Raw genomic sequence first — 576,716 nt, forward strand, 5'->3', positions numbered from 1 at the left:
GCACTGTCTTTCTTTCATTTCCATAGAAATGCTTCTTATTAAATGCCTGATTTCTTGCATTATGGGCCTAAGCTGGGGAGCCCACTGGCATCACCACCTCCTTAAATGAGACACAGCTGTTAAACTAGACTGCCCTACTCTCAAGGAGGAGTATGGGACTGGTTCAGGGAGACAGAGCAATCTACCAAACAGCTTCTACACCCCAACTGCCAGGGGTCAGAAAATGCCTCCCCAAGATGTGCCTTTAGGCACATGGTTTATTTTGAGCTAAAGGCAATGGGGCCCTGTGGACTCAAGAGAAACCACTGTTCCTCCCTTAACTACCTAGAAGAATTTAAATTAGGAATCTTCCTCAGAAAAAGAGGCTATTACCAAAGATAAATGTTATCTAAATCGTCTCATCTGTATGGCAGAGCAAACATCTGATTACCAAATATCTGCTTTTCTTATTGTTCTGCAAATGAGACTTCTGCCCTTGGAAGCCCCAGACCCCCAACCCATTCATGTATCCCGTTCATTCATATATATCAGGATGGCATATGTACCTCATTTTACTTTTCTGGTTTCGAACCTCTCATATATGTGAGGTGTCCATACTTACAAATTAAAATTTGATTTTCCTCAATTAATCTCTCATGTCAATTTAATTCTTAAACCAGCCAGAAGAACCTAGAAGAGTAGAGAAAAGTTTCTTTCTCTCCAATCATACTTTTTTTTCACTAATCTAAGTTACTTTGGTTTGAAAAGTCAAAATGCTTTCTTTTAACTTTTTCCTTTGCTTTTTCACTAAGAATGCATTCTAACATGTATTAAAAGTTATTATAATTTTATTAAGTTATTTATAATATATAATATTTTATAATTAACTTAAGTTATTAAGTTTATAAAAGTTATTAAAATTCCAAATATAATAAAAAATAATATTTGTTTCACTATTTAGTTTTGAAAGCTACAATTGATAATATTTGATATTGAAAAGGGTGTGGAAAAATGTAAAATCTCCTATACTATTGGTAAAAGTTTGGAATGCAATAATTTGATGGAATTTGACACTATATACCTATGATTTTATGTTTGAATAATATCCTATCTCTCAACTCATTTGTAGAAATGTACCCTATAGAACATGAAGATTTCAATTAGAGCATTTGTTTGTAAAAACTAAACAAAAACAAAGCAAAGAAAAATGTCTATTTATAGAGAACTGGTTAAGTAACTTTTGGTAAATCACTGTGCTAGAAAATTATGTCTCCATTAAAAAGACATTATATATAAATAATTTAAGTAAAAAAACATACTAACATATATTACTAATTGGAAAAATGAGAGTTGCCCCAAGTTATTTATATGTCATGAGCTGTGAACCATCTAAAAAGCTCTTACTTTCTCAAAGATGTTGCTCCTGAATTTTCTCTTTTATCACCAATATTATCCATTTTTTCTCTTTTTATGGATCAAATATCAGCAATGTTGAGAAAAGTAAGCTCTCCTCACCTCAGGCTTCTTCTAGGTATGACTGAGTTTCACTGCTCCTTAAGAGAAAAACACTTTGAAAGAATATCCTGTCTTCCTTTTCTCCACATTTACATTGCCAGCTTAATTATTTCAGATTGTTTCTTCTCAATTTTTGTGTGTGCTTTGTTGTAGTAATAAACAATTATTGAGTAACTGATCCCTTAAATTAACATTATATAAAATACGTATAAATGAAAATACTTAAATATCAAGTATGTCTTTCAAATAACTTTCTAACACCTATCTTCTGACTGTAAATAAAAAGAGACACCAAAAAAACAAATGAAAACCCATTTTGAGAAATAGGACCTCAATACCATTCAAAAGGTTATAAAATGTTGCACAAGTTGAGGAAAAAAAAAATGGGACAACAGTAGCTGGGGGTTGGGGAGGATGCCAAGCAACTGGTGAGTAGGTAAGTATGGTCTATTCACAAAACAGACACTGCTCAACAATATAGAGAATGAGTTACTGATAAATGTAGTAACATGGATGAACCTAAAAATAATATTGTGGAATAATTTAAAAAAAAGACAAAAGAGTACATATTATATGATTTTGGTAATAGGAAATTCTGAAAATGGCAACAAATCTATTGTGAGAGAAAGCAGATCAGTTGTTTCAAGAAAAATGAGGAGACAGGCAGGAGCTGGACTATTGAGAGGCATGGGAATCTTATGGAGGAGATGAAGGTGTTCGTTGTCTTGACCGTGGTGATGGCATCCTGGATGAAATCATATCTCACAAGTTATTAAATTGTATACACTGTAAATATTTAAAGTCTATTGCATGCAAATTATACCTGTCTAAATGTGATTTAAAAAATCAAAATGGAATGCTTCAGATAGTTTACCTTGTTCTTTACACAGTCCTGGTTCACAGATTTTTTTTTTTTAACAGAAAGTTTCTTCTTATGAAAGTTACATTAATTATCGCTATTTTATGATATAATTTCATAAGACAATAGCATAACAATTGCCATCATTTCACAAGGAATAAATGAGGGTACAAAGAGGGGGGAAAAGAAGGAAAAGCAGTTATTAAAATTGGGATTTGAGTGGAGATAAAAGACCTAAAAATGCACTTTATTATTTGAGAAGTTGTGCCTTTTGATTTGGCATTTGAACATGCATAATCTTGGAGGAAAAGACGGGGTGATACATGGGAAAGAAGGAAACAGAATTCCTAGCCTGAAGGTGACAAATTAATTGTTCATCATTCAGCTCATTAATTTTATCCCCATTATGAGATTAAAACAATGCTCTTAGAGGTTCTTTGTTTTTTGTTTTTTTTACTCTAAGACTATGATTTGTGACACTTGAATAGAATCTTTAAAGGCCAGGAGTTCAAAAATAATTCTGTGAACCCTCTAACATAAACTATGTATGTCCAAACAATTAAATTGCATAACCTTTCATGCACACCATGTTGAAGAAAACAATTTATTGGCTCATTATAATGAATAATAATTTAAAATAGCCTACAAAACATAAAACGTACATTATAAAAGAATGACAAATTTCAACTGGTCTAAATTGTGAATTGAGAATCGTTCATTGAGCATAATACTCCTAATTTATCAACTCAACTTCGTTATATTAAATCTGTATTCACATATGTGAAAGGAAAATAATCTATTTCAAACTTGTAATAACTATTATTAAACATAAAAGATGCATTATGGTATCTTGAAGCTGATCACTATTCATATTAATAATTTTCAGAATACTATTATGAAATGAAATATGAATTTTGTACACTGAAAAGAATACATGGGAAAACTTAATATAAGTGTCTTTGTTTCCTCCACTAGGAATTATACTGTGAAAAAAGAACAGTGTTGTAAAGGCATATGTGAAGGAAATGGGGATCAAAATGATAGAAAGATCACTAAAGCTTCTCTCTCAGCTTATGGAAACACTATTAGAATGATGTCTATAACAGTTTTTTTGTAGAATCATTTTGAAATATCTAAGTTTAATTTAAGAGATTATTTTTTACTCTTATTTAAAAAAAATACTATTCTTCAAAATGGGACTGCATTAAGCAGCTAAAAAGTAATCATTGCATGCAGGCTGTGCACAGCAGGCACCCTGGCAAATTTGTAAGAATTAAATGCTAGACTGTTCAACTACTTCCAAAAATCAATCTGAAAGGGGGTCGATGAAGAAGAGCACAGACATTCTTGTGCATGGATGGACAATTATAAGCCAAAGGAAATATTTAAATGTTCCACGCTCCTTAGGGAAATTTTTGCCTCTGAATTCTCATTACTTTTAAAAGAAAATGATTTCCTTTGAAAGAGAGCACATTCAAAGACTTTCTAGACTGTGAACTGGCAACAGAAGAAACCAGCTTCATTCTCTGGCTATTTACATAGAACTTACTACATAATAGGAAAATAAACATGGTAAGCCACGAGAAGGGTAAGGAAGTGGAAGATAAGGAAGACACAGCCCAGAAAGGGAAAACAAAACAGTGTAACAAGAAAAAGAAGAATTCAGGCTTGTAAAGAATTATTATCTCTCGCTTCAGCCAAATATTTTTGAAATGCAAATGATTCAATAATGAGTGTTTTATTTTACAATCTCCAACTCTCAGTTATACCACAGATAATTAGGCATTTCATAGATAAACCAGTGCCTAAGGTTTTCATATCAATTAACAAAATGATGAGAACACATTAATGAAATAATTCATATAAACTTTATCAAATCTTATTAGAACAACCTTTTGCAAGAATTGGCTCAATTAGTCAATTAACCTATAAATGCCTACGCTTAAATTGTTGCCATTCTGCTGTCAACAATTTTAGTGATTTTAGTTTTTCAGACGGTTTACCAAAAGTTGGAGAAGGCTAGAACAGAAACTCAAATTAGTCAATTTTTTTATTTAGCAACTCCAGCCAAAGAGGTTTAGAAGATGGAGGGAGATTATGGATTAAATTATAATTTCTTAAATTTTTCTGGATTTTTAGCATCAATACTGCCTTTTTTCCTCCATAACTAGAGATAATTTGCAGTTGTGGTCCTAATAGCAGTTTTCAATGTATACATGTTATTTGACTTATATACTGGACCAGAATAAAGTTATATAGTACAATTCTACCATAATATGTGTGTAACAGATTGAAATTTATGATATCAAAAACCATTTGCTGAGGTTTTAGAATATCCATTAGTCTAGATGAGAACCAAAAGGGAAAAACGTTGATCTATACTTTCATGATCGTTAAGAGATCCTGATGCTCTTTACAATCATTCCACACATTACCCCACACACCTGCCCTGATGCACTTTTGGATAACTCAACTTTCCTAACTTCATGACCTCTGTTTCACACTGCCCAATGAGGAACCTCAGTGTACTGTCTTCCCTTAATAAATTCCAGAGCGTGTCTCTTGTAGCTACTAGCTAGCAAACAGTTCATTGCAAACCCATTTGCTTTGTAAAACTGACTGTCCTAGTACTTAAAGAAAGATCCATAACTGAATGAAAGAAAACCACACAGAATTAAGAAGAAACTTTTAAGCGAATGCTTATATTTTCGCTCTTGTTTTTAGAGCTGTGTAGCAGTTTTTTCACAAGAAAGGCAATTTTCCTTCATTGAACTTGACTTAGGTATGAACCAGTTATTTCAAGTTTACTTCCTGGCTTTCCATTTCTCCTGTGAAATATTTGCTAGTGACTTTGAAGTGGATCTCAGTCACAATTGGTCCCACTACAAGAAAGGATTTTTTCTTTTTCGCTTTATTTCTCAGTGAGTACTTTATCTCAAGAGCATTCGAAATGTGGAGCGGCAAGACCCCAGATGCAAGTAACTGTAGCTCAAAATGAATGAACTGGGAACCGTGACGGTTAGAAACCCAGATTGCAATATCTTTCAAATGTGGAAACTCCACTTAAAATAGGCTTTTATATTGAACAGCTATTCTTTTGACACAAAGACATTGTAAGACTTTTTATTACACTAACACTTCACAAGGCTGTATTATAATTGTACAAAAAATAATATTATCATACACATGATTATTAATGAATATATATGTTCACTGATGAACATACCTATGTATATGTTCATTTTCTGATGGGAAAACAAAAGGAAAATAATTCACTTACATAGATTTGAGGTGTATTCTTCTTTTTCCTAGCATTGCCTCAAATTGTCAGAATGGATTATTTTAAGGGCCTTTTAAATATAAAATACAACATGAAAGTTGTTGCTTTTAATTCTTTAAAATAACGGTGTTTGATTTTTTTGGGGTATAAATATCTCCCAGAGAACAAATACAACCGAGCAAGAAGTAAAAGAAGCAGAAAACATGGCAAAATGCTTTAAGGGGAAGCTGCTGGAGAAAAGCTTCTATTCTCAAACAATGATGTAGGTAACAAAAGCGCATTTCCTCCAGGGATGTGGCCAATCTGGGGCTTTGCTTGAGATGTTGGTTAACAAGACTCTGGCTGCTGACTCACCACTTGGAGTTGAGTGCACCTGATAGCAGCACTTAAGGCCATTAGTCTTGCAGGAGCCAAACAGAAGTAACATTTTTGCCTCCACAATAACATGTAAAGCGTATTAAGGATCCTGGAGTTTACTGTGTAGTTGCGTGTCACATGGGTATTAGTTTGCTACAGATGATAGAACAAAGTACCATGAATTAAGTGGCTTAAAACCATAGACATGTGTTGTCTGACAATTCTGGAGACTTGAAGTTCCAGACGAAGATGTGTGCAGGCCACCCTTCCTCTGCATGCTTTAGGGGAGGATCTGTCCCCAGGCTGTCCCCTCACTTTTGGTACTTCCTTGGTTTTAACTCCAGTCTTCACAGAGTGTTCTTCCTGTGTGTGTGTCTGTGTTCAGAAGTCCTCTTTTTATAAGAACCCCAGACATGTCAGGCCTTCCTTTTTCTAGTAGAACTTTATCTTAACCAATTGTATCTGCAATGACCCTGCTTCCAAACAAAGTCATATTTTGAGGTGCCAGGGGCTAGGTTTTCAATATATAAACTTTTAGGGAACACAATTCAACCCACAACAGCATATAGATAAATGTCTTCCTGTAGGCAAAAAATTAACATATTCTTACACTCAGACTTTGGAATAGTATCTATAATTCTCATTTTATTCATGCATAAATCACATTGTATTAAACTCTGTAGTGGTAAGCAAAGTGAAGCCCATTTGTTTGTCTCTAATGAAGTTCTATTTTGGGGGGAACCAGTCACTATCTGTAGATAAGCAGCAAGAATAATCTCAAAAGCTACTTTTATAAGATTTCCAAGATTTCAAATCCAGTGCCTTATCTATCAAGAAAAATCTGACCTTGAAATGTACTGTTGCTGAATATTGATGGCATATATACTTAGAAGAGTTGATTTTTTTTGAAGGCACAAAGAGAGACAACCTGAAATGGCTGAAAGCTAATTCTTTTAGAACAAAAGTGATATAATTGACTCATTTTCACTTTATCTGATGATTTTCTAACTGACAAATCTCTGTGAAACCACTTCTATTAGGAGGGGTGAAATTCAAATGTTTTTCTTTTATAAAAATGTTAGTAAACAAGTCTGGCTAGGCTTTGAAGTTTATACTTGTGATGCGTATTTTCATACCTAGACTACGTCAAAACGAAAATAAAAGGCTAATGATTTTCAATTTTATTGTATCTGTATATTTCTTCCTATGTCTTAAGTTTCAAAAGGCTTAAAGAGCAAAATTACCAGATCTGCAAAGAAGAAGGACCAGACCTTTAAATATATATATGACCAGATATCCAGTAAACTTAAGCTGTCATAGACTCACAATTCATTTTAATAAACAAGCATTTGTGGATTGCTGACAATATGAAACATATTATAGCACATGTTATGGAAAGTGAAAAGGGGAGTAAGTTATGGCTGCTTGACCTTAAAGACTATAGTTCCTTTAGATAAGCTGAAACAATCAACCAAAATAGAAAACTAAAGATGAATGATTTCACTAAAGAACTAATTTTAAAGTATAATAATTACAACAATACTTATAATAATATGATACTTGACAATGATACGGCACTTCTCATATGCCAGGTGCTGTTTTAAATGCCTTATATATATTTATTCAGTCTTAGAAATATTTTTATTATCCTTGTTGTACAGGTAAAAAGAAACTGAGGCAAAGATAGATTACATAAATTGGTTTCTGAAGCTGCAAAGCTAATAAGAGTTGCAGGCAGGATTCAAACCCAGCCAGTTTGTCTCTAGACTTCCTTTCTTGTCAGTTAACCTGTACTGCCCCTCTCCTCTTAGAATTCCTGGCATCAGATGGCAAACTAGGATATTTTTAGTCTACACACTAAGGCAACTCACCAAATACAATAAAAGTAATCAAAAAGATAAGAATGAGGAAAGACCTTTGTCACCAAATCAAAAATAATGAAAAATGTCCCACACATTTGTAAAGTTTGGACCCAATTAGATGAATATTGGGGAAAATATAAGATACAATAGATGTGGAATAAGAGAGGCAATGTGAGTCTTCCTTCTGACAAACACATCCCCAGACCTCATTTAAGGGATAGATTTTATCAAAAGTAAGTGAAAAATACAGGAACATTTTGCACTTGGAATAATGATTCTAAGGGAAGAGACATCCTTGAAAAAGCCAAATTCCAGCAGAGGCGCAGAGCTAAAGGAGAAATGCCATGCAAGCTAGCTCTACTTCCCACGACCCATCCTCCTAGTCAGAGAAAAACTACAAAATCAGGTGAGGGGACAAGGGAACGAGCCGTCACCCAGGCAATCGCTATTTAGAATCAGGTGAGCAGTGTCACAAAAAGAATCTGACACGTGGGGATTCACCGACTGATTTTTTTTTTTTTCTGAAGGAGGAAGTGCTGATAATTATGGAAGGCCTCTTTAGAAATTGTTTCCCTCCAGACTCGCACACTGAAGTCGCTGCTTGTCCTTTCTTACTTCCACATCTCATTTTAAGAATGAGTAATAAGCAAAAAGGAAGTAGCATGGGGCTGATGCTGAGAGGTTTGTTTTGTCTTTTTTTTTTTTTTTAATCAGGAAAAGAATATAACAAACATAAAAAATGACCCCCACCACCATAATCAACCCTACCAGGTCCTTCTGAGGAACAGACAGGACACTACATACTTTGTGCTTTTTAGTGCTTCTACTCCCAAAAGACCACACTATTGAGACCCAAAGGATGAAGTGGTCCTTTCCAAGCAGCCAATTGTAAAGGGACCCTTTCAACCAAGCTCATTATTAAGAATATGGCTTGAATGAATCACCCTCATCTGCCTGACTTCTCAGGATGAACACCGGCATCCGTGTTTATTTCTGGCAAGGTTAGAAGCCTCAGGTTTTCCGGGCATCCACTTTCACTGGAACTTTCATTATCAATCAGGGGTCTTTATGCTCTCTCTCACCTATTCCTCTAACACTTCCTTCCTTGTTCTTTGCCCTCAGGTTCTATAAGGTCTGAGCTAGCAAATCCTCTATATCAACAATCTTGTATTTGAACTTGTTTCAGTTTTTCTCATCTAGGCTGACATGGCTTTCCCCCAAGGACACCACATCCCCTTCTCAAGGGGAGACTACTTATCTCTCACTTCCCAAGCCTCCTTTGTCCTTTTGTCTCCCCTCTCTCTGCCCCTTACTCTCCAACTAGAGCAGCAGGAAGATGGGGCAGGAAAAAAGTAAACATTTCTTAAAATGCAGTGATGAATGCAAGGTAAATCAAAATCAGTAAACTTAAATACTTCAGAGGAATGAATGAATTTGGTAAATGGGTGATTCGAGGTGACGCCTTGGGAACCGGCCTGCTTCCCACTCGGACTCACTTTAGGGGCTGATCCTGAGCCTTCTTTTCTGTGATCCTTTCTCCTCCCAGATGAGCTCATTTATTCTCATAATTTCAAACACTGTTTCTGTGCTACGGACTCACGTATCCATGTCTTAAGCCTGAATCGTTCCCCTTTAAACTAAACTCATGTAACCCAACTGCCTACTTAATATTTCCACCTCAGGGCCTTAATACGTATTTGTTCAGGTCAAAACTCTTGTTTTATCCTTACTGACTACTCAAACCAAAGCAATGCCCTCTCCTGGATGTCTCCTGTTAACAATTAACCAGGTGAACCACTATTCGTCTGGTTACTTCAACCCAAGTCGGGGTTCATCTCTGATTCCTCCTGTTCTTTCATCCACTTACACTGCATCTGTCTTCAGTTTCATGGGTTCTATCTCCAGCACATCTGAAATCTCTGTCTGTTTTGATACAGCTCCCCTTCCATAGCCCAACAGGATATAAATCGCTAGTCGTCTCCCATTTGGATTGCTCCTGCTGCTGCATTAACCCCATAATTAGTCTTTCTGCACCTGTGTACTTTCTCCAGTTTACCCAAATGCAATCCATTTTTTGCATGAACAAATCAGATTGCTGCTCCCCTGCTTAAAGGCCTCTCAGAACTTCCCGCTGAACTTCAAGTTAAACCCATTCACTGTACTGACTAGAAAATGCCCTAAATCAAGGGTCACCAAACCATTTTCTGTAAAGAGCCAAACAAGTACAACATCTAGGCATTGCAGCCTCTGGGGTTGTGCCGTTGCAGCACAAAAGCGTCGCAGACAATATGGAAACAATGAGCAGGACTGTGTTCTGATAAAATTTTAATTATGACACTGAAATTTGAATGTCATATCATTTTTATATCATATTTTTCTTCTTTTGATTTTTCCCCCAGAAATTTAAAAATTAAAAAAAAAAAAAGCAAAACATTTCTTAACTTATCCAAAATCAGGTCGGAGGCTAGATTTGGCCTGTGGGATATAGTATGTCAACCCATCTAAATTACTATCCCAGACTGCCTTTCTGACATCTCCTTACACGTCTGTTCCCCTACCTCGGTGTGCCCAGCCTTATCAGCCTCTCTTCTGTTTTAGCATACTCCAGTGTTCCCTTGACCCACACCCTGCACATTCATTCTTAGCTTGACTTAGAATATGACTTTCCTTGTGGTATGAACGGCTTGTTACTTATCCTTTATCCTTCCACAAGAATACAACCTCTTGCTAGCATTGTTTCTTACTTTTCTTCTCTCAAGTGGCATTTTTACCCCATCCTAATACCGTTTTATTGTTTATTTCTCCAAGAAATTACCTGCCCAGTTCCAAGCATGTAGTAGTTACTCAATAAAAGGATGACTAAAACAAAATAAGAACTTCCACACGCACAGATAAAACAATGGGAATGTGGAATTTTTGAAAGGAAGTGGCCCACCATGTTAAATATCAATACTACAGAATAGTCACCCTTAACATGTTGGCAAAGTTAGGAACTTTCAAGGAAAAGAAAGGATGTATGAGCAACCAGGTAAAGGAAAACGTTATATAAAAAAGAGAAAGGAACAGTTCCAAGTTGTTCTCTTAACTTAATGCAACTTTCAGGGTTAGAAAAAAGTGCAGCAATGTTAAATTCTGGGAGAAAGAAAGCTTAAATCAAGGAATTATTCAAGAGCATAAGAGATTATAGGATAGGAATGACACAATGAGGAGCTCCGTAGACCCAATCTCCAGCAAAACCATAACTGGTAAAATTATTTTAAAAAAATTAAGTCTCTGAAAAATTTCCTTAGGGCAAACAGTTAGTGAATAAATTCCTATTCAAGAAAATGTACTAAATCTCACTAAGAACAATAAGAGTTGCAGGCAATTGAGCAAAGATTCACTTTCTGCCCAGCCCCGATTTCTCATCAGCCAAGCTCCATGTTGCAAAAGTTGCATTCTAGGCTGATGCAGCTGAGTGGGTGGGGAGTCCCTTCTGCCACTCAGTTCCACCCGGAGGGTGAAGACTCCATCCCAGGCACGGCAGGTCAGATACTAAGACTCTAATCATCCTCCACTCAGCTTGCTCATTGGACAGAGTTTCAACTCTCAGAAAGGAAAGTGAAAAAATCAGAAACCCAGTGCCCAACTCATAAAGCAGGAGAGTCACTTCAAGATAAGTGGGACAAAATGGAACTCATTCTTAATCTTACATTGATATAAATTTGAAAATAAAAGATTTGGCTATCAATTTAAATTCAAAGACATGTAACTGAGAAAATCTGATTTTACTCCAAATCTTCTAAGTAAAGAGGAAAATCTTTTCAACTGAAATAAATATGCATTCTTAATTATCTCATTGTACATTGCAGATACATATATATCTATTCAAATATGCATTTTTCCAATCCATTTTTATGGATAAAATATGTGCCAACTATTATATCAGGAGGATATTAAGACTAAATATCTTTGAGTTCAATAGTTAAAGACTTACAAATATAGCAAAAGCTCTCAGCTAGAGAGTTAAAGGAAGGGGGTGGTTCAGGTTGAAAGCGGCTATAGCCAAATGACTATTTCCGAAGGGTAATACATATCTCCTTTTTATTACCTCCTTTCTTATGTATTGATGCATTTGATTTGATTTGATTTTTAAGGATTTTTGTGTCTTGTTATTAGCCTTGCATTTTTTATTATCTGAGAAATGTTCACAGTCTACAGAAGTCTTAGGAGACATGATGGTTATGTATAATGTGATATGCTGCATGGGATCCCAGAACAGAAATAAAAGACACATTAGGGAAAAAAGAACTAAGGTAATCTGAGTAAAGCTTTTAGTTAATAATAATTTATCAGTATTGGTTTATTAGTTGTCACAAATGTATCATGCTATGTACGATGTTACTAGTAGTAAAATTGGGGATGGGGTAAATTGGAACTCTACCATTTTCACAACTTTTCTGTCAATCTAAAGCTATCCTGAACTATTCTAGCAAATTCCATTATTGCTTGTGTTCTTTATTATCAACTGATTAGATGTATTTTTCTCTATGTTTATTTATAAAATCAAAACCTATGCAAATACTTTGAATTCTTTTAAAGACATTGACTATGTAATTCAAGGAATATTGCCCCAGTTTTAATGTTATTTCACTGTAGAAAAATTATACCTAGGGCATTTTTAAAGGTCACTTAGTATAGTTGAGAATTTATAACTTTATTTCTTTTCTCTTGGATCTGATTTTTTATTCCTATGCTTTTAACACTACCCTGTGTCATTGTCTTTCTTGTGTATGTGTAAAGCAACATGTGCAGGTTACTGGGCAATGTGTGGAAGCAAATCCCTTTCTGTTCATCCTTTTCAAAAGCAAAGAGCAAACAAGGTATCTGGCAGAACCCCAGTTCTTGTTTTTCATTTCCATTTCACCTTAATTTTATTCCTGAGTTGCCAGGCCTTAATTTTTTTTTTTTTAATTTCAAAGTGAATTCTGCTTTTTATTCATTCTTCAGATTCAAAGACTACAAGCACTAAAATTTTTTGTACATTTCTAATGGAACTTTGTGATGAGGAGTAAATCTTTTCAACTAGGAACATTCTAAATTTAAGTGAACTCCGACAAGCAGCCAAATTTGTCCACAAAAATTTCCCCTGGAGGATCTCCCACATTGAGATTAGAGTAATGGCTGAAAATGGCATTATCATCATCATAATAATATCTTCTTCATCAAATTGTTGTGACAGTTAAATGTGGTGATTTTATAATGTGGTTAGAATGTTGGTGGTATGTAGATGTTGGCTAATATCGTCATTAGAATGCTTTAGTAAAAGCATTATTTCTTTCTGGACATATATGCATTATAAATACCAACCAATCCCAGGCCTAGTCTCTTAAAAAAAAACACACAGATACTGAAGATGTCATGAAACAGTTATATTCCCTACACGATTTACAGATTTAGCACTTGAGAGAATAGTCCTCTGATAAGTGAAGTTTTAGTTAAATAAGTGAAAGTCAAGTAAGTATATTTTTTAACTAAAAGAGTTAAAAATAACAATGCTTTCATTTTTGGAAAAGTTGTTAATTCTTTATTAGCATTTACCATTTTTAAAACATTAAGTCAATCATTTTTTGCCTACCATGTATCTGACATTGTTTTAGAAGTTGTGTTTGGTGCTGATAATTCAAAGTTTAAAAAGACAGATACTGTCCTTTTCTTTGGTTTATTATCTAGTTGGTATCAAAGAACATAAACACTTAATTTAAAGTGATTATGTAAGTAGATGGATATTTGGATCTGAAATTAAAACGAGAATATGATGTAAACGTAAACTTAATTGGAATATTATTTGCAGACGAATTGGTAATAGCCACTGAGGAAGTAGATGGAATTACCCAGGGAAATAATTGAGAAAGAGTTTATTAATTGGCAGGGTAGTGGAGTAACAGCTATTCTAAGCTCATTGTTGTCACCTAACATAACATGAAAACTGAATCTGGAATCACCTGAAGGCTTGTTCATTTATATGTCTTGCACATTGGTTTTAGCTGTTGGCTGGGACTTTGGCCAGGCTGTCAACCAGAATACAACACATAGCCTCTCCATGTGGCCTGAGCTTCCTCCTAACATGGTGCCTGGGTTCCAAGGAAAAGTTTCTTGATGGAGAGAGAGAGAAAGAAAGAGAGGGGAAGAGAGAGGAAGGAGAAGCTTTCAGAGTGAAGCTGTATTGTCCTTTATCACTTAAACTCAGAAAATACGCACTGTCACTTCTGCTGCATTCTATTTATCAAAACAACCATAAAGGCCTACCAGTTTTAAGGGAAGAGGAAATAAACTTCATAGCTTGATGAGGGAGTGGAAACCTCTGAAATGCATACGGGAATAGAAATATTGCAATGCCATTTTTGGAAAATATAGCCTTCCACATAAAATTTCATGTAAAACCATTTAGATTTTGGTTAGGTTTTCCTTGGAGCCAAGTAAAAATTTGGAGAAAATTGGTAACACTAAAATATGGTGTTCTTATGCATGAACAGTTTATTACATTTATTTTATTTTTATAAAATAGCTGTTAATGAAGTTTATACATTTCACTGTAGAGATGCTGTATGTCTTTGTTAAACATTTTTACTATTCTGAGATGCTATGGTAAATTGAATTGTTCCTTCAAGTTATTTATTTAATTCCTAATGCTTAGTTGTAAATGACTTTTGGATACTAGCTTTTTATCCAGTCACAATTGCAAATTGTCACATTATTGTTAAAAACTGTCTATAGATTTTCTTCCCAGTACTTTTTTTATTGAGCAAAATTCACATATTTGAGTACAGTTTGGCAAATTTTGGTAAAAAATATATTTCCACATAAACCATAATCACAATAAAGATAAAAAAATTTTATCACCTCAAAGAGTTCTTTCATGTCTCTGTCCAGCCAATCCAGCACATTCAAGTACAATTAGAATTTTTATTTATATAGTAATACATAAGTTTTGCCTGTAATAGAATATTACATAAGTGGAATCTTGCACAGTATCTGGCTTATTCTTTTCAACATAATTATTTGCATTTATATTTGCTGTTGTATCTATCCCTTTTAGTTTTTGAGTTGTATGTCTCTTTAATTATTGAATAGCAGTCCATTGTATCAATATACTATAATTTACTTATCTGTCCTCTTAATGATGGACTGAAGTAGTCTGGGTCCAATAAGGAGACAGAAACCAAATAGGTAAATTGAACAAAGAATATTTAATATTAAGAATGATTAACTCTACTTGATGGATGTTAATTAAACTTAATTGTGGTAATCATTTTACTATATATATATGCATATATAATATATAAAGTCAATTTCTTATGCTGTGCACTTTAAACTTATACAGTGTTGTATGTTAATTATATTTCAATAAAACTAAAAAGCATTAAATTTAAAAAGTGATTAAAAAGAAATTAGCCTAGCAATGATTGGCTAGTAAGAAGTAAAAAAAATTGAAAAAAATATAAAAACAGTGGTTAAAAGGAACAGCCACTACACTTGGGACTGCAATAGATTGTCCTCCTTGTGTTAATATCCAGACCTTGTTGGGGAAGGCATGGCTGTGGATTACCAAATGACAGGAGAGTCTGTGGTGCCACACTACCTGAACTTGCTAGAAATACACCCTTCAAAGCTTACTGGAAATTTGACCTCTAGGGTGCTGGGGAGAGCTGTTCCCAGGGAGGTATATCACCAGAGGCACTCTCCTACAAAGCCACCCAAGGTGGGTGCTGGGGGAAGCTGGGTGCTTCTGGCTAATGACTGCTCCCAGGGCTGTGCACCGGAGAAACCCCACACACTGCAATAGCCAACTGAGCAAATCCACTGGAATTAGGAATTAAAGCTATTTTCTCTCCTTCAATGTGTCTTCAGTGAATTCTGCTGGGCAAACTTCAGTGCTAGCTGGAACAAGCTGAAAATATTTAAAGGGCCCAGGTCCTTTTTCACAGATTAGTCTAAAAGGGTGAATTCGGAGCCTAGAGACAATAAATACTTAACCAACATTTGAAACTTTGGGTATTTGGGGATAGAGCTACAATGAATGTATTTTAAAGTAACTCGTGGAGATGTTTCCATGTCTCCTGGATCATAGAGTAGATATATGTTCGACTTTAAGATACATTGCCAAAATTGTGGTAACATTCAGAATCACCTTGTAAATTTCTACAAATAAGCCAACTAAGACTTTAATTAAAATATATTGAAACAATCAGAATTGAGAGAACTGATATCTTAATAATGTTGTCACCTAATCCATGAACATGGTATACTTATTCATTAAAATCTTCTTTAATATCTCAAATAATGTTTTATATTTTTCAGGGTAAAGTCTTGCACAAATGTTGCTCATTTTCCCTAAATCCTCTATATTTTGAATGATTGTAAATGGGAGTTTTTGAAACTTCTTTTCTAATTGTTTGTTGCGAATATAGAGAAATATGCTGATTTTTGTATATTGATCTTATATACTGAGACCATGATACATTCACTTATTGGTTCTAGTGATTTGGGAGGGTAGATTCCAGGGGATTTTCTGTTTACATAATCATATCATTTATAAATAAACAGTTTTACTTTTTTCCCCAAACTTTTTGTCTATTGTGTCTGTCTGGCCTTCTTACATTAGCTAGCACCTCCAAAAATATAGAATAAAAGTGACATATGGAGACTTTTTTTTGCCTTGTTTGTGATCTAAGGGGGAAAGTATTCAATATTTTATCATTAAGTATAATATCAAAGTCATCTTCTGGTATCACAGCTATGCTGGACTCATAAAATTAATCAGGAATTCTTTTTTTTTTTTCCCTGTTTTTTTTCTGTTTCCTGAAAGTTTAAGATTAGTATAATTTCTTAAATATTTGATAGAGTTAATAGTAAAGTCAGCTCGGCCTGGATATTTCCTTATGGAAAAATTTTAATTACAAATTCAATTTTTAAATAGGGAAAGGTCTCCTAATATATATATATATTTAAATTTCTTGTTGGCGTAAATGGTGTATTTGTTGGAGGAGGTCATCGAGAGGATGTGACTACCAGTTGACCTGTGAGTGAGACCTAGGCAATCAGAGGTTTCTCATCCCCTCCCCTGTCCTTGGAATTTATGTTTCACCCACTGTTCCCACAGCTAGAGTTGTTTTCAAGGATGCAGGCTTGAGAGAGCAATATGTTGCTGAGGCTGTTTAGACAGTATACCTAACTGAACCCAGCTAAGGCCTCTGTGTAAACTTTTAAGACTGGTGGGCAAGTGATGAGCTCTACTGTTTCTAGTCACCAAAGGCAAGCCTCATAAGTAAGTTCCCTTGCTTATTAAACTTGCCACCTACAATCTACAATGTCCTACCTCTTTCTTGAGTCTCTCCTTGTCTTCTATTCATATACTAGATAGCTTCAGATTTTTTCCCAGGAGACTCTCAACCAACAGTATTTCAACTACTGTACTTTCTATATCTAGTATTTCCATTTTAGTTGTGGTTTCTTACCCATATTTTATGTTGGTAATTTCTTCCATTGTCTCTTTGACTATGTCTTTAAAGCTAATTTAAAATTCTTAAGTTTAAAATTTATGCTTTAGCATTTATACCTCTGATAGAATCTATAAATACTTAGTGTGTGTTATTTTCATAGAATTGTGCTCTTCAAAGATCTTGTTTATTGAGTCTTTGAGCTTGTTTTTTCCCTGAGTGTATCAGCTCCCCTGATAGGACTGTGGAATAGTGAAGCTTGGTCCAAATAGTTCAGGGGATGGGCAATGGGTGGGTGGTATGTTCAAGTGTCCTTGGCTCAGACAGCCACAGTCAGTTGCTTTTTTAACCTTACCAAACAAGTCCACAGGTCAGGGCTTCTTGCTTTCTAATATCCCCATTATAATACCCCTTAACCTCAGAATTAGAAGAAAACAATCCTCCCTGTTAATTCTCCAGTCCTGAGTACTTTGAGGGCAAAAGAAGGTAAGAAACCATCCACCTAAGAAGGTCACAATCTGTTTTCCTCAAGTTTTGTTAAGCACAGTTTCTGCATTGTCCTAATTTTGTTCCTGAGGACATTTGAGCAAGAGCTTTGAGTAGATGTTGTTGTCTCGAGGCAATGGATGGAGGAAAGGAACAAGAAGTTTGAATTTTTTTTTTTTCCTACATTATCCTCATGCATCCATGCTGTTTTCTCCTCCCTCAGGCGAAAGCCAGTATTCACAAACAGGCTCAAAGACCTGCCATCCAAGATTTTCTGAATTTTCCATCTTGGTTTCCAATCATTTTAAGATGGGACTCTGGCCAGGGAGCCAGTTAAGGCATGAGTTTTATAAAGCTGACCTTCTAATTTTGAATCTCGATGTTAAAAATACTGAGGAAATTCTTTTCTTGGGTTCATATATAGTTAATCTTACACACTGGAAATATTCAAACACCACTGGTATCTGTACAACACAATTTAAATAAATATTCTGATACTAAAAATATTAAATTTTATCAGCTAAAATTACCAGAATAATATGGAAACTAAAATTATTTTGTGCATTGTTATATTTTATTGGCTTCAAATCATTCTATTTTTTTATGGGAAGGTTTTCAGAGATTTCTTATTCAGATTTGGAATGCAAGTGAGTTGTGTTTTCAAAAGCATTTTACATGAATGTATTTTGTAGTGTTTAAAAAGGCAATACAGAAAAAGAAAGTTCAGAGCCCATGTTAGCCAATTAGTCAGCCACTATACAAACCAGAGAATGAAGCAGGGATTGGCAGCTATATTGATATCAAATGATTTTTAAAAGTCACAAATTCTTTAACACCAATTAGCAATTCTTGCCTGAATTAATATATGCCTAAAATAGAATTTGCTACATCATAGACCATGAAAATGCACAGCCTTAGAATTGTTAACCAAAATTTCAGAAACAGAGACCTGATTGAAATAAAAAGGCGTTTATTTGCAGTCTGTTATGACTGCAGAATCAGGATGCACTTGAATTGCATTCCCCCTGACTGCAAAATAGAGGAGGCTTTTGAAGACACAAAAAAATGTAAAGTTACAGTTAGTTACATGAGTTGTTTATCAAGAATTATAATTGGTGCTGTCAAGAAGGGGTCCTTGTTAAATAAGGATTGGCTGGGGTCTGAAATGGTCTCACAGTTACAAGGGGAGAACTTGAGACCATAAGTTTGCAGCTGACAAGCGTTGTTCTGAATATGGCTGTTGGTGCCCTTGGGGTCTGGGACAGTTCAAAGGAAGTTCAGATTCTCAGTGGTGCTAAGACATGTCTGAGACCAGATTCTCAATGGTCAACTGACTCCATTTTTGTGTACCTGGACTGTGATTACTCCATTATAATTTTAATTTGTTAGCTTTTTTTTTTTCAAGTTTAGTTGTACATTAAACATTGTCTTCAGCAATGGTGGTATATTTTCAAGCCCTTCATACCTATCCTGCTAAATTGCTGGAATAGAGTTCTTCTAAATTTCCAAATTTGGAAATCATACTTTTCAAGTCAGAGAAGTTCTTTCCCTTGATTCTTTGAGATTTTCATTACTTAAATTATCTTTTGATTCTTTCATTGGTTTTACCATGCTGGGAGCCAATAATTCTAATGATTCATCTTGATTTTTTTTTCCCTTCCATTTACTGAGTCTCCTGAAGTATGCTATAATTCATCATTAGTAATCTATGATTTTGTATTGCTGTAGCATCATTAAAAGTCGGGATTTCTTAACAGAACGAAATTGTAACAGTCTGGATGACCTGGAAGATTTTAATCATTTTTAAGTCATTAAAAATAATTCACTAGCAAATGAGCTAGTAAACTATTATCTTATTATTGAGGTGTGAGGAGGAGAGATCTGCCTGGTAATGACCTATGGGTAGTTCTTTTTGGCTACATGAATCAGAAGCAATCCCCTTTGAGAGTAATGTCCCCATAGGAGCACCAGAAATCTCTGGGTGGTGTTGTAGGAAGAAACTACACTCAATGAGCAGACGTGTGCATCCTTTCCCTCTGCACTTTCCTTAGCTCATGCCCAGAAATACAGGGAATGATATTTTCTCCCCCAAATCTTAGAGCTCTCAGATGAATATGTGGGTCTCAGATATAAGCTCGAGCAGGTGCCCTTTGGGTAGAAAGAAAGCTGGGAGCGAGGTTCAGCAACTCAGACACCTCTTCTAAGCCATACATTTGATTTCCAAAGAGCTGATTCCAGATGATTATATTTTCCATTGTGACATCTATAACGGTCAGAAACCTAGCTGAGAGGATTTTAAATATCAGGTAATTTAATCTGAATCCTCTTTGGAGGATAAGAATAAACAAAGCTCAAACCTAAAAATATTTTGGATGAAGATTCAAAGGAAATGGATTATATACAATGATGCCCAAATGTCTGGTCATTTTCATCTTCCATTACTAAAAGCTTAAATACAGGGACAAGCACAGCTCTAAACTACAGGTGATAACTTTTTTCCTGTAAAATATTCCTGAGACTGAATAAAATTTAAAGAGTTCTTCTAGCCAACCTGCTTTTACTCATTAATATATCAACAAACTTTACTTCTTTATGTCTCTTATAATGACTGTTTCTGGACTCCCAGGTCAGGACTAAAAAGATCTCAGCATTAATGAATTCGCCAGGGTATCAAAACATTAGCACTTGATATCAGGTTTTTATAAATTACTGATAAGGAAGGCAAATGGTATACAACAAAGATAAGCACTTGAAATTTAAAAAGCTATACTTCTATCCCTAAGGCTGAAACTAAACTTATAAGTGACCTGATCCAAGATAACCTCTTTCTTGGCCTTAGACCCCTAATGGGCAAAAAGATAGGATAGAACTACATTAACCATCAGGTCAGGCTCCGTTTCAAAGTTTCACAATCAAGTCCAAGGTCTATGTTCTTCAGTGTCTATTCCTAGCTATAGAGAGGATAACTACTTTGGGAAATTAGAAACTTTCCTGGCACCCTCAAAATCACAACATATGTTTAGTCACTTCCTCTCCCAGGGAATAATTCATAAACAGCATTCTTCAGAACTAAACAATTCTCTTTATCATGCAAAATATTATAAAAAGTAAAGAAATATTTCAGACAGAATATTTGTATGTTATGTGCATGTGAATCCTTCTTGATAGCTGTTTTAACTCGGATAAATCACTTGACCTATCTGATCTTCAAATTCCTCACCTATAAAATGGAGATGATTCTGTCTATCACAGCATCAAACCTAAAGAATTAAAAAGACGGATGCACTTTACATTTCGTAAGTGTGCGTATGCCACTTGTATGCATTTTTACATAATCAGTTGTCAAAATAAAAGTACTTTCCTACTTTCAAATTTTCTGGGTTTTTTTTTTCCAGTTCGGTTTTCAGGAGTATTTTATTTCTGCAGGATGCTCATTTTTCAACTGAGAGGGCAGCATATAATTTAATATATCATCTCATCTCAAATAGCCTGTTTGCAGTTGCTGTGTACTTTTGGCACAGTTGCACAGAGCTCTCCACTGTAAATGTCACCTCTGATAGATACCACTGGCTATCAGGCAGCTGGCATCTCTGGCCTATGGAGCAGGTCAGCAGGCAATTTTGCAGAGTGTCTGAGCAATCCACAGGAAGAACTTACTCAGCAGCAATACCAATTGCTTTTACTTAAAATTTAATTTGTATGATGAGTGCTTAAAGCGAGTTTTTACTTTTACCATCACATCAATAGCTTCCAAGAGGAAACTTCAGAGGCATAAACAAAGGGGAGATGAAGAGGCAGAAACTTAATAGGAAACAGGCAGTTTGGCTGTGAAAGTCCCATTTCTTCTTTAACTTTCGTGTCTGTCTGTGCAAGTTTGACTATGGCGGTGAACGTGTCATAGGTTCTTTTCCCTTAATGTTTTTCCTTTTAAAATGACATTCTTGGCTTAAAAATGACAAGGGATACTCTCTCTGATACTAAAAGTATGAGGAATATGGAGCAAACACAGCCAGGATTAGATACTAACACGACTATGAATCAGAAGGCCCTTGGAGTAATCTTCACAGGGATAATACATGCTATTTATTTAAAGCTTTAAGAGATGTAATTGAGAAGTGAAAAATCATTAGGCGGACAACCGTGGAGGATTGGAAAGAGTAAAAGGAGTAATAATTCATTGAGGAATGAAACAAGTTATTGAGAGTGAAGATGTCAATGAAAGTGTCTATTTTGTGGTCATGGCCAAATTTTACAAGTATAGTTCACAAGCACGATGGTGGGTTTTGACAGTCAAGCCTATCTGAATTATTTTCCTTAAGTTTATTTTGCTACTACAGGATTTTAACTTGTATTTTTAAGGGCTGGAAATAACAATCTTTATAATAAGAAATTACTATAATATTTATACCATTTTCTCATAACCTTGGCTGGCAAATTGAGAGCTCTGTTGATAATTGATGTTAACATTTAGATCAGGTAAATTGATATGCATTAAAATACACAATTTTAATTAATCCCCTAAGTCAATTTCTATTTTTTTCTTTATTTATTGAAGTATAGTTGATTTACAATGTGGTGTTAGTTTCAAGTGTACAGCAAAGTGATTTGGTTATACATATACGTATATATGTATTCTTTTTCAAATTCTTTCCCATTGTAGGTTATTACAAGATATTGAAATATTACTATACACTAGGTTCTTACTGTATATCTATTTTATATATAGTAGTGTGTATATGTTTATCCCAAAATTCTAACTTGTCCCACCCCTGCACCCCTTTCCCTTTGGTAACTGTAGTTTTTCCCTATGTCTGTGAGTCTATTTCTGTTTTGTAAATGTTCATTTGTACCTTTCATTTTTTACATTTCACACATAAGTGATATCATATGATATTTATCTTTCTCTTACTTCACTTAGTTTGATAAACTCTAGTTCCGTCCATGTTGCTGCAAATGGCATTATTTCATTCTTTTTATGGCTGAGTAATATTCCATTTTGTGTGTGTATACACACACACACACACACACACACACACACACACATACATACATGCCACATCTTTATCATTCATCTGTTGATGGACATTTAGGTTGCTTACATGTGTTGGATCTTGTAAATAGTGCTGTTATGAACTTTGGGGTGAATATATCCTTTCCAGTTAGTTTTCTCCAGATGTATGCCCAGCAGTGGGATTGCTGGATCATATTTTAACTTTACTTTTAGTTTTTTAAGGAACCTCCATACTATTTACCATAGTGGCTGCACCAATTTACATTCCCACCAATAGAGTAGGAGGGTTCCTTTTTCTCCACACTCTCTCCAGCATTTATTATTTGTAGACTTTTCAATGATGGCCATTTTGACTGGTGTGGTGATCCATTGCAGACTTGATTTGCATTTCTTTTATAATGAGCAATATTGAGCATCTTTTCATGTGCCTGTCGGCAGTCTGGTCTGTATGTCTTCTTGGAGAAATGTCTATTTAAGTCTTCTGCCCATTTTTTGATTGGATTTTTTAAAGCTCTATGAGCTATTTGTATATTTTGGAAATTAGTCCTTTGTTTGTAGCATCATTTGCAAATATTTTCTCTCAGTCCAAAGTTGTCCTTTCATTTTGCTTATAGTTTACTTTGCTGTGAAAAAGATTTTAAGTTTTATTAAGTCTCATTGGTTTATTTTTGCTTTTATGTCTATTACTCTAGAAGACGGATCCAAAAATATACTGTTGCAATTTATGTCAAAGAGTGTTCTGCATATGTTTTCCTCTAGGAGTTTTAGAGTATCCAGTCTTAAATTTAGGACTTTAATCAATTTTGATTTTTTTTTTTTTTGTATATGGTGTTAGAGAATGTTCTCATTTCATTCTTTTACATGTAGCTGTCCAGTTTTCCCAGGACGACTTATTGAAGAGACAGTCTTTTCTCCATTGTATATTCTTACCTCATTCATTGTAGATTAATTGACTATAAGTGTATGAGTTTATTTCTGGGTTATCTATTCCATTCCACTCATGTGTGTGTGTGCATGCATGCCATGCTGTTTTGTTCACTGTAGCTTGGTAGTATAGTCTGAAGTCAGGGACCATGATTCCTCCAGCTCTGCTCTTCTCTCTCAAGATTGTTTTGGCTGTTTGGGGTCTTTTGTGTTTCCATACAAATTTAAAAGTGTTTTGTTCCAGTTCTGTGAAAAATGCTATTGGTAATTTGATAGGGGTTGCATTGACTTGGTATATTACCTTGTGTAATATGGCCATTTTAAGGGTATTGTTTCTTCCAATCCAAGAACATGATATTTCTTTCAATCTGTTTGTGTCATCTTCAGTTTCTTTCATCAGTGTCTTATAGTTTTCAGAGTACAGGTCTTTTGCCTCATTAGATGGGTTTATTACTAGGCATTTTATTATGTTTGATACAATGGTAAATGGGATTGTTTCCTTAATTTCTTTTTCTGATATTTTGTTGTTAGCCTAAGTCACTTTCTAAACCCAAGATTTTACTTTGCTTCTTTGAATGCAGGATTTATGGTCTAAAACAAGAACAGTTTTCATGAACCCAGTGGACATATTAAATCTATCCCAATGTTTGAAGGTGACAGATGCATTTTAATGTTTATTGTTTAGTGTTTGTTAAACTCATTATTGATCTTACAATATATTTCTGTTAAAAATGGTGGAAAATACTTTGCCTTTAATTTAGTTTATAAGCCTAAAGATATTAATTCTTCTAAATAAGAACTATTATGTGTGGCCATTGTTTAGGTTTGATTTTCAGAAAAAAAAAATAAATGATTTATTTTTAAATTAAGTTTTCTAGTTTTCATTTAAGGTTTTTGTTTAAAAAGACAAACATTATGTTTTTGGATTTTAGGGTTTTTTTATTTATTTCTTAAAAGAAAAATGATCCTCATACTTTGAATATTTTTTGTAGTCAATAATGTAAAAATTACCCCTTTTAGAGTGCATATCTTTAGTCATTTTTAAAAATTTATTAATATATATTATCTGCCCTTAACATAAGCTTCTTAGTGCACATCTAAATTAATGCTGACTCTCCTTGTGCTGCAAGATATCTCGTGAGTTTTCGAACCTTTTTTTAAAATTGGTCTAGTAAAAATTATTAAGTTATTACATTACAATCTATTGGAACCGATTCATGACTTGAAACAAAATCCCTACATTAATTTCATATTACTACATTAATTCTGATTAGCTGAACAGCAAAGGGGACAGAAAGTATAATAGTAAGCCAGAAAAACACTTCGATTTTAATCTCTTATTAAAAATATTCTTAAATATAGTCTAGTTTCTGGCTTTAGGCAATTCTTTAAATGAACTGAAAATAATATATTTCTTCATTTCTTAGTGCCTTGGATTTTTTCCCCCTCTGGATATCATTGATCATACTGTGAAATAATACTAAAATTGTAGAAGATAGGATAATTAAACTGAATGCATATTGACACCAAGAATCTGTTCTAAAAATACTTTACTTCTGCTAGAGACAAATTGTTCTATTTGAAACTGAGCCCTTAGCCATGGTCTCATCCATCACACCGAGACCTGGCTGGCTGAGTGGCACTGGGCTGGTGGCAGGTGATGAACCTTGGGAAACTCACTTACAGATTCAGAAAAGTGATGATCTGTGAGGTGTTTGGTTGTCCAAGGGTGCTACAGCAAGATAAGGAGGAGGCCAAAGGAAACCAGAAGCTGTTAAGCAAAAGCCTGGAACAAAACTGAGACTTCCCAGAATAGTAGAAAAACATAGTTAGCTCTGCTCTGTTTGCTCCCAAGAAGTAAGCCTGCTAATTTGAACCTGTGGACACCTCCATTTGATCCCTTCAGGAAAAAAAAAAAAGAAAAAAAGGGTGAAAATTCTTCCTTGTTATCAGAGATTCTATCACGGGACAGGAAATGCTTATTCAATGTTTTGGGATGATAACTGCTGACTTAGTCATGGGTATTTTTCTGAGATACAGTGACTTGTAGCCCTCTGTTGAGTGACTTCAGTCATCCACAACTTTTACTTTTGAAGTATTTTCATATTTACACTCACTTCATTATTGACCTGGATTCACTTTGTTAAGGTCCGTCTGTCTTTTTCAGACTTAGCTCTGAGGTGTTAGGAGCTATCTTCGTTGGTTTTGTCTTCCTTTCTTAGTTTCTAGCATAACGCTCAGCTTTTAAATGTTACTGATGTAAAGAAAGAATGCCTGACTCCAGGGGACTTCCCTGCTGTTGGAGCTATTAGTATGTATTTCTGAATTCCTAAAGAATTATATCTTGGACAGGGATTCCCTCAGTTGCAGATTTCTCTAGCAGAAAGTAGAAAATATTTCCTATTATTAGCTCATTTCAGTAATGGTGAATTGTAGATTAAAACAAAATACAGTTTATTTAGTTGGATTCTGATTTATTGAAGCTTATTGAATTGCTGTAGCCTTATCTTTGAACATGAACATAACACCCTAAAATTAAGCAACAATTAATCATTCATACTTGATGACTACTCTTACTATTTAGTCACTCTTGGAATATTCTACATGCATTATCTCATTTAACTGAGCCACATCAATGCATTATAATTTGACATATAAAAGAAGTGAGTGATAAATAATGAAAATAATTATACTGATTTCACTCTTCAGTGAGTTCACAGTGCCTGGAAAGACTTGCAGATCAGTAGGTCATTATGAGAAATAAAACAATGCTATTTAACCACTAATTATGAGCATATGTGCATCCAAAATGCGATGCAAAATATTTCCTGCTCTTTCTAGCAAATCCCTTTTTTGTCCATAGAAACTAGGAATCTCTTTTATTATCTCAATTCCTATTTCACAACTGCCACATTCACCCAAGTCTTTTCCTTCACTCCTTATTTCTCCCACCTTTGCTCAATCCTAAGCATGATCTTTTCTCATTTCTGGAAAGAAATAAACAGTTTTGGCAGAGCAAGATGAGAAGACGCTCAGAATGTCAAAGTCCTCTTACTGGAGCAAGGCAGCTGTTCACAGTCATTCTTCTTTGTTGCATTACTCTGCTAAAATCTTTTCCCTAATATTCTACCAAAGAATTCCTTTCCAGGAAGGTGAAAAAAGAAGGAACAGGAAATGAGGGCAAAAGAAAATTGTCCGTATCCTATCACCCCTACTATGTGCCCTACTATGTGACCCTTAAAGGAATGTTAAGGAGTCAATTAAAAATTTGAAAAGTCCTCTAACGAGCTTCATGGTTATTCTCAAGAAGAATGTAGCTACTTCTGAAAAAGCGGAGTCAACCTAAAATGTGTTTATGTGAAGTCAGTTAGCTCACACACAGTTGGCATGTGAGGGATGATGTCAATAGCATGTGTGTTGCATGTGATAACTTGTGATACCTGCCCCCACCGAATGCTTTAAATGCTTTATTCACCAAGTAACAGCCTTGAATACAAACCACACTAATACAAAGGGCAGAGAAACATGATATTGTAAAGCAGAAGTTCTTCCACTCAGATTATATTAGAAATTACCCCCCAAAACTTAGTCTTTTAAAACAACAAATTTCTCTTTTTGTTTTTAACAGTGTCTTTGGGTCAGGTATATGGAACTCCTCCAGCAAATGGATTCCTCACAAGTATGCAATCATCTCAAGGCTCAAGTGTGGGGATAATTCAACCCTAAGCTTTTGGCAGGTTGTCATTTCTATGTGAGCTTTCAGCCTGGGGAGCCCCCAATCCTCCCTGGTTGCTGACCCAACATCTCTTGCCAGGTGGCCAGCTCAGAATGCAGCTGTGAGCAAATGAGGGAACAAGAGCAAAGCAAGACAGAAGCTAATTTCAGAAGTGACACCCCATTACTTTTGTCCTATTCTCTTCATCAGAATCTAGTCACTCAGTCTGACCCACATTTACAGGGATTGCTATCAGGAAGTTGGGGAGTCATTTAGAACCTGCCTACATACCTTACATTTGTGTATTTGGCCTTTAACTCCATAATTTAACAATCTGAATCACTTGATTATTTTATTACCGTCTAATAATTTCACTTCTTTTTTTTTAACTTTAAAAAGTGAAATCCTTTATACAGTGTACAGTGATCCACTAGCCTTAAATTGTGCTGCAGTCACCTGGAGGGCTTGGTAAAACACATTTTCTCAGCCCTGCCCCAGAGCTTTTGATTCTGTGGGCTAGGGATTCAATGGGCCTGAGAATGTACATTTCTAAAAACTTTCCAGGAGATACTGATACAGCTGGACAACTGCTTTTATTTTCTGGGAACCAATCATGTCTTTTGAATAGTATTACCATTTTAAATTAGTATTTATGTTATTTTTATTTCAGTTCTGATTACATAATTGTATAAATATTGAATGATCTATACAAGTCTGTTTTACCCGTAAGCCCTGATATTTTTATGTCTGATTTTTCAAAAAGTAAGTTTTTTTCAAGAATGCATATATTTCATTATAGCATTATTGTTTGTATTAGGAGAATGATGCATTGAAATATTTTTGCAAAGAAAATATCTATTTTATGGGTGATGAATCATCTTTGGATGACTCTATCTTATGGCAATAAAAGACCATTTTAAACTCTAGTTGTGTGAGAATAAAATAATTAATTCAGGGAATGTCAATATCTGTCATAATGATTCTAGCAATTACTTTTTTTTTGCCCTTCAAGACAACAAAAACTGAGACATAGTGATTGGTGGCTCCTTACTCCTCTCAGACTTACAACTGTGAGCACTTTGGAAAATGAAAAGACTGAACAATTTTAAGGGCTTCCTTTCCTCTTATTTTGCTACTCTGTTTTATGTACAAGGCATTTATAATTGCACCTTAACGTTCTTTAAAAATATATTTTTAAAATGTAATACTGGACATACAAGTGCGAAATTTGAAAATGAGTATTTTCTAGTTCTTTGTATGTGGCCTCAAGTTACACTGACCCAGGCTTTTACAGAAAGTGGCCTCCCATAGTAGCCAAATCTTAGAGTGTGAAGAAGTCCTGCATTCATATCTCCATTCACTTTTTAAAAATTTGTTTTGTGATCCTGTCTTAGCCTGTTTGGGCTGCTATAATAAAATACCACAGACTGGTTGCTTATAAACAACAGAAATCTATTTCTCACAGTTGTAGATTCTGGAAGTCCAAGATCAGGTGTCAATGTGTTTGGGTGGGAGCCCTTTTCCAGGTCAGAGAGTCCCACTGCTCCCTCCCATGCAGGAAGGGGCCAGGGGGCTCTGTCGTGTCTTTTATTAAAATGTCACTTTTAATCCCATTTAAGAGGGCTCCACCCTCTTGTAAGCTAAACATCTCCCAAGGGTCCAACCTACTAATACCATCACCTTTAAGAGTTTTGATTTCAACATAGGAATTTGGTGGGGGGGGGGCCAGTGTGCAAACATTTAGACTAGCAGGCTAAATTTGACTTTACCAGAATTACTTCTGTAGTTATGGAAAATAAAATAATAAAATAATCCCTTTTTCTTGACTATCTTATTAGCCTATAAAAAGTAAGTAGCAGACATGTGTATATTAATCAAGCAGGAATGTTTTTTTTTCCTTTCTTTAGTGAAAGCAATTGAGCTTGGTAGTCACAAAAGAGGCTGAGATGAGGAAGTCATCACTGTATGGTACACTGTTGTTATACAGTTCCCATCTGTGAGCTAGCAAATTATGAAATTTCTCTTTGTATGACAGTAAATAACTCCTAGTTTGCTGAGAATTATTGGAACAAGAAATTTAGAGTATAAAAAAAGCTTGCTGCCTCTAATAACATACATTATGATATTTATTTCTACAGCTAAACATAACATGAATATTTTTGTGAAATACCTTTAAGATCAATTAATTTTTTTCATATATCTGTATATACAATGGAATACTACTCAGCCATACAAAAGAATGAAATTTTGCTATTTGCAACAACATGCAAGAACTTGGAGGATATTATGCCAAGTGAAATAAGTCAGACAGAGGAAAGATAAACACTGATATTACTTATATGTGGAATCTAAAAAAAAAAAAAAAACTAGTGAATATAATGAAAAGGAAACAGAGTCACAGACATAGAGAACAAACAAGTGGTTACCAGTGGGGAGAGAGAAGGTAGAACAGACAAAATAGGGGTATCTGATTAAGAAGTATAAACTATTATGCATGAAATAAATAAGCTACAAGGATAGATTGTACAACACAGAAAATAGCCAATATTGTATAATAGCTATAAAGGTAACATAACCTTTAAAATGTGTTAATCACTCTGTTGTACACCTGTAACATATAATATTGTATGTCAACCATATCTCAATAGAAAGATTACTTTTAAGGTGAAATCCTGTTCAGTTACAGGGTTACATTTCCTTCATGTAAAAGTCAATCATCATCATGTCATTTTACGGAGAACAAAAAACTGAAGTGTGTTTGAACAAATTATGGATTCTCCAACTTAATATCTTCTTTCTGTGCCATGTTTCAACACTGGAGTCTTAGGACAATACCTTTCTTAGCATACCATTATGACCAGAATCATGTATCTAGATAGAAAAACTATAAATTTAAATTTTGCTTTCTCTGGAGCAGAGTCCAACTGTATGTCCAGATACCATATCACGGAACTTAATTTTATGAGATATGAGAAGAATTTTGTACCACAGCTTCCTCTTGGCTTGAGACAATGAAAAAGTGAATCATATATTGACTTCTTGAATATGTATAAGCACATGTGACTGCCCTTTATGATTGGATTACCACATTCTGTTGATTCTTATTTTGTAGTTGGCTTTATTCCTTTGATAACTACATAAGTTTAAAAAGCTAAAGGTCTAATCTGTTCTTAGAAACTATAATTAGTACATATATGAAAACTAAAAAAATGTGCAGTATACTGTTTATATGTATTTACATGCAATGTAATGCGTATGTGCAGTCAACCTGTAATAATTCTACATAATAAAACTGGAAAAAAACAAGAAAGAAAGAAAGAAAGAAAGAAGAAGAAAGAAAGAAAGAAAGAAAGAAGAAAGAAAGAAAGGCAGAAGAAAGAAAGAAATAAAAGAAGAAAAACGAAAGAACCAAGAGAAAGAGAAGAAAGAAAGAAAGAAATAAAAAGAAAGAAAGAAGAAGAAGAAAGAAAGAAAGAAAGAAAGAAAGAAAGAAAGAAAGAAAGAATCATCTCTGTCTTTTCCACTATTGACTGATGTACAACAAATAGACTGAGGCAGATTATAAATGTGATGAGTCATGTGACCTTAGGAGCACATTTTGAGAATTTGAGGATTATAAAAGTAATGGGATACTTGCTTTACAAACTGATTTTCACATGTACATACATAAACCAGTTACTTCGGAATATAATTATATATAACTTCTATGTATTGTTATTAAATATTATTGCTTACTAAAAACTTTGGAAGGTGGCAAAGATAATGTTGGCTTTAATTTGATCAATAAATGATCAACATTTACCTATCAGACTTCAGTAAAAATGTTCCTCATTCTCCTCTTGGCTTCTAGGTTTGCCTACTTTTTTCTGTTAATAACAGCTTTTATCAAACTTCTAAATGTAGAAAATCCTCAAAGCTTAGACTTTGCACTTTCACTTTTTTTCCTACAAATTTTCTTCTAATCCAGCTATATGATTTTAACCTCTATGCAGATGACTTCAACATTTTCATTGCAATATCTCTCTGCTGGCATCCAGCCCATATCTCTTAAATTTTTCTACATCTTAGTGTGTATATGGACGTTCCCCCATTACCCCACATTCAAAATGTCTGGGATGAATTTATTAATGTCAGTTCAAAATCTGCTGTTTCTCCTGATGTTTCTGCTCTTGCCCCAGCCACTTAGAGATGAAATATTATATATTTTTTGCATTCCAATTTCATAACTAACTCTTTTTTAAAAAATTCATTTGCCAAACTTGTGCATGCCTCCCCAGTCTGGACTAGATTATAATTATATTTTCTTAATGAGATAAAAAGTTCATTACCCCAAGTGACAGGGCTTCTAGGGTTTCAGATGCCCATTAATCCCCATCAAGGTCAATGTCCATCAATGTCTAGATGTTACGCCCACTCTTCTCATCCCTCTGCCTGAGGAGGACACTTGATTGTTCAAGGACAGTCTCCAACCACAGATCCAGAATTGCTCCCCCTGTAATTAGAGTAGACCAAAGAGAGGTGACCTAAGACTTATACACGGGCTTCAGCAAAGATGAGAATATTTAATTCTTGTTACCATTCTGCCTGGAGAAGATTTTGCATTATTTTGAAGTTGATAACTTTTTTTTTTTTTTGCATCGTAGGGAATAAAAGAAATATTTTTTTCCCCTAATCTATTTTGGGGGACTTACATATCCAGAGATAAAGAAGGCAAGATACCTCAGCAAAGGAATTAATGGCTGTTTCTCATTAATCCCAGCTAAAGACTCGCTGTGTGTCTCTCAGGCAAAGGCTTCAGAGGAGTTTGGTTAATTAAGGACAACAGTTATCATCTATGAGAATCTTCTTTTCCTATGAAATAAAAAAAAAAAATCTTTAGGTGGCCAGTGTCTGAGGTTACAGGTCACCTTCGGGTACTTTTCCAATTATCTTCAGTAATATAGCCTGATGGTGTTTCTCCTTTCTTTCCACTCTGCTGCTGAAATCTGGAATTCTGTAGTATCCAAATGTTCTTGCTGCTCCCCTCTACCACAGATTTACTACACTAATGGTTTCAAATCTCACTTTCAAAATGCCTCTTCTAGCCTCAAAATCCTTTAGTACCTTCAGTCTTCCTACATTCCTGACAATTGGAATCCTCTACTCTGTGACTCCCTCCTTCTTGAAATCCTATTTGTATTTTTCTAAACTCTTAACTTTTACTAATGTAGCCAATTTTCTTTTCTTACATATTCATTGTATATCTTTCTTCTATGACTTTACCCCTGTTTTTGCTTCAAAACAAGCATTCCTTGCCCCATTTCCAAAATTAATCTAAATTTCTTAAGATTCAACTTAAGTGCCACCTTATCCATGCAGACAACCCTAATCTAGCTGATATAGACAGATAGATGAGTGGATAGACATACAGACAGACAGATAGATAGATAGATAGATAGATAGATAGATAGATAGATAGATAGATAGATAGATAGATAGATAGACAGATAGACAGACAGACAGATAGATAGACAGACAGACAGACAGACAGATAGATAGATAGACAGATAGACAGATAGATAGATAGACAGATAGATAGATAGATAATAGATAGATATGTGTGTGTGTGTCTGATTATCTTTATTTCTCATTTTGCCCTTAATTTATTAGAACATAAAGTGTAAAAAGTGCTTCCACTAATCTTTAAGCTATTGGACAATAGGAAATACATTTTATATTTTCTGTTAGTTCATAGCACATATGATTCTTGGCTAATATTTGTTTATTAGTTGATCAGTACTTAAAAAATTACAGATGGCTTCTCCTCAGGAATGAAAAACTGGGACACATTTGTTCCCCTGCTGTGTGTATTATTCTTATAACACACACAAAAACAGTGAGGGAAAAGCAAGTGTGCTTACATCCTCTAATAAGGTATCTTTTTAATTAATGTGTTATAAATACATTTGCATTTTCTCCTTGTCACAATGCAAAGGCCTTGGTTTTTATTTGATCTCTGTATACTTGTTAATGTAAACATATCAATAAACTATTATTGCATTCTTGTGTTTTTATATGGATTGCTTTTATCTCTGTATTTTTGGAAGTGTATTTTATATCTTTGCTCTTGAGTTAGCAAAACTTTCTTTTTTCCTACTTTGACCATCATTTAAGTGAATGAGTCTGCTTCTCTCTTACAGAGATTCTAAATAGATAATATTTAGATTTTCCTTCACCTTCTAACGTAACCATAAAAGATTTTAAATTTTGGTTATGATCTTTTTCTGATTTTGTGGTAAATATTAAACATTGAAAGCTAGGCTTTTTTATAGGTAAATACCTAAATTAACAATCTCAATATAAATCATATTCACATGTGCCATATCCTTATTTCTTATTTGGGTTACACATTTTCCAGAGTGAAAATTTTTTATAGAGTGGGGAGGGGGGTCTTCTATTAGGTCAAACAAAGGCAATGACAGAAAATATGAATGTGACCAAAGTATTTGAATATTTTAATAAATAAAAAGCATGTTGGCTGCTTACAAGATCTGGATCATCTCTATTATTTGATTTTCAGGCACCAAAACACTAATGTAAACTCACTTGGATGATTATGTGGGAAAACTCAAGCAGTGTGTTATTATTGAGGCTAACAGTCAATCTTTGAGGTTACTCAGTTCTTAAGACTTTATTGTAATTATTTAAAAAAGAATTAAGTGATGTTATGAAAGAAGCAATGCTCTTGAAGGATTGATTGTAGTGTTTCTGCTGTGGTACGTATAATATTTTTGCTATGTCACAGGTAACATGAGAATATTTGAAATAGTATTTGATATATTTTAAAATTTAAACATAACTTTATGTCTAAAGACTCCATTCTTCCAAATTAATTATTTACTATTTAGTGAGTATTATTAAATGCCTACAATACATCTAAGTCCAATGGAATAGTGTGAGTGATTTAACTGTCCCTCAAAAATGATTCTCGTCCCTTCAAGAATGGAATCACTCTCATATTGTCCAAAGTACAGATCCATGGACATCACCCAAGAACTTCTGAATGGAATATCCGAGTTGAGAACTGGAAATTCATCTTTATAAGAAGTAATTCAGATGATTCTTTGTACCCTAAAGTTTGAGAATTATTTGGCTAAGTGATTAAAAGAATGAGTCACTAGAATTACACTAACTTGATTGGAGTCCCAGCATTTTATTTATAAGCATGTCATCTTTGTTGGGCAAGTTAACTTAAGTTTAAGTTTCCTTGTTATACTCAATTTTAGTAAAAGAGAAAGCAATAAATTTTAAGTTATGTTGTTTTTATGAGGATTAGGGAGACAGCACAATGTACTACTAATCAGAGTTCCTAAAATGTTTTGATAGATATTGGTCCTAAGACCTGTGTTTATTAGCAAGAATATAATGGTAAGCTAAACATGCCAGTATCCTTTCATCTGGATTTGAAAATCTAGTGGAATTTTAAAATTTAGTAAGACTTCAATGAGTGTTATCTTTTATGGATGATGATGAAGACAACGATGACTGAGGCCTAAAAAGCTAGATGAAAAATAAAAACTAAAATAAAATTACATGCTGTAAGAAAACTATTTTCTAAAGGAGAAAGACAGATAGGGGCAAAGAGAAGACTATTTCTAAGCTATGTTTATTTTCTATGCTTTATACTTTGTGTGCTTCTGGTGATCTCTTTTCTCCCCAGAAGCTTGCTGTTTATATTTAAAGGTGACTAAATCTCATCATAGTGACCCAGCAATGATGGATCTGGATTATGAATAATATCCTCCTGAAAAAAATAATAAAAGTACACAGTATCCACACATCCTGAGAGTTTTAAGCTTAACATAACTACATGGCTATTATTTTTCTCAGTAGAGATGATGCTCTACCTTTATTTGTTTTGACCTGTATAATTTCCCCTTTCCTACCTTTCTACCCCAAGGTTTGCAAAGAATCAGGAGTCATGCTCTCAATAGTAATTAATAAATGAAACAAGACATTTACTGTCATGAGGCTTATACTCCAGTGGCTGGGGATCAGGATGATACAGATGGTAACTAAATACACACATAAGTAAATGAATATGTAAGCAAAGAGACTAATTTCAGTTAGTTATAAATGCTAAGAACAAAATGAGATAAGATGATATCATTGAAAGTGACAGAGTAAATGACTTTAGATTAAAGCATCCAGGAAAGATTCAAAATAAGTATTATACTCAGAGGAATGACTTACTTAAAGAAGTTAGTCATTTAAAAGAATGGAAAATGGAATTTCAGGAATGAAATAAACACTTAAGTGGAAATAAGCCGGAGAACCTAGAGCAGAGTAAGCAAATGGTTCCAAGATCAGTTGAAGAGGTAGTCAGGGACTCGATCACGTGTGGTCTTGAAGACCACACAATAGAAAGTTCTCAATTATTTTCCAAGGATAAGTCATAGCCATTCAAGAGTTTGAGCAGCAGAGTGACATAATCTGATTTATGTCAACCCAAATGTCCATCAACAGATGACTAGATAAAGAAGATGTGGTACATATATACACAATAGAACACTACTCAGCCATAAAAAAGAATAAAATAATGCCATTTGCAGCAATATGGATGGACCTGAAGATTGTCATTCTAAGTGAAGTAAACTGGAAAGAGAAAGAAAAATGCCATACGATATCATTTATATGAGGAATCTAAAAAATAACAACAATAATAATAAGGACACAAATGTACTAATTATTATTTTGATTTCTTGAATATGTGTAAGCACATCTGACTGTCCTTTATGACTGGATTACTGAATTCTGTTGATTCTTATTTTGTAGTTGGCTTTATTCCTTTGATAACTATGTAAGTTTAAAAAGCTAAAGCTCTAATCTGTTCTTAGAAACAATGATTAGTATATACATGTAAATTTAAAAAGTGCAATATACTGTATATATGTATTTACATGCAATATAATGTGCATGTGCAATCAAAAATAAAAAATAAATAAATGAAAGAAGAGTCTGGCTGATGTGTAAATGGTGAAATACAATGAAGCAAGGATGAAGGTGAAGTTACTATTAGGATACTATGCAATAGTCCAGGTGAAAGGTGATGCTGGTGTGGGTTTGGGTTTAACAGAGAAGTGGTTGGACTGTAGAAATATTTTGAAGGTGGAGACAAGGAGTTTTACTGATGGATTTTTTAGGCAGTTAGATAAGTGGGGGCACCAGGCAGCTAAGGTGGAGAAGATGAAGGATGGTCTAGAAGATGGTGATACACCCAGTTTCAGCATCAGGGGCTTTACTTCCTTTAAATGAGCACCAGCAAGAAACTGGTTAGAACTCCATGGCCTCGACTACATGGTAGTGACAAGGACTTAACTGGACATGACTCAGTGCTCACTGTAATATAATTAGCACTGCAGTTTAGCCACTCACCTCCCCCATGGGCTTTTCTGTGCACATCATGGGTAAGGACATGCACAAAAAGGGACAGGCATGACTAGCAGTCCAGGGGCAAGAACCATCAATCAGTCAAGAGACCACCTTTAAATGAGGGTATAAGAGAAAAGGACAAACAAAGACCACTGTCATCCTGCCTTGGATCAGCCTGCCTCCCATTCTTGGAGGTGTACTTTTGCTTTGCTAATAAAATCTTTAAAATCTTTCACTACACAATGCTTTCATCTCTCATCTGAATTCTTCTCTTTTGGACAAGAACTGAAGCTTTTTTCCTTCCTCTTTTGGGGTAACAGATTTAGTGTGTCATGTGCGGGAAAGTGAGAAATCAAAGATGATCTAGGTTTTGGAAATAAACAAATGGTTCAAAATAGAACACTATATTTACTGATATGAGGAAGGCTTGGAAAAATAGTTCTGACCACTTTAAATCTGAAAAGTCTGGAACTCAGTAGTGAGTTCCACGGAAAAAAATATTAATTTGAATGTCATCTATGTATTAGTTGTAATATAAGTCATGAGTCTTGGTACAGTCTGCCTAGAAGAGGAAAGCATTTGGAGCACTAGGTACAGGTCTGGTAGAAGAGAAGCCACAAGAAAGACCTTGAAAAGACATTCATGAAGTAGGAAGAAACTCAGGCATCTTGGGCATCCTCGTAGGAAAGGGCCAGTGTGTGTTTCAAGAAAGAAATGTAATCACTTATGTCAAATGCTGTTAAAAGGCAAGTTAAATAGAGCAGTGATCATTTGTAATCTTGAAAAGTGTCTTTATTGGAGGTTCTAGGAGAAAAGCCTCACTGGATTAGGTAGAAGAGAGAATGGGAAGTTAGAAGAGGGAGCTAACAATAAAAATAAACAACTCTCTTATGGGAGTTTTGCATGAAAGCACACGAGAAAAATGGGGCAGTGACTGGAAGAAATGTGAAGATATGCAATGAATTTTTCTAAAAAAAAAAAGGATCATCTTAAGTCATCTTGCATGCCAATTAGAATGACCCAGCAGAGAAAGAAAAAGAAGTTACTGGTGCACGAGAGAAAAAACATAATTGCAGAAGCAATATCCTTGAGAAAAATTAATGGGAATGAAATTCAGGACACAGAATGAGGGACTGACTTTAAATGGGGCCAGAAATTTCTCTTCTATTGTAACAAAAATTATACGGGATAGATGCAGGTAGCTTGTTGCAACTGGTACACTTCTTGTCTGCAGATGCAATGGGAGAGTAAGTTAGTAATGTAATGTGGGGAAATGTGGATTAAAAAGGAAAAAAAAAAAAAGGATCCTGCCCTTAAAGAGTTTACAACCAAACACTCATAATAAATATTTATATTTTTTATTGCACACCATCATTATCAATAATATTTTAAATACAAATTTTGACAGTTTTTCCTGCTTTTGTTATCCAGCAAGATTTTTTTGGTCCTTGCCCTTAAATGGTAAAGAAGCACAGGCATAAGTTTGCCTCATTACATTTACCTGTCCTTGTAGTCATATGTTTGCAAGCTGTTGGCATAGACTGATACTGCCTGTCATTTCTTCTGACACCATTTAAATCACAGCAATGGTTTAATAGTTTCCTAAAAATGGTGCTATGATTAATTCACTTCCTCAATGAGCAAGGTCTATTTTAAGGAATATATTGTGTTCAAATGATTAGAATATTTGCATATGAATAAATGAGAATTATGACCCCTTATATAAGACTCAATGATCTATTCTAGCTCAACTGAGACCGTATTAAAAAAATACCCTGGAGTAGAGGTTAACAGCCTACTCTTAACACCAGGCAGATCTGAGTTGACAGCTCAGGAATTCCCAGGCTATCTGAACTTGGGAACGTTTCTTAACCACTGTTTCTTAACTTTTTCATCTGAAAACTATGTTTTTATATATATATACATATGTATATATATGTGCGTATGTATATATGTATATATATGTGTGTATGTATATGTGAATATGTATATATCTGTATATGTATATGTATGTGTGTGTGTGTATATGTGTGTGTGTATATGTGTGTGTGCATATATACACATACATATATATACTGTCTCTTTCATGAAAGTGATTTCAGTGGTTAAATAAGACACTATTGTAAAACACCAAATACATTCAGTTCCTGGATCATTGTATGACAACCATTTCAAATTTATTCCTGTGATTATCAACATAGCTATTAGTACTAGGAAATATTTGAGTGTTTATGTTACCTATCATGTCATAGTTTAAACTTTTTAATATATAAATTCCTTCAACTCCTACCAAAAGGCATATAAATATTTTATGAAAAAGAAATTATATACAAAGAAATAAAGTGATTTTATTTAGGGCCACCCAGCTAGTAAGTGGCAGAGCATGGGCAGAATTCAGACCCTGCGGTCTGGTACCAAAGCCCAAGTTCTTATCCCCTTCACTCTGACTCTCACAACTACTGTTAATGAGTAAAAGATATTCCGTGTCCTTTATCTGTTAAATTGGGATATTTTCAGTAGCCTTAGTTCCTTATAGAACTCTCACTAAAGAAAATTGTAGCAACAAATATCTTAGCTACTGTTTTGTTCTGAATGGATTTTTTCCCCATTTCTGGGGAGAAAGAATGTTTCTGCATTCTGGGTCCACTCAGCATTTCATAGGAAGCGATGGTGGAAGTAATGGTACAAATTCTGCCAGAAACTGTTCAAAAGGTTATTTAGTTCTATGAAGGATAAAATACAAATGATAGATTTTATCTTCCAGGGATAATTTCTCAATCTTCCCATGTAAAGGAATGCAAACTCAACTCCCTACAGGAATCTCATTTCATTGGTACCTCATTTATTCCTTACACAACGAAGAATAAATGTACAATGAAAAGCAACACCACATGCTTTCTGCATATTATTTTATTTTTTAAATTTTTTAAATGAAGTGTAGTTGATTTACAATATTGTGTTAGTTTCAGGTGTACTGCAAAGTGATTCAGTTCTACATATATATGTATATATCTGTATTCTTTTTTGATTCTTTTCCATTATAGTTTATTACAAGATATTGAATATAATTCCCTGTGCTATTCAGTATATCCTTGCTGCTTATCTGTTTTATACATGGTGGTGTGCATCTGTTAGTCCCATACTCTGAATTAATCCCTCCCCTCTTTCCCTTTGGTAACCATTACTTTGTTTTCTATGTCTGTGACTCTGTTTCTGTTTTGCAAATAAGTTCACTTATTTTTTAGATTCCACATATAAGTGATATCATATAATATTTGGCTTTGTTTGACTTACTTCATTTAGTATGATAATCTCTAGGTCCATCCATGTTGCTACAAATGGAATTATTTCATTCTTTTTTTAAATTTTTGAGCAATATTCCATTATATATATGTACACTACTTATTTATCTATTCTTCTTTTGGTGGACACTTAGACTGCTTCCATGTCTTGGCCAATGTAAATAGTGCTGTTGTGAACATCAGGGTGCATGTATGCATAATATTGCTTTATACAGATTGTATGCTTCTATTCTCTTTTTATCACACTAACTGCAAGAGTTCAGATTTATCAAAAAATGGGAACTCTTGCTTCTCTTCTGAGCATTTTTCCTATGCCTGAGGCACTCCAACTGTCTCAGTAATATGATTTACATAAATACTTTAGCTCAAAAGTCTCTAAACAAACGTGGCCTTCTTGGCATCATGTGATAGCAAGCATTCTGGTTCTGAGGCACAGAACTGGATTTTAATAGCCAATAGAATAAGTAAAGTGTTCTTTTGCCTTCAAGACAGGAGTGACTGAGATTATGCCTCATATTTTCCACAATCAAAAAGTATTCACACAGACTCTCCCTCTGTATTTCCTCCAAATGTGCTAATATATTGATCACTGAATAGTGCTGAGATAAAACAACTTGGCAGATTTTGAGGGCAAACAGGTTCTGGTACAAATTCTGGCTCTACCACTTAGCAGCTATGTGATTCTGAGCTTTATCTTTAATATTTAAATTATTGTAATAGTTACTTCGTATTGTGTCACATCAGATAACACATAGAACATATTTGGCACTCTTTTAGAATACTGAAAATAATCAATAGTAAAAATAGTCATATGTATCAGTTATAACACTTTCATCTACAAATAACATACAGCTCAAACTAGATCAAACTCTAAGGAAATGTATTTTCTGATGTAACTAGAGGACCAAGGAAAAGGTAGTCTTCAGGAATGGGTAAATCAAATGTCCTTAGTGCGATGTCTACAGGATTTTCCCAACTGGCTGGTCTTATTTGGTTTTATCAGGAGGGAGATTATTGTGGAAAAGGCTCTTGTAATCCACACTCTAAACTCTCATACCACAATGTCCACAGAAAGAGGGAACATGTCTTTTCTCCATAGAAAAACATCAACAAATATGGTATGCAAAATTTTGGCCAGAATTGGGGAACTTGCTTACATATGAATCACTCCTGGTGGCCAGAAAAATGTCATGGACTGATCAGCCTGGGTCATGTGTAACCAACAGGTCAGAGAGAGCAATCTGAAACTAAAATCAGGGAACTTTGAGGGTGGGGGAAAGTCAAGGATAGATGCAGGAAAGGCAACAAATAATGTCCATTTGGTTCTATTTTCATAATGAGAATTTTTGTGATTTTCCTCATATGTAATTAATCAGAATTAGTATTTTAAAATAAATTTTCTAATTGTGTAACAAAGCTGAATACAAATGCTATTTCTCAGCCTAGTGATGGATAACATGATTAAAAAAACGAGGTCTCAGAATCATGAAATTTAAATACAGTGAGTTGTTTAACTACATGCCTGTTTCAAACTATAATAAGAGAATATGTGGTAATTCTTTTCATACAAGTCATGAATGGACCCATAGGTTTATACTGTTAAAAAAAAAAAAGCTTGACACTGATATCTGAAAATTCTATGAAATACACATTGATTAGCTGCCATCTGAAAAATGCTAAAGTTAGAATTAAAAAGTACATAGCCAAAAAATTATATATATACTTATATATAAACTGAACATGTACTATATATAAATTATATAATCAGCATTATATCGCATTGTTTCTACAAGTTATTTGGATGATTTTCCTTTCTTTCCCAATAGGAATATTGCTACATTAATTAATATCAAGTATAACCCAACTTTCTGCAAAAATCTAGTTACAAATGCATAGGAATTCTAATGGTCCACTCTTGGAGTGAATATGGCTGGAGTATTTCCAGGTTTTTTAACTGTACCATTTGACACATGATGAAGCTATAACCTCCAATGTGACTATGAAGTCTAACACCTTGATGATAGAAAGAATCCTTTCGCCTGTTGAGATTTTGACCCAATTTTCAATATTTATTCTCTTAATGTTAGGTGGTATCTGGACACCCAAATGTTGCTTCTTAACTTGTCTTGATTTAGGGGGTATATTGCTTTGATTCTATGAATCAGCAAAAATTGTAAAAAAAAAAAAAATAGTAAAAGTTGTGAAATTAAAATTAGAACAAAGGATAAATTAAGGCAGCATTTGAGAATCATTAAGTTTATTTCTGAAACTTTTATAATATGGGCAGAATTTTGATAAGTAGGAAGAATCTCTTATAGAGAATTTTTTCAGTTACTGTAATATTTGTACGTCATATTTCAGAATATTTTTAATTAATTTGACCAAAGAGAAGAATGTGTACGCTTATGAATAAGATTAGGTCTAACTTTTCCTATTTGTAAATAAGGTTTATAATTTTCCTTGTTCTAGAGCTGTGCAGCAACCCAGCACGATTTTTGTCTCTGTGATTTACCGAGGTATGAGAATCTGAGTCAGCCTAATCAGATTGCTTCTTTTGGTGTGTTTTATCCTACATTTCCTCTACTCTCCTGATATTCTCCCCAAGGCCTTAAGAGCAGATAGAAATGCTGCATTTACCCTGCAGCTGGCAGAGGATACAATCTCTTCCAAGACTGCAGTTTTATTTCACAAACAGGTGTTAAAGCTGCAGAGATGAAAGACGGCATTCTCCACTAAAATCTGAGTCAGGCGATCATACTGCACTTTGTAATTGAGATTGGCAAACAAACCTCAAGTCTGGCTTCCCCAGAAGCAGATAATGATGATATCCATTTGGTTAATATAACAAGCTATGCCCCTTTTCCATTAGTCTGACAAAGCAAAAGACTACTTGAAATGACTTTATAGTCACTTGGGGATGATCACAGCATCTCACATTATCTGCCTACTTGTTTTCAAACAAAAGTTTCTGCTAGTCTGAAGTGTCTTCTCTCAAACCGAGTAGTCATCCTTGAAATAGCTGGGGAGTACTGGAATATAAATATTTACTTTCTTAAAAACTGTGAGATAAAGATGCTACACTGCGCTCCATTGAAATTAAATCGATCAGTGCTTCATACAACCCATGTGTACAGGCTGCGCACTGACAGTCAGCTGTGAAGCTGGGGCTGCCAGTGGCAGTTCCAGAAACACAGCAAGGGATTGATTAAAGTGAGCTTTCTACCATCTGTGGTCATGTTATGTTTGGGATAGTTCATATATTTGCAAGGGCAGCAGTAAATATGCCAGCAGAGACAACAGGTTTCCTTGAAGCAGAAAAGAAAGTGGAGTCAATCAAGCTAAGGCTGTAGCTTAAATCTGTTAGCAAAGGATTCATGGAAAAGTGCTGACTTTGGCATTCTGTGTGAAAAGACCATCCAGGATCGAAATATTATGCTAGAAAGACAATTCTTACTTGGAGGATTTATGATTAAAATTTTAATTTGTTCTAATATTTGTCCAATTAAATTGCTTATAGGCATTTTGGCTGAAAGTCAGCCTTTACATTAGGGAGCAATATTTTAAAAAGGGTTTGGCTGGAAATGATGGCTCCCATGTTTTATTGTATTTGGATGAGAAGGAAAAAATAGAGAAGGAAAAGATGGAGGAAGGTAAATAATTGGACAAAAGCTGATTTTTCCCTCCCTAAGCAAAACTGCAATCTATTGAACAATCTCCTGGTCCTATAAAACCCTTTTGTTGTTCATTCATTCATTGCTCATTCATTCATTCAAGAAATATGTATTGTGCAGAAAGTGTCAGTGATGAAGCCCTAAGGGAGACAAATTTCCTGGCCTCTAGGAGTTTACATTCTAGATTTAAGCAATGTATACAAATAGCTTTATAACTAAATTTATGGACATTGCATCTTCTTTGATCAGAAAAGTCTAGCAAAAGTAGCATACAGCATCTTACCAAAGTAACATAGTTTTTCGTCTTTGCAGTAAATACGCCACATCTCTGCTTTTCCAATGCCCTATATTTTTCCTCTACACTTTCTTATATTCATCTTGCTTTGTATTTCACATAGAGAATGGAAATCATTCACAAATCATCTCATGACCAAATCTACAATCCACCTTCATCTGCCAGTATCTTATTTCCTTTTTTACTAAAATAAAGGGGGAGGCTTTTTCTTTCTCTTGGCAGTGGTTGCTTTGTCTCTCCTTTATGACTTTGCCTCTTTGGTTATTTTCTCTCTTTTTGCATCATGGAACTCTGTCTCTCCTCTCTCTTTCCTAGATGATTTCCATATGTCAGAAATCACTCTTTCACAACATGTTTCACATCATGACACACGTATAAAGTTATAATAATTTTAAGTCACACTGGAGAAAACTGGGGAGACTGCTGGCCCTCTTCTCCGGCCATCTGGAGCGTTGCGGGCACAGCTGTGGGCCTGAGCACTTACGTAGGCACTCTACATAAAAAGGATGCAATGTCTTTCATCTTATAATCAAACAAATAAGCAAATAAACAAAACCCTCCTTTACCCCATATGCCTATTCAGTTCCTTTCTGGTCTCCTTTGTGTCTAAAATTCTGACAATAATTTTCTGCACATGCTTTTCCCAACCACTTCCTTATCTCTCATTTACTCTTCAAAAAAACTCTAATCAACTTGCCTTCTCTGAAACTGCCATTGTCAAAATCAACAAATTTAATGCATATTTCTCTGCCTTTCATTTGAAAGCTTCCTTCTTTGAGCTCAATTGTTTCCTCACTTTCATGATTGATCTCAGAATTTCCTGGATTTTTTCCTATGCCTTCCTGATTACATGATTTCTCAGTCTCCATTGCTGGCTCTTCTGCCTCTTTCTGACCTGAGAATTAGGTTCCCTTCCTTCTTTCTTATTTCTCCTGAGATCTTCTCAACCAGCCACATGGTTTTCATTACCACGTATGCACTAATAAAACAGAAATTTAACTCCTCAGTCTAGCCTTCTTGAGTTGGCATTTCCATTTAAATGTTTCACTGTCATCTTAATCTTAACAAGTCTAAAATTAAATTTTTCCTTACTTTCTTCCTCAGCCTTCCCCATCCTGATAAAAATTTCACAAAGCAATCAGTTTTATAGTAAATAGCTCAAGAGGGTTCTGGATTCTTCTCTTTATTTCACCCCTCATGACCAGTTCATCAGTAAGTCTCAGTAATTTAATCTTTCACCCACATATAGGATCTGTTTTCTTTCTTTTCTCCTCTACCGCTCATGTTAGCTCAGGTCACACTTGTCTCACTCACTGGAATTACTGAGACAAACTCTTAACATTTAGTCTTACCTCCCCACCTCTTCTCTCCAATCTCTTCTCCTCAGAAAAGCAAAACAATCTTCTTAAAATATAAAATAAATTATTTCATACCCCTGAATAAAGCATGTCAAAAAGTGCATAAAATCTACACTCTTCCATGGTTTGTAATACCCTGAATAATGTAGCCCCTACTTCTGTCTCTAAACCCTTCTTTGTCTACTGCCCCTCACTCACAGCCTCCTTGGCTTGCTTTCAGTCACTCATTTCTACTACATAAAGGCTTTTTCAAATAAAGACTTTTTTGCCTGTAATATTCTACCCACTTTCTCTTTTCATGATTGCCTCTTGCTTCTCTTTTAAGGCAGGACATAATTGCTTTCTACTCTTTTTTTTTCCCCCTGACCATCAAATCTAGAGTTGGTCTCTTTTGTCATTCCCTCTCACAGGACACTGTCCGTATTTCTTCATGTTATTTATTACAATTTTTAATTATACTATAAAAATTTACTTATCAATTGCCATTACCACTAGAAAGTAAAACTTAAAAGATCAAGAAAACATTTTTTTTCTGTTCATTAAAATATGGCAAAATGCTTGCCACACAGTAGGTGCTCAGTACATTTTTGCTGAATGTGTACTTCCATTTCAATATGGCAGATGGGGCCTCAATTTCTCTCTTCTTTCTCAATAGCCAATTAAAATACATCAAAGAAATTAAAACAGAGAGAGCATGAGGATACTCTGTTATTGAACACATTTTTCAATAATGTCTGAAAAACGAGAAGGAAATCACTATTACAGATTGATTAGAGAGAGAAGAGAAGCCACAGTCTAGAATATACACTAAGGCAGGCAAGTTAAGGAAGCCAAGTTAAGCCACAAGTTCAGCAAAGGGAGAGGCAGAGATATGCACACAGTTGAAAGAAGAGGCACTAACTGAAGGTTTATAGATAGAACTCTTGGCTTGCTCATTCCTCTCCTCTATAAGCTATGTGAATACAGAGTATTCAGCTAGTCTTTTAGCCCAGGTAAAAATATTAGAACACTATTCTCTATGGAAATTATAAAAGTTATCTGGAAAGTTAGAGCTGACACTTGTACATTTGATCACACCAGATTAAAATTTCATTCTTTTTGGCATCTAGGAGATTTCCAGGGTAATGGGCAGAACCTCAACCTATTACCTTATGCAAAAGCTAACTGACTATATTTACCTAAGTACATAAAGGACTTCTTTAATACCTTAATTTAAAATATAAATAGATAATACAATATCACTTATCAATTAACATTAAAAAAATCCAAGGCATGTAGAAAAGAATGTCCTAGAAGAATCTAAAAATATATTAGAGAATATTCACAATTAACCAACATTTGCAGTAGCACTCTTCTTAGAAATATCACTGAAATGACTGGGGACAAGAAAGCATTCCTAGAAAGTAAACACATAATTGCAAATTTTAAAATAAAATGCAAGAAAAGGAAAATAATTTTGAGGGACTCTCCAAAAAATAGAACAGAAAGACAAATAACTGGCAAATGTAATTTTTGAAAACAGAAATAAAAGGCATTCAAGATCAAGGCAGGGTGTCCTATATTTTATTATTTAACAGAGAAGGAAAAATTAGGGGAGATGAAGAAGCCAGAGTTTTGGTCAATTAGAGCACCTAGAGAATTCTGAACAGAATGACAGAAGAGACTCATACCTAATCTATGATGATCATATGTCAGTCTTCATAGTATTTAAAAGTTATGAAATACTCTAGATTGACAGTAATCGTAATAAGATATCCATTAATAAATGAGAATTGAATGACAGTAAACTTGTTAGTTATACTAAAAAGTTGTGAAGAAAAACCATCAGAGTAATTAAAAAAAAAAAATTTATAGTCTTGATTTTTATACCCAGCCAAAAATTTCACTGAATGTGGACAAAATGAAGACATTTTCAGGCCCATAAATGTTATCTCCCATGAACCTTATTTTAGTAATTTGCTGACTTAGAGTCGTAGAAAAACAACTAATAGTCACAGAACATGGGTGGGGAAAATGCAGAAATATTCAATTTCTCTTAGAGTTCTCTCTAACAACAGTGCTGCAGGGCTAGGGGAAAGTTTTTAAATTGGAGAAGGAGGAAAAATGGCTGGCAGCCATGAGAGAGGACTTTAAGAAAAAAAAAGAGGAGACATGATAGAACTGATATCAAAATAAAAACTTGGAAAATTCAGAAGAAAGAATAAAGGTACAGACTTCAAAAAATGTGAAAGAAAGCAATCAGAAAGTCCCTGGAAAAGTTAGATGTCACAGGCCAAATGAGAAATAAACTTTGATCTCAGCAATTCTGGATAAAATTGTGCTTAATGGAGGTTGACATTTAGTGGGTGGTGCTACTACATAATTAGATTTTACATAGTTTTTCTTAGGCAATGTCTCTTCACACAAATTAGGACCGTTAAATACTGATCTCAATTCACAAGCTTATAATTTCAGTTGAACACATTCATCTCTTGATAATCATTTATAGAATTCTATTAGATTCTTCTCTTGACATGCACCTTTTAGTATATCATTATGCTGAGAGTCACTTCTATTTGTAGGTTAGGTGGAAGTTCTTCAATTGTGCAGTTAACTGGATTTTGAAATGTGAAAATTTCTTTTTCACTTGTATCAAGGTCCAAAAAACAAAACTGGATCTGTAGTCTGAGTTCAGGAAATATATCTATCACAAATTTTCGTGGGAATGGAGAATCCCATTTCTTGGTTTAACTTTTTACACCATGAGAAGTGGTTCAAACATGAGTTGTTGAAATGACTGTAGCTGCACATGTAAGTACTACTCTGCCTGTTAATTTTAAGTTGATTTATTAAGAAATATTATTATGTCTATAATTAATAGTGGTTGAAGCATTTTTTTTTCATTCGGAAAAAAAGTTTTGGTCTCATGTTCAAAAAACATTCCCATGACATTTTATTACTTTAAGTCATCCAACTTCTGTGAAGTAGGTCAGGTCCGATCATTTAGCTTTTATTTCTAACAAAAAACAAACACAACTGACAATAATAAAAAGTCATAAGAACAAATGAAGCTCATATTTACAATAACAAATGATAAATGTTTTCCACAAAGTACCTGCAGGACCATTACAGTGAATAGCTTTAACCACATTACATTCTCACAAGCTTTGTAACTTTGTCCAACTTTTCTTATTTCTACGACACATGCATTTTTATCACCATCTGTTGTAATATATCTTAACAGATTCTTTTTCAAGTTGTACTGAATTCATATTTCCTCAACTTCTTTGAAAGTATTCTTTCTTATCCATAGAAAATATTCACATAAGTAGATTTTTAACCACCTCCAAATTGTCATTGGCTCCTCAGATAACAACATCTAAGCAGTATCAATATCATTTACTGACTTATCAAGAAACCACTTGAAATCAATTGCTCTGTTTTTTCTTAATCAGCTATCACTGTTTTACTCAAGTTCTCAAATCTTTGAACAATTATTCTCACCAAAAAGCTATTAGTCCTGACCAAGCTTATTTTTTCTGGGTACTTTAGTCACTACAAGCAAACACAATTTAATTAAATGATGTTCCTTGTTTGGTTTGCAAATGAGCTATGCAGAAATTTATTTTGGTTCCAGTCTTCCAGTCTAATTTTTAGTTTTTTATTTGTGTGAAGAAATTCTGCCATTATTAAATATCCCATTTCAAATTTTCTATTTTTTTCCCTGTCACTTTCCAGTAAGTTAGGGATATTGTCATAAGCACTTACGTTGACATCAATGTGTACTGTATTCTTTTCATACAGTTATAATTGGATAATAAACATAATGTTTGCCAACTGATTCTATAATAAAATAAACTATACCTCATTCCACCTTAAAATCATGACAAAGTCCACTTTTATGGTTTTGATGTGATGAGTATGCCATGAAGTAAATAAATAACAAAATAGCACAGTACAATGATACAAGTGGCATTCACAACACTGTCTAGTTGTGACTGTGTCACTGTGACAGCAATAATCTGAGCAGTAATGCAAAGTTACGAGGCCACACACAGCCTTGCTGCAGTTACTCATTTCTGTCATTTTAGCGCAGAAGCAGTCATATACAATATGCAAACAGATAAGCATGACTGTGTTCTAATAAAACTTTACTGACACTGAAATTTGTTTCATATAGTTTTTAATGTGTCATAAATATTTTTACTTTGATTTTTCTGCCCCCAAATCTTTAATTATGTGAAAGCCATTCTTAGCTTGCAGGCCATACAAAAACAGGTAGCAAGCTGAATTTGGTCCACAGGGCATTGTTTGCTGATCTGATCAATTCGGACAACATCAACAAACTTCCTTGCTGGTTGAGTTTGCCAATGGCAGTACTGCTGGTGGATTGGTGGGAGGGAGGAGAGTGAGTTTGGGGTATTTATTCCTTTGTTGTTGACCCCTCTCTGTGGGATTATTGCAAGTTGGTTGCATGTATCAACTGAAGGTTTTAAGGCTGTATCACTTCACCTGAAGTTTTTAATTCTTGCCAGGCGTCTTTCTTCACACAGCTCTCTCTGTTTTTAGGTTTCATTAGCTGCTTCTTTCATTTGTTTCTTCAAGCTTAGTGTATTAAGGAGAGTCTAAAATTACCAACCCCAGCCTTATGCACTGTCCTTACAGTTTCCTACACTGTGATTTGATAAATGGTTAACCAAATTATCCTAATTTTGTGATATATTTTCTGCTGGGACCCTAACTGGTCCAGATTTGAATACTAATTTCCCAGAGTTAATATATGATGACCTTACATCATTTCAAAAATATTAAGCACTCTCTAAGTGTAACTGGGATTGTGTCTCCTCCCTTTCCTGGTATACCTTCTTACTGCAACTATTTGTGTTAAGGATAGAGGAGGCTGGCAAGAGAATTAGAGTCAAGGTTGAGTGAGAGAGAAGAAGAATTTTTGCTCAGAGGGTTAACTCCAAATTCTGGTGAGTAAATTGTCTCTCAGTTTTCTCTAATTATGTTTCTGGTTGAAAATATCCTCTAGCTAGTGGTCTTTACACAACCTTTGCTAACTTTCTGCTGGAATAGCCCCTAAAAAAACACAGAATAAATATGGAAACTCTCAACAACACGAAAACATTTAGAAATGATTTTGATACTATGGCCAGAGTTGGAGAAATTTTTGCCACTTAGAAGGCAGATGGAATTGAACTGAAAAAAACAAAGTTGAGTTTCCCATGAGTATAATGTACCAGAGACAGAGCAAAACTGCCAGTCCAATTGATGACAAAAAGACCCTTTGCTTCTCTCCCCATCTGCCTCTTGCAACAGGAACTCATTAACAGTCATACCTGGAAAACATCAATGTTGTTTTTGAGACTACTCCCCATCTTATAAAATTAATAATTAGGGTATAAAGAAGGCATAACCCAGGCAAATTGCCTTCTGATGCTTAACAAAATTATGAATCCGACAAACATCTGTTGAACATCATCTACTATATGCCTTTCTTCTTTCTCTAGGGTAGGTGTTGGGAGCATAAGACAAAAGTCCCTCAAAGAGCCTACAATTTGATGTGAAAATAAAACAATTAGAAAGAATTGAGAACATGATGACCCATGGGAGTCTAGGGCTTAGGAGATCGGGGAAATTTTCCTAAAGGAACCAACATCGAAAAGATGTATGAAGGGTTATTAATGCTAGACCAACTACGGTGATGTGCATTAGAAAGAAAAACATATGCTTCTGAAAGAAATATAGTTTTCAATAGAAAACACTGAGATAAAAAGATGAGTGAAATTTAGAAGAATCCTCTGTCAAACAAACTACAAGTCCAGACTTTATTTTTTTAAATAGGAGAGACTTTAATTTTAATGCTCATTTCAAGAGAACAGGAATTGGACGGTGGCAAGTAGGAGATTACTATTGCAATAGGGAGAGAACACTGCTACCATGGGCTCTTCAAGGTTCTCAAGGCTTAAGCAAAAGAGTTTTTATTTTATAGGGAGGAGTAAACAAGACTGGAGAGGGCCAGGTAGGGGGAGGTGGGATGAAAGGGTGGCAACACTGGAGCAGATCAGAGGCTGCTTTCTCCTGATACCAGCCTATGCTCAGAGAGGCCTCAGGGAAGCACTGCAATGCTGGCTCACGTCAAGGATTAGTCAGAGTCCAGGGTCCTGGGAGGAGTGAAGAAGCTTAGTCAATATTTGGTAACAAGCATTTTGTCCCCACTGATCAGGGACAGGAAGTTCTGTTCACCTTTTATAAATAAAGAGTGAAATATGGGGAGTCTGTGTCTGACTTGTCATAGGTAAAGAAGAGGGGCATTCTTGAGCCTTATTTCAGGTGGTTCCATGTTACAAGGTGTTCTGAAACACAAAGGGTTGGGAGTGGGGGAAGATTTATTTAACCATCTCTGTTTTCCAGAATCATGGTATTCACTAAGGTAAAGCTCCACGTTGTCCCTTTAATGCACTGCATCTTCTCAGGAGTTGTAGCTTTACCATTAACTTCATTTGTACAAAATGCCAGAGACCAATCCTTGTGGGTAAGAGATGACTCTGCTTGAGATTATCAGGGCCAAACTTCAATATACAGCTGATGCTGAGAAGTGAAGGATTTGTTAAAAGCTTACTCATGCACAGTTTCCATCCCAAGCTGTATTGTTGTCATCTGATCGATTTAGGGGCTCGTGCACTGCTACCAAGTTATCTTCACTATGCAGGGTTTTTGATAATACTTTACTTGTGGAGCCACAGGTCCCAAAATACAAAGTGCTGTCAGCCCATTCTCCTTAGATCTTACCCAGTGACATTTTGAACTTTGAAGATCCAAATGACTGTGTGTGAGGTGATGGAGTTGAATAAGGAAACAATTTTCTCACTATCTCAAAAAGCAGTACTACCCCAGGAGAAAGTAATATTGATTTTTTTTTTTTTTTTTTTTTGCAGATCCTGCACTTTTGGGCTGGGGGACAGCTAGTGGGGGTAGGGTCAAGTAAGTTTTAATCCTCTCTCAGCTGCTGTGTGTCAGTGAAGTGACACAAGCTAAGAACACTGGTTTCTCCAATTCCTGCCAGATTCTGTCAGTAAGTAGATTATCTTTCCCTCTCCTTAACTGGAGTTGTGAGATTTTATGTTTTCTCCCCAGCGTCTTAGAATTTCCATGAGATATCAGAAGAGACTATATTAGGGGGATTGCTTGCCAAATGCTATTTTTAATTCAAAGTCATAAACTAAAATTTTCTTTAAAGAGTCCATTTCTGATTAAATCAACAAACAAGAAGGGAATATGCGTTCTCAACAGAACAGATATAGTTCAAAACAATCTATAATTAAATATGGCAATTAGATCAGCCTTAGAATTAAGCAATTAGACAACGTCCATAAGATTTAGGTGAAATAAAGTTTGGGTTAATGTAACTTAAGTTCTAATATAGAATTACAGCACATGAATTGATACGTATGAAAACTCCCCATCATCTGAAAGCTGAAAGGGAGTTGACTAAGCTGGCCTTAACACTCTCCTCAGAGTGACAGAATTTTAGCAGGTATCTTACTGAATATAGACACCTGACTTCTCTTGTCTTAGAACATTTATGTTAGAAAACTTGGAATTATAAATTTTGTCCCCCGATCCTTTGAGAGTTAGTCTTTTTCAGCCTCCAGTCAGTTGCACAACCAAAGAATGTGTTTCTCAAAGTCCCATGAGCCATCCCTTTGAAATGTAATCACTAAGAGAAGAGTGCCTCCATCTCTCCTAGTCTCTCTGAATTATCACCCAGCAATCACTGATGGCCTAACCACACTGAGGACTTTTCTCCCCTAATGTCCTCCAGTGATTTTTCACTAGCTCATCTCAGCACTAAATACTCTCCTTTTATTTCAACAGAGTTGAATTTAATCTCTCTCTCTGCCTCCTGTTGCAATAGTCTTGAATAAAGTATTGCTTGCCGTTTAACTTTGTCTGACAAAATTTTTCTTTGGCAAAAATAAATATGTTTTTATATTTGTCTTTTTGTCCAAATTATGCAGATTGTGTTTTTTGGTAAATGTGGGCTTATTTGTTTCTCAGTTTATAATTGAGCAGTTACTGAAATGCATCATTTCATTTAATGTTCCAAAATACTAGGTAGTTTGAGAAACTTTTCTTTCAGGACTGAAACAATAGAATTCAGTGAAAGGAGGGCCCATGGACTATAAGGAAAAAAACTAATGAGATAACATTTGAAAGAAAGACATTTTGTTTGATGAGTATGAAATTTTCCCATTTTATTTTTTCTTCTCTTCCTTCTTCTGTCCTTCCTTCTTTTCTTCTTCCCATTTTATAGGTCTCTCCTTTCAGGTAGTTTCTGTGCCTCAAAGGACACAATCTGCTTTCCAATCTGTTTCAATTATCATTCATAAATATAAAAAAATTCAGTGAACTTTGGAAAATTTCACACAAATCATAGCATTTACACTAAACACAATTTCTGTTAAATTTATAAAATGTCTTGATCACATTTAAGGAAAAAAACGTGTGTCATAACCTGTTTTTCTTGCTTCATACTTTACTGAGAGTCAAAGAAGATGAGGGGTGATCTTTAACATTTGGGGACCCAGAGGTCTGCCAGACTGTACAGCAATTCACTTGAGCTAATTCTAATTCATCCTCTCTCTTTCTTTTTATTTTTTCCTCCTTCCTTGTTGTTATTATGGTTTTTGCCAAGATCAATGCTAACTCATATTGTGGAGAATATGGCTACTCGTGTTAATGGTTGGGCTGCCTTATCCAAAGACCAGTAGCAGTGATTCTAAATCTCAGATGTACATAAGAATCACAGTAGGTACTTGTTAGAAAAGCAAATATTTGGACCCTTTCCCAGCAATTTCAGTGTTTCTGATGGGGTCTGGAATTTGTGTTTTGAATAAGCATTTGACTTAGGTAGGAGACGGGAGGACCAAATTTTGAGAAATGTGAAGACAGAGTTAAACATACGAATCTGACAAAACTAGAAGAGTGAAAAATATTAATTGTGGGAAAGTAGGAAAATGGGATTGAGGATACGTGTCTGTTTATTAAAAAAAGACAATGAATAAAGGAGAAAGAGGCACATATCTGGCCCCAGTCCTGGGCCTATCGGCCTCCCATGGGACTTCATTTTCAGACTTTGCTGACTCTGTCTATCATGCATCAGAGAGGAGCTGTACTTCGGCCAACCCTATTCTTTTAAAACAAAACATATTAATGCTGAAGTAATTTAGTAAGTTAATTACCTATAAATAAAAATATCCCCCTTTCCTCTTTGCCAGCATGCATTTATCCTCCCATCTGATCGTGTGTTACTGATATTCTAGGATTTTTATTTTGTTTGACCATAAGAAATCTGTTCACCAAATTCTTCCTTAGTGTCCTTTCTAGAATGCTAGGTAATTTTTTCTATAGTGCTTCAAATAAAATAATATATTCAATGTATTTCTTTTATTTCTCTTAGGTGAGAAAGCAATCAGGAGAGCTAAGTGATAAATGTGTTAATCACGTAGTGTCCAATAATATGGATTATTTACTAACTGGTCACTCTCCAAAAGACTAAAAGAAAATAATCGTGAATAGAAATAGGAAATGTTGTCTGAACAGGTCTTTGTGGTGAGGCAACTCCGAATTTAATCGTTCTTATGGAGATTGCTCACAATCTTTGGATTCAGGGACCAGATCTAGGCTGTTCCCTCCTATGGGGAATATGAAACATCATTTGAAATAGCATTTTCTAAGACATTGTAATGATAAAAGAGATGCCATGAGATTTGGTTTTCAAAAGGAATTGTATGACAACAAATTATTTCACCTTAAATTGTAAAGATTTAGCGCAGAATACCAACTCACCTTAAATTGTAAAGATTTAGCGCAGAATACCAACTCACCTTTACAAAGGGTTCAGTGCCATGGTAAGCAAGTGTTTGTAACCAGTGCTGGCTTTATACCCAATGGAACTGTTAATGGCTGCCTTCTGGGAACTAGTTTGAAAGACAGAACATTCATATTTTAAAATTTTATTAGCAATGATTAATATTATGGGGCAGATATTATTTATTTTCCCCTAACATTTCCTCAGTTCTGTACTATTATATAAAGTAAGCATAAATATATACCTACTTTCCTAAACACAGTTTTCATCTAAAGAAAACTAAGAGGAAGTACTAAGAAGAGGCAAAGAATGTTTTTAGGACTTTATTTGAATTTATAGTGGTTATATTCGCTCTTTTAGGTCATGTGGACAAGATCAGCCTACTGGATATTGGATTAGGTCCCTAACTATTGTCTCCCACCCCACCCCACCCTGCAGATGACCTCCCCCAATCCCAGTTCCCCTGGCTCCATCTCAGAACTACTTCCTGTCTAGCTTTTATTGGAAGCTTGAGTAGGATACTTGCCTACTCATGAACAACTTCTATATGTGGAGATAAAAGAGACAACAACACAGTATGGCGTGTCATAAAATATGCATACTTCTCAGAGATTCTATGTCTCAGCACACCTAAAGGGAGAGTCTTCTAATTAGCACACTTTGACAGTGAGTGAGTGAGGTGAAATGGATTCATATAGGTGAGGAATCAGATTTCTAAAGGTTTGTGGATGGGGATAATTTCCAATGCATATGTCTACTCATTATCCTGAGATTCAAGCTTTCAAACACAACATTCTAGCCTTGCTTATCTTAAATTCTTAATGCAGATGATTTCCTAACATTTCTTCTTTATTATGTGTTGTATGATATGTTTACTGGTAAGAATTTATTGTCCTCAGACCTAATATTGTGTGATTTGAATACCTTCTTGTTATTAAAATTATGATATCTAGGAAAGTACAATTTTTACGTATTTGATCTCATTCAATTTATTTTACAAATCTTCCCTACTGCCCCACAGCACTCACTGACAGTGCAAACAACTTATCATAAAGTGATTCAATTCACTTTTGTTTTTCAGACTTCTCAGCAAGGTTCTACCCAATTCTATGCTAAGATCAGTATTTAAATATCAAATTATTAATGCATATCTATTCCTATCATGATCCTTTTTCCCCTAATTAACTAGATGTATACATCTTGTTGATGACAGTTTCTGGAGGTTCCATTAACTATTTAGTTAGTTGCCCCTAGTTTCCTTTTGTTCCCATACTTTAGCACAAATAATTAAGCAATACTTCATTTAAGAAATGCTAACAAAACATCTACTAGGGACCTGAAGCAGAATTGCACTGCTGCATGAAAATGTGCTGAGGCTGATTTGTATTGCCTCATGAAAGCTGACTGTGTGCACCCACTCCCATGTTTAAATCACATATGACATTACACTGGCAGCTTCAAAGTGGCCACAGTGGGAGTATTTACAACCTGGTAATGGGCAAATGTTAGGTAGATTTAGGGTTTTATTGTTTGCTTTTGTTTTTTCCAGCATGCACTTACTAACTTTCAAGATACTGTTGGAGTCGAGAGGTTCTTGTCTTATCGCAGAAAGAATTCAAAGACAAGACGTGGAGGTCAAGAGAGCAAAGCAAGGATTTATTAAGGGATAGACAGCATGCTCTCAAGGAAAGAGCGGGCAGACCCAGGTGAATAGCTGCCCCAAGTTTCCTTGGCAAGGTCGTTATATGAGTGAAAAACTGAATGGGCAGAATACTCATTGGTGGGGAAGGGTTTGGGGTTGTCTTTCCTGATCTTCATCTCAACTCCACCTCCCCAAGTAGGGAGGAGGGATTTTTTCATCCTTATTTAGTATTGATCAGGAAGTTGGATGAGGTCATAATGAACAAAAGTTTACATTCAAATGGGGGAATCAAAACAAAATATTACATTTGGACAGAGGTCATAGATCAAAAGGTTACATTCAGATAGTGGGGATTCCTGTCCTGTCCCACCCTTCTGCCTCCAGGATACTTATCAACCCAGAAGGTATGTTTTTTTATTAGTCCAGAGGATCCTGTTTTTCTTGGTCTGTGTCAAGACCCCTGCTGTTCACAAGATATATGGTTTTCTGTCATTTGCCCATATTCCCCTTTCTCTGCTCATATCTATCTGCCTGCCTGCTCTAGCAATATCATCCTTGCCCTCAAAGAGCTCACTGACAAATAGCTGGAAAAGACTAGTAAATTTCTGGATTTTCTTACTGAAAAGATAATTCTGATGCCAATGTGGGGGTGATAAACATAAGGATGAGGCTGGAAGTATCATCATAACTGTCTCTTAGATGTGCATTGAGGTGTTTAGGTGAATAATAATAGAGACCTTAAAAAAGGAACATGACAGTGGGGATGTAAGGTGCGTGTAGAGTTTTGTAGGAGATTGACTTAGCAACAGTATATTGGTCTTCCACTGCCTTCCATGACAGTTGAACTGCAACAGGAAGTGCTCTGCTAGATGAAAAAATACTAAACAAAATATGTGAAACAGCTTTCAGATATTGGACAACAGGTAGCACTTGAATTATTTTTATGTTCCTAATTGAATCCACACTAGTCATGTTTTCTTATTTTTCATTTGGATTTTTTTAGATTAATTTTTGTAAAAGGCAGTTCTCACCATGTCATTCTTTTAAACTAAAATAGTGTCATTGAAAAAAATACTGTAACAATAATGAAATTATAGAATATTTTCTTTCTGAAGACATGTCACAGGAAGCTGTACCATGTTTGCTCTAAGCATGTTGTATGTATACTTGCATTTAATCCTCCCAACATTATGAGGTAGGTACTACTGTTGCTCTCCTTTAATGGGTTAGGAGATTGAGGCAATGAAAGATTAAGTAACTTGACCATGGTCTTAGAAAATAGGGGTACTGAAATTCAAATTCAGGAAATCTGTCTTTAGTCGTTATTTTTATAACCATAAAATCCACATATTTTTCAAGAAGATTGCAGATTTTTGCTTTTGCCTATTTCAAAGTCCCCCCATGTATGGATCCCAACATATATTTTCTAAGTCATCCTTTACCATTTTTCTATAGTAAAATTCATTTTCCACACTTGTAAAATACTTAACTCAGAGAATCTTATATATATATAGGATGTGGTAATCACATGCTTAAATTACAGTAAATGTGCTGTAAATATTAGTTCTTCTGCCTTTCCCTTCCTCCCTTCTTTCCTTTGTCTGATTCTTCTTTTTCTTCTTCTATTATACCTATTATAATGATGATTATTATATTGTCATGTTAAACTGGGTAACACTTTAATGCTTTCATTTTCTTTACCTAAATCCATATGGTCCGTTGTGCCATTTTTGTGACATGTCTTGGCTCTCTTCTTTTATACTTTTATATACTTCTATATACTTGTGCACTTTTGTATACTTTTGATAGTATACTTTAATTCTTTTGTATACTTGTATAGTTTTGGGGATTAAGCTTTACATATTTTATATTAACTTGTGATTCCTTACAAAAGAATACTTTGCCTGGCATATTGTAGCACAATGCCATTCATTAAATAGATTTACATTGTGTCTACTGGGAAATGGGTGGTGTTTTAACTTACGGATTCTGAGGATGTATTGAAATATTAAAGGTTAGATGTTGTGAATCAAAGTCCAGAGTCATTATTTTTTTAACTTAATGGAGTAAAATTCTAGATATAAACAATAGAAGGTCAAATATACTTTCTGACATAAACTGATGAAAAGAGCATAAAACTGAGATGAAATCCCAAAAAGATAAAGTAATTGGGTTAAGAAGATAGAACATTTTCTATAAATACAAATAAGCCATGCTTAGCTTTGTACAAGAGACCTAAGAAAAACTTGAAGACATTATGGATTACAAATTAAATATGTCTTTGCTATGGTTTCAGAAGAAAGAAAAAAGGGGAGAGAAGCAAGATGGCAGAGTAGAAGGAAGCTTGTAGCTTACCTTCTCCCACAAATACACCAAAACTCACATCTACGGACTGACTCAGCCAACCAGAGCACCTGCCGAACTCCCACAGAACATCGCCCTCTTTGAAAGACAAAGATGCCAAAAATCTGGTAGGAGAAAAGGAAAAAGGAAAGAAGGAAAAACCAAACAGTGCAGACTGGTCCCACGGGGAGGGAGCGGCAAAGGAGGAATAGCGCTCGTCCGCTGGGTCTCCCCCCTTCAATGGAGAGGCCGACGGGATGGAGGGGGAGGCTCCGAGGCTCAGATCTGCCCCGAGCACCCCTTGACTGACAGAACTAAGTTAAATGGGCACACAAGGTCCCCGCAACACCCAGCCCGAAATGCGAGCCAGCAGCTGTGGCTGGGACAGGCCACCCGAGCCGGGCGGAGGACAGGGGCGGCTGCACTGAGGCAGCTCCGGGGGACTGCAGGGTGCTGCATGCAGTGGCTGGGAGGTGATAGGGAGCAGAACAAACTCAGTTCCCCATGAATTGCGAAAGAAGCAAAGCAACAAGGCTGGTGTGCCCTGGGGGGGAGGGGCCCCGTAGCCTTTGTCTCGTCAGACCCGGCGCCATTACTGGTACTTCTCACGAGAAGAGAGGCGGGGCACAGCCACAGCCACCATCTCCTGTGTGCAGCGCCCAGGCAGGGGCAGGGGCAGGGCCGGGCCCTGAATCCGCACCCAGTGGCTCGCAACCTCCTGTGCCGGACTGAGACTTGTTTACAGCCTGAGGCAGATAGGATCTTTCTGCCCTCTTCTCTCAGAGAACTCACACCGCCAAGACAAACAAGGAGCTGAGATTTGGCACAGAGCAGGGGTGGGGCCGTTCCATGGTCATCCCCGAGCCTGCCTTCTCACTTCTCATTTTTCAGTGGTCACCTTTGTCAGCATGCAAATGGTCTGGATCAACAAGAGTCTCAACGTAAGTCAATGCCTAATCTATGATTTCCCATAAGAGTTTTCCCCTACCTCAGGGAATTCTTCCCCAGAGAATTAAATCTCTTATAGCATTCAGGACCCATTACAAAATACAAAACAAATTAAACCCCCTCAGATCTCATACTCTCATCTTCAAATGGATCTAAGACAGTCATCATAGCCTGCAAGAGGGGCTGAGCTATAAGACAGTCCAGTCATTTCCATTGTTCCTCAAAGAGCATTGCATGCCCTTCCCTTCCTTTCTGAAATGAAGTTGCCAAATTTTGTAAGATTCACCTGGTTTCTGCCTATGCCTCTTGTGGATTCCCCTCCTTCCAGGCTAATGTAGGTGCCCATTTCAGTAACTGTTGTCTGAGAGGAAGCAGAACCCCTTCTGAACTTCTAGGATGAATCTTAGCACAAGTTATCACAATGGGTGGACCTGAGGCTGCTCACTGTAGTGACAAGAAACTCTTCCTTCCGTCCATCCTTCCCCTCCCTTCACCCCTGCCCCCACCCAGGGGAGAATTAACAATTCTTGCACCCTGTTCAGATAGCTGCAACCATTTCCCAATTTTTTTTCATTAACAGGCAATAAAGTTGAGGACCATTAATTTTCCCAGTTGACCATACTATTTGATCAACAGATTCATTACCAATTTCCATGGATTTCCCATAAATCCTATTAGCCAGCATGGCTCTCATTCTCCCTCTTCCAGAAATCCTTTTCTCTATCAGCATTCACTCTTCATTGTCAAAACATCTTTCAAGAACTGTGGAGAGTCTGAGATTTTTACCTAACTTGAGAGGTACTAAGTTAGACTGCCTCAAAACAGAGACAGAGTTTTGTGGATCCTGAGAGAAGATAAGGAATCTCCTGAGTTGAAGACAAAAGACTTTATTTCTCGTGACAGTAGTAGTATCAAGAGTATCCAAAATTTTGCATGTATCAGATGAATCCTAATTCTCCCAGGGAGACATGAAGGGGGCCAGATGACCCCTGAAAATCTAGGGGGTTTCAAGAACTTGAATATTCTAAAATAGGAAGTAAGCATATCTGACCTTTGTTCCTGTAGGAATCAGTCTTATTATGTTGAGAAGCAAGGAAGCCTACTCTTTGTTTCAAATACACTATACCTTCTAAGTCTAATTGTTATGCAAACATTTTTGAAAAGACAGCCCAGAACAAAGGGCAATTAGTGACTCACTCATGAGACATGCAGACATACACAAGATCCACAAAAGATTATCTCCTAACAGTAATAGTAATGTGAAATTATCACTAAACATAATTCATATTTTGATTAAAAATTCAATGACTTTTTAAAATTGAAGCATAGTCAGTTACAATGCGTGAATTTCTCGTGTACAGCATAATGTTTCAGTCATACATGTACGTATACATGATTGTTTTCATATTCTTTTTCATTATAGGTTACTAATACTGAATATAGTTCCCTGTGCTATATGGAAGAAAAATTTTCAATCTATTTTATATATAGTAGTTAATAGTTGCAAATCTCGAATTCCCGATTTCATTGACTCTTTTAGGGAGGGCATTGGAATCAAGACTACCTTTCTTCACGCAAATACTTCCAATATACGTTTGGTGCTGTTATCTATAGAATTGCACACTGTCTCCGATTTAAGATGATTCAGCTTACAATTTTTCAGCTTTATGATGGTGAGAAAGTCATAAGCATTCAGGAGAAAGAGCACTTTGAGTTTTAATCTTTTCCTGGGCTAACCATACACATTACAATACTCTCCCGTGACGCCGGGCTGTGGAGCCACAGACCCAGTTGGCCACGTATCAGAGGGGTAAAGAACTAATAAACCAGCTGAGTAGTATTCCTCTATGGGGTGTGTGTGTGTGTGTGTGTATATATATAATTATATATTATAATATATAATATATTTAATATATATGAATATATATTAAATTATAATTTAATATATATATATGTAAAAACAGAACACAAACTAAACTACAACCATTCTGTTTGTCAATTTTAATACTAATTCAATAAGTTACATGAGCCAGTCAACATTTTATTATAAAACAGGCTTTGTGTTAGGTGATCTTGCCCGACCTAATGTGCATGTTCTGAGTGTGTTTAAGGGAGGCTAGGCTATGATGTTTGGTAGATTAGGGGTATTAAACGCATTTTGATTATGGTATTTCTAATTTACAGTGAGTTGATCTAGGATGATCATCATCAATCTAGGAAGATCTGTAAAGTGAATGGGTGACTTCTCTTGTAACTTACATAGTAATATACAATCAACCTCCAAGGTGTACATATTTTATTGAAGTTCAAATACTTGTTTCTATTCCCCAGATTAGCTAGTACTGTTATGGTTTCACAGCAACTATGTGTTCTCAGAAACAGTGCTAAAATGCTTGTTAAACAAGAAAGGATGGAAACAATTCATGTGGGATTGCGTGTGAGCTGGACAGGGTCAAGGGAAGCTGGCAAGTTCCTGCTTGAGGTATCTTGTTAACACTGAAAGAAGGAGGCAGTTGCTGATGCTCAGAGGGCCTTAAATTCGAGTCTGAGAAAGATTAATGCCTGTTTACCATGTAATAACATGCTTTAGTTAAGAAAGCTAGCAAGTATTGTATTTGGTAACATCTGCTTATATTTAATTGTAGTAGTGACTTAATGGGTTCCATATGAAGAGCTGCTTAACAAAAATGACACATTGAAACACTATTTTGGAGGGAATGGAGCAGTGCTTTTTTCCTCAAAGGTGGCACTTTACAGAAGTTTACTTCTTGTTAGCTAGGAACTACAATTTTTATACAATTTGGATAGTGAATTCTGACTTACTGTAGTGATTTAACTAGTAGCACAAACATTTTGTAAATTCCTAATTATTTTTACAATTGTGCTCTTATTATATAAGACCATAATCAGGAAAATATTTTAAAATATGCAACATAAAAGGAATAATGGTGTCTGGATAGCAATGCTCACAGGTTACATTTAACAAACTCTGAGTAATAATAAAAAGTTTTAACATTTTTAAAGCTATATTCAGAATAAGAGTAATTCAAGGCTGGATAGAAACTGTTCTGGGGTGATTTTTGTTTAAGCCATCTATCAACAGACAAAAAGATTGTTACTCAAAATAAACTTTCATTCTATCTTCTCCAACCTGAAGAACTATTTCAATCTAGAAAAAGCAAGAGAGAAGAAAATCCATGATGGTTTCAGAATTAGCAAGAGTAATATCTTTACATATATTCATGTGTTTTATATCCCCAAATCTTTGGATCTAGTTTCTAAATGCAACACACAAATGATTTAATGGAAAAAGTAATGAAGTAAGAGTCAAGAGGTCAGTTGGTTTAACTTTGAGCAATTTACTTAAACAATCTGGAATTAATTTTCTGGGCTATGAAATGAGCCTCTCTCTTTGGATTAAGAAATGTATGGGCAAGTTAGATTGACGATCACATCTACTTTCTTACCAACCCATTATATTTTCTGTCTATAAACAGCACTGCAGTTATTAGGAGGTGTGATAACAGTGAATCCAGAGTCATGATGAAAGACATTGCCCAAGACATCTTTTTCATCACCCAAGATATCTTGAACTTCGACCTGGAGAAACACTGGGAAAGAAGACACCACCTTCTAATGTGAGTGCTTTTGAGACATGAACCACATGACATGGTGACAATTAATAGTCCAACTGATCATCACAACTTCCTATGGAAGGAAAGGGGGAAGAGACTTTGACTGACTGTTTAGTTTTTACCAGGGATTATACTAATAAAAATTCCCTACGAGCTAGCTCTTATTGGCCTGGTTCTGCAGACACAGATCTTGACATATACCAGTAAGTAAATGGAGAAGCCAGATGTCTTTGCCATTTATCTGATATCAAATCTTGTTTTTTAAGTCACATCACTACTAAACTAAAAATTAAGTGAAATAACATTGCTCTTCCTGGATGTCTCTTATCTCTCTGAATAGTCTTCATAGCTCCTTGAGAAAAAGATCATGGCTTATTCATTATGATCCGTGGAGCTTCATGAATAATCTACACACACTAAGTGCTCATTAAATATTTTTGTGTATATATTTTATTGAAATTTGAATACTTGCTTCTATTCACCAGATTAGCTAGTACTATTGTGGTTCCACAGCAACTATGTATTCTCAGAAACAGTGCTAAAATGTTTGTTGAATAAGAAAGGATGGAAACAATTCATGGGGGATTGTATATGACTGAACAGGGTCAAGGGAAGCTGGCAAGTTCCTGCTTGAGGTATCTTGTTAACACTGAAAGAAGGAGGCAGTTGCTGATGTTCAGAAAGTTTATGGAACATAATAGTATTTTTTTCTCTTCCATGTAAAAGATTTTTATTTAATGAAAACTTGTGCCTCTCATCAGTTTTCTGCTTGATGCAACAATCCAGAACATTGAGACATTTTAACTGGTAGTAAGTGTGAAAATAGTTTTAAAACATAGAAAACTTAGATGAATTTCTGGAGACCCACACAACTGTGTCTCATGGATTATTTAGGGATTAATAGTCTAAATTATTCTTATTTGCCTGTTTGATTAAAAATAAAAAATTACTCTATTATGAATAAATGCTATATTAGAAGCATTAAAAAAAAGAAAGAATGGCATGTGTAAGAGGCTTGAAAATTGAAAAAAAATAATGGGAAATAAAATTCAAAAAACAAATGGTTTAGAATGATTAAAGGAAAGCATTATATATGGGAAAAAAGGAACTCCAGGATGCACATATTTCTGAATAGAGAACAAAACCAATGAAAGAAAAAATTCAAAAATATGAAAGAAAGAAATTCATTGAAATAATGACACCTCTGAATCTTACAAGATTAAGCAAGTGTAACACTTTCTAGGGAAATTGATTAAAAATAATTAAAAAAAAACCCCAAAACAGTTAACAGGCTTCCAAAATCAAAAGCAAATGAAATAAAATACGTAATTATATGACAAGCCTCAGAAATCTCCAATATTGGAGTTTCATTACCTGATAGAATGATCTATTATTTTTATACTCAACATACTATTGAAGTTCAAAAGCAGGAGGTAGATTGTTCTAAACAATAGAAATAAGGTAATATGGGACCCAAGGGTCCATCTTAAAACACAGTAAAATTCAGACCGTAATACAAATATCGTATTTGATAGGCATTGGATTGGTTTATGTAAGTATCATTCATTCATTCTTTCAATAAAGATTTAGCATTCTCCTTTCTGAGGTAACCATTACACTAGATCCTGGTGATACAGTAGCAAACAATTTAGAGCTTACATTTTTTTTGGCTGGAAATTGGAGGAGGTAGGTAGAGATAAACTAATAATTTATCATAGTGACTGGCAAAGGGAATGGGATTGAGAGGCCTTTGAGATAAGTATTTAGAAAGATTCTCTAAGTAGGTGACCAGTATGCTGAAGATATTTACTAATTGCAATATTTGTCCATGTGCAAATGGTCAATAATTCATCAACATTGTGTACATTCTACATTCAGTTGTTCCCAAACTCTTCCAGGGATAAATTGCTCAGAATTCTACAATTTCATAAGTTGGTGGTTGTTATTCACCATTTAAAGCTAATCTTCCCCCTTTTTTCCTTTTGCTTAAAATTTGATAACTGATTTTGTTGTATTTCTTAAATGGAAATATTTCAATTTTGCATTCATTTTTTAACAGCTTTATTGAAATGTAATTGATATACAAAGAACTGCACATATTTAATGTGTAGTTTGATGAGTTTAGACATATACAAACACCCTTAATAATATCACCACTATCAAGGTAACAGAGTTTTCTTGTATATCTCTTTGCATGTGACTCAGTCCTAAGTATTTTCATATAAAACATTTTTGTCTTTTCCATTAGGATGAGATGATAATAAGGGAATTCTTTCATCTTTTCATTAGTTGGATTCTAAAACATAGTTCACTTGGGTTTGCTCTCCATGAATAAACTACCATGAGAGGCAACACTTCAATTGCATTATGTTTTAACTCATTTCTACCATAGTGACTCTCCCTCCTGGCCAAATAAATACATTGGTTGGTATGATAATTTTGCTAAGTGAAATAAATATGAGGCTTTTGTTGTAAAACATGGGGTTGAATCCTGACTCTACTCTTTTACTTGCTCTGTGACTTTAGGCAAGTTACATAACTTCTCTCATATCACTGAAATTTGCAGATTTGTGGCAAGACAGATTCATATTCTTGGTGGCTAAACTGAACTAAAAATGGTTTTGCCATCACCTTCCTAATTTCTACTCTTAATATGCTGTAAGATTGGCCAAATGATAATACGGATTTAATGTGGTAACTGATGCTCATGGAAGTTCCTGAGAATGAAAGACTGACCTACTCCATCACAACTTCACCCAGACCAGTGTTGATTCAAGTCACTGGATCTCCATTTGTGTTAAGACTTCCACCCTTACTGACATTACTTAGGCTCTTTGTAACTCCCTTTTATCTTTTTTCCATCATCTATCTTTTATTCTTTTTTGCTTTTCTAATCTCTCTCCCATATAATTCCCAGCTTTTGTGCAATTGTTTGCCAATGTAAGTGTTGCTTTTCACCTGGTAGGAAGTATACCAATTTCTGAATCATGAAGCATAATCCTTTTCTCTTATGTTCTGCTAGGTTTCTCTCAGTTGCTGGATGTTCACAGGTCACTTTTGCAGAGCCAGAGACATTCATTAGTTTCTTCTTCCTTCCCTTTTACTTTCTCTCCATTCCTCCTTCCTTCCCAATCTTCTTTCCTTCCTCCTGCCTATTCGCTTGTAATTCTGATTGTACTTCTTTCTTTCACCATAAGGAAGCCTGAAGTTTGCCTTCTAAATAACTGAGATGAAACTCTATCTCATATATATAGTTTAGAAATAACTTTAGTCAGTTGGACATATTTATACCCTAAGAAGAGTTTCTATGTAAATATAAGACACCCAGTCAGGGTTGAATTTCAGATAAACAATAGATAATTCTTTAGTGCATGTCCCAAATATTATATAGGATATACTTAGACTAAAAATGATTTGTTGTTTATCTGAAATTCACATTTATCTGTGAGCCCTGTATTTTTATTTGCTAAATGTGGCAACCTTAAACTAAGTATTTCATACAGGGCTAATAAACCTGTGTTTTTTAATCAATCAGTGTTAAAAATCATTTTATAATTTTGCATGTTAGAACTATGTCAGTTGTCCATCAGGGAGATGTGAAAAAACATTTACATCAGGAAATTTAGAAATTGCTAAATTCTTTACGGATGAGTATCATACTTGTCATCATAAACCTACCTTTTTTCACTTTTATAATAAAGTATGATATACAATTATTTATTATAACCTATCTCTAATTCATTTTATTGAATTAAAAACAGGCATTTGTTTACAAATAGGTAGACACTTTATATTAAATCCAATATACTGACGTATTCTAAAATACCCAGAAATTTTATTGATATCCCTGAGCACCTGATAATACAGAAGGGAAACTAAATACAGGAAGTTTGCAATGAGAAGAAGATACTAAACTGGAAGCAAGTGAAAGGGGGATGGGAAGAAAAACAGTTTTTTTTCTCTATCCAAGAAAGTTCTTATGGTAGAATAACTTCACATATACGTCAACATAAAAAGCTATTTTTAAATAGAGGTTCTCTTTTAAGTTATACAATCTATTAGAAGAGTGATTATCATGCATTGCTGCACCTAGGCAAAAAAGAAAAAAAAAAAAAGAAAAAGAAAAAAGAAAGGAAAGAAAGCAAGCACCAACAGGCTGAAAAGCCTTCCTCCCCTCAGACATGCACATTATGATGACCCCTAGTGGTCGAGCCAGGCAAAGGTGCCACACGTACACAGACACACCCAGACACACAGGCACAGCACAGCTTTTAATCAAAATTTATTCCTTTGATAACTATGTAAGTTTAAAAAGCTAAAGATCTAATCTGTTCTTATAAACAATAATTCGTACATATGTGTAAACTAAAAAAATGTGCAGTGTACTGTATATATGTATGCAATATAATGTGTATGTGCAAACTTAAAATTCTACCTAATAAAACAGAAAATGGAGGGGAAAAAAGAAAAGAAGCCTCATGTAGAGACAGCTCCCTTAGTGTTCCTCTGAATTTAATTCAGGGTAATCCAAAATATACTTTCATCTACTTATTACAGGCAGGGTATGAAACTTACTAAATTAACAACATTTTAGGTTAGATTGTATCTAGTACAATATTATTATTTCTGAACTCTTAGCAAGATGGGTATTGATTATGACCTTGAGTTAACATCAATTTATACATTCTCAGAAGTTGAGAAATTTAGGCTACTTCAGAAATTATCTGATTCAAATTCTACATTTGGCAATTAGAATATATTAAGCAAAGAATGTTTGACAGGCTTGCTTAAATTCCATCAGCTACTTATTGACAAAGCTAGAACTAAGACGTACTCTCTAGACCACCATCTCGGTGCAGTTTCCAATATCCACCAGGGCCTCCTGACTGAAAGGTCACATTTACTCTAAGATGAAAAAAGAACAAAAATGTGTGGTTCTATATAGGGACCTAAAACTCATTAAAGAAAGCCTATAATATCTTTCCTGAAGGAAGGTATTAATCTTATTCTCTACAGATTATATTCATATCCTAAGAGACAAGAAATAAGGTCTTATATTCTGATTAAGGTTAAGGTATATAGCTAACTACATATATCAATGACTAATAAAACTTGGAAAATTATTAAAATTGAATTTAATAACCTTAAGCCATTGTGTTACAATAACAGAGGATCAAGAAATACAATACTTTGAAAATACAGATTTCGTTTGCATAGAGAACAATTTACATTTAATTTCAGCATGAAATTTTAGGGAGCACTCATAAATATTTAAGTGATTATGATGTAATAATGGAGTTCTTTTCAATGAAAAAAAATGAGGATGTTGTAGAGAAGATTCAAATCCTGGACAGGAAAATAAATTGTCTAATGTCTTCAAAGTCTCCAGAAAACTTGAAATTTAACATTTTTATGGGAACTGAATTTATGGGTTATTTTGTTTAAACCAATTGTAGGTTCATAAGCAGATTTCAAATACATTTTTCTGCTCTTGGTAAGCCTCCCATATCATGAGTTTTCATATTTTTAATTTCATTTTTAAATGGAGATACTTGAATGACATTCCTGATTGGGTGTTATATGTATATTTTAAATGATTTTAGCCATGAAAAACTATGTAATTTTGTTATGAATAAGTTGATCAAAATCCCAAAGGTTGTATGAATGCTCTTGGGAGCTTCACTGACTATTTTACTTTGTAGACAAATTCCCATTCCTAGATATTGTGAAGAAGTTGCTAAATGACTATATTTATTGAATTTTTTTTATTGTGTGTAAGCATGGAATTAGCCACCCACTCCCTTTCCACCCAATGAAGTGTTTCTATAAATTTTAGACTTAACAGTTCAGTCCTCACAATCCTATGAAGTTTAGTCCCAACTCAATTTAAATGAAATTTTAAATTTTAGTCAAAATTTCATGTAAACAATATCCAGCTAACTACATTGTCTTATTTTCCAAAGTGAAACAAGCATCTGAGTAAGAGTCTTTTAAGGTAGAAAATAAAAGTTCTCTTTAACATAACTGGACAAAGAATTTTTAAAAAGTAAAAGAAATTAAAAAGGTGCAAATGCAGATGTAACTTTGATACAGATAAAGTTTCAAAAGCATTATTGTTCTTATATATTTCTGCTCTAGAATGTTTTTATAGTAACACTTAAATTCTATCTATAGGTAGTGTATTTGGTCCTATGAAAACTGTAAGAATTTAAGCCAAGGCATAAAAATTGTTTTTTGACTCCTTGGGTTAACAAGATGATGATTTACTTAGAAATATATGATGATAGTTGATATTGAAGAAAATATTGAGTGAAAAAGATTTAGATTTTTTTTTAAATTCATTTTTAAGATTTCTTTAGATGAGTAAGTTTTAATCTTGTAGAAAACAGTAACATATTTTACCAAGAAATAAATATTAAATAAATATTAATGTCAAGTTACAATTTACTGACAGTGACATACACTCATACTGAAATCACACTGTTTACATTTTGATGACATAAACAAAACTTCTGTAAGTCTTAGCTCATTTGAAATGACAAGCTATTTTTTCAAGGAAGAAATAATTTCTTATAAGTCTTCAGATTCCCAGACACCAATTACTTTATAATTTACAATGAATCACTTATTTTTGACCTTGTGAATGACATAAAAACCGAACTATTCCAATATAAACAAAATCAGATATCTTAATGATATAAATAAAACAATGACAACATGTAACATAGGATAGGGAAAGTGAATCTTTTGGGGGAAATTTTATAAATGCTTTTGAATAGTTACTTCCTATGAGACTATTAGACCATTAGAATGCTCTCCAACAAATGGGGAAAGACGAGTCAGATAGTGAAAGATGTAGTAGACATCCAAGTTCACCATCATATCCAATTTCTTAATACTAAGAAGCAATCAATATATGAATGAATCTGCCTATTCCAGCATTAAGGGAATCAAAAGATAAGTGAGGTTAAATCATTTCAAAATGATGACATATACAATGAAAACACTAGATGTTGCTAGAACTAAGATTATCCAACATCTTTTCTCATCTTTCTATTACTCGCCTTCTTGTAATTATAACTATACTGTTATGGGTTAATTCACATTTATTTTTGATCTTATGTGTAGAAAAAGGACATTTCAAGTTAGATGTTTAGTTTCTCATTACTGTTGGAAGTTAGCTCATAAAAGGTTTTCTGAACTCCATAAGTTTAGATTCCAATTCAATGCCTCTAATTTAATCTAAAATATTCACTTCTAAATCATACATTTTTATTGTGATCTTACAGCTTTTACGGATGTGAATCTCATTTCCATTCTATTTTCCACTTCCTTTTCTTGCCCATGAACTAATAAAAAGTGCATTTAATATGCTACGTAATAGTACAAAAGGGACTAATTATATTTTGGTAACAATGTTAAAGACTGCCATTCTATAGCTCCCTTCTTTTTGCTAAGAAATGAAAACCTTTATCGCTTCTATTAATACCAGTTAAACACACAGCATTTGTTACTCTGCAGTATGACCTATTAGGACTGTTCTCATAGCATGAACATTTCTTACTCTATTTTCTTTTCTTTTTGTTTTAAACTTCTTTCATCCACCAGAGTCTCAAATGAGTCTTTGCTGCTTGCTTGCTGTATGCCTAGCATATGATAGTGCCATGGTATAATAATACCTTATGCTGTTTAGTATTTAAAAATTTACAGAAAGCTTCCACACATAATATCTCATTTAATCTTTGCAACTACCCAGAGTACGAAATCCCATTTTATAGCTGAAGAAAATGAAATTTAGAAATACAATGATTTTCCAAAAGCTATGCAGTTTCTAAAGGAATTCTCAATTCCTTTTCTCCATTTTACCAGCCACCTACAGAATATGTCCTTTCTCATTACATCTGTTACCACTCACTAAGCCATGACAGGTCTGATAATCTGCAGAGTATTATTCAATTTTAGTCTACCATAATTATTGATATGACATGGGCAAAATGGCAATTAAACTATCTCTTAAGCTGACTTGTTTGTTCATGGTGTTTTCTTGCATGTCTAAGTAGTTTATAATGAATATTTTTCTTTAAAAAAATGCAATCAGCTATAACATCTAAAATGAACACAACCTTGTAAATCAACTATATCTCAACAAAAATGCAATAAGCTATAAATCAGAATACATGTGTCTTTTACCTCTGTCAACCAGTCACATGACTTATTTAACCCCACTAAAGCTCCTCTTCAGAATAAAGAAGAATTCGAAGCAAAGAACTTTAAATTTCCTTCGAACTTATAAATGCCATGTCTATGTGGAAAGTGATATAGAAGAAAAGTAAAAGAGGGAGCTGTCAATGGACTGGCATAAAGAATAATTGGAGACAAAAAAGAATGTATGCACACAACATTGTAAAATGACTATAACTCAATAAAGAATGTTAAAAAAAAAAAGAACTTATGCGTTCACAACAGATTAGAGGCAACTGCAGTGGTTAGTCATGGGATGCAAGAATATGAATTTATAAGGGACAGTGATAAACGGCAGGTGCAGGTGAAGGAATGAATCACAGTGGCACTGGACGGAGATGTGACAGATACTGGTGACTCAGCAAGGAGCGCAGACTAGTATTAAAGTCAAAGGTGTGTTCAAGGTTGAGGGGAAAGGTTGGTCCAGATGAAACTGGGGGAACTAAGGGATATACCATCTAAAGGAAAAGGTGAGATGAGCATGTTTGGGGAACATACCGAGTTTTAGGTGAAAGGGATGATATGAATTCTAGACCACGGGACTGAGTTTAAGGCTGAAGATCTGAGAGTCACCAGAGTGGAGGTAACAGATAAAACTTGAAAGTGAAGAGACATTCTGAGGGAGATGGTGGAGTGAGGGAAAGGCAGAGGTAGACTCTGAGCTTCTGCAAATCCTGGTATGTGTTAAGGCAAACCAAGGTCACTGGGAGTAATGTAATTGTGCTGGAGGAATGGCCTCATAGGGTGACAGACACACCTATGGGCACAGACAAGGCTCCCCCAACAGCCTAATGGTATAGAAGGATGTACACCCACTGTCACTTTTCTCCTCTCAGCTGGTGGGTTCCTCATGCTTCCCAGTCATCCTGTACCTCCAAACTTCAGGTGCCTCATGAAGAAGAAATGGGGAGACACCAGAGGCTGCTTCCACTCTGTGGCTCATGTCAAAATCTTGTCCCTAAGTTTTGCACTGCTAGCTGTTTGTTTATATTGATAGTTAATCCAAGTGAAAACAACTTTAAAGAAGTCCAGGTCTTCAGTCTCATCTGTCTTATACCCTAACCAGCTGAGGTGGCCTGTCATAACTCACTTCCCATTTACCTTTCTACCTACTCAATTGCTGGATATTTTACAGTAGTTAATAAATGTTCCGGGAAGGAATGAATGAATGAACAAAGAATTGAGCAGAAAAGCAAATACCTGAGAAACACTCATAGTTATGGAGGTGAAAAGAGAGCATAAATCAATGAAAGAAACTGAAAAAAAAAAAAATCACCCTAACTTCCCAGGCTATGATAATGCCTAGCAGCTTGTCAGTTTTAGCCTGTGTATGAATCATCCAGGGATTTTGGTGCAGCCAGAGATTCAGCATTTCTGACAAGCTCTGAGACCTTAAGGTTCCACCAGAGAGCACGCCTTAAATAACAAGGCTTTAGATGACGGTTCTTCATATGCATGCCCCTGCTAATAACAGATGCATGAGAGAACGCCCATGGCTTAGCACTAATTCAATATCCTCTGAATTAAAAAAAAAAATGCTGGCTCAACTGATGCAAGTAGGGAAGAAAGCACATAAACTGATATGACAGGCAGATGAACAAGGTTATTTAACTTTCCAAGCTATGGAACTCATCCCTAAGCTACAGAGCTCCCGTTTAAAAAGAAATCTGTCTCGATGGTTCTAATATATTATTTACCTCCAATGCTATTTTTGGTAGTTATGAATATTCAAATATCCCAGCATGCCATTCAACTGCTCACTTTTAAGTGTCTGTCATTTGCCTCTGGAGAGTTATACCATTTATTTCATTAGACCTTTTCACTCCCATGTAATATTTTGTTGAATTGCTATTAACTTTTCTTTTGGCTTCCTTATTCAATTTCTTAGTCTCTTTTGGATTATCTGTTCTTCATCCACATGTAATTCTGAGGTTATTAGTTTCTGCTCATTAGTTTTGTGGATTGTGAGAAGAAAAAGCATCTGACAAAAAGCACACACAGTGAGAGTCAAGAGTTGTGAGGAAAGATGTCATTAACACTCCAGAGGGAAGAGTGATAGTCTATATTTTAACCTCCTGTTGACAGGAAATCAAGTCCTTCTCCAAGAAGACCACCAGCTAAGAAGCTAACACTACTAAGATCTGAGAATAGAAACGTCTTTATAATTCTGCCCCTTAACAGATGAGAAATGGAATCACAAATTCACCCAACAAGGAAAGTGATTACTTCTCCACAAGTACCCAACTGAGTCCCTATGGAGAACTGTTGTATCAGGCTTATTGAACTAAATATAAAGTCTACAATGACAGCAGATATTAAATGCTTAATGGAACATATGAAGTAAAAAAATATGAGACCTTCTAGAAGGTGGCTATTTCCACAGAATTAGCAAATGTACAACAAAGGTAGTGAAATTTCAATTACCTCCTTCCAAGAATTAATTTCACATATAGTCTAAAGCCTGAAATGGCACACAAGACTTCTTGATCGATCTCTGAACATCCATTCAGTCTCTGACCTTGACCTTGCTTTGTATCACATTGACCTCCGGATCTTTACATTTATATCTCCACTGCACTCAGGTCTGAAATACCCTTCCTTTTCTTATCTGTCTATTGTTTCTACTCTTTCTTCAGGATGTCCTCTGAGAACCACTACTTTCATGATGTCTTCTCCAAAGACCTCAGGGAAAATCAACTACTTCTTCCACATTGTTAAATATAAAAACATCCTGCATGTGTGATTACCTGGGTCCTTGCAACATTGCTATAATTATTATATGTCTGTCTTAGCATTTTATTTCTGTATTTCTAGAACCTTAAACATTCATTTATTTATTCATTGCTCACCAAATTCACACTGATGAATTTTAAAAAGCTTGTAAAAAATGTAATTACTACTAATCACTAATTTGAGATTATCTTTTGAATTTAGGATTTCCTACTTTCATTTCCTTAGGGTGGCTCCTTAAAAGCACAGGTCTCCAGGCCACCTCACGAGTACAAGCCCTTACAGTTTTACAGCTGGACTCAAACCCTGTGTTGTCATCTCTTTGCACCCAGTCTCACCCCATGGCCAATTCTATGCAAAATTTTGAAGATAATCTTCTCCAGATGCCTATTCCTATATAAAATGGTTTAGCAATTCTTGTTTGCCTATTTGATTGGACGTTACCTGAATATTTTATTGCAAGCCCTTCCCCATATCTTGCCTTCCATATACACTCTTTTAATGTATCTCTCTGTTCTGAGCTCTAGTATTTTCTTTGATGAAAAGGTTGCTTGCAGTGAGAAATCCCTTCTTGCTGAGAACCCAACAGCTGTTAACTTGCATTCTACTTTGAAAAAGTCTTCTATTATCCTGGCTCATTTAAACAAGGACTTCACTATTTAGAACTGCGTTCTCATTTATGTCTTGTATAAATTTGTTTTACCTCCTCCCTTCAATAAATACTACTTAAGGATTAGGAAAAGAGCATAAACTTTTTTCCCCCTGTATCTCCTCCCTCTTTAATTTTGTACTTTGCTAGACATAAAGAATACATTTAAATAATTTTTAACTTATTGACAAATATTTCCCACCATGCTTTGTTATTTTATATCGACACGTAACACCTTGTCATTTCTATATAATGCTCTTGCTTTCATGTTGCCTTTTAATTGGTTCATTTATGTAACTCATCTCAGCCTATGGGTTATCAAACTGTTTAAGGCAGAAGGGGATTTCTGTATCAAAAGTCAGTGGAACGTAGTGGGAAATGCACTGAACTGGGAGTCAGAAAACTCAGGTCTGAATTCTGTCACTTGAATGATTTCCTGGAAAGTTATCTTTTATCACCATTATTTTCTCCATCTATGAGATGAAAACAAAATATCCTCAGGGATGTTTGTGGGAATTAAATGAGATACTATATGTGGAAACTGCAAAATTTAATACACTATACAATATAAGGTATTTCTTATCATGTCTTCAAAATTCTTTTGTGGACAGGAGGTGCTGTGCACAGAGCAGACTGTCAGGAAGGGCTCTCTGAGAGACTCGAGTCAAATTGAGTGGGTCTTATTTTGTACATTTTTAAAAAGTATCACTTGCAAAGTCCCATTCCTCAGCTTCTTTGTGTTTCTCTACAGGATACAAATTACCCCAGTCCAGTGCCATTTTTTGCAGTGTTTTTCAACATGTTTCCATCTACATGACCTTTTTGTAGTCTGACTTCTTGCTTTACCAACTCTGATGAAATTTGTCTTGTCGATGCTCGGTTCCACCTCACCGAGGTCGCTGTCACACCTGGAGCCGCCTTTTTCTGCAACCTCTCCTTTCCCATGAGCTCTTTTTCCCCTCTGCTGGCTGCCAAGGTGAAGCACATTTATTGGCATGGCCCCCAAAAAGATGCCTGCCCATCTCCCTTCCTCCTTTCTCTTTCAGCCAAACCATCACCTGCCCAGGGCTGGTGGTTGCTGCCACCCCTGTCCACGGCCTCACACGGCTTGGGCTCCAGTCCTTTTTGGCAGACTCTTCCGAACTTCCCCTGCCAGCAGCCTCCCCCTCTCGCCTGCAGCTCTCCGGGCTCCCGCCAGCCTCTCCCCCGCTCGGTCTGCGCTCGGCCCCTTCCTCCCGCCCTCGCCGGCTGCCTCACTCGCCTTTCCTCAGGCTGCTCCCTCTCCTTCCTTCCCCAGCCCTTCCCTTCATTCCCACAGCGCGTTGGCGTTTCTTTCCAGCGCCCCCACCCTCCCCGGGCCCGGGGTTCCGTTAACACCCGGACCACCGCTTCTGGGTCTGTGCGTACGTGTGTCCACCGGACAGAGCTTCTTTGGAAAGTGAGCATCTTCTTCCTCGTTTGTATTTGACATGATGCCCCCACGTCCCCCCGCCCCCGCGCTTGTCCTGGAGCCTGGAAGGCGGGGTGTACCGATGGTAGAGGGGATTCAGGGCGACGGCAGGCCGCAGGCTTGGTCGGTGAACCCCAGCAAAGTTTTGGACTTGCCATCTCAGGCTCCTTAAACTTGGCCAGCCCAGCGACAGCCCCGAGCCCCCACGTAGCGCACAGTGACCCAGGAGCTCCCCCTGAGTCCCAGCACCCCCTTGACTCTCCAGACCCGCTGATCTGAGGACCACGGTCGCCCTCCAGGACCGGGCCTGGGCCCGCTCCCCAGCCCACAAGAGGGTCCGCAGCCTGAGCCCCACCCAGTCCCCGGCACGGGAGGGGCACATTCGTTTCTAGGTGCATCGGTGGAAAGTGGGCGAGATGGAAGGGTGGAGCCGCCCAGATGCCCGGGCGCCCGATGTCGCGGCTGAGGAGTGGGCGGTGTGTGAACGGCCCCATGCAGCCCAGGGCCCCTCTCGAGGGCTGCTTCCTCGGCAGTGCGCGGCCCAGGAGCGGTTTACCCTTTACAGGCAGTCTCCTTTAAGAAGCGTGCGCGTGCGTGGCGGGTTGTGTGTGCGCTCCTGTGCAGATGTGTGTCTGTGTGTGCGCGTGTGTGCGTGTGCGCGCGCACCGAGAGGGCCCGAGAGGCAGGCAGACCCCGGGAAGGAGGAGTTATGTAGATTACGGATGAACGTTCTGGAGGGGACCGGGGCGAGGAGGGAAGGAGAAGCCCCGGCGAGAGAGCGGGGAGCGGCCGCGGCCCATCCGGCAGGAGCAGGAGGCGGCGGCGGCGGCGGCGGAGTGGGCGGTGGAGGAGGAGGAGGACCAGAAGGAGGCGGAGGACCAGGAGGAGGAGGAGGACGCGCGGGCTGGAGGCGGCGGCGGCGGCGGCTGCGGCTGCGACTCGGTGCTTTGAGCCGGAACCGCCGGTGAACTTGGGCGCCACGTTCCCGGTGATGGGCCCCCGGGGACGGTGATCGCGAGCCGCTGCTGCCCCTCCCTCCGCCGCTGCTTCTCTGGGGGCTGCAGAGCGCGGGGCACCTCCGTCTCCTCCCCTTGACCGGCTGTGGGTGAACCTGCAGGCTTCCGACCCACCCGGAGGACTTTTTTTGAAAGGAAAGCAGGGAGGGAGGGAGAGACAGAGAGGGAGGAAACGAAGGGGAACTCGCTCGTCCGTCCACTGAAGCACAGGTCACTATGATCTTACTTACCTTCGGCACTGGAAGACGGTTGGATTTCGTGCATCATTCGGGGGCATTTTTCTTGCAAACCTTGCTTTGGATTTTATGTGCTACCGTCTGCGGAACGGAGCAGTATTTCAATGTGGAGGTAAGAGTACGAGGGCTTTCTTCCTTTCCCCTTGCCTGGGCTGCTCTCTGAAACATTTCGTTCACCCCTCGGATCCCCGTAGCTCAGAGCAGCCCGGGTCTCACCACATTGTTTCCCCTCCGGCTGCCGAGACCCTTGTTGAGTTTCCTAGTGTCTTAGGTGATGGATGCGCGTGAGACTAGGAATCCGTTATCCCCAGCAGCACAAAGCACGGGTGCTGCGCGCTCAAAGACACAAGCCATGCTTTTCACCAGGGAAGGAGGCGAAGTCCGACATACAGCAAACGTGTGGCTTAATAAAAGCAGTTTGAGTTGATGATAAACTCGGGAAATACAGAATTCATTGCTTGGCAAGATATGCTCCCATAGTATTGTTCCTGAAATCTTTCTCCCTGTGTTTTGTGCCTAACAAAGGAGGTTGAAAATCAAAGACTCTAGAGGAGAGTGTGGGAATACTTGATATGTTTAATAACATTACTTTGTGATAAAACACTTGACTAGACAGAGTCTTTTTCTCATTTAGACATAACTTAATACACAGTAACTAGATCTGGCTGCACAGAAGACAGGAAATCCATCTCTTCTTAAGTGTCTTCTCTCCCCCTCCCCCACCAATTGAAAATAAACGTGGCCCAATGTAATAGTTCTGAGGTGTGTTTTTAATTTGATTTCACACTCTCATGGCAAATGGGAGAGGATTTAGACTGTCATTTGCTTTACTTTGATAGCTTTGGGAGCAGACAGACACAAAGCAAAAGGGAACTTAAGGATAACGACTTGTCAGACCTCTGCCAAAGAACTCAACCTGTCATCAACTCAGCACTAAAGCCAGTAACATGCGGTAAATCAGTGGAAGATTGTATACATCTGGGCTCTAACCAGTTTATCACATACACCGTGGAATACAAAGACAGAAGAGGGTCTTAGTAAAATGTACTCCTTTTGACAAGATCTTCTGCTGCCTGAAAAGAATTACGATTAAGTCTCTGAAGAATAATGTGATTTTTCCCTATGTTGTTGATTGTTGAAAGCTTTCTGTCATTTTGTTGGGAGTGTGTGTTTACACAACAGCGGGACCTGTTGCACAGTATCTGAACATGGTTCATGTAACAGATTTATATACAAAGTGTCCATAAGAAATGCTATATGGGAGGGTATATTCTGAATAAACTCTCTGTTTATATAAACTGTTCTTAGGACTCCATGTAATAAGTGATGGTTGGTAGAGAAACAAAGTGTTTGAAAAAGTGAGAACCATTATGGAGAGTTGAGTTTACAGATGTTAAGTGTGATTATTTTACACAAAAGCCCAATTCAAACCAAAACTGCTTAACCCTTTGAAAAATACAACTTTGTTTTTCTGAATAAAAGAGAGATGGAAAGGGGCTGAAAGTCCAGACTTTTCTGGATGGCAAATGTGAACTTTGGAAACTACTTGCCACCCATGGATTTTTGTTTTTAGCATTTAAATCAAGAGATAATCTAAGGTGGAAATAGAGAAGTAATTAGTTCATAGACTAGAGGAATGAAAGTGGCAAGCTGTTATTTATCATGTTGTAAACAGAAGGGCCTATTGCTTCAGTTTGGTGGTGATGGTGGTGATTGTGGTGGGGTGGGGCATGGGGTAGGTGGTTAAAAGTAGGTGCTAGGTTTTATCTTGCTCACCATGAAGAGGGAGGGAGAGCCTGGACTCATGGCTACCTGCTTTGGGAAAGTCAGATTTGCTTTCAGAGATTTTGGGGATAGCATCAGTGTTTTGATGATTATCAGGTTTCCCTTTTCAGCCTGAAGATCAATGTGATTGTATTCCTTCATAATTTGAGTCCCTCAATCAGTTTAATAAGGTATTATGCAAGAAAAAGTTATGATTTTGCTTAAAAAAAGATTTTACTTTGCATTGCTGTTTTCTCTTTCTTCAAGGTATATGTTAAAAATGGTTCATGGAAAAAGTTATGTTCTCAGTTTTAGAGTATTTGAGTTATTCCATCCATATTTATTACAAAGATTTAATTATGAAAGATAAGAGGCATGTGCCATCTGAGACCTTAAAAAAGAATATTTGATACAAAGGAGATTTTCTAGTGATTTAGAATAGATTGTCTTTGAGAGTTTGTACTATTTCCAAACAGTTTTTTAAGCATTCGAACATATCCTTAGTTGGATTTAGTTACTTCTTTGTGTGTAATAATACCTCCAATTTTTTTTTTTAATCTTAAGAGTAGCTGCTAGTTAATTCAACATACTATAAAGAACAGGGGATGTTTTCTGACATGAATTTCTGCCTGATTCACTTTTATTGGCTGCTTCTCTTTGATAGGAAGCACTAATGGGAAGAGTAGTCCATCACATCTTCTTCAGAAAAGGCATTTATATTGTGTTCCCCATTCTTGCTTTGCACAACATACAGTGGGAATGCTTTATTTGATTGATTCTCAAGGACAGTCTTAAAATAAACAGTAATGGTATCAATCATGCATGAAGCTCATATGATCATCAATTTTTTTCTAGCAAGCACACCAAGTTATAGTTGGAACGAAGCTTTTAAAAGATGCTTCTTTTATGCTGACAACTGAGAGTACAATGCTTTATCCCTCACTGAACTTACAATCGATGGGACCCCTCCATACTTTTCATATCAATAATTTAAGGTTTAAAAACCTATATTGTTTTCCCCTGGAGGTGGGAGGGGGTTGGGTGGAGATATTCATGTTAACTTTTTCCTATCTGATTTTTAAGGGTCTAAACATTTGGAATTTTAACTGTTAGAGCAGGAGATATTTGTTAACATGCTGAAAAAGCCTGTTACAGAGAAAGAGTACATTTTGTTTGTTTGTTTGTTTTTGTTTTTAAGAAGCAAAAAGGAGAATCTCTTACAGCTGAGAAGAAGGGTGAGACACTACCAGAAGTAGTACTATGGAAGAGTCAATAAATTCCCCTCCTAATAGATTGCAGGTAGAACACTTTTTAATGCTAAATTTTCAGTATCCATTTGTTTAAAGATTTTTGTATATCATCAGATCCATTTTGGGGGAGTGGGCCTTTCAGTGATAACCATTAATGTGATGCAAAGGAGGAACATTGCGAGTAGTAACTGAAAGTCAAAAGCTGCTGTCATTGGACAGCAGTCTGAATCACAGGCGTTCACTGGTCAGAAGCAGCTGAGTTGTTCGCAGAGACCCATGGTTTAATCTCTACACTCTTTAAAAAGTCATTTTGTCTCTAAAATACTGTTATTGTTGTAGTGGAGATTCTCATGATCCTGAGGCTCTTTTTTTTTCTTTTTTTTTCTTAACACTATAAGCATTTTTGTCATGAAGTTTAAGATAGTAGTAATAATTTTCATCAACTTTGATAGTTTTTCGAATGTTAAATATGTGAATGGCATATTCTTTACTTTTTAAACAACAGCACACATAATGAAAAATTATTTTAAGCCAATTTAATGGTAAAATAAAAAGATGTGACACTCTGATACACATATCAAAGCTTAAGAAGATGATGACTTTTTGGTGACAAAAAATCTTGATAAAGCAAAAATTAAAAGATTTTGCTTTTCCTAATTAAAGAAAGAAGAGAGATTGTAGATTTCAAAAGGCTACTTTATGACAAGTACTATGAATGTAACCATTTCCTACATTTGTGGATGTGACCATTTCCTACATTTTTCTTGCAAAATGTTTCTTTAACTTAGTCTTTATTCAGCTTTGTCAGATTTAATCTGAATCTACCTGAAAGGTTAGAGTTTGCTGGGAGTAGTTTTGTATCACATATAATCTCAGTGGCAATTAGTGGTGAGACGTTTTAGAGCTAAACAAATTTATATTTTCCAGATTTTAAAATGTCATATGGTGGGGCCTTTTCTCATATCTCTTGTCTTTTACTTGCTTGAATAGTCAACATGCATTATGTCATTTGCTCATAGAAGGATGGTGACACCATGATGTAGTCAGCTTCCTTGAGTAAGGGACTCTGATTACACCCCATAATGCTCCACCATAGCAGTTTTTACTGGTGAACAGCAGGTGCTGTGTAGCTGATTCATGGGGTTTTTTTTACCTGCAGCAGGATTCCAGGCTTTGGAATCCCAAGTATGCTGGCCATTGAGAAGGCCATGAGGGCCAAGAACTATGACCAAGAGACCAGAAGACTCAACAGCCCTCAGGTTCTCTAGCTTCTCCTGTGTGCCCCACCTTCACTGTGCCTTTCTCTGTTCAGAGTTGCTTGGTCAGATTGTCTGGATCTAGGGTGACATGATTGCTCACAGGTGAGCAGATGCCTGTGAGGTTGTTTGCCTCCTACTGCAGCCAAGAAATCCTCAGAGACCAGCTGTCCATGTCTGTCCCCGTCTGTCCCCCTGTACATCTGGACATTCTCTTTCAGGCTTTTCTTCCCTTTCAAGTAAGAATAGAGTTTGAGTTCAATAACAGCTTTTTTATTTCTAAAGTCAGGTTAAAAGCAACAGAGCTGAAGTTTCTATTTTTTCTTGTCCATGCTATGTCAGGTTATTAACATAAGAAAATTTTAATGAGCTTGTTCAGTGGTATAATTCTTTTGTCTTCAGTTGGATTCATGAATGATTTTATGTAAATTCATTTCACTACCTGACCTACCCCAACTACCCAAAATGTACCTGTTCAGAATATTTGGTAAATGGCCAATTGGAATTATTTCTGGATTCCTCCCAAAAGGAGCCATTGAACATTCAAATTAATTAAGTTAAATTTGTGCAGTGTCAGAACCTGAGATTTATCTCTTTATATTCCTTCAGGAATTTTCTGACCCTTCAGCACATATATTTCAAGTTGAGAAAGTCATTTTTTATGTTACTTTCTATCACAATTCACTTTAAATATCTGTGAATGTGCTTATATTCATCAAATAGTCTTTTTTTTTTTTTTTTTTTTATTCTGGTGTCGTATAGTGATTAAGGGCACATACTCCAGCATCAGATTGCCTGGGTTCTAATCCCAACCTTTATTACTTGCAAGTTAATCATTAAGTCAATAACAGACAAGATAATTAATCTCTGTGAGCCTCAATGTACATACCTTACAAATGGAGGTACTAATCAGACCTGTCACGTTGGTTGTTCCGATGATTAAGTGAATATATGGATATCGTATGTTAGATATTAGAGAGATGGATGGTAGACAGGTAGCTACATAGGAACATGCCTTCCCACTCCATACTTTTTAGATGTCATTATTACTCGTGAAAAATAAACACTGATTCAGAGGCAATTGGCATGATCGCATCTAATTACATAAAAGTCTGTCAGGTTAGGAGATACCAGCTGGTCTAGAAAGATTTCATTTTAATACTTTTTTAATTTTTAAAAAGTATTGTAATATTACTGAAAATCAACCCAACTGACATCAGTACATTTTCTTCCCTGTGGGTTTTTTTCTTAGACAGTTTAACTCAGGAATACAATTTTTACATTTTGTCTTGTCATCTGTTACTATCATAGAATGTCAAGTTCAGCTCACACCTTCTCTTGTAAGACTCAGTTTGCTGAAGTCTGTTCTTCTTTTCAAATACCATGGAAAAGAAATAGGCCTTTATGATTCAATGGGCCTGTTTATTTTAATTGGCTCCAGGCCCAAGTGCTCCCTCGTCACAGTAGGAGAAAGATTTGATATATTACGTAGGCCAGCTCTGTGTTGTACTGCAAATCCAGAATGTGAAAGTTTTTTTTTCTTTAATTAATCAGAGAAGGAGGAGGATTGGCAGAAAAAAATATTAAAGTGTATTATTCCATGACAAAGAAGTTAAAAAAAAAAAAATCTTGTTCATATAACATAGGCAATGGAAGATAGTAATATAGTGTAATGAGCCCTGGGACCGAGGTCAAGGGACACGGGCTTTAACTTTGGTTCTTGTACTGACATGGCTTTGATCTTAGACAAGTCCTTTCTTTAATGTCTTCATCTGCAAAAATGGGAATGGAACTAACTGTCACTAAGGCCATTTCCAAATTTGAAGTTGCATTGTATTTAGCCTCCCAGCTTTAACTTATGTAGCCAAAAGGGAGGAAATGCATGTATTTACCCCTGTAATGTTTTTGGACAACTAGATTACAAAGGTAGAGTTTTCAGATTTTTTTTCTGAACTCCGTATCATAAAGAAATACAGAATGTGCAACGTAAATCCAACATTTGTTATCATCTGTAGTGACACAGGGCGTTCCATTTTGGAAATGATCCTGGCCTTCTGCTGAGCAGTAGAAACACTGGTAGAAAATTACATGTAATTTTAAAATCAATTTTTGGCCAAGGTAGCAAACTTTAAAAATTTAACATTAAAAACATGGCTTGATGTTATTTTGAAAAATATATGTCATCTATGAGTGGTCCCTCAATCATAAAAAGGCATGTTGGATTAAGATCAAAATCTCAAAATTGTGTTTTTTTTTCTTTTTTTTGCTGTGGGGCGGTCTTAAAATTCAAATCCATTTATCTGCCTATATATAAAAAATACATGTTTTATAGTGAAGTGAAATGCTTATACTTACTGTACGTCCCTTTTGCCCACTGTGGAAAATAATTTTGGCACTTGTCTCTTTGAGGGTTATTTTTATTCTTCACAACACATTTGATTTTCAATGTGAAACATCAGGTTGCATTTGTTTTATAAAATACGCAGCTTATGCAAACAGAAAAAGCAGTTCATGTTAAAAGGATAAGCTACTAAGTAATAATACGTGTGACAACTTTCCCTTTGCTTTCTTTCCTTGGGAAAGCTATTTATAGATTTTGAGGTTATTCATGAAATCATGTTTGATTGTTGCTTCCTGTCGTTTGGCATCCTGAATGGCTGTGCTTTGTCTCAATGTCTCACCACGACCATTTGGCACTGGGTAGCCTTGGGTTTTTGGATCAGAGGAGTGTCTCTATGAGCCACATAAGAAGCTTGGCCAAGAGAGTGAGGATAATCCGGCTGGAGTCCCCTAACCTTTGACTGTGACCTGTGGGTGTAGTATATAAACGGAGGCTAGAGGGAGCTATTGAGCTGTTTAAAGATTCCAATAGAGTAGAAATTGGTTTAAAGTCAAGGACAGTAGGTGAAATTAGATGTCTTAAAGTGAATCCTAACCAGTCACAAGGAGCTCAAGGAAATCAATGAACACACGTGGTTCACAATTTAATATGCGAGTTGGGTTTACTGATAGCCACTTGGTACTGGGGATTAAATATTTGATGAACTAAGAAGGAAATTAACAGTTTGGAGGGGCTTGGGGGAGTTCTGGACATGACAGTATGACAAAGATTGTTATAATGCAGGACTGCTTTTAAAGTCCCTTGTTTTGAGGTGTGGAACAGGTCAGAAACTATAAATGACTGTGGGTGTTTTTGGTATTTTCATTTTAACTAGAATGAAATAGTCTTACAGATAAGAGGTGAGATAAATCCAATTTGATTATGCCTTTTAGATTACATGTAGCAAATATCCACTTTTACGAGCTTGTCAGACTAAGACTATTTTATTTTTTCATGTTTACCATGGGAGTGTATTGAATAGCTATTTTTTTCTATGAAAGCATATTTTAAAATATAGCTTTTACCCTGTCCATCTTTTTCAAAAATATGTAAGAAATGAGCCACAAGACTGTGAAACAGTGTTTTTCCTTTAAATAGGAACCCTGGATATAGTCTCTCAATTGAAAAGATTATTGTATAAGGGGGGGAGAGGTTAAAAAGGGGCAATCACTAATGCCTTGGGGAATGCCAGCATTTAATTAAGATATAATCTGCTCACAAGCATTATTCAGGATTTTGAAAGTTTTTAATCTAGTCAATTTAAGTGAAATATGGATAAACGAAGTAAGTCATGGCTTCACAGACGTACAGTCTCAGGAGAGATGGTCCTTAGAGAAATGCATTCAAATGACCAAGTAAACCCAAAGAAGCTGCTCACTGGAATGGAATTTTACAGTATTTGTTTTAGTCACGTTCAAGCTAAGAGGGAATCAACCGCTGCTTTTCGAGGAAGCTGGATACTTTTATGAACTTTATTTCATGTCCCCAAATTGCATGCACCTGAGGTGATGTCAGTGGCGCGCAGGCACGTGCCTCTGCAGGTGGCTGATGGAGTCAGACCCTGAGTGATGTCAGCGAAGACATTTTTTCCATGGGAATTTTTCACTGTCAAACTCATACCGTGTGCTCATAGTTTCTCACTGTTTATAGCAATTTGAAATTTGAATTTGTTTTAGGTTTCAGACATCTGTGCATTCATTCCCTCTTTAAACACTCGTGAGGCAGTTCCTTCTCATGGTCCTGCTTGTTTCTTCTAGTTGGGAGTCTTGAGGGATGTCTTATTTTAGAGATATTATGGGGCACCAGGCTTGGAAATTGGCCACCATTTTACAAGAAGCTACATTCCCTCCCGTCTCCTCTTTCTTTGTGAATAAGGCAGAATAGAGTGAAATAACTTCCAGAATCAAATGTGTACTCAGCGATTTGTATGAAATTGAGAACCGGCTTAACAAAAGCTCACTCACAGTTACAGACAACGCTTTTTTGGACATCTGGGTGTTTTAATATCACAGCAGCTCTATTCATGTAACTTACTGACTTGCTTCTATATGTAGATTAAATGCAATTGTTTGTTCCATGGGTGACTCAAGCAAATTACAAAAGTAATCTTTGCCTTATTTTGACCATTCATAAGACGGATTTGTGATCCTTATTGCTTGTCTATAGCACAAGTTTTATAATGACAGCATTCAGACAGTCCCAAGCAATCACCTTCTTAAGTACCAATAGGGTGTCTCTCAGTTTCTTCATTCTTGCTGGTATCCGGGAATGTAGAAACGATTATGTGCTGGCTTTACATTCTAATTAGACAAAGTCCAAACGACCAGTAAAATGGAATTGATTTCATTGAACACCTTATTTTAATGATAATAAAGCGTTAACCCTGGCTGAGCATTTGGTGTGTGCCAGTGTTCTAAATGTTTCACATATTTTAACTCATTTGAAGTTTATTACAATCCTGTGAGTTAGCAGTACTGTTTCTCTTTCACAGATGAGGAATTGGAGGCACAGAGAGGTTGAGGGACTTGCCAAGGCCACAAAGCTCTGAATTCTCCTGGTGTGGAGTAGCCCAGAATCAAAGCAGGCAGGTTGGCCATGGATCCCAGGGTCCTAAGCAAGTGAATACAGGCGAGAATTAACTCTGAGGTTCTCAGTAAGGACAGGGTCATCCAGTTCCATCGCTCACGTCTTTTATATTCCAAACTGAGAAGAAATCATTAACACATGTAAAGAAAATGCTAACTCTATCCCAGTATAGCATCTTACCTGGAGTAAAAACTGAATACTGCTGTTGATTTGATTTGCTGATTCAAGATTGACTATCGAGTGCTCAATGTAATTTTACTGTTGAGTACCCTTTATGATTTCTTCCTCGTTAGAAAATTGGCAGCCTTTGTTCAATTGCGTATAATACTAAATGTGGCGTAATCTTAAATTGTATGTAATATTAAATTAATCATACTGGCTCATTCCTCATCTCTTTGTCAGGTTGCAGGTTTACCATTCAATGTGATTGTCACAGATTTTAGGAAGATTTGATTATATCCCAAGATGAAAAGAATAGAACATTGTAGAAAATGTGAAGGAAAACCTATGTCAGATCTGTGTTGTGGTGCCCTGCCAGGAAAGAATGTTTGTGTATATGACTGCTCACTAGCGTGAGCTCTGGAGTTGGTTGTTTCTATAAACTGCCATGATTGGGTAGAAGCTGCAAGGCAACAGATTTGTTTTATCATTTCTAATATATTTCTTTATCGTAATGTAAAAGAGAACTCAGAGATAGATCAATCCAGAGAAGGATCTGGTGCCTCAGGATTTGGTGCCTGCCTCCTTGCTGTTTGAGATGCCTGATGTCTGATAATTGCTGTTGTGGAAGGAGTGGAAGCTTCACCTTGGTGGCTGAGCAGAGGATGTGAAAAACATCATTAGTCCTTAAAGGACCTTCAGTCCTTGTTGCTGTCTGTAGCATTCAAGGCTCATTTAGTTCATTTATTAAGCCTTTTAAGGAAAGACTGTTTCTAACCCAGTTTACAAAGGTGAGAATCTAGCTGTTATTATAAAAAAATAATAATAATCCCAGTGTTAACGATGCATTCAGCGCTCTCTCAGTTCCTCTGTAGGTGGTATGTCATGATGGCTACGTGCGAGAGCTTTGGAAGGAATGCTGTACCATCTTAGCTGAACTTGAGTGAGCCAAGCTATTGACTATGTCCCCAGTTTCCTTCCTAAACTAGAGATAGTAAGACTCAACTCAAGGGTTGTTCTAAGATTAAAGAGGTAAAGGGTAATGGATCAAGATAAGTAACAGGCTCCTGAATTATCACCCCTCTCCACAAGTAAAATATGGACAAAACATATGAAACAATGTTTATAAGTCACTGCACATCAGGTCATGAAGGGTAGTCTTCTCTGAAAGATGGGAAACAAATGAGGTTAGCCCTGTGGTGATCTCTGTTTACTTCCTTGAGAGAGTTTCCAGGTTAACAGTGCAGGGAAGACAGGGCCAGTTTGAGGTAGACAGACTCCCTGAGTTAATGAGATGAAGCTGGGAGTACAGAGAAACTAGGGCAGCTAGAATTCACAAGTCAGAATACCACAGGGGAGAATTCTGCACAGAAGGAAAGCACTGGAGAGTGCGGAGAGTCCCCCTTGGGTGTGCAGCTGAGAACTGATCTGCACATAACTGTGCAGGGGAAAGATTCAGCCAAAGTGATCAGAGGGGGCAATGCCTGGCGATCACAGAGATGGGAACAGGGCCTGTTCCCACCAGCCAGACTGGACGATTTCATCCCTTACAGGGTGTTTGGTAGAATACTCAGATGCATCTTGCCCTAGTAGTGGGAAAAAAGAAACAAACAAAAAACAAAAAACACCTTGGACTGAAAATTGCTCTAGTTCTGCTTAAAAAGTCTTAAAAGCAAGACTTTTGTAAGTGACTAAACTGCTTTCCACCACACAGCTTTACAAGGTATACAGGAATACAAAAATATCCAGCACCCAACAAGTTAAAACTCACAATGTCTGACATGCAATAATAGAAGTTACCAAACCTGCAAAGAAGCAAGAAGACACAACACATAATGAGAAGACATGTCAGTCTATCTGAACTAATCCAGAGATGACACAGATGTTAGAATTAGCAGACAAGAATATCAAAACAGTATAACTGTATTCTTTGTTCAAAAATTGAGATGTGGAATATACCGAAAAGTACTCAAATTGAACTTTTAGAGGTAGAAAGTATAATATATAAAATTAAAGGTATATCTGGAATTTATAGCAAATTTGATATTAATGGAGGAAAAAATAGTAAACTTGCAGTCAGCAAGAGAACGAATCGAAAAAAGTGGCCGAATATATGTGTATATTTTGAGTCCCTGAAAGGGGAGAGAGCAAAAAGAATAGCTGAAGATATAATGACTAAAGGGTTTCCTAATTTGGTGGAAAATATATAAACTCATGATCCAAGGAGCTAAATAAATCCCAAGCACAAGAAACATGAAAAAAACCATGCCAAGGCACATGGTCATCAAATTGTTCAAATGAGTGATTAGGGGAAAATCTTAAAAGCAGACAGAAGAAGAAAAGACACGTTACACACAGAGGAAGGAACAAGAAAGGCTAACATATTTCTTGTCAGAAATAATGCAAGCAAGAAGATATTGGGGAAGAAAAATCTTGAAAATGCTAAAAGAAAGGAAAATAACTGTCAACTTGGAATGTTATTCTCAGTGAAAATACCTTTTAAAAATGAAGCAAAGATGTTTTTCAGGCATACAGAAGCTGAAAGTCCTCATCACCAGTACACCAACGCTGCATGAAATGTTGCAGGGAGTCCCGAATGGGAGGCAGTCCGAGAGTCCATCAGTGTGTCCGTGAGCAAACGCTGGTACATCCCTGCAGCGGAATGCCACTTCCTAGTAAAAAGGGAGTGAATTGTTGATACATGAAACCACATGAATGAATCTCAAAATAATCATGAGTGAATGAAGCCAGACAAAAAGGACACGTATTGTGGGATCCCATTCATGTAAAACTGGAGAAAACGTACACAAGTCTAGAGCAAGTCTGGAAACTGGAGAGGAGGGTGGGACAGTTGGGGGAGGATTGTAAAGGAGCCAGAGAAGACTCGACGGTGATTGAGTACATTCATTTCCCTGATTGTGATGATAATTTCACACTGGAAGTCAGAACTTCTCGAACTGTGCATTGCAAATATGTGCAGCTCACTGTGTATCAATCATACCTCAACAGAGCTATAAAAATAGTATACTGAGGGTGTAATCCAGTTAATACACAGTAACCAGCCTGCTGAGTAAAAACTGCTGCTAATTACATGTAGACAGTAGTTTGAGATCGAAAAGAAGTTGTAATCCTCTTCATAACGCCACCCTGCAGATTAGAGCTGCCTCACTGTTAAATCTTAGGTTGCTCAGGACTTGGTGTTGGACCATGTCTTACTCTATGTTTATGTGGGCAGTGCTGTGGATTCCGGTGACTTAAAATACCTTCATAGTGACAACTGCTAGTTTTCATCTCTGGTTTAGAGGTTTTCTCAGCTCCAGTCTGTAGTCTCACCTGTCTGCCTGCCCATTTCTCATATATACTTGCCTACAGCCCTACTTTGAGCCTCTGACTCTCAAACTAAAAACCCCTTTACAGGTCTAAAATTATTGGAAGCCCCCCAAAGTTTTTAGTGTGATTTATATCTACCTAGGTTTATAGTACTAGACAGTTAGACCTGAGAAAGTTTTAAAATATTTATTTAAAAATTCATTTAAAATTAACAATAATAAAGTTACTATGTTAACATATTTCTGTGAAAAAAATTTACAAAAATTAGTGTTAAAACAAAGACATTGTGTTACTTTTTTCCAAAAGCTGGTTTAACAAAAGTTGGCCGAATTGTTATATTTGCTTCTGCATTCACACTTGCAATATTATAAATCATGTAGCCTCTGGTAAACTCCACTGTCAATTGCAAGCAAATGAGAATAAAAAAGGTAAATAACATCATATTAAAATAGTTTTGACCGAGCAGAGTTTTAGGACCCACAGAGGTCCCTGGACCACACTTTGAGAACCAGTGTATTAGCAGCTATACTGTTTCCTCTTTTCCCCCCTGGATGTACCGAGATCCACCTACCTTGGGGTTGTCATAAAAATGCTTAACTCCTTCACTTCTTCCCCACCCTTCTACATACTCTTTAGTGCCCAGCAAACATTATCTAGCCTTGCTAATCCCCAGTCTGCCCCCCACCTCCATCACCAGAAAATGAACCCATGATACATTTATAATAACCTTCTCTACTGATGATTCAAAGTTCTTTTCATAATTAGGATCGCAGAGTGTTTTATTTTACCTCAAAGCTAGATACTGACATATGTACGTAAGCCCAAAAGCTCACTCTTAAAATTACTGCTAGAAATCTGTTAATACACTTATTAATTGCTAAGACTTGGCATGTGGACACTCAGAAGCCAGGTATCAATTTGTTTTGTTTCTCTGTGCCTTTGAGTTTTGCTTTTCCTGTCTTTGGAGCCATATAGGCCAACTCATGTTTGCTGGGGGAGAAATTTAAGGAGACTTGAATGAAATAGTTTTTCTCTCTCTTTGCCTGGAACATATGGTTAAATTTTATATATTAGAGTAAATTAAATGCATGTGCAAATCATCTGTTGTAAAAGGTTTTTGTGTAATAAATTACTGTCTGTCTCTTATGGTCAATTATAACTTTAAGAGACAGATTCTAACTGCCTTGGTCACCACCACTGTATTCCACGAGCCTGATGCTGCCGTGCAAAAGGTCCAGAGCTTAGGAGATGTGTGCTGGAGGAATGAACGGATACGTCATCCCTATTCGTAGGTGTTAGTCTGTAGTTTGATACTTTCTGATCCATTTCAATAGTTACATCATTCCTTAACTCCTTTAGTGCATACTGGGTGAAAGTATGGTGTCTATTACCTTACATTTACTTTAGTTACTTTCTTAAAAATATTTAACTTTTAATAATAAAAGGCCATGTTTATCTTAGTGATTGATTAACTAGTGAGTAGTGTAGACTCCTGGATTTTTTCCCCAGTCATCTCCATTATGTTACATCAGCATTTCTGGTATAAATAAATATTTTTCTGTCTTCCCCACTGAACATTCATATAAATACCTATTGGCTTTTGCATTTAAAAAACGTAAAATTAGTCACTATTTTCAGAGGTGTGTATCGGAACACCTAGGGAAAATATAAAAGGAGCATATAATAACCTTGCTCTAGTTCAGTGACTTCAATTGTAGTTGTTACCATTAATAAATAGCAACTTCCTCGAAACAATTTTTAGGAAAGAGCAAAACAATTTTACTCTTACCTCACTGGACATCTTAAGTCATTCCGATCCCTCTTTTAGCTGCGTGGCTGAGAAATAAGTCGGTTTGCTGTCAACTTGTGCATCCATTAACGTGTAAAACCCTACGAGTGGATAATCACATAATAATTTGAATTTCTTTTAAAAAACTTACTTTAAGTTTAGATCATCTTTAGTGTTCTAACAAGCACAATACTGAAGACCCACGAAGAACTGAATCGAGAGATATTAAAATTTGATGAATTTTCTTTTGCCGAATACCTGCATATTGTTGATTGGCAGGATAAGAACGTGAAAACACAAGACTTTCAGTCTTTCATTGACACGTGTACTGTCTGTCTCGAGTACCTCTTCCTTCAGTAGGAGAGAAATGTAGTCTTCTGAATATGAATTAGTCCATTCACTTTTGCATTTAACAAGAAAAATGAGTCTTCTATCATAGCGTCATATTAAAAATGGCAGACCTCCTGAGTCTGTATTGAGGGCAGCCATCTGCCTGAGGGTTTTCGGTTCTGTTTATTTTTTTCAAAAACCTGATTTTCTTTTCTCCATGTTACTTGCATAACTTCCAGAAACTTCTAGACACATACACAATTCCTTCCTTCCTGTGTCCCTTTTTTCCTTTCCCCTCAAGTGAATAACATTATTTAAAATACGCGACCCATTTTTAACATAAAGATACACTTTGGAGGATTTTTCTTATCAGAACATATAGAACGATCTTATATTTTTATGGTAACTTATAACATCCCTATGTGGTACTTGATTTAACTATGGCCTTATTGCTGGACAAATAGTTCACGTTCAGGTTGTGTCTATTATAAACAACAATGCAGTATGCTTAATCTTAAGCATGTGTGTTTATCAAACATAAAATTTCTAGAGGTGGAATTTCTGTATTAATGGCTACATTCACTTAGAATTTTGGTGTATTCTGCCAACTGGCTGTCCACGACGTACATTAATTTAATATTTATCAACAGTGCTTGAACATGGTTGATTCTATACATACCTGCCAGTACTTTTCATTTGTTTCCAAATCTGATGAGTGAGAAATCAATTTTTATGCAAATTTAAATTAACATAGATATTTGGCATCTTAAAATATTTTAAACTATTTTTTATTGCAAGATCTTCCTTTTCCTGCCATTCCTTATTTTGTCTTCTTTTCTTATTGATTTACAACAGCTTTATACATATTTATTAAGAAAACCGACCCATTCTCTGTCATGCATAATAAAGTGAATTTGTTGATACATTTTTGGTTTTGTTAATTTTTTTTCAGATTAATTATATTACATTTATATATATTTTTAAAAGCCAAACATATTTATATGATAGCTTTTAGCTTTTTGACATGCCTCGAAAAGTTTCCAGCATTTCAAAACTTTTTAAAAATAGTTGTTTCTTCTCTTTTTTTTTTTTTTTTCCTGTTTAAATCTTTGGTTTACATAAAACACTTCTGGTACAGCTGCTAAAATTGGACTATAATTCAGGATTTCCCCCAAGTTGATGAGCAGGTAATTCAGCACTCTATGGAGTGGCACATCTTTTCCTCTGTATCCCTTAGATTCTGTTGAGAACTATAAAAGACAGTGATTTAAGACAAATTCCACTTGGTCTGACGGGTCTACAGGTCCAGGACACCTCAGTGCATGTACTTTGCGGGGGCGGCCCTGCTGTGTGGATTTCCCGTGCTCCTGGAAGCAGAGGCAAACTGGAAGATGCTCCATGGCGGAGGACAAAAGCGTCGGAGGACGAGCAGCCCCACGTAACGCATCAGTTCTTAGCCTCGTAACTAGGATGTGGTCTCCTGGCCACATTCTTCTGCCGAAAGCCACCTGGTTACCTGACAAGGCCCAACGTCATGGAGCTCAGATGTACACTCGGCTTCTGATGAGGCCAGGGCAAGGGTGTGGATGTAGGAGGAGTGAAGCATTGGGACCAGTAATTTAATCTATGGCATTCTCACTGATTTAAATGCTGTCTTTGCTGTATATTAGTTTTTCCATATATTTCAGTCTGTTTCTGAGTTCAGTTTTGTCCACTGATTTAATTCAATTTTCCTGGGAAGACACCAAGCTGGTTTGCTTATTCCCTTCAGTAGTGTCTTGCAGCCCACTTTAATGTTTTTTTCCTTTTTCATTGCTATTTAGGAATTTCAACTATATTTACCAAGCAACTTTTATTTAAAGAAAAGCTATTTATTTATATTTATATATATATATATATATATATATATAAATTTCAAATAACTGTCTTGTTAAATCATCATATTGTATTATACCATCCTTCTGTAAATTCTCTGGAGTAGTCTGGGTACATGGTCATATCAGTTACGTATAAAGATAATCTCACCTCCTGAGTGTTTTTCTGTGATTCATTCTTCTGGATAATTGTACTGATTAGTTCTTCCAAAGTAGTAGTAAGTAATTATTGTGATACTAGACACATTGTCTTTATTCTGACTTTAGGGAAAATGAAGGCCCATTTGTTTTCAATTGTCTTCGTTAACCTTAAAAATAATTATACTCCTAGTCACTTTATCCAGGATAATTACTTCTGGAATCTCTATATTGCCTTCAAATTAGGATTGATGGTGAATGCACAACATGTTCAACATGACAAGAAACTGAAATTCAGTCTTATATTGTCAACATTCTCCACTTTTTCCTTGATTTTAATATGCTTTGTCTTTTAACATTTCCAAGTAGTTTCCTTGAAAGTCTGAATCTCTGACTTACTTATTGTGGTATTTCCAGGTATATGGGTAGAAAAAAATTGTTTTCTGAATGAAACAACAAATGGATTGACTGATTAATTTTTGTGATGGAATTTAAGCATTTTATTCTAGACTTTCATTCTAGACTTCAGATTTCATTCCAAAGAAAACCAGTGTGAACTACCCTGAGTGATATGGGAGGTTTACTGGAAGGCACTCCTGTCGCTCAGATTGTGGGGAAGGGCTGAGCAAACAAGCCTGGGGCAGTTGTGAATATCTTCAAGCTGAGATCTCTGTAGAGTTTTCTCTCTCACACACATCTCTGCTTCTCTTTCCTGGTTGGCCTCAGTCTCTCCTGCGGCAGATTAATTTTTTCCATGTGGTGTGGGATTTTCTATGAGCTAGCAACCATTTCTCATCACCTTTCTGGGAGAAAATAACTCCCCTCTGTCCATATGCATACACTCCCAGCTCTGCTATGAAAACCTTAAAGTTTCTGATTAGCCCAGCTTGAGTCCTGTGCCTCTTCCTGTAGCTGGAGGCAGTTCGTGGGGTCAACGCATGGCAGCTTGTAGTGCAGCTGGATGGTGGAGGAACAGGACTTTCCTCAGGAAACTGGGAAGACATGGTGGACAAAGCTTCAACAACAGACATCTAAAGCAGGTGAATTGGTTTCTCCTTTTTTTTTTTTAGTTTCTTTCTCCTGTCCCATTTTATCTATTTCCCCCTCCCCTTCGGCATTCCCCGCCGTGCCCCTCTCCCTCCCACCCCCCCACACATGCGCGGTTGCCTTCCTGTTTTCTTTCCTTTTCTCAGTCATTTCCCCTCCATTCTCCTGGACAAGTTAGGATTAAGAGGTGCTCCCTGCTCTGGGCTTGTTACCTGTTTGGAGAATATTACCATGAGTGGAGCTTCAGTGGAGAAGGAGTAAGAATGCATCACACACAGATTACTCTATAAGAAAAACATGAATTCGAATAAATGAGGCAGAGTTTTGAGGTAGTGTGACTGAGAAAAAAAACAAAGCTAAAAAGCTTAAGGTTGGGTTTAAGCAATAAGTTTTGGACTTACATTCAATATTTGTTCTCAAGAGTTGACAAATAACTTTTTATTTTTCCTCCAGAAATTTCTTTGACTAATTTTATTTGAGACGTAACAACAAAGTGCTGAGATTGTGGCTCTTTGCCCCCCTAATTCTGTTTTTCATGCTGGGGCTCTCACCATAATCTAAATCAAAGCTTTATTAGATGAGGAGTCTGTAGACCTGGTTGTGGGCATGACGTCCCCTCAGCCTTCACAGGAAGCTCTTGGTAGAAACCAGAGTAGAAAACCAGGGCTTTGGACTCCAGTGTCACTGCGAGGGCTTATGAGGGATTGTGCTGTTGTTGAAAAAACGGGCATTCTGCTCTGGTGTCAATGACCAAATTACAGAAATTACCATTGTAATATGGATTCCATAAATGTTATTTTATTATTATTTAGATTCTGACCCTCTGTTGACAAAAATACCTAGAGAAACAATAAAATGTTTTAGCCATTTGAATGTTGATTTCATGGGGGCCAAAGGATGGAGAGAAAATATTAAGGCATTACCAAATATCTTCCAAATTCAGACTTTGACAAACTGACTTTGTCTCAATTTCATCTGAGATACTCTTTCTTCCTCAGTAGCAAAGGTATTCATACTGTAGCTATGAATCCATCATCACTGTTCTAGGCACCATTAACTAAGAGTGTCTTTGTTTCACCTTTGTTTAAACTTATCTGTAATGTTACAGTTAAACACATTTCTAACTATAGATACACAATGTCATATTCCTGCAGATCTATGTGTGTTCTTAAAGGAAATGTATAGAATACAGCATATGTATGCATGCATATATTGAAAGCGCTGTCTGAGTGATTTGGGAAAAGAGCTGTTTTACATACATCTAGGGATTTTCATCTTTTTTTAAAACTTGTAGCAAATGAGTCAGAGTGATATTAAAAGGGGATAACTGTTTTCCTGCTTCCAGGAAAATGCAAAGAAGAGGCTCAGTCACTTCAGCTCTAGGAGTTCTTTTTTTAGGTCTCACATGTAAGACATTGCAGATATAAAATGGAGAGAAGCCGAGAAGGAGAACATATTGGGGGGGTGGGGGGCTGGGGAGGGTAAGAGAAGTTTGGAAAAGGACTTTCCCCCACTGCACAGTATCCTACGAAAAATCAGCTTTACAGAAAAAAAGAAGAATATTTGTCCTTTGTTCTAGAATGATTGAATGGAGCCCTATGAGACGTAATCCTAGTCTTTTATTGGTGGATTTAACAAAAAGGATGACATTTTATGGGAAGCTAAGTGACCGAGTAAACTTTAGTGTGTTAATGTGAGAAGGGTTTGTGACGCCTCCTCTCATGCTGATCCTTTACTTCCTCTCTCTCTCCACCTTTAAACACATGCAGAGAAAATGGTGAACTTTGTGATTCTTGTTTTTTCCATCTACCATTGTTTCAGTCATTTTTGTGCCCGTGACTGATGGTATTTCATTAGATGGTAGAAGAGTGCCTCCAGTTCCAGGCTCTTAAAGAACAAATCCTTCAATGTACAACCTTTTTTTCAGTCTTAGAGGATTCTAAGACTTACGCATTTTCCCATGCTCTTACTCCAGTGAGGGCTCTATTTAGGTCTAATAATTACTGTATAATATTTTAACATAGAAAGCTTGAATTTCAAAATTCGAGAGATGGAAGACTTGAGGACACACAGTTTAAGAGCTGGAAGAGCAGAGTACAGCAGAATTTCCATCACAGTCTTCCCTGATAGGATTCGCTTTTCATTTTCCATCTCAAAGCACAGTGGTTGATACAATGAAGATACTGGTCACCCTTTTCCAGAGAGACCACTCGCCTGTGGTCACACCTCGTGTGAACGTTTTTGGCATTTCCCAGCATGGCAGACATTCGTGTTCATTTCACTAGGAAGTAATTATAAACTTAAGTGACAATATGCATTACGGTTTGTGTCTAGTATCTCGCACACACAAAAAAGTAGATGTCAAAGCTTTTGCTGTGCATACATTCTGGAGAGTCCAGGATGCAGGCAGGAAACTAGTGCAGACCATGTGTTTCCAACTTTCAGTGTGTGTAATGTGAGCTGTCAGTGACTGACTTCTTTATAGACTCCTTTATACAAGCTTAGAGGGGAATGACTTTGTGACTAAGAAGGGCTTTGATCTGTTTTTGGAGATACAACTGACTAATTTTTCTTTCCAAGTCTTTCTTATTATGGCAGGATACATTCCAAACGGTATAACAGTATCTTTGTAAATCACCTCAAAGTGACTCAGTTGATGAAATGATGACAGTTCAGTTCTTAGGTGGCAAGAAGCTTTGGTAAATATCTGGATAGTCTCAAGATTGAAGAGAAGACTCACTCACCCTTATGTTTATGTTACACCAATGTCTATGATGGTGCTTTTGTCAAAGTATTCTCTGAGGATGGGGAAGAAGCAGGTGATGGAAAGTGGGACTTCAACTCCAGGATCCTTCCCTTTTTGGCTTAACGACTGTCAGGTGGGATCCAGAGAGAGAATCAAGAGACATGGTGTTAGCATTAATTGAAGAATTCGGAGTTTGGAGGACTTTTTTTTTTTTTTTTTTTGCCTTTTTATTTAAACATCATATTGATTCAGATGGATAAACAAAAGCATGAAGCAGGAGTTTATACATTTACCTTCTGAACAGAAGAGATCAGCCATGAAAAAAATGAACTGATCTGTTTGTAATATATTCTTTTGAAATTGGCAATAGGTGCACATGTAGCCACAGACTGCAGGTAAACAGGACTGAGCTTTTCACCAATAAGCTCCACTTTATTCCTCTGTCCACTGTACCTTTTCTCTCATGGAAGGTTATCTTCCACCCCATTTCCCCCATATGGTGTGATTTTTAAAAGTCTATCTTAAAAAAATTTTAAAAAAAGGATTTTTACTAAGCAAGTTAAATCCTACAAATATAATGCTAGAATATTTGAGCTAAGACAACTTTACTTATAGCTTGTCCAAGTTTAAAAAATTGGGGCATCTATTTAAAATTAATTATAATCATGGCTGAAATTCAATTTGCTTTTATAAACTGCGTACTTTTAACGTGTAACACATGTATTGAGTGAGTAGCACTAATTTGAAAAGATGCCATCAGTATTTAAAATTTTTTGATCCATCATCTCTTGTTGTCACTTTGTCTCGTGCCCTGGAGCTGTGGGGCTCACACGTGAATGTGCAAATGAGTCCTCTGGAGGAGCTGGTCTCAAGTGATGCTTTCTTGGTTCCTCCAGAAGGTCTATTTCAAGATGTCTGACAGAGAACTTTATATTTTTACATTTTGAAAAATGTCTCCCCACCCCTGAGGGGATTTTAATGTTGCCAAACTATTGATCTGGCTTTTGGGAAGCATAGTTATAGAAATTCCTCAAGGGCTTGGTACCTAAGCAGTTCCACGTGTTTTCCATTTCTTTCTCTAAATTGAATTCAGGTTTATTGGCCTGTAATTCCCTGGTTCATCTCTTGTTCCACACGTAAATTTGGCAATTACAAGCAGTGCTTTTTCTGCCTCCCTGTCTGCCCTTTGATGCTTAGATGCATCTGCTCTCTTCCACTCTTCCTAATGTGGGGTGTTCAGGGAAGGGAGGTTGAAATGTCTTAAGGCTATTATGAGTTTTAACTGATTGTACTCAAAAAGTTATCGCTGCATTTTCTTTTCCATTTTCCTAATGGTGACCTCTTCCTCCCCTTCCCTCTTAACCTTCTAATTACTTTAAACAGGCACAGGTATAATTTAGCTAGGTAGTTTACTTTATTTACTTTTTTTCTTTCCTGTACACATTTTGAGAAGTGTAGATCTTTGTTTTTTGAACAACTGAACTTACTGAATTCCCTTGCACATCGTAGAATTGTAAGTTTGGTTGTGTTGAGTGTCTCTCCTCCAATTGTCATCTTCATAGACTTGGCTTCTTTGTCTTGAAAAATAGCCAGTATTTTTTTTTTATATTTTTCAAAATAATGCCCTTTACTCTACTAATGATATTGTTTGATCAAATACATGAAACATGATTCATTTAATCACCTTAATACAAGGGATTCCAGCTCACATTGCTTCATTCAAATTTTTATTATTATTCTCTTTTATTGAGGCACAGTTTACAATGTTGTGTCAGTTTCTGGTGTACAGCACAATGCCCCAGTCATACATGAACATACATATATTTATTTTCACATTCTTTTTCACTGTAAGCTACTACAAGATATTGAATATATTTCCCTGTGCTATACAGTATAATCTTGTTTATCTATTTTATATATACCAATCAGTATCTGCAGATTTCGAACTCCCAGTTTATCCCTTCCCACCCTGCTCCCCCCTGGCAACTGCAAGTCTGTATTATAAGTCTGTGAGTCTGTTTCTGTTTTATATTTATGTTTATCTGTCATTTATAATTTTTTTTAGATTCCACATATAAGCGACCTCATATGGTATTTTTCTTTCTCTTTCTGGCTTACTTTCACTTAGAATGACATTCTCCAGGGCCATCCATGTTGCTGCAAAAGGCATTGTTTTATCATTTTTTATGGCTGAGTAGTATTCCATTGTATAAATATATCACAACTTCTTTACCCAATCATCTATTGATGGACATTTAGGCTGTTTCCATGTCTTGGCTATTGTAAGTAGTGCTGCTTTGAACATTGGGGTGCAGGTGTCTTTTTGAATTAAGGTTCCCTCTGGATATATGCCTAGGAGTGGGATTGCTGGGTCAATGGTAAGTCTGTTTTTAGTCTTTTGTGGAATCTCCACACTGTTGCCCACAATGGCTGCACCAAACTGCATTCCCATCAACAGTGTAGGAGGGTTCCCTTTTCTCCACACCCTCTCCAGCCTTTATCATTTGTGGACTTCCGAATAATGACCATTATGATTGGTGTGAGGTGATACCTCATTGTAGTTTTGATTTGCATTTCTCTGATAACAAGTGATATTGAGCATTTTTTCATATACCTATTGGCTATTTGTATGTCTTCATTGGAGAATTGCTTGTTTAGGTCTCCTGCCCATTTTTGGATTGAGGCAGTATTTACTGAGCATCTTGCAAATGTACCAGATGTGCTAAATGTTATGTGTGAAAATATTATTACCATATTCATTTTACAAACAAAAAACCTGAGGTCACAGAGAAGTTGAGAAACTGGCCTAACTAAAAGCCTTCCAACTAATAAGTGTGAGACCTGGGAGACGGCTCTGACAGTAAGTCTAGAGCACACTCAGGCAGCCACTTCAGGGCACTTACAGCACATGCCCTGGGGCAGACAGCTCCGTCCTGACTGCTCCAGGCCCCTTGTCAGCTGAGCGTGAGGAAGTCCTTAAGGAAGTCATGCCATCATTTCTTTTCTCTAACAGGTAATTCCCTAAACCTTCCGTGACTCGCCCTGAGCTTTGGAGTGGGCCACATTCAGAGAGGTCATCTCTGCAGTGAATCAGGATGACTCATTACAGCTTTATTCTCTGCAGCACCCACAAGGGACTGGTCTCAGGTCTCAGAGACCTTCTTGGTTATTACAGAGAAGATGTGCAAGTTAGGGAGACACACTTCCACAAAGCTTGTTTTCCAGATGTGGGACCTTCCTCCTCAAGAGCCGCCTGCAGTCCTGCTCCTGGGAATAGCGCTGGTGGCCACGATGCCCGTCCGGACCTGCGCTGTCGCCTTGCACAGGCTTCCCTGCCCTATTGCTCTTGGGAGGTTGCTGGTTCAGGCCTGAGTGTGCATGCCAAGTGTCTGGCACATGTGTCTAGCTTTGTTTCCACAAATCCTAATCCTTTGAACAAAGGACGTCTTAGCCAATCTGTTAAAATATAACTATTAAAGATTATAGCTATTGAAATTCCAAGTTTGAATAACATAAATGGACCAATTACTTATAATAACCATACTGAGAATTTATTTTTAATTTCAAAATAATTGTTTTAGGGTCCCTAGTCACAGTGACTTATTCTGAACTTCCTCTATTTTAAAAGAAAAATGATACCAGCTGTCTTGTTGGGAGTAAATGTGGTTGAAGCCACTACTTTAAATCAGTATTTCCTTCACTTCATGTGTCTTTTAGAATTCTTAAATGTAGAGTTATATTCACCGTTTTTTCCCAGCATCATGCCTGGCAATCAATAAAAGGTAAATCAGTGATTGCTGAACAATAGAGAGTGAGAAACTTTGAGGTGGGATAAAATATTGGGTTATAAACATAGTCTTGGTATTTTATTCAGACTAATGTCACTTAGTGATTAAGAATAATGTACAATTAATATATATGTTTATATATATTATATATTTATATATGTATTTCCATTATGAAACTTTTTAATGCAGTCAAGCAAAATGTCATATCTAAGGTTTTGATTTTTCTGGGTTTTTTTTTTTTTCACTCATGCACCTTTTATGGTGCTGTTTTATGTCTTGTTAGAGAAAAATGGGACAGTACAGGGTTCAGGATAATATCATCTGTATATGAAAATATATCTTGTAAAAGCAATGTATTACCATCTGTGCTTCACTTATAATTTCCAAAGAAATTACTACACAATTTCCAGAATTACCTTACTTCTTTAACCAACATGTGTTTTATGAAAACAGACTAAGGGCTGGAAAACATTTCTGAATTCTTTCCAGAAACCACCATGTTTATTAGATTTGAGCAGTAATAAAAACAAAAGGCATTTGAAAATAGCTTTCTTTGACAGACTCAGCCACTTTGGAAAACTGAGACCATCACTGAAAACATTTAATGTAAATTGTTCTCTATTGTGTTACGTTTCCTCTGAGAGAGTCTACGGATAGAGTTGACTGGGCACTGTGCAGTCTAAAAGTATATATCATCCTTCTCTCCTGTTCCATCTTGTTTTCTTCAACATTTCTTCTCCATTTTAGATTCCAGGGTTAAGCAATCAAGTACTCGGTTATTGATGGGAAACTGGAACTCACTGTGGTGCATAACTTCCTAATAAGAGGAGACTAATTTTAAATCCAGGAGGCAAGGTGGAAGCAGTGTGAGCCCTTGTTAATTACCAGTCACATCTGTGAATGAGGATGAGATTTAATTCCTGTATCTTTCGTGCCACATCCCAAAGGATTCACACTATTTTGTAAGATGAGAGAGATACTTACAACGCTAATCCCTTGAAAGTGGGAATTGAAGCCTAAGTTGATGTTTCACACCTGCATTTCATTGTTAAGAGTGAAATGTTAGGTCCAACAAAAAGAAACACAAATCAACACACGCACACACATACAGCTTAATAATCAATTCATGCAGCCTCTGAGTTCGGATGGATTTAAATTCCAGATGTTGCCTTAGGGAACTGTAACTCAAGCCCAGATGGGTTGTCAAGAAAGCTTATTGTGTGTGTATGCATGCACATGTGTATGTAGATATGACTGTAAGGTTTCCTTAGTTAATGGAATGTTAGGATTTATAAAACTTCTTTACGAAAAGCCAATTAAAAAACACAAATGTCTTGGTATATCAAGTTTCAGTAACTTCCCATGGATGCTGGCTTGAATGCCTCGTTCCAGCTCTTGACGCTTGCTCTAGATCTGAAGTGTTTCAGCATGGTCTTCACGATTCTATTTATTTTTCCTTTCCTTTCCCTTATCAAACTAGAGAATGCCTAGAAAAGTGTCTGACACAGTTGTTGCTCGTCAAATACTGGCTAATAGGTCATGAAATAACTAGGAACGCTTTATATAAAGAGCCGAGATGAAGAGGGGGCGTTCACTGGCCTGAATTTAAATCCTAACTTATACTATGTGGTTTTGGATAAATTGCTTACACACCATGAAATTTATTTTGCTTTTCTGTAAAGTAAAAAAGTTACCTTTTCTCTAGATAATATGATAATACTGCCTCTCATAAAGTTCTGAGGATTAAGTGAGGTTTAAAAATGTATAGTGTACACTTAAAAATATGTCCAACACACCTTTGCTATATGTTCTTCGAGTTAAAAGAAAGTAGGTAATGCTCACTTTTAAAAGGAATGGCTTAACTTTTTAAAAAGTGTTTATTCTTATTGTCATTTAAATTATAATGACATTTGAAAGAAAGAATAGCTAATTAAATTGAATTTTGTTACTCATGTGTTTAATTGGATAGAAACTCACACCCATTTCAAAGCTGCTTGAAAATTTCATCGAGCATCAACTTCTAGAGTTGTCATTTAAAAAAAGTAGGTCATTTTGGGAGAAAAGCTTAGCTCAACATCAGCTAAGTAAGTCATGCAGTGACACTGTGAAGAGAAAAAAAGACCTAAAAACAAGTTCTCAGAACCTAGAATACTTTGTTTAGTGTTAGTTGTTTTAACTCATTCTCTTTTTTTATTTTCTTAAAATCATCTATGTTGTATTCAGAATTGATAATGATATATTCAAAGTCACAACTGCGGTATTTAGATTACTTTTAAAGTCTTACACTTGTAGTTTCCATAGCTTGGTGTTCATTCCCTGGTGTTCATGGAACTTGAGAGAGTTAAGCAGAGAGACATCAGGGTACGGTGAGCTCTCTGAGGTCATGCGTGGTGTTTATAAATGTGTATATGTCAGTGGTTCTTTCTTCAGGGTCTCGAAGAAATACAAAACCACCATGAACTAGGAGTTAAAACTATTGTCCCTGTGTATTAACATTTAGATTAAACTAAAAGAGGTTTATAGGTTTTTGTTAATTTTTAATATATAAACATAACTTCTGATTAAATGTTAATCTTTTCCAGAAAGTGTTGCTATGCATATTTGATGGCAGTGATTTAATCAAATGATGTTGATGGATTTTCATATTCGGGCTTTTATGACTACACAGTGAAGGAAAAACTGCTTAGTTATGTGGGTGACAAATGCAGCCTATTTCATTAAGCCCTCTGTATGACTTCTAGATTTATTTTTTTCAATCATATGATTTCTGTTACACATTTAAATTTCTAATATTTATTGATTGTTTAAAACCCTTTACTTACTGGCAGTTTAAGTACATAATAACCAGTATGATTTCAGGACTGCTTGAGCCAGGATAGTACTGCTCCCAGTACTGGTGGTTCCTCCCTGGTGTTCACAGCATCCTAGAGAGGTAGATATCGGGGCACTGTGAACTCTCTGAAGTCAAATGCAGTATTTGTAAATGAGTATTTTCTTAGGATCTTTTCTTCAGATTCCCAAAGGACTCCATAATCCCCCCAACAACTAAGAGTTAAAACTACTGACACTGTGAACTAATATGAAAAAAAAAATTAGTGACAAACTAAAAGAGGTTCAAAGATTTTCTAACTTCTAATTTACAAATGTAATTTCTTATTAAATGTTAATCTTTTCAACAAAGCAGGTAATTATTTTAGAATAATTCTTACTCAAAATCTATTGATTTTGGCTTTCAAGATTCTGTTTTCAGGAGAAAGGATCCTTGTGTCATGGAATGAGAATGGACTTCCTATCAAGGCAGATCTAAGTTAAAAATAACACCTCCTCAAAATACTAACTGTGTGTAGCTTTGGGAAATTGTTTGGAATTTGTGAGTCTCAGCATCCCCGTGCAAAAAATAAAACAATAATGTTTACCGAGTACTGTTATTAGGATGATTCAAGATAATATTCATAACGCATATGGTAAACACACAGTTCTCAAAAAATGATAATTGTTATTCACATTTAAAAATTGTTATCTATTGAAAATATGATTTTATATGTTTCTAATATTCTCTCATGTTTCTATTGCTAAACTTATTCTAAATATTAACTTGAAATAAAAAAAAAAGATATTACTAATGATTATTCTCTTTAAAAAAAAAACCTAGGCTTTGCCTTCCACTGGACTTTTTCTTCTTGCCTGCAGCTTTTATTAATTTGTTCACTCCAAGTATATTTTTCTACCTGAGAGAGAGATCTTTCTTTTGCCTCTACCCCAGTCTGGAAAAGTATGTCCTGCTCTGTCTCCTCCCTCTAAGACCCTGAGTTTAGTTTCTGGCTTCTAGTGGGAAAGCAGGGAGTGAACAGAGACCCTTACCCTAAAGCCCTGAAGTGCCTGTCCGAGGTATAAAGTCTTCCTACAGAAAGCGGGGTCTTTCTGGTTTACTTCTCTCGTTGTGGCTCCTTGAAGCTTCCAGTAATCACTGGTTTTGGTGTACAAGAGTACTGCTAGAATGCTTTAGCCAGACCCATAATAGAATACATTCTTATATCCCTGTTTTCCTTAAAAATTGACCTTACTTTTGAATTGATTTCAAATGTCAAGTTAAACAAGGTTTTACATGTTGGCATTGGATAATCTCTTTAGTTCTTGAATATTTGGGGGAGTTTGCCCTACTGCAGGGCATTGTGCAGGCAAAGCATAAACAAAAGTACATTCAGCTTAGCTTATGATTACTTCTTCTGTGTCCAGAAGGTTGTGGGCATGTAAGATGTCATTTGGTGAACGCTATTCTTACTGTCTCAGTTTGGGGTTGGTGTTTAGATTCTGTGTGGCGTGAATAAAAATTCTCATTCCTCTCTCCCTGTTTCCTGCCTTAGAATGTTGTAGACTCAAATTGTTCGTCACAAGTGAGGTGGGACTTAGTGAACTATTGTTAAATAACTAAATTAAATGCATGTCTATAAGGTCACAAAACCCTTGAAGTAGAAAACAGTTAGAGATGGAAGAACTCTAGAGACCCATAGATTTGCAGTCAGAAGAAAATTCTGAAATAACAGAGCCCATTTTTTAAAAATTAATGTACAGAAGAGGAAGTTTTACTTCAGAAAGATTATAGATCTTCCCCGTAGCATGTCTGTAAAATGGAAGGCCCCGAGCTGACAGGGCTCTCTCTCCACCATACACACAAGACGCCGGCACACAGCAGCGTTTCTCGATGTGTATCTTAGGATGATATGCTGTGCAATGCGGCTGTTTCCGCTGTGTGCTTGGTCCTCCTGATTTGTGGATTCCATAACTGTGAATTTACCGACTTGTTATGATTCATTGTTAACCTCAAAATCAATCAGTGGCATTTCCCTGGTCATTCACAGACAGGCACATCCCCAGCAGAGGCCAAGCAAGGATGGAGGTGGTAGGGGATACCCTAGCACAGGGCAGGAAGCTCTGGCTGAGCTGGACAGGGTTCGAATCCCAACACTGACACCTGTTTGTGCAGTGGCCTCAGGCAAGTCACTTCACACTTCCGAACCTTATTTTCTCTTTTGTAAAATAAAGAAGATAGAATTAATCTGTGTTGTTATTAGAATTTAAGATTATGATCTATGTGAGCCATATATGTGTGTGTTTATTTCCTCTTGGAGCCATAATTTAGCATTTGCTGGTATCGACAGTGGCTTTACAGCACATAAACTATTGTAAATAATGAGAAATGACTATTTTTATGTATAATCTAAAAGAAAATGTTTAGTGTGAAATGCTTCCTGTGTGTGTGTGTATGTGTACATGTATGTTTGTGTGTGTGATGTATATGTATTTTATTTCTTCAAGTTTTTGAAATCTGCTGGTCTTTTATTCTCTTCCTGACAGCGCTCCTCTGATGGGAGAGCTCTTTGATGTGCTTTGTGGGTCAGCTGTGTGTGCTGTTACAATAATTTTCTGTTTTGTTAGCTTTTATAACAGCTTTTAAACATACTTTCCTGGATGGACAGTGTATACACTTTAGATTTGTGGAGACGTGTAAAGAAAATAGACGTGACCCACGTTCCTACCATCTATGATACTTTCCTCGTATTCTTTTTTCTCTGTGGTCCCTTATCTCTCTTTTTCGTATCTCCACGTGCTTCTCCTTCCAAGCTGTACCATCTGATTGGAGTGTTCTCCTCTGTGCCTGTCTCCCAGTTGTGTGACTCACCCTTACTTGTCAGGTATCAGCTTGAACCTCTCTGTCCCCACTGTCTGCAAGAAGGGCCCTATGCTTTTTTTACCTATGAGTTAAAATTATCTGGTTTCTTGTGCTACTCTCTCTTAGACCTGAGAGGGAAAAATTTTTAATGTCCTATTTTTTCCCCCCTAGAAGATGTCCAGTAACTATTTGTTGAATGAAAGGATAAATGAGTGTGAATAAATGAATTAGAGAAGAGTGAATGAATAAATGCACCTTCTTTCACATCTCTGATTATTTCCTTGAGCTAAAACACTGAAATAGGGAAAGACTAAGTCAAAGTCTGTGAGAATTTCAAAGTTCTTACCACATAAAGAACCTTGATTGCCTGTTAAAATGACTATTATCAGAAAGTCTACAAATAAGAAATATTGGTGAGGATGTGGAGAAAAGGGAACCCTAGTACACTCTTGGTGGGAATGTATATTGGTACAGTCACTAGGAAAACAGTATGGAGGTTCCTCATAAAGCTAAAAATAGAACTACCATGTGATCCAACAATGCTGCTGCTGGGTATATATCTGAAGAAAATGAAAACAGTAATTGGAAAAGATACATGCACCCCAATGTTCATAGCAACATTTTTTGCAATAGCTGAGATATGAAAGCAACCTAAGTGCCCATCAACAGATGACTGGATACATGATAAGATATCTATATATGTATATATAGAATACAGAATAATGTTCAGCTGCAAAAAAGAATGTTACCTTTTGCAAAAGCATGGATAAACCTAGAGAGTATTATGTTTAATGAAATAAATCAGACAGAGAAAGACAAATACTCTGTTATTACTTGTATGTGGATTCTAAAAAAGAAAACAAACAAATGTATATAGAAAAACAGACTCACAGATATAGAGAACAAACAAGTGGTTACCAGTGGGGAGAGGGAAGAGGGGGAAGGGTGAGATACAGGTATGGGATTAAAAGACACAAACTACTGTGTATCAAATAAATAAGCCACAAGGAGATATATATATATATATATATATATATATATATATATATATATATATATATATAGGACAGCAAGGGGAAATATTGTCATTATTTTGTAATAACTTTAAATGGAGTATAATCTCAAAACTATTGAATCATTATGGTGTATACCTGAAACTGATACAATATTATAAATCAATGATGCTTTAATTAAAAAACAAACATCACTTTCCTGAAAGGTTGTATCAATTTATACTCCCAACTAGAGTGTATGGGAATTCCTATCTTTTGCATCCTCATCATCAATTTTATATTAAAAATTTCTGCCTATTTTTGGTGCAGGAAAAATGGACTCTTTCTTGCTTTAACTTGCAGCATCATCACCCTCTAAGGATGTGGACCATAGGTTGGTGGGTATTCAGCAATTATGGGATGATGGACTGTATGCCTCAGTGGCATGCTTACCCAGCCTTCTGTATGAGGTTAAGCAGATCTCAGGATGTTCCCAACATTATGTGAAATACTTTGTGCCAGCAACCTGCTGTCATCTGGTATAGCACCTGGTGTATGGCCTTTGGATAAAAAAAATGTGGTATCCTGCAAGGTGTGTGTTACTGGCTGCAGTCACCTTAAATGCATTTGGAAGGGCTGTGTTTCATGGAATTTCAGAGAGATATTCATCGTACAGTTGCCCGAGCTTAAAGGGAACCATCGGGACTACTGAAATGGTTGCACTGGTTGTTTTAACCACTGAAATACATCATGTCTGTTGATAACTGGTACAAGATCACCCTGTGCCATACTCAGCATTTTTGTTACTCAGAAGCAGATGAGGCTTTGAGTTAGGGCTGGCAAAGTGCTGTTCCTAACTTTCTCTTTTAGGCAACTTTAGAACTATAATTTGTTCATGAAATCAAAGCTGCATTTGTTTATTTAACTTGTTATGTTTGAAATGACGAATATGTCACCGCTCATTCAAGGAGCTCAGTCAGACTCTGGAATTTAACCAACTTGGACGTTATTCTGACTCTGCGTCTTATTGTTCAAGTGACCTTAAGGAAATGATGGAATTTCTTTGAGCCAGAGTTTATCTGTGAAGTGAGACTAATCCTGGCACCTGTCTCACAGCCTTTGTGTGATGGCAACACAAAACACACCTGTTCAGTCAAAGCTTCGGGCAGGCACCTTATTTGACACATAGGAAGAGATCAATAAACATAAGCTATTGACGGTGCCTTCGATAGTCTCTAGACATAATAGGTGCTCAGTAAATTATTTGTTGAAATATATGCTTTTTCAACAATTACTTTAGGGCCCTACAACTCACTCATCCATCCATGTATCCCTTGCTTTGTGCAACAACTATCCCTTGAGTGCCTACTGCATTGCAGGTTCTCAGTTAGGTTGAGGGAACTGTGATGGTGATCAAAAGAGATGTGGTCTCTGCGTGAAGTCAAAGGGCTTTAAGTAAATTGAACAAGAAGAAATTTAATAACATGGGACGTGCCATGAGGAAGACACACTTGATGACATGGAAACTGATAACGGGGTTTGAGCTAGCTGTGTCAGGCTTCTCTGAGCCAGCGGCATCTGACATGTTTTCTAGAGAATGGGCGGGAATCATCTATTTAAAATTGGAAGAGGGTGAGGGAGCTTCCCAGCTGGCCCTTCTCGAGGCCACACACCAGACGACGTTGGGAGCGGTGCTGAGAACAAAGAGCCGGGAGAAAGGCAGTGTGGCTGGAGCTCAGAGAGAGACGGTACCTGGGCGTAACTTAGGGCTGAGATGGAGGTGGAGGATCAGACCACGCAGAGCTTGTGACGCGGCAGAACTTCGTTCTTGGGGTGATGGAAGCCCTTGTGGGCTAAGTGGGCAGAGGATTGGGGTTTGTACTGCAATATGGAGAAAGGATTGCAATTGGAGTCAGAGTAGATATAGATAAACCGGCTAGGTAGCCATTGCAGGATTCTAGGTGGGAGAGGTGATGTTGGATTTAAGGTGGTGGCACTGAAGCTGGGAAAAAGAAGAGGACTTAAGAGGGAAATTTAGGAAATAGAATCAGTAAGTATTTTGTTAAAAGAATGTGCTTTTTCAACGAATATTTTAGGGCCTACAATTCATTTATCCATTCATATGTCTATTATTTTGTTCAACAAACAACACTGGTGATCAAAAGCGTGAGGCATGGGATGGATCCAAGTGGAGTCGTAGGTCTTGCCCTCATGGAACAGGCTGAATGAGAGTGAAATTCACCGAGGTGGAGGACCCTGGAAGAGAACAATTCTTCCAGAAAACTAGAGAGGAAAATTAAGAGTTTCATTTGGAATGTGGAGTTTGGGCCATTTGTAGAGAATGCTAAGAAAGCAACTTTGAATTCCTATTTAAACTTGAAAAATTTTGGCTAGACTGTCACATATAATAGGTTAATTTGAAATGCACAGGTAGTTACCAAAGTCAAGGGCGTGGAGAATGTTACCTACAAGGGAAGGGGAAATAGATATTCTGAAGACAGGGGAGGACCTACAGGGGAGCCTTTGGGGGCCCTTATAGTGAATGGCTTTGTGTAAGCAAGAGTCCACAAAGGATATAGAAAAGAAGCAGATGGAGGGCTAAGAAGGAAACAAGGAGTGTACTAGGCTGGGGAAGTAAGGGAAGGAGTGTACCGAGGAGGAAGGGGGTCATGTTTTGGCTTGCTGTTGAGAAGTGAAAGGAGATCCTTGAATTCATCAGTATGGACCACTGTGGTTCACTAATTGAAATCTAATTGGACTCTTGGAAGAATGACGGTGCTCTAGTCCTAAATGGATGAGTTAGGAGTAAGCAGTTGCTGAGAAGATAGATACCTTGGAGATAGGACATTGGCTTTGAAGAGAAAGGGAAAGGGTATCACTGGAGGAGGGTGAGATGGATGACCGATAGTTCTACATTTGGTTTTTAAGTGGCAGATGCTTGAGTATGTTTAAAAGCCATTGGAAAAAAGTTCTGGACATGGATAGCAGTGATGGTTGCATGACAATGTAAAAGCCGCTGAATTGAACACTAAAAATAGTTAAAATAGTAAATTGTATATTATGGATATTTTACTACAATAATAAAATTTTTTGAAAAGAAAAAAAACATTGGAGAGATCCCATTGCGAAGCAGAGGTGAAATATACAATAAAAAGAAGAGATAATCAAAAGTTTTTATCTCCACATAAGGCAGCAGGAGATGGGATTAACACGGTCAGAGGGATTTGCCTTAGGAAGAAGAAATAGTTCATCTTTCATAAGAAAGTGAGAAAATGGGGGGCTTTTTGTGGGGTAGCTTCTTTGGATATTTTTGTCTAAGAGGCCTTGGGGATAAAGTAAAATGGTGAGAAAGATGAAAAACATTTCGTGTCCTTCCTGGAAGTTACAGTTTGTCAGGGAGACAGACAATTAAAAAAGAAATCAGAATAACATATGCTAAATGCTGTTGTAGGGGAAACAAAGCAGTTATGGAGCCTATTAACAAGAGTGAAGTGGAGACTAGCAGGAACGCGCAGAGCTTACCTGCAGCAAATGCCGCTTCAGTTTCCGCCTCACGGCCAGGTAGAAATTAGGGGCAGATAAGGAGGGGGATACGTGTTTCTGGCACAGAAAAGTTTTTTAAAAAGTAGAAAAAAAGGAAGTATCCTTAAGAAGTGGGAGTTTGAAGCATTTGAGAAAAGAATTAAAGCAGTTCGTACTTGGCTGCCATGGAATTACTTTAGGAAGCCTTGATACAGCCTTGGGCTGTAGAGAGAGGCTAAGTGTGCACATGGTGAGGAATGGCACCTAGGAGCATTCTTCTGGCCATGTCCATCCACTGTCTGTCACCTGCTTCTCAGAAGTACTTCCCAGTGTTTCTAGACCACTGAGCTTGGGTTCACTTGACTCTGAGGAGACAACAGATTGTGTTGAAGAGAGCGCTGAATCAGGACTCCTGATTTAGACCCACATCTAGTATCATCTCCATCACTTGTTGTTTATGAGGCCTTGGGCAAGTTATTTAACTTCTGTCTTAAAGCCAATATCATCATTGCAAATGGAAGGGATTGAGTAAGATGATCCTTCAGATACTTCTAACTAAATGGTTTATTATTATTATTGTTATTACAGGCTGGATATACACACATGCAGTATGCACCATATTGATAGTGCAAAAAAACCCCCAAATGTTGACAGAAATTATCCAAGAGCTGTTTACCTATGACTGTATGTCTGTGATACATGAGCAGCGTCATTTCGAAAAGCTGTTAGATTGGTCTGATAAAGTGTTGCTTTGTGTCTTTTGAGGGTTAGCAACACTGGGCTGCCCTGGATAACGCAGGGACAGGGCCTGGTTGTCATTTCAAGTTGCTTTCTCTAAAACAGTTGAAGAAAGTATTATCTTAATGGTGCCATCAAGTAAATTTTCTGACAAAGTAATGATTGTGATCAAGAGGGTAAGATGCTTTGGGGCAGATGATTTATTAAAATCCATGCATTCACTGTTAATAATGATCACTGATTATTCCAATATTTATTCAGTGCTCAAGAACAAAATTGTTAGCTACCATTTCGTGCTTTGAAAAATATTTATAACGCTCTGCTTTGGTAGTGTTAATGTAAGAAAAAGAAATAATAAAGAAGGAGACACAAGCAAAGGAGGAATATGAGTATGGTGGGTTTGTATATAATAATTTAGCCACAATTATAATCAAAATATTATCAAATCCAAGCTTATCTTAACCCCTGTTATCTTTCAAATCCCACCGTTAAATGGAACCAATGGAACTCCATTGAAGGGGAGGATTCATACTATTTATTAATTGATGTACCTCCATAAACCCCAAATCTATCCCAGCTGAGCCAGGGCCCGAGTACCATGCATAAGAGATGCTTAGTAATTAAACATGAGGAATAAATGCCTTTATATCAGAATTCTATATGGATGCCACATAACTTTAAATGTTTTATATATGTAAAAATAAATTCATTGACTATTACCAACACAAATTTCACTATAAGGATCTTGAATTAAACAGTACATTAAAAGAATAATTTAAGGAACCACATGAAATTCAATCCAGAAATGTAAAGGATGTTTTAAAATTAAGACATTTATTAATATCATACACTGTATTAATAGATTACAGAGTAAAAAACATATGTTCTTTTCAAAGAATGCCAAAAAGGTTTTGGCAAATTAACTTCCACAACTATTTATTTAAACAAATAATCAAAACAAAACACCCTTGTAGAATTTAATTACATGACTACTTCCTTAATAACCCACTTATTTACCAATTTACCAGCCTCAAGAAGAATGTTTCAATAGAAACATTTTTAGTTAATTTGGGGGAAAATAACCAAAAAGTGATCATGTTCACTATGGTTAATACTGTTTTAGAAGCCCCAATCTGTGTAATTAGGAAAGAGGAAGAAAAAAGCACATCCATATTAGAAGAAATATGACATATTCAACATTGTCCATGTGACTATATCTCTGGGAAACCCAAAAGAGTCCATTGAATTAATATATATCATTTTCTCTTTGTTGTATTTTTTAAATCACTGTTTGCATATGGAAGAATTCTCAATGTTTTAATATTAATTCCTTACTGATGTCTGTTAATATTTCTTTAAAACAAAATGTGTAGAATTTTAGTTGGCAAAGAACAGGCAAGAACGTTTCGTGCAGAAACTCTTCTGTGGGACATCAGCCAGCTTGTGGATGTGGGGTGGTCAGGACAGGGGAATGGTCAGGAGATGCTATTAGAAATTTCCAGATGAATGAGTAGAATTTTTGAGACAGAGATTTCCTAGGCTGAGAGTGTAGTGTGGATCGATTTGCGGAAACAAGTCTGGAAAAGTGCTGGTTGTCTATCCTATGATGAGCATCCTTGCATAGTGCTTCTAAGATGCAGGACTGATCTCTGGGGTCTGGGCCTGGGTAAATGTGTTGATTAAAGGCCCGTAGGTGGCTGTTCCAGGCTTCCTGGTGAAGAGCTATTCGCTGGAAGGGTCCCCAGCCTGGGGGTCAGTAGGCTAGATTCTAATTTGATTCTGATATTAACAACTTCAGAGGCCTCAGTATCCTTCTCAAGGCAGCCAAAGCCATTGTTATTCCTTTGTTGCATCAATTTTGCTTTAGGATAATTTTGTAAATGATCTCTACCTCCTCCTGACCCTCCCACAGATGTTTTGTCAAAGAAGTACATTGGGATGTGCTCTCTCTTAGGTTTTCTGCTGATCATCACCTCTTCCCTGTGGGCCACTAAGTTATTTTTATATTCCTTTTTGACTCTTCAGATGAGTTTAATATGGGTCCGAACATAAGTTCAAACAGCCTTATCTGTATAATTTGTCTTGCTTTTCCCTTCAAACGTTCTTAAAGGATATTGAAAGAATATAATTCTGTCTGAATAGATAACCAGAGGAATTAAGCTAAATTTTGGAATTATAAAATGTGTCTTTTGATCCAAGGTTTGCACTCTTTTTGTCTGTGCTGTGTTTATGTCTTTCGACTCTTGCTTTGGAGTGAAATTTTTTTGTCTTTATTACTTTGTGTTTTTCTGATTTCATGTGTAGTATGTAAAAGTTGGTTAAAGAGAACAGTGATGTGCTGATATGTTAGAATGCTCAGCAAGATACCATAAGGCTATCAGGATTCAGAAAAGGAGAGAGTGCATTTTAAGAAAATGTAATGATCTCCATAATTTAATTTAAATGTTCATTTTTTAATTATAAATGTACAGATTTGAGTAATTTTTAAAAAAAAAACTGATAGTTTTTTATTTTTAGATTTTTGAGAAATCTCCACTGTTTTCCATAGTGGCTGCACCAATTTACATTCCTACCAACAGTGTATGAGGTGAAGCTTCCCTTTTCTCCACATCCTGGCCAACGTTTGTTATTTGTGTTATTTTTGATGATAACTGTTCTGATCAGTATGAGGTGATGTCTCATTGTGGTTCTGATTTGCATTTACCTGATGACTAGTGATGTTGAGCATCTTTCCATGTGCCTGTTGACCACCTGAATTTCCTCTTTGGAAAAAAATGTCTATTCAGTTCTTCTGTCCATTTTTCAATCAGTTTTTTTTTTTTTTGATGAGTTTTATGAGCTGTTCATATATATTGGATATTAACCCCTTACTGGTCATATCTTTTACAAATACCTTCTCCCATTCAATAGATTCTTTTTGTTTTGTCCATGGTTTTCTTTGCTGTGCAAAAGCTTTTAAGTTTTATTTAGTTCCATTTGTTTATTTTTGCTTTTGTTTCCTTTGCTTTAGGAGACATGCAAAAAAGCATTGTTATGATTTATGTCAAAGAATGTTCTGCCTATGTTTTCCTCTAGGAGTTTTATAGTATCAGGTCTTACATTTAGGTCTTTAATCCATTTTGAGTTCATTTTTTTGTATATGGTGTTAGAGAATGTTTCTAATTTCATTCTTTTACATGCAGCTCTCCAGTTTTCCCAGCCCCACTTATTGAAGAGACTATCTTTTCTCTATTGTATATTCTTGTCTCCTTTGTCATAGATTAATTGACCATAAGTGTGTGAGTTTATTTCTGGGCTTTCTATTCTGTTCCATTGATCTATGTGTTTGTTTTGCACCAGTACCATACTGTTTTGATTACTGGAGCTTTGTAGTATAACCTAAAGTCGTGGCACTTGAGATTTCCAGCTTTGTTTTTCTTTCTCAAGATTGTTTTGATTATTCAGGGTCTTTTGTGCTTCCATACAAATTTTGAAATTATTTGTTATAGTTCTATGAAAAATGTCATTGGTATTTTGATAGGGATTGCATTGAATCTGTAGACTGCCTTGAGTGGGATGGTCATTTTAACATTAATTCTCCCAATCCAAGAACATGGTATATCTTTCCATCTGTTTGTGTCATCTTCAATTTCTTTCATCAGTATCTTATAGTTTTCTGATTATAGGTCTTTTATCTACTTTGGTAAGTTTAGCCCTAGGTATTTTATTCCTTGATGCAATGGTAAATAGAATTATTTCCTTAATTTCTCTTTCTGATAGGTCTTTGTTAGTGTATAGAAATAAAACAGAGTTCTGTATATAAATTTTAATTAACTTACCATATGACCCAGCAATTCTACTCCTGGATAAATATCCATAAAAAACAAAAACACTAATTCAAAAAGACATATATACCTCAATGTTCATAGTAGCCTTATTTATAATTCTAAGGTATGGAAGCAACCTAAGTGTCCATCAACAGATGTATGGATAAAGAAGATGTATACACACACACACACACACACACACACACACACACACACACACACAAAATGGAATAGTACTCATCCATAAACAATAATACAATTTTGCCATCTGCAGCAACATGGACAGACTTGAAGGCCATTATGCTAAGTGAAATTAGTCAGGCAGAAATACAAATATTGTGTGATATCATATGTTGAATCTAAAAAATGCAACAAACAAGTGAATAAAACAAGTAAGAAGCAAACTTACAGATATAGAGAACAAAGTAGTGTTTACCAGTGGAGAGAAGGAAAGAATGACAAAAGGATCATTATGGGATTATATGAAATCATGTGTGTGAAACTTTTGAAGAGTGTAAAGCACTATACAATTTAAAGAATCTCTCATTCAATAAATAAACAAAAGTGGTTTAGTGCAGATTGAAATGTCTGTTTATTATTAAATAGTGTATTCATATTTACTTTCCAGTTAATTATTAACAGTGATCCCCCAAAATTTTGACCTGGTACTTCAGGATTAATTTTTTGAGCATCCCTCAATATATTATATTTGGTTATTGATAAATTATATACATTGACTAAAGCATACTGAAAACAGAAATAAAAAAGAATGAGATTTAATAAGTCAATACAGAAAGAAGTTCTAATATTTTATTTCATCTCCCCTGTAGATTATCTTCCACATTTCCTGTGATGAATAAAGTTCATATTGTAGACCAATATCCTATTGCATCAAATCCCCAATTTCCATTTTAAGTCTAAATTTCAGTAGATTCTTTTTTCTCCTAACAACATAAAAACAAAAGTATTTTATATTACTCTATCTGTCTTCTTCTGTGTGTCTAACTTAATGGAACATTCCCTTGTCCACTGAACTCACATCTTAAAGACATACACCTGAATCATTAAAAAACAAAAAACATATAGAAGTGGTATTTTTAATCTTTTGCCACTTTTTTACTTGATTATAGCAGCATGCATGGGTAGGAATATATATAAATGTATATATTCTACAGATGTATACTTTTCCTTTTTTCACATCAATACACAGAAAAATAAGTTTTGCTGATATAATTTCAGCTTTAGAATACTTTTCAGAAACATATCTATTCTCTATGTGGAGCAAAAAAATGCATGAATTGCATGAACTCTGCCATATTATAGACTAATTTCAGGATACCTTTGTTAAATTATGAGACAAGTAAAAAGAAAATATAGACATGTGTACAAGTCGTGTAGCTTAAAACAGATGCAGTTTGGCTTTCTTGTTAATGCCGATGGTTTTGTGAAATCACAGGCAGATTCTTCCAGGTTATCCATGGATGGAGGCTCTGCTTGGTCATGAGAGATGTAGGAGAGGTGTGGAGAATGTTGGGGAGACCTCTAACTTCTGAATCACTGGGGTTCATCTGCCTGTTAGGGATCTCCTGTTAATTTCTGCTGCCACTGACTTTCTCTGTTCTGGGCATGTCTCTATTTAACACTTCAGTCCAGGCATAGCTTTATGATTCTTACCTACAGGTACCACAGCTCCCTGAGGTCTCACTGTGTTTCACTGAAGACTGTTGCATATTAGAGTTCTTTTTAGATGCTCCCTTCTAATAGTAAGCATGCGTAGCAAACAGTCCTCCGTTTTCTGTTTTTTATCTCTTGATCCCCAAATGCAGTGGGCTCCTTTGTGGTGCCATAGGGCTTGCCCCTTTGGGGGTGGTAATTAATGAAGTCCCAGAGAACTCCTGCCTACAACTTAGTGAGGTTGTTTTTACAAACCTACTCCTACATGAGAACAATGAGGTGGGTAATTCAGTCTCTCAGAACCTTTGTCCTTTGATATTGTCCTAAAAGCCTATGAAATATTTTCAGAAGGATATTACCATGCCATGCAATACTGTCCTTACTCAATACTGGACCAGTTCTCCCCAACAGAAATATAATGCAAGCTACATAGGTAATTTTAAAGATTCTAGTAGCCATGTTAAAAAAAGTAAAAATAAATGTTTTCTTTAATGAAATATATCCAAAATAGTATCACTTCAACATATAACCAATAAAATATTATTGATAAGGTAGTTTTTTTTTTTTGTACATTGCTTCTGTTTTTCAATTTTAAAATGTGGCACTAACCACACTGCAAATTTTCAACAGCCACATGTCTTATTACATGTGTCACATGTAAGGAACAGTGCAGCATTGGACCAGTAACTTACCCTGTATATATCTGCCTTCTTCTATTGTATGTAGCTGTGTTATCCATGCAAATACACCAGTTCAGAATATATGTCTCCCAGATAATAAAGTCATGGTATTCCAAGCAGAAACTTGCAAAAGCTTCTCAAATTGCTTTCTGCAACGTGAAAACCTCCCCATTCCAAGGCAGTCCTCTGTTTGTACCAAATTAAAACATGATTCTCCCGTCATTCTTCCATTTCAGGTCAGAACATTGGAATTCAAAATTATATACTAAGTCTCTTCATGCTCTCATTAAAAAAAAGATTCTGAGCCATCTAGAAGAGCTTCCTTAGGTACCTTTTGGGGCTTGAGTCATTTCTTCAGCTATAACCTTGGCATACGTTCCACAGTAATAGAATTTCTGCAGTGCTTCTAAGATGGGATACCCTCAACCTTCTGTGCCTTATACCTCCCATCACATCAGAGTCCTGGGCAATTAGCAACCTACACGAAGACATTGCAGCACCAATACTGCAGCATCCTCAGGACTCAGGACCAAACATGTTTGCTGCAGCAGTTTAAGACTCCATCACTGTGCAGTGTACAGTGGCATTTTCTACACAATGGATGTGTTCTCAGAATCCATTACAAATCTAATATTTCAGACCCACGTTGTGGGACTTAGTGTTACCTGGGGGACCAGGATAAACTGGATATCAGAACAGCCAAAAATATAGGCTTCAAGATTTTATTTTGAGTGGTGATGGCTTAAGAAAATATGAGACCAGGAGGAGGAGCAGATTTAAGAGATCAGTGATAACTATTTGTATTTGTCCTTTCTGGGCTTTTCTTTCTTATATTTTTAATGATTTTAGCTGCCATGTACATGATACCAGGTACATGTAACCAGCGTTAGCATCGTAGTGAAGGTGCTCAAAAATTTGGAGGGGGGGAGTGGAATTCAGTGCAATCAGTAGTGCTGGTGAACATGTTATAAATACCCTTCAGGTACCACCACATCAAATATCACTGCCTGAGTGACCGCCTACCAGAGAGGAAGGACAGAACTGTCTAATGTAGTTCCTCAAAATGAAAACGGAAGTATCATTCTGAGACTGCACTGGACCTGATTGATGATATAGATCTATCTTTATAGCTGAAAAGTAAATGTGATGAAGATTACTCTGTGCGTTGCTAGTCACACACATAGTTCAGGCTTTACGGTAGATCGTACATTCATTCCATGTCAAATCTACTGTCCAAAGAGTAGCCAATTTAGTAGCATATTCCTTAGTAATAGTTAAGTAAACATAATCACCCTTATGGTTCACAAAGGTGCTTTCAAGCCTGGATAAATATTAGTTTTCAAGTAACCGATCCATCTGCCCGAAGCAGTGTCAGCCGTGGTGGGTCAGGAAAGAGAGAAGGATGATATACGTTTGTTTCCAGTCTTCTCTCTGCAAGACATCTGTGACTCTGTTAGATGAACTTCACCCCAATAGCACATCTGGGTGTAGACGGAGATCTGAAGGCTATGGGACTTTGTCTGAATACCCTGAATGGAATATTCATAATGAAAGGGATTTGAAGAAAGTACTCTTAATCATAATGACAAATTAAATATGTAGCAGAGATACAGCAAAAGTAATATGTGTTGAGCTGCTCAGCTTTGTACCGCTTTTGCTCATATTCAAAACTCCAAATGTTTTGAAATGGGAATAAGAAATTAAAATGTAAAAGTTGAACATCTTTAGTTTTATTTTGGTGGCTTAAGAACAGTTAGTTTAATATGTAGTACATGTTTCTTTTTGTCTAAAACAGATTTATTTCCCTCCATTTTTAAACTGCGTAATTAAGATGTTCTAACTTTACTAATATTCAATAAACAGAAAAAATAAAATTATTACAGTTAACATCTTATAAAATGAAGAAAACGTCTAGCCAACAATAAAGATCACTGTTTTAGTGTATTGCTATTGAATATCTGTGATTTGTACATTCAACTGAATCATTATTTAATATTCTTTTTCTTAAACATGGAAGCAGAAAGAATGAAACTTGACCTGATTAACATTTAATTCATTGAACCAATGCAGAGTGATTAAGAATCTTACAAGGGTTGTCATATTTATAATTTAGAGATGGGGAGTGGTAACCTCTCTTCAGTGACTGGTAATTACCAACCCCTAAGTGGTACCGGGTAAATCATGAATCAAAATGACTATCTCACACACTTCCCTTCATGGCACAGGAAATGGGCTGACGTAGCAAGGGATTTTAGTATTGTAAACCCTTGCATCTTTAAAGGAAATTTTAAAAATATTTTCTTTGAAATCACGAGTAACTAAATTTTTTTCCCCACTGTTATTTAGGGTAGCTCTTCTCTGGAATTTTTCAAGAGGCTGAACTGAACATTTGCATAAATACAAAGCAATGCATTTGAACGCAGGAAGCAGAGAATTACTTTCATATCTTATTTAAGCTTCTGTAGAGACAGCTGAATTATCCTCAAGGGAATTGAGTAACACTGGAGACCACAGAATATTGGCTGAATATTAAAACACACACACACACACACACACATTTATCACATGCTTGGACACATACAGACGCACTCAGTTACCCTTTTAGAGATACAAGAAACTACAAAACCTCTTGCGGTATAAGCTATGTTTTTGTTGTGTGTGTGTCAGATGCGGGTACCTCATTGTTGCCATAATTTCTTAAAATAATCTTCGTGGTTTGATTCTCTGTACTCCTGAAAATTTTGAAATTTATTTGCTTAAAGTTTTAATTTTTTAAACTGTTTACTTGAAATGTGACAAGATCTGAGTTAATACTAGCCTTTAGAACGTTGTGTGCATGGATTTCAAAAACATGATTTGAAAGCGACAACCAGAAAATGGGATTATCTGTGGGACATTACAGTCCTACTGTTTGCAAAAGGATGGATAGTGCTGTTAGTTGATTGTATGAAGGTCAGGCATGAGGACATTAGATTCATAGCCCATAGGGCTATGGGGATAGATTCCTATCTTGCCCAGGAAGAAAATAAACACTGCTATGTATTTTTTAAATGTTCACAATGGCATTATTTATGATGTTAGCAAGCATTGTTCTCTGGTTGTGTTCTTGTAACTATGAGCATTAATAAAAAAGTCCTCACGATAACAGACTCAATTCTGATATTTTGATATTAAGTAATATATGGCAAGGGCTGAATAGGATGAGAGGAATTCTGGAAAAAAAAATGGCCAATCTATATTGGAACTAAAATCATTATTCAAAACCTTTTTCAATAACCAGGGGTAATCTGTCTTTGTCTTACAGATATTAAGGTTGGGCATTGCATAAAGGCTTAGCCATATTCTACATTTCTTAATTAATACATAATATTTTATTTCAAATAACCTCACATTTATTTAGCACATCCATCATGACTACTTTTTACTATTTTTAATTATTAGCTATTGTTCCTTTTGGCCTTTATTTAGAGTCACAAAATAATGGGACGAGTGACCCACAATTTTGATTCTCATAGTTCCTTTTCAGAACTGGTACTGTAAAGCAAAATTATATATACTGCTGTCTATTTTTAGATGTTGAAATTCCCCTCCAGTATCTTGCCTGGATAACCACCGCTTTAATTATAGTGACTTTTATTGTTTACTTCTTAGCATGATTCTCTCTCTAGAAGATGATAATTTTTTTTTTTTTAAAGATAGATCAGAGAACTGGGAAATGATGAAGAGATAATGCCTTTGTGAGTATGCCTATCTCATCTCTTTCTCTGGTGTGATTCTTTGCGTGTAGCACCCAGGGATACAGCAAATATTAATTCCCTTCATTTCTTAAGGAGCACAGAGGCAGCTGTCTGGTCAGACTCATATACCTTTCATAGGGTTAGAATTAAATGATGACAGATTGAATCTTTTACATGTGGGCAGTTCATCTGCTGGCATCTGTTTCCAGGTGAATTTACATGTTGTCCATTGTTTCATTCTTACACGTTTATTCATTGCATTTCTTTTAACACTGACTTTGTGCCAAGAACAGTACTGGATACTCGAGATATAAATCTAAATAAGACAGACCCTTCTGCAAGGAGTTATCCCCTTCTTGTAAAAGCAGGTGCAGATTCATACTTATAGTTTGGTTAGCGTAGTGCTGAGCTCTGGGTTCTTGGGGGGCTCAGAGGATTCTGGACCAGTCTCTCATCAAAGCCAGGTTCTTAACTATTTAGCTATTCAAAGCAGGAGAGACACCTTTCTTCTGTAGTGTTTTATTTGAAGCCAACCCAGACTGAGCTCTGGCGTTGCGTTACAGTCCTATTTCATTCGATTTGTCTGAAATCATGGACTCATAGGTCTTTGATCCTTAGTCTCCAGGGCAGAAATCTTGAGGTCAAATCGTCCAGGCTTCCATTTAATGTCCCTGACTTGTTCACTTTTGGTAATCACTGCTCCCCTCCCTGCATACTTACAATCTCTGCTAGAATTTCCCTAGCAATCAATGCTCACTGATTTACAATTTTGAAAATTCCTCTCCTGCCAACCCTGTTTACATAGGTCTCACAATTGTATGCCTGTACGTTCTGGCTGCTTTCCTGTTTTTTGTTGCAACACAGATACCCGCCTTGTTTATGTGATCTCATTTACCTGCAAGTTACTCCATTTATTGGATATAGACATAGACTTAGAATTGTAGATATATATTATATGATACTAATCACAGTTCTGTTCCCCAGAATATCATTTGAATGGGTGCAAAGATAACTATAGTGAGTTTTCAGTCTCACCTTTTCTATTTTAGGGCTTCCTTTGTCCCTTAGTCTTGTTTGTCCTTTCACTGTTTACAGTGGTTTTTCTTCATAGAGAAGTAGAAAAAAATAGGATTTAATTCATTTTGCTCTTACACATATGTTTCAAGCACTAACCTTCGTATTTTCTGTGCTGTTATTCCAGCACGACTTTGGCACATTCCCCCAACGAGCACTATGTGTTCCCCTTGTGTAAGGTTCAGAAGGTTATTGGGGCACAGGGCAGTGGTAGCGTGCATGCCTAGCATGCAAGAAAGAGGTCCTAGGTTCATTCCCCACTACCTCCATTAAAAAATAAATAAGTACATGAGTCTGATTACCTCCTCCCCAACAAAATAAATAAATAAAAAGATAAATTTTTTTTTAAATGAAGATTATTGGGGATAATGGTGAAGATCTTGATGATGCTGCTGTGGTGCTATAAATAATAATGATAATGGTGTTCCTATTGTGATGGCCTGATGACAATGACAACACTACTGTTAATCTGACACTGACCACGACACTCATACACACTCACATATGTACACACACGAGCACGCACATGTGTGTAACTGTGTGTGTCACATAAGCCATGAACTGTGCTAACCACCTTGTATACATTCTCTCATTTAGCTTCCATAAAAGCTTTATGAGGTAGGTATTGTCTCCATTTTTAGATGGACAAGTTGAGAACTTAAATACCTCTTAAGTTGCTGACCTAGTGTTCAGAACCAGCCTTCTGAGGACCCAAAGCCATATATATATAATATATATGCAATATATAATGCAATATATATAGAGATACAAATTGTGCATACTTAAGCTTTCTATTATCTAGCAAGGTCCTTTATTTGTTTTGTGGCTGCTGTTATCATCTCTTTACCTTTCAACATTTTTTTTGTTTATTTGGGACTCAATTTTGAGACATTTTCCATTTTAGCCATATATATATATATATATATATATATATATATATACACACACACACACACAGGGTCTTCCTAAAAATTTTATCTGGAAATTTGGAATCCACTATTCCTAAATCTGAATCCATGACTAGAGGTTGAATCTTTTACATTTGGGCAGAGTATCTGCCCAAATCTGTTTTCAAGTGAGCTTACATGTTGTCTGTAAGTTCAATGCCAAAGGGCCATCCATTAACTCATATATAAATGACTTTGTATCAAGATTCCTCCTGTATGCAGTTCATTGAAACATTTTATTTACTTATTTACTTTTTGGTCAGAGTCACATCTAGAGAAGAAGTTCCTTTATTTGCTTCTGTAATCCAAGTGATGGAAGAATGGTGCAACGTATGTCAAGGGCCAAGTTTCCCTCAGCGTTCTCCCACAGTGAACTAGAATTCTAGTAGATCATAAATAGTTGAAGTTTCTCATAAGTACAGTCACTTTTATGTCAGTTTTGTAATCCATAAATTGTCACTTCTTTCATCTGCTTTGATAGTTTTGGCGCATTCCCCCAAAGAGTACTATGTTTTTCCTCCTTCATCTTATACTAAGCTCTCTTGGGACTTAAGTGATATTCTAGGTCCAAAGCAAGTGTGCCTACTTTAATTTAGTCTCATTTATTTTGTGTCTATACATCTAGCAAGTGCCAGGTACTCTACCAGATCCTGTGAATACAGAACGGTAGACAAGGGCGGTGTGCTTACTTGTCCATCTTTTAAATGATTGCCTGAATGTCTGGAATTTGTTTGGGTTCTGATTCAAGTAAGCCAAGTCCCCCTAGGAGCTCCACTGGGAAAACAGCTAATTATGTAAGACCAGTAAGGTTTGATGAGCTTTAGAAGAGATGCCAGCAGATTTTGAAGGCACAAAATAACGTTAGGCTTTTTGTGTGTTTCTGAGTAGATATGTCCTCTCTTCTCTCTGTGTTTCCCTCTTTCATCCCCAAGATCAGTGCAGGGTCCTTGTCTACTGTTGCCATGGCTCATCCTGGTTGCCCTGTGATAGTGTTTCCTTATGGGGGCGGGGCAGTCACAGTGAAAGACAGGCAGTGATGTTCGTAACAGGGTCATTGCTGCTTGGGCTTAAATGCCTGGATCAAGCCCCTTTGGCAGCTTCAGATGAAGCCTGAATGTCTCTCTGTCAGCAAGTTACACTTCACATCAAGTATTGGTCACATCTTCTCAGGGCCCTGACAGGAACACCTGAGTGACTTTAAACTTTATCACAATGTACTAACAACAGATTATTATTATTTTCCATGAAAAAGAAAGTTTCAAAAGTATTAAGACAGTGGAATGCTAATGTAGGAACCCCTCGGGACATTACCAATACTCTTCTGTGGTCTGTTTTGAAACCTCTGTAAGCATCTCTCCTTTACTGGCAAGCACAGTGGTTTCTGGCTCTCTGTTATTTACGACCCAGTGCTTTAGCTTCCCAGGCATGAGGAGCTCTGCACAGGTTCTCCATCCCAAGGTCCCGTGAGAAACTCAGCCTGACATTGCACAGGGGTGAAGCTGAGAACCATGGCAGAGTGCTCAACGTTATCAGCATGGGAGGTGTCAATATTAAGACACAAAGAACAATAAAATAAAAAAGTAAGGAATTTGGGAAGAAATTGATAGAAAAATAGCGTAAGAATGAACACAAACAATGAATTTGCATCAATGTCCATCACATGCACAAGAAGGAAAATCAGAAACTTTGCTTAAAATCCAGGTGTTTGAGAGACTAGACCAATGATTTTCTAACTGACTTCTGGAAAGAAATTGGCTTCCAAAGAAAAAGGGAAGTTGAGTTTTTATGATTCTGGCCCCTGCCCTATGCCTTTAAACCAGAGCAGCTTCTGTTTTCTCTCTTTTATGTTTAAGACTGCCTAGTAAGATTTTGAAGGGGAAAAAGAATTGTCTGAAAAAATGTATGCAAATAATGGAATTACACTACACACTCTTTAAAGTTCTCCCTTATGTTTGCAGGCCTATTTGTTGAATAGATGAATGAGTGAATTTTTGCTGGAAAATCTGTTGTCTGTTGGAGATGCTAGTATATTTGGCAAAATCTTTCTGTCTCATAAGAAAATGGCTTATTTAAATCTACATTTTTTCTACGTACACCATTTTAAGGGCCACAATGTCTTTCCTTTGACTTCTTCATTCACACTAGTATACAATGATAATGTAGTTTTCAATGTCATTGAATCCCAGTGTGGTGAGAATTTTAGAAACCGTTATAAACTTTAAAAAAATATTTTCCCATTAATTTCTATATTTTCAGCCTTCTATTTATTTGTTAATAAACGATGATGAGTTTACACAAATTTGACAGTGCTGAATATAATACAGTCTAAATTTCCTCATGAAATTTTCTTTCAGTATTTAGGTATTACGTCATTCCACCACGTGCTGTATCTGATAATTCTGCAACCCTTGATTTTTAACGTAGAGAGGAATATTCACAACTAACCCTGAGATGGCTTTCTTTTTGATGCATTGAATGAGTATTTGTTCAGTGCCGCTTTGCACAGATGTTGTGTTGGCTTTATAAAAGCAGGGCAGGTGTGGTTCTTAGTCTACAGCAGCTCACAATCTGCTGTAGGGAGGTGGCAACTTCGTAAGCGCAAAGGTTTTATGTCAGCAGAGAAATCACGTGAATGGTAGAGTCTTGGTTAAAGGGAAGTGCTTGAAATCTGAAGTGAAAAGATTTAGATTTAAGACTTGGCCACTACTATCAGTAATGTTTGGGGCAAATTACTTAAGGTTTTGGACTCTTCCTCATTTTCTCAGCTGTACACTGTCAATAGATCACCCCCCCCAGAATTTTCTAAGACTTAAATGGTCATGCTTTCTAGTGTTTTGTGGTTTGTAAAATTCTATAAAAATATTAGGGCACTCTCTCATATATATATATATATATATGTATATCTTCCTATCTAAAATCAAATGGAAATTCATAATATTTGTGGGCAGGTGAGAGGCAGCAAAATGCAGAATGACTAAGAATGAAATCTCAGTTTCCCACGGGTGCCATATAAATTAGCACCCACCATGGAAGCATCTCCTTTCTGTGTGCATATTCATTTCCTGTGTTCTTGCTTCTGGGCCTATTTTTAGAATAGTTAGATTCTCCACTAGTGTGGCCAGTTTCTGTGAGGAGGTGTAGAAAGCAAAGGTTTTCAGGAGTCATGAAATAGCTGTTTGAAGGTAATTGCCACTGATTCAGCATGATTGACATCCAAATGATAAAATTGGTTAGAAAAAGATGGCAGTATGTTCCCTTTTTCATGCTCTGGGGCTTCCCATTAAACAACCAAACAGTTGCTCACTTCGGGTAGGCACATTTTGGTACATTTCTTTTTATGTTTCTACAAACTACTAAGTAGATGTTCTTTTAGAGAGCATTTTAAGTGCAACTATACTGCTATGAAAAATTTCCCAAGTTGTGAAAATGCCCATTTTTTCCATAGTAGGAGGAAACTTGGGAAAATTGGGTGTCAGATGGGTGGAAATAATGATGCCACCAAAAGAACCCTGGATGAGGTGGTAGGAAACCTATTTCTTATGTGACAATTTCACCATGTTGTCTGATCTATAAAATGTTAAATTTATGCTACCTGATCTCCCGAACTGCTAAAAACACTGTGATTTTTAAAAAGTTATTCAATCCCAACTTGCTTGTCGCCTTTTTTCAACTGAAGAATGTTTTGTCAAAGAATAGCATATACAGTAATAACTAGATATTGTTAGTCCAATAGACATAAACACATCTATATATGACAGAATCAGAGGCTGGAGGGAAATTAAGACTTTAATCTAGTCTACTGGTTCCTAGCCAGAGGGTTGGAGAGGGAATTTGGAAGAAGGTAGGGGCATTTTTGTTTGTCATAGTAATGGGGACACTTTTAGCATTTTGGGAGGACAGAGATTTTAAAGGTCTTACAGTGTTTGGAATTGTTCTGCATGAAGAATTACCTTTTACAGACTACCAATTATGCCCTATGGAGAAATACTAATAAAGCAAACTCTGATTGTATAAGTGAGAAAGCAATTCTGGAAGTTAAAGATAATGGTCCTGAACACTGAGCACATTTGTGACAGATTCAGGATTACTCTGATAACCAGGTTATCCAACTCTGTTTTTTGTTTGTTTGTTTGTTTTCGTAAAGCCCCAGTTGTCAGCATGTATTTGCTTTCACATGCTTTGGAAAATTCTACTGCCAAACTTTTTTGGATTGCACAAAGATTGTCTAAAATGTAATGTTACTTTTCAGCTTTTTGTTCTGATAATATGACTTTCTTCCAAAGCATAAATCTCCCTGCAGTGTTGGATTAGCTAAAAATTACATTCTCAGAACAAAGATGAGATGAGATGCCTTATTCACAATTGAATTATCAGTGACTCAGGCAGTCTCTGGCTTTCCGAGTGTCTCTTTTTCGTTGAAGTATAGTCAGTTTACAATGTTGTCAATTTCTGGAGTACAGCATAGTGATTCCGTTATATATACATATATTCCTTTGCATATTCTTTTTCATTATAGGCCATTACAAGGTATTGCATGTAGCTAGTTCCCTGTGCTGTACATTAGGACCTTGTTTATCTGTTTTATATATAGTAGTTAGTATCTGCAAATCTTGAACTCCCAATTTAATGCTCCCTACCCTCTTTCCCTACTGGTAACCAAAAGTTTGTTTTCTATGTCTGTGAGTGTGTCCCTGTTTTGTAAATAAGTTCATTTGTTTTCTTGTTTTTTAAAAAGATTCCACATATAGGTGATATGGTATTTTTCTTTCTTTTTCTGGCTTACTTTACTTAGTATAACCATCTTCAGGTCCATCCATGTTGCTACAAATGGTAATTATTTTAGTATTTTTTTGTGACTGATTAGTATTCCATTGTATAAATATATCACAGCTTCTTTATCCAATCATCTGTCTATGGACATTTAGGTTATTTCCATGACTTGGCTATTGTAAATAGTGCTGAATGTATCTTTTTGAATTAGAGTTTCCTCTGGATATATGCCCAGGAGTGGAACTGCTAGATCATAGGGTAAGTCTGTTTTCAATTCCTTAAGGAATCTCATACTGTTTTCCATAATGGCTGCGCCAAACTATAGTCCCATCAACGGTGTAGGAGGGCTCCCTTTCTCCACAGCCTCTCCAGCATTTGTCATTTGTGGACTTTTGAATGATTGCCATGCTGACTGGTGTGAGGTGATACTTCACTGTAGCTTTGATTTGCATTTCTCTGATAATTAGCTATATTGAGCATTGTTTCCTGTGCCTCTATCGGCCATTTTTATGTCTTCTTTGGAGAATTAGGTCTTCTGACCATTTTTTTGATTGGATTGTTTTTTTGTTTGTTTGTTTTTGTTACTGAGTTACAATGCAGAATGGACCTGGGGCTGGGACCATAGTGCACACCATGTCCTAGCTAAGTTACTTGTCTATGAGCTTGCATAGCTGCTTGACCTCCACTGCTTAGTGTCTTTTTCTGAAAAATGAAAATGATAATTTCTACCATGACTTTGTCTACCTGAGAACTGAGTTAATGCTCAGGAACATTGATTATATTCAAATTAAACTTTTCTGCAGTGAACTTGAAGACAGTGACCTAGATAGCATCAAATGGGACATATGATGAGTCTTGCAGGTCTCCAACTCCATCGTGGTGGACATACTTGGGGAGGGGTGACATGAGGTGACATCCTGCCAAGTTATTGCGAGCTCTCAGGGATTTCTCTCCCTGCTATCTGAAATTGTAGCATGATTTTCTTTATATGTTTGTGTAAACTATCTAAGATTTGGTTTAAGGCAATATTTTTTGCAATACACCATGCTGGAACAGCCCCATGTTATAGAATATGCTTAGCCATCACACAAAAGCCACATAACCATCGCTGTGTAACAGTGATTGATCGGTGGAATGGCAGTTACGTGCCTGCTGTGTCCAGGGCCCAGGAGACGCTGAGCATGGCGGGCCTGGCCATGGCCTGAATCATGTCCCAAAGGGTTGTTCTGAGAACTGAGGTAATCACCTACGTGTGCCTGACACTGAGCTGCTCAGTTCACGATACTCTTCCAATGTCTGCTCTAGCTTGCTAATATTTAAAACATGCAAAGCATTTGTGCATAATCAAAAATATGGACTTATTTCTGCTAAGTATTTCTTGGCTGCTTTCCTGTGTCTAGCCCTGACCTAAACTGATATATCCATGTATATGTACATATACACAAATATACAAGTATGTAGAACTGTATACTTTTGTAGGGAGTTTGTAGCGGAAAAGTATACCAATACTTTTGCACGTTACACATTTTTGTAGAGGATTTGTAAATGCCAATCCCTGATTAGGTGATGTTGTGGGTTGGATTGTGTTCCTGCAAAATTTATATTTTGAAGTCCTAACGCCCGATTCTTCAGAATGTGACCTCAAATGGTGATAGTTTTTCCAGAGGAAATTAAGATGAAGTGAAATCATTAGATTTACAATATGACTGGTGTCCTTATAAATAGGGGAAATATGGACATGGGGTTGTGCATCCAGGGAAAAGTGACAGAAAGAGGCATACAGAGAAGCTGGCTGCATACAGTCCAAGGAGAGAGGTCAGCAACCGACTCTGTCCTCCACCCCCAGAAGGAAACAGCCCCACCAATGCCTGGGTTTTGGATGTCTAGCCTCCAGAACTATAAGATGATGCATCTCTGCTGTTTAAGCCACCAATTTGTGGTACCTCATTGACTTCAGCCCTAGCACACTAGTAAGCAGAGGAGATGGGAATGTGTCCTTGTGTCCTTCCAGAGCCCCTCTCTGCCACGGCCACCCTGTAATTTAGGGCTTGCTTTAAGTAATACGCCAGAACAGTTTGTATATACTGTGATGCATCTGAAAGGGTAAATGCCTTTGGAACACTGAAGTCAGCACAGTGAGATATCTAAAAAGGAAAGAACAGTTGAATTGCTTTTTTTCTTTTTTTTATTTAGGCAATTGCATCTTTCTTGATGCTCTGTTTGCTTTTGAGCCTATTTCTCAGGACAGTGGAAAATGACATTGTTATAATGCATAGAGCAGAGGGTGTTGAGTCTCACAATTGATTTCCTATATTTGTAATTTACATAAGAACTGTGGTAGCAAAGACAGCGGTGGATAAGCACTCCTCCAGAATTCAAAAACTTTAACTTACTCCAAAATTGCCAATTATCTGAAAAGAAGGTTTTAAAAACAAGGAGTTTAAAATGCTTGCAAAACCCAAAGAAACTCAGAAATCTACAAAGGAAGCAGCCAACAGCCTGTGTTACTTCTGCTGTGTTGATAGAAGCCAGCAAACCTGAACATTCAAATTGTGCTGAGTACTGAGCAATTCTTCTAACAGCAGGGAGTCTTAAGATGTGTACTTTCTGCCTAATGGATGCAGAGGCAGTAAAACAAAAGTAGGTGGATCAACCTCTGTTTTCTGCAGAAGTTCCAGAAAGATGCTTTAGAATTTTATAAAGTGTAATATTGGTTGACAGACCATGTTACCATGCTAAGCTCATGGAAAACCTTGAGAATTAAATAAAATTCAAACACAAACTGCAAAAAGGAGATTAAAAAAATACTTATCTTTTTTGGCTTTAATATATGTGGACTTAGTTTTGTTTCTTTAGTCAAGCCTGTCACGTAAAAACTGTCTGGCCATCTTCTGTAGAGCTAAATTCAAGTACATTTTATTATTTATTAAGAAGTTTACAGCTTTTGTGTTTCCTAGGTCTACCTTTTTCTCTTGACAATTTATCTCACTGCTGCACATCATATGAATGTTTTATGTTTTATAATTTCAATTGTTTCTTCTTTTTGGTGAGAATGGAGGTTTGGCTTGAACTGATCAGAGTTCAAATGTTACTTTATTCCCCAACATTGAAACAGCCTTGTTTTGTCCCTGTGCTAGGCACTGGGATACACAGACAGGAGACCTAGTGTCTTAAGGAACTCAGTCTTTAGAGTTACTACCTAAGGAATCTTAATCACATTACTCTCTGAATCTTAAGTTATTTTGTTACAGCAACCTGAATCCCGTCTAGAGACCAAGCGACACTCAGAGGGTTGGAGAACTCAGGTTTATTACCCCAGCCGGCCCAGGGGAGTTAACACTCCAAGCTCTGGACTTCATCTGTAGGTTTACACAGGCTTTTATAGGGTTTTAGTTTTCGATTAAGTTTGCACTATATGCAAATGAGGTGCTAGAAATGGACCAATCAGGAGTGAGATTTCAGGAACCAATGGAATTTTAGGAGTAAGCTTCGTTTTCCTAGAAGCAAGCCATTTTACAGAAACGCAAAAGCAGGAAAAGCAATGGCCCTGCCTGGGAGGTCTGGCTGGTCCCTTTGTGGGTTTTGCCCCTTCAATTTATAAGCTGACAGGTTTGCTCTGGGGATTAAATAATATAAAGTGTGTTTCATGCTAGGTGTAATGCTCAGTGCCTAGGATAGACTCAGGAAATATTGTTATCTTCTTTTTCTACCTGTGGATGGTTGTACAGCATATATACACATATATGTGTATGTAGCTATGTATGGCGTCTATGGGATCTGTCTGTCTGTATCTAGTGGGAAGTGCTTTGAGGTACTTCTCTAATATTAGAGATGGATGGTGAGTCATGAGCTCCTTTGCCTGATATCTCTTTTGCCCAGTGGTTGCTAGAGAGTCTGCATCAGAGGAGTTTTAATTGAGTGGCTGGGTGGGAAACATAACCTCTGAGTAGTGATGCAGAGCAAGAAGTATTGATTATGTGATCAAGTATGGTAGTGAAAAATGAATGGCAGGACACGAGTTCAGGGGACTGTAGTTTAAAGATAAAGTACAGTTTTAAATTGTAGTGGGGTTTTCTCTTCATAAAACTGGAGTGTTGGATATTAATAACTTTTTTTTTTCTGGGATGGGTATTATGACTGTCCATGTGACACAATATTTGAATCGGAGATGACATATTTGTCTCCTAAATGTTTTGTAATCTGAATAAACTAAGTAACCAAAATTAGAAAAGGTCCAGCCCATCGTGGGGTGTGTGTACCTAACACTATATCATGGGAACACAATTGTTTGTAGTGAGTGATTATCATGGTAACACAGTTGTTTGTAATGTGTGATGCCCTTGAGATCTAGGGGAATGTTTAAATTAGGGTCAGTATGTTCTGCTTATTAAAGCAGGGAAGTTTATCCTGTGCTTGAGTCATAGTTCAACAAAATGTATGAAATACTGTCAGCATTTTCCGATGATAGGCTGGACTGAAATGAGCTGTCAGGGTGCTTGAATACAAGGTACTTCTTGAAATTCATTAATTATCTGAGATCACTAATGTAAAAATTAGCCATTTAGTATATTGGAAGCTATATGTGACTCAAAACAATAAATAATACCCTTCAAATGGGAATAATTTACTCTTAAGGCACTGAAATAGTGATAGCCAATTGTTAAAGTACCTGTTAACTGAGGAACATGATAGAATTCATTAACAAAACATGAGGATTCTTCAGTCTTATAGTTGTATTAATATTTTATATATGCTTTTCCCCAATTTTTAATCTCTACTATAGTTGCTCAATTTCATCTGACCATCAGTAGTTGAAATGTTGATTTTTCTCTTAATAGTTTGATCTTGTTTAATTGGCTTTCCTTCTTGGCAGAAGTAGAAGAGATCTGTCTTTTGGATATTATTGTAAATGAATTAAGTCATTTAAGGTGTTGGACTATGGAGAGATGATATCTCATTTTTATGGTAACATGAATACCCAGAGCTATAAACAGTAGAAAAATATATAAATATATATTTTAGCAGCCTATTCAGAAACTTTCAATAAACGACTCTAGGAATCAGAAAAAATATATAAACCTTTTGGTGAAAAAGTAAGATGAATTGATGATGTCTTAAGAGCCAAGGAAAATAGGTCTTTAACTTAATTATGTTTCAATTTGTGACTTAATTTTGCAAAAACAAACATACACCCATTATTTTCTGAGAGCAATGTCTCATATGAATGACTATATAGATGAGAAATTGTACTTTTTTTTTGCAAAACAATAGAACATTTTAGAAACATAGAAAAGTAGAAAACAGGTTAAAAAATGAAACATTTTTCTCATCTCAAGTAGTCTTAATGGTCTTTTTTTTTTCAATGACATCATTGTGGGCCTGTTTTTCCTACTCCCTCATAGTATACATTTTTTTCCATACGTAGCTTTTCACTTCACTTGGTCAACTAGGTTAAACTCATGCTTTCTACTTTTAGTAGTAGCAATAAGTAAGAGTTTTTGGATACAGAGCAAGCAGCCAACAATTCAGCTACTTGTTAGATTATAACTTGTTCACATCAGTTTCCCAAAGTGACTGAATTCTTGAGGACATCTTCAAATTAGACTGTTTCTGGTCTCACTGAGAAGTATGGATGGAGAAGATAGGATGTCCGTTAGCAGCTGGAGCAAATGGACAGAACCAACATGGACCGTGAGCTTTTATATCTCTTCCTAAAATAATCTTCATAATAGTCAGTGTTTTTCTTACTTGAGTAGTACTTAATGGGGTCAACGTTACTTGGTTAACACAGCTATCATTCTAATTGCTGGGAATTTCTTTTTTTTTTCTATTATAAATAATGATAAAGTGGATCTCTGTATATTTTATTTTTTCTGCAACCTAAAATTATTTATTTAGGCTTTGGAGGATTAATTCTGCAAAGTACTATTATTTTAGATTGTGGTAGCTTTTGCTGTCAGTAGGGGTGTAGCAATTTAGGGAGAGGCATGTGGCAATATAAAATGCCTTAAGTTTATACAGACTGCATCCATATCAGTATATGAATGTTATCATTTTCATTTTTGCTCTTCTAATATAATATTCCCATTAATTTTTGATCTAATATACTATATTCTCTTTAAGATATTTCTGTTGAGAGTCATCCACTTTCCTAACTTATTTTTTCCTAAAGCTATAACTTGGGTTTGGCATCATGTACCCAGATAGTTATAGAGATGCTGTAGAGTAGGTAGCACCCATCTCTGACTCCCTAAAGATCCTGGCTCTGTAGCCAGATAGCTGCGGGATGAAATGCCAACTCAGCTACAAGACAAGGCATGTCTCTGTGTCACAGCCTCTGGTTTCTTTATCTATAATCATCTCATATGACTGGTGAAAGGAGGGAAGGAAGGGTGGAAGGCAGAAAGCATGCTTTCTCATGCAGCCACCAGATGAAGCACTTTGGACTTTTGAGCTGGTTCTAAAATTCTCATGGTGTTCTAAATGGGAGATAAAATCTCTGAATCATGGCTATGCAATTTATATGTTAGAACTCAATCAGGTATTTTAAGCTTAAGTTACTTTCTGTGGGTGATAGTTTTATATTTTTTTTCTTTTTTCTGCAGTATCACAACTTTTATACTATACTTCTCTATAAAAAGGAATGACAGATTTCTAACTTGTTGAGAGAGGAGAACATTGGTAACCTGATTCATTTTTGCTCAGGTCAGAAATGAAAATATTTTTTGAGTTAGAAGTCTTTTTCTCTTGTTGTAAACATTTAACACTTACTGTGCATTAGGTGGTGTGGAACTCACAAGATAAAATTTTGCTCAGAAGGCATACTTTTTACAAATAAGGTTTTATTTAGTCTTGCTTTTTTTTCCCCCAGCAATTTCCTTTATTTTAGACCAAAAGGCTACTAAGGAAGGGGAGATTTAGGAAGAGAATGAGGGCTTAGGCACAGAATGATCTTTCAAGCTGGAGAGAGACCAGATGTGGTGTCAGACAGGAATTAGTATGCCTTACTGTGGACTCACTGGAAACTCACTTTGGTAAGCTAGTCATCGTATTTTGAAATTGAAAACCTATTTTAGCTACTGATCTTAAGTATAGGCTTTTGACTATGAACTGGGTTCATTTTAATCATTCTTACAGGCAGGCAAAAAAAAAAATTATATATTAGCCTAGCAGAGATGTTTACACAGGCAGCTTGGGCAAAGCAGTGTGGAAGAAGATGTGAAGGAAGTCCTGAGCAAGAGAAACATCGTTGAACTGAAACTCACCTACATTCAGGCAGCAAAGTTGGGTGTCCTTCCAATGTGCTTGACTCTTCCCCACCATCAGCCCACCCTTCCATTCCTGCCAAATATCTTTTTTTCAGAGAGTTGAGAAGTACCTTCACTGACCCTAATGTCGTATTCTTTGTAAACTTTTTTAGGACAGATTACAAGTGTTATTTCTTTTGGTATCATCTTTAATAAGAGAGAGAGATCCCGTGTTCCCATAGGGAACTCTGTAAACATTTATAAAAATGAAATGTCAGGATATTTATTCATTTAGTCAGTTTAACAAATATTTATTCAATGCATGTCATGAGTCAAACATTGTTCTTAATGCTTATCATGCGATGGAAAGAAACAAACAACTCCTGTGTACATGAAGTTTATATTCTAGTGGAATTCGTGGCATAAATTACAAATAAAATTAGAACAAGCTTTACTGTAAGAGATATTAAGCTCCATAAATGGTAGATTCCATTGAGGACTTTAATCCATCTAGAAAGGCTTAATATTTACTAGATGCATGTAATATGCCAGTGCCAGTCAAAAGCAATTATAAAATATATTTTTTTATTTGCTTGTATTTCTGTTTCCCTATATTAGCTACACTTTTGCACATATTTCTAAATTCTACATATTCGTGCCCTCTAGTAAATCTTCTTGACTGCTAGGAGCTGGCTCCTTTCTTCATTCTCTTCTTATTACAGGTTTCTAGAGAGGATTGTCCACACGTATTTAGTATCATGTATACATGGGTGTCTTTGTGGACTATTTAAAAGCATGGACTATCTGTGTGTTTGTTGAATGAATGTAGGTCCTTAAGTTTAAATAAAACCAATTTTTCTAAAAGTAGATTAATTGGATCAAGTGAAATAAAATCAAATTCAGCCTTATTAAGTGTTTCAAAAAGAGCCTTTAAAAAGTATGCAAAGTGTTAACTAGTTATAAAGTTAAAAAAATTAACTTATTTAATTTGAAGTAAAAGAGAAAAGATACTGTACAGAAAGCAGTGATCATTTTTACTGGGAGTAAAACAAGAGAAATTCAACAGAATTGTAATAAACCTATGGTTATTATTTTTACCACTTTCATATTATTACATTTAGAATTGCTTAAATAGGTCCTGAAACAAAGGAAGGGAAACACACTTGGCTATGGTCACTTAATGAAAACTTTTGCAAGAAAAGCAGGTCATAAAACTTGGACATTTAAAATTTCTACTAAGGAGGTTATATGCCTGTGAACCCATCTCAGTGTGTGTGTTGCTGCTTTTCTGTTGGGGAAGAGATTGTGTGTGCGCGTGTGTGTGTGTGTGTGTGTTGGGATGATTGTTGAAGGACGGAGTGAGAAAGGAGAAGGGAAGGAAGCAAGATGATGACAGTGTGATATACACATGCTTACTTTAATAGTTGGTCTTTCTTCTCAGAAAAAAAAAAAAAAAAGCCTTAAGAGTTGGTTATAAAAGAAACTTTGCCTGTTCCTTTTCCGATTGTAAGTTGGTGCTTCGTCCCAGACAGGAAACCAAGCCCTGAGATATAAGTATAGGGAAGATGAGAAGGGGGACTGAGCCGAACCGCGTGGCATGACCTTGTGCAGGAAGGACCCAGCTCTGGTTTCAGTAGCTGCGGTTTCCCAATGGTCTGGGAGAAGCCAGGAAAGGGTCCAGCGGCCTCAAGAATGTAAAAGAAAGCAGCCCAGGGCAGTTTTGAGAGTACTGGCTATTCAAACTATTAGTATTTACCTAGATCTTATCTCATATGTCACATTATACTAAAGTTAAAAAAGTAGTATTTTCTTTAGTTGACAATGTGTGGTTGTTTTAATACACATATACCAGAAAGTGCATATTCAAAATGTGGTTGCTTCCCAAGTCTGTCATGTTATGATTGGCATCTGGGGCATTTTCCTACAAATAGAAGGCTTTCGCAATTGATGGATTAAATGTGTTTCCACAGAAAAGGAATTCATATCCTTGGAGGAAGGTTTTCCATAGATCAATCACTGTTAATTTTGGAAAAAGACTTGCCAAGTTCTTTGGGTGTATTTTAAAAGTAAGGTTGATCCTCATTAATCACAAATACTTTGACCCCTTCAAGTTAAGGAGGAAACCAAATTATGTTTCAAGGCTTTTCCTTCCTTTAAACATTTGTGTGTGTGTGTTATTCTACACAGAAATGTTTATTGAACAGAAGAAGAATATGGTAAAAATAGTATATGTCTACAAATAGTACAATCAGGAGACCTGTGTTCCTAACTTATATTCTTTAGCTGTGTAATACTGGACACACCCGAGTTTCCTTGTCTATAAAATGAGATTTTTTTTTTTTTTTGAGCTGGAATAGTTGACATCTAGGTCCTTTCAGCTCTGAAACAGTAGTTTTATTAGAGTAACTATAAACAAGTCTTTTGAGAATATTAAATAAATATTAATAGTGTTGGCAGGAATTTTTGCAAGGGATTTTTTTTCTGAAAATAGAACTAAGATTTGGCCAAACAGAAGAAACGGATCCAATTTCTACAGCCTAGAACTCCTGAACTTGTTCAGTGAATGGGTGGACTCTTCTAGGGTCTTTTTGCTGTCTCAGAATTACTCTGAATCACTGAACGATAGAATTGACTCCAATAGTTTTTGGCAGACATTTAAGGACACAGCATGAGTCAGGACTGCTGTTCCCTGACAATAAACCTTTGTTTCCTTGCTATATAGGAACCTCAGGGAAGCAGCAGTGTGGGAGCAGAGGGGAGCCTGAAATTAGAAAAAAAATCGGAAGATGTGGTTTCATTAGGCACGTTATTGCATCTCACTTCTTGCCTTCATTCATGAAAATGGTACTATTTGAAGGGAAATGGGCACTAGCATCTCAGTCACTTTAGAGGCAGGCTTGACATCAGAAAGGATACTGATTCACAATTTGTTAAAAAGAATGGAAAAGCTCTGTTTATGTAGCTGATTTAAACTATCCCACTGGAACCACAGCGATGATAGTTAAATCCAGCTGTCCCCAAGGATCATCAGCTTTATTTCAAAGGCCCTTTTTATGGTTGAATTGAATGTTCTTCAGCTTTAACCTTTAGACTTAGCCATACTCAATAACTCTAGCCTTCTGTAATTTTTTAACAACCTAACATTATTCAAGAGAAAAAAAAATCTTTAGAACCAGCTTCTTATGGCTATCTTCTTTAAGTTTTATTCTGTTCTTGAATCCCACAGGTCATTTTCCTGTTGTTAAAAGCAATGACACAAATGGAAACTAAACTAAAATGCAGTTCTTTTCTATACTCACTTTCTGGGATGGTCTTCACATGTCAGTTTTAGTTCCTGTCCTAAACGAGGTCAGGAATTCAATAAACATTTATGGAAGTTTTACTTCTTGCCAGAGCTCTGTTAGGCCCTGTGGATAAGCATAAATATTCCCCACCCTAGGGGAATATTTGAGTACCTGGGGGGTTTTTCACAAAAGGAGTTATTTTAAAATGATGAAATAAATGACATTCTTTGTTTGACCAAGTGAGTCAGACTCCTGAATATTCTCCTAGACCCATCTGTTACTTCTTTATAAAATCCATGAACTTTGCTAAGTCATTTAACTAGAATATCCCCCCCACCCCCAATATCTGATCAGGTCCCTTTTCCTTCACCATCTTGCAAGTGATGTCTGATCGCTCTGGCTTGTCTTTAGGAAGAATCCTCTTAGATTGGTTTAGCGAGAACATGTCTTAACCCTTAGTGGTTCCTCTTATTAATTTTCCAGCCACTGCCCCCCACTCTGGTTTTTGGCACTTGCCACTTGCCCATGGTGTACTTGGAATTGATCTGAGTTCCATACTAAGGTCTTTTATCTCCTGTTGCAATCGTCCTGAATAAAATTGACTTTTCCTGCTTTAACTACTGTCCGAGCTCTAATTTTTCTTTGACAGTTATGGTGCTGTGACTTGGATAGGTTCAGATTCATCACTGGACCCCTAGAGCACTCACCCAGGAGCCTAAATGTGTACCTTTGAAGCCTTTGTTTTCACTGCTGACCAATTGATTGGGGATCCTTTGGTGAGTCTGACTCCTAAACCATTGCTCCAGACAAATGTCTGTTCGAGCTGGTAGGGACAGATTTTGATTTTTAAGATTCTGAACATACTCTAAAATCTGGGTTAGAATCCCAGAAAGACAGAGGCTGGGTTAGATTCTAGGTTTCTCAGGAGTTGTGTAAGAGTTTCTGTTTTACTCTGATGCTTTTGTAAAGCTGCTTCACCTAAAAAGAGATACATGCAAAGGACTCTGAGAAGTGTAGATTTCTAATAATTCTGTTAAACTGAGTAAAAATTTCCAGAGCTCTAAAGGGAAAACTGGATTCATAAAACTGCCATCCCAAGATCAAGCAAACCAGGAATTAAATTAAATCAACATGGAACTAAATAAACTGATGAGGATGATTATAATTTTTATGATTCTTTGTTTGAAACATTGCTGGTTCTTTAATTTTTTTCCAGATTTAAGAAAATCTTTAACTCTCACCTCTTAAGCTATATATAACTTATAGCAATTTGGTAAATCATATCTTTGTAAACAGGATTTAAACATTTATCTTTTTCTCCTTATCTGATCCCTCCAGAATTTAGAAATTTTAATGACTATTCTTATTTCCATGGAAATACAGTTATTTGCGTAAGTTCAGTAAGAATCTATTCTCTTTGTAAAAGGACAGAATTTGAAACATTGACTGTATTGCCAAGGCTTTGACTGGAATGTTACATATGAGAAAGATGTGCTTATAATCAAGGGTGACCAGACAGCTTTAAGGATCTATGTTTGACTTTATGTAGTCAACAGTGCCCCCCTTCAAAAAATGATTTGGTCTTTTGCTGGTAGGGTTCCTGGCTTTATAGCTTAGTAAGGAAGGTCAATTTCTTGCAGGCCCAGGAACCTCAAGATACTTTGGGGACCTTGAGAAGGAGGGAATTCACTCAAACCTATAGGCATTGCAGGTGTCTGCAATGCCTGATGGCGAGTCCTTGACTTGGCTTTCTAGCCTCAAGAGGCTTTTAAAAGTCAGTCCAATCGGAGATTGTTATGAAAATTTCCAGCAGAACAAATTCAAAACACCTATGTGGCCAATCACGGTTTTTGCTGCACTTATGTAAATAATCAGATTAAGTTTAATGAGAATAGATTCATTTTGCAAACAAATGTATCTTACTTTGACTATCTTTAATAGAAATGGGGGTGATTGCAGATAGAAAAATTATTTCCATGGAAAACTGTAGCACACTCTTGTGGATATTAAATTCTCGTCCTGTTCATTGTCTTTAAAGGTTTGTGATCTACCTACAAACTGGGCTGGATCTCAAATTCTTCTGCTTTTCCTCCTTTATCTGGCTACAACTCTCCAAATTAATGTTTCTAATTTTTCTCCCTTTTGACATGAAACCATTAAGAATTAAAATTATCTTTTCCCAAAGCCCTGCACACTGAAGTTGGATGACTTAATATAATTTTCAAAGAAATCACCATGACAGGTCATGGGTGGGCAACCTTCATCCCTAGTATGTGAGCCACTCAGAAGGTTCACGGGAACACCCTCTACCAACATCAGAGATATTCAGACTGCAAACCAGAAAGCCTCTTGCCAGTGGTGCCCTCACTCTACCACGTAACGATGTTTTGAGTCCATCATCTAGAAATCTTCTTGACTGGCTGCCCACTGAATTCAGTAACCGGATTTTTAACGATGAACCTTTGCTTTTCTTTCATTTTCATAGAAACTCCCCTTATTAAATGCCTGACTGCTGGCACCATATGACAAATACTCTGCTCCCAACAGATGATTCCACTGGCCCTCAGTGAGTTAGAGACAACCTGATGAGAAATGGACTTACGTTGTTCAAAGGAGAAAAGAATGCCTCTTCTTTCCTTGATTCCTCTCACTTGAACAAGAAGTGGGACTGACAAAGAGTCTTTGCTTGATCAGACTCTAGCCAGTCTCTTGAACCTTTTCCTAGACCCATCAGTGCACTTTCTTATAAAATCAAGTTTTAGTAAGAACCCTGCTAGGTCAGTTTAACTGGAACCCTCCTCCCTCTCAACAAAGCTTTGACAAGTAGTAGAACTAACAAAGTATGATCACCCTCAATATCTGATCAGACTTTTCATCCTCATCCCCCAGGTGATGTCTGAGAACCCTGGCCTGTCTTCAGCAAGGATCCTATTAGGTTGGTTTAGCCAGAAACCCCCCTACCCCGATCTTTCCTCTTAGTGATTTTTTTACTTCCAGGCCCCCTACCCTTCTCCCACTTAACCTCTGCTGCTCTTGGAATTGAGTCCACTTCTCTACTGAGGTCTCTTTTTCTCTGATGTAACAATCCTGAAAAAAAAAATTTTGTTTTAACTGCTTTAAACACTGTCCTAATCTGGTTCTTCTTTGAGGGAAGTGAGACAGTAAATGTACGGCTGGGATACAAAACTCAGAAATCAAGGAGCCAGATTCCTGGGTTGATGCATCTGAAAGCGATCTCTCTCCTTCCCACCTTCTAGTACCAGCAGCTACAGCTTTCGGCTTCTCCTATTGTTGTGTGGTTTAGTGGCCAACAGTTAGCATCATGAGTGTGCGCTAGATTCAGGAGCAAGTTTATTGTATTCCACATGTCTTGGGACTTCTCTTCCTAGGGTGGGAAAGAGGTCAGAATCCTACCCCAGGTAAAGCTTTACTTAAAAGCAAAAAAAAAAAAAAAAGTACTAGGTACACGACCACATACATAGAGTATGTAACATTGGAGATTGTTATGGAAAATCTTTTGACCAATTTTTGATTTAGGAAAGAAAGAACATTAGCCCATTTATTTAGCCAAAAAGATTGCTTTTTACTAGACACAAGCTAATGGTAAATTGATAAAAATTGTGTTTACAAATAGAAACTTAGTTGTTTTGTTAGGTCCTATCTTTGAGGAAGAAAATGATTGAAGCATTTATTTTCTTCTTAAAAAAGTATTTAGGACATGATTGATTATAAGCTTGGCTTAGAAAATATTCAACTGTATACGATAAAATTGGTGAAGGAAGAACGAATGGGTTAAAAATACTGCCTAGAAAAATCACAAGCTGAAAACAGAGGTGAGCTGTTTTAATAAGATCGGGGACGTCAGGTGCAGAGACATCACGAAGATAAGCTGGGGCAACCTTGAAGTTCAGCCAAGTGGAGAGATAAGAATGACCTCTGGATAAATGAAAAGATAGAGCAGAGCAAATAAAACTAGCATCTGCAGAAAACTTCCTTAAAGCTGTGACTACGGAAATGGGGATCTAAATGATTGGATTGCACTGTTTCCAAAAAAGAACTGCCCATCCTGTATGCTTTACTGGTGGAAAAATTAAACTCTTGCTCAACTATTCGTCAGTGTGTATAAGTGTGGTAGTTTTCCATACTTGATGTATATATATATATTTAATTAACCCTTCTCTTTCTGCTCATCTTCTGGCAAATAACCTGCTATTTTTAACTTAAGTGAATGTGTCAAGTCTACAAAGATTGCTGTTCAAGAAACGACTCTGTTATATTAGAGGAAAGCTTTGCTTTTAGGTTTAAAAATACTTTATTCGTTCAAATTCAGCCTCTACTAGTGATCCAGATAGATCATTGGATCTCAGAGAAACTCTGTTTTTCTAACTTTAACTTAGGATGTGTGTGTGTGTTTGTTGTGTGTGTGTGTTTGTGTGTGCACTTGTGTGTGTGAATTATTTCCCTGTTTTTATTTTAGTTCATTTATTTTAGGATAGAATTAGATTTACTGAAAGGTTGTGGCAGTAATACAGACAGTTCCCTCATCCTCCAGAACAAGCTTACCCTATTATTAACATCTTATGTTAGTATGATACATTTGTCACAATTAATGGTCCAAGATCTATACACGATTATAAACTAAAGTCCACACTTTATTCAGATTTACTTAGTTTATATCTTATCTGTTTTTTGTTCCAAGATCCCATTCATGACACCACATTACATTTAGTTGCCATATCTCCTGAGGCTCCTCTCTGCTATAATGACAGGTTCTTAGATTTTCCTTGTTTCTGATGACCTTGACAGCTTTGAGGAGTAGCAGTCAGGTGTGTTTGTGGAATGTCTCTTAATTGATATTTGTCTAATGACTTCCTCATGGTTAGGTTAGGATTATGCGATTTAGGGGGAAGACTGCAGTGGAAAATTACCATGTTCATCACATCATGTCAACATATGAAAAGTTGATAGACATGACTTTTCACTACTGTTAATTTTGATCATTTGACTGAGGTAGTGCTTTTCTGGGTTCTGTATTACTCCCCCACCATATTGTTCTCTTTGGGAGGAAGTCACTATGTATAACCCACATTTAAGGAGAGGGGAGTTATGTTCTACTTCCAGGAGAATACCAGTTTTCTGAGAGACATTGTGATAAATAAATGTATATAAAACTACATGTGTATAAAGGCTTGGAAAATGTACAGTATTGTTTAAATACATGCTATTAATGATAATCATAATAGTAAGAGCATCAAATACATTCCAGTCTGCTTTTAACCAGCATCTCTGCAAATAACTGACAGTTATATTAAAATTGAGGGAATGTATGGAGAGAAAGAAAACAAATTTTTAATTAAGGAAGCAGCAGTCATCCTAAAGAATTATCCTATCAGAATTTTCATTTCTACTGTTTATCAAGTGTTCTGAACTAGTTCACAGAGATGTACTCGCTCATTTAGTTTCCAAATCTACTACTTAGTTAGCATATGTTTTTTTCAAATCTGTTTGGGTTGAGTGAGATAAATTAAGTTACCTAATTTGCATTATCTTTTTACATACCAAATTTTTTATAGACTCTCCCTTTACAATCAGTCAGTTTTTCAGTGTGAGCTACAGTGATAAAGAAATATGGAAAAATGCAACCCAAATATGATGTATCTTTTTAGATATGCCCATTGGAGCTGGAAGACAGAACAGGAATTGAAAACTACTTATATACAGCAAAACTGAGTGACTGCACATATATATATATATATACTGAAACTTCACTCTTAGGTAAATATTCGTAGAAAATTGCTTTTCAGTATACAAGCATACTCAATGTTGACTCAACAAAAGCTACAAAAAATATTATAAGAAAAGTCACATTTGTAATTCATTTTGCCAGAAAAGTACTGGCAATATCTTTAAAGGGGAAAAGAATGTGATGAATGAAAAACACAAGTCAAAAATTTAGTTGTCAATACTTAGAAATGGAAATTGGCTAAACTAGACACTTAATACACCTAAAGATAGTTACATGAAATGTGAAAAAGAAAGCCTGTATTTTCAGTTGTTTATTATTTTCCATGGAAATGTATGTATTGAATTGCCAATAAAAATCAATGGTGCATACTGTTTTTCAAATATTTTAGTTCAGAGACTCCCAGCAACTAACTTAGAGCCTAGGGAATTAGAATTTTGCAGTAGAGTCATGATTGATTTGGAATTTCAAGGCCAGTTGTACTGAAAGTAATGGAGAATTCCTTAAAATCCAAAATAAGGGTATTGTGCAATCCCTGTGCAATCCTTCCAATTGAGAGGAAGCAAGAGGTAGTATGAACACCTTTCCTCTGTTATGAAGCAGAAAAACACTTTTCCCCCTAAAATTTTCTCATTAAAAAGGACATTTAACTTCATTTTTAGCTAGATCTTAATATCAGATTTTAGAACTTTATTCTTTCTTAATGTTTGACAGGGTAATGGTTTGTTTTTACAAAACTGAGAAAATGGTTCAAAGGGAAAAAATAAGTAAATGGCATTTGCTATTCAAAAGCTGAAAGTGTAGGCAGTGATGAAAATCTTCCTCTTAACTGCAGTGATTGAGAAATCAGTTGGAGAGCTGTAATTGTCCATTAAGATAATGAGCATCATGGCCTGGAAACAGCATGTGTGACAGAGGGTCTGGTACCAAGCACCACAGGAAAAACTGCAACTCTCAGAGGGTCATAAAAACTAGAGGCGTATAAAATGACAGCAAAGAACTCCAGACACTGAGGGCTGCTTTAGTAAATTTCAGGGGCTTCTGAATGATAGTCTTGTACATGTTAAATACGAATTTTAAGAGAAGAAATATCTCCATTATTTACCAACTGGCCTTTTGCATATTTTATATTAAATTGATTGATAATCTGATTATTAGTTTTACAGAAATGATCTGATTAACTAGTTGAGCTCCCTTTAGGCTTTCCCAAGGAAAAGTAAGTGGATACTAAGGAAACAAATGAAATTGTTCATATTTGATGAAGTGGTTTAAAAATGAAATTAATAGTAGTATCACATTTAAACTTTCATGGGTTTTTATTTAAAGATGTGAAAAGTTTAGAACTTTTTACCTTTTTCACATTAGCACTTCAGTAGAAAAATTACTTAGTGTCTATTTACTATGCTGGCATCGTATTTGGTGCTTGGAATTGAAAACTAAGAAAGACATGATACCTGTGCTTAGTGTATTAAAACAAAAATATTATAATCTCGTGCAATGTTTTCCATAAAGCAGAGCTTTATACAAAGTTTTACAAACTTTCCCATTAGGGAACTACTAAGTATTAATGATTTCTGATGCTGGATCATTAAAATACAATAAAAATTTATAAGGTGGGAATGGAGCTTTTGGGCACTGAAAATGTGTGTTTAGCCAAGATATTGAGAGATGAATAATTGGGGCATGGAACAGGTGTTCTCTATGGCGAGAGCATTTTTTGAAAGGTGGGGAAGTTGAAGCGGCTGATAGAAGGGAAGGTAAGATGGTTACAGACAAGAATGTTTCCTTATATAACTGGATGATTAATGTGTGCAAACAGCCAAAATGAAAGAAATGAATTTTAGGAACATTATATCTAATTTATTTAAGCACTTAACGGACTGTTGAAAAGCAGACAAAAACCTTACAATCTACTTCCTAGCTGAGCTCACTTGCTTTGGAATATTAGAAACATCCCCTTTTTGGACAGAAACACTCTTCCCTCTTTATGCCAACCCTCTTACTCCTTTTTCTCATAGATTTTTCTTTCCCCTACCCTCATGGCCCTGACTCAGACTTGTGGGATTGCACACCTACAAGCAGGAGTTCTGTTGCTCTTTCTCAAAGCCATGGTCTGGAGGAGGTCTTGGCTGAGAAGAGGGTGTGATACTCCAGAGGATTATTTGTCTGGCTTGGGGGGGAAGGACAGTCTCAGGTGCCAGTCAATGTAATGTGGCTTCTATTCCTGAATCAGTCAAGTCCAAAGTTCCTTATGACGTAAGGATGCTGAAGTGGGGAGAATACCCAGGAGTCAGGAAGGGTAGGTGTTCTTGTTAAAGATTAGGAGATGCACGTCTTCTTAAGGATGGGGCTATGACACGAGTGTAACTGTAGTACCTGAATGGTCTTCACTACTCACTACTTCACTGCATCTTTGCTCTGTTTCTGGTCACCATTCATCAGGCCTCTGGTGGACCTAAAGGCAAGTTCCAAAGATGAGTTCGTGCTCTAGGCAGTCACTCCGCACCTGGGGGGTGAGGATGTAGGCTGTTCATTCTGGCCTTTCTGGCTTTCAAATTTGACTTTTCCCCTAAATCAGCCTCTTTCCCCATCAGATATGATTCTTTTCTTTCTACCCTCCCCCCCACCCCACAAATGTCAAATGACATTTTGAACTTGACTTGTCTACATATCATGCGGTTTTATCTGCTTTTACAGCCTGTGGTCCACTGTTGCCTCTGGGATGTGGGTTGCTGTTCCAGGGATCATTGAGGAACTCTGCTTTGACCCATCCAATCCCAGCCAGCTAATTTAAAGAGGTGTTGTTGAGAGATTTTTTTTTTTTTCAAACAGGAGATCAAAAAATGGGACTTCCTAAAAATCCTAACAAGCAGAATTTCAAAGTAAATTTTATAAAAATTCTCTTTTAAATCCTGGATATTGACCATAGTAATTTTAACTATATTGTGATTGGAAAACACACTAAAAGTTCATTTTAGCTACACCCAACACAGCCCCAGCAATAGAATTCTTCTCACCTACTTCTGCCTAGAGCATAATTCCTTTCTCCTGTTCCCACAATAGTCAAGTCCTTCTGCATATAGTGTGATGTGCATATGTGTGAGAGAGTATTATCCTCAGAGACCCAGAATAGAAACACTGGGATCGTTGGAAGACATGGGCCTTAATCCACGAGTTTCTGGGAATGATGGTTCTCCAGGAAAGAGGGAAAAGGAGGCACTCGTGGGAACCTGTGCCTTTGTTCATGTCCTTAGCTTTTTTCATGTCTGCCTGTCTTCTCCATCTCTGAAATTTTTCTTTGCATTTTGTATCCATTTATTCTTTCCGGATGTTTTCTGGGGACACTCCTTAATCCATATTGCCAACTCACTGATTCATTCTTCACCCAGAACCATTCCACTCTTCAACCAAAATGTTGAGTTTATTATATCCACAATTATATTTTTTAACTAAATTTTATTTAAGTGTAGTCAGTTTACAATGTTGTGTCAAATTTCTGGTGTACAGCATAATGCTTCAGGCACACGTGAACATACATATATTTCCTTTCATATTCTTCTTTATTACAAGTTGCTGTAAGATATTGAATATATTTCCCTGTGCTATACAGTATAAACTTGTTTATCTATTTTTCATATAGTATTTAGTATCTGCAAATCTCGAATTGGGAGTTCGAGATTTCCACAGTTATATTTTGTGTACCCAATATCTCCATGTTGTTTTCTTGTTATATTGTTTTATGCCTACTCAAATATTAAAAATTCTCTCGTGAGTTTGATGATGTTTAATATACTCATTTAAAATATTTTTTCTGCCTGGATCCATTAATTCTGATTCGTGCAGTGTAGAGGGTTTTGTACGTTGTCTTTCTTTTACAGAGATTGTGCTATAGGTGGGCGGGATCCCTAGCAATTATTAGCTAATAAAACCCCAGCCTCAGTTTATGCCTCCCAGTCTTCAGGAAGTGTGTGTGTGTGTGTGTGTGTGTGTGTGTGTCTGTCTGTCTGTCTGTCTGTCTGTCTGGTGGGAGGTACTGTCTTAGGGTAGTGAGTGTTACAATCTGGGGGGAGTTCATAATATCCATGCCTTAATGTTCCTCTGCCCCTCCCCATTGAAATTTAGCTCATTTGGTCTGGCATGGGGTCCAAGCTTCAATGTCTTCAGAGCTGCCTTGCTGAAGTCGATGTGCAGCCATGTTTAAGAAGCTCAGAGGCCTGACCATTGTGGTGGGAAAGGATAGTGAGAGGAAGTGCCTGGGGGCAGCTGAGCACACCTACTCTTCCTGAGTTCTCCTGGACATTATTACTGCAGCTGGGAATGGCAAAGAGGTGATTAGTGAGCAATGTGGGGAGAAGGAAGAACCACAGTACCCACACCCAGCCCACATCCATGACCCAGGACTCACCTCTTCTCTGGGCTGCTCCACCCAGAGTTACCCTGGGGATTTCTCACCTTTTCTTACCCATCTCCCCCTCCCACATTGACGGGAGGAACCACGAGGCTGAGTTCTCTAGCCTGTGAACAGTGGCAGAGAATGCACAGGAGCGGTGGTGCTGCACAAGGGCAGACTGTGTGTCATGGGTTCCCTGAGGGCTGTCACTTCTTTATACCCCCTGGGTACCTCGTCATCTGTTTCAGAAAATGAATGTAATGATGACAATTTATGTTATTGAAAAAGCCATACCATTCTGAAAATGACAAGATTAAACATGCTTCATAATAGGAAATATACCTGTGGAATATTAATACTTGAAATATTCCCGTATAATTTTGCTGAGACTCCTAAAACATTATTTAAAAATTTCCTACTGTTTAAACATTGTCTTCTGGGTGTATTTTAAACATTTTGTGGAGACTTAAGATAATCATAATGACTGTTATTGGCTGTGCCTCATTATGCCTTTGCAGCTCTTAGAACTGTTTAATAATTGTATTCTTCATTTATTATTATTATTACTATTCCCTATGGCCTTCAAAGAACTGTTTTCTCTGATTCTCTATTTTGTCCTGTAGTTCTGTTTAAATAAAGGGATAGTCACTCTATTAGAGTCATATGAAAAAAGTAATACATTCAGAGTGAGATAATTTTATTAACAAGTCAACACACACAAAAAAGAAAAAAACTTTAATTCTGGGAAACAATGTTTGACATATTTCTTGTTTTGAAGCTATGTCCAGATAGTTGAATTTGTTGGATTTAAATAACCACTGGATGAAACAGGTGGTTATTCTAATTAAATAATATCACTTGTGTCCTGATATGATATTTTCCTTAATAACAGACTTGAGATCCTCCCCCCACTCATTAGCATATAAGCATACTTTTTACTTTTAAATCTGGAGCACATGTCCAGTTCCTTAAAGATACTATTATGGTTCCATCAAACATTTTCATGAGCATCTATTATCTTATAAGATGAAAGCTGGGCTGGAGAGAGCTCACCATTCAGTAGATCTTTATAGGAATCATCTTTATGACAGATGATATGTCACTGAACTGAAATTTTCTTTTCAGCCATCCTGAGAGTTGACGTGAGGGTGCTAGATGATCAGTCCTGACTGGCCACTCTGCTCATCATTTTGTCTGTCACCCAAGTGTCACTCCTACACTCTCTTACTCTATTTCTCAGGGGTGCTATAGAAAAGAAAAAATACATAGGTGCATGTTACTGAATTGGAAATGACCGAATTGTTGGATGGATTCCCCTTTCTAGATATAACAACTGGTTCATAAAAACGTTTGGTGCACAATTTAACAAGCCATCTGAATGGAAAATATATTAGAATATCAAAATACATTCTTATAAATATGACCTCCAGATCATAATCTAAGTATCTTTATAATTCCTCACTTTTTAAAAATCAGTGCACTGTTAATATACTGAAATAAAGCAGGACCACTTCACCTATATACTTAAAATAGGTCGTTCAAACACCCTGTAATGTTTTCTGTAATGCATGGCTTGCACAGGAAAATTTATCCACATTATAAAATGTAATTTTTACAGTCATACCTTCCAACAGGATAATGATCATGAAGAAAATAAAATGTATCATTAAATGTAAAATGTATTCTCTCTGAAAATAGCCAGCTTACCCTCTGATTACTCAAAATTTTAGCAGAGCAAATATAAGCACTGTTTTACTCAGAGAATCGATTGCTTTATGCAGTGCTTATCAAAAAAGATTTTTAAAATGTAAAGTGACTTTGAAGTCCTTGCTTCCTCTGTTTTGTTAGAGGCAGAGACATAGTAGGCTGAGGGTAGCCGCATAAAGTAATCCACACCATAGCATCTCGGCATATATGTTTCATAGACCATGCAGACATTGCTTATCACACTGACTTGAAATATCGGGTTAGTTATTGTCAAACAGGTTTAGTACTCAGGATAGGCCATCTTTTAAACAAAGTCTAACCAATATTATTTTATCAAATCACTGTTTTTTTTTTGGTTTTTTTTTTTTTTTTTTTTTGATAATTAACTTGCTACAAAAGATGTAGTTTTAGGTGGCTATATTGTCACTGTGGACTTTTTCTACTTAGAAAAGTTAGATTGTGTTTTGTCTTTCCTATTAGCTCTGGAATGTTTTAAAACCTGTATGTGGTCACTCTATTTTTGACCAAAATTGACTGAATTTTTCTCATCCAAAAAGAGGTGTCCCATTAAATGAAAGTGATAAAGAGGCCACCTTCAGAGTACACCAAACAAATCCAAACTCTGTGGTCGCTTTCCGAGGAAAAACCTATTCCCAGTCTTGCTGTGTCCTTGCCCTTGTTTCAGCGGACTCTGCTGAGACCATCATAGCTCTTTCTCCTGCGTTCCTCTTGTAATCTGTTCAGGGTAAACTCATTATATTTCAGTTGTCCTTTCCTCCTCTGAGGCCGTTCAGTAGCAAAGCATTTCTCTCTGCCCCGACATGGGGTCTGCCTGGGAGAGACGCGCTCACCTGTCAAAATGCTATACCTGTTGATTTCCATCCCTGCCAGAGGTCACATTCCCTACTACTCCCAAACTCAGGGTGTCTGATGTCTTAGGAACTCCTAAGTCATCCAGTTATAAGATCCTTAGATTCTTATTGTGAAGAATAGCTTGTGTAGTTATTGGTTCCCAAATGGGGAGGACCTTGTATGATAAAAACTGAGATGGGGACATAGGTCTATGGATGTATTTGACCAGAAGAATTCCCATTCTAATACCTGTGTATTGAGAGCCACACCTGTTAGGTGTAATTGGCAAAAGAGGAAACTTCAGCATTGAGGGGAAGAAAGGTCATGTAAAACAAATGGCAAAGAAAAGAATAAAGATTTTGCATTAAGGCCAAGGGAAATTAAATCAGCCTGGGCCTTGAGCTCCATATTCCGGTGTATTGGTGTGGATAGAAAGGAGCTAACGGATCCTTTACTAGAGCTGAGGACAGGTGTTTGGCCTGAGGTTTACCGGAACATAAATGCCTGTGTTCTCAGGGAAACATCTTAGTAATATCTACTGAGACTGGAAAAGCTAACAATTGAGTAATAGCGCAAGAATTCCTCAAAACCTTTATGACACATAATTTTGTTCATGTCTGTGAAAGTCATGAAGGGAAACGAGATGTTATAAGAGAGTAGTTAAGAGTCAAGACTCTGATTAGCACTGCTTGTGTTCAAACTCTGGATCTGTGTGACTTTGGGCAGGTGATTTAACTTCTCTGCATCTTGCTTTTCTCAGAATGTACAGCGCAGGGCTATGGTTAGGATCAGTTAAATTAACAAATATCAAGTACTTACAAGAGTGTCTGGTTCATAAAAATAGATAATACATACTAGCTGAAAAATACATATATTATTAGAGTAGCTATGATATTATAAAACTGTGATGCTATAAAGGAGAGGAATGATATGCCCTCAAGGGGAATTTGACCTGTTTTTGCCATTTGGCCTTGGGTAGCTCATCCCCAAGAGGTTTTCAGAACCTCACTTGGAGAATTTGATGAGACTTTTTATTGTCAGGTCCATAAATGTTTTTCAGTCGCATTTAAGATTCTACAAATATCACAGTATACTTTTGTAAATTCAGAAAATAAGAGTGATATCTTACACTTTGGTGTCTCCCAATTTAAAACACTTTTTTTTTTTTTGAAGTAGGTAAGGCAAGTGTACCCTACACATGAGAAAAGTGAATCTGCCTAAAAATTTGCATTTATGAACCTGTGATTTGATAGAATACAGTGCAGGCACAAGGCCAAAGAAACACTTATATTTAGAGTGGCAATCAGCTGTTGCCTTGAGTAAGGAATGTCATAAACTTAATTTTAAAGTTTCTTTATTAGGATTTCTCACTGGATAAATTATAAAAACAAAAACTAAGTATTTTGACCTTAAAAAAATTCTGGTAACTAATTTGCTTTCATAAAATACTAAATTACAGCTGTCTTTTGCTTTTGTACAGTCCCTGTTTGTTAATACTTTGGCTCAGATGAATGCCTTTAAGAGTAAATTCTGGCAACCTGAGCTTTACATTATCTTCAACAGGCAACCCAAGGACTATTACCTAGAAAGCAGCTCATTATTCATCTCTTTTGAGCAGTTGCCCAAATGAAACAATGGTGTCATACATTATATTAACATGCAGCACAGAAAAATCCCTGCTTGCTAAACAGTTCTGAGCACAGAAAAGGGTTAGGCTTTCTTCCAACTATTAATGCAAAAAAAAAAAAAAAAAAAAAAAACTCCCCTACCTCAGCAGAAAGCAAATATTTAATGCAACTCTGTAATAAATTTGAGGATCCTTGCCCTAAATACAGCTTTTGAAGCTTCTACGATCTTATTCTATCTTCCTCCAGATTCTACTGCTGCATTTCTCGAGTGAAATCATGCTGACTAGAAATAAAACTAGGAAGACAGGAATTAAATGTCTTCGTCTCAAGAAAGACCAGGGCTGCTGTCACCCATAATTACAAGTGGCATCCTGGATGCTGGGAAGTGAGACACAGGTGTTGGCCTTTGCCTAGCCTGTCGGCACTCTGATGAGTCTTTTCATCCAGCTTTCCTATAGCTGGTGTAGGTGGAACCAAGAGCAAAATACTTATGTCCTCCTAAATCATGCCACAGAGAATGAGTTTTAATGGCATTTAGTACAAAAACTAACCCTCAACAAATGTATATGACTCTGGGACTATTTGTATCTTTCTATTCTAAAACTTATTGACAATTGTAACTTTCATTCCGGGGCACCATTCTTTAAGCCTGAATTTAAGGTTGGGAGGAGGATGATAGCTCACTGAAAGGACTGAGAACTCACATTCTTGAGAATGTAGGATCCAGGAAAATACACTTGCAGATGCATTTAACTTTGGTTTATGAGATCACAAGGCATTTGCTTTCAGATATGTCCAAGACGTATGGGTTTGACATCACGATCCAAGCAAACGACTATCTAGTCAACCTGAGGTCATTAAAAAAGGATACATGGGTAATATATGTCAACAAATAGCACACTTCTCTAGCTCATGTTTTTCCAGTGATGTAGGGATATGAGGATTAACTTCTGTCTGCTTGCTAACCCTAGGAAGGCTAGAGGTCAGAACTGTCCAGTATTTAAACTGTGACTTTTCAAGGCTTTTGTTCTTGTGACTTGTACTGCCCCTCATAGAGTCAGTCTGTATTTACAATTTCAGAGTATTGTTTTTACTTTCGAATGGACTCAAACCAGCAGTTTCAGAGTGCACGTGGCATTCAGATCGGGACTTCGCCATGCCAGAGTGGAAGTGACGTGGACAACTGAATAACAGGTGCCCGTCATGTGGTTCCATCCCCTCCACAATTTCAGAGAGTCTGATTTTGAGTCTTCTCTGGGGGCACAGTTCTTTGTATTGCTCTGTCCACACAAGAGAAATATACTTAACTTTATTGTTATGGTATCATTTGGCTTAAAATATCTCCTCTTCTCTCTAATCTTTGTCTGGACCAATCCAGAAAGGACATGGTTGATAAGGCAGGGTAAATGTCTAGCCATGTGACAGCTCACCTAGAAATCTTGCCTAGCATTTTTACTACAAAAGGCAAGACACAAATGTTAGGAACAAAAGCAAAATAGAAACAAATGATAAATATAGTTTTCTCACGTTTAAATACCACTGCTATAACTGTGTGCTCTATTCCTGTCACCGTTAGGAAAGAAAAATATAGCCGTTTTATTATCTTATCTCAAAATCTTAATATGACTTGTTTCCAAATCTTTCTTTTTTATTTTCTATCCATGTCTAAAGTTTTATTATATATGTTACTCTGCAGCTTAAATAAATATCGTGTATTTTTAATACCTCATTTGTTTCACCTTTATATATATATAAATGACTGTATATATAAATACTTAAATGTACAATGTGATGATTCGATGTATGTGCACACTGTGAAAATATTCCCACAGTTGAAGTAATTAACATATCTACCACATCAGATATTTCCTTTTTTTGATGAGAAAACTTAAGTTCGACTCCTAGTAAATTTCAGTTATACAACACAGAATTATCGACTATAGTCACCATGTTATTCATGAGAACAAAATAACAAAATTCATCTTATGACTGGAAATTTGTACTCTTTTACCGACCTTTCTGAATTTCTCCTACCCCTTCACTACTGGCAACCAGCATTCGAACTGTTTCTATGAGTCTGACCTTTTTTTTCAGTATTCTACATACAGGTGATGCCATGTAATATTTGTCTTTCTCTGATTGACTTGTTTCATATAGCATAGTGCCCTCCAGTTCCATTCAGATTCAAAGTGGCAGGATTGCATTCTTTTTTAAGGCTGAATAATAAACCATCATATATCACACTTTATTTTTTCATTCTCACGCACTTAGATTGATTCCATACCTTGGCTATTGTAAATAATGCTGCAATAAATATGGAAGTACAGATATCTTTTTGAGATTATGATTTCATTTCCTTTGTGTATATACCCAGAAGTGGGGTTGCTGGATCATATGGTGGTTCTATTTTTAGTTTCATGAGGAATCTCCCTAATGTTTTCCTCAATGGCTCTACGAGCTTGCATTCTCACCACAATATACCGGGTTTTCTCTAAAACCTCTTCAGCATTTTTTATCTCTAGTCTTTTTGATTATATATATATAATCTTATATATATAATCATATATATATATACACACACACACACACACACACAAGCTTGATTGATATCTCATTGTGGTTTTGATTTGCATTTCCCTAATTATTAGTAATATTAAGCACCTTTTCATGTACATGTCGACCATTTATATGTCTTCCTTATCATATAGTTTGAAATGAGGGAACATGATGCCTCCAGCTAGTTCTTCTTTCTCCAGATTGTTTTGACCATCTGGGCTCTTCTGTGATTTCACATAAATTTTAGGATTTAAAAATTTTTTCTGTGAACAGTGCCTTTGGAATTTTGATAAGTGTTGCACTGAATCTGTAGCTGGCTTGGAGGAGTTTGGGCATTTTAGCAATGTTAATTCTTCCAACCCTGGAACACAGATTATCTTCCTACCTATTTGTATCTTCTTAAATTTCCTTCATTAACATTTGATACATTTTAGTGGACAGATATTTTACCTCCTTGGTTAGGGGGTTTATTCCTAAGTACTTTAATCTTTTTGATGCTACTGTAAATGGGATTGTTTCCTTAATTTCTCTTTTGGACAGTTTGTTCCTGATATATAGAAACGTAACTGAGTTTTGTAAGTTGATTTTTTATCCTGTAAACTTTCTGAAGTCATTTATTAGTTACAACAGTATTTTGGTGGCATCTTTAGGATTTTCTACATATAATATCGTGACATCTGCAAATACAGGCAGTTTTACTTCTTTCTGTCTGATTTGGATGTCTTGTATTTCTTTTCCTTGCCTAATTGCTCAGGCTAAAACTTTCCATACAATAGTGCATAAAAGTTTTCATACTGCATATCCATGTCATATTCTTGATCTTAGAAGAAAAGCTTGCAGCTTTCCACTGATAAGTTTGATGTCAACAGTGAACTTTTCATATATGGCCTGTATTATATTGAGGCTCATTTCTTCTATACTCAATTTGTTGAGTGTTTTTATCTTGAAAGAATGTTAGACTTTGTCAAATGACTTTTCTGCATCTCTTGAAATGATCATATAATGATCACCACGTAAGATGATGTGGTGTGTCACATTTATTGATTTGCATATGTTGAACTATCTTTGCATTCCTGGAACAAATTCCAGTTTATCATGGTGTATGATCTTTTTATTGTGCTTTTGAATTTGGTTCACTTGTATTTTGTTGAGGATTTTGCATCTGTATTTTTCAGAGCAATCAATCTGTAATTTATTTTTCTTACAATGTCTTTGTCTGGCTTTGATATCAAGGTAATGCAGCAGCATAAAATGACTTTGGAAGTGTTTCCTCCTCTTCTAATTTTTTGAAAGAGTCTGAGAAAGAATGGTATTAGTTCTTTAAATGGTTGGTATGATTCACCAGTAAAGCCCGGCACTGGCCTTGGACTCTTCTTTGTTGGGAGTTTTGATTACTGATTCAGTCTTCTTGCTAGTAATTGATTTGTTCAGATTTTCTGTTTCCACATGATTCCACAGTATTGGTAGGATTTCTAGGAATTTATCCATTTCTTCTAAGTTATCTAATTTGTTGGTATATCATTGTTCATAGCAATTTCTAGTCATTGTTAGTATTTTATGTTATTAGTTTTAATGTCTCCTCTTTCCTTTCTGACTTTATTTAAGTCTGCTCTCTGCTTTTTCATGAGTTAGTCTTGGTAAAGATTTCTCAGTTTTGCTTAGCCCTCAAAAATAACTTTTAGTCTTATTAATCTTTTCTATTGTCTTTTTAGTCTCTATTTCATTTATTTCCACTATGATCTTTGTTATCTCCTTTCTTCTATGAACTTTGGGGTTAATTTTTTTCTTTTTTAATTCCTTGAGGTTCAAAGTTTAGTTATTTATTTGAGATCTCTCTTTTTCCTTCATTAGGCATTTATTACTATGACTTTGCTCTTAGAATTGCTTTTTCTGTTTTCCATAATTTTTAGTATGTTGTATTTCCATTTTTGTCTCAAGATATTTTTTGATTTCTCCTTCACCATTGGTTGTTAAATAGTATATGGTTTAATCTTCACATATTTGTAACTTTGCAGTTTTCTTCTAGTAATTGACCCTTAGTTTCATAGCATTATGCTGGAAGAGACCCTTGATATTATTTCAGTCTTCTTAACTTTGTTAAGACTTGTTTTGGGACCTAACATATGATTTATCCTGGAGAATGTTCCATGTATTCTTTAGAAGAATACGAATTTTGCCCCTGTCGGATGGAATGTTTTGTATGCATTTGTTAGATTTGTTTAGTCTAACATGTATTTTAAGGCCAATTGATTTGCTCTTTGGATGATTTATCTATTGTTGAACTTGGTTAATAAAGGCTCATAGAATGATTGTATTGCTGTCTATTTCTCCCTCCATGTCTGTTAGTATTTACTTTACATATTCAGGTGCTCTGATGTTGGGTGCATATATATTTATATTTGGTTATATGCTCTTGATTAATTGACTCCTTTATAATTATATCATTTCTTTTTTCTCGTTATAGTTATTATCTTAAATTCTATTTTGTCTGATACAAATATAGCTATCTCTGCCTTTTTTGGTTTCCTTTTGCCTGCAATATCATTTCCCATTCCTTCACTTTGAGCTTATATGTGCCTGTAAAGCAGAAGTGAGTCTCTTGTATGCAGCATGTAGTTGGGTATTGTTTTATAACCCATTCAACCATTCTATGTCTTTTGATTACAGAATTTAATCTATTTACATTTAAAGTAGGTTTGGACTTACTACATTCATCTTGTTAATTGTCTTCTGGCTCTTTTGCAGTTCCTTTATTCTCTTCTTCTCCTGCTCTCTTCCTTTATGATTTGATGACTTTATTGTGGTGGCATGCTTTGATTCTTTTCTCTGTATTTTTTGTGTATCTACTGAAAGTTGTTGCTCTGTGGTTTCCATGATACCTACATAAAACAGCTTACAGTTGTAACAGTCTACTTTAAGCTAATATCTTCCAAATGCATAAAAATGTGCTACATTTTTACACACCACCTCAAATTTTATGTTTTGTGATGTCATGATTTACACATGTTATACTGTATATCCATTAACAAATTATTTTGTTATGGTTATTTTGAGTACTTTTGTCTTTCAACCTTCACATCAGCATTATGAGTTATTTACTCACCACCATTGTGATATTAGAGTATTCTGAATTAAACTATATATTACTTTACCAGTGAATTTCATACTTTTTTGTTTTCTTATTATTAATTAGCATTCTTTTATTTTGACTTGAAGAACTCCCTTTAACATTTCTTGTAAGGTCAGTTTACTAAGCTTCAGCGTTTGTTTGTCTGGAAAATTCTTTCTCTCTCCTTCAATTCTGAAGGACAGCTTTCCTTTAATATTCTTGGTTGACTAATTTTTTTTTCCCCCCAGCACTTTGAATATATCACCCCACTGCCCTTGGGCCTACAAGGGTTCTGCTGAAAAATCTGCTCATAGTCTTACAGCTGTTTCCTTCTATATAACAATTTTTTTTTCTCTTTTTTTTCCCCTGCTTTTAAGACTTCCTCTTTGACTTTAACTTTTGCCAGTTTAATTATAATGTATCTTGTTGTGGGTCTCTTCGGGTTTATCCTATTTGCCATTATTTAATTTTCCTGGGCCTGAGTGTCTGTTTCTTTCCCCAGGTTAGAAAATTTTTCAGCCGTTATTTCTTTGTGTAAGCTTTCTGCCCCTTTCTCTCTTCTCCTTCTGAGACTCCTGTAATACATATATGTTCTGCTTGATAGTATCCCATAAGCTTCTTAAGCAATCTTCACTGTTTTTCATTTCTTTTTTTTTTTTTTTCCTCCTTAGACTGGATGAATTCCATCACACTGTCTTTGAGTTTTCTAATCCTTTCTTCTGCTTGCTCTAGCTGTGCCTTTATTGAACTTTTCGGTTCAGTTATTGTATTCTTCAGCTCTATGATTTCTGTTTATTATTTCTTAAAGTTTTCTTTCTATTGAAATTCTTGCATTCATGCATTGCACCCCTGAACTTGGTAAGCATCTTTATGACTGTTGTATTGAACTCTCTATTTGGTAAACTACTTATCTCTTTTTATTAAGATTGGTTTCTGGATATTTATCTTGCTTTTTTGTTTGAAATATATTCCTCTGTTCCCTGATTTTCCTTAACTCTCTATGTTAGTTTCTGTACAATGACTAAAACAGCCATTTCTGCCAGTCTTTACAGACTAATCTCATGTAGGAGATGAAACTTATCAGTGTGGCTGGCCCAGGCTCCTAGCTGGTGCTCAGACCTTTATAATTGTCCAAGGCAGTGTCTTTGTTCTTAGTGGATGCCAGTAGTTGAGGGTGTGCCAAGACCATTCAGTGTCCCGAAGGGGAGGATTGCAATCAGCACCTAGATGCAGGCTGATTAGAAACCAGACCCTCAGGCAGCAGGTGACCACACACCCCTTCCAGGAAGAGCCTGGGACATGGACATTTTTGCATGCTCCCTCTGCACTGAGTCTTTGTGGTATAGCTGTGGCAAGTGCTTGGGTGCTAATTAACAGCTGCTTCCTTGTCACAGTTTTATGTGACTGTGAATGCAAGCCCCACTGGCCATCAGAGCTAAATGATCCTTGAATGGTGGCTCTAGAAGTTGAGGCATTGGATGTATCCAGTTTCTTTCCTGATAAACTGAGATATTTTTCTGAGATGCTGTCAACTTGGTTTTATTGCTGGAACAAGCCCCCACCAACTCCTCTGGTCTCTGAGGAGGATCACAGACAGTACAGTACAGAGATGCATGTTTATTAAAAATTAGACCCTCAGGCAGCAGTTTGTAAAGTTGCAATCAAGCTCCTTCCAGGGAAAGACTGGGCGATGGTAGTTTTTGCCAAGTCCTCTGTGCTGGGCCTTGCGGGGAGAGCTGAGGCAAGTGCTTGTGTTCCTTTGAAGAACTGCTTTTTTGTTTTCTATAATACTCATGAATACAAGCCCTGTTGACTTGCAGAGCTGAGTGTTTTGGGGGTCCATCCCTCAGTTGGAAGCTTGAAAAGTTAGAGCACCAGGTGTTTGGTCCAAACCTTTCACTCTCAGAGAGAAGCCGGGATCTGGGGGTTCCCTCCTGGTCTTATGGCACTGTGCTAGGGGTGGGTCTATAGTGAGAGTGTGTCTCAGCTTTCCTTACACATTTCAGTGTGTAGTCCTTATTCACTCAATGTGAAGGAGTCAGTCAGCTGGTTTCTGGATTTCTCAGAGGGAATTACTCCACTAAAAGCTGTGTACCTTTTGTGCATATGTGAGAGGAGGGAAATTCAGGAGCCTCCTATGTCCTTTTCTTGGTCCTGCCTGCTAAGACCTCATTTAAACTGAAAAGTTTATATACTTCTAGTTGCTCAAGTAAAATTTAGGTTTATTTTTCATTTCTTACATTTTACCACATTTTAGGCATTCTAAAATATCATTTTTGAGATAATCACCTATAATATATAAATCATATTGCCCTTGGTATCTTTGCATATCCATCTTAGCTAGAAAGCGTACTTAGTAACAAACTTTTCTCTGTACATTTAAAATTATCTCCTTGAATTGCAAAATAACTTAAAATTAAGGATAACCATGCCTGTTGTTAACTTTCAGTAAGCATTTTTTTCCTGAAAATAAGTTGAGTATTAAACCTGTGGGGTGATATTCAACTACATTTTGTTTACAGTTTAAGTTTTCTGATATCATACATATATGAAATACAAAGTATTTTTCTCAAGTTTTATTTTTTAGTATGTTGATGTTTTGAAGGAGGTATCTGGTACTTTACAGTGGCATCGAAAAAGGGTGTTGTCTGTATACCAAACAGGAACCTTACCATGCCTCTTGGTTGGTCATTAGCTTGATAGAGGATCTTCTAATTCACTGGACTTGATTACATTTCCATTTTCTGAGGAGCAATATAATTTTTAACATATTTCTTTATCATCAGTTCTCTCTATGAAGAAGAAAAAAATTGCCTGGTTGGGAATTGAGAAACAGAATTAGTTCTCATACATTGTTTCATGAGCATAGAAATGTCATAAAGAAAGGTAACTTTTCCTTAGGCATATTTCTTCTAGGTTAAAATGACTCCTGATGAAACATCTTTCAACATAGCACAGTATACTTCTCTGACGATAAGATTGTAACCAATTTCCTTACTGGGCAAATCCTAATGTTAATAAGTTTTTACTTCAGGTTTGTTAATATGCTAGTAATTAAATATACCCTCCACACCAGCAAGGATTTTTGTGTAATTTCTTCACTTATGAGACTCAGAATAGTGAATGGTCAATGGTGACTGACACATAGTAGGTCCCCAGTAAGTATATATGAATGGATGCCAGCCTGACTGAATGAATGCATATAATTAATCCAAGCTAAGCATTGTCTCTCCACAGTAGAGATGTGGATAATTTTTCTATGCTGAAGGCAGTCATGTTCTTCCTTATTTCAAGTTAAGGGGTATCTCACTGCTTCCACCTATAATGGAGAACATAGAAAAGTCTGTAAACTGTCCCTTCGTGGTTTTAAAAAAGCATTCTTTTGTGGCACTGGAAAATGTCTTTATTTGATACAATCACTGTTTAATTGAACTTGTTTGTACAGGGATTCTCAGTGCATTAAAAATTATTAATCTTATAATCCACTTGATGATATAAACATTTTTCTTCTTATGACAAAATTAATTTTAAGTCATCCTACCATGTTTCTCATAATAGAATCAAGTTGTAGAATCAGTCTTTCCTCAATGTGTTTTCATTTGGGGTTTAAACAAAACTCATTGACTCATTTATTCCATTTATGAATTGAGACATTTGTTGAACACCCACCATGGTTGAGTCATTATACTGAGACCAAGAAATGTAATGTCTCAGATGTTTCTGTCCGCAGACATACAAAGTCTAGTCGGGGAGGGATAACTGTGGTTAGTGACTTAAGAGCTCAGGCACATAGCACTGTGGGAACACACAGGTGAAGCGTCAAAGCCAAACCAGGAAATCCTAGAGCTTTTCTGTAGGAGTTGATGAGTTAACTGATTCTCCTAAGAGGCAACTCCATGCTCAGTATATGAAAACGTAGTTGCTCTGAAACAGTGGTGGCAGGCGTGTGAAAACAGAAAAGAGGATCTATGAAAGAATGGAGAAGTAAAAAAGGCATAGCCAATAGTTGTACATGGCTGATAGCAGTGCATGTAAGTGAGGAGCTCCCTAACTTACAGCAGACATTTGTGTGGGAGAGAGGGCAAAATGGCTTTTCTTCCTTTTATCACATTAAATTCTCCACCTGGGTAATTTCATTCACTTGCAAGGGAAACGCATATATTTATCAAGAATATATTAAACACTATGTATTTTTTATTGTGATTAATCAGTTTACAATTTTGTGTCAATTTCTGGTGTACAGCACAATTCTTCAGTTGTACGTGAATATACATATATTCATTTTCATATTCTTTTTCACTGTGAGCTACTATAAGATAGTGAATATATTTCCCTGTGCTATACAGTATAAACTTGTTTATCTATTTTGTATATACCAGTCAGTATCTGCAAATCTCAGATTCCCAGTTTATCCCTTCCCACCCCCCTCCCCCCGGCAACCACAAGTCTGCATTCTGTGCCTTTGAGTCTGTTTCTGTTTTATATATAAGTTCATTTGTCTTTTTTTTTTTTAGATTCCACATATGAGTGACCGCATATGGTATTTTTCTTTCTCTTTCTGGCTTACTTCACTTAGAATGACATTCTCCAGGGCCACCCATGTTGCTGCAAATGGCATTATTTTTTTTATCATTTTTATGGTTGAGTATTATTCCATTGTATAAATATACCACAACTTCTTTATCCAGTCACCTGTTGATAGACATTTAGGTTGTTTCCATGTCTTGGCTATTGTATATAGTGCTGCTGTGGACATTGGGGTGCAGGTGTCTTTTTGAATTAGGGTTCCCTCTGGATATATGCCCAGGAGTAGGATTGCTGGGTCATATGGTAAGTCTATTTTTAGTCTTTTGAGGAATCTCCATACTGTCTTCCACAGTGGCCACAACAAGCTGCATTGCCACCAACAATGTAGGAGGGTTGCCTTATGAAACACTATTTAAAAATGACTATTGGTGGACCATAAATTAGCTTCAACATATTAAATGATGTTTCATGCAGAACCCACTTCCTGACCATGCAGTAAATTAGAAGTAAAAAAATAAATAAAGTAAGAAAAAACATGTTTGAAAATTTAAATGCATGCTTCTAAACAACTTAGAAATTAGAAGAGAAATCATGATGAAAATGATGAAATATAAACTGATTGAAAACAATTACTATATGTCTGTCCGTGTGGTTTATAGCTTGAATCAATGCTTTGGCAAAACCAATTTATTGCCCAAATGCTACATTAGAAGGAATAAAAGTTCAAAATTCATTATTAGCTAAACATTCAACTTAGAAGTTAGAGAAGAACAGCCAAATATATCCAAAGATTGTAGGAAGAAGAAAATAATGAAGATATTTCATAAACTATTGAAGTAGAAAAATAAGCCTATGATATAAATACTATATAATAAAAAGCGTCCACAAAGCCTCATTCATTGTTTTGAAATGCTAATAAAAATAGACAAATCTCTGTTAAGATTCATAACTTAAAAAGAGAAGGCACAAATACCCTGGAAATGGAGATGTAACTTTTGATACTACAGAGATTGGGCCACTAGCAAGAATATTACGAACAAATTTATGCCAATAAACTCTGAAAACTTAAGTGGACTGGAACAATTTCTAGATCAGTGCAGTGGTCTCATGACCGGTCTCCTAGATTTGGTGATTACATCCCCTCAGTTCATTATCCACGCAGTAAAAAGATCAGTTTGCAAAGCAAACCTAATCATGTTGCTCTTCTGCTTTAAATATGAGCCATTAATGACCTCCTGCTAGTCTAAGGAGCAAGTATAAAATCCTCAGTGTTCCCTGCAAAAGACATTACCCTGTTCCCACCTCTCCATTTTCAACTGTCTCTACTCTGTCCTCGCTTGCCACTCCCCTATGATTGTGTTTTCCTTTCCTTCTGTTCCTAAAATGTGCTGAGTTCCTTTCTGCCTCAAGCCCTGCACCCATGCTGTTTCCTCCACAGTGGCACATTTCTTTGCCACATTCTCTTGGATAATTCTTACTTAACTTTCAGCACTCAGCTAAACGTTACTTCCTCCATGAGAGCTTCCCAGATTCCTGACTCCCAGATTAGTTTGCCCTGGTACAACCTTTCCCATTATTCTGTGCTTTTCTTTGACAAGTTCAATCCCATTTAGGTGTGATTATATTTTATTTGCTTTTTACTGTCCAGTACATGCACATACACATTTCATAACAGCAGGAATCATGTCTGTTGAATGGAGTGCTTTAATCCCCAGCCAGCCCAGGATCTGCCCCCTGGTCACTGTTCAGTCTACTCATTCATTCAGGAGAAAAGTGTTTATTGCACCATTTTTATGGACTTGGTTCTCCTAGAAGTTATGGCAACTCAGTAATGAACACAACAGAAAAAATTGTTGCCCTGGTGGAGTTTAATTTTAGGTATGTGTATGGGGGATGGGTGGATACCAAACAAAACAACTTCATTAAAATGTGTTGCTTTATTTCATGTCTCTTACCCAGCTTTGATTGTGGGAGCCTTAAGGTGACAGTAGCTTTTACCTTTTAATTCACGTCATGCCTGTCTAGTCTGGTTAGGACTTCAGGACAAATTAAAGAATACTTGAACAAATGAAGATGTTTAAAGGTAGATTGCAATATATTTGTTTTACACAGAGCTTTTAAAAATGTCTTTATTGAGGTATAAATACATACAATGAACTATATATATATATATATATATATATATATATAAAGTGCAATTTGACAAGTTTTGTTGTTATGTTTACACACATTTTGTAAGCTCTTCTTCCTGCCTGCCCCCTATTTCCAAAGCAACCATTGGCATGCTTTCTGTCACTATAGATTAGTTCTCATTTGATTGAGTTTTATATAAAAAAGTCATCTTGTATAAACTATTTTGTGTCTGGCTTCTTTCATTCACCACACTATTTTGAGATTTATCCATGTTATGTTTATCAGTTGTTCACTATCTTTTATTGCTGAGCAGTATTCTATCACATGGATGTAAATGTAATGGAATTTATGTTTTCCTTTTTGTTGGATTTACACAGGATCTTAACCATTCAACTGTCACATATCCCTTCATAGAAATATTAATGGTAATAAAGTCTGCCCCGATTGGGGGTAAGGGAATACCAAATTGTAAGATTGAAAATAGAGAAACAAGTGTAAGACTATTTATTCCTGATAATTTCAAATTAATAAATATTTGTGTATTATCACATAGAGATCTGAAAATTGTCTGTAATCCTTGGCATGATTTTTGGCTACAAGGAAGACTGAAGAGATGCTTGAATATTAGTAGAATCACTATTTGCTATGTCTATTTTTTAAATTATAGTTAATATTAAACTGTATGTTTAACTTTTACATTGGAAATCTTCTAAAACTATAGTGAAAAACCTAAAAAATATAGTGACTTGAGGAAGAAAATTGAATATAATCACTTTTTCTTTGCATAAAAACAGATTCCTTTTAGATGGATTTGTCCTTTCCTTATGATGACTCTTAGATTAAGGGGATATGAAAAAAAGTAACCCTATTATTCTTTTGTTTATGTATTATTTTTCTGTCTCCGCTCTTTCCTGATGTCAGGTCTTAACCATAAATTAAGTGACCTTAAACAAGGACATACTGCATCTTGTTTTTCTTAGTTTTGGGTTTAATTGGCTTAAAATGTGTTTATCTATGTAGGATACATTTTTCTCTCTAGCTATCAACATCTATTTTTTAGAGCAGTGTTAGTCCAAGGAATAAGTGGGAAGAGAAGGAGAAGTTCTGCACTGTTCTTTCCCTGCTGATGCCTTCTTGTAGGAAATGCCCCTCTGTCCGTGTTTTTTACTGGACTGAGGAAGGAGAGAAAGTCTCATAAATTAAAAAAAAAAAAATGTTCACAAAGGTGTTAGAATTTTTATATAGATGTAATCTTTTTTACAATAGACATTCAGACTTGTAAAAACTTACTTAAATTGCAAAGAAAAAAATATTTCAATTTCAGGCATGGGGACTTGGGGGAGAGACTCTGGAGAGGGCACCTTGTCTCTGAGATGTCAGCTTATTTTCCCTGCGAGGAGGGCAGGTTCAGGCCTCTGTGTTACAGCTTTAAACAGGAAGAATCCAAAATGTTAAAAGTATAACAAGCATGTAGGAGAAATTTAAAAGCAATCCAGGAAAAGAGGGAAATGTAACAATATTGCCATGACTGTGGGTAACTGACAAGTCTTAGTAACTGACAAGTTGATTCCTTCCTCTTCCCATCATGGAAGCCACTTGAGCTGTAATTCTCACTGATTTAACTGGATTGTTTTGATGTGTTTATTATCTCCCATCATTTAGATTTAAACTATTTTATTCCTGGACTGTAGCATGGTGCAGTGATTAAAAATATAGTCAGAAAAGTGTGGGTTTGAAATTCTTCTTTCTCATACTCTTATTTTTAGGATCCTGGTTGAATTATTTAATGCCTTTTCTTCAAGACCCAGTGAACTCATCTAAAAATGAAAAACTGTAATTTTATCAAAATTTCTATGATTGTTGAGATATTGAATGAGAAACACGTATTAATACACAATTATAATGCCCAGAGCAAAGTATGTGCTCAGTTAGTGAAGGTAAGTGGTGGCACCCATATTTATAAGCTTTGATAGTCTCTTCAATGGCTTTTCCCCTGTTATTCACTCTTTCTTAGACACCAGCCCTGTATTGAAGTTACTAATGTGAAGATAAAGAAAAGCTTTCTTTATCTTCTCAATTAAGCTTTATCAATAACTAATATTTATATAGTTTACAAAGCAGTATAAATGCATTATGTCTTTTGATTATTTAAAAACTGTGGAATTACATATTATTAATCCACTTTACAGAGTAGCAAACTGAACCTCCACAAAGAGAGGGATGGGGGAAAGAGACAGAGCAGGAGTCAGTTTAACGAGAGGCTGGCAGGTTCAGAACCTGCAGGAGACACTGACCAGGGAAGAGATGATGTGGCAGCTAGAGTCTGAGACAGTCTGAGAAGCAGACTTTTCCTTAAGGCAGGACTACCCTTTTTCTGTTAAGACCTTCAACTGATTGGACAAGACCCACCTACATTACAAACAGTAATCTGCTTTAAGTTAGTCTACTGATTTAAATGTTAACTTCATTTAAAAAATGTCTTCACTGACTCATCTAGATTAGTGTTTGACCAAATACCTGGATGCTGTGGCCTTGTCAAATTGACGCATAAATTTAACCCTCACTGTTGTTTAGTGACAAGTTGACCTTTAGGTCCTCAAGATAGAGGTTTAGGGTCACGTCTGCCATTTCCCATACTCCTCATGCAGGGTGGCATAATGGACAGCTTTCAATAGCTGCTTTTGGCACTGTGTGAAGGAGGCCTTGTGCAATTCTGTGAATGCAGTTTCTAGGCATGCAGTATGGAAAGATGGAGATCACCTAAGTAAACTTTGCAAAATAAGGAATTTTAAAAATAAATCCCCAATAACTTTTTATGCATGCTTTAAAAGAAAATGCAACAAAAACCCAAAAATGTATTCAACAGTGGTATCAGTTTTTACAGTTAATAATAATACCTTTAATTAATGAGTCATGATATATCTTGATCTGATTTGTCCTCTTCTTGAAAAAGACTGTATTTGAAATACAACAGACATTTAGAGGGAATTCTTAGTATTTTAGCAATTGTATGAAGGTGTTGTTTACACCTGTGGAAATAATGATATTTTTCTCTTTGGTGATCTACCTACTTTATCTTTCCTTCCTTCCTTCTTTCTTCCATCCCTCCCTCCCTTTCATTTCTTCCTTATCTCCTCCATTTCTTTCTTCCTTTCTCTTTCTTTCTTTTAAACACTCTACTGCTTTCAAAGAACTGTATTTGCTAGATACTGAGATAATGGTTTGCCTTTTTATCGGTGTACCTCAAATAGTTTTTACAATGAAGTGGGCTAAACATAATTAATATTTATTTTAGTAGAAATACAACAATGTTAAAAATAAGAATTTGATGCTGGCCTTTCTTAAAAAAGTAAATAAACCAATTTAAAAAATAAGCATTTTAATCATTTTTTGAAATATGTATTTCTTCTATTACAATATTTTCTCACTGGTTAAAGAAATATAACATTTTAAACATAGTTCAAAACTATAATAGAAGTAATAGATGTATATGGTATGAAAAATACTGATGAATAGAAGACAAAAAATGAAAACCTTGTACATGACCTCCTTTGACATATGGGTTTTCCCTTTGCAAGTTTCACTGATAATCCAGATCATTGTCTGTCTAATCCAGAGTATGGTGAGGAGACAGGAAGGGTGGCCACTCTTTGATGGGCTCACCATTTCCCAACTCTGAAACAATTCATCACATTGTAATTTATTTTTGTTCACAAGGCTGGGGGGAGTGCATGTTACTTAGAAGTTCTTCCTGCCAACTTCAGGTTAACTTCTGCCTCAATTTTCTGTGAGAGCATGAAGAGAGAGTGTTTTATGTGTATGTTACTTATAGTAACTGATATGTACGCAAAGTATACTAAATATTTCCAAGACATAAGATTGATCATAATAATAGATTAATATGCCTACAGTACCAAGGAATTTACTTTGTCTTTGAGAATAAACAAATGCACATGCAAACAGAGATTATCAATAACAGTTTTATCATTTTTAGCGAACACTTTGTTCCATGTACATGCAGTAGCCGAGACGCAGTTAAGGAAAGCTGAATCCAGGAATGTGAATCTGAATCGGCCTGGTCACTAGCTAGATGTGTGTCTTTGACCAGAAGTGCATGGTGCTCATGCTTTTGTTTCTTCATCCATAAAATAAGATTTTGGGCTAAAAGAGTTGAAGGTCTCACTGTTGGGGGACATGGTGGGCCAGTGTTGTGAGTGGGAAAAGAATTTACCAGAGACAAAGAAAAGTTTAAGAGACTAGGAAAAAGTTTAATAGACACTTTGCTATAGGCAACAGCGGGCCACACAAATGGGAGGAGACTGTGTGAGCACTGAGGGTCAGTTGCTGAGGTCTTTTATGGGAAAGGGTTGGTGAACAGAGGGGGCTGCATGATCACCATCTCTAAAACTCATAAGTTCTATGGAAAATGTTGTGGAAGGTGGTTTTGTCAATAAAATGGAGATGCCAAAATTTAGGAAGATATTCATTACCAATCTGATGCTTATATCCTCATTTAAAATTAATTCATGTAAGACTTTGAGCAGTCCTTGAAATAAATTTTTCATCTCTAAAAATGTAGATACTTATAACCTGGCCTGACTTGCTTGCTTGGATGTTATGGGTTCGAAAATAACATACATACAACTTTTATAAATAGTCATTTGGATGTAACCCAATCTATATTTCAACATATATGCTATTATTCTTTGTCAATGATTCTTAAACTTGGGATACGGAATCCTTCAAGAACTTGAGACTACAAAATCTCTATGCAGAAAGAAAGGAAGAAAGAAATGTATATTAACACAAAATTTTCATACACTTCAAGGAAGTTGCGACTGCCTGAGGCCTTTCTTAGGACTGAGGGTTAAGAACACCTGACCCATGGTTGAAGCTTTATTTATCCACACACAGTAACTTAAGTAATGCTGTAAACTTATTACCTTCTGAAAGACATTTGAACAATGAATAAGTAAATGGAATAAAAGGGTTACTTTGGTGTTTTGAAAGGCCACCTAGCACCTTTCCTCCATTAGTCTCTGACCTTTCTTTCCTGCCCTTCTTTACAGCAGGTCTGCTTTACTGAGTCACCAGAGTTAAAAGGCCCAACTCTAATTGTGTCTGTTAGTAAAGGTCAGAGCCTAACCCTGAATTTTCTATATTTGTCCTAATAGTTCTTGAAAGAAACAAGAAATCAGCTGCAGTTAAAGAAGGGTCAAGGAAGAAAAAGTTAAATGATTAAATCAGAAGGCAGTCATTAATTTAAAAACAATTGCTGGTGAGACCCATGGAACCTTGAGCCATTAAATTGGAAAGAGCTCCCATATATCGGTCCAAGGCCAAAACTGTTCTTGGAATGGGTGGGTAAGAAAAGTAATTGTGTTCACTTCATTTGGATTATAGCATACCCTTGCCAGAATACTTTAACTCTTATTAAACTCAGGAAAACATGAATACCACATTTTAGATCTGTGGCATATCTAAAATTCTGGTTTGTATGTCAGATGAAATTAGGGCTTCAAGATGACAGACTGCCGTGAATAAACATATTTGCTTAATTAAATGAATTTTTAAGTTATCCATCTGCTATTTGGTAATATGAGCACAACTCCTGTTTATCTTGTTTTATTAGGGATAAATGATTTAAAGGATTTTTTTTTCCATTTCTCAAAAAATGAGCATAAGTCTATTTTATTTATTAAAGCATGCACTCAGAGAAACACTGATTTAATCATTCATTGCCATTTTTTTTCTTAAAAATAACTTTAATTGAATAATACCATTCTCAAGAGGCTAGACTGAACTCCTTGAAATTGTGCATAATATATGTCACTTTGCATGTTTGACCATAAAATAGAATCATTACTGTGAAAGAACTGGATTTGACACCCACTTTGGGGACCTTTTAAATAAAATAATTGAATAATTTTGGAAAGCCCAGTGCTCTTGAATACTGTATATTAAATATTTGTTCAATGTGAATAAACTTTCCCGCATGAGAAGTTCCCATGGTAGGGGCCAAGTTGTGTCCTCACATTTCTTTTGTTAAGTCTGTGCATTCATCATTATTCAGCATTTATTTCAATATTGCCTTGTGCAGACAATAAGCTGGCTTCTTTGGTCATTAAAAGGAGAGAAAAGTCCTGTCTCTGACTCTGAAGAGCTCAGCCTTGGCAGTGGAAGGTACTCATCTGCCCAGGGGGAATGTGCTCCTGGAGTTGAAAAGACTCAGACTTATATCATGTAAGAGTCAGTACTCGGATTTGACCATCAAGGAACTGAACTTGATAAGGGGAATGTGGGATGGGAAGGGCATTTGGGGGCAGATCAAAGGAACTACACAAAGGCAGAGAGATAGGGTTTTATGGGGACAGCACAGAGAAGGGCACACCATCTGGTTTGGCTGCAACATGGATAGCCCAGAAGGAAGTGTTATGATAGAAATATAGGATAGCAGGCTGTGCCATAAAGTGAAAGAGCTTGAACTTCTGGCTTAGAAGCTCTTAATTCATCTTGATAGGCTACTTTAGAGCTAAGGGGGAGGGGTATAATTAAAACAATTAAAACAGTGTCTCACAGTTATTTAACATTTACTCTGTGCTGAGTATTCTGCTAGGAATTCTTATATTTATTCAGTCTTCATGGAAAGTTTAAAAGTAGGTATATTAGTATCCCTGTTTAACAGATGAATAATCTGTGGCTTAGAGACATTGAGTAGATTACCCACAAAGTCACTTAGGTAATATAATAATTGGCAGAGCCAGGGTTCAGGCTGGATCCCCTTGACTCCAGGGTCTCACTCTCTTATTGAATATAACATGGTCTGACTTAGACCTTTGGGGGATAATTCTAGAAATACTGTAAAGCTTAGGTCATTGAGAAAAGAAAATAGGAATTGTGAAAAAGTGATAAGACATGAAAAAAAATATACTACTAGTAGGAGTGCATGGAATGGGGATTAGCAGCAGTGCCCAGGTCAAATCAGGGAACCTGGCCCAGGTGTTCCTGCTTCTTGAAGAAGATCCTCCTATTTAACTAGAGTACACTTAGATGATCTTCAGTATTTACATGCTATATATTACTGGTCTGTCACTGTTTTTTCTCAAGTTGTCTTGCATGTATGAATGCTTCCTTTAGGTAGATCCTAAATTCCCTGAAAGCAAGAATTCCCTCTCCAGTGAGACAGCCTATTCCACAGCCTTAACTGGATGCTAAATATAGTTGCTGCACAAAAAGAAATTGTCCGTTTATCCAGAAAGTCTTTCTGCTGTATATTTGACAGCATTTGATTAATTTCACTGTGTGAGTTAGGTATCGCTGACTTGCACTGGCTCAGTTGCCAGGGTAAGTATGCTTGCACAGTAATCATATATTTAACTGTTAGTTTATTAAATCAGCCCCCACATGCAGAAGGCAGGGAGAAACCAAAGAAAGAGGCAGATCACTCCAGACTGGTAGGTGGCAGGTTTAATAAGCAAGGGAACTTACTTATGAGGCTTGACATTGGTGGCCACAAGACTGTACATCTCATCACCTGTCCATCAGAATCTTAAAAGTTTGTATGGAGCCCTTAACTGGATTTAATCATGTATGCAGTCCAGATGATCCCAACACCACAATTCTATCTCAAGGCTGTGTCCTTGGGGCAATTTCTGGGAATGGGGAAGGCAAGCTCAAGCCACATACAAAGGACAGATTGAGAGGATGAGGGAGGCTCCAATTGCCCAGGTCCAGCTCAGAGTTTCAGCTAGAGATCTTTTCTTGATGACTTTCCCCAACATCAGTATTAGGTGTGTAGAGGACTTGAGTGCTTCCTCGTAGGGCCAAAAATAGTTAGAAAACTTCAGAATATACAGTGGCTTTGGATGTCTGTGAAGAGGCTCACAATACAGGACAATGTGGGGATCACTCAGTCGGTAACCCTGTTTTTTAAGTGGCACTATGGCATTTCTGTTGAGAATGATTATGAGAAATGATCTGATATATATGATAGAACTCACAAACATACAGTCCGTTTAGTATGTAGTATATGCAGTTCTGTGGGATTTGGGAAATATTTGTCTAGTTTTACACACTAAGAAGTGTCTCTTTTCTAGGTCCCTGATTCATTGGAAGGTTGCTTCAGTGTTCTCATCTGAGAACGGTTTTCTATGCAGTGTATGGTTGTCAATGCAATTAAAGAAATACAGCACAGTTTCTTACACAAGCACTTTGAAATATGAGATGAAAGCTATTTCAGAAGTTCACACTGGCACTAAATAGCCATCAAGGATTAAGTTGAGGATGGGCACCACTTCGTTACTTGCCCTTGTGTGAAATCTGATCCTCATAGAAGAAAGTCTGGAGGAGTAAGTGAATGATAACCTCCAGGTTTTCTCCCTGCCCCAATCCCTCATATTATGGTTTGATATCTGTGTGGCAAAATAAACCCAAGATTTTAAAATATCTTGTCCCAGAAAGTATCCTTAGCATTGTTTCATGTTAGAATCTTGAATGTTTTAATAGTCTTAGATAAGTTGAATCAGAATATGACATTTTCAAGGTTATAATCTAAAAATACACACATATGTTTATCACATTAAAATAGTTTGGGGGAAAAAAAAGGTTTTTTTTAAGTGTCCACGTCCTAATACATAACTTGTTTCAACTTTAACATATTGTAAAATATGGAGGTTAGAATCATCTTTGTGAAGTTGACAGCTAATATTTTTAGATATAGAAAAGAGAACTGCCAGTTATTTTTACATGCATTATTTAAGCTGTATAAGACTTGGGAACCTTTAATATTTACAAATTAGTCACCTGGGTGACCTTCTGTGGCTTTCATAAGTTTTAGAGGGAGAAAAGAGCTGCATGGTTTAAATGTGACATGTGTAATGATTGTTTTACTTTCTGCTGCTGCTGGACTTTTATTTCTAGAGTTGGGGGAATGTGTGCTCTTTAAGCCCTTTCCTGAGCTAGCAGATGCTGAAGGCTTTTAGGTAAAGAGAAGCTGGATGATTTTAGATTCCACTTTACCAAATGACCTGCAGCACACACTGGAAGCCTCATGTTGACTAGGAAATTGATGATTTTATGCCTCTACTGGGTTAAGTAATGGCTCAGTTTTGAGTTGATTACCCCTCTCATTTCAGTAAATCATTATAGAGTCTATTCACTCCTCCTGGTCTATTGATTCCACTTTCTTGTCTCAAATCTATCATGGATACAAAAAGGGATCAAAAAAGGAAATTTTATACCTGTTTTTGAGATGGTGTCATAGATATTTCAAGTGAAATATCTAAGTGATGTTCTTTGAGGTGCTTCATGATGTTAGGTACTGACATGTATCACCTAATTCAATTCAGCAAAATTTGGAAGATGGGGGTTTTAATTTTAATTCTCATTTTAGCAACAAGTAGACTGGAAAGGCTACCTGGCCTCCTTTATCTGTACAGGTAGTAAGTACCAGAGGTCTCCCTGGATGATGTGGAGTGACTTTGTCATCCCAAAAAGGGAAGGGAAAAAGCCTCAGTTCTTGTCTTTGCCCAAAAGAAAAGAATTCACATGGGAGAGGAAAGCATTGTGTAGGGAAAGATTTAAAATTTTTATTAACAAAGGAAAAGTACACCTGCAAGGGTAGGAGGCAGGCTGATCCAAGGGCGGATGGCAATGGGCCCTGTTTGTCCCCTTCTCTTACACCCTTGCTTAGAGGGGGTCCTTGATTAATTGACAGCTCTTGCCCCTGCAGTGCTTAGTCATGCTCATCCCCTTTGTGCATGTCCTTGCCCATGATGCACACAGAAAAACCCATGGTGGTGTGTGGGGGGTGCTAAACCACATGCTAATTATATTACAGTGAGCACTGGGTCATGCCCAGTGAGGTCCTTGTCACTACCATGCAGTCACGGCCGTCTAGCTCTAACTAGTTTCTCACTGGCACTCACTTAGAGGAAGTACAGTTCTTTTATATGGAAAGTGAACATCCCACCGTCTTCCAGACTGCCCTCCCTCTCCCCCACCTCATCTGCCCTGTACCCCTCTTAACTAACGACCTAACAACTTGATTTCTGAGTTCTAGGATTTTGTAACTTATGCAGTTTATGTAATTTATGCAACTTTACACTCCCAGAGTAATCACAAATAATTGATATGCAGGTGGTAAATTTGAGAGTAAGAAAATCTGTGTATCTTGTTTATCTAGTGTTTATAAAAGCTGCATAGTAATCTTATAAAGCATGATCATATTTCTTAAGAGATATTAATGTTGCTTTTTATTATTGACATTATTACTGAAAAATACAGACTTTAAGTACCTCATATATGTTCTAACTTTCTAGCCTTCATCCCATAAACTAACTTATTATGTATCAAGAATATAGCAAAGGGAAATTTTAATTATTAGTAATTTTCTATTGCCTTCATTTCTGTCTCTCACTAATTTTTTTTTTTTTATCTAGTGCCTATCTAGTGTTAAGTATTTAGGTTCAGTGTGAAATAAAACTCTAGGTTCTCTGGACCTCCATTTTTGATCAGTAAACAATGAAACATCACAAATTCAAATTGCCATTTCTTTTTCTTCCTGTTAAATGTGTGTGTGCAGCCGGCTCCAGTTATGTTTTGAGATGTTAGCCCTTGACTCTATTTCATTTACCCTCAGTTACTTAAAATAGTTTATCTTTACTGGTCCTGAGGTCGTGTGGTTCCAGGGCAGTGGTTCTCCAGCTGCGGTCCCTAGACCAACACCATCAGCGTCATCTGGAACCTTGTTAGAAGTGCACATTCCTGGCCCCACCCCAACTTCCTAAACCAGAACTTGAGAGGAGAGCCCAGTGATCTGTGTTTTCAAATAGCCCTCTGGATCATTCTAAGGCACTCTGAAGTTTGAGAAGCCTTGTCTTAGTGTTACTGAAGGCAAGTTTGTGTGCCCAATGCACTGTGAGACCAAACAAACTGAACCATGAGTACGGAGCAGAGAAAGGTTTATTGCAGGGCTGAGCAAGGAGGATGGAGTGGCTCATGCCCAAGAAAACTCTGAGCTCCCCGAAGGGTTTCAGCACAGCATATTAAAGGCCAGGTAAGGGAGGGGGTCAGAGGGCATGTGATCAGCTCGTGCACATCTCTGAGTGGTTGATGTTGAAGTGACAAGGCGGTCAGCACTACCAACCCCTAGGCACCAGAGGGTCTGGGGCCATGTGATCTTGATCATTGAGAAGTTGTTTTCTTCCCTTTGGTGGTGGTTTTCAGCATCTGAAAAAGCTACAGCAGAGGATATGGAGAAGAGGTCTGACCTGGAAGGCCCTGGAAGGGTCCTGCTCGGTTACATTAGGGATATGACAGAACGGTGATAAATATGACAAGTAGGTATTCCTGTGGCTTGTGACCCGTAGTTTCCATGTAAATTGTCAGGATGTTGATTCCATTTTGTTTCTGAATATAGGTTTTCCCTGCTATTGGAAAGGAGAGCGTTCCTCTGAAATCTCTCATAAGCTGAAATGGTATAAAGCAAAGAAGCAGTTACCTTAGGACTCACCTTGCTGACGATGCACAAAATAAATGGCAATAAAGCATGTGCGCTCACAAGACCCAGCACACAGACAGCCCTGGCTGCTTGATGCCCTGTCCCTCGGCAGGAGCTCGGCTGGCTGCTCTCATACTGCTGCCTCATTTCAAAACAAATGCTGAATGCTGTTTTTGCTTCTTGCTTTTTCCCATAAAAGTGAAAAATCCCCTTTGGATTTTTTAGTTAGCAAAATCAGATACTCATGTAGGTCTTTCATAAAAGCAAAGTGGCTTAAGTGAACTTGAGAACAGTGGGAGATATGTGTATTTATTTACTTCTATTGAGAGAGGGATGTATATTTTGCCAGGATAATTTTATACAAGGATGAAAAGACATGACTGCTTTGTCAAAGGGGGATATATAAGACAAAAAGTTAAAATATTTTGAATATTCTAACCAACTCTTCAATTTACCGTTTTTCTACCCCATGTTCCTAAATTCTTTTTTGTTTGTTTGCTTTAGTTTTGGGTTTTTTCTTTGTTATTTTCCTCCAGTTTTATTGAGATATAATTCACATAGAGCACTGAATAAGTTGAAGGTTTACAGCATAAAGATTTGATTTACATATATCATGAAATGATTACCACAGTAAGTTCAGTGAACATCCATTATCTCATATAGATACAACAATAAAAAACAGAAACAAAAATATTTTTTCTTTGTGATGAGGACTCTTAGAGTTTCTCTTTTAACAATTTCCATATAGTGTACAGCAGTGCTAATTATATTTACCGTGTTGCACATTACATCCCTAGAACTTAATTTATCTTATAACGGCTGTTTGTACCTTTTGACTACCTTCATCCAGTTCCCCCTGCACCCACCCCTTATCTCTGACAGCCACGAAGCTAATGTATTTTCCTATGAGTTTGTTAGTTTTTGAACTACAGTTGACCTACAAGATTTTACTTCCTGGTATACAACAAAGTAATGTGAAGTTTCTATACATTTCAAAATGATCACCATGTTAAGTCTAGTTGTCATCACTCAAAGATATTACATAGTTATGGACTGGATCCCCCACACTGTACATTTCATGCCTGTGAATCAAATATTTTATAACTGGAAGTGTGTACCTCTTAATCTTCCTCATCTGTTTCTCTCCTCCCTGCATCCCACTCCCCTCTGGCCACTACCTGTTTGTTCTTTGTAACTATGGCTCTGTTTCTGTTTAGCTTTGTTTGTTCATTTGTTTTGATTTTTAGATTCCAGACTTAAGTGAAATCATGCAGTATTGGTCTTTCTCTGTTCGTCTATTGCATTTAGCTTAATACTGCTAAGTTCTCCACATCCAACTCTTGCTCCTTGTTGTCTTTTTGTTAATAACCATTCTGACAGGTGTGAGGTGTTATTGCCTTGTGGTTTTGATTCTCATTTCCCTGATAATTAGTGATGTTGAGCATTTTTTCAGGTACCTGGTGGCCATCTGTATGTCTTTTTTGGAAAAATATCTTTTCAGGTTCAGTGCCCATTTTTTTAACTGGGTTGTTTGCTTTATAGCATTGAGCTGTATAAACTCTTTGTATATTTTGGATGATAACCTTTGTCACACACATCATTTACAAATATCTTCCCCCATTTCGAATGCAAACTTTTCATTTTGTGGATAGTTTTCTTCATTGCGCAAAAGCTTTTAGTTTGATGTTTGGTTTTTATTTTTGCCATTTGTTTATTTTAATTTTTTCTTCCTTTGCCTGAGGAGACACATCCAAAAAATATTCCTATGACTGGGGTCAAAGAGTGTATGTGGCCTATAATTTCTTCTAGGAATTGTAAGGTTTCAGATCTTCCATTTAAATCTTTAATCCATTTTGCCTTTATTTTTTGTATATGGAATAAGAAAGTGGTCAAGTTGGTTCTTTTGCATGCAGCTGTCCAGTTTTCCCAACACCATTTATTGAAGAGGCTGTCTTCTCTCCATTGTACATTCTTGCCTCCTTTGTCACAGATTAATTGACCATATGTATATTAATCACTGACATCAGTGTGGGCTCATTAGAATCTCTCTCTTCTGTTGGTCTATGTGTATGTTTTTATGCCAGTACCATACTCCTTTGATTACAGAAGCTTTGTGGTATAGTTTGAAATATTGGACCATAAAACCTCCAGTTTTGTTCTTATTTCTTAGGCTTGTTGTGGCTTCTAAGGGTCTTTTATGTTTGTCTATAAATTTTATAATTATCTGTTCTAGTTCTGTGAAAAAGGCCATTGGTATTTTGATAGGGATCACATTGAATCTGTAGGTTGCCTTGGGCAGTATGGTGGTTTTAACAATATTAATTCTTCCAGTCCATGAGCACAGCATCTCTTTCCACTGGTTTGGGTCCTTTTCAGCTGCTTTCATCAGTGCTTTATAGTTTTCCAAGAACATGTTTTTTCACCTCCTTCGTTAGATTCATTCCCAGGTATATTATTCTTTGGCATGTGATTGCAAATAGGATTGTTTCCTCCATGTCTCTTTCTGATAATTTATCATTAGTGTATAGAAGTGCAATGGGTTTCTGTATATTAATTTTTGTAACCTGCAAATTTACCAAAATCATTGATGACTCCTAGTAGGCTTTCCAGTGGCATCTTTAGGATTTTCTGTGTATAGTATCATGTCATCTGCAAACAGTGATATTTTTACTTTTTCCTTTCCAATGTGGATGCCTTTTATTTATTTATCTTGTCTGACATCTGTGGCTAGAACTTTCAATACTAGGTAGGATGAAGGTGGTGAGAGATTTATTGCTTTCCGCTTTTTACCACTGTATATGATACCAGCTGTAGGGTTGTCATATATGGTTGTTATTCTGTTGGGGTATGTTTCCTCAGTACCCACTTTGTTGAGAGTTTTTTGTGATAAATGGATGTTGAATTTTGTCAGAAGCTTTTACTACATCTATTGAGATGATCATATGATTTTTATTCTTCAGTTTGTTAGTGTTGTGTATCACATTGATTGATTTGTGAGTATTGAACAATCCTTGCCTCCCTGAGATAGATCCCACTTGAACATGGTGTATGATTCTTTTAATGTATTGTTAAATTCAATTTGTGAATTTTTGTTGAGAATGTCTGCACCTATGTTCATCAATGATATGGGCCTGTAATTTTCTTTTCTTGTGATATCTTCCTGTGGGTTTAGTCCCAGGGTAATGCTGGCCTCACAGAATGAATTGGGAAGTGTTCCTTTCTTTGAGTTTTCTGGAATAATTTGAGAAGGATAAGTGTTGACTCATCTCTAAATGTTTGGTGGAATTTACCTATGAAGCCCTCTGGTCCTGGACTTTTTTGGTTGGGATTTTTTTTTTTTTAATTAGTGATTCAATTTAATTCCTGGTATTTGCTCTGTTTATATTTTCAGTTTTTCCTGATTTAGTCTTGGAAGATTGTGTATTTCTAGGTATTTGCCCATTTCTTCTACATTGTCCATTTTATTGGGTGTATAATTGTATTAATCTCTTACGATCTTTGTATTTCTGTGGTGTCAGTTGTAACTTCTGCTTTTTCACTTCCGACTTTGTTTGTTAGAACCCTCTCCCTTTCTTTCCTGATGAGTGTGGCTAAAGGTTAATCAATTTTATCTTTCCCCAAAAAACAGTTTTTATTTTCATTGATCCATTTTTCTGTTTTTAGTCTCTATTTTATTTATTTCTGATCTGATCTGTATGATTTCTTTCCTTATAGTAACTTTGGGTTTTGTTTGTTCTTTTTCTAGCTCCTTTAGGTATAAGGTTAGGTTGTTTATTTGAGATTTTTCTTGTTTCCTGACGTAGGCTTGTATTGCTATAAACGTCTCTCTTAAAACTACTTTTGCTGCATCCCATAGATTTTGGATTGTAATGTTTGGTTTTCATGTGTCTCCAGGCATTTTTTAATTTCTTCTTTGATTTCTTCAGTGTCCCATTCATTGTTTATTAGTATATTGTTTAGCCTGCATGTGTTTGTGATTTTTGCAGTTTTTTGTTTTCTTTTGATTGATTTCCAGGCTCATAGCTTTATGGTCAGAAAAGATGCTTGAAATGATTTCAGTCTTCTTAAATTTACCAAGATTTGTGACCTAGCATGTGATCCATCCTGAAGAATGTTCCATCTGCACTTGGAAAGCGTGTATATTCTGCTGTTTTCGGATGGAATGTGCTTTAGATATCTTTGAAGTCCATCTGCTCTAATGTGTCATTTAAGGCCAATTTTTCCTTATTGATGTAAGTGAGGTATTAAAGTCCTGTACTATTATTGTTTTACTATAAATGTTGCCTTTTATGTCTATTAATATATGCTTTATGTGTATAGATTATCCTATGTTGGGTTCATATATATTTACAGTTGTTATATCTTATTCTTTGATCTTTTATCATCTTATAATGTCCTTCTTTGTTTCTTCTTACAGTATTAGTTTTAAAGTCTATTTTGTCTGATACAAGCATTGCTATCCTGGCTTTCTTGTTGTTTCCATTTGCCTAGAATACCTTTCTCCATCCCCTCACTTTTAATTGGTGTGTGTCTTTATATCTGCAGTGAGTCTGTTGTAGGAAACATACATTGGGCTTGTTTGTGTATCCATTCATCTACTCTATATCTTTTGATCAGAATATTATTCCATTTATATTTAATGTAATTATTGGTAGGCATGTACTTATAGCTATTTTGTTACTTGATTTTCTGGTTGTTTTTGTAGTTTTCTTTTGTTCCTTTCTCATTTTGCTCTCTTCTCTTGTGATGTAATGATTGTCTTTAGAGTTATGTTTAGATTCCTTTTTTGTGTTTATCTATTATTATTATTATGGATTTTTGATTTGTGTACTATATTGTACTATATTTGAAACCATACTGTATATTAGATTCCCAGAATTTATTCATCTTACAACTGAAAGTTTGCATCCTTTGACCATCATCTCCCCCCTTTTTTAAATATGAAGAGTTATACATGTGTATTGTGGAAAACTCAGAACATACACAAAATGTACAGGAAAAAAAATACTGTCTCATATTATTTCATTCTTATCACTTCTATTTTAATGAGTCTATTATTTATCCTCTTCTTTTGTGTTTTTTCACTGTTGTAATATTATTGTGTATTCATTTTTGTAAACAATTCTTTAAGAGCATTTTTAGGTTCACAGCAAATTTGATGGGAAGTTACAGAGATTTTCTGTATATTCCCTGTCCCTGCACATGCCTAGTTTCCTTGTTATCAACATCCCCCACCAGAGTGGCACCTTCATTGCACTCGATGAATCTACATCATAATTACCCAAAGTCCATATCTTACATTAGGGTTCACTCTTGGTATTATACATGCTGTGTGTTTAGATAAATATAGAGTGACATGTATCCCTCATTATAATATTATACAGAATATTTTTACCACCTTAAAAATCCTCCATGATCCACTAACTTCTACCTCCTCACCCCCAGACCTTGCAACAACTGTTCTTTTTACTTTCTCCATAGATCTGTATTTTCTAGAATGTCATATAGTTGGAATCATACAGTATTTAGCCTTTACAAATTGCTTCTTTTACTTAGTAATATGCATTTAAATTTCCTCTATGTCTTTTTTTGGCTGACTAGATCATTTCTTTTTAGTGCTGAGTAACATTTCATTGTCTGGATGTACCACAGTATATTTATCAGTTCACTTACTGAAGGGCATATCGGTAGCTTCCAAATTTTAGCAGTTATGAATAAAGGTGCTAGAAACACACATCTATAGTTTTTTGTGTGGACCTAAGTTTTCAGCTCCTTTGGGCAAATACCAAAGAGTGTGATTGCTGGATGATATGATAAGACTGTGTTTGATTTTATAAGAAGCTGCTAAAATGTTTTCCAAAGTGGCTGTACATTTTGCATTCCCACTAGCAGTGAATGAGAATTCCTGTTGCTCTACATCCTTATTAACATTTGATGTTGTCAGTGTTCTGGATTGTAACCATACTAATAGGCATGTAGTGATATCTCACTGTTTTCATTTGCATTTTCCTAAAGACATATAAAGTGAAACATTTTTTCATATGCTTATTTGCTATCTGTGGATCTTCTCTGGTGAAGTATCTGTTGAGTTCTTTGGCCCATATTTTTATAGAGCTGTTTTTCTTTTTTTGTTGTTGTTTTAAGAGTTCTTTGTATATTTTGGATCAAAGTCCTGTTTCAAATATGTTCTTTTCAAATATTTTCTCCCAGTCTGTGGCTTGTCTTCTCACTGTCCTGAAGTGTTCAGTTCTGTGTAGTACTTTTCATAAAAATTTTTAGGCTATTAAAATGTTGCTTTTAAAAATAATTTCATTAACTCCATAATAGCTTAGCAAAAATGTTCCATAGTTATATAATAGTTACCTTCTGATTGAACATGTAGACTACTTCAGGCCACATCCATGGGGATATATATATGCCATGGGGAGATTATATATATATGTTTATACATATTGGTCTAAAGAACATCTTTGTATACCTCCAATTTACCTATATCTTTGATATTAAGATAGATTATCAGAAATGAAGTTTTCTGTTTAATGTTATAAATATGTAAATGAAAATCACTTATAATGTGTCACTTAGGAGGAAGTACACATTATATTTTAATAAGTATACTTCCAGTCCTTTCTTTGGCATTAATTTTTTATGTTTATTTGGTGCCATACATTTTTTACTTGATATTTTTAAATTAACATTTAACATGAGCATTTTATCATGTGATTAGAGTTTATAAAAAATATTTTAATGGCTGTGTAATATTCCACTTTAAAAGTATCAGTATTTAGTCATTTTAATCACTTACGCTTATTTTGACATGTCTATTAAAATAATTCTTCAGGAAAATTTTTGTACAAATGTATCTTTCTAGTTCTCTCATTTTCTTATAATAATTTCCTAAAGTGTATCGTCATAAATTAAAGCTCTTATAACATCTTCCAAAAATTGTTTCCAGAATGGTTTGCCAGTTAATACTATTAGCAAAGTATGAGATTTCTTAATTCAGTGCTCCCTTTTTAGCACTGAAGATAATACTGTCTTAATCATTGTGAAGTTTATAAGGGAAAACTGTATTTTGTTTCAATTTGCATTTCTTTGATTAATGATGTTTGAATATTTTCATGTTCATTAGTCATTTGTATTTCTGCTAGGACTTTTCTATACATAGTGATTAGCAATTTCTAAATATAGTTGTATGGTTTTCCACATGCTGTTAAAAGTATTAAACATTTGTCAATTGATATGATTTCATTAAGTAGTATGGCAATTACCTTATTACCTTTTAAATTCCTACATATTTTAGGGAATTTTCAAAGTTAACTTAGCATGATTATTTCAGAAATGAAGTCTGCTTATAAGGCAATTGAGGACTGTGTAGCAGAAATCATTTTTTATTCTATAGATACTTATTCTATAGATATTCTATAGATATTTATTCTATAGATATTGGAGTCTTTTAATTCCTTTGAGCAAGAGTAGGAAACACAATCATATTTATATATCAGAAACAACAAACACAGAGCCTGGGAAAAGTAGACTAGAGTTGGAGCAAGACTGAAAAAGGAGTTGGTCACTTAGGAAGCTGAAATATAATGATGGTGAGATTTCCATCATCTGACCTTAGGAAAGGGGGAAATGAGTAGAATCAAGAAATATTCCCAGCTAAGACTGACACATTTTTGTCAAGTTTTTATGACAGGATTGTTTTTGCTTTATAAACTTTTTTATATTTGTAATTTTCTGTACCTTTTTTAGGTTTGGTAGTTATAAATTTGATGTTAGAAAAATATCATTTCTGTGGTAAATTTCCATACCTTTTAATCATGGAAATTCCCTCCCTGATGAGTTCCTAAATAAGCATTTACCACTGCTTTGCAAAAGTGTAATTTTCTGCTTTAAAATCTCTTGGGAGTAATTATGCGATATGTGTATTGTAAGAATTTAAATGGTTTTATTTTTCCCTCAACAGTTATCAGTTGTCTGAAAGCAGAGATGCCTTAACTGCCTTTGTAAGATAAATTGTGATCTGACTGCTCCAAATTATTCATTTTAGTCTTCTTGTCCATCGATTTTATAGGAAGTTTTCCTTATAAAATATAGTTGACTAATTTGTTTATTATCTCTAGGTTATATTTGTATGTAAGTAGGAAGAAGTGGGAACAGAGCAAGGCAAACTGGGTATTGAATCTCTGTTTTACCATTCTTAAGTGTTTTTGTCTACTTATTTCTGAGAAGGAAAAATAGTCGTCCCTTGAGTGTCTCTTGCTTTAATCTGTTTCAGGAAACAAATTTCCCCTGCATGTTTTATATACAGGGACTGGGTTTTTTAAAGCTTCTATTTGTGAGTTGCCATGAACACAATTGAAAGGCAGATATCTAACTAGAGAAATAGTTTTAATTTTCATAAAAAGTTTTCAAACTTCAACATAAAATTATACAAGAAAGTGGGAGACACACACATAGAAAAATGGACAGAGTATGGATCTGCAATTCACACACACACACACACGCACACACACACGCACACACACACACACGCACACACATACGCACACACGCACACACGCGCACACACACACACAAGTCCAATCTTTCTAATAATCTAATAAATATAAATGGAAAGAATAAGATATCATTTTTTCCTATGAAACTGACATAAACAATTATAATTCAGAGTGTTATCACCAGAGTGGGTGGGTGGTATCAGACATGGGTTATGAAGAAACAGGGCAATATTGACAGTATGAAGCTTTAAAATGTTTATGCATGTTGACTATACTTTGACACTTCCAGGAATTTTCACATGAGGAAAATCAGAATTACCGAAGAAGCTTTTTAAAAAGTATTATTCATAATAATGACTAACTTGAAACAACCTCAACTTCCAGCAGTAGGGAAGTAGGGGTGATTTAATTGATAGCAAATGTATACATAATCCAATGCATCCGTTACACTTCATGTTTTAAAGTATTAATGACATAGAAAAATGTTCATGAGATAGATTGGAAGGCTAAAAACAAATCTGTATTCAGCAGAGCCCAATGTTTAAGTATGTGTGCACGTTTGTATGTGTTTGGAGGGGTGGGGTTTTTTGTTTGTGTATTAGAAGTGTGGGAGTATGTGATAGAGGGTATTAGGTTTAGTATATATGTTAGTGGTATTTTTGTGAGTTTGGTGATTGTGGGTATATGGAGATGTATTTGTGTGTTTGGGGTGTGTGTATGAATTTATGGATTATGTGTCTGTATTTATGGTTGTGTGCATGTGTGAACACATACTCAAAGATGAAAACATTCAAAGCCAATACACCGAAGTGATCATCATGGCTATAATTGGATAGGCAGGATTAATTTTCTTAATTATATTTTTTCTCCAGTAAATTTGTTTCCATGTATTTGTGTGAATTCATGTATCCCTTTCTACTTAGAGAAAGTTTATTACAAATAAAATAAAAATATTTTTAGTAATTATAAAGAAGTATCTCTAAGGATTATAAATAACTGCCAAAGTCTAATAAACATGGTAATAACTTCTACTTAATTTGGATAAAATGATAAGTGGGATGAATTTTAAGAGCAAAAAAGTGGACACGCAACAATTTGTACACATTTTTACTGTGCTGTGGAAACACTTCATATGAAGTGTGAAGTTTTAATTTGAACTAAATAATTTTAGTGTGAGCTATTCTGTTTTCTCTCAGTGCATTTTTATCCATTTTAAAACATAAAAATATCTTATGGATGTTTCACATTAAAGCTAGCTAAATTGTAAATTGTATGGTTTCAGAATGTATTTTTGATTTGAAAGAGATCCTTTATGACTCAAATCAATGTAAAATGAAAGTTAGTATTTGAAATATTTAAACAGGTGGTGCTTGTTCATAAATGACTTGAAGTGTTAGGATTTATTTAACACCTCATTCAGGAAACGTAGCAGAGATCAGAGGTTAATCTAATCTTTTAGGCCAGAGACTCTCTCAGATTGTGTTTGGAGATGTTAATGGGTATTCTGGAAAAAAAAAAATACATAAATTAAAGGCTATGTGGTCAAATAAGGTTGGGGAATGCAGTCTGCTCTAATCTTCTCCTATTCATTTTCAGCTCATATTAGCTCTCTGATACCCATCAGAAAGAAACCTATTTAGCTTGGTTTAATTCAACTATTACTATATAAATTTGTCTATGGTATTATTTTTTTCATGGATTGCCATTAACATGTCATGAAAATAGTGTTCTGTAATTTGAGAAATTGCATGCTAAATTCTTCAGTTCAAGCACAGTAGCAGATTTATTTTCAGGTGAAAATAGTTTTTTCCAATAGTTTTGCATGGCTAATTCATTCATCTCATCCGCAAAACAAAGACAAAATAAGGCAGAAAATAGTAGTTTGAGATAAAGTTATAAAAAGTTATTTCTAAGCATTTGTACAAATGCCAGACTTGATCATTTTTATAAACTGCCTAGTAAAAACCTTCTCGCTTGCAAAAAACATGTATATTAGAGGAAGGTAATTATTGATGGGGAAAAATTACCCCCCCAAATCTATGTATAGCAGAGAGTTTTCTTTTGGCATTTTATTTCTCTAAAGAATTGTTTCTGCTTGAGAAAAATAAACCTGCCTGCTAAGCTAGGACCCAGGTGGGGAAAGGACAGGAAGTCTCACCATTTAGTGAGCAGCCTGTCAACCAGGCAACCTGCCCCCCAGGTGTCCTTCCAGTCCCTAATCCCTGTGCTTCACCTCCAGCTTCTGCCGTGGCTCCCCTCCCTCAGTTCTGAGGCTTTTTGGTTAAAAGTCCCCCAAAACTAGTTCTCATCTGGTTGCAAGATAGTCACCTGAGTGCACAGATGACCCAGGCTGGGTTCTTGAGAATCTGACTGACCCTTACACAACATTTAGACAATCCTTTGTGGGGTTATTTGTTTTCTGATTTAGCAGAGTTTCAGGAAGGTGCAATGTAAATGCATTGTAACTCAATCTTCCAGAAACCTTAAATATGCCCTTTGTTCATATGTAAAATGTTAATGTTTTGTTATTATATGTAATTTCGATATGACAGAGCACTCAAAGCAAATTGGTGCATAGCATCCACCTCGTATTGATCTCACTGAAATGATTTTCTTCCCTTTGCTGATACCACTTTTCTTTGATTCTCACAATCTAGATAATTATGCCTCTAGGAAGTAAAGATCTTGCACCTCCTAACAAATAAATATGCCTAAGCTGATTCTGGCTGAAAAAATATACATATATACAGTCTGAATGTGCAGCTCTAACCAGCAACTTACAGGATACACAGGGAATGACTAGTGACTGTGATAAATGACATCATTAACATGCAATCCGTGGAAATCTAGGCACACAGATTGAGAAAATTTCCACAGAATAATGTGTTTTTTTGCCCCCCAAAATTGGAAGAAAATAAAAAGAAAGATGAACTCAGGGAACTGATAAATTAAAATAACCTAAAAGAATTAGTAATCACAGTATACAGAACCTATCTAGATTCTGGTAAAAGCAAACTATAAAATAAATTGCAAAATAATTGAAGAAATACTGGAAACTGACTGGATATTTGAAAATATCAACCTATTATGGTGAATGTTTTAGGTGTGATCATGGTGCTGTTACAGATAAGAGATTGGTTATATGGAGAGGGATTGATCAGACAACTGAATATGTTAAAGATAATGGAATCTAGTTTTCATGTTGGCAATGAAGGATGCTACTACAAAGGCAGAAAGAAAAACAAATGCTGTGGTGGATTAATGTTACTGATAATTGAGTTAAGGAATGTTTTTAAATATATATGTAGCTGTATAGGGAGAGGCACACTGATTTAAATATATGTATGTGACAGAAACATAGACATAAATATGAATGTAAATATATGTGTGTATGTGAATGGGCATGCACACATACACGTGTGCACAAACATGCATATTCCTGGCTTTATACATTGGCAGAACTGAGATCACTGACAAATCTCAGATACTGCCTCCTAAATACCATTCCCTACTAAAAGCAACTGCAGTTCCTTAGATAAATGACTGATTCCAGGGCTGATGCTGGGAAGGGATAAGGTGACCACTGAGCATCTTATTTTGCTAGAGTGAGGGAAAGTACTTAACGAATTGTGGGAACATGTCAAAAGGACACAAATAAGAGCCTGAAGGCCCTCCTACTAGTCCAACATCAAAGTGAGTAATGATATAACAGATTATTATCCATTGAATTATGTAAATCACAAAGCCCTACAGATATAAATTCATAAGTAAACAATTTGAAATTTCATGAGGAACTGGATATTTATATAGTTTCAGAATATCCCCTAACATTATATTGCAGAAACCTCACAGACACGTCCTAAACAAATTATCCGAGTAAACATCATCGTGAATGGGACAAATTTAAATAATGTACCACCTGAAGGATGCACACAGCATCACTTTGACATATTCCTGCCAAAGATGTATAGACAAATCTAGTTATGAGACAGTATTAGGCAAACCAAAGTTAATGGATATTTTCCAAAATAACTGGCTGGTAATCTCCCAAAATATCAAGATCATGAAGTGAAGAAAGGAGACCAGGGTGACATCAACAGGCAGCCCATGCTTTTGAACTGAATCCTTTTGCTATTAAAAACATTGTTGGAAACACACTAAAAACAGAATTATCATATGATCCAGCAATTCCGATCTTCAGCGTACATCCAGAAAAACAAAAACACTAACTTGAAAATATACATGCACCCCAGAGTTAATAGCAGCACTGTTTACAATAACCAAGGCCTACAGGATATTGTGTTTAGTGAAATAAGTCAGACAAAGACAAATACTGTACGATACCACTTATATGTGGAATCTAAAAAATAATATAAACAAATACGTACAGCAAAGTAGAAACAAACTAGTGGTTTCCAATGGGGAGAGAGATGGTGAGTGGGGCCCATTAGGGGTATGGGAATAAGAGATACAAAGTACTATGTATAAAATAAGCTGCAAGAGATTTTAGCCATTATCTTGTAATAACCTTTAATGGAGTATAAACTATGGAGTATGAACTATAAAAACAATGAATCACTATGCTCTACACTTGAATGTAACGTAATATTGTAAATCAACTGTACTTCAATAAAAACAAAAACATTGAGGCAACTGGAATAACTTTGAATGGAGTCTGATGATTAAATGGTAATACGTTATTTATCATATTAAATATCAGTGTTAGTCTCTTGACATTGATGGTTATATTTAGCTACATAGGAAAATGTTCGTGTTATAATAAATACAGTATTCAGGCTAATGGAGCATCATGTCATTGGCAACTTATTCTCAATGTTTCATAAAAATTTAAAGTTCTGTATTGTCTGAAATGTTTTACAATCTATGATTATTTAAAAATTTAAAAAAAAATTACCTGTGGTGGTGAATCAGTTTTTCAATTTTTAATCCATAATGGATTAATATTTTTTATGAAATGTATAAAAAATATTATGTAATGTCAAAGTGCAAAAGTAGTTTATAGAAGTTTACTCTTTTCTTCTGTACTTCACCTTGTCACAGATCAGTCAGAAACTGTCATGGCTTCGATGTGTACCAGTCTGTGGACCACACTTGAAGAGCATTGCTCTAGGTTATGTATGGTCTTTTGTGATTAAATAAGTGCTCATTGTTTTATGAAACTGGCTTTCAGGAAGGACAGATGTGTGTGATATAACAAATGCTTCTGAACATGTGTAGGCATTAAGTACCATTTCTTTAAAAGCAGTCAAGAAGGGATGTATTGATGATTTTACACTGCTGCTTTTTTCTATTCACGGAATACACTCAACTTGGTATATGCATTAGTCATACATGTCAGTCAGGATCCTGACAGGAAAAAAGTGGCACACTCCAAAGTGTTTAACCCCGAAGAATTTCATAAGCGGACTATTTTCCAAGATGTAGGGAGCGTTAAGGGAATCTACAGGGGATAGTGAGGGACCCTGAGATTAGCAACAGCAGGAAGCTGGGTAAAGGGAAGCATTTCAGTTTTCAGGACCTGGTAAGATCTGGAGTCATGAAAGAATAACTGTCCAAAAGATGTGTGGCCATAAAGAAACACAGCGAGGGTAGGGGAGGGGGCATGGATATCTCAGCTTCCCCTTTCATCAGTCTTCTGTGCTCCGCTGTCAGAGTTCCCTATTAGCACAATCCAACTGGAAATCACCTGGCAAGGGAGACTCCATGGTGTGGTCCACAGAGGTCAGCCTCCCAGGGCATGTGGCAGAGCGGGATAGAAAAACAACCATGGAAAGGCAAATGGAAACTAAACCACGTAGCATTTTTAAGAAACGATTTTAGAATCAGTTGCTGTTACTTACTTTTAAAGTTTTCTATCTGTTCAGTCATGAGATTGTCTATAATTTATTATCTGTGTGTTTCTCTTCAGATTGCAGGATTAGAATGATAGTTCATTCATTGAATGAGTCCAGATGAATTCTGCCCACTTATTCTATGCTCTCTTCTTCAAGCGTTTGGGAGATTCTGACGTAAGACTATCACACTAGCAGTAGACAAGGGGATTGAATCAATTACAAGTCAGGGAGTCACGTTAAGAGATAATGACCATTATTCAGTTTTAAAAGTTTGAGGTCCTAATCTAAGGCTAAGGATGGAGTGATGAAAATGGGTCTGATGCAGTCAGTCAGATGTGTAGACTGATTGATTGCTTGAAAGAGATACGGAAAAAAGAATGTATTGAGGTAACTTCCAGTTTTGGAGCTTGGTTGATCAGATGGATCATTTACCTATATAAACAACATAAAGCTGGACAATGTTTTCCCTGCACTGGGAGCCGGATGAGCAGTGATGAAAGATTCAGTTTTAGACACAGTGACTGATGTGCTATGGAAACATCTAAATGCAGATGTTTGGGAGGAAATGTGATACACGTTTCTGGAGCTCTGGAGGGAGACCTCATCTGAAGTTAGACAGAGGAGGCAGCAGCATCTAGGTGTTGGCTTAAGACATCAGGATTGTTCATGTCGTTGTTGTTATTGGTGAGCATCCTTCATATATGGGAAAGCCACAATGTGCCAGGCACCTGTAGAATCAGAGAGCTTCAGCAACTTGTTTCCCCTGGAGAAGATGAATTCTCTAAGTGCAGTGAAATTGAAATGGGCAGGTTTTCAAGGGTAGGGGTGGTTAGTGGCAAGGAAGCATCAGCAAATAGAAAGAGAAAGAACAATCTGATTTATTTTCCAATTTGATAAATATTGTTGATATTAACTTTTTGAAGCGATGACTTCTTTTTTTCTGAACTGCGTGTCTTTGGTCCAGAATTGCGAGGCTAAGTACAAATCCTCTGGGTCATCGGGTCACAAAGCTCAGAAGAGAAACTGCACTTGGGATTAGGACTAGGAAAAAAAAAAGGATGTTCCTTCTAAAGCAATCCTACAACTGTCAAAATTGATCTTATAATTGAACATTTTTCTGTCTTTGCTCTGAATTTTAGGAAATTCAGATGAGCCGGGTATATGGCACCTATGCAAGATATTAGAGTATATATAATCTGTGTGAATTCTGCCACCAGCATTATCTTATTATCCACACTTTTACTGCTAAATGTCAATGTTTTCTATTTTATTCCTATTCAATATATTTCTGTGAGCGACATTAAATATTGAATGCCGTGGAAGATTTTTTAAATGAATACAAATGTAAAAATGTAATTCTGTTTCACAGTGCAGTTTTCTTCATTCTCAAACAATTTTGGATTGCTGAGTTGACCCACTTCAGATTTTAATTTGCAGTATTTATCAAGTCAAAGTAAGGTTTTAAATTTAACACAAATGAGTGATGAGTCGGTGCTGAAGATCTTAACATAATGTTAACTGGATTAGTGCTCTAATGATATTGCCACAGAAATACAGAACTCATTATGTTTAATCAGCACAAGTACCACCCCTAAAACTCATTTGAAGTATATTGTTTTAAGCAATCTTTGAAAATTATGTGGGATATCATGTGCTATACACAAAAGAACTGCTTTTAACCAGGGCTTACCTCTGAATTTTCACATATTTACTAGGTATTTTAAAATCATAGTCATAGAAAAATTAAACAGTACAGAAGTGGTGTTTTCTGCTTCTACTCTTTACACACCAATTCCATTCATAAGAGGTAAAAATGTTTGATGAATTTTTTGTGCAAATGTGGAAATTTTATATGGACTTGCAAGCATAACATACAGGTATATGTATGTGTTTATTTTCACTTACTAATAGTTTGCATTCACCTCTTTCTATCTGTTCATATAGGTCCATTTGATCCTTCTATATGAGTATATAATATTCCATTATAGTCACTCATTCAATATATATTGAGTACCTACTCCATGCCAGGAACTGTTCTATTAGCAGTTTAATAGGACTCTCATAGTCCCTGCCCTCATGAAGCCTACAGTCTAGAAGGTGAAAGACAAGCACCTTAAGTCAATTAAATACCTATTTTGGAAGTCACTTTAGAGGAATCAAATAGGCTATGCAAATATAAAATAATAGGAAAGATATATTTATTTAGGATGGTTTGGAAAGGCTTCTCTGTGAGGAGGTGCCATTTGAGTGGAGACCTGGAATATTGACCAGAAGCAACCAGACACCAAGAAAAGGTCAGTCTCTTTTCCACACTGTTACACAGTATTCCACTGATGTATTATACCACAATTTACTTGCCAATTCCATTCTCTAGGTAGAATTTTTTTATTTTTTTTCCTACTAGAAAAATAGTGTTATAAACACGTGTGCAAAATTTTCCTGGAACACCTGCACAATAATTTCTTGAAGGGCTATACCCACAAATAAATCTACAGAGTCATAGGATATCTATGTCTACTTTAATATATTCCAAATTGTTTCCCAACATATTGTGTATATTTGCATTCCCATGAGCGGGGTGGAAGAAAGCCTGTTGTTCTACTGTGGCTCTGCCAATAATTTATAATGCTATTTCCCCCCTAAGTTTTATCAATCTCGAAGGATATGACCTGGAATAATTCTCCCTCAACTTCCAGGACACCTCTGATTTTTCTGCTGCTTTCTAGGATCTCCATTGCCTCTTTTGTTGGCATCTTTCCTTTGATGTCCCTTAAGTGTTGGTTTTTCATCCTTCTCTTCTGTGTTTGTGCTCTCTCTCACTCTGTCTGTCCTACTTCTCATTTCCCTCTCTCTGTCTCATTATTGCCCTCAAAAAGCACAGCCCTTTAATTTTGTTAATCTTGTTATGTCTATGTTCATATTGCCAGGAAGTATAAGATGACAAAGATGTAGCTTACCTGCCATGTTACCATAGAGAAGTCATTGAAGGGTGAAGGAATGTGGACTCAGTTGATGTGTATAAGTAACACTTGATCCATTAGGAGAACTAATGCATGGATCTGTAAAATGAAGGAAAGTTAGCAATTTGTATAGAAAAAACAAATGCAATTAGGGACATGTTCTTAGAAGTAAAAATGAAAAACTAACACTGATGCCTGTGTCAGATTTTGAGCCAGTGTTTTAAAAGTATTATCTTGTTGATTGGGTAAAGAAGTTGTGGTATATTTATACAATGGAATACTACTCAGCCATAAAAAATGATACAATAATGCCATTTGCAGCAACATGGATGGCCCTGGAGAATGACATTCTAAGAGAAGTAAGCCAGAAAAAGAAAGAAAAATACCAGATGATATCACTCATATGTGGAATCTAAAAAAAAAAAAGACAAATGAATTATATATAAAACAGAAATAGACTCACAGACATAGAATAGAGACTTGTGGTTGCCAGTGAGGAGGAGGGGTGGGAAGGCATAAACTGGGAGCTTGAAATTTGCAGATACTGACTGGTGTATACAAAATAGATAAACAAGTTTATACTGCATAGCACAGGGAGATATATTCAATATCTTGTAGTAGCTTACAGTGAAAAAGAATATGAAAATGAATATATGTGTATCCATGTATGACTGAAGAATTGTGCTCTACACTAGAAATTGACACATCAATGTAAACTGAATATACCTCAATAAAAAATAAATAAAAGTATTATCTTGTTAACATAAATGACAAGACGTGACAGGAGGCTGAGAGGAATCCAGCAAGTAGAAAACAGAATTTACAGAAATTCTAGAATTTTCTTGATAGAAAATGGATACAACGCAAAGGACATATGCTTAAGAGGAGGAGATCCCAGAGAGGCTCATGAGATGTCCATCAGTAATGGCATGTAGTAGCAGAGAAATAGTTTTTATTTATTTTGAAGTGTCTTCTTAGTGTAGAGACCACAGATATATTTGTCAGGAAAGATAACACATCTGTTACCTAAAATTGTCACATATTCTTCAGATATTTTGGAAATATAATTGTAGTATAAATAATTGTAACATATACAAATGCATTTCTTTTATCTGCTGTTGAATTATTTTGTGCTATATCCTGTGATAAACACTCTAGCAGGGATTTTTTTAATGGAACTCTCACCACAATCCTATGATTTATTGATAGTGTTATATTCATTTCACAGATGTACAAACTAAGGCTTACAAAGGCCATTTACTGTCCTCTAGATCATAACTTGTAGGTTTCTGATCCCACCTTGAACCTGTGTCCTCAAGACTCAAAGGCGATACCCATGCTTACTATGTAGCATCAGCTGTCAGTGATGGCTTCAGTGCTCAGTGACTACCTGCCTACACACTGAATGCTATGAGAGGCCACAGAGGGAGCTATGAAATGATAAGGACTTCAAGGAAGACTGGGACTTGATGAGCCAAGACACTGGTATATTCAGGACAGTAGTGGTAGAGGGTAGTTGAACTTAGGCGATGCCTGGGAAACATGTTCTATGGCCCACAAATAGACCAGTTTGGATAATATCCAGGGAGTATATAAGTTTTTAGGCAGAGTTGAGTTTGCAGAAGTAGATATGTATGAACTTTCAGAGTTAATAAATGCAAGGATAACGGATTTTACACCAGTCCAGGAAGTCAATGATAGCAATCATAGTGTCTTGAGCAGGAAAGTTTAAAAAAGGAAATGATATTTTAAGATGATTAATCTTTCAGAACTAAGTAGGATAGATCAAAATGGAGAGAATACGGAGCTGGGAAATGAAATAGGCAATTAGGAAAGTGTTGCAATATTCAAGTACAAGTAAAGAGAGCCTGGCCTAGGGAGGTGACCTTGAAGATGGAAGGGGAACAGAGGAGCCTTTTTATAAACTCAGAGGATTTAAAAGTTTGAAATGTTTTTAAAGGTGTATTTAAATTCTATTGCCATTACACTGTGAGGTTTGGGCGCCCTATCCAGGTGCACCTATAATGTCCATACAAGTTTTTATCAGAATATCTGTTGTTTCTCTGATGATTCAACTACGGACTCCTTGATGGCAAATATTTTGCTGTTTCTTTGTATGTGCCTAGCACCCTTTGTATCCTAGTGCCTAGCATGCTGTCCAAAAAAAAAAAAAAAAAAGCCCAGTATGTGCCAAGCTTAAATAGGATGATGATGATGATGAGAATAATACTAATAATACAATACCTGTAGGGTACTTTACAGCTTGCAGAGTTGTGTCTACTCCTCAAGTGTATCACGAATTCAATCTACTTATCCATCACCCTAGCTACGGCCAGAATTGCATTTACTTTCTAACTGCTCCACTTGCTCTCATATTTCCTTCAATTCATTGCCCATACAGCAGCCAGAATGATACTTTTCTAGGACACATTTGATTATATCACTTAAAGGCTTTAAATTACACTTGCACCTATAAAGCCCTACCAGTTGTTGCATAATCTGATCATGTCACTCTCTCTTCTAGATTTACTCCCTCTCAGCCAGAGTAGCTTTCTTTCCAAGAAAAGTCAGAGCTCTTTCATGCTGCGCCAGTTATGTATTGCAGTGAAACAGTCTGCCCCAAAACTTAGTGTGTTAAAACACCACCATTATTTTGCTCACAAAGCTGTTATTTGCATAAAGCTCAGCAAGGGGGGCTTGTCTCTGAATGTATTACCCATAGGCTAACAGCGAGCATCACCTGAAAGCATGTTACTCACCTGTCTGGCAACTGATGCTGGCTCATTGGCTGAGGCTATGGATGAGGCTGTCTGTAAGAACACCTGTATGTGGCTTCCACAGGTAGCCTGTGCTTCCTCACAATATGGTGGCTGGTTTCCCAGGGTGAGTCTCCCGGGAGAGACGGAACCAGGCAGAAGCTGTGTTACCTTTTATAACGTAGCCTCAAAACTCGGGCAGCATCACTTCCATCATATTCTGTTAATCAAAACCAAGTACCAAGACTAGCTCTTAGCCAAATGAAGGGGAAATCAGACTCCTCCTTTTGAGGAGACCAATTTCCAAAAATTTGATATGTTTTAAAATCAACACCCTTGCCTCTGGGCATTTGTACCTGGCTAGCTCTCTTTCCTGTAAGCTTCCCTTCCTTTTCTTTGCTAACTTTTACTCACACTTCAAGTTTCATTTGAGCTATCAGTTCATTACACATACCTTCTTATCCTCTGCATCTAAATTAGGTCCTTTGCTTAGATCTTCACAACACTCCATGTTCTTTTAAAGCACTTGTTAAAATTTGAAATGACATATTTGTTTAATGCTTGTCTTCCCAGCCATCAATCTGTCAGCTCCATAAGACCAAAGACTACTTCTGTATCACTCACTGTTAATAACCCCAAAACCTAGTCAAGAAGCTGTACATAATAGATTTTCAACAAATACTTGTTGAATTAATGCACCATGGAAGAGGTTTTATTTGTTTTTTAAGACCCTTCTTTAGAGGAACCTGGAATATTGCTTCTTACCCTTGAGAAACTTTAACGAATTCATACTCATTAGCCCTAAAGCACATATATTTTTAAAACACACATGACCTTATTTTGAAAAAGAAGCCTTTAATGTCACAAAGCAGTTAACCTCTTAATTGTCTTAATTATAATAAATAATAAACTCAGCCATCATTCTATGATTTTTTTCCCTTTAAAACAGACAAACAAACAAACAAAAACTAGTTTCACATTTCCAAAACTATAAACCCTCAGGGGCAAAGGATGTTTTCAAGATTTTGAAGCACAAGATTTTCCCTGGAGAGAGAAAGCTATTTTGAGAGAGCACCCAGTACTGAAAGTGGAATGTGTGTGTTTTTGTTGTTTTTAAGTATTATTCCACTATTCACTCTATCTTCTGGAGTTATAGCAGGAGAATCTATCCCCAGTAACTCGCCTCTCCTACATCCAAATTAAAGCACTTTAAAGTTTAGCGCTTCCAAAAATCACATTATAGCAATGGGTTGGCAAAACAAACCTCTTTTCTTACCATTTGGCAGAGATCAGAAAGAGATGGGAGATACCTCTCCTTTGCCTTCAGAGGACTATGCTGTTTCGAAGGAAAACTTCAAACTGTTTCTTTTAGAGAATTTACTTTTACTTTCAAACTTTTAGTGAAGTATAATGATTTTTAGCCTTTTGAGAACAGCTCGCACTTTGCCTTTGGTAACTGGTAGCATATGGGTTCTGCTGGGCAGACAGGTAATCCTTATTATTATGTGTTTATCATTTTTTTTTTTTGTCTGCCTTGTTTTTTCCACAGTGAAATAGCCCGCCTTCCCACTGATGGGATTCAGTTGCGTGAAACAAGACCGCCCATTTCTGACCTCGAATAGCCTGTGTAGATCATCCTTAATCTTACACAATAAAGGCTGGGTTTGGTCAGGAGTCACTCCTCTTGTCTTTTTGGCCATTGTTAAGATCAAGATCCATTTTATTTATTTATTTTTTTTTAATTTATTTAGAGCCATTTTAGATTCACACTGAGACTTGTATCCCTGGAAATCACCTACTTGCTCTGTGGCCCCCTGAGCAAGTTGAAAAACCCTTCTCATTCTATTTGCTCACCTGTAAAATGAAGTTAATGATACCAGCCTCGCAGCTTGTGATCATTGCAGGATCTAATGTATTAAAGAGATTAGCTCAGTGCCTGGCTCAGTAAATGTTAGTGCGCTCAGTTTGTTGTTTGCCCTGAATATCAGTGTTTTCCTAAACGCAGTTTTGAAGTGGTAAAAACAAGTCTACATTGATGTTTATCTCTAGGTGTGGGGATGGAAGGTAGAATCTGACTAGGCAAAGACAAAAACCTAAAAACTGCTCAATTCTTCCCCAACAGTGACCCGAGTTGTCACTCAATTTTACCTTGTTCTATATTTCCTAGATCTCACCCAGAGGTGACTGGAAGTTACTAATTTTTGCTACATATGTGATAAACTAAGCTTTGTTATTCACATTTGAGGCACTGGACTCCTCATTTGGGAACCGGTTGTGTGTGTTGGGGGACAGGGAAGGGTGTGAATCATTGGGTAGTAAACCCAGTGGGCAGAAAACAGCAAAAGACCATTTGTATGGTTTCCATTGTGATATCAAATGGGCATTAATATAAGGGTTCCTCACTTTGCTATCTTTATAATTTTATTGCTCACACTCAGAAGATGTGCCAGAAACTGTTTCAGGTGTTGCACCTATCCTGTTAAATGGGAATATAAATATAAAAAATAAATGCATAAATCAACAAAGCTCCCATGTAGTGGTTACAATAAATGCAGCGAGGGACTTAGGACGCTACGTGGTGTTGGTGGCAGTGGCAAAGTGGAGTCAGGGAAGTGTTCTGTGAACAAGTCTAATTTGAACTAAATTTAAAAAGGTTCAAAGAAATGTCTTTTTGTAGTAAATACATAGGAAAAGTAAATGCAGTGCCTCAAGGCAGGAAAGAATTTAACTTGTCCCATGAACAGAAAAAAAACCCAAAAAGACCAAGTGCCCAGAATGTCAAGAGACGGTACTATGAAAAGAATTTAAGGGGTTAACCATGACTTTGCATGGACCTGTAGGCCACAGTAAGGAGTTTGGATTTTATATTAAGTCGGTGGGAAACTGCTAAAGGGTTATAACAGATGAATGATGCAGTTTGATTTACGTTTTAAAATGACAGCTCATGCCACCTCACACCCCTTAGGATCGCTATTTATAAAAACAAAAATAAACAGAAAATAACAAGTGTTGGAGAGGATGTGGAGGATATTAGACCCCTTGTGTGTTACCGGTGGGAATGTAAAATGGTGAGGCCTTAGGAAAGCAGTATGACAGTTCCTCAAAAAGTTAAACATAGAATTGCCATATAATCCAGCAATTTGACATCTAAATACAACCCCAAAGGACTGAAAGCTCAGATTCAAACAGATATTTGTACACCAATGTTTATAACAGTATTATTTACAATATCCAAAAAATGGACACAACCCGAGTGTTCATCAGTGTATCAATGGATAAACAAAATGTAGTGTATCCATACAAGGGGGTAGTATTCAGCTTTAAAAATATTACGTACTGCATGCTGTCACATGGATGAACCTGAAAACATCCTAAATGAAATAAGCCAGACACAGAAGGATAAATACTATATGATTCCATTTATACAAGGCACCTAGAGTGGTCAAATTCATAGACAGAAAGTAGAATACTGGTTACCAAGGGCTAGGAGAAGAAGGAAATGTGGAGTTACTATTTACTGGGTGTCGAATTACAATTTTTAATTATTACAAAGTTCTGGAGATGGATGGTGGTGATGGATGCATAACAATGTGAAAAAACGTAACGTCCCCAAATTTTACAGTTAAAATTGGTTAAAATGGTAACTTTTAAATTACATATTTTTTATAGTAAAAAAAAAAGACATTTCACATTAGTTGGGCAAGGAGAGGGAATGGGAGAAATATAAAAGCAGAGGGCCCAGTTGGAGAATCTTGTAATTTCTGGTGGGGGAAGATGGTGCCCTGGACAAAGAGGTGGCCACAGACACAAGAGTTTCCATTCAATATAAAATTGGAGCTCAGGCATGCTGATGGATTGAGGCTGAATGATGAGGAAAAAGGAAAATTAAGGATGATTCCTGTATTTTTGGTTTTAAACAGCACTTTGCTAGCAGAGTCTGGGCATTAGGGTGAGTTCAAGGTTAAAGGGTTAAATTGGTGTGCCATCAACACATAGATGGTAATCGAGGGGTTAATTTTAGAAAAGATAAAGGAAAGGAGTAGATACAGTGGACTGGCAGCACTGAGACGTATTTAGTCTTACTGTTGTAGACAGTGCTACAAAAGAATTCATGACATGAGAAGAAAGGATAATTCTCTGGCAAAGATGGTCACTGCATTTTTTAAAGCTACAAAACAGGAACGACCACAGTGAAATATTCTAGCATGGAAACAAGAATATTAATTGGGCAGGGCACATTGGGCCGAGCAGGGCTGCTTTGCATTGGCCATTAGAGAAGCCCTCAGAAGTAGTAGTGTTATACCCAGAACATAGACGATCACCACTCCTTTCATGATGTTAAATGGGACATTTTGCTTGCCTGAAAACTACAAAAACTCACAGTTATCATAGATATGTTTTCAAACGATCTGCCTTCTCGTTTTGAAATGCGCATTGGGTCTTCTAGGATTTCCCAGGTGATCGATGGGCAGCTGGGTCCCTTCCATGCGTGCAGAATTGTTACAAGGATTAAAGATGATGTACGTGAACTGCCTAGTACACACATAGTGGGCAGTTACGGATCGGTAGCAGTTGCTGTTATTCGCAATGTCTGTTCCGGGTGGGACTGAAATTTCATGCAACACAGTAACAAGGGCAAGGTTTGAGACCACATTACGAACGATGTCGTGGAAGTTATTCTAAGGACTTTATTAAGCAGGACTTCAGTAACTTCAGTGGTGCCTGACAGAAAGGAAAAGCTTGGGAATTATCACAGTCAGAATATAACACAGAGATACTGATAAACTCTGGTCTCACCCCTTCAGGAGAACAGGCGTGTCACATCTGAGAGCATTTAAGGAGTAGCTTCATTTTTAAAACCAGACTGATTTCTTTCTGATGATCAGTGTTCTTTGCGCTTTCTATTGCTTGCCTCCCTCAATCAATTTTTCTAACATTCATAACTATTTTATTTACAATTATGTTTTTGAACTGATGGACTAAGCATTCTGTATGTTACAAAACAGACTCAAAATAGAAATATTAAAATCAGTTCAGGATGACATAATGTTAAGCAATAATTTTTGTATTTTACTTATTTGCATTTATATTGTTGTGTTCTTATTAGAACTATCATTAATCATTATCTTTGAGAGTTCTGCTTCATTATTTTGAAAATATTGATTTTAACACTTTGAAATACAGCAACTTCAAGACCCATTTCTCTTTTTTATTGAAATGTAGTTGGCTTACAATACATTAGTTTCAGCTGTACATGATTCAATGTTTTTATAGGTTACAACTCTATAGAAGGTTAGTATAAAACATTGACTATATTCCCTGCACTACACATTACATCCCTGCAACTCATTTATTTTACACGTGTACTCGGTACCTCTTCATCCCCTTCACCTATCTTGCTCCTCCTCATAATCCTCTCCCCTCTGGTAACCACTAGTCTGTTCTCAATATCTATGAGTCTGTTTCTGTTTTATTATATTCATTTGTTTTATTTTTTTAGATCCCGCCTATAAGTGAAAATGAACAGTATTTGTCTTTGACTTATTTCACCAAGCATAAGATCTCTTTATTTCTAATCTTCTTAAAAACTGTCATGGCCAAAAAAAAACAAAGATACCACATAAGGATATATATAAATACAACAGGAAAAGCTGTCATTAGCTGATTACAAATCATTAGCCATATTCTATCTTCTTATCCATCAATTAAAAAGGTTTTTTGGTAAAATTCAGATGTAAATTCTTATCTTCCCTGATGTCTTTCAGTTGTTCCTAAAAACAAATCAGAAGGCTTAGCATTTTCATATTTTAAACAAATGGACTTAAAACCTACTGAAATTATTCTTTTTGCAGATTATTTTACAGGTGGGAAATTCTATTCCTGGAATTTTAAAGAAGCAAATTCTGAGACAGTTTTAATAGTTGATGTATTTATATCTTTTGAGTACTAAGTCATGTGATAGTGGAAACACTTCCAAACATGCATCTTTAAGTTACTCTGTACATGGGACACTTTTCAAAAGCAGTTTTTCCCTCCTGCCTTGCCAAAACATCACTTTTATCTTGATGAAACAGATTAAATGTTCTTTTTTTCACACTCCAAAAATAGGTTTTGAGTAACATGCTGCAGTTGATTCTTGAGTGACACAGGTTTGAACTGTACAGGTCTGCTTGCATGCAAATTTTTTCAATAAATATGTTGGAAAATTTTTTGAGATTTGCAGCAATTTGAAAACACTTTTGCAGACAAACAGAACCACTCCCCAAATTAAGAAAATGGTATGTCATGAAAGTATAAAATATATGTAAAATAGCATATAACATACAAAATATGTGTTAATCGAATGTTTATGTTGTCGATAAGGCTTCTGGTCAACATCAGGCTATTAAGAGTTAAGTTTGGGGGGAGTTAAAAGTTGTACTCAGATTTTTGGCTGTGTGAGGGGATCAGCACCCCTAATCCCATGTTGTTTAAGAGTCAGCTGTATGTGTAGCTACTTGTCTTTACAGAAAAGGAGAACACTTTGGTCTTTTTGTAGAAGAAATTCATAATTTATTTGTTTGACAACTGTTTAAGTACTTTATAACCAGGAAACATCGTTATGGTGCAAAATATTTTCTTTGTCATTCCCTATCACATTGCAAAGTGTTATAAAATTTCTGGTTTTTAAAATGACATCCATAAATCCATTTTATCTGTCACAGAAAAGTAGCTGTATGTTGCAGTGGGCTGGAATCAAGCTTGATGAATGGATGGAGTCTGTCCAAGTGAGGGCACCCAGATCAATCTGTGCATTAAGTAAAAGTGTAGTTTATTTTTTCTTATTTTATACATAGGAAAGTTCATGCATGAAAGTGTGGATATGTGCATGATACACAGTTCTCTGGTGTTTTGTGTCTATACCTCAAAGACATTTTGCACGTCTACCTTGAAGAGCCTAAATGAGATTAATTTCTTCATCATTTTTTGGTGCTGGTGAGACTGAATCTGCCCCCCAAAATGAAAGCTAGTTAAGTCCATCATCCACATGTCTTAGGCTGAAGTTCATCGTCTTTTAAAAAATTCACAGTAAAGACAGATAAAGAGACAGTATATCATAGCACCCCAACATTCCAGCACAATAACTGGCATATAATGGAATCCCATTAAGGGCTGCTGTCTTTCTGTTAGTTTGTTTTTATCACCAGAGCTCAGCCATTACTGTTTGAGGGGTTTTGCTCCCACAATTGTTAAATGCAAAATACAGTTCACTTTTATGCAGAATGGAAAAACTCTCCCTACCCTTTACCTCCTAAGTTTTTAGTTTCTGTCATAAATTGGAGAATTTCGTGTTAAGGTGAAAACTTTGATCATGGTGATCATTACGACTTTTACTAATGGCCCCAGATGTTTCGCATCTCTTTGTCCACATGCAGTGTCTCTTGATTGCTAAGATGTTCAGTGGAGTAACTTTTGATCCTTCTGCTACTTCATTTTCATTTAAGAAGCCATTTAAGTGACAGTAAAATTCTAAAGGAATTTCTTACTAAATATGGAATTTCATGATTCGTTCATGGTGGAGATGAGACGGTGATTTAGAGCTCCTTTGGATTTTTGAATGAACAGAAAGGCTAATCTCAGCCTTGATAACTTATCCTATGAATTTTTAGTTTGACCATTTCTGAATAACTACTCCCACGGTAGTTTAACTTTTTTGGTTAATAGGTAGTTATAATTCATACTTATAGCCGCTTTTCAAACTAGAAAATTTAGGTTCTAAATTCTGCCACTCTTTATAACCAGTGAATATATGATATATCAGAGAAAAATGCCCTTAGATCTTTGCTAACTTTGCTGATGATAGCACAAAATAAAGAGTGATCATTTTTCAGTTGTTTGTTAAATTTAATAACAGAATTTAACAAATACATTTGGAATTCTCCGACTGAAAATGGAAAATAACTTTATACCATCGAGAGCCATTAAAATGCATTCTTTCACTTGCATTTTATTAGGAAAGTCAGTTAATTATATCAGAGTATAATACTATTAGAGATTTATATATTTTGTTAGTAAATATGTTAAATTTAACATGAAGTCAATAATTTTTTTAAAAAATGACCCCAAATAATAAAAAAGCATTTATACTGTATGTAAATAGAAGTGATTTTTACCTTAAAAATATATTTATCACCTTTGTCTTCGTTCTTTCATACTGAGTACTATAATTTGGATCATAGGATCATGGGTATATGAGACTTGCATCTGTGAACTCTGCCTGAAATAACTGGCTGAGTCACAAATAGGAATACGGTCTGGCAAAGTGAATTTTCAGATTAAATAAAATACCATACCCTACCTCTCCCCTTTCTTGCTCTTCAATGATGTCTATAATTTCTAAATACATCTAATAAATTCATAAGCTTAATCATTTAATTTTTGAGGGGGAAAGATGTCTGAGCATCATTTCAATATGCTGTCTCTTTAATGTTGGGTCCTGTCTATGACGGAGCTTTAATATGATTCTGGGCTTTGCGATTCACTTGAGTAAACAAATAGTGGTATCTTGATTTTATATTAAGGCATTAATAAACTTTTTAGCTTCTACCAGCTGGAGGAGAATTCACTTCTCTAGATTTTGTACTGGCCAGAGGGATTAAATAAGAATATATATTCTAAAAGTTCTCTGCTTATGTTTGCCGTTAGTTATAAGAAGTACTGATGGCTTCTTTTTGTTGTTGTGTTTGTTGAAAGTCTTCTTTCAGGATATTGCCCTGATATACGGGTGTGGACAGCTGAGTCAATTAATATAGATTTTCACTGTACGGTTGCATGAAATATAGCTGACAGACATTCTTAATGAGTTTACTCAAACTTGTGTGCCTGCTACTCCCTATTTATACTAGAATCTAGTAAAGACAGAATCTATTGGCAGAGAATTTAATATTTAAGTGTTTGCCTTTTATTGCTTGATATATCTTCTTGTGCCACAGAGAACAGAACTCTTCTGGTTGTCCCTCCATTTGGATAATCGCTAAGTGCAGGAAATTGTTTTTGTCTCAAAAGATAGGAAGATTTTTGAATATATTAGTAATACGGAATGTAATTCAAGGTTAGATTTTGCTGCACCACTTGAGGTTCTGTAGTTGGTTGTTCTAGTGATAACGAGATGGGCTGAGTCCAGACAGTGAAAAGAATAAAGTTTTCTCTTGAAGAAATCTGTTTGTCTCGATATTTTTCCAGTACTCTCAAATATACATGCCAATCCAGTGAGCAAAATAAAACAAAGCAAAATAAAAACTAAAGTGTGAGACTTTTTATACTTCCCCTCTTTGTCTTGGGATTCGGGGACTTTTCAAGCAATGCGTGATTCTGTACCCTGTGTAGCTGGTCTCTGCTCACAAATCTGTCTGCTTAAGTCTCACCTACACTTTCAGTCTTGCCCATTCCAAGGACAAATCTTAACTTTGGTGGGAACAATGTCAAGAACTCAGAACAATTAATAAGCATAAAATAATAATGTGACTTATTGAGCAAGAATTATGCTGGCGGTTTTATATATTCTCAATCCTCACATTGACCCGACAAATTCAATATAATTTCCCCTAAATGCACACATGAGGAAATTATTCCTTAATTATCCATTACGTGCAATTGAGAGCATTGTAAAAATATAAAGGGACAAACAATCTCAGATCAAATTTATTTCCAATCATCAGGAGAAGCAATATTTTTAAACACTATTGAAAAGAAAAATATGTTTCAAATAACAATGTTTGAGGATGGATATCAATGGAATAGTCTTTAAGTAATACCTTCAAATATTATTTTGTAGATTTAATTTAATTTTTATCACAAAAAATATTATAATTTAGTAGAAAACCAAAAAAAAAAAAAAAGAGAGTTATAAATAGCAGTTGTCTGTATGTCACACCCAATTTCCCAAACTTCTTATTGTCCATTTCTGTAGAATAAGCCACCTGTCTTGGTCTATTTGTACAACAAATCTGTTTTATTCTATAGGGATAGAACAAGGGTAATTATATCAGAGACTCCCATACGTTGATGATTATGGACCAGTGTTTATTCCTGATCTTCGCTGTTTGAACCTGATCTTCATTCATTGGTAATTCAAGAGTCAGTATTACACAGCACTGTACATTGTGGCCAGAGTTGTTTCCTGCCATTGATGCTGTGTGTTCAGTTTAGCGCATATTTAGCCTGTTTTCCATCACCATGTAGACCAATTTAGTCTCATCCGAGGAGCCTTAGCTTCTTACTATTGGTACATCTTTTCCCTATCATACTAAAAATGACTAGACTCTCAGAATTCTGTGGTCTCAAACAGCTTGAATGAAATAATGAAAACAAAAGCAAACTCGAGGGTACTCCCTTGGTGATGAAAAGTATTTGAGCATGTATTTGTTTTCTTCTGTAGCTTCCATATGGAATAGTTATGTGTGTAAAGAAGCACCAAGGATCAAATTAATACTTAGAGCCATTGTAGGTATACTCTCTGGCTTCTCACCCTGACCCAGAGTAAGGTCGTCCACAGCAATTTGTGCTTCAATAAGGAATGTTATTGAGAGCTTACTGGTTTTGTACTTTGACACCAGTATATTTATGCTTGATTTTCCACTGTTTTGTATAAAGATGTATTACAAGTTTCAACTGAAAATTATTCCTGGTCAATTATTGATGATGTCACAGAAGAGTTCTTGATTAACAAATAGTGATATTAAGAATGATCAGCTCAGGGTGACCCATAATCTTAATGACATTGATTTGGCAGCCAAGAAACAAACTTTGACCATAAAATGGCAGATCCCCTAGCCTTCCTGATTCTTTATGATTAAAAATAATTACTCACTTCTCATTCATTTGGAAAAACAGCCTTTCATGATGAATGACGTAATGTAAAAGAACTTAGAGAAAAATCACAATTCATTTTTCATATAATTCTAAACTCATTTGTTCGAAAGACTATGGCATAAATCAAATCTGTATTTTTTAGAACTTGCTGTTTTTTCATTGTGCACTCAAAGTTTAAAATTTTATAGTTTTCCCATTTATATATAAATCAGAGGGTTTATTATTAACAGTTTTCTCTTTGCTGTCCTCATAAACATGATTGCCAGTAGCTTAGCACTCATGACTAACGTAGCAACAAGTCAGCTCTATAGCAAGTAAGAAATGAATGCAAACAAAGTGTTATGGGAAAAAAGAGTTCAATTTCAGAATATTAGTGTATGTATGCTATTAAAAATCAAGATGAATTCTTCTAATTTGGGTGAAATTGCAGGACAGTAAGTATTGAGTTTCCTAGTAAATAATACATTGCCGGTGAAATATTGTCTCCTTCATTCAGAAAAAAAAAAGTAGAGTCTATTTCAGACTGCACCACTGTTGACTGTGTAACTGAATATATGTCTTCCCTGGCAGCCTATTCATTGCAGATTAGATGAGAAGATTATCTTGGCATGTTTTCACTAAGTGGTAGATGAGTTTACTAGATGGAGTTTCAACAAATAAACCTTCCTGACAACAATGCATTTGCTAACCTCTTACCTAGTTTTAGAATAAATGTTTTATTTTCAAAGGGTTGTACTCACTGCAGTTTTGGGGGATCCATTTGGTGGAAATACCACAAAGGATTCCATCTTTTGTTGCACATATTAAGGCTTTGATATATTTAATGTCTGCTTCTTTTGTGAAATATAACTTCTATAATTGCTGTTTATTTTCAAGGAGAAATAACTCTCCTGTGTTTCAGTTGTAAGGTCATAGTGGAAGTGTATCAGGTATTGGGGGAAAGCTGCGACTTCATGGGATCATTGGTTATATGATGAATAGACCCAGGTGGGAGGGGAAATGTATACTAGTGCGCACCTTGCATTAAGTACCACAGCTTTTATTTTTGTGCCAAAGGCAGAGTTAAGGGACAGCAGGATGGGACAGGAGCTGAACATATGATTGTGCATTTAAAATGAATGAATAGAATTGTAAAACTAAAAAGCACCTGCCTCTGGTGGAAGTACCCCCCCAACACCCCAAGTTTTGGGTTATTTTTAAAATGTAACCTTAAATGACTCTAAACTTCTGCTGTAATTGTGATTGGGATGTGAGCTCAGTGTCAACATCTTCCTCTGACTATCCTCCCAAATCTCTCTCCCCTCTCTGAGAAGAAAAGAATTAAAATCATCAAATCCCTAAGGAGAGGGCCAAATATTCTTAACAAAATAGTCTGATTTTATCTATACGTGAAAAGTTAACTTACTTACATGATGTGGTTTGAAGTGAATAACCTTAAGTAAATGAAAGAATATTTTTTATAGGAGAAACATTTCCTCACCCTTGACAATATCTAGCTACAATTGGATAAGACAAGTTGCATGAAGTTCAGACCCCAAATGTCATTACAGAATAATTGGTAGACATGTGACGATGCTACTAGTCACAGCTGTAGCTAGTGGTTAATTGTTCAGGAAAATGACACTTTAGACATGGCATATGCACATTAATTTTCCCTTCTAGCATAGATATCTCAATAGGGTCATATTGTTGAAAAAAATACCATTCTTCAGTTTGGGAAGTTGAGTTTTTAGAGGGCAACGATGATCTTATTTATAATTTTATCCAGGATTTACTATAGTGCCTTATGCACTGTCAGCTTGCAAAAAAATGATTAATCTTTTTCTTTACAATTAGAGTTCGTTAGTATGTAGGAAAGATCTATAACAACCACTGAAATTATGCTGAGATAACCCAAATTACATAATATATGTTAAAAAGAGATAAAACAGTTAAGAAATATTTCTCCTTGTAGAGGAAATAAAGTTTAAGAGTCAGTGATAGACATAAACTAATGACAATCAAGTTGTTCAATTGTGCAGTTGATCTAAAAGAAACTGTGCTTGTGATTGTAGGTCTGGTTGCAGAAGTACGGCTACCTTCCACCGACTGACCCCAGGATGTCCGTGCTGCGCTCTGCGGAAACCATGCAATCAGCCTTAGCTGCCATGCAGCAGTTTTATGGCATTAACATGACAGGGAAAGTGGACCGAAACACAATTGAGTAAGTAATGGTACCCACGCTCTCTTTCTTCCCTGGTCCTTGAGCCAAACCAAGTGGTCTGAAAACCTTTAAGTGAACTCCAACAACCATAAATGGCATAATTTGTCTCATGAACATTTCCTTGGAACTTAACCTGTTTTTAGCTTCACTCCCCTGAGTTTCATAAAAAAGTTAAAACACAAAATCAAGTTTACTCACCTGAACTTCAGCAACACATTTTAAAAATAGGAAAGACAATTTGAACAATGGGAGTCAAAGTAGAGGCAGAGTTGAGTGGTGATGAGTGAGTGGTGTGCTGGAGTCGGCTTGTGTGGCCAGGGAGGGCACGGTATGCACATTTGTTTCCCTACATGACGTCACATCATTAGCTTGAACTGACCAAAGTAGAAATATCGACACCACGGAAAATGGGAAACAATGCAAATCAAGACTCACTTTGGAGGGAAGAGGAGGAAGGGAATCAGAGAGCTAGTTAATAGTTGACTAGCTTCCCACTGGTAACAATTCTCACACTAGTTAAATCAAGGGAAGTTTTCACTGAAAAGTCTGTGCTTTTAGTTTTTAATAACAAAGGGTTTATTTCTACTCTTTATTGTTTTATCAATCATTTGTTCATTTACTTATTTCACCAGTATATTTTAACTGGGCATTTTATCTGTGGAAGAGGCACATGCAGATTCAAAAGACAGTCTCTTCTTCAAAGGAACCTCAAGTTAATGGTACAGCTAGATATAGTCAAGATTATTTTACCACAGGTAAGCTCTGTAACATTATGAAACAGAATAATTGTTTCTGGAGAGCAAAGGAGGTAATGTTTAATTCTTTCCATGCAGGGAGGAATCATTTGTGTCCACTGAGTTCTTAGAGGGCAGCGATAATCTTATTTGTAGTTTTATCCAGTATTTACTATAGTGCTTTATGCACTGTAAGCTTGAAAAAATGATTAATACTCGCATAGTAAACCTGCTTCTGCATTTAATATGATCATCATACATCAACCCTACATGATAGGGAAGACGGGAATACATTTTTCTCTCCACTCTTTCAAATAAAGAAACTGAAAGTCAAAGGCTAAGTGAAGCCCAGGTTAATTCCAGAATCTAGAATTTTGACATTTACTTGGGGAACCCTGCACTATACCATGCTGTAGACTTTGAGAAATGACCCATTTTTCTTAAATATCTGAAATATCTGGGCTCAGACATATATAATTAATTCTTACATATTAAACTAATTTAATATATAACTTTATAATTCTATTTTGCCCTCTAATAATTAAAACATGATGTTAGTCATACTATATTTCTGTTTCACCAAGACAGGAAAATGTATAATAAATGCTTGAAGATTAAACCATTCAAAAGCAGTTTGAAAAATTAAATATATTGCCTCTTCTGGCACTTTTAGGAGATTCATAAAAATTAACTTTGATTTTCATCTGTGAAAGTGGAAGCAAGTATATAATGAACACTGTGAGAATGAGAAACTTGTTATCAATATTTGAAGCAGAATTTTGATATTTTGGAACTGCTGCCCCATAATCATTGCAATTCTCTCTTAATAGTGTACTATCAAACTTTCATTTTAGGTCACAACATAGCTCTTGTCCAAAATAAATATAGTTTTAAATTAATAAGCAAAACCTTCAGCAAGTCCTGTGTCTTATTGCTGTGTATAATACAGAACTCCATTTAAATTACAGTCTTCATCCCAACAATTTAAAAAGTGCTCCGGACAGCTTTCTTGTTCCTAGTGCACAGCTGGTATCTTCTAATTCACTTTATTGGAAAATATGGCACAGCTTTTAAAAATAGAATACATTGTGACTGGGAAAACAAATTATTTTAAATCTGCTTATTACTAGGTATTAAGAGAGTGGAGTCCTATAAAAGATGTCTGTGTTTCCCTCTACTTTGAGAGCTCCTGCTGGTCACTGAAAGAACTCAAGATGGACAGGTTTGATTTCCTAGAATAGCTGGAAAAAGGTCTTTGTCAGGAGATAATGGAAGAGGAATGTGGGCAGGATTTATCTGCACCCTTCATGTGGAAAGGGGTCAGAGCAGTTTGTAGCTGTTCTCTGGCAGGGTGATGTGAAAAATGCAGAGGTGTGGGAAAGGACACGGGTCTTTTTCTGCTGGACAGTGGCTCAGATTTCAGACCAGCAGAAATTATGATGTCAGTGTATAGGAGTTACAGGAACATTTCTGTGAGTTATAGCTTTATAAAGAAAAAGATCAATGAAGTGGGCAGCTTTTAACTTAAAAACAAGCAATTTTTCTGCTTTTTAAAAAAATTTTGGTGTTTGTTTGTTGTTTTGTTTTGTTTTTCTTTAACTGTACTTTGTTCTAGCTCAGTTTTTTTTTTGTTTGTTTGTTTGTTTTTTGGAATTGAAAATACATCTTTCCCTTTACATAGAGTGTTATATCTGGTAGTTATTTCTAGGTGAACCCATTAAAGTCTCGTTAAACTCTCATCATCTTCCCTTCCAAGGCTGCGATGCCTCCTCTGTCCTCTATGTCATTTTCATTGTCACTCATACCAGAAACCCTGTGGCTTCATTGCCTTCTGTCTGTTTCCTCCGCTGACGTATCCCCAGTCTTGAGGTACTGTTACTCAGCGTACTTGGCACAAATTGTGTACCATTTTTGTAAGTATCATCCCTATAATCATGCTACTTAAGCAATTCTCTGTGCTTCTGTGATATCAAATGAATGCGTGGTAACAATCCATGCTAAAATTGCATGCTATTATTTTACGTACTCAAATTATAAGGTAGGATTTTTTTCATCTAGGTCTTATGACATAAAATATGTAGCATAATTGTAGACTGAAAATTATTCATCAGTATTAAAATAATGTCTTAGGATTCATTTTCAGATGCCATAAACTTTTATCTAATTTTAGACTCTTGTCAAAATCATTTGTTTTTAAATTAAGTAATTGTATTATCTTGTGGCAGACAGACATTTGGTGGATTCAATCTATAATTATTGGGTAATTAAAAGTAATGATACCATTTGTGGTAATCCCTATATCATGTTGAAAAAATTAACCATTTTCAAGCAGCAAATTTAGGTATTACCTTAAATGGCATATTACATAGTTTTTGCATTAATTAGCATTAGTAATGGAGAGTGAGAAATAAATACTCATCCTGCCCCCACCCCAAAGGAGCTCATTACCATACATTGCTGTGGGTCTTTTAGATTATGAGTTGCTTAGCTAATTTTAATAAGCAGCCTCGCTTAATTCCTTAATAAGTGAGGAGTAATCTATGTTTTGCATAAAAATGATAAAGTTAGCCAGGACAGAAACAGATAGCAAGGCAATAATTGAAATGAGTCTAACATTTTATAATGTTGCTAGTAAGTATTTTAAAATTTCAGTTTATCTTTTCATGTGTGTACAAGTTACGCACGGAAGCGTATTTGATGAGATTTGTAAGGTGATAGTTCTGTTTTCTTTTTGATCTCTCTCTCTCTATATAAACACACCCATTTGTACAGAAGTACTGGATGATCCCGGTAATTCTGTTTAATTTATTTACGCCATGCCCAGAAATGTGTCTTAATTAAAAACTAATTTAAGACTGAATAAGTAGCTTTATTCAAAGAATTATTATGAAACTAGTGATATTTGAACTCCTGATTTTAGAATTGAAATACTGATTTAAATATATCAAGAACCACAAGCTTTTCTGACTTACTGATCAATATGTTTCATAATTTTTATTCTTTTGTCCAAATTATCAAGTTAAGACTCTCTCCCTTTTTTATTTATATATAAATGATTCATTGGTAATATTTTTTCTTTGAGTATTCATAACTGTAACATTGTAGGATGGGTCAGTCCATGCTACGGTGGCTACAGAGGGATGGTTGATAGCTAAATGAGCGGGGTCTTAGGTCCCCATTCTGAAAGGTGAAAGGTGAAAGCTTAAATAAGAGCTGACACTGAGCTCTTCTTGGCATTGCAGGTCATGGAGGCATAATATATTTATTCTCTGTGCTTGGGTTTTTAAGTACTTTAACACTGCATTTTCAGCTTTGTGAATAACATGTGTGCCTATGTGGGTAGCTAATGAGTTGACAGAAAAAGGAAATTCTGGACCAGAGTGAGCTATCAGCCTATCTACATTTGGAGCCCTATGTTAATTTACTTAAAAAAAAAATCTTCTTCATGATTGTTGAACTTGGCATTATGAATACAAACAAAACCTAAGGATTTTTAAGGTAATAAAAATAAGCATATTTTAAAATATCTACAAAGATTCCTTGTGACAAATATAATAGTAGTACTCTTAACCATTAGAGCTTGGAAAAGTCTGGAATCTTGTTTAATATATTATGCTGATGAATATTTTTCTAAGATTACTAATTCATAAGGCACAAAATATACATTTTTGAGTATTTTTTCTCCTGGTAAAGGAAGATGTATGTACACGGGGCCACCATGTGGCACAACCCCAATCCCAAAGGGTCTCATTCCCCTCTTCTTTTGAAGAGCTGCCTTTCTGCAGCCCCACCACAGGGCACCAGGGCATGGACTACTGCTTGAGGGCACCTCTCATGTCGTGCCGTGGGTCGCCCTAAATGTTTGACATGAATGCCTAAATCATTCATTTTCTCTTTAGAATGAATACTATTTCGTATATTGTGGCTCTTAGCATCATTGCAAATTTGTTTAGAAGCTTGTGGCTACTTTATTTACATAGAACGCAGGATGGTATATCTGTTGGTATCCTTGGTATCAAAATACTAGGAATAGCCCTGTTTTGAATTATAGAGTGCTTTAGGTCAACACACAGAGTGAACTGAAGCATGTTGGTAGGTAAATGTGTCTACACTGTTGCGCTGTTACTGCTGCTGCTTCTGCTATTATGAGTACCACTGCTTCCTGACATTCATAAAATAATACTGTTGTAATTATAAGTTAGTAATAATAACAGCTACTATTTGCCAGGAACTATTCTAAGTGTTTCACGTGATTTAGCAAGTGTAATCCTGACCAAAACTCAATAATCGTATAATCACTTATTTTTGCAGAAGAGGAAATCAAGAAATAGGAACAGTGGCCTGACTAATAGCACAGGGCTTGTGAGTCAGGGGAGCTGGATGGGAACCCTGGCAGTTTGGCCCTGGGATTCCTGCTTCCAACTTTTATAATATACCTCCTCACAAGAGGACTGGTTTTAGATAGTTTTTCATTTTTAAGTTGAGTTAATTTAAATGAAATTCATCATCTGCCCAACTAGTTTTAAAATGCTCTGGGTTCTAAAACGTTAAATCAATACTGACCATCCACATTATATTTATGAAAATTGAGGTGGTGCCATTATTTGCACTTTGAAATTACAAAATGTCTCTCTTGTAGCTCACTCCTCCCCCAGTGCTCATTCCCCAAGTGCTTGCTTGCATTGGAATGTCAACTTAAAATTCTTAGCAAATGAGTCAGTAAACTAACATAGGTGTATGGGCTGTGTGTTGACACGCTGAAAAAAATTAGTGTTTTAGCAAAGATACTTGCACAAAAAAAGCACTACTTGAAAATAATATACATGCGTATTTCAACACCTTTTCTTTTCTATAGTTATTACTTAGGTCAGATAATCATTTGTACATGTGTATGCAATTTTGCACACCTGTGTATAGGTAAATATGGGATTTGTCAAATTGATACGTGAATGCAACTACCATTTTGGTGCATGCTAACTAGAAGTGAATCCCCAGACTCTACCTGAAAAACAGCAATAACATGCCAGTTTTACATTTACTATTAGACGGCATTTAATTCATTGATGAGTTCTAGTAGACACTGACCATTCTTTATATCTACTGAGAACTTTAAAATTATAAGAGAAAGAGACTGAATGCTTATGAAATTAAATAATAATTTAAGCATTTGGAATCACATAAAAATACTGAAGAGTGATTTAGCGCAGATACTGTGTATTCAGTGTCATGATGTGCTTTGAACATATTTCAGAATTTTACATATTTTGATAATTAATACCTGCTAATATCTATGTGTTAGATATAGATATATATATTTGGATACATATACAGATGAAGTTAACATAGAGTACTCTCTACTTGACCAACCCTCATTCAGGATTCTTTGAGTTAAATTACTAGTTTATATTATATCATGCCTGTTCTTGTTTCTTACACTAAAGTTACCTACTTTATGATTTAGTTTTATATAAAAGTTTCCACACAATGTCCAGCTACTCAATAAGCATTTGTTCTAGGCACAGAGTTGCTAAGAGTTACAAAGTCCTTAAGAAACATATAGGTAGTCAGGGAGATCAGTATGTGCAACAAGAATATCAAAAAAACCCATATGATTTAGTTCACCCACCTCCTGTTCCTTACTGGAAACTTCACTGGACGCTGGCCCCGCACTGGGCTCCCTGTCCTGACTCACAGGCTGTTGGAAGATAGAACAAGGCACGTACAAGTTGGAACACACAATTATAGCGCATGCTGTGTTGAGACGGTTAACTGTGCAAGTTGAGTAATCAAGGGGGACTAGGACTGTCACTGTAAACAAGGAGGGAAACGTATGTAAGAAGGAGGTCACTCTATACAAAGGCAGAAAGAGGCTGGTTCTGTAGGAACTTGAATGGATTTTGGGAAGTAGGGAGACAGGGAGCATACTTGGTAGGTAGGCCTGAATAAGAGTCTTGCTATAAATGCATTTCGTGCCCAGAACATGTAGGAACACATCTGTGCTTTGAAATCATTTGTCATTAGGAGTGAGAAGAAGGCATTGGTGGGAGTGAGAGATACAGAGGAATTCTGAAGGCAGAAGACACTACACCATGACTGATTGGAGGATGTAACCTAGCTATCTGTCTTAGGCATTGGAAAGACCTCTGGCTGAGGAAATGGTGCAAGTTTGAGAGGAAACTCACAATTTGTAAATTACATGTAAAATTAGAAATGACGACAGGGTAGCTAAATGGAGATGGGAGAACACTTAACCCATATATTGTATTTTTTTTATCTCGTATGTCTTCCTATAGACTGTGCTAAACAAGAGCTCTTATCTTTTTATTCAGTTTTTTATCTCTTAGAGTATTATAAAGGCTTAAAAATATTGTAGGATGAAAGGATCGGGATGGAACGAGTAAATAAATGAACAAATAGTTGGAACATAACAAAAAACTATGAAAGGAGCAAAAACCGAAGAAACATGTAAGGAATTTAGCAGAAATATCTTTCAGCACAGGAATCTCATACTCATCCCTGAAACCCCTGTCCTTCAAAAGACACAGTGCTTCACTGAGAAAATTTTGCTGGATCCAACATAATGCATGACTTAAGATGGAAATTTATTTTAATAAATTTAATTTTTTTCAATCACTGTCTTCATCTTTTAACTTTATGTATCATGACAGTACTTTTAGGGAACATATCCTCATTGAAAATACATTTTATTTGGATAACAACTAATTATATTTTATCAGGTTTTATCCCACTATCTTTTTCAAAATTATTTCTCTTCCAGGAGTGTTTATTTAAATATTTTCTTTCACTGGATGTAAGTGTAATCACAACCCACATTAAGTAAATTTATTCACATTTAAATTATATATAGTTTATTCTCCCAGTACTTTCAGTGAGATAAATCAGAATAAGTACTTGCTAAGAAATGTTATACTTTTTATTGAGAATATGATTAATGAAATACCCATATATAAAAGTCATTTAAATTGTCATAAGCCCACCATTAATGCTTAATATTTGTTAGTTAAATATATATCTAGATCTTACAGAGTATAATAAATATTTTTTTCATTTAAAGTCCCTATTAATCTATTTATTAAACATCTTTTACATGTTTGGTGTTGTACAGGTAACAGGGGTATGTTAGATCCACCGCCCTTGAGTGTTTTACAGTCTAGTGAAATGTCTCAAAGTCTGTGATTTTGTGTGCCCTGCGAGTGCTAGTCGAAAGTAAGAGGTTTCCCTTTTCAGAACTTTGGCTCTGTAGGGCTGGATAGCTTCCGAGGTGTTCACATTGACAAGACATCTCATTTGGTTTTGAGACTTTAATAAAGGGGAAGAATGATTTTCTGAAGTAACCCTACAATGCATTATAAACTAGGATGGAGTTTGTTAAGTCTGGTAACGGCAATGTCTATGTTATTACTGGCAGCAGAATAAAAAAGGAGAAATTTATAATCCTTATCAGAAAAGTGTTGTCTTTCTTAAAAAGCAAAAGTCATGCTTTCATTGTGGCATAACGTTATTCTTATGTTCATAAAAGCTGATTAGCTGATTTATCCATGTAACATGTAAACTATTTCAGTCATTTTCACGAAATGGACATCTCTAGACAGTCATTTCTGCAGCCAATTATTTTCCATGTAAAGAGTATAGAAATTAAGTATTTGATGAAATACAGCAAAAATTGATTCTTTTCTCATTTCTACTTTCTGAAGCATGTGACACCATGAAGATTCTGCTTTAGTTGTGTAATTGTTCAGTTAAATGGGCTAATGAACAGTAAAGCCATTTTCTGAATCACTAAAGGAAAACTGCTCAAAAGCATGAAAATGTTTCTCGCTGAACAAGAAAAAAGACTACAAAGAAAACAGGGCAATGGTCAAATCAGACTCTAGAAAAGAAGTTAGACAATTGTATTAAAAATTAATAAATCAGTACAGTATTTTATTTTCCTAATGCTAATATTTAAATTTTATTTGTGTGATGTTAAACCTCATATTAAGAAAAATTTTTCTTAAGCATCAAATTTGTTTATTATCAAAGATTCAAAGTGAATGACTGTTCCTTGGAAACTGAGGTAATTCTTAAAGTGAAAAGAAGACAAAATTGGAGGAATGCAAATGTTATTTGAACAAACAATTTTCTTTTGTGTAAACCAGAAGAAAGTAGCATTTATTTTCTTGACTCCTGGACTTTCAGGTCATGTAATAGATTTAAAAAATTTTTTTGAACGTTAAAGCTGGAAGAGACTTTAGTGATAATTTATTTTTAAAAGTCTCATTTTAGGAATGAGACAAGGGGTGAATGACCTGCCCAAGGTCACATATCTTGTCAACAGCAGATTCTAGTTAGAAGCTTCAGAACACCTCAGTCTACAGTTAGCTCAAAATGAATTAAAGAGAGAAAAAATTATCTAAAGGATCTGAGTTATAAACTAGTGATTCATGATCATTTAGTGAAAAATATACTTTCTACTTAGATTGAAGTTGCAAGAAAACTGACAAATTTTTCCTTTATATTTTCCTGTTTTCATTATCACTGTCATGACTTCTCAATTGACTTCTATTTCAAATCAGTGTTTAAGGTTGTCGGTAAATAACTGGAAAATAACTGCTTCTTGCAGCTGGATGAAGAAGCCTCGGTGTGGCGTACCTGACCAGACAAGAGGTAGCTCCAAATTTAATATTCGTCGAAAGCGATACGCATTAACGGGACAGAAGTGGCAGCACAAACACATCACTTACAGGTATAAAAATGAATGATGGATTATTGGGGTTTTTTTCCATTTTTTCACTATTTATTTTGACATTTTGTTTGAGATCTTATGCACATTGACTGCATGGTAACATACAATGATGAAATGTTAACATAAGGAAGCAAAAAATTGCAATTCAGAAGAGAGTAAATTGTCCATCTGCCTTGTAGATTTCCTTGAAACTCTTGGTCTCTTTTGTAAACTAGATCTTCCAGCTTCTTGAATGAATGCTAAGATTCAGAGTGACTTTCAGATGAGTACTTAACACGTAACATTCTTTAGCAAGTACTTACACTCTAGAAAAAAAAATCAAATTATACAAATAACTGCAATTTAAACAAAATGTCTTTAAATTATTAGCCTTTAGTATCAGTTCAACCATTTTACTTTCTATCTTTTTAGCAACAATGCAAATGGATCATCCTTTCTTGTCTTCAATGAAGGATGCCTAAGGGATGTGAGTGCCTTCCAGTCTGGAGTGGCAGTTGCTGCTAATGGAGATGTTCATATTTATTTATTCATTAATTGAACAACTGTTTATATTGAGTCCCAGTTTCAATGAAGGAAAAAGCTAGGTATTGGGGATATAGCACTAAATAAAACATAGGAATTCCATCTGTCCCCATGGAATCTACAGTCATGTGGAAAAATTGAACAATGATATAAATGTGATGCATGTTATAAAGGAACAGGATGCAACAGAAATGTAGACAGTGGTCATTCAACCCACTTTAGAAAACCAGGAATGGTCTCCCTTCTGTCTTGAAAGCAAAAAGTTGTATTAAAGGAAATTCATATATGTGTTCAAGAACATTTAGCCTCCATTTATGATAACTAGGAATCAAAGCAAAGATTTTGATTACTTTTGATTACTTACTTAATCAAAAAATGGCATCTACAAAAATCAAAACTACAGCTTCATTATATATTTCACATATAATGTGAACAATATAATGTAAAATGTTGGGGAAAAATATTGAGGAAAACAACAACAAAAAATACTTGCCACCTCTACTTCCATTCAACAACATTGTGTAACTACTTATAAGAGAATAAAAGAAAATAAAATATATAAGGATTTATAAAGAAATAATACTATCCTAGGTTGCAGCTTTTTCTCATTCAGGACTTTGAATATATCTTGACACTGTGTTCTGGCCAGCAATATTTGTGTAGAGAAATCAGCTGAAAGCCTTATGGGGGTTCCCTCATAACTAACTCTTTATTTTTCTCTTGTTGCCTTTATAATCACTTCTTTGTCTTTAACTTTGGCCATCTTGATTATAATATGTCTTTGTGTAGGTGATGGGAATGTAGTTTGGTGCAGCTATTGTGGAAAATAGTATGGAGGTTTCTCAAAAGATTAAAAATAGACTTATCATATGATCCAGCAATCCCATTCCTGGGCATATATCCAGAGAGAACCTTAATTCAAAAAGATACATGTCCCCACTGTTCACAGCAGCACTATTTACAATAGCCAAGACATGGAAACAAACTAAATGTCCATCAACAGATGACTGGATAAAGAAGATGTGGTGTATTTATACAGTGGAATACTACTCAGCCACAAAAATGATAAAATAATGCCATTTGCAGCAACAGAGATGGACTTAGAGATTGTCATTCTAAGTGAAGTAAGCCAGAAAGAAAAAGGAAAATACCATATGATATCACTTATATGCGGAATCTAAAAAAAAAAAAAAAAAGGAAAACTAACTTATTTATGAAACAGAAACAGGTTCACAGACACAGAGAACAAACTTATGGTTACCAGGGTGGAAGAAGGTGGGAAGGGATAGACTGGGGGTTTGAGATTTGCAGATACTAGCTATTATATATAAAATAGATAAACAAGTTTATACTGTATAGCACAGGGAACTATATTCAATATCTTATAGTAACTTATGGTGAAAAATAATATGAAAACAAATATATGTATGTATATGTATGACTGAAGCATTATGCTGTACACCAGAAATTGACACAGCATTTGTAAACTGACTATACTTCAATGAAAATATATAAAGAAAGAAAAAAAAAAAGAAATGAAACTATCTTTAATCACAGTTTGTATAACTTTCTATACAGAACACCCAGAATAAACTCTAGGTATTTGTTTTTAGAAATAATAAAAGAATATAGCCAGCTTTAAAAAATTAACGGATTTTATTTTCTGGGCAATTTTAAATTTACAAAACTGTTGAACAGATAATACCAGTAGTTCTCACTCCCCCCACCATATACACACTCACATAGTTTCTCCCATAGTCAGGATCTTAATTAGTGTAAATATCTGTTACCGTTGTTGAGCCAGCATTGCTATATTACTGACTAAAATCTATGGTTTACCCTAGAGTTTACTCTTTGTGTTGTAGGATTTTGACAAATGCTTAGTATCATATAGCATTACAGGGTCATATAGAATAGCTTCACTGCCCTGAAAATGATTTGTTGCATATATTTATCCCTCTTCTCCCCCTAGACTCCTGGAAACTACTGACTGTTTTAATGTCTTTATAGTTTTGCCTTTTTCAGAATGTCATATAGTTGGAAACATACAGTTTGTAGTCATTTCAGACTGCCTTCCTTCACTTAATAATATGTGCCTAAATTTCCTTCACATCTTTTCATGACTTGATAGCTCATTTCTTTTTATTACTGAATATTATTCATTGAATGGATGTGCCACAGTCTGTTTACCCATTTACCTACTAAAGACTTCCTGGTTGCTTCCAGTTTTTGGCAACTGTGAATAAGACTATTATAAATATGTGTGTGTGGGTTTTTGTGTGGGTTTTTAATTTTCGACTTATTTGAACAAATACCTAGGAGTACAATTTTGCTGATCACATGGTAAGACTATGGTTAGCTTTTTAAGAAACTACCAACATATCTTCCAAGTCACTATACCATTTTGCATTACCACCAATGGTGAATGAAAGTTCCTGTTGCTCTACAACCTTGTCAGGATTTGGTGTTGTCAGTGTTCTGGATGTACCATTCTAATAGGTGGTGTCTCATTGTTGTTATAATTCGCAATTCCCTAATGACAGATGAAGCTGAGCATACTTTCATGTGCTTAATTTGCCAGCTGTATATCTTCTTTTGTGAAATGTCTGTTTAGATCTTTTGACCTACTTTTAATTGAGTTGCTATATTAGGTGTTATTTGTTCTCTCTTGGATTACAAGTCTCTTATCATATATGTTTTCAAATATGTTCTCCCAGTGTGTGGCTTGACATTTCATTCTCTTTTCAGTGTCTTTTGCAGAACAGAAGTTTTAATTTTAATGAAGTCCAGCTTCTCTGTTTTCTCTTCTGTATTGTGCTTTTGGTGTTGTATCAAAAAAAATCATTGCCAAACCTAAGGTTGCTTAGAATTTCTCCTATGTTATCTTACAAAAATGTTAATAGTCTTGCTTTTACCTTTAGGTCTGTGTTACATTCTAAGTCCCTTTTTGTGAAAGGTGTAAAGTCAGTGTCTAGATTCAGTGTTTTTGCATGTGGATGGTCAGTTGTTCCAGCACTATTTGTTGGAAAGCCCGCCCTTTCTCCATTGCCTTTGATCTTTACTTAAAGATCAGTTGACTGTGTGTGGGGGTAAACGTCTGGGCTCTTTATTTTACTTCATTGCTCTATGTGTCTGTTCATAAACCAGTGTCACACTTTCTTGATTACTATAGTTTTACAGTAAATCTTGATATCTGATAGTGTCAGTTTTCTGCGTTTATTCTTCTTCTCAGTGTTATGTTGTGCTTTCAGAGTATCTTTGTTCCTCTGTAGATAAAGATGCTTTTTCCCCCTCCTGGCTTCTTTCAAGGTTTTCTCTTTGCCTTTGGTTTTCTGTAGTTTGTATAGAATATTCCCACATGCAGATTTTGTCCTCTGAAAGTCCTGGATTTGTGGTTTGCTGTCTGTCATTATTTTGGAACATTCTTGGATACTATTTTAAATATCTCTTCCATTCCTATCTCTTTGCCTTCTAGCATTCCCATTATGTTATATCACAGCTTTTAAGTGCCCCACAGTTCTTGGATGCTCTGTTCTGCTTTCCATCCTTTTTTCCCTTTGCTTTTTTCAATTTGGGAAATTTCTGTTGCGTTATCTTCAAGGTCACTGATTCTTCCCTTGGTTATGTTCAGTCTCATGATGAGCCCATCAGAGACATTCTTCATTTCTGTTAATATTTTTTTGTTTCTAGCATTTCCTTTTGATTCCTTCTTGTAGTCTCAGTATCTCTGCTTATATTACCCTTTTTTTTTTTCATATTGTCCACTTTTTCCGTTAGAATCTTTAAAGTATTGATCATGTTTAATTTAACTTTCTAGTCTTTTAATTCCAAAGTCTCTGCCATATAGTCTGGTTCTAATGTTTCCTGTGTCTCTTCAGCCTATGTTTTTTCTTGTTTTTTAACATGCTATCAATTTTTGTTGAAAGCCAGGCATAATGTGTTGGTTCACACAAACTGAGGTAATACAACTTTAGAGTGAGGTTTTACATTTATCTGGTTAGGAGTTTGGCTGTCTAATGTTTCTTGTAGCTGAAGGTGTTGGAAGCTTCAGTTTCTCCTAGTGTCCTAGTTTTTGTCTCCCTGTTATCACTGAATATCCGTAGAAACTCTTTCTCAAATAGGTTCTGTGTCTTGCAGCTCTCTCATTTGTAATCCAGTGTTATTTTATTAAGCCCTGTTGCTGTGGTATAAGGTATTGTGGAGAGGAGGCAGTCTATAGTCTTGTAATTGAAATATCAATTTTTCAAGTGGACTTAACTTTTGGGGCTGTTACCCTCCGAATAGTAACTTAGCCTTTTACCTTTTTTTTTTTTGCTTCTTAATTATGATGGACTTTATTTCTGAGTTACTTTCAATAAAATTTATAAAGATAATGATACAAGTTATTCATAGTCCAATGCACAGGTTTTCATAATGGTCTAAGTACCGCTGTTGAAGGGTTGGCAGAGAGCTCGAGCGTTCGCTCACTGAGCATTTCTCCCCATTTTCCCCTTTATGATACGAGGTTCTGGGCATGTAAGTCATTATTTTCATTGCTACTTCTTGGTTCATTCCCAGTAAACAGAAAACACCAAATAGACTTTAAGTAAGTTCATTTTTTGAAACCTACACTCATGATAAAAGTAGTTCTAGAGCCAATGATCTCAGAAGGATCTGGCCCAGTGGCAAACCTACAAACCTACAAGCAAATACCCATGACTAACCTGTTTCCTGGCTTCTATCTCCCTTTATCCACTTTGCAATAACCACTAATAAAAGTAACTTTTTACCATATGATTTTTCTATTTCTCAAAAGTGTGACATGTTTATAAAAAACATTAGTTTACAAACTGGAAGATGATAAGCATGCCAATATTATTTGTCCAAACTGACACCCTAGTGAGTTGGCAGTCTAATGTAAGCCTTTTACGTTCTGTCTTCTCTTTCATGAGACGGCAATGATTCAGGGGCTTTTGCTTCTGGCAAGCTGTGATTCTTTGTATTCAACTTTCTCCCCAGTTTTGGGGGTGGCCGTTTGCCCTGTGACTGCAATCTCTAGTGGAACCAAGAAGAATTGTTCATTTTTTTGGTTTGCTCGGCATTTTTTCTTGTTGTGAGGTTTGGAGTGACAACTTCCAAGCTTTTTACATGTCAGAACAGAAACTGGAAGCTTTTTCCAGGATTCATAGACAAAGTACACACACAAGGACACACAGATACAAACACAGTAATCTTTACAAAAATCCTATTTAGAATAGATACAAAAATATGAGTGAAGAACAGATCTGTAAAAGATGTATAAGCTCTATAAAGTGAAAATTAGGAACCTTTACTGAAAGACAAGAAAAAAGACCAAAAATAAATGTAGAGATATATTTTTTCTTAATATAAGACAGAGTTAATATAATGAAGTTCAAATCTTCTACAAATTCAATGTAATTCTAATAAAAATCCCGATAATATTTCTTGTATAATTTAACAAACTGACTCAAAAATCTCTGAGGATTACTGAAGTCCCAATATTAATCAAAATATTTCCACCTACCAGATATGAAGATTTACTTTAAATCAGCACTTATTAAGGCAATATGTAGTGTTAGCACAGAGATAGAAAAATAATCCAGCATTGTCAAAAAGAGATCACAGAAATAGGCCTATGCGTATACATAAGAAAAAAAGATTTATGCCAGACCAGGCCTTGTAGATCACTGGGGAAAGGATGGGCTATTTTATTGAAGTTATTCTGTAATAATTGATTATCTATATGGAAAACAATAAAATTAGATTTTTTACCCTATACCACATAAAAAAATCAATAAATACTAATTGGATTAAAGTACAAAAATCAACTTCAGAAGTATAAAACTTACACGAATCTGCATATTGACATGTATTGTTTTCATTTCAAATAGTATTCTTTTTCTGACCTGATTTCTAAACTCTTGACAGTGCTGGCTGCTGACAGTGATTGGTGTCTTTGTATCCTTAGGTATTCAACCACCTCATTCATTTCAAAAAGAAAGAAAGAAACTGTTAAGAGCCATTATGTTCAGATCATAATTCCACTTATGCAGTGTCCCTCTACGGACAATTGTCTCAGCCAGTTTTGAATTTTCAAAGAATTAGTTGTTTATCCCTGTAAAATTCCAGGTTATTGATAAGCACAACATGTGGTTAAGAATTTTGGAGTGGGAAGGATCTGGATTTGAATCCTGACTCTGATTCCTGCTACCTGTAAAGCCAGGCTCAATTGACTTAATATTCTAAGTCTCATTTCCTCTGTGTACAATGTGAGTATTGTAACAATTCCTACCTTGTAAGGCTTGGGATAAAATTAAGTCAGATAGCATAAAACAAACAAGCAAACAGCACAGTGTTTGATACATAATTAATACTTAACCCTTGTTGACTATCACCTTAACTTCTTTTAATATATCAGAAAAATCCCAGAAATTGTTGTGAGTACATTTTAAGGATAATATACGTAGGATGCTAAGAAGTTTCTTTGTGTATAGTAAGTACTGTACAAGTATTTGCTACTACTTTCGATTTACTATACTTAGGGAAGTAAATACAAAATATGACATTGAAGCTTACAACATAATTATTCATGGAAAGGATAGCTGACTGTGACGTTACAGGATACAGATAAGAGTTGGTGTGGAGGTGGTTGAATATAGGTTTCATTTTATTGCAAACTCATTATAAGCCAACAGTATAATGTGGCTCAAACAAAGCTAGGATGAATAGAATTAGATTGATACAAAGTAAAGTGTTCAGAGCAGTGGAGATGCTAATTTTCCTCTTTGCTTCCCTGGCCACACCTTAGCTGATGTATCCTTTTCTCTTTGGGCCACCACACGTTCAGCTGCTTCTTGGCAACTTAACGTATGCCTCTAAGAAGAAATCAAGATGCTAAGAGATCTTGAAAGCAGCCTGCATGGGGAAGGGCTCAGGATTACAGCCGAAGAGTCTCAACATGATGGAAGGAATATTTAAGGAAGAAATTTTGAGTTATTCTCAAATACTTAAAGGCTTTCAGAAAAAAATACAATATTTTGAGCTATTGAAAAAATTAAATTATCCACCTTACAAGTCTTCATCATTGGATGCATAGAAACCAAGAAATATATTCACTTGTCAGGGAAATTAGAGAATATTTGTGGAAATGGTTGAAAAGTTAGATTACATAAATTTAAGATCTTTCCTATCTTTAATATGTGGAATTGGAAGGAACTTTTCTAAAATCAGTCCATTTAAAGGTAATGTCCAGTCTCCTACACCTTCCCCTTTAATGACCCCAGTGCTTGATGTCTGGAAATGGGAACTTCTGAGTTTATACCGTGTATGTATTCTTAGGGGGGTATGTGTAACTTGACTGATGTATAATTTACATACTGGTTATAATTATAATACAAATACTGGTGGCCATTCATCTCTTATTTAACTTGAATCTTTATGATCAATTTTCTTTTGGCAAATTTTGCTTCTTGGATAATTAGGTGTTGTTCATTCAATAAATGATTGCTGAAAATATTATATGGCATAACCGGCAACTGATGAGTTAGGCAAGGCTTGTGCTCTGATGGAGAAGGTAGTCTAGCATGGGGGTCAAGTGTATAGGTGAACAATTATAAGATAGTACATTGTGTATTCAAGACCATACAGGAGCTTCATTACATCAGAGAGCATATCCATTTTATACTCTCTAGAACCTAGTAGAGTTCCTGCTGTGTATTAGGCCTTCAATAAATAGTTGTTGAATAAACTGATGAATTCTTAGTAGGCTCTGTTTAAGCTTTATTCAAAACAATAACTGGACCTTAATGAGTAGCATAATTTTTTTTGAACTGTAATTGATTTAACAATGCTGTGTTAGTTTCTGGTGTATAGCGTAGTGATTCAGTTATATATATATATATATATATATATATACACACACTTAGAGAAGTATACCTATATATATATTCCTTTTCATATTCTTTTTCATTGTACATTATTGCAAGATATTGAATATAGTTCCCTGTGCTGAACAGTAGGACCATGTTATTTATCTATTTTATATATACTAGTTAGTATCTGCAAATCCCAGACTCCTAATTTGTCCCTTCCCCCTTTCCCCTTTGTAACCATAAGTTAGTTTTCTATGTCTGTGAGTCTGTCTCTGTTTTGTAAATATGTTCACTTGTGCCATTTTTTTTTGAGATTCCATATATAAGTGATATGAAAGACATGATATTTGTCTTGCTCTGTCTGACTTACTTCACTGAGTATGATAACCTTCAGGTCCATCCATGTTGCTGCAAATGGCATTATTTCATGCATTTTTATGGCTGAGTAGTACTGCATTGTTCACATGTATGAGCGTATGTGTGCAGAGACACTGTATTTCTTCTTTATCCAGTCATTTGTCGATGGACATTTAGGTTGTTTCCATGTCTTGGCTATTGTAAGCAGTGCTCTGTGAACACTGGGGTGCATGTATCTCTTTGAATTAGAGTTTACTACTTAATGGGTAATATGATTTTTTTTATCAAATAGATCTTTATTTCCCAGATTTACCAAATATTAAATAAAATAGATTTAGCCTAAATTCCTTTTCTCTACAAAATGTAAGTTCCTAAGTCATAATTTATGTAATAAATGGCTCATGTCCAACCATCAGTACATATTGGCAGGTGTATACTCAAAATATATACCAAATCTGACTATTTCTCAATATCTCCACTGGTACTCCTCTTGTCTGAAGCACTGTCATTTCTCACCTGAATATTTGCAAGAGTTCCCAATAGATCTCCTTGCTTCAATTCTTGCTCCACTTCAATATTTTCCACATCAAAGCTCAATCATTTCTTTAAAGCATAAGTCAGACACCACTTAAAGCAGAAGTAAGGATGTTCATGAAGCTCCAGTTTTTCCCTCTCTCACCTGGAGTAAAAGCCACACTCCTTGCAGTGGCCAACAAGGCCCTGTCTAATGTGATACTTCTGCTGCCTTTCTGACCACACCTCTTGATGCTTGCCCTCTGTCTCTGCTCAGACTATACCAGCCACCTTGCTGTTCCTTGGACTTGCCAAGCGTGTCTCCCCATCTGGCCCTTTCACCTGCCATTTCTTCTTCCTGGAATACTTCCTGCCCCACCTCCATTTTCACTTGGTTTGCTTTCTTATTTTCTTTGTATATAATGACTGATATTTATCATCAAATAATCATTGTAAACATGGTCTGCAGCGTGTATTAGAAAATAGTGAAAACCTTGTTGTAGATGTACGGTCTAGCTTAGAATGTAAAATGGTTGATTCTTGAGTCAAAATGTTTGGGTTGAGAAACTAGTTCTGCCATTCTAATTGTTTTCTACATTCCTCTAAATCTCAAACTGTTTCTTTGTATGATAGGTATATATGTCAGTCTCATTGGGCTTCTCAGGGGGCTAAATAAGATATTGTGAAATGCTTGCCTGGCTCATAGTAAATGCTTAATTAATGTCATTATTATGTCGGTATGATTCCTGCCTAACATTGGTAACTAAATTGATATAGTTACAATTGGGTTAAAAATATAATCTGCATATTATTTTTTTTACCAGAAAGTATATCTTAAATATTTTTCCATACTGCTAAATAGCTTTAAAATGGTAAAATAATTTTGAGCCCTATGTGTATTATGGCATGTAATGGAGACATCATAATGTTTATACCTTTTAGCTAACAATTTGCTTTTATTATTGCACTGCAATAAATATTCACCTGGCTATTATACCCTTTTACATATTGAGATAGTCCCTTAGTGAAATTCATGGATTCATGGGTCTACGTCTGTTGGTTGAAGTCGTCTGAAACTTATTTATGAGTCCTGTGAAATTTGCTCATTACTTTTCACAAGATGGTATGAATGTATACTACCACAATATAAAATACTTACACATATATACATTTATTTCATTTTGTTCTATTTAGAAAAAATAGAAAAAGAAGTGAGGAAAGAGAAATATCTGATTAGTGCTAAATAAATTTAAAATCATTTTTATTTTATTATTAGCCTCAAGACAAATAAGCTAATTAAAGAATGTCCAAGTTCTTTAAATGTGTATAATTGTTAAATATTTGCATTAAAAGGCTATTCACTCATATTGCTTTATTTTAACTAGAAATAAGTATATAAGAAAAAATAGATCATCAGAAATTGTCATTAATTGACCTTTAAAAACTTAGAAATAACTTTGAGTCCACTGAGTTGGTGGTCATGGTTAAGAACGTAAAGACATTGTTTGAAAGTAAGGTGTGCACGCAACAGTGTGCCCCTAAAAGTAATAATAACCGGATAGAATTACATTTTTTTAAAAGTTCCATCTTGAAGCTGATGCACCTGTTTGATCATTTGGCAAAGCTGCCCTTCTATTGTTGTTTAGAAAACAAAGTGGTTGGTCTAATTGCCCCACTGTTAACAATTCCGCAGAGAAGTTCTCATTTATAGCCTTGGTAGCTGAATTCTGTACTGCTGAGAATTAAATGACCCAGGGTAGTGAAATCTAGTGATAGAGACATGAGGAATTAATTAATTTCTTTCCTCTTGAATATGACTGTTTTTCTAATATTTTACTCAACTGAATAGATGAAGACCTGTAATAAGTCAATCTGTAATAAGTCAGATTATATATGCTAAATCCATGCTGATTATTCTTTTTTTTCTAAATTTCAGTATAAAGAACGTAACTCCTAAAGTAGGAGACCCTGAAACCCGTAAAGCTATTCGCCGTGCCTTTGACGTATGGCAGAATGTAACTCCTCTGACGTTTGAAGAAGTTCCCTACAGTGAATTAGAAAATGGCAAACGTGATGTGGATATCACCATCATTTTTGCATCCGGCTTTCATGGAGACAGTTCTCCCTTTGATGGAGAGGGAGGGTTTTTGGCACATGCCTATTTCCCTGGACCAGGAATTGGGGGAGATACTCATTTTGACTCAGATGAACCATGGACTCTAGGAAATCCTAATCATGATGGTAAGTGCATAGTTTTATTCATTGTAATTTTTTCTCCTTTTATTTATATTTTTGGAATTTCCAAGTGATTTACTAATATGCAAACTGAATCTAAACAAACTAAATTTGTCTTTAAAATTATCAAATACTGAGGCTTTTTGTAACATTTTAGAACAAGAGTTTCTATGGGTCACTAGACTAATAATTTTTCATGTGGCTTTTGATTAAAGAATAGAACTTTACACTGTTCTAAATACTCTAAAGTGAATTTTGTTTTCTATAAAATGTCATTTAAAAGATTCCATAGTTTTCAAATCATAGGACATGCATTAAACAAATTCTGTGATTTTTTTTTTTTTACTCTTTATTCCAGAGTTCCCACTTGAAATTTAACCCTGATTAACATTTGTGGTGTGGCTTCTGTATCTTTTTTTTCCCCCCCATTACCACCTTTCTTTTTTTTTTTTTTTTAGATTGAAGTACAGTGAATCATAATGTGTTAATTTCTAGTGTACAGCACAATGTCCTAGTCATGTATATATATACATATATTCATTTTCATATTTTTTTCATTAAAGATTATTACAAGACATTGAAATAATTCTCTGAGCTAATATAGAGGAAATTTTTTTAAATCTATTTTTAATATATAGTGGGTAACATTTGTAAATCTCAAACTCCCATATTTATCCCTTCCCACCCCCTTTCCCCAGTAACCGTAAGACTGTTTACTAAGTCTGCCAGTCTGTTTCTGTTTTGTAGATGAGTTCATGGTGTCCTTTTTTTTTTTAGATCCCCGTATGAGTGATATCATATGGTATTTTTCTTTCTCTTTCTGGCTTACTTCACTTAGAACGATGATTTCTAGTTCCATCCATGTTGCTGCAATTGACATTGTTTTATTCTTTTTTATGGCTGAGTAGTATTCCATTGTATAAATATACTACAAATTCTTTATCCAGTCCTCTGTTGATGGACATTTAGGTTACCTCCATGTCTTGGATATTGTATATAGTGCTGCTGGGAACATTGAGGTGCATGTATCTTTTTGAATTAGGGTTCTCTTCAGATATATACCCAGAAGTGGAATTGCTGGGTCATATAGTAGGTCTGTTTTTAGTTTTTTGGGGAATCTCTATACTGTTTTCCATAATGGCTGCACCAACAGTGTAGGAGGGCTCCCTTTACTCCACACTGTCTCCAGCATTTATCATTCATCGAATTTTGAATGATGGCCTTTCTGAATGGTGTGAGGTGATAACTCACTGTAGTTTTGATTTGCATTTCTCTGATAATTAGTGATATTGAGCATTTTTTCATGTGCCTATTGGCCATTTGTATGCCTTCATTGGAGAATTCCTAGTTTAAGTCCTCTGCCCATTTTTGGATTGGGTGGTTTGTTTTTTTTATTAAGTTGTATGACCCGTTAATATATTCTTGAAATTAAGCCTTTGTCAGTCACATCATTTGCAAATATTTTCTCCCATTCCGTAGGTTACCATTCTGTTTTCCTTTTGGTTTCCTTTGCTGTGCAAAAGCTTATAAATTTAATTAGGTCCCATTTGTTTATTTTTGCTCTTATTTCTATTGCCTGAGCAGTTTGCACTAGGAGAACATTGCTAAGATTTATGTCAGATAATGTTTCTCCTATGTTTTCTTCTAAGAGATTTATTGTGTCTTGTCTTATAATTAAGTCTTTAAGCCATTTTCAGTTTATTTTCATGTATGGAGTGAAGGAGTGTTCTAACTTTATTGATTTACATGCTGCTATCCAGTCTTCCCAGCACAATTTGCTGAAGAGACTGTCTGTTCTCCATTGTATATTTTTGCCTCCTTTGTCAAGATTAATTGACCATAGGTCTATGGATTTATTTTTGGGTTCTCTATTCTGTTCCATTGATCCATATATATCTGTTTTTATGCCAATACCATGCTGTTTTGATTACAGGACCTTCATAGTATTTTATAAAGACTGGGAGGGTTATTCCTCCAGCTTCATTCTTTCTCTTCAATATTGTTCTGGCAATTCTGGGTCTTTTGTGATTCCATATAAATTTTAGGATTGTTTGTTCTAGTGAAAAATGTCCTGGGTAATTTGATAGAGATCATGTTAAATCTGTAGATCGCCTTGATGAGTATGACCATTTTAATGATATTGTTTCTTCCAATCCAAGAGCATGGGATATCTTTCCATTTCTTTAAGTCTTCTTTAATTTCCTTAATCAGTGTTTTGTAGGTCTCTGTGTTTAAGTTTTTCACCTCCTTGGTCAGAGTTATTCCTAAGTATTTTATTGTTTTGGATGCAGTTTTAAAATTTCTTTACTTTCTTTTCCTGCTAATTCATTGTTATCATAAAGAAATGCAACTGATTTTTGTATGTTAATCTTGTATCCTGCTCCCTTGCAGAATTCTTTTATTAGCACTAGTAGTTTGTGTGTGTGTGTGGAGCTTTTAGGGTTTTCTATGTATAGTATCATGTCATCCACATATAGTAACAATTTTACCTCTTCTCTTCCAATTTGGATCATTTTATTTCTTTTTCTTGCCTGATTGCTGTGGCTAGGACTTCCAAGACTATGTTGAATTGAAGTGGTGAGAGTGGGCATCCTTGTCTTGTTCCAGATTTTAGTGGAAGCTGTTCAATTTTTCACCACTGAGTACTATGATGACTGTAGATCTGTCATAAATAGCTTTTATTTTGTTGAGATATATTCCCTCTATACCCACTTTGGTGAGATTTTTTTTTATCATAAATGGGTGTTGAATTTTATCAAATGCTTTTTCTGTATCTATTGAGATCATCATGTGATTTTTGTCCTTTCTTTTGTTGATGTGGTGTATCACATTGATTGCTTTGCATATGTTGAACCAGCCTTCTGTTCCTGGGATGAATCCAACTTGATCATGGTGTATGATCTTTTCTATGTGCTTTTGGATTCTGTTTGCTAATATTTTGTTGAGGATTTTTGTATCTATGTTCATCAGTGATTTTGACCTGTAATTTTCTTTTTTGGTTGTGTCTTTGTCTGGTTTTGGTATCAGGGTGATGGTGGCTTCATAGAAGGAGTTTGGGAGTACTCCCTCCTTTTCAGTCTTTTGGAAGAGTTTGAGAAGGACTAGTGTGAGTTCTTCTTTGTATGTTTGGTAGAATTCCCCAGTGAAGCCATCTGGTCCTGGACTTTTGTTTGTGGGGGCATTTTCTATTGCTAATTATATTTCATTTCTAGTGATTGGTCTGTTCAAGTGGTGTATTTCTTCTTGATTCAGTCTTGGTGGACTGTATGTTTCTAGAAAGTTATCTGTTTCTTCTAGGTTGTCCAGTTTGTTTCCATAGAGTTATTCATAGTATTCTCTTATGATATTTTGTATTTCTGTGGTATTGGTTGTAATTTCTCCATTTTCTTTTCTTATTTTATTTATTTGTTTTCTCTGTCTTTTCTTCTTGGTGAGCCTGGCCAGAGGTTTGTCAATTTTGTTTACTCCTTCAAAAAACTAGCTCTTGGTTTGATTGATTGTTTCTATTTTTTTAAATCTCTATTTTATTTTTTTCCTCCCTGATCTTTATTATTTTCTTCCTTCTGTTGACTTTTGGTTTTGTTTGCTCTTTTTTTTCTAATTATTTTAGGTGGTAAGTTAGTTCGTTTATTTGAGATTGTTCTTTTTTGAGGAAGGCCTGTATCACTATGAAATTCCCTCCTAGGACTGCTTTTGCTGCATCACATAGATATTATGTGGTTGTGTTTTCATTGTTGTTTGTCTCTAGGTGTTTTTAAATGTCTTCTTTGATTTCATCATTGATCCATTGTTTTTTTTAGTACCATGTTGTTTCTAATCTGTAACATTTTGCCCCCTGTCTTTTGTCTTTATAATTTTCTTGGTCTCCCAATCTGATATAACTACATAAGTTATTTTTTATTATTCTTTATTTTTTATCAACTTTAGTTTCTTGCATATCTAACATATCAATGTTCTAAACTTTATGATTATTCTGATATCCAAAAATAATGTAAAGACGAAATCTCAACAACTAAAAGAATAGTTACTTGATATAAGAAACGTGTGTTTCTTCCTAGGCAAAAATCCATACTTTACTTTTATGTTTAAAAATATTCACAAAATTATAGGATTTGAGAAGTATAAGTAGCCATCTTCATAGTTCTTGTAATCAAGACTTAAATATTTTTCTTTCACACCACAGTAGAATGTTGAATATGTAAGCGTGCATTGTTTAATGACAACTAATCAGCTAATAAAACTCTTAATGAGTCCTTTATAAGTTAAGCCCAGCCATCAAATTAAGTTTTGTTAGTTCATTAGAAGAGTTAATTAGCTGGATTAGTGTAATAGCCTTGCAATTTTAGAGTATGCAGAGTTCAATCACATTAAGAACAGAATGAATTAGGTTGAGTTAAACTTAAAATAACATTAATTTTCAAAGAAAGCAAATATAATAAATAACTGTTCATGTTTTCCAAAATAAGATAAAATTTCTGGTATTAAATAAAATGATCTTTTGAATTGTCATTAATAAGTGTATTTACTATAATATAAAATTATTATTTTATTTTAAGAACTAGTTTGGAGACTTATGGCAAAATATGTTGGGAGATTTCATTATCATGGAATTAAAAGCCAAATACTTTGGAATCAAACAGATCTGCATTCCTGGCTAATTGCTCATTAGCTCAAGACACCTCTAACATACTGCGTAGTTGATTTCATTCTTTATCTTATATTGCAGGGCTGGAAACATTGTAAGTAAATTGGTTTCTATTCAGACATATTTAACTTACTCTATACCTGAGTATCTTATTATAAAATGCCTGCAACATAACAGTTGACCCATACTGGTTGATGCATAATTTATTTAAAATTAAATGTGTTTATTTTATCAAAATCACACAGGCATTCTAATGAAGTAGTCCAGAATTCTTTAAGTCACTTGTTAACATTGTTTTGAATAATTGAAGAAAATTTTCATTGTAAATAATTGAGAAAAAAATAGCACTTATAATGGTAGAATTTTGCTGACACAGGGAAATCTGTATTTGATTCCAGGGGAAAGATTTTCTTCTAAAATTCTAAACAGAGAAAATTATATTTTATTTTGATAATGAATCTAATTGTTAAGATACTTTAAATCTGTAGCTTTGAAATTGTGTTAATTTGGCATGTGACCTCATGAATTTAAAATTGTTTTAAAATTATATGTGAAGGAGACGGTGCCTATTAAATGACCTGTATTTTCTCTCAAAATATTGAAATCATCAAGAAAGCTGCACAAATCCTTTAGAATGTATCCTCTGGATACAATAGCTGGATTATTTTAGGCATCAACCAATGCTTTTAAAAATAAGAAATTTTAAAAAAATCTATAGGGGCATTTGAAGTGACATAGGAAATAAGAATTTTTCCACTGATTTGAGTATGATTGATATTACAAATGCTTGTGTGTTTTGTGTAATTTAAGACTTTTTTCAAGGGATATATATGTTGGAAAGAATTGTGAAATAAAACATAGGAGGTAAATGTGTACAATCCAGTCAAAGGACTTGTGACTCAGATTATATTATATTATATATTTGATTTTATTGCCTTTGATTGCCTTTTAACTTATACTGTAGAAACATAAAAATATTTTTGTACACACACATACTATTAAAATCCTAAACAAAACAGTTATATAATATGTAGTGTTCCATTTGGAGGAAGATATTTCTTTACTGGTCCAATGGGAATATTTTTTTCTTTTGAGTGAGCTGAAAGGAAATGATTCTGCAAAATAATAATGTTTCAGAATTATAGGAGAAAAGGGAAAAGTTGACTGACTGTTCAAGATGTAACACCATAAGGATTGACTGCTTAATTGAAATTCAAACTTTTAACTAGCAACAGCAGGGCAGCTCGGGTAATGTCATGTGAAGTACTGATCATTTATCAAAAGAAAAGCCTCTAGCTTTGTTGTGGTACTGGTGAATGTGTGGAGAATTAATCCATGTGTACATCCCAGATGCTATCTGTAAGATTGTCTTTTTGTATCACAAATATACATGCACAATTCTGACATTTTCATTAATAAACTTTCTTTTCTTTACTCTAGTCCTCCAATGCCCCCAGCTTACTTACCTGAAAATTTTTCTTTCTCTCCTATTCATAGCTCTTAAGCACCTAGAAAATAGAGAAGCTTGACAATTTAGCAAAAATGCAAATGAAAGAACCTCTTGATAAGTACCCAGCTCATTTTCCACAGCACATTGCTCAGCTAATGAAGGCAATTTGAATTCTGTCTACCTCAAATGAGATAAACAGTATCTTTGGCTGCCAGTAAACCTTAATTCATCGTTATCCACTTTCCTATCAATTTGCTTATAGTCATGATAGCTTTTGAAACTTAAGGTAATGTCCATTAAGCAGGTTACCCACTAGTTACATTAAAATAAATAAACACACACACACACACACACACACACCCCATACACACAGCCCTAATAAAATAATGCCTTTCTTTTCCAAGACATTTTGTTTTTGTTCATGGAGTGGATAAGCAGAACATGTGCATACTAATTCTAAATAGAAAATGCTACTGTGATATGGTTTTTGAAAAGAGTACATTGCCTGAATGTGAGTTGGAAAATTTAAATCTAGCAAAATGTTGAGATTCATTTTGAGCGTCATTATCATATTGTTTCCTTGGCTATCGTATAACATTTAAATGGTACTGTCAATTGCAAACACAAACCTACCACAAAGATTATTTCTAATCAGACAAGTAATCTACCACAGTCAGGATTTCAAATTGATAATCTCCAAACAAAATGCTTATCTATTAAAATGATATATAAAACTATGACAGAGAAATAACTAGATGTATATCTTATTTTACCGTGCAGCTGCAATTCTACTAACAAAAAGAATGCATTGCATTGGCTCTGTTTATTGTCAAAAAGGTCACTGCCTAAAGTCAGAAGGTGATCAGGAGGTGCTGTTGTAGCAGTCTATCTAAAAACTAAGGAGAGATGAAGGATGATGAAAATTTCATCTGAGACATCAAAATCCTTAAATCTGTTGCATCATTGCAAAGGTTAATTTTATGTGTCAAGTTGATTGCGTTAAGAGATGCCCAGATAGCTGGTAAAATATTAGTTCTGGACGTGTCTGAGGGTGCTTCTGGAAGAGATTATCTGATTCAACAGGCTGAATAAAGAAGATCCTTCTTCACCGACGTGAGCAGGTATGAGCCAATCCCTTGGGGGCCAGAATAGGACAAAAGAGGAAGGGTGAATTCTCTCCCTTCTGGAGCTGAGAAGGACATTTTTTCCTGCCTTTGTACATCACAACTCCTGGTTCTTAAGCATGTGAATTCAGACTGAATGATACCATCAATTTTCCTGGTTTTCTAATTTGTGGACAGTAGATCATGGGGCTTCTCGGCTGCCATAATCTCATGAGTTAATTCCTATAATAAATCTAGTCTTATTTAGCCATATATATCCTATTGGTTCTGTTTCTCTGGAATCCTTGATGAATATTATTATTAAATATGAAATTTTACATCCAAGCCCACTCATTCTTTGACTAGACCAAGTATAAGTTAAATATCTTCATGATACGATGCTTGAGTCAATGGTCACAATTTGTGTAGGCCAGGGAGAGTTAACCTTCTCTAGGAGAGAGTTTGTTATTGGTGTGTGAATACAGGTTACCAAGGGGTGAACCTAGGCTAAGGCCAGCTGTCTGCCACTTGCCAACCTTTTCTGCTCATTCTGCAGCTACAACTGCTGTATAATGTTTCTCAGATGCCTACAGGATTTGGACTTTTGATCTTTGAGAACAGGAAGGGTTAGATGCCAAACAGATATTACCAAGACGCCTAGAAGTGCCACAGTCTGGGGGAATATTGTCTAGATGTACCAGCCCTGTGCTTTTTGAAGATATGGGAAGGAGCTGATATGATTGGACAGCCAAGTACCTTAACCCACCCTTTATGACCAGAGTGCTTATTGAACTTGTAAATTCTAAAAATATTAGCACTCTAACCCATAGTTCTTACCTTACCATGTTTTACTAAAACTTGGGAGCTCTCTCTCAAAGGAACTTGGCTTTCAAAACTATGATAGAGGTGTTTTTTTTTTTTTATTGTTTTTCAAAATCTGATTTACTTCCTGGAGTAAACTTTATTTTATTAAGCTTATTTCATTTCACTAGACTGGTGACCTAAAGCTTGATATGCTTGAGGTTTTCAAACCCTCTCAATTACATTGCTTCTTGTGATTAATATGCAGCTTCTACTTGGTTATTTATTTTTAGATCTTTGTGTGCATCTAGAGAGTAGCAGGTGAATTGGTGTCGTCACACGCAAGATGGTCTTTTGTTATCTCAGTTTTACTGAATTATATAGATGGATCATGAATATTAAAATGCATATAATATAGAGCTCTTAATAAATTGAAATATAAAGCCAGAAATTTCAATGGCTTAACAGAATAGAAAACTATTTCTTACTCATGTGTTGGGACAGTGGGACTGTCCAGTCACTCGGTCAGAGACCCAGAATCCTGGAGGCTCGGCCACCATAAATACGGGATTTCCAGTGTTGCTTCAGGCATCAACATCTAAAGAGCAGCTGAGTGAACCGAGGTAGGTTTGCTCATGGAAGGGTGTTATGTGCCAGACTGCAAGTGGTAAATAGCATTCCTGACCAAGCTCCACTAACTAGAATTCAATCCTACGGCCACACCTAATCACAGGGAAGCCTGGAGAAAGTTGTTGGGTTTGATGAGTCAGTGTCTGCCACTGTCTAATATCGAACAATGATCGTTTGATATTAGATATCCTGTTCTGTATCTGTGGGTAAGTGGCTTAAGCATAATTTGTCTTAATACAGATTATGACCTGTTGACCATTATTTAGTATCTGTTACTCCTCTCCTCAATTTATCTTCATATAGGTTACTTATCCTTAAATCTAGATAGATAACAAAGCAAAATTAAATGGGAGTTTCAAATTTAGCCACTAGTTTATCAATATAGAAAATTACTGTGTTTGTGTTTTTTTTAAAAATCCAGTTGTTTGGAATTAATAATTTTATATTTTTATTGCCTACATTTTCAAGACTATTAATGAATCTCTACCTGAGTTTTGTGCAATTATTTTCCTGCAAAATTACAACCATACCATTACAATACTACCATTTAGTAATTGCCTGACAGTTTAAACACAACAGAATTATCCACTAATTATTCTCACTTTTAATTTATAACTCATTTCTTCATTTGAAATCAGATGTTGCCACAACTTGCCTCTTCCTCAGTCTGTTGATAACATATGAGGGCAGCAGCAGAAACAGCCCTTGTTACAATCCACGGTGGAAGTTGTACTCTTGTCGCTGATTGGATGCATCAGAGAACAAGTCAGTGGGCTGAGATGACGTTTCACGTCTGTTAGGCAAGGCTCTACTAGATACATGTGTGCTGAGCAGTGGAAATTGACCTAAGATCCTGGAATATCAGCCTGCTCTCCAGGTTTCAATTAAAGTGGTTATTTGACTAGTATCTGAAAAGAAAAGTAGGGAAATAAAGAATTAGTTTAAAAACTCATTCTGTGGCTTAGCATCAGTCTCATTAAATAATAGGAACAAAATTTATTTGACACTCTCTTAAATTCATCTTACATTTTTAACTCATTTGTTCCTCACAACAAACTTATAAAGTAGACAGTGTAATTTTGCAAGGAAATTGAGGCACAGAAAGTCTGGTAACTTGCTCCAGGTTAGCTAGTTAGGAACAGCAAAATGATACAATGAAAAGGATGCTAAAGAATCTACTTGAAGATTCAGGAGAAAAGCCTATTGCTGAAAATATTTTATCAAGTGAACCAGAAAAGCAATATTGGAAACAACTCAAAATACCCGTAAAGGAAACAGGAAACCCGTTACTGCTGTAACAACTGAGTCTGTCATGTGCAAGAAAATCTTGGTAAGCATTTTCAGAAAAACATGGTAGGAGGAAATGATGTGAAATTCGAGGCTAGATATTAGAATACCTAGTAGATAGCTTCAGTGTAAGAAGTATAGATTCTCCCAAAGGAAAGAAGAGTGGAAAAATTAAAGCAAAAGAAATAAGCAAATACATAGTAGCAAAAATGTCTTATGCTAAATTACGACAGCAGTGTGCAATTCAGAAGGAGTCATTGTGTTCATCGCAAAATTAACTCAATTGGATCCATATGTAAATACATCCTACAAGTAAAGAAAAAAATCCCTTTCACCAATAAGCAGAAAAAAAAAAATTCTTCTCAGAGGACTGAAAAACAAAGCGAATCATTGTTTTGCTTGTTTGTTTGTTTGTTTTAGCCTCTGGTATGCAAAGTGCTAAAAAAATGGAAGAAATGATTCATAATACTATTTTATATACTAATGACTTACTTTTTATTATTAAACTATATCTGTGATTTTAAAATATGTGTCTATAAATGATACTTGTTTTAGAAATCCTATCTGACCTGAGGGATAGTTCCTTGTGATTTGGCAATAATATAAAGACAGAAGCAAATTGTGATGTAAATATACAGCTTTGATATAAAATATGATGTTAACATAGAGGTCTGATATTACTGACTTTTCATACACTTTCCCTTCAATAAACATTTCATTGACAATTCTGGTGTTAGTAATATGGTGGAAATCTGCATTATATGGTAGGAACTGCAGGGAAAGACTAAACATTATATAAAATTCCAATAAAAATATTAATATTGCATACTGTTTTAAAAGATTTTTTTCTTGCAATCTAGGATAGAGATACAATACAATTATTTGTAATATTGATTATGAGAAGTACCATAATAGAGATTTTAAAAGGACACTCTTGAAATTCCTACTTCTGGAGGACTAAATGTTTTAAAGATTCTTCTTACTACTGAATAACTAGATAATCAATGAAGCATGCCTTTTTTGACTATATGGCATCACATTTAGGGAGTAATATCTCCAAAATATCAAGAAAACAGTGAACTGAAACTAGAGTTTTGCATAATCCACACATGTGAAAAGCAGAGATGAAGCCTTACCTTAGTTCAGAGGCACAGTGAGGAAGTTGAATCTGGAAATCCTGTATTAAAATGCCAGCACTTGGATTTAGACGACGTGATCTCAGATTCATTGTACCACCCAGCCTACTCACACACTTGGCTCCCAGTATAAGCAAATCCATATTCTCTCTAGAGACAAGCATACTGGATTTAGGCTGTCAGATTTTTTTCACAGATGGGTATAATGTAAATGTAAGTTTACAATTAAAGATCACTAAACAGAAAAGAAAACCAAGCATCATGAATAAGAATCAGCTCTAAAAAAAAGAGACTGTTCTTCAGGAATTTAAGTTATTGAAATTATAAATTTAAGAAATATATAATTTCAAGATGATGATATCTCTGAAAAGGGAAGATGGAATTATGGAAAGAAACAAGCAACAAGATACTATTACAAAAGACCAAGAAGAGCTGAAAAATAAAACCTAAAAGGGTAATAGTAAGAATAAAATATAATAATAATGGGTAGATTAAACAGCAGGCTGAAATTAGCTAAAGAACTAGTGAATAAAAAGATCTAAATAAATCCACAAATTACAGTGTGGAGAGCAAAATGGATGAAACATATGAAAGAAAGATTGAGATAAGGAAAATAGAACTAAAGATCTAATATAAATACAGTCAGAGTACCAGAAAGAGAGAAGTGGAAAAAAAAAGAAAGGAAAAGAAGCAATGCCTGAAGGCATACTAACTGATAATTACCTAGAAATAAAAGAATAACTCCACCCATAGAAGAATCACGATTTATTCAAAGCAGCATAATTGCACACACACAGACACACTTTAGAGTAACTGCAGGGCACCAAAGACAAAGAAGAGACTTTCAAAGCAGACATAGAGATGGATGGAAAAGACACTTCATCTACAACCCTGCAACTAGACAGGAAACTCCCCAGTCAATAAGGAAATCCAGCAGACAGTGGAATATTTTGAAATGCTAAGAAAAAAATAACCATCAGGCTAGAATTATCCAATAACACTGTGTTTCAAAAGTTAGGATAACATAGCAAATTTAAAAAGGATAAAAAATGAGAAAGTTGTCCATTTATTTAATAATTCTAAAAGACTTCCTAAGACTTAAAAGAAATTAATTGTAAAAGAATCTTAGATAAAAGAAATAATTTTGATCAAAGAAATGAATAATGCCAAGTATGAAATTATACTATTATATACTCTGTACAACTTAAAAGAGACAAAAGAACCTTATTAAATAATAATAGCATGAAAACCAGGGAGAGAGTCAATATTAAAATACTCTAAGATTCTTATATATTTTAAGAATAAGTTTAAGGAATTAATCTTATATCCTGGTAAACAGACAAGGTAAATTTTCAAGGGTAATTAATACAAAAAACTAAGCAGAGTATAATTTCTAAAATAGAAGGAAAAACAGTAGAAGAAAACAAAAATAAATTTTAAAGTTGCAAAAGAAAAACCTACATTTTTAAAAAAATAAGGAAGGAACACTAATGGCATAAAAAGAATAAATTTTAAAATATTAATATAATTACTTTAAAATTCTAAACGTATCAGTAACTGCAATGAGTGTAAATAGACTAAACTTCCAGTTAAAAATCAAAGTTTTTAAAGCAAATAAAAACAAAATTCTGCTAGGTACAATTTATATACCCAAAGTGTTGCAGCAAGTGTCAGTAAGGATATACATCAGAAAGAACACTTATACATGTTGGACATGAGTATAAACTGTTCAAGCCACTGGCAAAGGGTTTGGCCAAAATCTAGTTAAAGTGAACATTTACATGTACTCTGATACAACAATTTTATATCTAGATTTAGTGACAGTCTAAACAAAGACTTGCCCTTGTTTACCAGTTAACATGCACAAGAATGGCTTCATACCAGCATCTTTTATAACAGCAAAAAAGAAGAACTAAAAGTCTGTGTATCAGAATGAATATATGATATTATTTATTTGCTTACAAAATGGACTATGAAGTGGCAGGGAATTGTTACCACCACTATTAGCAACCACCACTATTAGCAACAATATTGATGATTCTTAACACAATAATAAGTGAACAGGGCAAACTGCAAAAGTCTAGATACAATATGATATCATTTGTTCTAAGATTAAAAAAAAATCCCAAAATAATAAAGTACAGGCATATAAATGAGCTTTTCAAACAAGGGAAAGGTATTACAATTTTAAGAATAGAATTAGCTCTGAGGGAAGCAGAGGAATGAAATATGGACAAAACATGTAAGTCCATGTAAAGGAGTTGGCAACACTTCATTTTCAAGTTGGGAGGATAGGTGTCCAGGTTCACATTATGCTTATGCTATGCTTCACAATTTACATATATGTTAAGTAGGTTGTTTGACCTATATGAAATATTACATTATTTAAAAGGGTCTTGCTAAGAGTACAGAACCCAAAATGTTGTTTTATCTTAATTGAATTTCCCAATCACATTGAAACAAACTTTTCACGTGAAAGAAAGCATTTGAATTGAGAATTAAAGAAAAAGTATAATTTTGACAGAGAGAGATGGGAAGAAAGAAATATCAAGCAAAGGAACTATATGGAAAAAAATCATAGAGTGTAAAATAATTAGAACATCTTTGTCTAGAACAGGATTTCTCAACTTCAGCACTGTTGACATTTTGGGACAGATCATTTTGTTGGGTGTTGAGGAATTTCCATTAATGACACCATCCCTGGCCTCTATCTATAGATGCCAGCAGTAACCTCAATTAGAAATAATCAAAAGTGTCTTCCAACCAAAACTCTCTCCAGTCTTTGCCAACAGTCCACTGGGTGAGGTGGGGAGGTGTGGATCACAAACTCAGGTGAGACCACCGCTGGTCTAGAGGATGGCATAATTAAACGTGACCAGTAGCAACAGCTAAAACTGTGAAGCTTGGTTTTATCCAATTTGTTGAAATCATTTAGTGACAGGTTGATGACGTCTGTTTCTCTGGTGGCCCATTGAAATCCACCAAACTAGTTTAATAAGGAAATAAAATGAACACACCTGTAATTTAGGATTTTTACTCGGTATGCAGCATATAAACTATCTCAGAAGGAGGAAACTAGGAAGAGTTGATTTCTCTGTTGAAATTGTTCTGTGGCCCCTGGTCAATATTATCTCCTATACCACCATGTTATTTAAAATATGTACTAGAGAATGACAGAGTACTGAAAATGGAATAGAGTCTGAGAACAACCTACAAGCAATAGTGGATTTCGTTAAAAAGAGATTACTGCACAAAATAAAACATATAAGAGTATGTAAGAATTTAATTTTAACTATTAGATTTCACTTTTTCAGATGTGAAAATTCTGGTGACTCCATCCTACCTACCCAAAAAGTAGAAACCTTTGAATATTTGTCTTGGCAATTCTAGTTTAAATTTATTAAACTCATTACTTACAGTGTTTTTTTTAAAATTCTGATCACAGTCTCGAACTGTGTCTTGGATATATTTAATTCTACATTTGCTCATGCATTAAATACTTGTTTCTGATTACACACCAAGGTTTCAATTTTAGAATTGGAAAAATTGTCTCAAGTAGTATACAAGGCTTCTCAGAGTAACAACTTATGTCCTATTTACTTAAATTTACTTTACATATATGAAATGGAATTTCACTCTAAGATTATTCTATATTATATTAACCTGTAATATATACAGATTATCCAATCTTAATTCTCATTTCTTTGATTTTTTATCTTAATTTTTTAAACCAAATTTTCCCATTTTTTTTCTGTTTCATAGTGTAAGTTTTCCAAATGTGCGTATGTGTGTACTTTTATGACTGTGTGTAGAGTAAATCAGGTTTCCTTAGAGCAAAATTGGCACTTTGTTAGAACTTTCTTTTCATTTGCCAAGATATGCTTTTTTTATAGCCACGTGATCTTTTAATTTTATTATTAAATTATGCATATCGGATAGAAAATAAGATCAAGAAAACTGGCATTCATTTAGTTCTAGCAGATTTACTCATTCTAGAACAGTGCCAAAGGAGGACATACTAGCAAGAAAATACATATTGTTATGGTATATCTAACACATTTTTCTGATTCCATACTAAACCAGTGGCAAAAAAAAAAAAACCTAGTTTAATTAAAAGTTTTTAACCTAATTAAGCTTTTCTTTTAGAGCTCTTTTTGAGGGAGTGACTTTATCAAAAAAAATTTAGCTAGATGAGTGGTATTTAGGTTTTTTTACTTAATAGAAACATGCTGGGGAAGTGTTCATTTCTGTTTTGCAGTTTACTTCTCAGCAATGTGATCCAGAAAATTAAATTAGCTGTAATTTAAACCTTTAAATTTACCTCAGACTTTCAATGTAATTCCCTGGCCTTAGCAGACAACTGTGAATCTTAAATTGAAATCAGTTTATGAAATTATATTCACAGCTCTCCTTTCTCCCGCTTCTTTGACTTCAGTTCATTGTTTCCTTGTGAATTACTGCCTTTGGCAAAAATGGATGCATTTTATGCCCGCTACTCCTTCCGTCATAAGGTTCTATCAGCCCTCAGGACCGTGCATCAGTCTAGGCAGCCTTCTTTATCCTAACCGTTACCTCTTTCATTTGTAACTTTCTGGTCCACAAATACACACATTTCCTGTACTATCTTAAAACCATAATGAATTCTTATGTAACAAATGAAACCAAACCAGAGGTGAAGTATCTTGCAAAATAGATTTGCAGACAGAATAGACCATAACTTTTTTAAAATCTCAGTATATTTAGAACAATCATTTTAGTCACGTAAGGACTTCAAGGAGAACCCTTCATGCTTTAGCCCAAGGTCAGCTGGCCCAAGTCGCCAGGAGGAAATAAGAGAATCATTGAGGAAGCACTGGGTACTATTTCCCTTTACCTGGGTTTATTACCAGCTCATATGATTTCAGTCAGACTAACCCACTCACCATATGACCCTGAGTGTATTCTTTTCTGAACATTATCTCTTCAGTTCAAGATGGAGGGTTTGCAATGACAGGAGGAAAGAGATTGTTGTCATCACACCCTTCCCTCAACTTGAATGTCTGTCCATCTCTATTCAGGACACCAGGAGTTTATACTCAGATATAGACAGTTTTATATATCTATAATTGTTATTATGTTGTATATAATTTAAAAATATTTACCATTTCACTGCACATTATTTATCCATAATTTTTCTAATTCACTAAAATAGCTGAAATACAGTTCAGTGATTCATATTTTGCCGTATGATTGAATATAATTTATTACTATACTATGGCCAAAATTTAGTTTATTTCCAGTTTTAGCTATTAGTTATATTGTATTGAGCAAATTTGTATATATATTTTGGTTGACATTCAAGTTATTTCTGAAGAGTAGAGTCACATAATTATTTAGCTAAGGAACATAAACTTTTTAAGAGAGCTTGATATGTTATTAAGTTATTTTTTTCAAAAATGAAGAACGACTTTACATTCCTACCAGCAGTATATAAAAGTGTACCATCCACTGGCCATTAGCATAACAATAAATATGATATAATGGTAAAGATTAATGATAATAATAATAAAACAATAACAATAGTGTGTACTTTCTGTTAAGCACTTTTAGGTGCCATAGATGAATTTTCATTTAATTCTGACTGCAGCTGTATTGTGTGTGTGTGTGTGTGTGTGTGTGTGTGTGTATCTTACCCATATGGGATGGTTGCACAGCACGCAATTTCAACCACCCAAAGCTATCCACCTGAGTTTAACTCTAGTAATACCTAATTTCTCACCTTGACCAATTTGAATAGATAAAAGTTTAATTTCACCCATTTAGAAATTTTATTGATACTGAATAGTGCATATTTTTTATATTTATTTATCTGTATGTGTTTTGTGAATGTTCATTAGCTGTGTCTTATCTTGGTTCCATCTGGACCATGCTACTAAGTTGTTTTCATTAATTTGTAAAAGGCCGTTAAATAGGAAGGATATTGGCTGTTTACCTGATTTTCTCCCACTTCTTCATTTTCAGAAAGTGGGAGAGAGCAATGCTACCTTCTTTCATGCGTAAGAATTTGGAGGCTCCCTGCATTTGGCTTGCCTATGGGGAGTATTTTTCCTTTATTGGGTACCAGATTGACAGTCATAAGTTATTTCCCCAATGTTGTATTACAGTTTTTCTGTTTCATCCAAATATTATATTGATATGTTGGGAAAGGCTAGTGTTAATATTTGATCTCAATGATATTTTAACTTTAATGATTTTTCAAATGGTACATTCTTTTGTGATTTTATTATTTAAAAATTTCCTGTATTATAATATACAAAATATATCTCCTGATTTCTTCAAACATGGAATGTGGTTGAGCAGGCAGTATTTTATCTATTTTTTTAAATTTGATGTTAAATAATTGGTTTTCTGAGTTCTTGTAGGCAGCAGTGCTTTCTAATCAAAATGTTATGAGATTTACACAATGAGGTTATTAAGACTTTTGAAAAATATATAAAAATATTATAAAGAACTTAGTTATATACTCAGGATCTTACAAAAATTAATTCCATAGAATTGAATTCATAGCGACAATAGAAACCAGATTAATTTTTATCTTTCAAGTTTCCGTAATTGAAAAAATTACATTTTGACTGTAGCTCATGTGCCACTTGTCCTTTTGAAACATCACATCTAATTTCTCTCCCAGTGGAGATGGGCCCTTTAGTGAATCAGTTCTGATGCACAGAATGTGGTGAAAGTGTTGCTTATGTGACTTCTGAGACTAGGTCATGGAAAGGATATATAGCTTTTGCTTGGAGCTACTGAGGTATCTTATTCTTTCTCTTTCTTCTCTCATTCTTTCTAAAGATATTTGCTGTTAGGTCCCAGTCACCATGCTTTACAGAAACCCAGGTCACATGGAGAGACTCAGGAGCAGATGGACTCCCACCAGTAACCAACACCCAGTTGAAGTTATGTGGGTGTGCCACTGCCGAAGTGGGCCCTCCAGTCCCAGTTGTTTCCAAAAGAACGTGGACCCAGCCTATATCAAATTGCAACCTCATAGGAGACACCAAGTCACAACTCCCCAGCCAAGCTTCTTAAAAACTGATAGTTTGGTAATTCCTCAGAAGTTAAAACATAAGAGTTACCAGTTGACCCAATAGTTTTGCTCCTATGTATATATCAAGAGAAATGAAAACTTACATCCACACAAAACCTTGTAGAGGAATGTTTATATGAACCTTATTCATAGTGGCCAAAAGGTGGAAATGACTCATATGTCCACCAATTGATGAATGGATAAAAACAAAATATAGTATATTCATACAGCTGAATATTCAGAAATAAAAAGGAATGAAGTATTGATACATGCTATAACACAGATGAAGCCTTAAAACACTATGTTAAGTGAAAATCACAGTTATATGATTCACTTATATGGAAATAAATACAAATTACTAACTGAAATATGGCTAGTTTCCTAATCATCTTAACCTAACTTCAGTCATTAATTGATGAGTATATAAAACAATGCAATGCTGATGACTTTGATTCTTCTGCATAAATCAAAAAATAAGGAAGAGGGTAGAAAATTGGCCATATTCCCTGCTATTCTCATATGTAGGGGAAGGAAAGTAAATAAGTATGTGGACAAAAAAAAAAATGCCTAAATATACAAAGATGCATCTTTTTCCCCCAAAAAGTTTTTATTTAGAGTCTTAAACCAAAGCTTGTGTAATACATGTGTGTGAACTACTCTGTGTTTAATTAGAATGACCTACAGAAAATATGGAGAGTATATAGAAATAGCTACACATCTGACAAAGGAAATTTTAATAATGTGATGCCCTAGAATAAGTCCTATCACCCCTGATTTCATAAGTTATTTGAAGAAGAAAATGCATTGAGAAGCACTTGACTTTTTAAGGACCCTTAACCCCATCAAGAAGAGCAATGCTGAGGTAAGTCTGAAGGGCTATGAAAGGACTCAGAGATATGACTGGGCATAAAATTGGAAGATTTGCTTATTATGAGAATTTATAAGAATTTATCTAGAAAAAGATAATTCAAATGATATGTACAAAGTGTCAGAATCTGAACAATCAGCTATAAGTGAAGAACATATCATTTGGTGTCAAAAATAGCATACGGATAATTTAAGGAAAAAAATTAAGTCAAAAAAGGATGCCTAAAATTTAAATTATTGGATGTATTTTAAAGTGTCTTTGTTCTCACTGACAGAGTCCAAAGACTGGTCATAAACATAAATGCCTTGGTAAATGGTAAATCTTATGGCAGACTAATATTCTCATTGAGATTAAAAAAAAAAAAAAAGATGAAATAACATGTTTAAAGATACCACATTGCTGTCAGGAGATCCAGGACTTAAGATATGAAGATCAAACAAACAAAAGAACCAAAACCAAAAAAGAAGAGCCTAGATATTAGGTAATACTGAGGCATTTTGAAAATTCTGAAACTACAGGTAGAGAGTTGTTTTTAGGATTCAAGAGAAGCATAAGAAATTTTATAAATCTTACAGAGATAACTAGACAAAAAAAAAAAAAAAAAAAGCCACGTCTATGAAGGAAGCCAAGACTGTAGGGCCAAGATTAAGATGCCTGAGATCAGGGAAACATCAAGAAGTAAACCACAGTCTTTTGTTGTGCCCTTCAGACTCTTGCCAAATTTATAAACTGAACAAGATGAACACTTAGGAGCCAAAACAAAAGCTACTGAAGTATAGAGAATAACTTTTAGTTGAATTATGGCAGAGACAATACAAAAATTATAAGGCCTGGGGGATGATGGTGGACTGTGGTAAACACCACATCTTCCAACTGGGACATCTAGAGAGTGACCCCTTAGGAGCAGGATCTTAACAGGAATGTAAACCAGACACCACTCAGTCTCTGACGAGATTTGGGTGACCTGTCCCAGTTTGAGCTACCTACCAGAAGATAGGATGTATATTGTCTGGATTAAAAAAATATATCATCTAGAATCTTTTATTTGTTTTTTTTAATTAACAATGTCTGGCATTCAGTAAAAAATTACTAGGCTAGAACCAGAGAAAACCTTGAACACACCCACACCCACACCCCCCAAATGCATATGATCCAGATATTGGAATCATCATTCATAGACTTTAAAACAACTGACGAATGTGTCCAATAAATAGATGAGAAGATGAGGAGATTTCAGTAGTTAAATTGAATCTACTACAAAAGATCAAAGGGAAACACTTGAACTGGAAAAAAAAATTAATAACTGAGCAGGTACATTTAGTAGAAGAGTGGGCACTGCAGAAAAGATAACGTGTTAATGTAAAGATGGATCAATGAAAATATCCAGGCTGAAGCATAGATAAACCAAGAATTTAAAAAGAGAGAAAATAGCAGACATATGCAAAGTGGACACAGTGAAAAACATATACCATATGGAAATTCAAACACCAGAAAGGGAGAAAATAAAGAAAAAGAATAAAGCCAATATTTGGAGAGAAAATGGCAGAAAAGTGTCCAAAACAAATTTTAAAAATCACACCACCAATAAGATTAAACAAAAAGAAAAAATTACTCAAAGGCACATCATAGTGAAACTACTAGAATCTAAGGAGGACATCTTAAAGCAGCAAGAATGGGCTAAAGAGGGGACAGTCCAATTTACTTAAGAGGAAGACAGTAGCACTGACATCGGACTTCTCAATATTAACGTGAGAGTCAAAGACAATAGGATGACAATGGGATCTTTAACACAGGCAAAGAAAATAATAACTGACCTAAAACTCTGTTCCTGCAAAAATATCTTTCAAAAATAAATGCAAACTAAATTTTCAGATGAAAATCCAAGATAAGACAGAACCACACTAGAGTAAGTCCTTAAATGGTTTGAGGCAAATGGATATGCAAAAGGTTTTTTCTTTTAATTTTTCTCCGACTAATTTTTTTAGTTTTTTTTGTTGTTGTTGTTGTTATTGTTGTTATTTTTGAGGGGGGTAATTAGGTTTATTTATTTATTTTTAGAGGATTGAACCCAGGACCTCATGAATGATAAGCACACGCTCTACCATTTGAGCGCTGTCCTCCCCTACAAACGTTTCAGAACAGCCCTACAGAAGGAAGAGCCCCAGTGGAGGACTTACACTACCAGACAGCAAGACTTTGAGTAAAGCTGTCATATTAACCACATGATATACTGGTGTAAGGCTAGAAAAGAGAACTTTGTTAATGAAACAGTATAGAATAAATAAATAAATCCACACATCCATAGTCCACTGTTTAATGACAGTCATTATACAGCAATATAGTAGGCAAAGGGTGGCCTTCATATGGTTCTAGTTTGACTGGATATCCACATGGACAGAATAAGAGGAACATGGCCAGCTAACCTCACACCACACACTTTAATGTGAAAGGCAAAACTACCTTGTTTCTAAAACAACATAGGAAATTTCCATGCCTATATCTGGAAAAAATGTTATACAAGACACATTTAAAAAGCACTGGCCATAAAGTGGACTTCATTATAATTGAGAATATGTGCTCATTTAAGAGAAAAGCATCACTAAGAGTGTGAAAAGACGGTTGTTTGTTTGGAATAAATATTTGTGACACATATATGTAAAGGAATTGTATGCAGAATCTGTTGTTGGAATATAATTCTTCATAGGTTTCTTGCATTTCTCTATCCATCTTACAAGTAATGTACTAACTACACATTTTTTTCTGGCCTTTCTGTCCACTGTGTCTGTATAGCAAACGACCTTTAAAGATACAGGTAGAGGATCTCTCTAGAGCAAAGAGCAGTCATGCTTAGTGCCCATTATAGAAGACTTTGGTACCCTAGCTCAGAGTTCTTCCTCTTTAATACATCACAAAGAATGGGCAGAAATCTACGTAGACCCATGCACCTCACCCTCATAGGACTTGGGGTAAAAGGAAACTAACAACATGATGCTTGATGTGCCATGAATAATAAGATCCTCTGTCTCTGATCCAGGTTTCTTGTGTCTTCTTCCAGCCCAAAATGGTGACAAGGTAACTTCTTACCTCTCAAATAGGACAAATCCTCAAATTGTTCACAGCCCTTGATGCATATAAAGAAGACCAACAAATCAAAAATAGATAACCTAATATAAAGATGGGCAAAAGATTTGAAGAAGCAGTTTACAAAAAGGGATCTGTGAATAACCATGTGAAAATTGCTCAACATCGTTAGGGTTCTGGGAAATATAAATTAAAACCACAATGAGATACCACTGATCCTGCAGAATAGCTAATTGAAAGGTTGACTATAACAATTGTCCATGAGAATGTGAAACTATTGGAGCCTCAATCAGTGCTGAAGGAGATGAAAAATTGATATGTAATTCTGTAAAACAATTTGTTACTATTTAAGCTGAATACATGCATGCCTAGTGAATGGGCATTTCATCGTGTGTGTGTGTGTGTGTGTGTGTGTGTGTGTATGCGTGGTGTAGGGCAGTGTTTTCAAAAAGACTTGAAGTAGAATGTTCAAAGCAGCAATAGACCCAAACTTGAACGACTCCAATATATGTCAATAACATAACAGATAACGCATGGTGTTATTTATTCAACAGAATGAGATATAGTATTGAGAAAGAACAATATGCAAAACCATGGGTGAATCTCAGTATGTGCTTCCTAAAAAAAAAATAGGCTTTTACAGAATAGAATATACAATTTGAATCCTTTAATGTAGGATTCCAAAACACGCAGAGTAATCTTTGGTTATAGGGATCTGATAAAGGTTACTTTGGAGATGCAGTGACCAGGCAGGGGCTCACAAAGAGATGGTGGCTAGTACCGTTCTAGTGCTTGATCTAAACATTGATCACATGGGTTTTCAGTTTGTGAAGATCAATTGAGCTGTACATCTAGCACTTGTGCACTTTTATAATATGTGTATTTTACATTTATGAAAACATTTACTTTAAAAAAATCAATGTAACCTAACTGAGGAAGACATGGGAACCCACAAAATATGGTGATGCTCTGCACATTACAGCCAACCTTCTAGACTGCATAATCTCTCTCCTACTTTACTTCTTCACTTTTTCAATTCAAATCCACCTTCCACCTTTCAGAAATCATTATTGCTTCTTAGCTGCCAAACCCATGAGTCTTTAGGCCATCTCTCTCTTGACATCTACCTTTATTTAATCTCTGCTCTCCTAAAACTTCCAGATCTTATGAAGTTGCTATGAATGCTATGTTGTAGCATTTGAACCACCACAACCTATTCTTCATGGTTTCCTTCCCTCCTATCCTCTAAATATTAACTAGGGATTTTATTCTATGGGTCTAGTTTGTTTTCTTTCTATGCCCTTTCTGTTCCTCTCATTCACTACGATGGATTAAACTACACATAATAAGGACTTGGAAAAGCATAATATCGAGCCACTTTTTCTTCTGAGGTCTAAAGTCAAATTTCACTGCCCCTTAGGAATCTCAGATGAATATATTCAAAAGTTACCTTATTATGTCCTCAGTTATGTTGACTTTTTATATTCTATACCTTTGTTGATGTATCAACACCCATCTAATTGTCTAAAGCAGAGATGTGGTGTCATCCTGGATTGTTTTGTTTGTGCTTGTTTGCACGTTATCTTGGGTATTCTCCACACTGACCTGGTCACGTTGATTCTATTACTTAAACTCTGGTAGGCCACATTACGCTGGCCATCCTTGGCACTGTTTCCTTGCTGCAGATTCTCGCTGTTTCTCATACGTGCATTCTGATTAGCATGTTGCTGGTCGCCCTATCTCCAGTTTCCAACCTCAAGGTTCAGTCCCCAAACGAAATCAGAGTAGATCTGTTCGTTTCCTCAGCTGAGACGTCAGTGGTCCGTACATACTTTCATTTTGGCTCCTGCGACTCTTGTAAAACTTCCTTGTCCTTGTTTACACATCCATCTGACAGTCTTAGACTGAGACTGGGACTTCATCTTATCGGTCTCTGCTGCCACTATGCTGGCAACATTTCAGACGCTAAGCATATGTTTATTGAATAAATTGATATCTCTGTGGTTTTTGCCATTTGTATTTTTCTGTTTATTTATCAGTTTCCCCTATCAGACTAAGCTGATTGAGAGTCAGGTCTGTGTGTTTGATCTGACACTCAGTAAGTGTTTGCTTAATGAATAAATGCATGTAGTGGAATTAAGTTTGGCTGAAATGAACTTTGATTAGAGACTTGTAAGGGACTAAAAGACCAATAACAAAGCTTTACAATAGTTGAAAGGAAGAGAATGCATAAAAAATCAGTGGAATAATTGTGAGATAAATAGTGAATTTATTACGGAAAAAGGAAAAAAGTTACTGTTATCTTTTTTATGATAGAAAAGCTTATTGGGGAAAATTCTATTCGTATAATTTTCCAGAAATGAACAGATCGATATTTTAGGGCAATTCACCAAGTAAGCCTACATGTATCAGTGACATCACATCTAGGAGCTTAACTGGGTGGTCAGCAAAATAGATTCGCAGGTCACATGTATAGCCAGGAAATTTCATAGAAAATAATAAAGGTGAAAATAATAAAGGATGAGTACAAAGAACATTTGTGTTAGATAAGTTATTAGAGGAACAGCAATATTCTCTCTAAAAAGGACAGTAGCTACTAATTAATTGCAATGTGTTGAGAAGTTACTTAAGAAACTAGATAGAAGAGAAATGTGGATTAAAATTATCTAGATTTTCAAAAATCTTTGACAGTGACCAACACCAAAGACTATAAAACAAGTAACTGCTATCAGATTAAGACAGTAGATAGACCCACTTTATCGTGAAAAGGAAATTGTCTTAGAAACAGGAAATGAGATGTACGTAAAACACACTTCACGTTTCTTGGGAAGATCCCTAAGTAAGAAGTTTGGATATCGAATATTCAAGTATAAAAGAATAAAACCAAATCTCTTCATTTGTGTTAGTGTAATGAAAGATGTTTTTACTAACGTAGGAGCTCTGTGTCTTTAATAATTTGGTGGCCCCACGATTACTTGAGTTTGAAAGCAACTGTGTATGGCTAGTACTTTTGTTAGACTTGGTAGCATATTGTTGGAATTTCCTAATTAGCTGAGCAAGAAGCATATGTTATAAACTGATTTAAAATTACATATTTATATGTACATTTTGCCGCAGGTGTTTTACATCTCTATTCAGTTGTGTCTTGCCTTTTCAAGTTTTTGATCCTCAGAAGGCTCTGATTGTCTTTTCTTTGTTTCCATTTTCTGTGTAGCAGACAACTGTGCTTAATGGTCTGCATGCTGGTGATGCATTACAATTGACTTCTCTCTTTATTTTTACAAAATTGACTTGAATGTATCATAAGATGGAGGTCAGAATGATACAAATGACAAAAAGTGAATATAATTAACATGGTAGATGGTTGTCATGATAGGAACTATGATGATGAGAGAAAAACGTACTAAGATTTTCATATTAAATTTTGTGATGTTATTTGTCACGTCGTTAACTCCAGTTCCAAGTGTTGCATTTAATTCTGCAGCAAAAAATTCACCTCTAATGTTGTTGGTCCAAAAATTTGGCTACTGAACCTTAAGAGTTACTAATCTGAAAATATATTTACATAATCTCTTTGGCAAAGACACAGAAGGAAGTCCTAGATCACTCATTATTATAACATGTGGAGATGGGACACCTTGGCAAAATTAAATGGAAAGTATATTTTTCATAAATCAACAAATATCATAACTCATTCAGTAAAGTTCAGTTTAGCCACCACCAGCTCCTTGTTATCACTTACTCCCTGACTCTCCAGCCTGTGTTGAACAGTGACTGAGGGGGGCTCATGCATACTTCCAGTGTGCAGCTAAAGATGTAGAAGCCCCCATATTTCTGCATAGTTCCTGGGAGAATAGTTCTGAGCACAGACATTTCATATCAGAATTTAGCAAGCTGGATCTGTTTTATCATTTTTCCATATCTATTTAAAAGTCATATTGAAAAGTGACAGATTTTGAAGGTTGTAATTTCCTCCTAGAACCAATTTATTAAAGTTAACAGCAGGAGATAATTTGATAAGGCTCTTATTTCCTCTATGCTTAAGCAATGTGAATTCCCAAAACGGCATGTGGAACATTTCAAACATTTTCACTGATATTGCAGAAAATAAAGAAGGCAAAGTATTGAAGGGGAGAAAAATTGCTGACTTTGAAGACAAATAGACCTGAATTTGAATCCCGATTCTGCCAGTTGCTAGTAATATTCTTTGTTATTTATCAATAATCCTAGCTATCTAGTTTTCTCATAAGGAAAAGAGAGATGGAAGAATCTCCACTGCATAGTTATTGTAATGAGTGCAGACACCTAGTACAATATCTGAAACCTAGAAATTGCTCCAAAATGGTAACATTCACTATTATTATTGATGTTGGAGCAGCCAGCCTCCAAGATGGCAGCCAATAATTCCCTTTTTGGTAATTATGCTCTGTGTAATCCCCTCCCCCTCATCCAGTGATGTGAGCTGGACAATGTGACTCACATTTAATGAACAGAAATGGAAGATATTATGGTAAATCACTTCCAAGATTAGGTTGTAAATGACTTGCAGGTTCCAAGTCAGACAGTTCCTTCTGTCTCTCTCGTATCAGTCAATGAGAAGTGAGCCAGGTAACATATCATGGGGACACTTAAGCAACATATGAAAAGCCCATGTGCTGAGAGCCACATCTCTATCCAAGAGCTAGTAGGAGCCATGGCATACCCACAAGCACAAGCACTGCTGTGAAGCTTTGAAGCACATCCACCCCTAGTCATAACTTCGACAGCCCAGGCAACAGCTTTCCTAAAACCCTCATGAGAGATCTCGAGCCAGAACAACCCAGTTAAACCACTCTCAGTTTCCTGATCCACGGGGATTATGAGATAATAAATGACTTCTGTTTTAAACTTCTCATTTGTTATGTAGCCATGAATAACCAAAACAATATTATTATTGAAGTCATTTACAAAGAACGACTGCAAAATCATATTTTAAGGATTTTTTTCCCCAAGACTTTTCACGTGTTAAAACTTACTCCTACTTACATATAAAATCTTTAGTTTTTGTACTTTTTAACTAAGGATATATTAATTTAGTGGAACACACAAAATCTGTTTCTCCATAGCTAAAAAAAAAGCTTTTGGTAAATATTACTTTGTTGTTAGGATAACTAATGGAACAGCAGAACAAGGCCGGAGGGAGTATATGAAAATATTCAAGGTAGCTTCAAAGGGAAATTCTACCTCTGAAGATGTGTCCCTTGCAGCCATTAGTGATGTGATGGAATAAACAGAACCATTCATATATAGTTAAATTCTCATTTCTTAACATTGTCTAAGGTTGTCTGGTCACAATAAAGCAGGTGCTAAAACTTTAAACGAGAGGAGTAAATGCTTTATAGAATTTATACAGAGGATCTCAGCATGAAGAAAGTGAAAGAAGGGGACCGTTAAGAATTAACAGGTGGGTTGGTGAACAGCGGCAGATGGGTTAGATAAGAAAGGTTGGACGGAATTATGGAGGGTAGGATTTAATGGGTTACTTGAACTGTAGTTACTAAGAAACCAGTTTAGGATTTTGAGCAATGGAGTCATGTGAGGATAGTGATGTTTTACTGGCACCCTCTCCCATGGAACAAGATGGCAGGTGTTCTCTTGTACAGTATAGGTAGATTCCTCAGACTTTCCTCTCTCTCGTAGTTAGCATCTGTTACTGGTTATACATGCAGTGGGCAGTAAATTCTTACTGTATGTTATTAAAACTCGTGGAAACGTAACAGTTCATGAGCAAGCATTAAAGGAAATGATACTCCTTTTGGTGTCAGCATTGTTTCTCTTCTTTTTCGTTTGTGTCACAAAGTTACGTAAGTGTCTTTCATGTTGGATTAGGTGATGGAGTTTATTCAAGGCAAGTGTGTGTGAGTGTGCAACTGAGAGTCATATTCAGCACAGGGAAAAGATGTTCAAACAGACCCAAGGACTGACTTGCCTGTGCCACCTACCAGCTTTTAAGTTATTTACTCCAAATCTTTGTTTCTTCAACTGTTATTTTGGGGTAATGATGCCTACCTCAAGGGGTTGTTGTGAAGATTAGCTTTCTGGACCACTGTGAGTACGCCGTGGATGTTAATTTTCATTCCCCTTTGGTAAATAAGGCAATAACTTCCCAGTTAATTAAGCCTCTTGCAATTGAAAGATAATTAGTAGCAAAAGAAATCTCAAAATCAGGAATTTGCATGCCTTGCCTTTTTTTAAAGTCAATATTTGTAATACGTGTTTAAGTCTTCCTGTATGCTGAATAAAATTCCAAGACTACATTGAAGTTATTATATGAATTTATTTTCATAGGGTCTGTAAAGTCATAAAATATAGGTGCTTTATTCATTGCTTTACTTACAAAAAATACACACACACATTCACAAATTTGTCAAGACATTTAGGTTATAGTTTCCTTCCAACCCATGTATCCCAGAAAGAAAACATTCTTCAGAACATTTGAAATTCATAAGCACATGGCCAGCAGAATATTCTGCCAATTCCTAAGCTAAAACCCCAGGCTTTCAAATATTTGTTTGCTAAATAAAAAAGGAGACAAGCTATTCTGCTACACCTCTGCTGAAATAATTAAAATGTGAGTTTTAATTATACAATATATTGAATAAATCACAGCCATATAAAAAGAATGTCTGTTATTAAAAAAAAAGACATGTCTTTTTATTTTTGCTTTTATTTGTATCCTCTGTTTTCTAAAAGCAAACTAAAAGAAAGTAGGTAAGGGGGACACTTAGGTGACATCACAATCTTTTGCAAGATTCAGAAATATTTTTCAAAATTTCCTGTAAGCACCGGGCCAAGCATAGACCCCATGATTTTGTTCATATGTGCCATATAAACGTATATCTTTAAGTTCACTACTTGACTGAAATGTTTTTGAAGGACCAGTTCACCTAAACCTTACTATGTTGTCTACACAAATAATTATTAAATTTGTGATCATGCATTTTAACTTTTTTCTTCGCATATGAAGGATGATTTATTGCTCAAATAAAAGTATACACTTATCACTCTTGGAACACAAATATGAACTCAGATCACTGTTCTAAAATGAGAATTGAAGAAAATCAAATACGTTCATCTTTCATCATTAGCATCAATAGCTGTAAATGGCTATAAATAAATTATACATGAGAAAAAAATTTTTCACATATTGAGTTATAGGGAAGTCATTCTGGCTTTTTACATGAGCTGAGTTTTATGCTAAGTAAAATAGCCTATTTGTGGCCTATCAAACATACCCTGTACATCTGCTTTAATTATCAAAGAAAAGAGCACACTGACCAGAAGTAAAGAATGCCCATGTTAAAAATAAAGATTAATTACTTCTCTTCCTTGGGACGCCAATGCTGGTGCTCCTTTGATAATGACTCCCTTCCCAGGTGCCAAAGCCATACCATCTTCTGTGCACGTGTGCATCTGTTTTGTTTTTTTTAAATCTTGAAGAAATGTACCCTTGGCTTGTTTCATGTTCTTTGTCCCGACAAGATATAAAACTGCTGAAAACCACGTGTCTTTGGGGCAGTTACTCAGTGATCTGGGAAGCTGGCTTTCATGCTATAGTCCTCAGTTTAGCTCAAATAAAACTCTTTCCTATGCTTATTATTAATTGTTTATTGATTATTTTCATCTATATGTATGTATATGTGTGTGTGTGTGTGTTGTTTGTGTGTGTGTGTATGAAGTCTTTTGTAAAAAATACATGATCAAAGTGTTAAGCTTATAATTGCTTTTACATTTTACACATTTGGTTGTGTTAAAAAAGGCAGGCTGGGGAGAATAAAAAAGGGAATTGTTTTAGAGAAAAGCAAAAAAAAATCCTTTAAAAAATCAATATTAAAAAAATACCACCCTCTGAGTCAAAATAGATTCTCCTGGGAAAATACAGCAGTTAAGGAAAAAAGGGCACATATCAGTAGTTCTGAGTGAGTCAATAAGTTATTATGGCTTGTTTACTATCTTCACTGTTGTTTGATTTATATATTACCGTGTTACAAAAACAAACTGGTTTATAAATTGTTAATAATCTCTGCACAAGTACTTCAGTGTAGAAGATTGCAATTTGCTTGCTTTTGCTTTCTTCTTGAAAACAAAAATTATTTATACCTAAACAGTCATGTCTATAACATCACTAGAAATTAATTATCAGGTGGCAATGAACTAAAAAAGCAAAATTCAGAAAACAACTATATTAAAGGCCTCTAGAGCTGGTAATTTTAGCCTTACCATTCTGGGTTTTTTTTTTTTTTTTTTTTTTTTTTTTTTGGTTTTGTTTTTTTCCTTTAGGAGGTGGGAAAGAACCAGGTAACCACCAAGTCTATCCAGGTGCCCAGCTGAGCCCCACCCCCAGCCTAACTCCTTAGGCTTCTTCTGTCCGTACCCTAAAAAGACTTCTCCAGCATTTTCTTGGGGATACATACTCATGATTGGCTTTAATAAGTGTTGAAGGATGTTCTCCAGTGTAAAATTAAAAAAAAAAAAGTTTCTGATGCCCAAATATTTAGGCTGAAAGAACAGGACTTTTATGAATGAAAGTTATTGACTATTTTCTACAATATTATCCTCTTACTCAAGCATGACTTGGATCCCAGCTTCATGAAGGTTTTGGTAGAGAGGCTAGTAGGAGACAGAGGCGTGCTGCAGGCCCGTGAAGACTGACCTTGAGCTTGCTTACAGAGGGCATGCTTCTTCCACTTCTGCCCCTCCGCATCCCAGCAAGCCCGATGCCTTTACTCAAAAACAGCCAACCTGTCTCCTTGTTGTGAGCAAGCCCTGTGTATTAGCAGAATCATATTAATGGTGTTACAATAAACCTTTCAAGTGCTTCTGTTATGGGATGAGATCAAGGCAGTAAAGAAATACTTGACAGATACATATTTTTATATATATGCATATGTATATATGACTATCTATTTAGTCAAATGCATACAGGAATTAACAGTCTAGATATACTGGTACAAGCAAGTGAATGAAACCTTTTACAGTTTTGTTTTACTATTTCTTGCTGATTATTCATTATCCAGTTAAGCTCAAAGATTGCAGCGAAAAGTCAGCGTTAGATGCTATGTGAAAATAATGTGAAATATTTATATAAAGGTCTTAAATGAACAGCTTTTAAGATGATAGCCATTTAGTAGACTAAATGGTATACTTTGAAAGTTAAAATCCAATTCTAGGTTCAACTTTTCTATCTTTAGCAAAAATGATAGTGAAATATGAGGCCACTTTATGTGGATTTTTATGTTTAAGGGATTACGATCAACTGTAACTTACTAATGGGAAACAGTATAACTCAAGAAATTATTACAATCATTCTGTCACTCAAGTGTTTTCCTTTCTAGTTTTCTGTTCCCTTCATCACTGCCTTAGTTTAGGTCCTCATCATCTAATTATTTTTACTATTAAAGCATTCGTCTGTTTTCTTTGCCTTCAGCCATTTCCCCACCCCAATCATACCTTCACACTGATGCCAAGTCAGCCCTCGGCAATATCATTTCTATACTAAACTTTCATGATATTCTTTAGCCTTCTACATAATGACCAGTCCCTTAAACCTAGCGTTCAACACTTGATCTTAACAGACTTCCCAACATTGCTGTTAACATATGTTTGCATCAAGGCCATAGTTGACCATTTGGGGCACTAGGTTTGCTAAAGTCAAAAACTGATGTCTAAATTCCTGTTCTGATACTTAACAGATTGCTGACCTTGGATAATCCAATGTACTGGAGCTTGTCATGTAAAATAGGAATTTAGCGTTTGACTCTTAAGTTTGTAAGTCTGTTCATTATAGAAATAGGGGTAATGTTAATGGGAGCAGCAGTGGTAGTGCTAGTAAGTAATGTTAGTATTCGTGTTGGTGTAGTGTAATAGTACCAGTTAACTCCCAGTCTTTAAACACTAATATATTTTTAGGTATTGTGCAAAATATTTTATATACATGTTGGTTGATCCACCAACAGCCTTGTAAGTAGGTTATGTTAGACCCACTTTACAAATAAACTGAACCACACAGAGGTTAGTAATTTACTGATTTTTCTACAGGCAATAGCTGAGTTAGGATTTTTAATCTGGTCTGTCCAAAAAGACTTAAGGAAGAGTTAAAATTAACTTCAAAATTCCATGCACCACATTACTAATGCATTCACTTTTGGGGGGGAGAAGTTCCATCGTTTCTCAGATTCTCTGAGGAGCTTGTGAGCCCAGAAGGGCTCAGAATCACTGAGCTAAACACTCAGTTTCGTAATTAAGAACAAAGGACTTGGGGAAATTTATCTTTTGAGACCCTGGCACTTCATATTGTCTGGCACACAGTGGGAAAATCAATTACCTGTTAAGATAAATTGTTTATCAATGATTCTATAAATAGTTCCTTACACATAGAAGACAATTAGTAATTACTAAAATAACATATGTCACATAGTTGGGGTGATCTGGAAATTGCAGCACATAATACCCAGATTATTACACTAGTCATACTTAGAATTATGACTGGATAAACGGTACTTATGGTTCATATACAGTAAAAGGGCATGTAATTAAAATCAGCTCCTGACAAGTGACTTTGCAATTTATTTTATGATGACTTTTTGTTTAAGCAGACAGTAAAATTGATCTCTTTTGCTCTAGCCACAGAGAGGAAAGTGAGCTTCCAGAATCATCCTGACCATTACACTGAGCAGCCAGCGGGGAGAGCGCAGCACAGATAAACCACACGTGACTAAATGACGTGGGACGTAATGAGAACGTCCTTAGACTCCTAGCTAGGCTCAGCAGGAGACGGGAAACAATTCTTGTCAATATCGTGGTGCCACTAGCCACAGCCAACCTTGAGTTTTTTAGGATTTTTTTGAATTTAGTGAAGACACGTCTAATCCACTAAAAGCAGGTTTTCTATCCAAACTACAGCCTAAAGGAGGAAAACATTTACCTCGGCCTTGATTACCCAAATATTTTCCTAGGTGTCTGCCTTACCTGGCTAACGTGGACCTGAGTTGTTTTAAATATATTGATTTATTCTAAAGTGTGTATTAAATTATGAACGATGAATGTTTGGTAGTCGCGTATGTTTGAAAACACCCTTACTGGTTTTTGGAAGACCTATTAAAAAGCTGTTTGCTTTCCTTATATTTTAAGTGCCTGATGTTTAATTAATGCCTTATTAAAGTAGACAAGAGGCATGCTTCAAACCTACCTGCATCCAAACAGGCAAACTCTGTAATATCCCCAGCAAACCCTCTTCAACTGATGCAGAATTGCTTTGAAATAGAATTTGAAAATGAAAGTCCGTGTACTCTGACCTTTCTCCTAGTTGTAGCAGTTCTATTTCCTTTTCTTTTGAAAATATTTTCTTTGCTATGAGGCTTTTAGATTTAATTAAAAATTAGAGGCAATGGAAATGATTAAAACATTTTGAGCAGCCAGAAGTATACTGAGGAAGTACATTTTAAAATATTAAGTTTAGCATTAATTTAGTGGAGACAAGAAATAGAGATTATTATTACAGATGTTTAGAAAGAGCTCTGATGCAGGTGGCTTGGCGGGGTGGCCCTCATCTCTTATGTGCACACACAGAAGACTTGAGGAGATGTTTAAGGCTGAGAAAAAAAGTAGAGAAATCCATTTCTTCAGCAGACTAAGTTCTGGGTTATCAGCCTAGACTAGAAGGGGCTTAAATCAGTTCCTACTACTTACTGGGTGATTTTGGCAAAATCACACACTCTATGAAAGTCTTCATTTCTTAATATATGATAATAACAAAACTAATATGATGAGACTTAGTACATGTGAATATTAACTGATATTCTTCTGGTTGCTTTTATAACACTTTATAAAGATTTTTCAAAATTCTTGTAGCCTTGGGACATTATTAATGGTACTATATACAACCAAACCCTTTAAAGGTTTGAGAGTATATGAATGAAAATTAGATTTGTCATTAAATAAAACTCAGTCTAATTTATCTGACACACATATCAGTGCTGTTCATAATTGTAACTTCAGTACATTATATTTGCTTATGTTAAGCAACTAATAAATAATTGCAATAATAAGGCTTTTTATTTTCAAACTATGTCTGACTTAACTGGGAGAAAGCATGCAGAGGAGGAGCCAAAGAATTATTCTGGAGCTTGTGACCCCTGGGGGTACAGCCCAGCCCAGGTAAGGTGCTGAGGGACAGTGAACAGAATGAAGGCAAGAGAAGGGCACCAGGCTCTTGAGGAACTAGAAGCTTGATGGAAGACTGGAAGTAGATGAAAGAAATGTGAGAAAATCTTACACAAGATTGGTTTCCACCCCTCCTACCTGGCAGAGCCCAGCTGTGACCCAACTCTTGTCTGGAACTAGACGGCTGGAATACAGGGTAGAGCCCAACTCTACCTTGTAAGGGCAGCCTGACTGAGCAAGCTCTGTAGCCCCTGAACATGTAATTGGTAGGAGGAAGTGAGAAAATGCAGGTCATGAAGTTTCAATGACAAATCCAATGATATCCTTCTGGTTCATAATAAATGCTTAGTAGATAGTATTTCCTTCTTGGTCTTTTTTTCACATGCCAATCAGACTTTTCTGGCTCTTCTTCAGGGACCACAGATTTTGTTAGTCACCAAGAGAGTAGCCCTGTCTTCAGTGAATTGCAAAGAGAGTACTAAAGGTGAAACCAAGGTTTCAGGTTTTCCACATTGGAAAGAAAACAAAATGTGCTATATTTATACAATGGAATACTATTCAGCCATAAAAATGACAACATAATGCCATTTGCAGCAATGTGGATTTCCCTGGAGAATGTCATTCTAAATGAAGTAAGCCAGAAAGATAAAGAAAAATACCATATGAGATCACTCATATGAGGAATCTAAAAAAAAAAAAAAAAAAGGAACATAAATACAAAACAGAAACAGATTCATAGACATAGAATACAAACTTGTGGTTGCCGGGAAGGGGAGTGGGAAGGGACAGACTGGGAGTTTGAAACTTTTAGATACTCACAGGCATATGTAGAATAGATAAACAAGAGTATACTGTATAGCACACAGAAATATATACAAGATCTTGTGGTAGCTCACAGTGAAAAAGAATGCAACAATGAATGTATGTATGTTCATGTATAACTGAAAAATTGTGCTCTACACTGGAAATTGACACAGCATTGTAAACTGACTATAACTCAATAATAATAATAAAAAAGAGACAGGAAAATAGCTGATCTTTAGATTTTCATCTTTAGAAATGTTCAGCCACCCACTTTCCCTCAGACTTTGGGTCTCTGCCAAAGTTTTCAGTTTATGTAGAGGTAATTGGACTAGACAATGTTTAAGGCCCTTTTTCATCTCAGGAGTACTGTACAAATACTAAGATTCTTCACAGTAGCTTCCTTTTCTGCTCAGTTGTTTTTGTTTGTTTGTTTGTTTTTGTTTTTCAGTTTTTCTTGCCTATCTCCTAATCCTAACCAAATGGTGAGAAGGTAGGGTGCTCAAATGTCCCATATTTCTTATCTACTGCTGCGTAATATATTCCCCCAAACTTAGCAACTTAAAACAATAAACATTTTTATCTCATGTAGTTCTGAGGGTCAGGAATCCAGAAGCAGCTTGGCTGGGTGGTTCTGATTCAAGATTCATCATGAACATACAGTGAAATTATTGGCTGGGGTTACAGTTATTTGAAGGGACTGGAGAATCTACTTCTAAGCTCAGTCATGTGGCTGTTGGCAGGAGGCCTCGGTCCTCCATGTGGTCCTCTCCCTTCTGTGTAGAGCTGTTCACACAACATGGGAGCTGGATTCTCCAGAGTGAGTAGTGAGGGAGAGAGAGAAAGAACCAAGGAGGAAGTTGTGTTATGTATTGGGACCTAACTGTGGAAATCAGATGCTATCACTTCCACCAGAGCAATCAGAGACAATGCAATACCAGGAGGCGGCAATTACTTGAGCCGTCTTAGAGTTTGACTCCCATATATTTCTTTTTTTTTTTTTTAACATTTTTTTAATTGGCTCATAGTCATTTTACAATGTTGTGTCAAATTCCAGTGTAGAGCACAATTTTTCAGTTATACCTGAACATACATATATTCTTTGTCACATTTTTTTCACTGTGAGCTGCTGTAAGATCTTGTATATATTTCCCTGTGCTGTAGAGTATAAGCTTGTTTATCTATTCTACATTTTGAAATCCCAGTCTATCCCTTCCCACCCCCTCTCCACCTTGGCAACCACAAGTTTGTATTCTATGTCTTATGAATCTTTCTGTTTCATATTTTTTTTTTTTTTAGATTCCACAAATGAGCGATCTCATATGGTATTTTTCTTTCTCTTTCTGGCTTACTTCACTTAGAATGACATTCTCCAGGAGCATCCATGTTGCTGCAAATGGCGTTATGTTGTCATTTTTATGGCTGAATAGTATTCCATTGTATAAATACACCACATCTTCTTTATCCAGCCATCTGTTGATGGACATTTAGGCTGTTTCCATGTCTTGGCTATTGTAAATAGTGCTTCTATGAATACTGGGGTGCAGGTGTCATTTTGAAGTAGGATTCCTTCTGGATATATGCCCCAGGAGCGGCAAAACATTATCTGACATACATCTCAAAAATGTTCTCCTAGGGCAATCTACCCAAGCAATAGAAATAAAAGCAAGAATAAACAAATGGGACCTAATTAAACTTACAAGCTTCTGCACAGCAAAGGAAACCATAAGTAAAACAAAAAGACAACCTATGGAATGGGAGAAAATTTTGGAAATGAAACTGACAAAGGCTTGATCTCCAGAATATATAAGCAGCTCATACGACTTAATAAGAAAAAAATCAAACAACCCAATCCAAAAATGGGCAGAAGACCTAACAAGCAATTCTCTAAGAAAGAAATACAAATGATCAACAGGCACATGAAAAAATGCTCAATATCACTAATTATCAGAGAAATGCAAATCAAAACTACAATAAGGTATCACCTCACACCAGTCAGAATGCCCATGTATTTCTTTAGCTTCTCAACTGGCAAAACCAATGTGCGAATAGTCTGAGTGGACCGAGGTTTAAGAAGACCCTGCCTCCCTATCTATCACACACTGGCGTAATTTCCACTAATCAAAAATTTGATGATGATTTCTGAGTTGTATTTCTAGACCTGGATTTCAGTATTTTTAATTCACATATTTAAATATTTAAAATTATGAATTTGCTCAAGTTTGTTCTCATTTAACCTCCAAGTAAATAGTAAGAGTTTCTATGCATCAGAAGCTGTTATTGTGATCTATGCAAGTGTGATATGTGTTACAATCAAGTTATGTACAAAAGACCAAGGATACACAGAGACAGAGGAACTAAATTTACTTGGAGAATTGGAGAAGGCTTCACAGAAGGGGTGATTCTGAGTTTTGTTTTAAAAGATTAATAAGATTTTGTAAGACTGACAAAGAGGTAAGCAGAAGATATGTATTAGAAAAAAATGCTGAGATTTTGCAAGTTTCAGAAGATGACGTATAGAATGATACCATCTTTATAAAGCTATAATTTATCTAAATCAAATATAGATATTTGATTAAATATAAGCAAGGGATTGAGAAATTGAAAGCTCAGGCCAGTGATTGCCCCTGGAGAGACTGGAACAGCCAAAGGTGTGAGATAAGAGAGAAACCAGAGGTGGATTCAATGGTGCTAGTGTTTGAATAGGTTTATAGGATTATAAATGTTAGAATTATTTATAACAATTTTATGTATGAAATATTGTATAGTCATTTTTGACATTCAGGCTATGTTGTCGGCAGAGGGAACAGCATATGAAAATGCATGGAGGGGGTGAAAGACCTTAGAGTGAAATACAAAGACATAATTATGACAAGGAAATGATTAATAATGCATTATATGTCATAGCATACAGTTCAGGGTTCTGAAATTATATTGGAGAATACAAAGGAAGGAAGATTAGAGATTCAATTGAAAGCAACAAGCTCAAAACTCGAAATCTTACAAAAGAGGCAAGTACTATTTCTATATTAAGAACCAGGAAGCTAATTTCTCCTTTGTTGCCTGCATAGTGATAAGATCAAGGCATATTGCAATTGAGAATCTTGAATCGTGTGAATTCATGATAAGTTACAGGAAAAATTATTATTTTCATCATTAGGAAAGAGGTCTGGTGCATTTTAATTGTCTAAAACCTCTTTACGTGCCAACAACTTTCATTCCAAGTGGAATTCAAATCACAGGGTGGTACTTCATTTAACAGCTTACCCTTTAAAACCATTGTGAAGCTGAAAGTAAGGTTTAATTATGTAATTGCCAATCATCTGAAGAATGGTAATTACTTGGAGGTATTGGCCAGTATTTCTGATTAAAAAGCACTGTGGCAAACTCAAGAGGTCATAGGTTCATATTGTGAGCCTATTAATTTTCTTCTAAAGCCTTACTTATTCTTCAGATAAGGAATAACTCCACCCTTAAAAATGGTGCTTGGAAAAACTTGATTGACCTGAAGAGAACAGATACATGAAATGTAATGATATTTGCTATTATCACTTTACTTTTTGGTTTTGCATTTTTCTTACTAATCAAAAAAATTATTTGTGATTAAGAGGCTATTTTCCTGGGAGAGATTTGAGGTGCTTGTTAATTCAACAAGGTTCAAAGTGTTGATGGATGACTAAAAGCAGTATTTATCTGACCCAGAGTGACAGAATGAGCTCCTATATGTTTATCCAAGAACAAAGTTCAGGATACTTTTTCCCTAGAGAAGAGGACGTAATATACAAGAAGGAAGGTTAAGAAGGTTGGATATTTTTTTCTTCTTTTGAAGAATAAAAATAAGATATAATTCCTCTAAGGCCACCTTGGGACTGTCTGACAAAGAAGTTGTATCTGTTTTGATGAAAGAACGCCAGGAGAGTCTGGAGGGATTTTCTGAACCAGTGCTATCATCTTCCTGACCTCAGTTGTCACCATAGCTTCCTGGGAACCCTGAATGCCAACTCTTGAGTCTTCTGCTCTGGGTTCCACTGCCTTGTGTTTTTGTTGGTCCTTTGGCTGCTTGATAGATCTTTGTTTTTTCATGAGGTCTGTTCTTGACAAAACATCTCTTTCACTTTTAGCTCACTGATGGCACATTCTGGGCATCTTTCCATGTGGACTGGGAGGTGGGCATGCCCAGAAGCTAAATGTACACCTGTCCTACTACTTTGCATGTTATATGCATTTGCACTAAGTCTTGTCAAAATCAGATTTATATCTTAACATTGGTGCTTCTGATTTGATATCACAAAGATGTTCTTTGTACAGTTGGTGATACATGTTTAACATGTAAAAATGCCTATGACTCCTTTTCTTCCCTGTCTTCCTCTGGCCTGTGAGTTTCCTCTGAGACACAATCCAGATGTCTTCTTGCCTCTTTCATTACCATCAAATGCCAAGTATCTGTTGACATTTATTGAGCCATTTATTGACATTTAATGAGTTTTGATTGTTTAGTTCCATTGTCTGAAGCCATATGAGGGTGGTGACCTCCTCAGTCTTCTCTCATCTCATCTCATCTCATTTTCTTACCACTCCATGATAGTCAGAAAATAATTTTAGGGGTGGAGGGGTATAGTTGGTAAAGGAGTACAAAGTTTCATTTATAAGATGAATAAGGTCTAACAATCTAATGTGTAATATGGTGACTATAGTTGATAAACTGCATTGTATAACTGAAATTTGATAAGAGAATTCTCAGGAAAGAAAGAAAAAGAAAGAGGGAAAAAGGGATAGAGAGGAAGAAAGGAAGGAAGGAAGAAAAAAGGAAAGAAGGAAGGAAAGAAGAAAAGAGAGAAAGAGAGAAAAAGAGAAAGAAAGAAAGAAAGAAAAGAAAGCAAAGGAAAGAAAGCAAAGAAAGAAAGATAGATAATGGATGGGTTAACTAACTCAGTGAGAGAAATTCTTTCAACATGTATACGTATATCGAATCATCACGATGTATGCTTTAAATATCTTACAATTTTATTTGTCAATTATATGTCAGTAAAACGGGGGAGAAAGAAAAAATCTGAACCATATTTAGGTGGAAACTTCATTGTATTCTTTACTGCACAAATTCTAATTAGTCCTTTACTCCCTGAAAACCAATTCATTCATTCAGCTCATTTAAAGGTTAATCACCCACTATACGTCAGGCAATGCCTTTGAATTGAGGACTCCAAGATAAAGGATGCACAATTTCAGACTTTAAAAGTATTCTAAATATATGGGGAAGATTTGCCCTAAGATGATGCCAAGAAAATACTACTAATTTTTATGATAAGGTGATGCACAAAGGACTGTGGGAACCTAATGAGAGCACATGGTGACAGCACCCCTTGGGGGAAGGATGTCATAGAGAAGGTAACTGTTGAGTTACGTCAAGTCAGCTGGATAATGAATCCAACACATTAGGAAAGGGAGGCTGTGTTTCAATTCCAGAAAGAAGGCAGTTAATGGAGGCACCTTAAAGACTGAACAAGCATATATTTCCATGATTAGAAGGTGGGTCACACGAGGAAAAGAAATGGGAGATAGTGTTGGACAGGAGAGGCAAGGGCTTATGGATGATGGGTCTTAGTTACCTTGCTAAAGAATGTGAAAGTATCTTGAAGGCAGTAGAGAAATAACAAACATTTAAGCAAAGGCAGTTACCAGAAGTTGTCCTTTCCACCACTATATATTTTTCCCCTGTGTCCCTTCTGTAATTTCACTCCTTGTTTTCTCCTTAAGTCATATTCTTTAACTCCTTTAAATGTATTCTTAAGGTATTGATAATCTCTTACATTTAATATCTTGGGCTCACGAGGCTCACTTTTAGGTCCTTTCCTCTGTTCATCTGAGGCAGCGCAGGACGCTCAGGGCACCCCTCACCCCTTGGTCTCTGATTCCCACATGACTTGTACATGGCCATTCCTGCCTCCAGTTTCCTTCCTTCTCTATCTTCTGAAACTGTTCAATCCAAAGAAATTACAAGTCAATCATTAACAAAATCTCATTAATAATAATCAAATTATTTTTTTAGAATGTTCCCTATAGGTTCTTTTTTGTAATAAAATTGGTCTCTCCATTGATTATACTCCTTTTCTTACATTCCTTCAAAATGGCGCCTGTTTTCTCCCCAGTATTCCTTCTGCGGCAGGACTGGGGTCATGGTACATGTCCTCCATTTTTCCTTTTTTCATTTTCAATACTTCTTCATAATCATATTCCTCCCCCTTCTCCACAGAAACTTCAAGTGTTGACTATTCCATCCACTGTTTCTCCTTGCTGTCGTCCTAGTTTCTAACCCTCACGTCATTCTCCCTACCCGTTGGTCATTTCATCTCCTGGTTTGATCCCTCCCCCTTCAACACTTCCCTTATTTTCATCCTTGGCTCAACAGTCATACAGATACTTTTTCCAGTGTTCAGCCCTCTGAGTTACTGGCCTCCCCTCTCCAGCGAGTTTGTATCCACCCTAACTCAGAGAGTCACTGCCACAGATATCCCCTTGGCCTAACTCTCACAAACCTCAATGTCAGATGCCTGCTCTGACTACCCCTGAGTAGCTCCATTACTCAGTAAAAGCTACCATTTTCCAGCTCACTCCTGCTACATCATGACTCCAAGTATCCTTTGACAACTCTAAACTTCAAGAGTTGATCTTAAATTGATCATATCACCTTATCTTGCCACAGTCCTTCTTTATTCCATAATGTAATTGCTTCTTTCCTTACATGACATAAATACCATGGTGAGGAAAAAGTCACTCCCTTACATATACCCACAGATCCTTGGTTTTATCCTCTGCTTTTTGTATTCACTTAGTGATGCCAAAACTTGGTGAAATTAGTACTGCCACCCGATTATCTGCATACACACAAGCTGAGTAAGACTGGGGGACAAAGACATGCACAGTGAAACCAATCCCACCTGAAATTCATGATCATGAACGCTGTCTGGCAATTTCGTATTTTCCAAGTTCATTTTTTATAGCTACCCTGTTCAAATATTTCAGACTTTCTTCTCTCTCTATTTTCCTCCATATTTTTATCTCAGTTGATAAATCTTCTGGTTTCACTAAGCATTAAGAAGAGATCTTTTTTAATCTTCCACCACCACTTCTGCCCACCTACCAGACTCTGTGCTCTTATATTTCACCCTCATTTCTGTTACTGTAATTTGACAGTCCATGCTCCTCCTTCGTGCACTCACCTATCCCAAGTCTATGCTTTTAGCTTGAACCTGCCTCTGAGTTCCGTATGCCTATGTGGGAATTCATATATGTATTTGAATCTCCAGTTAATATTTAAGAGGCATCTCTAACTTAACACTCAAAGAATGAGCTCCTGGTAGTGCTACCCATCTCTCACCTCAACCGGGGGAAAAAAATAAAGGCAAGAAAAACAGATTTTCCTAGGGTTGGCTCCATCTCAAGTAACTGGCATTTTCATTCTTCTAGTGGCTGGTATTAAAAACCATTGTGTTTTTTCTTTGAACTTTTTTTTTTCTCACATCTTCCATCTTTAAGAAACCATATGGTTCTCCTTGCAAAAAGCATCAAGAATTTTACTGTTTCTGCCTCCCTCCATTACTCCCACTTTGGTCCAGGTCGTGAGCATCTTTGCCCGAATTATTGCACTAACTTCAGAGATTCAATCGTACTGCTTCCCTTGCCCACTGCACTTGATTATCGAGAGTAATCACCAGAGTGATCCTGTCAAAATGTTAAATCAGATAATGTCTCTCCTCTACTCAGAAACTTTCAGTAATCCCCGCTGCTGTCAGACTAGAAACCAAAACCATTACTGTTATCTCAAATCCCATATGCGCTCTAGACGCCATTTCCTCTCTGACCTCATCCTTTCTCTGCCTTATCATTTCTCCTTATCTTTTTTCACTATGTAACCATCCTAAGCATCTTACTTTTCTGTTGCATTTTTCTCTAGTCTCCCCCATTATAATGTAAATGCTAGGAGGGCAGAGGTTTGGGGTGGTATGTTTTGTTTACTACTGTATCATCAGAGCCTAGATTAGTACCTAACTCATGGTAGGCGTACAATAAAATGAATGGATGATTTGATGAATGAAAGTGTTTTCACATGGCTACATCATAGAATCAGTTATGCATGCTAATTTTTTATAGCTGTGTGATTTACTGCAGTAATTAAAAGGATGATCTCTGAAATCACACTGAGATAAATTTGAAATCTATCAGTATCTTACTATGTGATCTTGCAAGTTGTGTGTGACGTCTCCAAGCCTTGTTTTGTCATTTTTAAATGGACATAATAATAGTGACTGACTCATTGGAGAATTGTAAGAATTAAATGAGAAAATACAGGTAAAATGTTCAAAATATCCAAAGCACCGTTAGTAAACTTTTAATAAAGACAGCTAATACTTGTATTAAAGCCGACACATATTATATTATTTTTCTTTTAACTTCTGTTTATTTTCAAACTCTCTAATTTGTTTCACACTGGTAGTCAGTTATTCTTTGAGAGTCAGGTGGACCCTGGACGTCTGAATGGCTCATTTCAGTGTGTTAATATCAGACAGGTGATCGGCCCTAGGGTTTCATCCATTTCCCTCGGACAGAAACTCCAGAATGGAAAAAGTGTTGGTTATAGGGATCGTAGAAGTTGTTGGGAAAGAGTTTTCCTAAAAATGACACTCAGGAAGTTTAGTGAAATTATTTGCATCTGTAACAAGTCATCCACATAAAACTTTACATTTCACATTCAGTCCTGTTAAGTTTTTCACTTAGGAACATAACCCTTGGAAGTATAACAGCCCGAACTCTTTGATGCTCATGGAGTTCAACTAAATTTTTGGAGTTAACAAATATATATGTAGGACTGGCTCTTTGTCTCAGGAGTTATTGTGATGATCCAGGGAATGAACAACACGGAGGGGCCATCAGCAGGGGTTTGACTGCAGAAAGTCAGACCAAGTGTCTCTGAGAGTTTGCACCAAAGAGACTTCATTGTGCACATTCACCACTAGTAGGGGAGATTTTTTTTTTTTTTAATGAGAAACAGACCCTCTAAGATAATTATGTTTTTGTTCAGATTATCTATAAATTGATCAGATTTTGTATTTACAGAGTCAAGTCTAGAATCTTAGGCTTCATGACTGCTAGGCTACGGCTTATATTTTACCCCACTATATTCCTATATTCTAGGCTGGTAAGAAAGAGAAGCCTTAGTCTGGGAGTTTTAATAATCTGAGTTCTAGCCGCAGCTCTGTAAATACAAAGATGTACTGTTCTTGACGAGACTTGCCACTTCTATGCCTTAATTTACTTATCTGTGTAAAAGGAGGGATGGTACATGCCCTGTGTTTGTTGCTGAGTTCGTGTTATAATTATGTTCAACATGAAAGTTATGTGCGTGAGCTGTGTGCTACGTGCTTGCTTTCTCATTGGAAGGACATTTCAACAATTTCTGATGCTCCTGCTCCTTCTTCAACTTTTATTCTTTGTTCTTCTCTTTCAGTTTCTAATTTCTGTAACTTCATTATCATCACCTCCACACCAACCCCTCTCCCTTTTTAAAATAGCATATTGGATTTTGCCAGTAGGTAAGCCGGTAAAACCACATTGATGGTTGGAGTAAAGTGCTCCTCTTATTTTTCTTGCGTAAAACGTTGATAAGATCAAACTGCCCTTTTCAACTCTGTCCTTGGATGTTAGTTACCATAGTGTCTTTTCTTCTCATTTTCACAGGAAATGACTTATTTCTCGTAGCAGTTCATGAACTGGGACATGCTTTGGGATTGGAGCATTCCAATGACCCGACTGCCATCATGGCTCCGTTTTACCAGTACATGGAAACTGACAACTTCAAACTACCTAATGATGATTTGCAGGGCATCCAGAAGATATATGGTAGGATATCACTAATTCGTTTGGTTAACCTTGCAGTGAAGTCCGGAATTTCTGCTGTGGGTTTTTTGTTTTTTTGTTTTTTTTTTTTGAGATAGATGCTCCACATATGTTAGAGAGACAAATATTGAAAAAAAAGAATCTGGTCTATTGGCAAAAGTCTTCTGTCAATCAGGTTTGGTTGGCAACAGCCCAGATGTCAGAGTATGCAAATTATGGGAAAGTCCATGCACTGATAAAGTTTTCTTATTGAGTTTAAATGAAACCTGAAGTTATAATAAAGATCTGATAAACTTTAGTATTTAAAATTCAGGTAAAAATGTAATAAGTGAATATAAACAATAAAATCAATGAGATATAGGAGACTTTCATAGAAGATACTAAGACTTTGGTGAAAGCTGACAAATTAACTCTCAGTTTATGATAGTTGATGTTAGATGGTTCCTAGACAAATCGATTTAGAGGTGTGAAAATACTCATGTGAGACGGATGTAATAAAATGACCTCAAAAGCATGTAATTATTGTCTAAGAGCAAAAGGTAACAAATGGCTAAGTTTACTAATACATAATTCGAACTAAATTTCTAGTAGGGTCAAACCATTTCAATTTATGGGCGCCAGTCAATGAATGCAAATTAAGAGGAAAAGGAGAAAGAATATTACCCATGTTTACTGTAATCCTAACTCCCTCAATAGAACCATTGACCTTTATAAAGACATTTATTTAACACAAAGTTGTTAAGAACTTGACATTTATAATTTACATTTAGAGTATATGCTTTACAAAAGTAATGAAGTGACGCTCATGTTACAATACAAAGACAAATGTGTGCTGGCTGTATGTTAATATCCAATATCCAGAAGATGTCATTTGCATTTTTAAATAATGTAGTTGAAGTTCACTAATTTGTTTTGCGTTCATTAGTTTTTCAATTTCAGTGTCTCAGCGGTGAACATTCTCTCAGGGTTAAAATAAGTTTTGAAAGAAAGGTCAACTTTTGTGCTACTGCTGAGAAAAGAGACATGTCTGGGTCTCAAACCCAAATAGCTCCTATGTTGAATGAGCAGCGTATGCTGTGTGTGTGTCATCAGAAATTCTGCCTGAGTAGTTAACTGAAAAGAAGCTCTTTCTCATGACCTCATGAATTAGTCGTCTAGACTGAGGGTCTGCAAGAGTGTTCTTGCCATATCTAAATATTAAGTGTGAACAGCTCTGTATTTCTTTTTAAAAACATAAATCCTTTGAGAAATGATGCTTTTACATCTGTACCAAATTACATATGTAAACTCTGGCGTGATTTAGAAACCTCGTTTTAGAAATACTTCTTCACATCGATATTTTACTAGTGGTCTTTTAATCAATAGGTCTTTTAGATTCAGTATTCAAACGAAACATTCTTCCAGCAAGTTGTCAAAACATTTCATTAGAAGAAAATAATGAAAGTCAGGGAAAGTTTACCAAATACAGTCAGAGACATAGGATAGAATAAACTTTGATTTGTTAATGTTTATCTGTTAGAAATATTTGCGTAGAATCGTCTATCAAAATCTAAGATTAACTTTGGTAAAGCATGCATTCATGGTTCCAGTATTCGTTGTAATGTATTTATTATTTATATACCACCTTCTTCCAAAAAAGTTCTGAAAGCAGCTTTTCCAATAAGGATTGTGGGGAAGCGATTTAAAAAGTCATTAAAAATTAACAGAGAAAGCCTAGTAACGGATCCAGAATTGAGCATGATGAGGACAGCTTCTGATAGACTTGGCAGTGGTTTGTTGGGTAAGATGGTTTGTTTTCTCAGAAAATATACAATCTTAAAGACCTCTTAGCTCACTTAGTCTGCACCCTCCACTGATGTGTGATTGTCCTCTGTAGCATATTTTCCAGCACTAGGGCAGTTTTAAGTGAGCCAAATGTTGTCCTCTGTTTTCAAAAGGTCCACCTGACAAGATTCCTCCACCAACAAGACCTCTGCCAACGGTGCCCCCGCACCGCTCCATCCCGCCGGCTGACCCCAGGAAGAACGACAGGCCCAAACCTCCCCGGCCTCCCACTGGCAGACCGTCCTATCCTGGAGCCAAACCCAACATCTGCGATGGGAACTTTAACACCCTAGCCATTCTTCGCCGTGAGATGTTTGTTTTCAAGGTAGGAAGCTGTGATTTTTTTTTTTTTTTTTGGAACGGTTGATCAAGTGTCTACATGAAAACAAGTTCTCATTCATTCTAACACTACCTTCCCAAACCTCTTGCAGTTAGGAGGTTCAAAAAAAAAAAAAAGCATCTTAAAAAATAAACACACAAATGGACTTAAATGTCTAGCAGAAGATTGTGGTAACTAACGTTCTATTTGGGGAATGCATTGATGTCAGCAGAAACTGAAATGCCTAGAAATGTGAGGGTGAAAAAAACGCTGCATGTTATGAACAGATAAAAAAGCATAATTTAAATCATGAATAGGAACTAATAGAGATGATTTGCTTGGGAGCTTAGCCACTTCCAGGCGCACTGCAGCTCCTCTATCTTTGGTTTGCACGTCTTTTTGAGATCCTTATAATTTCCTTTGACAATTAAAGCGTTGCTGTTGAAGAGGAGAATTGATCATTTTTTTTTTTGAGGTCTACCAGTAGCCATTTGAGTTAAATTTCCTCTACAAGACCATCATTTTGATTTTATATATATGTGCTATTTTCTTTAGTCAAGCATTTATATCTAATTCACATTATTTTTTAAAAGGTTACAAGCTAAAACTAATTTTACATTTTGCTAAACGTTCTTTTCAATGACATTACGTTCTCCGACAATAACACTAAAAAGTCAGTGTATAAAAGTAAGGTACCTAATATTAAAAAGTGAATATAAGTGTAATACTAAAAAATATAATTCTCTCAGTATTTGTAAACCAGTCTTAAAGGTTAATGAAAAATGTTTTATGTTGGCATTTGTGCATTAAAATAGCCACATTTTTACCCATACCATCCATTTAAAAATAAAAGAGTGTGCTCTCTTTTTAGTGGATGTGAATCAATAAATAATGAAATATTGTCCCACGTATACAGAATTTTCTATCTACTAGAAGCTATACTTTGAAAATACAGCTTTCATGCAATTTTTAATAGATAAAGTATTCTGTTTCCTGTATTGGAAGCTGAAATTGGGATTTAATATAATATGCACAAAAGCATCATACTTTCCAGGAAAAATCAATGCTTTTGTTCAAACACATGAATAGGTTTTTTAATTTTATAAATGTTCTTCAATACTTAATTAGCTATATCTTGCTTAAGTAGATTAATTAATTTAGATTCAAGGAGTGAAAAAACACTTACTCTCTATGTATACATATATATATATATATATATTACTCATTGCAGCTAAGCCCACAGCAACTAGTTGAAATGAAAACAAAATGCAAGAATTTGTTTATCCTGCAAGATAGCAAATGACAACTGAAAGATTTTGTTTTCACTGTTCTGGATGAATTTCAACATCCAAGCTTTATACCTTGATACTATGGTGCTGTCACCAAAGTGTCAACCCTATCTCAGACTATGATAGGAAATTGGCTGTGGTTACACTCATTTCATTCTTCCTGCCTGTCTAATTAAGTTACCAGCCTCAGAAGAGACCAGTATCTTTATGCCTAGTGATCATTTTCATCAACCTTTTTGCTCTGCGCATTGAGGGAGCTTAGTGAGTGCTCTTGACTGACAAAATGAGATCCTGTGATCACTGGTTCCTGGAATCAGAAATGAATAAAAAGCACGTAGACCGACTCTCAAATGAAATTCAGTAGCCGCTATTTTCAATGTCTTAACAGGTGTGTTAAAAAAAAAAAACAGGAAGCCCTCTTTCTCTGAGCTTTCCTGTTACCTTCGATTACTTAATCAAAACTCTCTTCAGGACAGAGTTACTACTCTGAATTTGATTTCTTTGTTTCACTGCCTGCTTTTTTTTCCCCTAAGAATAAATTCTATTGAAGATATCTTCTTTACAATTTTTTATATTCATCTCCTTTTGCATCTGATGAGTGTTATGCCCAGGGTAGTTTATGAGGTACCCAGGATATATTAATAGAAGGTACCACCCTGTCTTTATGGAGCTCATACTCCAGGAGTGAAGACAGACAGGAACCTATGTACTTTTAAGATACAGAAGGAAAAGGAGACATAAAAATAATGTACTGAAATCTAGTTGAATAGATCAAAAAAAAAATTGGACCGAGAAAAGGCTGAATTTTGAAAGAGACTTTTCCTAGGTGCATAAAAGAGATTGGCATTTGGCATACTAAAAAGTTGATGTATTGAGGGAGAGAAGGTAGACATATTAACTCTAGTGCAAAGTGATAAATGATATAAATCAGAAATACACAAGATTTGATCAAAGGAGATCAAATAGTGGGTGATCTGATTGATACCCGCTCTTAGGTAGCAGCTACGTGAATCGGGTAACTAATAATGTGCCTGAATGTAAGCGAGGCACTTTACGTCGATAATCTCTAGATCTTATAATAATACTGCAAGGTGGATGGTATTTTCTGTTTTACAAATGAGAAAACTGAGAATCAGCGTAAGTAGTGAGTCCTAGTTATGAGGTTTTCGAGCAGTAGTCACTAGTTGAACACATGTCTTCTTGATTCCCAAAATCTATGTTTTTTACCCTAAACTATGCTCACTGAAAGAGTTAGGGAAAGGTTCAAAGACAGGTGGATTTTAAGCTATATTTTAAAATAGTAAATATTCAAGTAATGTTCCTTAAGCTCCTGAAGTGAGACTCTGTTTTAGGCACTGGCAATGGAGCAGGAGACAAAACAAGCCGGACCTTGGTTTCGTGGAGCCTGCGTTCTAGTTTTCAAAGTGGACGTGTGGGGGAGAGTGCTTCACACACAGGTCCTGCTCCTGTCACGGAAGGCTGGGGGAAGGGATCCACACTGACTGAGCCCGCAGGTTCTGTCTGTCATTGTTAGTGACTCTTGGTCTTCTAACTTCTTCCTCTGTACCCATGAGGTCTAGATGACTTTCACGTCTGAATTAATGTCATTTCCCCACACTTGATCTCCTGTCTGAAGTTACTCTCTGCCATTCTCTCTTGTGCACACCTTTTTACATTTGCCTTTAACTTGCTCATCATTGGTTTTCACAGTTTGCTCCTTAGGGGCTATTCCTTCAAGGACGTGTTAGGATCACCCACTATTTGATCTCACTCGTACTAACGTAACTTAATTTTCTACTTTTCTTCATTACTAATGTATGCAAATTGGAAACCTCTTTATCTCCTCAACCCTTACCCACTAACACTCATTTCATTTTATTTTTAATATCTGGGGCTTCTCTGCAAGCTTCTGCTTTTCCAAAACTTCCATCCTCAGCATCCTCCACATGTCCCAGCCTCTCTATTCATCGATCCCAAATCTCTTCCCAGTGATACTTAGATTTATTCTCTACATCCAGTTGAAATTTTTTTGGTCTCTATATTCTCTAATTATTTCTCATTGTACTGTGCTTCTTAACTAGATTATAAACTTCTTCCAAGCAGGGGATGGTTCATGTGGGCTTCATTGTGCTGAGGCTAATGGATAGAGATCTCAGTATAATAATTATGTAATTAAACTACAGCCAGTGTCATATTTATACAATAGTAATCAACCAATATGACATTACTGAAAGTATTTCATTCTGGTACCTTGTTATCCCTTGCCCAAGATCTCCATGAGTAATATTTGCTTAAATTTTGTATGTATGATTTTTAAGTCAAAAATAGGAAAATCTAGATATAAGTAAAAGATAATAGCATCAGGTAATTTTATTTTCTTATTAGAAAGGAGCCTTTCTCTATAATAGGAGTTTCAGCATAATTCTTTTGGTAGCAAACTTCCTCTTAGGAGATATTTGATATACATTTAGCTTCCTAGGCATTCATTTATTTAACGTGAATTCACCTGGATATGCTTTCTATATGGGAATATAAATAAATAATATATATATATTAATATATATTATAAATATAAAATTATATATAAAACATATTTATATTTATAAAATAAATATTTTAAATATAATATATTATTATAAACATTATTTTGTTGATTATTATTTATTTATATAAGGGCACATTTATATATTCTGTTCGTATGCATGAGAAAATTGAGCCTTCCACGCAGCTTCATAATCTTTGGGGAATGTAAACCACCTAAAGCAAGGAAATGAAAATCAAAACAAAATGTCAAGGAACAGAGAAACAAAATAGCAATAAGAAGAGAAGTTTTGTCCTTATTATATAGAAGGCGATTTTTAAGAATGTTCCCTGAGGAATGTAAGCTGTGTGTCTTACCTGGCGCCACCCCTGTGACTGAACTGACAACAGCAGCGAGATCTGATTGTTCAAACGAATACTCTCAGAGTTCCTTTGGACAAGATAGAGACATTGACTATTTAGTGATGCAGTGGTGTGAAAGGAAAGGGAAAGCAGAATCAGCCAAGCTTGTCCAGGATATGTTGCAGGACACAATATTTTCCAATTTTACATATGGAATAATGCAGGGTAACTATATTATTCCTAAAGCTGAGGACAGTTTGAGGAATACTGTATCCAGCACCTCAAATTCTTTTAGCGCAAAATTTAAAAAAAAAAAGAAAGAAAAAAGAATGGTTCTATTGGACTTCTGACCAGTTCTTTATATCAAGGGAACAAGCAATGGTCAGTGCTTTACAGTAGAGCTAGAAAGATTAGTGCTGAGGCAAAGCTGAAAGCTGTCATGGACGAGCATTCAAGGAGGTACAGTAAAATGTCTTCCCAATTAATATAGAAGAGCAAAGCTCATGGCTCTGAATAAGCAAAGCATTTCATCGTTTACAAAAAAAAAAAAATTAAAACTCGGTTTCTTTGACTTTGTCAAGTTCTTCTGTTCATGTATTACAAGATAATTTGTTCTTAAATATGACCTTCTCTTCTCTTATGACCACCTATTGAATTTTACTGAAGAATCAAAGTTCCTGTTACTTTTGTAAAAGCCAGATTTGTTAACACTAGCTTCACTTTCATTGAAAGTACAATGTCCTATTTAGCCAAGCCAGCAAGTACAGGATATGATCCAATTTTATTTGCAAGACAGTTTTGTTTAATAAAAGAAGACATTTTATACAAGAGAGAGAGAACAGAGATGCTTATTGAAAGAGAGAGTTTAGAGGTATAAGATTTTGTTCTAAATTATATCTCTATAATATTGATTTGTGGCTAAACTCTTTACAATGGATCAAAGTTCAACTCTTTGAGTCTTCAGTCAGTAGCTCATTAACTCTTAGTTACTTAATGTCAACCTGTTTTTCATTCTATGCTTAACTTCTCCCCATGGGCCAGGATTTACTCCTCTTATTCATTTTATTTTGTTTTTAAATGTTTCCTTTTTTGTTTCATATTGGTCTGTTTCAACTTTATTGTCCTGGAAATCTGGAACCGTGCCTTTCTCACATCACTTGTACAACTATATCCCATTACGCACATAGAATATTTACTCACAGCTTTTCAAGTGTATCTATTGTCTTTTCTGTATGTATGATGCTGAACTTTTGGAATTAAAAGAAGTTGAAAATATGTTTTTCCCTTAAAATGCTTAGCTCTTATCAGGGAAAGGGCATCATGTAATTGTCAATCAGAAATGGCTCCTTTAAGATGAAGCCCATAAAATAGAGAATGATGGCTCTTTACATGTGAGAGACTATTGGGTTAAGCGTGGGAATAATAAAATAGTAAAAACAACAGTGGAGTCCAGGTGGCCACTTCCCAACAAGCAGTGTGGTCCAGAATAAGAAGAAAACCCAGATGTTAAAATCACCAGAGTGAGTATGTTTGGTCATCATTGAAAGCGCCAAGATACAGCCCTGTAGGCTCAGAGAAGTGAAGTGGGAAGCATTTGAGACTTGCCTATTCAAGTTCCCACTTGACCTCTCCACTCAGATGCCAAAGTCAGCGTGCTTAAAACTGAGCCACTGACCTTCCTTCGTGAGCCGACTCCTCTGCTGCTCTCTTACCGTCCAAAATAAAGGCAACCCCATCTTCCCATTGATTTAATAAATAAAACCTAAATGGTTGAGAGCCGAGCTCTGTCAGCTTTACCTTCAGAATACATTAAGAATCCACCCACTTCTGTCCCCATCCACTGCTACAGTCCTAGTCAGAGGTACTACCACATCTCACCTTCATACAGCAATAACCTCTGCACTCCTCTCCCTGCTTCCTCCCTTGCCCCAACCCTCCAGCCTGTTGCCAGTTCCACCTGCAGAATGATGCTGTAAAAATATGCATCAGATCAGACCACTACTTGGTGTCAAACCCTTCAATGTTTGTCAAGGTTCTTATCAGACAGTCCCACTTCTGGGTGTACATCCAAAGATGGGGGGAACCACTATCTCTAAAGGATCTTTGCATTCCCAAGTTCACTGCAGCATTATTCACAGTAGCTAAGATGTGAAACAAGCAAAGTGTCCATAGACAGATGAATGGATAAAGAATATATATATATATATATGTATGTGTGTGTGTGTATATATATATATATATACACATACACAATGGAATACTATTCAGCCCTTAAAATAAGGAAAGCCTGCCTTTATGACACCATAGGTAAATCTGGGGAACATTATGTTGAATGAAAGAACTCAGACACAGAAAGGCAAATATTGCCTGAGCTCACTTATACATAGAATCCAAAAACCTTAAACTCATAGTAACAGAGAGCAGAATGCTGGTTACCAGGAACTGGGAGGGCGGGGGTGGTAGAGAAATGGGGAGCTGTTTGTCAAAGGGTTAAACTTTCAGTTATATGATGTATTAGTCTTGGAAACCTAATTTAAAGCCTGGTGACTATAGTTAATATTGTATCATTTACTAGAAATTAGCTAATAGAGTAGACCTGAAGTGTTCTGACCACGCGCACACACACACACATGAACTGGTAACTATGTGAGGTGATGGATATGTTTATTAGTTTGACTGTAGGTAATCATTTCACAATTGTATACTTACATCCAGTCATCAAGCTGTACACCTTAAAAATATACAATTTGTGTCAATAGTACCTCAATAAAGTTGGGAAGAAAAGCCAAAGTTAATTCTGTTGCCCAGAAGGCTGCAGGATCAGCCCATTTCACTCTGATCTCACCTGCCCTTTCTAACTTTTACTCCCTCAATTCCAGCCACACATATCTCCCTGCTGTTCCTCGAACTTGCCAGGCCTTCCTGACTTTGTAGGTCTAGGTCTCTCCCTATCAAATACCAAATATTCACATTATCTTTCTGATTTCTGCTGCTATTGGTAAAGAAGCAGAATGTCTCCAATCTCTAGTCTTGTCCAAACTGTCTGCTGTTACACAGGTCCACACGGGGCTAGATACATGAAAGGGAACAGCATTTATAGAAATTCAGAACAGTTTATGATGAATTTTGTAAGTTCTGTGCCATTTTTGTGACCCTCAAAGACTAGATTTGTCTTTTACAGTTGGAGGAATTCTCTCAGCTCTCCACTAATGATGTCACTCATTCATATTGCACGGCTGTGTGTCATTGTTTACATCGGCATGGGAAAACACTTAAACTCTTAGACCAGGAGATGAACTCAGAGTCAGATCTCTTGTCATCGGCTTCAGGCAAGGACTGTGTCCACTCCTCCATTTGCTGCCGAATCATGGAGTGCCCTGGACACAGTAGACAGTAAATAGTTATTAAATATCTCTGAACTTATCTTCCTTGGTGGCTGATAAATTCCATGATAGGTATATATAGTAAGTTCAGGAAATGGTGGCCGTTATGCATTAAAACAGACTTGACGTTTTGAATTACTTATTATAGTCAGTACTTGAAATTATTTTAAAAACAAACTTTTGGCAGAGTAAAGATCACAGAAAACTGCTCTAAATTTTAATATATAAGGGAAAGAAATAAAAGCATTTATTGTTACTGCTTGTATCATATTACCCCATAAAATGATTAAAAAATATTCTGTTAGCAGAGAACCCAAAAAGTATTTTACAGACAAAAAATACTTGGAGAAATTGCGCAGAACAGGGTAATCTAAAACTACTCTGAGTCGCAGCTTAATTCTGTGCTGACAAGATGTATTACCTGATAATATTAATAGTACCCTGTAATTGGGCTAGATTCACTTAAGAACAAAGGAAGCAATCGCCAAGACAATGTAAGCAGAGAATTAATTAAAATTTCCTTGTAGCAGAAAAACATAGTCTTTCAAATATTTTAGGTAAACATTTTAGGCAGCAGGGGGAATTATGTGTAATACTGCACTTTATTGTCAATATGAATTGATTTGCAAAATATTTGTATTCAATTATGATTTAAGATTTACTCCCAAACACATTGAAATTCTTTTGACATTTCCTGACTCTGTAAACTTTTGGGGTGAGTATAAAATAATTCAGTAAAATGGATTCACAATCACCTGACTTTCCAATTTCCTTCCTAGTCATTTTATTTTTGGGTGACCTTGAATATTTTAAGCATATAGTTAGACACTTATTTTAGATTTAGTAAAACTATTTAGTTAATGTAAAACAGAACATTTAATATTTGTCTACAGTGCATATTTTGGAGGCTACAATATGTTTTATCATGTACATTTTATTTTGATATTAATTTATAGTACAAATAGGGAAATTCTATATAGCCATGCAAAATATTTTCTGAAAGCATATTAATTTTGAGCTAATTTGAAAAACATTTTCATTCTATAGCAATATGAATCTTCCTGTTATAATTATTAATAATCTAAATTTTTCAGTGTCAAAGATATGTTTTCTTGCTCCATGTGTGTCATAATATATACCTTTATATAGATTTTTACATAGAAAGTGCTCATATTCACCATAGATGGTCCACATCACTTTAACCTCAATATAAGCTTAGTTCAAGATTTATACTGCACATAAAATTAGTTTATTCTTAATTTTACGAAAATAGCATTTTTTTCTAATTTCTTCCTTCATATTTGGCATTTGTGACTGTAGCACTTTTGGCCTCTTATATTTCTGTAAAGCAAAAATGCAACTTCGTTCTTTATGTTCCCTTTGTAAACTTTCAGTTAGAAGCGTTGTGATTGCCCTTCCCCTTTGCGGATTATGTGACGGTATTTACACGTTGAGCCAGCACTTCAGAATTTCTTAGAAACACCTGTTCATTTTGTCTTTTGCAAGAGAGCCTTAACATGTATAAATATTTAAAACATGGTAGAGACCAAAGCTATCATTATTTGCAAATTATGTGACAATCTACTTGAAAAATTCCATGAAAATCAACAGGAAAAAATGACAACTATTAAAAATATTAAGAAAGATGTTCTGAATCATAGTAAAAATATAACCTTTCTAATAAGCACTTAGAATATAATTGAAAAATAATTTTCTTGACATAAAAAAGTAATTCATAGGATTACATTTAATTAGTAGTACCTGGCCCATAGGCAGCATTCAATACATATTTTTAAATGAATGCTTTTACTTCTAACTCTGTCTTCTCTGCATTTTACTTTCATGAGGGAGGTTCTTGACAAGTTTGTTCATTCTTCTATTTGTGCTTCTTATGATACTTTAAAGCTTCAGAACACTATATTGTGTTTATTTACATAATTATGAATAAGGTTGAAGTAAAGATTCCAGGTTTAAACCACAACATTAGTATTTCTTACAACAAACAGGAAAATGTGCATAGTTTCCAAATTAGTAATCCCATGCATGGCAATTCATCCTGAAATGATGAAGTAAATATAAAATGAACAATAATATCTATTACAGCTTTCTTGCCAGTATGAATAAAATGTTGCAGGCAACCCAGATTATTCAGTAATACGGTAGTGGTGTAGCAAATAACAGTGCATTACCTGAATGGAATATAATGCAATCATTTCAAAGGTCAATTAAGAATATATAAAACAATAAGATATGATTATAATGTATACAATAAAATAGTAAAACATAAAATTTTATGTATCATTAACTACAGTATTTGAAATATGTGTGTTGATAAGGCATAGAAATTATAGAAAAATGACGTTAGACAAATTTTAGAATGATGGAATTGTGAGTGGGTTTTTAAATGTGTACTATTCTGATAATGTTGTATACACATTTAATAGCTCAAAATATGGTTGCCTAACAGAAGCTGGATAGCTGTGAAGATTGTAGTAAATTTAGCAATGGTGAAGCCATACTATTTTTTTAAATATAGTTAGGCAAAATCTATTCAATTATTCACTGGTGAGATGTGGCTCGGATGGTGGAGTGTGAAGGCTCTGAGCTCGCCTTCCCCCATGAGCACACCAAAATTACAACTGTTTGCAGAGCAGCTATCAATGAGAACAACATGAAGAAAAGATTTTCAACAACTGAAGAAATAGGAAAGAAACCACAAGATGAGTAGAACGGTTGGAGACACGCTAGAGTCAAGACTAAGACCTACACCTCCAGTTAGGCAACCTCCAAATGGCAGGACGATCACATGATGGAACAAAGTGTCTGAGCCCCACACTGGGCTTCCCAGCCTGTGGGTCCTTAAAAGACAAGCACCCAGAATATCTGATTTTAAAAGTTAGTGTGGCTTGTGTAGGAGAGAGGTAGACAGCTGGAGGAAACAGAGACCCTGCTCTTAAAAGGCACGCACAAAACCTCACACGCACTGGTACCCAGGGCAGAGGCAGTATGTTGACAAGGGCCTGGGTTGGACGCACGTGCAGATCTTGGAGAGTGTCCCATAGGGGCAGGAGAAAAACCAAGACGTCCTCTGGGGACATAGATGCAGGCTACATGCATTTGGAGAGCCCTTTCTACCTCTAGTGCTGACAGGAGCAATTTAGGAGTCCTCCCTCTGACCTATAAGCATTGAGGGGCTCACCCATGCCCACGTCAGTTGGCACCAGTCCTAGGACCCCCTGGGCTGAGCAACTGCCTACACTACTGCGCCCAGGACAGCCCCGCCAACCAGCTTGCTAGCTCCGGGGCCCCACTGACAGTCATGCCAGGACCCAAAGTGACGTACCAGTGGGCAGGCACCAGCCTCAAGGGTCCCCAGACTAGGAAACCAGCTGAATTGGAGCCCAGCCCTACCCCCCGGTGGCTGACAGCTTCTATATGAAGCAGAGCCCAGCAGCCAACTGAGCTGAGAGGTAGCTCCACCTACTAATGTGCCACAGCAGTTGTCCCACCACAACAGGGAGGCCCATGCAGCCCACACAAGGGACATCCCTGGAACACACAGCTCTGGTGACCAGGGAGGAGTGTGCTGTTGAGCCACAGAGGACATCTCCCACATCCGGCCACTTTGCCAAGATCAGAAAATGTTAGCAAACTACCTAGTAGATAGAAATAAAAGCAGAGAATTAAGCAAAATGAGATGACAGAGGAATATATATATATATATTTCTAAAGAAGCCACCAAAAACTATTAGAACTCATAAATGAATTCAGCAAAGTTGCAGGAAGAAAATTAATATATGCAAATCCACTGCATTTCTATATACTAACAACAAACTACTAGGAAGAGAATTTAAGAAAACAATTTACCTTTACAATTGCATCAAAAAGAATAACATACCACAGAATAAATCTAACCAAGGGCTACCTCAGAAAAGTATAAGACATTGTTGAAAGAAATTGATTTGAGCAGAAACAAATGGAAAGATATACTCCGCTCATGTATTGTAAGAATTAATGCTGTTAAAATGACCTTATTATCCAAGGCAATCTACAGATTTAACAAAACCTCTATCAAAATACCAATGACATTTTTCACAGAACTAGAATAATAATTCTAAAATTTGTACAGAATCACTACAGATCTTGAATAGCCAAAACAGCCTTTTAAAACAAAACAAAACAAAACAAAGCTGGAAGTATGTTCCCTGATTTCAAACTGTACTACAAAGCTACAGTAATCAAAACAGCATGGTACTGGCACAAAAACAGACACATAGCTCAATGGAAAAGAATAGAAATCCAGAAACGAGCCCACACTTACATGATCAATTAATCTATGATCAAAAATATAAGAATACACAATGAGAAAAACAGCTCTTCAATAAATGGTGTTGGGAAAACTGGACAACTGTATGCAAAAGAATCAAACTGGACTGCTTTCTCATTGTATACAAAAATAAACTCAAAATGGATTAAAGACTTAAAGGTAAGACCTGAAACTATAACACTCCTAGAGGGAAACATAAGCAGTGTGTTCTTTGACATTGGTCTTAGCGATATTTTATTTTATTTTATTTTTTGGTATATATCCTCACACACGGGCAACAAAAGCACAAATGAATGATTAGGACTACATCAAAATGAAAAGCTTTTGCACAGCAAGGGAAATTATAAACAAAAAGAAAAGGCAGCCTACTGAATGGGAGAAGATACTTGCAAATGTTGTATCTGATAAATGGTTATTATCCAAAAATCAGTGAACTCATACAACTCAACATCAAAAAACAAACAACCTGATTAAAAATGGGCAGAGGAACTGAATGCACATTTTTCCAAAGAAGAAAGACAGGTGACTAACAGACACATGAAAAGATGCTCAATATCATTACTCATCAGAGAAATGCAAATCAAAATTTCAGTGAGGCATCAACTCACACCTATGAGAATGGTCAGTTATCAAAAAAACAACAAATAAGTGTTGATAAGGGTGAGAGGAAAAGAGACTCCTCACACAGTGTTGGTAGGAATGTAAATTGGTGCAACTACTATGGGAAATAGTTTGAGGTTCTTTAAAAAATGAAAAATAGAACTACTGTATGATCCAACAATTCCACTCTTTCGTATTTATCTGAAGAAAACAAAAACACTAATTTAAAATGATATATGCACCTCTATGTTCATTGCAACATCATTAACAATAGCCAAGATATGGAAGCAACCTAAGTTCTTATCAATGTATGAATGGATAAGGAAGGTGTGATATATATTTATGTGTGTGTGTACACATATATATAATAGATGACATAATGTTACTCAGCCATTAAAAAGAATGAAATCTTGCCATTTGGGATCATGGGTGGACCTAGTGGTTAATTTGCTAAGTGAAGTAAGTCAGACAGAGAAAGACAAATACCATATGCTTCACTTTTATATGAAACCTAAAAAACAAAACAAATAACAAAACGTAAACAGAGTCATCGGTACAGAGAGCAGACAGGCTGTTGCCAGATGGGCTGAGGTTGGGAGGATGAGTCAAATAGGTGAGGAAGATTAAAAGGTACCAACCTCTAGTTACAAAATAAATGAGTCACAGTGATGAAATGCATGGGGAATATAGTCAATAACATAGTAATGTATTTATATGGTGACGATGGTAACTAGACTTATTATGGAGATCACTGTGTAATGCATAGAAATATTGAATCACTGTGCTGTACTTGGAGCTAACAGTGTTATCAGGGAGTTATAATTTTTTAAAAATTGATTTAAGTGGGTACTTAGGAAAGAATATCTAGAAACCTTGTATGTTTTATTTAAATTTTAAAAAAATAAAAATTAAATATTCATTGGAATTTTCCTTAGACTGGGACTGAAAATGACCGTGTTCAAAATTACAGTGACACGTTTTAATAATGTGATTTAACCTGGCTAGCAAAGGTGTACAATTAGACGAAAATCTTGCCCGCTATGCATTAATCTGGAGTAAGAATAGTCTCTAGTGAATCAAGCTTACTAAATATTTTGTTTACAGTTTTGCCACTTTGTGTGCACCGTGGTGAGAATTTATTCAGTTTACTACAGAAATGCTTTAAAATCATGCAAAGTGACAAGATATTTGGCAATTAGTCCAGAGTGTCGTTAATTTATGCAATGTGAGAGCTGTCATATAGCAAAGTTTGTCAGTTCAACAAACACTGACAAATTGAATTATAAGCTGTGTTTAAGGCACTTAGCACAGAGACAGGTGCATTGCAAATGCTCGAGTAATTTCAGCAACTGGTTTTAATGTTGCAATAGTTGTTGAACGTGTAGTTGTTGTTATTATTACCACTAATACTTTTACTGTTGTTCAGAGCGCTGTGGTTGACCTTAAAGAGATTGCATGGGAGTCTGTGACTGCATTCTTTGCCCTTAAGAATCTAACTACTGTTGTCTTTTATTCATTCATTTTTTATCATTTAATTTAATGAGGTTTTGAATGGCTACCAAATAATGGCTGGGCATTGGAAATGAAGTGACATCCGAGTCACTCTCTGTTCTTCCCCTCAGGAAGATAATAGTCTAGCAAGGAAACGTCAGTCACTGGATGATCACAGTGCGTTGCGACGTGCTGTAATCGGCTAACGCACAAAGTACAGCGGGAGCACGTAGGGCAAGGCAGGGACATCGAGAAATGAGACAGAAGAGATACAGGTGAGACTCCTTCCGCAAGGATCTCATATGCCATGTCGGGAACTTGAGGCTTTGTTCCGCAGGCCAGGTTAACTGCCCAACAGAATTGACTAAGAGAGGCGAGGCAGGAAAAGAATGCAGGGAGCAGAGCTGATGAGAAATGTTGACCCTGTGTTGGTTCCTAGAAGATCCAGTGGGAGAAAGACAGAGCCCCATGCATATAAGGGGGGGGGGGATTGAAGAGAACTAACAAAATAAGGGTTTGATGACCAGGACAAAAGAGCAGCTCTAAGAATTGCAACACTAGAAACAGGTGGCTGGTCACTCAAAATAAATAAATAAATAAAAAATAAAAATAGGGCTTGCCTTTGACTGTCATAGGGAGCTGGCACTCTGAAGAGAATCAGAAAGGGCCAGACAATGGGAAGATTCCTACTTGGAAATGGATGAGAAGTCCCAAGTCTTTCAAGTACCAGAACATTGAGACTTCTGGATAAAGAATTTACGATACTTCTCTCTCTCTGTTATAAATATTATTTACTGAAATTTTGTTCAAAAGAAAAATGCATCATGTTCTTAATACGTCCTATCGAAGGACAAGAAGCATTTTCATCGAGCACTGAGTGTGTCTATGGTTAAACCACTGTTTTTGCATCTCACCTAGAGCGGTCGCCGTGTCTCTACATTCACTGGTCTGCACCGCTTCTTCTCTTGTAAAGCACAGTTATTTGTAGCAGCTACTGGTCAGAACGTGAAGCAAAGACTGTTTATATCCTTGAACTGAAGTCCAAGGAGCTGATGTGAGAGCCTGCTGTCTGTGTGCCACTGACACAGAAACCTCCATGTTCATAATCCTTAAGTCCCTTGGAACACAGGCAGCACGTTCCAGGTTGTCCACTGCATTTGCAGTTACCATCGTCAGAAGGAGAAATGCTGAAGCTTGGTGATTGCTGAAATTCTTCATGTTTGTTAAAATATCTTTGTCATGTATATCAGCCTAGTTTTTCCCTATTGTTCACATAAACAAAAGGTCAGGAGGGGATCAAAAATGTTACATGACTGAATCACTTTGCAATGCACTTGAAACTAATGTAACATAGTAAATCAACCACAGTTCAATAAAAAATAACTTACATGATTAGAATTCTGAAGACTGTTGAACAAAATCACACAGTTCACTAAATATATATGTAAGGAAAATTCCCCTATACCCCTTTTAAATGTATATGGGAGTTCTTTTTCCTTACATAAATAAATATGGGAAATAGTTTATGTAGGAAAATTAGGGGAGATGGTTACTGATATATAGTAATATTTTAATTAAATAACTTAACTGATGGATCTGTGTTGAATCCCTGTTATATTTAAGAAAATATACTTGGTTATGGTAAAAAATGGAAAAGCCAGGCTTTGGACACCTGTATGACCAGGATTCTAGCATTGAGCATAAGTTTCTTCTTCTGTAAGAATCTTTGTAAATATCTCAGTGCCACTGCCTTTAAAGAACCCACAATTCTCGGTGGGAAATAAACATTAATCACCAAATCAGAAGAAAACAAGTAAAATTATACCTGTAGTAAGTGCAAAGAAAAGAAGGCATATGGTGCAACAAAAACATAGACATAGTTGTTTTGTTTTAGTTTTTAAAGCCTGATCACTGATATCAGGGAAGTCTTTTCTAAGGAAGAGATACTTCAACTGAAAAAGAACTATGCCCTGCTTTTGGTAAGAAAAACAACATATTCTGCTGGAAAGAAATTTGGACTAAATGTCTTAAGACATGGGTTTTAGTGTCAGGCTATTATAGACATGATGAGAATTTCTGTTTTTGGACAACACATTTCATACATGTGAATAAAGAAAGTAACAGTGGCTGAAAAACGTGTCTCACAGTGAGATTAGATGTAAGAAATGCTTCTGAATGTTTAAAAGAGCTGCGCTATTGTGAGACATTGCCATTGTTGGCACAAAATTGAGGGTGGATTTTTCTCCTTAATGTATGATACCAATATGTCAGTTCCACAGTATTAAATTTTATTGTCAGTGTATGTTATACTGGAAGCTTCAGGTGTCTTAAAAACTAGAATTCTCTACAGAGTACAGTTGCCAAATAATAGACATCAGAAGAAACATGAAACCTGAAAAATATGACAAATTTGAATCAAGATTGGGAAATAAAGTTTTAGTTAAATACTGCCCATTTTCCTTACCCTCTTTGGCTTTCCTTTAAAGAATTCTGTTTCCCATAGTAAATAAATAGTTTCTTGTATTCTCTGTAGGGTATGTATATAGAGATTGGACACTGTGAACCATTCCACAAGATAAATTTTGTGAAAATAGTTTATTATGGATAAATCCCTTATTTTAACATTTCTATGAAAACAGATTATAAGAAAAATTATTTTGCTGTAGAGATTAAGTTAATAATTTATTATAAAGAATCTACATATTTAATATTGATTTAATCCACGTTAGGTCTCATAGAATAAGAGCAAAATAATGGTCATATAATTACATCAACATCTAAAATTCTTCAAAAGTTTAGCTATAATTTTCTTTAGCAACTTATATACTCGCTTATGTATTTTGGTGTACCTGTGCATATTGATTAATTAATTTTCGTAGCACTGTCCTTGGATTTGCTTTGAAATGTGTCAGACTAGAACTCGGTCATGTTAATACTGAGCAGCACTAAAGTTGTCCTTTACTTTGCATTCCTATTCTTAAAAGTCAATGAGTGTTCAGTGTTTCCAGCTAGGTGTTCAGTTTGTTATTATTATTTTTTTTAATCTGCAATCACATACTTGGTCCTTAAATAGTGACTGTGTTTGCCTAGGTCAAAAGGAGGTCTGAACTTTGCCCTTGGCTTTGTGGAAGTAATCCATGTCATGATTAGGATGGGGACTGGATACAAGAGAAAATCAAAGCATATAATTTAGGGTAGGGGCTTTGGGTTATGTAGTATCAACTGACCAAGATACGGAGTCCAATCCTGTGGGCAATCAAGAAAGCAAGCAAGCAAACAAGCAAACAAGCATACCTTCCGAATGAAGCTGTAATAAAAACTCTGAACACTGAAGCTCAGGTGTGCCTCCCTGCTTGGCAGGTACCCCATGGGGATTGTCATACTTTGCTACCAGGGTGGGAATATATTCTGAGGACAGTGGAACCTTCTCCTCTGAATGTATTCCTTTGGCTCATTTTTGATCTGTATTCGTTTCTAGTAGTAAAACATAACCATTAAGTATGATGGTCTTCAGTGGAATACTTTGAGTCCTTTGAATCTGAGAGTGGTTTAGGGGGCCCCCTGAACTTATGGTTGGTGTTGGAAGGGAGCATGGCCTTGTGTGGACTCTTCCCTCTAACTTTGTCGTTGGACCCTCTATCCTTGCAGTTTGGGTGAGAAGCCTTGGGCAGACTTGGCAATCTGGATGATTTATGCTCTTAATTTCGCAGTTTGGCTAACTCCGGGAGTTTGACAAATTTCCCAAATTCCTTAAGCTCAGTGAGATCTCCACATTCTTCAGTCAAAACTAATTTTAAGAAAGTAAATAGCTTGTAGCGTATCACCTTTTAGTAATGTCTCCTTGAATCAGCACACAGTTTGTAATGATGTAACAAACTAATTTGTAGATTTCCTTATAATTCTCCCTTTCAGGATGGAGGGGGTGGGGCCTTCCCGTGTCCCAAGTCCTAGTCTTTCTGTTCCTATAGTTTAAATATAAAGTTTGAGTAGCACTTATCATATATAGAAACAATACTTGGCAGCTTACTCACTGAGGATCAATATAGATCACATTGTGATTTAACTTTAAAAAGTTATTTTTTCCTTTCAAATAGTAAAAATTTAAACTAAAATCATAAGACATTTTCCCTGATTCAGTACATCAAAAATCATCTTAGGAAAAGTTAGAAAAGCTGACTTTCCAATAGAGAGCTCTAAAAGGGTTATGGCAGGTGACCTCAAATATTTAAAACACCACGATGTGAAATGTGCAGGGGTAAAAAACTAGATCCAACACTAGGAAGGCAGATTTTGCCTCCGTGATTTCTCCCCTCACACTGAAATTTTCATGCAGAGACATGTGCTCAAAATTCAGAGGTCGAGGTACGATTGCTCTACTGAATTCAATAAATATGATCATTTTCAGTGTCTTCGATCTTATCTCATATGTCTGGTGATAAATGAACCTGCTAGGAAATTAAAACACTAACTATATACACCCACACAGCAATTTATGTATGTATTACTTATTTTTTTACCTTTTTATTAAAACAAAATGATTAAAACTTTATTTCTTTAGAGAAGTTTTTTGCTTACAGCAAAATTGAGGGTAAGGCACAGAGCATTATTCCGCTGTATCCTGCCCCCACACATGCATGACCTTTCTCGTTATCAACAACCACCAACAGGGTGGTACATTTGTTGGCAGCTGATAACCCTACATTGACACTTTGTAATACCTGATGCCCAATGTCCCTTATGCATCTGTTTTTAATTAATTGAGCCAAACTCTTTCATCTCTGCCTTACTGATTCTCTGGCATTTGTATTATAACTGCACCAAATCCTCAGTGACCAACTATGTCCTTGAAGCCTCTTATCTCTGCTTGTACTTAAGTTTGTGTGTGTCTGTGTTTATGTGTATGTACATGTGTGTGCTGGATCTGTGCTCGCTAGTGTTTTCAAAGTCCTCAAAAGTAAAACATACAGTCTTCCTTTTCCTTTTTTAAATGAAGTATAATTGATGTGCAACACTCTGTCAGATGCATAACATAGTGATTTGATATTTCTGTGCAGTACAATACAATCCCTTCTATAAGTCTGTTACAAGCTGTCACTATACAAAGATATTGCAGAATTATTGACTATATTCCCATGCTGTACATTTCATTCCCGTGATTCATTTACTTTGCAACTGGAAGTCTGTACCACTTGATCTTCCTTACCTACTTCATTTGCCCTCCCACACCCCTCCTTCTGGCAACCACCTGTTTGTTCTCTGTATCTATGACTCTGTTTCTATTTTGTTATGTAATGTTCATTTGTTTTGTTTCTTAGATTCCATATATAAGCAAAATCATATGGTATTTTCTTTCTTTGTAAGACATACTTCACTTATTATAATACCCTCGAGGTCCACCCATGTCACAAAGAACAAGGTTTCATTCTTTTTAATGGCTGAGTAGTATTCCATTGTATATAAATACCACATCTTCTTTATCCACTCAACTGTTGATGGCCATTTGGGTTGTTTCCATGTCTTGGCTATTGTAAATAGTGATGCTATGAACATTGGGGTACATGTATCTTTTGAATTATGTTTTTTCTCTGGATATATGCCCAAGAGTGGGATTGCTGGATCATATGGTAAGTCTATTTTTAATTTTTTAAGGAACCTCCATACTGTCCTCCATAGTGGCTGCATTAATTTACATTCCCACCAACAGTGAAGGAGGGTTCTCTTTTTCCCACACCCTCTCCAGCATTTATCATTTGTAGACTTTTTAATGATAGCCATTCTGACTGGTGTGAGGTGATATCTCATGGTAGTTTTGATTTGCATTTCTCTGGTAATTAGCAATATTGAGCATTTTTTCATGTACTTGTTCGCCGTCTGTCTGTCTTCCTTGGAGAGATGTCTATTTAGGTCTTCTGCACATTTTTTAATTGGGTTGCTTGTTTATTTTGATATTAAGATGTACGAGCTGTTTGTATATTTTGGATATTTGTCCCTTCTCAGTCACCTCATTTGCAAATATTTTCTTCCATTCTGTAGGTTGTCTTTTCATTTTGTTGATGGTATCCTTAGCTGTGCAAAAGCTTTTAAGTTTAATTAGATCCCATTTGTTTACTTTTGCTTTTATTTCCATTACTCCAGGAGCTGGTTCAAAAAAACACATTGCTGTGGTTTATGCCTGTGTGTAAAACTCTTGATCTCACCTTCAAACCTGAACTGCAGCCCTACCTGGTAGAGTATTCTTGTTTGTTGGTCTCTGCCTTTCAATATTTTGAAACTTTTATACCACTCTTTCTTTTGGCTGCAGTTTCTGATAGTTTTATGGTAGTTTTCTTGTACATAGCTATGGTTACCAACCTTTTGTGCAGTCAAAACTCTGTGTGAACCTTATAGTTGGCTGTTCACATCCACAGTTCTTCTGAAACCACAGTTCTTCAATATCTATGCGTCTGCATTGGCCAATTCTACTGTCTGGGGTTTGTGTAGTACTGTAGTATTTACTATTGAAAAAAAATCCATGTTTGTCTTGACCCTTGCAGTTCAATCCCATGTTGTTCAAGGTTCAACTCTAGTTGCTTTTCCTTGCTGTTTCTATTATTCTTTACTTATCTTTTTTTTTTTTTTTTGGCATTTTAATTACAGTGTGTCTTGTCTCTTGCATTAATCTTTTTTTTTTTTTTTTTTTTTTTTTTGGATTTTCTATCCTGGACCTGGATGTCTGTTTCCTTTCCCAGATTAGGGATGTTTTCAGCTATTATTTCTACAGTGAATTTCTCTGATCCTTTATCTCTCTTGTCCTGGGACCTGTTTAATACAAATGTCAGTATGCTTGATGTTATCTCAGAGGTCTCTCAACCTAGCTTCACTTTTTAAAATCATTTTTATTTTTCTCTGTTTAGCTGCAGTGACTTCCACTACTCTGTCTTCTAGCTTGCCGTTCATTCTTTTGTATCATCTGTCTACTGTTGTTTCCTTCAAGTCTATTTTTTTATTTCAATTATTATATTCTTCAGCTCTATTTTGTTCTTCTTTGTATTTTCTAACTCAGCTAAATTTCTCTGTGTTCATCCACTCTTCTCCCCAGTTTCTTGAGCATCTTAATGATTACTACCTTGACGTCTTTATTTTGTTGATTGCTTATCTGAATTTCATTTAGTTCCTTCATTTGGAATATGTTACTCTGTTGCCTCATTTTGTCTGAATTTCTGTGTTTATTTCTATGTGTTAAGTAATTTGGTTATGTTTCTTCATCTTGAAGAATTGGCCATATGTAGGAGACGTCCTGTGGGGACCAGCAGCACACACCTTTCAGTTCACCACAGCTACGTGCTCTGCGAGTGGCTTCTGTGTGGGCTACATGAGCCCTTGTGTTGTGCAGGGATGACTACTGTGGGCTCACGGGTTCCCAAATACGCAAAAAGAAGTTTTACACTTTTTCCCTCCAGCATTTCTTGATTGGCTTTGCAGAAATAAAGTTTTTAAAAAAAATGAAAAATAAAGTAAAATAAAAGATTGCCCCATGTCTCAGTTGTCTGCCAGGCCTTGCTTCATGTAAAGACTGTTGGCCTGCTGATGGGGAGGCTGGATTCTGGGGCAGCTGGCTGTGGGACGTGTGGTTTCCTAAAGCTGGTTCCACCTGGCTGATAGGTAGGCCTGGGTCCTTGTGCAGCTGGCTACACACCCTGGAAGGTTTAGAACTGATGCTGACCAGCTGGTGGTGAGGTAAGCCCCTGGGTCTAATAGCCTTATGGAAGGACTCCAGAACTGCACTTGCTAGCACTAGCATCCTCATGGTGGAACTCCCCAAAATGACTGCTTCCAGTGGTCTCTGTCTCCAAAGCCTCACTGGCCTTCAAAGGCAGACGTTCTAGGGGATCATCTTCCTTCTGCCGAACCCCTGAACTGGGGAGCCTGGTGTGGGGCTTGGATTCCTCGCTCCTTGGGGAGACCTCTGCAATTGTGATTAATCTGTTTGTGTGTCATCACCTACCTGGGTATCTGGTTCTTGACTATACCACATCTCTCTGCCTCCTACCCACCTTGCTGTGGTTCCTTCTTTATCACTTTAGGTGTGGAAAGTCTTGTGGTAATCTTCAGGTTGCTCTCATTAGTGGTTGCTCTGTAAATAGTTGTAACTTGGCTGTGCCTGTGGGAAGAGGTGAGTTCTGGGTCTTCCTGTTCCGCCACATTGGCCATCCTCCCACAAAGCTCCATTTTGGATGGTGCTTGTTAGAAGATGATGTGCCTTTCATATGATGGTTGCAAATTTGGGGGATCCTATCAGCCTCCACGTTGCCTGCTGGGAAGGCTTCTAATCATCTTTTGGACCAGGGCTGTCTCTGGGTATAACAGTGATCTGACAGTAAATTATATATCTAAGGCCTGAGACAAAAGACCAAGAATTTAAATTGCTTGTTTTTTCATACTAGTTTTGCTTATTTTTAAAACACCAAAACACAAAAATGGCAGTGATCCTTTGAAGAAAGAAGAAAGCAGAAAATTAAATTCTCAATTTTGTTCCAAATTGCCAATGGCATTTGAATTGGAAATAAGGATCCCAGAGTGTTTAGTTCATTTTAATACAATGCAGCCAAGTATGGCTTTTTTTTTTAAGTTATTTTTATTACTAATTCCATGAATGGTACATTTCTTCCATAATACCCCAAAAGGATCCTAAGATCCTTTTGTCATTCCTAAGAAGCAACCTACAGTCAAACCCATTAACATTTGTTTATTGAAACTTATAAATTATCCCAATAGCCATGGTAAAATGTCTCTAAAAGTCCTCATGTCAGTTCAGATCAGACTCAATGCTAAATGAGTTTGTATCAAACTCAGAGACAACTTTTTTTAAACTGAATTTTCAAATTTTGGATAAGAGACTAGAGACCTGTTACAATAAATATTGTCCAACAATGTAAATAAACAAATTTTGGCTTTTTCTTTTTTAACGTCAGCAATATTTCAAGAGCAGCATTATTTATTGTTTCAAATTCTTGTGAGCTGGAAATAGTAAAAAGTTGTGCACTTGAAGTTTAACAAGCTGCAGTTGGCTTTTTTATACCTCTCTCTTATTTACAGCTCTGTTTCCAGTGCCTAGCACAGTACTCAGCTTTTGGAAGTGAAAAAAATTCATTACTATTAAATGAATTCTTGATAATCAGTGATTCAGGACGTCTATTGAATGCTCAACTACTAACTTGACAATATTATTCAAGACGATACTGTCAGGGACACACTTTTCATAGAATCATAAGATAATCAACAATAGATGCATGTTTAAGAGAGATACTCAGTTTTGAAGTGTACTTTAAGACAGCAGAAAATCCCCTTACAAACAATACTAATTCATCAAGAGAATTTTTGTTGTTGTTTGTTCATCTTTCAAATGTTTGTAAATAGGTTAGCTGTTCCCATGAATTATCTTGTAAATTTTAGCAGAATTGGAAACTTGTCATCTCCCCCCATTTTAACTACAACTTGATGCTTAAACTGAAAGAGGTGCCAAGTGATCTTTCCCCATGGTATGGATGGGGAACTAAGGCTGTAGACATAAATGACTTGCCCTGACACACCGGAAACCAAAGCCAGAGGCAACAGTCAAAGCCAGAACCCAAGGCTCTTAGTTAGTCATTACTCCCTAGCATGCAATTTTGTCCTATGTTGCTAGTGGCGGAAAGAAATTAAAAACAAAAAAATCCTCTGGACATTTCAGTCTATCTATAATTATAATAATTACAATAAACTTACAAAAAATTTAAGGCAATTTTCAAGGCAAAATTAATAGAGCTTTTTCCTTTCAATGCCTTTCAGCAAACTGTTGCCTTCTTTTCCACCATACCACTAACCATCGCCGGTAGTGAAATATTAATGTACTGTGAAATCTGCAGAGCTCTGCCTTTTATTTTTGTACCTAATCAACTCTGTGTTATAATTTTGTAACCATGCGGCCCACCCTGAATTACAGTTGCAAGTTATATGCATTCATAATATGGAAAATACCACGAATGAAATAAGCCTTTTGAAAGTGGTTAGGAAGGCCAAAGGAGGAAAACTGAAATCCTTTTGACAAGCAGTTTCTGAAGCTTTTGACAAGCAGTTTCTGAAGCTTTAAGGGCCTTTTTCATGTTGGCTCACAGAGAGGCTTTGCATAACACACCAAATAAAACCTCTTATTGCCGCTGCAGTACAAGGCACCAACAGTTTTTCATGAGACCTGGAAAGAAAATGGACAAACTTTCCTACTGCTGACATTTCAGTTTGAAATAATGTTTTTCAAGTGTTGGTTAAGGGAAACAAAGACATAACCTCAGTCGGGGATGTATTGCTGGTCAGTGTCTACCTGTGTTGTTTCCTTGGGAGCTGTATATTGCAGTGTCATAAATATTTTGTAAGATATTTTATAAATTACAAAAGTAAAGTAACTTTTTTAAACCCTGGATCTGTGCTACATAAACTAAAGAACAGCTAGAACATAGGAAGAGGGAAAAATGTATTTTTTTTTCTTTCAGTGAACCTCATGTTTTACAATTTTTGTCGATGAACAACTCTGAAAATAATGCCATAGCCCATCTTATTTGGCATTAAAAAATAATATTAATTAGGAGAGAAGTTAACAATATCATTAGTTAATAGTGTTTTTTCACCCTTCTAATTACTATCAATCATTTTGGATTTTTTTAATACATTAGTCTACAAATTAATAATAGTTTTAAAAATAATAAACGATTGTGGTAGTAATTATATTTGTCAATCGAATCAGTGGGTATCTAGCGTGTATCTGTTCCTTGCAAGGATTCTGTTGCATCAAATAAAAGAAACCACCATAGAATAGTTATTTTACAGCTAAAGCATGCTGGTGGCAAAGAAATAAACATAATTATGCTACATTAAAAATATACTACCTCTGATGCCCCCCAAACCCACAATGTACGGGTATGTTATGTGTGAAATAAAGAGTTCTTTCTGTTATTTCCAGTAATACACTCCACCTTGACCTAAGCCCAAGACAGACACACCTTATATGAAAAAAAAAAATGTTATGGTAGTTCATATTAAAGTGAGAATTCAATGTGGGTTTTGAGCAAACTCTGACATAGCATGTAGAGACTGTTTCCTTAAAGGTCGTAATTCTGTATTTCCAACATGAAACATTTATAGCATCGTTGAAATTGCTAGTATATACATGAGAATAAAAGGGAAAATCACCATTTAAGTTTGTGTTTTGTGTTCAGCTATAACTGAGACACTCATGAAAGAATTTATAACACTTCATTATTTGTAATCTGCTTATTCGGGTAAAGCCGAAAATGATGTCTCCTCTGCTATTCAAAATGCCATTTGGACATTATTTAAAATATCATCAATTATTTTTATGATTATCTTAACTTTTTTAAACTCTTTGTTTTAAATTTCATTTGTGAGAAATGCAAAGAGCAACCAAAATCTGGATGCAGAGGAAACTGAAGTTTGTGTAAATCAGAATTGCTTGACTTCTGAGATGTTGAAAATGTCCCGGAAGGAGGCCAGCTGTCATCAGTGGTGAAAGGTGCACTGTTTCCGTGTCTAGTCCTTGGGTTTATGGGGCAGGCTGCCTCCGTGTCTCAAGCTCTAAGCGACTCAATTAACAAACTAAAGTCACGAAAGACTAGCTGATGCATGAGCTAAAAGACAACTTACCCATTATCACAATGAGAGTGTGAATTACGTATTCTCAAAAAAAAAAAAAATCTGCATTGTAAGCCATATTCTAATCAGAAATCTGCTTGGGAAGCAGTTGGACAATCTCAATGGTGTTCCTGGGGCCATCATTTTTTGATAGCTTGATACTGTCACTGTTATTGCTAGCACGTGGTTGAAATTGTGCGTGGTTATGTGTTAAGCTTTCAAGACATACACTCCTTTGTGTAGTACTGACGTCCTCCAGACCAAAATCTACCTATTTGTACCCCCTTTTCTAGACAATGTGCAGTCTAAATTGTCCATTTTCAAAACTTCCACTTATACAGAATTTCGTTAGAATATTTAGGACCTGAGACTTAACATACCTTTGACATCCTTCAATAGATTTAGATACATCCTCAGCCTCCCCAAGAGGTACTTCACCATCTTTTGAGTGAGTTACTGCTACATACAATTGATCTATTATAGGCTAACTTCTTATTTAACTTTCACAAAAGTATATAATGTGTACAATTAACTTAGAAGTTACTACATTTCCAACATAAAGTTTGGAAAATATTAATGGCAAAGATCAAATTGGGAGAAAAAAAGTAAATATATTTTTCTTTGAAGAAATGCTTTTATATTTCAAAAAGGAATAATTCCACCATGAAATACTAATCACCATTTCTTACCCAATGCATTTATTGATTTATTCATATGATAAATATTTATAAGGAGCCTGCCTTTGCCTGACAGCTGTCTAGGAGCTGGGGATATTGCAGTGAACGTCCCCCAAATTCTTCTCTTACAACGAGCTTTATTTTGAGTAGAGGAAGAAAGAGTCAAAAATCAAATGAATACACCTAAGTGTATAAGGCATGAATACACACAATGCTTAAAATGAAATCGTAATAGATAGAAGTTGAGGGGTTGAGACAGGTGGGAAGAGGGCTACTGTGATTTGCATGGTCAAGAAGGGTCTTTCTGAAGAAGTGACATTTTAGATGAGGTTGAAAGGACAAAAGGAACCAACAAGGCAAAGATACAAGGGAAGAACTTTCCAGTTAGGGCTACAGCTAAATAATGTTAAGTTTTTGCTAAGATTCTAAACAACAACAACAACAACAACAACAAAATTCTGAAAGTTATAGCCATGGTGCGTCTGCCTGTACCACCACAAGTAGCATTTCCACTGACATCACCAGCGTAATTGGGGAAACACTCCACATTCTGATCAGTAGTTATGTGTTTCTGCTGAAGTCTGGCTCGAGATACACTAGCGCTGCAGGACTATCTCAGTCAACATCCTCCCATCGTCTTGAGCCACTACTGCATTTAGGACTTTATTTTATTGGCAATATGGCAGTCTTGAAACAAATCAGGATGTGGGGAAAAAATCACAACAGCCATCAAGGACTAAAGCAGTACTTGCAATGCAGTTGATGTTGATGCAAATGCTCTATGTACATGAGCGGTCCAGCATGGCAGCCACTTGAAATGTGGCCAGTGCAACTGAGGAGCTGGTTTCTAAAGTTATGTTTAATTAACTTAATATCAATAGTCTCATAGGGCTGATGGCTATCATTTGGACAGAGCAGATCTAGAGAATTAATTGTAAATAATTTATCTGTGTCTCGGACCATATAAATTCATTTTTTTTTTTAATTCTGAACCCACATCTTTGGAGCATGAATGAGAAGCAAAATGGAATTTTTATATCTTCATTTGGAATACACAGGTTAAAAGAGTATCTTAAACACAGTGTGTGTATAACAAATTAGTCATGTTGCTGCTCCTCCACCTTCTCGGTTGTTTTTCTGTGGGCACAGGCTGAAATATAGTTCTCTCCTCTCAGTGGTTTTGAAGGTAATGGTGCCACACCCAACACAAGGAAGACATGAACCAGAACGCTATGCACAAAGCTATTACATCAAAGAGAATTAGCCTCTATTCCCTTGATGTGTTTTGTGTTCACACTCATAAATTTCACTATTTCTAACCAGTGAGAAACAGTAGTGACAGAATCTGAGTAAGGAAGAAAACATCTATAATGATCTTCTGGGGAAAACATAGGTACTATTGGTGGTGTCTCTCTCCTCCTAAAAAAGAAAAGAAAAGAAATAGTTTAACAAGAGTGAATCATAGCATAGAAATGTTGCAAAGTAAAGTTTATCTATATTTTTATTGGTCATTAATAGTAGAAAAAAATCTGATTTTTTTATCATACAAATGGCTATTTTGTTTAATTATGATAACTGCTTGCTGTTAACCTTAAAAAAATGCCCTGTTGAAATCAGCTATGAACGTATATTATGTTCACTGAGCCCCCAAATGAAGTTACTGTAGATTTTTCTAAAAACTGAAGTTTGAAAGGTTAACAGGAAAGAGGAAGAAAAACCTTTCCAATTAATAAGATTTTCCAGAAAATATTGATATCTTTCATAAGTCTAAGTTGGAAGATGAAATAAAATATATACACTTGAAAAAAATATTTGGCAGCAATGTTTTATATAAACTGGATCACATGAGACATAGTCAAACCACAAAAATTATTTCAATAGTATCCAAGGTCATCTTTTTTTAACACAATTTTAAAGGTTACTTTACATTTACAGTAATTACAAAATATTGACCATGGTCTCCATGTTGTGTATTACATCCTTGTGCTCATCTTACACCCAATAGCTTTTGTATCCCATTCCCTCACCCCTACACTACCCCTCCTCCCCTATTGGTAATCACCATATCTCTGTATCTGTGTTCTCTATATCTGTGAGTCTGCTTCTTTTTTGTTATATTCACTAGTTTGTTGTGTTATTTTTATTCCACATATAACTGATATGATACCATATTTGCCTTTCCCTGTCCAACTTATTTCACTTTGCATAATGCCATCCAAGCATCTATGTTGCTGCAAATAGCAAAATTGCATTCTTTTTATGGCTGAGTAGTATTCCACTGTGATATTTTCTTTATCCATTTGTCTGCTGGTGGACCTCTAGGTTGCTTTCATATCTTGGTAATTATAAATAATGCTGCTATGAACATTGGGGTGCATATATCTTTTCAAATTAGTGTTACTGTTTTTGTTTTTTTTTTTTTTTTTCAGATATATGGCCAGGAGTGGAAATGCTGAGTCATATTGTAGTTCTATTTTTAGTATTTTGAGAAACCTCCATGCTGTTTAACATAGTGGCTACACCAGTTTACATTCCCACCAACAGTGTACAAGGGTTCCCCTTTATCCGCATCCTCACCAACATTTTTAATTTTGTTGTTTTTGATTATGGCCATTCTGACCAGCGTGAGGTGATATCTCATTGTGGGTTTGATTTATGTTTCCCTGGTGATTAGTGATTTTGAGCATCTTTTCATGTGGCTCTTGGCCATCTATATTTCTCCTTTGGGAAAAAAAACAAAGTCTGTTCAGGTCTTCTGCTCATTCTTTAATCAGGTTTTATTTATTTATTTATTTATTTTTGATGTTGTGCTGTATGAGCTGTTTGTATATGTTGGATATTAATCCCATATTGGTCATATCATTCGAAAATATTTTCTCCTATTCATTAGATTGTCCTTTCCTTTTGTTCATGGTTTACTTTGCTGTGCAAAGGCTATTAAGTTCAATTAGATCCCATTTGTTCATTTTTTTGCTTTTGTTTCCTTGTTTTAGGAGATGGATCCAGGGAAATTTGCTGCTATTTATGTCAAAGAGTGTTCTGCTGAAGTTTTCCTTAGGGGTTTTATAGTATCCAGTTCTACATTTGGATCATGAATCCATTTTGACTGTATTCTTGTATATGGTGTTGGGGAATGCTCTAATTTCATTCTTTTACATGTAGCTGTCCAGGAAATTAAGGAAATTTCCTTAATTTCTCTTTCTGCTACTTCATTGTTAATGTATAGAAATGCAGCAGATTTCTGTACATTAATTTTGTATCCTGCAACTTTACCAAATTCATTGATGAGCTCTGTTTTTTTGTGGTGGCATCTCTAAGGTTTTCTATGTTTAGTATCATATCATCTGCAAACATTGACAGTTGTACTTCTTCCTTTCTGATTTGCACTCCTTTTATTTGTTTTTCTTCTCTGATTGCTATGGCTAAGACTTCCAAAACTGTGTTGAATAAAAGTGGCAAGAGTGACCATCCTTGTTTTGTTCCTGATCTTAGAGGACATGCTTTCTTCAGCTTTTCACCATTGAGTATGATGTTAGCTGTGGTTTTGTCCCATATGGCCTTCATTATTTTGAAGTATGACCCCTCTATGCCGGCTTTCTGGAGAGTTTTTGTCATAAATGCATGTTGAATTTTATCAAAAGCTTCTCCTGTATCTATTGAGGTGATCGTGATTTTGTTCTTCAGATTTTTAATGTGATATCACATTGACTGATTTGCAGATCTTGAAATATTTTGCATCCCTGGGATAAATCCCACTTGATCATGGTATATGATCTTCTCAATGTTTTGTCGGACCTGGTGTGCTAGTATTTTGTTGAAGATTTTTGCATCAGAGATACTGGCCTGTAATTTTCTTTGGTTGTGATATCTGTCTGGTTTTGGTACCAGAGTGATGGTGGCCTCATAGAATGAGTTTGGAAGTGTTTTCTCCTCTGCAATTTTTTGGAATAGTTTCAGGAGGATTGTTGTTAACTCTCACACAAAAGCTTAAAGGCACCAGTAAGTAAAATGATTATTTTCTTTAACATTATCCCTTTAAATGTTAATTCATTTTCATTCAGTTAAAGTAGTATTTGCATCACACAATAATCAATAACCAGCTTTTTAGGAATGGATTATGGTATCAAGTGAGATTCATCTGTATTCATAATGTCTATTAAATGAATTACATTTGCAAACTCTTTTTTTAACCACACCATAGAAATCAAAGAAGATTGAAAAGAACTGAAATCTTGCAAAAAAAAAATAAATAAATAAATAAATGAAGATTTATTTCTATCTTCAGATAGTAGCAGAAGACAGAGAAAAAATTAAATTGTTCAACTAAGTGAACTGGTTTTCTTTCTTCACTTCTATGTGAATTTGAATCCTCATGAAGAAATGCAGGCAGGGTACAAATGACAAATGCTGGAGAGACTGTGGAGAAAAGGGAGTCCTCCTTCACTGCTGGTGGGAATGCAGTTTGGTGCAGCCACTGCGGAAAACAGTCTGGAGATTCCTCAAAAGGCTAGGAATAGACTTACCATATGACCCAGGAATCCCACTCCTGGGCTTATATCCAGAAGGAACCCTACTTCAGGATGACACCTGCACCCCAATGTTCATAGCAGCACTATTTACAAGAGCCAAGACATGGAAACAGCCTAAATGTCCATCGACAGATGACTGGATAAAGAAGATGTGGTGTATTTATACAATGGAATACTAGTCAGCCATAAAAAAGACAACATAACACCATTTGCAGCAACATGAATGTCCCTGGAGAATGTCATTCTAAGTGAAGTAAGCCAGAGAGAGAAAGAAAAATACCATGTGAGATCTCTCATATGTGGAATCTAAAAAAAAAAGAAAAAAGAAAGAAAGAAAAGAAAAAGACAAATGAAGAAAATACAAAACAGAAACAGACTCATAGACATAGAATACAAACTTGTGGTTGCCGGGGAGAGGGGGGTGGGAAAGGACAGACTGGGAGTTCGAAATCTGTAGATACTGACAGGCATATGTAGAATAGATAAACAAGATTATACTGTATAGCACAGGGAAATACATGCAAGATCTTGTAGTAGCTCACAGTGAAAAAGTATGCGACAATGAATATAAGTTTGTTTATGTAAAACTGAAAAATTGTGTTCTACACTGGAATTTGACACAACATTGTAAACTGACTATAACTCAATAAAATAAAATTAAAAGAAAAAAAGAAACGCAGGCAGGGTAACATATTCTCAACTATTCCTGAGTTTTCAACTATACCCACAAACATGTAAGTTGTAAATACAGACAGCATAAATCACATGTTTGAAATACGTGTGGTTGAGCAAGGAGTAATTTTCCCTCTTATTTAAGTGCTTTACATGAACTCACTTTTCTTTTTTACTACTAGGAGACAAATTTCGGTTACTCTTTATATTATTTGCGATACTGTTTTGCTCACTTGGCATCCTCACTCTGGGATGTGTGTGTTTCATTACTTAGAATTTACTGCTTTACCTGAGACAAATGCCTTCTTCTCTCCAGTCACTGCGCTAACGTGCTCGTCTCCCAAAATCCCCGGTGCTTTCTTTTCTAACATCTGCCCGACAGCTGGGTCACAACGCTGTACAGCTTAACGCCAGACCCTTCCAATTCTACATTTATTTTTATTTAATTTCCTCCTGATTTTAGTCCTTCATCTCTATACTTGTTTCCTTATATATCCTATTTTATTGACCTGGCGTTGGATGTCTCATCAAAATGCTATCTTTCTATTTTGTATGGCATTTGTGTGCAGTTGCTTCGAGGATTGTCACTTTCCTTGTGTTAGCACCTCGCCCTCCTAGAGCACCCATCCCTGCCACATACCACTGAAGCTCCTCCTAGTCACCAAATCTTACTTCCCCTTTCTCCAAAAAAGATGTCTTCTCTTGCCCACCATTACCCTCATCCTGATGGAGTGTAAATTTTTTGTACCTTCCTTTGGTATGATGTGTTAATTTCCTTTTCTATAGTGCCCTTAAGGTTTACCTATGAAAGCCAGTTCAACACAGGCCTTCCTTACCTTCAGAGGCTGCTGAAATTCCTCTTAATTCATGAATCTTCCAGCCAAGTGGAGATACACCATCTCTTTTATACAAAAATATTACTATGTTAAGCTCCTATACTTTCACAAACCAACACTTACATACATTAGTTTTTATTTAATCTTCTGTCACTAGATTCCTTATTGCTTAGAATAATTTTCAAAACTTACTAAACCACATCAATAGTTGTCTAGCTCCATTATTTGGTTGAGTGATTAGGAAACGTATTTACTTGTATTTATTTTGGAAAAGCTTCTCTTTTTTATTTTTTTTTTCTTCAACAGTAAGCAAATATTGACAGAAATGAACCAGTAGCCCAAATGCTTTCCATTTGCTAGTGAGTGTGATATTCTGACTTCCCTAGGACTGCTTTAGAACTTGATCACTATTTTCTTGCACATCAAGCTGTTTGTTGAGGACTTTCTTTGAGTTTAAGGAAGGACAGTTACCTTTTGAACTCCCTGTTTAAGTAAATAAACCACAGCAAAGCAGTGGAGGCAGCAGGGATGTTTTCAAGAGCATATTAGCATAAAGCAATTAGGTGATGCTAATGGGGACTAGTCTCTCCTGTTATGGCAACAACTGCTCTGAACTCTGAAACAAAGTCACTTAGGAATCTTTCAGGGTTTTTTGCTTTGCAGTTTCTTGGGAATTCTCCACTCAATCTAACCTTATCTAGTAGGAGCAAACCTCTGATTCAGCAAAGGGCTTTTACACCTAATTTGTTGACAAGTAACTTTGTGTCCCTTTGAAAGAAAAAAAAAGTTTCCCTCTAGCACTTTGCCTCCTGGGCATCCTGCCTGCCTTCCTCCCTCCCCCGTTAGGCTTTTGCACCTGCTCAGAACTTTTGCATGGAGTCTGTTGATGATTTTATATTTGTTCAGTATATATATATATTTTTTGAAGTATAGTCAGTTACAATGTGTCAACTTCTGGTGTGCAGCACAATGTCCCAGTCACATATATATGTACATGTATTCGTTTTCATATTCTTTTTCATTAAAAGTTATGCAAGATATTGAATATAGTTCCCTGTGCTATACAGAAGAAACTTGTTTTTTTAATCTATTCTTATAAATAGTGGTTAACATTTGCAAATCTCAAACCCCAAATTTATCCCTTCCCACCCCCTTTCCCTGGTAATCATAAGATTGTTTTCTATGTCCGTGAGTCTGTTTCTGTTTTGGAGTTGAGTTCATAAGTTCATTAGTGTTCCCCTCCCCCCCCCTTTTTTTTAAGATTCCACATATAAGTGATATCATATAGTATTTTTCTTTCTCTTTCTGACTTACTAGTGTATTATTCCTAGGGCTGATTGCTCTACTTTCCACATTCTTTCAGCTCAACAAGTTTCCTCCATGTAGCATGGTGAGGTCTGGGGGAAAGAACATGACTAACTGAAGAGGAAGTCAAGGAATTAATACTCCACAGCTCTAGCTCAGCCCTTGGTTCTTCTTGTGTCATGTCGTGAAGCATCTCTTTCCCCTTCTTTACATCATGACCGCCTTGTGGCACATCGGTCAGTACCACAGTACAGGATGCAGCGGGAAAAAGAAGGGTCACCTACAGGGCAGGAAGAACCCTTGGGGGATAGAGGCATCTTTTAAGTGAATGTCTCAGGAGGTGTTGAAGCCTGAACTGAGTCTTAAAAAAAGAAGGAAGGAAGGGTAGAAAGAAGGGAGGGAGGGAGGGAGGTGTGGAGGGAGGGAAGGAAGGAAGGGAGAGAGAAAGCAAATGATAAGGATGCTCATGTGGATCATGTAGAAACAGGCTGGCAAGTGGGGGATTTCCATATAGTGGTCTAAGTACTTTGGTGGATATTGGATGCTGTAAGGGCAGTAAAAAGGAGCTAGGCAAGACTTTCTGTGGGGACACAAGCCAGCCAGGCCCCCTACATCCAGGCCAAGGAAGAGATTTGCTCATGTGTCTCTCTCTCACTCCAGTTTTCTCTATCTTTGTACACTTTTTTAACACATAGTGCCGGGCATTGTTCCAGCACTGAGGAGTACAGAGTTTGAATTAGATGAGGTGCAGGCTACAATGAGAGACAGGTGAGCAGAGAAACAAGACCATTTCAGAGAACAATAGGTGCTGTGAAGAAAATGAAACATGATGAGTTGATAGAAAAACACTGAGACAAATTTAGATCAGGTGGTTAAAAACTCAATTGAATACACTGCCCTATCTCTGTACCATGAGTAAAAAAATAGCCTTCTATTTTATTCACCAGGAACATAGTTTTTTTTTTTTTTTTATTATTATTGTAGATGAGACGTCTTTCTTCAGGTCAGAAATAAAGGGATGGTAATTCTTAATAAGTGTGCTAATGGCACAGCTGTTTCCCAGCCCATTATAGTTAACTAGACGGTTGTTCCCAGTTTATGGAGGCACTGCCTTTTGAAATTAGCTGTTTGCCTCTGCTTCTCTCTGGAATGAATGCACATTCTTAAAGAGTTCATGTTTTTGGAATCCAGTTCAATGCGAGGAGTGAAATCTTCTAAATTTTTTCAACACTCAATATGGGTATTGAAATTTAGGTCACTCTGCCAATAGTCATGATCTTCAGATCCCAAAGGAGGGGGAAAAAACCGAAATGTCACAGTCCTGTGTGTTACAATCATCCAGTTTGAGGCTCCCTTCCCTGAAGGCAGTGTATTGATGAATCATTTTTGACTAACTGCTCTTTTCTTCTTTGCAACCATTGTGAAATGGTTTCTGAACAAGAGTAGATGAAAAAGGAAACAGGAAAAAAAGGATATAAAGACCCAGAAAGAAAACAGTGCTGACACATATGCAACTTTTACTTGCTCAGATCTCTCTGTCTAGTAGGGCTTAACCACAATTAGTAGAGCAGCACCTCGTATATAAACAAAATAAAATGCAAATATTTCTGTTATTCTATTGTGTATGAATAATTATTAATTTGCCAGTTTTAAAAATTAGTATTATAGTCAACAGGGAAAAATAAGAGGAAGAGAAAAAACATTCCAAATGGAGCAAACTGCGTCAGAGAAGTCTTGAGGAAGGAGAGAGCTTGTCTCTATCAAGAAACTGGAAGGAAGCCCATGTAACTGGAGCACCGTGAGCACAGGGGAGCCTGCCCGGGAGCTGGGCAGGGGCTGGAGGCTGGGCTGAGTGTGAATTTCTTCAGATGCAGTAGGAGGCAAACCATGGCTTTGAGTTGGCATCACAGCCATCTCAGTGAAATTCAGCGGCAGCTGGAGTAGGATGGTGACAGTGGTGATGGCAAGAAATCAAGAGATGTGTGATGCCATTTGAGAAGTGGGGAGGACTAGAGGAAGCCGGAGAGGGCTGGGACCACAGAGGATGCCTTCTGGAGGTGTTCACGCTGAGACACGTGAGACGTTCACAGATTTACATCAAGTTGTTGGTTCGATAAACAAATCTTATATGTTAGAAGAGAAGTACAAGGAGGTCAGTTCTACTAATTTTTTTTTTGAAGGCCTGAAAATAGATCAAAAACATCATCATCTTCACAGATGGCAGGAGATAGTATAGTTTTTCTGTACAGTTTTCAGCAAACAACACGCAGATTATAAGCCAGAATTTTAAAGACACTAGAAGAAAAGCAAACTGAATTTCTCTTGTATGTGACTGTGCCATGCTGCGTACCGTGTGATGCTTTGTGAACTTGTTGTTTTCATGAAAAAAAATGGTCTGTCTGGGTCCCATACTGCATGGAAAGAAATTATCTGTTTTTTAAACCCCAAAATATTTGTATCTGAAGTGAAATATTGGTGTTTGGGTAGGAATCTATTTTTAATTTTTAAGCATGGTGTGTTTTCCTAAGGTGACTTGGCCAGTGTGCTAGCTGTGATTATTTTTAGTGTATCCTCTCCCCTCCCACCCTTTCTATAAGGACTGTAGCCAGAAGCCAGAGACAAGATACAAACAATAAATTTAGGGCTCTGTAGAGGTGACTCCTCATTCTTCCCCTTTACATCAAAGGCCAAAACAAAACCTACATTGTTTGGAAAGGTGAAAATGTTTTTTTTTTCCCAATCCATGGTTCAAAGTCCTTTATACATTACATCCCTCTAGAAGACGAAATGTGTACTAATCATTTGTCTTTTCAAGTAGGCTTTTGTGTTCTTGTGACTCCCACATACCTTTTGGCTTCTAAAAAGAATCACTTACCTTTACTTTGCCCTTTCCTTCTTAACTTTTATTTTCTTTCAAGAAATGTTTATTGAGCTTGTACTATGTGCAAGGCATTTTTCTGGAAATAGGGAGCCATAAGTAAACAAGAGACAGACCTGTTTGCCGTCATTGGGATTATATTCCAGCAGAGAGAATGAACAATAAATAAGGAAAACATGTAAGACAGTGATAAATGCATCAGTGAAGAAAAAGCAGGGGTTGGGGGGATAGTGAAAGCAGGTATGGATGGAGTGAGGGGCTTCAATCTTAGATAGCTTGGTCAGAGAAGGTTTCTTTTGGAAGGAAAATTGGTACCAAGACTTCAATATCATTTAAAATATCTTCTCTCTGCAAATGAGTCACAGGCACTTTTTCTGAATTGGCAATCTGTGATGACTGTAGTCTGCATTTACATCCTCTGTAACAACACTTGCTGAATTATTTGTACCATTGCATCCTGCTCAACAGAGAAGTTGTGGATAAATTGAATGGAGTCAAAATCTGAACATCCACAATTTATACGACTCTCTGCCAGGGCTCCTGTCCACGAGAAACAGTCATGGATTCGCCTGTGCTTCCCCATTGCCTTGAGAACTTTTGCCAATTGACTGCTTATCTTGAGGAAGAACTTCATTTCTTCCTTCCTTAGTGGCATGTTGAGGTTGGGTTCCTATCTCCAGAATGCAGCCTGTTTGGCCCAAAAACCCATTGGCCCTGTCTCAGTGAGATGCTAGCAATGTGGAGTGCTTCTCTGAGAAAAAATGGAATATAATCCAGGGTTTTCCATTCAATTCCTTCCTGTTCTTTGGCTTAGAGAACGTTCTGTTTCATTGTTCCATAAATAATCACGGTCAGCTTTCTTTGTCGGAATCCAGTAGTTTTTTTCGCCATTTATATTTATTAGTTTAGGATATATATTATGATAATTTAAGAACATTTTATGTGGCGATTGGCCTGATTTTAATACCCAGGCAAAAACCCTTGTTACAGATAGACCAAAATGCTGTTTTTCTTTGAAATCAACAGAATATCACCTGATCACATACTATTCCCAGCAAATCCTGGATTTTCATACATATTTTCTTAGCTCAATCTTTTCATGAAATAACTTTATATTTTAAAATCAGCTTATTGTATCTCATGCATGTGGCTCAAAACATTTATTAATTCAGGCTACCTGCTACTATGAAGATTATCAACATCAAGTTAATAATATAAGGAGATGTTAGAGGGAAAGAGAACCAAAATATGACTAAAATTTGAATGAGATAAGGAACAAGGCAAACTGTAAACAGGATTATAAACCAGAAAAATATGATAACAACTTTCAATATAATTTTAAGCAGTAACAACCAACAATTTTAATGCTACTAAATGCCAGGTCCTCAGAAAGTTCTTTGAATTAATCAGTAATCAGTAATCATACTATATGTCAGGTATTGGTAATAACTCAGCGAGTAGTATCTCAACCAAGGTGACACAGTTTTTAAGGGACAGAATAAGAATAGAATGTGAACTCCAAGTCATTAATTAAGCTATTCCCTTTATTTATAAACAGCAAAGTTGATAGAGAAGACAGTTGATTATAAGGAGAATAAAGTACAATTATTCAGAGGTTACTCAAAAAATTTTAATATTTTAAATTAATTTAGTTGGGGAAAAGGCTCATTTTTATCATATTGCCTGCAGTCCAAGAGTCCTTAGTAGATTATGTATGTGTGTGTGAATTAAAATGTGGATAACTGACAAACCCTAGGGAATCAGTTCGGGCTAACCTGTTCTTAGTCAAAACCCTGGGAAAGCTGTATAATAAATGACTTATTAATATCTCAGCTCAGGGAGGAGAGCAGAGAAGAGTTGAAATGGAAGTATTTTTGTGATATACACTTATCTAAATAGTACAGATATATAACTTACAAGTGAAGCAATGCTTGTAAATACTGAAATTTGAAATGAAGTAAAATAGTACATTTATTGGAAACTAACTTTTAAACATACCTAGTTTCTCTAATATTAAAGCACTTTGGATAGTCTCTAAATTATTGTAAAATTTTTAATAGAAAATGATTTGACATCAACAGATACACCTTTGGGGGAAGATGTGTTGCCCCTTAGTGAGAACTGATGGTGAAAACTATTGTGTTAGGCTAATTATTAACTCAACAATGTTTATAAACACCTGTTATGATGCAAATCATATACATTATTCACTAGAGATAAGAGAAAACATATCAAATATAAAATAGCCTGTGCTATGATCGAGTGAAGTAGAGGCTATTGTGGGAGCGAATAGGAAGGAGAGCAATTGACCCAGATTGGAATCCACTGCGTTGATTTTCCTTCAGGATGACTTTGTTCACATAAAGTGACCGTATAATTTATGGTCTAAACCAGGACACATTTGAAGGTGAAAGAGGATTCTGGTGATAATTACACAAGATCGTGGGTGTAACATGGGCATACCAGGAGGCATGGCGTCGCTAATTCATTCCAACATTTTACATAAGGAGAGCTTGCATATGTCTATAAATACAAAGGTGCTTATGTGTCCGTATGCTGCTCCTGGCAAATGGAAAGCTCACTTAATTCACAAATCTGGCATGGAATTATCTGTGCGATCTCTGTTCTTCCATCTACAAAGCCCTGGAGATAACGTAAAGTGCTAAGATTAAGCATTGTTACGTTACCTTTTTAACCACAATGTATGGATTAGACTTCGGGTAGTTTACTACAAGAGCCTTCATGATCATTGTGGGTAAGTTTCTTTGACTTTTTTTTTATGGAGTTATAGTCAGTTTACTATGTTGTGTCAATTTCTGGTGTACAGCACAATTCTTCAGTCATACATGAATATACATATATTCATTTTCATATTTTTTCACTGTGAGCTACTACAAGATATTGAGTATATTTCCCTGTACTATACAGCATAAACTTGTTTATCTATTTTATATACACCAGTCAGTATCTGCAAATCTCGAACTCCCAGTTTACCCCTTCCCACCCCCTCCCCCGGCAACCACAGATCTGTATTCTATGTCTGTGATTCTGTTTCTGTAATACTACTCAGCCATAAAAAATGACAAAATAATGCCATTTGCAGCAACATGGGTGGACCTGGGGATTAGCATTCTAAGTGAAATAAGCCAGAAAGAGAAAGAAAAATACCATATGACATCACTCATATATGGAATCTTTAAAAAAAAAAAAAGACAAATGAACTTATATATAAAACAGAAACAGACTCACAGATGTAGAATACAGACTGGACTGTTTTGATGTAGGACAGCAGTAAAGGTGCTGGCTTAGCTTTGAAAGCCTTAAACCTTCGCACAGGGAGATTTGTGGGAGGCCTCACGTTTGCTGAGAGATGCTTCTGTTTGCTTTGCAGGACCAGTGGTTTTGGCGAGTGAGAAACAACAGGGTGATGGATGGGTACCCCATGCAGATCACTTACTTCTGGCGGGGCTTGCCTCCTAGTATCGATGCAGTTTATGAAAACAGTGATGGGAATTTTGTCTTCTTTAAAGGTAAGGAATGTTCCCCATGTCTTGCTCCATTGTATTTTGGTCATTTTTTCCCAAGACCTTGTTGAACACATAGAAATGAATAAGTAAAACCTGGTGAGTGAGGTTAGGTAGCTAATTCATTTTGTAAAATGAACTACATATGTTCACTACCAATATAAATGAAATAAAATCAAAGATAATTTTTTAATTCTCAAATTTATGTTTCCTCTTATGGTATTCTGATTTATAAGTCAAATTTAGGAGCATTGTGATCTCTTAGTATTTTTAGATTTGGCCTAAAAGCACCAGAAAATAAATAAACTAATTAGTTAATTAATTAATTAATTAAAAGTCATTTTTCTATTAATTAAGGGTTTGGGGGCTTTTTAAAGAGTATGTGGAATTGCTTGTGGTTTTTATGCAATGAAATCTATTTCACATCTTATTTTCATATGTAATTTCTTAAACTTGAGTCAGTCAGTTTATGTTTTGACTAAGTCTTATCATCTGAGTGACAGATTTTAATTGCACAAGGATTAATGCCTGGCATGCAAAGGTGAGACTACCTGGTAAAGTGAACTTAAGTCAAGTGACTGGTACTCCGTCTTCAGAACTCACTATCATTCAAAACAATGAATCTGAAGTCTGTGTTGGGGGCACAGGGAAAAGACACTGGTTGAGCTGGAGGATTGATATCATGGTGAGGGGGAGAATGAGCTGATCTGAGGAGAACTGGGCTGTAGAATGAACATGATTGAATGGATTACCCAAGCACCTCCAGGACTGAGAATAAGCTTAGACAAGGACTGAAGCTGAGGGAGAAGAAAGAGGATGAAACAAACAAACAAACAAAAAAAGCAGTTATTCTCAGGATCAGGCTACAGGTGTCTGCAGTAGTGATGAAGGTAATGCAAACATAAGGCTTAAGGACACTTGGGATACTTTAAGTGAGGTCCGAACTACCCATGTGAAATGGAAGTATATACTTAGAATTTATCTTAACAGATCGTAACTTGGGAAAAGAGAGGTTAAAGGAACACAATAGTCCTGCGGTCACACTGCCAATTTTGAGCACTTACTAGCTGCTCGAACTGGACAGTTGCTCAATTCTCTTTGCCTCAGTCTCTCCATCTGGAGAATGAGGTTACTATTAGTCCCCACCTCAGGATCAGTTTGAGGAGTAAATTAATGACCAAGTGTGAAGGGGTTGGCACCTACAAGCCCTCAGTAAACATCAGCCATTGCTCCTGCTGGTGTGATCACTGTCATTATTATTATTATCAATATTACTGCCCCCCTGCTCTTTATAATGAGTGACATGTCCTGTCCCACCGTGGACAAAGGAAGGATGCCTAAAGGTTCTAAATCCTAGCGGCATGATGTTTGGAGGGAAATTACCCTCCCCTACACTCTTCTTTGGTCGCATGTGCAGTAGCAACAACAACAACAACGACAACAGCAAATGAAAGAATAAGCCCTAGGTAGCCTACAGCTAGAGGGCTGTCCCAGGGGACCCCGTCTCATCACAGCATCAATCGTGCCCTCTGATGAAACTGCCCGAGGAGAAACTGGCGCAGTCACAAATCAGTGTTCCCACGATTCTTTATTGCCTCGGGGCCTTCGCACTTTTATTCAGTGTGCCTCCCCTCCCTCCCTCACTCTGGAAGGGCTCGCTGCTTTTCATCTTCCAACTGCCAGCATGAAAGGGACCTCCCCAGGGTGTCCTCCCTGTCCACACCACTGACACCCTCCACCTCGCACGCAGCACTTGTAACATTTGAAATTGACTGCATTCTGATGTAAATTTCATGCAATCTGGATCTTGTTTATATTCTCTCACACACCACTGTATTTCCAGTTCCCAGAGACAGTGTTCGGTGCATAGTAGGTGCTAAACAAACGTTTTAATAAAAGCAAGATAGTTGCATTCTGATTGGACTCAAAAGGGTATTTCTTACGATGGTAACAACAGGGACAACTTTGTCTCTTGTCACATAGTTACTAAACTTTTAGAATTTAACTTGTCAGCGGTCTCTTCTGACCTACTGTCAGTATCAGGAAATGTCTAATCTTAGAACTTTGCCACTCCAAGGGCCCAGCTGTGGTGCTTCCTTCCTCCAGTTTACTCCCCGCATTACCTTCAGATAAACCTCCCCAAACACGTTATAAACAGGTAGCTCCCTTATTCCAAACATCATTGCTTATTCAGAGGGAGCCAGAAGCGCTGGCTATTTCCAACAAGACTACCCCCTTCTCTGGTCTTTAATCTCACTATTGGCAGGAGAATTAAGAATTCCAGAACCCTGGGCTTTGGATGACACCACCATGTTCCTACCTTTATCACAACAATCACAATCAGGATGACTGTCTCAGCTTTGCCTTGATCTCCTTATGGCCTTTATCACCTCAAAGTCTAGATGATCAGATCATCTCTCATCCCAAGACCATCATCCCCATCTTGCTCTGTGGATGAGGAGACAGTCAACACCTCATTTCTAGCACTCTGTTTCCCTTACTCTGTTTAATTTTCTGCATACCATCTGGCAAACTGTATGTTTCACTTACTTGTTGCTCATCTGTATCCTTCTCACTAGAATGTCAGCTCCTGAGGGCAAGATCATCTCTCCCTTGTTTTTTTTAAAACATAACATTGTATCCCCAATCTCTTAAACCAAGAGTTGAGAAACTTTTTCTGTAATGACCAAATAGCAAATATGTTTGGCTTTGAAGCCCATACCGTCTGTATTACATTTCCTTTAATTTTTTTCAACCTTCGAAAATGTAAAACCTCTTCTTAGATCATGGGCCCTACGAAAGCAGGCAGTTTGTCCTAGTTTGCTGACCTCTGTATTAAACAATGACAGGACTGCAGTAAACACTAAACTAGTAATTGTTGAATGAATGAAGAATTCAGTTCAAGTCCTCATCTGTGTCTGTGTTCACAGCTCTATTCAACTTGGTCTAGCCCATACCAGCCGTATTGGACAGCTGTTACCAATGGATTTAAGTGTTATTCCTCTTCAAGTTGTACTTTTTTTGGCTCTCTTTCCTTTTGTTTTCTCTCTCCTTGTTTTTCCTTTATGTTTTTCTCTTCTTCTAATCCAGTCTATACAAGGGTACTTGTACTAAACTAGCTTTGTCTTTTATTCCTTCTACCAAACTAAAGTCCATGTTGATACACAAACTTACTTAATCATGTATTTCCCAAAAGTACTTTAGTGTTAGCCTTGCTTTCTTCTTGCATGAGAATTTGAAGGTGTGGATATAAATATAAGTACAAATGAATGTTTAGCTATTAAGTATAAATACCATCTTAGTAATGTAAAAATCAACGTAACATGTCATATTCAGGTGAGCTTTAATAAATACCTTAAGAAGAATTAGAAACTGCTGGAGACAATAAAAACTTCATATTTTTGTATAATTTACATAATTTTTAAACTTTGAGCAAAATTATGCATGTGTATGTCATATGCGTGAAATTGTCAGCACATAATCATAAAAATGGATATAGATTGTCCTCCGTAGATGTGATCAGTTTTATATTCTTAATAGAATTTTATTGCTTTTTATATATAAAAGTGAAGTATATCAAAAATACACCAAGGGTGGCTTCTGTTTCTAGCCAAGATGTAGTAATAGGAGTCAGATTTATCCTCCCACCTAAAAGCACCAAAAATTGGACAAAGCATATGAAACAATGATTTTCATGATACTGGACATCAAGAAACAAAGGCAGTGAATCCTGAGAGTTAAGAAACAAAGAGAAGTAAGCCCAGAAAGTGCCTCAGTTTCTGCTCTTATAAGAATTTCCAGGCTGTGGCCCGTGGTATGGGAATGCAGGTGGAGTTTGGAAGATTCTCTCAGTCAAGAAGACAGAGCTGAGAGCTATGGGAGAAGAAGGTGGCCACAGTTCACGAGACAAAGGAGTGCCGAGGAAGGAGCTGCACTACGTGAGCACCCAGAGGTTAGCAGAGGAACCCCCAACAATATGGGAGACAGAGCTGGTCAGCTGATGTGTGTAAGGAAACGAAGTCTGGAGAAAGACTCATGCAATAGACACAAAAGGGGCAATGCCTGACACTGACATAGGGCTGGCAGTACTTGTTCCTAGCAGCCACGGGCTGTCCACGGGCCCTGGACAGGCTACTGAGAAGAGTTTTGCCTCAGCAGTTGGGAATAATGATCCTAGAATGAGTACTCATTCCATCCTTCCTAACCAATCTTACAACACTCGAAGTACTCAGATTGTTTCTATGTAACAGTCCTGGAACAAAGCTCAGGAATATTTATAGGAATACAAAATTATTCACCCAACCAGGTAAAATTCACAATATCTGACTTTCCCCATAAGACCAGAAACAAGACAAGGGTGTCCACACTTATCAATTCTAATCAACATTTTACTGAAGGTTTTATTCAGTGTAATACCATTGCACTCAGGTATTTTCCCAAGACAAATGAAAACATTTATACAAAGACATCTACACAAGTACTCAAAGCAGACATATTTGTGACAATGAAAAACTAAAAACAATTCATATATCCTCAATAGGTGAATAGGATAAATGAGCTATGGTATGTCCACATAATGGAATACTACTCAGCAGTAAAAAAAAAAGGATGAACTACTGATTCATCCTACAAATGGATGAGGCTTAAAATAATTATGATGAGTAAAAGAATTCAGACAAAAAAGAGTATTGCTGTATTGTTATATCCATATAAAATTTCTAAAATGTGCAAATTAATCTACAGTGCCAAGAGGTGTCTCAGTGTTTGCCTGAGGACCAGTGAGATTGGGCAGGAGGGAATACAGAGGGGCATGAAAAAACAGTTCAGGATGATAAACATGTTCATTATCTTGATTATAAAGATATGTTGACAGATCTATACATGTGTGGAAACTTAAATTATATATTTTAGATATGTGCTATTTATTGTGTGTTAATTATACCATAATAAGGCTTAAAAAAAAGCTTTGCTAAGCACATCAGTTTATGTTGGAATAGTTTAAATAAATATTTTACAAATTTAAGTATATTGGTGACCATGGGTAGTAAAATTTTATTCCTTCATTTTTCCACAGTGTGTTAATTATGAGCATCCAAATTAATACTATTCTGGTTTCAATCCCTTACTTAAACCCAGGGATAATGAAGCAGGGTGTCCCCTAATACCAAAAATGCCTCATTCCCCAGCATCCTCTCTTCTTGATTGAGATTCCACTGCTATTGAGAACAGTAACATGAGAAATTAACTAAGTCTTAATGTAGAATGAACCCATGTACTGTAGCTATCATACTTAAAACATTATATAATGTTACTGCTTACAATGATTATATTGTATTTTCTAATAAATGTTTATATTGAAAATGACTATGTACAATATTTTGATGTCCACATTTTGAATAATTAGATCTTTATTATTTTATATTGCTTATTGTGTTCTATTTTTGCTCTCCATTCTAAGTTCCCTGGTCATATTTTTGTTTACTTTCTATTTATGCTTTACTATTTTTATCACATATTTTGGCATAAAGAAGCAAAGTATAAGTAAGTAGATAAATATTTTAAGGAATTTTTTTCAACCTCACATATGTAGGATTTCTGTTTGTTTGGTTTTGTTTTCCCTTATGAAGCCAGTTCTTAGTATATCCTTTCCCTGGTCAAGACGTTACTCAGTGTAGGTGCTTATGTCTGAGCGTAAAGCTGGATGCACAGACCTCAGGCCTTTGTCACTCAATGCTAGCTGGCATCATGGTTTGGTATATGTGACTGTCACCTGGTACACCTGCTGCTGGTTAGACCTGTGGTGTCTAAACAGACTCCCTTATCCTTCTACTCAACATTTGGCAGTGAACTGAGTCACTCTTTTATTGATGCCCAAAAGTTGGTTTATTTTACTGGGAAAGCCCCAGAAATAGGAAACATATCACACCCCAGGGAAGTAATATGCTTTTCTCCAGCAACTGAATGTACTACACCCTTTGTGCTAGTCAGCTGTCCTCACGTCATTCAGAGAAATCCCGTTTAACAGAGCAATGTTTTGTAAGCACGATCAAGCCAGATGTTTATATTCTCAGTTACTAGTCATGTCCGGATTGAATAATTATGAGCCAATAACATAAAAAATTCTATGTTAGAAATTGAGCTGGTGCAATCTCCTTCAAGTACGGGACAACAATTTAAAAGCCATCTCCCAGTGTTGTCCAAATCAGTAACAGTCAAGATCAAGTAGTTGACAGGTTGTCTCCAAATTCATATTGTTGCTATCGTTTAATAACTTCAAGCAGTACTTATCATTCTATTTGACAGCTTTGTTCCAAGAGGCAAAAGTCATATAGAAAAGAAACTAAAGTATCTGAGGCAGAAATGAGGAGGCTAGTAAGGTGTGGGAGTAAGAAAGGCATATAAAAGACGTGTATCAAAAGAGAACTGTCTTAAATACGTGGCACTGGAAGATGGCAAAGAAAAGAACTGTTTGCTTGAGAAATGGTTTATGTGACTTGCATTATTTCTTCATTTCAAATGTTCATAAATCAGCAATTTCTTTATGATGTTTACAAATCACCACTCTTGAAAGGTTAAGGAAGTGCTAATGAAGTTCATTTGAAGTAGAAATACATTGTTTCTCACATAGTAAAATGGATAACCTAAACGAGATCTTTTATTTTAAATAGATAATGGAATGATTACTTACATCTCTGTAGAAGGTAATGGAAAATTGATGCCTAAAATGTTACACTAGATTAAGAAATTTACATTCAGTGGCCTCGGTACACACATTAATAGTTATATAACATGTACACAGGTTACTTGCTTGAATTAAATACATTCAGAGAATTTTAATATTACTGTCTGTATTTTATATTGACATGAAATGACCGTCTAAACCAAATGGTCAAACATTTAATATTTGAAAATCTCCCTTGTATTTTAGCTCTACTTATTTATGATTATTCAAAAAGCCTATGGTATGTTTTTATGATGGCTGTTTTTAATTTCTACTGCAATATTTTCCTATCAGTAATATTGTGCATCTGATTTTTCCTCATTATCAACAACTTGTATCACATCCTTTTATTTATTGTATTTGAGTACTCTGGGAAGCAAACAGTAAGATAAAGTTATGGGTAGGAAGGTAAATCTTTGAAAGATAAAAGGGGAGGAGGCAGGACTGGCACAGAGTCTTGGCAAACCCAGTGAGGAACTCCTGAGCAAAGGTTGCCTGTCAGAGGAGTCCCGAATAGTGCAGAAGTGGCCAGAATCTAGTATGTGCTGTGCTCAGTCACTGCCTGGAAGCTGCCCCAAAAGCGCATAACCTGACCAAAGGCACTCAGTTGACTCCTTGGCCAACTATCGGATCCAAAGGCATTCAACTGAATGGCCAGTTCTTTCTTCAAGGGAGATCTAAGCTACCCACCTCAGTGTCTGCAACATTTGCACATGTGTTCAAAATTCTCTACTTACTTGATAATATTGCAGGACCAGGAAAAATAAATTCTGGTAACAGAAAGTCATGTGACCTCCAGAACTGGGCATTTATTCAAATTTCTTGTGTTGCCTACCTATAAACAATATAAAAATTAAAACTTAATCCAAGTGACGGGTGCTGCCATCAATCAGTGTTCTTAATCATTTATTGCTGGCATTATTTATTTGAGTAGACACTAGACAAATTCAATCCATAAAATGTCATCTTTTGTAATAATGAGTACCATTTATTGGGTGCCATGAGTCAAGTACAGTGTGGGTATATTATACATTTGGGCATTATTTCCAGAGCTCTGAATGAGAGGTGTTAGTATTCTACATATAAATTAGAAAAGAAAGCCTTGGATTTAGTGACTTGTCCAAGATCTCAGTAGAGCAATAACCCCCTAGTTCTATCTGATTTCAAAGCTATTGACTATCCCACTAAGCCACTAATCCAATAAAGAATTTTTTTTTCTTTTTAGAAGTGGCATCTCTATTTTATTCAGACTCTCATGGTTGAAGAATTTTAACTAGGATCATAGCCAGTCTGTTTGCTAGGGCTGCCAGTATCAATTCTTTATGATAATTTTTTTAAATCTTTGTAGTGTTTTGAAAGAATGTATCAGTGTTGGAACAGTAATCGACCAAATAAACATCATTATTGAGTAATCCAAGTGCAGGCTTATTTTGTATGAAGAAAAGTCAGCCATTATGGAATTTGTGTCCTAATTTTTTCTGTAGAAGGGCGCATAGTAAATGCTTTCTGCTTTGCGGATCATATGGTCTCTATCATAATTACAAAACTCTGTCGTTGTAAAGTTAGAAAGCACGTTAGACAATATGGCAATGAATTGGTATGGCTGTGTTTGGGTAAAACTTCATTTGCAAAAAAGGCAGCAGCTGGTGGCCCTAGTTTACTGACTGCTTTTGTAATAGAAGATGCAAAATATAAATGTACAAGTAGAGTTCTGTGGACTCTGAGGAGACGAAAATGCAGCTGATCTTTAAAAAAAAAATTAAAGTTATAAAGGGTATCTAATTACTGAGGATACAATGAGCAAGGCACGAACCTAATATAGTGGATTAATTAATAAATACTTCCAACAATAAATGTGGAGTGATCAGTTGATAAGGGGGAAGGAAGCAGGAATTATCAGCAATTCTGAAAGCCAGACAGCGTGTAAACATGCTCTGTTTTGAAAGTCAGTTTGGAATAGTAAGTTTAGCGCTGCATTAAAAAGCCCTGGGCTGTAATACAAATCTATTAGCAATTGGTTGTGTCATTTTAAACGCATCACTTTTTTGACCTGGAAAATAAATGTGTTAGGCTGGATTCTCAACCATTTTTTTGATCCAGGGTACAGGAAAATCAAATGTGCTCCTATCTGTAACAGTGGCTGGGTTCAAGGGTGTTAGGGAAGTATGTGGTAGTTTTAAGGCACTGTCCTCTAGATTAAAAAAAAAAAAATTAAGTCATTAGACACTATACTTTTTCTTGTAGGAATAAGCATGTAATTTAAAAACTCTTCATGGGTTTATTTACTTAGCGTATTTCCTGTGCTGGTCCCTCAGCTCCACAAGAGCAAAAACCCAGTGTTTCCCTGATTTTTGTATCTGCTGCTCCTAGTTCAGTGACTGGCTATAACAGACCCTTAGCAAACAGACATTGAATGGCTGGCTGGCTGGCTGAATGAATCCTTGAAAAATGATTGGAATAGATGATCTATAAAGCCGCCTCCAACTCCAAACATTCTTCGAGGTTATTCATTTTATTTATAAAGCTTTTCTGTCTTTAACTCAGACTTGTTGATTATTTTCCCCCGCATTCTGCCAAGTACAATGTCAGTAAGGACCCGTTTTTTCCACTTGCTCCAGAAATCAACCCCATATGAAATCCAGTAAGTGCTCTCCTTCTGCCAAAGAGGCAATATTTTCCTAGAGAACCAGACTGTCTGATGGTAAGGTAGTTAAAAATCTCCTTCTCCTATAAAAAATAGTTAAATATGAATCTCACATACTTACTCAAATTCTAAAAAAATAGAAACGAAATTGTTTCAACTTTGTCATGTGAAAATCTTGCCTCATTAAGATACAAAAGGGATTGTGCAATTGTATTCCCTTAATAGGCACTTGGAGAATTAAACATGTAACTCATAATCATTGTCGCGTTATTTTCTTGAATTCTGTGCCACAAATACTCAGCAAGCAAGGTGGTTTGTTTTTTAACTTTTTCTATACGTAACTGCTAGGATCTCATCATGCCAACTTACAGCAAATGTTTACTGATAAGTCTCTTTTGCTTTGTTTTTTAAGGGGAATATAAATGCATTAAAAAAAATTCCCTGATATTTGCTCCTAATAGAATAAAAAAAAAAACCTAATTGAGATCCTGTATACAAAGGCCTTGATCATTAACAGTGAAGGGCTTATTGTTCCTTCCTTTTACTGATGGAAAACATTTGACCAGCAATATTGGGAAATATTTCCATAACGCTTGACAACCCCCTTTCCTCTGCCAAAACAGCTTTTATATAATAACACTAATTTCTTGGAAGAAATGTAAATTTTTTTTTCACACATTATCCTCTCCTGAGACACCCTGGACAGCACATAACCTAAGTTTCTATGAACACTGTCTCATGTTACATGCACCAGGACGTCCAGGGTGTCCACGAACCTGGCAGTATCACTAAAGGGCCTGGAAAGAGAGCGAAGAAATTTTCATGGAAAGAATAGGGTATAGGAACTACGAATGGAAGCCTTCTAAGGCAGAGTAGAATGCTTCTGCTGGAAAGGAAAGACAGCCAACCGCGCTGAGCTGGTGAAGTTTAGTCTACACAGCTAGCGTCGGAGGAATTGAAACTGTACACCCTTTCCTAATTAAAGCTGTGATGAAAGGAATGAACGCAGTAAGGATTGCGGTATCAGCTAACAGGACAAGACTTTCTCACTCTTTCTCCTATTGTTGTAAGGCTTTCTATTTTAAATGCCACAGAGATATGACTGAAATATAGAGCAAGCTGGAAAACAGCTCTCTGGACTTTCCATCTCACTAACCCTGGCAAGGAAGTGACCTGGGACTTCGAATTGTGGGGTTTTTCTTCTTCAAAAAGTATTCACATTTAATAATGGCTCAGGATAGGTGTGTATTTTCACAATAGCATTTTCCAACACACAGTTAAATATAATCATTTTAATGGCCCTCCAACACAATACTGGGGCATGCCTTTAAATATTCTCAGACTTGCTGATAATTATAACATTAACTTTTCTTTCAGCAAGATTCAAGACACAATATTATAAATGTAGTCTTTATTGTCCCTTTATGTTAGATTTTGGATTTTTTATTTGATTATCTGTCTAATAGTAAATATGGTTCTTTGAATCAGTAACCATTTATTAAGCATCTGCTACTTTCCAGGCATCATATGCAAGGTGCCACAGGTAAATGGTATCAGATATGTTTGCCCTCTGGCTGTTCACAGCCTAGAGTGGGTGGCAGGCTTGTGATTCATGAAGTTCAGGGTGCTGAGTGAGATGATAACTTTGAAGACTGAGAATTCTGGCAAAATAAGAGGCCCCTCTTACTGAGATAGAAACTGCTTTCCAGAGAAGTGATGCCATGCTAAGTTTTGAAAGAATCATACCAGGTTTTAAGAAAAAGAAAAAAGAATGAAACAGAATATGGATAAAATAAGAGCCTCATATTGAAAAGAACCTGAAAATGACTTACCTTAGGTAGGTTTGGGTATTATCCCAAATGCAATGGGAAACCACTGAAAACTGTAAACAAAAGAGATAAAAATCAGGTGTACATTTCAGGGAGATCTCTTTAATGACCGTGTGGAAGATAGATAAGAGAGACAGACTGGAGGCAAGGAAGCTATAAAATAAAAGGGTTGCTGTGGAGGCACGTGGCTGGAAGGCTGCACAGTACAGTGGCTAAAAGCCAGGGCTTTGGCCAGTAGACTTGGGCTTATAGATCTAATATCTGTGTGATATTTAGATGGTCAAAAATTATATTGAACAGTATTACTCAGTAAAAAAAAAAGAAAAAGAAACCCAACCAGGTTAATTGAGCTTAGGAATGAATGTGACAGGAACTCAGCTCAGGAACTGGCTACACCTGCCATCTCTCCAACAGGTCTCCTTGTGTCTCTCCTGTCTGTTTCCTCTTTGCATCTGCCCTACTCTGTTTTCTCTTTCAATCCACCTCTCTGATGACTCAACTTCTGCTTCCTCGTAATGTCTCCTTACCAATGGACGTCACGACTTCGCAGGCCCCCTAATGAGTAGTCAATTTCCCCTGCTGAGAAAAGTCTCTTAATAGTCCTTGAGTCGCATCGGCAAGAAAGAGGCATGGATGGCTCTGCTCGTCTCTTTCACCCTGCAGAATTTTGACTGGCTCTGGGTGTGGAGTGGTAATACTGAAGGAGGCTAAGGAGAGCAGTGGGACCTACGTTAGAACTTGTGGACAACAGGCAGCTAACTTTGGAAAGGACGATGGGAAAGAATACCTAGAACCAGCGGCAAAAAGAATGATCTGCAGGAGACAGGTTCAAGGAAGAGTTAACGAAATCAAACCAGCTGAATGTAAGGACTCATTAAATAGGAAAAACAAAGAGGGAGATTTCCGATGTGAGCCACTGAGTAGCTAGCATGCCATCCATCCAAATAGAGAAAACAAGAAGGTCCTTTGATGAGTTCAAATTTGAACTTGTGGGTCAACTTTGTGGAAAATCCCAGCAGGTAACCATACATCATTTTTGGTTTTCAAGAGATATTTGGACTAGAGGTAGTCATTTAGGACCACTCCCTTTTTGGCTTCTTGGGTTTTCTTTTACTTTGTGTTTCTCCCTTGCCTTCTCTACCTCCTTCCCATTTGCCTTTTCTTTCCTCTTCCCTTATGTGATCTCTTTGAGATGAGGGGGTGGGGAGTGGGTCACATGTTTCTAGAAACCCAGTCCTGGTTACTCTTCATTCTCTCTGGATTGTCTCATGAAATCTTGAATTAGTAAATGACATATTTATGCTTGTGACTTAAAAGACTTACTATCTTCAAATACACATCCCGTTACCTACTTGACTTCTTAGATATCTAAATGACCTCTCAGATTTTGATTTGAACCCCCAACAGCCCACCCACCCATGTCGTCTTTGTCTGTTTGTATAACACTATAAAGTCTCTCACTTAACAAAAGTCAGAACTTCAGGATTTTTCTTGATACAATGTTTTCCTTATTATATTCCATCTCCAATATATATCACGATTCCTTTCCATCTCTATTGCTGCCATCTTATTCAGACAACTAATAAAAACTTTTTCATTGAATTATTCAGTGGTTTCCTATTTCACTTAGAATAAAATTCAAATTGTGACAAAGGCCATGTCACCTCTATCCTTACTACACTCTCCTGCAACATGATGTTCTAGCTAATGAGGTTCTTTCCATTGGAGCATTTGGTCTCGGCGTTTCCTCCGCCTAAAACCATCTTCACTGGTTTGACTCTTTGGTGTTACATGAGTCACAATTCACATTGAATACACAATTTGCACTGCTATCTGAATAAAGGGATCCAGCCACCCCATCACTGTTATATTAATATATTCTTTTGTATTTTTGTACACTTTTCTCTCTGAAAATATCTTTATTCATTTGCTTGTTTAAGGGCAGTTTCCCCACACCCATTCACTGTGATCTAAGCTCCATGAGTGCAGATTTTGCCTTCTGTTCACTCTCATATCTCCAGTGCATAAAGCAGTGTGTAATGTGTACAAAGTACGTTGTTGATGAATGACTCCAATAACTAATTAATTTTAGCAAAAGACCCTTGGTAGATCTCATTTTCATTATTCTCTGTATGATCCATTTTCCACAAAAGGCCAAATACCATCTTTTGAAAATATGAAAGAGATCATATCCCTCCGCACATCCCACTCATAAATTCCACTAATTGAACCTCTTTGGTGGCTTCCCAGCGCCTCAAACTGCGATCCAGGCCCAGCGTGTAGGTTTCCAGTGCTACTCCCTTCTTGCTTCTCACACTCCCTGGATCTCCCTTCAATTTTTTGTTCATACAAAACTCTTCTTTTCTTGGGCTGTTCCTCCCAACATTTTTTTTTTTTTTTTTGCATAGATATCATCTTCTCTTTCTTTAAATGTTGGCTGAAGTGGTATTTCTTCAGAGAGGCTTTCCTGATCTCCCTACCTGAAGTTAGTTCCCCTTATGTTTTCTTGTTCTCAACCCCTGATGTGTTTCCTTCATAGAATTCATTAGTTTTCCAATTACTACAATGATGTTTTTGTGTTCTTGGTTTTCATCTGCTGATTCACTTGAATGTAGGGTGATCAGGGTAGTGATCAGGTCTGTCTTTAGTGTCCTTTGTACCCAACATGACACTTGGGACACTGAAGGTACTCAGTAAACATTGTTTTATATTAAAATGATAGCAACTGGTAGTAAGAAGCCCTTAGAATGATTCGATAACTCCTAGTTACAAACTGGAAACTCCTAACCAAATCTAGCTTGAAGTTTGGTTTTTTGGTTTTTTGTTTGTTTTTTTTTTTTTTGGGGGTTTGTTTGTGTTAGGTTCTCTCAGGCCAATATGTGGTTTTATTTTATTTTATTTTTTAAAATTCCTTTTGATGTAATGTGAATGCTACACTTTACCATAGTCCTCACCTAGGGGTGGTATTGAAAAATTGTAACAACAAGGAACTTACATCTATTAGAAAGGACATAGGATATTTTTGTCAGATATTAATAAGATACTAACTGTTCTACTCTGTCAGATATTAACCCCAAGAGGAGGGAGTGATTTAAGAAGTTGCCTGATCATAGAAAGATCCAGAGGAACCAGGGGAAGAAGACTTGGCCAGGGCAGAGGGGTGGGGACACAAATAGGCCTTGAAGGCATATTTACTGACTTTTGTGGATGTCTCTCAATATTTGAATAATACCCCTGCCATTCCAGTCCTGTCTTCTCTAGCCTGGCCCTTTTAAGTATTTGAGTTTGTGGTTCCACTCTGCCCCTCCCCTGTTTAGAATAAGAAGAGAAGAAGGCAGAGAACAGAGCCCTGGGAATGTCAACTGAGTGAAATAAATGAAGCCCAGAGAGGAGCAGTGAAAGAAAGAAAGGAAAGAGAGAGAGAGAGAAAGAGAGAGAGAAAGAAAGGAAGGAAGGAAGGAAGGAAGAAAGGAAGAAAGGAAGGAAGGAAGGAAGGAAGAAAGAAAAAGAACCGCAAGTAGATGGTTTTCTAGCAGCTCAGGGAGAAACGTGCTTTAAGTGGTCAACTGTGTCAGTAGATAAGGGTGGAAAAATTGTAGGCATTGGTGACTCCAGGACAAAAGTTTTCAGTAGACAATAGGTATTAAATCAACTTTCAGTGGAATGAGGAATGGTTGCAGGTGACTTGAGAGGCGTACCAGAGAGGGGAGTGGTCCACGTGGTCCACCAAGGGTGTAGGGCATGAGGAAGTGTGTTGTCTGTAGATAATTTCAGAGCAACAAAAAGCTGACTGAAGTTTATCTTCTTTTTAATATGGCCATACTCTGGCAGTTCCCAACAAGGTTAGGGTTAAATTTTTGCTCCCTTTACTTACCACTCTTAAAGAGAAGGATACAGCTGAAAGCGGTCATCAGGTCAAAGGAAGATGACTTTATAAGACTAGAGGGGACTTGTTAATGTTTATATAATAGAAAGAAAGGGTCTGCCTAGAGGCAGTGTTTTACCAGAGCAGCAATTGTATCCAGTACAGAATCTGAGGGTATACGGAATGCACAAAACACAGGAATAATGTAGCCTTGAACAAAGTCAGGTGTCTAATTCCTAGAGGAAGAATCCTTGATCCCTGATTCAGAACTGTTTCCATATGGCAAGTTGTAGATCTTTTTTTTTTTTTTTAAATTTCTTAAATTAATTCACAGACTTTGACTAGATTATTAAATAGGTTTTCGTTATAACCACTTTTGAAAGTAGCATCGGTGTTTCAGAAGTAACGTCAGTATTCCAGATGTGACCACTAACTGAGTTATTTCATGGATTTCATGTTAAAGAATTTTAACTGCATTATGTGAGAAGATATATTCTTATTTCTGACATTAAATTAGTGTATTCTGCATTTGCACTTATTTCATACAGGTAACAAATATTGGGTGTTCAAGGACACGACTCTTCAGCCTGGTTACCCTCATGACTTGATTTCTCTTGGAAGCGGAATTCCCCCGCATGGTATTGATTCAGCCATTTGGTGGGAGGACGTTGGGAAAACCTATTTCTTCAAGGGGGACAGGTCAGTACACACTTCACATGAGGAAAACAGTTAACTAATGTTTAGAGAAGTCAATATTTCTAGTCTATCATAGGCATGTACATTTGATGGAAGAATCTGACTGTGTGTATATAAACACAAGAATTAATAGAATTGAAACTATTTCTAAACATATTTTAGAATAATATTCAAGATAAATCTCTCTCTAATATACCCAAATAATATGACTTTCTTATGAATGTATATATGTAGTATATATTCTTTCTCTTCTTCGTAATCTTAACATGCCTATAAAACTATGTAGCAGTGTATATTTATCATTACAATACATTTCCTTGTAATTTAACTTACTTTTTAACACAGGATTTTTTTTTTTTCTTGCTTTTATATTTTAAGTTAAAATTTTGCAGTCTGCACACAGTTAATTTTGAATATTTTCAAATATCTTCAGTTTAGTCATGAGTTCTATTTTTCAGGACACTATTTATTTAGGTACTGGCAGATAGGTGCTGTGAACTAACTGGCCATCGCTGGGCTAAATACATTTGGCTGAAAGTATAATATCCTTCGCTATTTTCTCTCATTTCTTTTCCTTTTATGGCATTCCTACCAGAGTTTGTAAAGCTTAAGTGAATTGTTAGTCTTACGACTTTACAGTGATCACTAGGTGTACATAGTTCTACCCTTGCCCACTTTTTGACAGATATTACATATAAAATATAATGTTGAAGGCTACATTTTTATTCATTTAAATTAATATTAGGTTAAAAAAGTAATAAAAAAGAAAAATTAAATTTTAATTATACTATTACTAGCCGGGTCAAAATGTGACACCTATAAGTAACTGTCACTGGTATGTCAAAGAACTTTATGCCATTTTACAAGTAAATTTACAGCACACACCCACACGCACACACATATAAACAACAGGCTTTAATGACCAGCAAACTAGTATTGAGTTTGCCATAAAATCTTAGCATAACATAATCCTATAAAATGTCTCAAGCTTCAGGAGAAAAGTAAGAATATAATCCTTGTGTATTTTGCACTTAGCAGATGATTTCAAATGTTGAACTTTACCTATGAACAAAAAGATCCTATAATTTGCCTCCATGGATACAAATGTATACTTTTGCATTTATTCTGTTATTAACTTTCTACACATCAGATTTGTATATATTTCTATGGCAAAATGTGCATAGATTTTAATTCACTACCATGAAACTAAAGTTTTGCTAAACATTTCTTACTAAATCACAAAATAAAAAAGATTCATCCAACAAAAGTTTTATTAGAGAAGACACTACTTACCACAAAAAAGTATACAACTCTCAGCGAGATGAAAGCATAGTAGAGTATGGAAAGGAAAGAAGGAAGGTGGTGACTGCCACAGCATGGTGACCACTAATAAAAATAAATCTGTGGACTTATATTCTTTAAAATAACAACCCTCGAGGTTGTTCGAGTTAATTCCTCAGCTGGTTTTAATTGCTTGAAAGTACTCTTTCGGGACTAGGTTCAATACAACGTTGTGTAGGCTGTTTGTTTTTAGTTTTATTTTCTTTTGTTTGTTTTGGTTTTTCTGTTTGTTTGTTTGTTTTTTCCCCAGAAAGGGGTAGAATCAAAAGGCTGAGAAGACACACTGAATATGTTAACTTCTACAGGACAGAACATGAAAGCTTTTCATGTGACCGTTTTAATGAGGGTTTCATAGACGATCAGAAAAACTGCTATTTTATTATCAGATAGTCATACTTTTTAAAAATGTTTCCATTCTAAAAACTTAGCACTTCTTGAAAGAACTGAAGTTTAGAAATTAAACGTGGGCTGCCTCAAATCAGTGAAATCAATGAAGGATAGATACCAAATTTATAACAGAATAAAGACTATAGTAAATGAGAAAAGGAGTTTTAGTTCATTTATTTCCTACTTGAGAAGCTGCATGCAAAATATAACACATATATAGAAATATTCTGCTTCTAAGTTCTCCTTAAATAATTAGTCTTACAGGTTTTAAAAATATATAAAGCAGGGTCCCAATTAATTTCCACGTATGTGATCTTATGTAAGAATTCGTGAGTCATAGATGTTTGTAAACAGATTACTTCATATTTGCATACTTACATAATTCCAAAGTCACAACATTTATCAATACATTCATTCTAGATTAAAAGTAGGTGGAAAAGACATTAAACTGTCTAACCCAAACAGATAAACAACAATTTGATTGTCACTTTTGTGTAAGAATTCAGTGAGTCTTTCTTCATTAGAGGCATTATATATTTACAATACTTATCAGTTTTAACATTGCATATATCTTCCATGTATATTTTTGAAAGAAAACATATTGAAAATTATTAATCCTTACTTATTTCTTCCTCTTATTCCACTGTCATTTTTCTGCCTAAAAAATGTATTAACAGGTTTCTATGTCTCAAAGGCTCTGGTCAGAAAAGGATCTTAGAGATAATCTATTCTAGGTATAAAAACACCAAATTGCCTTAAGGTGTCAGGTCAAATAATGTGGATAGTGCTGTGTACAGCAGTAGTATTTATGGCCATAGGAGTGATGGGTACTGTGAGGAGCTGGAAAGTGCGAATACTCTAGAAAAACAGTAAATATCAAAAACATATATATATATAATTTATTAGACAAACAAAGCACATCTTTAAATTAGATTCAGTTTAAGTGCTGCCATATGTCAGCCCTGCATCTTATTCACTTCCTACCAAATTCTAGGCAGCCTCAGTTACACCCCAGAGGTGTTCATCCTTCTGTACCTGACTCCCTGTGGCGACAGTGTAAATATGAGACAGCCCATTCCCTTCTCAACAGCTCTAACTCCTGCTTCCTTAAGATTCCTCTACTGGTCTTGCCCTAGCCCTCACTCATTTATTTAAAAAATAGTTTGGACACACATTGTGTGACAGGTGCCAGGTGATAAAGATATAGCAGTAGAAACAGCCACAAGGCTTCAGCTCCCGTGGTTCTTAGGTTCTGTCAGGGGAGATAGTAGTAAACAGAGAAGAGATAAATGACCCTGACATTTTGACATTGAGGAATGCTCCAAAGACATAAAATAGGTGACATTGTGACAGAGACTCATGGGTGGTAAGGAGCGGTTGGGAAAGCAGTGTGGAAGTCAAGAAAGGCCTAAGTTGTGAAAGGGACACTTATGCAGGGACTTGAGTGGGGAGAGGTTTCAGCCACATGAAACTATTCAAAACGGTGCCTCATAGGCACGTGCAACAGCAGCGGAAAAGCAGTAATGTTGGAATGCTCAAATCAGAAAAAAACATGGTGGCTTGAGCATAGTGAGTGGCCGAGGAAGTCACACAGGTAAGCAGGGACCAGATTATGGGGCCCTGCAGACCATGGCAAAGACTGGATTCTGAGTACCATGGAAAGGCGTTGGAGGTTTTTCAGTGGGGAATGCATGTTCTGCTGTGTGCTCACGAACATCATTTGGGCATCTGTGTGAAGAATGGGCTTCAAAACTGGAAGCAAGGAGATAAATTGGGAGGTGTCCTCCAGTACAAGGGGACACGATGGTAGCAGTGGAGACAGAGCAAAGGGGGTCGGCATGGTGTACATTTCAAATATGATCATAACGAGTTTTCTTAGTGGCTTGAATTTTAGGGGTGAGAAAAAGCAAATCAGACACTTCTAGGTTTTCACCAAAAATGACTGAGTTAGATGGTGCCATTTCTGCAGACAGGGCAAATAGGGGAAGAGATATTAAGGAAAGGGAATTAAAAGTTTGAAATATTTATATCCAGATTGAGTTACCTGTTTTCACACCAACTGGAGAAATCAAATAGGTAGTTGGACAATTGAGTTCACATCTTAGTGGAAAGGTTGGTTGGAGGCACAGATCTGAGAAGTAACTGAACATATAAATTGTACTGAAAGCAGGGACCTGCACGAAATCTCCCAAGTGCAGAGACAGCTGAAGAAGAGTAGATGCAATGATGGTTCTTTAAACAGATCTGTAAATTCAGATGAGAATTTCCAGTTTGACTTTTTCACATACGGCCTGGAGCTCAGTCCCCCAGCCTCCCACTTGCCCTTTTCCTAATATGCTATAATTTGATGCTTGGATACATTTTGATTTTCATAACATTTAGTTCTAAAATGCTATGTTTCTAAATCATCTCTCAGCATCTTCTCACAAGTATATTCAAGACTCTTTTGTCATACTTCATTCTAAGCTGAACCTTTGAGAATTTTAAGACCTTTTCAAAGAAAAAGGACAAAAATTTAGGTCCCCCATTTTGGTTTGTTTTATTATTATTTCCACTAATAGTCAATCCGAAAAATACATTGATTTCCTGTAGCTCAAGTTGTGTGTTTATGAAGTTTTTACATGTTTTTAAAATTATCAAACAGAGTACAAAAATGGAGATTTCGTATGATTATCTAGATGTGAGAAAAAGTGACTCTGTTCTGTGGTAACTTAACAGAGAGAGGCAAGTAGTGTTGACTCGGGAGTAAAACAGACAAAGTAGGATGAAGAAATGCTTGGGTCCCATGGACTCCGTCTTGGAGCCATTTTTTGTTCAGTTTGAGTTCAGTATCCAGTAACAATAGAATATGTCATTCCAGAATTGTCTATACCTCTTGTTTGTTCACACAGAAGGAATGTAAGATAACATTGTATTCTACCACATGGGCAACTTCTATCTCTTATGAATGTGACTCATGACCAGGTCTAAAAAAATGATGAGTAAATCCCATTTCAATTCGTAATTTATTTTAAAACATTGATTTACAATGGTTTTCTCAAAGAATCAGCAATTTAAAGTCAATTCTACTGCAGAGATTACTGATATACCAGAAGAAAAAACTGTAAGATTGAGTTATAATAACCTTTATCATTTGCTGACCCTTGTACACAAAATTCCAATTTTTTTCTTTATAATATCTAAATTTGAACTCCCCAATGGTTTATTTGCACAATGTTCCATCTGAATATGTTAATATACTTCTCAATGAACCCGTGAAATACCACGGATGCAAAAACTCAGTGGGGTGAGCTTTTTTTGTTCATGTTGAAATATGTTCAAATATGTTAGAAATTAAAGTGCAAACCTATATTTATATAAAGAAAAGCCTCAGTATCTTTTATAAGGCAGCTGAATATAATGTTTATATCTAATAATATAATGGACTGAATAATATTATGGCTGAATATCGTTAGATGATTCTAATCACATTTAAGTTACTGGATTTGTATCAAAGCTGACACAGCAGATATCCTGAGAGTCCAAGCCTGTTTTGAACTTTTCGAAGATTGTGAAATGACCCCAAATTATAGGTTTGCATTATCTGCTAGCATAGAGAGGGGAAATTTGCTTTTATTCTGACAGATTCATACCAAAATTATGTTCCTGTAAGAGAGTATAATAAAATGCACATTCCATTAATATTTTCTTGAAATGTGATCTCAATGAATCTTACGTGTCTGGCATATATGTGCACAAAAAGTTTGGCAGGTGAATGGATCTATGAATGAATAGAACAAGGGATGAAGGAAAATTATACTCACACAATGAACATGAAGAATTTGAGTGAGGGTTCCGAGAGGGTACAAATGACAGGGGGATTAATGTTGGAATGTTCTATCAAGGGAAGTACTGGCAGTAACGTGGTAGAAAACTACTCAACTAGGGAACAAAGAGCCTTAGTTTGAGTTTCAACTCTAACATTCAAAAGGGCAAATGTGACTAAGACATTACTTTTGAATAATATGATGCCCAATGCTTTGTCACTGACTGAACTGAGTGACCATAATGTACTGAATCCATTGTTAGGACATCATCACAGAGTACATTATAATATGCAGTATGAAGGACTGTTGAAGGATTTTAGTGAAATAAGATTAAATATAACGTATGTATATAAATTTACTTTACAGCTACAAAACACTCCATAAAGAATAGGTATTGTTACATGAATTTTGTTATAACCTCCCCTTAGAGAATGAACCTGGCTCTGAGTATGAACTTATTGTCCTTGAATCACATGCAGAGTAGGATCCCATTGTCCCCAGAATTTTAAATTATTCCTAAGTTAATAGAATTTTAAAACTAGCTTTAAGTTACGGTTTATACCATCTAAAAATGCCATTTTTCATAAAATGCATCATTATTTAATCTATCATTGAGAGAAAAACCCTGCCCAGTAAACTTTGACATAGTATTGATTGTAAACTGCACCCCAATGTTAGAGATGTAAAGTGTGAGAAAATGTGTATCTTAGCATCCATGAAATCAGGTATCTGATGATTTCTCTGAGAGAGGTTTTCTTCATGGTCAAGTGCAGGAACCAGTTAACATATATGACTATCATAAATCCCACTGAAATATTTACTTGGGAGAAGAGATCTGGAGATTTTGAGTGTAATCTCAACCCTGTTAACCAGGATATGTGTGTCACAGAATGTTCTGTGATAAAGGAATATTCAAAAATAACTTAAAAGCAGATGTTTCCATGAAAAACTGTGAAAGAAAATGCACTTTTGTGTTGGTAGAGCAGTTCATTCCCTACCTGTCTTCTTCAAAAAATACTGAGCTCCATTATTTCAGCTCAGTGCTTCTGCATGCAGCTTCTCCTGGTGTCTTTATCAGATCTACCCTCATCTTCTGTGTATCAACAACCTATGATGGGCACCTCCGCCGGGTGTTTGCCTTCTGCATAAAACCTGACTTGTGGCTTATTTATTGGGATGCATCCTGAAACAATCTTTTTCTTCTTTCCACATGAACACTGAGAATGGAGCAAGTGCTAATACTCTGGATGTTACTTTCGTGAAGTTTCTAGGAATCTATAGCAAAATCTTCTTTACAAGATCCCATAACTCTGTAGATAAAGCATTCTCCATAGACCCGAAATAGGAAAATAGTCAGAAAAGACCAGAATTTTTTTTCCTTTTTCTGATTTGAGCCAAACGCCTAACCCCAAGATAATGCATTGTGTGTTACTTCACAAACCTGTGTTGCTGAAACACGACTTTTGGCAGATGTTAAGAGATGTCTAGCGGGGTGGGGGAGGGGGAAGGTTGTCAAACATTTTTGGTATGTGTAGAGAAAAGAATAGCAACTTTTGAAATCAGACAGAACTGGTTATAAATCTACCTATCATTCATTGTCCTCCAAGAATTCTCCTCCCTCAAAGGGGGACAGTGATGACCCTCTCATGGGTTTGTTGTGATTAAATAATACAATACGTAGCGCATTATGCCTGCCTTAAAATAAGCAGTATCACTGTGGACTCCCAGTGGTGTCACTCCGGTTTTGTCCATCCTTTTGAGCATTCAGGCCTACATTTGTTTGACTGTTAGAACATACAAACCATAGTGAGTGATCCAAAGTAGGGACGTTCACAGTTCGTTCCTCAGCTGGCTAGCGGTTCTGTGAAAGTGGCCCAGTGGCCGCCCTGTGAAGGGATGAAGCTCTGAGAGTTCTGACTCTTAGTAAGTTTTGCTTTCATCTGTTTATCTGTCTATACACCAAGGACTGTAGTCAAGACCTGCCCTAAGGTCCACACTCGACGAGGTCCCCAGTAGCCTCGTCAACAACTCCACTTTGATGTCTAGCAGGCATCTGAATTTAACATACCTAAAACCAAACTCGTGATTCCTCAAACCACCCCAACTTAACCATTCCTTGCTTCCTTATCTCACTGAATGGCAGCATTATTCTTCCGATGTTCAGCCTCCAAATTCTTGAGTTATGCTCAGCCTCATTCTCTCATTTCCTGCATTCAATCCATTAGTAAGCTCTTCGGGCTTTTCCTTCAAAATAATACCCCAGTGCCTTGAATTATCATCAGCTCTATGGCGAACACTCCAGCCAGAGGATGACTGAAATGCCATCCTAACTGCTATCATCCCTGCTTCTGCTTTACCCCCTTCTGTCTATTTCACTCACAGCAGCAGTGGGTTCCTCTCAAAACTAAGCCATGTCTTGAAGGTCCTCTGCGCAAAGTCAGCATTGGCTTCACTTCTCTCTTAGAGGAAAACTGAAGGCTTTGCCGTGGTGTGAGGGTCTATCCAGTCATGGGTCTCAGCTCCCACGTTGCCCTTGTCTGCCCTTTGCTAGTGCAGCTCTAGTCACACTGGCCTCACTGTGGATGCTTAAGTTTGCACCTGCCACGGAAACTTTCGGTAACGAGTTTCTCTACCTGGAATGTTATTCTCTCTGAAACTACGTATGTCACTCCTCACTTCTTTCCTCCCTCTGCTCAAATGTCACTTTATCACAGGTGACCTCTCTAACCACTGATTTTGTATGGCTGACCCATGGTCCTGGATACCTTTTTCTGCTTTGTTTTCTTTATAGATCTTAGCACCTCCTATGATAGTATGTATGTACTGATAAATTGTTTTTTGCCCATAACCCCTGTATATCCTAAAAGGTAAGACTGGTGAGAGCTAGGGCATGTCTGTTTTGTTCAAGGTTGTATCTCCAGCCCCTACATTAATGCTTGGAACATAGGAGGTACTCAATAAAGATTTGTTAAATAAATGAATGAAAAAATGAATCAAGATTATGCTTATTTCAAAAGAAGATCCGGCTGCCTAAGTAAGATTTTTTAAAAATCCTGACAACCTCTGATTTCTACACAGATTGGTGACACCCTTTTGAATTGTAGCTATGCTTAGCTAGCATTATTTTTTAATTAACTTTAGCAGACTTGCTAAATACACAATAACCTACCCATCATTTTTTTTTAGCATATACAGAAAAGGAAACAGAATACATTATTTGTGTCCACCATCTTTGCATGATTTGTATCAGTTCTGTAAATCATTAACAGATAGCGTTACAGCAAGGATTTAATGAATGTTAGCGGTTAGAGTTTATCTACATAATTGTCTTTCCTATGCGTGTGTTGTTGTTTTTGTTTATTTATCCTTTGTAGGTATTGGAGATACAGTGAAGAAATGAAAACCATGGACCCTGGCTATCCCAAACCAATCACAGTCTGGAAAGGTATCCCTGAATCTCCCCAGGGAGCCTTTGTGCACAAAGAAAATGGTATGCAACATATGCATGATGTATGTCATGAGTCTACTAAGTATCTCAACAATCTATTCTACTTTCTCCCTATGCCAAGTGATTAGAAGCTGCCATACTAGGGCTGTCATGTTTATTTTAATTTTCCTTCCTAGATTTGCGTTTAATATTATGCTCCAGATACTTTTTAACCTCAATCTATTTTAGTTTATAAGAAAAAAGTAAAGGTAAAGGAAATTTTTTTTTTAATCAAGGGTGTAAATACCTTTGAAGTAACCTCACCTATTTTCCATTAAAATTCCTATAAGGATAATTATTATAAAGATAATAATAACAAACATGCATGGGATAGGAGCTAGTGACAAAGAAGATACGTTGTAAGTGTGGGCTGAGGCACAAAGACATTGGTAATACTGCATGTTGAGAATTACAATTTTTCATGTATGCCTTTGGCCTTGAGTTTCAGCAAACAAGGAAGATCCCAGCTCAATACAGTCAGGCTGGAGCGGATATATGATTGCTTAGTAACAAGAAACAGATCAAAGACCTGCCCACTTCCCTTGCTCTCCACCTCAGGGTTCAGAATTCAGCCAGATCCTGAGTGGAAAGTTAGCCCAACAATGGATAACCAATACTCCTGTATCTGTTGGCAGATGTAAAGTCTGAACATCTCTCTCCTCACTCAGGGAGGAGTAAGTAGGAATAAACCATAATAATCATAATTCAAAATAAAATGTATACACAATATTCTAGAACAGAGGAAAGGGAAGTAGCATCAAACTGAAATACAGAGACAAAAAACTTACCCTCTCAAATTAGTTCTAACAGGAGCCACAAGAAAATAATACATTATGTCAGTTCTCCATAGCATGAAAAGTCTGTATATATACAACAAGAACAAATACATCGCATACAAGAGCAAAATTAAATGCATCTAGAGAGAGGAAAGAACAAAAAGATTCAATGAAGAAACAGGGGGAAATGAAAAATAAACACTACCACTGAAAACAATGACCAACCAACGGCATTATGCCGGAGTTTAAGAAAACTTTCCACTGAGTGCAAACTTGAAGGAACTGAGACCCAATATGAATGATACCAATCAGAAAAGTCAAACACAAACCTGTGATTTGACCACTGTTACAGGCCGTGTTACACGACATTCTCTGTATAGTGTCCCAAGGTAAAACACTGTAGGCAGAGATTAAATCAAAATGAACCTTCAAGCCCTGATTATAGCACTGGCTGAGAATTATAGATTTTTGTGTTTATTCTGTTGGTTCAGAGAATTAAAGGACCAAGATATGGCCTCTATGTGACAAAAAGCAGAAATCCACAGAAAAGGACAGTTAAGATGAAACCTATCTGTTTGAAATAAAAAGGAAATCAATACGAAAGCGAAGGAAATCACAATGCAGTCACACTGAAGGCAGTAAAATATAACGAAAAAAATCTTGAGCAACTATGCAGATGCAGGTGGAAGGGACAAAGAAGTGAAAAAAAATATGAAAGATAAATTACATGGAAGGCAGAAAACTGAAATCATACCCTAAAAATTGTAGCTGTCTCTAAGGAAGCAACCAGTGGGGAGAGGAGATTTCTTGAGGTGAATCTAAAAGGGATTGTTTCAGCCCAGATAAATCCAGCTCTAGCTAGCATTTACAGAATTTCTACCACTGTTTTAGATTGCCTTCACTCAGAGTTATCACACACTAGACAAAATTATGTGCAAAGAAAATTAAGCCAAGAACTTACTAGTGATTAAGTCTAGCAAATTTGATAATAGTTGTTTTTATTTTATTGCCATTAATATTCTAAAAGAAGTATAAACTTTTATAATAAAAATAACTTTTAAAATAACTAACAATTATTTCAAAAGACTGAAAAAATATACATAATCTTAATTCTTTAGCATATTAACTGGTTTCATTTCCCCTTTTTCTATTCACAAAGCCACTAATACCTACAGTTGATTCAGTTTCTCTGGAAATAATTCATAATTATATGAAAATAATAAAAACATCTTGCTGCATCTTGCCCCATGATTTTTCATATTCTTGTCCACCTGAAAATCATATTAGTTTAGTGTAAATTGTTTTCTTATATTCAGAATGTAATATTTCCTTTTTATATAGCAAAGGATACCTGTAAAATCCTGGCAGAGAAATGAAGCACATTGGAAGAATTATTGATTACTAATGACAAAAAACTGCAGGTGAAACCTCAGCATATCTATGTCTTCTTCACCTTAACTTGGTCCGACCCCCCCACCTTTGATATCTTTCAACACTGAGCTCACTTTTGATATTTCAGGAATCCTTGAACATTCTTTTTTTGGTACCCTGTCCCTTACACTCAAAATCTCATATTACTACTATCAACATGTATGCCTATTATCCCCTCTAGTGCAAACTCTTAAGATACAAGTACATAGTAATAAACATTCAATAAATATTAGTTGTTGAAATTAATTTTATCCTTTCCACTACTCTAAACATTCACTCCCTGAAGAGCTAAAGGGGTGGAGATCTATGTATTTGAAACCTTTGTTTAATAGGGTTTCAATATTACTCAATAGGATAGCAATATTAATCAGTCCAGAAGGTCTCAGTCTAACTAGCACATTCTCCACTTTTCATTCTCTATTCAGATCTCATGCTCATGGCTTCTTACCTTGAACTCAAATTTTGCACAACTTCTTCCCTTATGGTTGTTATAAAAGAGACCAAGCTCAAATTATTAAGTAAATACATTTTTATTTGTATTTAGACTCAAAGTAATTCCTTAAAGGATTTTTTTCCCCATTTTTAAGGTTGACTATGCCTTCCTGTAATACCTGTTGACACTAATTCTGCCGCTGTGACCAGGGAAATATGGATACGTGGTGCCTACCATGTGTCAGTTGTGCTCTGTAAATTCATTAATTTAATTGTCCAAAACAAATACCTCTTTGCCTCATTTATTATTATTTATATGTGAGGAAACCAACATCAGCTAATTTAGGTAAACTTACTCATGTCATAAAAGTGGTAATATTATATATCATATCTAAAGTTTAAAACTAGGACATTCTTGCATCACTGAATGTGCTCTGATACACACTTCTCCACTCTCCTCCAAAGAGGAAGAATTGATACAGCTTTTCCTACATTGTATCATTAGGTAACTGACAATCTGTCATGCAAGGCTAAATTTTTCATTTTGTCCTTCTAGGTAAACCTTAGACTTCCTCAGAATGTAGCTTCCTAAGCCATCATCCTCCCAATTTTCACTTGTAACCCTCTTAATTCAATAATTTTCTTATTTTCCTCTTTTTTTTTTTTTAGCCCCTGAAAATAATGATAATAATCTGACTGATATTTGGTCCATGCAAAATTTAGTGAAATGATTTCTTCTTGCTTTTGGTAGCATTTTAAGCAATGGCATGCGTTTTTAACATATAGTAAAATTACAGTAAAGAATCACTGCATTCACCTTCCTTCAAACTGATTCTACGTTAGTTGTTGTCAAGTCCCACCTCCTAGGTACTCTTTATTCTCTTCTTAGAAAATGCAGTTTTAAGGTTGATGTAAGATTCTACTTTTAACACTGTTGCGTTTTATTTTACTGATTGCATACAGCTCCACTTCTAGCCCTGTTAAAATGGTTTTGACTCAATTCTGTTGGTGTATTAATTCTCTACACCCACTCTTGCTTGCTGTTGAAATCTACAACTGCCATTCAAACAAATACTTCCACTAGAGTCAGTGTATTCATTCACATTTATTAAACTCCCAATCTACTACAAGAGAAAAAAACAATCAAGTAATACATTCCAGCTCCCTGATTCCTTTATCAGAATGTCTCAAAAAAAATGGTAATTTAGATGAGAACTCTCAGTAAGCATAGCAACTACAAGGTTGTAACATCAAAGCCACTCATAAAAGAAAATAAAAGTACACAAATGTTTCTCCAACCAACTGACATTTCATAAATGGCAAAAAAAAAAACCTTAAATTATTGAGTAAGATGAATTTGCAGGATCAAAGTTTGACAGATTTATCACCAAGATTCCAGGCTACTTCTTTTCAAATACTCTCATTCTCTTAACTTCTGCTGGTGAGACGTCTTACCTCTGACAAATGTATTCAGTAAACTTCAATTGTACTTCTGTATGTGGAGTGTATTACTATAAAATTTGGCCTGCAGACCTGATAAATATGAAAACGGAAGCTTCTGAACTTTTATATGATACCCAGTAGCTTCATAGTCATTAGCTTTGACTAAAAATTAAAGATGAGGACACTTCCAGGTGTTGGTTCCCGGTTTATAAATATAAGAAGTGTGTTCCCCTGTTTTGAAGGTCTGTTTAATTCTAGATCAATGTCATTATTCAGCTATGATCATCTAATGCACTGTTATTTGGCAGGTCCTCAACATTTCTTCATCCAACTTGTTGAGTAATTGCATTGGATTTCATTAGCCTGATCAAGTACCAGCTCCCTGCAGAAAAATTTGAATCTACATACACCTGTTTTCACTTGGCAGTTTGCTCTGATTGCAGAACTGCCCTTCAGAACTAAAAGCAACAGCAGATTTTTATGTGATTGAACAGAATGAAGTGACCTGAAGTGATGGTCTATCCTGGCTGGAATCTTTAGAGAGATGTCAGAGTTTTTTGTTGTTGTTGATTTCAGGAGTGATACTCACAAGGTGTGATGTTTAACCAAGGAGTATTTGTTAAAAGACGAAACTCTTTAGAGGATCCAGTCTTAGAAAAATCACTAAGCTCTAAAGCTAGACCAAAATTTAAATCCTGCCTTCACCAGGACTGGGGCTTGTCGTTTTATCTCTGAGCCTCAGTATCCCTGCCTGAAAAGTACAGGTAGTTCATTCTACCTGACAGCGTGTTTATGAGGATTAAAAGATGCAATTTACTAAGATTTTAACACCATGATTCTTTCATAATAAGGGATCACTAATATAGGGGGGAAAACCTAATTAATAATTATTATCTCAAAAGTAGGCATACTATTCAAAATTTGATAGCTCCCAAAATATAGTTTTTAAGTGATTATAACAGTACCACCTTTCTCCTTAGTTTCTTGAATTTTATCTGAAAGCAAGAATTAAAATGAAATCACAAAGAAACTTGACATGAATGAAGGAGCTATAGACAGAAAGAAAAAAACTGAATTTGTACCCTACCAAAGTGACATAAAGTTAGAGAATAGTCCTATGAAAAACACACTTATTTGTAGTTTAATTGTCATAACGTTGCAAAGTTATTATCTGCATCCATAATGTTGTGGGACATAAACTGTATGTGTTGCTGGCTATTTGAGCCTTCCATATACCAACTCCTCCCCCAAGGAATATATGTTCGTTGGAAATATTAAGACAGAATTATAGATTTATTTATGTTATTAATCCTTTACTGTGAAAGAATTGATAGTGGCTTTAGAAGTTCTATAAAATATGACTAGGTGATAAAAATTTACCATAAGCTGAGTAAACCAGAAAGTTGAAGAGTGAGGACATGAGCCAGGGCTGAGTATGAAAACTGCACAAAATCAGCAAAATTCCTGTTTACCTATTAAAATTCCTAGAAGACAAAGGAAATCATCTCTAGTGTCATGATTTATGACGTGTGATGATTTCTGTTCCAAATGGGAAAAGCAAACGTGTTTTTTGGGAAGGATACAATTCCTGATACTAAGATGATTAGAAGTTTCCCTTGAGAGGTTCCACGGAGAAGCCACCTTATTACATATTGTGGGGTTTCCTCGGTGGCCATCTGAGGGCAAACAGGGCTTTCGTTGCAGCATCTCTCAATATAAGTTGATATTCTCACACTAATGTATAAATTCTGTGCCAGCAATCCTATAAGCAAGCGATAAGATAAAGTTCTGTTTACAGTCTAGAGGAGAAGAGGTGTCCAGCATAGTCTTTCAACAACCGTGTGCAAATCACATTTCCCTCTCTGGGCTGAGCTTTTCCTAGGCATTTGAGGGCACAGTTCCTGGAGCCCAACAGTCAGATCCATGACAACAGACAGCTGAGCTGGAAAGAGTGTTTTTCTTCCTCCAAAAATTGAGTGACCTGAAATTACATCTTTTAAGTAGCCTCTTTCCTTAAATTTTGATACATATACACTTTCACAAATAAGTGGTTCCTATGTATGTGTGTGTGTGTTTCCTCCCCTCCCAGGCTTTACGTATTTCTACAAAGGAAAGGAGTATTGGAAATTCAACAACCAGATACTCAAGGTAGAGCCTGGATATCCCAGATCCATCCTCAAGGATTTTATGGGCTGTGATGGACCAACAGACAGAGACAAAGAAGGACACAGCCCGCCAGACGATGTAGACATTGTCATCAAACTGGACAACACAGCCAGCACTGTGAAAGCCATAGCCATCGTCATCCCCTGCATCCTGGCCTTATGCCTCCTGGTCTTGGTTTACACTGTGTTCCAGTTCAAGAGGAAAGGAACGCCCCGCCACATACTGTACTGTAAACGCTCTATGCAAGAGTGGGTGTGATGTAGGGGTTTCTTTCCCTTTCTTTCTTTTCCAGGAGTTTGTGGTAACTTGAGATTCAAGACAAGAGCTGTTATGCTGTTTCCTTGCTAGGAGCAGGCTTGGGGCAGCCTGTTTTGGGGCTGCCCTTTCAAACCCAGAGGGTCGCTGGTCCTGCACATGAGTGGAAATGCACTCGTGGGAAGCTTCCATGATGCACAGTCTGCTGTCCCTCAGTCCTTTGTCTTTCTTTGTCATTCAGTTCTAGGCCTTTCCTCTGCACGCTCAATGCCCAGTAAATGTCAGGATTAACTAAAGAAGAGGAAAAATGAAGAAGAGGTTCTTCTTAAAGGTTTCTAACACTATGTTTTTTTTTTTATTTTTTTCTGAAATCTGAGCCCATTTCTGAGGGGAAAAAAACAAAATGGAAAAACCCACGAATTTTTGCTTTAAAGCAAAGAAAATTAAAAAAAAAAAAAAAAAGAGGTTAAACAAAACACCCACAATTGAACTTTCAGGAAAGTGTGAAGACCCAAAACAGCTTTGTCTCCAAAGAAGATAGCTCTCTGACGGCTATGGATGGCCTCCTACGCTTCACTTCTGTCAGGTGGGAGACCTGGAATACACATGTAGGACTTCAGACTGTCGGCACAGCCATTTCCAACCAACAAGGGGCCAAAATATCTGCAATATAGTAACAGCCTTAATAACACATCAAATTTTCGTTTTATACAGCTGGTTCTCAGCTAAGTCCTGAATGTTTCATCACATTTATATTCACAGCCGTATTCAGGCAGGACCTTTGAATTGTTTTGAAGTGTTTCTAAACCCCTTCTGGCCACTTTCCCCTGCGTCATTGTGATGACCTCCCCAGATCGCATGAGACCATTGCCCCAGGCCTTCCCTGGGTCGGTCAGGGATACCCGTCGTAAGCGGAGCAGGAAGCAGTGTGTCTTGAAAGTGGTTTAAAGTGCAGTTACTTTATCAGGATATGTGGCACTAGCAATACATTGGTGTAACCCTTTGAGAACTATCAAACCAGCTTTCAGAGTCTTAGGATCCTCAGTCTTGCTAATCTGGGAAATTACAGAACTGGGCACTGGTGAAATCAGACACAGGTCCAAGAAGTCCAGGTTTTTAAAACAGATATCCCATAACCCCATGTACTTTTTAAGTGATTTACAGGACGACATAAATGCATTTATAACAAACAGAAATGATGTTACTTGCCAAAAATTTTCTGGCAAATAAAAAGGTATTTTATTAAATATCTTGTAAGAGTGAAATTTTCTTTGAACAACTGATGATAACAGCCTGTCCTTTTTGTTGTTGTTGTTGTTGTTGTTGTTGTTGTTGGAGACATTGAATTTCTGTTTTAAAATCCATTGCATGAAAATTCAGTCCGCCGTGGTACATGCATTTAGCACTGCCATCTTAAGAAAATGAATTCCGACGATGACTCTGAGTGGGTGTCTTCCAGTGTATGAGCTATTACTGTCATACCATAGTTCTCAAAGGGTTAGTGTGGCTTCTGGCATTTAGCCATCCATTTGATCGCTTACAGAGCCGAGAGACCACCAAAGCATTTCATTGTTGAGTGTGATTTGTCCTAACAGCAGTATTGTCATTTTCATGTGACCTGCAAAGCAGGTTTGGATCAATATTTTTTTCCTAGAGAAAAGTCAGCAACTGACAGACCTCTTTATTGGTTTTTAGGAGCTGCTTCTTGCAGTGAAAGGCTTTGCAGCCACTGGGCTGTGAACTTATTAGAGATGGTCAGGACGAATGCACCCAGGAGTCAGACATTGGCTTTGTGTGAAAGCCAGCTTTTGAGGGTATTAGCTTTTGAAACAATGAATAGCTTGCCTTGAACTTGATTATTGATCTGTTGGCTGTCATTAACAACAACTTAAACATTGTCTTCTGTGAAAATTTTCCTTGAAGAGTCCTGTTCTATGTCTTTGCCCTTTGACCTTTAACTTGCAAACTGGCACAAACTGAAGGAAATCTGGTGTTGCTTCTCCATTGGAATGTTAATTGTTCTCTGAAAACCTAGTAAGCATGAGCTGTTTCCTTAGAGTGGAGGGGGAAAGGGTGTTGCTGGTGGATCCGCAGATGAACACTTTGCTCTTCTCATGCACACTTTAAAAATGCCCTCTTATTAGAACTGACTTTTAATTCCCCTTTAATATAATTTCAAGTCTAAATTCATCATTTTAGTACAAATATAAAACTATAGGGGAAAAAAAAAGAAAACCTCAAAATACTTGAATGGCCAGTGTGGCTTTTATATAAAGATGGAATTTTATACGAGTGAAAATTTCTTACTCATTTGCTAATAATACACATTTCCAGATGATTTTTAATGAGTGTAGGTGTACATTCTTATTTGGAAATGGATAGTCTGGCTGCCTTGAATTTGTATTTATACTCAACAAAGCATGAAAATTAGAATGCCTTTCGGTAAAACTACATGTTTGTGATTTGGTTGGGGAAAATATTTTGTAATCATGGATGGCATGTTGCAAAGCCTTTCAGATTGTTATTTCTTATAACCAGAACATATATAATGTAAGGCTAAGAAAGAACAGTTAAAAAACAGGAATGACTTTACAACAAACCGTTATGCAATGCAGACTGTATTTTGACAGGATGATGGAGACGATGTAAGAGAGGGCCAAGAAAGCAAGGGGTGAGGACGAGGATCAGCCCTGTAGCTTTACTTCAGTGCTTCCATTCGAGACGATGCTAGTGTTATAAAGACTTAGTCACTTCTACTGAGCATGGAGGACCACATAATTAAGATCATTTAAACAATGTTTGCTTGTGGGAAGTTTTAATCTTTTTAGGACCTTGATGCCAAGGGGGGTGGAAAATGGGAATCGTATTCTGCTAAATATTGAAATGAGGAAATATGCCTTTTTTGGGACACGTGCAAATCATGGCAGAATTCTATCCACCTGCATTGAAAATTGATTTTTTTTCCCTCTAAAGTGAGAAAGAAACTAAAGAAGCAATCTTTTGCCTCTTAACTCATTTGTCACAATATCCTGATTCATCATAAGACTATGGGTACATAAGGGCTAGGAAATAACCATATGCATTAAGAAAGGAAAGACTCTGTCATTATGCTTGAACTCTGAAAGTGTCATGGATGAGTGTTGGGCTATATTTACTTGAATATGAGATGAGATTTATGTGATAAGAAAAGGCATGTGTATGGCTTCTCTCTTTACTAGAACATTTAAAATTTCAGGTTGTGAGACTGCAAGGTAAGAAGACATTAAGTACAAATATTGGGATTCTATTTGCGTATTGTACACCAGGCACTTTGTAAGTATGGTTGCTGACTTTTCTTCCACTTGGAATTGGGGGAAAATATGTCAATCCTAATGGAATAGTGAAAGGGAGAGTGACTAATTGGCCTGGCGCATAAGAATAACGATTCAAAAACAATGTGAATAATAAATAAAATAATATAATGCACCAGTTCAGTATCAATATCACACAACCTATCAAATATTTTTCATCATCCCATCACTGACAGCATGGAAAATTCAGACCTAGAGTTTCAGAAATTGAAATGAAAACACATTCACAATCACAAAAAATAATTCTCCTTGTGTTTCATTATTTCTCATTACTTTAATATACAACCAAATGTAAACAAGGTAATGTTTTTAACATAAATTAACTATATAGTTTATAATATTACCCAAATATTACTGTTCTATATATATTATTAACTAGACTGAATGAAGTATTAAAATAGCCCATCAGTCTGTATTCTCTATAAATCCACATTAGGCCGGTAGAGGAGGTTGTGAACTTAACCATTGACCTGTTTCAGAACAAAGTGTCTGCAACATGACATTTGAAACAGGTTAAATGCAGACGCTCTTTACAACTGCAAAGGTAACACAGATAAATTAGAGAAACATTATATGATACTAGCAAAGAAAACTTCTGTTATAAATCAGAGGGCAAGGCTTTTCTGAGTCAGATGTAATAAATTACTAAGTAATAATTTACAAAAATAATTACTAAGTAATAAAGGATAGAGACTGATTTACTGAAACAAGCAAATGTTACTTTTACTATTCAGGTTGCTTGTAATCTTTTTCTATTGACACATAATTCATCTGTTTCATATACTATATACTTGTTTTTATTCACTTTCTGTGGGTAATTAAAGAAACACAATGTGGTAGACAAGAACACTGCCCAGTTTCACTGGTAGTTCCACTACACGGATGAAGCATATATACTGGATCCTAGGGATTGTAATATAATACTTCCAAGTGTTATGTCTTAGGCTGGTATCTCTAGGATGCTACAAATGCACACCCACCCTTTGTGGCTCTTACAGCAGAATAACCAATATGTCCAGATTGACTAAATTCAATGTGCTACCTGAAAAGGAATAGATGTTATGATCAAACAGACTGAATTAACCCAAGAGTCATGAAAAAAATTTTTGTTTTTTTAAGTTTTGGAATTATTTCCAGGAACTAATAAAGGCAGTGATTGACTGATAGCATTGAGTCTGTGAGATTGTAGCATAAACCGAAACAGCCTTGTGGATGGTGGTAACATCTTTTTCAGCAAGTAGAGCAGAGAGTTCATTTAATTTTTGATGCTCTCAAGAACACATTCCAAAATATCACAGATGTCAACCAGAAGGTGCCATCTAAACCAAAAACGTTAAATTCAGATGAGCTATTACAAATAGCTGTGCGTACAGTCTTACGCTATCACGAAAGATTTCATGTCCATAATAGTAGAGAATCTAACCATTCTGTTGCATCTCATGTACCTTCCTGGCTGATTTACTGTGACTGCAGGTTATGACTGCCAGGGCATATGTATCTATGTTATAGATTCTGTGTTGCCTAGTAGGGTACCATAATGACACCATAAAAGTCATATTTAAAAATTAACACTTCATATAATAAAGAATGCAGCAGCAGGCGTAGCACCACACCATAAGGAGGAAAACTAAATGTTCTATTTCTTGTTATGGAAATGAAGGAAAAGGAAAAATGAGTCTTTTGTAAAATAGAAAAACATACTATAGCATTCCTTAATACAACTGGAAATTTTCCTTTAGCAAGTATGAAAATTGTAGAAAAAATTCAACTTCAAACTCTTCACGCTAGTGATGAGTATGTGATGCATCATTGTATATAATTAGTGGTCATTAGCTGTTACCCTGCGCAAACACATCTGATACTCATGCACTGCCTTCTAGGCCGAAAGTGTCAAAGTTAGATGCTCAGTAACCTCAACTGGAAAGATATATATATATATATATATATATATATATATATATATATATAACATTTTATATATATATATGATATATATATAGATATAATGTTAGAATCTCCTGAGAAAAGCCATTTCCCTAGGATAGAAATTTACCTCAATAATCATATAACACAAAACACTTGACATAATAGCAAAGAAGTTGCCTTAGCGTTCTGGTCTCATGTGGTCGTAACCTTTGTCTTCGATTAGTACTCAAATCATTTTTCATTTGTTTCCTTTGGTGTAATTTTTGAAATGATTATGATACAGTTCAAGTAAGATTAGTAACATCCAATTGCAAATATCTCTTTCAACATTTCATATATGTATCTACTTTGACATTTAAACCAATAGTATATAAAGCCTAAGAATGAACACTGATCTGACAAATTCACAGAAATTGAGTGAAAAGCAGCTGTGAATTGTAAAATTTCTGTCAATTTTCTGGTAGAATACTGAAGCATCAGCCTTCAATTTTTAAACACAGTTGTGAGCTTATAACTGGATAACATGTATCATGTTTTACACCAATGCTAGTTCTTTATGCTAAGTAAGGGTGTAAGATCCTGAGTGCTGTAATTCAGCACGTCACAGGTACTCGTAACTAAAGCTCTTTATGGAAAATGAGGACATAACCAGTAATTCATGGCCAGCGCATAATAAGTATAAAAAGTTATGTGTGGAAGCTAGTTCTGAAGATTTCTGAAAATTCTATGCCTTTTCTCTTCAAGGAGCAGCATGTCTTAAAAGGTATCTTCTTAACATTGGACTGGGAATAACGTTCAAGTTTGCACTCAAGTCCTTACTTTCAATAGCCCACTGGACAGAGCAGGACAAAGACGTCATAAACTAGAATGTTGTGCTGATTCCCATCACTTTGCCACATGCTCTGCTACAGAGCTATTTATAATGCCCTTTAAGAAGGGAGAAGAAAATCAATTAAATATAAATATGAAAATATGATAATCATATCATGTTAGGCCACTGAGCTTCAGAGCAAGAGGTCATTAACCCTTATTTCATATAGAAAAACCAGGAGAGACTAGTAAACATGCAAAAAATGACTAACTTTTTGACTTAGAGATGTTTCTTGAGTATCTTATCCACTTGTTTTTTATCCGTGAACAGATGTCACTCACAACCCAGACATTTCTGTCGCACTTGGTCTGTAGCTAGGTTGGCTCCCAGATTAAATACTCTTTGACACAGGCCTTTTCTATACATGCCTCATAGACGGTGATGCTTCTGTGAGAAGTGACTGCACAGCAGGATGCTACTTCCTAGGACAGGATCTGGTCCTGCTTGTAACTTGCCACCTTTCATATGAATGTATGTTTCTACATTGGCCTCTCTTGCCAAGACGTAGATGAATAAAGCTTGGTATGAGCTGTCCATCTGAAAGGTCACCAGAATGCATGGTTCATTTGCTCGTATGTAATGCCAGTTTGAACTTGTCCCCTCTCTCTTCTTCGACAACCCCATTGCGAAGGCAAAACATACTTTCCTTGAATGACGGATTCAGTCCTTAAATCAATGTCATAGTTTTTGCTACCACTGAAATAACACCACAGAGGCCACGTTATTAGCTGTCTTCTTCTCACAGCTCTTCAGTATGTAACATTGCCTGGATAAAATTAGGTTTTTAGTTCTTTTTGTCACTTACTCCTTTTGTCTCTGACATGGAGTCCATTATTCCTTTATATATTAAAAAATACACTATTTCACAATTTAGTTACTTCCAAACAGACATGATTTCCAAACGAGCATGTGTGTGCCTGTTTTTCTGTTTGTTTTTTGTGTTTTTTCTATCCCTCAAGTTCTGAAATTACTTGTTTGCTTTCTGTTTGTCACCCCAAACTACAGGTGGTTGGGAGGGGTGTATTATTTTGTGTTCTTTTATGCAGTCCGTGCTTATATTTGCTTTCCTGTAGATTTCTGTATATTTATACCTTGCCCTCTCTCTCTTTTTTTTTAAACAGAATTGATTTTCCTTTCCTTTTGTGTGAACCAGAATTGAACAGCATCAGATGTGGTGCCTGAAATTATGTGTTTGCTCCTCAGCTGGTTTTTTTTGTTTGTCTGTTTATTTTTCCTTCACAAGTTTCATGCAAAGACTTTGGCCCTATAAATTTCACAGACCTCCCAATCTCTTGCGTTGGATTCTAACTTTGCTGGAGCTATTCCCCTGAGAAAAGTGAAATGCTGAGGGTGAAGGCAGTTGTCTGTTGATAAGACAGCTAAGGGAGTTTGCTTTTGGTGAATGTATCTTGAGTAACTACATAGGAAAGAAGATACCAGAATACAGTGTTCCATTTAAGGCGCATCACGGGTACATAAAAGCCTAAAACCTCAGTTCTTTGGCCTATTTCCCTTTATGTGTAAATTACATATATGTTCAAAAGAGTGAGAATAAGAGAATTGGGGGCATTATAGTGGCAGCTTTTTGCTGCATTGGTTTTGACTGCATCAGCGTTTCCATTGTGAACCTCTATTTTCAGGGGTTTTAGAGATTCACCCATAAAAATTTGCTTCAGGCTTAGAAGTCTTGAAAGATTTTTTTTGTTTAGGTACATAATTTTAAACCAATATAGTTTGTTTTTATATTATAGGAGGGAAGTAAATGGCGTTTACTAGTTCAATTTTGTGCTTATATAACTTTTAATAAACTTAATTTTTTAATAAAACATAAAATCTAATTAGTCCATAGTCTATTGATGGTTTTTTAAAAGAATCAATTATTGACATAGAGAGAATTGTCTGCTTTGTCAGTATAGAAACATATCTTCAAGATGTTTTAAAACTTGTAACCTATATTAACATTATCTTGATTCTAATAGTGGATCGATATGATAATGAATGCAATTTATGCCATCCATATGAGCTATCTGGTAATATAGATTTGGAAATATATAGTATATTTAGTAAATATATACATATATTTACTAGATAGATTAAGGGGGGCAAGCTCCCATAAATTTAGTTGGTCAAATAAATGCCATATATATTTTAAAAAGTTGCACAGAATTAGATGTAAGCAATTGCAAAGGAAAGTTATCTCCTGGGTGAAGAATACACATTTTATAGCTTCTTATGAAAATCATCTTTTTCTATATTGCGGTTATGGGAAATTGAAGGAATTTAATGCAGACTTTATTTAAATAACATTAAACTGTGAAGCAGAGAGAAACACTAGGAAATTAAATACTTAGGCTGTTATCTTTTGGTTTTTGACAATACTTTTATTAATTCCCCATGATGTTTTTGGTTATGGAGAGAGTATTAAAATCTAACTTGAAATGTCTGGGTTGCTCACATTACACTCAACGCTGTTTCATTAAGTGTTTGATAATATGGAGTCTTCTGTGTGCAAGGAAAGAAACAAATAACACATTTATTTGCTGAATGAGTTTTAAGGTTTGCAAGTTGTTAGTGGGTTTTTTTTTTTGTTTTTGTTTTTTTTGCCCACATAGGGTTCTATACATTTATACCATCTTAAATCCGGCATATCTATATATATTTCTTTTTTCAGATAGCTTCTACTGACAAACACAAAGCTTGTTTGTGTGCAAATATAAGGCTACATAAATGGTGCTAAAGTGTATTATGACTGTCAGATATAATCAGGCAAAATTTTGTGGTGCTTAAATTAATTTTTTCATTGATTTATTGATCAATGCATTGAATAGTGTTTATTATTCACCAGTTGTCTTTTATCAGTGAATCAAGGCCTCATAGCACATGTTAAATACGATGGTTGACTAGTCTATGTAACAGCTCACCAAGCTACTAGCTCTTTAATTCCTTATAATGTTGCGTCATTAAAGGTCAAGGGGTCATGATATTAATCTCATTGCTGTAGACCATTAACATGACTAGATTTTTCCACCAAGTACTTATGTTTACAATGCTATAACCCTTTGACTGCTGCGGCAACCTTTAACCACAAAAATGTCACAAGCTAGAATCATCAGCATGGTTCTTGCCATGGCAATCATAGCGTTAAGGGCTGTGCAGTGATTTGTTTTGTATTTATTAATTTATATTTATTTTGTTTCCATTCAAGGAGGGGATTTTTGGGTGGGGCAGTTTTTGTCTGCTGTAAGTGTCTTAACCTAGGGAAGGGTTAAATGGCTTTTTATACTATTGCCATCTTCTGTATTTACCATCAATCCATTGTGTTGTAATTAAAAAAAAACTCAATAAATAAGAGAACAGAAAAATTGTTCATAGACATTGTGCTTTTACTCAATGAATGATATACATACATATATGATGGGTAGTTAGGCTGTGATCTACAGGAGTAGATAGCTTTTACTGTCTCTGTCTTCCTAATCGATATAAAACAGAAAGTGAAAACCCTAAAGGAATTTAGGCCAAATCTCCTGTCTATTTGCCTGAAATAGCAAATATATTTAACTGGCCATGTCAACTGGAGAACTGTTTAACTAATGACTAGATGCATATGGCTGTGACCAAGGACAGAAACAGGAAGTGTTACCACCTCAAATGGGTTTCAGGCAAGTACCCATGAACATAAGATACGTTACCACTTGATTTCATCACCACTTGACAAAAATCAAAATTATTTTTTGGAAAATTTTTTGGAAATTAATTTTATTGATTAAAGTCATTCATCATGACTGTCTAGGTAAATGTAATCAAAGGAGTTAATTTTGATATCAAAAGTTTTTTGGCAGAACTCCATTTAAGGATTTTTTTCCTCCTTCTTTTTCTTTTAATGATTGGACTATAGTAAAGTGAGGCCACGAATAGAGAACTGACTCACAGAGTGAAAACAAGAGTAACGATGAGCATTTTCATATTTAATATTTTAATAAATTATTTTTTCTTAGAATATCAAGTAGCTGCATGTAATCAAGTTCTGAACAAGTATTTCCTGAAAAAGCACGTCTAATACGTATCAATAGACCCAAAAAGTCATCTGAATTTTCAGAAGTATTAAGAAAGCATATTGAGAATAAAGTAAAATGTGTTCTCTTGTGCAAAAATCAAGATGCATCTGTGCACCAAAAAATTAAAGGTATAAATTTTAATCCACAGACAACAGAGGATCTCTGAAACAGAATAACAGACAATTACAGGGGTTTAATTGTCTGAAGCAATAAACAGTAGACTAGAGGGACAGAGAACTGTTTGTGTTAAGTCTTTGAAATCCCTGGAAATTTGGAAATCTTTCTCAAAAAGTTTAAAGGAATATTCACAGATAAAAGAGTTGTACTTTTGGAACATGTCAGCATATAAAAACCTACAAGATTGAGCCAACTAACACTATAGTTTATTTTTACTTGTAGAAGGCTTTTAAGCAAAGGATAACCTTTATTTTTCTAAGGCTGTTATGGATGTGTAACATAAATATCAGGCTAAATCTAGGAATTAATCTCCCTTGTTTTTACTATCAGAGGGAAAAAAAAAGCTAGAAACATTAACCCAGTAGAATTGTTTTTTAAAATATATGTATGAATTATTTGTTTATTTAACATTAAAATATACTATTACATCACTTATCTTCCAATCAAGGACCAAAATAACACATCGTGGAAAAAGGAAAATCCAGATGGGGCACTGAGGACCTATTAACACACTTAGCACACTCTAGAAACATGAATATCATTTATTGAGGTGAGCGATAATGTTTGCATATTTTAATTCTTTTCTAAAATGTATTGAATGGGCATAACTTCAACCCAGTTTGACACACTGTCACGCTTTCAAGTTAGTTACCCCATGAGTGTGTCACTAGGTCTCCCTTTCTCCTCCACCTCCTCCTCTCCTCTGCCTTCTCTCTCTCTCTCACTCTCTCCCTCTCTCTCCCCCTTAATTGCTCTATTCCTTGAAAGAAAAATTTATAATTCACTTTTTCCACATCTTCCTAACTCACAGCTCCTTATTCCTGATACCGTGGTTGCACTGCTCACCACGCCACAACTTATTTCTTCTGTGTAGATGATATATTTAATACTTTATCTGGTCTTTTAAATTTTCTGTCTTACTTGGCTTCTTAACAGTGTTTAATACCAATACTTCCTCTGCCATTAATTCCTTTGCTAATTCCTCCTCCTTGAGGGAAGGACCTATTTATTTCTCATTCGTCTTCCATACCCAGAGCCTGATACGGCACCCAGGTCATAGTCAGCCCTCAGTAAAATGTTGGCTTCCAGACATTAGAGTTTAGAGGGTTTCTTCCCTGACCATATCTAATTTTTTAAACTAATTCTTGTGAGTTTACATAAGTTCTCCTATATATTCCTAATCTCCTTTATTCTACATTCTATCCTGGTCCCTTATTCACAAGCGTGGCTTTAGCTTTGTAAGTGTGATATCTCATGAAATCCAGATTCATAATTTCCACTCACTTGCTGGACAAATTAATCTGGCTTTTTCTTTAGTTTCCCAGTCAAACTACTAACTTGTAAAACTCATCACCATTCTTTTTCTCCCATCAAAATACACCTGCTTCATCCTGAATTATCTAATTTCTCAATGGTACTAACCTTTCTTGATTACCTGTCCATGAACTCATCAGGTATTCTGGCCTTCTCCTTATCCCCTTGCTTCCCAAGCCCCACCCCCAACGTTAGACACTGGTCGTGTCTATCACACCGACTTCTGCAGTATTATTCGGCATCTGATTTCTCCTTGACATTCTTGTCCTATTCGGGGTCCATTAGTTCTTCCTTTCTCAAACTCCTGGCCTAATTCACTTTCTCTTTTCCAGCTTATCTACACATTCTCGGCAGAACCATCTTCTCAAATTAGAGGTTGTATCTTATCAAACAAAACACAAAAACAAAAACAAAAACAAAAATAAAATTGTGTCATTCCTCTATTAGAAACAAAGATTTTAGATGCAGACCGTCTAACATCTATATTTAACTTGACTTTCAAGTTGTTTCACCAGTGTGTATTTTTAGACCTGAAACCACCCAAAGACTTGCCATCCCTCAGCCATCGTTTGACTCATGCTGTTCTCTCCACTTCGAATTCCACCTTTCCCTTCTTTATCTTTCCTGACCTCACAGAAGAGATAAAACTCCCCAGCCCTAAAACCTCGTATTATCTCTTTGCATCTGGTTTGGTTTAGGATGATCCCGTTGAGATCGTGACTGTCCCTTCCCCACCCACTTTCTTTTCAAAGGTCTCCCAGTTTTAATAATGTTATAAGGTCATACTCCTGTAAAACTTTCTAGACATACCTATAATTTTTTGTGAACTTGTTTTTATTATTTCTTGTCATTGTCTAAGCTCCTGAAGACTGTTTTCTTGGTGGTGGTGGTGTGTTTTTTTTCCCCTCCTGCAGCATTGGATGGAGCTCTTTGAGTTAAGGAGCTCCAGAAATGTTTGTTGCACTAAATCAAATTGTATTTTTTCACTGTAATTGACATTACAGAAGTTTTATTTCACTTTGTTATGCGTTCTCAAACCCATATTCTAGGAGTCTTATGAATAAAGATATTTAAAAGCCTTTGTTTCTAAGATATAATAATTTTAGCAGTAAACCCTGATGCTCTCCAAGACTTACTTTGTTTCAAAGCTTTTTAAATATTTCTCATTAAATCATACAAATGCCTCAAGTTTAGGCTCATCTTTTTTTTTTCTAGCATGTCCATCTTTTACTTTTAATAATCATCTTTTAAGCCAGAAAGAATTCTTCAGCAAAAGTAGCTGAGCTAAGTCAGAATGCCTGTTTTTCAGAGGCACCAGTGTGCAGCCGTTACCAGGATTTAAAATATTCAAAAAATAAAATCCTACTTTCTCAAATGTGGGCATAGACTTGAAAGATACAATTATTTGCTTTCTTACTATGAAGTGGTAGGGCACACTCCCTTCGTGATGAGAAATCAGAAAAGGACTTGTAAAGAAGAGCCATTTTGCCTCTTCAGAGGGAAATGCAGTCCAGATTCTCGCTGGGCTATCGCTAGGTTTGCAGGAAGGATGTCAACAGAGTGTTCAATCTGAGAGGTAAGAGATTGGTGACACAGATTCAGAAAGGAAAGAGCTCAGTCAAGGACAGAAAAGAGGACAGACATAAATAGTTCAAAGACAGGGAAAGACACAGTTCTTTTTCAAACGTATTTGTTGCTTAGAACAGTTACTATTGGGCCTCTACATTTGCAATAGAACTCTTTAAAGGTTTTACCTGGCGTGTGACGTGTGTCTCAAAGCCACCTCGGCACTTTCAGGTCCAGTGATGGCATAAAATTTCATTCCCTCCAAAGTCCTACCAAGACTATAGAAAATTGATTTTTTCTTTTAATTTCTTTTCAAAGATTTAGGAAAAGGGAATACAAAAGAGAAGACATTAGCAGCACTTGGGAAGCTGGAAGCAAGTGGACATCTGGTCGCTGACCTAGCAGACCCAAGGAAGTCAAATTATAAACTGGCAGGGGCAATCAGAGAACAAGCCCAAATACATCACATAGTGTGCCGAAGTCTCGGGGAGTGAAAGCAACAAGTACCTGTGAAAACGGCGTGCGTGGAGTTGACAAAATTAAGAAAGACTAAAAATCGTTCACAGGAATCAGATACATACTTTAAGTGCTGTCCAGGCCCCCCCAACTTTGGACAACTGCTCTTTCTTTCCCTAGCCCAAAACTCAAGGTTTATTCTGCGGAGAGGGTAACGGAAGACGGTGTTTGAACTGGGGAATGGCATTTTTTGGTACCAAAATCAGGGGGTTAAGTGAGTGTCTCCATTTTGAATATTAACGTGGAGATCTCCTAGGCTTGATCGGTTTCACCACCGGAATGTCAGCAGCTGGTTTAGGGAGACGATACTGTTCTTGTTTTCTTTAGGTAAGAACATGGAACACTCTTCTCTGGTGAATCTGACCAGCCCAAGAGGAAAGCCAATAAAATCTGTAATCAAGGTTTCTTCTAATAAATCTCATGCTGACAGGTCCCACTGGTGCAGTCAGTGTTTCCTATCAGCTTTTGTTTTCCCCTGTTAAACAGGATCAGAAAACCAAAGATGTCTAGGCATCGAACAAAAAGTTGAAGCAGAAAGCTAGTGACCAAAATAAACAAACAAACAAACAAAATTAAAAATCAGGAAGGAAACAGATTATGCAGGGAGGAAAATGAAACCTTTAAAAATGATCTTTTCTAGCCCTCAAAAGAAAAAAAAATTTTAATCTTTTGCTGGGGAATTAAAAATGTGACAGGAATTAAAAACTCAATAGGCTAGAAGACAAAGTTAAATCTCTTAAAGAATAAAACAAAATGAAAAAGATACAAAAAAAATCACTGACGCAAAAGATCACAAAATTAAAGAACAGAACCCCAAGTCCAGAAACTCCAATATTCATAAAACTGGAGTTCCAGGGAAAAAAAAGAGAGAAACAGGAGAGAAATGATCATCATAAAATTCGGTAAATTACGAATTTAAAACACAAGAGTTTCCAGACTTAAAGAGCCTAAAGATGTCCAGTGTCGTGGATGAAAACAGACATAGAAAAGGGTGTATCACTGTGAAAATTCAGAGCCTGAGCGACAAAGAAGACTGTACAAGCTTTCAGAGACTGGGTGGGAAATTCACCTACAAAGCGCAAAGAATTAGGATGGCCTCAGATTTTTCTCAAGGAACACAGAAAACTTGAAGATCATAGAGTAACGTCTTCAAAACTCTGAGTAAAATGTTTCAATATAACATTTTATATACAAACAGATAGTCGTTAAATGCTGGATAGACTAAAGTTAGGAAATGTCTCAAAAAAAAGTCTTTGCATGTTCCACTTCTCAGCTGGAGGATATGCTTCACTACATGGTGAGAAATCCAAGAAAGAGATGCTGAATTCAGAAAAAACAGGAGTTCTAACTAGAGGAAGAAAGAAGTGAAGAGTTTATCCAAAAGAGTGGTGACTGGCACTTTCAAGATTACAAAGGTGCACCGGGAGTAAAAGATGAGCAGTTCAGACTGGAGCAGCGAGACCAGGAGACCAACACGTTGAAGACTTTCATGCTCATGATTTTTGTTGTTGTGCCAACTTTTTAAACCTATGATGCTACTGCAGGATGTGCTCCATCAAAACAAGAACATAAATGAAGAAAATACGAGGCCATAGGATCTGAGGAACAGAATTTGGATTTCTCTAACTCTTGAGAAATTCAAAGAAATTTCCTACAATAACAGCAACGATAAATCCTAATATAATGGGCCTAGAAAGCAGATGATCCAAATTGAAAGGGAATGGATGACTCTCGTAGGTATATGTATTTGGCAGGGGTAGAACTATACGTATACACGAAACACACACATGTATATATGTATATATAGTTAAATTCACACATAAACACAAAGTGAAACTAATAGATTACATGATGGGACTGACCTTGTAGATAATTGTAGCTAAAGGTTTTTGGAAGGTGTAGGGAGAATTAGCAATAGATCGAATAAACATGGAGCAAGTGTAAAAACAAGGCAATTAATTTAAGAAACAACCTTTTTTTAATAATTAAAAAGGTCCAATTCAGTGCTCAGTTCTGAAGAGCTCTAAGCCTAATAATGTAAAAATTGATTTTTTTTCTTTAACCAAAATTTTTAATAAAATATATTTAGAGGGTGGGGGATGGGCAGCAGAGGAAATGACACAGGAATACAGCTTCATCTTTATCTAACATTGCAGGAACTCAAAAGATGATGTATAAAATGGATTGATTTGAAGATAAAAGTGTACTTACATTACTGAGGAACACTGAGGTATTCAATTCCAGGAATAAAAGGCAGTAGCCCCAAATACCAAGACATTTCGGGGAGGAGGACTATGGGAATGGGGGACACGGCTTGGGATAGTTACTTTGTGTTATAGTGTCATTCTAGCATTTTCTGTTTTAAATGATGTAACTGTATTAATTTGATAATAGAAAATTTAAATTGAAGCACAAAAAACAATCTATGGTCAACATGTCCACAATTTTCTTGGACATAAGGATGCTCTGACCGTAACTCCAGGTGCTTTGTCTCTGCCACTGGGCAGTAATCATGTTCCTTTGGTCAGGGATTTTCTTTTCACCCAGTTCCCAGCATATCCCTCCTTTATGTTTGATCCTCCTTACACTCTCCACCCTTATTTACAGCATCTGTGATCCCTCACTGGGCAGAGAGAAAGGGGAGTCATGAAAAGCTTGAAAACTTGCTTTTCAAGGGCATTTGACACTTCCCTTCGAGAGACACTTGGTCAAATGTTTTTGGATGATGACAGCCTAGGAAAGATAGGTCTCTCAGTTTTATTTAGTGTGAAAAATATTCTTCAGAGGAAGGGTCACTGCGATCAGCAACAGACAGTAAAATTAAATTGGAACAGGATGTTAACCAGCTCTAGGGCATCTGCCCTACCAGAAGGTGAGAATCCTTAAGAAATTGCTTAGATTTAAGAACTGATAGAGAACTTTTTATACAGTTTAAAGAAATACTTGTAACTTTAACTTGTTATATGCCAATTTAATGGTGTTACAGTGAAATTACAAATTATTCTTTTCAGAAATATATTATTGGTTAATTGGTTCATTTGATATTAATTGAATCTTTGCTACATTATAATGTTTAAAATTTTAATATTTCAACATTAAATTTAATAATACTTATAATATTAATGGGGCATAGGATGTGTGAACTAAAGTAGGGGAGTCAAATTTGTTTACGTTTTTTATCTTATTGTAATTAGTAAGTTACATTATATAACAGCAAGATGGATAGCACAGTGCAACATACCATGAAGTAAAGATATAAATATGAGAAATAGTATATTGTAATATTATAGGTGCAACCAGACCTTGAGAGAATCCAGATGCTAACTCTACTTGGGATTTTCAAGGAAAACTTTATAAAGAAGGTAATGCATTAAAAAAAAAAACGTGGAAGGTTAGCTGGTAAACAGAAGGAAAGTCACATTTGAGGCAAAGGTACATACAGCTTATAGAAAAATACGTAAGTGTGAGAAAGGATATGGAGATGAAGTTTTCTAGAACCAGAGCCCAATGTACAGGAAGAAGAGCTATTTGAGACCAGTTCAAAGATATAGACAAGGGCTAGAATCACGAAGGGATTTGATGCCTCTGAATCTGTTTTGCCCGCCTACCTGGTCATTCCGTAAGCTACTCGCCACCACTTTCAGGCATTTGTTTTTGGCTAAAGTCAATTGGAGTTTTTTTTTTATTTTTTTTATTTCATTTATTTAAACTAGAACAAAACAAAAAAGTTCGCCCATTTCTTCCACACCCTGACTCCTAGTCTCTTGCAACCATCAATCTCTTCTCTCTTATATCTATGAATTTGTTTTCTGTGTTTAGTTTTTTGTTTTCATTTGTTTTTTTATAGGTTCCACATAATATAAGAAAGATCACACAATACTAATCTTTCTCTGTTTGACTAATTTCCTTTAGCATAAAGCCCTCAAGCTCTGTCCATGTTGTCGCAAATGGCAAGATTTCTTTCTTGTTTTACAGTCAAATAATATTTCTTCATCCATTTTCCCATCGATCGACACCTAGGTTGTATCCATATCTTGTAAATACCGCTGCAATGAACATGAAAATGCATATGTCGTGTAGAATTAGTCTTTTCATTTTCTTCAAATAAATGCCCAGAAGTGGAATTCCTGGGTCATACAGTTGTTCTATTTTTAATTCATTGAGGAACTTTCATCCTGCTTTCCATAGTAGCTGTACCAACTTGCATTGCAACCAACAATGCGTGAGAAAAGTCGTCTCTTCTCTACATCCTCACCAACACTTCTTATTTCTTGTCTTTTTGATAGTAGCCATTCTAACAGTTGTGAGGTGATCTCTCACTGTGGTTTTGATTTGTATTTCCCTAATATTAATGATCTTTTCATGTGTCTATTGGCCATCTTTTATGTCTTCTTTAGAAAAATGTCTATTCAGATCTTTTGCCCATTTTTTCTTAATTGAAGTATAGTCAGTTTACAATGTGTTCATTTCTGGTGTGCAGCATAGTGATTCATATATTATATATATAAATATATACATATATTCCTTTTCATATTCTTTTTCTTTATAGGCCATTACAAGATATTGAATATAGTTCCCTGTGCTATACAGTAAGACCTTGTTGTTTACCTATTTTATATATAATAGTTAGTATCTACGAATCTCAAGCTTTCAATCTAATCCTCCCCACCCCCAGGTCCCTCTGGTAACGATAAGTTTGTTTTCTATGTCTTTGAGTCTGTCTTTGTTTTGTAAATAAGTTCATTGGTGTCCTTTTTTTCCTCCTTCTTTTTAGATTCCACATATAAGTGATATCATATGGTATTTTTCTTTCTCTTTCCAGCTTATTTCACTTAGCATGACAAACTCCAGGTCCATCCATGTTGCTGCAAATGGCATTATTTATTCCTTTTTTATGGCTGAGTAGTATTCCATTGTATAAATATGCCACAATTTCATTATCCAGTCATTTGCTGATGGACATTTATGTTGCTTCCATGTCTTGGCTATTGTAAATAGTGCTGCTATGAACATTGGGGTACATGTGTCTTTTCAAATTAGAGTTTCCTCCAGATTTATGCCCAGGAGTGAGATTGCAGGATCACAGTATAAGTCTATTTTCAGTTTTTTAAGGAATCTCCATACTGTTTCCCAAAATAGCTGCACCAAACTACATTCCCACCAGCAGTGTAGGAACGTTTCTTTTCTCCACACCCTCTCCAGCATTTATCATTTGTGGATTTTTAATGATGGCCATTCTGACTGGTGTGAGGTGATGCCATTGCCATTTTGATTTCCATTTCTCTGATAATTAGTGATATTGAACATTTTTTCATGTGCCTGTTGGACACTTGTATATCTTCATTGGAGAAATATTTGCTTAGGTCTTCTTCCCATTTTTGGATTGGTTGGTTTGGTTTTGGTTATTGAGTTGTAGGAGCAGTTTATATATTCTGGAAATTAAACCTTTGTCAGTCACATAGGTTGCAAATATTTCTTCCTTTCCACAGGTTGTCTCTTTATTTTATTCATGGTTTCCTTTGCTGCAAAAGTCTGTAAGTTTAATTAGGTCCTATTTGTTTATTTTTGCTCTTATTCCCATTGCCAGGGTAGACTGCCCTAGGAGGACATTGCTATATCAAAGAATGCTTTGCCTATGTTCTCTTCTATGGTGTTACGGTGTCTTGTCTTATGTTTAACTCTTTAAGCCGTTTCAAGTTTATTTTTGTGTAGGGTGTGAGAGAGGGTTCTAGTTTCATTGATTTACGTGCATCTTTTGCCCATTTTTAAATTAAATTGTTTTTCTGCTGTTGAATCATTTGAGTTCTTTCTATATTTTGGATATTAGCCTGTTATCAAATACATGATTTTCAATCATTTTCTCTCATTCAGTAGGTTGCCTTTTCATCTTTTTGATGGTTTCCTTTTTTGTGCAGAAGCTTTTTAGTTTAATGTAATCCTACTTGTTTATTTTTGCTTTTGTTGCTTTTCCTTTTGGTGTCAGATTCCAAAATGTATCACCAAGACCTATGTCAAGAAGTTGACCACTTATGTTTTCTACTAGAAATTTTATGGCTTCAGATCTTACATTCAAGTCTTTAGCTCATTTTGTTAATTTTTGTACACAGTGTAAGATATTGCTAAAGTTTCATTCTTTTGCATATAGCTATCCAGTTTTCCCAGCACCATTTATTGAAAAGACTGTCTTTTCCCCATCGTATATTCTTTGTCATATTAATTCACAATATACCCATGGGTTTATTTCTGGGTTCTCTATTCTGTTCCATTGACTTTCGTGTCTTTTTTAAAAAAGTAATACCATACTGTTTTGATTATTATAGCTTTGAATGCATAGTTTGAAATCAGGAAGCATAATGATGCCAACTTTGTTCTTTTTGCCCAAAATTGCTTTGGCTATTTAGGTCCTTTGTAGTTTCATACTAATTGTAGGATTGTTCATTCTATTTCTGATGTGGTCCCCAAGTTGTCAGCTGATCCTCCTAGGTTCCCCCTCAGGATATCCTAGGACAGACCTTCACTTGAAATAAAATCAGATCATTCACCATCTCCTGAACATGCCCCCATTGTCTTTCCCAGGAAGTGGCTTTAGAACTTTCTCTCCCTCTATGTAACATCTCTCTGCAAAGTCTATCAAAATTCCACTTGGTGCCCCTTGTCCATCTCTGAATGTCCCTTTGTGAAGGGACCGCCTCATACCTTCATTCAGCTGAGCTCCCTGCTGTGAATGTCCCCAGGACTCCCTTCTCTCTCATGGAATTTCCATGTTCTTCCTTGTATTATGATTGTCTCTGCACCTGTCAATTCATTCACATCTGCATAAATTTGCAAAAGCATGATCAGTGTCTTATTTAACCCTAAGAGTTTAGCATTCATCACATGTGGCAGGTAGCAGATGCTCGAAGAATATCTGACAAATGAATTAAACCAAATACCTCTTTTCTGAAAGCAGGGAACATGGATTTGGCTTTTTCCTAATGTTCTACCCCCAAACTTTAGAATTCCATCTCAGGCACACCACAAAATATACCACACATTTGACTTCACTCATGTCTTTCACTTTCCAACATAAAAATCTCTAAAAACAAACAACCACCCTAAGCTCTGGGAAGTGTCTGTGGTTCTGAGAGTAGCAGATATGAGGATAGAAAAAGGTTTTGGTAAGATTGCATTGAATTTGGATATTGCTTTAGGTAGTATAGTCTGTTTAACAACATTAAGTTTTCTAATCCATGAGCACAGCATATCTATTTATTTGTGCCATCTTCAATTTCTTTCAACAATGTCTTATAGTTTTTAGTGTGCAAATTTTTCATCTCCTTGGTTAAATTTATACCAAAGTATTGAATTCTTTTTGATGCATTTGTAACTAGGATTGTTTTCTCAAATTCTTTTTGATAGTTCATTATTAGTGTAAAGAAACACAACATATTTCTACATATTAATTTTGTCTCATGCAACTTTACTGAATTTGTTTATTAGTTCTAAGTTTTTTGATGGTTTCTCTAGGATTTTCTATACATAATATCATGCCATCTGCAAATAGTGACAATTTGCTTCTTTTCTGATTTGGATGTCTTTTCTTTCTTTTTTTTTCCTTCCTTCCTTTCTCCCTTCCTTCTGCCCTTCCATCCTTCCATTTTATTATGTTGAGGTATATTCCCTCTATACCTGCTTTGTTGAGATTTTTTGTTATAGACAGCTGTTGAACTTCGTCAGATCCTTTTTTCTGCACCTGTTGAGGTCATCTTATGATTTTTTCCCTTCATTTTCTTAATGTGGTAAATCACAGTGAATGAATTGTAGATGTTGAACCATCTTTGCATCCCTGGAATAAATCCCACTTCATCATGGTGTGTGATCTGTTTAATATATTGCTGAGTTCAATTTGCTAATATTTTGTTGAAGATTTGTACATCTACATTCGTCTGAGATAAATGCCTATAGCTTTCTTTTTAGTGGCATCCTTTTCTGGTTGTGGTATCAGGGTAATACTGGCCTCATAAAATGTGTTTGGAAGGGTTACCACCCTCTCCTGTTTTGGGGGGTTTTCTTTTGGAAGAGTTTGAAAATTGGAATTAATTCTTCTTTGAATGTTTAGCAGAATTTACCAGTGAAGCTGTCTGGTCCTGGACTTTTCTTTGTTGGGATATTTTAAATTACTGATTCAATATTCTTGTTTGTAATCAGTTAGAATATCTCCTCTTTCATTTCTGATTTTATTAATTTTGTCCTCTTTTTTTCTTGGTGAATCTAACTAAAGGTTTGCCAATTTCATTTATTTTTTCAAAGAAACAGCTCTTATTCTCACTGATCTTTTCCATTGTCTTTTTAATCTCTATTTTATTCACTTTCTGCCCTAGTATTTGTTATCCCCTTTCTTCTTTAACTTTGTGCTCTCTTTGTTTATTTGAGACTTCTTGTTTCTTGAGGTAGGCATTTATCAGTATGAACTTCCCTCCTAGAACTGCTTTTGCTGCATTCTACAAATTTTGGTATGTTACATTTGCATTTTCATTTGTCTCAAGGTATTTTTGACCTGTTTAAATTCTTCTTTGATGCATTGATTATTCCTTATCATGTTGTTTAATATCCACATATTTATGAACTTTTCAATTTTCTTAGTGCAATTAACTTCTAATTTCATACCATTGAGGTCACAAAAGATGCCTGATATGATTTCAATTCTCTTAGATTTATTAAGATTTGTTTCATAGCCTAACATATGATCTATCTTGGAAAATGTTCCATGTGCACTTGAGAAGAATGTGTATTCTGTTGCGTTTGGATGGAATGTTATATATTTGTTAAGTTCATCTGGTCTAACATGTTGTTTAAGGGTGATGTTTCCTGTTTGATTTTCTTGTCTGGATGAGTTATGTATTGATGTAAGTGGGGTATTAAAATCCGTTACTATTATCGTATTGCTGTCTATTTCTTTAGAATTGTTTCCTTGGACGTGCAATTAAGACTACAGACTGAAGTGGTTGTTGGCAATAGTTTTGAATAGGAGGATTAGGAACAGGAAATGACATATCTGTCCTAATTAGACAGTGAATGGTGAAAATGTCTGTTTTAAAGGAGCTACATATTTGATAGCTAATGGCACACAGGGGCAAAAAAATACAATTAAATTATCACCTACATTGCTTGGAATAAAGTAGAATTGAAGGAAGGCTTTAAAGGACCAGTAGCTGCTACTACATATCTTTAAGAAAGACATTGGAATATCAAAGACCATGGGCTGAAGTCATTAATTTTAATAACACATGAAAGTTTAAAGAAGTAAATTTATAAGGCAAATTAATATTTTACTTGCTTAGGCATTTACTGAAAATTAAAGACTTTCTAAGAATGTCTTAACTTTTGCAGCCACAGGTTTGAGCAAGCTTGAAACAAAACCCTCATTTAACCAATGTGTTGCCAAATTTCAATGCACAGCCTCATTAGGTCTTTTACATAAAATCTAGGGTTTGTGTTGGGAAAGAATAGAACAACAGTTATTCGAAGTGAGAGAATTTATGGGATTCAAAGTACTTTAAAATTTCCAAGTTCACCGTGAGCTTAAGTATTGTCCCCAAACTAATGAGGCTGTTTCTGCCTTGTTTAAAGACCCTGTGGTAACTTCCTTCAATGGAGTTATCTTGCAAAAGAGAAGTTAATAAAATAATTGCCTCATTCTTAACTCATTTAATTATCTCCAGATCTAAAAGTTAAGAGTCATATTCCAACATGCCCTGAGGAGGAATTAATTAATTATAATGTCAAATATTGGAGGAAACAACTTAAATACCAAAATTTAGCTAGTTTGTGTCATCTATGTTCTGGGAATTTGTATAGGGAAGGATTCTGAAGGTGCTCAACAACAAAAAAATAATATATTTCTTAATTGGCTAAATTTATCAGTATGGGTTTAATTCCATAGCAAATGAGCTAGGTGAAGAAGCAGGGAATATTGTAAAGCTAGAATCAGCATTGGTTCCCATAAATTGCAGATGAGATACTAAAAGTTCCTTGATAAAATAAAGAAGAAGGCTCCAAAGACTTAGTGAGATGAGATGGGGTGAATATACCACATGTAACTCACTCAGGCTACATCCAGTCATATTCCCAGATGAGGCCCCAGAAGGCAGTCCCTGTGATGGGGAGAGGAACATTATTCACTTTGAAAAAATCCTTTACTGGTTGTTCTCATGCTAGGCAGGGATGCTACTGGGAGAAATTGCAGACAAGAGGGCTTACTATTTCAGTGAGAATTACATTAATATTTCAGTGTTAGATTCCAAGAATGGAAAAGCCCAAGTAACAATAATTGACCACTAGAGGCAAGGGATGTGTGTTTACCATTACACATGGTTAGTGGATCTAACCAACACAGAAGAGCATCCCACAAAGTTTCATCTGAATTGCAGAACTGATAAAAATAATAAATTTAATGAATAGAGGCCTGACTCCAACCACCTGAAAACAGAGTTAGAGCCTTCTCAGTGGACCTAAGTCAGTTCTCAGACTTGAATCAGTTCATGGACTCAGCATCTATTGAAATAAAAAAGAAACACTTAGTCATTTTAGAGGAGGAACCTTTTAATATTATCACAGTTGTGACAGTAAATTTTTCCCCTAATCTTTCCTAAAAGGATCTGTGGCCATTGCCAGGGTAATTATGTTCCACAGTGAGATAATTAGCCTAGACTTTTTAGAGATATTTTAACACTGACTTTGCACTAACTCTAATTCCTAAAGACCTGAATAGCAACTCTGGTCTTCTAGGGCAGGTGTCTTATGGAAGGAGTTTTTGATTCAATGTAGCCCCAGTAGAATCCTAATATATGCTATGGTCATTTCCCTAATCAATTGGGAATATTACATTTAGCCTCTGTTAGAGTCTTTATCTTCAGTATTCATTTAAATAAAGAGTGATTATAGTAACTAGGACAAATGGAAGCCCCCAGGACTCCTTCCTCGTAAGAAAATTAAAACTACTTCCCTTGGATAATGCAAAAAAAAGTTAGGGCCATCATCAAAGATTTGAAAAATTCAAAGATTGTTATTGCTACTACATAACCATTTAATTCCTCAATTCATCCAGTAAAGAATATGAATGGGTTCCAGAGAATGATGATGGATTATCGTAATGATAGTCAGATGGTGATTTAAATTGTCATGGGTATTTCAGATGCGATCTCTTTACTGGAATACATTGTACAGGCTCTGTCACTTGACTTGCAGCTACTCATCTGACAGATGATTTAAAAAAAAAAATTATCCCAATTAACACAGAGTGTCTTCTTCAGTTTTTTTACTTGGCAAAGATAGCAGTACACCTTTGCCATATTGCACCATGCTATGTCAAATCTGTGTTATAATTAGTTTGAAGGGAAATAAATCATTCTTACCCTTACATAGAATTCTTGTCTGCCACCTACGCTGATGACAGCGCGCTGATAGAATCTGGATAGGACGAGCTGGGAGACGCACAGGCACGCATGCCAGCATACGGGAAAGGAATGTCACAAAGAGGTTTAGTCAATCCAAAGAAATATCTGGGTGTCTAATTATTTGGGACAAGCCAGAATATTTCCTGCAAATTAGTAACATAAATTAACAGTAACAAATTATTAGTGAGTTGTTGTACCCTGCAGACACTGCCATCAAGAAAGCATCACATGAACTGTTTTGGAAATGCCCTCCACGTTACTCAGTGGTCTAAGGTAGCTAGATTTGAGTGGGGCTCACAGAAAGAGGTATTTGTCCATAGTGTGAACAATTTGTCTGGTTGTCATTAGCCAGTGTATCTACTTATGTTTTAAGTGTGGTGGATTCAACACAAAACAGTCCATCCTAAGAGAAATCTTTAGAGCTCTGGAACAGAATCATGCACTTAACATCAAGTAACTATTCTTATTTTGAAACCTGACTCTTGACTTGCTCCTGTACCCTATTAGATACTGAATCACCAACCACACATTTCTATGAACTGAATCAAAGTTAAGCATGCCAGTAGGTCTCCATTATCAGGTGTAAATGGTATATTCCTGGATGAGGTCAACGCAAGTCCTGATACACAAGTTGCATGAAAAAGTAATGCAAATCCTCGATTTACCTAGACCTGCTGCAAGGTCCAACTCAGGAGTGGCCTTGTAGGAAAGCAGGGAAAAGAAATTCTTGAAGTGATGAAGCTTCACTTTGCCTGGAAGGAGAAACACTGAAGTGTCTACCCTGATGCAGAGATGGTGACTAATAGTTTCACTGAATGACCTGGGAGTTGAAGGGGACAAGCTTGGAATCACAGTAACCAATTTGCCAGTGGATATTCTTCCCTGTCTCACTTTTTACAAACAGAGTAGTCTTTTTTTACAGCAATGCTTTCTCGTGACTAACATCATTATCAACTTAACTGAAGGCATTGCACATGGCCTGAATTTTCTGGCTGTAAAATATTATGACAACTTAGCCATAAGAACTTTTTTTTCCCTGAAAGGTATAAGAGATGTAACATTGTCAGCTGTCTTACTATTAGGTATCCAAGTATTTAAACTAGAAGCAAAGCTACTAAAATATTTTAGCGAATAGTATCACTTACACTAAGAAGGGTGGTACGACGTGGTGAGTAGAGCTGGACAGCAGCCCAGTGAATCACTGGCTAAATTTTGGGAACCAAGCAGATCATCTCCCTGACCCTTCTGTCCTCTGGCTATAAAAATCATTGTTTTTACTAGTCTTTTTCTATTCCAGGACTCTAAAGATGATTGAAATGAGAGGATTATTAAGATGACAAGGTTTCGTTAAAAAAAGTTAGTAGTTCATTTGGAGCTATTTTGGAGGTAAAAGAGTTTCATCTCTTGATCGTGTATTTTAGAAATGGATTTTATATCATACGTCCTTTACTATAATATTGCAGTGTTTCTCAAAGATGGCTGATTGTCATGGACATTTAAGTCACTGCGTGGCCATACAGATCCCTGAGTTCCACTTCAGACTTGCTGAATTAAATTTAACAAACACTTCAAATATTTTTGATGCTTGGCCATGGTTAGAAAGCACAGCCATTTGCCATTTCTAGCTAATTCTTTCCTGAGAATATTCTTTGCTTAGCCAACAGAAATCTTTCCTTTCCTGGGAATAGGGGCCACATGAGACATTCCTATCATTTCCCATAATGCCTAGCCTAAGTTTGACGATACAATAGACAGTGTGTGTATGCATATGATTAATCTAATGAGCAAAGATTGCAGAATGAAGAGGCAATCCAGAGTATATTTCCTTCTAAATAAAAGACTTTCTATATATTTGACAGCTGGAAATGTTCCAGTTTGAATTTGTTTGTGGCTGTGAATTATTCAATATACTGACAGTGATGTTGGAGTCGAAACTCATTCATTCTTCCCTTAGTCACGAGGTGAAACACCTTATAAAGAGCATATTTAATTGCCCAGATGTTTGTGTGAAATTACTGTCATTAATCACAGTATTGATTACGCTTCTCCTGTTTTCCAGCAGCATTCTATTTTTAAACAGTCCCCTGAAGTGACATACTGAGGCAGCCTTATTATCCATGAGTTTCTCATTTGCAATCTAATTGATAGATAAAAAAATTCATTGCACGCCATTTAAATCTGCTGCTTGTGTTGAAAAGGTAGTTATTTTTGTCACTTCCTGTTTGCCATAAAGCATGTTCTTTGTTGCGGCTTCCATAACTGGGCCACTTTTTCTTAAGTCAGCATCTTCCTACACATAGTATTGGCCCCAAGCACAACTGTGCTTTTGCGGCTCCCTTCCAGCTCACTTGTCAGCACACCTCCTTATCCTGCCTGTTTCCTGCCCTTCAAACTGTTGGCTTCTAGACTGTGTTCAGTTTCGAAGATCTGAGCTATTGATTAGTTTAGCTTAAAATGCAGATACCTGTATATCCCCTAGAGGTATCTGCATTTTGATAGCAATCTTGAAAATCAATACACATTCAACCTCAAGACTGGGTCACATTCATGGAGTTAAAAATGTTTAAAAATCACTGAGAGATTTCTACCTTTTAGACCAAGTAAATTACTTTTGGTGTATGACAGGTTAGCAGTTAGTGTGAAATGATTGTCTTTCTGGGCCTCAGTTCCCTAACTTGTAAAATGAAATTCTTGAACTAGATTATTCAAAGCTACTTCCAGCCCCCAGATTTCAAGGTCTTAAGAAGGTAAGTTGATTTCTCGGGGCTCATGCGGGACATGGTATGCAAGATTAGGTCTTAGTCATCTCTAGTTTATAAGAGGGGACTGGTTAAGACAATCTGGGCACCAGAATCTTGATAACATTTGACATTTAAATTTCTTTGGTTCTAGCATCCATATTCAATTATATGTAAAGGACTTTATAATGACAACAAAAACAATTAGGTAAGAGCGAATGAAGCCCTTTCTGCTAGAAAGCAAGTAGTGTTCATGGAAAGTTAACTTAAACAATATACAAATCAAATATACACTTGAAACCAAAACAAAAAGATAGCCATATATGTATACACACCAGATTTATATGATTTTTAGTTTGTTTCTTGCATTAACTAAAATCTCTCTTCTCTGTAGTGAATGAATAAAACTAAAAATCAGGTTTTGCTAGTCATGCCCCACCCATAACATTTACAGGGCGTGGGCCAAAAATACAAAGGCAGGCCCACATACCAAACAGCTAAATATTAATCATGATAAGTCAAGCCAAGATTAAATGCATTCGACTCTTTTCCCTTGATAAACAGACCTTTAGAATTCTCAGACTTCTGCCCCAGGTTGGGGTAGAGGAGACACAGTGCATGAATGCAGGCCAGGCCCATGACCGCCGCATTTCTCTTTCCATCCCTAACTTGATCCTGCATCTCAAGCAGCCACACATCCAAACTCCTTCCACCAGCTCACCAACTGATGGCTACTCCCTGCGAGCCTCGATGGTACAGTCTACTCTCACACGGACAAACCCACACAGGCTCTGGGAGCAGGATCAGAGTTATTTGGGTAGAGAATTCCAGGGCCCCAGGTGCCAGAGTGTGTGTGCGTGTGTGTGTCACCTCCAGGTGGGCACAACCACCCAGTCTTGTCCATTCCACACCTTGTGAGGAGGGGCACCATCAGAAGAGCTCTAAAGCAGGAGCCTAAGAGAGAGACTTCACGTCTCAGGTCTGGGAGTCAGACTGGGTGTGGCTAAAGGACTGTTTGCTCCATCCCTACTCCAATGCTCTTCCGCTTTCGTTATTATGTTTCTATGTTGCCAGCTGATCCATTTTCTGGTTCTTTCCATAGCCAAGATGGATGCAACTGAATGGTCTTTTTCTTGTCTTAGAACTTTTCATCTCTCTCTCTTTCTCTTTGTACATGTTCATAGTTTAATCATAACTCCCCTACGTGTTTATAGCTTTTCCGGTTTTCTATGCTACAGTTGCCTGGAAGGCTTGAGATACAGGCTCAGAACCTCTCCAAAATGCCTGCTGCAAGTCAGCTGTCAGAGTAATTTTCCTCTGTTCCGCTCACTGTGGGGATAGGAACGGTTTATGCAAGAGTGCTTTAAGACTGGAAAAAAGCAATGCCTATGTTGTCTGTCAACTAAAATTCTTCTCCATGCCAAAATCATTGTTTGCTACATCTTGTGTCTAACAATCAGATGCTTTTTCCCTGTTTTTCTTTCAGAGTTTTGCAATTTAACCCTTCCAAGGCTACTTACGTGAATTACATTTATAAATTAAATGCTACTGTTAATTCCATGTTAATAAAAATTTTCAAGGCTCTATCAACTCTGATCACATCATCTACCTGGGGCAGAAATACTCTTTTTAAAGAATAATAATTAATACTTTCTATAAAACAGAGTATTTCTAGCATCTAATTAAAGAAAAAAAATATACTGATCTCTAATTCTCACTCATGGCCAGAAACAGTTTTTATTTTTTAAATTAAATTTCTTTAAAATTATTTTAAAATATCCATTAAAGGTGAAAAAAGAAGCATATTTTATTTTAAAGGGGGGCTTATTTTGTAGACTTTTAATTACAGAAAGGAGAAACTATTTTGGCTTACATTTCCACAATGTCATTATGATACAGTATCATAGTTAATGTTAATAATAAGAGCTATTAATATTTCAGTCCCATGGACTTTGCTAAAAATAAGGAGAATCCATACTTTTGATATCTGATATCAGAAATAGCAGAACAATTGGTGTCTCTGTTGCTCACTGTGGTGGTGGGAAGGGTTTATCATACAGTGCTCTAGTTTCTGGGCTGGAAGAGAACAAACCTGTGGGTTCCTTCCTTTAACAAACTGATTAAACAATTTCCACTTGAATTTTCTCATAGTCCTTATCTCTCCAGAACTCCAGTGGAAGGTTTTTCTAGTGTTGGAATCAAATACGCTCTTGTAACTGGCTCCTAAGCAAAAAGGCTAATAGTCACAGAGAGCTTATGAAATCTAAAATGTTCATGCTGAATTGTATTGCTAATTTGAATGGTTAGGGCAATGTCAAGGGGAGGATTCCAGGAAACTTAGAAAAATCGCTGGTGGCTAAAAATAATTTGCATGTGTTGGAGAAAAAATATGATGAATATTGTTCTATGCTGATTCCTGATTTTCAGGCTTTCCAGGATGTAAAGAAACAGAAATTTGCAGATGCTGCTTCACTCAGCTGGCTCAGTGCAAGTTTACTGAAACAAGTATGAAAAAAATTGTGGTGTGTTGTACATGAAATGAAAGCGAGAGAAACTATGATGTGTATTATTTGAGTTATATAGTTCACTTTTTAGAACAGACTCTGTATTTGCTCTATAGAAAGTGGGGGGAGTTTTCAAATTAATACGTGAAAGGGATGCTCTGGAACATGATCACTTCAGAGTTACTAGAAATAGACTACATGTCAGTTCTGAACCTATTCACTGTGCCTCTCATCAAGGCCAAGAAACAAATTAAAAAAAAAAAAAAAAAAAGTACTGCCTGTCATGTTTTTAGACCTAGAAGAAAAAAATGTGAGCTGCAATATTTTGTCAGATCTGAGCACATAAAGTAACTTTTGTCTTGATAATTTGTTTAACTTCAGAGAGAATGAATAGTAATAGGGGGCATTGAATTAGCATAATTGATTGCAGACTGGTGAATAGAGGGTGTACCTGTAGGGTGGACTGGACTTGAACAATAAGTTTTAACATCAGTGATTTTGAATATGGACTTTTAGAATCAGAGAAATCTAAGATCAAGTTTAAGTTCTTTTACTTAATAGCTGGGCAACTTTGGAAAGAGAAGAATGTAGTGCAGGTAGTTAGATAAAGTTATCATTATAAATTCATAGATTAAAATCCATTGAAAATATATCTTGTGATAGGCAGATATGAAAATACATTTAGATATGGGTCTGTGCATGTATATACAGATACATATATCCTGACTCTGTTAACTAAGAGGACCTATAACAAATGACCTTCTAGCAGCAATGAAAAAAAAAAAGCACTCAAACCTTGGTTTCTAAATTCCATGATCCATTAAAATGAACCTTAAAATGATTCCTTAGGGAGAAGGCTGATTCCAGAGCTGAAACAAGGAAACTATAAGAAGTACCTGGAATATCTTCTGTGCCAGAAAGTAAGGAAGTGTTCCAAGATGGATAAGGTCATTCAAAAAACACAGGAATCCTCCTGAAGGGGCATCAAGTCATCAAAGTAGCCAAATCTGGAACAATTTTAGTATAAAAAAAAAAATAGTGACAGGTTATAACACAGTGACTAAAAGAAAACTCCATGGGTCACTACTTATACAAATATATAAATGAATATAAATGGAAGAGAAGGGAAAATTCTTCATTATAGTGGGAAGCTAGCCAATAAATATAGAAAGAATGATGAAGTTAGAAAATCACCAATGGAACACAAATTGGTGAATTAAATTTTAATGATGTATAGAATATTTATATACTCTCAAATTATCACCCCACAAATTGCTTATTAATTACAAATGGAAAAAGTAATTTTTTAGTGAAGAAACTCAGTAGATACAACAATAACAAAGTGATAGAGTTAACATTAACAACACCAGCAAAATACAGCATGTCTTCTTATAGGAAGCGCAAAGGAAGAAGAATATCATGCTATTCCTCTCCAAAATACATAACCTGAAACCAATGATGAGGAAACACCAAAAAAAAAAAAAAAAAAAAAAATTCTATAAAAAGTAATTGGCAACTAATCTTCAACAATGTCAAGGTCAAGAAAAACAAAGAAAATCTGAGGAACCCCTTCGAATTAAAGGAGAGTAAATAGACATGACCACTGATTGCATTGTTTGATCCTGGACTACGAAAATAACAGCCATAAAGTATTTCACTGGGGTGCTTGACAAAATCTGAGTATGAGACATGGATTAGAAAAACACTTTGCTATATATATAATTTCTTGGTTTTAATAATTTGTCCAGGAGAATATAGTTGTACTCAGGAAATACATAGTGAAGCACTTAGATGTAAAAGGGTGTGATGCTCTCACCTAACTTTCAAAGGGTCAGAGAGAGAGAGAGGGAGGGAGGGAAGCAAAACAGGGAAAGAATGGATGGTAAAGCAAATGGAGCAAAATGTAAACATTTGTGAATCTTGATAAACGGTATATAAGAATTCCTTACATTATTCTTGAAATGTTTCTGTAATTCTAGAATTACATTAAAATATAAAGGGAAGGAAGGAGGGAAGGAAAGGAGGGAGGGGGGAAGGGAAATGAAAGAAGGAAGGCAGGAAGGAGGGAGGTTGGCCATGACCTTGAGGTAGAATGGGTTTCCTCTGGCTTGGTGGTTTATAATATGTAGAATGACGGGGTAAGCAATGAATGGGTGGGACTTTTATATGACCAACCATCCAAATTTATCCCTGTGGGGGTAGTTACCAGATCTGGTGGTACTCTGCTACTGTTCAATTCCTAATGCATGACCCTCAAAGTACAATAAAGTATGGTTGACTGTTGACTCACCAAAGAAATGCTAAATTGACCTGGTTGGTGTGTACTTACTATTTGCTACTCTATTCATTGAATTGGAGTGTCTCGTTTTGTTGCAATATGTCTCTGTGTGTTTCAACAAGGTAAACAGATTTCAGAGCAAAAATGGTTAGAAAATCTCTCTCCCCACCAGTAACCTAGAAACTGCATTTTGTGACCTGCTCTGTGACTTGCTAGTTGAAACAGTAACTATTAATTTAAGGAGGAACATTTATTTTTGCTTTTGAGGAAGGTAAGTGATGAGTCTTAAAATATTATAATGTGAAAAGGACATGATAGAACATAACTCCCAATGGCCTTTGAAAGTCTGAATTGGAAAATGCTTTCTCAGTACAATTTTAATTAAAGCAATTGAATTTAAGCAGTCAAGATAAACAGGGAAATGGAAACACTAAACCTTAATTCATCACTTTGGTAGGGCAGATTATGGAAATTGTATTTTAAATACAGTTCTCCGTCGGTTTGAGCAACAAGAACGCTATCAGATACTGTGTTGCAAGGCACTCTCCACGTCTTTCATTTAGTTGTCTTCTTGCCTAGTTGATTAAAGATTAGTGTTATTATCTTCACAGCATTTTACAAGCTTTGACAAATGAAGCTAAACAGCAGGTCTATGAGATGGGCAAGTCCACTGCTTCACCCTTCCTTACAGAGAGAGAAACAGACAACCCAAGTTCTCAAGTATCACAATAGCAGGGAAAACCAGAATGTCATACATCTTAACTTCTACCCAGGTCCTTGAACCATTTCTAGTATGTTCCATCCATCGATCACAAGGAACTTCAGATCACACTTGTGAAGAGATTAAGCCTAAACCACAGATTTTTTTTTTTTTTCCAGGTCTGGAAGTCCAAAGTCCTAAAATCCAGGTGTCAGACAGGGCTGGTTCCTTCCAGAGGTTCAAAGGCAGAACTGATTTATTTGCTTCTGGAAGCCACTTGCATTTTTTGGCTCATGCCTCTTTCCTTCATCTTCAAAGCCAGCATCTTAACATGGTCAGATCTCTTTCACTGACTCTAAATCTACTGCCTCCCTCTTATAAGAACTCTTGTGATTGGTCCCCTGAGATAAGTGACGGTCTTCTCCCTCATCTGAAGATCCTTAACTTGATCATGTTTGTAAATATCTTTTTGCTAAATCAAGTGAGACATTCTCAGCCCCAAGGACCAGGTGGTGGGCCCCCGTTGGTGGCCATTTTCAGCCTACTGAACCTCCCCAGAAGTACTTATGAGGAAAATGACTGATAACCACCCTGTCTTCCCTTTACATTCTTCAGCTTAGACTCCCTACGGTCACAAGTAGCTACCGACACAAAAAGTAACCCCCAAAGACACATCTCTTTTGAAATGGAGACCTAGGAAAATATATAGTGCAGTCAATCAGAGCAGAGGGGCTTTGGAACTGAAATAGTTGGATCCTAATCCAATATGTTACTAGATGAGCAAGCAAGTCGAGTTTCTAGTTGGTGAATGAGCAGGCAAATTAAAACAAGATAACAAAAAGGCTCCATCTTATATCAATTCTCCAAATCTCCTGCACCTAATTCTTGAAGAGTTTACCTCATACTCCTTTCTAATATACCTTTTCCTCAGGCCCAAGAAACTTCTTGTTGACATACTACCTGAAACATACTCAAAAGTCACCCACGAAAAGAAAACACACCCTTATCTCTCCTTACCCCCTCCTTTCAACCGAGGCTTCTACTATTGGCCTGACTTGGCCACTTAACCAAAGAGACTTTAGGCAAGCCATGTAATTCTCTGAGCCTCGATATTCCTATTTCTGAAATGGGCACAATACTTCTTACGTCAATAGAGTTTTGAGGGCTTTAAGTGAGATCATGCATGAAGACCATCTAGTACGTATTAAATGGTAGGTAAAATAAAATAGAATAAAATAAGTCCCCAAACCTTGGGATATGTTCCTCTCAAGAAACTCACTCCTCAAATATCATTTTAAGTGAACACATTTGGACTATTCAGCCTAACAATGTGAGGAACATACGACAACAGGACAACAGATAAGCAGATACAAAAGCTTCTCCCTTAATAAATAAATACATAGTGAGATTCCACTGGCAATATGCTAAACACAGCTCTGCAGGTGTACGCTTTCAGAGAAGACAAATCGTTACACACAACTTGAAGAGTGCAGTGATAAAGAGATGAAAAAATTGGTTTCAAGAACATAGGGCAGCAGGCATTTACTTTCCTCTTTCCTTGACATCTGTGGAATAAGGTGGTAAAAACACATTGAGCATCAGCACACGTAATACCAATTCCTGAGTAAGTAAGAGTACTTGACAGAGGACTTGCATTCTTTGTTTTTACAGCCCACGAGAGATAAGAAAGTGTTTCTTTTCAGGCAAGACCAAAGAAACTACAGATAAATTAGCAGTCCCGCAGTCCCAGCACAAAATCCTTTTATTCAAAGCCGAAATAGACCCATGTCCTGGCTGCCTGCCCACGAAAACAGCAGTATTTTGTTAAACTAATTACATTGTTTCCTTGCAAAGAATTGTCTGAACTTTATCTGATTTCCTCTCTAAATGATAATCCCTGTTTTAACCAAATTGCTCCATTCAGCAGTGGGCAGGACAGGGAGCCTGTCTCTCGTGGTCAAGCCTTTTGTTTTTCGTTTCCTCTGTTATCAACTATCAAATGTCTCCACCCACCTTGTCCTCATTCAGCAATCTAACATGTAAAGAGTTCCCAAACCACCACCCCACCAACACACACACAAACACATCTCGAAAGCAGAGGGGGAAAAGAGTGGAGTGGGCATGCGCGGACCCGTTTCTTCCTTAATGGGTTGGAAGCGTAGTTGTGTGTGTGGCTTTCACGCTCTATCAGGGCAGGCTAGATGTGTTTTACAGACTCGTGTGACTTTTAGTAAAACTCCTCTGTAACAGAACAACTCAGGTGTCCTCCAGGGTTGTTTACAATAGGATTTATTTTTATTAGGAAGAACATAGCACCAGCTCCAGCTGCTCTTGCTTTGGATTTAAAAAAAAAAAAAATCACTCTTCATCAGTAGAAGGTACGAAGTTTCGTTTGACAGCTGGCCTCATAGTAAAATTCTATTTCGTGTTATTTAGTTTAAAATTTCTCTCATAATGCTAGGAACAGATAAGAGGCCAGGTGCTGAAGGGCGTATTTCTGTTTTGATGGGATGGACTTGGTCGACAAAGTTGAAAAAGTGGAAGAAATAAAACAGAACTGTCAAAAACACGTTATTTGAATGAAATCTAGAGAATATAGCCTGGTGTTTTTGTGAGTTTTGCCAAAAGTGTAAAGGAACATAGCAAAAATTGGTTTTGTCAGCAGAGCTATTTATTATCCAAAATAAAACAGCTGTTTGAAAGAAAAATCACAACAATGTGAAATGTAAGTATTTGTGCTCTCTCCTTGTCTCCTTCACTGTGGCTGTCTCTCAGAATGAAAACAAAGGAAAAACAAAAACCAAAAAAACCCCAGCCATGCTGATCAGCATTCCTGACTTCAAGAGACAGAAACTGAGAGGTTTTGCACAGGTTCACTGAATTCCAAAGGAGGAGGCAACCGACTAACCACGGAATCAGCAAATTGTTGCTTATGGTAAAACAAACATCTAATTCTTGACACTTCCTTTGTAAACTAGACCATGGCTTACATGCTATATGCAAGAAGAGGCATTAAAGCCCTTTATTTTTTATTGTAACAGCAGGTTGAACCGTCCTTCACAAAGGTCATACAACCAAGCGCCCTACCATTAAGGAAGGGAAATGGTGTACAATCAGATCCCCAGAATTGAAAAGTGTGGAATTGGGGATTCTTGTTAGCTCAGCCAGGCAAGGCCATTGACTTTCCAGAAGTCAGGCAACTAACTTTCCAAGGTAGGCATGCGTTCAGTTAGTTCATAGGCTTGAAATAAATTTATCAGGCTGTGCTTTTAAGTTCTAAAAATTTCATTATTTTTCCTGGCATGTTTAATTTCACATCTTGTGTATTTCTCACCTCTTCATTCCGCCTGCTGAAAGTTGCCAAAATATCTGTTTCCAGATATAAATGTCCTGGGGTAGGAAGGTTACTAGGCAGTGAATCATGGTTAGACACCCTCAGATAACCTGCAAAAGAAGACTTTCACTGTTTCTCCACATTAGTAGTTGGCCATTTAATATAGTCTGCATAGTGTGTGTGTGTGTATGTGTGTGTGTGTGTGTGTTGTAAAGGCTATCAGCACTGAAGGGTATTTGGTAATTGAGGAAATTGTCCAGAAAGATTCTAAAGCATTTTAGGAAATTAAGTATTTAGACAATTGATGTATTTTATATTTATAGTAATAAATAGACCCACAACAGCTACCATGCACAGAGCTCTGTAAAAGGCAATGGGAAACATGAAGCTAACGGGGGCATCCGACCATGAAGATACTCATAATCAAGCAAAGGTTTGGAGGGGGAGCAGGAGACGGTCATGCAAATAATAATGAACGAGCTACAGATGATAAACAGCAGGTACTGTGTGCTGGGCATGATATTATATACTTTACGTTCATTTTCTCATTTTTTTCATAGTTTTATGAGATAGTACAGGAAAACGACCCAGTTTTTAGTAGAGACTTTAATCGCTGTTTTATATGTTATTTTATTGTTTGAATTTCTTTTTGACTGATATGTATTCATATGCTACTTTTATGAATTTAAAATATAATATAAAGAAGAGAGAATTAAAAAAAAAAAAGAAAAAGAAAAACTACCCAGTTTTTTACTTCCTGGGTCTTTCTTTCCTGTGCGTCTCCTTTACTTTCATGCAACTACCACACTCACACAGGACACTCTGGTCACCAAAGGTGTGGAGACCTTTTCTCCATCCCAAGCAATTCTCTGTGACAACAGCTGAGTGTCCTGCAATTCAGCGCAATCCTGACACTCTCCCACCGGTTAAGGGCTCAGACCCGCAGCTGCCCTCCCCTCCCCCCGCCTTAGGGTGCCTGTCTCAAAGCCTGGTTTTCACCTGTGCTTCTGAGCAGAGGTTCCAACGACCCCCTCCTCGGGTTTGATTCATTTGCTAGAGCAGCTTCCAGAACTCAGGGAAACACTTACTTACTGTTCACTAGCGCAGGAGTTTCTGTCCCTGTGAAGTTGGGGTGTGTCACCCACCAGGTGTGGATGTACTCACCCACCTGGAAGTTCTCTGACACCTGTGCTGGTGGGGTTTTATGGAGGCTTCCTCATGTAGGTGTGAATAATTATTAACTCCATTTCCAGCATCTCTTCTTTCTCTGGAGGAAGAGGGATGGGGTTGAAAATTCTAAGCTTCCAATCATTGCTTGGTCTTTCTGGTGACCAGCGTATCCAGGAGCCATCCAAGAGCCCACCTGGAGTCACCTCAGTAGAAAGAAAGGTGCTGCCATCACTTAGGAATTTATTAAGAGCTCTGTGCCAGGAACTAGTGGCAGAGACCAACGTATGTATTTATTATTTCAGGGATAGAAAATATTATTACCCTTGTTTTATGTATAAGGAAACTGAGACCCAGATTTAAGGAATTTGTCCAACATTACATGACTGGAAGTGATTCATTCATTATGCAATTCATTCATTCATTTATTTATCCAATCAACAAATATTTACTATATATTTGTTATGTGTCAAATACTGTTCTGGGTGCAAGTGAAGGAGAGCAGTGGGCGTACTATTCAGAATCCTTACTCTACGGATGAAGCTTACATTTTAATAGAAATGGGTTGAGAGGCAAACAAAACACAAGTTCACAGTGTTATAATATGCCAGGAGGCAAAAAAATGTTGCAAAAAAGATTGAAATAGGATAAAGTGAGAGGTATAATAGTCGATGGATAGTCAGCCCTTTTTTTATAGGGTGTCATGCTTTTTCATAGCGATGCCCTATCTGAAGAGGTGGTATTTAAACTCTCTTTTCAGTTAGTTCAAACATTCAGCAATTTTATAACATTTTTTCTTACGAAAATAATGTGTACTCACTGAGGAATATTTAGAAATACAAAAATAAATAAAAAGTAATCCATCAAAAAACATCCCAAATCAAAAGTATCCATCATTCCATCACCTGTATGTAACTTCTGTCCTAGGATTCTTCGGTGTTTGTCCTATGAGATGATTAGAACATTGAGATTGTGTTGTTCATACAATTCTATATAGTGCTTTTTCTCTTATTTTAGATGATGAATATTTTTCAATATCACTAAATATTCTTGGAACATAGGAGTTTAACACAAGCATGGTATTCAACATGAATGAACCACAGTTTATTTAACCTTCTTGTTGTATTTATCCTTTCTGTTGGATGTGCATATTACTTCAAAGTTCCCACTACTACAAATAACACCTGGATAATGACTTTTGTGCATAACTTGCAGGCTTCTCTTATTATATACTTAGGACAAATTCTTAGGTGCTGGATTTCTGGGGAAACAAATGCAAGCCAAATTTGCTTTCCGGAAAGTTCATATCAAATCAATCTTCCAACAACCTTTCATGAGTGCCAATTTATGGCAATGCTTTCTAATTAAGATTGTCATTTAATATGTATATCAGCTGACTTTATAAATGAAAAATAGCATTGTTATAATTAATATTTTGGATATTGATCTTTTATTAAAGAACACCTTCTAAATTCAGAATGCTAAACATAAAGTGATTATTGAGAATGCTAGCTTGTCTGTTATCTGGAAAGCAGTTTGGTGGAGGGGTCACTTTCCAACCATGATCTGTAGAAAAAGTGAGGGCAGAATTAGTTTTTTGGCCTAAATCCACCCACTCATTCATTTATTATGCAGTCATAAAATATTTATTTAGCCCTTATCATGTGACAAGCAGTATCTAAGCTCAAAGGACTTAGCACTGAACAAAGCAAGCACCTTGCTCTCATAGAACTTTATTCTAATGGAGGAGAAACAGACACACATGCAAAAAAAACCCTGAATTCCCAATAAGTAAATATGTAGTGTATCACATTTTGGTAACTGTTAGGGAAAATGTGTGTGCCTCCAGCACATAGACCCCATGAGAACAGCCTTTTTGACTATTTTTGTTGACTGCTGTGTCCTTAGAAACTACAGTCATGCCTGGAACAAGATAGGTACACGATGAGTGTTTGGTGGATGACATAATCAACAAATAAATAAATGAAACAGGTTAATGGGGTAGAGGATGTTTGATGGGGGCGTGTGTGCTGCTTAACATAGCGTGGTTACGGAGCGGCTCAGTGCCAATATGATCTGAGCAGACACTGCGGCTCCTGCAAGAACTAGACGGAGGTCCTGTAACAGAAAAGAACAAATCTGACTCCATATTAGATCTGTTTCTTTGGCTTTAACCCTGTGCCCTGTTTTCTAGGATTACACCTGCTAGCTCTTCACCTTTTGCAAAAGAATGGTGCCTTGAGCCTGAAATATACAGGAGAGCATATTCTCAAGGCTTTGACCTTTAAGGATATTAACACTTTTGCACTTATATAAAGATAACAAGTTGCAGAATGGAAAATAACATTTGTTTTGTTGGAGGTTTACAGGGACACCATGATCTGACCCATGTGGACAGCTGTAAGAACAAAGGATTCCCACACCAAAAAGTTTGCAACAACCAACCACACCCCTCCCCTTTTAGTATAAAATGAGCCTGTATTCTGACTAGAGCAGGATTGTTCTCTAAGACATTAGTCTGCCATCCTCTCGGTCTGCCAGCTTTCCAAATAAAGTCGCTGTTTGTTACCCCAACACCTCATCTCCCAATTTATTGGCTGAAAGGGTTTGGACTTAGTTACAGTCCCAGTGGGGGTGCTGTGGAAATGGGGAGTAGAAGGTGCGTTGTTGGGGAGGAAGTGAGGTGTGGGACTGTGTACATAACTTCTCTAGCATTGAGTCTGAGTGAGAACCAATCTTGAAGTGTTTTACACAGAGGAGTGACAAGGTCCAACTCACATATGAAAAGGATCACTCCTTCCTCCCGACTCTAGGGCAGAGACTGGAAGCCAGAGTAACACATAAAGGACACTGATGCAACCACACACTGTGATGAAGATGGCTTAGAACAGAGCATTCACAGTGGAGACAGAAAAATGTTAAGTTCTGAGTATCGTTTAAGGATAGAGTCAACAGTAATTGGTGGTGTTTAGGATGGGGTGTGAGAGAAAAACCTTAAGTCAAGGTAACTCCAAGGATTCTGGCCCAAGCAACTAGAAAGATATAGTTATCTTTTACTGGGGAAAAGTTTTGAAAAGAATCATTTTTTAAATGGAAAACTAGGATCCTGATTTTAGATATTTCATATTTTAGCTATTTCAATGGGTTTTAACAACTCTGTGAAGAGAAAAGCAATATTCAATTTATTGACAATGTTTTAAACAAACCACCTGAACTCCTCCACTTTAGAAATGAAGGTGGATTAGAGCGAAAAAGAAAATAAGTTTATTTTGAGTTTTGTAGACATGTATCTTTACAAAAAGCTGTTGCACTAAAATTCAGAGTCAGAAGCAGCCATGCATTTGGTGCCTTTGAATTTAGCAACATATAAAGGAGAGGGGTCAATCTCTCCTTTGCAGTAGAACATGGAGGCTTTGGCGCCCTGATGGCCCTAGGGCTAAAAATATGGCAAAGATGCCTGATAAACATGTTGGTACCTTGAAGATACCCAGTTGAACATTGACAACACCTGCCAAGAGTGTCCTTTGTGAGCCTAGGTAAGACAATGTCTGGGTTATTACTGTTAATCTTATTTTATCTCTTATTCACATACTGGTAAGTGCTTGAAAATACCAATCATACAGTTTTTCAGTGCTGGAAATTTATACATGAATAATTTTAATTCTTATAAATTAGTGCAGACAGTTGAAATTGAGTGTATGAATATCTTCAGACTTTACAGTCATTGCACTTTGCATTCTACTAATAAATTTAATCCTTAAGAACTAAATTTCTAACTATTCCTCAAAATATTCAAAACAACCTTCAGTGCTTTCTTGTATTAATTTAGATGTGGGGATGATTACCCAGAGGGAACGTTCTTATGTCTCAGCAATCATAGGCATCTATGTTATGATGTTAGACATTTTTCTCCAGGTTTCTTGAACCATCAGAACTGAAACATAGAGTGATGGGTGTGGGAAAACCCTGCAGGGTAATATTTTGTGACACCATGGAAGAAACATATACTGCAGTACTGAAGATGTATGTATAGCTTCCTCCAATGCAGAGGGTCCCAGTCAAGTTCAATTAACAAAAAGGATTAATGATGGAGATTGGTTACAAATACACACACGCCTAGTTTCTGGGATCTACTGGTAACAGTAAGTTACTAACAATGATCGCAGCATTCTCAAAAAGAAACGGTAAATTTCATTTGGAGAAATTTCACCCCAAATTAATTCTAAAGCTCATGGAGTTATCCTATTTTGTGGCTCCCACTAAAAGCTTTTCCCTCTGATTTTTCTCTATTAATACTAATTCTTTCAGGGACCTAAAGTCAGGAAGCCTCCTCCATGCTTCATAAATTTTCTAGTGACATATTTAACCCAGCTTCCTCTGTTGGAGTCTTAGTGCATTAACAAACAACCCCTCTGACTTTCTAGAACACACACTTTTATTGAGTTACAAAATGACCATTTTTAGGCCTATTGGAACACAAAACAAAGCTCTCCTTTACCATAGGCCCATTGAAGGCCACTTTGATTCTTCCATCAACACTGGAAACTGCCAGGACATTTTCTGTTTTTTTCCCCTGTGCCTGTTGGCAGTAGGAGCAAGGTTCTAATGAGTCCATTGTCAGCTAACATGAGTCTCTTGGATGGCAGAATACTAAATTACAAATCAGTTGCATTTTTGTCTCTTGATATGAATGTGTCAGTGTCCTTCCTCTAAGAAACTTTGCCAGTTAGGAAGCGGATTCTCCTTTATTTCAAAACCTTATTCATGAATTGACATTAGTGTTACCATTTCAGTAATGGGACCTTAAAAAAGCATTACAGCTAAATGGTTCTAATTTCAATTATGACTGACATGCTATAGAATGAACTCTCAGACAGATGCTTCAGACTCCAACTCAATACACTATGTCGTAATTGCCGTGCAATCTTTCAAGTGAAATCAAATGAACACTTCAACTCCGTCCCTTGTCTCTCCAAGAAGGTAAACACCAGGCTGTAATGGGCTGTGCTAATAATAACTTCACAAAGCAGTGAAACAAAGCTTTACTTCTTTTCAAGGCTGGCAATGAGAAGAAAATTCTAAAAGGAAGGACTGTGAGTATCTGAGATTAGTGCTAAACTTAAAAAAAAAGTTCAGGAAAATTTGATAGTCTACTTAAAAAAGAAAAAAATGAATGGTCAAAGGACTCTCCTGAAATTTTTTGTTTTGACACATGAGAGCAACAGGATGAGATTCAGGGCAGGCCAGAAGACTTCCCTCTCTTGTCTTTACATTCTCAGATCCTTATCATGGAAGGTCCTAACTAGCTCAGAAAACTTATTTAAAAATCTGTTCTATTTGGATGGTTGTGATATTTTAATCTCATCGAGAGTAATTTAAAAAATACTTTCCCCAACTCTATCTAGTCACCCATTTCTAAATATGAATCAAATACAGGTTTGTGAGAAACAATTGGCAGAACAGAACACAGTATGAGGCTATATATGCAGCAATAACTCTGCTTTCTGAGAATCTGAAGGGAGAATTGAGAAATTGGGGCATGAGGCCATGGCAGAGATTAAGACAATAATTCCAGCATTGGGAAACATTGGATAAATACTCAGTGATTTCTGTTCTCTCTGAAATGTTTAATTTGACATGCAAATGAAATATATTCATGCCATAAAACATTCAGGCAGTCAATAAATGTTTGCTGAATGCATTTATGAAATGAAATTTTAAAATGCAGGATTCATTACTTCATAATTATATATTCATAAGTCACTTTATTTACAAAGTCCTTCCCAATCCTACTCTTCACGTTAGAGCAGAAGGAATAGAATTAGACTAGCGTTAACCATGATGACTCTCAGCTGAATGGCACTTTACAACTTTTCCACATATTATTTTGTCGGGAGATGTTACATGCCTTGCACTGCACCACTGTAGTCATGCCCAGGGCAGTGCTCCTCCCCTCACACCCACCACCAGCCCATCGCTCCTCCCCTCCCCTCACCACCAGCCCATCGCGCATGAAGCCATTGAGCCTTACTGCCTCTCCATCAGCCCCTGCTTCATCATCCAGAGAAGCACCGGGAGAAGAGCAAGTCCGAGTTGGGTACCACTGAGGAGTGTGATTACGGAGTCTTTAGTCATTTAGGGATTTCTCGTCACAAGATTCATATGCTCTAATTTCCCAGCTTTTATCAGTTAGAGAATTCCGACTAAAAATTCCAAATTACAATTTCAGGACACAAAATAAGGTGGACAAATCAGGTCCCATTAGTTACTGTTCACGTTTTGTTCAAGAAACTGTTATTCCCTTGAACTCCAATTTGCCCACTTTACAGAAGCAGACTGTTTCCTTGCTTTCTAAGTAGTTCAAATGATCTCATTTTCTTTAAAAAAAAAAAAAAATGAAGCTGTTTTAAACTAGTTTTGTGTGCCCTAAGAAATGGGATAAGGTAGAAGAGTCGTGAAGCAATACATTGTCAACAGATAAAACCTGCTGTCATTATATGCTAATTAACTTGAAAGAAACCTGAAGCCCAAATGATACACTCTGTTTAACAACAACAAGAACAAATCACTGGGTTGGATATTGAGAAGCAGGAGGTTTAATCACTGAGTGTTTGGGTTTACTATTTCCAGGTACTTTCACGTACTTATTTATTTAATTATCACAAACAAGCTATTCTTGCACAATATTAGAGTTGGGAAAATCAAGGCTCAGAATATTTAAGAAAAACAAGATAAGGTAGCACATAGTAGCAGTCTTTAGTGTCAAACCAATAAGATTTTAGTGTAGTATAATAATATAGCAAGAAACAGTGTATAGAGACACCTGAAATTCTGTAATTTGAGGGAAAAAAAGTGGATTTGAAGAGTGAATAGACAGATTAATACATATGAGATAAAGATATAAACAAATGTAGTTTACATTCATATCAACATATAAATCTGTGTTTATATACATTTAAATGCATATACAGTCAATTTTCATTACTATTGGTAATTATGTTCTATAAAGTTACCAAAAGATTAAATTAGTAGATATCGAATCATTGCACATAAGAGAAAATGTAGCGTTAGGTTCCTGGGAGCCACTGGTCACATTTTTGTCAACTGATCGATACACAACCTTATTTTACGTATATTTCTGTTTAAAAATTCCTTACTGAATATGTTGATTCCTTAACACTGAACTCATGGTCATCGGCACTGTAACTCATGCCTAAACAAAAGTTCCTTAACACACTTACTTCCTCCGTAAGGCACATCACAGCCCTCTGCACTTAGGAACACTAGACAGCACTTTACCACCACACTTGGGGGCCACCTTAAATAGCAAAATCTTCAACAAAAAGCATAAATATTAAAAACGTGGCTGCAAAAAAACACTTGTTTATAGTATAAGAGCTGAAACAAGGGGGCAAAGTGTCGCCACTTTTGATCTCAGCTGGGAACATGTGCTCTGGGCAAATCCAATTTTGCACCGCTCTGTGCATGTCCATGAAAGACTGAAAAAGTATCACAATTATTGACTTTAGGGTTGGGCTACAAGAAAATTTTAGTGCAGAGGTAAATTCACAAATCCAGAATATGTGAATCATGAGGATCAACTATATATACTGGATATACATACACTGGGTATTTCTTTTTTCATTTTTTAATTGCACAAGAGCTATTTCCTATTTTCTTTGTGTACATATTACCAATATTTCTGTATATTACAATCTTGATGGTGTCTTAAGGATACATAAGAAAGCACAAGTAAATGCATGGTCCATGCCATGCACATATATTTACATTTTCTAGTCAATTCATGTCCATATTTGCTCCACTTTTTAGAAAAGAGTGATACTATACTATGATCCAAGAGACTAAACAAGAATGCATGTTTTCTATTTTTAGGGAACATGTAACCATAGAAAGAAAAAGTCCACATTAATGAATAATGATAGTTTTTAATTAATTTTTTCTCAATATCAGTATTAAATTGGGGTTTCACTGCTTTACTTATACTCTTTCATCAATAAATTTTAATTAACAATATTTGCAAAACCCGGCTCTGAGTGGTCCGCTAGGGAGAACTCAATGGCTCAAATAGGGACTCATTTAAAATGTGATCATGGTTTTCCATACATTGTAAGGCCATAAACTGAGGTAGTTATAAACAGGAGTAATACATATTAGTTAGTATATTTTAGATAGGAAACTATATATTGACGTTTCCTTGGGTTCTTGAACTCACACACTGTCTAATGCATGAGGGTTGGGGTGGTAATCAGAGATATTTCTGAATCCCTGTCACCAAACTTTACTGAATGGGAATATGTGGTTTTATTTAGCGGAACCATGGAAGATGCAAAGGAGTAGCCCTGGCGATGCAGGAGGTAACTTCTTAAGTATGCTGAGGCAGGGTGAATGGATGAGGAAACATGGGGAATTAAGAAGAAGGCTACCACTGGGGGATCCCAGGCCAGTGTCTGAGTTGTTAGGCTGTGAAGCTTTGGCTCTAAGGTTCAGTGGTCCATTTTAAGCAGGCTGTGGAAATACATATTCTCTCCAGAGAGTTTCTTTCAAATATTAGGCTCTTTGATTTTAGAACATCCCTGAAAAAATATAGATTGAAGACTTCTCCCCAAATATCAAATTCATAGGAGGTGTCGATAGCCCACAGTAGGGAAAAAAAAAATACCCAAAATAGTTTCTGGAAGCTGTTATAAGAATTTAAGGAACTGCCTAGGTTCCCAGGATCTATATTTCTGAAATTTGAAAGATTAGGTAAATTAGAGCAACACCCCTCACCCTCCAGACCCCGTGCCATGGTCAAGTGTATGCTTTGGAATTAAACAAAGAAGGCTTCAAATCCAGATGTGCCTATGTATTTTTGAGGAAGGATAATAATACATGTTTCCTCTGGTTGCTGATAGGATCAAATGAAATGAGGGGGAAAAAAAAAACCCAACAAAAAACTACTGAGGTCATTGCCTGATGCAGTGCAGGGGCTTAATAAGCCAAAGACTCTTTTTGCTCTTTCTAGAGATGATGGAAAGTCACCTGGGGCCTATCAAATTCAGTATTAGTTGATTTCTGGGACTAGAAAGTGCTTAGCTGTCCCTTACTTTATAGATAACAAGTGTATTCAAATGAGAAGAATAGCATTTCTGTGATTGTCTCAAGTTCCATTATCAACTCCTAGACTTTTGTAGCAGAGATGAGAAAATGTGTGCACTTACAAATGAATGGGGGTGGGTGCGAGTTTGATCATACTGCTTCTTTATAGCATCCTTATCCAGGTTTTTGTGAACATGTGTATGCCTTTCAAACTATGCTCATTGCCTGGACAAAAGAACAAAGCCATTTTACTGATCAAATTAAAGAAAAGGAGAGCTCCAAATATTTGCAGTCCCATGTTTGACAAAAGAAGCCAGAAATATTTTCCAGTTTGAATAGTATTCTGCTTTTAGGCTGGAGGGTGCTAGCTGGTGGTTATTTGAATGTAGAAAAGCAAAGACTGACGCTGAGGTAAGGCCACAGTTATAAAGAACTTGTATGATTTGCCTAAGAAGAGAACACATCTGTAGATAGAGAGACAAGCCCATAAGAAAGAGAAAACTAATAAAGGAAAGGATATAATATAAGACATCAAAAAAAGGCAAACATTTGTACTTAGTCATATACAGTTTTTCCTAAGCTCAAAATAACTCATTAAGAACTAGTCTCTCCTTGATGGAATGCTGTCATCTTATCCCCAGTTCATTTCCCAAAGGTTGGAAGGGAAGTCTAAGGTTACAACATCATGAGCAGTTAAAAGAGATCATTTATGCTCGTCTTGCATGAAAATCATCATTTGAAAATGATTTAAATTTTTATTAAAGCAATAGCGGGCCCTATGTACTTACGAAACTGTCTGGCTGCATTTTGCTGATAGTCACAAAGACAATGGTGAGAAATTCTAAACATTCCATGCCGCATTACCATTGCTCTCCAATTGTGCTCATCTCCTTTCTCCGCACTGCTTTTGCACTTTTTGCTATATCATTGTATTATGAATTTTTAAAAGGAGAGACAAATCCCATAAACTTCAAGTCATATTTTGTCAAAGATTAGCACACCTGACTGTTCATTTGGACAACTGGGCAGGGGTTGGGGGAGGCTCCTGCAAAATTTCTCAGGTCATAAAGAGAAAACTGGAAGAATGCAAAGAAACAAAAGTTAGATGGATGGAAATCAAAATTTTAAGTTTTTCTATTACCCAGATTTCTTTTTTAAATTTTTAAATTTTGTACTTGAACTTCCTAGAATCTCTGGTCACCCTCACTGGATAAGAATAAGAAAAGGATGCTTACTTCTGCCTCAATCTAAACAGAGATCTTGGCATTCTTCACACTTCTTTAGGCCAATTTCTCCCTATAGATATGTCTAAAAATGTACCTGGATCTTGTGGTATGCACAGTCATTTATTTGAGAACATCTTTTAGCCTCTCTCTTACTATTAACATGATTAAAGCAGGAAGAGTGTACTTTTGGAGCCTAGAAAAAAAAATATGAAAACAATTCACAAATCAGCTCTAATGGAAACACAGTTGTTCCCTATAAAGTAAACTATGTTTCAGTGAAAGCAAGAAAGCATTCAGATACTTCAATCACATCCTCCCCCTTATCATGGAGTGTTTCACTAGGTACCACTTGTATCTGATCTCTCGTCCCCAATCAATTCCACTGTTGCCAGCACCATTTAAGGACCAGAGAATTGCAGCACAATTGCGGATGCCAGAATATGATCAGCACTTTACCCACCCCCACCAACCCACTCAAACTGAGAGGCTCTGTTTGTGTTCTCATTTCATCCTGCTTTGAAGCCTTAACATAAATTAACAATCCTGCTCCTCCATCTTCTTTCAATTCCTTTTTTGCATATATCCTTTTTGCCTAAGCAGCTCCCTGATAGCCCTTCAAGAGACTGCATTATTTCAGAGCCCTTCAATATACTAAAGTACTCTTTAGTTTGCAAAATTACTAATTTATCGTGTCATGTTAATGAGCTGTCCCAAAGCCGCTTTCCAAAGAGGAAAATATACTTCTATTGAGTGGCCGATGCCCTGAACAGAATCTATTTAATATTCACTCACTGAAGCCTTTGAAAACATTAATCAGCCACATGATGATCTGAGTTTTGGTATTTTAAACCTCAGAGCATCTGGGAAGTAGCCACTATGTAATCATTTCTCAAGAGGCAGCCTGCTCTAGTGGACAACGCAAGGACCAGAGAAAGAAAACAGGCTTTAAGTTGTACCCAAGGCCAATTGATTGGTAATGCCTTCTTGATGTGCTGGGTGGAAAGGGGTTCTGGGACAACATGGAAGCGAGGCTGCACAGGAGTATTGAAATTGATTTGCTGTGTGCTCAGGAAAAGGCACAGACCAGCAGCTGCCTCCTGGGCTGTGCAGATAAAAAGCCCCTGGATTCCAACCACGGTGCTCTCCTTTTACACTTCTAGCTCCTGGGCTGCTTACTTAGCCTTTCAGTGTTAGTTTTCTCAACCTTAAAAATAAATTTTTTTGACAAATTATGAAAGCAAAATTGAGTTTATTTAAGAATGGCAGAAGAATCGCAACCCAGGACAAGCAGGCTATGCAGAATCATAGGCAAGTCCGAAGAAACACAGGAAAGGTCAGCTTTGATTAGGTCTCAGGAAGAAATTGGGGAGCATCATTATGAACAGAAGTTTTTGGGGAAGAGATAAGAGTTCCAGGATGTGGCGGTTCCTCATTGGCTGCACGGGGTGGTTAGAGCATTGTCGCTGTGGTAGGGGGAGATCTCCTTTTTCTTAAAAGCAGGAGATTGAATTCCCAGGTGGAAAGTGGCCTCCCTCATCAGAGTAGTTCTCTTCTTTTTTCCTGCTGGTGAAGTAGACTGCAGGCATGACAGCGCCCCCTTCAGGGACTCCTGACTCCATTTTCACAGTTTTCTCATCAGTGACAAAGGGGAAGGCTTAAAGCAGCTCAGTTTTACTCTGAAAAGTAGAGGAGGGCAAGGGCGTAAAGATCCCTGACTTATTTTGAAGAAGAGTTTATCGATTATTTGAGTTTTATTTTGAGAAGGCTTTTAAAACACAGCCCAAGTATAACTTTTTTGCCTATCACTCTTGGTACAGAACAAAGTTCTTCCTAATAATTAGGCACACACATAAATCAAATTATTATCACTTTAAAATATCTTAAGCACACAGAATCTGCCTAAAACTGGGCAAATTAACATATATTTCATTATAATGTCCCTAATATTTCAACTCAACCAGGAACTTAATTTAGGTGCCATTAGATTTATGAAGTACGGAAAACACTTAAGATCACATAATTAAATGTAAATGCATCCTTTTTACTAATATTTGTTACTGTATGTAATACCCTAAGTGCACTGCTAAACATGTGCATAGGTTATAAAGTGAAGTAACAGTGAACATTTTCAGACACAAATTATTTCACAACATGATGAGTAGTAATTTATGATTCCTCTCATTTTAAGTACTGTTTTCATTATTATAAATATGGTTTCAGCAGTGTTCAGAACTAAAAAAAATCAGTTCTTCTCTTCAGATTTTAAAATGACCCAATTAATTCATTAGCTGATATGCCTCAGTGAATATTACTCATTTTCCCCTGTTGAAAGAGAAACTGAGGCACACTGACATTTACAAGAACCTATCTGAGCAAACGGCAGCTGGAATCAGGCAGTGCCAAATGCAAAGTGCTCAGGAGAGCCACTGCCCGGAGCAAGGGGAGAAAGTTCCACAGGGATGATGGGATGCAAAACAGGGGATTCTTTGATTGACTCTGCTTGTTAAGTGTTTGCCTTACTTGGGAAAGCCTGGTGGGCTGTTTTTGATTGGTCATTCTTAAGTTTGATTGTCTCAGGTTCCAGTGCATTGAGTCTGGCTTAGGTTTTGATTTGTTTACATAGGATACCAAGGCATGAGAGCCACCACAGTCTGATGGCCTGCTTGTGTAATTATTTTAACACTTCTAATTTTGTCTCTAAAAATTTGAGCCAGATATTTGTATTAGGCAAGAAGATATCTTTGTTCAGTTTGCTGCCTCTGCATCCTGGGGCTATCTTGCTAAAAAAAAAAAAAAACAAAACCAAACCCAAAACAAAACAACAACAAAAAGACTCTCGAAAGTATCTTACAAGGTAGACTTTTTTTACCTTGTAGTGGCAGCATCTGGTAGATTTAAGAAGAGAGAATGGTAATTAGCAGTGGCAGAGGGAAGAACATTTAAACTGAAAATGACCACATTCATTTGGAGTAGACAAACAAGCCTTTCAGGGGAAGGTGCAGCTCTAGGTCTAAGAAGCCAAGGGGATATCAAGCAGTAACGTAATTCGTTATAGACACTGTATATGCATGGCTGCAGCAAACAGCGGGAAAGTGAAAGACCATTGTGGGTCCGCCAACCAGTCTTTTTGTCTACATTATAGGAAAAAAAAAAGATGGGTTGAATTTTTTTTTTTTTTTTTGCAGTGCCCGTTGATTAAATATTACATTCATTAGATATTTTGTTCCATGGATCACGGAACTAGAAACTCTCTACAACAATTTCAAATGGGCAACTGCATGAAAGTTCACTAACTAAGATTGTTGCTGATGGTTTAACTGACTTAACAATAGGCAGTCTCAGGAGAAATATTTTTACAACCAAATAAGAAAGACTTCTTTGAAAGGTATTCTTAACTTGAGTTTATCAATTTTTAAAGCAAGCACTTCTTACTGCTTTCTACATTCCATAGAATTTAAAATACCAAAGTTAAATTAGAAGATGTAAACTGAATTCATAAGTAAAACAAAGTTTCTTTTCAATGATTCCATAAAAGGGAAGGGAAATATTCTATACTTGGTAGATAACCTCTTCATTTATTTACTACCTCCTTTTCAACTCCAGTGACTTTTCTTTTTGTTTCTTTTTTCTAATTGATTTAGGATCATTTCACAATGTTGTGTCAGATTCCAGGGTAGAGCACGATTTTTCAGTTATACATGAACATATATATTCATTGTCACATTTATTTCTCTGTGAGCTACCAGAAGATCTTGTATATATTTCCCTGTGCTATACAGTATAATCTTGTTTATCTATTCTATAATTTTGAAATCCCAGTCTATCTCTTCCCACCCCCTGCCCCCTTGGCAACCACAAGTTTGTATTCTATGTCTGTGAGTCTATTTCTGTTTTGTATTTATGCTTTGTTTTTGTTTTGTTTTGGTTTGGTTTTTTTAGATTCCACATATGAGTGATCTCATATGGTATTTTTCTTTCTCTTTCTGGCTTACTTCACTTAGAATGACATTCTCCAGGAGCATCCATGTTGCTGCAAATGGCGTTATGTTGTCAATTTTTATGGCTGAGTAGTATTCCATTGTATAAATATACCACCTCTTCTTTATCCAGTCATCTGTTGATAGACATTTAGGCTGTTTCCATGTCTTGGCTATTGAAAATAGTGCTGCTATGAACATTGGGGTGCAGGTGTCATCCTGAAGTAGGGTTCCTTCTGGATATATGCCCAGGAGTGGGATTCCTGGGTCATATGGTAAGTCTATCCTAGTCTTTTGAGGAATCTCCATACTGTTTTCCATAGTGGCTGCACCAAACTGCATTCCCACCAGCAGTGTAGGAGGGTTTGCTTTTCTCCACAGCCTCTCCAGCATTTGTCATTTGTGGACTTTTGAATGATGGCCATTCTGACTGGTATGAGGTGAAACCTCATTGTAGTTTTGATTTGCATTTCTCTGCAAATCAAAAACAAATCTAGTGACTTTTCATGTGTTGCTGCCCCCACTCAGCTGCTTCATTGGAAAGAATACCTTCATGTAGAACTCCTTAAAATTTTCCTTGGAAATAGCAGTGGAAATCTGGAGACATCAAAAAGAAACCACTTGGAAGACTTAAAAAATTCTGAGTGGTTATGTGTTTTACCTTACAAAATCATGCAAACTTTGCATTCTGCTCTGTCGGAACTCATGTTTGTCCGAAAGAAACAATTTGCTAGGGGGCGGGGAGGGGGACTGGGGTGAGGGAATGTAGAATTTCCTAGCCAGTGTAGAGCAGTATTAATCATGCTCACTCTCTCTGGATGTAGGGTGCTTAGGTTCAAAGCCTGCTTCTCCTCTTGCTGGTGTTCTTGGATGATTCCCTTAGCATCCACACACCTCAATTTCATTATCTCAAAACTGAGAAAATTAATACCTCGTGTCCATTCAATGTGAGAACTAAACATGTGTAAACTCCTTAGACCAGAGATAGAGCACATGATCAATACTCAGTAATATTTAGCTATTATTTGTATTGGTTCTTATTAAGAGATTAACACCAATTGTGTTTAGCATCCTCTTGAGTTCCCTTTTCTATCTTCATGACACAATATGATGAGGAACAACCTCCTTATTAATATTAGAAAGCAACCAACTTTCAAAAAGCAGCCTTTCTGTATATATCTATCAAGCACTTACCAAATATTCTGCTAGACACCAGGGTTGTCTAGAGTCCTGAAGCAAGGGTAAGATGAAATCTTTTCTAGCTAATACTGAGAAATGTGAATAATTATAAATGCTGTGCATTTTATGTTAATTCAGATTTTGCTGGTTTAAAATAGTGCCATATAAATTATTAATGAAACTTCATTTCATGAACCAAATTTTCAAAAAATAATGCAAATGCCTATTTGCATTTGTTGTTATGAAATAATTCATCCTGGATTAGGTGAGTTTTGAATAATGCAAAGGCTTCAAAAATACCTGCTTTACTTAAAAATCTTTTTGCTTTACTATTGTTTCTTCTAGAAAGTTGGGTTGCTTGTTTTAATAACAGACTGAAAGGGTTTCTATTCAGAGGTCACCCTCTTTTATGAAAAGGTTTTAAACTTTTTTTTTGATTGACATAAGCATAGACATACAAAAGTAAACAGATCAGAAGACAAAGTACAAAAGTCACAAATGGTTACAAATTTATCACACTATTTTAATCAGCATACATATCCAAAATCAGCATATTACCAGAAAGTTAAGAAACCTACCCTATGCTCTCTGCCGGTCACTACTCACCACAAACATAATCTCTATCTTAACTTCTAACACTGCTGATTGATTAGTTTTATTTTATTATTTTTTTAAACTACAAATAGTCATTCAGTATGTATTCTTTTGCATCTAGCTCATTTCATGAAGTATTTTGTTTGAATTATTTTCCACACAAATATATATGGGACTTCCCACTGGGGTTACAGCTAAGCATTGCATATTTACCATATGCTAGGTGCTGTATAAATGCACTTTATGCATAATCTCATTTAACCATAACATTAATCCAAAAAGTAGGTAGTTTTATTACCTGAACTTTACTGATATGAACACCAAGCCTTAGAGTTGCAAATTATTTTCCCAGGATGTGCCATTGTAAGTGGTTTAACTGAGAGTCTAAACTCAACATACCTTCCATTATAGAAATGTTATACCTTCCATGTTAAAAATGTTGTTTCAGCAAGACCTTGGATGATGTGTAAGAGACATACCTGGTTTGGGGAAAAGGTCATTTTCTTAAATCCTAGCTTGCTGATAAACATTGTTGGCAACATGATATTAACTGGAGTAATTAATAGTATGGCATGAGGTTTTAGAAAGCAGTACAATGAACTACTTTTTTTTTCTTGTTGAATAATCTGTTGGTTACTATGTACTGAGTAATAACAAAATTTTTCAGAGCTCAAATCAGTAATTATGTCATATTTTTGGGGAAAACCCATTCATTGCTGCTTCCAACATAGTTAATATAATTCATGTTCTGAGAAATTTTAGGAAATTTTTGGAAAATCTCAACATAAATGTTTTTGTGTCTTAGAAACAGCAAACCTTCAACTTCCATTAAGCTAAGAGATCAAATAAATATTTGGTAGCAAGAATTAAAAATAAATCCCTATTAAAAAGAGATATAAAAGACAACCTTTTAGAGGATGGTTCATATAACTCAAGCTTCTAGCAAGTACCAGCTAACAGTCATTGGCAAAACAGTGAAGACATAATCTGAAACTTCTCTCAAATCTTTTTTTCTATTTTCAGAAATTTCATTTTTAAAGGTCATGGATTCTCTAAGTATGTGTACTGTTTAACTAGAGGAAACAAAACTGTTCAGTGGCAAGGGATTCTTGAAAAACAAAGGAACTTGTGCAAGAGACTCACACTTTCCATCCAAATTAGATTCTCCTCTTCTTCCATAGTGATAGAGTTCCACTGTAAATAAAAAACCTCCTAGCCAAAAACTACATTTCCCAGCATCCTTTGCAGGTAGTCCTGACACTGTTGCTAAGTTTTGGCCAATGATGCCTGTAAAAAGAGGAAATAATATCCTCTCAGTCATGATCTTAAAGGATCATGTCTTCCTTTTTTCATCTTTCTCCATGCTGTTTTCTGAAGTGTGGATGCAGTGTTGAACAGCTTATACCACATGGGCAAGGACAATCCTCTAGGAAAGGTGGAACAATCTAGAAAGATCCTGGGTCTCTGGGTACTCTTGTAAAGTAGATCTGCTTTAGTAGCCCTGACAGCCCATATCCAGATTGCTCTTAAGAAAGAAATAAAATTCTGCCTCATATAAGTACTTTTGAGTCTCTGCTAAACAGCTAAAATATGTCCTAAATACCATAAAATTTGGCATCTGAAAGTGATGTCTTGACATAGCACATCTTGAAATATGTAATATTTATTGGCTACATTGTTGGGAGGTAGGTAGCAAAGACACAAATATTTCTGGATGAAAAGCTGGGATGTTGTTTAAAAGCATTTGGTAAAATTGTTGCATATACTATCTTGAAAATCAGACCATATGCTGGCCAGTACTATAACGCTAAAAAAGATAGTTTACAAAATATTCCTGCATGACAAGATACATTTGTATGCCTTTAACAAATTCTGCAAAGAAAAAAAAGAGAACTCAGGCTATTGCTAATCACTTTACAAGGAGAAATTTAAATCTATGCATTGAGGATTCGGGGCACTCTGCCTGCATTCAGCAATCCAGGTTGGCTGAGTGGTTGGTAACCAGGAGCCTTGGGTGTTAAAACAAAATACAAAATCTGCTTTTGTAGCTTAAACTAAAACACTTATATGAGGTGGCTCTGAAGATAGGGATAGGCCCCCAGGTATTTCTCAAACACTTCTCATGTGAGATGTGTAGGCTGGAGAAAGGAAGCCATCCTGGGGTCAGAAATCCTATTAAGGGGCTTGTCTTCCTGACCTAAACCTATTACCTAGATTGCTTTAAGGGCATGTCTATTAGGTTAAGAAGGAGGGATGAGCAGAGAGACTAGTGAATAAAGACAATAAAGTCTCTGGCTTACAAAAAAATACAAATAAATGGGATCTTTGGCAGTGGTTACATGCACTTGGAATTTATTGGAAGCAAATATACTAGAAATCCATTAAGTTTCTAGAGGGCTGTACTGATAAAGAAATGTCTAACCTACCTGCCAAGGGGCATGTGACCTAAGTAATGCCTATGCTTTCAAAAGTGTGGCAGGAACAGTGCAGTTAAAGCTATGCAGCTGCCAAGAAAGGCCAGTTCTATAATGTCCACTTTGGATACAGTCATTGAAGGTGATGGATGGGAAGAACCTTCCAGGGGAAGATTCTGGGGTGAACGGAGGATGATGTGAAAGGCTGTTCCTCCAACAGATCAGAACCAGGAGCTGTGGGATGGGATAAACAAGGAACTTACTTCACTGCCAAAGCAGAGACATATTTGCAGTTTCCATCCAGTGGGATTTGATACTTGACACGGGGCTGCTGTATTTTTCCCATTTTCCCTTTTCTCTGAATATATATATTTTTAGGGATGTTATCTTGTTCTGATGTCCCAGTTTTATGGAAATCATTCGTGTGTGTATGTGCGTTCAAGATCCCCTAGTTTGTGAGTGCATTCATTTACTGGACATACAGAATTCTATCTTCTAGAGAAGAGATGAATATCGTCTATCTGTACAAAGAAAGGCACATAGAGATATTTAGTTACCAAAAAGGCAGACAGTAGAAAAACTACTAGTTTCCCAATACCCAATTACTCCTCCATAACATCACTTAAAAAAAAATCAGTTTATTTTCTCAAAGACTGCATTCTCCAAGTTCTCTCACAATTATGCCCATCTGTTTCACTAAGTTTAGTAATGGTGTGTGAAGAAGAGATGTGTGTCCCTTTTAGGTTATACCTTTAAAAGGCAGGGGCATGCCCTCCTTCCCCCATTCCTTTATCCAGCTTCCTGAAACAAGAAGTTGATGATGAACTATCTTGATTCATGTAGACAAAGAAATTACTTTGGGGATACTGAAGCTACAAGCTGGAGCTGGTCTGACCTCCTGGCTGCCATATAAGAGTCAGGCCATCATTTTATCTCGTAAGGAAAATAAATTGCTATCTTGTTAAATGATCTTAATTTGGCAGTGCACCACAAAATACTGGCATCCCACAAATAGGTTTCAAGTGTGCCAAGATATTGATCTCCTCGGCCCTTGGGGTGGCTGGGTAGAACCTGACTTGAAGCTGCTCAAACTCTTAGGCCAGTCATCCTCTTTCCAAAGAGTTTTATTTTGTTTAACCCTTTTCTAAGTATGTCATGACATTAGTAATACTGGGAAGTACTGCCCTAAATAATACAGAGTCCTATTGTTTTAGGTCATGGGTGGCTTGCTTCACTGAAACCTCAAGAATGCTCTATATAACCTCAAAAAATACAACATAGAAGTGACGAGGCTATGCACCCAGTGGCAGTTTAGAATATCCTTTCATAGTAATCTTGTTGCTGGAGGATAGATTCTTGCCTCACACAGGAAAGAAGTCAAGAGCAAGGCACAGTAAGGTGAAAGCAAGTTTATTTAGAGAGATCCACACTCCATAGACAGAGTGGGGTCCGCCATTTTGATTCTAACCAGTTCATCCTGTCCACAGTTGCTATGTCATTCCTTCAGGGACTGTGCCCTGCCTGCTTCCCTCCTGTCTCAATCTGATGTGGCCTCTCATCCCTAAGTCCTCAGCCTGAGAAGGTTGCCTTTATAGGCAGCTTGCAGCTCTAGCCTCCATTCACCTGGTGTCCCCCTTGCTTCTTTTGGGTTATGGAAAGGATCCAGCAGAAGTGTGCCTAAGTAGGAAACAAAGCACCAGGGGGTCTGGATGGCTCCATGACATGTGCTTCATTGCCAGTGTTGTCATCCCAACTTCCTAGCCCAAGCAAAAAATCCTTCATGTGAAAGTAGTACCAGCAAATTCCTGCCAGTCCTTAAACATGGACACTGGCCTGGTGGTCTGGCCTAAAATCTTAATTATTCTTCAGAATAACATGGCTTAATGTAAAAATAAGCACAGAGGGCAAAGTAGATCATGCCATTAACATTAATGAGAACTGTAGATAAGGAATCTATTGTAAAACAATTTAATATATTTCCTTGGACCAAGAGCATCAGAAGATTTTTGGTTGCCTTTTGAATTTATGCAGGATCAGAGATTCTTGGAATCAGTCATAAACAAAGCTGATTTAATGACCCCTTGTTTGGAATACTAAACCATTCACAGATGTTAAGAAATATACTAAAAATGGGTTGGCAAATGGGATAATGAGGCCCAAAAGCCTCCACCCATTCAGTCATCTCCTGGAGGGAATGATAACTCAAAGTGATGCTTTCTGACCACCCTGGACTTGCTGAGTCTCAGAGGTCACCATGCATCTATGACTAATGGTTTCTTTTCTGTCTGGAGCTGAGATGGGAAACAACTTGAAGAGGACCACACCTTCCCTCCAGGCTCTTGTTAACTATGAGAAAAAATAATTGGTGTTTCTTCCAACTGGACAACAGAGAAGTAGACTATAGACATGTCATCTTGTGACATTAAGTAATGTCATAGGACATTGAACCAGAAAGCTCCTTTTCTGGAATTGACCGTCTGACCCTAAGCAACACATATGTCCCCTTCTAAATGACATCTTGACTGTGCCTCTCTCTCTAGGCATATTATGTAAGAGAAACCAAACATAGGCCGGGCATTGACCTATATGTGTGTATGGCTTAGACTGTAAAAGATAAGATGGGTCAATTAAAAATCTGAAGGGAGAAATATGAAGTAAATGAACTATTTAACAACAAGAAATGAAGAATCAAAGTCTTGGCATAAAGAGACCACTTCTTTGCCAATGACCTCTTTCTTGTCATGCAGATCTCAGAATAAGCTTGGCTTTCTCAGAACGCCTCCCTTTACCTTTAGACTGTATTAAGTCTCCTTGCCTAGGGCATAATGAACTTGCCCTTGTTACAGTCATCAGTAGGACATGTTTGAGGTCTTTTTCTCCATGCTGTAGATATGTGTGTTCTTGGGTGACAAACCTGGGTGCCATTCACAAGTCCTCCGTCTCCTTCACTCCTGAGTCTAAACTATGAGCAAGCTCTATAAATCCTAATTCCAAAATAAGTTTTAAATCTGATGATTTTTGTTCCATATCTGCCTGTACTCTAAGTAACCCAGCAGGTTAACCAAGTTCTCATCTTTTCTCGACTGGACAACAAAATCCTCTCACAGTCTAAGCAGTTTCTGATTCTACTTTTACCTCCTTTTTATTCATTTTCCACAAAGTTAACTGAATGATCTTTATAAATGTAAATTGTCCTAAATCATTTGCTTGCTTAAAATGATTCAGGGGTTTTCCACTCTGCCTGGAAAAAAAAAAATCTTAACTCTTTGACACAGACTATAAAGCATGCCTGCTCTCTTGCCTGCCTATCCCCTGGAACCTCACCTCATGCCACCACTCCCTCTCATGTGGGTTTCCTTTCGCTGCCTACTTTTCAGTTCTTCAGATTTCCTAAGCTTTATGCTATGTCAAGGCCATTTCCAGAGCATCCTTCCACTCAGCCACCCTCAGTTTTTGAAGGACATTTCCTTAAATGGTCCTTCCCTTACTGCTCAATCTAAAGCAGCTTTCCCTGTTACACTCTCTTTAGCAACTTGTATAGCACTTTTCAAATATTGATCACATGTGTTTATTTTGATGTTTACTTGTCTCTCCCAGTGAACTGTCAGGTCCCTGCGGACAGGGGCCATATCTGCTTAGTTTAGCACATAGTGTAGCCCTTTGCATGTCATATACCCAATGCGTCTGTGCTGGGTTACTTAGAGTACAGGCGGAGAACCTGGTTTCTTGAATGGAGGCAGACATGTGGAGGAAAGAGAGAGACAGAAAGGTAGAAAGATAGCTGGGTAGACACTGATCAGTCCTAAGAGGGATGAAGCAGTTGGTTTATAGAGTTGCAGTGATTTATAAAAGTTTCAGTTTTGTTCATCTTGTATCTTTTCAGAAGAAAGACAGCAAAAACAAACAAAAGCCTCTTTGAGTAATAAGAGATGACACATGCTCCTTGAAATTAAACAGACAGAAAATCAAACTCTAACTAAAGTAATATGTTACCACAGTGAAGTAAATCTATTTAACAGCCTTGAAAAAGGAAAGACTGTATATATTGAAAGTACAATAATTTGTCATTCCAAAGGAAAAAGGGACACCACTGTCTTAAATTAGAAGATTTTTAGATTATTTGTACACATTTGTTGGTAGTTAGCTTGTAAATCATCTGTCTCTCCCAGTTGTATGTAAGCTTCCTGATGGCAAGGCCTCTGTCTATGTTCTTCATAGATATCACTCTAGCACCTATGAAAAAGAATGGTTTTAAAGAACATATAAAGAATATATGGATTTAAAATTTGGAGAGTAGCAGAGAATGATGTATGTGCAGAGAAATACAAATGACAGTTAGGAACTCACCACACAAATCTGAACATATTTCCTCTTGGGATTAGTTCTTGGCTCCTGGAGAAACTTTTGTGCCATGGACAAATCTGTTAAAATGATGTATGGAAACTTGTAGTATAAGTGAAATGTGTGGATTTCAACCATGAGGGAGAAAAAGAATGGAACATCTACTGTCCTTAATAGCAATTCTGCTAGAAATATTGCAGTGGAAAACTGGTATTTTGGAAAGGATAATGTAATCAAATTTTTTTTTGTCCTTTGTTTTTTTTTAACCAAAAAAGATTACAGGATTGAGGAGACAATTTTCTGGTTGGTACGACTTGTATTCATTTCTGTTTTTGACTTACACACTGAGAGGACTATCTCTGAGAATTCAAATGACCTAAAATTTTGGCTACCTTATATCTGCACTGAGGACACTGTCCTATCTAGGCAGCAAATTTAAGGAAGATGCCATATGTGAAGTGTTTCTCAAAAGAATAGTTTCTCGAGTACTCCCTTCAAACACCTTTTCATTCATTCATTCATTCATTCATTCACTTTTCAACACAGATTTGTCACCAATGTTTGATTGGGAAATTTTGTACAAATGAGCATCTAACAAATTGAAATAATTACATCAATAGTGCCTACTTGGGTCCAAAGAATGGGCTAGATCTTTATTCTCATCCTTAGGTGTAGATTAGCATCCTTTGGGGCAGTTTCAAAATTATTTATACACAGATCCCACCAAAGGAGGGGTTATTCCAATTAAATTTGAGTTTGGAGGAGAGGGGTCAAAATAGGGATTTTCTAAAGGCTCCCCATGAGTAACTAAGGTTGTTGGGAGAATTACTGTTATTTGTGAATGAAGCAGCCCTTTCTTCCTTCCCAGCCTTCTGAACTGAACTAGGGTTCACGGCATCCAAAATGAGCCCAGCATAAGTGCCTGCCACTTTCTCTATTTGAAGCCACAATTACTAAGAGAATTTGCCCTTCTTTCTTCTTTTCAGTCAACTTTGTACCAGATTTGTGTTTCTTTGATTTGTAAATATCCTTTTAGTAGAGAATCATTAAAAAGATGTTTTTCAAATTTGTACATCTAACTGTGCCATCTGATAGTGAGAACTTGTAGAAAGCCATCGGAGAATGGGGCAGTCCACAGAGGCTCCTTCTAACTAGGAGTAATTTCTAGTCAAAGCCCCTCAAATCACTTGCGTTATGCATAACATTTCACCTTGAGTTTCCACAAGTTAACATCAATGAAATATTTAGCTTATTAAAAGGCTAGTCTGCCAAATTTAAGAACCTAGGATTTTACAGAGCAATAAAATAGAGTGAGTATTCAGGGCCAGGAAAAATAGACTTATGAGCATCCAGATTTTTTCTTTCCATCTTATTGTTAAATTCCCTTTCAGGTCTATCTTCTCGTAGTTTATTTATTATGATATGTATCTCAAAAGTGAGGAACATTTCAGTAATTGTGCAGTTTTCAGCTGAAGTGTTGCATAAAGACAGAAAATGAGACTTTTTCCCTGCTGTATGAGTGGTGATATTAGATGTTAAAGGGAGTATGTGGAGTGTGTTAAGGAAACAAGACAAAGACTTCCAGGAAAGCCATGTCAGTTCACAGTATTAATCTTGCCCTAAATGGTATTGAGCATGTGCCAGCATCCCTGGAACAAAGCGACTTATGTGGAAGCCAAAGGAGAGGAAGAGCAGGTGGCAACAGAGGAGTCCAGGCACTCACAAAGCATCCCCTGTTCAGTGGCTTGGCAGTGAAAAGCTGCCCTGCTCATGGAGTTCAGTGAATAAATCTTAGTGTGATTGACACACTGTGAGTATCAGAGAGTCCTTCCAAGTCAACATTAACAAGTACACACAACCAAGAAATTTAAATGAATGGCAGTAATCTATCCACCTTTGTACACTGACTCAAAATGCCAGTCTGTTAAAAGTCGTTTCATTTTTTTTAACTGACGGTATTTGTATTAGACAGTTGAGAATGCAAATGTAGCCTAGCAAATTAATGGGGCTTCAACAATTCACTGGGTATAGTTGTCCTTCAGGGAAAAGGAATTAAGAAAGTAATTGCTGAGTAGATACTCAATCATGTCAACTTCCCTTTTGTTTGAGATCCCTGTTGAAAGCCAATTTACTAACCCAACTGAGTGTGTGTTACTAAAAACATCCACTGACCATATTTTTATAGTGTCAATTATTCTTTTTTGTATCTTTACCAAATTCATGTATCATCTCTACTCATGGAGCATCATACGCAAGATGCTTTGTATCTTTTTCCTAGCAAAAACCCTGGGCCAATTTACATGGGCCCAGGAATAATGACAGCTGCATCATGAAGTTTTCCAGAAATCAGAAATTTGTAGGTGAGCAGCTTAAAGAAATACTACATACGGTCTGTGGACCAAGAGATATCAGATGAGGCCTTTGTGTCATAACAGCAGAATCAATTCTGAGGTTTAATGTGCTCTTATTGAACATAGCTTTGGAACAGGGCAAAGTTCCTTGGCTAATAAACATCTACTCTGCAGACAACATGGTCACACAAATGGCTCAGACTTGCTTCTTTCATCTTGGGAACCTCCTGGGACTTCTCAGTGGGAGTCAATGTATAAAAAACAACCAAATATTCAAAGATGCTTTAAAAAAAAAAAGCTGAAGATTTGGAAGTAGATGATGATGATGATGATTTCATTTGAAGAGTAGAAAGAATTGGAGGATCTGATCTTGGAGCCGTGGGGTGGATTTCTTGGTTTGATTAAAGATGACACTTCTTCTGGCCCTTGGGCAAGATTTCTCTCTGACATTGTGTGTGTCTTCCCCCTTGCTGTGTTATAAGTCTCTGAAAGGCTATTAATTAAAAACATTTTTGTGTACCTCTTTCCTGTCTATCTAGAGTAAACACAAGTAGGGTGATGGAGCTAAGGGCCATCCATATATTCACATAAATCAGTTCAATAAACTCATTTCTATGTAATACCGAGTTGAAACCAACTCTTTGAAAGAATGAGGACAAAATCATTCTGAAGTATTGGTGAACAGGTAAGACTTTGAGGAGAGGCTGCTTTGGGAAGATTTAGTGGGAGGCTTAAAGTCACACCAGGACTCTGAATATCTGAGAGTTAGGGGAAAAAGCATAAAGCAGATTAGAAAGGGTCTTAAAGATAAACAGAGAAAAAAGGCTATTAAAAAAAATTTTTTTTGCATGTAAAAATCGGGGTTCCAGAGATACATAGTTTGAAAATGTCTACAACTGGCAGTATTACCTGAAATGAAGAAGAATATTTCTCACTTTTTTCTTGCCTTCTCTTTTTTCTATTTTCCTTCTAAGCCCCCCTCCTTGTTAATAAGAAAGACCACTTGTTGAGGGTCTGGCTTCAGAAGATATGTACTAAAACAGGGTATTAAAATGAATTGTGCTAAGTTGCTGTGAGGGTTATGGTACCAGTGAGAAAAAATATATATATATTAGCATCAGAGTATGAGGGGAAAGGTGTGTTCAAGACTCCATCTACCCATGTGGTATGAGAACCTGGCTGTGTCTCTGCCCTACACATCAGACACTGTGATAGGTCATTTACCAACCTTGTTGATTTAACCTTCAAAATAACCCTGTGGAGTTCACATTATTTCATTCTTGCTGGAGACAGAAGATCACAGATGTACAGAAAATTGTCCAGGGTGACACATGAGTAATACTGTCCCTGGAATTAAGCCTAATCTAGGTGATGCACAACATTGTTTATGTAGGAAAATATGACCTTACAAATAACATTCAAAAGTACGGTCTGATCAGTGGGGAGGGTATAGCTTAAGATGTAGAGTGCATGCTTAGCACACACAAGGTCCTGGGTTCAATCCCTGATACCTCCTCTAAAAGTAAATAAATAAAACAAATAAATTGCCCCCACCCCCAGAAAGAAAAGAAATGTAATTTAAAGTACAGTCTAAATAAATAAATAAATAAATAAAATACAGTCTAATCACATATTGAGGATGACCAGAAATGATGCTGTTTTAGAAAGGAGAAAGAGTACTTTGAATCAACATTATGGATTTTAGAACAACAAAGTGTATTACTTTCCGGATTTTGAGAAAAGCATTTGCACCAAAGTAATATGATTTGGAAAGTTCATGTTCAGGTTGATTGCTGTCTGAAAGCACCTCACTGAGGGGAGGGTAGAGCTGAGGTCCAGCTTGTACTCATCCACCAGGACTTGGCTTTAGAGGGTACCATTTTTTAATTGTTCTCTCTCCTCTAAGGGAGACACATTTCTCTCTCTCTCTCTTTTTCTCCCAGAGGGAGTTCCTTTTTCTACTTTTACAAAGGCTAGCAGTGCTTCTTTCCATGGTGCAGAATTCTCTCTTGAAAGCAGAACTCTATGTTACTGTGATAGAAGAGGGCTCAATGTGAAAGTCAGCTAAACATTGTCAAACTGATCTTAATAATTAAACAGAGTTTTTAAAGTTTAATCATGACTCTGCCAATTAAATCAGTTCCCTCCTTTAAAGAGAAACTGATACGTACTCTCCCGAAGTCCTGCTGAGAAGCATGTATAAACACCCACAACCGTCCTGAAGAGAACTCTGCTGAGAACGAGCGTGGCTGAATTATCATTTTTGGTAAAAGTGACCATGAAACAGTTTTCAAATGTGCAGAAGAAAAACAGGAATGCAGAAAAGTTGTGATTTGGATAATTCAAGATACTAAGACATATAAATTAAAAAATGAGAGCTCTTTAAAAATAAGGTTGGTATGGAGTGAAAAAATATCTAGGGATAATTCTTCAGGGCTTATTATTTTCCTACAAACATAGTGTAATTGCTAAACCTTTTACATGAGAAACGAGGCAATTTTTTTGTCCCCTTTATGCAAATTTAATGTGGTTAATGCAAATTGATACTGTTGCTAATTAAGATGACTGCATTTTTATCTAGATGGTTTTTAGGTATAAAAACTGCATGTAATTATAATATTAATGAAGTATTTATAGATGTTTGGGTGGAATTTGTTTTGTTTTAAAGCAGCTTTATGATTATTATTTTTATTATATATATAAACATTTTCACTATCTTAGCAATGAAAGTTCTTTCCTTAAGGAATGAGAAACAACAAAAACCAGACTACCCACTAAGAGAAAGCATTTGAGCATCATAAAATGAATATATAAAATCTCAAAATACAGAATTCTTCTTCATTTAAATAAAGAAAATCTATTTTGTTTCAGTGGCCAGTAGTGAATATTAAAGCTAAACAAAAACCCTTTGCAACTATTCAAGGGAAGACAAACTGACAATTAAGGGTGTGGAGTTGCAACTACATTTGAGGCTGCCTTATTAATATTAATTTTAAAATACATAGAAGGACCAGCACATTGTAAGAAACACTACAAGATGCAAATATTCAAGAAAATAAAAAACTAATTGGGCTATTTCTTCTGCAAAACCTTTTATAAGTACAATTCAGAGAAGTGTAATTTACAGAAAAATGTTAAATAATTCAGATATTTTTAAATGGATTTTTAGAGTTGACACAAAATGCAGTTGTAGAGAAAAATTAAATCTGTATAAATATAATGAACTCAAAAGTAATACAATTGAATATATATAACATATAATTATAATATATAATTACAATAAATATATAATATTATATAATGATTATATTATATATAATTGAATATTATATATATATAATTGAATATTATATAATATATATAATTGAATATTATATATATATGGCTTGTTTTTGCTTTTGTTTTTCAGAAACTTCCAATACATTTGAACCTCACTCTGCCATTGTTGACTATGAGACTCGTTCAGGGCTAGATTCTAACTCCTTCAACTCACTAGCTCTTGAAGTTGTAGTTAAGTCACTTGACTTCTCTGAGCTTCAACATTTTCATCTGTACAATGGGACTCAACTTATCAGGCTGTTGTATTGATCAACTGAGACCATGTGCCTGGATGCTCTCAGAACTCCATGTAATATAATTCAATTTAATACCCATGGGATGCTGTACAAAAGCTGCAAATCCTGCCCTTGACTTATATTTTATAATATTTACAGCCCTCATCAGGAAGTACGTATAGGTTATTTTGTAAAATTGAAACACGACTTGTCAAACTGGGTGAGATCTACCTGAAATCTCACGGCCAGGAAGTGGTGGAGCTGAGCTGATCTGTGCTGTGCTGGCCACCACATCATGCAATTTTATATTTGTGAAGCACGTTTTAAATAAAAGTAAGCTCTTATGGAGAGACATTCACTGTGAATTAGACCTGCTTAGATTCTACCAATAAAATATTTGCTTTTAAAACACCAAATGGACCATGCTGTAGGTCTGTTACTATTTTAGAAGTGGCGTTTCCTAGTAGAAACAGTATGGTCAGATTATATCATCTGTAGATGGTGCTGAGAAATGGCCTAAGATAAATTAGGATGGAATTGCTTTGGAAAATTGTTGCGTGGGGACGGAGATTGCTTGAGAAGGTGGGAAAAAGAATGACCATCAAATCAGGCTGGAAGATTATGCTCAAATCAAGGCTCTCTCAGATGTCTTGGATGCCCTGAAAGTGACAGAAGCAATTTTCAACCAGGAATGTGACCATAGACCAGGAGGCAGCAGAGCGAAGTGGAAGCCTGCTGACTGCCGGGGGCTGTAGCCTGGGCTCACCCAGGACTGATCGTGTTTCGTAGGGTGGATTACTCAACCTCTATATGCTTCAGTGTTGTTTTCTCATCTGTAAATTGTGGACATTGACACTACTTCCCTACAGTTTTACTGTGTGGATTAAGTTGCCTATTAAATGTAAATGGTTGAAATAATATCTGAAATACAGAAATGGTTCCTGGAAAATAGTAAACATTTGAAAAATGTTTGCTGCTTTTACTATTTTTATTGCCATTATTTAAGATTCTTAAGACAGTTACCTTCCCATATTCTCATCTCCATTTCACTCCTAAACCTGCTGCAGCCAGCTTTTACTTACCAGCCCTCCACTTAAACTTTCTTCCAAAGTTTACCAATAAACTTCCAATTACAAAATCCGATGAAACTTTTTTTTTTTTTTTTTGCTGGTGTCTCAGGAATATTTATGACATTGATCTATTTCTTCTGTTTGTGACTTTCTTTCCTTTAGAAATCATTGACTATATGATGAGTTTTAAGAATGCCACAATACATGTGAAGCCCTTGGCAATGTGTCTGTCTACAGACGTGCTGTATGCTGTTGTTATAATTATACTTTGGTGATGATGACTATGGTATCTATTTTTACAGAGAGGTTCTATATTTCTCATTATATTCTCAATAATATTTCTCATTGTAACCCAGCAAGACCCTTCCCAGGACAGATGCCCTCCCCATATCCTCTGCGGCAGCTTCTCTCTGAAGTACCCAGATAATAGTATCCCATGTATATTTCCTGAGTTTTTCAGATACTAAAAGCCACCACCAAAGGGAAAAAATTAACTACTTGATGATCATGGCCCCCAGACCTTCTGGCAAAGAGGGGTTGATAGTGTTGATCACCAGGTTACCTCAACATCAACCAATTAGAGAATTGTGCATGGAATGCTCATGAACCATGTGATCCTCTCCCTTACCTGGCCTTTAAATATGCTTTGCTGAAACACTTTGGGGAGTTTGGAGTTTTTTGGGCATGACCCACCCTCCTTGCTTGGCCCTGCAATAAAGCTTTCTCTGCTCCAAATGGTGGCAATTTGGTTTGTTTGGTCTCACAGTGCATCAGGCACATGAACTTGCATTTGGTGACATTATAATTTTCCCATAAGTCTTGCTTCTGTCATAGCAGGTGTATACTATTACCTATCACAGAGCTTGCCAGAGAGTAGGCACTCAATTTGTTTGTGCTGTTTCCATAAATATTCAACAAATACCTACACACTTATGTTTATAGCAGTTTCATTCATAACTGCCCACATTTCAAAGCCACCAAGATGTACTTCCATAGGTTAAATGTTTAATAAATGGGTTCATACAGACAGTGGACTATTATTTGCTGCTGAAAGTAAAGGTGCTACCAAGCTGTGAAAAGACAGGAAGGACCCTGAAATGCATCTTACTAAGTGAAAGAAACCAATCTGAAAAGGTGACATACCATGTGATTCAAATTATAAGACCTTCCAAAAGAGGTAAAACTGTGGAGACAGTGAAAAAAAAAAAATCAGTGGTTGCTGGGGGCTAGGGAGGAGGGACAGATGAATAGGAGAAACACAAAGTATTTTTAGGGCAGCAAAACTATTCCATATAACTGCAGTAGTGGTTACATGCCACGCTACATTTGTTAAAATCTGTAGAATGTACATTAAGAGTGAATACTAATGTAACTTATGGACTTCGGGTGATTGTAATGTGTCAATGTGTTGCTGGTGGGTGTAACTGGTGTTCCAGGTTCTTGTCCTGTCCCAGAAAGAATTCAGAGACAAGATGTAGTGGTTAAAAAAGTAAAGTGAGGATTTATTAAAGGATGGATAGTACACTATCCAGGGGAGAGCGGGCAGGCTCAGGTGAGCAGCTGCCCTGAGTTTCTTTGGCAAGTTGGTCACATAGGGTGTAAAAATGAAGGGACAGAATATTCATTGGGGAGGGAAGGGTTTGGGGTCATATTCCCTGATTCTCATATCAACTCCACTTTCCCAAAGGGAGGAGGGATTTTTGTCCTTATTCAGTCTGTATCTGAAGTGTCATGATGTCAGTGCATGATGGGTACTTCTGATCTGCAAGGCTAATTTTTTTTGAAATGTGGGCATAATGAGCAAAAGGTTACATTTGGACACTAGAAATTCCAGCCTTTTCCCACCTTCCTTTGTTGGCCTCTGGGCCACTTATCACCCCCAAAGTTGTGACCACTTATCAGCCCAGAGGTTCCTGCTTTTCTTTCTCTGCCCAGGGACTCCTGGTCCTCACATGATGTATGGTTTCCTGCATTTGACCTCCTTTCTGCCCAATTCCTACCATTTGGCCTGCATTCCCCTTTCTCTGCTCATAGCTAGCTCTCTGCCTGCTCTAACAGATGTGTAAGGCAATGTAGTTAGATAAGTGGGGGTACCAGGCAGGTAAGTGGAGGAGGGGGGATGGTCCAGAAGATGATGTTATGCCTACCTTCAGCATAAAGGGGCTTTACTTCCTCTAAATGAGTTCCAGCAAGAAATCGGTTAGGACCCGACAGCCGTGACTGTGCAGTAGCGACAAGGACCTAACGGGACTTGCCCCAGTCAATGCTAATTGTAATATAATTAGCATTGCAATTTAGCCCTTCCTCCCACCTTGGGTTTTTCTGTGTGCATCGTGGGTAAGGACATGCACAAAGGAGACAAACATGACTAAGCGCTCCAGAGGCAAGAGTCATCCATCAATCAAGAGACCACCTCTAAGTGAAGGCATAAGAAAGGGGACCAAACACAAGCTGGTACTGTGACCTGCCCACAGATCAGCCCGCCTCTGTTTCTTGGAGGTGTGCTTTCCCTTTGCTAAAAAACCCTTTAAAATCTTTACCTACACAACACTTCATCTCCCGCCTGAATTCTTATCTTTCAGGTATGACAAGAACTGGGGTCTTTCCCTTCCCCTTTTGGGGTAACAGATGTAGGTTTATTGGCCATAGCAATGTGCCACCCTGGTGCAGTATGCTGTTAGAGGAAGAAGGGGTGTGTTGGAGGGGACAGGTTGCTAATGGGAACTCCCTGTACTTTCCACTCAACTTTGTTGTGAACCTAAAACTGCTCTAGAAAATAAAGTTGATCACAAATAAATAAATAAACATCATGCCTTAAGAGGGATGAGTTAATCAGGGGAGGTTTACCAGAGCAAATGACATCTGAACTGAGGTTTAAAGCCTTAATAAACGGAATGCTAGGGAGACAAAAGAGAAGAAAACATGTCAGGTAGAGGGGACAGCCCACCTCAGTGTTCAGAGACTTGAAAAAGCATTATGAATTTAGAAGAGCAATAGCATAGGCAGATCAGTATTGCTGAAATAGAATTTAACTAAACTAGTACCCCTAGTATTTGTATTCATATAATTTGTAAGTCTCTAAATTAAATTTTTAAAAAAATTTTTTTATTGGGTTATAGTCTGTTTATGATGTTGTGTCAATTTCCCATGCACAGCGCAATTATTCAGTCATTCTAAGTTAAATTTAATCTTCTTAACTCAGTCAGTATCTTTTGATTAATGTTTCTTATCTGAATAGAGTCACCAGTTATAAACAGAAGGTAAAAATATTTTGACAGACTGGCCTACTACCTGATTAGGCTAAATGCTTCCGGCCTCAGCTGAGGAGAGCTCCTTTAGATCTGTTCACGAAGAAAACAAGGACTCTCTGGTTCATACAGCTTCCTTTGTGTATCTGAAGACTATGGTTAAATAGTGTATAATCCTCTGAAAGAGACACTGTAGTTCACTAAAATGACATCCTGTGGCCTCAAAGGATATTTTTCCTCCATTCCTACAGGACACAAAGTGTTTTCACAGGCTTTACAAGAAAGCTCTGTTCAAGTTGCAGCACTAAGGTTTCTTTCATCCCCTACAAGATAAAACTTTACAGCAAAAGAGAAGTTTACCCATCTCTTATCACAAGAGTTAGAAGCCAGGGCACTGAGACTGGAGCGTAGATGCTTTGCTTGTAAGTAGAACCGATTCTGGTAAGATACTGTCCAAAAAAAGAGTACGGAAGCACAACATGATGAATCATTTTTTTTTTTCTACAGACTACTTTTTGATTATTCAGTTTTATGAATGCTGCCATTGATGCTAGCCTCGAGTTAGAGAAGCATTTTAGAACATAAAATACTATGGAGAGTTTGTAAGACATAGTTTGTGTGTGGGGGTGTGTTTTAACGGGAAAAAAAAATCAAACCTTGAATAGCTTTTCATTCACTGCTTATTCATTGCTTCCTTCTTTCATAAAATGATTATTGAAAGACTCCTATGTGCAAAGTTTGGGGAGGCTGGGTGGGGAAGGGAATTTGAGCGCACTCAATATGGAATCTTCATTCAAATGCTTATAGTTTTAAGCACGGTGGTTTTGCTGTTTCGTATGTATGTGCACGCATACTGACAGTATATCACATATATTACACATACATATTGACTGCATATTACACATTGGAAAGTGTATCCAAATTCACTTATAAACTGCCTTATACCTCATTTCGTGTGCTAATAGAACAGAGAAACAAATATTCAGAGATTAGATGTTTTTAAAAGCTCAGAATCACTTGGAAGTGCCTAACAAAGTAATTGACTACTTTCTGTAAATAACTTTTATTTATGATAATAAATCACATGTAAAAACAATGAAGATTGAAACTCTTTCATTGTTCTTCATCTTCTGATGGGCATTGCATAAGAAATGATACATTTAGTTACCATAAACAGATCTATCTAAATGACAGCTCCATTTATATCTGTCACTGCGTGCCCTGTTAAACTTTGCTGTTCCAGTTTTTAAAATTTCCCTCTCATCATTTGGAATTTATTCTCAGTAAAAGGGAAAATAAATATGGAATAGAAAGTGGCAAGATGGACTACTGAATATTGAAACAGAAATCTTCTTTTCACTGTGAATAATAATAATAATAATATCCTTTTCTTCACAATTTCAGAACTTGGATCAGGAGAAAATTTTCATAAAAGCTATGTGATAGTTTAAATAAACAGAATATTTTTAGAGGTGCTGATGGGATCTTTTTTGTTTTACTTATTCTAGAAGTATATATTCATATTTTAGATTTTTCTTTTAAAGATAAATTTGTATGTTACTATTCAGCAAATCTCAGTGACTAAGTAACAAACTTAGGAATTTGTAGAAAATAGTTTATTTTCATTTTCTTTCAAACAATTCCTGGAAAAGATAGATAGTCAGTGAATTGAGGAACATATGAAAATAACATCTAGTTTGAATATGCAAATGCCACTTAATTTTAAATACTAATAATATTTTATACCGCCCCTCTCAGAGAAACTACTAAATGGCAATTTCCTGTCTGCATATGGTGACAGGTTATCCAGATGGTACTGATGTTGGCTCAAAAGATGTCTTTGAAAATATCTGTTGTATTGAGCATTAAAATGATTTCCAATCAAAAATTGCTTTTTACTTTTCTTATACCAGGATGAAATTATACTTGAAAGCAGGGAAGCTACTGACTTTTTCAGATGATGGTCAAAAAAAAACCCAAACAAATTATGAACGTAAAAATAAAGAACAAATAGAATCTAAATTGTCATCTGTAAGTTCTATAAAATTATGAAAATATGAATCCAAGATCAAACTTTGGTCTAGTTTTTTAAATGTTTGAATTCAATGTTCAGATGATGTGACGGTAAAATGGCTTTCTGGAAAGGAAAAGAAGAAAACAAAACAAAACACCACCACAACAAAAAACAAGCTCTAATTTGTAGTAGTATTTACCAGTTTCCATGGTATAAATTATTCCCACCATGACTAATTTGAAGTTAGCGATGATCAACAGCCTCTCACAAAATTCCTGAAATTTATCAGTTAGTTCTTGTGAGTCAGTAAGAGCCAACTCCAGAACACCACTCACTGTATCCATGATAGAAATAGCAAAAATTCTTTCTTATAATAGCTGCCATGAAGTCCAGTTTGTTCTACTACACAAACATAGGTGTCTCAATTTACCTTTCATCCCCAATAGCCATTTTTAATTGCTAGCAACTTTGCTGTATAGGCAGCATGCACATTTAGGTAATATGGTTACACAATTGTTCTTCCTCTTGGCATCCTTCTAATAAACCTTTCTTGTTTGTTTTAGGATGTGGATGCTGGAATGCTTGGAGGGAGTTTGAATATTGTTAAAAAAAAAAGCTGCAACATAGAGGGACCACTTGACATACACAATTTATATTTCAGCTTAGCTTTTTTGAACTTGTGACATCTCTGACCCTTTGACATATTCTTAATAAGGCCAGTAAAATATTTTACTATTCTGCAATTTAAACCAGACACTTTGTTATTACAGCAAGGCCATATTATTATAGAGGTCCAAAAAATATTCTATAAAACAAGACAATGTTATTGTGAATGGTTAGCTATCAGTATAGTTTACACGGACTTTGTGACGACCTGATCATTTATTTTATTTTTTGAGGAGCTAGCTCTTGGTGGCCCAAGAATTTATTTGGTCCTTGTTATTTATTTATTTTTATCAAATGGAGTATATTAGTTACAGAACGTATTACACCAACATTTAGCAGCTTACTATAGTAATTAACATTTATTTGCCCACAGATCCATGGATCACAAATTTGGGAGAGGCTTAGCAGGGTGGTTCTGGCTTGGGGTCTTTCATGAAGTTATAATCAAGGTGTCTTCCAAGGCTGCAGTCTTTGAAGGTCTGATTCCATTGTGACTCTACCATGGCTGGCTACTTGGTGCTGGCGGTTGGCAGAAACAATAGTCCCTTGCACATGGAGCTCTTCGAAAGGCTGCTTCACTGTCCTCACACCATGGGAGCTTTCCTTTAGAGCAAGTGGTCCTAGAAAAAGCAAGGGGAAGTAGCAGTGGTTTTGATGACCTATATTCAGAATCCAAACATTGCAATTTCCACAACATCCTGGTCGGTTACACATGTCAGTAAGAGGAGAACATGGTACTCTGGGAGGATGGGAAGTTGGGAATCACTGGGGTCATCTTAGAGGCTAACTACCACATTGAGGTTTTATCTTGTTTTAAAAAAAAGCATCCTGGCAATCTGGATTTTCACTCTGCTGAGCCAGTAGAATGATACACTAAAATATTTCATTGGGTCCTAAGTGGCACTAATTTATCTATACTATATGAAATACAAAAATTATTATGAAGTACTTTTGTTTGCCTTGATGTTAATTCTTTAATAAATTCAGGAAGATGGTAAATGATCAACTCAGAGGTTAGAATTAGGGGGTCCTGTTTCATTTGTGAAATAATATAACTTAGAAGTTAACACAACACAAACCCTGAAGCCAAACTGTCTTTATTCAAAACCCAGTCCTTCCACTCACTAGCTGAGTGGTCTCGGACAACTAAATAGGTCTCTGCCTCAGTTTCCTCATCTGAAAAATCATGATAATGGAAAGTCATTTACAAGATGATTTTTAGGATTGAACTATTTGACACACGTCCAGTGTTTAAAAGAGTGCCTGCCTATAATTAACACTCTATGAATTTTGGCTCATTGCCAAAATTTGCTAGCGTTGGACTCTGACACACTTCTGTTGTTTTTGGAGGAGGAAGATGTCAGGCAATTTCCTACCTTAACTCTTCATGGCAAGCCTGCAACATGGGTCATCACTTTTTTCACTTTATACCGGGAGAACCTGAGATGAATCAAGGTGAGGTAACCAGCTTCAATAACACAGCAGGTAGAAAGAAAGAAAAAAAAAAAAAAAACCAATATTGTCTGAATGCTGAGGGGACATCTGGGTTTAGCACTAAAGATATTTAAAGTTTTTCAATAGTTTTACACTTAAGGACTTCACTTTTGTTAACTGCCCCATCTTATTGGCTAAAGAGAGTTACTTAGGATCTACCAAAGTTTTGATTGGACCTCAATATTCTGCTGTCTACTCTCTGGCTAAAATCTACTTTTCCAGGGCGATTTCAGATGTGAACGGTCAAATAACCAAATGCCTACTTTAATGATATGTTCCTTATAACCTTGAACTTGTGCATTATCATTAATAAAGTGATTGCATAGGATAACAACATATCTAGAAGCGTAACACCATTAACATTAAGAATAATATATGTCATTTACATTGATTTTTTTTCTTTTTTGTTGAGTTACAGTCAGTTTACAATATTGTGTCAATTTCTGGTGTACAGCACAATTCTTCAGTCATACACATATATTACATGAATATACATATATTCATTTCCATATTTTTTTCACCATGAGCTACTACAAGATATTGAATATATTTCCCTGTGCTCTATGGTATAAACATGTTTACCTATTTTGTATATACCTGTCGGTATCTGCACTTCTCGAACTCCCAGTTCATCCCTCCCCACCCCTCTCCCTACATTCAGTTTTAATGTCTGAATACTCATTTTCAAATATTGCTTAGCATTTTAGATGTAATATGGAGTGAAATCTTTTTTTGAGTGTACTTTTTATGGTGAAATTCAATCAGTCATATAGACCATCAATTATATTTAAAATTGTAAAATTGTGAAAATTTTTAACAGTGTGTATAGAAAGAGTGGTGAAGAAATTTCAAAAGGAAGACAGAAAAACATTCTCAGTTAATATAATTACCATAAGAGGGTCTATTAGCTCAATAACTATATAAAGAACATTTTTGAACTAAAATGTTAGCACATGTTTATAAATATTAAAAATAATGAGATAAAATAAGGTAGAAAAAAGATTATAATTTTAATGTTTATGGTATTGTTTATAAGCTCTATGTCTACTAAACCTTAACCAATAACTGTTATTCATGATATTAAACAAAATTTAAGCACAGTTTTTGATTTTTAGTTATTTAATTTCATTTAGGCTCTAAGGCTTTCCAGTAAAAAGTCCTGCTTGATAATTCTTCACTTCTTGTGAAGAGAAAAGCTCCAAAAACATGTGTGACTACACCTACAATAAATCATCTTTAATTCACATATGATGATATATATAGAAGTATTAAGAAAATATTAAAGAAAAAAGATGTTCCTCCCAAAATGTATTTGCTCTTGTGAAATTATGGACTTTAAAGGAAGCTTCAAGAGGAAATTTTCTTAGAGTTCTGAAACTATAAATGTTATCAACCCAAACAAAATCTTGTTGAAATAGTTGCTACTGACTGCCAACTCTTTTCAGTATTTAAAGGTGAAGAATTTTCCAGATTTGTCAGGCTGATCTTGTCCATTTATTCTGTTATTGTAACTCCATAAGAACCAGTGGGCTGCATTTGACATGGTGGTTATTTACAAGATAATAAAAAGCATATTATTTTGAAATGGAGTAATTATAACAGTACCCATTGAACGTCTCACTGAGAGTTCAGTTTCATCTCTGTGTGATGACAAAGGAAGCTTGCTCTCTTCACATGGGCAAATAGGCTGGAAATTCAAGAATGTACTTACAATTGTAACAAGAGTGTCTGGTTGAGAAGTCTGTTGAATATACACTTTAGGGCTAGATTATAAAACCATGAGAAACGGGGATGGACCTTACTTACAGGTATACTTCGGTCTTCAGCCAGTATCTACTTGTTTGGTGTATTTCCTAAAATTTGTAACTCAAATTATAGGGATTTCAACAGTTCCCTAGGAGATCATTTTATGTGCCAGTACATACATCTTTCTTTTTTTTCTCTAATATTCAAGAATAAATCCTCTTTTAAAAAATTTTATCCAAGCAATAATAAGTACTATTCAGGATTTAATGAGCTTGGTTTTCTTCCCTGTGGGGTGGAGAGGCTTGCCTGAATAAACACTCTCTTGGGCGCTGCCAGGATTTATGCAGGGGAGGGAGTGGGGAGAGGAAGCAGCATAACTTCTTTCCTGTGTTCAAGCACCACAGGATTCTGCTTAGCCCCAGGAAGTAACTGCGCTTTATGCTTTCGGGGTGGTGGGAGTTGAGGGAAAGGAAAAAGAGAAACACACACACACACACACACACACATACACACACACACACACACACACACACATGGGAAAAAGGAGCATGCACTGTTTTCAGCAAACAGCCATGATTTGACCAAGTGATAGTGATCTAGAAAAAAAAGAAATCTCAGGAACAAATTCTACATAAATATGATATTCTTAATAACCAAGAAAGGAGGCAATGTCAAAGGAATACAGTCTCAAGAATCAGACAATATTACTCTAAAAGCAACTTTACTGATTGGTCACCAAATAAAAAATTACATAATTTCTAAACCTTAATTTTTTTATCATTAAAAATTCAAATAACCCTTCTGGAAGATTGTTTTGAAAGTGAATCCTCAATGACTGGTTTCTTCCCTTCAATCTTTCTCCCCACTTATTTCTTTAGTGAACTACAAAAAAATAAAATAAAGAATAAAAACATGTCTAGAGCATTTCTGGAATATTCTTATCTTGCATCTGATTTAATTACTTATTCACTCTGTTCAATATTTATTTAATGCATTTGGCTCCGGAGAAGGGTTGTTAATACAAAAATAAATAACTCTGTTAGTCCAGAACATGAACACACAAATAAACACAAAATTTTTGTAAACATGGTAAGCTCCACTCTAGAGGATGTAGTTTATGGAGAGAGTTTAAAAAGAACACAGAGGAAAGAAAAACTCCACGTGAGGTGAGTCAGGACTGCGGTGGTAGGTATGAATCTTACTTCACAGAGGCAAGGGAATGTCACACTTGAAATTAAGTTAAATGTTCTCAAGCCTCCTTCTCACTGCACTGAAGGAAAATCCTATTTTAGTCATTATTAGGTGGCCTGTGGCTTCATTAGTCTTTACAGAAGACTTCAATAAATTCTTTTGCTGTGTGTGAAGATGGAACAGATATTATCCATCATTGTTCAAACCCATATAATACTATATTTGGCAATTGGATGCCTTGTGGTAGGCTGAATAATGGTCCCCCAAAGACACCCACATCCTAATCCCTGGTACCAGTGAGTACTACCTGATATCGCCAAGGGGACTTGCAGATGTGATTAAGTTATGATGGAGAGATTGGCCTCTTTTATCCAGGTGGGTCCTAATGTAATCACAAGGATCCTAATGAGAGGGTGGCAAGATGGTCAGAGGTGGAAGTAGCAGATGAGACAATGAAAGCAAGAATTTGATATGATTTCAGGAAGAGGTCATGAGTCAAAGAATATGCAGGTAGCTTCCAGAAGCTAGAAAAGGCACAAGGAAATGGATTTTTCCTAAAGTCTCCAAAAAGAACCAGTCCTGCTAACACATTAGCTCTAACTCAGTGAAATTAATTTCAGACTTTTAGCCTCCAGAACTGTATGAGAAGTTGTGTTATTTCAAGCCACCATGTTTGTGGTAAATTTTTACAGCAGCAAAAGGAAACTAATAGATGTTTTCATCCAAGCTTGGGTTCTGGGACGTTTTGCTAAGGTGGGGAATATGAAAGCTTGGGACACTGGCACATCCTGCTCCAGAAAGTAGAGTGGTGATCTCAGCTTTTGGGTAACCAACCGATGTTTCTTTCTGAGATTAGAAAAATTCTTTCCTTCATGACTGGTACTAACAGTGGTCAATTCCTTCCAGCAAAATTTTCTACTGGGCCTTTACAGAAAATGATAGACATAGGTGGATTGTGGGCTGCAATTAGCCTGTAGGTTTGGTTTTTATCAGTATATATTTAAATTTTTATTTAAGCTTCTGGATATTTCCCATTAAAATGCATATTTATACATTCTTCTGAAAAATTGGAAAATCTGGCAAGTATGGTGTTTCCATGTGAAAACCATGGTTTAGTGTTGTCTCCTTTAGTAAAGGTGTAGTGCCTGTCAGTTAGACATCTACAGTGATTCTGCTTCACTCATTTTGTTACTTGTCAAGCTAACATTGACATCTGAGTTTGTGATCAACGCTTAATACTATTAAGATTCAAAAAGAGAGTATCTTCAGTCAGCTGCTGCTTGGGACTCAGCAACCCAGTCTCCCCATGAACAGGGAAAGCAAGAATGGTCTGGGGAGTTCAAGATGTGATGGAAATAAAAATGATGTGAACAAAATCAATCATAAAAATAAACAATAAATTATTTTGCAATAAATGCAGAAACAGTGACATTTGCATTTGGTCTTAAAGGATTAAAAAAAAAAAAAAGAGTTAGTGACAAGATGGTAGATTACCATGAACTGATCCAAACCCTGAGATGCCTTAGAAGTAAGAGGAATATGGGGTCCTGAAGAATTTAAGGCTGAAGTTCTTGGGAGGAGCCAGAGGGCCTCCTGATCTGGGGAGGACAGAAATAATAGCTTCATTGGTGGAAGGCTGGATGCGATGGTCAGAGGATGAGTTGAAGGGCAGGCTTGTAATAAGACTGGTTGTATTTTTCCTTTCTACTGCATTCTCTGGATCATTGATGATTATTGTCTGTCTCAACAGCAGAGTGAGACAGAATCTGTTAAAGGCAACTGCATTGGAGATACATTTAGTTTTGATTTAATGGAGGATATGTGTTTGGTTTGTTGTCACGTCTCTGTACAGTTATTTCTAGCTTCTCTAATAATAGAATGGCTACATTAGAAAGCTGAGAATTGTTTCTAGGGTATCCGTGACATGCTGTAGAATATCTTATTGTATATAAATGTGCATTATCCCACTTACTGGACTGATGGGAAAGCCCAAATGGCTCAAGGAATTATAGAAAACAGTACTAATCTTTATTGACCCATTTGGGTGTTTCTGTTTGTGTCTCTATGCCTGGTTAGATTTGAGATTTTTTTTTTTTAAGTAAATAGGAAAAACACACACAAACAAAATCCCCATGAATTAGTGTTTATGCTCTCAGAGCTGCTTCTAGTGCAGGTGGTACATTAAGGAATGACTTCCTTTGCTACTGGGGGATCAGCCCTGAGCCAGAATGCAAGGTGTGTGAGCACCGAGGAGATTAAATTTTCATTCCCACATTGTCCTGTCACCAGAGCCTACTGTCCAGGGCACAACATGACAATTTTGTGCAGAGACCCTGCAGAGAACAGGTGACTGTCTTGTGAATTTGGTTCACAGAAATTACTCTTTTCCTGGATAAAGACAGACAAAGTCAAACAGAACATTTCATTAGAAACACGGAGCTGGTTGCTGGTGTACAAAGTGACAGGACAGCACATTCTCACTGAGGACGCCTTAGTTTACTCACATTGGATAGAAAAGCTTTTCCCAAGTTACCATAAATTTATAATATATATTATAGGAATAAACAGAAGTGTAGCAACTGATCATGGTTTAAATGACTGCTTTGTATAAAGTTATTTAAAAATAGATATTGTAATAATTATTATCTCTTGTCATCATTTTGCTTCTTGGTGTCAGCATTTAAAACAAAGAAAGGAGTTCAAATTATTCTTAGGGAGGTGCCCCATTTCTTGTGAGATTCAAGATATCTGTCTACATGAACAGTATTCCATGACTGTTTTACACTCCAAACCAAACTTGAAAAAATATATGTTTTTTTAAAGCATGAAAACAAATGCTTCAAGTTCCTTCTTTGTTTCCAGTGCAGTTCAGATCTCTATTTGGAGAGTTCATTAATTGTCTAGCAACGGTAATGGACAGTTAAGTGGAATGTGGAAATGATTTTCAACATCTTTCCTAGATCGGTTCCCTATTTTAATACAGAACAGGTTTCTGTGAGTTTATATGCAGTTTAAAAAATAGTTATGGTCATTGTTGTAGTCAAGCAAAGGTAAAAGTCTGTCTAAAACCTCAAGAGGCAAAGAACACCAGCAAAATTCTGCAAATATACTTGAATTTCCCTTTTTCATCTTTTCAGAAATAACAATTATAAGGAAAGTTTTGTACATTAACAGAACAGAAAATTTTTTGCTTTGTTTTGTTTTCCCCACGTCATTCTTTCCAGGTTTTATAAAGGAATACAACGTTAAGTTTCCTTTACAAGAAAGTAAACAACATGGTCTCTTCAAATTTTGCACCTTTGGACATAAGTATCTGGCTGTTGTCCTACTGTTTTCTTAATTTGATTGAGTCCAGCTCCCTAAGCTGAATGTGTGTCTGATGTGTATCTGATGAGCCAGATGCTGTGATGATGATAATGACTGAGGAACGGAGTGAAAGAACAGATCCATCTCCAACTGTTCAGCCTGAGGGATGGTGAATGCCAACAGGGTCCGACTCGGAATCCAGGGAAAACTCACATATCTCGATTGCAATGTTTAAAAGGATCTACCTTTCAGAAACCCTGGGATATTGTATGAAAACTTGCTGGGGCCTCTTTCTACATTAGCAAGATTTGACTTTTCTGAGCAACATTCATCAGACCTGATAGGAAGTCTGCCAGGCCAAATGTTCTAGCATTAAAAGTACCAATGTTTTCTCTGTAGATACAATTGTGTTAAGTTTGTGTGGTGGTGTTCCTGCAAGGAAATTACGTGTCTTGTGTGATCCTTCTCTGATCCATCACAAAGTCCAGGCTCCGGAGACACACTGGGATGCTGTTGTGAGTTTCTGCCAACTGCTTCTTCATCTAAGATACTGAGTGTCCACACAGGATATTTAGGAGAGTTAAAAATAATTAGAAGACCTGACATTTACCTTTGAGGATAATTGCATTTAATGGAGGAGACAAAGGGTTATGTGCCATTTACTTTTGCTCAGATTCGTCTCCAGTGCCCTTTCTCCCATTCTCTGTGAGTCAGGCAATTACCCACGCTTCACTGTTCAATTCAAATGCCACCGCATCGTGATGGCTTCACTGTTCTTTCAGTGAAGAATTCAGCAAGAATCCATTTCTCCCTCTTCTCCCTTCCTACAGTGCAGCGCACACCTCTAATTGAACTCTTCGTTCTACTCTGTATAACCGATTACACATTAGGAGCTCCCTGAGGACAGGAAACACATATTGTGTAGCCTTGCTGAACGTTCTAAATGCTTGAAAGCCTTGGTGACTAATGCTGGGGAAAAAAAAAAAATCCTTAGAATTAATTTCTAATTTTGCTTCTTGCCTAGCTCATGAAAATGGAATAAAAACTAATAAAAAATATAATAGAGATTTTTAATCTTTGCTCACTGTTGAGAGGTTTTCCTGAAGAAGCCAAGCTCTCTCACTTTCTCCAAGAATACCTCCTGGACACACGTGCTTTCCTGGGGCATACAGATATGAGTGTATAGCCCATCTCTGGGCTTTCTTGAACTAGAGAAAAAGCACCTGTACCCAGCATCCTGTCATTCTGATACCCTGCCCAAATCCGGACAGCAGCTGGGGAATGAATGATTGCCCAGAGCACGAAGCTGTGAGGATACAAGGCAATTGCAAAAACATTTTGGATTTTCCCAACAGCTGTAATCCAGAGCTGTTCTTCCTTCTGGCTGTTCTACTTTATTTTGACCTGCAAAAGTCACCAACGAGTTCTGTCTGCTCTCAAATCTTCCTAATCCTTCTTTGGCAGCTTCCAGTGATGGTAAATGTATTTGTTTGTGTAAACATGAGCTTTCATCTGTGCTTTAAAAAATTATCCGTAAACATATGTTAATATCGCTGAGCAGTGGTTGTGTACATTTGCAAATAAGGATGGCAGGAACACACACATGTTTTTAAAGGAGTTACAGATCACTCTTAGAGCTACAAACTTTATAATGGGGAAGAATGGAAATGGTAGAGAGCTGAAATTATTGGATAATTGGATATGAGTCGTGAATTCAAACTTCATGGAGAAAGAAAGTCTTGAGCACAGTTTTGAAGAAAGAATTAAATAAGGTAAATGTGCCAGAGAGCAATCCATTGATAAAGATGCCTTCATTGATTCATTAAATGTCTGTGATCTGATATCACGTTCAATGCCATGGACTTTCTAAAAGGCTGTGGTTGCGATCAGCCCGTGCCCAAACCTGCTGGCTTGCTCTAGCTTGGAGAAGCAGGAAGCCCTAAAATGTGAACCTTGATTTTTGTCAGATAGAAGGAGGAAAGACACTGAGGATAACCAGGAAGGATCCCACTCTTCACTGCATATCACAATTATTTTTTCTGCCCCAAACTGTGAGAGTATGCAGAGAGAGTCTTTCTCTGTAGATGTTCTCAGAGAAAACTGCTCAGATGTACTCAGAAAAATTTGGCACACTCTGCTAAATGGGCTTAGCAGGGCTCCCATGAATACATGATGGGAGGATTAATTCCTGTATTTTGCCAGGGAGGATCCAGGAACCATTTCCTCCTGTGACCAAAGGGATTTCTGGCTTTCTTGGCTGAGAATTGAAAAGATTTTAAATTATGCAGAGGCTCTGGTAGGGCAGAATACTTTTCTTGTCATTGGACTGTCTTTTGTATGATTAAATTAGGATCGCTTTGGAGTTTGGAAAGCAAAAGACCAATTGCCAAATAAAACAAACTAGATGTGTTCAGATGTTAATGGCTGACTGGAAAATGGCTTTATCTTTCTCAATGACTGGTCTTCTTTTTTTTTTTTTTTTTTCCTTTAACCATATGGAAATATAATTCAGCTGGATTGTCCATTAGGAATTACAAATTTCAAGTGTAAGAACAAAATTCTACCTATATAATACACCATGCTTCGCTGACAAAGGAATCTGTTTTGTTTTACAAATAAGAGAACTGGGAGAAAAAAATAAGCCATAGGAAGTACAATGAAAAAGTTTAATATTAACTGGTGGTGGTCAGCATTGGATGTAACCATTTTTTTCAGAAATAAATGATCCAAATGATTTGTTTTTTCCCATTAAATGTAACAAGAAGTGTTTGAACAGTTGCTAGGAAAAACGCTTTATTAAATGCACTTTGGAAAGTTCAGCCACAACTTTCTCACCCTTTTCCCAGCCAGTATCAAAGTCTCACTCTGTTGTCTCAGTTTAATGCTTTTTTTTTTCCTATCTGGTCGTTGAAAAAGGCATCTTGTGCTTTAACTCACTCTGAGGTCAGCCCATGATTCACACTCCTGCCAGAGGAGGCCCTCAGTGCAGATCTGAGCAGACCATGCCTTTGCCTAAGGTTTTCTTTTGAGTCACATGCAAAATCCCACCTGGTTGAATCAATGTCAAAGTTATCACTTTAAGTTCTGCTACTCACTGTATCACGCATTTTGTTCCATCAACAAATACTTATACAGAGCACCTAGTTAGTGTACCATACATTTCTAGAGTGCCTGGCTAACCAGACCCACCCTCTGTTCCTGTCCAGCTCATATCTCAGGGTCCTTTGTTCTCTGAGCTCCTCTTATTCCCTGAATCCGTATCCCTGGTAACTTCTTTGTCTTTCCTACCATCACTTGGCCAAGTCCTTCTCACACAACACATCTTCCAAGAGGTCTTGCTCCTATGCTCTATCAATGTAACGGAGCTGGACTACAGATCCTAAAATCCCCTTCCCTGTCCTGTTCCAAGTTAGGGTTGAGAGCAGGGAAATTTGTATGAGATTTGGAAGGTGGAAATGAGGCAGGAGCCATTTTTAGGCTCTGAAGTCAGAGTGGGCAGTGTGGCAGCCCCACACCTGCCAATGACCCTCTGGCTCGCCTGTCAGGGTGGGTGGCACCTGGGCCTGCAGCTGGACCAGCTCCCACCAGCCTCTCCTTCAGCTTCCCTGAGTCCTGGGCATGTGTATTTCTGTAGCAAGAGATGCTAGCTTCTTCTGCATATCTCTTGCATCACTGAGGTTGGAAACAGTTCCAGTTTCTCCTATGGGGTCTGGTCTGTTCTCATAAATTCTATTTTGCTCTCTGGATTCCAGTTAGGCATTGCTCTCCCCACCTTACGTCCATCTTTCTGTCTTGAATTGACCTACTGTCACCATTTCAGACTTGACACTAAAGTCAGATGTAAAAGTCTTGCATAGACTTCAACCAGCAACCAGACTTGTGTAAACTTTAATTCCTGTCCTGGATCTCTCATTCAGTGCCACTCACAGTGATTCTGATTAAAACCAGAGTGATACAGAACTTGTTATCAGAAATGGGGTGTCACTGTAACATAACTATAAAATGTATGACATATGCTTTCAGACTAGGCAACAGAAAATACCTGGAAGGGCGCTGAGGCTATGGTTAGTGGAAGCCTGATGGGCATCCAGGAGACTGTTGGTGAGGCTCAAAGGCAAGAAGAAAAGTGTTACTGGGACTTGGAGGAAAGGAGAACTTTGTTATATATTGGGGGGTGGTGGCATTTAGTGGAACTGTTATCTGTTATAACATAGAAAATAGAAACTATACCTAAAAAGCTGATGGAGCTGATGAAGGGAATTTTTTGCAGAATGTTTGAAGTGTTGTCAACTGAAATAAATGAGCAGCCTAAAAATTAAGAGTTATGTTTTATCGGGTGGGAGGGCTCAAACCAGGATGGTAGCCTCCCAGATCTCTCTGATGGACTGCTCCCAAGAGGTAGGGGAGGAGCTAGGATATAGAGGAGCTTTACAGCAAAGACCAGGTAGTTGGAACAATAAAAGATTACTTGTTATCTAAAGAAAACCAGGCATCTCAAGTTAAAGAATTTAGTGCTTTTCTGTGTATGGGAGGAAGCAAACATTTGGGCTCATTGAATTCATTCCTTTGACAAGCCCCTAGCTATCCAGGGCCAGTGTCCTGTCCTTTCTTATTCTGAGCCCCTCAGGGTGCACCATTGTGAGTGGCTGCAGAGGCCAGGCTGCAGGCCTGTCCTCACTGGGGGGTGGTGGCAGCTGCTGATAACTTGATGGCTTCAGCATTCTTTGTTTACTGATATGGTTTGCAGTATTTTTCCTTCACAGTATCAACTGGTTTCTTTTAGCTGCATCTCATAAACTACAGTTAACAGAAAGATGAACTAAGGAGGTTTTTAAAGCAGAAATTAGAAAATATATAAGGATCTAAGACTTGCTGAATTTGATAATAAAATTATTTCATATCCTCCTTCTCCCAAGCAAAATATACTCCACTTAAAAAAAGGCCTAAGGGCCAAGATCAAGTCCAGACTGCAGTCTGGAAAATGTGGCCTCTGGGCAGGTCACGCCTGAGGTCAAGGGTGTGATTGTAAATATTCTGTGATGACTTCAGAAAGATTTAAATCGGTGATTCATAGACCCTTTGAGATAGAAAAAAAGACAAAAAACAGAATTCTAAAGGTTAAGGATGTGCCTTGCAAATCCTCTCTACTAAGTAATGAGCTTCTAAGAATCTTAAGGGTGTTGTCTCACAGCAGCCTCAGGAGAACCCAAAGGAGAGAAAGGCTGACTTTAAAAATCATTCAGAAGTGTGACCTTTGCCCAATGAAATGTAATATAACTTCATATGTCAATAGACAAAGCAAAACAGAATGTTAAAAGAATTCTATTATCTTGGACTAAAATGTACAGAAGCAGTATAAAATGAAATGAGATTTGAAAACCCCATTGTTTTGCAGATAAGAGTTAAACTGAGGAAACTATCTCAGAATGTAATCAGACTTTGAAAGCTGCTCGAAGAAGAGCTACATTTAAGGAGAAGGAAGACTGATTCAGAGCAGAACTAGAAGACTGAAGGGCAGAGTTAAGAGTACGGAATACAATGCCCACAGTTGTTGTTCTGAGCCCAGAATAAAGAAGTAACAACGTGGACCCTCCCTGTTAGAGGTCAGAATTGCTATAGACCAGTTACTGTTTTTTCCTCTTCCTTTTCCCACTTTTTGAATGAGATGAAGGCTAATGGATGTCTCAGTGGTGTGGGAACTGCACACGGCTAAGGGCATGTGAAGGAAAAATACCGCAAACCACACCAGTAAACAAAGAATGCTGAAGCCATCAAGTCTGGTTTTCTTTAGATAACAAGTAATCTTTTATTGTTCCAACTACCTGGTCTTTGCTGTAAAGCCTCCTATATCCTAGCTCCTCCCCTACCTCTTGGGAGCAGTCCCTCCGGGAGATCTGAGAGGCTGTCATCCCAGCTCAAGTCCTCCCACCAAATAAAACATAACTCTCAACTTTTAGGCCACACATTTATTTCAGTCAACACAGGTACCCTAGGACTCCCCCACTGTTGTATATTTTGTAGGAGAGGTGGGGTGGAGGAGAAAACTTGCCTTTTATATCACTAGTCTTCATACTGAAATGAACTTATGGAAACACATCTAAAGAGCTTTATCCATTTCTGGACCTGATGACAAGGTCCTGGACCTTGAGCCTGAGCCTCATGTTGTTAATGGGATGAGGATTTTGAGGGGGGGTCCTTAAGGAAGGGACAGACTTTATATGTTGCAGAAGGGCAGGCTGTGGCAGTCTTAGCAGATTCTGACAGTTCTTATATTCAGAGATGGGGTGTGTGTCCTCACTGAATTCATATGAGTTTATGACTGCGTTAACTAATGGAGAATGGTGCAAGATACAGCACGTGACTTCTAAGGTGTGATCAGAAAGGTCCAAACAGCTTCCTCCTGGTTCTCTTGGGATGTTCTCTCTCAAAATGATAGCTGCTGAGACCTCCTTAGAACCCAGAAACAATTCTGTAGGAACTCCAGGCCCAGAACAGGTGCTCCAGTCAACAGGCACAACTGAGCTCAGCCTTTAATCCCATCTGTGGTGGTTCTCATCCTCAGAATTTCAAGTCTTCTTAGACCAGACTCAGGAGATCATGGAATGACAGCAAGCCGTCCCACTAAGCTCTGTCCAAATTCCTAGCCTGCAGAATCCGTCAGTATGAGTCAATGGTAGTTACCTAATGTAATGCCACTGAGCCGCTTGTGCTTGCTACACAAAAATATTAGCTCGAATACTTACTTTTTTATACCAACTCAGGCTTGGTTAGATAATGCCCTTCTCAGTCTTCACATTTAATTTTGCAACCCATTCTTTATGCTTACTTTACTGTGTTGCAATTTATAGGCTTACACCTGTCGCATGTATATAATATATATGCTGATGTCTATTAGTGGAAAGTAGTTGCTCAAATACTGCTACTGTTTGATGAAAAATTCAACATAACTACAAATAGTTTCAACCCTAAATACTGGTCACTCCACTTAACAACTTCAAAGACTCAGTTCATGTATGAACTGTACATTTCTGTTATGACTTCAGAAAGATTTAAATTTGTGACTCATAGACCCTTTGAGTTAATGAGCTCATGCGTGGCATTATTCTGCTTTGAGTTCTCGCTTCAACAGTAATTAAATAGAAAATCTTTGAGTCAGGCAAATGTATCTAAGTATTAAACTGAACACAGTTCTGCTCTGAGCACTACTGTCTTAACAAGACTTAACAATTTACCACATTCTCCCCTGATCGGTGGCTTATTTCTTCTCTAACATAGGCTAAGAATTCCGAATTTATGAGAGATGAGCAGTGAGGCCATGCTGCTTCTGGAATGCAGGCTTCTGCCTTTGCCCAGTAGGAGAGGTGATATGGTGTCCTCCCCGCATCCATTCATCAGAACCCCCACAAATACATTCTGCGGGAGAAGATTCCTTAACATTCACAACATGGTGTTTCTGAGGTTGGGCTTTGGAGTCAGAAAGACCATGGTCCCCATTCACCATCTGCCTCTCTGAACTAACTATGTGAAACAATCTAAGCCTCATTTCCTTACCTGTTAATTAGGATAGTAAGAAGTGTAGCCCATGGGGTTGTGGTTACACATAAAATGAGATAATGCACATAAGATATTTGGTGCATTAATAAATATTAGCTATTATTGAGACAGTGTGGAAGGGAGCAGGGCACAGTCATTCAGGAATGACAGCAATTAATACCAAAGTGGTGGAAGATTCAACCCCCAGTTGGCCTTGAGGGTTAAGATGGTGGAAGGTTTGACTTCTAGTAGACCTTGAGCTTCATTATATGCTCATTGTAACATATTAGCGTGATAAGTAACATGCCCGCAGGCGCCATGACAGCCCCAAGGAAAAAGGCCAAAGAGTGGGCTGTGGCCCAATTCCTGGGAGTCCCAGCCCCTTCCCCAGGGGAGCTGGAATGGCCCCACTTGTAGATGTGTGAAGCTACTGAGCCCACAAAAACTGGCAACACCATGCCTGGCCACCCCTTTTTTTCTCCTTTCTCTTTGGAGACGGCCCGCACTCTGTCTATGGAGTGTGTACCTACTTTACTTTAACCTGAACACCCAACTTCCACACCTCTTTCCTTACCTTTCTCTTGCTTTTTGAAACAGCCTACACTCTATGCAGTATGTATCTCTCTAAATAAATCTACCTTTACTCAACTGTGGCTTGTGCTTGAATTTTTTCCTGCATGAAGCCAAGGACCCACCCTTGGTGGGGCACGTCCCAGGGTCGCACCAAGACCTGGGACACAGCCCTCCTCATCTCCTACATCTGCTTTTCCTGCATCATTGTCATCTCCAAGCCAGTTGCCACAGGCTTAGCATCAAGTCTCTGCAGCAGCCTCTTTACCCTTAGTCCTAAAAATCGGGTTGCTGCTTCTTTTCCAGTCTCAGTTTGTCCTTTTTCTGGGCCCCTCATTTGTCTTGAGTTGTTTTTCTTCTTTTTTTTTTTTTATTTCTTGGTAGCCAGACGTCCACTGGTACCCTTTCCCAGGACTCTGAGTTGGACTTTTGCTCATCATTCTTCCACCAACGCCTTGGAACCCTGCTCTGAATCACAGTCATGAAGATGTGGTTGCTACCTGGTGCTCAGCCACCCTGATGGTAACTAATTTGAAGTCTTTGAGCTCCACAGATTTTATCTGATCCCTGACATTTTCCTTTTCTACTGTTCATACCCAGCTTCTTATCCACTGCCTGGTTGGATCCTGGAGAGTGTTACATACTTTTAAACTCTGTCTCAACTGCCAGATTGAAACTTCTCAATTAGAATTATCTTCCCCAATATGGCGGTCAGTCATCAACCGTTCTCAGTTACATCCTAAGATGATGCAATATATAGTATCTCTGCAGAAACATATATCTCTTGTCTCAGGCCAGGATTAGTTCTAGAAAAAGTGAAGAGAATTGGGCCTATAGAAAAGGAGCAAATTTTCTCAGCCATGGGGTAGGCAGAAAACAGAGAGGCTTTACTGGAAAGCAATGGCCTGATTAAGATTGTGGGAGTGTGAAATGGAAAGGGAGAAAAAATATTTGAGAGATTAAATACAAAATATCATGACAGAAAGGCATGGAGGAACTTGAGACACAAACCATTCCAAGGGTCACTGGATAAGTGGTGTACCACTATTAGAACAAGAAGTTGAAAAAAAGGAAGTGGCATGACTATCAATTCATTGAGAGAGGTAGAATTTGGGATCACGGAGGAGCAACCTGCTGGAGTTTTTTTAGTAAGAAGCTCAAAATACATTGTTAGAATTCATAGGACACTTCAGGGTAGGGTGTAAAGTTCCAGAACGCAATCGCACATCAGCAGAGGGGGAGCTGTGTGAATGAGTGAGGAAAAGGAGCAATATTAGGTGAGCATGTTGGTAGGCTGAACGTACCTGAGGAAAACATGAGAAAATGAACCAATGAAAAAACTTGGAAGGAGCTGTTCAAGATTGAAGGAGAGCAAGGAGTGTGTATTCATAGGGATGTCTAAGGAAGTGGATTTCAAAAGAATGGATTATCAGTAGTAACCAAGGCAGCAGAAAGGTCAAGGAAGATGAAGTAGAGAAACCACTACTGAATTTTAAACAAGATAAATGGTGTCAGCCAAGAGAGCAGTTCCAGTACACCTATGAGGATTAAAGCCAGCTTTCATATGATTAAAAAGGTCATGAAAAATTAAACAGTAAAAATTGTATTTCTAGCATCCTGAATCATTCATCTTAATGCACTCCTACAGTCACTGACTCTTGAAGTTCCTAGAAACTTTTGAGATCTCATAGTTCAACATCTCAGAGTGAAATATCTCAGGAGCTGGTTAAGTTTAAAACCTCTGTACTTTAACTTCCAAGGACTTTTTGGGAATTCACTCTCAGGAGATAATTTATTCATTTGTTAAAAGAATAACTCGATGACACATCGAGTTGGTATGTGGGTGCCTTGGTGTTGTTTTGCCCATGTGTGAGCTCTGAGTGTCTGTATAGCTGTGGTTCTTTAGGATCAGATGTTGGCTTCTTTTTCTCTTCCTCCTCCTTCTTTTTCTTTGGTAAGATTTATAACATTGTTTTTGTGGCTCAAGAGTCCAGCAAGTGGGATACTAATACGGGGATCTGTCCCAGGTCAGGATGCTAAGTGTCTTGCTAAAAATCCGCTTTGGCAGTTTCAAGCAAGATAATCATTCCACTTCTGTCTTTCTCACCCTTTGCATTTCTGAATCTGAATTTCTTATTCTTTTACCTCTTTGATATGATCACCTGTGCTGGAATAATTTCATTTTTTGTATTTTCCTGTGATGGCAGAGGCATGGAGGATAATGGTGCTCAACTTGTTTTAAAAGACCTTGAAATGAGAATATAGGAAAAGATGGCTGTAGACCTTGAGGATCAATAATACTGATTCATTTAAAAACCTTTCCAAGGAGTACTTCTGAAAGGCAGAGCCAGCACTGGAAACTAATTTTATTTTTACACTCTAGTGTTAAGATGGAAGCATTCTCTTTAATTAATACCATTTTAGTATCATCATTATGCCTGGATATGAGAAATTCTCACAAATACTGTAGTTAATCATGAAGGTTGGAAATCAGCTCTGTGTAATTTTCTCACGTTAATTCTCAAATGACATCATTTCTTTTATAAAATAAAGTTTAAATTCTAATGTATATTTTAAGGAAGAACAAATATCCCTAAGCCTAGAGTATTTTAGACTGCTGTTTGACATAACCACCAACAATCAACTGTTTATAAGTTTATTTCTTCGGTACATATTGTTGAATTCAAATGACAAAAGTTTGTGTTTATAACTAAAAAAAAAAAAAAAAAACTACAAAAAAACCAGATAACAAATGTCGGTGACCATGGGGAGAAATTGGACCCTTTGTACCCTGCTGGTGAGAAGGTAAGATTGTTTAGCCATTGTGGAAGGTAGTTTGGCAGTTCCTCAAAAGGTTAAACTCAGGGACCCAGCAATCTCACCCTTAGGTGTCTACTGAAAAGAACTGTTAATTATAACAAAAACTTGTACACACACGTTCACAGCAGCACTGTTCACGATAGTCAGAAAGCAGAAGCAAGCCCAGGTGTCCATGGGCAGATGAACGGATAAACAAATTTTGATGTACACGTACAATGGCATATTACTCGGTAGTAAAAGGGCTGAATACTGACACGCTGTAACATGGATGAACTTCAAAAACATTATTCTAGGTGAAAGAAGACAGACATGAAAGGTCCCATATCATATAATTCAATTTATGTGAAATATCCAGATAGGTAGATCCAGGAGTAAGAAAGCAGATAGGTGGTTAGCAGGAGCTGATGGGAGAGAGAGAACTGAAGAGTAACTACTAAATAACTACTGGAGACTTATTCTGGTATGATGGAAATGCTTCGGGACTAGATAGTGGTTATGGTTGCCCAGCATTGTGAATGTACTAAATGTCACTGAATTGTGCACTTTAATAGTTAATTTTACATCACATGAATTTTACCTCAATAAAAAAAAGCTTGTGTTTGTATAAATAACTGTTTAACTTGAAGATTTAGGCAATTTTTCCCAGCATATTATATCGTGTGCAGTTTTATTTGCACCTTATAGAGTTAATTGTAAGTTTCTACATCACAAAGGAAGATGATGAGCCAAGGTTTCTAGTTCCCACTTTTGGAATTTCCATCAGAGGTGTGCCCTGTTTTAAACCATATCCAGTAATTAAAACAGACATTGGAAAACAGATTACTGTGGGCTTATTCACTTTCCAACATATTTTTTAAACTGTAAATTTGACTTGCTCAGAATAATTTAAAATATTGGATTGCTCCAGTCTTTAAAGTTGGAAGTTATTTTCTAAAATGTAATTTGCAGACATTTCCACAGACATTTCAGGGACATCCCTTTGCCAGCAAAATTTCACAACAGTCTCCAAAAATTTAATTTTCTTTGTCATCCAGCTGGAGAAGTAGTTTACCTGACTTGCTTGGTTCTAGTAAGCATTGAAGGGAGACACACTTGGGCATCATCCACTGGTGATTTGTGGCGAAGTGGAATATTACGATGACAAGTACAACAGAGTCCTTACGCACCACTCACTTGGTTGCATTTTATTAGCAGAAAAATATTTTGAGGTTGCCCGTGCACCACTGCATACTATTACAGCTGGTTCCTATTAAATATAATAATTTGGTTTTCCTCTTTGGGACATTTCTTCCTGAGGCCCAAATCTTTGGTCATGGAATTGAGTGGGGACAAAGGGACAGATATAGACAGTTTCCCTTGAGTAACTTGTTTCTGTTAGAAATGTATGACTGAATTCTTTGTTTCATTTTAATCCTTCTATTTGGTAGATATTTTGTAGAATGAGAATAATTGCTACTGATGGCACCATTAAGCAAAATGTAATTGGCTAAGGATTAAATTTTTTTTTCTTTCACTCAGTTTTAACCTCTGAGGCCACAGAAATCCATAGTTAAATATTTCAGGATATCTTAAAAGATAGAAAGTATGGAGCTATATATATATATACATATAGACAGGTGTTTATGTCACTTTTCTTCATGAAAATAAATTTCCTTTCCACACCACTAAAATAGAGCGCATGTCCACTGGTGACTGGAAAATGCTACCTAATATTGCTACCACAGATGTGTACATCATTTTAATCATAGAATAAGGCCATGTTTCATTAATGATGATTATACATGCCCTTCTATTCAGAAAAGGAATCCCTTTGCATATTTTATTTGTATAAATATGTGCACTCAGCAAAAGGCTTATCTTTCTATCTTCTTTAGTTATAACTCAGTTCCTCAGGATGGTACTATCTGAATACGGCCATGTGTTAATTCTAAAGTTATAAATCCACTGCCATTTTCAAATAGTAGCAGCAAATTATACATAAATTGGAAGTGCAAAATCATTACCAAAATCTGTTTAAAATTTGGATAGCAGACATTGCCTTGGAGGTCCAAAGAATAGAACAGAAATACACTTAAACAACTCCAATATTTTAGCTACTTATATGCGTGGCAACCCAACGAACTATGCAAAGATTCACATATCTGAGGATCAGAATAAACCAGAAGCTAAACATAACACTGTGATGCTGTTTTTACATTTAAGCACTTGAAAATAAAAGTATTGCACGGCAGCAAGAATGCATGGCAATTTAGTCATCTTCCTACTGTCCTTTTCAGGTCAGATCAGGACTTTATAACAGAGTATTCATTTGTATTATGGACTTCATATGTTTCTGATCTTGAAAAAGAAGTGAGAGTATCTGAGATAATTTTTTAAAAATATTGTATTGGGAAAATAAAAAAAAATAGAAAGTCTAATTTGGAAAGGAGAAAGATGAAAAGAGGCAATCAGTTTTCTTTTAATTTCTTAATTTTATAGTGTCTACTGTAGGTAAGACACTGCTCTCCTTGGCTAGGTCCAATCATAAACTCATTGCACTTTTTTTCGAGAAGATTAGTCTTTTTCCCCATGTGTGCATGCAGACATGCACATAAAGGGAGTGACTTGGGTATAAAAATAACTGTAGTGCAAGATGGAATCACATTTTAAGGAAATTTGGAGGAAACCAGTGATAGCTGATTGAAGAAAGCCTTTCTGGAAGGGTAAGATTTGCATTTGGTAAGTGATGTTTAGGAAAAGGGTGTGGAGGGTGGAACCTGAATCCATCCTGCTTGCTGCTGTAACCCAAATGAGAACAGGTCCCTGGAACAGGGAAGAGCTCAAAACATAATTTTTTCAAGTAAATGAACATCAGGCCAAAATGGCGGGAGCGATTAGGGGGTGACTGTAGGTACAAGGAACAGCATAAAACAGGCAACAGGGAATAAACAAAGAATTTGGGGAAATAGTGGTCCATCCAGTTTTTCTGGGATTTTATGGATGCTAATAAAAATGAAAACTAGTATTTGTCAAGCACCTGATTTTCCAGGTTTTGTATATTACCTCAGCTCTTCATTTTGCAGGTGAGGAAACTGAGGGTTAAGTTACTGTAGGTGAAAACATGGTAAGTGCTAGGTTCTATTTCTGGTAATGGTCAGGTGACCTTCTATCAGACCAAGTGCTCCACAGATAACAATTATGAATCCAGAATAACCTGTGAAAAGCAAACTGACAAATATACAGCATTAATCAAAGCAAGGACAGATGTTGACACTTAGAAAAAGGTAAGAGATTGGGTAACTCTCTGCTGTTAGGTTCAGATCTTTAGGAAATAAGGGAAGAGCACAGGGAAAGGTGACTATATGGGGAAATATGGAAGTCAATGTTTTCCTATTAAGTTCTTTAAAAACACATATGATGATTTAAAGCAAAAACTGTAATATCATATTGGGCGGTTTGTAAACTCTATAGATCTGATTTGTATGACAAGTACAGAGAGTAAAGGATTTAAATGGCAGCAGGATTTCTAAATTTCTTATGTATAAAGACAATATTTTGTGTGTGATGTTCCTAACTTTTTATAACTAAACTTTTTATTTTGAGATACTTGTAGATTCATAGGCAGTTGTAAGAAATAATTCAGAGAGATCTGGTGCACACTTTATTGACTTATGCAATGGATTATCATGAGCAGGTTGATTCCTTAGTTGTCCTTTTATAGCCACACTGATTTCCCCACTTCTGTCCCCACTTTAACTCCTGACAACCATTAATCTGTTATCCATTTCTAGAATTGTGTCATGTCAAGAATGGTTACAAATGAAATCATGTGGTGCGTAATCTTTTGGGACTGGCTTTTTTCACTCGGTATTCTTCGGCGTTTCATCCAAAGTGTTTGTGCATCTCCAGTTTGATCATTTTTATTGGTGAACAATATTCAATGGCCTGGATGTACCATGTTTTACTTAATCATTCACTTGCTGCAGGACATCTGGCTTGTTTCCAGTTGTTGGCTATCACAAATAAAGCTAGACTGATCACTCAGGTACTGGTTTGGAGTGATTGTAAATCTCCATTTCTCAGAGAAAAATATACCCAGGAGTACAGTTTTGAAGTTATATACTATGTACAGGTTCAGCTTTTAAAGGAACTGCCAAACTGATTTCCAGACCGGATGTGCAGTTTAACCTTCCCACCAGTGACACATGAGTGATCCATTTCCCCACATCCTTGCCATCATTTGGGCTTGTCACTCGTCTCGATTCCAGCCAGTCTGATCGGTGTGCACAGCTCATAGTGGGGTTTTTGTGTATTTCCCTAGTAGCTAGCAATGCTGCACATTTTTCATATGCAGATTTTCCATCTGCGTATCCCTTTTTATGGTGAAATATCGCTTCATCTTTTACAGGCTTTCTAATTGGATTTTTTGTCTTTTACTGTTGAATTTGGAAAGTATATCTATTCCCTCTTCCTGGAAGTCAAAGCCTGTGATATTTTCAACGCATCATTGTGTACAAGTAGCTGCACATATTTAAAGCACACAGCTTACTACGTTTTTATTGACATATACACCTGTTACATTGACAAATTGATCCTGATTTTATATGGACATGGCAAGGACCTAAAATAGCTAAAACAATTTTGAAAAATAACAGTTGGTGGAATTTCTATCTTTAAGACTGACTATAAGGATTTAGTACTTAAAATTCAGTTGTCAACATATTGTGGTATTAAAATAAAGACTAAATAATTGATGGGATAGGAGAGAGTGTGCCTGGAAATAGATTCATGCATATATATATATATATGTTATTCCATTTCATCACAATGATAACACAGCAATCCAGCTGGGAAAGGAAAGTTTTTTCAATAATTTGTGCTGACCAACTGATAGGCCCACAGAAAATAGTAATCTTCAACTTCTAGTTTACCCTTTATTTAAAAATTAATTCCAGATGGCACATAAAATGCTATTAAATAATGAAAATCAAAGGACAGCAGAAGAGATTAGTCTATGTAGAACATTTATGGATGGTTCTCTTAGTAGCTGAGGTAAAAGGTAATAAGAAATTGCAAAGAGGGAGAATCTCTGAGCATCTGTGTAGGGTGGGTGGAGGGAGGGAGCTAAGGAGTGAAATTTATCAAATGTAACTGTGACTTTGTCACTGGGTGGCAAAGGGGTTGTGAACATCTCAATGGAAATAAGGAAAGAGGACATAGAAATAAAAGCCATGTGTTCCCATTGGATAAGTCATAAATACCTAAAATGTTAAGAAGGGTTGTGACCAATTTTTATCCTCATAACCACTGGGAAAAAATGCGCAAATGTTACAAAAATGCAAAAGCAATGGAGAGCAGGAAGGGCTTGCCTCTACGGAGAGCTGCTTGCCTAGTTAATGAATAGTTGAGGGGCTGTGGGATTCTCTCCTTTCATCAGTGACAGAAGATGTGGGCTGGGAATGAGTGATTGCTAACATCTGGCAAATTTTAGTTAAGACACTTTTCAGTGAACCAAATTATGTATTTTGTGTGTCTGTTTCTCATGGGTCATCAGGTAGATGAATCAATGAGGTTACTGATTCATAATTTTTGAAAAATTTTTTTAGTTTCCTAAGCATCGGTTCTTATCTTGGGTTGATGAAAGCATGGTTCTTCAGCCAGACTGCTTCTGCTCAGTGTACTGAGGTTGTAGTCTACAATAGTTCACATCACTGTTAAAGTACAACTTCATTGCACCCAATAGATATTAGCAGCACAAAAGTATTTAATTAGTAAGGTGGGCAGACTAAAGAAAAATACATGTTTCTATTATAAACATTGAAAATGTTAAAGTAAATGTTCTAAATTTATATCCTCCAAAGGAAAATATGGGTTTATGTCATAAAAAAAGTCCAAAACCCCTGTTTTACAACACATAACTGAAAAGATATTCATAAGTTTACCAACTAAATGAATTTTGTTTGCTAACTTATTTCCTGTATAGAAAAGACAACTCTTTCATGAGATAATGACATTTCACTTTCATTAATTTAAACTTAGATACTTTCAGATATTTTAACTTAATATTAATTTTTTTCAATTCTAAAAGTGAATTTCATCTTTAGATTATTATTATTTTTTTATTGTCTCCTCTTGTTTTATTTCCCTTTCCTGATTCAGTTTTGTGCTAATTCATTGAAAATCCACGTAAGGAGAATTTATGTTTTATTAAGTCTCATGTCACAAAAACAAAGCCTAACAAAATGTCTTAAATACAATAGAAAAAGTAAATGGCTGAATGAATGTTGCTTGAAACCTGTATCAAGCATTTACTGTCTTAGAATAGATTTTTCTGTGATAATGTGTTAGTACTATTAACAGTTTATAATGTTGTGTCAATTTCTGGTGTATAGCAATACTATTATGATTTTTAAACAAATATTTTTATTATTATTTTATTTAATTAATGTGAAACTTAAGAAGCAATGTGTGAGAAAATATCTTTTATTGATACATCACAATGTGTGATTACAGTTGTCTATTATTTAATCCAAGAAGAAATAGAAAACTACTCACACAGAACACAAATTTTCATAAGCCTTTTTGTTCCAATTTCAAGTATTCTTGGCCAAACCTTATAGAAAAAAAAAAAAATCCCTACCAATAGACTAATAATTTCTCTTTTTGTATATTCTTATATTTTAAATTTTGCTTGGTATTTCCATGCGTGTCCTGCTATTACTTGACATTCTTGATTATTTGAAATACAATGTATCAAATCCAACTTCATTATTTTCTATCTCAAGAAGGCATAATATTACAATTTCTCCAGATTCCTAAATTGTACCTGTTATGTTAACATTCTCAGCTAGATCATAAAGCCTTTCCATTCCCACTGACAGTGTAGGGGGTTCTTTTTTCTCCATACCCTCTCCAGTGTTTATTATTTGTAGACTTTTTAATGATGGCCATTCTGACTGGTATGAGGTGACACCTCATTGTAGTTTTATTTTGCATTCCTCTAATAATTAGCAATATTGAGCATCTTTTTATGTGACTGTTGGCCATCTGTATGTCTTTTTTGGAGAAATGTCTATTTAGGTCTTCTACTCATTTTTTGATTGTATTTTTGATAGTAAGTTGTGTGAGCTGTTTGTATATTTTGGAAATTAGTCCCTTGTGGGTTATGTCATTTGCAAATATTTTCTCCCATTCTGAAGGTTGTCTTTTCTTTTTGTTTTGAATTTCCTTTGCTGTGCAAAAGCTTGTAAGTTTAATTAGATCCTATTTGTTTATTTTTGCTTTTATTTTCATTACTCTAGGAGCTGTTTCAAAAAAATTGCTGAAATTTATGTCAGAGTTCTGCCTATGTTTTCTTCTAGAAATTTTAGAGTATCTGATCTTACATTTAGGTCTTTAATCATTTTGAGTTTATTTGGTGTATGGTGTTAGAGAATGTTCTAATTTCATTCTTTTACATGTAGCTGTCCAGTTTTCCCAGCACCACATATTGAAGAAAGTGTCTTTCCTCCATTGTATATTCTTTCCTCCTTTGTTGTAGATTAATTGACTGTAAGTGCATGGGTTTATTTCTGGACTTTGTAGCCTATTCCATTGATCAATGTGTCTTTTTATGCCAGTACCATACTGTTTTGATTACTGCAGTTTTGAAGTGTAGTCTAAAGTCAGTGCAGCCACTTTGGAGGACAGTTATGGAGGTTCTGTAAAAAACTAAAAATAATCTCATCATATGATCCAGCAATTCCACTCCTGAGCATATATCCAAGGAAAACTCTAATTCAAAAAGACACATGCACCCCAATGCTCATAGCAGCACTATTTACAATAATCAAGACATGAAAACAACCTAAATGTCCATCAACAAATGACTGGATAAAGAAGATGTGGTATATATACAATGTAATATTACTCATCCATAAAAAAGAACGAAATAATGCCATTTGCTGTAACATGAATGGATCTAGAGATTATCATATTTAGTGAAGTAAAGATCAGCTAGAGAAAGACAAATATCATATAGTATCACTTAAATTTAGAATCTAAAAAAATATATATATAAATTCTATTTACAAACTAAAAACAGACTCAGACACAGAAAACCAACTATGGTTACCAAAGGAGAAAGGGCAAGGAGGGATAAATTAGGGGTTAGGGATTAACAGGCACACATTACTATATATAAAATAAATAAGCAACAAGGGCCTACTGTATAGCACAGGGAACTATATTCAATTTCTTATAATAACACATAATGCAAAATAATCTGAAAAAATATATGTATGTATATATATAACAAAATCACTTTGCTGTACACCTGAAAGTAACATTGTAAATCAACTACACTATTTTTTTTTTTTAAATAGCCTTTCCTTAAAGAAGCTTTTACCCTTCTGCATGTGTTTTTACCCTTCTTTCTATAGCTCTGCTGGCACATTCTAAAACCTCAATAGTACCTGTACATTTTAATTAAATTTAGGATCCAAATCTTAAATGTGTATTCTTCCAAACTTCTTTTCTCATATATCCTTTATATCCAACCAATTTCAACTTCCCACAATTTTTCTATGCAGAACAGTAATAAGTACTACCTACAGTGTGAACAGTATGTTATGCACTTTGCTCAGCATTCAGTTTTACCCATCTCATTCAATCTCCATGCCTGCTTGGATCCAGATCCAGTTGAACCATAGGGAATTGGTGGCCAAATATCAACTCGAGTCACTATCAGCCCTGGCTCTTTAAATCCCCATACCATCCATGAAGTATGTTTGCTTTATTAATCTCATCTTAAGAAGAAGGTCCTGAGACTTAGGGAAGTTAAGAGACCTACTGAATGCCACACTGTTAGAGATAATGGGAAATGAGAACTAAATTCAGGCATATTCAATTCCAAAGCATCAACACAATCATTTGTATTCCCATAAGCACAACCCTATTTTAGCTTTTATCATTTTTAACTTGAATAAGCCTCTGGGTTTCTAACTTATGGTCTGTCTTGGATAATCTACATGGAATACCCACACCAACTTTTTTTTTTTTATTAGATCTCTGTACCAGAATATAAAGTGATTTCTTATTACTTATGGAATAAAATCCAAATTCTTTCTCTCTTTTGTGGGGTAACTTGAGATAAAACCAGTGACAAGAAGAGATACATTATCATAAGCCTTATAGAACAAGAGAAGAGATGTAGAAAAAGACAAACTGAGGAAGCTAAATTTGTACTGGGCATTTGGATTATATGTGTCCTTTTGAAAGTTGAGGATAGATAGATAGATAGACAGACAGATAGATAGATAGATAATATACCTCCTCAGTCAGCTCAGGCTGCCATCACAAAATGCCATAGACTGGGTGTCAGAAACAACAAGAATTTATTTCTTATAGTTCTGGATGCTGGGAGGTCCAAGGACAATATGGCAACTGATTTGATACCCAGATGAGGGCTCATTCCTGGCTTGTGGTTGACAACCTTCTCATTGTCTTTGCAAGGAGAGAGAGAGAAAGCCCGTCTCTCTCTCTCTCTCTCTTCTTATAAAAGCATTAATTTCATCACAAGGACTCCATTCTCATGGCCTCATCCAAATCTAATTACCTCCTAAAGTTCCCACCTCTAAATACCATCACATTGAGGGTAAGGGCTTTAGGATATGAATTTGGTGGGACATAAGTATATATATAAATATACATATGGAAAGACACAAGAAGAGAAGTAGAGTTAGGGTTTCTGGAGTGGCATTTGTAGGTATTACTTTGATAAGCAGAATGAGTAAATTCAAAAACATAAAAATTGTATCACTATTAAAAAATAGTTTTACCAAATGGAACCATCACTTCAAATCTCTTCTTTGTGCCATTCATTGTTCTAGATTTATGCAGACATGATAAAATCTCCATTTTTTTGAAATTGGGAAATAAATAAATAGAGAAATCAATCTGAGTTGCCCAAGTTACAAGGCTAGATCTCACTTGTGGGATTTTAACTGGTGTCCTGAGTCCATAGGTAATGTTTATTCTACCCTACCACACTGGATGATCACTAGATGGTGAACAGATGATGGAATATAAAAAAAATGGCAGTTTTCATATTTGAAGAACAGACCCAACTTTGCTTGAGGTTCATGTCCACTTAGAAAGTGAAAGTCCAAGATATGAAAAAATGGAACAGATTTCAGCAGCCAGGTTTCCATCGGTTAAACTGGATGCAGTTGGCTTGGGTCTTCATACACAGCACGCACTTTATAAGTGAGTTGCCAACTAACCACAGAGTCCTTCAGATGGGCCTTATCCATAAAAGTCATTTACAGAAAGACCACTCACTCAGCTTTTTCCCAGAAAGCTAAGCAAGAGTATCACAGACCTTAAATTAATATGATTTTGGGGATAATTTGCATTTCAGTGTGTAAAGGATGTTTTACACATTCTGTAATAAACTGAGATATTAAAAATAAAACAGACCTTTATTATCATCATTTTTAGAAGAATCTTTTTCAAATACTTTGTAGATACTTAAAATGCAATTAATTTTAATAGGATATCTGCTATCAGGTTACATATAAATTATGATAAAACAGTGATGTTAATAATGATATAATACAATGCATTACTCAAGCCAGGAAAATTTATAGTGCTCACCATAAGCTGTTTGCATATTATCACCATTAAGATCCTTTGGTATGACCTAACTAAAATTTCAATGTTTATTTTTTATTTAATGTCTGAATCCTATCTTTCCATTTTGTAAGAATGTTTTTTGCTATGTAAAGGATAATTTTACCTTTGAAAGGTGATTTTGGTTAATATTTCTTAAAGAAATATGACATATAACCATACTCCACAGGTTCTAAGTTACATAGCGCATGTGCACTTTCTGTATGTGTGAACTTATATTGTGTGTTGTTAATATTACAGACAACCAAGCTCATGTTACAATTTATTAGTCTCGCTTACTGAACTACATATCTTTATCTCCACTCTGCTTTATTGTCTTCTTATTGTTAAACCTGAAGTAGAAGGTAATTAATTTCACACTTGCCATATAGAACAGCACAATGACCTTGAAATTCAGATAACAAATGGGCCATTTTTTCTACTGAGACTTTTTTACTACTGCCCTGTGTTCCTCAAGGCATTCCAATACACAGCACTCTGTTTTATTCACATAAAACTTAGACCTTGACATTCAGTTCTATATCCTCCCGGCTTTTCTGCAAAGGGTGTTTTATCTCAACTCCCCTTAATGAACATGATTGTTTATCCTGTTACACCCAACACTTGAACATTTGGACATTTGAAAAAGAGAACCGATTTTTCATAGAACACTACATGGCAAGTAATTTTACTTATGCTAGGTGCTAAAGCATTTGAAGTTTAAAGTCATATGACTTCGTGTAGGATTTGTACAGACATGATATAGACCATCATGATTATAAAGGATTTTAGAATAATTACCTTATTTAAGTCATAAAGATGTTTGAAAGGGTTTTTGATTATGTTAATAGCTTAATAATTATAGTTTGAATCTGAAGCAGGAAATCTTGAAAATGAGTCCATTTAGATGAAATTATAACTAGTTGACGTGCTCAATTCTTTTAAGCAACTAGTCATAAAAGATAAAAATAAATAAATAACCAGATCAAATCATATTTTTGGCAGTGTATAGCAAACAGATTGGCTGAACATCTTACACTAAGTGGAAAACTTTTTGTAGACATAGCCTCAGGTCTATATACAAGGGACAACTTGCTTTATTTTTGTTTTGACTCGAAGTTCTGGTCTAAGGTTTCCATAGCCTTTGTCTTGAATAGTTATACTGGATCATTTCTCACAGAGGCTTGCAAACTTGACCATGTCTAAAGCACAACATTTTATTTTCTTGAAGAAAATTATGACCTTTATGAGGAACTGTCATAAAGTGATGAGATGGCCCTTATACTTCTTGTAAATTGGCAGTGAAAGTAACTCTAAAACAGAAGTTCCAAAGAACATTTTGAATAATCGGAGCTTTGTTGGAAAAGTGCTCAGCATCTGGATACAACTGTCTTGAAGGGCAACGCTTATTTTGTTATAGAAGTTCTGACATATCCTTGTTGCAAACAAACAAAACAAACAAAACCCCCGCAGAACAATACAAAATCAGTCACGTCAGTTTTAGATTCCTCAGCTTCTATCAATTGTTAGGGAGTTATAGAAAACTGAAGATGATGTGTTTTTCTGGAAACTGCTTACATTAAAGTGTTTTGGGGAATGTGGCCTGATAATTACAGTTCAGGCCACTTGTGATACAAACCTGCTGTAAAGGAGAGAGACAGTGAAATAAGTTTGCTGCTGAGAGAGCAAAATAATGAGGGAGGAAGCCAATGAGGTCCTGGTTGTTCAAGTCTGACTCAAGCCTAGGTTTATGACATCAGATTAAAATGTGGGTCCTCCAGGGACCTGTGCAGTCTTGCACAGCTTTTTAGGGTAGGAGAAAAGTGACATATTGTGGGCAGAGGTACTGCTGAGAAATAAGAAAAGGCATAGAGCACTGGTTGGTGTTCTCAGCGACAGGCTACTAGGGGAGTGTGCCCAGCACAGTAGCTAATGTAGACTTGAGCATTTAAGGCTCTAGCAACTTGTGACTCTGGTTTATCTGTCAAGTTCATTTCAGATGATTTTTTTTTTTTAATTTCTTTAAATCTGAGAAAGTGAGAAAAAATAGAGAAGGATGGCTGAAATTTTCACACAGGACTCAATATGAAAGTACTGGGGAGTAGGGAAAAAAGCATCAAAATATCAATCTTACATCTCACAGTCCACTCATTATTAAAGCTGATTCAGTCTTCTACATTTGAAAGGAGCACTCATATACTAAATCAGAGGATTCGCCTATTTCTCCCAACTGCCCTTTATTCCTGAACACCTACTAAAGTAAGAAAACTTCATGAGCTTAATGATAGTTAATCAACTATTGAGATAGGCTGGTTCTTCTTTACTTTGTTGACTAATGCTTTTTTTTTTTTTTTTTTTGCTATGTTTGAGGAAGGTACGGAGTTAAAGGGAAAGGCATAATTTAAAGGTAGCTGAATGGTTTCCTCACACAATGCACACAAGTTCCACTGTTGTTCCTAGGATCGCCATTTGTGAACTAATTTAAAAGTTTCCCTCTTTTTGAATCTGTATTCAAATCACATTGTGAGTTAGTCCCGGAAGAGTCTATTCCAGACAGAGGCTCAGCTTTTCGAGGAAGCATTCATGTTCAGCTTTGATGTTCAGCAAACAGCTGTTCTTTAAACCTCAGATCTTTTTATTTATTTATTTATTTATTTTCAGTAAGCAGTTCAGTTGACACATTAGATAGGACTTGAGAGTTGTCTTGGAGAAATGGTACTGAAACTCCTCTTGGAGTGATGAGTGCGATACCCACCCCCCTCCCCAAGATCATATAGAGTCATGACACAGGGCTGTATTGCCTTTGGTCTTGCTAAGTTCCTAGATGAGCAGGGCAGATGGATTGGAGGAATTGGGTTAAAACTGAAACACGTGGCACATAGCAAATCAGAGGCTGAGGGGCTGTCAGAGAAGGGCACCAGGGGACCGCTAGTGGCAACATAAGGATAGCATGCAAAACTAAAAACAAACAAGGATTAATTAGTGCTATCACTGTGGGATGTGGGATTGGAACCATCTCCTCCATCTTCACCAATGAATTCAAAAACCCAGGAGCTGCTTAGGACATTGGACTTCCTGGACTTCATTTATTTTTCTTTACTTGTACACTCACATTCATTGCAGCATTATTCACAATAGCCAAAAAGTGGGAATGACCCAAGCGCTCATTGACCAATGACTGGATAAACACAAGGAGGTATAAACACACAGTGCAGTAATATTCAACCTTAAAAAGTAAGGAAATCCTGCCATGTGCTACAATGTGGGTGAAACTTGAGGACAATATGCTAAGTGAATGTGCTTCATAAAAAATAATAAGTTAAAATAATTTTGTTTAATATGCTAAGTGAAATAACCAGTCACAAAATGGATAAAAACTGCATGATTATATTAGACATCGAAAATAATCAAAGGTGGTAGAAACAGAAAGTAAATGATAATTTCCAGGGCCTGGGGAAGAAGAAAATGAGGAGTTATTACTTAATGGATACAGAATTTCAGTTTGGGAAGATTAAAAAGTTCTGGGACTGGATGGTGGTGATGGCTGCACAATGGTGTAAATGCACTTAATGCTACTGAACTACACCTTTAAAAATGGTCACAACAGTAAACTTTAACAAGTGGTCTTCACACACATACCAGTTGATCCCATCTGAGCAAGATTCATCCTGCCAAGATGAGGAGACAGCTCACTTTACCTAAAATCAACAAACTTCTCTAATTCACCTACTACAGATTATTTTCATATAATAGTACGTAGACTGGAAACAGACGTAGGTCAATTTGAACCTGAACATTGAGGAAAATCCACAACATCGAGGTTCTGCGGAAACGAATTTACCATGAGTTATTCTGGTTTTATAATTTTGACATGACTTTTTGTTTCAGAATCCATTTTAAGTAAATTTATATTATTGAAAGTACACAGTAAAGATCACATATTTGAATTCAGAAGCCAGGTTTTCCCTCAGAAGCAGGTTGGGGTCTAACAATCAAGGGCACACTCTTTGAGTGTTAACTGATTCAGTTGGACACTATTGACCTAATCTTTTGAACCTTGTTTCTTGTTGCTAAACAACTTATTAGTTCAACAGCCAAGTAAAATGTTTACTCCCTTTCTCTTCTTCACAGAAAGTGGAGGACAGTGGAACCTGTATATTCCATAGGTAATTATTCATTTAGTTTAAGAGAAAATTAGGAAATTTCTTTATTGTAAATCTACCTGGATTGTATTTTTTTGAAGCATAATTAAAATACTTGGAACACATGTACATGAAAATGATGCTAATTTTACATGGAAGTTTTCTTCCTGTACCATATTTTTCTTCCACCAATTGACAGTGTTTGAGGAAATGCTTACAGCAAAGATTGAAATGTTTGAAGCATATGCTAGAGGTTAAACTATTAAAGAATACAGGTCTAAAATGTCCAACAATGATCATCTAACAGGCTTAATGTTATTGAATTTAGCATGGCTGGTTGCATGCAACTCAGTCTTGTAAATTGCTACATGTCAAGTTAAGAAATATCTTATGTTCCAATTTATACAAGGGCCCGTCTTTTGATTAATGTACTGATAAAAGGAAAATAAAGTGTTAAAAGGTCCCAGCAGTATCCTAGCAACTTACTTAGGGTCTTGGAAACAAGGACCTGTGCACTGAATCAATTCCAGGAATTTGTAGCACTAGGCAGTGTTGAGATGGGGAAACTGCCAAGCCAGGGAAGAGAGGTGATAATTATATGCCAGGTGGTATTTGCTATTAGTGGCCTAACTTCTTCAATTTTCTTTCCTCCAATGAACAGAAGATCACTAGAGTTTTGGTTAGTGTTATTCTTGCACAGAAACATCCATTGCCACCCAAAGTTAACAGAGTTGACAAGTGTATAGTGAGTATTCACTACAAAGCCTGAATAGTTATATAAGTTATATTATTTAAAACTATTCACAATCTTTGAAAGTGGCCAATATTGACCAAGAATTAAGACCAGTGCTGTAAGGCAACAAAAACATTTATTTGGGGTCTGAAGAATTGTGACTTGGGAGACAGAGATCTGGATAGAAACCCATATGTGCTCTGAGAAGGGCTGAAAACCAAAGGATTTTTAAAGGAAAAAAGGAGGAAGCTTACATAAGTTGTTTTGCAAGAATTATGATTGGTGCTGGCAGACTAGAACCATTCTTGTCTATATGTGATTGGTTGCTAAGGCCATTGCTATGCAAGAGCTCACTGTGTAAGTTTCACAGGATGTTGTGGCCCAGTTCAAAGTGCATGTTCCATCCAGGTGGATGAGTGCATAGGTCCCGCTTCCCCAGTGGCCTCTTGGCTCCATCTAGTGCTCTGCTGGCCTTACAGACTCCAATTAATTATCCCTTCACACCATGATTACCTACATGTTACAGCTGAGGAAACTGATACTCACAAGGACAAAGTCATTTACCCTAAATTGTATGTCTAGTCACCAGTCTGAGATAGGAACGTAGTCTCTGGTGTATGTTAGGGAAACACAGCTGCACGGCTGCTGCTTGTGAGTAAAGGTGAATGTGGTGTTTGCAGCAGACATCAGTTCTACTCATCTGTGGGTCTGCAAGTCAGCGCAGTGTCCCAGGGGGATTCTGGACTATTAATGCACAGTTCCTCCTCCAGACCAAAGGATGTGTGTGCTTTGTTCAAACTTAGTTTAATTCAGTTCTCAGGGAAAGCTTTTTACTGTTGCTCGGTTGCTGTCATATTGCTGGGTCTCTCTCTCTCTCTCTCTTTTTCAGCTTTGGTTTAATATTGTGACATCTAAACATATTTTTTCTAGCCTCCTCTCTGATCTTCAAGTACTTCTAACTTACCCTAATATCAACAAGAGTCCTGGGCGGAAATGATCTCTCTTGAGCTTTTGTGTTGACATGAATTGGTTTTAACCTTTAATCTTTGAAAATAATGGTCGTTTGCCACGATTTCAGATTTGTTTACTTAAAGGCAGACTCCTTCTGTCTTGTAAAATCTGGTCTAGGTCGGCATGTGCTGATAACCTACAAATCAAACCCCAGGATCTTACACAGGAATAGTTCTATCTTTATTTGTCTTCCAATTAGTCTCTGCATACCATCAGGTTTGTCAGTGGATTCACTCCAAGTTTTTGGCCAGAATTGATTTAAATTCTTGCCTTACTGACATACTCAGCATCTCATAAATTGGTGGAGGAGGCTCAGTGACAGTAACTCATGGTTGGTTGTTGTTTTCCAAATTAATTTGAAATGGACTATAGGAGAACTCACCTAAAGGTGTAAGTTATGGTGAACAGATTTCAAAGAATCAAGTATTTTTGAAAAATGATGCTTTTACATAATATGACCAACAAGGAAGATTACCAGCTGTCCCTTCCTCTTGGAGTTTATACTCCATCACAAGCCAATGAAAACTGTTTACAAAAATAACAGAATGCTAACATCATCTACATCCCTATATTCCTTTCCCCAGAGTCTATTCTTTTGAAAAATAGTAAAATGGTACACGCAGCATTAATGTGTTTCCAGAATGCATCTTCAATATATTTTCCAATGTGAATTTATCAGAGGGAAGAGCAAAAAGCTACAAATTATGCAAACCTTCCCACTGCGATTGAAAAATTTGGCTGCATATAAAAATTGTCACCAGTCATTGCAGAGTCAGAATAAATTGTGGCCTTAAGGCACTTGAACAGAAGGCCTAATGAACCTCGAGTCTCACAAAATGGCCTAATGTGTGGCCATTAAGTTAAAAACAAAAACGTACAGCTTGCCACCGGAGCAGTTGGATTATGGGTGGAATGTGACCTTGTAGGTTACATATGTTACCTTGTATCATTACCACAGTGAGTTTAGAAATAAAAGCTGCTTCTGTAGAGAAACTGAGTCCTGTTGTAGACATTTATTTGGTATTGGGGTCTCTTGATGCATGTGCCTGAGATCCCATGTGTATTTACCCTACTTATGTTAAATTTAAATGATAATTTTTTTAAAACCATTTTAAAGTTCTGACTTCAGCTTAACACCTTGCTTATCTAACACATCATGTGGTCCCTGATGAGTCTGTTACACAGTGAAAAACAGCACAAGCACACATAGTGGTTTCATCCCACACCCTAAAGTTCAGGACCTTTAGAACCATTGAATCAATGTTTATGCTCATATGAGAAAGTTGGTTTTGGATGTGGTACCAAACCTTGTGGAAATTTCTTATTTATCTAGATTAAGCACCGAGCAAAATAACATTTACTGACCCAACAGAATCGCAATGTGAAATTCCAGTGAACTTGCCACAGAGGATTTTAGTTTCACAATGCTGGGATCTTCAAGAGCATGAGCACAGCGTAGGAGTGAGTCAGACCTCCCTTTGCAGATGCATCCTGCATTTTTGGAAAATGGTTGCCATGCACATTTCCATTGATTTTCACCTTTTCTACTTAGAAATAAATGGAGAAAGGAACACCCTGGAAAAAAAAAAGTTTGTTTTTGAAGAATGGGAAGAGATGTTGAAAATGAATATGATTTCTCATTATGTAGCTCTGTCAGGTCTAAAAAGGTAACAATCACAGGGTAAAACCCAAGTTAAAAATAAAATAAAGGGAGCACTGGATAGCAGTCTGAGCAGCCATGTTAAAAGTACTGCTTCATTGACTGAGAAACTAACTCATCTGTAAAATATTTTTAGTATCTTTTAAGCTCAAATTCATTATGTTGAAGAGAACTTTAATTATAAAGTCAGCTATAGTTTCTACATATCCTTAGTGAACAAAACCACCAACAGATGAAAAGACAAGAAATCAATGTTCATTATTGTAGGACATAAAAATTGCCAACAATTTCTAGGATCTGAGATCGTCACTTGATTTTTTTTTTTTTTAAACTAATTACAATATCCTCTTGATTGTTAGTAGTTGAAGGAGAGAAGCAATTTGTTGAGGAAAGGTTAAGTTGTGTGTGATGTCTGACGTAGTTTTTACCCAGACCTACAGCGTAACTCACATCTAAGCAAAGAAATAGTAAAATATTGATTAAATATGAGCCTCAGATGGAAGATCTATGTTATACTTGATTTCATTCAAATCACAGCCTTTCAAGGATTTAAATTCAAGTATTATTTTGAAGTGTTGATTTAGCAAGCCTTTTGGAAATGACAACTTGTGTGATTCTGGGTTGTATTTTATTTTATAAATTTCTTTGCTGAGGCAATTTTCATAAACTTGGAAGAAGAATGCCTATCCATTAGCGACTGTAGTCAGTTTCATATAGACATGGGTACATTATGTGTGGTGATTTATCTTACATACTGATATATTTTAAAGAAAGGATGTCAAGGAAGTGTTCTATGCTCTTTTCAAAAAAAGTTCCAATTTGGGAGAAAAGCAGGGAAATATGAAGTCTAATCAGAGAAAACCGGACAGCAGTGACAATGGAAGTGCAATCTTTTGTGATTTTCCCCCCAATCATTCTTACATATACAATTTTTCCATGTCTCTGTTGCTTTAAAAAGGAAATTAATGCATCCTCTTAAGAGCTGAAAGGATCATTTCACCGAAAGGACTGTGAGCCCTTGTGATGTACCTAATGCTGTCAATCTTCCCCAAATCAGGAAACTCACTGCTGTATCAGGCTTCTCAGTCATCCTGTGGGCCCCCCGGCACCATCCTTTTCCAAGTCAGCCTCCACATAGGGCTATGCTCTTTTTAAGACATAAGCAGAATCATGTTATTTTTATCTTTTCTACTAAAAATAAGTTTTAAAAAAGCAACCACCCTGAAAAGTAAATGTTTTTGGAGTATGAGTGGGAGGAACATCTAATGTAAGTGTTATTTTTTTTTTTTCCTTTGGGTAGACCTGCCAGGTAACAATCACAGATTGTAAAACCCAAATAACAGATAAAATAAAATGAACACAGAATAGCTTCTGATGACCCAGGTTAAAAATACTTTTGCATTGACTGATAGCCTGAAAACTTCTGACAGATTCTTATTGCCTAGAGGATCACATTAAAACCCCTTAGCATGGTACAAAGGCCATGTGATGTGGCCCCTTTCAGTTTTGCAGCTTTATCTTCTTGCCACTCTCCTTGAGATATTCAATATTCCAACAATGCTAAATTACTTGGTAGTCACAAAAGAAGCCAAGCAGTGTTTGAATTCCCCACCTCCACCTGGAAAGCTTACCTGTGTCTGGGAAACTCCTACTTAGCTGTCAATGTCCATTTCACATGTTTTAGATTATCAGACTACAATTTGTAGTGCATTAGCAGAATTTTATTTTTAAACGCTGGGGTTGACAGAAGGTTGCTGACGTTTTCTTTTGAAAAGCGAAGATACTAACGTCAAATAAAATGCAGGTAACAAACAAATCACCAGCTACTCACATCATTTCATTTAAAAAGCCATTTTAACATCAAAAAGGAAGAATGTAATTAAACTCAATAAAAATAATAAGTTAGCCTTTCAGAAATATCAGTCTGTGTTTAGCTCATTTTATTCTGGACTCACAAAATCTTCATTTGAGCGGTGCCATTCTACAAAGCTCTGTTTTAGAAAAATTTCCCTGGCGGAGCCAAATAGGGCCAATTGCTTTCTACTTTAGGTGATTATCACAACTATTGTTCTAAAATGTGGGTATTTTTTTCATGCTGTTACAAACCTTTCCTAGAATGTAAATTATTAATGACATAAACTAAGCTTAATTCATCTTGGTATCTGCACCTTGTAGAATACCTAGAATATAATGTGAACACAATATTGGCTGCATAAATGGAAGATTTAATAAATGTAGACAGTACATCTCACTGCTAAACAGCTTTAGGTCTTAGAAAATTTCTTAAGCTGAATTGAAATTCTTCCCTAAGTCTCCCATCTCTGTTACAAAGAACATCTCTATTCCTACTCAAACAGCAAGCCTTCAAATATTCAAGTTAACATTTTCTTCTTTAGACCACAAACCTCAATTCCTTAAAATGTTCCTAGTAGGCAAATGTTTAGACACTTTCCAGTCCATCCATTCCTTCTTTATCAACTCAATCAAGTTTATTTTTATCCTTTTCGGATGTTGAAAATTCTGAGGAGGCATTGTGTAAGTAGATTTGAATCCTGAAATATCTGGTTTCCAGTCCTTCCTTAGCCATTCACTAGTTGGAAGTGCAGTCTGAGATGACTGACTGAAATTTTCTCAGACTTGGTTTCATTATGTGCGAAATTGAAATGATAGTGATTATAAAAAATAATGTTTACAGAATCTCTACAGATGATCTGGAATAAAGTAAGTGCTCAGTTAACTGCTGTAACAATAGATGATCTAACGTATAATAATACAACACAAAAGAAATACACGCGTCGTTCACATTCTGTCCAAGGCCCTTTCACGTGGGTGGGGTGGGGCTGGGGAGCTGTGAACTGAATGTCTTTGTTCCCCCTGTAAATTCGTATGCTGAGACCTAACCCCCAGTGTAATGGTTTTTGGAAGTGGGGCCCTTGGCCAGTGATTAGGTCATGAGAGTAGAGCCTTTGTGGATGGGATTAGTTTCCTTATGAAAGAGACCTGAGAGAGCCCCCTTGTCCCTTCTGTCATGTGAAAGTGCAGTGAGAAGACAGCCCCTTATGAGTGAGGACGTGGGCTCTCCCCAGACACCGAATCTGCCGGCACCTTCCATCTTGGACTTCTCCGCCTCCACGATGGTGAGGGGAGTTTTGTTGTTATTGTTGGTTAAGCCTCCCAGTCTATGGCATTTCTGTGATAGCAGCCCAGATGGACTGAGACAGACTCACTCCAGCAGCCTTCAGAGAGCCAAGTGGATGGAAACTCTGTCATCTTTAACATAGGCTTCCAAGGTCATGAGGGATGAATTCCCTCCTAGTCAGTTAAAAAGGGGATAGAACAGAACAGAGGAGCAAGAAAGGGAGGCTTTTATGGGCCAGGCACAGAAGTGGCACATGTCACTTCAAGTCCCATTCCTGACTGGGACTCATAAGGTCATGCCAAAGTTCAAGGACGAGTGGGAAATGTGGTGGAGCCAAGGGAGCTCAATAAGAGGGAGAAAGGAATTTGATGACCCATACTAGACTATCCAGTGCAGGTTAAGGAAGTCTATTACAATAGGTGAATGTTATTTTGTAGTCTCATTTTATTGTGGGATCACATTCATTTGTAGACATGTTCACAATTTGTTTGTTTTGCATTTTGATAGTGTAAGTTGATGTCTAATTTCTGTAAATCTGGGAAATAACTTTAAAAATAAAAATATTCTTTCTTTATTTTTTATTGAAGTTATAATGTGTCAATTTCTAGTGTACAGCATAATGTCCCAGTCATGCATATATATACATATATTTATTTTCACATTCTTTTTCATTGAAAGTTATTACAAGATATTGAATTTAGTTCCCTGTGCTATACAGAAGAAAGTTGTTTTTTATCTATTTTATATATAGTGTCAAACGTTTGTAAGTCTCAAACTCCCAAATTTATCCCTTCCCACCCCCTTTCCCCTGGTAACCTTGAGATTGTTTACGATGTCTGTGAGTCTGTTTCTGCTTTGTTGATGAGTTCATTAGTGTCTTCTTTTTTCTTTTCTTTCTTTTTTCTTTCTTCTTTTGAATTCCACATATGAGTGATATCATATGGTATTTTTCTCTCTCTTTCTGGCTTACTTCATTTAGAATGACAATCTCCAGGTCCATCCGTGTTGCTACAGATGGCATTATTTTATTCTTTTTTTTATCACTGAGTAGTATTCTATTGTATAAATATGCCATAACTTCTTTATCCAGTCATCTATTGATGGATATTTAGGTTGGTTCCATGTCTTGGCTATTGTAAATAGTGTTGCTATGAACGTCGGGGTGCATGTACCTTTTTTGAATTAGAGTTCCCCTTGGATATATGCCCAAGAGTGGGATTGCTGGGTCATATGGTAAGTCTATTTTTAGTCTTTTGAGGAATCTCTATACTGTTTTCCATAACAGCTATACCAAACTATGTTCTCACCAATAGTGTAGGTGGGTTCCCTTTTCTCCACACCATCTCCAGCATTTATCCTTTGTGGACTTTTGACTGATGGCCATTCTGACTGGTGTGAGGTGATACCTCATTGTAGTTTTGATTTGCATTTCTCTGGTAATTAGCAATATTGAGCATTTTTTCATGTGCCTATAGGCCATTTGTATGTCTTCATTGGAGAATTGCTTGTTCAGGCTTCCTGCCCATTTTTGGATTGGATTGTTTATTTTTTTATTATTAAGTTGTATGAGCTATTTATATAACTGGAAATTAAACCTTTGTCAGTTGCATCATTTGCAAACATTTTTTTCCCATTTTGTAGGTTGTCGTTTGTTCCACTTATGGTTTGTCTGATTATAGGGAAAATACAAAAGAACCTTAAAAAGAAAAGTAAAGGTCACCCAACTTACATAAATGATGATAATAATTATCTCTAAGATAGTATGAAGATAACATTTTTTATATATGATGACATTTATTGGACAAATTGGTCTCCAGAGTTAACCACATGTGTTAACATTTGACATTATAAATATTATAAATATTTTCCTATGGAGATATATACATTTTTTAAACCAAAATTGGATTACTGTCTTTCTTATTTTGTATGGTTGGCTTTTAAAATATAATATATTATGAATTTGTTCTTTTGTAATTGTATCCACTTTCTACACTGAGCAACAAATTACCACAACCCAATGGCTTAAAGCAACATACACTTTTTATCTTAAAGTTTCCATGGATCAGGAGTCCAGGCTCATAATATAACTGAGTTCTCTTGTCAGGGTCTAGGCTAGAATCAAAGTGTTAACTGGGCTGCATTCTCATCTGGAGCGCAGTTCCCTTTTTAAGCTTACTCAGGCTATTAGACAATTAAGTTCCTTCCAGTTTTAAAACTGAGATTACTATTTTCCTGCTGGCTGTGTGCTGGGGGCTCACTCTCAGCTCCAAGAGGCTGGCTGAGACCCTAGCCACTGAGCTCCCTCTCACAGCAGCTTACTTTTCCAAAGCCTGCAGAATAATACGTCGTACACATCGAATCTCTCATTTCAGGAAGCTCCTGCCCCTTTTAAGGGCTAAATTGATTAGGTCAGTCCTAGCTGGGACAATCTCTCTTTTGATTATTTCTAGATCGATTGATTTGAGACCTTAGGTACACGTGCAAAATTCCTTGACCTTGGTCATATAAAGTAACCCAACCACAGGCGTGAAATCCATGAACATAGTCACAGGTTCAGGTAACACTCAGGAGGAGGGGACTGTACAGGGCTTATCCCCATGGGAAGCCATAGGATACAGGAATTTCGGGGGCCATCTGAGAATTGTTGACAACAATGGATATTAATGCTTTTTCATGCAGTTTGCAATAGATATTAGTGCTGTTGGCCACACATTTGTGATTATTCACTTGTTGGGCACAGGGTATAATGGCCATTCCCCACCTCTTTGTTAGTAAGTGCAGTTACATGACTTCCGTTGGCCAGTGGATTGTGGGAGGAAGTGATATGTGTCACTTCTGGGTGGAAATCTTAAGAACCCGGGAGGGATTTGGCATCTTTTAGTCTTTCTGGTGCAGCGATCAGAAATTACTGAGATAGGGCTGCTTTTGCTTTTAAACCTAGAGAGTGTGATGCGTGTGATGCATGTGATGCATGAAGCTCTGAGGTCAAGCCTTGGGCATGGTCATAAGCAATTCATTGTTTGAAATTATTAAGTTTCATGTATGTTTTAACAGGAAAAATTTTCCTCTCATCTTAAATACACTATACTTAAAAAAAAAAAAACTATAGATAGACTTTTACATACATTTTTGCTAAATTCTACTGGGCTAGTTTTGGTCTAGCTTTTCAATTTGTCAGCATAAATTTGAAGGTAACTTTCTCATCACCTTAGCGACGTTCTCTCAGTTTGGGGTCACCAGAACATTTGGTATGTAGCCTTAGATGTCTTCGATCCAAATAATGAAAACAAATATTGATTGTGACTCAGACTTCTGCCGTGTCCCTAAAGAGGTCCTCCACATGACAAAAAGCCATTAATCATCCTTCCCCTGACACTGTTATTCAACAGTCATTGTAAAAGGCATGTTCATGATTTATCAAAAACAATGTGGTTACTGAAATAAAAGATGATGTGATAAAATAAAAACACAACATTATGTCATGAGTTTTAAATTTCTTTCTTTTTGAACAGTTTCATTAGGGTGTAATTTACATGCTGTGAAATTCACTCATTGTAAGTGTCCAGTTTGATGATGCTCATTTTCTCTTCCCATTTGCCCTCCAGATTTCTTTCAGAAGTTTGTGCATCATCCCAGCACATTCAAAGGCTGTCTATGCCTTTCTCACTCACTGTGCAATTGATGTTTTTCTTTGCCTTTTTCCAGCATACTTTCCCACGCTATCAGTCTTCCAAAATGGTGCCTCACAAGACATTCCCCATGTTGCACATTCTTGAACTTGAACTTGAGGATTTCCTAGCATATTTCATGTGGAATTGCTTCTGTTCTCTGACATCAACTACACAGAGTCAATATAGAGTCACTTTTTAAATTCATGCTCTATTTATCCTCCAGCATCTGAAAGTAGCCAATCAAATCAAGGTCAAGACAATACTCATGGAAATACAAAAATGTATTTATCTTCCTCCCTGTGCCTCTCTGTATAAACAAATTACAAATGCATGGTAATTAGCAATATGAGATTCCACCAAACATATGAATATAAACTTAATAGTCAGCTTTCCACCCACATAGATTGTACAACTTGGTTATACATAGGGTAACCAGATGTCCCAGTTTGTCCTGGGCAGTCTCAGTTTGCTCCTTTTGTCTCAGGGTAAGTATTAATTCTTCCCTCTTGCAGTCTCAGATGGGACCTTTTCTGGATGACAAATCATATGGCCTCTTTTTATTATAGGGCTCAGACTTTAAAAAAAAGCCTTTGTTACCATCACTAGAAGGTTTCAGCATGCCCTGCCTCATAGCTGTTCCCGAAGTTTGAAGTTAGTAGTGAGTAATTGGAATTTGTAGACCTTACAATAAACAAGCTCAGATGCAGTATAAACACACAGGGAAAGGTCATCAGATTGTTCTGTCGCCAAGACTGACTCCTTATGCTTTTCATTCATTTGGGGGAAATGCCAGAAAAAAGTAAGTATCAATATATTTTTTTTTTACATAGGCCAATTGATACCTGGTAGCTAAGACAATGTCCTGAAAATTCACCAGCTCAGATTTCTAGGCAAATTTGCACCACCTCTAGCACCTCCTAATTCATACATATTCATATGCAATAGCCCCAAGGTGGTTAATATTTTTGAGACAATTTACTCAAGGAGAGGTTCCTAATTTATATTATTTAGGAATCATAGTGATTTTAAAAAATATTTGTAAGTGGTATTTTCTAATTCATAGGGTGGTTATGTGAATTAAAAAAACAATATGATAAAATGTGAAAGTACTACCCATAGAATCTAGCACAAAAATGTTAGATTTTTATCTCTTGTGTGAATTTGTATTAATTTAAAATGGCTGCAGAGAGCACTGTTTTGAGAGATGTAACGAGATCATTCAGTTAGGTGGGAAAGAGTGCTTTGGTGAACACTGATGTCTGTCATAGGGACAGGAAGGAGAGAGAGTGGTCCTCAGTCCTCATATGGTGCATTCATTGTGAAATAATTTATGTTTCTAATTCTTATTTTAGTTGTTTTCCTTAATTTTTACTCCCCAGTAAGTTATTTTAATTGTTAATCTTGGATATTAAATTTTTAAAATTACTTATCTCATTTCAACAGTTTAAAAATATTATTAAAGAAATTATATTTTTTCTCCTTTATTTGAAAAAAATTTCTGCTGTAGGCACCAGGAGACTTCACAAGCCTTTGGTGTATGAGCTTTTGTTGATGATGTAAGAAAGAATGATGAGATATGAACTGTTAAGTTCTTGTGTGTTTTATTTTAGACTCAACATGTTGAAATCAGACCCATTTTAGTAATATATAAAAATGTTGCTCTTAACATATCAGTGCTCAATTGAAAAAACACAAGGGCATTCCTTCATGGTTAAGAATAGGAAAGCCATTGGCAAAATTATGTCTTTGGCATTTTCTACCTCTATGTTTAGTCCCCTCCCCAACCACGATCCCAGTCTTGTTTATTAATTTCTTCCAGTCCCCTATTCCCATCCCTAACCTCAGTGCCTTTATGATACAATTGAGAAAATAAGTAATTTTGTAGAGTTCTTTTCACTGTGTGTACTGTCTTAATGGTTTACCCTGCATGTCTCCACCCCCAGGAGTATTTGTATTTAAAAAGAAGAGAATGTTAAATCTAATACATTGTTAACGGAAGACTTTTAAGGATTTGTAATTTGCCTAGGAGACAATTTTGGCAAATAATCCTTCATATCATCTCACAAATAAAATACTTCAACCACACATATGATTTCTTATTTCATCTATTGTCAAGGTTGGCTATGAATATAGTATGCATAATCTTTTCAATGTATTATTCAAAGACATCTATAAATCTATAATTGGGCTTCACATTACCCATGTTTTCTTATCATTCATCAATTTCCAAATTGAAATTCTTTCTTCCAGTGCTTTACTGAACTTAATGGTTTGCTTATTCTTAACACTATTCTTTTTTCATGAATTTCTTCTGCTTTCAATGACTTTCTTCTCTTTTCCATCTATTTAAATCTTTCTTATCTTTTACTATTCAGATTGAGCTCTCTTTTTTACATAAACCAAGTATTCATTGACCTCATCACTATGAGTTAAAGAAACTGATAACATGAATTATATTACCAGGTTCAAAGACAACACAAAATCATGAAAAAGAAGAAACTTGGAATATAGGATTGAATGGTGTGGTAGACAGATTAATAGTCCTCCAAATATGTCCACATTGAGATCCTTCGAACCTGTGACTATGGTAGATTACATAGCGAAAGGAAATTTAGGCTGTAGATGGAATTAAGGTTGCTAATCAAGATAGGGAGGTTTTCCTGCTTTATCCAGTGTACTCACAATAGCTCTTAAATTTATAGAAGAGAGAGGCAGAAGAGTCAGAACAAGAGAGAGAGCATTGTGAGAAAGACTCAAACAAACTTTGCTAGTTTTAAAGATGGGAGGGAACTATAAGCCAAATACAGACAGCTTCTAGAAGCTGAAAAGGCAACAGAATGGATTCTACCCTCGAGCCTCCAGGGAGGAAAGGCAGCCATGCCTGCAACTTGACTTTAGGTCAGTAACATCAATTAAATACTTCTAACCAATAGAACTGTTAAGATAATACACTTGTGTCATTTTAAACCACTAGGTTTGTGGTCACTTGTTACAGCAGCAATAGGAAACTGATACAAGCCTGATGAAAGATTCAGGATTCAAATAAGACATTGGCGAGTAAGTATAAGAATGATTAAGGTCTTCCAGCCACTAACTGGGAGTCAGGGATTTGAACAGACACAGTCTGATTCTAAAACTTCTATGTATAATTAGTATGCTATTCTGAAGAAGGAGATCCATTTATTCTGTGTAATTTCAAAGAAAAAAAACTAGGATCATAGAGATGTAAATTACAGTGATTTACCCTAGTTCTGATGAAGAAGGAACTTTAAAACATAGCTGTCAGTAGTTAATTTGGTTGAGACTTGGTGCAGACTGACTTGGTTCAGAAATGGCAGGAATGTTGTTGATAAAGGCAGAGATCTATTGCTAAAGAAGGCATCAACTGTGCCCTGGGTGAGAAAACAGCATGAAATTGAAGCCAGTGAATAGGGAAAGTGCTTCATCCCCTTGACAAAGTAGGAAGGCGGCAGGGGAAGATCTGGGATGATTCAGTTCTTGGTGTTGGCTGCAAAATGACACAGTACACATGATTTGGAAGAACTTGATCACCGCCAGGAGAATGGAAAGGGAAACAGCTGTAGAGGACTGGTTATTGGCATAAATAGATACTGCATTATCCATTGAGTGAGAACTCAAGGAGTGATTTCATCACATATTCTAAAGTGAAACATGGAGATTAATGAAGTTGTATATATGCATAGGACAAAAACTTAGTTTACACTAAATCTTTAGCCTGAAAGCAGCTTTAGGTCAAAGGGGCTGAACTTTATGTTGAATGCTTAATATTGACCCTATAATTTGCTAGTACTTTACCTGAAAATGTAGCTGTAAATAAAGAATAAGAAACAATCCTTTAAACAACAAAATCAATGACTTCCATCCCATAACATTTATAGGCTACATGAAACATAGGCAAACCTTATTGGCACCTTCCTGGATTTGGAGCAAAGCAAATGACTTTTCTGTTTCAGTATCTTTCATTTTGGTTCGAATATCCACTAAGGGTCTTCCTTCTTCTTTATTTGAAAACCCCACACGTGCTATCAGGCAAGAGTGATATTTTCTGTCAATTCAAGTGCAGTCTAAACACTGACCATGTTTACAAGATTTGCCTTTTTTGTTCTTATATCAAGGAACACATTTTCTCAGTGGTATTCAATAGTATTCATAGTAGGTAGATCGATTTTTTGGTTGAACAATTATCTTCACTTGGAGAATTATCCATACATTCAAAAAGTTTTCTATCTAAAACCAAATACTCAAATGCAGGGCCTGTGAAACAGGGGGAAAAAGATCTATTTCTTTAAAACAAAGTGCTCCTGGGGCAAAACGTAAATTCAATTTTACATGTTGCTACAAGTGATCTGGATTTTTTCATTTAGGTTGTTTTGAAGAACTTATATTTCTGCTTGTTCTGAAAAATTAGTTTTTGGAAAGTCTTAAGACAGACTGACGTCTCTTTTGTCACATCTTTGATGATAATGGGTATGTGTGTGAAACTGATAAGGAAGATATAAGATGTGGGGTATTTACCAGGGGAAAGAGAAGTAATAAACTTATTTAACTAAAATTTGTCCCAGTGCCTGAGTTCCCTAAATTCTGTAATAAAATGTGAATCTTAGAATTAGCTCTGAAACTTTTAAGGCCAATAGAGCTTTACCTATATGTAAAACAGTCTTCCAAGGGGATTATCTTTCTTTTCTCCCAGTATTATTAGTTTTATTATTATTATTTATTTTATTATTATTCAATAACCTAAAGTTTAAATAAAAAAAGAAAATCAAAGTCACATATGTTATTTGCCTGATCTCCTCTAGGAAGATAACTGGAAACTGGACCAGTCCCCTCCCCCCTTCCCTCATCTACATAGTTGGTGTCGCTGTTTACTCAAATGTCACCTCTGAGATTTCTGCTATAACAAGTACTCAAAATCTACTAGAGTTATAGTAACATCTTTGAGATCAAGGGTTGCTTTTTTTCAAGAAGGTGAACAGAACGCAGTTGGAGCCCAGTGGGTCTGCTTTGTACCTCCGGTGTGTGCAGGGGAAGTAAGAGCAGTGTCGGGGAGGTAAGGGCAGGTCCAGACTGAGGGGCAGGGAGAGGATGGGCCAGGATGCACTGAGCATTGGGGCAACTCAGAGGTTGGTGGAATCAGGCTGGAGCCGCAGCTGCCATGAGCATTCTTCTAGAGAAAGCCAGATCTCATGGATGTCAGGAGTTCTACAGGGGCCAGCAGAGGGGCCCCCAGGATGAGAAACGTCTGGGTGTCCCTGGTGGCAGAGGCCCCTGGTCCTAGGCTTGACCATAAGAAGTTTGGCTCATGCCAGCTATCACATAAACCCCCAATCCTGGTAGATGCGTCACTCCACCCCACCCCCAACCGAGAGTCACAGTGTAATGGTGGCCTTCTCCAGGGGCCTGACCATGTGTGGCCTTGTGATTAAGGAAGGTCCTACCTATGTAAATTCAACATGTCACATATCTGGATACATGAAAGGCACTCTGTAAATGCTCATTGAATGAAGACGAGAAAACTTGATTTTTGTAAGCTAACCTATGGTCTCATTGCCTTTAATGGCATTTCCAATGACTTTATTCCTATTAAACAATGCTTTCTGGATAGAATTTTAGATTTATCACCGAATTGTTGACTTTCTGCATTATTTCTACTGTTTTTGCTATTACATATAATTAGGAACTAGTCTCTGAAGATGGCCTCTAACACGTTCTCCCCTCCTTTGATGTGCATACCTCTGCTTACATCAAAAGGCAGAACTTGATCTTCCTCCCTGGCCCCAATTACCTTCCCTACCTTAATGCTGGGATGGCCTTGGGACTGGTTTTAACAAAAGAATGTGGTGGAAATGATGCTCTGGGATTTCTGAGTGAAGGCCTTAAGAAAACTAGAAGCAGGTTACCTTCCAGTCTCCTGAACCCAGCTTGCAGGCTGGGCAGAGCCCAGGGGATGTGGAGTGGTACTCGGATGGACAACCCCTGTCTTGACATATCAGCACATTTAAGCTCTCAGTAGCTGCAGCCTCTGCAAAGATGATGTGGGACAGAACCGTGCAGGTGAGCTCAGGGTGCTCACAACATTATAAGAGATGATAAAACAGTTGTTGTTTTAAGTTACTAATTTTGGGGATCCTTTGCTCCATAGGAGGAGATAACTAAAACTATAGGTTCCTGTCTTCTAGCACATAAATAAATACAGCTTGATTCTCTAGTAACATGTGACTTATAGCTCAGAAAAGATATTTGAGCTCAAGTGTTGCTCTGTAGAAACCATCATATTAAGTTGTCTTATTAATATAATTGTCTTAAGTTTTCTTATTAATATAAAATGTAATAACTCTTTTATTAAAATTATATGCAAAAGAAATTTTTTTTTCATTATTGGTGCTAAATAGTCACAGCATTTATATATGTTTTCCTATATGTACATGCTATACATTGGCTTATAGTAGAAACCACTCTTTGTCCCCAGCTGTGTGTCAGCCTCTTATTTCATAGTGACAGAACATCTGATTTTTGTCTGGACATACAGCAGCTCAGGATGAAAACTGCATCTCTCAACCTGGCCAGCTGCTGTAATTTCTGGTCAAAGGAATAGAAACTGGAATATGCCATGCAAGCTTGTGGAGCCGGCTTGCCTCTTCATCTCCTTCCAGGGAATGGAAGGTAGACAGTACGGTTGGAACATATTTCAGACGAAGATGACAAGGTCATACAGGTGGAAAGGGGCCTTACCACAATGTGAGTCAATCTGCTCACCTTGGACCTCGGACTTCTCTGGTGCCTGAGAAACCACTTCTGATGTATTTATCCCTTTATTATCAGGATCCTCCATGACATGTAGCCAAACCTCATCCTCATTAAAATACTGGAACCATTTGCTAGAACCACATTTCTGTATCTGTCTTTCAAACTGGGATTGCTAGAGCACACTGTGTTCCCTCGATGACTTGGTTTCCTTTATATAGAATAGATATGATCATAACCAACTGTAACTAATTTTCTTCTTAAAAAGATGCACGTGCCCCAATGTTCATAGCAGCACTATTTACAGTAGTCAAGATATGCAAACAACTTAAATGTCCATCAACAGATGACTGGATAAAGAAAATGTGGTATATATGTTCAATAGAATACTACTCAGCCAAAAAAAAAAAAAAGAATTAAATAATACCATTTGCAGAAACATGGATGGACCTGGAGATCATCATTCTATGTGAAGCAAGCCAGAAAGAGAAAGAAAAATACCATATGATATTATGTATATGTAATCTTAAAAAAAAAAAAGGAGTGACACAAAAGAACCTATTTATAAAACAGAAACAGACTCACAGACATAGAAAGCAAACTTACGGTTACTGGGGGGGAAGGTGGTAGGGAAGGGATAAATTAGGAGTTTGAGATTTGCAGATACTAACTACTACATATAAAATAGATAAACAACAAGTATCTTCTGTATAGCACAGGGAACTCTATTCAATTTCTTGTAGATGAAAATGAATATATGTATGTATATGTATCATTGAAACATTATGCTGTACACCAGAAATTGACACATTTTAAACTGATTATACTTCAATAAAAAATAAAAACAAACAAAAAAATTCATTAGGAAGTATGAAGTAAGTCTTAGCATCAAATTAACCCATAATATTTCCATTAGCAAAATATTTCATTTCAATAGTATTTCATCTGTAATAACATGTTTGATGCTAAATAGAAAGTATAAGGAAAGAGAGGAAATTGGTTGGGGGAAAGAAGATCTACATTAATGTAAATGATACAAAATAAAGCTTCCACAGTAGAATGCTGGCCAGTATCAATACTGAATGATAATGTAATGTATACATCCACTTTTAAAGGATGGACATAACGGGGCAACACTAGTTAGACAATTAATTTTAACAGTGGTTATTAGTTTAGCATTAGGGTACCTGCCGTGTGTATGACTTTATAAAACGCTAGTGTAGCATCTTAATATATAATTAAAAGCAGCATGTTGCTAGTGGTAGTGTTTAATAGTGTCTTTCTAGCAAAATGTGATTGAGGCATAGGAGAGAATTAGGATTAATATTATTATCTTAATTCAGTGAAAATAGTGTTGGCTTTTACTCTCCTTTAGAATAGGTAAAATGAAAAATCCACAGGTATGTTTTGGTGCAAATGCTCAATAGCCCAATATAATTGCCAGCCCCTGCTTCCCTGACCTATGTCTCTGCTGGGAAATACTTTTCCAGTTATAATCTTCCAATTACCATCATCTTATCTCCTCTTAAGCTTTGTGTGACTGATGGCTGATGAATGCTTTGTTTCCTGAATTGCTAACTCTTCCCAATGGCAGGATGATACACAGGAAGAAGATATAAAAAGGTACATTTTAAATTATTTTTTAATATCGAGGGATTCTTTTTTACCACAATAGCCACAAAATTTTTAAATTCCTGTAATGTACCTCTACATACATACACACAGATGTACACATGCACACACAAGGCTACATTCTATGAATTTTATTCCATAAACTATTCAGCAGTGTTTTTCATAAAATGAAGAAGAATGTCTCCATCTTGCATATATTAAATTTATTTCATAAAGCACAACTGTACATAATTCTTGCCACTTTTTGTCTATTTAACATTCTGACAAATGCCAGCTTTCTTTTTTTTTTAACATTTTTTATTGAGTTATAGTCATTTTACAATGTTATGTCAAATTCCAGTGTACAGCATGATTTTTCAGCCAGCCTTCTTTATATACATGTAAAATCCCTTTTCAATTTTTCAAAACTATCTCATTGATTTCCTGTAGAAATGAATTTCAAGTTTTGATTATACACAGATATCTCTTAAAATTTATCTTTCTGATTTATTGAAGCAGCTTCCAGCTATTTCCTAGTTAACCATATTTTTGAAGCTAAACTCTATCTTGATGGAAATCCACATAATGTCAAAATATAGATGAGAAATATGTGGAAATTTGCCTGGCTATCCGTTATCTTCTCAAAAATGGACATGATCCACAAAAACCCATGGAAGAGAAATGTGTGATTCAGGAACAGCAACACACAGATTGCTTCTGTCACTGAAGACTTCTCAGATACTTCGAAAAAAATGCAGTTTGGGATTCTCCTTTGTGTAGCAGGAATTTTCCTGCTCCCAAAAATATTAGCTGATGTCTAAATTCCTTTAAAAATGGAAAGCTAATGAGAATGTCTTTATGGTTCTGCTGATCTTTTTTTTTTTTTTTTTTTTGGACAAAGTCGTAAATTCCACCATGAAGACAGTTTTGTATGCAGGACAGTCTATAAAGTTTTATATGTGGAGAAGGCAGAATCATCAGGTGGTTTGTAACTCCACTAACCCCCTGACTGAAACCTGAACTCGGTTCCATGCTCCCATCTTGTTCTCATGAGCTCCTGTCTTGATTCTGTTTCCCTGCTGCAGGTCACAAAAGGAAGAACAAGACTAACCTGCAAAGTGAGCGTTTGCAAATTTCCTTTGAAGAAACCAAAGGAAATAGTTCTAGTGCAGTTAATTTTTTGTCATTCCAGTGGCAGGCAGATTTTTCAGAAATAACTGTGATTTTAGTACTGAATTTCTCTGTAAAAATAACATAATCAGAATTTGTTTTTCATAAAAAAAAGAAAAAAAAAGACACCAGTGATTGAAACTCTCCTCATAGACCCTGCTGATCACTATGAGGGAAAGATGGCACTCTTCCCACGGCCACACCTTTGTTGAGCACTGCCAACCGACGGCTGTCTTTTGGGAAATTCCCCCTATGGGTAGGGATTTTTCACTAACACGCTTGTTTGCTGGCAGGTATTGGAATCCACAGTTGCAAATTCGGAAATATTCATTATTCTCCTGGGCATCACTAACTCTAGAGGCAGGCGACAATGCCAGAAATCTCATGACCAAAATAGAATCTCGCAAGGTATTTTTTTTTTAATCTGGTTTCTAGACTCTGGAGGTTTAGATCAATGATGTAATTGTAAGGATTTTTTTTTTCCCTCTAAATTGAATCCAAATTAAACTCTGAAACTTTTGAAGCAAACTGTGAAAATGGAAATTCTTTTCTCCTCATTTTGCGAATGTGTTTTAAATTTTATCTGCTCATATGTCTCTTAAAAGTGCTTTCTGTTTTCATCCTGTAAGATTTTGTCTATGCTATGAGACATGAAATGGTATTTGGGTAATAACATGTTTTAATTCATGAAGTACATGGGCTAAAACAGGTAACTAGTCAACAAGTCGATTGACATGGATTTCAGGTGAAACCCATCAAACCATCTGAGGGTGCGTGTCTGAGATGGTTTCAGGTGTCCATGTGGGCAGCTCTCTGTCTTTCTTTTAAGTGCATGGACACAGGGGAAGGGCTGGGACAGGGAAAACAGAGAGAGAAGACTTCCTTTAGCAGAGTCCTTTGGCTAGTCTTGTTTATAGTCAAGAAAAAAAGCATTTGCCGACCTGCTGAAAGGTATATTCCCTTTATTGATGAAAACTAGTTCTTTAATGTTTAAAAGGTGCATGGTGTAAACATATCCTGATTGTGGTTGTGTACTTTTGAGTTGATAAAGACCCTCAGCCAAGCATCACCTGGTATCCCTCTAGCAAGCAAGTGTATCAGGATGTACTTCTTCTGTGAACTGAAGAGAGGAAAAAATTTAGCCCTTATCTTCCATTGAGCTGACAGCACTTTGAAAGGTAAGGATCTATAAATGAAGTCGCTAGCTACCACAGGCTTTATTTAGCTTGCGTGGGCTAGTTTGCTGCTGTAGTATGGAAGGTAAACTGTGTAAATCCTGTGGAAGAGAACAACACTGATTTCTGATGACTAGAATGAGTGGATTCAATTCCACAGACAATACAACCATCACTGATTTGTTTGCTATTCTTTCCTAGAAACTCCAAAACCTAATACTATTATTCATACTCTGTCATTTTGCTGTCTCAATGAACTTTATGTAAAACTTAATTTGGACTACAGATTTTGTAGCAAATATATATGTATAAAGTTGGAATCGTTTATCTGGACAGATGGTCATGCTAGCTGAACACATTGTGCATAAATGCCATGTAGCATGGCCAGAGTGTAAAATGTTCTCTTTTATAAAAAGAGTTTTGTTAAAAAAAAAAAAAAGCACCATGGAAAAATTCATACTTCACCTATGTGTTACTAATTGTTCAAAAAATGATTGAACACAAAGATCAGTGTGATAATGATTTATTTTCTTTGATTCAAAAGCTCATCAGTTGAATTCCAATTAATATTTTATTTTAGTAATGTTTCACACAAATTTGCAGTTAGGGAAATCATGTTTATTGAGTCTATGTCTGGGCTAGAATTTGACATGCTAAATCATTTTAACCTGATCTGTCTCATGGAGCTGTTGTGGTTAATTTACAGTTGAGGGAATGGATTCAGAGAGATAAAATACTGTGCGCAAAGATGGTGAGTGTGAAGGCTGAATGATTCCCGGATCATTCTTAAAGTATACCTCCCACAGCGTTGTTCTTAGAAACTTTGATGGAGCCTCATTACACACAGAATAAAATGCAGGTCTCTAGGAGATAGCTCCATAAATGGATTTCATTCTATGTTTTTCTTTACTTTCTAGCCTCTAAATTTGGTGCTTCAGCTGCACACTGGACAACGAAGCACTCTCTGAAAATATTCTGAGCTTTTCTGTCTTTGTTTCTGGTTCATTCTTTCCCCCCATATGGAATGCTTCTTTTTTTCATCTCTGTCAATGAATCTCCTAGTCTTTCTTTCTGGCCCAGACCATTTGCCATCTCCCCATGAGTACTTCTCAATTCCTTCAGGTGGAATTAATTATTCCTTCCCAAAGTTCACAAAATAATATACCTTTATTACTAAAAACCCTCTGTTCAGAAAATCAGTTATGTTTATGTCTATTTCATTGCTTCTGATAAATTCTAAATTCTTCAAAAGTTGCATTTTATTTACATATATCCTTTGTTTTTCCCATTATAATACCTTGTAGAAATAGTATACACCCAATAAATACTTTTGAATGGCTTTCTAATTGGTAGAATATTTTATAAATTAACCTTTTGTGTATTCAGAAATTATTGAAAATTAAAAGGACTGATTAATTTAGGAGTACCATAGTGGTATATAATGCTCATATTTTAAAAAAATTATCTTCAATATTCAGCATGTAAGTCTTTCATAATTTTCTATTTTCTTGTTATTATAATCTTTTTATTAATTTCTAGAAAGCTGCTCCTCACTCAACATTCATTACAAATACTGAAAAAAATAAAATTATGAAATAAAGTTTTCTTTATTATACTAAGGAAGCTGTGATATATCTTTAGCTCTTTACAACATTCTTGTAAAATTATTTATTTTTGTTATTCCAGACATAACTTTGATCATTTCTAGCCTAATATTTTAGTCCTTTAGTCATAGTAACAATTGCCACTTATGGAAATAATTTTTATTATCGCTAGTGGTGATGATTTCATATTTCAAATATTTATTAGGTCAGATCTAAGTCCTAGATCATAGAACTTGAAGGATCATGCAGTTAAGGGCTTCTTGTAATGTTTTTATCAATTTAGCGATACAGATGACTCCTCTCAATGTACATGAAAAATGTATTTGTTTCAGCATTCTACTGCTATAGACTTTGCATGTTCTTACACAGTGTTGTGACTTTCTAAAATGTTAATAACCACTGAAATCGTCCCTCTACATCCACAAATCAGCCCCAGAGAGATGAAAAGACAATACGCGTGTCACTGGCATGCTGAAACCAGAGCTTCGGTCTTCCAAATTTACGTACAGCAATTTTCCTGGACATTACGCCAGCTGGAGTCATGCTGCAAATTCATAACACTTAAGAGAAACACCAGACAGTGATATAGTAAATGATTACAGTAAGAATCAAGCTCACCACTCATTTTTATTCGTCCTTTTATTTCCTAAGTTAATTCTGGAAACAGAATGTAGCCCAACACATGCAGTCACAACATAACATATTCTCAGTCTCCTTTGTTTCTGTTTATTTCTTTCATGCTAGACGTTTTCTTTGAAGCGAGTAAAAGCTCTGCATTTTGTGACAAGCCTGAAGCACAGAGGGAAATGAAACTGCTCAAACACCCCTGGTGAAAAAGCAATCGTTTGAATTATATTTTGACTTATATTTCTGTTTAGATGAAAGATAAGTAATTCTAATTGACTTGAACAAAATTCAGCACTTATTTTATTGGTATGCTTTCCGACAATGCAGTTTTTTACAATACAACAGAGTGGAGCCAAAACAGAAAAATAAGTAAATCAGAACTGGGAGGGCAAACCTTAAGAAACTTAGTTATTTTCTGCTGCTGCTGCTGCTTCATACATAGTAAGTTTTCAATACATTTTATCATTTAAGATACTAAAGGATCACTTGTTTTTTTATTCCACCAGTATCATGGTGAACGAGAGTTAGTTTTAGAGGAAGAAATCTGATTCGCTAGAACAACGTTTTAAATGTTTGATTCCCTAAAGGCCTGTTTGTAGTCCTGCTGGTGACTTTGTTTCACACAAGTTTGTGACTCTACAATTTAGAGAAATGATAGGTCATAAATGATACATTTTAAAATCAATGGTTTGTATATAAAGATGACCTTTTACTCATGTACCCACTGTCTGAGTTACTGATTGATTGATTAATTTCCGTCTATATTCTTTCCAAAACAGGAGTTAAAATGTTTCTCTAGGAAGGAGAGGTCATTTTCTTGTACTTGGCAAAAAAAATTTGCAAGTTTCCTGACCAGGACTAAGTATTCTTCACCCATGATACATACGCATATCTCTATTTCCCTCATTTACTCTTTCGTTCCTCCCTTTTCCTCCATCTTCTATACCAAGCTATATAGTTCACTGAAAGAGGATTTTTTTTTTTTATTATTAACGTAGCACTGTAGCCTAAATTGTTTCTAGAAGGGTATGTATTTTCCAGGAAAACTATCCCTAAGACTCAGGAAGTCTAAACTGTATCAAGATCTTCTCTGAAGGGCCTGAGATTTTACGCTAATTGCAAGCTCACAAGTTCGCCTGCCACAGTTTCATAGGCATTGATGGAGGATACAAGACTCCTGGAACAGAGACAAATGACTTTCCTACTTGGAGCAGAGCAGACAGCATAAACTTCCTATTTGCATTGGTTCCCCTGGATAACCAACTGCAGTGGGCGATGTGAACTAGAGCCCAGGAGGACCTATGCACACAGTGTGTTTGTGTCACAGCTAAGGAGATGTCCGTTTAGGAAACTTCATTCTTTTAAAGTGGCTTCCAATAAACCTGTGCAACTTTTGCCTTTCAGGAAAATATGTCTTAATTATTTTGTACAGCAAACAAACCTTCCCTCTGCCTTAGAGGGAGACCCTATCTCTGAATCACAGTTCTCCATACAACTATCTTCAAAAAGATAGTCCAGAACGAAAGATGTCCTAAGATGTACGGAAATGGGAGAGACCCTTGGAGAATTATCTCCCAATGAATAATGGTAGACATGATCTTGTTAGTAAGAGTGTATGTAAATGCATGAAATTATGTCTTCTGGTATATGACTGCATGTTATTTTCATCTTAAGCAAAAATAATTAATATGCTGAAATATAATTAATTGAATTTGCTATGATGAAATTGGCAAAAATGTAATAGTAATGCCCAGTGCTGTGAGAGTTTAGAAAAACAGGCAGTTACATTCCTGGTGTTCGTGTAATTTGGCACATTTTTTAACAGGCTAATCTACCATTGTGTGTCAAAAGTCTTAAAATGCTTTGGAAATTTTTTCAAAGAAATCAATACAGAGGTGAGCAAAGACAGACATATTTATTAGTTGTGTTTTCTATAAAAACAGGAAAATAGAAACTACTTATATCATGAATAAAAAGGAGTGATTTAAACAAATTATAGTTCACTCATATAATAGACTAGAATTGGAATAATTAAAACCATGTTATAAAAGAATTCTTATTACCATTATACAATATTTGCAGTATTGGACTAGAGGCTAGAAAGCAGTTTATACCATAAAATTTTTTTAAAGGGAGTATATATTTTTGTGTGCATGTGGGTATATAAATGTAGAATTACTGAAAATTACATTCTAAAGTGTTTATGTTAATGGTGATGAGAACTGAAAATTGAGATTATTTGTTACCTGTTAATAAATTTGTTTGGTTTAGATTTTTCTGCTTTTCTAAGTTTTTGGTATGATTTTTCAAATAATTGTGCCTGTGTTATTTGATAATTAGAATACATGTATTTTTTAACTTTTAATTCAGACTCTTTGATGTGAACCATAGTATTATTCTATGGTACAGAGTATATAAGAGTGTTAATTTATCCTGGGCTTCTAAATGATTAGTTATAAAAAAGACATATACCTTACACATCCATCTTTGGTATAAACATTATGCTAAAAAATTAATAATAAATATAAAATGTTTTACTTATTTCATAAGTGAATTATTTTTTCCATAAATAAATTATCTAGGAATAAAATTTTCATACTTCTGATCAAAATAGTTGATTGACACATCAAAATGTATAATATTTTAAATGCCAATGTTAAGAAGAGAAAACGTAGTTACAATTATATAGAGCTTTGGTTTTCATATTGGGAATAAAGAGTATTTACACCTCCATGAAATTGTTTTATGGAAAGTGCTTACAAATGGCAGCTTAGAACCTTCTACATCTAGAATCAAATCACAAAAATTGTAAAATCAAACTAGCTTATATTTTTAAACTATAAAATATTAATTTTAAATATTAGTTAAAGAAAAAAGACTTTTCCTATTTTAATATGAATTTTAATTTCAATACACACTTTACTGTATATACCTTTGACTTGTACATCAAATACAAAATATTATTTCTAAAAAGTTATCAACAAGTCATGCTAAGTCTTACATAATTAATTCTAAGTAACTAAAGTAACATTGATCACTTGTAAAATGAAGAATATTAAAATTTGTCCTACACTAAGGATTTTTACAAATTAATTTTAAAATACTATTTTAAGAAAGTATTAATTTAAATAATATTTAAACTTTAAATAACATTTATCATATGCCCCATTAAAATAACATTATTTTTAAAAGTCCTTACTGTTTTCAAAACTTATATATGAATCTGCAGAAAAAATCTTGGCATGTACACAAATTGAGAGAAAATGAATATGTATGGTACATAGTGAATGAAATGAATATTTTTCATCAAAAACACAAATCTCAAGTACAACAGAAACCTCATCTAATAAACTTCTTATCTTCAACTCATAAAATTCATTGTTTTATATGGTGGGCTACGTGTTTGCTCCACCAGAGACACACTCTACTTATCTCATACTTTCTGTCCTAGGAAGCTGTCCTCTGTGGGTGACATACTAATTGCATATTCAGTGATGTTATGTTCAGCCATTGTGGGAGTATTTACCCCACAGAAAACCAAACATTCTATGGTTCAGAACTTCCCCCCACCCCTATCCACAAGAACCACTGGTTAAATATTTACCAGCAAAGGATCTTAACTCACATGTATGATCAAGGCTATTAATTGCATAAATTATAAAGCTGAAGCTGAGAATCAGCATTTTAATTGTGTGTGTGTGTGTAAAATTAAAAAGGTGTCATGGGAATTACCTGTTGGTGAGAATTCCTATCACTCTTCTCTGAGTAGGGAAAAAAAGTCAGATTGGATGGAGGTCAGGATGAGGCACAATGAAATGAGAGAATCCTGTAACAAATGAAATAACTTCCTGATACTTGGTAGGATATCCACATAAACTATAGGAAAATCAGGACACTGTTAAAGGAAAGGAGATTTACTTAATCTTTATAACAGGGTAAATATAATATGTATTCATGTCAACCTTATTACTTAATCACTATTTACTGATTGACATCAAGCTTCCCCTCCCTTCTGGAATTGAGTATTTAGAAAGAGTATCAATTACTTGAAGGACTATGTGCAGTTATAGATCTGTTGGAAAGGAGACGAGAACAAATATTAATCAGAACTCTTATCAATGCTTACTGTTAGAAAAAAAAAAAAACAACACAAAAAAAACCTTCCTAGAACAGAAAGTGTAGATGATTCCTTGTTTTATCACATTAGCACTGAAGTTTTTTTTTCAATTAATACCCTTGAACAGATAATAAACAGTAACTCCAAGATTTCTTTAAGTCATAATAATGTGCTTATCAAAGAAAGAATTAACTCCAGTTAAATACTTTTCTCCTGGTAGCAAAAGCCGTAGTGAAGATATATCACAAGCAGATGGTGCAGAGGATGTGAACCGGCTGGATGACGGGAGGGTAATATCACTAAACTAGAATAAATTCCTTCTTGAGCCTGAGGATGGAACTGCTCAGAGAAATAGATAAGAAGCCAACAGATTGGGGCTGGAAACACAGAGATACCCGCAATGGATCTCAAAATACTAGAAAAGGTTGAAGGCGGAGTTGAATTGTAAGATATGTCAAAGAGAGGTCGTTAGTCACACTCTACTGGGATTGTGACGTTAAGACAATCTCAAGGAACTTTGCAGAGACGCGCAACCCCGCAAAGCTTAAATAAATGCACATCTACGAATTCCACCAAGCACTCCGCAGTTTCTGCAAGCCAGGATTACTTAACATATGGCATGTGGGCACGCAGACCCTTTTATATGTGTAGATCTAGATGCAAAAAAGGAGGAGGAATGTGGAATTGGAATGTGATAATTGTCCTTTTGTGCTTGTTCTTTTGAGTGTGACTGTGTGTGTTAAGTGCTGATGTGGATGAGGAAGGGAGTCAGAACGCAGGAGGCTCGGTTCACTCTAACCATCCACTGGTTGATTCCAGTAGTGAAGCATCAGACATTGGTGTGTATTGATTTTCCCCTCACTGATGTATGAGGCTGAATGAGAAACAAAGAGCGTTCAGTTGTGCACAAGTTTTAATAACACAACATCAATACAGTTTTGTACGGCTTAAGTGAAAGAGATACACATTTTTGCATTATTTAGCTTACAATTTAATTTTTTTAACTAAAAATATACAGAAGGGAGGTTTGAGATTTATTTCATCATGAATTCAACAACTGAATATAACTTAAAGCAATTTCTGTATTTTATTTTTAAAATATTTTGGACTCAAAACAGCAAGCAATATGGTTTAATTAAAAAAGCATGAGGGTATAATTTCCTCACTTCGATTATTTATTCTCCCACTGAGAGCTATATCTTATGTTAACGATTCATTTTTTCAAAATCTCTGATTAAAAAAAATGGCACCTTAGTGGACATCAATGTGCTTTATAACCCTTCTGTGCATATTTGAAAATGAAAGATACTGTTAAGTTAGTATTTGGAGAAATTGGAAGAGGAAAATTTCAAGAGGCAGAGTCTGACAAAATCAATCATGAAAACAATCTGTTTTTAAATATAAGATAATTCAAAAAGCCTAAAGATTGGTGAGCAGTGCCATGCAAAAATGTTAATTGACTACAGTAAATATTATGTGTAAGGCACAGAGCAGTTGATAATGTGAGCATCAGGAAACTTTTTTTTTAAATAGTATTTTTATTGAAGTACAGCTTACATATAGAAAAGTGCTCAAATTATAATTACCCAGCTTGATGAAGTTTTAAAAATTGGAGAAACCCACATAACCAGCACTTGGATCAAGAACAGAATATTTCCAGCCTCCAGACAGCCATCTTATGTACTATTCAGTCACGACATCCACTCTCAGGGGTGACCTGTACCCTGAATTCTGACACTGTTGGTTAGTTTTGCCTGAAATAGGTTTCTTTTAAAATCTCTGTTCACATTCCATCCTTGTCTTCCTCTTTGTGCTCATCACCAGAACATTTATTAGACAGCACTTACCATATGCCAAGAGACTACATACATTATGTGATGGAGTCTTTAAAACAACTCTATAAAGTAGGTATTATTATTATTAGCTACATGTTATAGATGAGGAAGTTGAGGCTGAGAGGATTTAAGTAACATGTCTCATAGTATTGTTAGTAAAGGAAAGAGCTTGGACCTCATCACACAAACTTTAGGATATTATACTAAAGATGCCCACTTTGATTTTTACTGATTTCTGCAAGAATGTTTTTACTCCTACAAAGCTTAATTCCTTTGGGAAAAATACTTCTTAATGCAAGGCACAAAATCTAAAATATTACCTTCATATACATATAAATTCATTGCCAAGTCTATGTTTGAGTATATGAGAGAACAGATTGCTGGAGAAAGATTCCCATACATTGTCTGTTAAGAATCACTGAGGCATCAAGTTACTATTACCAATGAGACTATATATGTTGAGGCAGAAAAAGAAGGATTGAGAAAGGCTAGTCCTACAAAAGAGAATGACACATTACAGTCACCTTAGTTACAACTCAGGCTCTGAATTCCATAAAAGGTTGCAAAAGAAGTATAATGTAGCTCAGTGAAGTGAGCAATTAGTTCTGTTGGGGTGGATGTGGGTAGATTCAGGAAGTCTTCAAGAAATTATTTTCACCAGTCTTGGAAAAAAATAATGTTAAAATTAGAAAGAGGATTTGAAGCAGAGAAATTAGTACAGTCAGACACATAAGACCACAAATTGGGGAACTAAAGTAGTAAGTGTGGATTAAAAAAAAAATTGAAATGGAAAATGTAGAAAGATTCATGGTAAAGATCTGGCCTGTCAGACCACAGTTTGCAAACATGTGACCTTTTTGAACCAAAAGAAGGTCATGTCTAAATGCAGTGTAGTATCCTGAATCAGATCTTGGAACAGAAAAGAGACCTGAGTGAGAAACTAGAGAAACCCAAGTAAAGTCTGGGGTTTGGTTCATAGTAATATACCAATTTTAATCTCTTAGTTTTGACAAACATACTGGAGTTGTATAAGATGTTAATATTAGGAATGAAGGATGAATGAAGGTTAGAGAAACTCTCTAAAGTATCTATGTAACTTTTCTGTAAATATAAATCTATTCCAAAATAAAAAAACTGATTAAAAAGCAACACAAAACATTAAAAAGAAGGTTGAGTGTCAAGGAGAGAGCTTCTCCACTTTGCTCTGTCATCTTCCCACCATTCCTTGAGCACATACCTGCTTGCTGGATGGCCTCCTGCAGGAGAAAGAGAGCAGATCAAGCCCTTTACTGACAGGAGGCAACAAAGACACTTTATGTTGCTGCTGAATCCTAACTAACTAGTTTGTTCCTTCCTACCCTCTTCATCACTCTGCCCCAAGGAGGGCGAGTCTTGAAAAGGGGAATGTGTTTGTCTCAATCAGCTCTGGCTGCTTTAACAAGATAACATAACTGGGCAGCTTAAACAACAGAATGTTATTTCTCACAGTTCTAAAGACTAAAAGTTCAAGATCAAGGTGCCAGCAGGATTGTATCTTGTGAGGGTCTCTCCTTGGGTTGCAGATGTCTTCATAAGACTTTTCCTTGGTGTGAGTGGGTAGAAAGAGAGCATACTCTCTGGTCTCTTTTGAAAAGGGTATTTATCTCATGAGGACCTCATCCCTCACTACTTCATCTAAACCTAATTATTTCCCCAAAGGCCCCATCTCCAGATACTATCAAGTTGGAGGTTAGGATTTCACTATATGAACTTGTGGGGAACATAATTCTGTCCATAACAGTGTGGGGAGAAGCTTAGTGGGCAAATGCAGATGGAACACCTGATGGTCAGGAGCATCCTCACACACCCCAAATTTACAAAAAGAGCCGTCTCTGGCCCCTAAGCATTCTCTCCTCCCGCCAAGTGTCCAGGTTGGGAAATGTGAGTACACAGGAAAATATAAAAAGACGTTTGAGGAGTATGACCAAAAGAAGTAGAATTCATGAACTAGAAAAACAGAAAACGTAATCATCTTTTATATTAATAACTCTGCGATCCAGTGAGCTGGTCCCGAGCACACAACCGTGCCATTCTACAACAAAATTGCTCAGACTCATGCACACAAGACCAGACCTAAGGGGAGAGTTGGGTTTCTACAAAGGATGATGTGAACCTCTCTGTCAGGTAGCATCTTCAGTAACTCTCCCCATTTGAGATTTTGGAAGCTTTCAAGCCCACATATTCAAAATAATTTTGCAAGGTTTCTCTTTCATGTATCCTGACTATACTGAACTCATTTTGGAATTCCTTAGATAAATGAATGCTGTCAGTATATCCAAGCATTGCTTGTTTCTAATGCTTCTGTCAATATGAACCTACCAATAGCATGTGTTAATACAATGGCCATAGAGATAAAAGATTTAATTGCAATTGATAAGTTGCAACAGATATATGGACATTTATTTCTAATAAAGTCAAAGCCGCTTCTCTGCAGGAAAACATGGAACATTCACAAAAATCAAGCTAAGCCACAAAGGAATCCTTCATTATATCCAACAAATAAACGTCATGCAGATTGTGTTCTTTAGAAACAATGTAGTAAAGAAAATATTAAATTGAGAAGAAACAACTAAAAAAAATTCTTTCTGTCTGGAAACTAAAAATATATAGCACTATGTAAAAGCATAAGGTAATTTAATTAACACTTAAAAGTAGAAAAACAAAAAAAGGACAACATGTCAAAATAAATGTGGAGAAGAAACCAGAGAGTTCAAGAACAAGAATCATCCAAGAGAAAACAAGTAAGAAAAATGGAAGATAGTTCTTGGAAAATGTTAATAAGATTTTAAATCTTTGACAAAGCTGATCAAGAAAAGAATAAAATAAAACAAAAAGAAAAGTCAGAATGAAAGAATAGATATTACTTAAGAGAGAATGATTATCAAAAAACTAATAAAAGAATATTATGAATAACTGCCTAATAGTGCAAGTATATTTGGGCACCTGCATAAAATGGACAGTTTGGGGGAAATATACAATTTCAAAATTGGAATAAGAATATAAAAAACTGACTAGATCAGAGATTATGGATTTCACAATTGTAGAGCATTCAAGGAATAGTAATGATAATTGGCAGTGTCTGTGTAACATTTACACATAGCAAGAACCGTACCAAGCCTTTTGTATATGTCAGGATATTTCTTCTCAACAGTTATAAACATTAGGCATTATAACTGTTTCCATTTTGCAAGTAGGATACTAGGAAGTACACATTGATAAGTAAGGTTTCCAAGTTCATACAGACAACACGAGGCAAAATAGTGATTTTGTCATGAGGTCATTTCAGAGTCATCTTCTTAAATAGTCTATAATCCTGGTTCTTGATTGCAACTATCTACATTTCCATCAATAAATCATTTGAGGAAGAAATATGAGTACTAGCTACTTTTTGAAAACCTTTTGCCAATACTTTTGAAGAAACTCATAAGGTCTGAGCCTCAAAATTTGCAGAATGGGGATCAGTGTCTTGGAAGAAATCATAGAGGTGAGATGACACATTAACAATGCTTTTGTTAGTACAAGGGTCAGTGTTGTGTAGGAAAAATGGGCATTGATGACTCAGTCAAAGCTAAGTTATATGTAACTCTAAATAAATTTAAAAGAAAATATCTTCAAAAGATACAAAATAAAACCCTAGAATAAAAACTTCACTGTGTCATGACTTATTTAACAGTGTTTTTATTTTTATTTTCATAGTACTACATATATTAATTGTACATTTTCCAATGGTTGGTATCCTAGACATGATGAAATGTGGTAATATGCAAAGACTTCAATCCACATGGCAGAGACTTTCCCCAAATAGCCGTTATCCCTTTCCCTTTAGTAACTGGACTACCCTTCCTTGTTCCTCCCTTCTTTGCCTCCTTCAATGTTTTCTCAGTATGCTGAAACCAGCTAAAGACTACAGTTCAGTGAGGCACTCCCTTGAAGTTAGATGAGCCCGTGTGACTGCATTCAGGCCAATGTTTGTGGTGAAAATTATGCTGCAACTTTTAGATTTTTTCCCCTCAGGGGAAGGATCAGCTCTCTCATGTCTTTTCTCCCTTTCCTGTTGACTACAATGTGGCAGCCACTCAAGCAACCATTTGAGACTGAGACAGAAGCTACATTTTGAGATTGTGGAACCACAGATAGAAGGAGCCAACTCTCTATCTTACGTAATGCAGCAATGTAAGTACCAAAGAATGAACAACTGAAGTTTTGAATGGTGGAAAAAGTGAAGACTCGTATTTTTCCCTAGAAGGCTGGATTCTATCTAGAGTTTATTTGTTAATTAGGATTGGTGAATTATGAAATTACTATCAAACACATGAGAAACCAAAAAATCTATTTTCAAAGGGAAGAAAGGTTTTCTAAAAAATTAAAATTCTTCAACTTTGGTCACACAGAAAACAGACTAAGGTTGAAATCACCACCATTGAATTGCTATTCTAATAAAAACACAGTAGTTTATCCTTACATCTTTCTTAGATTAAATTATGAAGACTTAAAATTGTTTGTGATGCTTTTTGGGGGGGATATGGTAGGTAGAATCTCTCTAAAATGAACCTTTTTCTCAATGATTACAAATTATAGGTGTAATTCATTATTAAATTTGGCATACCTGTACACAGTGTGTATGTATGTGCATCTACATGTGGGTGGGTGTGAGAGTTTTATAATAGTTTTAAAAATAGAATCTTTTAATTACCCCCTCCACTAAAGAAAACATGTTGTTTTATAGTATGTGTTTAGGAAATGAGATTAAGATTTTACTAAAGAGATTATCTTGACAACACTAAAAATGGGTCACTTCCAAATTCCCACATGGAATGTAATTCATTCTCAAGAAAGATGACCTTTGCTTTTGGAGTCAGCTACTTGGCTAGTATGACAAGTCAGTGGCTGAAGAATTACATCAAAACCACATAAAATTTAATAGGCAAAACTCTGCCAAACCGTTATGACCTTCCAGGGAATTACTTTGCTCCTTAAATTAATTATTGAAAAAAACACTGATTTTTATCTGCCTCAAAAAATTGCATGTTGTAGAGCAGAAACTGTAACAGCTTCATATAACTACATAACCATATTTTTATAAATACAATTATTTTTTAGGGGTTATATTATTATTAGCCATGATAATATTATTGTTAATAATGATATTTGCATTGTGTTAGGACTGATAATAGGTACTCTGCATACATTTATGTTAATTTTTTCATCTAACAATGTAGTGAGGTATTATAATCCCCATTTTCAAGATGAGAAAACAGAGGTACTTAGAAATTAGCTTGCACAGGGTCATCCCAATAGTAAATGATAGAGATAGAATTCAAAATCCAGTCTGTTTGATTCCACATCCAATCTTATTCTTCTATATCAGAGATTCATGTTTTGACCAAAAGTCAAATATAGAAAATATGAGGAATTTGAGTATATTTAAAATGAGAAAGGGAATTCTAGATTGAGTAAAATACTTAAGGATTGTTTAGCCAATATGCAAAATAAATACATACAATTACACTTATTTAATGCCACTTAAACGTTATCTCAGTCTAACTTTCTTATATATTTATTTAACAATTCATGTTGTGTTTTCTGGCTATCTGAAGGCAATCATTCACATATAGGCAGACAGGGTTTTATACTTGTTTTAGTAGTTAGCTTTCTTCTTTGGGACTTAAGATGTAAGCTATATAAATGTTTTTATGTGGTATTTACACAAACACCCTCACAGATATCAAAATAACAGATGATAATTTTCTAGAATTTTATCAAAAGAAAGCACATTATATAAGAAAGAGAGAAATTGATATTAGTGTGGAGTTATTTTATTAGAAAAAGGCATTTCTTCAAACATAGTTCAAACTATCTGGGGATAGAGGATGTAGCTGAAAGCTAATATGACTATATTATAACAGGACAGCCCATTTAAAGCAATTTGATGCTCATTGAGTACATTCAAATGACTTTTAAGATTTTGAAACCTGCCTTGTCCTGACAAGGACAAATAAATGGCCTGCTAATCAACCAGCTGCGTTGTTTTATATAAGAACTAACATCCTTCCTCCTAAATCGTTAGCTTATAAAATCGAAGACAATTTTTTGGCAGAAATTAACTGAGGTTCCAGGTGGTGTCTTTCTGCATTTTTATTGGCACTACAGTGAAAACTACCTCTAGCAATCAGAACACTACATTAAAAAATAAACGTCACATTTAGGTAAATATCTAGGGTTTAAAAGGTTTATAATTTTCTGCTTCTAATAACAGGTAGAAAATTTAATCAAGGAATTCTAATAGTCTTCAATGACATTTTTAACTATTAATAGCTCTTCTGTCCATAATTCTTCAGGAAAATTGTTAGTCTTCTCATAGCCTATTAATGTTTTTATATTTGTGATTTATACCAAGATAACAAAAAAAATTCTTCTTTTCCATTAGTTTTTTTTAAATACATTTTATTTTTAGAGCATTTTTATGTTCACAGAAAAATTGAGTGGAATGTACCAGAGAGTTCCCATATATCCCTGGACTTCACTCACGCACCGCCACTGATCGTCAAGACCCTGAACCACAATGGCGCATTTGTTACCATTAACGAACATACGTTGACACATCGTTATCGCCCAAAGTGCATAGTTTATATTAGGGTTCCTTTTTGGTGTTGAACATTCTATGGGTTTTGACAAATGTTTAATAACACGTATCCCCTATCATATGGAACAGTTTCACCACCCTAAAAATCCTTTGTGATCTGTCTGTTCATCTCACTCTCTCCCTTAACTTCTGGAAAACAGTGATCTTTTACTATCTCCATAGTTTTGCCTTTTCTGGAATGTCGTATAGTTGGAATCATGCAATATGTAGTCTTTTCAAATTGGCTTCTTTCACTTAGTGGTATGAATTTAAGATCCCTCCATGTCTTTTCATGACTTGATAACTCATGTCTTTTCATCACTGCATAATATATCATTGTCCATATATACTACCGTTTTATCAGTTCACCTACTGAAGGGCATCTTGGTTGCTTCCAAATTTTAGCAACTGCAAATTAAGTTTCTTTAAACACCTGTGTGCAGATTTTTGTGTGGATATAAATTTGCAACTCATTTGGATAACTATCAAAAAATATGAAAGATGAATTGTATGTGAAGAGAATGTTCTGTTTTCTAAGAAATTGCCCAATTATCAAGTGGCAATAGCACTTTGCATTCCCGCCAGTAATAAATGAGAGTTCCTCTTGCTGCATATCCTTGCCAACATTTGATATTATCAGTGTTTCAGATTTTGGCCATTCTAAAAGATGTGCAGTGTTATTTTGATTTTGTTTTTGAAATATCAATTCCTTCTTCAAATATTTGCACATTCAAAGTCCCTCTTTTCTAATGAAACAATATATAGTAAATCAAAATCAAAACTGCAGGTAAATACACTTATAAATAACCTATGGATCTATGTAATCGAACACAATAGACATCAGAAAATATATCAAAATAAATGATGTGAAATTTTCAAATTTGAGTTAAAATGGTACTTAAAGGGAACTTTAGACTATAGTAAAAAGAGAAAAATGTTGAGAATCAATGACATGTCTTCCATATAAAGAAGCCAAAAAAAAAAAAAAAAAAAGGAACTAAACACATTGAAAGAGAGAAATAGAAGGTGAATGTTAAAGCAATTGTATGTATAAATAAAAGAGAAAGCAGATATAAAATAGATCTCCACAATGTTAGAAGCTGATTACTTGAAAATATCAATAAAATTGCTAAACTCCAAAAACACTGTTCAGTACAAACAGAAAGGAAATCTAATTATCAGTTTCTGGAATAAAATATAAGATGACTACAAATCTTAAATATAATAATAAGATTTTTTTTAACATTGATAATAAGAAGATTGTAATTAGCAAATCATATATATAATATGCCTGAAAAAAGATTAAATGGCCAATTTTTTGACAATAAAAACAGAATTAATAAAAATGACAAAGGAAAAATGGAAAATGTCTCTCATCCCATAACTTTTAAAGAATTTGAATTTATAATTAAAATCATCCTATGAAGATTTCAGGATCTCACGGCTTCACAAATGTACTTTTCCTAACTTTTAAGGAAGAAATGTTACCAATATTACACAAAGACATTGACAGGGAGCACATTTCCCAATTTTTTTTTTTTTAGGTGGCCAGTGTAACCCTAGTAACAGAACCTGAATGAACACGATGATAAAAACAATAGTTAGTGAGGATATATATATATATATACATTCCTGATGAAAGTATGAATTCCTTTTTTTGGTATCTACTCAAGCTCAACATATGTTTACCTAGTAACCGTCCACTCTACTTCTTGGTAAATAACCAAGAGGAATGTATGCATATAGCCATCATGACACATATATAATAATGTTAGTTGCTACATCTTCTTAATAGCCAAAACCCAAAAATGATCTAAATTGTCAGTGTTAAAATTGATAAATAAATTGTGCTATAATCATGCAAAAAATGCATGTTGCTTCGTTGAGAAGTCAGTCTTAAAAGGCTACGTAAGTGTATAATTCCAACTATATGATTTTCTGAAAAAGAGAAAACCATAGAGATACTAAATAGATCAGTGATTTCTGGAAGTTTGATGGAAGGGGAAAGAAATTAATTAGGTGGAGCCCAGGAGATTTTTATGGTACTGGAAATGTTCTGTGTGATACTACAATGATAGATACCTGATATTATGTGTTTATTGAAACCCATAGAATTATACAGCAAAAAAACTGATGTAAATTATAGACTTTAATTATTAATAATGATTTGACATTGATTCATCAGTTTTAACAAATGTTCTACAAAAATGCAAGATGTTCATGGAGAAATTGTGAGCAGAGGAGAGAAGTGGCATATGGGAACTTTCTGTACTATCTGCTCAATTTCATGTAAACCTAAAACTGCTCTAAAAATAAAGCCTATTAATTTTGTAAGTAAATCTCGCACGGTCATAGAAAAGCAATGTGAAGCAGATTATTCTCCAGCTGAGTGATGTTTAAACTGGAAAAATCCATCATGAGCATTTTCTGAGACCAACAATGCCCATGAAGAAGGCAAACCTTCCTTGCAAGCTGCAAATGGAACCAAATACAGACACTCTTGGCTAAAAGATGGTGTCGTGTCAGACCTAAAATTAACCCTAATGTTATGTGCTGCCTTGACATCTGGTGAAACCAAGAGGGCCTTGAATGGCCTAGTTAACTAATTCCCCTCCCCACTCTGCTCCCATGAATAAGGTCTCTACCCAAGCAACCCTCCTTCCCAAGGGGACAATGCATCATGCCTGCCTATCCCTGAGTAACACGCTTCGGTCCCCTATTGACTTGCAGAGTTATTCCAACAGCCCAGTCCTGTCCTTCCATGGGAACCAGGAGTCACCCCACCCTCTTGACACTACAAAGCCCGTCCCTCACAGTCCCTGGTTGTTCACTCTGCTACCAAATGTAACCCTTGTGTGGTCCTATATGGTAAGCCATCTCCCCTTGCACTGTGAACATATGTGATTAATAAAATGCTGCCAGTCACATCTGTCCAGTGGTGGGTGTCCTGTATTCAGCCATTCCCCTAACCCTAGAGTAGGGATCCCTCCCTCACCAATGGGATGAATAGAAGGAGATTAAAGCAGATGAATCCTGTCTATGAATAAAACAGTGAGGGAAAGAGTAGGACCTTCAAGGAACTCAGGCTACTCCAGATTCCCTCCAGAAACTGAAAAGAGGGGTCAGAGGCCTGCATCCTCTAAGCATAGTAGGGTTACTAATGCACATGGCGAGCACCTACCAGTTGGTCTGGTTGAGATGGCTTCTTTCACATGTACTGGCGGCTGCTTAATTCTAGTAAAGTCCTTGGGCAGGTGGGAACATCCAGTGTAGCTCCAGAAAGTGTGTAACACATGTAACACACACAGGAATCTCCCTGGTGTGCACATATGGATGAATGGGGTTCCGTGGATGGCTCCCTCTCTCATGCAAGCTATGCTCAGGGCTTCTTTCCTGATGTGGGTCAGCGGTTTATTCCCTGCATCTCTAACACCTTTCTATGGTGTGAACTTTCTGGTGCTGAAACCAGTTAGGCTTTTGGCTGTAGGCTTTCCTGAGGCCTTGCCCTTAGAAGGCCCATCTGGGTTGTGAATTTCCTGGTGTTAAGTCAGAGCAGACACTTGGTTGAACTCCAGTCTTTCTCAAGTAAGGCCTTTCTCTGTTGTCGACTTTTTGGTGCCAAATGAGGTTGTGTCTGTGGCTGAATCATTTCCAACATTCATTTTATTTATACGACTACTGCACTCTGAACTCTCTGATGTTGAATGAAGCTAGGGGTGTGTCAAGAATTTTCCACATTTACCCCATTAATTCGGTCTTTTCCCATTGTGCATGCTTTGATGTTTAATGAGGCTGGAGACTTTGTATAATTTTTTTCCCCTCCATTGTGAGGCCTCTGGTGCTCAATAAGTGTGGAGTGTGGAGTGTGGAGAAAACAGTCGCCCCATTCTCTGCGCTCAGAAGGCTTTTCTCCAACGCGAACACTTTGATGTTGAACAAGGTTGAAGAACAAGTTAAATAAATTCTTACAGTTTCTGCACTCACAGATCTTCCTCCAGTGTGAACTCTCTGGGGTGGATTTATGGTTAAATAATTTTCAGTAGTCACCATATTCATGAGGATTTTACCAGTACACATTCTTTGGTGTTGAAAAAGCATCTGCCATTATTGAAAGCTCTCCAATACTCATTGCATTTATAACCTTGTGTCCAGTGTGAAAGGCCTCCTCCCACTTGGATGCTCCTGTGTGGCTCCCCATCCTTCTCCATGGGTGACCTTATGCTTGGGAAGACCTGAGCTGGCTGGGAAATCCTTATCACCCTCCCCACATGTGAAAGCATTCTATGAGAAGTGGACCCTAAAGTTCTTCAAAACCAAGACTCTGCCTTTCTTAAGGGCTCCAATCCATTAAATAGTGTTTGGTGTATTGAAGGACTGAACTAAGCCAGAAGCCTCTCTTCCACACCCAGTATATTACAGCTGCCATCAGGATATAAAGTCATTTGAAAAATATCTTTCAAGGCAAGGCCATACATTGCACTAAAGTGGGCCTCCTGGCTCCATGTAGCTGCCTTGGGGGCCTTCCCCTGTGACACTCCATGTGCAAAGCGCTCTGCTAGAAGGTGCCCCTTCAGTCCTCATTCCACTCCAAAGACCCGGTCAGGTCCCCTTCAGAACTCTCTTGCTGTGGCTGGAATCAGTCCATTTCATCAGGAACTGCATTAGTGTCACAGGGCCGCCGTATGACAATACTGCAGGCTGGCTGGCTTAGGCTACAGAGAGTTATCTGCTCACAGCTCTGGAGGCTGGAAGCCCGAGGTCAAGGTGCTGGCAGCTTTGCTTTCTCCCGAGGCCTCTCTTCTGGCATGAAGATGGCCACCTTATTGCTTTGTGCTCGCATGGCTTCTCCTCTGTGTATGGGCAACCCTGGTGTTGCTTCCTCTTCTTTTAAGGACATTGGTCAGGTTGGATTAGAGCCTCCCCCCCTATAACCTTGTTTAAACTTATACTTCTCTAAAGGCCCTCTCTCCAAATACACTTACACTGCAGATTAAGGCTTCAATATGTGCTTTTTGTGGGAAAACCCTTCAGCCCATAACAGGCACTCAGAACTCTCTCCCCAGCACTCTAGTTGGATATTTGTTGGAACCTGGATGATTCAAGTTTTCTATCTGCCCCTCAATTATTCTGCAGTCATAAGAGTCAAAAAAAGCAGCAAAAATGTCCACCACCATACAGCTGATTTTTTTTAAGGAAATAATTTGGTTAGAAATGGGAAGGGGAAAAATTGACCTCATGCAGTTATGAAGAATGTAAAATTTAAATACTGTTCTAAAGGCTCACTTCACAAGATGTAGCACAATTTTAGAATTTTCCATACTTTTGGAATCAAAATAATAATTACATTTCCAACAACTTTTTTAAAAAGAAAAGAAAAAAAAAAAACTCTGGACATGGGTAAAGATTTGTTGATTTTCTCCTACTTTCCCGGACATAACCTGCAGTTTGATATACAAACTATGTGTAAAATACATTTTGATAAGCAAATTTTCACATATCTGGAAAACCTCATTCTGGCATACTGTCATTTGCAATTTGTCAATATAATAATAGCTTGTGGGGTGAAGAGAAGAACTAGTATGTTAAAAGCAAGTGTTGTAATATGCTCCAAGACATCTTCACATAAAAAATACATTTTTAGAGAGGAAAAAGTGTGTGTGCAGTGGAATGTTCACAAAAAGGAACATTTTTTAAAGCAAGTGAACTGGTAATTATGGTCATTTTGAGTCTGAAGATCAAGAAATCAGTTACTTTTAAAACAGACATCCTTTGTTTTAGAAAAGATACCGAGAAATTTACCAAAAAAGTAAAATAATTTAGGAACATAACTTAATTTAGGGACATAACTTCAAATGTAGATACTATGGATGCAATTTGTATTATATGTAATACAAATGAGTTTACCTTCTATATCCTTAAAGAATTAGAGACAATACACTTGTAAATATTTAGATGTTGCAGTGCTTTTCCCCACATGGTTTTATTTTAGACAGAATGACACAAGATTTTGGAAAATATATTGAAAACTGTTATAATTGCCTTTTCTATGCCAAAAAAGAAAAAAAAAAGAGGGGGAGGAAAGAAAGAAAGAAAAGTCTGAGAACATCCTGTGTGTGAGGGTGGGGTTTTCCCCTGAAGGAAATGGCCCTTCCCACTGCCCCTTCCTGCTTTGGAGAGAATAAGCTTTGTTTTGTTTTGTTTTAAATAAGAAGAGGAAAATCTCCTTCTACTTTTTAGGGCCAAAAGGTTAAGAGCCTTTGTGGTAAATGGGCCCAAAAAGTGTTCTTAGTAATGTGTGGGAGTAATAACTAGTTCCCTGACACATGGAAGTGATCAGGAGACTTGTAGTGGCCCTCAGTTTGGGTCAAGTTCCCTGAAGTTGAACGAGTTACCACTGCTTTTTCCAATGGAACATCTACCTCTTCATGATAATTTAGGTCAATTGCTCCTGCTAGGATGGAGATGCCTCCCATCCTGCTGTCAGCGGTGTGCTGGTAAATGTTTAAGAGCCAACCTTGAGGGTAGGGCTGTCAAGCCTGGATTTGTAGGATTTGCAGTTTCCACTTTGGCTAATTTCAAGCTACTAATGCTAAGTTACACGTGGAAAAGGGATGCACACAATTTGCTTTGGAAGCTGATATGACCCTCTGGTCTCCTCTCAGGAGAAAGCTTAAAGAGACAAAGCAACAGCTTCAGCTTTACATTGAATGGAGTCTTGCTGTGCTCCGCTGTGGCTGCATTTCCTTTCTGAGAAGCAAATCTCTGGGTCTGCAGAATTAAATTCTCCAGGGACAATTTCCCGAGTCACCGGAAATGATGGTAAACTGGGCTGCTCCTACTTCTAACCCTTGGTTCCTGGATCTGTGTACTTTAGCAGTGTGGGACGCAGCACCAGATAAAATGCATTGATTTAGGGTACATAAAGGCATCCCAGAGGATGGTCCCCTATTCCTGCAGTATCTTATCTCCAAGTCTGTGCTTGAAGGGTGTCGTCAAGAGGTCATTCCATTGATCTATCAAGCCATCAGTTGATTTGATGGAACCAGTGAATATCTTGGTCATGTGCCCACTACTGCATCCTTTTTGCCGTAAAGTGGTGACAAAGAGAGCCCTAATATTCCTCTTAGCTTGAGTAAACTTTAGATAGTCTCAAGACTTTGACTTCCTTTTTCTTAAAGCATTTACTTTAGAAAACGTGTATTTATAAATTCTTTCTCTATTCCTCTGACATGTAAATGTTTTAAAACACCTTTTGCCACTTTTGCAACCCAGAAAAGTCTTTTTCAAAGACTGGGAGCCATTCCTTTGAAACGCAATCATCAAGGAAGGTGGAGACCCTAACTCCTAGGCTCTGTGCAAGGCTAGGAGCCTAGCTTCCATGAGTGCCAGTTAGTAAACACAGACGGCTAATCACAGAGAAAAATCTTTTCCAAATGTAGGAATAACCCAATGTTTTTAACACTTCCTATTGCTCAACCTCCACGCTAATGTCCTCCAGTACTTTTTCACTAGCTTACCCCAGCAATTAGAAACCTTCCTGGCTTGTTTCAACAAAGTAGAATTCAGACCAAGCTTTGGCTTCTCTCCTCTGTTGCAATAGCCTTGGAAAAAAGTTTTCTTTGACGTTTAACTTTGTTCAGTTTAATTCTTGTATGTGCAGTGGGTCTTTTGGTCCATGGTGATATTTTGTGAAATGCTGTGTAGGTGGCCCTAATACTGTAAACTTTAGGATACTGGAGTTAACTGAGGCACCAAAGGCAGGGGAGGTATACGATATATGTAATATGGTAGTTCCCTGCTCTTTCCAGTAGAAAATTAGTCTGTTTTAGGTCAACTTGCCACCAATAATCTGGTACTTACCTCAAGTGATGGTGCTGTATTTGGGCTTCAATTTTCGTCTCTGTGTTTAGCACATTAGATAATGAGCAGTTACAGGATTCATCTTGGCCTTATGAGGGGAACTCTGTGTTACCGAACCCATACACAGCCTTCATCACTGCCATCATGGTTCCATGCGTGCACTAGGATAGCAATGGGGTGGTTGATAACAAAGACAAGTTGGGTTCAGCTGGCTGAGTCATTTTGTCTATTTGATTGTTTAATGTCCCTTAATGATGGGGCAACCTGGTGGGCATTTACATGTGATACAAAGACCCTCATCTTGTCTTATCACCCAGATAGGTACATTCACAGATCTTCTTTCCACCAGGCTTTCCTCTAGGCATCTGACCCACCAGCAAAGCCTTGGCCAGTGCTAGTGAAACTGTATTTATTCCTCTCTCAGGACCCTCCTCTGTTCACACAAAGTAGACAACCAGGGACAGTGATATACATATGTGTTGATGTTGAAAGAGAGAGAGATTAATTCTGAGGAATTGGTTCATGTAATTGTGGTGACTGGCAGGTCCAAAATCCACAGGACAAACTGGAAACTCAGGCAAAAGTTAAAGTCACAGTCTTGAGTCTGAGATCCAGAGGTCAGGGCAGCAGTCTGGAAAATCAGACAAGATTTCTACGTTACAATCTTGAGGCAGAATTTCTTCTCTGGGAAACCTCGGTTTTTGCTCTTAAGGCCTTCAACAGGTTGGATGATCCACACCCACATTGTGAAAGGAAATGCCTTTTACTTAAAGGCAATTATTATAAATGCAAAATACCTTCACAGCAACCTCTAGAATAGTGTTGAACTGAACAGCTGGCACCATAGCTTAGCCAGGTTGACACATGAAATTAGCCATCGCAGTATTTATCTCTTTGTAGTGGAATTTAAGGGTATTTTTATTTTAAAAAACACTCATGCCATTTATTTTTGTGTTTTTCAGAGTTTCTAAATTATATGCAATAATTTCTCATTTTAAAAAGCTCAATAAGCATGGTTTTTAGAAATATGGATGTATGTACCATCTGAAATATCTTAAAGTAGAAGAAACCATAATATCTTGTAGAGATAACTGAAATATGAAAGTCCACAGAAAACCAAGACACCAAGTATCAGGGGATTTCCAGTAGAAATCATATCATCATGAGTACCAGAAACCAGGCTCATTCCCACAGTTTTCAGTAGTAAATCATGTCTGATGTGATGTTCTTTGAGTTATGGTCTGGCCTTCTGAACAGGATTTCTCTCTTTGTTAAAAGAAGGATAAAAATTTTATTGTCTTCTTTTAAGAGGAACCAATATAATGAAGCAGATTATTAAAAGACTATTTCCATAATCCATTCCATTTTTTTCTGTATTCTAAAATGATGTCCTGGTTTACCCCAAAATGAGTTGTTAAAAAAATCAGAAACAGATTAAATTCTGGGAAGCTCTCATTCTCAGCAACTCTTTTCCCGTTGGTTTTATTATGGAGAAATTTAGCCCATGGAGGGTGTGTCAAAGTGTTTCATGGAAGAACTTTGAAATTCTGTGAGGCCATGATTTTATTGCTATTTTCAGAGTCACAAAAAGATGGCTTATAATAAAAGGAAATTATAGAGTTCCCTTGTGAGGGAAGAATGAGTCTTTAGACACCTTATAACTATCAGCTTCATTACAAGCTTTACCATCATCTTAGGAGAATATATGACTTATCTTTAGGTGTATTAGAGTGTTCATTTAGTCATTTTCCCAACTAGTAAAGTTTTCTCCTCTTCCTCCACTCTGTTGTAGTCTCTTCAGGTAGGTCTGTTTGTTCTTGGGAGCACAGTCTTCATGTTTTTGGGTAACACGCAGCCCTAACAGCTGGATTCTCTTCTTCACATTGAATGGCAAATTCCTCATACATAACACCAGCTGTTCTGAAAGGAATTTTCCATGAATCCTTCCACGTTATCTCCTTTTCCTTTTTTTCAACCTCCTTAGGTAATACGGTCTCTGAGATAGGTCAAGTGAAAAATAAATTTGGAAGTACGGGATCTTACTTTTGTAAAGAAGAGTGGAGCCATCAATGAATTAAATGAATAGGCTTTCCTTGAAATAATTTTTAGACAACTTAGCTGAACACAAACCTATCTCTTGACCCTGATGAACTTATACTCAAAGTTCCCCTAGTAATTTATATTAAATCAATGTATTCAATTATTTTTTATTTGTATTACCTGGCCATTAGGTTCCAAATGTTGGTTACTTACACCTTCTTCCAAATTTTGGGAAAACTTATTTTTAATGTGAAAAATGACTTGGCTGGTCTTATTTAGTTATATCTATAAATGTGCTCTTCCTTTATTTGTTTGCACTGGGATAGACTGGTCAAAACTGTAGGCTCTTACAATACAGAAGTCATGATGTAGAAAATAGCTTGGGACAAATATAAATAGAAACACAGCATTCCAAAATCTATGGGACACAGAAAAGCTGTTCTGAGAGGGAAGTTCATAGTAATACAGGCCCACATCAAGGAATAAGAAAAACCTCAAAAAACAAACTAACCTTCCATCTGAAGGAATTAGAATAAGAATGGAATATTACTCATCCATAAAAAATTGAAATCTTGCCATTTGCAAAAACATGAATAGACCTAGAGGGTATTATGCTAAGTGAAATGAGTTAGAAAGACAAATACTGTATGATTTCACTTATATGTGAATCTTAAAAACAAAACAAATGAACAAATATAAAAAGACAGAAACCAAGTTATAGATAGAGAGAAAAACATAGGTTGTTGCCAGAGGGGAAGGTGGTTGGGAGAAGAAGAAAATAGGTGAGAGAGATTAAGAGGTACACACTTCCAGTTCTAAATAAATGAATCATGGCTAAGAAAAGTACAATGTGGGGAATAGAGTCAATAACTATGTAATATAGTTGCATGGTGACATATTGTAACTAGATTGATTATGGTGATTATTTTGAAATGTATAAAATATCAAATCTATGCTATGAAACAGAAATTAACATTGCATTGTAATATCAATTATACTTGAAAACAAACAACAAACAGACTCAGAAAAAATCAAATTTGTTGTTACCAGAGACAGGAGGATGGGGGAATAAGATGAAGGCAGTCAAATGTACAAACTCCCAGTTGCAGGAAAAGTAGGTACTAGGGATAAAATGTACACTACAATAAATGTAATTAACACTGCTTTATGTTATATATGAAAGCTGTTAAGAGGGTAAGTTCTAGGAATTCTCACCACAAGGAAAATATTTTTTTCTATTTCCTTAATTTTGTATCTATATAAGATGATGGATGTTCACTAAATTTACTGTGATAATCATTTCATAATGGATGTAAGTCAAATCATGATGCTGTACACCTCAAATTTGTACAGAGCTGTATGCGACTTATAATAAAACTGGAAGAATAATAGAACTAGAAGAAAAAAGAACAGACAAAGCCCAAAGTTAGCAGAGGAAAGAAATAATAAAATCAGAGCAGATATAAATGAAATAAAGACAAGTAAAACAATGGAAAAGATCAATGACTAAAAGCTAGTTTTTAAAAATAAAATTGATAGCCCTTTAGCCAGACTCATCAAGAAAAAAAGAAATAGGTCCCAGATAAATAAAATTAGAAATGAAACAGGAGAAGTTACAACAGCTACAATAGAAATACAAACAAGTATAGAATACCATGGACATTATACACCAGCAAACTGGACAATCTAGAAGAAATGGATAAATTCTTAGAAACATACAATCTCCAAACTTAATCAGGAAGAAATAGAAAATCTTAACAAACTGATTACTAGTAATGAAATCAAATCAATAATTCCCAAACTTCCAACAAACAAAAGTCCAGGATGAGTCAGATTCATAGGGGAATGCCACCAAACATTTAATGAATGTATCTTTCTCAAAGTATTTAAAAAATTGAAGTTGGGGAATACTTCCAAATTCATTTTATGAAGTCAGCATTACTGTGATATCAAAACCAGACAAAGAAACTACAAAAAAAAAAATGCAGGCCAATATCCCTGATGAACATAGATCGATACAAAAATCTTCAACAAAATATTAGAAAATCAAATTCAACAATACATAAAAAAGATCATACATTATGATCAAGTGGGATTTATGCCAACGAAATAGAAATGATTCAATATCTGCAAAGCAATAAACATGATACACACATTAACAAAACAAAGGATGGAAATCACATGATTTGTATGAAACAGTGAAAGACCTAGAATAGCCAAAGCAATCTTGATGAAGAAGGTAAATGCTGGACGTATCACACTCCTTGACTTCAGCCTACACTGCAATGCTACAATCGTCAAAACACAGAACACATACATCAGTGGAACAGAACAGAGAACATAGAAATAAACTCAGGCCCGTATGGACAATTAATCTATGACAATTAATCTACGAATATACAATGGAGAAAAGGCAGTCTCTTCAACAAACAGCTTCAGGAAAACTGCACAGTTACTTCCAAGATAGTAAAACCAGAACATTTTCTCCCATTATATACAAAAATAAACTCAAAATGGATTAAAGACTTAAATGTAACATCTGAAATTATAAAACTCCTAGCTCTCTGACATTGGTCTTGGTGATAGTTTTCTGGATTTGTCTCCTCAAGCAAGGGCAACATAAATAAAAATAAATAAATAAATGGGACCAAATCAAACTTTAAAGCTTTTGTGAGTGAAGGAAACCATCAACAAAACCAACTTACTGAATGGGAGAAAATATTTGCAAGCAATATGTCTGATAAGAGGTTAACATCCAAAATATATAAATAACCCATACAATTCAATATCAAAACAAAAACAAAAACAAACACAAAACAGTCTGATTAAAAACTGGGCAGAGGATCAGAAAAGGCATTTTTCCAAAAGTCATACAGATGGTCAACAGACACTTGAAAAGATGCTCGACGTCTCTAATCATCAGGGAAATGCAAATCAAAACCACATTGAGATATCACCTTACACCTGTCAGAATGACTATCATCAAAAGGACAAGCAATAACAAGTGTTAGTGAGGATGTGAGAAATGGGAACTCTCACGAACTGTTGGTGGGAATGTAAATTGGTACAACTACTCTGGTTTGGAGATTCTTCAAAAAATTGTAACTAGAACTACTCCATGACCAGCAATTGGATATGTATCTGAAGAAAACAAACAAAAAAACCCCTAGTGTAAAAAGAAATATACACCCTAGTGTTCACAGCAGCATTATTTGCAGTAGCTAAGATACGGAAGCATATCAATAGATGAATGGATAAAGAAGATGTGCATAAAGAACACCCAATAATGATAGATAGTCTTAAGTAGCTACTACAGCGTGGCTCTTGTCCCATCTCTAGGTTCAATAAATAAGAACCCTAGTTTAGATTTGATTTAGATTTCCTTGCAAGCAAATTTAGATTATGCTCATGTGGAAAATTCCATAAAAAGAAGCTCTCATTTAGCGTTTTAAATCTTCCATTTGATTTCATGTTTTATGTAGAGCTAATTAGCAACCTATCGATACTTTAACATTAAGGATTTGGACGGTTTTATCTAATAACACAAGGATGTTGGTTCCCAAAGGCTTTCAGTGGAAGTGTTTAATTTTTTTTTTGTTATACGTGGGCTATTATTGAATTGTCCTGCCTAGAAATTACTTGCGGTTATAAGTGTAATTATCAAGTCAAGATAAATGTTTCACTCCAGCTGGTGAAGTCTTGAAAAGAGAAATTCAGTAAGTACCAAAATTATTTTAGGCATTATTAGGGATAAAAAACAGTTTTTGATGGTGACATTTCAGGTTCATAGCTGTACAGGAAAATAAAAATCTCTTCTTTTAAGCCACACCTGATTTATATATGTCTTTATTGATAATATACTATGAGCAAGGCCATTGTATTAAGTGTGGTAGGGTATTTAAAAATTCATGAAAAAATAAATTCTTTTCCCTAAGAAGGGAAAAATTAAAACACTGGAATGTACAACAAAAAGTTGATGCTACTACAGTATTTTCAAAAAAGTGAAACGAGAATTATGATCAGTCTTACTATCACTACAACGATGCAGTAAATCAGAATTCACATCTCTGTTAAACACATTTACTGTGACTATCCCCACTGAGATGCTATCAGGCTTTGCTAAGGTAGTGGTCTCCCTGAGTGGTAAGCAATAAACTGAGCTATGCCTTATCAACAAATTGTTCCAGTAACAAAAAGTTAACTTTAAAAGGACGTGTAATAAGGTGAGAACATGTGATTAAAAGTAAACCAATTAAAGTCACTTCGACTCAAACATTTTTAAATGTTATTTATCTTAAACGCAGTTAACATAATGAAAGTTTCCCTCCACCACCTAAAAGTAGCTCTCAGATTTCATTAAACATTTAATGGACATTTCCCTGTTTTAAATTGAGATTCAAATATTATCTGTATTTAGTGGGGTCCCGTTGCTAATTAGCAAAGTGCCTCTTTTTACACACAAATCATTACTAACATTTCTAGCTTCATTACTGGGAAAGGCACATTTTTGCAGTAGTGGATGGGGTAGCAAGAGGATTAACACTTTAGCATTTATTTTGTAAATGAAGTCTTGCAAATGCCTTGGTCCGATGAGCAACTAGAACCTCACATGTGTATCCTGAGGGTAGAAATCGATTCCACACACCTAGGATATAAACGACCACCTTTGGATACAAAGAACATCAAGGGAAGCCTTCAAAAGATGTGATTTAAAAAGTATTTTTAGCTTCCTAATTACTTTATTGAACTTTTAACTTCCTTCTTAAATAAAGATTGTTTCTTGTTACAAATGGCTTTCATTAGGAAACGTTCTTCTTTTTCTGTTCTTGGGAAAAACAGGCTATTCTTCTGACTAAATTGGCAGGAAAGAGAATATGGAAAACTTGTATTGGTGGATGAGTCAAGACCTTGGCTTTATGTAGTTGATTTACATTAGTACTTGAAAACAGTACAAAAACCTTTAATAATCTGTTTGTTACCATTAATTACCAAAATTCCACTCTAGCTCAACTATGTTTTCTAGAGTTCAATATCACTACATTCCAGTGTCTTCTTTTGGATGACTGCTAATTTTCATGTTTTATATATTCTTAATGAAGAAATAAAATCATTGTCATGTGTTCCCATGGCAATAACCCACACACAAAAGAATAAAGGATACTATTAAGAAATATGATCATTCATTACTGTAAGATTTATGTAATACTCAGTGTCTCTTTAGGTTAAAAAAAAAAAAAAGAAACTGTCCAAAATAAATTTGCTGAAATATGACAGTACCAAGCAGGTTTTAAAAGATATTTGGGGATTCTGAGGCACTTGCAAGAGAGCATTAACAAAATTTTCAACTTAGGCAGCTTCTTCAATCCGCGCTCCATCCCTGATCACTCTTGCCTGTTCTTTTTATTTTTTTTTCCTTTTTCCCTTTCGCTATTCTTTTTCTGTACCTATTCTTTCTTATTATTTCTTTACTTGTTCTTTTTTTTTTTTTTTCTTTAGTCCTCTCTACCCTCACATGCCTTGGTGCAAACATCCCATACTTAGTGTTCTCCTAACATTAGTCATTATTGGTCAATGCATCTCAGTACTCCCTGAGAGCCCCAAGTCCACTGGCAAAACATGTTTCATGGCAGCAGCTGCTGGTGAATTCTACATTTCTTCCATCAGCGTGATTGCTCCACTCATTAAGAAAAATGATCCACCCCAGGTCACATTCTGTTTCCTCCTAATTTCATCAACAAATATATGCCCTTTGAATTGTTTATTCATCCTTCTTAAAAACATTTCAAAAATTTCCAGTTCTTCCTAAAATTTTGAAATCTTTCCAGACCTTGTTGGCCTGCCTGGTTTGCCTTCTGACCTCCTCTCTAAATCTATTTTATACTGTTCATTCCTTTATCACTTTATTGAGATATAGCCAACATGAAATAAATGCATATATTTAAATCTTCCAATCTGATAAGTTTTAACATACTTGTGTGCCTGTGAAACTATCACCACCATCAAGATATTAAATGTATATATCAATTTCTGAAATTTCTTAACATCCTCTTTTAATTCTTCCCTCCCTGGGAAGATGATCAGCTTTCTGTCACTATGGGTTAGTTTGTATGTTCCAGAGTTTTCTATAAGTGGAATAGTACAGTGTATATTATTTTTTTATCTTACTTCTTTAGCATAATTATTTTGAGACCCGTCCATGTTGTTAAGATTCTCAGTAGTTCATTTCTTGTCATTGCTCAGTAGAATTCCACTGTGCGAACATGCCACAATTTGTTTATCCATTATAGAAAACAGTATGGAGGTTCCTCAGAAGACTAAAAAGAGACTTACCATATGATCCAGCAATCCCACTCCTGGGCATATATCCAGAAGGAACCTTAATTCAAAAAGTTACTGCATCCCAATGTTCATAACAGCACCATATATGATAGCCAACACATGAAAGCAACCTAAATGTCCGTGGACAGATGGCTGGATAAAGAAACTGTGGTATATTTATATACTGGAATACTACTCAGCCATAAAAAATAACAAAACAGTGCCTTTACAGCAACATGGGTGGACCTGGAGCATGTCATTCTAAATGAAGTAAGTCAGAAACAGAAAGAAAAATACCATTTTATATCACTTGTATGTGGAATCTAAAAAAAAAAAAAAGACAAATGAACTTGTTTACAAAATGGAAACAGACTCACAGACGTAGAAAATAAACTTATGGTTACTAGGGAGAGGAAGAGGGTGGGAAAGGATAAATTGGAAGTTCAAGCTTTGCAGATACTGACTACTATGTATAAAATAGATAAACAACAAGTTTATACTGCATAGCACAGGGAACTATTCTATATTTTGCAGTAACTTGTGGTTAAAAAGAATAAGAAAATGAATATATGTATGTTCCTATATGGCTGAAGTGTTGTGCTACACACCAGAAGTTGACACAATATTGTAAACTGACTATATACTTCAATAAAAATATATCTTAAAAAAAGGATGATTATGTAATAATAAAAAAAAGATGAAATCCACTAGCATTCTGTCTTGGTCCTTTGGGATTGTGGCAGAGTGGTAGAATGAATCCTCTAAAGGATTAATAGGCTCAAAGTGCTGGGGAGTGGGCTGCAGAACCAGAGGGAGAGCAAGAGGATGTTAAAGAATAAATTTATTCAAAGGTAAAAATCATAATCTCATATAATTATAACATAAGCATATTTCAAAAACTTACTTAATTTACCGATTAATGAAAGAATCGGTAAAATGCTACAACTCTTCCAAGGAAGAACACAAAGACTACCCTCATTTAACAAATAATAAATGTTGATACAAATTTAAAATTAGAAGCAAATCTGAGTTACCCACAAGACAGTCATCAGTTGCATTCCATCGGACCTAATTATTTTGTATTTCTAAAGACAATGATTATTTGCATTATTGGTTTTCTATCACTCACAGGGATGTAAGTCAGCCCAAGGACAATGAAAGTTTGAGAAAACCTGAATAGGTGAACTATATAGTACATCCAGTAATAGTTTTTGCCCATTTTAAAGTATTTCACAAGTTTTCTTATTAATGCAGATGTTAAGCAGAGATGCTTTCTGTTTATAGGGATGGTGTATGTTGGAGAAAGTGAGAAGAGTTGAGGTGGTTAAAACATGGAATCCAACTGAATAAAATAAAGAATTTAGTATTAGAAACCTGTCCCCCCTAAATCATATGGAATTACTTCAACCTGGAGTGAAGGTATATTAAAGATACTCAGAAGGATTTTCTTAAATAATTCTTCAGTAGGGCTTTTTTTTCCCCTAAAATTAATTACTTAACTAATTAATTATCTGTCTTTGTACCCATGTATTCATTAGTTCATCTAGAAAGTTCTTCACATGCATGATTAAGGTCCTGATTGCAAGAATTCCCTTCTAGGATTGCTTCTGATGTATATCAGATATGAATGCAATCTGAAAAGAGAAGTAATAAAAATTGTATGTGCCGATTATATTTAAATGTGAAAGAGTAATTTTTCTTAGCAGTAACAGAGGAGCACATGGCTCTTTACTTGGACTTTTTTAGATAACCGTTTGCTGGGGTGACATAGTGGCGGTTCTTTTGAATTAGTCTTTCAGCTGCTCTGGCTTCTGCTGTTAATTTTATAGAGCGGCCCACATATAATGGCCAGTGTGTCACATTTGACAGGCTGGCTGAAGCACGTTTGAGGACACTTCTGCTGTCAATTTCAGATTGACTCCATTCAGCTCACCAAACAGGTACACCTTTTCCAGGTCCCCTAGTTATTAACCTTTAGCTTTAACACAGGCATGCATTACCTCAGCGTAGGTGGCTTCTTAGAGTTGCAGGTTGATAATTTTTTATTTAATGCAAGGACCTCCACAGGATTACTTTGTCAACTCTTGGGAATCCAGAAATACCATTTGGGAAGAAGCAAATTTTAGTGCTGGGTTGGTGGTGAGACAAGATCACTGTTCTTCAAATCATTAAACTTGATTTAAAATTCAGTGCTTGAGGTCCCGCTAATAAAGCAGATAGTTAATGGTTTAGAACTCAATGCTTGAGATTCCCTAATAAAGCAGATACGTTAATGATTTTATTTGAAATCTGCCAAGTATGTTTTATTGCTCCCCAATACCTCATCCAACAGCATCTGAAATATCCATCATACACATTCTTTGTGTCGAGGCAATGTACCAAATTAAAATTAATATGCCAATAGGAAAACAATTATTTTAGCAATTAACACCTGGGTAGAAATAGCATATCCAATTAGTGAAGTCCTGATAGAGTGGCACATGGAACAGATAGGATTTGATTGGGAGCAAAGGAAAAACAAAGAAAAGCCAAGAGGAATGCTTCCACAAGTGACAGAATACAGACTTTCATGCAGTGAAGAAGCAGAAGGAGAAAACTGGGTAAGAAGAAATGTTAATATGGAGAAGGAGAAGCTACAGAACCTCCCATCCTTCACAGTTTTGCTTAATATTGACGCCACACTCTGTCTTCCATCCTCTCAAAGTGATGAAGGCTGAGAAGAGTGGTTGTTTGTCTTGTTATTCACTCGTTTTAGACCAATTTATTGAGGTAACATTGACATGTGAAAAGCTGAACATATTTATTGTATGCAACTCAATGAGTTTGGAGACAAGTATACATCAGTAAAACCATCACCATTAAGGCCATATATACATCTCTCACCTCTCAAGGTTTCCTCCTGCTCCTTTATTTTTATTATTATTATTGTTGTTGTTGTTGTTATTGTTATTATTATTATTACTACTACTATTATTATTTTATATGTATGTTAAGAACAATGACCTTCCGATCCACAGGCTTAGTAAATTTTAAGTATAGGAAACACTATTGTTAGCTGTAGGCCTTAGGCTGTAGAACAGACCTTCAGAATTTGTTTATCTGACATAACTGAAACTTTGTACCATTTGAGCATTATCTCCTCATCTCCCCTGCCACCAGCTCCTGGTGACCACCATTCTACTCCCTGCTTCTATGAGTCTGACTTTTTGAGACTCCACCTATAAGTGAGATGATGAAGTGTTTATTTTTCTGTATCTGGCTTATTTCATTTGGCCTTAATGTCCTACAGTTCCATCCAAGTTGTCAAAAATCACAGAATTTTCTATTTATTTAAAAATGAAAAATATTCCATTGTGTGTGTATATATATACATATATACATATACATACATACATATATATATATACACTTTTTGTTTATCCATTCACCCATCCATCCACAATGCATGGATGGATTTGTTTACTTACATTGGCAATTGTGAATATGGGAGTGCATGTATCCTGATTTCAGTTCCTTTGGATAAATACCCAGAAGTGGGGTTGCTGGATCACATAGTAATCCTATTTTTAATTTTTTGAGAAACGTCCATTTTTGTTTCATAAAAACTGCAGCAATTTGCACTCCTATCAACAGTGTACCAGTGTTCCCTTTTCAACAGGTCCTCACCAACACTTGTTATCTTTTTGTTTGTTTGTTTGATAATAATCATTCTAACTGTTGTGAAGTGGTATATCATTTGTTTTGTTTCCTTGATGATTAATTATATTAATTATATTAAGCACATTTCAGGTACCTGTTCACCATTTTTATGTCTTCTTTGAAGAAATGTCTATTCAGGTCCTTGGTCCATTTTTAAAATTGGGTTATTTATTTGCTACTGAGTAATGAGTTGTTTATATATTTTGGATATTAATCAGCTATCAGGTATGTGATTTACAAATATTTTCTCCTATTCTATAGATTGTCTTTTAATTGATTTTTGCCTTTGTTGTGCAAAGGCTTTTTAGTTAGACGAGATCCCACTTGTTAATTTTTATTTTTGTTGCTTGCACCTTTGTTTGTCCCAAAAAAATCACTCAAGATTGATATCAAGGTACTCTTTTCCCACTTTTTGGCTAGGAGTTTTGAGGTCTCATTTCTTAGATTTACGTTTTCAATGCAGTTTTGGTTGGTTTTGTGTATGATGTAAGATAAGGGCCCAATATCATTTGTATGAATGTCGATATCAGTTTTCCCGACAGTTTATCACAGACTATCCTTTCCCCATTTTGCATCCTTGATGTCCTTGTGGAAGATTAGTTGACCATCTATGTATGTGTTTATATCTGGGCCTTCTGTCCCGTTTGTTTATGTGCCTGTTTTTATGTCAGTAATGTTCTTTTTTGATTACTATTAGTTTGTAACATATTGAAGTCTAGAAGTGTGATGCTTCCAGCTTTGTTCTTCTTGCTTAAGAGTCCCTTAGATATTCTGGTGATGGGGATCACATTGAATCTGTAGATTGCTTTAAGTAATATGATTATTTCACAATACTGATTATTCAATCCAAGAGTACAGAACATCTTTCCATTTATATGTGTCTTCTTAAATTATTTTTATCAGTGTATTATAGTTTTCAGTGTACAGATCTTTCACCTCCTTGGTTAAGCTCATTTCTAAGTATTTTAATCTTTTTGATGTTATTATGAATGAGTATGAATGGGATTTTTTAAAAAATTTCTCTTTCTGATAGTTTGTTCTTAGTATACAAACATGGAACTAATATTTGTATGATGATTTTGTATCTTGCAACATTACTGATCTCATAGATTGATTCTAACAGACTTTTTTGGTGGAGTCTTTATAGAGTTTTCTATAGATAAGATCATGCTATCTGCAGAAACAATTTTACTTCTGATTTTGATGCCTTTTATTTTCTTCCTTAATTGCTTTGGTTAGGACTGAATTCAAAATTTATTCATGATAAAAATTCTCAACAAATGAAGTATAGAAGGAATATACCCCAGCATAATTAAGTCCGTAAATGAGAAGCTCACAGTTAATACACAAAGGTGAAAAGTGGAAATATTTTCCTCAAAGATCAGGAAGAAGCCTAGATGGCCACTTGCATTGCTTCACAACGCAACACTGGAAGATCAAGGGCACTTTGGAAACATTTCTTCAAACACTATATCTCAGTACATTTCAATCCATGATAAAAATGATCAGTTATAAGGAATAAATCACGTATCCTTCAAATAAGTACAAGGAAAGTGAATACTTGCATCAGTTAGAAATGTATTGCCTTTGAAGTCCAAATCCACTTTTTAATACATGTGCTGTAATAATTATCAAAGAAACACTGCATCAAATGGTTTAAACAGTCAAGGAGGACTTCATTCAAGACCACTGCATCACGAGTGAAAGACTGAATTTGAGTCTGTTGAAACAGAAGTTGGGAGTGTTTTTTGACACTTGGGAGAGCTCCTGGAGAAGTACCGGATGGAAAGTTAGGGCAGAGGTTGTCAGCATGTTTAGGTCATATGTGTTTGCTAATTTACTGATCAAAGTTAGGCCCTTACTCTGCCACAGAGATGGGGAGATAGGGGCACTGTCTCTTTTGAAGATGACATTTCAGAGGAATGGCTCCCGGGGCCTTGAAAAAGACATCCTTGCCTTATCAAACTGGCAAGAATCTGGGAGAAAAGTAACATATCAAAGGGGCAGAAAAAAATATATTTGCAAGTTTTCTAAAATAAATGCTCTAAGAAAATTAAAATCAGGGGTTTATAGTCAGGGAGAAACCCATTCAAAGTTTAGTCAAGGTGAGGGAAACATGAGACCTTATTGCTGACAGTGGACTGAATTCCTTTAAGCGTTTTGTCCTAAAAGCTAGTAGAATTTAGGCTTTCTTAGGAGAGGGCACTGGAGGGGAGTCACAGGAAGAAGTGCTTCTCCTCTGGTGTTTTGCTGTGAGAAAGTGGATTGGTGGTACAGCTGAGAGGAAACATGGTGTAGTTCTGTCTGCCTCATGCGCAGAATACACATTCCCTCTCTTCACCGTGTAGCCCCAGGATGTCCTGGTGATCCCCTTCTCACTTCCGTCCCCATGTGTACACCCTGTGTGCTAGGTTTCCAGCCCACACTGGCGCTCCCACTCCCACTGCACACTGGCATCCTGATCACCAGCTATGGCTCCCCCATCCTGCCTGTTGTTGGAAAGGTTGCAACCTGTTTGCTCCAAGACTGCAGACCAGCCCTGGCCTGGCAAACCAGCAAATGGCTCTGCCATCCAGTGGGTTCCACTCAACCTTCTCCACTGAAGTCAATACCCCAGATCTCAGCAGGGATCCCCTTTCCATGTTTGTTCTCCTTTATGTACTTTATATACTAAACAGCCCTAGGAAGTCATATAGTTTCACTGTATCTCACAGTTATTTTATCAGTTTAGTTATTCTTCATATTAACCTTCCCCTGTGAAGTCACTGAGAGGTTCTAGCTCTGATTGGATCCAGTACAACGCTAGAGAATTTCTTACAATTTTAGGTTTTACAATTTTAATTTTCTGCTACACTAGAGATTCTTAATTGGTGACTTGAATATGTGCCAATTTTTTAAAGCACATTAATGGATATGACTTAAGAGGGAGTGTCCATCAACTCGCTGAACTTTGTGTATTATCTCAGAGGAGGTAAGCATAGCTTTCAACAAATTCTCAAAGATGCACGTGATCAAGAAAAGATTATTGATCACTTTTCTAGTCTAGAAAGTGAGTCTCAAACCTCAATGCATTTTAGAATAACCTCTGGAACTTTTGAAACTACCACTGCCCTGACCCCCACCAGACCAATTAAATCAGAATTTCTAAGGGTGGGACACAGACATTGGTCTTTTTTTTTTTTTTAATTGAAGTGTAGTCAGTTTACAGTGTTGTGTCTATTTCTGGTCCCCGGGTGATTCTGATGTGCAGCCAAGGTGAGAATCACTGCTCTAGACACTGGCACCATTTTGGTTTCTTGCACTCACGCTAACTTAATCATCCCTTATCATTCTCGCCCATAATGGAAGACTGTTGGACAGAAAGAAGACCCATTATAGGATCAAAGGTGTTCTTACAGCAATTTTACATCCTAATCTTTAACTAATTTTCCTCATAATGCCTTCAATATAAAAATGACTCTACATTACTAATCACTCCTTAGTAATGTGCAGATGTAGACTGACAAAAAATAAATAAATTATACCCATTTCTTTCACGTGGCAGTCAGAAAGCCCTATAGCAGGTAAGTGATTCCCTGATGAGTATGACATGGAAAAAGTCTCAAGATAAAACGACCTTTCAAGTGGTGGAAAATGACCTTTTTGAGAAAATTTCCCAAGTACTGTTTAGAAGGCTCACTTAGAAAATGCCACCTCACCACTGAGTAAAGGCATGTTCTGAACAAAGTGGTTTTATATTTAGTTTGAACTTCATGCAAGCAATTTGGCTGTTCCTGATATAGCATGCAGTGACAAGAAAAGAGAGATTCGCACCATTCTTTCTAAGCATTGAAGTAAAAACTGACTGAATATGCCAACTCTAAGTGTTGATTTACCTTTTCAAGCAGTGTCATGATAAGTTCTGTGGTAGTCTTTATTTCTGCCTCCAAGTGATTAGAATGTATTTTTATAGAAAACATGAAACATGATGCAGCACAAAGTATGGCATATAAATAAAGGAGCACATAAAATATACCACTTTACATATGCTACATTCTTTCTAGGGTTTCAATAAATATTCTTAACAGAATCTTGTTAGTGCCTGGTTGGACGTCTGAATTCCTGTACAGTTGTGTCCATTATTGTTACACTGAACATGCCCTCTCCCCCAATTCATAAATTCATATGTTGAAATCCTAATCCCCAACGTGACAGTCGTACATGTGGAGATTTTGGGAGATGACTAGGTGTCACTCCTGAAGGTGGAGCCCGCATAAGTGGGATTCGTGTTGTAAAAACTTAGTAAACAGAAACATCAATTAAATAGAGCTGGGAGACCAGACAGAGAAGCTCTCTTGATCTGTGATAACAGCAGAGCCCAAAAGGATGAAGAAATTCTCCTCTTCTCTCCTGGTGAAGTAAGACTCAGTCAACAGAAAGCTAGGCACTCTGTGTTTCCCACAGCCCTCCCAGCTCCCTTTCCCCCCCTGCAAGTGTTCTCCTTCTCTTGCTCTGCAGAGAGCTTGCGCATGGTGCCCCATGCTTGCAGACTCCAAATTACATCTCTGCTGATTCTAAATAAACCCATCTTTATGCAAGAAATAACCGGCAGCCTGTTTTAGGTCAATGGTGTCCTTGTAAAGGAGACCCCAGAGAACTTTATTCTTCTGCCATGTGAAGACGCAGCAAGAAGACAGTCATCCATGAAGCAAGGAATGGGCTCTTTCCAATGCGCTGGCACCTGGGTCTTGGAATCCTTAGCCTCCAGAATTGTGAGAAGTGAGATTTTGTTGTTTACAAGCCACTCAGTCTATGGTATTTTGTTACAGCAGCCAAAACAGACTAAGACAGCAGTCTTACTAAGTAAAGATGTCAGCTTCTTGGTTTCCAGCTAATTCTTTTATCTTTTTTTTTTTTTTTTTTTTTTTTTGGCAGAATCCTTTTTAAAACAAATGGTTCTTCTATTTTGGAGCTGATGGTCAGCCGTATATTCAGCCAGATCAAACTTGAAAACTATTTCAAAGTGTATGATTGATTGTGGAAGACCCTTTGTCACTTGTGCTATGGACCTAATGCTGACGCCCTAAATCTGAGCAGTTTGACTGATGAGAAATAAATCGGGATCAAGAGTGGGAGGAATATTGTCATAAATGAGACCTCAGCTTTATGGATTCTTCCTGATTTATGAATATCTTTGAATTCCTTTGACCATAGAGATTACATCCTAGAAGACATATTAAGAGGATTTGAAGAAAAGTAATGGGATAACTCTATTAGGGAGAACCAAAAATTTGGAGACTTTAGGCTGTGATTGACTTGAGCACTACTGATTAGGACAGACTTAAAAGCACATTATGCACACACATCCACAAACACACACACTCTGAAATTGGGGCTCTCTGATATATAGAAAGAAAGAAAGACTGAAAGAGTGGAGCAAAAATAAAACAAAATTCTGTAAGAGTATCTATGAAAAGAGTTAAAATGCATATTTCCTTATAGAAAAGTATAAACTCAGTTTTAAAGGGTATAAAAATTGATTATTATAATTTTACTGAGAGTTAAATATGAGATATTTAGCTTGGATATCAGAATTTTTTGACCAGATACTTTAGCAGTTTACTAGGGCTGCTGTAATAAGGTACCACAACCTGGGTAGCTTAAAAACAGCAGGAATTTATTCTCTCACAGTTCTGGAGGCTAGAGTCCAAAATCAAAGTGTCGGCAGGAATGATACTTCTGGGTGTTCTGAGAATCTGTTCCAGACCTGTCTCCTAGCATCTGATGGTTGCCAGCAACTCTTGGCATTCCTTTGTTCATGGATTCATCATTCCAGTCTTTGCCTCCATCATCACATGGGAGCCTTCCTGCGTCTCTATGCTCAAATCCCCCTCTTCTAATGATACCAACCATTGGATTAGGCCCTACTCTCATCTAGTATGATGTTGTCTCAACTTGATTACATTTGCCAACACCTTATTTTCAAATAAGGTCACTTTTACAGGTACCAGGTGTTAGGGCTTGAATATATCTTTTTGAGGACACAATGTACCCATTGCAGATAATATTGCAAGAAGGCTTGGAATTTTCTTCCAGAAATTTTTGGTTGTGCCAAGACATTAAAACACTTTTTTTTCCCCTTTAAGTTATGTGCTATTTTTTACTATGTACTTTAAATCCTTTAAGTACTTTTTAAACATCATAAGAAATTCTTATTTGTAGTCAGTATTCATCTTGATTCATTCATAAAACTATCCTTTCCTTTTTATCTTGATTACTTCTTGAATTTCCTGTGTATATTTGTGTGTGTGTGTGTGTGTGTGTGTGTAATTTACACACAATTTTTCTTGTCAAAGAAATAATGTGATGGACTAAATGCCTTTTATTGGACTCCTTAAGAACATGGTTCTATGATAAATTCATCTAAAGCCTTGAATGGAGGTCACTTTACTCAAGGCAATGTTTTTCAAGTTTTCAGTTTGCAAAATGCCACAATTTTAATTCGACTCTGATGTATAAAATGCACCTTCAGTTGCTGTTAAAATGGAATTAAAAAGGTGAAGATTAAAAAGTCAGAGAACTTAATAATCAATGTCTTCTACTTGGGGAAAAAAGCACAGCTTCATTTGTTGGAGGACTTTTGACAATATGCATCTATGACTTAAGAAAAGCAGTTTCACATGTAGGAATTTATTCTAAGGAATTAATACATGTGTGCACAAAATGTATAAAACTTATTTACTGAAGCATTATGTGTAACAATAAAAAATGGAAACAATTGAAGAGTCTGTAGAGAAAAGTTGGAAAATCATGGATTGTCTATAGTATACTTTCCAGTGTTATCTTATTCCGGGAGAGATATTTTCAAGTCTGTAGACAAATAACTCATAGTGATACAGTATCATTTTTGTCTATAGATATGTAAATACTATCATTTGCAGGTTCAATTGACTTCCCTCTTACATCACGAAAGAGACTAGGTTTGTCCCTCTTTGCACATTGATTTCATTATTACTGCTCTATAAATCTCTCTTCTCTCTCCTCTTTTGAAGTGGTTTTAACACTCCTTATTTTCACCTTAATGAGTTAAAATCTTATCAAATTTATTTTTAAGTTTGTGCGAGTCACACAGATTCACCTCATTTTGTAAACTAGTGTTTACCATGTCTTATAATGGGGAAATGGTTCAAATAGCCATACCAGGGAACACCGTATGCATTAAAATTATCTTGCACATGCATTTGATAAGATAGACATGGCCTAGAGAAGGGCTTAAAAATGTGGTCAAATCACAGCTCCACCACTAACAGTGTGAATTTGTGCCTCAATAGTCTGTGTAAAAGATGATAATAGTACCCATTTAATAATTGCATTATGTGAGCAACTGTATATAAAATACTTAGATAAGTGCCTGCAAGCAACATAGAAAATGAATGCATCCGAAATATGATATTGTAAAGGATACAAAAATAAACAGCTTGGCCTAATTTGATTTTTAGTATAGAAACCCCAGTTAATCTTTTTTACTTCCCTTTTATCTAATTTTTTTTACTATAGTAGACATACATTAATTTTATAAGAGGTTAGAAATAATTTTTAAAATGTCACAGTGGTTTTGTAAGCCGTTTTAACAAATATGTAGAGAAAAGACAAAAACTTTCTCAGGATGAAAAAGAAGTAATTAGGTCCATTGTTTTGAAATGCTTTCCTTTGTTTACCAGCTTCACTGTGTCCTGGAATTAGCCTGAGTAAGCTGTCACCAGTCATACATATGAATAACAAAAGGGGGGCAAAGATAGAAAAGTCACTGCTTCCTCTGTGGAAAACAAAAGCCTGCAAATGGGCAGATGGTGCTTTATCCTTGATTTGCAGGTATGTGTACCTGGAGGTTCTGCACATACAATAAAGCCTGTGGTCCGAATGAGGAGAAGCTGCAGGTGACCTGGGTAACAGGAGAAGCTGCAGGCGACCTGGGTAACAGGCTGGTTCCCTGAGAAGCTGTCATGAAAACAAGAGACAGGCGGAGCTAAACCAAATGGTGTTATCTTCATCTTTTTTTCCCCCTGCATCAGTAATAAAAGAGATGTGCTCCTTTATTATTCCTGACAAATTTTGGATATTAAGAGCTGAAAATTCTTAGGCTCATAAAAAGCAGCCAACAGCAGTGCTTAGCACCAGAACTAAATGTCATGGCCTTCTCAGTCTTCCAGGGTCAGGAATCAGCTGAAGGGACAGAGATCTGCTTTACCCCAGTAACTTACTCATCATGCTGCTATTTTCCTAGAATGTAGTTAGCACCTAAACTAGTATGGTTTTAGCGTGACTGTCCCCAGGTGGCCCCCTGGTGCACTGGTCGCTCTGTCTGGAGTGCCCACCCATTGTGTTTTTGGTTTCCAATAAACTAGAGAAGCATAGATATCTTAAATAGGAGTTACATTGTAGGAACTCATTATATGGAACAGGGAACTTCATAAGGTAGAATTAGGTCATTAAAAGAGAGGGCCCTTTAAATTATGGACAGTACAATTACAAGGACAAAGTCTGCCAGTTTGGATCAGATTGGGAATCTTGGAAGTCAGGAGATAATTTCTGATCTTCAGCATATTAAACAAGAGTGAGACACACAAAGAGAGGAGGACCTATACCCTGCAGGCACTGAAGTGGAGCTTGGAAGATTAATAATACTGTATACAAGAATCTTTTCTGACCCTCTCCTAGGAATTCACAAAATATAAAAAAGAACAATTTTTGTCGTTTGTTCATTAATAACAAATGCCAAGCCTTACAATATGAAGAATTTAAGATGATGTGGGAACTGTGAATCTCTGTTTTCTAAGATACCTTCTTAATACTTGGTTAATCTAAAACAATGTGGAAACAACAAAGCAGTGCTACAGCATTACAGTCACCTTAAATGCTTCTGCAAGTCAATATTGACTGCATTCTGGCAGTGACGTTATCGGTATAAAATACAGGAGTGCTATCATAGAAAAATAATTTTGTTTTAATGGAAAACTATGTATCATCTGTAGTCTACCTTTCTCGATTTGTCAGATTCTTGCTCTGGTCATTACCTTTGAGATATTTTGTAACTCTTTATAAGTTTTAGGTAAATTCTATCCTATCTGGTAGTGATTTTAAATGACTTCCTCCCCTCTATGAAAAACATCAATTTTATCCACATTTGTATTTAAAGTCCATGTCCATTTACTCCATAAATGTATGCTGTTCTGACTTTTCCTTTGAACTGGTTATCATATCTGCCTTATTTCCTTATACCGTATGAATAAAATAAATTCTTTACATGTGGCAATTTTTCTTTCTGGTTAGTAATGATTTTACCTTTTTCTGACATCATTTTTAACATTTATGACAGTTTTGGAGGTGTTTCACTGCATGCCTAATGGGTTCACTACCAGAGTCGGGTAAACTTTGTTGCTAGATAAACGTACCTTATGGATGGTTTAATCTACCAGAGGTGAATCCAAAGTGTCCATCTAACTTGGCTAACGCTCTCTGCACTGATTGGCTGGGTAGGTCTGTGGATGTGAGTCTTGGTGTACTTGTGGGAGAGGGTGAGCTATGAGCGTCCTTCTACTCCGCCATCTTGGCTGCTCCTCAAAGCTATTTTTAAAAAAATTTCTTTTGCCATTGTCATCTTTCCTTCTCAACTAATTCCATCAGGATATTAACATACATTTTCTAAAAGACAAAATAGTGGCTACTTTGTAATAAGCTCACCATGAACCAAGAGCATAGCTCTATGTAACTAAAAATGGACAAGGGATTGGTTTGATTAAATTGAAATGTATCTCATTATAACAAAAAATTGTGCTACTAAACTCAGAACAGGTGAGATAGTTATTAGCAAGCATGCATTGTTTTTAGCACTTTAAATGGTATATGGTAAACTTAGAGAAGTTTTGGAAGAAATGAAGCATGTTACATGGAAGAAAGAGGAAAGATGAATTGTAAGGTAATAACTTTCAGAAGAAGAAAGTTTAGAGGTATAAAAAAACTGGCCAACTTTTTTTCATGTTTCTTAAGAAATCAGCTTTACAGTTATCTTTAGAGCTTTAGGCAATAATTTGATGCATAACAAGAGAAAATAAATTTTAACAATTAAGTTGACTAAAATTCCCAAGAGTGTATATTGTTAGGCAAGAGTCTATCAGATTAATATTGATCCATCTAATGTCTTGCTTTTTGTAGATAGTCTTCTGTGTTTTAGTTCATGCCATAGTCATTTCTTAGGCTATGTTTATTTCCTTCCATTCTTCCTTCCAAGTAAGGTCTAAATAATAATTTTAAAATTCCATTTTCTGACAGATTGTTTAAAGTTTTCCTAATGATCTCAAACTGTTTTTTCTCCTAATTTTCATTATCTGGATTTCTATGAACAAGAGTAAACTTAAAACAAATACATAAACAACTCAGTGAAGGTACCTAACAAAATCCAAAATACTTGGTGTGATACTTTAGCAGCATAGCTATATTATTAGTCAAGAATTCAGATCATAATGGCATGTTAAGAAGCTTATTTAAGGATCAAAATAACATACACATTTAAGTCTCAGTGTTTGATATATATGAAGGAAAAAAGTCAATATAACCATGAACAGTATGTAGCTTCACTGAACTGTTTATTGAATTGATCAGTTGAGCAGAAGACCATGTAATGCACATTGAAGTATTGTTGTCTTATTTCTTCCTCTTTGGCTTTATTGGAGGTCCCAGCAGGATGTTGAAACAGTCATGGCTGTGCTATTTTGATACCATGCCTGTGTTCTTGTGTTTTACTTTCTTCTTAAAATAGTTTGAAACATTTCTGAGCATTGTGAAATGTCATCCAACACATCTACAAGTGTGACAAACATCTGAGTTCTCATGTCTTTCATACGTGCTAAGACAGTATTTCCTACTTGGGGAAAGTGGCTCTCCATGCAGCCCTGAGATATGTTACGTTACTGCTACATTATTTAAAATGGTTTATTATTCCTGCTTTGTTCATGAGGGAACTGGAAACTTCAGTAATTAGGCAAAAATACCTCTGATGTTATCCTAGACTTGCGTGTAAATGGCAGCCTATTAATTTCACAAAGTGCAGAGGGGTGTTCGGTTACTGGTTACTCATAAAGACATTAAAGTTAGGTGAGTTCAGATGCACATAACAGCATCCCCATGGCCTCATTTGGCTCTGATGTGGTAAAGTGAAATGTATTCATCTAATTCCACTTTTAAAATGTTAGAGAAAGAGAAGGGAAAATAAAATGGAATATAGACCTTAAGTGGTCTACTCAGGAACTTAACAATCTTACTCTAGTAAAATATACATATTTCTAGCATGAAATGACAGGCAATTAGGACAAAAACTGATTCTTGAACTAGATGTGAGTAAGCTGAGTTATAAAATACCTTAACCTGCATGCCTGTCCTGAATTCCCTCCAAAAGACTGATGAATGGCTGACCCATCAATTCGTACAGATATGTACATCACTCTCAACTTGGAAAGACCAACATGTAAAATAAAGTAGGGACAACACTTAATAATATGAAATATTGAAAAGCTGAAGTATTAATTATTATAGTATGTTTGTGAGAAATCGCCATACCACATCAAAATAATAATCAGTCACATAAATCTTTGTACAGACTACAATTTTCTGAAGAATCTACTGACTGATTTTCAAAATTATAATCTGCGTGGCCTCTAGACAAAGGTATTGAAGAGATTCTTGAACTACTGAGACCATGATTGTCCCCTGCTGCCAAACCTGACAGTCACTGATAACATCTCTAATTTCAAGGCTGTCAAACTCACTAAATGACAGCATAGTTGAACACTTTTCCAATGATCACACCTCCATCTGTTTAAATGATGACCTATTATCTTTTGGAAAAATTAAGAACTTGAACTTGAAATCAGTTTACCTATGATGAACATGCCTTCTTTTTTTGTAAACATTTTAAAGTTATATGAAAATTTCATAAATATGAGTCATGAAAAATCACTATAATATTGTCAAATGGCAACATTCATTATATTTACTAAAGTTTTAAAATTTAACCATCAATGTGTATAAACATATATATGTGTTTATATAAAACTCATATATACATATATGTGTGTAAATTACAGTGAGGGTGAGCAGGAGATACAGAAATGGAATATTAAGCATCCAACTTTGGGCTAGAAAGAAATGAGAGAAATGGACTGTGAGTAGAATCTGGATTTGCTTTTTCTAACACTACACTGGATAACATCATCCCTCCTCTTCACCAATCTATCACTTCAAAAAACAAGCAAAGAATTAAACATCTTTTCTCTGAGAGGAAGAGCCTGTCAACCACGGATGGCTTGGTAGCCTGTTTACAGAGCTGCACTCTATTACAAAGTTATATTTGCTCTGTGTTTAATATAATTATGCTTTCAATGAATAGTCACTTGGTTTAGACAGTTCAATGGGCAAAAACTGTCAGCTTTTCTATCATTTTAACACTTTTTCCACTACTTATTTCATACCATGCTTTCTTTACCAAAGTTTAATATGGTGTTTTAAACACAGGAGGTTCTTTTAATTTGTTGAAACTCCCACAACACAGTAATTCAAGATGTATAAATTCTATGATAGACACCAAGTCAAGACTTGTGTTAATGCCTTAGCAGATTTTTGTAATTCTAAGATTTTTTAAAGCTATTATTTTCATTAAAAAAAAATCTCCTCAGACATATATTCACTTACATGATTAGGAGATCTAGATTTCCAATGTCTTCCTCTTATTAAGATGTCCTGGGAGACTTCATCTGTAAATATTTTCTATTCTGATTATACTCTCAGATCACATCGCAAGGACCAGAGTGTAGAATATGGGAGCTTATCTTATATTTCTGTAATCCAAAGCTCTTTGGTTCCTCTTTTATAGCATGGAATTGACTTCAAAATCTTATTGTTGGAGTTGCAAATTATACCAGATTACCCAGTATGATCTTTCAGAGTCATGGTGCAGCTACCCTTTTTCTTTAACTTTAAAATTGCCATCCAACACTCTAAGCGTCCTAATACTATAAATGATGCCTTGGTTGTCATGATAAAGTGTCCATAGATAAAATATTAGGACTAAACCCCTTTTTTGGCCAATGTTTTATTATAACATTTTGGAAGCAATGTATCTAATGATTCTGCACCTAAGCCATGACACTAATGAAAAGAAAATATCTTATGTTTTATTTACTTATTTCTACATAAGGTTAGGAAGATATGTTTTCCTGACTGGGAATAGCTTCATTTTGTCAAAGTGGATTTTTAGTGGATTTTGTTCAAGTTTTATATATTTAGATATTTCTGACATATTTAGATTTTGACTTCAAGTACATGGCTTCCAGATATCATATTCAGGATAATCTTTCTTTTTTTTTTTCAGTTTTAGAAAATTTATATTGTATAAAGATCCTTATTATCTCCTGTGTTCTAAGAAAACCTGTAAATGATGGCTAATATAAAATATGTAATACACACATCTTTTTTAAAGGACCACCTGACAAATATATGCAAACTTAATCATGGAGAATATAACAGTTATATTGTTTAGGAATTAAAATTGAATGTGTATTAAATGCTATATGGTAAATTATACTTCACTAAAAAATATAATATAAATATGGTAGTACAGAACAATTGCTTAGCAACAAAGAGAAAATAAAATGGAAAGGACAAAAAGGAAGAGTTGCCAGGAATGGGACAACTGTGTCATATTTGATTGGATGATGTGATCTCCAACTGCCTTTCATTCAGTTCTAGAGCTAAAAAAGACAATTATTTCCAGGAGGAAATAAACTTAGAAAAATTAAAAATTTAAACAGTTATGTACTCATTTTTTTTAATTGGATCATATTTTCATTTCCCTAATTGTTTTTACTTCCCTGATGTGAAACCAGATTCAGGAAATATGAGTAATGTGGCCTGATACTCCCTCTTGTGCATTATTATGTGCTGGGCAATCTGTCTCCCAATTGTAAGCAATAAAGTTTGGACAGGGTTGCTGACAACCTCTTCCTGCAAAAGCTGTGATTATTAAATGGAAATGACCTAAAATTAAGCTTTCTCTTTTTTGAGAATGTGGAAAATATAAGCTCCTTTATACATTTCAAAGTGGAAATACGTTTATTGTCTAATTATTTAAATGGATCAAAGACAAAGCTGATTCTTTTATCTTTTATATCCTGTCAATTCTTTATGTTAAATGATCTAATGGATGCCAGTAAATCCTGAAGTCTGTGATAGACTTTTCCTGTAACTAGCATTGCTCCTTATTCATTTCCTCATTAATTTATTCAACTGCCTTTTTTTTTTAACCACTTGATTGGAACTGATTACACACAAATCTGCCATCCAGATCACTATTTTCTCTTAACCCAGGGCCCACATATGCAAACATGAAAACAAATAAATATGAGATAATACAAAAAATTCCCAAGTACATATGTATAACATGGAAGCTACTAATTGAACTCAGGAATCATTACTCCATCTGCCCTTGGATAGTTGAAGACAGTGTCACAGAAGAGAGGATATGGAGCTGAGCATGAAATAATAAATATAAGTTTTCCAGATGTGTTTTACGAGGGGAGATGAGTTCTATTAAGCCCTGTAGATTTCTTTTCAAAGCAGGTATGTCCTTGGACTTTTCTAGGGTCATTTTATTAGTTCAGACAGCACAATTGACTCCATGAATAGTGAATTTAAATAAACTCTCTTAGAGAAGATGAAGGAAGAAGTGATGTGAGCAATAAAAGACTCCACTTAAACACATGCTTTTCCATTACAGTTTCAGGTCTTCCTGTGCCAGAACACAGATGAGGGGTTCTCTCATTGCCTCAGTGAGCTGCAGGCCTCCATTTTTAACACTTAAACCATGCACTAGTTAGTGGCTTTAGGCTGCATCTATCATACATTTTCTCCTGTTTCTGTCTTGAGATATATACTTAGTAAATGTAGAAAGAATTTCTTGTAATTAAAACTCTGAATGTGTTAAAAGTGGGATTTATTGAGCAAATAGTTCAGTGGTGTGTAAATGCAGCTCACACAGTTTCAGGCATGTTTATTATACACCCACCTGCTATTCATTTGGTGGATGATATAGGGACATGATGGTAATAGGGGAAATTTTAATGTTATATTGAAAATATGATGGTGTCACCACTCGCTTTAAGAGGAAATATTTCAGTTCAAATTCCAAATAAAAAATTCCCAACATTGGGACTTAAAAACTTTTTTTTTTTTTTTTGGTCAGAGAACAGAGAAAATACTGATCTCCTAGGAAAATTGGAGTTCTCAGAGACTAAAGGTACAAGATCAGATAAGAGAGACAGAGACATAGAATTTGGGGGGGTGATTAGGTTTACATATATATATGTATTTACATATTATATGTATATGTGTATATATACATATATTAATTTTTAAATAGCAGTACTGGGATTGAACCCAGGATCCTCTGCATGATAAGCATGTGCTCTATCACGGAGATAGCCCTCCTTCCCAAAGAAACATATAATTTTAGCAATCAGAATCACCTCCTTGCACAGTGTAATGGAGAAAACAGAATTTATGGGATGCAGCAAATTAGTTCTTAGGGAAGTTCATAGCGATACATGCCTTCTCAAAAAAGAACAATCTCAAATAAACAACATGACCTAGCACATAAAAGAAGAACAAACAAACCCAAAAGTCAGCAAAAGGAAGGAAATAATAAAGATTAGGGCTGAAATAAATAAAATAGATTAAAAAAATAGAAAAAAATCAATCAAACCAAGAGCTGGTGTTTTGAAATAGTAAACAAAATTGACAAACCTCTTACCAGGCTCACCAAGAAGAAAAGAGAGAGGATACAAATAAACAAAATAAGAAAGGAAATTGGAGAGATTACAACCAACACCACAGAAATAGAAAAAATCATAAGAGAGTACTGTGAACAACTATATGGCAATAAATTGGACAACTTAGAAGAAATGGACAAGCTTCTAGAAACAGAGTCCCACCAAATTGATTTAAGAAGAAATACATCATTTGAACAGACCAATAACTAGAAAAAATAGAATCACCAATTTAAAAACCTCCCTGAAAACAAAAGCCCAGGACCAGATGGCTTCACTGAGGAATTCCATCAAACATACAAAGGAGAGTTCATACTGATCATCCTCAAACTCTTCCAAAAGATTGAAGAGGAGGGAAGACTGCCAAACTCATTTTATGATACCTCCATCACCCTGATCCCAAATCCAGACAAAGGCAGTACTAAAAAAGAAAATTATGGCCAATATTGTTGATGAACATAGATGCAAACTTACATGCAAAAATCCTTACCAAAATATTAGCAAACAGAATCCAACAGCACATAAAAAAGATTACACACCATGATCAAGTTGGGCTCATCCCAGGGAAATGAGGATGTTCTGACACATGTAAATCAATCAATGTGATACACCACATCAACAAGAGAAAGGACAAAACCCACATGATCAGATGCAGAAAAAGCATTTGATAAAATTCAACACCCATTTATGATAAAAACTCTAATCAAAGTGGGTACAGAGGGAACATATCTCAACATAATAAAAGCTATTTATGACAAAGCTACAGTCAGTATAATACTTAATGGTGAAAACCTGAAAGTCTTCCCTCTAAAATCTGGAACAAGTTAAGAATGTCCAGTCTCACCACTTCTATTCAATATGGTGTTGGAAGCCTTAGCTATAGCAATTAGACAAGAAAAAGAAATAAAAGTGATCCAAAGTGGAAGACAAAAGTGAAATTGTCATTATACATAGATGACAGGATATTATATATAGAAAACTCTAAAGGTTCCACACAAAAACTACCAGAGCTGATAAAAGACCTTAGTGAAGTAGCAGGATACAAGATTAAGTTAAAGTATTTTTTTTAATTATATCAATTTATAGAAGTTTTGTTTGCATTATTGAAATCAGTAGCACATTTTTTTCTCATAAGCTTCCTTTGTTTTGAAATCTCCATGTATCTTTAGAGCAGTAAACTGAAACCAAATTAAAAAAAAAAAAAGCTAAAAAGACAAAAAAGGAGCCGTGCATGAAACTGTATTGTACAGCAACATGTATACATGCAGAGAACTTACTGCAGTGGGTTTAGACATGGCTTAGGCCATATCAAGTGTAATTTCAAGTATTAAATAACTATAATAGGTAGATTTCAAATGTTTAAAAATTACTATGTGGAATGATAATTGACAAAGAATTATAAGAAAACCATAATCTTTTCCTTGGCAATGTTTTTTCTAGACGCCATCATGTTTTTGATCCTAACTCAATCTACATTTTCCTCTCTGACCAACATCCTCTTACAGCTCTGTTGCAATTACAGGATAGATCCTTCAGACTAAACACAAAAGGCAGAGATAACGTTCAAGGGCTTCCTGCTACCTTCCATTGGCACAGGATTCCATATTGATCCTCGGAGGTGGATGTGGGCACTAATCATTGCATTGCAGGTACCTTTCCCTCAACTCTTCAGAACCTGCATCCGTTATGCCTGCCACATGCCCGGGTCAGATCCCCATCCAGGTTCAGTTGTTCATTTGTTAGTAAGTAGAAGAGACTTCTTCCTTAAGTGTTGGCCACATCACCTCGAGGAGGATTTGTGTGATCATCAGCATTCCAGCAGGCTCATTGCTTTCATTTGTGGCTCTTGATTGGCTTTGTCAAAATGTGATTCCATTGTATGTTATTTCCCTATTGGTGATCTGTATGAAAGTGTGTCCTGGCCTTGGGTTTTCTCCTCTCAAATTTTAAACATAAAAACAAGGCAATGCTTTTTGCTTTTCAGAGGAGAAGCAATAAAATGCATTTATGTTCTCTATATTACAAGATATTATTGTATCTGCTGAGGCAGATTCTCTCAAAGCCTATGTTATAGCTTATTTTAAAGAGGTACCTTTGGAAGATGTTTGGGTTTTCCCTATGCAAGGACCGACTGAATATTGCCCAAATTAAATGAAATAAAATAGGAAAGGTGATCAGAATTATCTGAATGGCTGCAAAGCTAAGGACTGCAGCATTTGCAAAACTAAATTTAATTTAATTCAATTCTCAGAGCAACTGCTTGAAGTAGAAACAATTATCTTTATTTTATTAATAAGAGAATTAAAAATTAGACCAGTTACAGGTCAAGCTATGACTAACATTGCCTTATAGATAGCCCTGAAGTCTAGAAACTACCAAAGTTCTTTCTACTCTACCATTCAGCCTTTCTTGCCCTGAGTCAAATATCAACTAGAAAATGTGCTGGATATGTAGCATTGACAGCAGCTTATTAGAATCATTTTTTATAGAAACAAACTTGAAGTTACATATCAAATGAGATTTTTATATGACTTAGTTACATTGTCTGTTGCAATCACAGAGAATTGGCTGGTGGTGCTTTCTGCTTGAAAATAACCCTGCCTATTAATATTTCAGAGAGGGTTTGTCTGTTTCTGAAAACTAGACTTGAGGATAAAATACAATAGATTTTCAAGCCAAATTATGGATTTTATTTGAAAGGGGAGTTAGGACTGGATACCATATGTTATGGGCTGAATTGTGTTGTATCCCTGCCCCCCTAAATTCATGTGCTGAATTCCCAACCCCCAATACTTCAGAATGTAAAGTGTGTTGGGGGACAGGGTCTTTGAAGAGGTAATTAAGTTAAAATAAGATCATTAGGGTGGCCCTTATTCAATAGGTCTGGTGTCCTCTAATGAAAAGAGACTAAGATACTGACCCACACAGAGGGAGGCCCAGGTGAAAACACAGGGAGAAAAGAGCCATCTGCAAGCCAAGGAGAGGCCTCAGAGAAACCAACTCTGCTGATACCCTGTGTCCGATTTCTGGCCACCAGAACTAAGAAAAAATACATTTCTGTGGTTTAAGCCACCAGTCTGTGGGACTTTGCCATGGCAGCCCTAGGAAACCAAGATACCACCTTATTTGATACTTTAGGAGCTAAGTTTTGCTGGCTCACATCTACAAGTAGTTCCACTTGGGAATTACTGATAAGATGTAGAAATCATACACAATAAAACACGGGAAGAGGAATAGAATTAGTCACCCAACATATTAAAGGATTATGAAGGTACATTTGTGATGGTATTAAAGAGACACTCTGGATGTGCTTAGAGTCTTTCTGTATTTAAGTTGGATGAATTATAACAGATCTATGTGCTACATTAAGGATGTAAAATAACAATTGATTATAAACCTGACATTATACGCTGGTAGTCAAATATCTGTAAGATTTGAAATGAAGATAGTGAAAAAAATTCTTTCACCCTAAGATATCTTACCAGCAAATGTCTGAAGGTGTTCAATATCACTGGGCTTTAGGCTGTTAAAGACTTCTGTTAATATACAAATGTGTCATCAGGGTACATCAACAAATTAGGTCAGAATGACTCATTGACATTATAGTATACATTAATTTAATAGATTGTATAGCCAATCACTTAGCCAGTTGCTGTGGCAAGTGGATATGTAAGTTTTAATGGAGACTGGCTGAAGGCTGAACCAGGCCTAGTGCATATTGTGGGAGGGTATGAACAGAAGGAAGGGGATTATTAAAGAAGAAATACATATGCAAAGACAGATACAACCCAGAAGCAAAGGAAGATGGTTTGCCTTAACCTGTAAATGGTACTACATAAAAGTATGGTGAGAGATACAGGCAAATTTGCCATTTATAATTTTTTTTAAATTTTTTTTATTGAGTTATAGTCAGTTTACAATGTTGTGTCAAATTCCAGTGCAGAGCACAATTTTTCAGTTATACATGAACATACATATATTCATTGTCACATTTTTTTTAGCTGTGAGCTGCCATAAGATCTTGTATATATTTCTCTGTGCTATACAGTATAGTCTTGTTTATCTAGTCTACATTTTGAAATGCCATTTATAAGTTGACAGTAATTGCACAGATGCCCAGTGGTAACAGACATCTCTCAGGTGCATAGTGGGCAATCAATTCACAATGCCAAGCCTCATAGGATACAGACTATGCCATGCTTTGTGAATTAAAACATTTCTAGAAAGAAATATATGATATACAAACATCCCAGCTCACTTAGGGCTTTTTTGTTTTCTCCTTTTGTCTCCTAATACACATAGGGTGAACCGGTTGTCAACATTCGACCATTTTGACACGTAAATATAGCAAACTTCATGTAGCTTAACCTAATCTTAATAATATCTCTTTTTACTCTCAAGAGTGCCTGCATTTGATGAGAAATATGTGGTCACCCTAAATAAATATCTGTGGTGTTATTATTTTCTCAGGGTTGTCCTGTAATGGTCTTCCTTATTTTCTTTTAATTGGAAGCCATAATTGGTTACATTTAGAAACATATTTTTCTTGTTGAAACATGCATGTGCAGCGCACATACACACACAGTCACAATTGTATAAAGAGTAGGTACCAAAAATAAGAGCCAAATTCTTCCACCACAAAATATGAGATGAGTAAGAAGGAAATGTTTTTGTAAATTAATATATTAAAAGACCATCATTTTAGCTTGCAGTTTTTAAATACTTGTAAATGTTACCTATCTTTGGAGGAGGAAATAGAAATACTTTAAATGAAAAGGCAAATTTCACTATGTCCATACTAGAAACTGATCGTATTTCTTGCGTCAAGGAAGCATAAGGATTTCATTCTCCCCTCTACTGCCTGATAGAGCTGCTTCAAATCCTGTAGCTATTGGAGCCTATCCTAAGACCTTGACAGAGACATGTAATAATTAACTTTGTCAGATGGCTGGCAGCCGGAAGCAATTATGTAGCAACGCAGACATGTACTGCCTCTCGTGAAGAGAATGGAAACTTGCCTAATAAAATAAATAAAATCATCTTTACAGTCATGATAAATAAGCATTATTGCTTTGTGGTGCTTTTACCTTCATTTATGATTGAAAATAATCAATAATCTAAATTCCAGTGACTGAAATTGAATTACCAAGTCCTAATAGACATTGACTTTAGCCTTTACTTCTAGGAGTTCTATTTCTGTCATTTGATTTTTTTTTACATTTGTTTATTTGTCCTTTATTTATCATCACCTATGTCAACAAGGCTAGGGAGCCACTCTTCAGTTAAGGTTATGCTGACACTTCTCTCCTTAACTAGTATTAAAGTATTAATCATTTTTCCTGGGGCAGTTGGACCTAACTTAGTCCACTCATCATCGTGTTGCTAAAAGACAGATAATAGTGGGAGGGTTTACTACCAATTCTCTCCTGCTAGGAAATCTCATATCCTTGAAAAATGTAAAATTGTAGGCATCTGCAAAGAAACTCCCCAAACACAGTGATACACTGTTGTATGTATGTGTGGGGAGTTGAATTTAACTGAGTGTTTTTAAAGCCCTAAGCAAGCTTACATTTTATGAGACGTCCCCTTGGGCTTACTGTTTCTTTTCTTTTCAAATTTGAGAGTCACAGGACTGATTAAATTCATTTGCTTAAACTCTGGTTTTTTTTTTAATTGATCTGATTTCTGATATGAAATTATTCTTTATAAACACACCCACAAATCCTACACTCAGAAATAAATGCCCTCATCATGGCTTAGCCACCCAAGAAGAATTGGCATCACACACACAGGCTGAAATTGAAACAATAAACTTTGAATGAGACTATGCTGTATATGGTCAGAATTAGACCTTGAGTGGCATAGCTGGGTATTAAAATGCTATTTGTGTTTCCATGGGCAGATGGCATTATTTATTTCTAAAACAAAGCTATAATTATGAACTACTCATAAGTCACTTGTTCATCTAAAGTCCGTTAGGAAACGACCCCTCACTCATTTCTAAATGATTATTAAGTACAGAGTACAACATGAGGAGAGGCAAACTTCATAACACATGTAAGGGAAAAATGTTTAATGTATAGTTTTATATGTGGGAAAAGCCTGAAATACTCTAGTGCAAGATAATCTTACTATGAAAGCAAAAGAGAAACAAGGTAAAGCTGAAATGTGTTCACCTTTCATCTGATTTTTGTATCCTGCTTTCACACCTTTTAGTGTCTTCCTCATTTTAAAAGTAAGGTCACTTTACAATCAGGCTCCTCTCTCCCAGAAAGCCCACCTTCACTTGTTCCCACATTCTTTGTTGTCTTGCATTCATTAATCCCTTCATTCAATGTACATTCCTTCCTTCGTGTCCCTTTCGTGCCTGGGAGGTGCTGAGAGACACTGAGAAGAGAAGGCCATAGTTCCTCCAGGATAAGAGCCTACAGCTCATAGCTAATATCAACATGTAACCAAATAATTAGACACATGAAATACAGGTATGTAGTATCTAGACAGTATACGGGGGGGGGGCGGTACACCACATGGGAGGTAGTGTGTGCTGACTCCACAGGGAAATGAAACCAGATGTGAGTTCAGACAACCCCACCTCATAGCTGCTGAATTCTGACCAGTCCTAAAACCTGTCTGATCCTTTATTTCCTATTGGTAAAATGGGAACAATAATGCTGTCTTGCCGTATCATTGTAAGGATTAGAGGAAATGCATGCAAAGCACCTGGAACTTAATAGATACTAAGAAACCGAAAAAGGCAAGCTAGTTCACATTAGGTTGAGACCTGGTCGGCCACATCAGTGACCAGTTTTGAATGTTCCCTGTGTCTGTGAGAAAGTTTTTAAATATTTTAAAGCTGCAAAATGACAGGGTCAGAATGATGCTTTAGAGAGATTAGTTTGGCAACAGTGAACAAGAGAAAGGGGAGGGCGGAGAACCTGGAGATGAGAGACAAGTTAAGAGACTATTGAAATAATTCAGGCATGAAATTAAAGGACCTGAAAATAGAGGATGGAAGGCATCCCAGGTGACTAGGTTGATAAAATGGAAAAAAATTTTGCAGGGAAGAGAGACGGCATTTTGTCTTCACAAGAACAGCCACTGGTATCCTTCAGGGACAAAGGAGCCAGAATCGTCTCACACCTAACAATGGCTCATGCTGAGTTACAAATCTTAGGCACTTTAATGCACTTAAATATGCCCACCATTCTAGGAGGTATGCATTGTTCCCTCATTTTTTTTTTTTTTAAGATGAAAAAACATTAGGAAGTTGAAATAACTCGCCCACATCTGTACAGGTGGACAGTGCTTGAGAAAGATTCAAACTCTGGCCTTTGGGTGCTGGAATATAGGAGCTGCCCATTGTCACACTTACCTGCCTTGGAGACATCAACATTAGGAGGTGATGGTGATGGTGATAAAGTTATTAGTAGATGGAAAGCAGGAGAGAAAGGCTTGGGGAAAGCAGGAGGCAACCATTTGCTGTCTACCCCACCAGCCCACCCTAATACCCACTAGTTGGAAATCGTACTGCTCGGTCAGTAAGAAGCCCCCCCCGTCCTCTCCCACTGGGTTAGCAGGGCTCCTGCACCCCCAGCGTGTGTGCCCTGTGCCCTGGATTCTCACTTCACCCACTTCTACTTGAGAATTATGGGTAAGGGGCTTGACAATTAAGAGTCCTCTCAATTTTCATTCACTTTTGAGTTTTCAGGCACTAATTAGCATCAATACTATTTTTTTTCTTTCTGCACAATGAAATGTTTTGAACACAATTTTTTTTATCCTTTGCTTTATTTTATTCATTCATTCATTCATTCATTCATTTATTATTTTTATTTTTTAACATTTTTTTATTGATTTATAATCATTTTACAATGTTGTGTCAAATTCCAGTGTTCAGCACAATTTTTCAGTCATACATGGACATACACACACTCATTGTCACATTGTTTTCTCTGTGAGCTACCATAACATTTTGTGTATATTTCCCTGTGCTGTACAGTATAATCTTGTTTATCTATTCTACAATTTTGACTGGGATTTCAAAATTGTAAAATTATTACTTTTTTTAATTGATGTATAGTCAGTTATAATGTGTCAGTTTCTGGTGAACAGCATAATGTTTCAGTCATACATACACATAACATACAATTGTTTTCATATTTTTTTTCATTATAGGTTACTACAAGATATTGAATATAACTCCCTGTGCTCTACAAAAGAAATCTGTTTTTATTTATTTCATAGATAGCAGTTAGTATTTGCACATCTCGAACTCAATGTGAGTGATTTTTACTTTTCTATTCCATGGATCTTAAATGGTATTTTGGCTAAAAAAAAAAATGAATACTGTGAAACTTTGACAAAAGCTAAATGAAGCCCAGGACTGGAATACACAGGTCAGATAGACATCATGCAGGTCACCTAACTTGAATCACTTGCAAACGGTCTCTGTTCTTTAAGAGATTTGTAGTGAAAGCAGTTAGAACTGTTGAGTGCAAGATGTCTGAGTCAAACCTGTGTTTGAAAATAGCAAACAGAAGAACTAGCGGACCATAACCAGAAAATGAGAAAGAAAAGGTTACATATTAAATTGAAAAATATCTAACATTTAAGGCAGCAAGAGTAAAGCCTACTTCTCCATAGAATATTAATCCTAGACACAATCTTGCCTGTAGTTGCTTGACATTTGTACAATTCTCACAGCTGCTATGAAAAGAATCACCTAAAGCTAGAACATGGACATTTTACCAAATTGTTGAGAGAATAGAATAATGCACCAACCTCATTTCTGACAATATTTCACCAGTTGGATATCTTAACAAAACTCTGCTCATTTTTTGTTTGTTTGTTTGTTTGTTTTCAAAGAAAAACTAAATCAAAGCTATTAAGTTTTTTAAAAAAATGAAGTTGACTGACTGGAGTGATGAGTCACCCAGCTGTTTATCTTGTTTTTAGGTAGGACTGTGTCTATGCCATCTTGGATAGTTGGAAATGTATCCTACATGGATTTGTTTTTATAAAGAATTGCGTTTCATAGCCTCCATAGGACCTTTTAAGGGGAAAAAGAATAAGTTATTATAGCTAGTATAAATTTCTCCTGCTATAACATGGGTCCACTGTTTTCACATTCTCCTAGTCACCATTTTTATATAATAACTTTCACATACTTAAAGATAGGCGACCTTTGCCATACCGATGAGTTATCTTCTGATATAGTAAAAGTCACAGGTCAGGAAGAGGATGAACACCAGTCTTTCCTGATGATTGTTAAAGTTCTTCCTTTTTTCTTTTATACTTTTTAGAAAACAGCAAGGCTGCATTTTACTTTGTGGGCGCTATGTCATATTGAGACAGGAAAGGGGCAGGGCACAGCCATTCAAGGAATGCTACAGCAATTAGCATCAAAATGGTGAAAGATTCAACCTGCAGTTGGCCTTGAGGCTCAAGATGGTGGGAGATGTGACTCCCAGTAGACCGTGAGCTTCACTATACGCCCATGGTAATACATTAACATGGTGACTAACACGCCCACAGGCACCAGGGCAGTCCCAAGGCTGGCCACAACCAGTCAAAGAGTGGGAAATGACCAACTTCCTGGGAACCCCAGCCCCTTCCCTAGGCTAGTTAGACTGGTCCTTCCACTTATTAGCATATGAAGCCACCAAGCCCATAAAAACTGGGAACATGGTGCCTCAAGGCTGCCGCCTCTCTCTCTCTCTCTCTGTCTCTGTCTCTCTCTCTCTCTCTCACTCTCTCTCCCTCTCTGTTTGAAGACAGCCCGCACTCTGTCTATGGAGTGTGTACTTTTACTCTAATCTGAGCACCCAACCCCCACACCTTGTGGCCTTTCTCTTGCCTCTCAATGTATCTCTCTGAATAAATCTACCTTTACTCAACGGTGGCTCGCTCTTGAATTCTTTCCTGCATGAAGCCAAGGACCCACACTTGGTGGAGAAAGTCCCAGGGGCTCAACTGAAGCCTGGGACATGGTCCTCCTAATGCCCCATGTCCATTTTTCCTGCATCATTATTATTTACAATGAAGCAATTTTTCTCTTGTTCCTTGGTTTATTATGGTTTGTGAGACAAAGCTTTTCATCCCTTAATAGTTCCTCCTTAAGGTAGTTTTGTTTGTAGCAGAAAAGGAAATTTTAAAGGGGATTTTCACCAACAAAATAACTTTATTTTTGTTTATTCCTGAGTTATGTCTGAGTGTTTGTGTTGGAAACAAACACTGAAGGATAAGAACAAATAATGAGAAAGATAGGTAGTCAATTTTGTAATGTTAAGATGCGATTCCCAGGGACTTTCTTAACAAAAAAGTGATGCATTTTTTTAATAGAGGAGTAAAGCCAAAAGACAATGTAAATCTCCAAAAGGAGAAAGAAATACCTGAAAACTGCTGGTCTACATAGAAACCCAAGATTATGAAGGATAAATCATAATAGCCCTATACTCCTATATAATACGGCATGTTTTGACATTTTCTTTTTTTTAACCCATTCATACTATATGGCAATATGTGATATTCCTTATTTTTCAAATCAGTATCCTGACTTCTACATTATAGGTATGTACATCACTGCTACTGCTCTCCCATGCTAACATGTTGATAGAACTAAAATAGTGACAACAAATATTTAGCAAGACAGCTAAGCAGATGATATTACATATGATATAATGTATATAGTTTGCTACACATTAGTATGAGGTAGTTAAAACAAGGGTTTTGAAGACCATGTATTAACAATAAGAAATGTTTCCTATGTGATGTTGGAAAGAGGGAATAAGAACAAAAGTTTCCAGACAATTAGTATTCCCTCTTCCTTTCTAGATCTACTGTAACATAACCATATTTCTTCCATAATTTTATAATTTAAAATATTTTAATGATAATTTTCTCATTCACCCACCCAAGTAAGGAGAAAACTAAGGAGATAACTCATTCTGCCAGAAAAGATCAGATTTAAAATGACCATTTCAGGCAGTTACTCCAAAGTAGGAAGAATATTAGAAGAAAAGAGTGACAAGGGGAAGTCATCTGGGCCCTGACATGCACGCGTTCTGGGACAAGCCAAAGTCTGAAATGGTGCATGAAGCCAGAGTGATGAGCAGCCGGATGGAGGTAGATTGTGCTAGGAGCTTGACTGAGCTGGGTGAGAGCTGAGCTGCCAGGGGTCAGGGTAGCAGATTAAAGCAATAAGCCCCAAAGTGAAGCTTTTAGGCACTTACTACAATGGTATAAGCAAGAGTCTAATATGGAGACAGTGCCTACTCCTCCTGTTCCTTTTTCCTGTAGGAGAAGGTCAGTGTGAGGGCATGACCACCCACAGACCCCCAAACTGGACCTGGGCAAACAGGGCTCTTCCCCCAGCCCCTGTCCTTGATGTGTGTTCTGTCCGCCATTCCCACAGTGAGAGCTGTTTCAAGGACACAGCCTTGAGAGAGTAAAGTGTTGTTAGACCATTGAGAAGGTACACATGACTGAAGCCAGTTAAGACCTCTATAGAAACTCTTAAGACTCTGGTGGGCAGGTACTGAGATCTTCTACTTATCTTATGAAGCCCAAGACATGCCTTTTATGTAAACATCCCCTTGCCTACTAGACCTGCCACCTGCCCCCTGGAGGGATATGAGTCTTTCTTCAGTCCCTCATTGCTCTCAGTATATGAAGGCTGGTTTCAAATTTTATGCTGGGAAGCTCCTAAAGTTTTGAACTAACACCAGTAGAGAATCAGGTGCATCAATGGGGACATAGACATTGTCTGACTGTTGAGGAAATCCCAAACAAAAGGTTCCAGTATGGACCCTGGGGTGCTGAGTCATAGTGGGGAAAAAAATGCTTTCAAGTTTCCCCCTTCCTTGACAAAGAAGCCTAAGAAAGACCTCTGCCAAAGGCCTCAGAGAAAGAGCACTAGGGTTGAAAATGTCTGGGCTAAAAAATGCAAATATGCAAACTGTATGACTAACCAGAAGGACCTGTGTCCTTGACTGTGTCAGAGAGGAATTCCTCTCCACCCTTCTAAAGTCTTCTGGCTGGTCTAAGAATTAAACTGACATGAGATAGAATGACAGAAGAAATTCAAACAAAAGTTTAGTGACATGTATGTATGGGAGACACCCAGGAGAAATGAATTAATCACCAAAATAGCCAAAGCCCTCATCTTAAATACCATCTTCAGCTAAAGACATAGGAGAATGTTGAGGTTAGTGGTTTGGGGCTTCAAAAGGGAGAAAGACAATTGACATGGAGCTAAGAAAGCAAATATTTGGTCAATAAATGCTCATTGGGCCACGCAGAGACAAGTGGACTCTGATCCCTAAGAGTTCCTCCCACCATTCCTGGGATAGTCTTTGCAAATATCTCTATATCCCCAGAACAGGCCCTTTACCTGAATTCATTAGGCAACTCAGGGGGAGGCAAAAAGAAATATTCCCTGAGCCTTCTGTTTCTTAAATTAATCAACCTACACCCATCCTCATGTCAGAGACACATTATGGGGTAGCAAATTTTGCTCCCCATACCCTGCAATACCCTTAACCCTTCAAAAACCACAATGCATTGGCTATGCACAAAACTGGGTGTGGAGAGGCAGGCTTCTTCCATGAGGCTTGTCAGGAAAAGCCTTTTTTAAATTGCCTATGGCCAAACCTGAAAGATCTCATAAAGGTTTCACCAGGGGGTGAACTCAGATTGGGCTCAAACAGTGAAGGCTTCTGTGGATGCCTGGATGCTGTCGCTGGAGTCAGGAGATTTTGATCAAGAGTCAGTGACAAAAAATAATAGGTTTTAGAAAGATGACTGGTATAAGTTGAGGGGCATAGCCAAAAGAGAGTTAAGTGCGGATTTGAATGAAAAATATTGCAAAACATATCAGTAAATAAAGAATGCTGAAGCCATCAAGTCATCAGCGGCTGCCGCCACTCCTCAGTGAAGACAGGCCTGCAGCCCGGCCTCTGCAGCCACTCACAATGGTGCATTCAGTGGACTCAGAGCAAAAAAGGACAGGATATTGGCCCTAGATAGCTAGGTGCTTGTCAAAGGAATGAATTCAATGAGCCCAAATGTTTGCTCCCTTCCATACGTAGAAAAGAGCTAAATTCTTTTAACTTGAGATGCCTGATTTTCTTTAGTTAACTAGTAATCTTTTAATGTTCCAACTACCTGGTCTTTGTTGTAAAGCCCCTATATATCCTAGCTCTTCCCCTACCTCTTGGGAGCAGTCCTTCAGAGCAACCTGTGAGGCTGTCATCCCAGGCTCGAAAAGGGTTTGAGTCCTCAGAAATGTCAGCCAAATAAAACATAACTCTCAAGTTTTAGGCTGTGCATTTATTTCAGTTGACACAGGCATGAGGGCACTTGTTCAATATTAAGATGTAAGCATTGCAAAATCATTTCCAAAAGCAGAAAGAAACTAAAAGAAAGTGAATAACTTCTTGATGAGAATTAGCATCAGGTTCTTCCACTTCCCTGAATTAATTTAAATTCACTTTGAAGTTTAACTTATATTCACTGATCTACTATTAGAATAGTCTTGACTGCATTTAAAGTATTTTACTCATTAAAGAAAATATAGATGTAGTTGAATTTATACCATATTGGTTATGAATCATGTTATTCATTTTCAGAACTAGGTCTCATATACTAATTCTATGAAAACCCCATGAAAAATTGCTTAAAGGTTTTCTTGACTAGTTTGCATTTCCAAAGACATTTCTCAAGAGCAGGCTCAATAATTTGAAAGCCATCTGTTCCATAGACTAAAATAATATAGCCAAAGCAAGGAATTGAGAGAAAAAAAGCCTGTATTATCCCTATGGGAAAGAGAAGAATAAAAAAAATGTAATGGAATTCCACTGGAAATGTTGAGAACCCTGACTTCTGACAAAGATTTCTAATTGAAGAAACACTTCCAACACTCATGTCTACAACCAAATACATTAATCAATATATAATTTCATGGTTGTGTTTAATATGAGTAACTTGTACTTTCTTTTACCTAATATGTTTATTTTATCAATGTCAAGAAACACCAATGTTTAAAATACACAAATAAAATTCAACTTTGATCACATGGCTCAAATAATTTTGCAAGCCAGGTGAGAGGCTACAGAACATTTTTATTTGCAGATTTACAGTTTGTTTTCTGATTGTTAATAAGAAATTATCTGTTAGAATGAAATAGACTTGAAGGAACGAAAGCCTATTCAGAAAAAAAATAATCGTATGTTATTAAAAGAGTGGGTGCTTTTTTAGGAGCGAAGTAAGTCCAGAAGATTGTCAGAAGAGGGGAGAATTCTTAGAGAATTCAAGCATCTTTCGTCACCCTAAGTTTACTTGGTGGACCATTAATCAGCACTGCAGCTAAGAAAATCTAGTTATTGAAGAGAATGTGACTCTGAAAAGTGAAAAATGTTCTAAATGTATCTGTAAAACCGATGACAACTTTCTCTGTGAATACAGAAAATTTACTCACTAAAAAGTTATTTACTGAGTAGCTATCATATGCCAAATACTACTCTAAGCTCCCTAAATACAATGATGAGCTAGATACACCTTCCTGGAGCCAATCCTACAGGGAAGGGGTGGAGATTAATCATGGATATAGAAGTACATACATATAATAATTCCAAACAGATAAGTACAAGGAAGAAATTAGGTCTTAACTGGATGGAAGTGTGGAAGAGGCTGTCAGGAAAGACCTCTGAGGAAGGGACAATGCTAAAGATATTTTTTAAATGGGATAAAAAATAAATTAAACCTTGGTGTGTAGATGTTAGGTGTGAAGAAGAATTAGAGTGACACTGGTTTCTGGCTTAAGTAATTGGGTAAAGAGTTGTGTCATAGGACAAGTTATAGAATTTTGAAGCAAATTAGATTTAGAAGAAGATATTAAATTGGGTTGTGGACACAAAGAATTTGAGAAGGCCTGCCCCTAACATTTTTAGAGCCTAGGGAAAGAGTAACAATGGAGGACCACAGGCCATATTTTTAGATATTTAAAAGTTATAAGTCAAGCTAACAAACTATTGAAAAAATACATCCTATGATCCTACTTTGAAAAATATATCTCATCAAGAAAAATTTTTATGTCTTGTTTCTTTTTATTTTTTTTCCTTTCCTGGGCTATGCTTTTGTACTTCCAGGTACCATCATGATATTGAATTGTACTCACTGAATGATTTAAATAATTGAACATAAAATATAGTTCCACTAAAAATGTGTACACTTTGAATAAATCTTCATCAAAAAAGTAAGTTGAAATAAATGCAAAAATATTTTTAATATTTTTTCTAAAATTATTACAACTAAAAGTCTAAGCATATTTAATGAAATATCAAATTTAAAAATAAAATTATTAAAACTAAAACCGAAAAATTTTAAGAATTCAATTAGATATTATCAGACATGTTTATAAAATGCAAACTACTGCATTTATAACATGCTATAGTCATCTACTTGTCATCAAAAATTGGTGTCATTTTTAATGCAAATTGTCCAGATCTACATAGAGACAATCCCCTACTCCCCATATGGTACTGTTGCAAATAGCACGCTAATTCCTCAGAATCTTTGGGAAAAAAGATAACTTGCCAGTACTGGTAAATACTACTTTTTTGATATTCTGAAGTAGGATTTTATAAGGTAATTAAATTGTCCTTTCTTCACTTAACTACTTCTGCCGTTCAAATTCTCCTTGTCTGAAGCAGTGTCCATCTCCCACTATAGCAGAAGTGTTGCCTTCTATCTTGTAGATATATTGAGATACCTGCGGAATATCTGGCTAAAAGTTTCTAGACAAAATTAATCTTTTAGATAGAGGTTTGGGTTGAACTGAGAAAGCGTATTTGGGAGCCTTCAATACAGAGATGTTAGTTCCAGAATTGAATAAAAATAAAGTCACTGAGACTTAATGGAATGAGAATAGAGGAATGTGAAGGAACATCAAAGAACACCAAATATTAAGAGGGCAGAGAGCTTGAGAAATAGAAACTGGCAAAAGGGTAATGCAATATTTTTATAGAGAGGTACCAAGGAAATCAGCAGATAAGCAGTCGGTGAGAGATGAAAAAGGAAAGACTGAGATTTGTTATTTAGACCTTATAGTTATGAATATTAGTGATACCTCTGAGTTTCCCCTTGAATATTTCATATGTCTACCCTTTGAAACTAAGGTGTAAATCAGATCAAATTTTAAATAACTTTAGGCCTGGGGAAATTCATACAAGACTGGTGCAGGAAGGGATAAGTTATTAATATAAAAGATTTCTGAATATGTCAAGATAAGTAGAAGAGGACAGAAGCATCTTGATTTTTTTCTTTATTGTCTTAGTCACCAAAAAAATCTAATTACATAAAGAAATGAAAACTTTTATTATATAAACTATACATAACAGTGCTGTAGCAATCTAGGGCATCCCCAGAGCAGAAGCACTTATCACCGTCTAAGTGAAATCAAGATGACAGTGCTAATCTCTGGCCAGTTAGGCATTGGTGCTATCAAAACGTAAACCAAGAGGGTACTTCCATCTAAACCTCTTGGATTACCACGTTCTCCATTCCCTGTTCTTAATTACAATGCCATTGCATTTATTGATCCCATATCATCTACAAGAAAAAAAAATCTAATTACTGTGTGAATTTATAAAATATGTTGCTAGTTTTATATCTTTAAGTTATATTAATCCTCATCATTTTGGGCTCAGACTCAGTTTTAAGCTAAGTATAAAGACACAGCTAATAAAATAGAAGCATGCTGTATATTTGTTTTGGGGTTTTTGGGGGGAGCAAAAATTTGTGTTTATCTGATAACAAATAGATTTTTTTAAGACTCAGAAGTTCAAAATTTCAGATCTTTTCAACACAGCACATAGCCAGATTAATGTTACAAATGACATTCAGCATCTTATTCTTAAAACTTCAAGAGAATTATCTATGCAATAATTTGTTTTCTAAAGTTGCATTCTTAACCTTAAGTAAATTTTATCTATTTTTGTTGTGGCAAAATTAATATTTTTTTCTAAAAACATTCTAGAAGTAATTGGCTTTGCTACGACTTCTTTTTTTTTTTTTAACATTACAAACAATAAAATCAATAGATTTATTTTAGAAAACTTTGTTGGGATAACAGTTATTTTGGAAAATAAAATTTATAAGCCATTTTGTCATTTAAAATTTTTTAAATGAAAGATGAATTTTCAATAATATAGATTTAGTGGCTGGTTGACGTAAACATCATAATTATAGTTGAAGTTCTTTATTCTTGCAACATTGTGTCAAGTTTGTAGATACACAAAAGTGGGATAATCAGACCCTGCTAAGTCTCTACATTTACAAAATTAGTTAAAAATTCATACTGTCTAGGCAGGAGACTTTCCCACAAAATGATATTTCCTGTTTTTGATTCAGCTAAAAATACCAAGAGAATTTTTTTGGAAGTTTTGTAAAAAGATTTTATCTCTCAGACAAAGCCAGAAACCAAGTGAGAATTTAAAAATACAGATCGAGAGAAAAATAACAAAACCTATGCTCACATCATGTTGCATTGAAGCTTTCAACATTTCTCTGTCTTAGAAATCATTTCTAATTTTATTTTTCATATATTCCTATAACTTTTACCATTACATTTATTTCTGATGACAGCAAGTGATTTTTGCTCACTTTGTCAATTTCCTCATCCTAATAATATGTATAATATATGTATTTTGCTACTTGAAATATATTAGCCCTTCAAAAAGAGAGTTTTACTATCAGTAGTCCCATTTATTTGCAGAAACTCCTCTCTCCATATTACCCCCAACATCTTTGATGATATTAAAATATTTGTTCATATATTCATAATACATTAGTTAATGAAAGTCATGGGTATAAAAAAATCCTCAAAAAATTTAAGTTACCTTTGCAATATAAAGGCTTTATATAGAATTCAGTGATGAAATTCTATATCTTTAGTCTACATTTGTTCATTTAATTACTCATTTATTCAACAAACGGAAAACCTTCTATAAGTGTCTCATACGATATCAAATGAGTATATATTTGTACTGATCATTTGAAGTACCCCCCCAACATTTAATGTGTCACTTAAATATTTTCTTAGTAGTCATGTTTTATTCCATATTAAAATAATTATATTCAGTATTAGTCTATATGTTTACTTTCTTCTTTTTTGGAGAGTACAATTATGTGTCTGGTGGATCTCTTTGCCTTTCTTTTTTATAACCTGTTATTATCTTCCTAAAAGTTTTAATATTTCCTGTATGCCATTTTGTTTTATTCAGTTGTCTTATTCCTTTCTCCAGAAAATCTGAATCAAAGGGATTCAGCGTCTACAGACAACAGGCATGGTCAAGTGTGAAGAAGCCATACTAAAAACTCCACAGAGAAGCCAAGATCATCTGGCTCCCTTCTCTACTTGATTCATAGAACATAGAAGCCATGATTATCTAGAGATTGGAGGATTCCTTTCTGGGAAAACTGACCAACACAAGAAAAATAACATGTAGGTAGTGACAGTGAGCCCCTGATAAAAAGCATGTCTTTGATTCATTATTATATAATAAAGTTCACCCCCTCAAAGTTTCCACCCGAATGCAAAAACGTCTAAGAAATATATTTGTATTCTATTTTTAAACATAAATGGGGGATCAAGAACCATTCCTCATTAGCAAAAGTTTCTAATATTAAAAAAATAATAGTAAACAGATTCCAACAAAGAAAAAGGAAATTGGAAAAAACAGAAACAATGCAGAGAGCAGAAAACATTCAAAAATTATCATTTATATCTTCAGATAACAGGAGATACTACATATTTAATTTAAAAACCAGATGCTATTAAAAAAAAGATTTGGAAAAGAATAAATAAAACTCGTTAAAATGAAAATGAAAGGCGTTTAAAAATATCTGTCAAAATATTAGAAAATAAAGTGAAGATAACTCAGAGAAAGTAGAACTAGAATGCAAAGAGATGATAAAACATAAAAGACAAGAAAATGAGAGAGACAGCTGTAGAGTTTCAACATCTAAATTATAATGGGAATGGGAGATCAAGAAATAAAAGGGGAGAGGTAAGAAGGAAGAGAGAAAAAAAGAAGGAATAGAAAGGGGAAGGAGGAGGAGAAGGAGAGAAAGATTTTTTAGGGCTGAGGACATAGGTTTGAAGAATAAAAGAAATACTCACATAGAAAAATACCAGGAGTCAGTATTGAATCATGCTTATTGGCTTACATACCATATTCTTAAAAAAATGGAGGCAATACTTTACAGAATCTGAGGGCAAATAATTTTCAATCTAGGATTCTAAGCCTGGCCGCATTAGCCTTCTACCACCTCATAACCAGTTACCACAACTTACTGGCTTTAAACAGCATTACTTTTCACAGGTTGGAAGTCTGTTAGGAACTTCGCAATTCAGGTTTTCACCAGGCTGAAGTAAAAATGTCATCTGGGGCTGTGAGCTCCTCTGAGGCTCAGGGACCTCTTTCAAGGTCACTGGTTGTTGTCCAAATTCAGCTCTTGTGGCTGTAGGGCTGAGGTTCTTACTTTCTGATTTTTAGCAAAAGATTGTTCTCTCCTTCTAGGGACCACCCACTGCTATCTGCCTTGAGGCCCCTCTACACCAGAGCAGTTGGCTCCTTCAAGGCCAGCAGGTGAACCTGTCCCATTTCAAATCCTCTCAGACTTCTTTCAAAAATGCTTTTTCCCTTTTCTTCATTTCTTCAATTTTCTTTCTAAGGTTTGCCAGTTCACATAACACTTCCTACTGTTGTAGCATCACTATTTTCCATTTCTTGCATTCCTGTTTTATGGACTTATTTTGAGAGGTGATTGTTTTATTAAGGTCTTCTATTTCCTCATCATGGCAATATACCTGGTCATAGTTTTTATTTTCTCAAGGGCAACGTGTATTTTGTTTGATGTCCTATTAATAACTAATCACACTTCTTTATTTCTTACATTATTTTTGTATCTATGATGTTCCAGATCATTTTTCTTTCCTGACCCACGAGTGACTAGGGTTTTCCTGAAGCATGTTTTTGCAAGAGTTTAGGAGGAAGGGCATAAGGGATCAAACTAAGAGGTTATTTCAACTAACTTTTCTTAACACAAAGGTTCTCTTTCTTTTAGGAGACTGAAGATATATTGCCAAAAAAAAAAAAAAAAAGTTGCCACAGTGATTTTATTATAGCCTGACATCCTTAGTGTCTCAAAATCATATTGTATCCTGGAGAGCATCTTGTGCCAGTTCACTTGGGTTTTCACTTTGACTTTAGAAAACAAAACTGTGACTGGTACACAGATAAAGACAAAAAGAAGCATCATTATTGTCTAAAATTCTATGGTAGAAAAAACGAGAAGATGGGGAAGAAGAGAAGACATGCTATTATTGCTCTTACTAGGGAAATAACATATACTACTTATAAATATAAAAGATTAAGGGAAATTTGTTTTCATTTACATTACAAATGTAATCCTAAAATGAAAAGGCAAAACATCAAAAATATCAGAAGTGGTAAATGCAGAAAACACATCACATAATAAAGTATTTCAATTAGAAATAAGTAAATAATATGAGGGAAATAAGAACAAAATCATTACCATACCAATAAATATAAATGGTCTATATTCATCTATTAAAATAAAGGATTTTAGATTTGATTACTAAACAAAACCCCTATTCTTTGTTATGCACAATAGATACATTTAATACAAAATGACTTTTGAAAGTGGAACTTAAGGTCATAGCAGGGACATTGAAGAGCAAGGAAAGATGAAAAGAAATAGGAGGAGGAAAGAAAGAAGAAAGAAGAAGAGAAAGAAAAAGAGAAAGTGAGAAGAAAAAGCAATAAAGGATAAAAAGAGAAACAGGGGTTACAGTAACAGACAAGGTGAAATTTAAGCCAAAAACACATTACACAGAGCAAAGAAATGTTAAAGAAACACTAGCTGCCATAACAGATAATACCCAAGTCTCAGAGACTTATATAGTAAGAGTTAGCTGCTTACTCGCATTAGAACCAAACACAGGTGTACCCGGTCAGATAATTCAGTGACTCAGGCTTCTTCCATCTGTGTTCTGCCATTTTAGCAAGGTGCCTTTTATCTCGGGTGGTTTTTACCTGTCTCTTTTCTCTCTTTCCACTCTTTATTTTATGCCATTACCATAGCTTAAATGTTTCCCATCAGGGAACCTTTATTTTATAAAATTATTTATTTCCTTTGCCTTCAGAGGCATATTCTCAAAGCTCAAATTGTCTTTGTTCCTGCCTTATAGAAAAACATAAGTGTCTTGGAATTTCCCACAATGCTTTTTTGGGGTTTTGTTTACTATTTCCTAAATCACATTTTTTGTTTGTTTTGTTTTGTTTTGTTTTGAGTCTCTCATTTTCTCATATCACCAAGTAACTTCTGAAGAAGTTATTTTGATGTAGGCCCATTTGTTAATTTTTGCTTTTGTTGCCTGTGCTTTTGGTATTTAGCCAAGAAATCATTGCCAAGACCAGAGTTATAAAGCTTTTCCCCCGTGTTTTCTTCTAAGACTTTTATAGTTTCAGGTCTTAACATTGTCTTTAATTTATTTTAAGTTGTTTTTTGTGTATGATGTAAGATAAGGATCGAATCACTCTTTTGCACATATTAAAATCAGTTGCATTTCTACATATTAACAACAAATAATCTGAAAAGGAAGTTAAGAAAAACAACCCTTTACAATTGCTTCAAAAATAGTAAAATACTCAGGAATAAACCTAATCAAGGAGAAAAAGGCTTGTACCTTGAAAACTAAAAAACATTGCTAAAAGAAATGAATGAAAACACAGATAAAGGGAAAGATATACTGTGTTAATTTATTAGAAAACATAGTATTGTTAAAATGTCCATACTGCCTAAAGGGATCTACGGATTCAATGCAATCTGTATCAAAATTCCAATTGCATTTTTTGAATAATTAGAAAAAAAAATCCTAAAATTCAGATGGACCCTTAATAGCTAAAACAATCTCAAGAAAGAAGAACCAAATTGGAAGCCTCACATTTCCTGACTTAAAAGCATATTACCAGCTACAGTAATCAAACCAGGATTATGCTGGCATAAAGACAGACAGATAGACCAATGGAACCAAATAGAGAGCTCAGAAATAAACCCACACGTATGTGGCAAAATGATTTCAACAATGGTGCCAAGATGACACAATCTGGAAAGGGTAGTCTCTTAAACCAATGATGCTGGAGAAAATGGGTCTCCTTATCTTAGATATATTTTTTTTGATCAATAATTAGACTATTTTCATAAGAAAAGAGAAGTTTGAAGCCTGTGACAAGTTACAACAGCCAGGCCACCAATCTTTGTATCAAAATATAAATATTTTGTAATTGCTTATTATTATAGCTGTCTTTTTTTGTAAGAGGTAGAACTTTTATTTTTGTGTTCTCAGAGTTTTATTTCATTTGTCATCTTGGGAAAAAAGCACTTATTAGCTAGTATGGGGGTCAATGAGGATGACCAGCTGTTTCCCCTACTTTTCTCCTCAACTTTGTAATTTCTGTGAAGTACTAAAATGAGTGTGAGTTTATATCTGTAATTCCATCTTTTTTTTCCTAAAAATTCTTGAAGAGGTTTGTTGGTTTACACCACACTGTTAAGGCAAGGATCAATCCTTTTAGTCCATGAACTTTTAAGTCTCCTTTGGAATCTGGCTTCCATAGCTTAGATCCTCCAGAGTGAAGCACAATCTTCCTTGCTTATCCTTCTTAGCACGTATAATTACACTAAGAGAACCCCTCATAGAATGGCTGGGGAAGGGAGAACAGAAAATGGTTGAGCATGTAAGACATCTCTATCCTGTAAATACTGACCTGTATGTAGTAAAAACAACCCATTTTTCACTATGATTAATTTTGAATTAAGGAACTATTGTGAAATGAGCCATTTATATTTCATCAAGTATAAAATGGAATTTGACAAACCTAGAGACTTAAATATATCCCAGTTTCTTTCATAATAGTTTATATGATTATCTAATAATTCTAAAATTCACTGAGAACTAATATAATTTTAAATCAGTTCATCAAATTATATTTAATCAACATTAACATTATGTGATCTATTCATTACATGTAATATCATGTATTAATCAGATTATTCCAGATCAGATGAACCACAGTGAAATAATTAAATCTTTAAAAATTAATATTCCCTTAATATCCTCAGCTATCAAGCCAGTGTTGAAATTTCTAAATGCATTACATTTTTTATTTATTTCTTTTTTTTTGCAGTTTGAGTCAGGATCCAAATGAGGTCTATACATTGTGATTAATAATTGTCTTTTTGCTTCTTTTGATATACTTGTTCTGGCTCACTCTCATTCTGTCTCTTTCTTGACAATGTATTTGTTAAATGAACCATATTATTTTCCCTGTAAATTTTCCAACAGTCTGGAATTTTTTTGTTTATCCCCATAATGTTATTTAACATATTCTTTTTTTAATTGTAATATATTTTTATTGAAGTATAGTCAGTTTACAATGTTGTGCCAATTTCTGGTGTACAGCACAATGCTTTAATCGTACATGCATGGGGGAGGGTATAGCTCAGTGGTAGAGGGCATGCCTAGCATGCACAAGGTCCTGGGTTCAATCCCTAGTACCTCTATCAAAAAAAACAAAAACAAACAAAAAAAAAACCAAAAACAACAAACAAACAAAAACATCATACATGCACGTATGTATATTCGTTTTCAAACATTCTTATTTTGCTGTCTTTTCTGTAAATCGCTGGTTGACTATATAAACTTAACTCAGTTTAGGTTTGATATTTCATTAGACTGCATTATAAGTGGCATATTTATTCAATCAGAGGCACATCTTTTCTGGCTGCCCCTCTTTTAGCAATATTCTAGTGTCTAAATTCATTAATTCACTTGGCTAGCAAAATGATATTTGATCAATCCTTCTTCATTCATAATTAACAGTTAGACTTCTATAAACTTTCCCTTTTTTTAGTCAGTAGTACACTTCAGATTAAACAGAAAAGCAGGATAGCTGCTTGATTCTTTCCCTTCCTTTACCCATTTTCAAATGAAGTATTAGTTTACTGGCATCCAAAGATGTCATTCTAGAAGACTGAACGTCACATGAGTGTAAATTTTTGTTACATTTCTCTGTTCAACCCATCAAATTTGTACAGTTACTAAACAAAACATAATCACCATCTTTAGAAGTTCTGAACACTGGAAAATTACATATATAATTTTGAAAAACTAGAACCAGAAAGGATAATCCTGGAAATTATTTGGGTAGGGGGGCGATTTGTTCGATTGGAATATTTCTAACTTCCTGAAACTGTATTTGTTTAAATTGGGCTTTATGCATCTCAAATACCACTAAAATAACCTTCCTTACTTTAGGATTTCACATTGACCCAACTTACAGAGTAGGAATCTAACTTCCATGTCATGTCCTTGTTTCTTTTTAGCTGTAAGAAAATAAATGAACAGAAACAAAAACACACAAGACCTAAATCTTTTAACTTTGTAGTTGCTGTAAAACTCTTCTGGAATGTGTGAGAAATGAATAAACAGAAACTTCAGTTAAATATTAAATAAATAAACCTCAAAAATAGGAAAACCAGATAGGGTAGCTCTCAAGCCCTGCAAAGACAGCAGAGAGCAAAAGGAAGAAGTATTTCTCTTCTTGCCTGGCAAGGACTCAATCAATGAAAAGCCATGGACTCTTGGCTTCCTGTAGCCCTCCCAACTTCCTTTTACACTCTATAAATATGTTCTTCTTCCCTTGCTGTGCAGGGACTTACTTGCAGGTGGCTTACCATGGTTGCAGACCCCAAACTGCAATTGGCTGCTGATCCTGAATAAACCCACCTTTGCCAGAGAAATATCTAGCATTCTGTTTGTTTTCAGATCAACAAAGGACAGTGTGGTCCTTTCCCTCCCTCCTTTTCCTTTCCCCTTCCTCCTTCATCACTGCAGCCTGTGCCAACAAGAAAGATAAAGATAAGAAGCAAAAATAGAGAAATAGAACTCAAACCTTCCCAGTGATTTTGAGCTGTAACACTTCCAATTTATCACAAAAAAAAATTCCTTGTTATCTGATGAAACTTAATCTTACAGCTAGCAAAAGGGAATAGTACAAACCTCTGACATTTTTACACTTTAATGTAAAATTGTGCAAAGTCTTTGGTCCTTTCCTCCTAGAGGAGATGGAATTTGAGTTCCTTAGACTCTTTTTCTAAAGGGCAGCCCTTCCATATCACGTACAAGATATGTCGGCTTCTAACTGCAGTTGAATTTGTTTCCTGTCGCCAGGCATATGTGCCCCTTGAAGTCTTTTGATTAGATGAGGACCTGTGGAGGCTTCGGATACTTGGTAAGGAATCTACCTTACCATATGGATAATTGTAAAATTTAATGACTGAGAAAAGATGGATCAGGAAGGTTTTTTACCAACCATACTTATTTGGTGGCTTATTTAATCTTGTTATTGACGATCACATAGGTTATTGGGTTAACATTGCTTTTTCAGATTTGCAGAAAATGCTGTCAGTGATATACTATGAGGCAACAATCTCTACCCTAACTGTACATTAGACTCTCCTGGAGCACTTTTAAAATATACTGATGCTCACTCTAGACCAATTCAGATCTGAATCTCAGCTAAGGGGAAGCCTTGCAAATCGACTTAAAAAATCCCCCGGTGATTCTTATGTGTAATCAAATTTGGAAAGTGTAGCCTTAAGGGGAAAAAGACCGGGAGTAAGTAGAATCCATAAAAGGACTGGCAGTGTAGCTCCAAAACTTTTCGGTTTCTTCTTTAATAGTGTTGTTCCATTCTATTCATTCCATTTATTTTGTCCCATTCTATTCATTTTTAGCCTATTTGTGGGTAGTGTTTTCTTTCTACAATAAAAAAAGAAAATAGCAGTTTTTTTCAGTGTCTCTTAGCATTCTAGTTTAAACAGCTCCAATAACTTAAAGTGAAGTATTTGAAGGAAGAGAGTGGCTTATGTTCATTGTAATGCACCAGCCCAATGCTGGATGTACATAAATCACTGCTTGGCTTTCCCTGTTACAGCCTCACACTGGTAAATCCAAATTTATGGAACACTTTTATCTCGTAAGGTGACAAAATCACTTTGCAATGATGGCCTTTTTTGTTGAAAAAGAAACTGGAACAAAATTGGGCAGCCTTAGGGGAGTGGGAAGCCCAGCTTCAGTATATAGAGTTGCTGAAGTCCTCAACATACCTGTGGAATTGAATCCCTATATAATTAGTGCAAAAAGTTTCATTTGTTACATTTCCTTTAAAAAAAAAAACTCATATTCTTGATATATGGAAACTATAGATAGCTCTCCTGAAGAGTTTTTTATATTCACTTTCATTTGAAAATAGTATCTTAATATAGTGCATCAATCCGGCAGAAAACACCAGTTGTAAAAGACATGAATAAACAATGTTGAATTCTGGGTGCCCCCAGTAGGTGACTGATTGATGAAAGGGCATCATTTTGGGCCACAGATTGGTATCTTTGCCCAAATAATTTTAAAGTGACTTTCCTCTCTCAGTTCCTGGCTGATTGTGTCTGTGGATAATGGCTGCTCCTGGAGAGGCCTTCTCTCATTTTTTCCCCCAATAACTGATTTACCAGCTTCCAAGTTTCAGGTGGAGTATAATTATTCTGACTAATTGAATATCTGTAATGCATTCAAGAAGAAGTAATTTTATTGCCTTCTCAAGCTACTCTTAAATATTATTATCTTTTTAAGCAAAAATCACATTTTCATTTAAAATGATTAATGCAGCAATTGGGTCCAGAAATGTATTGATTTTTATATAACACTCAGTTATATGTAGTATTAAGAGTTAAGTTATTCCTAATTAGTTTTTGCATAAGAGTGTCAGAGAGTTTTGCAGATTACAATCCCCCCAAAACTTGTGGAGGCCAGCAGGCAAGGATTCCCTCAATATCTTTCTCCTTCTGAGTTGATATATATATATATATTGTCATAGGTCTTTCTGACGTTTTCTTAAATATTTTAAGAGTAGTTGCCACTGGTAGAGTTTTGAATAGCATTTCCTTTTGAAGCTGCAAATGTATTGGTGTGTTATTAACATGCACAAAGTTGATTGACGCATAAGTGTCTTTGCAAGGTTGAGGTAGCTTGTTTAGTGCTACAGTATGGCAACAAGATCATTACAGTTGTTAGAGACCTTAGAAGTCCTGCACTGAAACCATGTTTTAGGGATATTAACTGGAGGAGTTTTTCAAAGTCATAGCTAATAAGCGTTTGTAATGACTATTGACCTCAGGTCTGCTGAATCAGCTCTCTGTTCACATTGCTTTTGGTTTTACTATCGGACTGGTTCTCAGTCCTGACTGCACTTTAAAAGCACTGGAGCAGCTTTTAGAAAGAAGTTATGCCTGTGCCCAGCCTCAGCCAACTGAAGTGGAATCACAGGGATGTGGCTTGGGAATCCATATTTCAAAAAATTCTCCTAACTGATTTTAATGCACAGTGGTGACTGATAACGATGTTTTATAAACTTTCAACACCGTATTGTCCATTCATAAGACCAATGTCTCTCCTGAATAGTGATTTAATTTGATACATTTGAATCTCTAAGTAGATTGTCTCTCCAATAGATGAATGGATAAAGAGAATGTAGTGTACGTATACAATGGAATTCAGCCAAAAAGAAAAAAAAAAGGAAATTCTGTCTTTAGTGACAACATGGACAGACCTTGAGGGCATTATGCTAAGTGAAATAAGTCAGCAGAGAAAGACAAATACTGTATGATATCATTTATAAATATTTCAGATCTTAAAAAAAGCCCAATTCGTAGAAACAGAAACAGTTGGTCAAAGGGTACAAACTTCTGGGGATCTAATATACAGTATGGTGGCTATAGCTAGCAATACTGTATTGTATACTTGAAGGTTGCTGAGAGAGTAGAATATTAAGTGTTCTCACCACACACAAAAATGTGAGGTGATGAAAGTGTTAGCTAAATTTATTGTGATAATTATTTTGCAATATACATGTGTATCAAATCATCATTGTGCACCTTAAACTTATATAATATCTCAATTAAATCTCAATAAAGCTGGAGAAAAAATGGATAGACTGACAAATGCAAGCACTAAAATCTTAAGTGGAACTGAAGCTTAAGTGATAAGAAAGTTGATGAGGGCATTTTCAGATGGCCAGGAGTCCATGGCATGCTTCTTTGTGAAAGACTCTGATTTACTTTAAGGATAGTAGAAGCATTTCAGCAGTTGAATGTCTCAGGAAATAGGATGACTGGCTTCAAACTTGTCAATATGTTGCAGAGCATCTTTTTAATGTTAAGGTCTGTTTGAGTCCAGAGTATTGGGCACACCAATTGCTTAGGAATTTACTTTGAGATAGGTATTAAAACGCTTTTTTTTTTTTTCTTGAACAATGTCATTTCTCTATCACCAGATGATGTTCCACATGAGTAGAACTTTCTACTGCAGGAGTTTTACTCTTTCTAAATATATGATTTGATACTATCATCATAAATGACTGAAGCATGTAATTACAAGAATAAAGAAAAAAGAAGCAGAGAGGAACACAAAGGGAAATCCAACATAAACACTGCATCGTGTCGAATCACACCATCTCACAGCACACAGAATAACCTTGTTTTTCTATAAAGAAATGCTTCTCCACTCTGTATTTCCGTGAGATAATTTCCATTCTTAAGGATGATTTAATAATTCCAACCTCTGAGAATTTAGACACTGCAAAAAAATAGCATTCTGAAATCTTACTTCTTGGTATTTTAGATTACAAGCTGTCTGAAGAAAACTTCTCCATGCATTTTTTAAAATCATCAATAAGTTGAAATTAGGTATTAATTTGTAAATGATTCATTTTATAAATATTACAAATGAATGAGTTAATCTATGATTTAAAGGACTGAAAACGGTCTTTAAAGTTTATTTACATCTTGACATTTCTCATTAAAGCAGTCATTTATATAGAAATCATTTCAAATATTCAAGTATGATTTTTGGATTTCAAAATTAGTGAATTTTTTTACTTCTGATTGTATATATATATATTTATATATATAAATATATATATATATATATATATATATAATATATGTATGTTTGCCCCTGATAAGATGTTATGTTCAGGAAGTATTTATTGAGCATCTATTAGGTGTCAAGAATTGTGATAATTTCTGGCAGGTACATGAAAGTACCTTCCAAAGTTCCCCATCTAGTGGCAATAGTGGACATATGTAAAATGACATGCAATATAATCCCAACCATAGCAAGTCCTATGATAGAGGTAGTAATAAACACTGTGGAGCATGGGTGTTCTTCAAGGATAGTATATTAGATGCAGGTACCTCAGATTAGCCGTTGACAGATTGTGAGACAGAGATCAATATTTGCATCAAGCATTGTCTTTTTTATTTCTTCAATCAACAAACATTTGAGTTCTAAGCATTGTGTTAGGGATACAAAGCTGTTTAAAACAGGCTGCCTATTCTGAAATGGTTCAGTTCCTCCAGGAGTGGCAGACACTAAGAGAATATAATATGATGTGTTAATTGCAGCCACAGAATTAGACATAAAGAATAAAGAGAGTGTTTAATTAATGCAACTTTATAAGACAAAGCAGCCTTCCTGATTCTTGTTTGACTGAATTGCATGGTCATACTTTTATAAATTATGTATAAATACATTTATAAAAGTAAATTGGCTTTTCTCACTTACATTTCTTGAAAAAGTAGGCTGAATGTGAGACCACATTTCAATGTCTAAATGTGACCTTATTCCCCAATCTTTGAAATTTTGGCTCCTTTCTGAGTATTTATAACTTTTGAATGTTGATCAAACAGAGTGTGACCTAGTTAAGTAGCAAGAACTAATGATATCATGTATTTTAGCCTCTGGGTGTCTCTTTCTCTCTCTTTCTACCTCTCTCTTTCTCTCTGTCTCTCTATCTCTATCTCATGCACACACATAAAAATTAAAAACTTGTCAGAGGACTGTGGAAACCCTACCATTCTTGCCCATTGTCCTGAAAATAAAACTCAGATAGACGGGAATGTTCTAAGGGCAGCAAGTGATTTTTTTTTCCTCTAGTGTTCCAGCTTATGAGCCTGAATATTATTATAGGCACTTTGATATATTTCCATATATATCTTCTTTAAAAATCTGTATTCTTTAAAATTACAGACTGAAAATAATAGGACTTATGGGAAAATAAACTTAAGGACAGATTATTCAGAACCTGTGTGCTATTCTGACCAGAGCTTCAGCTAGCATAATACTTCAATAAAAATACTAGCACAGTTAAGGACATTAAATTTCTAATAAATAAATAAATACAACAATAAATATAGGAATTTAATTTGAAAAAAAAGGTGATAATAGCCCATTGGAAAGTAGTACAAAGGAGGGCTGAGGCTGCTGAGTTATGAAAACAAAGAAAAATGCCCCAAGATTGGAGAGTGGCACACAATGAAGCGTTTCTGGACAGAGCACATGACAGAATCGAGCCAAGAAGACTGGTGGTGAATGGGCATTTGTGGACATATTTCTCCTTCATGGCTTGTTAGGTTTAGCTCAGTTTGAAAACATCCTGTTCAGCTGCTGTAAATTAGTGGGGCAAAATCCTAACTGGAAAAAAAAAATGCATGTGAACCAAAGCAACGTCTACCTGACTTTGACACCACACCTAGATTTATTATGGCGTGTTAGTTGATTTGCAAATCAAAACTTATTGTACTAGAAGGTCTATTTTTGCACTATTCATACTGCTTGGGCACTTAAGCTACACTGACCATCTTCACTCTGCTTTTTTACAGGTCTTGATTAGATCTTAAGTACTTCCTAGCAATTTGACCTTGCCTGGTTCTCATCCGTGTCCTTTTTGGAAAATTTAACTTTTCTAAGTGAGGTTGTATGTTTTCAAGTCGGATGAATTTTTTTTTTTTTTTTTTAGAAATACGATTGTTCAAGTCCTCTCTTAATTCAGATAATTCTATTTAATTTAAAGGAAAGCAAAGGGGAGATTTCTTTCCTTTTTGCCCTTGTAAATAAACCAGATTTTAAAATACTTCTGTAGCATAAAAATCAGAATATTTAAAAGCTTTCAGTGGCATCAAAATTATCCAGACTTCTGACTTTAGCATTTAATTTTTTAGGAAAGCCCCCAATATTAGAATTGACATTTGCCATTAGATAAACACAATGTGTTTTTACTTCAGTGTACGGATTGCCCTGTGCCTAACTTTGTAGCAGGAAATTTTATAAGCAAAGGAGCTGGAAGTTGGTGGGGATGTCATGGATGAATATTTTTCAGGAGCATTAGGCAGCATGGTAATTATCAGTCCAGTGACAGCAAGAGGTAAGTAAAGCAGGTAAGTTTAGCTCAGGGACCTGGATATCTGGGGAGATAGTGGACTTTGAGGGGCCTTGAGTATGAAATGTTTTCCTTCATGGTCTTCGCCAATTTGCAAGTGAATAAGAAGGTACAGTCAGTATTCTGTGTTGTTAAGCTTGTAAGTGTCCAAAGAAAACAGAACTGTGTTATGATAAAACTGTTGAGTACAGTTAACTGCAGCTAATCTATATTATTGTCATCGTTGTAAAATGCTACAGCCCCACAATGCTTCCGCTCCCTGAATAACTCTGATTTTTTTTTCTTCCTTAGCCTTGGATAACCAGAGGCAAGTTGTGTTTTACTAATCCAAGATCCTGTAGAAGTTCTTTGGGCTGGCTTGTTACTACTATTACCTTGATTATTATAACAATAGGTTTTACCCATCTGATAGTTTCCTTGTCTTTAAAAAAAACAATGTGTGGTTTAAAATAGAAATCCACTTTCCTTTCCATCCTTCACTCTTCTGAAATAATGCTTTTCCAAAGAAAGAGCCCATATGGTGCTTAATGGTCTCTCCACTTACACAGCTGATGTTTAAAGGCTGTAAACTGTACAGGCAAATGCTTAAATCATTTTCAGTGTGTTCAGAGTTAAAGATTTTATGGCTTTCTTCAGTATCCTCTTCCACATACTAATAACCCACTACTAAAGAAAGTTTCCCTAACTTCCCAAGGCTCGATCTTTTTTTTTTTTTTTTTTTTTAGTTTATAGCAAGATATTTTAGATATCGCGATCCAATTTCGTGACATCTATTTTCTGGGAGTTTCAAATATTTTCATCAGCTACTTTTCTTTTAAGGTAAGAGACCTTATATTCACCTCACCTTTCAGAAGTGGTTGTAATCTTTTATTAGCTTTGAGGCTTTTATTAGCTTTGAGGCAAAACTCAAGCAATATTTAGAGTGACAAGTGTCAAGTCTTATCTGTTTCTGTCCTATCTATTCAGTTGTCAAATATTATGAAATATCACATAAATTACAACTTAATTGTGATGTGATGAAGACCATTATTAAACATACAAAAGTTCACTAACGGGTATCTAGAAGTTGTGTTCTCCAGTCTTTTTTTTCTTTCTTTCTTTCTTTTTTCTTCTTTTTTTTTTTGTAATGTCTTAACTTCAAATTCAGAAGTCTACTACCTGGAAGCAGAAAAGAGCAACCCAATTTGTTACTAGCCTCAGTGATTTTTCCACATACCAGAACATTCTCATCACCATAATATTACACATTAACATTATCCATCTTTATCTAAATCTTTAAAATTTAAAAACATTGCCTCTTTCCTTGACCTTACATTTCGTTTGTTTGTTTGTTTGTGTGTTGACATTTCCCTTCTTCCTTAAAGAAACTTCTTAAAGGTATTGCTTTTATGCATTTCTTCACATCCTATCTTTCTCCTCAACATATTTAAAGGCTATTCTTTCCTCCCTCCCTTCTGAAAATGTTCACCAACGACCTACTTCTTACCAGAATATACTGCCAATTTCCCATCCTTTTCTTACTTATCTTACTTATCTTTGCAACCTGGACAGTTAGACTATTCCCTAAACTTCTTGGAATGTATAATTTCATTTCTAGATTCACCTGTGTTTTTTCCTACTTTGCTGGCTTTTTCACCACCTACATTTCTATTAGAGCTTTGTCTTTGGTTCTTCTATTCTCTGCTTTTATGTTCTCTCCTTAGGGGAGCTCACTCTGTTGTATTACTTCAAATAGATGACCTATATATTGATGTCCCTTTTATTTGTCTTTTCTTAATGAATATCAAACTTTTTGCTCACCATCTTTATTTGGATGTTCAGTTGCATCTCAAATACTACACTCCCAAATGGAACGCTAAATTTGCAACACCCAAATCTGCTGTCTTTCTCCAAAGCATCCCCATTTCCGTTTCTATCCAGTTCCTCAGGAAAAGGTATGAAAGTAGAAATTATTATTCATTTCTACCTCTTCCTCACATCTTATATCCAGTTCATCAGGCAAATGCTTTTAGATTCTGCCATCAATATATAGCCCAAATATGACCACACCTCTTCATAATCACTGCTCACCCGTCACATAAGCTACTGTAATAACCTCCTAGTTGAGACCAGTCCATTCTCAGCTCGACAGTCAGAGAGATCATCCTAAAACATAAATGATGTTTTCCTCTTGAAACACTTCACTAATATCCCAACATTCTTAGAATAGAATCCAAGTGTCTTGCCGTGACCTAAAATATTCAAAATGATCTAAAATTTGCAGAACTCTGAACAGTGCATGTTTTCCACTCCAAAGCATCTTTTATACATATTTTGTCTCTCTGGAAGGTCCTTTCTTTATTTTCTCAAGCCCAAGACAATATTTTAAAGGTACGGAGTCAGGTGTGTTTTTCTCTCTAGTTACTGCACTGTTTCCTCACTCTTCTCTGTTTTTCCTCTCCTTTCCCCCTAGACACTCCTTTATTCAAGCAACTAGCCATTCTCTATTCCTTGATAAAGATGAATACTATGAAAGAGCAGAAATGAGAGACCCCCCCTACCCCATTCCTACCCCCCCAAAAAACTAGAAAGCCCCCAGGGCAGAATGGGGAGGAGAGACCAAGGGAAAAGATGGGGAGAGTGGCACAGTTATTAGTGGGCCCTTGCAAGAACAGAGTAGGACAGCAGTCATCATTTCATCCAGTCACAGATGTTTGTCCCTTGCAAAACCTGAGATTTGCCTTAGCCCTGGTCTTTCTTGCTCACCGTGTCTTGTGCAAATAAAAAGGAGTGAAGGCCTGATTGCCAAGTGGACCAGTGGCTGTGATGGAGGAGGGTGGTGGGGACCACCTGTTGCACCTGTTAGGGAGTTAAACGGAACACGTGCTAGATTTCCCCTAGGAGTGAGTTCTCACCATATTATAGGAGTGCTTGTCAAGAATGCTGTTAATTTTGTAAATCTGGGTACAATCTAGGTGTCATGATTTGACACAGTAACACCTCCATGCTAGTTAAGTATATATGTTCACCCTTTAGTACCATTCAAGAATGCAAATAAATTTGACCCATCTCTTCTGGAGTGGGTGGGAAGAAAACCTACCAGCAGCAAACTGACTCATATGTAATCTATGCAAATCTGCAAGGGAATTGACCCAAACTGGATTTCTTAAAAACTAGACAAAGAGGAGGGACCATGGAAAGTAACCTAAAACTGAATTCCCCTTCCCTCAGATTTAACCTTCTCAAAATATGCCTTTATAACTGTTTTCTTAGTTTTTTGTTTTTTTTTTTTTAGATTACTTCCTATTTCCCCTTTTACTGTTTCTCATTTTGGACTATATTTATAGGAGGCAAGCAGACATGAAAAAACTCAAGATGACAATTCCAAATCCACAAGTGAATGTAGTTAGAGACATTTTGATATTTCAAGAGGAATATTATATAATAATTGTTCTTTGTCTATAGTAAAACTGTACGTAAAATCTGATCTTGATGCTGGCTCTTGTCACTAAAATACTAGAATCAGAATTAATCTCTGGAGCATTACATTCTCAGTAAATTAAAATTATAATTAATAGGATTCAACTTGACATCTTTCTCCTTTTTGAAACATGATTCTAAATTATTAATCACTTTATATACTGATGACAGCTCCATTCTTGACATTTGCATTGCCTCTCATATTTTTCTATGTTTTGAGCATATACATTTATACATATTGGCATATTCCCCCCCAACCTAATCATCAAAAATTACCTATTAAGAAGTTGATGGCGATGTACATGTGTAAATAAGTCTTGAAAATCCAACTCTACCTTTTACAGATGTTTTGTTGATACTGACACCTAAGATGATATTTCGTTTTGTCTTTTTTTTTTTTTCCTGCTTTGCATTTTAAAAGGAATGCTTTATCTGTTCTTTATGGGGTGTAAATTAGCATTGGGCTAAGAAAATTGCATTATGTTTGGGTGTGCAAGGCCAGCCCTCTGTCAGGCGATGAGAAATGCTCAACATCAGGAATTCCTTATCTTCCACAAGCTGTCTGTCCCCAGCTGAGCTCCTGAAGATGATACACTAGGAACCCTCCAGGCAGATTACACACTGCTTGTTAAAACCGGAGTATTGCTGGCGAGTCCCGGCCAGGGTGCCTGGCTGCTGGGGTAGATTGGAACTCGTGTGTGCTGGAAAGACATCTTCTGTCCTTTCAGTGTAAGGTGCAAATCAGAGGGAGGGCTAAACCTTCTGCTTTAGCCTTCTGTTTTGGTATTGCCTTCCAAATTTTAATTCTCTACGTGTAAGAGGCAAAAGCAAGTGTGGCTGGTATCAACGCAGTTGTGGAGGAAGTGTAGATTTATTTTACTATGTTTAAACTTGAATTTTAGACCCCCATTTTCATGAATGTTGGCAACTCAATCTTTTGGTCAATTTAATATCCCTCAGGTGGTTGAAGTCCAGTCATGAGATGAAGACTAAGTCATGAGATGAAGTGATCTGATCTTCAAGGTCATAGTATCTTTACTGGCTGAGCCTGGTCTCTGGCTGACTCTCGGGTCATTGCTGACTACACAGAACCTGTAGAGCCATGGCTTGTTTGCCATTTTGTGTCCCTTGTATATATGTGGGGTTATTCCCATTGGTCTAGTGCAACACTAGTTCAAAGGAAGCTAAGAGCTAATGACCAAACCCTCTCGCCTCCTCTGTGCTACAACAGAAGAGTAGAAATCATTCCGTTGTTCCTGTTGTATGAGTCACATGGGGCAGAGGAGGATCAGGGAATAGGGTTGCATCTCTGTGTTTATCTGCAGACATTAACAGTGAGGTCATTTCCTCTCTAGGGTATTTTTATCTCAAGCCCTAAGCAGAGAAAGAGTATGTGTAGAAGTATTTTTTTCTTCCTCTTCCTAAAATTATTAGGATTCTATTCCTGCCTCCCTCCCTGTTCCCACATTTCACCTCTTGAAGATGGTGGAGGCTGGGGCCCCTTATCAAAGATCTGTCAGCAGAAACAGGAGGTTTCCTGCTCTTCATCCAAAAATTCAGCCTAGTCATCTGAAGTATAGCCTTTTGAAAGTCAACATGTTAATTGTCTATTCATTTTTCCTTTGCATCCTGTGTTTCTTGAAGCTGTAAGCACTGAATACTTTAGTGATTTTATACAAAGGCAAGGGCCATGTGTGGAATGTGTTAATTAATACTAAGATATTAGCAGAGAAAGTGAAATAAAATAAAACAAAGATAACCAAAGATAAGATAGCTTAAGGAACAGTAGCTAAAGTCAAGCCCCTGTCTCCCAGCCTCTCTTCCCCTGCACAACTAGTTCCAGTTGTGGTGTAACTTGATCTGACTACACCAGCCACAATGGCAGGAACAGAGAAAATTACAAAGAAATCTTCAAGAAAAACAAAGAAAATACACCACTATGCAGAAGAAAATTGTCACAGATCAATACCATTTATATCCCCTTTTTAATTGCCATTAAATTTCCGTTCCCAAGTAGCATGGCCTCCTTGTGGAAAACTTTCTCCGTGAATGTAGAAAAATATTGGAATTAAAAGAAAGATCCAATTTTCCTCCAGAGGAAGAGTATATGGTTCAACAGGTAAGTTCAAAGGCTGCTTTCTGACAGTATCACAAGAATTATAATGTCAATGTTTTCTGATGCAAATTTTATGTGTTTTCTAGGGATTAAGTAAGATAATAAATGTCATTGTTTAGTATAGTATCCAGCTAAATTAAGTACTGAGTGACTACTGGCCATTGTCACTTTCATTAATTGTATTTCCATCTCGGGAAATTCTTCCCAGATTTCTTTGTGGATTTCTCTTCCTTTCTCTTCCCCTTACATGTTAGCATTTTCAAAGCATCTGTCCTTATTACTTTCAACTAATGTCTGGAGATCAATGTCTTAGGTATATACTACAAGACCAGACCTCTCCTCTTACTTTCAGATGCTTCCATGCAGTTGCTTTCTTGTTAGGTCCACCAGATGTACATCAGCTACTCCAGACTCAGCCTGTCTTAATATGAATTAAGAGTTTCTAAAACCTCTTCTGTCTCTAGGGTCCAATATATTATTGAATGATGTCACTCTTCATTTGGGAGTTTCACTTGATCTTTTCTTCTCTTATTTGCGCCTTCATATAGACCACCATGGCCTGAAATTCTGCATCACAGACATCTTTATTCCCACTGCTGTTGCCTTGATTCAGAACGTCAATCTCCTCTTGTCTGTGCTTTTGCAGTTGAAAGTGATAACATATAGAGGTTCCTGGGGAAAGCATCAGAGTTCTCATAAAGGCACCAGAACCACTGGGAAACATGGATTCACAAAGACTGGACATCAGCAAGGCTAAGAGGAAAGAGGAGAGGATCATTTGTGACTACACGTGAGACACGTTTATTTTCTAAATACTAATGTTCACCAGTAACATAGTTGGAGAAAATTTGTCAGGGAACTTCATTTATATTTGTTCAGATAAACCTTAAAAGAAACACCCACAGACGGATGAATCCTGGGAAAATAAAGTAATACTTGGGAGGTAGTTTTTAATAAAATCACAATCTGGGATTTACTTTTTGGAAGGCAATTTGGAAGAAGGAAGTAGGTTAGGCTTTGCAATATTGAAGAGCTGTGGCATTGCCAATACTTCATTTAAAGTATAAATTTATATTCACTCACACTTAATGAGGGGATCACACAAGGACATGAATACTAGGAGGTGGGGGTCATTGGAGAACATTTTTATGAATGCATTTTAATATGGTCTCATTATTTTAAATTTTTATGAAATTGAAACATTTTTCATAATTTATTGGAAATAGTTTTGAAATTGTTGAAGTCTTTAATTGATTCTTTTTTGTAAACTATAATATTTCTAACTGAGAAAACAATATTTTGGTAGGAGACTAGTAAATTCAGAGTAAACTCTGCCAAACATTATTAAAATTCTAACTTTAATTCACAGTTAATGTATAAATACGTAAGGTCAAATATCTATTTCCCAGGTACTTTCTGTCACACTTTTGAGTACCTGTTCTTGACAATATTTTTGAAATAAATCTTACTACATGCTTTCTTTACTTGTGACTCTTCTCAATGTTGTGCCAAATGCAGATGCTGAAAAATCATACTTTCTCAATTCTATTCATTTCCAGTATAGATGATTAATTTATATACTGAAAAATAAGTGTGCCATCAAATTTACTTCCTAAAAATCAAGATATTCTGAAGTACAACTATAGAATTTCTAAATTAAATGTGTATTCCTTTTTAGAACTCATCATTTAATTTGTTCAGTTCCCTGCTTTCTTCTTGATAAATTTGAATGTTTTACTCTTTGCGAATACTGAATTTGCTAAAAGCTTCAAAAACTGAAGGGTTGTTTATTTTTTCCACTCCTTTTCTGGATTGCTTTAACTGCAAATTTCCAATTCATTTGAACAAGTGCAATTAAAATTAAGAAAAGATATAAAATTTTTAGAAGACATACAAAAGACAAAAAAATACAGAAGACACATAAGATTTACAAAGTAACTTCTCAAAGACTCAAACATGTCTATGTTCTAATTGATGAAAAACAGTAAAGAGAAAAATGATAGTGGTATGCTCTTTGAAGCTTTTTTTGTTTGTTTTCAGCATTAGCTTCTTATTGTAATTTAGTTCTATAGTTTATTTTCAATATATAAAAAACAAAAATGTAATTTTTGACATAGTGGTTTCTATTTCAATTAGAAGACTAGTATAGATTTTTGACATATATTAGTTGTTTCTTATACATTTAATTTATTAATAATATTTTAAGCCATGAAGCTGGATTCACCAAATATATTATTTATCATTGCAAAACAATCTTACCTTCCACGCTGAACTTTCTAATTACTATAGAAGCATATTTATAGTAATATTAGACATTTAACTTAAATAGAATGAAATTTCAGAAGGTTTATTGATTTAATTAATTTGATGAAAAACTAACAAGTTTTAGAATTAAATAAATTGATTGTTTGAAACATCTAAATACACTAATAAAATTTGTATCATCTAATTGTTTATATTTTTTCTGCTAATGAAACAATCATATTAATATTAATTACTCTATAATTTTACATGTGTAACTAAATGAACAAAATTAATTTGAAAACTATCATTTAAGCTAAGTAAAGGCCTTACTTCACAGAGTATTATTAAACATGAATTCTACAGCTGTACTGTCTCACCTTTAATAATCTTCTTAAAATATTTACTAACTTTTCAATTAAATGATAATGCTTCTTCTGTAAATTTTGTCTGCAGGTGATCTGTAATACTAGCATACCTCCCCTCTCCCACCTTGGTGTGTGTAAAATGTATTAAATAAGGCCAAACAGTTTAGGAAAATTACATATTCATTACTAATTTTTTTTAGGAATGGAAATTCTGTATTTTTTAAAATTGAACATATAATTTCTTAGGCTTATACTTGCATAAAATATTTATTGCAAAATAAATGTGTTAATGAAAAATAGAATAAATTTTAGGTTTTAACCATGGAATCTGTAGCAAGATACATAGATATAATCTGAGAAAGTACTGCTCAGCATTTACTTCTCATATGCATGATGTATGTTCTACTGACCTCGCAGACAAGGAGGGTGGCAGTTTTGTTCATCTGATGGAGTCAGCATGAGCCATATGGTACATGAGCTCAATGGTACAGCAAGTAGCCGGGAGGTGCCCAGCAGCACTGAACACTTTCAACGCCCACTAAAGACCAGAGGAAATTAGCATTTCCTAGCTTTTTATTTTGAAGAGCACTTTATCAGCCATTCTGGAAAGGGAAGTGTTCATTATGACACTAAACCTGGATCAGATCAAGAAACTGAGCCCAATGTCCTCATGCACGCTTTCCTGTTTTACTGTGTTAAACTGAGAACTGTTACTGCCTGTGCACCGCACATGCTATTGGACAAACCACGGTGGAATCTGGATATACAAAATGGGAGCTCATCAAGAACATTTGACAATTAGCACAGTGGTCTACAATCTATATTTCCTTTTAGGTTGGGGGAGGCATCCTCAAGAGAGAAAGAAGTTGACTCTGGAATCTCCCTGTAAACACGGTAATGTAGTCCTACCTGCAAAATAATGGGCTTTGTTGGGGAGTGTTTATTTTTGGAATGCTTTTAATTGGGTGTGTCTCATCTGTCTAGGATTGTTTATGGTAAACAAACCTGGAATCTACAGTTTTATAGGGTATGACTCCCTGTGAAATGTCATAGAAGATATGTTATTACGTGAGAATGAATGGAGATGTTTCCTGACCAAAAACTTCTGTGTAAGGAACTGTATATTTGCTGCCAGAGTGCATCCTGCTGCAGCAAGAAAGGACCTGGGGAATTGGACTGAAGAACCCAGCCCGCCCCCCTTCTGCAGTGCTGGTGCATTGCAATTGTTTATATCCTTGAAATTATTAGGTAAACTTTATACTTGTAAAATCTTGGATTTATGTATATCTTAGAAAATCTAAGTATGTTATCATACCATCTTAGAAGATTCTATTGGAACTACTGTTATTGAGTCCAAACTCATTCTGCTCACTGCATGATAGGTCAATAAATCAGGAGACGAGGTGTTGGGGCAAGGAATAGTGACTTTATTCGGAAAGCCAGCAGACTGAGAGGATGACAGACTAATGTCTTGGAGATCCATCCTACTTCAGTCAGAATACAGGCTCCTTTTACATGCACACACACACACACACAAAGGGGAGGGGATGTGGTTGGTTGTTGCAAACAAACTGGTGCAGGAATTCCTTGTTCCTGCAGCTGTCCGCTTGGGCCAGCCTATGGTGCTCCTGCAAAACCTCCAACAAAACAAATGCTATTCTGTTTTGCAACTTTGTTATCTTTATACGTGACTGCAGAGCTAGCAAGACTAAGCCTAGAAAACAGGGCACAGGGTTAAGCTAAAGCAACAGATCCAATATAGAGTCAGATTTGCTCTCTTCTATTACACTATGGTGTATTAATTATAATACTTCCTTAAGATGAAAAATATGGAACAAAAGCTAAACTGGATGGGACTCTAGGTCAGCAGGAATAAACCAGAATTGTCACCTGCTTAAAAGTGGAAGACCTACTCATATCCAGACTAAAGGAGTCTGGTCTCTAGGAGAGAAACCTGCCCCCAGTGGCTCTAACAACAGACATTCTGATATTCTGTTGCTCCGTATTATCAGATTGAGAATTTCCTCCTTCTGGACACCGTTTATCTGCCTGGGGTGGACTGATTGGCTGCTACTTAGCAGTCATTTTTGAACAATTGTTTGGTGTTGGTTTTGCTTTCCATTGCCAGTTTAAATCACAAGTAAGTCATAAATCCAATTTGGTAAGTATTTTATTTTAAATAAAATAGAATAGAGTCAAATAAAGTAGACAGGAGAAAATAAAAATAGAAAAGGAAATATATCAAGGCACACTTGCCTATGTAAATTTACTTATTGTTTCATTATAATTTTGTTTTGGTTATGTGTGTGTGTGTGTGTGTGTGTGACAGTGATAGACTATGAAATGTGTTTATAACTGAAAGTCATGGTAAAAAAAAAAAAAAAGAAAAAAAAAAAGAAAGGAATACCGTGGCTTCTATTATGAGATAATAGGCTAGAATCTTAAGCAGCCTGTGTTGAAAGTACATTTTTTGATGACTTAAGAACCATAATCTTGCTTTGTATGGGATTTGCTCTGATACCAGGTAGTATGTTTTATGTAGATAGACACTGAGGGAGGAAGTTTGCAAAGCTGATATCAAACCTTGAGACTTGAAATTCAAATCTGAAATTGAGCCTTGAGGGTTCAGATTAATATCTGAATAGCAAAAATACAACTTATTTTCTTTAAGTCATCATAAAATTATAGAAAATATTTACTATCTGGCAGCTTTATCAAATGATGATTTGAGTACAAATGAGTCATTCATATGTGAAATAAATTTCCTATAGCATACACTTGGGTTTTTAATTTAAATAACTATAAAATGCCCATGTGTATTTTGTACAACCTCCAAATATTTGGGGAAAATTTTTGATTTTCCTGGATGATGCAAAACACAGAAAGTCTGTCTTATCTCTCAGTGTACACTCTTGCACAAAGGAAAATGAAACCATTGAACATGTATTAAAAGGAAAAAGGAAGTGAAATTATCCACTTAAGATTTGCCTCTGACCAAAAGCTCCAACCTGTGTTGTTCATATTTTCTATAAAGCCATTCTTATGTCAGTTCAACAAAACAAGTTATTGAAATATTCAACAGCAGTTACAGTCAGTGTATTAAAATCAGTAACATGAAACATTTAAGAAATATTTATTCCATAAATCCATGAAGATAAGGCTTTCCCAAAACCAGAGTGCAAGAAGTCTTCAAAGATGGTCACACAAACCACTCAGCCTTCTGCTGTTATGGTATAAAAGCTGGAAACAATGTACCTATTCAGTTACTTCCTAAAAATAAGCACATTATAATGCTGATGTTGAATACCAGTATTTACAGAAAACATATTCTGTACCTGAGATTCTGGTCATTTTTTCATAGATTATCTCATTTGATGAATGACTCCACCTTCTGAGGTAGTTAGCATTATCATCCTCATCCTGAGGGTAAGGAAACGAGGACTTGTAACTTTCTGTAGGCTTCAGAAAATATTGGGAACATCTGAATCAACTTAGATCTCTGTGGATCAAGACTGCAGACTTTGTTTCCTCCCTCCTTCTTTTCTTCCTCCTTTTATTTCTTTTCAATTTCCTTATTCCTTCTTCCCTCCTTTTTTCTCTCTCCCCCCTCTTTCTTCTGTTCTTTCTACCTGAACTTTTAGACTCAGTGCCATTTTACTCAGAGGTCACTGACTCTCTGTTTCTTTCCTCTTATCTGTTCTCCACCCAAAGAAGTCAGCAGCTACTCATGACCTCCACCTACACTGTGCAGTAACACTTGTCATATAATCTAAGTCAACTCTGCGCAATGGCTTTTTAAAAATTACAGACTTTCACAATTGTTTGAAATTAACTTCAAGTGTATTTTGTTGAACTACCCATCTAACACTTAAATATTTGTTAGCCAAATGCTCAACCATTTTGATAGTTAAATCTTTCAAGAACAGGTAGCTTACTTCTAACTTTGAATGTGCCTATTAAAACAAATCTTCATATTAAAGTGAAATGTGACCTTATTGCTTTATTCATTTATCAGACAAGTATTTATTGAGTGAGTATCATATGTCTATCACTGTTTAGGTCCTAAGGATACATCAGGAGAAAATAAAAAACTGAAAAAATCCCCAAATTTGTAGAGCTTCTGCTTTTTTCTCAGTTAAGCAATAATTAGTATATTTACACCATTTTTAATGTTAATCTTTCAGATGTTAAATGATAGGTTTTATGTGCATCTTTAACCTTCTTTTTCCTAAATGAAGTATTCTCTGTTAGTTAATGGGACATTTGTGGAACACATTTTAAAGCCTTCAGCATTTACACTCATCTGGAAGCTAAATATTTCTCAGATTAGTACAAAAGGAGTATATTTTAATGTCTAAGTTAAATAGAATATTGATATGCTTAATCCAGATAATCCATAAACAAAATGAGCTATTTGAGTTTTGGATGCTTTCTTAAATAAATGTGCTAAATTTAAGGACTAATGAATTTGGTTCATGTAACATTCCCTACATAGCATGCCTCTTTAATTTTTGTTTTTATACAACTTGAGATCTTTATAAAAATAAATCTTGAGTGGAAGATATTCATCACTCATTACTATTCCTCTTATCTTTCTACCCATGAACTTTCCCCCCAGAAATATCCAACTCTTCTAGGCAAAATTCTTTTCTAACTCTCAGTTGGTTCCTTGCAATGATTTTCATGCACAAACACAGCTAAGGGGGTGGATAATGAATGAACCAGAACCATATACACTGTCCAAGTTCCTGCCATCATTTTTCCATGTTTTCCACATAGTCTTGATGAAAGTAAGACAGCATCTTTGAGAACTAAATCCTTAACATCCACTGTGTCAGGAGCATTTTTCTGTCAATGACTTCAACTTCTTCAGAAATCACTGCTCATCTTTAGCCTAACCCTTGCCCCTCAGAAGGGCAGGATTCAAATGTCAGTAGTGCGCGTGCTCATCACACACAGAGTGAAAGTCACCTTGGAATGAAAACTACAAGATGTGTTTGTGGTCAAAAATTCTAGAAGCATGGGTTGACCAAGGGTTTTTTTTAAAAAAAAGATCTGAGATCACTGCATTTAAAAATACGTATAAAAAGGGACTGTGAAAATTTTAGTTTTTCATCTCTTTATTTTTTGAATTTGTCAATTCTTTCACTAAAGAAGAGTCTAGAATCCAACGACTAGTATATTTGTGTGAAGGATATGTGAAAACACAAGAGAAGACAGCCATGGGATCACCTAAGGCAGAGACTGGAATGATATAGCTCCATTCTTTCCTTTTCCCTCTAGGAATGTCTATCCTTGCCTGTCTCACCATTCATTGTGCTTTGGAGCAGATAACTTGCTTTCTAGTTTCACAGGTCAAGAGATGAAGAGGAATTTTGCTCCAAGGTGGATCATACCCAGAATCTCATCCACAACTGATGTAGGTGATTTTGATGGTAAGATCTGAAACTTTTTGAGTTGATAAAATGGGTGAAATTCTGGGGGATATTGGAAGAGAGTGAATGTATTTGGCAGGTGGGACAGATATGATTTGAGACGGCAAAGGACAGACTATACTTGGTTGAATAGTATCCCCTCAAATATACATCTACCTGAAACTTCAGAATGTGACATTATTGGAAATAGGGTGTTGGCATGTGTAATTAGTTAAGATGTTGACTGGTGTCCTTTTTAAAAGGCCATGTGAAGACACAGGAGAGGAGGATGCGATGTGATGATGGAGACAGAGATGGGACTGAGGCAGTTGCAGCCAAGGGATACCAAGGATTGCTGACAACCACCAAAAGCTAAGAAGAGGCAAGGAAGCATTCTTCCCTAGAGACTCCAGAATGAGCAAGGCTTTGTTCAAACCTTGATATTGGATTTCTAGCCTCCAGAACTGTGAGAAAATATATTTCTACTGTGTTAAGGTACTAAGTTTGTGAAAAGTTATTACAGTAGTCCTAGAAAATTAATGTGCAAACATACAAAAAACACTTTAGCTTTTACAGTGGAGCATCACATTATGAGCTTATATTCTCTCTTGTGGTGACAGCACATCCAATGTCTACCTTAATCCTTTAGTTTGGTCTTCTCTAAGCTAAAATCAACAGTTCCTTCAAGCATTTTTGATGTAGTATAATTGCATCTTGGTTTCTGTGCCTCAAAGACTTATAGTTTGTCAACCTCTTAATAAAATATCACAGCCAGAACTAAACATATTACAGACGTGGGATATCTAAGGCAAAGTAAAATATGTCTAATTTAATCTCCAAAGAGACCAATTTTATTATTTCCATGTAATAATTATGTGAGCCTTCTATACAGGATCATTACAGGGTTGAAAAAATATTAAGATCATAATCTACTAAATCTTACAAATATTTTTCCTATGAACTTGATCAAATTCTGGTCATATTCAGAATACACTTGAGCAAGGGATTTTGGGTCCAATACAGGGATTATTATATATTCCTGTTAAACTGATCTCAGTTTGAGGCTATATATTTAGCTCTAGTTCTTATCTCTAATTTGGATTTTGAATGCCAGTACATAAGATCAATCTTCTAATTTTTCATTGCTTGAGAATTTGATAAGCATGCTATCAATATCTTCACCAAATTTACTGATAAAAATGCCAAGTAGACTGGGATAAATTTTGTAAAAAATAAGATCAAAAATAGAGCTCAGTGGCATGTCGATATATTTTCTCCAACTAAGCATCAGCAAATTAATCAGTTTTTAAGGAACCTGTTCAATCAGAGAGGGACTTACAGAATAATATTAATATCAGCCCATATTTTATCATCTAGCCTACAAGACAATCATAAATTACCTACTATAGCTTATTATGTTCAGGAAAATTTAGCAATACTTACAACATTATATTGATTTGCCAATTAAATAACAATTTAAAAAATAGAATTAGGTTCTTGTGGCAGGATTAATTTGTGGGAAAATTTCATTATTTTA

General features: G+C 36.1%; 1 protein-coding gene and 1 long non-coding RNA gene across 2 annotated transcripts; one reads left to right on the top strand and one right to left on the bottom strand.

Moving 5' to 3' along the window:
• Positions 1 to 77,861: 77,861 nt before the first annotated feature.
• Positions 77,862 to 352,762, top strand: MMP16 (matrix metallopeptidase 16). The gene is made up of 10 exons (XM_006193949.2): positions 77,862 to 78,362; positions 211,955 to 212,103; positions 221,461 to 221,583; positions 232,783 to 233,087; positions 277,880 to 278,041; positions 279,976 to 280,187; positions 320,104 to 320,242; positions 335,844 to 335,994; positions 344,900 to 345,015; positions 351,184 to 352,762. The coding sequence occupies exons 1-10, from the start codon at positions 78,231 to 78,233 to the stop codon at positions 351,516 to 351,518; spliced, it is 1,824 nt and encodes a 607-aa protein (XP_006194011.1). The 5' UTR covers positions 77,862 to 78,230; the 3' UTR covers positions 351,519 to 352,762.
• LOC116660504 lies at positions 236,487 to 247,508 on the bottom strand. The gene is made up of 3 exons (XR_004316058.1): positions 247,121 to 247,508; positions 244,079 to 244,083; positions 236,487 to 236,499 (listed from the first exon to the last, which is right to left on the bottom strand). It is a non-coding gene; the product is annotated as an uncharacterized LOC116660504 (long non-coding RNA).
• Positions 352,763 to 576,716: the final 223,954 nt, after the last annotated feature.

The sequence above is a fragment of the Camelus ferus genome, chromosome 29, assembly GCF_009834535.1.
Source record: "Camelus ferus isolate YT-003-E chromosome 29, BCGSAC_Cfer_1.0, whole genome shotgun sequence".
In the NCBI taxonomy this organism is placed as follows: Eukaryota; Metazoa; Chordata; class Mammalia; order Artiodactyla; family Camelidae; genus Camelus; species Camelus ferus.

Bases quoted from the DNA above. Each gene is read 5' to 3' on its own strand.
- MMP16 (XM_006193949.2), top strand. From the start codon at position 78,231: ATGATCTTACTTACCTTCGGCACTGGAAGACGGTTGGATTTCGTGCAT. The intron at 278,042-279,975 runs GTAGGATATCAC...TGTTTTCAAAAG, and splicing joins GGGCATCCAGAAGATATATG to GTCCACCTGACAAGATTCCT. The intron at 345,016-351,183 runs GTATGCAACATA...CTCCCCTCCCAG, and splicing joins CTTTGTGCACAAAGAAAATG to GCTTTACGTATTTCTACAAA.